Source organism: Neolamprologus brichardi, chromosome 4 (genome assembly GCF_056152115.1).
Source record: "Neolamprologus brichardi isolate AB-2024 chromosome 4, ASM5615211v1, whole genome shotgun sequence".
Lineage (NCBI taxonomy): Eukaryota > Metazoa > Chordata > Actinopteri > Cichliformes > Cichlidae > Neolamprologus > Neolamprologus brichardi.
In genome coordinates, this window is record NC_142107.1 from 14,358,283 (window position 1) to 14,896,893 (window position 538,611).

At 40.0% G+C, this 538,611-nt stretch overlaps 39 protein-coding genes across 56 annotated transcripts; 16 read left to right on the forward strand and 23 right to left on the reverse strand.

The window, feature by feature from the left end:
* The first annotated feature begins 204 nt into the window (after positions 1–204).
* Positions 205–5,271, forward strand: LOC118454204 (uncharacterized). 2 transcript variants are annotated; one of them, XM_035908002.2, is made up of 15 exons: positions 205–806; positions 959–1,035; positions 1,217–1,326; positions 2,193–2,336; positions 2,418–2,463; positions 2,583–2,645; positions 2,752–2,842; positions 2,954–3,040; positions 3,443–3,508; positions 3,658–3,738; positions 3,856–3,912; positions 4,005–4,058; positions 4,390–4,470; positions 4,771–4,855; positions 4,955–5,271. In XM_035908002.2, the coding sequence occupies exons 2-15, from the start codon at positions 978–980 to the stop codon at positions 5,009–5,011; spliced, it is 1,080 nt and encodes a 359-aa protein (XP_035763895.2). In that variant the 5' UTR covers positions 205–806; positions 959–977; the 3' UTR covers positions 5,012–5,271. The 2 variants fall into 2 exon arrangements, with proteins under 2 accessions (XP_035763895.2, XP_087695988.1); XM_087839862.1 differs by having other exon boundaries at positions 4,771–5,271.
* A 3,609-nt stretch (positions 5,272–8,880) lies between these two features.
* On the reverse strand, positions 8,881–125,426 carry adgrl1a (adhesion G protein-coupled receptor L1a). Of its 3 annotated transcripts, none has more exons than XM_087839871.1 (25): positions 125,410–125,426; positions 67,715–67,893; positions 53,425–53,638; positions 51,650–51,759; positions 36,963–37,170; positions 36,493–36,757; positions 33,653–33,980; positions 30,810–31,103; positions 28,820–28,923; positions 27,682–27,867; positions 27,450–27,488; positions 25,607–25,787; positions 24,887–25,009; positions 23,782–23,990; positions 23,518–23,691; positions 22,742–22,945; positions 21,975–22,195; positions 21,621–21,687; positions 21,357–21,448; positions 21,060–21,228; positions 20,619–20,774; positions 19,426–19,522; positions 16,630–16,752; positions 15,190–15,207; positions 8,881–15,073 (listed from the first exon to the last, which is right to left on the reverse strand). In XM_087839871.1, exons 2-25 carry the CDS (start codon positions 67,782–67,784, stop codon positions 14,163–14,165), a joined length of 4,563 nt encoding a protein of 1,520 aa, XP_087695997.1. In that variant the 5' UTR covers positions 67,785–67,893; positions 125,410–125,426; the 3' UTR covers positions 8,881–14,162. The 3 variants fall into 3 exon arrangements, with proteins under 3 accessions (XP_087695997.1, XP_006791376.2, XP_087695998.1); XM_006791313.2 differs by lacking the exon at positions 125,410–125,426 and adding an exon at positions 104,955–105,638; XM_087839872.1 differs by lacking the exons at positions 51,650–51,759; positions 53,425–53,638; positions 67,715–67,893; positions 125,410–125,426 and adding an exon at positions 45,206–45,252.
* A 41,545-nt stretch (positions 125,427–166,971) lies between these two features.
* On the forward strand, positions 166,972–174,828 carry LOC102779554 (adhesion G protein-coupled receptor E5-like). Its single transcript, XM_087840340.1, has 18 exons — positions 166,972–167,281; positions 168,732–168,815; positions 169,110–169,250; positions 169,364–169,516; positions 169,633–169,761; positions 169,895–169,938; positions 170,042–170,149; positions 170,364–170,517; positions 171,021–171,143; positions 171,227–171,417; positions 171,523–171,684; positions 171,788–171,982; positions 172,526–172,743; positions 172,845–172,905; positions 172,990–173,081; positions 173,211–173,379; positions 173,461–173,550; positions 173,897–174,828. The coding sequence occupies exons 1-18, from the start codon at positions 167,251–167,253 to the stop codon at positions 173,936–173,938; spliced, it is 2,187 nt and encodes a 728-aa protein (XP_087696466.1). The 5' UTR covers positions 166,972–167,250; the 3' UTR covers positions 173,939–174,828.
* Positions 174,829–181,515: 6,687 nt separating this feature from the next.
* LOC102781266 (adhesion G protein-coupled receptor E3-like) lies at positions 181,516–187,572 on the forward strand. Its single transcript, XM_087840341.1, has 18 exons — positions 181,516–181,579; positions 182,450–182,539; positions 182,832–182,972; positions 183,349–183,445; positions 183,809–183,840; positions 183,974–184,017; positions 184,118–184,222; positions 184,860–185,013; positions 185,124–185,246; positions 185,335–185,528; positions 185,610–185,774; positions 185,870–186,064; positions 186,212–186,429; positions 186,512–186,572; positions 186,689–186,780; positions 186,982–187,147; positions 187,223–187,294; positions 187,531–187,572. The coding sequence occupies exons 1-18, from the start codon at positions 181,516–181,518 to the stop codon at positions 187,570–187,572; spliced, it is 2,055 nt and encodes a 684-aa protein (XP_087696467.1).
* A 7,262-nt stretch (positions 187,573–194,834) lies between these two features.
* On the forward strand, positions 194,835–196,928 carry ptger1c (prostaglandin E receptor 1c (subtype EP1)). Of its 2 annotated transcripts, XM_087840342.1 has the most exons (4): positions 194,835–194,896; positions 195,767–196,493; positions 196,542–196,603; positions 196,749–196,928. In XM_087840342.1, the coding sequence occupies exons 2-4, from the start codon at positions 195,773–195,775 to the stop codon at positions 196,926–196,928; spliced, it is 963 nt and encodes a 320-aa protein (XP_087696468.1). In that variant the 5' UTR covers positions 194,835–194,896; positions 195,767–195,772. The 2 variants fall into 2 exon arrangements, with proteins under 2 accessions (XP_087696468.1, XP_006791372.3); XM_006791309.3 differs by lacking the exon at positions 194,835–194,896 and having other exon boundaries at positions 195,745–196,603.
* A 298-nt stretch (positions 196,929–197,226) lies between these two features.
* On the forward strand, positions 197,227–204,926 carry slc27a1a (solute carrier family 27 member 1a). The gene is made up of 13 exons (XM_006791310.3): positions 197,227–197,648; positions 197,921–198,088; positions 198,187–198,581; positions 200,014–200,181; positions 200,792–200,861; positions 200,964–201,055; positions 201,135–201,244; positions 201,359–201,568; positions 201,656–201,782; positions 201,887–202,024; positions 202,514–202,678; positions 202,801–202,947; positions 203,035–204,926. The coding sequence occupies exons 2-13, from the start codon at positions 197,922–197,924 to the stop codon at positions 203,190–203,192; spliced, it is 1,947 nt and encodes a 648-aa protein (XP_006791373.1). The 5' UTR covers positions 197,227–197,648; position 197,921; the 3' UTR covers positions 203,193–204,926.
* On the reverse strand, positions 203,992–206,867 carry trim35-13 (tripartite motif containing 35-13). The gene is made up of 6 exons (XM_006791311.3): positions 206,405–206,867; positions 205,401–205,496; positions 205,073–205,303; positions 204,954–204,976; positions 204,765–204,883; positions 203,992–204,675 (listed from the first exon to the last, which is right to left on the reverse strand). Exons 1-6 carry the CDS (start codon positions 206,810–206,812, stop codon positions 204,137–204,139), a joined length of 1,416 nt encoding a protein of 471 aa, XP_006791374.1. The 5' UTR covers positions 206,813–206,867; the 3' UTR covers positions 203,992–204,136.
* Positions 206,868–209,178: 2,311 nt separating this feature from the next.
* On the reverse strand, positions 209,179–212,648 carry vac14 (vac14 homolog (S. cerevisiae)). The gene has a single exon (XM_006791308.3). It carries the CDS (start codon positions 212,328–212,330, stop codon positions 209,958–209,960), a length of 2,373 nt encoding a protein of 790 aa, XP_006791371.2. The 5' UTR covers positions 212,331–212,648; the 3' UTR covers positions 209,179–209,957.
* LOC102791134 (uncharacterized) lies at positions 212,090–214,940 on the forward strand. 2 transcript variants are annotated; one of them, XM_035907987.2, is made up of 4 exons: positions 212,090–212,964; positions 213,070–213,188; positions 213,604–213,709; positions 213,807–214,940. In XM_035907987.2, the coding sequence occupies exons 1-4, from the start codon at positions 212,688–212,690 to the stop codon at positions 214,691–214,693; spliced, it is 1,389 nt and encodes a 462-aa protein (XP_035763880.2). In that variant the 5' UTR covers positions 212,090–212,687; the 3' UTR covers positions 214,694–214,940. The 2 variants fall into 2 exon arrangements, with proteins under 2 accessions (XP_035763880.2, XP_006791370.2); XM_006791307.3 differs by having other exon boundaries at positions 213,810–214,938.
* Positions 214,941–215,128: 188 nt separating this feature from the next.
* On the reverse strand, positions 215,129–217,486 carry LOC102790849 (uncharacterized). Its single transcript, XM_006791306.3, has 4 exons — positions 217,114–217,486; positions 216,787–216,923; positions 216,574–216,679; positions 215,129–216,487 (listed from the first exon to the last, which is right to left on the reverse strand). The coding sequence occupies exons 1-4, from the start codon at positions 217,382–217,384 to the stop codon at positions 215,793–215,795; spliced, it is 1,209 nt and encodes a 402-aa protein (XP_006791369.1). The 5' UTR covers positions 217,385–217,486; the 3' UTR covers positions 215,129–215,792.
* Positions 217,487–219,053: 1,567 nt separating this feature from the next.
* LOC102790564 (uncharacterized) lies at positions 219,054–220,813 on the reverse strand. The gene is made up of 4 exons (XM_006810195.3): positions 220,346–220,813; positions 220,179–220,251; positions 219,977–220,079; positions 219,054–219,777 (listed from the first exon to the last, which is right to left on the reverse strand). Exons 1-4 carry the CDS (start codon positions 220,639–220,641, stop codon positions 219,089–219,091), a joined length of 1,161 nt encoding a protein of 386 aa, XP_006810258.2. The 5' UTR covers positions 220,642–220,813; the 3' UTR covers positions 219,054–219,088.
* Positions 220,814–220,940: 127 nt separating this feature from the next.
* pgls (6-phosphogluconolactonase) lies at positions 220,941–224,116 on the forward strand. Of its 2 annotated transcripts, none has more exons than XM_006810194.3 (6): positions 220,941–221,179; positions 221,520–221,792; positions 221,881–221,988; positions 222,068–222,169; positions 222,843–222,983; positions 223,770–224,116. In XM_006810194.3, exons 2-6 carry the CDS (start codon positions 221,529–221,531, stop codon positions 223,914–223,916), a joined length of 762 nt encoding a protein of 253 aa, XP_006810257.2. In that variant the 5' UTR covers positions 220,941–221,179; positions 221,520–221,528; the 3' UTR covers positions 223,917–224,116. The 2 variants fall into 2 exon arrangements, with proteins under 2 accessions (XP_006810257.2, XP_006810256.2); XM_006810193.3 differs by having other exon boundaries at positions 220,985–221,179; positions 221,508–221,792.
* A 197-nt stretch (positions 224,117–224,313) lies between these two features.
* On the forward strand, positions 224,314–232,189 carry colgalt1a (collagen beta(1-O)galactosyltransferase 1a). Its single transcript, XM_006810192.3, has 12 exons — positions 224,314–224,802; positions 227,199–227,309; positions 227,417–227,534; positions 228,082–228,216; positions 228,310–228,514; positions 228,607–228,726; positions 228,892–228,968; positions 229,094–229,200; positions 229,299–229,431; positions 229,508–229,635; positions 229,740–229,946; positions 230,432–232,189. The coding sequence occupies exons 1-12, from the start codon at positions 224,579–224,581 to the stop codon at positions 230,697–230,699; spliced, it is 1,833 nt and encodes a 610-aa protein (XP_006810255.2). The 5' UTR covers positions 224,314–224,578; the 3' UTR covers positions 230,700–232,189.
* Positions 232,190–232,799: 610 nt separating this feature from the next.
* gmip (GEM interacting protein) lies at positions 232,800–245,439 on the forward strand. The gene is made up of 21 exons (XM_006791301.3): positions 232,800–233,042; positions 234,273–234,360; positions 234,865–234,961; positions 235,166–235,205; positions 237,058–237,183; positions 238,508–238,572; positions 238,724–238,831; positions 238,917–238,997; positions 239,339–239,500; positions 239,677–239,814; positions 240,254–240,444; positions 240,658–240,743; positions 240,829–240,891; positions 241,017–241,088; positions 241,193–241,335; positions 241,434–241,610; positions 241,688–241,825; positions 241,927–242,126; positions 242,283–242,607; positions 243,130–243,229; positions 244,030–245,439. Exons 1-21 carry the CDS (start codon positions 232,997–232,999, stop codon positions 244,662–244,664), a joined length of 3,081 nt encoding a protein of 1,026 aa, XP_006791364.1. The 5' UTR covers positions 232,800–232,996; the 3' UTR covers positions 244,665–245,439.
* A 385-nt stretch (positions 245,440–245,824) lies between these two features.
* On the forward strand, positions 245,825–261,526 carry lmx1al (LIM homeobox transcription factor 1, alpha-like). 2 transcript variants are annotated; one of them, XM_006791302.3, is made up of 9 exons: positions 245,825–246,038; positions 247,870–247,958; positions 248,772–248,958; positions 258,161–258,393; positions 258,820–258,983; positions 259,122–259,199; positions 259,282–259,402; positions 259,479–259,661; positions 259,791–261,526. In XM_006791302.3, exons 1-9 carry the CDS (start codon positions 245,995–245,997, stop codon positions 259,946–259,948), a joined length of 1,257 nt encoding a protein of 418 aa, XP_006791365.2. In that variant the 5' UTR covers positions 245,825–245,994; the 3' UTR covers positions 259,949–261,526. The 2 variants fall into 2 exon arrangements, with proteins under 2 accessions (XP_006791365.2, XP_035763863.1); XM_035907970.2 differs by having other exon boundaries at positions 259,506–259,661.
* On the reverse strand, positions 257,647–263,867 carry chchd5 (coiled-coil-helix-coiled-coil-helix domain containing 5). Of its 3 annotated transcripts, XR_004843647.2 has the most exons (6): positions 263,752–263,867; positions 263,417–263,557; positions 263,162–263,313; positions 262,904–262,986; positions 261,328–261,431; positions 257,647–259,656 (listed from the first exon to the last, which is right to left on the reverse strand). XR_004843647.2 is itself a non-coding variant. In XM_035907971.2 (4 exons), coding segments are annotated over exons 1-4 (324 nt in total). In that variant the 5' UTR covers positions 263,754–263,867; the 3' UTR covers positions 261,828–262,957. The 3 variants fall into 3 exon arrangements, 1 of the variants encoding a protein (XP_035763864.1); XR_004843649.2 differs by lacking the exon at positions 261,328–261,431; XM_035907971.2 differs by lacking the exons at positions 257,647–259,656; positions 261,328–261,431 and having other exon boundaries at positions 261,828–262,986.
* Positions 263,868–264,154: 287 nt separating this feature from the next.
* On the forward strand, positions 264,155–274,399 carry atp13a1 (ATPase 13A1). The gene is made up of 25 exons (XM_006791300.3): positions 264,155–264,654; positions 265,899–265,988; positions 266,530–266,793; positions 266,890–267,045; positions 267,558–267,627; positions 267,730–267,836; positions 267,932–268,061; positions 268,157–268,212; positions 268,323–268,449; positions 268,550–268,687; positions 269,105–269,225; positions 269,368–269,525; positions 269,757–269,932; positions 270,012–270,122; positions 270,219–270,344; positions 270,425–270,533; positions 270,643–270,836; positions 271,336–271,432; positions 271,514–271,698; positions 271,939–272,053; positions 272,160–272,356; positions 272,453–272,595; positions 273,364–273,475; positions 273,566–273,709; positions 273,804–274,399. Exons 1-25 carry the CDS (start codon positions 264,301–264,303, stop codon positions 273,912–273,914), a joined length of 3,591 nt encoding a protein of 1,196 aa, XP_006791363.2. The 5' UTR covers positions 264,155–264,300; the 3' UTR covers positions 273,915–274,399.
* A 1,965-nt stretch (positions 274,400–276,364) lies between these two features.
* Positions 276,365–279,175, forward strand: dsn1 (DSN1 component of MIS12 kinetochore complex). Its single transcript, XM_006791299.3, has 11 exons — positions 276,365–276,468; positions 276,720–276,756; positions 276,837–277,110; positions 277,227–277,300; positions 277,585–277,657; positions 277,750–277,831; positions 277,950–278,006; positions 278,122–278,193; positions 278,303–278,450; positions 278,795–278,882; positions 278,984–279,175. The coding sequence occupies exons 1-11, from the start codon at positions 276,365–276,367 to the stop codon at positions 279,064–279,066; spliced, it is 1,092 nt and encodes a 363-aa protein (XP_006791362.3). The 3' UTR covers positions 279,067–279,175.
* A 2,525-nt stretch (positions 279,176–281,700) lies between these two features.
* Positions 281,701–308,654, forward strand: pbx4 (pre-B-cell leukemia transcription factor 4). Of its 2 annotated transcripts, XM_087839863.1 has the most exons (10): positions 281,701–282,647; positions 284,729–284,842; positions 286,343–286,416; positions 299,454–299,698; positions 300,206–300,396; positions 300,565–300,700; positions 300,924–301,080; positions 302,712–302,809; positions 304,424–304,510; positions 305,268–308,654. In XM_087839863.1, exons 1-10 carry the CDS (start codon positions 282,463–282,465, stop codon positions 305,355–305,357), a joined length of 1,377 nt encoding a protein of 458 aa, XP_087695989.1. In that variant the 5' UTR covers positions 281,701–282,462; the 3' UTR covers positions 305,358–308,654. The 2 variants fall into 2 exon arrangements, with proteins under 2 accessions (XP_087695989.1, XP_006791360.1); XM_006791297.3 differs by lacking the exon at positions 302,712–302,809 and having other exon boundaries at positions 281,705–282,647.
* A 115-nt stretch (positions 308,655–308,769) lies between these two features.
* lpar2a (lysophosphatidic acid receptor 2a) lies at positions 308,770–313,983 on the reverse strand. The gene is made up of 4 exons (XM_006791296.3): positions 313,846–313,983; positions 311,247–311,993; positions 310,397–310,659; positions 308,770–308,921 (listed from the first exon to the last, which is right to left on the reverse strand). Exons 2-4 carry the CDS (start codon positions 311,989–311,991, stop codon positions 308,874–308,876), a joined length of 1,056 nt encoding a protein of 351 aa, XP_006791359.2. The 5' UTR covers positions 311,992–311,993; positions 313,846–313,983; the 3' UTR covers positions 308,770–308,873.
* A 4,818-nt stretch (positions 313,984–318,801) lies between these two features.
* brd4 (bromodomain containing 4) lies at positions 318,802–354,647 on the reverse strand. 3 transcript variants are annotated; one of them, XM_006791295.3, is made up of 19 exons: positions 354,522–354,647; positions 328,680–329,061; positions 326,952–327,089; positions 326,722–326,857; positions 326,000–326,340; positions 325,491–325,871; positions 325,275–325,403; positions 324,674–324,904; positions 324,366–324,589; positions 323,649–323,971; positions 323,398–323,493; positions 322,883–323,284; positions 321,835–322,632; positions 321,623–321,729; positions 321,374–321,524; positions 321,142–321,272; positions 320,818–321,023; positions 319,821–320,100; positions 318,802–319,695 (listed from the first exon to the last, which is right to left on the reverse strand). In XM_006791295.3, exons 2-19 carry the CDS (start codon positions 328,905–328,907, stop codon positions 319,627–319,629), a joined length of 4,371 nt encoding a protein of 1,456 aa, XP_006791358.2. In that variant the 5' UTR covers positions 328,908–329,061; positions 354,522–354,647; the 3' UTR covers positions 318,802–319,626. The 3 variants fall into 3 exon arrangements, with proteins under 3 accessions (XP_006791358.2, XP_006791357.2, XP_006791356.2); XM_006791294.3 differs by lacking the exon at positions 354,522–354,647 and adding an exon at positions 341,066–341,725 and having other exon boundaries at positions 321,148–321,272; XM_006791293.3 differs by lacking the exon at positions 354,522–354,647 and adding an exon at positions 341,066–341,725.
* Positions 354,648–356,276: 1,629 nt separating this feature from the next.
* pet100 (PET100 cytochrome c oxidase chaperone) lies at positions 356,277–358,926 on the forward strand. The gene is made up of 4 exons (XM_006791292.3): positions 356,277–356,372; positions 356,542–356,628; positions 356,741–356,773; positions 358,538–358,926. Exons 1-4 carry the CDS (start codon positions 356,346–356,348, stop codon positions 358,625–358,627), a joined length of 237 nt encoding a protein of 78 aa, XP_006791355.1. The 5' UTR covers positions 356,277–356,345; the 3' UTR covers positions 358,628–358,926.
* Positions 358,927–360,217: 1,291 nt separating this feature from the next.
* On the forward strand, positions 360,218–369,041 carry stxbp2 (syntaxin binding protein 2). Of its 2 annotated transcripts, none has more exons than XM_006791290.2 (19): positions 360,218–360,291; positions 362,127–362,176; positions 362,256–362,337; positions 362,492–362,568; positions 362,662–362,737; positions 362,845–362,948; positions 363,164–363,312; positions 363,413–363,497; positions 364,083–364,213; positions 364,336–364,443; positions 364,559–364,616; positions 364,726–364,791; positions 365,215–365,295; positions 366,639–366,780; positions 366,910–367,016; positions 367,116–367,214; positions 367,310–367,395; positions 368,098–368,258; positions 368,344–369,041. In XM_006791290.2, the coding sequence occupies exons 1-19, from the start codon at positions 360,255–360,257 to the stop codon at positions 368,421–368,423; spliced, it is 1,779 nt and encodes a 592-aa protein (XP_006791353.1). In that variant the 5' UTR covers positions 360,218–360,254; the 3' UTR covers positions 368,424–369,041. The 2 variants fall into 2 exon arrangements, with proteins under 2 accessions (XP_006791353.1, XP_006791354.1); XM_006791291.2 differs by having other exon boundaries at positions 368,101–368,258.
* Positions 369,042–369,414: 373 nt separating this feature from the next.
* Positions 369,415–376,426, forward strand: LOC102786356 (uncharacterized). 2 transcript variants are annotated; one of them, XM_006791289.3, is made up of 15 exons: positions 369,415–371,007; positions 371,382–371,493; positions 371,579–371,670; positions 371,769–371,912; positions 372,061–372,205; positions 372,350–372,510; positions 372,751–372,927; positions 373,081–373,225; positions 373,389–373,558; positions 373,682–373,822; positions 374,062–374,215; positions 374,294–374,445; positions 374,891–375,073; positions 375,368–375,406; positions 375,499–376,426. In XM_006791289.3, exons 1-15 carry the CDS (start codon positions 370,957–370,959, stop codon positions 375,940–375,942), a joined length of 2,310 nt encoding a protein of 769 aa, XP_006791352.2. In that variant the 5' UTR covers positions 369,415–370,956; the 3' UTR covers positions 375,943–376,426. The 2 variants fall into 2 exon arrangements, with proteins under 2 accessions (XP_006791352.2, XP_087696000.1); XM_087839874.1 differs by lacking the exons at positions 369,415–371,007; positions 371,382–371,493; positions 371,579–371,670 and having other exon boundaries at positions 371,860–371,912; positions 372,065–372,205; positions 375,499–376,425.
* On the reverse strand, positions 376,420–387,379 carry LOC102780693 (myosin heavy chain, fast skeletal muscle-like). The gene is made up of 40 exons (XM_087839866.1): positions 387,328–387,379; positions 386,989–387,209; positions 386,728–386,871; positions 386,486–386,642; positions 386,368–386,395; positions 386,169–386,280; positions 385,992–386,084; positions 385,840–385,903; positions 385,643–385,741; positions 385,070–385,173; positions 384,850–384,988; positions 384,617–384,735; positions 384,353–384,502; positions 384,098–384,268; positions 383,695–384,001; positions 383,283–383,359; positions 383,099–383,186; positions 382,888–383,005; positions 382,652–382,775; positions 382,430–382,566; positions 382,074–382,329; positions 381,569–381,811; positions 381,251–381,427; positions 381,010–381,155; positions 380,832–380,922; positions 380,357–380,746; positions 380,130–380,256; positions 379,850–379,968; positions 379,391–379,587; positions 379,107–379,290; positions 378,858–379,023; positions 378,643–378,767; positions 378,255–378,563; positions 377,978–378,181; positions 377,718–377,843; positions 377,431–377,601; positions 377,211–377,315; positions 377,030–377,125; positions 376,821–376,952; positions 376,420–376,529 (listed from the first exon to the last, which is right to left on the reverse strand). The coding sequence occupies exons 2-40, from the start codon at positions 387,190–387,192 to the stop codon at positions 376,509–376,511; spliced, it is 5,820 nt and encodes a 1,939-aa protein (XP_087695992.1). The 5' UTR covers positions 387,193–387,209; positions 387,328–387,379; the 3' UTR covers positions 376,420–376,508.
* Positions 387,380–389,569: 2,190 nt separating this feature from the next.
* On the reverse strand, positions 389,570–397,956 carry LOC148102974 (myosin-3-like). Of its 2 annotated transcripts, XM_087839881.1 has the most exons (6): positions 397,869–397,956; positions 397,378–397,503; positions 397,075–397,245; positions 396,436–396,711; positions 396,201–396,332; positions 389,570–389,596 (listed from the first exon to the last, which is right to left on the reverse strand). In XM_087839881.1, exons 1-6 carry the CDS (start codon positions 397,890–397,892, stop codon positions 389,585–389,587), a joined length of 741 nt encoding a protein of 246 aa, XP_087696007.1. In that variant the 5' UTR covers positions 397,893–397,956; the 3' UTR covers positions 389,570–389,584. The 2 variants fall into 2 exon arrangements, with proteins under 2 accessions (XP_087696007.1, XP_087696006.1); XM_087839880.1 differs by lacking the exon at positions 389,570–389,596 and having other exon boundaries at positions 396,124–396,332.
* Positions 397,957–398,030: 74 nt separating this feature from the next.
* LOC118454202 (myosin heavy chain, fast skeletal muscle-like) lies at positions 398,031–398,948 on the reverse strand. Its single transcript, XM_035907990.1, has 4 exons — positions 398,935–398,948; positions 398,690–398,735; positions 398,387–398,603; positions 398,031–398,262 (listed from the first exon to the last, which is right to left on the reverse strand). Exons 3-4 carry the CDS (start codon positions 398,582–398,584, stop codon positions 398,104–398,106), a joined length of 357 nt encoding a protein of 118 aa, XP_035763883.1. The 5' UTR covers positions 398,585–398,603; positions 398,690–398,735; positions 398,935–398,948; the 3' UTR covers positions 398,031–398,103.
* A 1,861-nt stretch (positions 398,949–400,809) lies between these two features.
* Positions 400,810–402,272, reverse strand: LOC148102975 (uncharacterized). The gene is made up of 5 exons (XM_087840423.1): positions 402,211–402,272; positions 401,773–401,956; positions 401,524–401,689; positions 401,125–401,436; positions 400,810–400,922 (listed from the first exon to the last, which is right to left on the reverse strand). The coding sequence occupies exons 1-5, from the start codon at positions 402,270–402,272 to the stop codon at positions 400,810–400,812; spliced, it is 837 nt and encodes a 278-aa protein (XP_087696549.1).
* A 6,214-nt stretch (positions 402,273–408,486) lies between these two features.
* On the reverse strand, positions 408,487–414,849 carry myh9b (myosin, heavy chain 9b, non-muscle). The gene is made up of 20 exons (XM_087839873.1): positions 414,598–414,849; positions 414,194–414,436; positions 413,887–414,063; positions 413,043–413,188; positions 412,865–412,955; positions 412,390–412,779; positions 412,016–412,142; positions 411,770–411,888; positions 411,378–411,574; positions 411,102–411,285; positions 410,853–411,018; positions 410,595–410,719; positions 410,207–410,515; positions 409,908–410,111; positions 409,700–409,825; positions 409,447–409,617; positions 409,206–409,310; positions 409,023–409,118; positions 408,772–408,903; positions 408,487–408,620 (listed from the first exon to the last, which is right to left on the reverse strand). The coding sequence occupies exons 1-20, from the start codon at positions 414,811–414,813 to the stop codon at positions 408,603–408,605; spliced, it is 3,342 nt and encodes a 1,113-aa protein (XP_087695999.1). The 5' UTR covers positions 414,814–414,849; the 3' UTR covers positions 408,487–408,602.
* Positions 414,850–414,953: 104 nt separating this feature from the next.
* Positions 414,954–417,717, reverse strand: LOC102780412 (myosin heavy chain, fast skeletal muscle-like). The gene is made up of 11 exons (XM_035908034.2): positions 417,613–417,717; positions 417,394–417,532; positions 417,184–417,302; positions 416,935–417,084; positions 416,680–416,850; positions 416,268–416,574; positions 415,792–415,871; positions 415,627–415,714; positions 415,414–415,531; positions 415,177–415,300; positions 414,954–415,094 (listed from the first exon to the last, which is right to left on the reverse strand). Exons 1-11 carry the CDS (start codon positions 417,676–417,678, stop codon positions 414,954–414,956), a joined length of 1,503 nt encoding a protein of 500 aa, XP_035763927.2. The 5' UTR covers positions 417,679–417,717.
* Positions 417,718–417,729: 12 nt separating this feature from the next.
* Positions 417,730–419,176, reverse strand: LOC148102976 (myosin heavy chain, fast skeletal muscle-like). The gene is made up of 8 exons (XM_087840424.1): positions 418,997–419,176; positions 418,755–418,911; positions 418,612–418,639; positions 418,413–418,524; positions 418,229–418,321; positions 418,091–418,154; positions 417,806–417,904; positions 417,730–417,755 (listed from the first exon to the last, which is right to left on the reverse strand). The coding sequence occupies exons 1-8, from the start codon at positions 419,174–419,176 to the stop codon at positions 417,730–417,732; spliced, it is 759 nt and encodes a 252-aa protein (XP_087696550.1).
* A 9,536-nt stretch (positions 419,177–428,712) lies between these two features.
* LOC102780118 (myosin heavy chain, fast skeletal muscle-like) lies at positions 428,713–439,522 on the reverse strand. Of its 2 annotated transcripts, XM_087839865.1 has the most exons (41): positions 439,492–439,522; positions 439,251–439,300; positions 438,936–439,158; positions 438,693–438,836; positions 438,451–438,607; positions 438,249–438,276; positions 438,061–438,172; positions 437,875–437,967; positions 437,725–437,788; positions 437,223–437,321; positions 437,029–437,132; positions 436,797–436,935; positions 436,592–436,710; positions 436,343–436,492; positions 436,088–436,258; positions 435,694–436,000; positions 435,484–435,560; positions 435,303–435,390; positions 435,093–435,210; positions 434,856–434,979; positions 434,640–434,776; positions 434,281–434,536; positions 433,848–434,090; positions 433,537–433,713; positions 433,281–433,426; positions 433,095–433,185; positions 432,602–432,991; positions 432,343–432,469; positions 432,099–432,217; positions 431,677–431,873; positions 431,401–431,584; positions 431,142–431,307; positions 430,884–431,008; positions 430,482–430,790; positions 430,189–430,392; positions 429,981–430,106; positions 429,724–429,894; positions 429,472–429,576; positions 429,286–429,381; positions 429,035–429,166; positions 428,713–428,842 (listed from the first exon to the last, which is right to left on the reverse strand). In XM_087839865.1, the coding sequence occupies exons 3-41, from the start codon at positions 439,137–439,139 to the stop codon at positions 428,825–428,827; spliced, it is 5,817 nt and encodes a 1,938-aa protein (XP_087695991.1). In that variant the 5' UTR covers positions 439,140–439,158; positions 439,251–439,300; positions 439,492–439,522; the 3' UTR covers positions 428,713–428,824. The 2 variants fall into 2 exon arrangements, with proteins under 2 accessions (XP_087695991.1, XP_087695990.1); XM_087839864.1 differs by having other exon boundaries at positions 437,875–438,172.
* A 26,837-nt stretch (positions 439,523–466,359) lies between these two features.
* Positions 466,360–478,190, reverse strand: LOC148102977 (myosin heavy chain, fast skeletal muscle). 2 transcript variants are annotated; one of them, XM_087839867.1, is made up of 36 exons: positions 478,159–478,190; positions 477,917–477,966; positions 477,601–477,823; positions 477,359–477,502; positions 477,117–477,273; positions 476,913–476,940; positions 476,725–476,836; positions 476,539–476,631; positions 476,389–476,452; positions 475,887–475,985; positions 475,693–475,796; positions 475,461–475,599; positions 475,256–475,374; positions 473,994–474,143; positions 473,739–473,909; positions 473,345–473,651; positions 473,135–473,211; positions 472,958–473,045; positions 472,744–472,861; positions 472,502–472,625; positions 472,286–472,422; positions 471,929–472,184; positions 471,495–471,737; positions 471,184–471,360; positions 470,928–471,073; positions 470,742–470,832; positions 470,249–470,638; positions 469,990–470,116; positions 469,745–469,863; positions 469,323–469,519; positions 469,047–469,230; positions 468,788–468,953; positions 468,530–468,654; positions 468,128–468,436; positions 467,835–468,038; positions 467,618–467,752 (listed from the first exon to the last, which is right to left on the reverse strand). In XM_087839867.1, the coding sequence occupies exons 3-36, from the start codon at positions 477,802–477,804 to the stop codon at positions 467,618–467,620; spliced, it is 5,304 nt and encodes a 1,767-aa protein (XP_087695993.1). In that variant the 5' UTR covers positions 477,805–477,823; positions 477,917–477,966; positions 478,159–478,190. The 2 variants fall into 2 exon arrangements, with proteins under 2 accessions (XP_087695994.1, XP_087695993.1); XM_087839868.1 differs by lacking the exons at positions 468,128–468,436; positions 468,530–468,654; positions 468,788–468,953; ... (29 more) ...; positions 477,917–477,966; positions 478,159–478,190 and adding exons at positions 466,360–466,489; positions 466,682–466,813; positions 466,934–467,029; positions 467,120–467,224; positions 467,370–467,540 and having other exon boundaries at positions 467,627–467,752.
* A 4,186-nt stretch (positions 478,191–482,376) lies between these two features.
* On the reverse strand, positions 482,377–484,038 carry LOC148102978 (myosin heavy chain, fast skeletal muscle-like). The gene is made up of 7 exons (XM_087839876.1): positions 483,835–484,038; positions 483,627–483,752; positions 483,370–483,540; positions 483,128–483,232; positions 482,942–483,037; positions 482,696–482,827; positions 482,377–482,506 (listed from the first exon to the last, which is right to left on the reverse strand). Exons 1-7 carry the CDS (start codon positions 483,991–483,993, stop codon positions 482,489–482,491), a joined length of 807 nt encoding a protein of 268 aa, XP_087696002.1. The 5' UTR covers positions 483,994–484,038; the 3' UTR covers positions 482,377–482,488.
* Positions 484,039–484,490: 452 nt separating this feature from the next.
* Positions 484,491–493,112, reverse strand: LOC148102979 (myosin heavy chain, fast skeletal muscle-like). The gene is made up of 33 exons (XM_087839869.1): positions 493,054–493,112; positions 492,813–492,862; positions 492,497–492,719; positions 492,274–492,417; positions 492,032–492,188; positions 491,889–491,916; positions 491,690–491,801; positions 491,510–491,602; positions 491,359–491,422; positions 490,856–490,954; positions 490,662–490,765; positions 490,430–490,568; positions 490,225–490,343; positions 489,976–490,125; positions 489,721–489,891; positions 489,327–489,633; positions 489,117–489,193; positions 488,942–489,029; positions 488,725–488,842; positions 488,488–488,611; positions 488,272–488,408; positions 487,915–488,170; positions 487,482–487,724; positions 487,171–487,347; positions 486,915–487,060; positions 486,729–486,819; positions 486,236–486,625; positions 486,001–486,127; positions 485,743–485,861; positions 485,323–485,519; positions 485,047–485,230; positions 484,788–484,953; positions 484,491–484,654 (listed from the first exon to the last, which is right to left on the reverse strand). The coding sequence occupies exons 3-33, from the start codon at positions 492,698–492,700 to the stop codon at positions 484,491–484,493; spliced, it is 4,695 nt and encodes a 1,564-aa protein (XP_087695995.1). The 5' UTR covers positions 492,701–492,719; positions 492,813–492,862; positions 493,054–493,112.
* Positions 493,113–497,244: 4,132 nt separating this feature from the next.
* Positions 497,245–513,920, reverse strand: LOC148102980 (myosin heavy chain, fast skeletal muscle-like). The gene is made up of 8 exons (XM_087839878.1): positions 513,899–513,920; positions 498,703–498,906; positions 498,495–498,620; positions 498,238–498,408; positions 497,996–498,100; positions 497,810–497,905; positions 497,564–497,695; positions 497,245–497,374 (listed from the first exon to the last, which is right to left on the reverse strand). The coding sequence occupies exons 2-8, from the start codon at positions 498,859–498,861 to the stop codon at positions 497,357–497,359; spliced, it is 807 nt and encodes a 268-aa protein (XP_087696004.1). The 5' UTR covers positions 498,862–498,906; positions 513,899–513,920; the 3' UTR covers positions 497,245–497,356.
* On the reverse strand, positions 499,344–508,146 carry LOC148102981 (myosin heavy chain, fast skeletal muscle-like). The gene is made up of 33 exons (XM_087839870.1): positions 508,089–508,146; positions 507,848–507,897; positions 507,532–507,754; positions 507,309–507,452; positions 507,067–507,223; positions 506,924–506,951; positions 506,725–506,836; positions 506,545–506,637; positions 506,394–506,457; positions 505,890–505,988; positions 505,696–505,799; positions 505,464–505,602; positions 505,259–505,377; positions 505,010–505,159; positions 504,755–504,925; positions 504,361–504,667; positions 503,970–504,046; positions 503,795–503,882; positions 503,581–503,698; positions 503,344–503,467; positions 503,128–503,264; positions 502,773–503,028; positions 502,340–502,582; positions 502,029–502,205; positions 501,773–501,918; positions 501,587–501,677; positions 501,094–501,483; positions 500,859–500,985; positions 500,614–500,732; positions 500,191–500,387; positions 499,915–500,098; positions 499,656–499,821; positions 499,344–499,522 (listed from the first exon to the last, which is right to left on the reverse strand). Exons 3-33 carry the CDS (start codon positions 507,733–507,735, stop codon positions 499,359–499,361), a joined length of 4,695 nt encoding a protein of 1,564 aa, XP_087695996.1. The 5' UTR covers positions 507,736–507,754; positions 507,848–507,897; positions 508,089–508,146; the 3' UTR covers positions 499,344–499,358.
* LOC148102982 (myosin heavy chain, skeletal muscle-like) lies at positions 512,149–514,190 on the reverse strand. Its single transcript, XM_087839875.1, has 8 exons — positions 513,899–514,190; positions 513,607–513,810; positions 513,396–513,521; positions 513,139–513,309; positions 512,900–513,004; positions 512,714–512,809; positions 512,468–512,599; positions 512,149–512,278 (listed from the first exon to the last, which is right to left on the reverse strand). The coding sequence occupies exons 1-8, from the start codon at positions 514,103–514,105 to the stop codon at positions 512,261–512,263; spliced, it is 1,059 nt and encodes a 352-aa protein (XP_087696001.1). The 5' UTR covers positions 514,106–514,190; the 3' UTR covers positions 512,149–512,260.
* Positions 514,191–515,532: 1,342 nt separating this feature from the next.
* Positions 515,533–523,440, reverse strand: LOC102781092 (myosin heavy chain, fast skeletal muscle-like). Its single transcript, XM_087840425.1, has 29 exons — positions 523,391–523,440; positions 523,131–523,188; positions 522,820–523,042; positions 522,587–522,730; positions 522,336–522,492; positions 522,120–522,147; positions 521,920–522,031; positions 521,740–521,832; positions 521,588–521,651; positions 521,193–521,291; positions 520,489–520,592; positions 520,247–520,385; positions 520,027–520,145; positions 519,768–519,917; positions 519,513–519,683; positions 519,119–519,425; positions 518,889–518,965; positions 518,712–518,799; positions 518,495–518,612; positions 518,258–518,381; positions 518,041–518,177; positions 517,711–517,966; positions 517,278–517,520; positions 516,967–517,143; positions 516,711–516,856; positions 516,525–516,615; positions 516,032–516,421; positions 515,797–515,923; positions 515,533–515,657 (listed from the first exon to the last, which is right to left on the reverse strand). Exons 3-29 carry the CDS (start codon positions 523,021–523,023, stop codon positions 515,533–515,535), a joined length of 3,990 nt encoding a protein of 1,329 aa, XP_087696551.1. The 5' UTR covers positions 523,024–523,042; positions 523,131–523,188; positions 523,391–523,440.
* Between the last annotated feature and the right edge of the window lie 15,171 nt (positions 523,441–538,611).

Below are 538,611 nucleotides of genomic sequence, written 5' to 3' on the forward strand. Positions count from 1 at the left end.
GTAAGAGCTAAAAAGTTTCAAAAATAACCATACGTACATAAAAAAAAAATGCTTTAACACCTTTAGCTGAACTATAAGTTATTTGACTTTACACTCAGACACAGAAGAAGACCTTTAGACCCCTCAATCACTGCATATATTTAGAAACACAAATCCCCCTCTGTTTTTTGGGGGGTTTTTTTGTTTGTTTTTTTTGGAAATCTCAATACCATGACCATGAGCACTTTCTTATTTTGGAGTCACTGTTGCTTTCATGTTCCACATCTTGTCTAGTTTTCTCCCAGCCCTTGGTATTTCTCTAGCTTCTTGTGTTCCTTCTTCCTGATGTTGCTATCTCTGGTCAGGCTTCATATATCATTACGGCCTGTAGAGGTTGTTCCTATGCTGCCATGATTGGCGTGTCTGTGCTGTCTTTCAGTTCAGCTTTCTCCTGCCATTCGTAGGATTTCTCGAATGGTGATGCAATGCAGGGGCCGGTCCACCCATGATGGTTCCACTTCCTGTTCCTTATTTTTCAGGTTTCTGCTGTTTGAGGTATTCACTAAACGCATGATCAGTTGTGGCCATCTTCCAGAAACACTCACAGATCTTTGTTGTTTCATCCTGGATAATGGTTCTGACACTCACTATTGACGTCAGTGGCCAGCAGTGAGGACAGAGAATAGTCTTGGTAAATCTCGCACTTGATGGCAACTTGTACTGTGGTTTAAAGTTGGTCTACAGTGTTGTTCGAAGTGTAAAAGTGGACGACGGGTCGATTAGAACTTCCTGTTTATACACAAAGCGATCGAGAAGATTTTTTGAAGGTACGTGTCTAATATACAAAAAGCCCCGTCTGGCCTTTATAAATTTTGTGTGTATTTTAAGGCACCGCCAGCGATTAACTCTAAAATAGTTGTCCTTGGTTAAATTTCGATTTTGAGCTTTCAAATTTCCTTGTACGAACTTCCTGCTTTAGGTTCGGTTGTCATCGAAAAATGCTTACTAGAAGCTGCCTGATTTTCCCAATTATATTCTTCACCGGGAAATCATTAGGTAAGTGATGCAGCATTGTAAATACGTATTTCTTTATAATCAATATCTTATTTTCACTCTTTTTTCTTCTCGCAACATCTGCGTCATCGTTTCCTGGTTCTTTACTTAATGTTTCCGTTTGCTTTTCATTTTCTTCTTGCTTAACAATTAACTTTACGGTTCCCTAATTACTGTCTCGCAGCATGTCATCAGATAAACGCTTCTTGTGCCGACATTAAAACCCTCGATGGATTCACGTTCAAACATGGATCACTTCCCGAGGGAAGTAAGATTTATGTCTACGACAACGGGGTAAGTTGGCCTCTTTCAGACTTTAAGTGAAAGCACTTTAGGCTTCTCCCTTTTACAAATATGCACCACAACAGGTAGATCTATTTGATTTGCCGAACCTCCAAGCTTGCGAAGTGAATGTGTAAACCACTACTTTACGTACAAAGGCAGCGAAACTTTCATCAGAGGGGGCAAAAGTACAGATATTATTTGGTTTTGTAGAAATACACAGATCTGTGTTAAATACGTAATATAAGTGTAAAATGTACTCATAGTAAGAAAATAAAACGCAGGTCTTTGAATAATAAATAAATACATAAATAAATAAATATTAGTACATGTGAATGCAAACTTTTTTTCTTTTTATTTTGCCTCCATACATAAACAGAACAGTGACTATAGGCGGGGATTCCAGTGGGATTCGGGAGATGGGGGAACCCTCAAATCGCTTGTAGTGGCGCAGTGAGGAGAAAAGAATCACAACATTTCTAATTTAAGGTCCAGTAGATTTATAAATGATGCATAAATTGCATATATTTATTCCCCAAATCCCTGTGTGATAGCTACACCAATATAATTGTCTTTTTCCCATCAGACTGGTTTAATGATTGTGGGTGTGCAGTGCTGGGGAACAAAAATTTCCCTCAAATGTGTTACACGTAAAGTAACAAGCCTGTTTTGAAAATGTTTGGAGTGGACAGCACAGGTGTTTGTGTTAAAATGTAACGAGTAAAAGTAAAAAGGGGTCAGAAATATTAATACACAAAGTATACTTGAAAATTGTAACAGTATAATATAAGTAATAAGTATTTTGTACTTTGTTACAAAGTATTTGTACTTTGTTACTTTTCACCTTTGACGTTTATTTCTTTTTCTTTTCCCAACAGACAAATATTGGCCATGTTAAACTGCAGAATCCACCCTCCATTGGGTTGTCACCTGAAGTTGTGCACATGGACAACAACTCAGTGACGACAGTGAAGTGCAGAGACATCACAATTCAAAGCATAGTTCCTGATGGATTGAGGAAGGTACTTGTATGAATTAAATCAGAGAAAGTCCTGTTTAGGGGTAAATCTAAAATGTTAACTCGTTCCTCTGTTTCTTTTTAGGGAAAGCCTTTTGTCAAAGAACACTACACCTATTTCAAAATTATCGGTAAGGCAACCTATTTTTATACTAGAATACATTAATAATTTTTTTCAAATTTTTAAAAAAAAATATGCCTCATGTTTACATAATATACTGCACAAAATCAATCATCTCCTTTTCTTAAGCTGATGTCACAGCTCCAATTAAGACCGATCCCAACGAGTCACAGGCGTTGCCGACCCTCATCTGTGAGTGGATCCCGTGTGCTCGTTTTATTGCTTTATTGCATAGCTGTTGTTAGTACTATAAATGGATGTGAATGAATTATAACTCAAGTGTTTTGTGTCAATACAGTTTACATTTTGCCAGCCATTCTAGGGATAATCATAATCATAATCATAATTGGGATTGGTCTTCTTCTCCGCAACTGGAAAGCACATCTGGAGTGAGTTCTATGGCCTGAAAAATCAAATTATTATTGCCATGTTACAGATTAACTTATATAATGTTTTGCAAAGATTAATAACTTTTTTTTATGCTTCTTCTTTTTGTTCAGGCAGCAGCACAGTGAAGCCAGTGTTTCTGGGTTTATAATGTACCTACTGACTTGTCTCCAAAAGACAGGAGAGGGACAAGAAACTAGGTCTGTCTTACTTTTAACATACTGCATGTTTCAGTTTACCTGCTTACCAGAAAGTATGTGAATGTATTTGTGTTACAGGTAGTTAATCCCCTTCAGTGCCTCCAACTTAACATATAAAAATGAATGAATATTAAAAGTTAAAAAGTGCCACATCATTGACAATAATCATTGTACTTTATTTAACACTTAATGTTAAATAAACTCATTTAAACTGGATGCCCGTTGATGTCACCAGTGTTAATTTAGAAAATGCTTCTTTTAAGACCCGATGAAGGAAGTGAAGTTTTACCACAGCCTGGTGACAATGAATTTCTATCAGGCTCTAATTATTGCTTCTGTTTTGTATTTGTATTGTTCTTTGATACTTTGTTGTTTATTCTTTGCCATTCTTCTCTTCTGCAGACCTTCCCCTGGACAGCGTATAGATAATGAGCAAGGCACTGCACTTGAATGTGTAGTTGTTCAAAGGTTAGCCTGTCACTTTAGCATTAAAACTTTATCCACTACAACTTTCTTTTTAATCCTCTTTCAGTCCAGACACTATCTGTGTCTGTGCTTTCTTATAACAATGTGAAGTCTAGACTCTAATGTGCTAAAAGCTACCTTTGTCTGCATAGCACTGAGGCTGATGTCAATACTCCTCAATCCCCCAGCGTGGACCGCAACTTGAGCACAGAGAGAATTCAGCTAACTAAAAAGTGAGAATTGGGTTTTGTGTTTTTTTTTTGTGCCTAGAGCCTATTTTGTTCTTGAGGTTTATGTCAAGTAAATGCTGTTTTTTCTTGTGGCATCCTTATCTATTATTTGTTTTGCAGTGGAGACATCAGTACCCACAATGTTAGCAGAATCTCTCATCACCGCTCTATGAACAGGTACACTTTTGTCTCTGGTTGGGTGCAAGTTTCTATCATATTTTTATGTTTCCCTTCAGTGTGTACTATTACATAACCCCTATCTCCTTCAGGAACTTCAAGAAAGAACCAGGAGGGGTGAATCGCAACAAAGGACAAAACATTAGGTAAGTCTGTGATGATTTAAATCAAAGCAAAACACATTTGTGTCTCTTGTTTTAGATCTTAAGAGATTGTAATAGCCTCGGTTCAGGCTGTTTGCATGTTATGATGATCAAAGGTGTTAGTAACATACAAAAATAATAACCAGCATACATTTAAACTGCATGCCATCATGCGTTTATAAAACGATGTAACCAACGGCAATAAAGATGAAAAAACAGACAGTTTTGCAACATTTATACATACACATGCACCACTTATAGAGAATTGAGTAGCTTACCCTGAGGGTTTATCACGCCCATTTGATAATGGCTGTGAATGCTTCTTCATCTTCAGCGAACTGGACACTGGAGGTGCTGCTGGTAATCGTGCAGAACATGATGAGACTGAAGGACAACCACTGCTAACCAGTAAATGGTGAGACTTGCTTGCTTGCGCTGCCACCGAGCTCTCACATAGTAACTATGACCGAGAAGAAATCTGTGTGATTTTCCAATTTCCAGTCTCCTTCATACCTTGTTTAATTTGGCCTATTGCTGCTATATGTTCCACTGTCGGGACTAACTTTACTAACAGGTCTCTGCCTACACATCCCAAATGTCAAAAGGCCATGCTGAACATCAGAGCTTGTCTGACACCCGCTCAGAAAGTGAGCTGTGCTGTAACTGGGAAGAGGTTCACGTCTTTATTCCTTCTCTTTCTCTCCAACACTTCCAGTTTTGACATGACAGGTGAAGCCGGACCATTGGCGAACAAGGCTGGCTTTGACCGAGACGGAGTCAGCAGGTGCTCAGCTGTACCGGTGAGGAGGAAGATTCCTTTGTACTTTTTTTTATTATATCCTCTTTTTGTTTTGTTGATCTTAAGAGATGTTTTTTTTTCTTTTCTTTTTTTGTTGCAGAACACTGACGTGGAGTCACAAGAAATACAAGAAGTAGGAACAGGAAGTAACCAATAGCAACAACAACAATGATATTAATAATAATGATGATAATAATAATAATAATAGTAATAATAATAATAATAGTAATAATAATAATAATAATAATAATAATAATAATGCATATATTATTTTAATAATAATTATTATAAGACGTTGTCACACTATATGTATGTTTGCTTGCATTACCTTTGGGATCAAGTCCAGCATTTTGTTTAAATGATTACTTTCAACCTACAATATTTTTTGCAAAGTACAAACTTGCAATATATTTTTAGCCGAATATTAGTTACAAATAGCTAATATAAATTTAATATAAATTAAAAAATAAATAAATATATATATATATATATATATTTATTTATTTATTTTATTTTTTTTAAGTATATATATATGTGGGGTCAAAGGAGCTTGCAAAGAAAAGCGTCTGGACTTCTTTAAGTTACTTGAAGACGTTTCACCTCTCATCCGAGAGGCTTCTTCAGTTCTAAGGTCAAATGGTGGAGAGTCCCAGATATAACCCTAGTGGGAGTGTCCCCCCACAGAGGGACAAAAGGACCCCCTGATGATCCTCTAATCGCCTGAGCCAAGGTGTGGAACTGGGTGTGGGTCCCAATCAGCCAGAGTTTCGGGTGAGTTCATTGTGAAACCTGGCCCCACCTTATCATGCGAATTCCTGAGGTCAGATGGCCCAGGGTGTGAGTGGGCGTTAAGGCGTCTGGGAAGGGATCTCAAAACTGGATTATAGATGGCAGAGAGTTGGTGTCGTAAACCACCGCCTCTGTTCAAAGATGGTCGCTCACAGTGGACATAGATGGCTTCTTTCACTCCTCTTTCAAACCATCTGTCCTCTCTGTCCAAAATGTGAACATTGGCATCCTCGAAAGAGTGAATCCTTTTCTTTGCAAGCTCCTTTGACTACGATGACCTGGATGACTGAGAACCTTCACAGACATATATATGTGGGGTTTTTTTTACACACACACACACACATATATATGATCTCACTGTGTTATGTGATTACATTACATTTAAAAGTATTTAATGTGCATATCTTTTTTCATTTGCATAAACAAATTTAGGTAATAATTCAATACAGCCGATCAGATAATATTCATTAGGGCCGTTCCTTTCTGAGGAGCAATAACTGGCACAAACTGGTAAAAGTAAAGGAACAATTACATTATGGCTTGATGAATAAAATGGAAGACAGTAGATTAATTTAAAATACTGCACAGTGGGAGATTTTTACTTGTTATTTTAACAGCTTGACTTGACCAAAGGATGGGTGGACCAAGATGCTAGCAAACATACCACATATACAACAGTGGGACAACACTATGTTAACATTATCTATATAATAAATAAGTAATAATATGATATATAACGGTATAATACAAGTATACTATTAAAGTGCATATAAATATGTATAACGCCACCAAAAATTAAATGATATTATATTATAAATGATTATAATTAGTGGCTTTATAATGATAATTATCATAATGCATAGCCTGCTCTGTGTCTTTCTCTATATATATATTCTTTTTTTGAGTTTATATTAGTTAGCTTTCCTTTCCTCTACTATCATTGCATGTTCTGTCACAGTATCTATTCCCAAATTCTGAATAATAGCTTATTTTGCATTAGTTTATTCCCTGCACATTTTAATCAGAAATTATAAGTTTCTTCCCTTTTTTTTTGGAAAAACTATTGTCATTTTTGCATAGGTTAGTTTAAGTGTGATAATTGCCTTAACATTCATGTAAAAAAAAAATTTCTTGTCCTTCAAGTGTGGAATAAATTTTAACTTGGATTTGACTGTTTCACTGAGTGTTTTTTCCTGGTTTCCTATTCAAAGCAACACTTTTCAGCATTAAACCACAAGGGGGCAGTAAATAGTCACGAGTCCTGCGCCACTGGTGTAACGGTAGCAATTTACAAGTTATATTACTTTTGTTGAGTAATGGCAACACAGTTAATGCTTGTGTATTTCAGATTGCTCTAACTTCCATCACCATCAAAAGATATTTAGACGTATGACCTTTCTATGATCCGTAACTGTGGGTGGAGCTAAAAATGCTCTTCAATAGATCAAGCCTCCGTCACAGTGCTGTGGCAGTGCAGTCATTGTGGGTTTTTTGGATTGAACACTGTTTTCTAACATAGTGCTCTGATTTGTAATGAACCACTACAGGGATATTAAGCACGCTGCACTTCACTTGATAATTTAAGTGTTATATACTGTATGTTACAGCACTTAAACAACTGGTTGCCCCTGTGGCTTGATGTATGGTAGTAATTACACTAACGCATGAACACAGAGCAGTTCAGACTGAACTTAATACATCTCTTTTCACTATCTCCCGGGATCTGCTGACAGCTGCTGTGAGTCTTGTTTTGTCAATATCGGACTCTATTTTAAGCTTCTCTAAATGTGCAATGACCTTGACAAAGCCTCTTTTTACCTTTCAGACAGACTTTGTGCCAGGAAGTGAGTGTGGCTAGGTTAGAGGCTTTGTTGCTCGTGTTTGATATGTTAGTGTGTGAAAGTGTTACTGTAGCAACAGTGAAAAGAGGGTGATTGAATGGTCGAGGCTTTAGAGCGTCCCCCTCTCAGGGAGTTTCACTGAAAGGACAGGAGCGAGGTAGGGGCTGGGCAGATGGGTGGACTGGTTGGGGGTGGGTCATCATACATCTACGACATACAGTATGATGTAAGAAAAAAAGGTAACGGCCAAGATAAAGTTGCAGATATGTTATAATTATGGATGGATGCACATAATCATTGGATATTAGTCACCAATGAGTCTTCACTGTGAAAAGGATTATAACCAGTCAGGAAACAAAGCTCAGTAGGAGCTGAACACTGATCACACATTGGGGATAAGTGGGCTTAAGAGAAGCTGCAGTAAATGGGCTGCAATAACCCAGACACTTAAGTGTGTCATACCTGACAGATGTAGCTGATCACAATGTGTAGTTGGCTCTGGAGTGTGCTAAAGGCTGTCTAATGTTGTGTGCTGCTGTGGCTTACTAGACTGCTGGCAGCAAACGGTGCTGCGTTCAAAAGTCAGTAATCTATACTCACACTGCAGTTATTAAATGATTACATCAGGGATCACACCACACTGTATGATTAATTAACCTTGACTGATGCTTTGTAAAGCCGGCTCTAGCAGAGCAAGTATGCCCACTGGTCTGCATGTACATACACATACGTATGAAATGGTTTAAAGCACCACTGGAGTCTGGTAACACTCACTCAGGGTTACTGTAGTGCAACAAAGCCTTGCTCTCTGCAGACAAATATAGGATCAGTCCTCAGGACATTTATTAGCAGCTGTCCAAACACCAGGAGTCTGAGTTTTGCCCCTTAAACTGACAGCTTGCTTCTTTCTGCATGTCTTTGATCATTCACAAATATGCTTTGGACACAGCAGCATTTGACAAAATCATCATGCCAGCCACCAGGTCAAATGGTGTGCACATACTGTGTGGTTCAAAGGGGAGCTGACTCAGGAAGGGGCTGGGTTGCCTGGCTTCAATCCCCTGCTTCCTCTGGTTCTCAAATGAACAGCACAATATTGTTGCAACCTGCAAGATAGCCCATGAATAAAACATAGCCGCTGTATTAGTGCTTAAAGACATCTTTTCATTTTCAGTTTGAACCATATATTGAAGTTTATATGCATATAGAAAAGCGGAAGATTAATAACAATTTCTCTCTGCTGGTTACCCCTTTTAGCACGCTGGAACATACACAAGTACAGAAGCAATTATGGTGTGCATCAGTGCACAACCACATACACACAAGTGTGCACCACAGTACAGCTCCTTCAAGAGATTCCCCAAGAAACCTTCAAGCATGAACAGTGTATATTTTCAATAGGTTTTTTTTATTAATATGTGCTGATACAAGGTCGCTTTGACCTGCAATGATGGAAACACTCACAGAAAATCATCCCCTTTGGCCCAAACAGCTATCAAAGCAATGAGTGTGAGAAAACAAAACTCAAATAAGACAAATGAACATGATTCCTAAAAGAAAACCAAAGTGTTATATTTACCTCAGTTTACAAATGTCTCAGCAGTACATATTAAATTATCCATTTCATAGAAAAATCACAGAAAGCTCTAGATATGGTGCTATATGTAGAACCCCACATGGCACAATGTCAGTGCTCACTCTGCCATATAGCTTGCTATGTAATAACCACTAGCACCCAATGATTTACCTCCTTAATGTTAAGCATTTCAGGTATGTGTAATACTGACCAAGTTCCATTGTACTGAGCTAATTAATACAGCTCTCAGATGATCATCAGGATATCCCATCCATATCCACTGAAGCCAGATATTATACATCTGATGACAGACACCACATGGGGCTGAATTTTTTGGCCTGTCCCATGGATGATCATGGATTGAGATTACTACAGCCATGAGCAGGTGCATGTAGGACCTGTTCAACTCCCCCCAAACCTCAAGCAAGAAAGAAAAAGACAGATTCAGCCTGCTCCAGCTGTGTCAATTGTTTTAATCTTGAACCCTATAATCTCAGCATGTTTAATCGTTTGGAGAAACCCTTGTTGTCCAGGAGCCCCGGGTGTTGCTGGTACCACGCTGTGTATTAAAGATCAGAACTTTCCTGAAATGCTGGCACAGCTCCACAGACACATACTCAACACAAAAGTTAAAGAGCAAAAGTTCATTATTGTGTTTATCCAATACCTCTAAAGAGTCTTAGTAACTACTCTAAAGGAGTCACGTGGAGAAGAAGAAATCAATAACAAAATAGTACTACTTTATGATTTGTTTATATTTGCTCTTTAAAAATCTCTTTAGGAAAATCATGGTGCATTTGCAGGCACTGTAAAAATCGTGCTTTAATTGGCTGATGCGGCAGTGGTTTCATTTTCACATTTTTTTTTGTTAAAGGAAGCATCCGTTAGATCAAACAATCCCATCATCTTTCTTTCCATCACAGGCAGATTTGTTTTATGAATGAACTTGAGATCTGACATGCCAGCTTGATCAATTTAAACCATAAAGTAATAACTTCTGGTCTGCAAACCACCGTCAGAAAGCAATCTGAAACAAAGTAGCACATCCATCTCCTTATCTCCAGATACGCTCCTGCACAGCCTTCACCGCAAACCCCCCTCACCAGCTGTCCCTCCCTCTCTCACCGCCTATGGCTATATATTTGTGACATCTGTGACATCTCTGCTGATGCTGTCCCTCCTCAGTCCTCCTCACGGGCCAGTCTTTGCAGACATAATGACCCTCTGCTCCTCTGGCGCTGTTGAATTCACACACCGCTGTCCTGCCGCTTCTGTACCGCCCTCCTGGTGTGATATGGTCCACACAAAAATGTCTGCGTGTGAATGGGTCAACTGTGAGTGAACAGACTGAAGTCCCGCTGGGACCGCTGTCTAATGATAGACTGAACAATGGCACAAGCTGCAGGGGTGAAACAGCACTGTGTCAAAGGTTGGGCATCCAACCTTTTAAACAACTTCCCACATAACCACTAAAGCTCACACGTCAGGCCTGCCACTGGCATGGAAGGTTTGCAAATCTAGACAGAAAACAAGAGAATGGAGGTGAGCGAGAGTGAGTTCACAACAATAAATTAGTACCCACTGTGTTATTATTGTAATCAGAGCTTTGAAGGGCTTTGAATGGTGAAGAAACTCCCATCGTGAGAGCCTCCATCCGACAGCGTGGGCCGCGAACCTTCTCCTGTATAATCACCATCATTTACAGCAGTGCAGCCCTCCACTGTTTATTGAGATATTAATCTGGGATAAACAAAGCTTTTGACAAAACAAATTAACACTCTCAAAGAAGTGCTGCACTAATGGAGTCCACTGAGATTGATATTAAAATGTGGATGAGTTTTGGGGGGAGGGCACTGGGAGGTGCTGGAAAAAAAAGAAAAAGAAAAAAGAGAGAGAAGCAGGCCCAAGGTGACGCACATTCCTCTTCGCAAAGGGAGTGTCTGTCTAAACAGCGTTTCCCCATGGGGCGAGTCCCAGCTGAACACTGGAGATCAGCATCAGCAAGTTATATCAAACACAATGAGAGCAGGATGGAGTTAATGATGATGGTGTTGAGAACAAAGAGGATAAGGATAATGATGGCCATCTTGAGATTCCCATTAACACTTCCACCCTGGAGTGAATTGTTTTATCTTCAGTCTTGCTTGTTAAAATACATTCAAGTTGTCCTCAGTTGACCAGTGAGTGCTACTATGATACCGAGCCCCCACCGCTAATTCAGCCACAAGTCCCGCGCTGCAGCAGAGCCGAACACATGTCCATATTGTCTCTTCATTTGTAAACCGACAGCTCTGAAGCTACAAATCCAAGTGACGCATGTGTCATCAGACCAGTATTGCACATGTTTCCCCTATGGCTCAAGTGATGATACCGCAACCTTTTCCTTTGAGCCTCATCACGATCTGTGTCCCATACAATGTTACTTACACAAATGATCAGAATAGCAAGGAAAAACGGCGGCAAATCCTTGTAATCCCCTTCCCTTATCTGTCTTTAACCCCCTCTCTTGCTCGCTTTCAGCCCCAGGAGCCTTAGCTAAAAAGCTGTCCTTTGGGTTCTCTTAGAAGTGGGACACTCAGGCCCTAGCCAAATGTCACACTGCAGTGGATGCATCTATTTTCTGCTCACGTCGTATCCACACATCCCACTCTTTTGTAGCTGCAGGTTTGGGAGGCAATAGTTAAAGAGTGCCATGAATAAATCAATGTAAATAAATATTCCATAGATATATAATCTGATAAATAAACCATAACAAATACTTTTAAATAAAGGGTAAAAGAAAGGAAACTCTTCCTTTTAAAAGGTCAAATAGATTTCAGCCAGATGAAAGGAGTCTCACAAGTGGCTCTCCCTAGACAGCTCATTTTGCTTGCATAAGGTGGCATATTGGAAACGTGTTCCTCGCGATCGGTCAACCCTGCTTGTCATTTTCATGCTATAGTGTTGCCTCTTGTCTCTCGAGGCAGTCTGAATTTTCCTGTCCTCCTTGTACCCGAACGCAGCGGTAAGAGCAACTTCCATTTGAGGCAGAAAAGTAATGGCAGCTCTCTGAGATGAGTATCCCTCCTTCTCTGATGTGCATTCAAGTCAAGTCACAAAAATAGCCTTTCAAATGTGTACGCACACACACATACGCACGCGCTCACAAACCAGACACTTATCAGACACACCCAGGCTCCCGGGTACATTCGCACTTACACACATGCACACAGGAAAATAAGGAGTTGTCACATTAGGTTCTGGAGTAATGCTGAAACTATCTTTAAGAAACAGCAAAATGCAATATTCTCTGAATGCAAATCATTATCATACATGCTAAAACCCCATGTTGTTAAAAGTACGTAATCTGGTTATATCTTCCAAATAATACAAGAACAAACCAAATCACTTTATGGATGCTGTCGTTCACCCACAATGCTTTATCGTGCTTTGTGAGGCACAGAATGACATTTGACAACATCTATCTCGCTTGCCCCGCACCTCCCACTCCCGCTGCCTTTGCCAATTCCACCCAGGGAATGTCAAAGGTCAAACATTAACAACATGTAATGGATTATATCACATAAAAATTGTGCCAGGATTTTTTTTTTTTTTTGTTCCATTTTTCATTTGTATAAATAAAACCTATTACACATCTTAATCTCTCTCTCTCTCTCTCTACCACTGCCTTTTGATCACTAGGGAATTTTAGTGAAACACTACTGGAACGGCGAGAGAGTGAGAGATCAAGCAATGGGGGAGAGAGATAGAGTGTATCATTCAGGTCACAAACTCCAAAACATTTTATTATTTTTTTCTTTTGTCAGTTTGTTGCAGTACAAGAAGTCATTTCTCATAGTATTTATTACTTTTTGTTGCTTTTGATCATCTGGTGTCTCTATTTACATAGTAGGAATAAAGTAGATTCATGTGTTGTTCCTATGTACACGGTCATACCAATTGGTCGGCCGGTGCGATTGTGACATTTACAGTCTTGCTTGTCACAGCACCGCACAGGGATCGAGTTCACTTCAACTGGCTAGGCTCTAACAGCAAAGTACAAGGGGAGGGGGGCAATACCAATCCGCACTCGCAGCCCCTCGAGGATGTAGACCGACAAATTGAATACTCTGTTCAAAACAACAGCAAGACAGTCATTTAACTTTTCAAAATGCCTAAAGCAAACGACCGAAGAGAACAGTGGAGAGGACTGGCCAGTCTTAAGGGTGCAGGGTCTCCTGTTCTGGAGGGGTGGTGCAGTGCCTCCTCAGTCTCTGTCTTTACCTCCACTCCGCCGCTGTACAGAGCTGTCAATTCACAGCACGCAAAAATGAAGGCAGTTACCCTAAATCAGCTCCCCCTGCCTGCTTGGAACAAAAGCTCTTGCTCCCTTTTACTTAGACGGGGTACTTTTTTTAACTTTTGATGTTCAGTAATGAGCACTTGTAGATGGGTGAAAGTATATATGTGTGCGTGAGTTTGCCTTGTGAATGTTCTAGTTTCTGTTCTGGCTCAATAAAATATATTTTTGGCAACAATGAAGAGCTTTCTGTGTGACATATTTTAGATTATAATAGTGTACTATATTCCCTGTCTCCACAGCTAACTACTCCTATCAAATGATGACTTGAAAAAGACCTATGGATGGTAAGAATGGGGAATTGAGATAAAATATAAAATGATATCGCCATCTCCGGAGGCAGGCTCGAAGAGAAATTACATTTAAAAAAAAAAAAAAAGCTTTAACAAAGTTTCTAAAGTTTTGAAAAATCCAAAAGGTAAAGGGGGTGGGTTGGTACATTCAGAGTGCTGGACTTGGCCTTAGGGTACCAGAAGAACTGGGGACGACTGGGGTTAGACAGAGCCGATGAACACTCTGTGGAAAAACACCCATCCCTCATCTCCATAAGACTGGGGAGGGTTGAAGATAAAGCTTGCATCTGCAGAGTCAGCCATGTATCCCCCAGAAAGTCAATTTGTTTGCTCATATGTTAGTTAAATAAAAGTCAAGACAAAGAAAGGCAACCAAACAAGCAGAAAGTGGAGAGACCCGAGAGAGAGAGATGGGCTAGGAGGAGGCTCTGGCCATCACATTAGTCCCCAACTTCCTCTTTAACCTCCAGTCACAGGCTGGTGACCAGCTGCATCTGTCCATCACCCTCATTGTGGACAGGCTCTTGGGCCTGGTGTCCCTCCCCACTTGGTCTCCGAGGTGGGGCTTGGTAGAAGGTCTGCATTGGGGCCCCACGAGAGCCCAGGGCAGGCCTCCCGGAGCTGTAGTACAGCTCCTCCGGGGGCTGAGCTGAGCGGGGCACCACCTCCAGGGGCTCAGGACTGCTGTCAGGGTAGGGTGAGTCTCGCAGGTTGGTGATGCTGGTGTACAGGGAGTCATGGGCAGGAGAATCAGGCGCTCTGTTGCCTCCCTGCCCGCCAGCACTTTGGCCACTGTGGCCCAGGCTCTCTGTGAGGTCGGCCGTGTAGCTCTCCGACTCCTCTGGATCGCTCTGGTAAAGGACTGACTGGGCACGCTGTAACAGCAGGGGCTCCTCCAGAGCTTTATACAGCAGCTCTACATCCTGTGGCGTACGCTGCCGCCCCTCTCTCAGAAAGTCCTCCTCTTCGTCCATACTCGCAGATTGGTCCGGCCCAGCTGCTGTACCCCGACCAACTCCACCGTGAGGATGTCCTCTGGCCAGGCTGCCATACACTCTGTCCCCTACTTCACCTCCACCTCCTCCACTTCCTCCTCCAACACCACCTCTCAAGTTGTTGTGCACAAGTTCGGAGATGATCATTTTCTCGAAGGCCGCAGCATCAGAGAGGTTTCTTCGGACGCCTCCGCCTCCCAGAGCTTCTGAGCTGCGGGGATTAAAGATGGGTGGGGGAGTTTCTCCACTCCCACCACTTAGGAAGTCACAGCTGCCCCCACCTCCACCCGCTGGGCCACCACGCAGGGAGTAACTGTTGTTGAAGTTACCGTTCAAGGGCAGGGTTTCCATTCCACACGGGTCACGGGGCTTAGATAATGTAGTCTCTGGATCCAAACAAAAGGACAAAGGGTTTTCGTATTATTATTATTATTACCATTGTTATTATTTTTCATTGCGAATCAAATTCTAGAGAGGCAAGAAAAACGTTCATTATACTTACTTGGGTCACGAAAGGTTCCTGTGCATTGCAGAGAAAGTCATGTGGGGTGAATAAAATAAAAGGCAGTATTAAGCAATTGTTTTTTACTGATGCAACTGACTTGTTTTTCAAACATTTCTAAAAGGGAAACATAGGTGGCAGAAAAAAGCATCCTTGTTACTCCATCCCTCCCCCCTCTCTCTGTCTCTCCCGCTCTCAACACCAACCAACTCTTGCCAAACACCCAAACACATCCGCGGTCACATTACCTCTGATTTATGCAGACTTAGTCCCGTTTTTTTTGACACCTTCCTCCAACACTTACCGTACATCTAAGTTCAAGAAAAATATTCTGGATATTTATTTAGTATTGTCAGTGATACCTGGATACATACATAATTCATACAAAAGCTTGTACAGTAGCAGTAATGTTTATTTTATGAACTCCTTTCCACACACCAAAGAAATGGTGCTTTTTTCTCCCCCCCCCCCCCCCCCCCCCCCCCCCCCCCACCATATCACTAGCTCAGCAAAGCAAAAGTCACACAAAAAAGTGAGAAGCGTGTTCATTTTTAAAATTTAATGTGTAGTACGACTTTAATCAACGTTCTTCTTCGATGGTGGTGTGGGTAATTAGACATTCTAATGAAGTGCTCTCCCTCTCCTCTACCACTCTCTTCTAAAAATGACTTGGCTGCCAGGCCTGTGGCCATCAGCCTTGACGTATTGTGCAGAGAGGCTTTAAAATATTTAAAAGAAACGCCGCCTTAAATTTCAGTCCTCAGACACTTAGGCTGATACTCTGCGGGTGCGCAGGAAACAGCTACACACAGTAATACTTCTCAGTTACCAAGTGAATATTGGTACTATAGTGGAGCAATTAACAAGACATGTCTTATTCTGCAGCTACTGGCATTCAAAGAGCCGGGCTAGAACACCGCAATGCAATAACACAGCTATTAGGCTGAGTCCCACTCTGAAACAGAAGCAAGGACGTAAATACAGAGATACCTGAACAACCTACATCCAGATGGACTGTTCATTTTCACAGAGCTGTCTGTTCGCCTTCAGCAGCCAGCATGCTTTAAGCCGACTTTTTCTGACTGGAAAGCGAAAACCATCCTAAAGATTTTGGCAGTCACAGCTGTAGCTAAACTTCTAATCAATTTGTGGCTGTTCTCATGAAGATTCAAGATCTGACCAGATGGCTGGTTAGGCTGTAGGCACTGTTTGGCTCTGTTCTGCTCAGCCTAGTGAATCTGTCTGACAGCTACATAGTCTGGATAAAAAAAACAAAAAAAATACAGAGACACACATGCACGCACACACTGGATGTATACACCATGCCAAACTGCTGACAGAGTAACAGACAGAAGGACAGCAAGCTGAGCACATACTCTACGCACACACATACAGCAACGAAACTGCACACACACGGCGAAGTGTTCACGAGGAGCTAACCAGTAGAGTTGAAGACACCAGGCGAGGGCGGGGTGAAGCTTTCAGCCAGCAGAGTGTTGTAAGGAGAGGTACCAGAGCGAGTCTGTAACACTGGGTTTGTCAGAAGGTGGTTCCCCATGGTTGCTGCAAGACACAAACATTTAAAGTACAAACATCATCATAAAAATAATCGTAAATTTGCCCCAAACGTATGCAAAGTAAGCACAGAAACATGGCACACAATAGGTGTGACATTCTGAAATGCACATTTGCAGACTCTAATAACATCTGGAATCACCAAAATATTTACTGTTTATTCAGATGGGGCTATTTTTGTTATGCCAGTGCTTTATGGAGTAATGCATTTCATAGTGTTCTCCACCGTGTTCATGCCTGCTGATTGTAACCTTTGAGTAAAAATACAATTGCAGGGGAAAGGTACTGTTTAGAGCGTTGCTATTTGTTTTTTCCATCTGACAATGCAGTCAGATGGGAGAGACTAGTAATGCATGCCATTATGTAGTCTAAGGGTGCAGCCATTGAAACAGTTAATTTCACACTGAAACGTGAATGCCACTACAAGACAAATATAATTCAAAGAAATGGCACACTGAGAATGTTGTATAAAGCCCATGTATGGCTCCGGCCTGAGGCAACTTGAACAGAAATGCCATGAAATTAAAAATAGGACAGCATGACGGAGAGTCGTCCAAGGCAAAGTGCAACCTTCAGGTCCCCTGCAACCCGTTCATCACACAGAAAGGGAGCAGGGAATTCTAGAAAAGTAAAATATGCACTCACACACAGCTATTTATTTGTCATTTCCACTCCTCTTACACTTCCTCTGTCCATCTTTCTGGCGTGCCACACAAACCCCTCTCTCTTCATTCCCTGGCTTGCTTTGCTGCGTTCAACCACATTTTCTCAGCTCCTTGTGCCAGTTTTTTTTTTGTCCAAACACCACCAAATTAGTTGGGATTAGCTGTCTGTGTGCACCACACAGGAATATCCTGTAGAAAATTAAAGAAACCCGCTTTAAGTGTGGAGGAAAAGTAGGGCAAGGCAAATCATCGGAGGCTCTGCGTGTGTGTATGCGCATATACTGCAGGCCTTTTTTTTCCCGGGACCGATTACTATTGTCAGGAAGAGATTGCGGTTCATAGAGAAGTGAAGTGGGGAAATCAAAGAGATCTGAGATGCCAGTGATAACAACGCAGCATCTCTCCTCCAGATTCTGCCTTTTTAATTACTCCTCCATGATAGCGTCTTATTCTACATCTCTCTTTTCGTCTCCCGTGCTCCCTTTTGTCTTCCGCTTTCTGCCAAACTTTTCAGAGAAGTGAAGAAAATAAAGGCTTCACAGCACAGTTGTTTGTCTCTGACAGAGCACCATAGAGTGATCCACATAGTGTGTGTCTCTTCCAGGCCTGGTGATTGCTCTGTCTTGAAGAAAAGACCCAGAAAGCGACCCACCAAACACACAAACACACACGCACATCCACCTTTCATCCATCCAGCTCACTCGCAGCACACCTCACCTCTTCCTCACCCCCTGCCTTGCTCCTGTCACTCTCCTCAATTAGAATAATTACCCCCTGTTCGCTCACACGCTAATCAGTTCATTAAAAACAAAATGGATGAAATTAGCATAGAGAGTGACGGCTGATTTAGCGACTGCCTCTGTGTCATGATCAACACCCCACCCTGCCTCCCCAAACCAATCTTGAACCTGAGCCAACCTTGATCGTCTCAGTGTCACTGATTGCTGCGGCAGTGACGCCACCAGTTGCTTAGGCTGAGACAATCAGTGACTCCATGCATGCTTCTGTTTTTTTGTTTTTTTTTACTTCTTCAGGTCTTAAATATTTGATCTTGCCCTCTTCGTGTGCTGCTTGGAGTTCGGAGGGGACTGCATGCATCACTAATGTGTGTCTGGATGAAATCGATCTCATGGAATAGCTAAAAGAGTTGAAAACTGGGACAGAGATATCAAGATTTCTGTCTATTTCTTTTTTATTTTGTGGGAAATATATTTTTAAAAGGAGAATATAGCACAAATATACAAGATTTGGCAATGCAACACAAAAAGTGGGAGCACGTGTGTCTAAAAAAAACATCACACAGCTGGTGATTTGTGATTTTTTTTTGTCTAATTTACAAAGTAAAATGAGGAAAAAGAAAATTAAAAAATGTCTCTTGGTTGTTGAGCGGCAATAATTGCCTGGGAACGTCTTCACAATCTTTTCTCGTGGCAAAGGAAAGTCAAAAAATCATTCTGGACGATAACTGTTGTAGTCAAGTGTCTTCGCCGCCTCTTTTTTCCTTTTAATTGATTACACATAAATCTGCTTAATTAGCTCATCTGAGAAATTCATGCAGGATCGTGAACTCACTTAGACGAACTTAACACATATTCACAAAATATAGCAGCTGAGCTTAATATACTGTAGGTCTGCAGCTGCTAAGTGCTTTTACTGACAAGCAGCTGCCACTGCACTGCAAACCATCACCAACCAGCCTTTAACCATTTTGTTATTCAGTTTAAACTGTTGCTGCCGGTGACTGCTCTTTGCCAGCTTGCCGGAAAGCTAAAAGGCAAATAGCATTAAAAGTTGATCTTAGCACATTAAGGACATGAACATGTACATATCATTTTATGTTCATATTTAACACCCAAGAATAACGGCTCTGTCCACGCTACTCCCGTTCTCTATTTTCTTTGTTAAATGCTGTAAATCTGTATGCGCGTCACGTGTGTCTGAGAATTTCAGCGAGTGTGATTTAATGGAGGAAGAAATATAGAGAGGGAGGTCTCACCACGGTTGAGTGTCGGGGTGCTGTTGATATCTCCCGCCATGAAAGAAGATTCCGTCTGCTTCCGAACCGTGTCGTTCCACATCCTGCGGATCCGACTCTGGAAGAGGAAGCATGGTGCAGTGAGTGGCAGTAAACACACAACAAGTTAAATATAGAAACACGGCGGGTAGACTTTGTAACTCAGTGGGGCAGCTGTAATCAAAACTGTGGGGCTCGTTCTAATCTGCAAAGAACAATAGGCAAACACGCCAGACAAAGAGACTGAGGCGTCGAGTAAAGAGAAACACAGCTTTGTCATGTTATCGTGACGGGGGCTAACAAGCTCGAGATTTGTAAGACATGACTGTAGTAGCCGATGTAATTGTTGTTTGGAAGTGTTATTACAGTTTGAAAAAGCTTGTTTGCCGATTGTGAGCAATAATTGCCATTGTTTGTGTATGTGTCTGTGCAGCTGCGCATATGTCAGCATCTACAGTATTTTCCAATGACGTGCATGATGCCTGTGTCTATATATACACCATGTGGACTACAAAGGATATCTTTATAACTGAGTCATTAAGCCTCCCAAGCACACGGCTTTCAGTAATGGTTAGAAAAACTGCCAAACATTTAAAAAATAAACAAAATAAAGATTCAATTTTCACAGTAGAAATACGAGTAAGCCAACTGATTAGTGGGCATTATTTGCACGTCATAAATCATAATGTAACGCACTTTAAATGTGCTCCGTGTGTGCACTGATAAAAAAAATATATATATATTTAAATGTTGCTTTTGCACCTTTGGCTTAGGCTGTGGGCTGACAAGTAAGTTAAATAACTAAATTCAAGAGCATTTAGTAATCAGTGAGTCACTGGTATTGATGAGCAATCAAATCCCAGCAGATACTCATTTTGTACTTCATAATCTTACATAAGAGACCTTTTAAACAGGGAGAAAATGTAGCTGCAGAGTGAGAAACCTAAAGAATGCCTAATTTTGAAAAGATTTGCTTTGTTTTTATATTTTTTTTTGTTTGTTTTTTTAAAAACAGATAACATTTTTCATTTTGTTCCACTAAAACAGTCGTGTTGCTGCACAGGCTGTTTTTACTCATCATTTGTTCTTAGAAAAACACCATTTTAAAACTCAGCGGTGTTTTCCACTGATGATATGTTTGCGAGTGTTTATGTGTGGGTCTGTGCTGCCTGCACCTGTCTGTGGGCTGCTGCATGGCGAGCTTGGCTGCCACTGTAGTAGCGGTTGTTGGCACGGAGGCCCGAGTTCTTCAACGAACCGTGGGAGCTGTTGGTAGAGGTGCGGCTGCAGCAATAGGAGTGACGCAGACATTTACTGTACTCCTTATGGACCTGTAAAGAAAATAACACCACCGGCACAGTGGACGGGTTTGAGAGTCACTCATAAACACAAACACTTTCGTTTCTATAGGCTAAACTGAATGTGGAGCAACAGAGCCTTTTATCGCACAGCCACAGCGAAATGAAACAAAATCCAATATTTCTGAGCACGTCTACTGAATTACAATTAGACTGGCACATCCATCCATTTGTTCAGCTACACAACATTTCAGCTGCTTAGTCGTAATTAATTCAATTTATATAGAGTGCCTTTAAGATGTAGTTTGGAATTGTTACCTTCTTCTGCAGGGCACAGTGGAAGATAAAGATGAACATGCCCTGGAAGGCATTGAAGGTGCTGAAAAGGTAGGCCATGATGACTGTATTCTCGTTAATGAAGAGGAGGCCGAAGGCCCATGTCAAGCCAAGTAGGAAGAGCAGAGTGATGGCCCCTAGTGCCCAGGACCTGATCGAAGCGGAGAACAAGGCATTAACTAACACCGAGTTGATGCACAGATACACTAAGACAATTTGAAATGTCTTTTTTCTTCAAAAATAAAAATGTGTGAGTCTCACTGAGTAATTTGAACTCACTTAATATTATCCAAGCGGCTGGAGTCAGGTTTAAGTGCCGAAGAGTTGCGTATCATCTTGTGCAAAGTGATCATGAGGAAAATGAGGTTGAGCTAAGGAAAGACGATAGGAAGAAATAAATAATGTGCAGTGAGCACTGTAGTCCAAAATTACTGACTTCATATTGTTAATAACATTGCAAAATTGCATGCTGGTGAAATACTTCTGACTGCGGGATATCGAAATATGGAAGCTAATAATACTGCTTGACAGTAAAGCTAATACCATAATAACAAATGAAACAGGTCCAATGAAGCTCCAGATGAAGTAGTTATCCACTCGCAGCCAGCATCTGGAGTGGCACAGAGGAGACAAGTGAGTTATGCACAACTAAACCAACAAACAACTGTACACTCACACTGAGCTCATGCACATGAATGCACACACTATTTCTCTGTCTCAGCGGATTATCTTATGAAGGCTAATCATCAGGCTTTGGCTAAGTGTGTTCAGAGAACACAGTCTGTGGGGAGGTGCAAGAGCCCTTCACACGGCACTGCATATTACATTTCCATCTGGGGGAATAGCATAATCCTACTTCTCAATCTGCAGGTGCAAAAGGCCTGTATTCACACGTACGCTTTCTTGGTCCCATAGCTCCTGTAGTCTATGGCTGCAGAGATGCCCACCACCAGTGCGGGGAAGCAGTAGCCGCACAGATAGTAGTACTTTTTGCGTGAGTACTCGCTCTCAAAGACCTCCACCAGCATGAGATAGAGCTGCACACCCTCCAGACACATCCAGGAGAAGGCAGCCAAGAAGAAGAAATGCAGAAGGCCAGCAAAGATGGGACAGGCAATCTGAGTGTGGCAGCCATGGAGAGAGCAGAGAGAGGGAAAGGAGAAGGAGGAGGAGGAGAGAGAAAATATGAAGTTAGAGGAGGAGATACAGTTAAGATTAAGGTATATAACTGAGTGAAACCACAAGAGGATAGAACGGAGTTACTATCTGGAAGTAGTGCCGGACACTGACAAGGGAAAAATGAAAAGCTGCCCCTGGGTCACAGGCTCCGTGCATATTATTGAGTGGTAATTCATTACTCAGTGCAGTAAATGTTTTATAGAGTAGGATAATGACACAGTGCCTCGATTTCAGCTTCAAAGTCATTCAATAAAAAAAAGTTAAAACGTCACCTGTGTTGTGCTTAATGCCATTTTCAAACCGGGAATATGTAGAAAGTAACTAGATCTTGTGATTCAGTATCATTACAGAAATAGACACAAACACTAAGCTTTAATTGGGGACATGTAACAGTAAACGCAAAGGTGGTAAAAATACTTAATATCAAAGAAAACAAGTAAACCTCTATCCATAGAAAGTATCCGTTTGCTTTGCTTCCGACTCACATGGTTTTCGGTCTTGTCGATGCCGATGAGGAAGAGCAGCTCTGCGATGAAAAGGTTGATGCAGAGATTTTTGTGGATGGTGTTGCGGTCAGTCTGGAGCCCCCGCAGGAAGCAGAAAGTGGAGATGCAGATGGCTAGACACACCAGGGAGATGACAATCCCCACCCAGGTGATCACAAAAAGGAACAGCTCGTGCATCTGTCCCTGGTGTTCAGGTTTGCACGGTGGCAAGAAACAAAGGTGTGTGGGGGGAGGGAGGGAGATCCAGGGGTTTAGGTTATAAAGCAGTATTGGGAAAAAGAGACAGCGGAGCAGAATTGGACAAATAAAGAGAGAGAAATTTAGAACAAAGAATAGTGGAATAGGAGATAAGCAGCAGAAACAATAGGGGGATGGATAAAACAGGGGGAGGGGAGAGAAAGAGCCAAATTGCCTTATTTAATATTTGCAAATATATGCAAGGAGCTAAAGTGTGAAGACAAGAGACAAGACGTCCTGAAAAAAATACATGACATTCAAATTCATGTGAATGTCAGCTAGAAGTAGAGGGACATGAATTTGTAAGCCTGTGCCTCCCTGAATGTCAGAGTGAAAGGAGGAAAAGAGAAAATTCAAAACAAAGAGCTTGTCAGCCTTGAGAGGGAACATTAATGTGCATGTGTGTGAGGGTGTGTGACTAAGAGTGAGCGAGCGCTAATGCTCACACGAGCGAACGTCTGCATAAATTACCAGGCTTGCAATTTAAGTGTGCACCTGCCACGCCCTTGTTTACTTACGTCGGGCTCGCGGTGAGCCATGAGCACCGCGAAGTTGGTGAGGTGGCTGCAAGAGCAGGTGGTGTGTGTGTTGTTAGTGTCCAGTAGCCTGCAGCCCTGCGATGACCACTGGCCAGTCATGGAGCGCTCGGAGTAGTTCCAAAAAGAACAATTTGGAGTGTTGTAATTGTGCGACTGCAGTACAATAAAGAGAGACGGATGAAGGAAAACATCAGTGGAGGTGTATCTTTCAGAATGACAAATGAGAAATTTGAATTTGCCTACCTTTAGATGTTTAAGCGTGAAAATCACTGGCTGAGTGAGAAACACTCTGCTGGACTCTTTGTTGATGGAGGCAGCAATCACATGAGAGTTGACCACCAGGCGCTTCTTATCGTGGTTTGGTCCTTCCATTTCCATCTTCACAGTGGCGTTCTCAGTGGAAAGAAAGGATCCCAAATTTTTATACAGAATGAATACCACCTTGACTTGTCCTGCACATAAAAAAACCAGACAAATTAATACAGGAAAATAAATAGAAGAGTGAAAAGTAAAGTAAGTGTGGGGTGAAAGGTGTATGTTAAATGAAATGGGAAACACAAATGAAATCTTAAAGGGGGGAGAGCAGAAAGTGGGGGGGGCGGGGGGGGGGGACCAAATACAGAAAAAGGGCCATAATATGGAAAGGGCTGGAAGAATGGCAGCGACAGAGAGTGGGGAGTGACAGGGTGAGTGAAAGGGAGACAGAGAGAGTGAGTTAGTGAAGGTTAGAATGATGGTAAGGACCGTTTCATTTTGACTGGTGGAAGAGAGCGAGATTTAATGTGGAGGGCAATGGAACATTCATCCCTCAAGCATTCACAGATCTCTTATTATTCCATATGAATATTTCATGTGCGTTTGTTTCAATCATTCTAATCTCGTTCCCACTGCAGAGCCAAGCGGAGACAGAAAACAGAAAAGGGGGACGAGGGGGCCATGGAAGGAGGAGGGGAGCAATGGCGTTGGGGGTTGGGGCGGTAGGGGTGCTGGGTTAGAAACAAGAGAGATGGGAGTGGGGGATAAGATGGTGGAGAGAGACGGAACGAGGGAATGGGATGGGGAAGAGAGGAGAGAGGGAGTGCTGAGATTGCTCTGTCAGACTGGGGCCGATTGTAATCTACACGCCTCCCCAGCTATTCTATTAAGACTGCTGTTAAGAAACCATCAAGAAAAGAAATTGTCTCAGCGCTTTTGTTAATCTGATTAGCCTATTATTATGAACCAATAACTTAGTCAACTGCATGCAGATTGTTTTAAGCCTGCATGAAAATGCAAATGGAAACATTAAGAGAGAGGCTGCACAGGACAGTGCAATATTTCAGACGGGGAGGGGGTAAGGGTTGCTGACCGTTGCGGCTGTACTGTTTGATAGTAGAGGCTGAAAGCTGGATGGTGCTGTCACTGGCGTAATTTTGCGGGAAGGACAAGTCCTGCATGTCCATCTCTGTGTTTACAACGTGCACCTGGAGATCTGATGGTAGAAACACAGAAATTGGTGCATATTTTTTAATTAAAAAAAAAAAAAAAACACAAGACAAATTTAGAGTCACAATCTGGAGTTAAAACTGCACATTGCATTTGAACAGCAGTCAGTACTGGCCTCAATTCATGTGTACAACAATGCTCTGCCAAGGTAGAAGCTGAGGTAGAGGTATATTTTCAGTGCTGTTTGTTTGCTGGCCTGTGTTTGCCGGACTGATTTGTTTTAAATTTACTTCACCATTAAGCATAAACTACCAGAGCGAATTTCATTAAACTTGCAGCGGCTGGGCATGCTCAAAAGACAAACCCATAAAATGTTGGTACATATCCAGACAGCCACTGTAAAAGTCAGTGATAGGCACTGTCCTTGGCAAATGACTCTTGAGTGTCCTTCTTGTTAACAAGATTTATATTACATATTTTTGATAAAATAAAATATGAGCAAACCCCCCCCCCCCCCCCCAAAAAAAAAACACTACTTTTTGATTTATTTTTTTCTACCTTAAAAATTTGTGATTGTGCTTTCATAAAAGAAGTAACAATAAAAACAAACATCTTGATCTTGACCTTACTGCTGTTTTCTTACCAATGCTGGGCGCTCGGTCTGTAAAGTTTTTCCCGTACATGTTGTTGGCCAGCAGGAAGGCTCCTTTTTCCAGGACGTCCAGTAGCATGGTGGCAGTGTGAGACTGCTCTGTGCTGTTCATGTCCTGCCATGACTCCAAAGCCTCAGGACGGAGCAAATTGTCCACTGTTTGCACCACCGCCTGGCCCGTGCAGAAGGCATAGCATTAATGCTAGCATCAGTAGCATCAGTAATATGATCGATATTAGCAAGAACACTTTACAATAAGGCACATACATAGTAAAAGTGACAAATGAGGAACTAATTTAACTTTTCAGGAAGTTTCTCGCTTTGATTCTTTTGTCTACTTAACACAAGTAGGAACACAAATGTAATGTAAGGCAATAGCAAGGTAATCATGAAGTTCAGATGCATCCCTAGCAGCTACTTAGCATTTTACTCAATAGCACACCAGGTAACACAAAATAACATTTTCATTATTGTGCAGTAACTACTATTGCTTATTGAATTTGTGTCATTTAGAACCCAATCCAGAGTAAATCCAATTCTATCTAGTAACTAATTATTAGACACTGGTTCATTAACACTGTTTCCAGCATTGTGTTCTTTCAGAAAGACGTCTTAGGTACTTATTAGCCATTAAACATGTTAGTTCCTGATTTGTTTGTCACTTTTTTGGTAAGTATTCATTTTGTGTGCTATATTGTAAAGTGTTACCGTATAACATTAGCACCTCAAAGTGCAAAGTCTATTGCACTATAACTTCCTAGAAACTCACCACTTCCTTGCACTACATTTATTACTCTGCTATGTAAGACATATTACCATTCTATTTCACACTTACAATTCATTTAATGGCAATTTTGATGGTTGTATCAGCTATCCAATTTATTGGAGTAGCCTGCTTGATGAATCATGTAATTCTCTTGCTCAGGCCTCTCAAAATGAAGGATTGACTGCTGCGTGGAATAAAGACCATTGCTGTTAAGAAAATGAATTCAGCATCAGAATGCACTCTATCAGCTACAGAAGAAGAAGACAGAGGGTGTTTTTCGTTTATCCTCGGATCAGTGAGCTACCTTTGCAGTAAGTGACAAAAAATAATGGTCGAGTAACATACTACACAGCAGCCTTTACATTCATCTTGCACCAACTGAGATTAGAAGATGTGGGGTCATATTACTATATGCTGCAGACAGGTCAAAGCACATAAAAGACTGCGCTGCAGAGTGCCGCATTTCATCATTACAGAGAAGCATACACAAGGCCTTTTCCTGATATTAGATTACGGCTCCCTCAGAACCACAGATATTGCACAAATATTGAAAAAGCACAGAAGGGTGTAGTAACACCAACTGCTGCCTTTCGTGCTATAGTCAAATTACATTTTCTCAAAGCGACAGATATTGTCCCTTATTGTGAAACACAGTGAAGCCAAGGGCACTACTATGCATTTAAGACCACTCACAGTGCAAAAAAGCCACAATTAAATCACAGACAGATGACTTCTTCATTAGTTGAAATGTAATTTTACATGTATGCATACCATGAGCAATAGAAAAACTATAAAAACAGCTTGCCCTGCTCTGGAAAATACTTTAATATTTAGTACATGGTGTCTGGCAGAAGTTATTCTACATCTTACTCACACTGCCTTCCAGAACAAACCAGAATTTCTAAAAGTGATGATTCCAAAAGCAGCATCAATCACAATACAGAGCTGAAGAAACTTCATCCACAAGCCTAGTCTGCTCAAGGATTTATCTTCCCTCAGCTATTCTAAGTCACAGAGCAGTCCGACTCCACAGGCATGTAAAGCAGCTAGATAAAAGAGGAAAGCTACCTGGATGTATGCCTTACAGGTCCGCTCTCTCTTCTGAAGCTAGAAGGGAGAAAAACAAAGCCTGAAATTAAGAAAAAAAAACTAAACAAAATCAGAAACCACTTTTTTGCTTATGAGCTGCTAAGTAAATCTGCATGATGCGAAGCATTCTTTTCTTATTCTTGAGTTAAATATATCTTATCATCAAGTAGGTGTCTTTATTCACGCACATACTGTTGACACTCTCTTCTACCTTGTTGTAATTTCTTCCAGCTGGTTCCTTGTTTCCAGGCCTCAGGGTCTGAAGCTGGGCATCCAGTATATCCAGCAGCTGCTCAATCAGTCGGACAGAAGAGCTAACATCTCCAGCCTGGATCCGACCCCGAGTGTGGTTCACCAGCTCGCTAGCTATGTTGGCAGCATTTTCCCCACTCTTTATCTGCACATTAACACACAAACCCCAAACTGTTCAAATGTTCTCACACGTACCACAACCACAACAATACACATGCCCTGCACACAAAACCCTCAGCTTGATGTTTGTTCAGTAATCAGATTTCCGTCTTCATTACCAGCTCTTCCTGCATCATTGTAAACAAAGATGGACCTTGTACAACACATCATGAAGTTTTTATTCTCCCTAGCCCTGTTTCACTTGCAAATTACACCCTTAGCAACCGCCTTGCAATTGCGATTGATTTTCGCCAAAAGGAGAAGGTATAATGGATTCTTCAATGATGTTACTTTTCAGAGCGCTGCTACTTACCCTTCCAGGCGCATGCACACACTTAAAAAACCTTTAGGAAAGCTTCTCAGCGGCATGCATGGCTAAACAATCAAGAATTGCTCCAGCAGAAATGTAGCTGTGTTAACGAGAGTACTCTGAATTCCACTTTGAATAGACTGTGAAATCTGATTACTGTCAAAATTGGGGAATGATCAGATTTCCGCAAAGTATTTAGTAACACAGTTTGGAAATTTAAATAGCAGTCAGCTAAGTTAATCACTAGGCATCATCTAGAGACCATGACGTTTAGCTACTGCACAGGTATAATGGATTATATGAGACTACGATCGAAGCAAGACAAAATGAAATTGAATTGGCTGACTTCTATGCAAGCTGTGAGACGCTACGGCTGATTTTTTTTTAAATAAATTACCCTAGCTGTAATTAAGGTATGTTACCTAAAAAAAAAAAAAAGTGAGTTAATTAAGTATTAAGAGCAGATGCCTTGTAATAAAGAGCCACTTGAAATGAGTCTGTATTTTAATCAGGACAGCCCTAGAGATATGTTAATGTGTGTGTGGAGGTGGACAGGGAAGATAGTCGGGGCAGTGGGGCACAGGAAAGGGACAGACCCATGGCCAGGGAGTTTGACTCCAGGTCTCACCTTCTGGGCTACCTGGTTGACCCAGGGGGAGGTGCAGTTACTAAGGTCAGGACCCCGTGGGTTCCACATGACCTGATCCGCCAAGCACTGGAATGAAGCAATGCCTAGAGAAAAGCAGAAGAATGGGAGGGGGGCAGATATATTAAGCATTAGGCGTCTCAAAAATGGGAGGTTTTTTTTCTTTAAACAAGAAAAATGGAAGGAAATGAATTTTAAAATTACTCAAAGTGTTTAAAGATGAGAGAGAATCAGGAAGGAGGAGATAGAGCAGAATTTCAGAGAAAATGGGTCAAAAGTGAAAAAGGTTACATAATGAAGTACAGGTAATGAGAAAGTGAGGGAGAAAATGACTGGGTAAGAAAAGGTTTCGATGATGTAAAAAGAATGACTTTAAAAGAATACGTCCTCACGTAGCACATAATGCTTACTCCGTTCACACAGTCGTACAGCAAAGACATCAGGTAAGACCTGAAGAAAAACATCTATCGTTTCATTTTACGCTATCGTTTGTTTCGTGGTGTCGCAAAATAAACTGTTTACGGCAATATTTTTTCATTATTTTGATGGTCACTGTAGTGGCTATATTAATTTCTTAAAGTTCTCTCTCTTACATTTAATATAACCACACCACAGACAGACAAGCGTTTGTTTTTATGGGTTGTCGTTAGCAACAACGACGGTAAAACCACCACGTGTCTGCTTGTTCCACATAAACCTTTCACAATAAATGGTAAATGGTAAATGGCCTGCATTTGTATAGCGCTTTTCTAGTCCTTAAGGACCCCAAAGCGCTTTACACTACATTCAGTCATTCACCCATTCACACACGCATTCACACACTGGGGATGGCAAGCTACATTGTAGCCACAGCTGCCCTGGGGCGCACTGACAGAGGCGAGGCTGCCTCAAGATCCTGTTGAGACTTATCAAAATAAACTGAATCACGTGAAAGAGCAGATTATTTACGGATGAGAAGCAAAAAAGAGCCGCCAGGTGCTAAAAAATAAACCTTAGACTCAAACGTTAGAACAGGCTTTTCCCCGCAGCACGCCGTGTAATAAATACTCACAAAGAAAATGGCGGCCGTTACAACTTATGTCTAAAAATATATAGTTTCATGCATCAGTTACAACACTCGACTCCAGGTACGCGACGCCCAGCTGGAAACACTTCACACAAGTCGAGCTGCCCGAGATTCACAGAATTTACAGAAAATGTTACATTTTTGTGATTTATATCGTTATCGAACGATAGATGTCTTAATATCGGGATATGAGATTTTGGTCATATCGCACAGCCCTAGCAGCAAACGTTTCATAGTTGTAGAAAGGATCAGAGCAGATGTGGCATTGCATTTCATATTCCCTTCTTCCTCTCTCTCCCACTGATTTTTCTCTCCTCGCTGTTACTTTTCTCTATACTCTCCTCCATCGACCACAGATTAGGTTTGAGAGCGCTGCCAAGACGAGGCAATTAAGCTTGCTGCTGATTTAACGCAGAGAGAACATAAAGAAACAGCACAAGACACTGGAAGAAAGATGGAGGAGATTTCTTTTTTTCTGCAACTACAGAGTTTTTTTTTGTTTTGTTTTAGGCTTTTTGTTTTTTGACGGCTGGATGTTTAAGAGTAAAGTAGCAAGCATGAAGGGAGGTGAAGCCTGTGTTGCCTTGTCTTTCATTTTATTATTCGCCACTTTCAATCAGCTCTGTTTCTCTGGGAGATGAGCCTTTCATTTGTGGAGGACGAGCTTTCATCTGCAAGTCCTCGGGGACCGTGCCTACTGGTGGGACCAACGCAAGGATGGAAGACAACAACAGCGGAAAAAAACAAGTGTGAGTGCCCAAACGTGCTTATCACTTGGGCACATGCGCTGATATATATGGCAAACACCCACATGGTACTTTATGTACGAGTACGCTTGAAGCTCATATGATGAGTAAAAAAAAAAGAACAAATGTTTGAAAATAAATGCACGCAGGTTTTTCTCACCTAAAGATCCTTTAGGACATGGACGGTCCACTGTTTCTCCTCGCTGTGTTGTTGGCCACTGGACACCGCGGACGAGCTTCGTCTCGCAAAATTGTGGCTCTGAGCCTTGAGGAGGGTGAGGTGGCCGGCGGGTGACAGGCACAGTAGCAGTGATTGGTCGAAGATCAGGATTCTTGTTGATGGAACCGATTGGGCGCGAGGTGGGGGCCAGCGGGCGGGCAGTAGAGGGACTCGCACTGGAGGTGAACGTCCTTGCTGGAAGAGTGGTGGTCACTTGAGTGGTGGTCAGAGGGCCTGAGGTAACCCAAGAGTAAATCACAGAGAGACATGGAAAAAGAGAGAGACTTAAAAGGGCTTGTAAGGGAATTATTAGAGAACAGCAAAACCTGACAGCAAAAGCCAAAAGCTAAGATCAAGATAATAAAGGACACTTGCATCTGAATGTAAGATGTCTCTCAGAAGCTGAGTTCAAAAGTTAGTCTGACAATAATTGGGGTGACAAATACTTTTTTGAGTCTCTCAAAGCCAGTTCTCCGCAGAGAGGAGGAGAAGCAGAGGGAGGAGATGGCGAGAAAGCAGCATCACAAGTCAGGGAGAAGTAAATAATTTATCAAATGTATCAGAGAAGTCACCATCACTAACAACCAAACCTAATGCGAAGATAAAAGCAAGCCATCACAACTACAAAATCCTAACTGATCAAACGCAGAGTCAGCACGCAACTCAGACTGCTGCCGCCCGTCTGTCTCTGCCTCATCTCTCTCTGGGCCTAATCCGAGCTTCATACAGGCCTTTATGCAGCTCAGATGTACAGTACATCCAAACCGCCTTCTCATACTGATGGACTGCCAAAATGCAGTGTGGCGTTCCCATTTCATCCTCTGCCTTATTTCTGAATGGCTTTTTCATTACCCATGACACAGTGATGCTTACATGAAGCGCTACAGAAGTCATACCTGAGCAGCTCTTCTTTACTTTAACTATAGCCGGGGAGAGAACTATAATCGTTTGATTCCAGTTTTTGGAATTTGTACTTTAAATGCTTTTCTTCATCTTCCTGCTTTTTCTGGAAGAAAAATGTTTTCTGTTGAAAACATTCGTAGTAGTGTTTGTGTCAAGAGCATATGGGTTTATTTGGAGTGACAAGCGTAAATACTCAATGTGTCCAACTTAATCACATGTTTAACATCTTGCCCAACATAATTACCAAATGAATGTTAGCTGTCTTTCAAGTTTTAGGGGGAAAGAAATAACCTTACCATCAGCTTGTCGGTAGAAAACATGTATGTCAGTATGCACAGATTATGCACAATTGTTGTGACTTTGCATCTTCACATCACCAAAGTGGATGTCAAACAAAAGATAAAATCAAGATGTAGTTTTAGCTTTATAGTAGTGGAGTTTTTTAAAAGTACTGCCCAGGAATTATAGCCATTTTCACACCTTTACTGGAGCCACTTTCATTTGCTGCTTGTTTGTGAGTCTTTCGGCATTTCGTTTTGCATTTAATAACTGAAAAACATGCTCTGTTGTGTAGAAATTATGTGACTTGGTAATTCAAGAACATCCTATTTCTTTGCCTTGAAAACATCTTTGTCTGCTTTCGCTGCGTACTTCGGGTCATTATCCATTTGCGCCATGCACATCCTGCATCCTCCTAATTCTACCGACAGTCACATCACCAATAAACACTAGTGATGCAGTTCCACAGGCAGCCATACATGCCCACGCTATAACAATGCGTCCACCATATTTGAACGATAACGTGATATGCTTCAGATTATGAGCCGTTTCTCTCTTTCTCCATACTTTTCTCTTAGAACCATTATGGAACCATTATGGAACCATTATGGTTCAAAGTAATCTTGGTTTCATCTGTCCAAAGAATTATTTTCCATAACTGTTCAGCCTCTCTGGCAAAGTCTAATCTGGCCTTCTTTTTCTCGAGTGTAATCAGTGGTTTGCACCTAGTTGTAAGCCCTCTGTATTTCCATTCGATTGTATTTCCATTCATGAAGGCGTTGTTGATTGCAGGCTGTGATAATGATGCACTTACTTCCCCGAGAGTGTTCTTGACTTGGTTAGATGTTGTGGAGCTGTTTTTCTTAACCATGGACATAATTCTATTATCATCGACTTTAGCTGTCTTCTGTGGTCTTTCATGCCTTTTGGTGTTGCTGAGCTGGCCAGTACATTCATTGTTTTTTTAAGAACTGTTTTCTTAAAAAGATGTTTTGAAGATATTGATTTAGCCCCTCTCAAAGTGCTGTCTCTGATAGGTTTATTTAGTTTTTTCACTCTACTGATGGCCTCCTTCACTTGCATCGACAAATGAAGGAGGCCATTCACTGGAACTGTCAATATAATTGACCATTACATTGAGAGCTCCAGTGAAAAGCTAACAAATGTAACTTAAACATTTGGAAACAACTCCAGATCTTTTATCTCTTTAACTTGTCATGGAATAACAAGGGGGTCAGGTGTCATCTGGTCACAGAACTGCTTGTTAGTCAAGTGTCTAATTACATTTGAGCCTCTAAAAACAAAAAAATGTCCGCAATAATTAATCTAATATTTTAGCGGAAACCTTTGAATTAAAGCTAATAGTCTTGACTGTTTGATTTAAAGTCCACTGTGGTAGTGTACAGAGGCAACTTATGGACCTCGCTGTATACTTGTTGTTACAATCTCATATTTTACCACTCATGACTCAAAATATCTCATAATCAAAAAGCTAAACATCTATAGGAAAAAATGCACATACCACACACCAGTATTTGCAACTGTACTGTGCACATGATTTGTCTGTGTAAGCTATGGGATGGGATGAGATCTCTTCTTACCAGTGGTGGGATCTGGTGGTCCAAACTCCAGCGGGTAGCGCAGCACATTATAGTTGTTCCAGACATAAAGCTGGTTGTCTCGAGGATTATAGTCCACAGAGGAAATATACTGATAGGGATTGGGAAAAGCAATGGTGACATGTTCCTCTCGAGCATGATTGGTATTATAGGTATACGCCACCAGGTCACCCGTTGCTTCACTGTCATCGTCCTGGTAGACTGATCGCACTGCATAAAGCACTCCGCAAGCCATGAAGGCGTTGGACGCCATCCTCTTGTCAAAGCTGGTCTCCCAGGTGCCTTCAAAGCGCAGCGTGTAAGGGTTCACCTGGTGGCAAAGAGGAAGTATTCAAATGGCTAGTTTTAGCAGGCTTGAATCAGCAACATTTTATGGTTGTTAAAAAGTTTCAGGAAATTGCGCCATTTAAGATTAGTTCAATGGTTCGTCGGTTCGACGGTTTTCGTCGTGTAAATATCTTAACATCACTCAGTTAGTGGAATTTTTAAGATCAAGACAGCTGAAGACAGAAAGATAGATGTTGGAAACACAGTCTATATAAAAGATGGATGTAGCCTCTGGGTCTGAGGAGTCAATATTAAAGTACCTTAATCCTACATTCCTTCTAATGCCAGCAGGGGGTGACTCATCTTGTTGCAAAAAAAAGACCAATTGCATAGAGGTTTATGAGAAAATTACCCCGCTTCTTACTTGATGTAACCTAAATGTAAATACCTGCCTAATGACTTTGTGACCCCCTTCTGTATTTTCAGGTCTGATTTAACACAGCATAATGTTTATTTTGTTGTTATTAAAGTTGAATAGACAGTCTTGGATAAACAAGTTAGACTTGAGGGCTTGGACTGAAAATTCACTATTGAATTAGGCATGCAGCTAGGTGTGTTTCTCAGTGGATCTGCCGAAAGCCAAAACACAGAACTTGAGATCGAAAACAAGTGAAGAAACCGATGTGTAACATCACAGTAATGATGACGTCATCGTCAATCTCCGACAGCTTGGCAATGACAGAAAAATCTGAAGCCTGTCCATCACCAGTCACTTAATTTTGACACATCAGATGACTGATGGTGAATCTGAAGACTAAGCCTGTGATAGCCTTAATTAAGGATGCGCCAGTCTGCTATTTAGATCGACTATCAGTCTGATACTGATCCCAGAAGCTGGTTCGGATATTGGTGACAATGAGCTGATCCAGTGACATACCTAAGATAGAGCAAAAGAAGCTTTTAATAAAGGGTCAGCAGCTTGGAAGTTTTTATTAATAGTTTCTATTTGTATGTTTGGAAAAGTCTTCACTTAACTGCAAACTATGGTCAAATTGAGTTCACATGACTGAAAAGATCTGCTTGCTCATTCACCTTCACTCTCACTATGTCTGCTCAGAGGCATTATACAAACTAGAAGGACATTGGCTCATTGTAACACTAACGGGAAGCTTTTATTATGCTTACACTAACATTACACCTGTCATCAATTCAATTTATATTATTTCACTTCAGCTGAATCTTTTCAGCTCTAGTGTGTGAGGAGGAAAACGCAGAAAGGAGCTCAGCTGTGAATGACAGCAATACGTAGTAGCTTAATTACTCTTATGTTCAAATAAAAGGAAATTTATTGTGTTTTTTTTTTTGGCATTTCTGATTTCACTAATAAATACAAACGATTCAGTAGATTAGTTAGATTTTATTATTTTAGGCAAGCTGTTTTAAGTTGACCTCGATGTTTCCGTACACATATAAGAATAATTCCCAGTCTCTTCCTTATAGTGAGGAATACAGATTACTAATATAGCACTGGGATTAGCTTGGTACAAGGCATCAGATTAGAAATGGAAGAAGTTGGATCAGTGCATCCAAAGCCTGGCTTGATTTTGAAAAAAGCTCTCCATGCCCTCTAAACTAATATTTTTTTCCCTTGTATTAGGTATTGTGTTTGAGTTGGGTTTTTTTTTTTTTTTTTTTTTTAAAACCCTCTTAAATATGACTCAGTACTCAAAAGAACAGGTAAAATTATATATGCTCCTCGTCTGGCTTTTTTTTTCCAAAACATTGTAATAAATAGCAAAACTCCCCACAAAATAAAGCATTTATCGCTGTTGAAAGTTATCGCTTTCTTGTTTGCTACTTTGTCACTCCATTACTCTGCACTGTAATAGCTCATGCAGGGTTTGATATTTCAGATTGATAGTTTAACATATACGCTTTGAAAAACAATTTCCTGGTAAGGTCAAAGATAGTGATAATAAATGAGACACGACTATCTGAGCAACACATTAATTTTATACCCTGTTCATATAGGAACTTTCTGCCTGATTGCGGTTTTGTTGGCTGAGAAACAAAGAAGCAACTGGCATTAAAATACGAATGCTTCACGTTTACGGTCATGGTTCACATTTTGAGGCTGCAGAGTGAGCAGGGCAAAGTAATGTGACTTTGTATTACAGAGGATGAAGAGTATTATATGTTTAAAATGCAGAAAACAATTCTAAATCATTCCCACAGTTTTTTGATTGTAAGTTATTAAATCCAACACTGCGGGGCAACTACAAAATAAATGAAATATTTACCATGCTGGAGGGGATTATTCTTTCTCACAATTGGATTTGAAATTCAGCCTAACCTTTTGCAGATGATGTTTTTGTGATTCATTTTTGGGGGGCCAACAACATCTCTTTAATCTTATTTGTCAGTGCACTTGTGTAATCTCAATTCAAGTGTGACATATGACCTTTTGCCTGACTAGTCAGATGAGATTTTAACATAATCCACTCCCGCATTTATAATCCACACCTCATCCCCTTCTGTGCAAACTGCTCTCCCACCTGGCTGACCACCAGTCGTCCGTTGTTGGATTCAGTGGCGTAAATAACCCACAGGCCGTTCTCATCCACAGCCAGGTCAATGTCTGACTTCCCTCCCCAGCGGTAAGGTGAAGTGTCATGATAGTTGGCGTTTGTGACAATCGCCTCTCCACTCTTGATGCGCGTACGTAGGTCATACTTGACTATGTTTCGTGTGCGTTCTTTGTTGTAAAACACTGCCCCGTCGTACACAACAAACCCCGTGCCGTCAACTCTGTTGGGTAACCTGTTGAGACAAAATCCAGATGAAGAAATCTCTTCTCCAATTCTCCATTCTGCATGGCAATGCCCCCAAGATTGCTAATGGCAGGCACACAGACACCGCAATAAGAGCATTCTGCTATCGCCATCCATATCCACATCAAAAGCCAATAAATCGATACCGCAGCAGATGCCATTTGATCATCCAAGACAGTGGGAGGCGCACTCACTTGTAGGTGGTGGTGGCTCGGCTCTGTTTGAAGTCTTCCCAGGAGGCATACTCATACAGCATGTCGGTGCGATAGGGGGTCCAGGGCATGACGTACAGACGGTCCCCTGACTGTAGCGGGTCCTTACACCATGCCCCCGCCTGATGCTCTGCCTCCTGCTGAGAGCTGGGCACCTGCACCCGCAGCAGTGTCCCCGGACACACAAATACTGGAGCAGTAGAGAAGCATTGGTGCAGAGAGGAGGAGAAGAGGGAATAAAAGGAAGAGACAGAAAATGAAAACAGAGCATTGAAAGAAATAAAAGATATCAAGGCAGTGGGAGGGGTGGGAGAGAGGAAATGGGAAAAGGCCAAAGACCATTGAAAATAGAACAGGAGAAAAGGACATGGAGGGGTCGAGAGAAAGATATGAGGAGATAAAAATAAGTTGAGAATTAAAAAGGAGACAAAGAGTAGGGGGAGAATGGAGAGATGGGAAAAGGGGAGTAAGGTGAGGTACATTATCAGATTTAAAATGAAGGAACACATAAAAGCTCGTTTGTAGAACTTCAGCATTGTGGTTGGAAACCATTTGGATATGATAAATGGGAGATTTCTGGCTGCCGCCGCAGTTTAAATGTAGTCTCTAATCTAATTTATCTTGGCCTACTTTTTATTTGATCGTGCATTTTCTATTTCAAAGGCCTCTGTTTCTTTGCTCTGCCACTGGGTGGTAAAACAGTAATTGTGGAGCTTGTTTTATTAGGACTCAAATTTGGCTCTCAGTCAAGAGTAAAGCCTCAAAGAACAAAAAAAGTATCCTGGGGTAAAGATGTGAGGTTGGCTAGGCCTCCCCTTCCTCTGCAACTGCAACTCAACATCACCCACTCACAAATATTCCACACAAACAAATACAGACACAAAGTCTATTCCATACGGGCAAGTACACGCAAACAAAAACAAGTGGAACCCCTGCACACCATCCATACACAAACAAGTGCACACAAACACACACACACTGAGGAAGTCTATTTCAGGCAGGTGGAGGTCACCCACAGGGGACTGCTATAAATTAGCTGGTTGATGCTGTGTTATCCTGCTGGATGGCGAGAGCACCCTGGGACCAATGGGAGTGTCTGGTTATCTATGAGGAAAGCTGCTGGCATCCTCGGCACAGTGACATCACAGCAATAGAAAACAAAAACGCATGAGGGCAAGAGGGTGAAAATGTTGGTGGAACTACAGAATAAAACATCTGACGAGCCTGCCACATTTCCCCACCGGTTTATTTATAAAGTCTCTTTGGCTTGGGGTTACAACAGAACCGGACACTGGTTGGTCACCTAAAGACTTAACACATCTTAGGCCTAACTGGACTCGGAACAGATAAAGAGCCCATGGATACCAGACAGACACTGGAATTCACACGAGGATGGTGCACAACATGCACGCACACACCCACAAGCCATACAGGCACTGTCACACAGTGACTGTTAGAGTGATGGATCAGACGAGGCTCAAACTGTCTTGAATATTGCATGGAGTCTGGTGCAGGAGGGGAATCACAACAGTAAGATGGAGGAGTTACTTCAGGCTTCTGGAAATCCAGCCGTGTCTTTCTGCTTTCTGTCATACTGCTGTTGATAGTGGATGGTGCTCTGTGGTGCTGGACCACTTAGGAATTAGCCTGTTCTGTCTGAGAGGTCCAACAGGGATTGAGACTGGCAGCCAAACACGAATCTAATCAAACTCAGGCATAAACAAACACTGAATACAGACTCTTCACAAGAGGGAAGCTTGTCATGCTCCACTGTCAAACCAAAATGTTTGCTAGAAAGTACTGATGCCTGAGGTGTTTGCTTTGCAAATATGAATGTGGGTGACTGAAATATGCAAAATATTTTTGAGAGCAATGGTTAATCTGGCACTGTGCTCCAAAATATTTTCAAACAAAGGCTGCGGAGGGTAAAATATCATCGGAGTAGATAAAAATGAGTGTGGAGGGAAAAGCAGCTATGCACAAGTAGGACATCCCCTTAAAAGTGCAATGGTACTGTAAATAAACTCTATTAAGGAAGGCTCTGCATGTAGGTGACCCATAAACAAAGCCAGGAACAACTCTGCCTCAAGGTAAAATAAAGGACAAAGAAAAACAAACATGTAAGCCTAGTCTCTACCGTTACAGAAAGGATGACCTAATAGAGAAGTAAGTATTAAAAGACATGCAAGCATCCATCCCTGTTGCCATATTACAGTGAAATTGAAGGCGCAGTCGAGCAGAGGACAGTGTAAATGTGTAATGACTCATAGTCCCTTATCCAATAAAACATATCAATTTACATCAACAAGAATATATACATATATATATATGAATATATATATACATATATATATACATATATATATATATGTATATATATATATTCATATATGTATATATATATATATTCATATATGTATATGAATATATATATATATATATATATAGACATGACAGAATGAGGCCAAATTATAAGTTTTGGATTCCACAGGGTAACAGCTTTATAGTCACACAGAACCAGCACATGTGTTGGACTGTCACTTGACTGAGTGACACAAGTTAATGGGGGTGGATGGAATTTAAATAATGTCACAAAATAACGCTGATTCTGGATGGATGGGTGGGTGGATGGATGGATGGATGGATGGATGGATGGATGGACAGAGCAAGATCTAAGACTAAATATATCTTAGTTACTGGAGTTATGCTGTTGAGTCAGTGTTTATTGGTACACAAACCACCTTTGCTGCTATCATCAAATTGCACTGGCTTTAACAGCGAATTAACATCATAAATGTTAAATGTCAACCAACTGTTTTCTGTTGCACATTACATATTAGCATTTTTGGTATAAAACCTGTGAATACCAGCTTTGACCTCTCTTGTATTTGAATTAAATCCGTTGTTATACAAGCATTCATATTAAAATCCCAGATAGACAGTAATGAAAGGTTTGAGATTGGAGCTTTGGTTGAAGATGACTTATGTGGAGATGAGTCACGGCTGGCTTTATTACTTGCAGGTAACAGACAGAGAAGAACAAGAATCATTTATGTCTCCAATATAGCTACTGTCTGCAATACAATTTACTCTCAATAAATTGGGCCCACCAAAGTGTTCTCCCAAAAATACTATGTGATTCTGCTCATTATTGCACCTAACCTTCCAGCCATGGGGTAAATTGGCAGTAGTCTATTTTCTTTTGGACTCATCACCCCAATAACACTGCAGCTCAGCAGAGAGTGTCTCTCTCTGACTGTCATTCTTTGCTTTCCTCCTCCACGTTCCACTCTTTTGCTGCTTTGTTGTACAATCAGTGTGCGTCAGTTTATTCTAATGAACTGACTGTTGGGTGGGCTCAGTGTCAAAGGGGCTCTTCAAGGGCCTTTAGGCTGTATACACACGCCATGAGGTACACATATACACGCACCCATTCACACACTCACAGGGCAAACAAAAACAGTGGCCACGCTTCACACCCTGCAAACCCTGCCTAGGGGGCTTCATTAACTCTGGCCTGCGCTTCTCAGCCTTTCCGACTGCTCTCCTGTTTACCAGCTTTTTCTGCCTCTTTTGCTCTGCCTCCCTTTCTCTCGCTCCTTTTAACTGTGAAGGGGAATTGTAGCAGCTGGGAGCCAGAGCAGCAAAAATCTAGCTGTAGAGTATAGTACAATAGGCTATTATGTCCACAGTTTGAATGAGGTATTAGGCATTAGGCAATAAGCATTAGGCATAAGTCTTGAGATTAGGTATTATCCTAGTCTGGCTAGATCAGGTTAGCTGTAGTAGAGCCATCTGGGATTATGTGAGATAAATAGATTAATTCTTGTTTGGGTGAGGATGGAAATCTTGGAGTCATGATCATCCCAATGAAGTCACTAGGCAGCGAAGACACAACCATTTCTTTACCCTATAAACTAGCCAGATGGCTAATGAAACTTACCTTATCAGGATTAAAACCCAGGCTGTAGCTATCATACTCTAGCATGCCAATTACCACCGCACATACTAGGAAATGCTGCTGTAATAATTGACTATTTATCTCCATAATCCCTTTCCCGTGGAGGCACAGGTCAGCTGTTACATGTCAATATGAGGCTGGAGTGTAAAGTGATGAAAGCTCCGGAACTTTCCTGAAAATGACAGTGAATTTCTCCCATTAGTGTCTCTCACCCATTTGTGATCGACTGGTAACACAATTAAAAGTGAACGCTGACAGCTTTAGGCTAAATTTAGACTTTTCATTTTCGTTGTCTTAAGCATGCTGTTTCAACGCTCGATGTGACAGCGTCATGGTGATGGTTAATGTCTGACTTTGATGATCTAAACACCCCCTGCCAATAGTTGGCAGCTGTTTCTTAAGTGGTGTCCTTGTGGGTGTTTTTCCCCTACTATATATATTTATATTTATTTTACCTAGAGGGATCTGAGGGCTGTGCTGGCTCTGCTAGCCCAAGCCTTTGCCCAGTCCAGTCCACAGTCATGGCGTGCTCACAGGACTGACTGCTGAGAGCGTGCTGCTCTAATTGAATCCCCCACCTGTTACTGGCAGGTGCAGTAAATAGGCAGCAGGGGGCAGGATGGAGCATGGCATGGTAACCCGCATCCATGCTGGACAAGTTAATGGGCTTTAAGAGTAAGTGTGTGCGCATGAGTGTGCAGTGCAGTGAGTCTCCTGATGGTATGTTGGTGCATTCATTAGCCCATAAGTGTTTGTAGATGTGTCTCCGTGTGTATGTGGATGTCCGTGTGCTTGTGTGGGTGGGCATGCATGTTGAGAGAGAAAGAAAGAAGCACAAAGAGAGAAGAAGTGTGAAGAAGGATGCGAGCGTGTTCTGTGTGTGCAAACAAGAAGAGAGTGGAGTAAGAGAGAGTAAATAGGTTATTTCCTGTGAAATGAGAATTAGGAGTGAGTTAATTTGCTGAGGAGTGACAAATAGTGACAGAGAGAAGAGAAAAATAAGGAAAGAGAAGGGAGGGGCTCGCCTTGTGTTTCCGCTTCCTTTTAGACTATAAGGGGCGTAAGGTTTTGGGAGTAAAAACACAGTACAGCAACAACAACCATACACAGACATGAAGCTTGAGGACACACACGCTCTCAGAAAAATGCATGCAGGTACACACTATCCAGACAGTTGAAGAGGCAGGTATCAAACTGAACCTTTATCAACCCAAACATTCACCCCAGAGAATACCCTTCACTGAGACCAAAAGAGGGCTACAGCAAGAGATAGCACCCACTGAAAGCAAAGTCTTTTCTATGGCGTGAAGCTGACACTGAGTGACAGGAAAGTTGATCAGGACAAGGTTGCAAAGGATACAGGCAGCAGATACTGTAGAAAACAGAGGGGCATACCCAGAACAAGCTGACTGAGGCTTGAGAGGTAAGGAAACAACAAGCCTGCACAGCTGAAACATTAACCGAGCCTGCTACCTACCCTCACCCTCCCTCTGCTCTGAATCAGGTCTCCTAGACATACTGTCTCTCCCTAACAGCCCTGAAACCAGCCGCTGTGTTTTGTATTCATGACCAGCTGCTTCACTCACTCACGTCTCTGTTCTTTGGCTCTAACAATGCAATAGCTTCTACATGTACAGTCAATCCTTGCAATCTTCTCCCTGGGCCACTGAAAAGAGTGTCTGCGCTACCACGGTCACATGACTGTGCTTGTGTGTGGTGGGTCATTCCTAATGAGGGGATGCTGCCTGACTCATCGTCTCTATAGCAACCACTTTTCCTCCCTTTTGCCATTCACAGCCATTCTTTGTATTTTCCTGTCACACAATGCAGTGGTTTCTCACTCATTCCCTCTCACTTTTCTAAGTCACATGTAGGGTTGTTTGTGTAAGTAATAGTTCTGTCCTCAGATGGTCTCCAACTCCACCCTCCACTGTGATACTGGGATAGTGCTCAGCAGTCTAACACTGCTTCCTTTAACTGCTTCTTTTCCTTTATCAGCAAACAAACTGGGGGTAAGAAAAAGACACTTGTTTGGTCCTGTCATAAAGGAAATACTACAATGACATGGGTTGTTGGGCTGCTCGACTGTCAGCAAAAAGGGTGAGAAAAGAGACAGAGGGAATGATGGGAGGGGAGAGGCGGCTAATGCCGACACAGTCATAAAATTGCCTCATAATAGGTAGGTTGACAGTGTGGTGGACATTCATTGAACAGTGGCATCAACACCAAGAGATACAAGTCATCAACCCAAGAACCCAATCTGTCAATCAGCGGATGAATCAGTAAAGATTATTTGTGACAGACATGGGCAAAACACAACTTTGGAATATTACTTCAGCCACGCACAGAGAAAGGAAGAAATGGATAAAGTGGACATGGGTAGGAGGGCAGACAGGGAAAAGGGTTATGTATTTAAGTGTTAGTGGGAAGGAGAGCAGTAAATAAATAGAACCAGTTGGTTGAGGTGGAAGCAGGAGGAGGGGGGTTTTGACGCTTTCTATTCCACTGCAAGCAGCAGACTGAGCTAAAATGGCTGCTTGCAGTGAGAGAAAAATGTGACAATGATCTATGCTAATGAAAACCACAGACACAACAGACAAAGGAGTCCATAAACCAGGTAATGGTAACCTCTAAAGGAGTTAATTCCTCCAACATATGGATCCAGATACAGTGCCAGGCAGGGAAACGGCTGAGACAGATGTAAGTAGGGTTTCAGAGAGTGCTGAGAAGGGTGGGGACCTGAGAGCGGGGGGAGGGTACAGCCTCATGGAAAAGCTGGCTGTGATGGCCACTGCTCTCTACCTGATGTGTGCCGTGCCAGGTCTATCTTTGCTTTTTAGTAGCTTCTGATTGTGGCTCCTGGCCATGCTGATTGGGGCTTTTTAAGAGAGCTTGCGGCAAGGCCCGGCTGCATCAGAGAGGCCATTACGAGAAGCCGAAGCCCTCCCTACGGGGGATACACCTCCCTCCACCATCTCCTCCCCTCTCCTTGAACACATAAGGAAGTGGATGGAAGGGATGGACTGATGTGGACATGTACTGGTGGAGGAGGGGAGGAGGGGAGGGCAAGACAAGTTTATTGTGCATGTGCAATAAAGAAAACAGAGAGGTGGCGGGGATAAAGTCTGCAAAGAGGTAGAGAGGGCAGAGAGAAGAGGAGGAAGAGCAGTGTAAGACAAGATAAAAGAGCCTGCAGCTGCCTGTGATGGTCAGATGTGATCTGAGAGATAAACCAAGCAGTGGGAAGAGAACAAGAGAAAGGAAGGGTGAGAAACACAATGGAGAAAATGTGTTATAAGTAAGGGGTAGTGAGAGAAGAGGAGTTAATGGAAACGTGATTAAATAAAAATGAGCAGAGAAAAATGGGAGAAGGACACTGAAGTACCTGGAAATGGGACACTGAGGCAATGATCTGACAGCAACTTTGCCAAGTTACTTTGTTACCTTAACAGAATGATTTGTTTTGTTTGTTTGTTTGTTTTTTTGCTTTAAGATTTCAACAACAGCAAACTTTGAATCTGTCCTGAGAAACTAAAAAAAAGAAGGCAAGAGATAAAGCATGGGAAAAAAAGAGCAGCTGAATAATGTGAAGAGAAAGAGGAGAACGTGTTTTTTTTTCTCTCAGATCTGTAGGGACAGATACACTGAAATATCGAAATGAGTGAACAGCTACTTGCGAAATGCGAATGTATGAGATTTGAATAATGAGACAGTTCTATTGTCAGGCGTGTGAGGCAACAGAGTGAATATGAAATATGGTTTCTAAAAAGGATGGGAAAAGAGGAAAATATGCCATCCATGAAATGACACAGATGCATGTTGTCTGTACATTTAGGCTGAGATGTGCTTCTTCATACAGGAAAGGAATGATGTTAAATTCTCGTTTATCTCTCTTAGATACGGGACTGACCTTCTGTGATGCTTCTTTTTGTTTGTGTGCGTGTGTTTGTCTGTGCATGTGTTTGTCTGTGCGTGTGTTTGTGTGTGCATGAGTGCAGGTGAGGCTGGTGTCATCAGAACCAAGGAGGAAATCTAGAAGGACTTTAGAGTTTTGGTTACAAGTCAAAGAGAGATAGAAAGAGAGGAGCAAAGGAGACGATTAGAGATCGAGAAAGAAAAGGGAGGGATATCAACATCAAACATGACCACTACACAAGGTGCTGGGTTAGGAGGGAATATGGGGGAGGAAGGGAGACAAGGGAGGAGGAGGAGGAGGAGGGAGAAAGGGGCGAGCTGTGGTTGTTATGTTCATTGTGGTCTTTACCTTTTTGATCCACTTCTATTCAAGCATCGGAAAAAAGGAGAAAGAAGGAGACAGAAGGAGATAGAAAGATACAAGAGAAAGACAGTAAGAAGGAGAGAGAGAGAGAGGGGGGGAAAGTAAAGGGAATGAAAGAAAAAACAGGTGCAGGAAAAAAGAGAAAATTGAGATTAAATAAAGCGCTGTCCTTTCTCTCTCTCTCTTTTGTTTTTTTTTTTTTTTTGTTTGTTTTTTTAAAGCAAGTTATCTGTCTGTGTTATGGTTGGCTACTCAGAGAAAGGATGGCTCAAATGGAAAATGAGAAGGGGAAAATGGCCTGACCTGGGTTTAAATCCATTTCCATTTCATTTCAGATTTATCAATAATCCCCCAACAACACAATCCACCCCCAACCACAAACTCTCGACCCCACCTCCACCCATCTTATTGCTACACCCCTCCCTCTCTGCAGCCCCGCTTTTCCCTCGTGCCCTCGTGCAGCTTCAGAAACCTGGCGGAGAGAGAAAGTGAGACGGGCGTCTTTGTGCAACAGTCGTCTTCTGCTGTGGAAATAAACAAGGAGCAGAGAAGGCAGAGAAATAGATAGAGAAATGGGAGATGGTGAGGTGGTGATGAATATGCCTCTATCTGTGACCGGTTATCTTCGGAGAGATCGTTGAATCTCTGTCTCTCTTCCACTCTCTCCAAGCGCAGTTTGTGTTGACATTAGAGCGGTCCCTTGATCTACAGAAAGCGGTGCTTTTGGCTTTGCTCAATTTACAGAGTCAGGATGCCTGCTATAGAAGCCAGCAAAAACACTCAACCCATCGACCATCTAATCAATGGGGAGCTGCTGGCTTGCCTGGACGAGACTGGCTCATCAAAGAAAAAAAGAACAAACAACAGGGGAAAGGGAGGGCTTGACAGAGTGTAACGCCTGAGAAACACAGAGAGGAACCGAGAGGCACAGTCGGGGGGGGAGGGGAGGGAAAATAAAAAAAGGGCAGACACAAAAGAGAGATGAGAGAAATATCTACAGCGGGCTCATCACACACAAATCAATAGAATGGTGTGTTGAGTCACGCTGAGGCCTTAGCTGACACGGGCAGGTAAGGCGTGGTTCCCTCAATATCCATGACGCTGGTAGGAGCCTGCTTGCGTTGGGGTGTTGAGGGAGGTTCACGAGCAGCTGGAGACTATTGGAGAAGCAAGCAAAAATTTCAGCTCCGCCTTTCACATTACAGCACTCAGCTTCTCTCCATGTTTGCTGAGGCACCAGTGCCGTGAGAGTTGTTCTTCTAATGTCTCGAGAAAGACGCGTGTCAAAACCCACGTGGCTGATGGATCCCCACTGTGAGCGTGATTGTCATGTATGTGTCGTGGAAAGTCCCCGGGGAGCGCTGTGAAATTGTCACGACACCTCACCGGGTTGTCCGTAAAGATAGGGGAAAAAAGCGATAGCAAGAGAGAGGGTAAAAGAGAGAGAAAGAGAGTTTTACAAAGACAAACAGAATAGAAAAGAAAAAAGAAAGAAAAAAAGAGTGATAGCAGCGGTTGCCTTAGCTGTGTGGGGGATGCACCTCGGCAGAGGCGGCATCAGCATCAGCAGCCACATGATCATTTATCATCATATGCCAAGATCAAACTGGACAAACAACCTCCATGAAGACCTGGGGAGTGGAAGCCACTTTCATCCTAGAGGGGCAAACAAGGCAAAGAAACTAGTGCAAGTTTTGTGATGCTGGGGCAGGGACCAAAAAAAAAAAAAGGAAAAAAAAGGCACGTTACATGCCTGCCACCAACTGTGAGTGCAATCATTAGCTCCAAGGTTAGGGGAGGCTGACACTGGCCACAGAGCATCCAGAGCTTTCATCCTTTCTGTGAAACAGCTGCAGGGGGTAGATGAGGACACCAGAATTCAAATATACAGAGTTTTTCCACGTTCCAGGTTTCTACTGACTGCAGAACCTCATCTCTTCATGCAAGTGTGAGACTGCAGTCCTTAAAAAGTTGTTGTGCTAAACACAATATTATAAATGCACCACTGTGTATGTTTTTCAGAACAGGAGGGAAATGATGCAGTGACATGTAGAGAGAAAACGAGAGAGAGAGAGAGTGAGTGAGAGTGAGAGAGGGGAATGAAACTTCTTCAATGCTGCAAAAACAAAAAAAGACTAAAAACAAAGAAGATGGAAGACTTCTGTTGACACTGTTCTTCCATTCTTGGTTGTCCTGAAAAATAGACACAAAGAAACGACACACACAAGATCTTTACAGATTTCTAAGGACACACACACACACGCACGTGCCCACACACACGCACACACATAAACACAGAAAAAGGAGAAGGAAACTCATCAAACTGTCCTCACAGTGAGTTGGAGGTTAGTTTAAGGCCACCTTGGTTGTTTGTCTGATTCATTCAACGTTTCTCTTTCAGGGATCTTCTGAGAAATAAGCCACTGTCCTCTCCCCTTAATCACTCCGCTCAGCGCTCTCTACAACCCTATCAATTACTCCCACACTAATGAGCACAGCTGAAACACACGCTCTCAAATACGCACACATATTGCCGAAGCACTGCAGGAACACTTGGCCTCCTTCTAGCGTGTCCTCTCCTGCTTCTTCTTCCTCGGCCCCTTCCTATTGTCTCCTTCTCAAACTTCGCATTTTTCAAAGAGCCATCTCTTTCCATGGCCCGAGCAAAGCTTCCTGCTTCTCATTCACCAGACATGTATGAGCCACTCATCTAATGGTGTCCCTATACATATTAATAGAATTTCATTTTCAGCTACATCAAAGTGTTTCCCCTCCTCCCCTGAAAACTTGTCATATTACAATGCCATTATTCCTGCGACTGACAAACTCCTTCCGACAAGTCAACTATCATTTCCAGTGGCTTTGTGTCCAAAAAGTGATGGCTTGTAATGAATAGGCAGTGCTGAATACATTTGTGGGGAAGAATCAATTTTATAAAGTGAAACAGCGGCAGAGTACCAAAATATAAATGGAAAAACTGGAGGATATAAAATTAAGCTAAGAAACTCTCGACTGTAAAGCCTGTACAGACACCTGCACTCTGCATATTAACCAGATATATAAAAGCTGAAGAAACAAAAGAGCCACAAGAGAAGGTCTGCTAGCTCTGGCATGGCTAGCATAGATAATCCCAATAGGGAGCATTAGGAATCAATAATGATGTAGCACAGTGTTCTGGAGAAAGAGGGGGAACAGGTAAAGGCTCCCTCGTGGGATAGATTTATTTTAACTCTGCGTACATCTATGTTAAAACTGCAGTGTAGGGGTTTAACTGCAGTAAACACATCCTGCAGTTGTATCCATGGATCTGTGATGTCTTAATGGGATCTAGCAGGCTACGGCAGGCTGTGCCAGTGTGAAATGAGAGTTCATTTGAGCCATTTTGTCGTCTTGTGTTCCGGATGGCAAAAACAATGCTACGTGGCAACGGCTGGGCGGCCTTGCGGGGCTTTTTGGCTTGATGAGATATGACTTGACTAGTTGGCGGTTTGTTGTATTTTGCCAAGGCAATCCCACGCACAGCAACACACACACATACTTGTGCAAGACCCTTGTCTGAGCTCTGCCAGCTGAGGTGTGTGTGTATGTCAGCTCAGCACTGCCTGTCACCGTGCCGTTTCAGGTGACTGGAAACACAGCTCTCACACAGAGGACCCTGTCAAAAGCAAACATCGCTCGTAGCCATCAACATGGCTGCACACCATCTCAGCTGCCATGCCACACAGCCCTTACATATCATCTCTCAATTGTTCACCTTTTTGTCAAGACAACCAATGAAAACCATGTGTCAGACTTAGATGATACCAGAGTGCCCAGCAATCCCAACCAGACATAAATGATGGGGCATTACCAGAGCGATTAGCTGCAGCAAATTCAATTAATCTTGACAAATCTCTGCTGAGGCAGAACTGAAGAGAGCGACGCGCCCCCTCTCCTGGTAATTAAAAGTGGCCGAGTTGAGTGGCGTGTGGTGCGACGGTGACTAGGTTTTGGGATGAACAGTTCCAGCTCTGAGTCTGAATGTGTCAGGTCGTATTTAGTTTGTCAGATGAGCACAAATACGTAGAGCAGCCTGCAGAGTTTGAGTAGCGTGCATCGCCTGTGTACGCACGCGTGTTTCTATTTTTGTGAGGGCGCGCAAGTTAAGTGTTTTTGCTTCTCCAGTGGAGGAGAGTGGCAGAGGACAGGGGTAATTGGCTCTTCTTTGTCACCTCAGACAAGCGAGACTTTATATCATAGGAGGATCAGCTTCCAATTTTCTAAGTCGTGCCATACTTCAGACACAATCAAGAAAGTTTTTTTCCCCCCAAACACAAGGAGGAAAAATGCAAGTCAGCAGCTATTTAATCATCCCTTTGATTGCCTTGCAGTGAGAGAACAAGCTCCCTTGTGCAGTCAGGGGGAAAAAGACAAGGTTAGAATGCATGAGGAGAGGAAAGCAGGCACAACTAAGTAATGCTACCTTGACCCTCTGTGGACAATGCAGGAAACCGAGCAACAGCACAGGACTATTAAAGGACTAACAAGCAAAGTCATATCAGTGTGGAGGGAAAAAATATAGCCACCACAAATATCAACTGGAAGAGAGGGAAAGCAAATGTAGAGGACACTTGAGAAGAACTCTCATTACCACTAGGAAGGCTATGAATAAAAGCCACATGAGAAAATATCACCCAATGTAAGAAACCAAACTTCTCATATATGACTCTAGCCGCAACCTGAGTCAACACAGTCTCTCATAAGCTAAACTAAGTGCACATAGCACTGAGCAGAGGAAGGGTGAGGACTGAAAAGTGGCACCTGGAAAACCCTGGATGCTTTGCATATTTGTACCTGTAAAAATACAAATAAATAAATAACAGGGACAGCAAAAGAAAAATGATAGAGTGGAATGATAAGCTAGTGTGGCAAATTGGTGGTCAGAAAGTAAAAATAAAGGAAGAATAAGCGTAGCAGGACAAAGAATAAAGATTTAAGACCATGGAGTGAAGATTGAAAGTCAAAGACAGAGAAGAAGGGCTAAAAAAAGAGGTGATGCTGACTGTGAGAAATAATAAAGTGAGTGTGAGTTGGAGTCCTCAGAGAGAAGTGATAAAGAGGAGGGTGAGGAAGAGGAAAAGAAAAGGAAGTTAGCAGCTTGGTGTAGTCTTGATCCTGTGGCTCACTTCAACTGCACCTGAGGAAAAAGTAGAGACAGTTATCCCACACCCTATCATGAGAAATAAATAGCTCCCCCACCCCAGTAATGTCCTCTTGTCCTCCACCCCTCTGACACAACACTCTCATACTTCCCCACCACCCTTTCCTGAACCCCAAATTCTGCTTCTGCCCAGTGGAGGGGAGCGCCACTGCTCCTCCCCTCCAGCCACGTGCACCTGCACAGTGAGGGGATCAATGCTGAGAGTAATAATACATGAGAGGGAGGAGGGGAGACTGAGCGGAGATTTTCACATGAGTGAGGATCAACACATCACCGTATAATCCTTGCTGTGTCTGCTCCTTTGGCGGTGTGAGTGTGCTCTTGTTTGTGTGTACATGCTTGCTCAGAATGGAAGATTTTAGAGAAGAGAGAAAAAAGCAACGGTGCCCCCTCCCCCCCTCCCTGCCTTTTTGCAAGTGTAAGGTAGACTTTTGTGTATGTGTGTGTGGGCATGTGTAGAGTCACACCTGCCACATAGTTTTGAGCAAAGCAGTGAGGAAGCCAGCCGTTACCATGGGGACATTAAATTGCGTGGCGCTCCAGGTCATGTGGTCTAAAATAAGCCCTTTGCTGTTTGTGTTAACATTCCTATTGTGAGGTGTGGTATACACACAACACCCCCTGCCTTAAAGTCTCACTGTGCCCAATTTTAATTTTTATTGGAAATCAGAGGGACAGCAAAGGTGTTTGGCACCAGATAAAGGCAGTCGCCTGCCCCTGGGTTAATCAGTGCATGAGTGTGGGGCGGTGTGCGTTACACTGCTGTGATTGCCAATAAGGGCTGACCCCGTGTTTGCTGTGGGTGTGCGTAAAGTGCTTATCGGACCCTGTGTTTGTGGAGCACCTTCCCCCATGTGAAAATCCCTCTCAGCTACTGGTGCGTCAATCTGTCGATGAAGAAAAAAGGTTTAGTGCTCTGTGAGTGTGGGCGTGTATGTGCCTGTGCAGTGTATGAGAAAGAAGAGAGAGACAGAGAGAGCAGGTGAGGATGGCTGTCTGTCTTGTTTTGCTTTGGCTGTGTTGAGAAAATCCAGAGAGAGCGAGTGAGCACGAGTGAGTATAAGAATGTCATTTTCTTTTTAGGGTTCGGGGTGGGGGGGGGTGGGGGTGGGGGGGGTTGAAGAGGACTAGAGAGGCTCAGGTGAGGGTACAGGGAAGGTGGGAGGGGCGGTGAATGGGGTGAGGGAGGGCGGGGAGGTGGAAAGGTGTGACAGGGTCTCAGTACTCACTGTAGGGGACACACTCATACTGGATCTCCAAGTACTTGTAGGTCCCTGGGCAGGGGTCTGGGAACACGTCTGACCCCGCAACCACCACACACTGAGTACGATTATTACACCTGTGAGATGAGACAGCAGGGTAGGAAGCGAGAAAAGAGAGAGAAGGGAGGAAGCAAGTAATAAAAATAATGATGAGTGCCATTGTAAGAAAGACAGGGAGGAGGGGTTGTATTCCAAAAAAAAAAATAAAAAAAAATATCTTCAGGCTCTGAAAGACAGAGGGAACGGTAGGGAAGGGAGTAATTTCACACTAGACTAGATCATGTGACAGCTGCACCCGAAGGGAGGTGGAAAGAGAGGGGGAGGGAGAATGTGGGGGGGGGGGGGGGGGGGGGGGGGGGGGGGGAAGAAGTGGGATGAAGGATACAGAGAAGCATGGAGGGAGGGAAGAGGCAGAGAGAGGGCGAGTGACGTAAGAACCTCCTCTCCTGGGGGATTGTGAGTGGGAGCAATTAGAGGTGAGAGAACAGGGAAGGACGAGGGGGGCTAAGGCAGATACTCTACACCACACGCACAGGGAAAACATTCATATGCACATAATACCTACATCTAAACCGCATCGCTGCATGCCTTCTCACAGTTGCACACACCGAGAAACACATCCACACAGGAGAAACGATACACATCCACACGCACGTGCACTTAGTTATTCTCACCACATAATCCTTCTCTATCCAGCTTTGAGCATTTCCCCACTGCGCAGTCTTTCTCTCCATTCATATCTCAAATCTCTGCTGCACTCTCTCTATCATCCTATCATTTCTACAAGTCTTTCTTCTTCTTTTACCCCCTCAATTTTCTCCTCCACCCCCTACTACTTCCCTCCCTCCCTAGCTCAAGCTAGCACCCTGTGCCTCCATTACAAGCGTGATGGATAGCTGGAAGAGAGCTTCCATTGATCTGAGCTAAAAGGAAGCAGATGCTGAGCACAAACACCGAGAGCAGCTGTAGGAAGCTCTACAAATACTCCAGCAATAAACATATAGATTCTCATGCATACATGAAACTAAGCGCACTCACACACACTCGCGCGCGCGCACACACACACACACACACACACACACACACACACACACACACAATTCCATACAAATAAAAGTTTTGCCAAGACGCAGCAGCGTTAGTCAAGTATGCTGACTTCAGTGTTTCCCCAAAGAAACGTTTGAATGCACAAGTTCATGTGCCCCCCGGCAAATTGCCTGTTAGTTATTTTTAAGTGAAGAGAAGTAAATAAAATCCTGGAGCAAACACACATTAAACAACTAAACTTCCTTCAAATATTAATACTTTTTCCCCCTTCTTTCATGTACTTAAAGTTGGAAGATACTAATACTTACTTTACTAACAATTCCACCAGTATAGTCTCAACCTTCATTATAATGTTAGCAAGAGCTGTCACTAAGAATAGTTAGTTGATAACAATTTCCTCCCAAATTGTGCCACCTGCTACAATTATTGTCATTTTATATTCTTAATGAAATAAAAATGAAACATTAAATGGCATTTAAGGAAAGCCCAAGTTTGACATTGGTTTTACTTAATTTTATTACAAAAAAAGATCTACAATTTGCCACGAGGTGCCCAAATTGTGCATCTGAAGAGGAAAAGCAAGTAAATCTAGAGGAACTGTGTTGTGAAATAAAATCTTGTTTCCTCTGCCAATACCGGGCTCTTACTCTGCACAAACACACACACACACAAGATCTAAACAGATCAATAGTCACCTCTGTGACATTATCTTGAAGGCGTCGGGCAGGTAGCACTGCACATTCTCCATCTGAAAGGGGTCTGCGTCACAGATTTTGTCATCGGTGCGGCCGTAGTTAGCCGTCTCAATCATGATGACATCACTTCCAGGGCAACGCAGCTCGATCGGGTAGCCTTCACACGCCAGCTCCCGGCGCATCAAACCGAAGGGCATCATTGACCGGCTCAGAGCTGGAGAGGAAAGAGAGAGAGGCAAAGTTATTGATAACTCATTGAACCTTAATATACACTTTTAGGAGGCACCTCATTGCTCCGTGTGATTGTAAATCATATATGCATGTTTGACAGGAGCAGGTGGTATTAAAGTGGTTCCTGCTGTCCTCATGTAAAACACAAACGAGCCATTATTGACTTGCCTTCACTGAATGGTAATTTTGCAGTGCTACTGATGCACAGCCTGGCCGACCATTTTCCACATATTGGCATGAAGGATTTGCAGACATACCAGCTTTTGCAATGAGATACTGCACCACTTGTGAAACAAACTGTGAGAGTTTCAAATGTTAACAAACTCCTACACACTGCCAGACAGCAGCTTATCATACTCATCCCAATGTACTTTCTCGCATCTTTTAGTGTATTCTACCTATCAGAAATGTTGGATTAGGTCTAAACAAGAGAGGAAATAGAGGTGAAAGAAGTAAAAAAAAAAGAGAGACAGAGAGCATCTGTATGCATTTTCAACTCTGGTGTGTACACCATTTGCACACCCACTGCTGGTAATCAGCTGTCTGAGAGGCATGTCAATGTACTGCTGCGGCTCTGTGTGGAGAAGGGTCAGCAGGGAAAGCGGGGTACTCAGGGTTAATCACTGAGCCAGGCTGAGAGGCATGAAAGAGGCCTGCAAAGAGGTGCTGAGAGAGACACTCATTGCCTCTCCAGCTCTCTCCATAACTGCATACCTTTCCAACTGCTTCTCCATTCAGCCTAAAAAAAAAGGCTGCCAGCTTCCTTTACAGTGCAGGTGAAGGCAGGGGCACAGAGACTGAACAGAAGTAGACAGGAGTAGAGTGAGTGATCTGGAAGTGAAACTGAAGGACAGCCAACGCTCCTTTTGTGAGCCTCATGCCAGGCCCTGTGAGAGCTGCTATCCGTGGTACTGAACTGACTTTAAAACTTCTTTTGGTAAAATGGCATCCTTAGATTTGGAGCTGCTTCAGAGACAGCTAGGTGTGGAGCTGTCCGCTGTCCTGAAGGACCAGAATGCTTTGACCGAGATCTCCTTTGCAGTGTCAGTAAAGAGGACGTGATACATATTACCCAGATGGTGGGAATCCTGTGAAATCTACACAGAGTGGCGGTAGGTGTACTTTAACAGGGTGCAACTTCTTTATAAACCAAGGCTTTCACTATACAGCGCTTCCCCTTGCCAGACAGGCTCAGCAGCAGACAAGGGCACTGAGTCAGCCCCTCTCCCCCACTACTCTTAGTGCTGAAGCCCACAGAGCAGGGCTGTTTTCCTTTTCTGACACTGAGCTAGCAGTGCTTAAGTTTCAGCCACTGTCCATTCAGAAGGAGTGCCCATCTGGGTCAATGTCAATGTCAGTCATCCCAGACATGCTCTGCAGCACTGTGCTACATGATTCACTGCCATCAGACTTGCTCATATTTCTAAATGCCACCCATTTATGCAGCAGGGACTTCAGTTCAGTTGTGTAACTAACGCCATTAAGGCTGAATGACTAGCACAGACAGACTTCAAATCTTTTATGCCTCGCCAGAATACAGTGCCAGTGCCAAATCACAAAGGCCTAAATGCAAAAGCGCATACTAATTAAAGCACATGGAGATGCAAACAGCAGGCGAGGCCAGACAAACAAGTCCACACTCAAACGCACAAGACCCACAGAAGCAAATTAGCACATACGCAGACGCACTGTGCAGACGAGTATGCAAGATCACATTCAAGCACACATACACTTGCACACATCCATGCATACACACAGAGTTCTTGTGTCACAGTGGGGATACAATGCGTAGTGTCAGTGTGTGGCCTTGTCGTCTTAACTACCCTGTGGTGTGAATACGCAGCAGTGTACAGCTGGCCAGTGATTATAACCTTACAATGAGCCAAGAGGGAAGTAAAAGTGAAGCGGGCCACCAGGAGTGATCACACTTAGTCAGCTTACACTGTAGGTTGGCGCAAAGAATATTAGTCCCTACCAGAGGCAGCAGCTCACACATTAACCACACTTTACATACCAAGCAAATTTAAATGGTAAATACAGCATTCCTGGCTTTTCAGTTCCATATACTGCCACTGAGCTGCGAAGATCTCCTTTAAGCTATTTCTTCAGCAGAGTTTCAAAAGAAGTGCATATATTTACAGTACTGTGTAAACATCTTGAGCCACTTGTCATTTCTTTATATTTTGCCTCTAAGAAGCCAGACTTTTTTCTAATTTTGGTAAAAGTGGTCTTGAGCACCAGGCTTTCTGATGGTATTTCAAACGTTTAATTTGGACACTGACTCTATTTTCTCAATTTCAGTCTAGTCCTTGACCCTTTTCAAAGAATTTAGTTTTGTTTGTTTGTAAAGGCACTTAATATTGCACTATGAATAATTTATAGGCATATAAAAGACAACTAACTAGAATGAACGTGTTGAGTCCACACAAAACAGACAACTTGGCTTATCTCCTGATTTAAAAGGATTTGACCACATTGGAAAAAAATGAATTGGCAGAACTAACTAACTGGGCTCTATCCACAGTTCACTAAGCCTTTATCAGGAAAGGTCTCAATAGAAACCTGTCAAAAAGTAGTTGGTAAGGGAAAAAAAACAGGGAAAAGAGGCGAGGTATGCCAAATAACACAAGAACTAGACTGAAAATCAGTGGAATGATCAGTATGTACAGGGAAGGTCAGGAGAGAGGTGCAACAGTGAGTGTCCACAACCTTCTGTAAAACTCAATGAAGGCTAATGGAGGCTTTTGAGCTCCATTTCAGGCAGTAGTGTAGACACCACTGCCTGAAATGGAGTTGGGGTGTGGGGATCTTGTCAAAATTGACAAAATTATGAAAAGTACCATCAGATTTTGAATCACCATGCAACACCATCTGGAAAGCATCTGATTGGCAATGGCAACACATCTGGATAGAAAAACACACACATACAAACGCACAACAGAACACTATCAATTATGGGCTGACCTCCCCAGAGCCCAGATCGCCACATTATTGAAGCAGGATGGCATCATCATGACAGAAAACAGAACAAAAGGCAGCAAACATCCCCAAAAAAGACCTTAGAATTTATTTTAAGTAGCCTCAAAAACTATTCCTGAACACTACTTAAAGAAGATACAAGAAAGCTTGCCTAAGACAGTTCAGGCTGTATTGCAGCAAAAAGGTGAATAATAATGGCTCAAGACATTTGCACAGAACTTTTTGCACAAAGCTCAACAATGTACCTTTCATTCCTTGGATAAGCTGATAAGCTTTATATAATTGTGAAACATTATGATATCTCACTTAGATCTTACAGTTACACTTTATATAGTCAATGACTAGGCAAAAGTCTACTGAATCACAATGATATGTACTTGGTTATGAAACATTAGCAAATTTATGCAGAGACTGTTGTATGGACCTAAATCCATTGTCTTTTTTTCCCAGGTATATCTTTCTCTGGCCCAGCTGTTACAGCATATATTTAGCCTTAATTGAGCACAGCCATTATGAACCAGTAAATTTCAGTGTGGCAGCTAGATAACTATCCTATTTCTAGCACCCCTGCAAATCTCTGCTTGTGTCATTAATATATCATATTTCACACCGACATAATTCAGAGCAACGCAACCACTTTTTGACAAGTTGCAGTTCTAAGGTGGGTTTTAAAGTTTAGATATACAGAAGGATTCATCTTGCATCCATGCAGAAATGTCTGAATGGTGTATTCACAACAAGCATGGATCTTAACTTGAGGGATGGATTCAGTGTCTGTGTGTGTGAGAGGGTGTGTGTATGTGGTAGCGTGCCAGCCAGATGGCCTGAGGCCTAGCTGGAGCTGTGGCTGGCTCTGAGCTGAGCTGAGATGAGATGAGCAGAGGATAAGCTTGGCCTGGCCATGGGCTATGATTGTCCTTCACTCTGCAGGAATCCATTAAGGTTTCAGGGTCTCTTTAGCCAGCACACACAGACACACACAATAACACACATGGGCATTTAGTCTTGTCTGTCAGACTCATAATAGCTGAATGAAGTGACTTTCTCTGCAGCAGCCATATGTATACTTGGATGTAATCCCTCGCAGTGAGACTATGACTTATCTCCTGTGGTGTATAAAACTGCATTAACAGCCACCGTGCTCAAGAAATTCTACCAATTGTTACACATACCAATAATGGGCCAATTCAGTAATTATACAAGCTGATTTTCATGGATGTGGCAGAGGTCACGCACACACAGCCACACAGCCAGAGCCCTGGTGTCACTCCAGGGCAGCTGGTGTGAAGGGCTGAAGCGGTTGGCTTCAAATAGAAGCTCCATACAAATTAAGAGCAACAGAGAGAACTGATTGGATTTGACTCATTATCCTCACACAGTAATTAAAGCCTGAGGGTGGATAGATGCTTGAACCATCAGACAAGAACATAATTTTGCACAAGTCAATCTAGACTTTGCATGCTCATATGCTCTCTACTGCTGTTAGTCTTTAAATCTATTCTTAATCTTACGTCTGTAGCTGCAGTGCACATAACAACTTTGCGCGCAAAGCCGATATAACTGATGAGGAGCGATAAGAAAATCTTACCTGCAACCAGAGCCATGCCCAACACTTGAGAAAAGTTAAGAGAAAATGTTTGGTCTGTTATGTCAGTACTGACTATAACAGGTGGCATTCAAAATGATTTTACATTTTCTGTACGAACAGACAAAGATTTGTCTTCATCAGCAGCGATGTGCTTTCAAACATAAAAGCATCTTCATTTCACCACCTCAGACAGTTTGACCTTGGGATGTATTATCACTGAGGCTCTCACAGAAACTATAGTGTCTTTCTCTGTGAAAGTTTGGCCTTGGAGGTATCCAGCAAGTATGCGACTGAGTCACAACAGGAGATTATACTTGTGGAGCTCTGTGGCTCGTGGTGTGTGCTTTTGGAAGAGTGTTTTTTTGTGCCTCTCTGTCTCCCAATACTACTCAACCTACCCAATTAGCCTAGCACTGAAGCATAGAACTGGAAACATTTTGTCCAGTAGTGGGGAGGTTTCTTGTTATATCACAGTGCTTAAAATTAAATTTATGTTAAGCCCTTGAAGCTAATAGGTCATTTTCCTATTTATGCCCACATATACCAGTGGTATTATTAAAACACCTCTTACATCTACATATACCCTTAGCATTAGAGCTAACGCAAAGAGCTAACTCCCTCATAAGTTTTAGGTTAGTTCTTTAGTAAAGCTGGCGAGGAAGAACAAGTAATTTTACAGTCATTGGACAGAACTGAGAGGTCTCAGTGATGGGGATCCCTCTCCAGCTGAGAATCATCCCAACCAATTTCTAGAGCTCCTTATCAGCTTAGTGCTGCATCTTAGCGACTCACTTAGCGCTGCGAGTTAGCGTAATGACTCGCTGGAGCATGGCCTGTCACCACAGACAGGCTGAGGCGATGTGGCCAGAACTGTCACATCCAGGCAGCCTTCAAGCTGAGGAGTTGTGACAAAGTGACATGCTGAGACAAACCTAAAGGCCTAACATGAGGGTGCGAGGGGTGGGGGCAGCCTGAGCTTGTGGGACAGTGCGTGTGCATGTGTGTGTGTAACTTTGGATGGGAGGGAGAAATGCTGGCCTCAAAGCTAGGATGCTATCTCATCTCTGACTCCTCCGCCTGTCTGCTGCAGGCAAAGGAGACAGAAGAGATGAGATGAGGAGTGACTGTATAGGGAGTCACCAGTCTTGCTATAAGGTCAGAACACAAAGCAGTGCCAAAATGACACACATCCACTGTGATGGAGCTGAGTCGCACTAGCACACAGGAGGAAGAAATGGAATGGCACAGCAAATGAGACAGGGTAACAATGGAAAAAGATAGAAACCTTCAAACAAAGTGCTGGCAGCAGATGAGCATAACGACTATTCTTTGTGGAGGCACAAGGTCAGTGACATAAAAGAAATGAGGCAGACAGATTCGTGGGAGAGGAGGCCTCCTATTGTTTGGATCTGCTCAATAAGACAGCTTCTCTCCTCAGCAGCCCCGTCCTCTAACAGAACTGAATTACAACATAGCCCATAACATTACATCATTTATAAGAGAATTAAATGTGCCCCTGTTGGAAACGGGATACTTACACTCTCACACAACACACACTCAGGCATTTGCAATTACGGACAAGCACATACACACAAACTCTCGCAGGCAAATGCACACAAGTTCTACCCATCATCCATCCTCAATCTCAAGAACTCTCTCTCGCTCTGTGCGTTGACAAACTTTGCTGTGGGGGGAACTAGCAGGCATTGCATAGATATTAAGACGGGTGGTTAAAAAAACCGCTGAGACACTGAACAACAAACACACAAACTTGAGGATGGAGGCGAGACGGGACGTGCTCATACTGTCAAACCACTTCATTGCTAGCCCTGGCGCCTAATTATGCAATAAAAGTGCCTCAACACGGGGAATCGGCATAGCCCAAAATAAAAATCAGCCTGCCTAAAAAGTAGGAGATTCACCGGGTGTAAAATATCCTCCATCTCCCCGGGGAAGGGAGCAGTGCTACAGGCCCAGCACAACTCTATTCTGTTCTATGTTTCCAGCACATATCAGAGGAGGCAGGCCAGCAGACAGTGAGTCAGACCTAGATTCATATAAACACTGTGCTGGAGTAAAACTGCAGGTGCTGCAGGGAAACAGCCACAGGGATGAGGGAGGAATGGAGTAGAGACAGAGAAGCAGAGAGAGGAAAGCGGGGAAGTTGGCGAGGAAATGAAGAGCAGAAGCAAGTGATGAGAAAAAAGAAAGTCAAAGTGTGGAGGAGAGAGGTGAAGACGGAGTGAGTAGCTTGTGCGGAGGGCTGTCAGGAAAAAAGGTGTGTGCAAGTATGAGTCTGTGTTTGTGTGGATTTGAAAAAGTCGTAAGTCGCAACCGGAGACCTGTTAGGAAAGATGAGTGCCAAAGCCCGGCCCCGCTGCTGCATTAGACACTTAATTAACCTCCTTATACACTAAGCCAAAGGTCCGGACGCTTGGACAGTGTGTGTGCGCCTGAGTGTATTTTCACTCTGCATGTTTATGAGGTGATCGATCTGTTTGCGAGTATACTTATGTGGTTATCTACAGCATGGAGGATTTTGTGTGCTCCTCTACTTTCATGTTTTCATAGCTACAGCATGAATTAAAATATTCCTCCTACACTTACAGGCCATTGTATTCACTTGCACTGTAATGAGTAACACTGTGAGTTTCCTCCTCTCTCTGTGTTTTTCTTTTTTCACCTCACACCATCCCTCAATCCCTCATCTAATTTCATCCACCTGGAAACTATCTCATTTACCTTTACTTGTCCCCGACACACTCCCCTCATTCTCCCCACCTCTTAGCTTCACCTTCCTTCCCAGCCCTTTACCTCTAGTTTCTTGTTCCAATTCCATTCTCCTCCTTTACTCCCTTTCACTGTATTGCCACCCTCTCTGCTGTCATCTAGCTCTCTCTTTCTTCGCTTCTCTACTCTCTCTGCTCTTGGTTTCCAGCCGTAAGCTGCTGCTATTAACTATCACTCTGCAGTCCACAGAACACGAGATAAGCAAATGCCCGCATTCTTCACATAACATGCTTGATACATACACACCTTTGTACATGTTCACAAACCAGCTCTCTCACATACACACACATGCAGTCCTGTACAGCTACAAAGCCTCAAAGTTACACACCACGGCCCGGAGAGAACAGAGGCAGCTATCACACGACTGCACAAACAGGAACACAGTACTCAATCCTTGATGTAGAAGCTTGTTTGCAGTACACAAATCAATGTACACAAACTAACATGCCCTTGCATACACACGACTACAAGCAAACACAAACACACAAACAAAATGGGCACAAACACACATACACGAATGAATAAACAAAAAGGCACAACCCCTGTATACAGTCACAAGCACATGAGAGTGGCGTGCGTCATCTTCAAAGCGAGGTTTGAAAGAACACGCCGCCACACCGCCCCGTCGGTCCCTCCTTTTCCACCCCCCCAATGCCCAATATATGTTCAAAGGCCATCCATTAACCTTTCACTCACACAGGCCTCTCTGTGATCTACTGCTCTCAGCCAAGGGCTTTGAAGAGCACAGTAACTCTCAGCACCAGGGAGCGAGCAAGGGAGGTAGCAAACGAGATATGACAGAAGGCAGAAAGAGGCGAAGAGAAACGAATAACAACGACAAGAGATGTGCGCTGCTAACGGACGGGAGGCAGAGGGTAAGGAAAGGAGGAAAATGTGGCTTGCAGGAGGCAGCGGGGTTAATCTCAATGATGGAAGCTAGATAGAAAGTGGGGTCGAGTGATGGGGAGAGCTGAGAGTTTAAAAAGGAGGAGAGCAGAAACGGTGATGGGCGAAAAGAACGGGAGGCCAGGAAAGGGATAGGAGGGAGTGTGCGGGGAAGTATATCACAGCGCAGAAAGGGGGTATAATAGCTAAGGTTTTGGGGGGCGGGGGGGGAGCTGAGAGACTGGATGAAAATGAGAAGAGAGGAGAGAAGTGAGAAGAACTGACTGTTGCAAATAAGATGAGAAAGCAACAAAAGCTTGAAAACACACACACAAGGGGCACTCAGAGAGAATAGGGAGAAAAAAGGCTTTAGAGCAGCTCTTTATTGCAAAATCCAGATGATATGCAATATTCACAAGCCACTAGATTAGCAATTAGTGTCAGTAAAGGCTGTGGATTTCAGCTTTATGAAAGAGAAAAGCCACGCTAAAGCATACTCAAAGGTCATTTTCAGACAAAATGGGAGCGTTTACTTGTCTCAGTGAACACACAACTAGGCTGTTTGGATGGCCTTGGTCTATAAAAATCCAAGCTATTAGAAATGAACTTGTCTCTATAGTTTATTATTTATGTCATTTAAGTCCAGCAATAGTCAACCGCCTCTGTGATCCTGCAACTAATATTTGTGTCAAAGGAGAATTGGCCAAAGTTAGTAACTGTACTCTTCTACTGAGCATCCTTCCCATGTGAACTCGGGGATGTGAAATACACAAGACTGATCGAGATTCATAACAACAAAGTTACCGTGTAGAATTAATTACAAATAATAAATCACTGCAAAGTACCAGGTGTTGCAAGCAGGAGCAATGTGAACCTGACAGGATACAACATGCCTGTCTCTAAGAAATTCTGTTTTTCCAATTACAGTGTGGTTGCTCATGTAATCAGTCATTGTCTGAATTATGTTCAGAGGCACCTTAAAAAAAATTACATTAAACTATGCTGAAGTTGCCAGGATAGTAGCTGAGGTAGCACCGGAGACAAATTTTGAATTAAGTTCAGACAACAAATGTACTTGGCTGAATATATAGATAGATAGCTATATATATGTGTGTATATATAAAAATATATATATGCTACAGCTGCCTTAAATTAATTTGCTTAAATTAATTACAAACAGTATTTGTAATTACCAAATCCATTTTTGCTTCTGTAATAGGTATTCCACTATTACACACCAGGTCTTTAATCAAAGTGATATTTTTAATGCTAAACTATAATTATTGCTGTTATCCATGAATTTTCAAATTAACTGTTTTACAAAAAAGCAGAAAAAAATGTGAAGCACATTATGATTTTTTGATTAAGATGCCATTTTTATTTGCATTCCTGAGAAGAAAATTTGTCTCAGTGACTGAATGTTACACTTGGTTAATTTCTGACTTCTCAGAGAAGTCCGATGTGTTATTTGCTAAATAAATAAATAGAAAGGTAAATACATAAGTTTTTGACAGATTTCTAAAATATGTTTTTTGTTTTTTGACAGGCTATTTAACAAGTGTGTTAAACACACACGCACACACACACACAGATATATATTCTTCATTTCATGTCTCAGATCTCTATCCACAAAGATGTGCAGTGAGTGCTTAAATATGCCCATAAAAAATAGCGAGTGGGTACTGTACTACATATGAGCAAGAACATACAAACCACTATGATAATTGTAGTGACACTTGAAGTAAAGCAAAAGGAAGAGCTAATACATTTTTGTCACAGCATTTTTGTCACAGCAGTCGATCACTTTCTTCAAATCTTTGAGGTAGAGCACTGACTTTGGTGAGTGATGCACTTTCTCAGCGCCTTTGTAGTTCTAAAAGTATTTATGAATGCAAATTAATTGCATTCAGAATTAATTTCAGCAAGGAAAGGATCTTTACTATGTTCCCGTCATGGACTCATTTAAATGCAACTGAATCTAATCAACTAATTCAGTGATTTAGTTCAACTAATTCAGCTTCAGTGCTCTGCTTGACATATACTCAAGCGAAAAGTGTAGAGCTGTGAGTTAACAAAATGAAGGGAATAAGGAAATACAAAATGCTGCTTGTGAAGCCTCAAAGTTGCATGCTGTTTAGGAAAGTACACGGCGACAAAAAGCTATGTGTTAGTAGCACTCTTTTATTGCCTCCTCTAAAGATATTATTGGCATAAGCCTGTCAGAGTCAGCTCTTATGAATTTATGAGTAGGTCACTGTTTTAAAATTACAATTTTAATAATTCTGCAGGACTGAAAGACGTGTCTTTAACTGTGCAAATTCAATATTGGATTTTAAGACCCTCACTCACTCATTTTTTTTTTTTTAATCTTTACTCCCACTTTTAAATTTAGGATATGGCAACATTTGGACCTGGAAAAAACTGTCAGCTCAGACATTTTAAAGAAAGCATCTGGCTTGCAACAGCATAGTGAATTCTTTATGTAGCCCTCCATTAGGGCTGTGCCATATGACCAAAAGCTCATATCCATATCATATAAGACATGTATCGTCCTGATAACAATATAAATCACAAAAATTTAACATTTACTGTAAATTCTGTGAATCTCGGGCAGCTCGACTTGCGTGAAGTGTTTCCAGCTGCGCGTCGTGTACCTGGAGTCGAGTGTTTTAACGATGTATGAAACTATATATTTTTAGACATAAGTTGTAACGGCTGCTGTTTTCTTTGTAAGTATTAATTACACGGCGTGCTGCGGGGAAAAGCTTGTTCTAACGTTTGAGTCTAAGGTTTCTTTTTTTAGCACCTGACGGCTTTTTTTTGCTTCTCATCCGTAAATACTCTGCATACTCTTTCACGTGATTCAGTTTATTTTGAAAAGTCTCAACAGGATCTTGAGCTTTATTGTGAAAGGTTTATGTGGAAAATAAACAAGCGGACACGCGATGGCTTTACCTTGTCTTGTTGCTAACCACAACGCATAAAAACAGGCGCTTGTGTGTGGTTATATTAAATATAAGAGAAAGAGAGAACTTTAAGAAATTAATATAGCCACTACAGTGACCATCAAAACGATGAAAAAATATTGCCGTAAACAGTTTATTTTGCGACACCACGAAACAAACAATAGATGTTTTTATATCGTCATCCGATATATATCGTTATATCGAACAGCCCTACTCTCCATGGAACAAAAAACAAAACAAAACACCGAGCCCTGCATTACAGAAAGCAAAAGCATACACTGAGAACAGTCCCCATTCGAACATTGTGTCACCCTTGGAGAACAGTTGAGAGACTAAGCACTTTGTTGAGAAGATGTGTAAAAACAGCTAGTCCCCTATCCTTAAATAATAGCTACTGTTCAGGGGGAAAGGCAGGGAAGAAAAAAAGCCAGGCAGAGGAGGGGAAGACAGATAAAAATGTCTGCGTGTGCACTAAAGGACCAGGGGCCTTTCCACACGACTGATCTGAGAGCAAAGGCTTAAATACAGGGGAGATGAGAACAGATTCAACCAGTCAGCTGGCACTGCCATCCTGGTATGAGTGGCACACACAAACACACACACGCACACATACACGCAAAAAGGCTCATACACACATCTATCTGGATATGTCAGCACTCTCACATAAACACAAAGATCCATACAGACTCTCGCATGCACACATCACCATGCACTCATGGACATACAGGCACATTATGCACTATACTGTATGCTTGCAAATTCATACCCATCACATTGCAGACTGAAAGGACCTACAAATAGCCTTGTAATGGTCTTCCTGCCACCACTGGTGCACATAAATACGAATACACATGCACACAGCAACGCTTTACACTGTGCTAAATGAAAGTTCTGTGTCAGGGCTTCATCACGTACAGCGCAGCTGCCTGCAATGCCTGCCACATTAAGCAAGCCTAATGGGCTTTCAGATCAGCAGCACTGTGTATGAAGGGTGGTACATTCTCAAGCATTCTGTGGAATCAGCGGGACATTCTGTTTGTCAAGGTACGCATGTCAGGCTGTCAGGGACACTGCCGGGACAAAGGGGTGGAGGGATTTTCTATATGCCAGTATGATTATGACTTTATTTGCTTGTGTTAGTATGAGTTTGTATTCACAGATGAAAATATTGTTTTTTTGTCTCACGCAGCCATTGGATCTCAAAGACAAATGAAAAACTGCACAGTGATTTAAGGGGATAAATATTCACTATGCGAGTCGTACGTGTACAAAGCTCATGCTGGTTAAGAACATTTGCACTAAAGAGCTACTTCCAGAGGAGAATAAATGGGTGTGTGTTAAGGGTAAATATTAGAATGTGCAGCCAGGAGCAGAGTGAGGTTAAAGCATCGCAGATTAGTCGGGACACGGAGGAGGAGCAGGGAGTACACATTAGACTGTGAAGCCATGTGTGATGATCATGCAGGTTTCCAAATGAGCTTTGATTAGTCTAAGAGGGATTTCAGCAGATCTCATCACATCAAAACCCTGCGCTCTTCCTTTAAATTCCACTTCCCTTGTTCTCCTTTCTTTTTCTCTCCTGCTCCTTTGGTCACACTATAAAAGAGAGAATGAATTTCAGCCAAAATTTGACTGCCAAAATTATGTGCACCAAAACAGTGTGGGTGAACATGAGCCAATGTAAATGTGCAATGTGCCTGATTCCAATAGAAAAAAAAATCTTCTTAATTTCATCCAACCAAATGTTCTGTCTGTGCGCTGATAGTGATTGTGACTGATTATTGCTGTATTATTACTATTCCCGAAGTGCCAGGTCATGCAGATAGGTGGAGGCTTATTTTCATACAAATATATACACCCACAAGTAAAACACAAAGCAACATGATGCCAGTGGCCTAATGGAACACAACATGGGCCACACAGATCTGATGCAACCAAAGGAGGAAAAAGAATATCTTCTCAAATTAGAGCCACACTTGTCCAATCATAGCTTTCACTGGGGAAATGTTAAATCCAATATTGATATCAGTACTAATATGAAAACACACCTTACTGTTCCCCACTTTCTTCATCGCTAGCTCCTCCCTGCGGTAACCATGTGTCCTAAAGCTCCTCCTCTTCATTCTGGCTGTCCATCACCCAGCGGCTCATTGGCATAGAGTTGACGGAGAACATACAGCAGATGGTGTGCTGCTGTCTGTGTGGCAGGCCACTAGCAGGACACCCAGCAGCCCCTCCTTTCCCTCCTCGGCCCGCTGCCTACCCCTGCAATTCCCGTTCCTTCCCTCATACACATCTTCCAACAAATACACAACACCCTCCAGCATCACTTCATCCCATCCAGGTCACCTGCTGCCAGGCTTACAACAGCTAGCGCACATGCGACACAAAACGAAACATCTTATGGTACATGGCACATTCAAGGAGGTCACACATATGGCACCATTACATGCACGGATTCCCCCTTATTCTCTTGCCACGCTCCAACTAACATCAAGATGACAAGAAATTTTATTGACATTCTCATATCCACCTTGCTCAGACACTCTCTCTCTCTGTCTCCTGTAGAGAGAGTTCAGTTAATGAAGTGCAGCTTTTCTAGCCTGGTCAGCAAGTCAATACACTTACAACCTTCATCACATGTATAAATATTGCATCCTCATTTGCAGTAACCTCAGGCCAGGCCGGCTACAAGTAACGGTGAAACCAAAAGGAGCTTACAGTGTGTAAAACAGTCTAAGCTGGCTCGTTGAGTTAAAACAGAATCTTAACGCATAAATTCTGAATCCAGATGCACACATGTGCACTCGTCATGATATAGACAACACTAGAGAACTGTAATATGACATACCCTGTGAGGATGGAGCAATGTTGCTGGAAGCCACAGCACAAGTGAAGACGATCCAGAGTGCAAGAGCCATGCTTGAGGCCGAGAAGTGCAAGGAACTGGTCTAGGTGGTCAGAGGTGGTCAGCAGGCACAGGTGAGTTGGGGGGCACTTCCTCAGCTTACACCCACCTTGAGGGTGAACCTGCAGGCAAAGGCGAAAGAAAAAACATGGAATTAGGAGCCTCTTAAAATTCTGTATGTGCATACGTCAACAAAAAGAAAATTATTTTTTCTTCTCTGTACAGCATTTAAATAAGACGAGATGAGAGGAGATGAGATGAGAGGAGAGGAGAGGAGAGGAGAGAGGCTCCCCCTGTGGTGGTCAGGTAGAATGATCAGTTGGGAAATCGGAGGCCATTTTGTGCAAGATGGCTTGGCAACAGCTGTTGCCACTACCAGCTCATCAGTCTCAAGTGTTTGGACGCTTGATTGAATCAGACTTGCTACATATGTTTTGGGGCTGTTAACAGAGTTATTTTCACGTGAAAAATGCATGTCTTCTCTATGTGTGCGTGTGTTTGTGTTTGCAGGCGTGCATACAAATCGAGACAGTGAAAAGCGGTGACTCAGTCGGCGGTGCTGCGGGGCTCACACATCTCATTTGCCTAATGAAATAAATCACAATCTGGAACTTGAGCTCTGATTTTTTGACAGTGGAGTCTGCTCTGCCCCTTCAGGGGCTAGAAGGCAGAGAACAGTAAAGATGGTATCGTTATAGCTAACACTGCTCCTGCTGAGTTTGCTGATGGAGCAGACAGATTGGTCCACATCTCTTTGTGTTGTATGAGTGTTTGTTTGTTTTAGTGGGGAGCCGGTTGCTTTGTCTTATTTCATTTACTCACATGCTCTCTCACACACACGCTGGGATACTATATGGAGCTTTTATTTTTTTCTGAGCATGTGCTCTATACCAGTTTCAACTAACCTACAGTCAGCACTTCACTCTTGCTACCAATCAGCCACATAACGTAACGCATGCCGAATATTATTTAAGTCCACTCAAGAACACCACCAAAATACACACTTGTGACTTATCCGGGTCTGGATACAAGATATGTCTGCAGTATGTGGCATTGGGGCTCTAGTAGATTTGGGGACATCATGGACGGCCTTGCTCCATGGTATGGTCTGTTGAGTTTGGATTTGGGATCAATGCTTTGGCTTTTCTGGTTGTATTTCTTGGGTTTCCTCAGGTACTTTTTTGCAGTATGAGTGCATTTTCCTGCTTGGTGGTGCCAACACCATGAGCAGGATGCTTTGCTCCATTTTTTTTAGCTTTCTGGGATGTGTCAATGTAACATTCAGATGTAGACCATCAACTTTTCCATTCACTTTGGCTTTCAACAGTTGTGGTCGATGGTCTATTGTGACAGTTTTAGCTCCACATATTTGTGTGAGATAAAAAAAGAAACGAATCCTAATCTAGAGGCAAACTTTCCAAATGCAAGCAAATATATCTCGCTTGATCACACACAAAAGATCAAACATAAAAATGCATGATTGTGATAAATCTTTAAGATGACAGATTTAGTGCATATTGCAGACTATGTGACATCCTCAAATAGAGAATTTTTTTTTATCGTACTATGTGTATATCTGTGCAAAAATAAATATAATCCTAATCTTGATTATAAACCTGAACTCAGAATACAAAACAGACAGTTGGGATTATAAAAGTCCCTGCATTTTTCATTTATCAAAGCTTTTCATCCTGCTAAATATGTCAACACACACAACATCACGCAGGCATGGCAGTGCTTTTCATCTGGTAGCAAAGACGGCAGGGCGTGAGCGGCTTCGTCCCTCTCTTTATCATCGCTGATTTGGTTTTTCCTTCGACCTCTCCAGCCCCGCCTCTTTGTGACCTTCTCTGATATTTAACCTCTTCCCCAGTGGCAATGCGGGCCCACAACCTGCCCGGGTGCCGCTGCATGGATTAGTATGTTGGATATCGCAGAGTACAAGCAAGGCAGAGAGAGAGAGATGCAGAGAGCAAATAGCAAAGAGGGAGAGAGAATAAAAGCAGAACAGAGTGGCAAGCACATTCACAGCAGCTGTTCTTTGCACCAGCGTTTATTTCTATCATACACTGTATGCACAACACACACACACACACACACAACCTCTGCACTAATGCAGCTTGTGCCTTAATTTGAGTGTTGTGTGACCACCCTCTATGATCAGCAGTTGAGAGAAAAGGACATGCTCAGAGGGAGGGCAGGAGGGACAAAGAAAAAGTAGAAGAGCAGTAAACAAACAGCAATAGACATGCAATGTACTACTCAGCTCCACAGCTCTCACGGCATTCACTCTCAAGCCATCCCGCAGCCCCCACCTCATCCCCAATCTCGCTTTATTATTGATGGTCAAAAAGTGATTCCATTCAGTGCAATGACACGCATTTGTTTTTCCTACCAACATTTGTGCTTCAGTGTAAGAAAAATCGGTCTTTTCTCCTGCTTCTTTTGATTGTGCTTCTTTCTGTGCTTTTCAACAATAGCTCTCCTGTGGTCTCTGAAGAGGACCGGGTAAAGAGAGCAAGGAGGGAGGCAAGGCTGGTGATTGAGGGAGAGAAGGAGCGAGAGAGAGAGGGAGCTGGGTGGATAAATTGGTTTTATTTTGTGACAAAAAAGAAAGCTGGCATTATGAAATGTTCATTTTCAGTGTGATGGGGAGGGAGAACAGAAGGAATAAAGGAAGAATGCAAGGCCAAAGTGAAGGAAATGAGACAAAAAGAGATGACAAAACAAAGGAATGAGGTGATCAAGAAATGAAAAGAGAGGAAGCATCACACAGACCGAGGAACTAACAAATAAAGAACAAAAAGAGAAAGGGAAGTGAAGGATGACTTTCTGTACAGGGAGAATAAATTCTAGAGAATGGGAGGGGAAACAGCTGAAAATAGCCAAGTGAGAACAGCAAAAGGAATAGTAAAAATGGACGAGTAAAGGCAAAAGGGAAAGTATTTCTTCTGCTTGTATCTATGAGTCAGCGTGCCTCTGGGTGGAAGAAGGTTAGGACTCTTTGGAGGGTGTGAGATGGGTGTCTTCTCTCTTCGTGCTCTCCCTACTTGGAGGATGTTACATGCCTGAGGCCAAAGCCTGCCCTTTTGCACTGATCACATCCACCATTATTATCATCACTGTTTCTCTTCTAATAGAGCAGAACATCATATCCCTGTGAGACTGGAACCCACAAAAAGCGAGAGTGGACGGCAATTTCAGAGCACTGGTGTAAAGGTGAGGAGGATGACGAATAAAGCGAAGCCGGGCAAATGGCGATCGCTTGTGTTAACACAAAGACAAACGTGGCAGATTTACATTTAAGTGCACAGATCTGCTATCTTGTTTCACATGCTACACTCTGTTTCTTTAGCTATTAATTTACAGGCCGCCTTGATCCAAAGCAAATAACCTCATTATCCACTTCTATTGGATCATTACGATAATCACCATGATCATTAGAATCTGTTTGCTATAGCAGACATGCTCATCAAGAACAGGGTGACACAAGTCCTTTCAGTGCAGAGTGGGGGAAATGTTAAAAGCTGTGTGTGTCTGTCACATGAACCATTCACGTTAACCCCATCACTCAGATCATTTCTGTGCAGAAGAAAGAGGCATTTAGTAACATTACCTGACCAGAATCAAGAGACAGAAGAACAAAGAGTTTACGTAGACAGTTTTTGCTGCATAATTAGAAAAGCTGGTGCAACTCTCAGAGCTGCTACAGCTTCAGGCTTTCTCTCTCCTGTTTTCTCCCACAAAAGGGAAGTTGATATCAAGGTGGAGGAGACAAGTATGATAAGTGTGAGTGAAATCACTTTACGTGTGTGTGTGTGTGTGCGTGCGTGACTGGCCAATGCCTCGGCAGAAAGTTTTCCAACTCGATTGAACAAACGCTGCAGCTTTTAAAGCAAATTTTCTGAGGTTTCCAAAAATAGCTTGTACCCATAAAGTGTTCTGGGACCTCCTAACATCTTAATTAGCATTTCAGTGCATTCGAAAATGAGGTATGCTGAGAGAACAAGCCAAAATCATGCAGGGCAATGGGGGGCGACGCGGGGATCACGATAACACAAACACAAATTTATTCAGCTGGGAAAACACTCGTGATTGATTTAAAGATTTGACAGTCATAAATTATGACGGTCAGTTTCTTCATGCAAAGAGAAGTCTTTCCATCTGATGATGAAGCACCAGCGCTTCCCGTGCTATTAGGATTGATGTTTATGCCTCAGATGCTTCAACAACAAATAGTTGGTTCAGTAGCAAAAGCTCCCGCTATGAAGGAAATGATTGCCTCCTAGCAACCGACACAGCCGAGCGTGCGAAACTGAATGGCAATCACTCACTTACAAATCAGAAAGTGATGCAAACTGCTGCATTAAATATTTGTAATCAAGTAAAAATTCAGTTCAAAAAGACATGCGATTAAATTGGAATAAATTGAAAACAAATACATGTTGTATTTACTCTGCGCTGCTTGGGTTTGGCATCAGTCATGTCCAAGGCAGGCACTTCATTTCAGAGGAAAGTATTATTTGCGGAGGTTATCTATGCCGTATTGTGTATGGTATGATGAGATGGCAAAGAATGACAAAAACCTGTGCTTTGCCTGGGGGCCTCTAAGTAATTCTCCCTCTGACTCATTGGTGCCGAAGCTTTGTCACACTCGATACTCCTTTGTACTCTCTTGAGTTAGGCAAGAGGGAGCCATACAAGGAAGTGTAACAATAAATTAGGATGAGATGGAATTCATTAATTACTTCTTCACCTCCATAAAACTAATCACTCACCAAAGTGAATATAATTATCCTACTTTTCCTTTCGAAATGTACCAGACATACCATGAAATATCATTACCGCCACCATCTGCAATCAAGCTTTGCTGAGTGGGAGTCTGTACTTCTACTGACAAATCCAAGATGCTGAGGTATGACAGTCAAATTTAATGATTAAATGATTATCCAAATTAGCCCAATTGGTAAGTTGGACTTAACAGTTACATCTGCATGTCAAAATTAATCATTAATAGAGAACATGCAATCATATCAATCTGGTACTGAGAAAGAATTTCTCTTAATTTTAGTGCTATTTAAATTGAATGGATTGAATTTTGTTATATTGAGAAAAAGTGATTCAAAAGAAAAGGAAATCATGTCATTTTCATTTCATTTCATTTCAAAAGAATTGTGGCATTTTCCACAAAGTACAATATGAGCTCTGTACACTTAACATCTGATAGCACCTTGAATAAACCGCTGCCCTCCCAACCTCTTCATTGTTATCCTCCAGTTGGGCCTATCGTTAATCTCCCTAATCCTTTTTGGTAAAGCTAGCATGCTAGCAATGACAACATAATAGCATTAGATATTATTCCTACACAACAACCTGATTTTATTGCATTTGCATTGATGCTGAGCAGCCCACTTGCTTGACCATAGTGAGAAATGATAGCCTCCTGTAACGTTAACACGAGAGCAGTAATTTAGGATGGATAATATTGTTAAGCTAGCAGCAGCTACACAAGCACATTCAGGTCAGATCATCCCAACACCTCCATTTACTGGGGTAGGTCAGTTAAGGGCGAAGCTCTGGTGTGGTAGTATCTTGCTGGCTGCAGCAGCAGGGCTGTTTATATAATGACACCATTGTGCCGTCTGTGTGCAGATGGAACATCAGAGCTCTTGTAATGGCCTGTGTATTAGGGCCAATGTGTTTGATTACTGACTCAGGGAGAGCAGGGATAGGCTGTGTAGTCAACAGGGAATAAGACTCTCTCCAAAAGAGCAACCCAGTGAAGAAAGACCTATTTGAAGAAACAGAAGGAAAGAGGGAAGAGACAAAAAACAGGGGGAGACTTTAATGGAAGTGTGCTTTAAGGGAATGCAAATGAGACAAGGGAATCTGCAGAGCTGCAGAACACAGTGGAGAGATATCAAACATGGCTAGTGTGGCTGCCAAAGAGGTAAAGGCAAAGGGAATGGGGAGTGAGGAAAAAAAAGAGCCATTCTCACTTTATTCAACAGACACTCCTCTACATTATTTCCTGCTTCAGTATCAGCCCTTGGATGTAACTCTCCACAAACCCCAACCCACACACCTCCTCATCTCTAGAGTATATGCTTTGACTATTAATATTATTTCTGCAACAGTAGTAGTTGTTTAAAAAGTCACAGTACCTATAAAGCAGTCAGTAAGAGCCCAATATTCCTGAGGGACAGCTGTACATGCTAACCAGAGTACATGAATACCTGAAGGGGGTCGACTGTGTGCGATAACAGTGCAGCATCTGTGAATGAGCGATAGAGATAGGCCGCTACTAGCCACCGAGTCAGTCTGTTCGTCAACACTGACACCGCGCTGAAGAGAAAGCATGCTCCCAGCCTGGTCTTCAGTGTCTCCAGTGTGGCCTGTGATTTATTGTGGCTGTGGAGAGCTTGTCACTATTCATTATTACTGATGCAACAGGAGGCAATGCCACTACCCATCAATGCTTGCCCTGTGATGCCTGCCATGGCTGCCAGAGGAAGTGACCTTAGCACCCACCTGTCTTCTCACACAAATACTGGTTGCAGCCAAAGTCTAATGAGCTCTAATATCTTACGGGGATTAAACCCTTGACCCAGTTTGGCATCCATCCCTTAACCAATGTTAACCATTTCAAAAATATTTATTCAGCTTCATTCAGTCAATTTCGCACCAAACAAATGGCAAAGCCTTATTTTATACAACACATAACTTTATCTTGTTTCTAATGGGTTTTTTTCCTTCCCCATTCTTCCTAACCTCACAGTCAGATTAGATATACTCACTATCAGTCAACCTGTGCTGTCAACTTTGTCAGCGTGAGTTGCACTGCAAATCAATGAAATGAAATGAATAATTCACTATGACCATTAAGTCTAAACAAAAAGAGTGATAACTGCCGGCTCCGACATTAATCTTATGAGCCACCAACAATGGATTATGATATAACATGATAATGTTATGAAATTGTACTCTCTAGTGACGCTCCATCCCACCCTTTTTACCGAGCTGTTCCCAGATGTCACTTGGCTGTGACTGGCAGGTTGCCACCCCAAGTGCCTGTGCACCGCCAAGCCCAGCTAGATCCATCTTCATTAAGGACAAAAGCGCTGTGAGTTGTGTGTGTTATTATCAGTGCCTATTAATCTGAAAGCTCCAACAAGGCAATCCCCGTCTCACTGTTGCACTACAGTTCACAACAGCAAAGCACATGGAATGAAGAAGCACACTATGGATGCAAACCAAACACACTGAGAGTGTGAGTGTCATCGCTAGCCAGAGCTCTCTCTCTCTAAAATTAACAATGATGACAGACTTAAACAATTTGTAGATAATGTGTAGACAACACAAAGTGAGACGGGAAAAAATGAATTCATAGCTGTTTAGCTACCTTTGGGATTCACCCGAGGCAAACTGTAGACACCACGTCCCAAGTGCTGGTTTATGCTAAGATGCACATAGTCAGGGCTCGGAGCACTTGCACACATGTTCGCACACATGCACACAATCACACATGTACACACACTGAAGAGCCCACCGGGGCACCACATGTGATGTTGACCCAGTTTAGATCTGTGGCACAAAGTAGAGCAGGGATTCAGAACAAAAAGAGACAGTGACATTTAAAAATAGGTTGACATTCTTTTCATCTCATTGCTGAGGCCCATACAATGGAAGTATCCATCTTTTGTGTCAGTGGCACTATCCACTAATTATTCCGTTACATCTTCAACCTGCCACTTTAGAGACCGACATTCTTTACACGGGCATCAGTTTGGTTTGAATGAAGCTAGTTAGTCAGAAAGGCCTACTAAAATCTACGAATGTATGGATTTTATTGGGAAAAGGCAATTATTTGTTACAGACAAACTATTTTAATCATTTCCAATGAAGTCTGTGGAGGACTGTGATCAAAGGGTTTTTCATTTTGTTCATTTTGTTTTTATAGATTTTTGTTTTGTACATTGTTGTACCGTGATTAGTTAACAAAAATTTGTGTTCAACTTTCCAGTCATCTGATGAGACGTTGTACTTCTATTTCTAAATATCTTTTAAAAAGCCACCTTTTAATTCATTTTCCAGACTGATGGTTTGAGTTTCTAACATAATAGCTCAAGAGTGCTGTTTTTAGCAGCCCTAATGTCTAATTTGCAGTCTCACACACACACACACACACACACACACATAAAGACATGCAGCACTTCAGTGTGTTTTTTAGCTTTTCGAATGAGAGGACATTAATTAAACCTCAGATGATTACATCTGGACATTTATCACCACACTGCTTTCTCTCCTCATGATAGCTGAGCAGTAGATTAACTAGTTTATGCCAATTTAAATCCAGCCAAAATTGAACTTGAACTGTACTCCCTTGCCCATCCATAGCTGTCTGGAGTTATCCAGAGAGATTATTTTGTTGTGGGTCACAGGACTAGAGTGCGGGTGTGTGTTATGATGATGCAAACATATCTACCTTTTCGAAATGCATATGTCAGAGTGATTTGTATTGTGGAATGGGGTGAGTGTATGTTTATGTGTGTGTATGAGTGATGTATCTGATTTGATAGTACTGACCCCAATCTGCCTGCCAAGGTTATCCAGCTTAGGGATGTGCCGAGTGGGCATCAGGAGATTCTGACACAGCAGGCCTGACTGCCCCAATTTTAAAACATGGCTGTCAGTCACTTTCTTTCTTTTTTCCCCATCTCTGTGTACCTCTCTGTCTACACACACACACATATTTGAAGACATGGACACAGCACACCAGCGGTCTTCATAGCCACTTAGGAATAACTGAGTAGCATTCACAGGCATGTGCACACACAAAAACACATGCATCCTATTCAACTAAATGTCAAGTTAATATGTACCTGTAAACTGAAAGAACTGAACTGGTGATTATTTTTTTAAGAAACACTGCTAAATACAAGTGCTGCAAACAGACAAGCGACACATTCATGTTTCTGACACATTCCCTTTCAATCAGACAAGTGCATGCATTCATGCTATGAGGTCCTTGAGGAGGAAAACGTGGTGGTGGTCTGATTATTAGACAGGACCTCTGGGAGAAACAGCCCAAAGCTTGGAGGTTCAGTCAATCCGGGCATAACAGGTGCTACTTTACACTGTCTGCTTCTGTTAATTATCAACAAAGCAGTGCTGGAAACATTTACCGGAATTCACACCAGGTGAACACCCATTAGTGCATGTAGAGTACCCAGAGGGTCTGTACAGACCACCTCTCCAACTACAAATCATGGAGTGAAACTAAGCAACTATACACACATGAACCCAGAAATTAAATGCTAGTGAAAGTACTGTTCAGTATCCACACTGTGTAATACCATTACTCTTATTGTCCAAATATCCTCTACACACTGCATTTAATCATCATTACTGTGCAATGTTTAATACGTTTCCGTAACCTTTCCTAATCTTTATTTATTCTTGAATATGTATATAGCGCTGCAAAACTGTGCACCTTACCACCCCCCCATCTGCCCCTTATTTTTTATATATGTCTGTGCTGGATAGGAGTTGCTTTTAATCTCATTGTACATGCGAATAATGACAATAAAAATGCATTCTTTTCTATTCAATTCAAACAACACAACTGCAAACGCTGCTATGCACTCATAGCACATGCAGTTGTAGATTTCTGAGTTACGGACACTGGGCCAATGGTTACACCGAAACACAAAAACGTTCTCACACAAGAAGTCAGCTCTGTCTCTCTCAGTTTCTTTTTTTCTTTTCAAATACTCATTTTTCCCTTCATCCCTTCCTGTCTCTGGAGGCCCGAGTACATCAGTTCATCGACACATTTCATTCTGGTCGGTGGTCTCTATGGAGCCTCCTGTTTGATGCGACCTTTCTGCCCTTTCGTTCTGGGAGTCTCAGGCATCTGGTCACTCTGAATCATTCCCTCCGTCTGCTTTTGTTTGGGAAAAAAGGTTCGGCAGAGAAAGGGAACCAAGCGCATAAAGGGAGATGAATCAACAGACATCTCATGGCGCCTGCTACCGCTATCCAAGTGAAGTATAGTACTGTTTGAACTCATCCACCTTATCACCCCTCCCCTTCCACCCATCTCCCTTCAACCTTACATTTCTCCCCCTCCACACATCGTAATGCCCCTGTTTTGTGCTTGCATGCTCCCGAATCCCTCACTGATTCTCATCCTATTTTCACATCTCATCATCATATCCCAGTTTGCTTCATTCCCATAAATAATGAAAGAGATTCTGACTGCGTGAAAATAAATAACTCTGAGCCAATCAAGTGGGGACTTGCAGACATTCCACCAGATGCTTTCACCAAAGCGAGACAGAGCTTTGGTGGCTCATATAAGAGATGTGTGTAGGCTATGAGGCCACTGAAAGAAAAAGTAAATTATTCAGGTGGCATTCTATTTTGCAGCAAAGTCGCCTAAACCAGTCTATTTTTGCTCTGCTTAGAAGACAGGAGCATAAAAAACAACAAGAAACCAAGAAAAAAAAAAAAAAAAAAACACAATTTTTTTTTTCACAAAGTGAAAAATTTAAAATGCAAATGGGCATTCACTGACAACAGCACTCAGTCATAAACTGAAACACCCTTAAAGATAACTAAACACATGCAAATGAGCTGATTAGCTAAATATGCAAATTAATTCATTATTTGTAGAAGGCATTTATATGTTAATTGACACATGGCTCGCTGAGGATTAATTATTTATATACAGTATACATTAAGCATAGAATAATTTACTAAAATGCATGTAGATAAAAAGATAACAATTATGTGTCTTTATTCTCTTCTTTCTGATCTGACATATTGCACTGACCAAAAGTACAAATTGAGAAAAATCTCACTCTCATGTTCATGAAGCTGAACAGAGCTTCTACGAATACTCCAAAGCAGAACGCTTGCTTTGCATTCAGAGAGGATGGGCGTGCTGCTAGCTGTGAAGCTCTGTAGGTTTCTCTGTTCTCCTTCTCTCTCCCCTTCTTTTCTTCTCTTTTTTTTATTGTGTCTAATCCCCACTTTCTCTTGGCCCCTTTGACCTGTGCAGGTCTCACGTTTCTGGCTCTCGCAGCAAGCATTCAATCGATAGATGGATCTGACTTTACCCTGACTCAATAACCTTTCATGCACATCCTCTTCCTCTAAGGAGTGGATGCGCATGTGTGTGTTTGAGTGCGTGTGCCATTAGAGGAAGGCTCTGGGTCTGCATGTGCAAGTTTGTGCTTGCAAGGCATGGTTTTGGGCTTTTTTGGCAGAGTTGTTGATGTGTGTGTGCGTCTGTGTCTGCCAGCTTCAGTCTCTCACCCTAGGGCCTAGAAGTCACGGCAGTGTGAAAACAGATTGATTTCTCCCCTCCCACACACAAACAATTAACTACACAGCGCTCAATTAGACACACGCTGGAGACGCCTCCAGACAAGCCTTTGCCTTGACCTGGGATCTGTTTCCTGCACACCAACCTATAGTACTTCATTATGCCAACAAAGCATGAGAGGTGTGGAAGGTGATGGGAGCAACTGAGATGATAGTAGGAAGGCATTTATGTGCCTTGCTCGGACAAAATTAGCTCCTCCTGTTGTGCATGGCATCTTCCTAGGATTATGTGTCCCAGCACAAAATGAGCCAAGATTATCTTTAATGATGTCAACGGTGTGCAGTTTCATTTTCACTGGTGTTCACACACTGCTCCACAGCTTGCGCTGCTAGCTGAGTAAGCGGAGTTAGGATGCTAATTTAAAGACAGGGGAATTCCAGTGGAGCGTGGAACTATCTGTATCAGCCGCCCCATGTCCACCTTTGGGACCAATATCCACGTAACACATGTTGATCATCCAGTAAAGGACAAACAAGGTTGTCATCCCTCTGTCAGCTTTCTGTCACTTTTCATTTTTCCAAGTGAAACACTCCAGTGAGCATGTCTTTCTCTGTATCCCTCTCCCTTTCTGTGAGCCAAGACATTTGTCAGAATTTCAACAGTGTCCACTGCTTGAGTAAATCGAGCTTTGTTTGTTGGCTGCCTAGAAAAACATGTCTATTGTCTACGTCTACTCAAGCAAATACAATATATCTGCTATTTACCATCCTTAAATCTTATATTAAAGGGTGATTAATTCAACTCCGAATGCAATTAATGCCACATCACTGTTGGTTTTTAAAAAAGATTATTACATCATCTATCATCATTTTAGCACATGATCAAAATACCATCAAATTAACCAAATTCATTATTACCCAATGAAGAAAAAGACATAAAAGAAAATTAAAATGCATTTTCCTTCATAAACATAAACAAAGAGTGGGACTCGGGGCATTATTTCCACAGATATCGTTCCACTGCCACAATGCCAAGTCATGCCATGCTTTGCATGTGTCATTCATAACACATGCTTGGCCTAAGGGAGATAATATAATTCTGAGCGAATGCGTGTTCGTGTGTGTGTGTGTGTGTGTGTGTGTGTGTGTGTGTGTGTGTGTGTGTGAAATGAAAGAGAGAGAAAGAGAGAGAGAGAACAAAACTGAGAATTCATAGGAGTACAAGCTCCAGTGAGTGTTAACATTTCTAATTATCTCACTGTCACGTCTGGAGGCTAAGAAGATAACACCTGAAGTCACCAGGGTGGAGAGCAGGCACACACACACACACGCACATAGTACACAAATACTCACACAAAGCCAGTCCCACAAGCTGATACACCTCCCACCTCCTGCACTTCCATGCAAGGCCTTCAGATTTGTCTCTCTCTGCATGATTGCCTCTACCTCACACTCCTCTTTTTCTACTGTTCCCTAATTTTTTCTCCCTCTTTTTTTTTGCAGTCACACCCTCTGTGTGAAGTACAAAGTGAGGTCCAGCTTGCGGGCTCTCCCCTGTTTACCTACGTATACACTGAAGTCAAGACGCTGCCTTTCCTTCACCCCTGCTGCCCATTTGCAGGCAAGGCCATCACTATACTGCACATTTCCACTGATGTTTATCCTTGTCATGCCCATTGAACATGGTTTAAATCCTGTGTTTGATATTAAATCCCATGCTATGGGGCTTGATGGTTACTCTACTGATCAAATAAGTACCAGTGGGAAGGCGGATGGATTTAACTGGTTTTAGTATGCACAACAGTCCATTCTGCCTCTGATCCTAATGTACATCACAGCTGAGGGATTTGCATTCAAACCACAGAATAGTTTGTCCACTACCATTTCAATTTAAACCTCTTTATTTTAAAATATACAGAGACATAAGATTTGACTTCACAGTATAGCACTTCATTACTAGGTGTGCCATCATAGCCAACTTGCTACATTCTACAACTTGCCTAAAGGTTGATAAAATATTCACAGACCAGTGTGTTACAGCAATATCTGGAGCTGTGAAGGTTTTTAAGGTCAGCTTTCACAGAGACCAGCTCTTGCCAGGCTGTCCTATTTCGCCTACAGATCCTGTAGAAGGCCTTTTGGTAGTGACAGCCATTCTCCTGTGACTTCATTCTGTCACCCAGCCATCCGCCATCCCTTTCCTGCTAAATGCATGTAGTGTGAAAGCTGGCAACATTTCTACTGTATGCCTGGGTCAGGGTGACTCACTGAGTGTCAGAGATCTGGCTTTTGCTCTTTTAGACTGTTTAACATTATAAAGGCAAACGGAGAAGAGTCTTGAAATATTAATCACTTCAGAATTAACAGATCTGTCAATCACAACAGCTACAGTAAATTGCCCTTGTGGCCGTGCATGGGCTTCAGTGTCACTGCCAGCATTTGCAATGTGAAATAGAGACGGAAATGCCATATATTTTCTCCACAAGGCAAAGACATGTGTACTATGCTGTTCAACCACCAAAAAAATAGCTTGTACACAGGCCAACAATGCGTGTTTGTCAGTGCAAAAGCACAAATACATCACTTCCCACAACAGCTTCCTCCTCAGCAGCAGAGTCCACCAAACTCATGTCTCATAATCCAGTCTGCTGACGTTCACAGAGCTATGTCCTGATGGTCTGAGCTGCAGCCCAACTAGCCAGTTCCACCAGCACAGAGGTCCAGTGTGATTCATGGCATTTCCCATTCCCAGCTCCCATGGAACCCAGATCTCTTTTGTTGTGACATCACAACCAGGGCCCTGATTGGTCACCAGATGGCTGCCCTGATTGGATTCTGGCCCAAACTGTGCCGACTGAATCACTGGCTCAGTGCTACTCTGGATGCTGATCCAGCCCACCTGCACTGCCCAACAAACACGCACACACACACACAACCAGAACACTTGCACATGAGCAAAGATACAAGCGCACAACAAGTATGGGTGACATTCAATTAAAGATGTCCATTCATAAAAATAAGTCTCTTAACTGCCAACAACTATATCTTGCTCCTTTCAATCTGTCTTTACCTTTTATATGTCTTGTCAATTGATTTTAAAGCACTCCTTTTTGAAGATTATGGCCCTTTAAAATCTAAGTGCCCTTGTTTAACTTAGCTTAAACGACTTTCCCTCTTTGCTTCGTGGGTTAGGCCCCATTTCAAGATTTCTGAGCACTGTCCTGGGAGACATAAAGCGTATGAGAAAGCAAGGGCATTGGGAGAGAGAGAGAGAAAGAGAGAGAGTGGTTTGCTGTGCTATGTGTCCATCCATAAGTGTATCAAGGCTTTTACGCATGTATCTACTTTCGTTCACTGTCTCTGTTCGGCTACATGAAGCAATCAGCAACCCTTAAGTGCAGGCATTGTCTTTTAAATACAGTACAAATGGACGTTAGCTTCTACTTGAGCCTTGAGAGGCACTCCTGAAGCCTCTCTGATTGAGACATGAAACCAGAGCTCTCTTCTATTCCCTCCTCTTCCTGCATACCCAAAGGGATGCCTGCAGCGCAGGTCTCTAAAGATACCCCTGGCACACACATCCTCACCAAACACAGCTCCCCGAGGACAGCTGCAGGCATTCTGCAGTGTCCGTCCATACAACCCGACCACCGTTTCACATCTTCAGTCCCAGGGCTGCACACTTTTCAAACAGTGGCATTACTCTTGTTATTTATTCTGGTCCTTCAAAATCCTCATCAAAATTTCCCTTCTCTGTTGTTTCAATATCCTCTGTTTTCTTTATGCACTTTCCTGTTGTATCGCCCGGCTGATCAAACACTTGCATCTGCAGCTTTTTCAATCCCTCCAGAAGTGAGAGAGAGTGAAGCAACACCCTCTCAAAAGCCAAAAGGAAACAGAAGCACCAAATTTGGCAGAGGAACAGACCCCCTGCTGCACCTGTGCCCGTTCAGGCAGATCAGTATTTAGCTGAGCCCGCCTGCTGCCCCGGGGACAATGAGAAGGGATGGGAGGATGGACTGAGGATTTGAGAGGAAGACTTGGACTCCATTCCCCACCCTCTGTGCCAGCGTTACAGGTCGAGTGGACCAAATGTGTACTCGCTGGCGCTAACAGACAGCTGTTTGGTGAGCTGCCTTTGGGCCAGCCCCTCACAGACATGAATGTGAAGAGTAACACATTGAACATCTTGTCCAACATTGCCATTTCCTCTTTTTCTCTAGACATGAATAGAAAAAAAGTAGTGTAAAAGGGATCGCTCGTACATGAAGGAATATAAATAAAATTATGGCCACAGTTAATCATACGGTGGTAAATAACAGATGGTGTTTGACTTGAAATTGCTTCATGCAGAACGTAACAGAAACTGTTAGAGAGACCATTACTAACTTAACTTGTGCTAGAATGTAATATGTGCTTTGCAGATGTACTTAGATTTACATCACCTGTTTCTGCATTTTAGCACATGCAGGCACAGTATCGTACCTATCTCAAGTTTGTTCCCCAAGGTTGTCATTCCAACAAAACAAGCTTTAAAATTCAGAGAGAGACTGTCCGCCCTGATGCCAAACACTCCCTTACCCCCTCCCCTGTTATATTTAAGAAAGCTGTTGATCACACCTGTTCCCGCTTCATCCTCAGATGTGGGAATCACGATGAAGGGAATATCACTGAATGTGTTATCTGCTTAGGAGCTGTGACGCTGTGTTTCTATGGTAACACTCCACCCGGTATTACAGTCATTTTGTTATCTTTTCTTTTACTGCCAGCTATTCTCCAAAAACAGCCTAGGCCCTGCAAAAAGGGCCAACAGGAGTGGTTTGTGAAAAGCTAGCCAAGAAGAGAAAGCCAGTTCCATGTAGGCAACTGATTTTGTTTTCTGTCTGTAGATTTTCCCAAACATACCTTTCGCACATTCTCATGTTCTCTACTTACTTATTATGGGAACATGAAAAAGTTGTGGGCTTTTCCTGAGCTGTTCAATACCCATGTTTAGAGCACATTATTCACAGAGGAAGACTTAATTCATGAATCCATTCCGCTATTGGCTAAGAGCTATCTTTACCTAATTATGCACAAAACAGACATTCATCAGACTGGCATTTGTTTGTGCCTGTGTTTCCTCTTGAATAAATGAACATAAGAGCCTGTGGTGAGGAAGTAACACCCTCCCCCCAAGAGCCTGGTGTCCTACAGGGACGTCGATCTGCATGGTGACAAACTGTTGGTCTGATCGGTACAGCCCATTATTGATTGCTCACTGATGATCAATTTCTCCTACTTTTCAGTATCATTATTGCAACAAATACCATTAATGAGGAATGGTGTGCCTAATATCCTGTCCCATAGATATATATTCTTACTCACACACCTTTAAATTTTCCACTCAAATACATTGTATGTTCTGAGGCTTACACACACAAAGAGAAAGAAAACGGCAAGAATCTTGTGGAGTCTGTGGAAGAATGATAAACTTGACCTCATACCACACAAGGGGAGTGTGTAGAGAACAATGGAGAGCAACACAAGGAGAGGAAAGATGAGGAGGGATGTTAGAGAACATACACTCACCATATCACTCTCTCCCTCTTTCCTGGGGCTCTTGGGCTTTGGAAAAGAGAGGAGAAGGAGAAAGAGCTGACCAATCTCCAAGGAAACAAAGGACTTAAGGGTAGTGGGGGCAAAGTTAAAAGGCAAAGCTGAGCATAGACAACGAAAGCAACTTTCCTTTCTGTATGACTCCGCCAAGGATTATAAACATATATAAGGAGGCATACTAGGGAAGTAAAACAGAGTAATGGAGACATGGGGAGAAAAACAAGAGAGACAGCAGCACAGAGGGAAGCCTGATGGGAAAAGACAAAGAGGAGGAGAGGGAGGGAGGGATGAGGATAGAGATTGAGCACATAAGAGAGTTGTAATTTGCCTAACGAAAGAAGAGAGTGACAGATAGTGGAAAATGAGTATGTTGAGAGGAGGAGAAAATGATGGGCTAGTGAACATGTTGGTGAGTCGCAATAGGTTGAAGGAGAAACAGCACACAGATGAAAGGGAAGAAGGTCAGAGATGCAAATGTAGGGGGAAACAGAGAGAAAGAAAGTGAGAAAACTCGTCTCTGGGCGTCAAACTCAAAGGGGGGGAGAAAATGAAAGCTGATGAAGATGGAGGCATCTTGGGTGCAGAGACTGGTCTTTAATCAAAATGTTTTTTAATTAATTTTACAATTAAGGCACTGCTCGTTAGCTTTGGCGCACGTATGGAATGACACCGCGGTGTTACGCGTGTCATTAATATAATGATGACAGATCGGCGCTCCGGTGGGACCGCCTCTGCTCTGTGACAGCTGGGTCCTCCAAACGCTGTCACCTGACTGGCGTGACATCACCTAACCTCATTCAGCGTGGCTGCCAGCGGTACAAGTGACATGGCCACTGCACAACAGCTACTGCACACCTACTTGGCTCTGCTAGTAAGGCCAGCGACACAAACAGAAGACCTTCTCCTTTCTTTCTCGTCGCGTCTTTCCCTCGTTTCATCATTCAAACAAATATATAGAAGCAAATAAACAGTTAGGGAAAAGAAACTCCCACCCACCTTCTAACAAAAAAAACGACTAAGGTGCACTTGTGTTATGGTATCACACTGTATACTGTTTCACAGATAATCAGTCACTAAAGGAGCAGGGCAGACGCACACACATCCACATACCACACACACTGCTGGTGCCTCACTCTCTTATACACTGTTGTCATGGCAACCCCATTAAGGGAGGACAGTCAGGCAACAACTCTGGTGAAATCATCCTGTCTCCTTTCTACCTCTCTCTCTCTCTCGTTCTTTCACACACATGCATCCACCTTCCTTTTCTTTCACTGCCAGCCATTTCTATTTTGTCTCCCTCCATTACTTTTTCCTTCCTCACCCATTGTCCTTCTCCTCCTCTCCTTGCATCACCCTTGGCACACCTCTCTGGCCGTCTCTCTCCATTACTATGCTACCTTTTCATCTTTTCACCTCCAGGCTCCTACATCCCAGGTGAATGTAAATATGTCATCTCACTTCTCAAAGCTTCACTGCATTTATAGCTGACTTATGTTTGGGCACAATCCCTACATTCACACGTACGGCTATCTGACTGTCTCACGCTCTGCCTGTCTCCCTTCCCGCACTCATTCTTCCAGACACAGATTTGTGATTGAGCCACCTCCTTTTTTTGTACTCTCTCCAATTAAAGGTGAGATTTACAGGGGGAATCAGACAGAGGGCAGCCTCTGAGGACAGCTTTAATAAGGGGTCTGTGCTGCACTGCTCTCTTTTTCATGCTCTCTCGCCTTCTCTCTTAGGAAGATGGCTTGCCATTTAGCAGTTGCAAGGACAGGAGACAGGAGAAACAGGTTACATGATAACCCCTCCCTGACAGGAACATTAAACACTGGCCCAGCCATTAAAAGCTAGCCAACCAACAATGATCAATGCCAATTTGCGGGTGCCCCAATGCAGTTGAAATAATCGCATAAAGGTGATCTCTAGAACTTAACAGCTAATATTATTCAAGCTCATGCTCTGAGACTTAACTGCCACATTAGTTCCAGTAGCCATCTCATCTATCTTTAGTTCACCAGCTGCTGTTTGGCTCACTCTGTTGCTTAACAACTTCATCATAACAGTGGCACATGCTTACAAATAATGCCTTAATGTTCAGAAATCATCTTTCCACGCCTTTCTATCACTGATAGTGCTCATCCCTATGAGGCACCTGTTTGCCACAACCCAGACAATCATGTCTTAACCCTCGCCCATCTTGATCCACTCTATCCCACTTGATGAGGTAGATAAAACAGTATGGAGGAGAGCACATACAGGATGCTCCCACGAGAAATAATCTGCAGATACAATGAGCGAATACAGGACGATAAGCAGCATGGTCCTGCACTAGCAGGAAGCCTGCATGATGAGAAGACAGGCGAAATAAAATAAATAGGGACAGAGATGGAGAGAAAATTAGAACTGGATACAACAATAGAGAAAGTGAGTTAAGAAATGGAGGGCATGAGGAAAAGGCAGGATGGGGGAGGCTTCATTAAAGGAAGCAGAAAGGAGAGAGTGAGGAATGAGTAGGTGGTAGCATGTGAGGTGATGAAAGAGGCGAAGAAGGGGGAGCGAGCATTAGAGGAAGACGGAGGCATCTGCTGCTGCTCCACATGGATGTTTATCCAGCCTGTGGCTTCCTAACAGATTCATAGTAGAACTTCTTTCACCGGAAGGTGCCTCTCACTTCACTCTATGCTCCTGTGTGTTCATGTGTGCCAAAAAACGAAACAAAAAACTGAAATACATTTCTGTTCCTAATAGTCTTTGCATGTATTACACACTGGCCCAGCAATCTGCCTTTGCCTAAGTATAGAATTGATGTTTCTTTGCATGCATAATAGCTTTGCTTTCACTGGCTGTAGCTATGCTTCAGTGTAGTTTAAGTAGCACGACCCCTTTAGCGACTGATGGTTGTGCCCATCCCTGAGAGAGGGGGAGGGTTAATATAGTGAATAGTGTGAAAGAGAAAAGAGGAATGTTTATATTTAGTTACACGTGCAATCAGTTGGGAGACTAGACTGAATTTTGAAAGCACTGGTTATTACTTAGCGTATATACTGTACTGTTCATATAGACTGACCGCAGAGTAGAGTAGCTGACTCGGAGCGCTGTGTTCAGGGCCAAGAGAAGCTACGTCATGAGAATTGCCTCTCAAAATGGAGGGGAGCGGATAGCTCTATGTTGCAGCGTGGCTTTTATGAATATTTGAAGCAACCATATCGCTAGACTCCTGGTTGTGGCTTGAGGGGAAACATGGGTGCGGGCATAGAGTGCTTGGCAGTACAGAGAGGCCGGGGTAGAGAGAGGATGACGGGAGGGGTAGTGGGCAGTGGCGGAGGCAGCAGCCCATCCTGAGGCTGGCAGCAGGCAGTTCAGTGAATGAAAGCAGGGCAGGTCATGTGTGGGTGGGGAGGCGGGACTCTCCTGCTGCTGAGACAGATGCCACGGTTGTTAGGCTTAATTTCTTCTGCCAAGCACCACCCAGAACTGGCCAAAAACAAACTCAAATGCTTGTGGCCAGTGTGTGTGTTTGTGTGTGTTTGTGTGTGCGCGACTGTGCTCGAGCGTGTGTGTGTGTCAATAGAAAGAAAGAGCACTGTTTGACTCGGTATCAGGCTCTAACAGGAGCACACACAAGCAGAGCAGTAATCGTTTATTGTTCAATCCCGTCCACCTTCCTCCTCTGTTCTCCGAGTCACCCTCCTATCTCCATTTCTCACCATCAATCTTCCAGACTCTTTCTAGTATGTCTTTTCTCTCTCCCCCCATCTTTACCCCATCTTTCCCTCTGCAGCAAAGCTGGCTCCCACTGCAGTGAAAAGAAAAAAGACGGAGAGAGAGGATGGAGGCACAGAGAGCGAGAGAGAGAGAAAGAAGTGCGAGATAAAGAAAAAGCAGTGTGGCATTATTGGCTCTAGTTGATCTGATCTGAGCAGATTACAGGAATACACCACTCACAAACTCACCGTTTTGCCTCTTGAGCCTCACATCCCATCACTTGTCTGCAAACACAACACACAAATGCTAATGCTTACACACAGACACACACACTCACACACACACACACACACACACTCTGCCTTGAGCCGTCACCCACACCTGTGGCCTGTCTCGTCATTCTGTAGTCAGTACCCGTCATACCTAACACTACATTCACCTGAACACTTGAATGCACACATCATTCACTACAGTGCTTCCTTCCTTGTCAAGAGGCATCATCCGTGCAGCAAGTCATAATTATCTCTTGACTAATAATTAGTCAAATAAATACAGCAGCAAAAAAAAAAAAGAAGAAAAAAAGACTGCAGAACACATTCTTCCAATGTACTTCCATAATGTGTTCATTATGAACACTTACGTTTTTCTTTCTTTCTCCTCACTTCCTTCTTGACTTTGCTCAGCCCAGCTGGGTTGAAGGTTGCTGGGGTGGGGGCAGGGCAACAGCTTGCGCCAAGCCCAGTGTGACATGTTTTGACTCTTTACTTACACATTAATTCAAGTATTGATTATGTTTGTGTTAAGCGCAAGGATAAAGAGCGCTGGGAAGTCAGAAAAACACGAAACTGAATTCATCAGAAGCCACCATTACCATTCAGGAAACAAGAAAAAACACTGCTCACACAAACACACGCCTTCACACACACACACACACCCCTCAAGTACCAAGGACAAATGCATCATACATGCACAGTACACACTGAACACACACTGATGCAACTGAAAAGCATCACTGCAGCTTTCATACCCAGATGCTGCCTTACTTAGAAACATATGCTGACACACACACAACTGCTACCACATTCATTTCATCTGTAGCACAGCAGGTCTTTGGATGCCGATCCATAAACATTGATTCACACTTCGATTCGCTCTTATTCATTTTATCTATTTACTCATTCATTCACTTATACATTTCATGTCAAAGACCTGCCAGCTGCCGTGGCTAAGGTCTGGTAATTGAATCATGTAGGATTTTGATGTTATTATTTCTTTTCTTTTTCACTAATTAGACATAAAAATCTTATTTTGTTTGTTGTGGAAGCGGTGTGTCTTTTTCCATCAATCAAGCGGGAAAAAACAAAGCATTTTCTGCCTTATTATGGACTGAGACATTTTTCAGTCTCTAAGCTGATAGACATAACACTGACAACTGCGAGTTGTTAAAGTAAGACTTTCTTTAACAAACCTGATCAAAACTGCACAACAATAGGAATAGCATTTCAGCACCTTGGAGAAATGTAGCAGCTGCGCATGTGCATCACATTACAAATTCTACAGTGTCCATTGGGCAGTAAAACAGTAATCTTTCACTCTCTCACACACACACACACACACACACACACACACAATGGAGAAAGCACTACCAGAGTGAATCATGGTGTCTAAGTGGTAGACAGGTCCCACAGACAACAACGGTGTAAATTAAATTCCATTTAGGGCTAATCCCATTTCCAAACCTCTGCCGGGTCTCACTGCTGTTGTGACAGTCAAGGAAATCTGTCTCAATTGTTCACTGCTACACTGCACGAATTGATGGTGATACACGATACAGCATAAATAATGGAGCTTGATCACCAAGAGACAGACCCTGAAGGAGACTACGACAGGGTCAGAAAAGAGTGCTGCAGCCAAGGATGCTGGAGAGTTCAGGAGACGAAGAAGGTGAGAGAGACAAGCAAGCCAAACAAGTGAAAGCCTGATGAAGGAGCAGCAAGAGCAGACAATGTATGTGCATTTATACCATGCAAATTCTCCTGACATTTTATACTCAGTACTGTCTTGCTGGCGGGTTACTGATGAAGAAGAGGTAAGAGGGGGAAGGATTTGAGTGCAGCACAGGCTGGACAGACAATAGCCTAATCACAAATGTCCCAACATCATCCCAGTGACAGTGTTGCACATAAAATACGTCCACACACTTCTTGGCGTCGAAAGCAAATCGCCCATTGGCATCCCAAGGGAAAGAAAGCAAGAATAAATTATCTTGCTGCTCTCTAGTAACAGCTCCTCTCTAATCGAGCACTGGCATCACTTAGTGTTCCTCTCCCTAGGAGAGTAAATAAACTTGTCTATTACATGAAACAAAATGGTTCCCAGTTATAGCATGCCAAGAAGCTTGAGATTATTTTTTAATGGCGTTTAAGCTGAACTAAAAATACAAGCCTCAATTTTGGTACTCTCTGGGTGACAAGAGGCAAGGATAGAAGAGGTTCCCTGAAAAATTACACAGCCCAAACCCACTTTCTATAATTACACAGAAGATGAAATGAGGTGTTCAAATGTAGCTGAGCTTTTGTGCCAAGGAGGCTAGAAAGATGCTCATCTCCTGGGCTCATCTAAAATGATGTAGAAACGACAGTAGCCTGACACATAGATATAAATGTGCAAACACCATCCACCTACTTCTCCTATTTACATTCATTCCACATCCAACTCGAAATTCACATCCAATTTTACAGTCAGTTCACGTCCAAGCTGGCACTCAAATTCAGCCACTTGTGCATGCAGTCTGTATTCGCAGGTCAGTGTGGTTAAAGCTGACACTTTCTGTCAACACACCCATCACTAACCCCCATTACTCACTCACTTAGTCTCTTCCATCATGCCTCACTCATTCATTTGCCTACAAGCTCACATGTGCAACAACGCCCCCACAATTTGCATGAACACACAGAAACACACACTCACTCCCCACTTGTTTGCTTAGCAATTTGTTCATTTGCTCAGGCCTTCACTTGTTCACAATATCCTCGCCCCTTCATTTGACTTTCCTTTATTGTCCTAGCCACTCATGCTCTCATCTGGTCCCCTCAATCTTTGCCACCACTCCTCCGTCACATGCTCATTTTCTCATCCACTTGTTCCTTCTACTTCTCACCCATCGGTCTCTGTCGCACACACTCTTTTTCTCATCCCCATTCGCTTGTCTCTGTCACACACTCCTCATCTAGTCCATCCCTCCCTGTCCCTTCATTAACCTCATGAATGACACACTCACTCACCTCTCTGTTCATCCTCCACTCTGACTCTCTCTGACCAAGTGTGTTGTCTCCCTCTATGTATAGATTGCTTCCACTTATTCCAATATTAGATTTAAGAGCTCCTTTAAGTGCTAATCAGGTTGTCATCCGTGCAGCCAAAATCAGAGGCTTGATAAATAAAGGCTTGTCTTTGTTGGCTAGCGGCTCACTGTGTTTAAATAGGTGACACTGGAGTGCATTCTAAGCACACTAGATCGATGCCAGAACCCCTGGGGTCCCCTGAAATGGTGAACAGAGACAAAGCTTAGCGCTCGATAATAACACAAGGATAGGTAGCTTGCTCCCTATTTTCAGAGGTACTCTCCCTGGGATTGTCCTCCACTCTCCTCACTTTTTTTCCCATCCTTTTATCGCGACAGACCTTTTCAACTCACCACTTAAACACAGAGACCTAAAATCTGACACCTAAAACCTTTATTTTTGTACATTACACCGAAGATTAAGCTGTTGCACTGATGGAAGAGCATTAAAAAAATACCTACAGACACAACAAGCACAGTTATCTTCTATTCCCAAGCAGCACATGCTCTCCTGGCCAATCATCCCATCATATCCCACTATGGCCAATTTGCTGCTATGCCTAATCCTGAAGTCAAACTGTTCGCCATCACTTGAAAAAGTGTACCAACAACCCTCACTGTCACCTGCAACGCCATATCAACACACATCTCTCTCTCTCTCTCTAAATATATATATTAGAGGTGATTTGTAATCGGAAGATTGCTGTTCGAGCCCCGGCTTGGACAGTCTCGGTCATTGTGTCCTTGGGCACCCATTGCCCATTCACCCATTGCCTACTGGTCGTGGTTAAAAGGCCCTGGTGGTGCCAGTGTTCGGCAGCCTGGCCTCTGTCAGTGTGCCCCAGGGTGGCTGTGGCTACAATGTAGCTTGCCATTAGCGGTGGGTTTTGATAATGGATGTATCGATTAAAATCAATTCTGGCTTGGATAACGTGATATCGATTCATTAAAATCCTGAATCGATTTTTTAATATAAATTTATTTTGCCCAAAACAAAGCCAGAATCTCAGGTTAAACCTCACAAAATTTCAACAACCGCCAAACAGCTAAAACAGTAAATGAGAGCAGGAACACGGATTCTGCACAAAGACATAAACACAAAGCGCGGACCTGCCGACAGATCTGAATCAGTGAGATGTCGCCTTTCTCACCCGACGGCACGGACACGGTCGGGGCTGAAAACTGACAGCTCGCTAATTCTGATGTTTCGGCGGGTCCGCGCTTTGTGTTTACGCCCTTTTTGCGCTAGATTCTGAAGCTGCAGGTTTTATTTCTCTCCAAACAATATTGACCGAACCAACAGCAAAAGAAGATCCAAACTACGCTTCACATAAACATTGTCATGAATTCCCTCTGACTTTTGCTGTTTTGCTTCCACCACGATAAAGCCACACTTCATGCACAGCTCTCTCTCTCTCTCTTGCTGTCTCTGTATACTTCAAGAACAGTTTCCTGTCTAAAAATCTGTTTTCTGCATTATTCGCTGGCTTGTTACGCACAAGTCTACCGTTGTTTACAGCGCTATCGGCCGCTGTTTTTTTTTCCTTTTACTTACTTCCGAAAAGAAAACCTAATTTCTGCCGTTCAATAGGCTACTGAACAAATGTAAACCTTTTAAAATTATGCAAAATTGCAAAACGCTTAGCCATGTTTCCAATAAAACCGCTGTAACTTCAGAGGTAATGTTCATATGTTGATTAATGGCTTTCTTTCGTTTTTGATGTACTGCAGAATATTTTTATAAAATCCCAGGCCAGGAAAATCACTTTCATGTTTTTCTGTGTTTTATCTTCAGCTACTTTGACACAAAGGCATCTGCTGTGATGCTTACACCTTTGATAAAGTCTGTCGAGTGTCAGCTTCCTTTTTATAGATACAAAAATATGTAAATGTACTGATCTGAATTATAATATTTCTGACTGTCTGAGGCAAAATTTCCCAGATTCAAATCGAATTGAATCGAATCGTGGATCGAATCGATTCGGGACCTTGTGAATCGGAATCGAATCGATTCTAGAAATCAGTGACGATACCCAGCCCTACTTCCATCACCAGTGTGTGATTGTGTGTGTGAATGAGTGGATGACTGAATGTGTAAAGCGCTTTGGGGTCCTTAGGGACTAGTAAAGCGCTATACAAACAGGCCATTTTACCATTTACCATATATATATCTACACTGCTTACACACACTACTGTAACACAGTGCACTTCCTTTACTCTCCTCCTCGCTCTGCCTGATCTCACCCTGCATCAACTTACATTCCCTCACATGAAAGCTTTACACCATGCAACGCCACTACAAAGGTCCACCTCTCCCTATGTGGCTCTTTTCCTTCACTTTGATTTTCTGTCCATCAAGGGGGCGTGGATTAGTGCTCTCTTGTTTATCTCCTCGTCAGTTTTATCTATCTATCACTAAGCCATCCACTGTGTGGCAGCGGCCCCAGCACTGCATTAATCCCCTATCAGCCAGCCAGCCATCCATCACCCTGCTGTCTATCACGTCAGATCCATCATCCGCCCATCTGTCTCACACTGCCCATGCTCGGAGATGATCTCCTCGGAGAGCCCCACCAGCAAGTCACAGAGGGCGGAGGGGACAGTGGGGCAGAAGGAAATTAGAGGGAAATGCAAAAAGAGAGTCAAGATTATAAACTGCTGTTCTTTCTCTCTCCCTCCCTCAGCCCATATCCTGCTGAAAGCTTTCACAACATGCTTATTAGATGTTGTGTTTGCTTCCTTTTAATTTGCCTCTTTTCCTCGCCTGCTAATTCTACCCAATGGAAGAGACGGCAGTGGTGGGAGAGACGTCTGCTAGGACGAGGGTCGTAAATCCCATAATACCCAGCTAAAGTGAGAAACACTAGCCCCTCCTTCTCTAGCATGTTGGAGTAAGGAAGGGATATTGTCTAAAGCCTCCGGCTTTAAAACAGCTCAATATCTGGGTTCATCAGGGGTCATTTGTATTTCCATCCATATCTGCTTAAATCAAAAGGTGAGTTAGGGGGGCACATGAGCAGGAGAGAAGGTGAGTGTAGGGCAAACGTTAGTACACTCGCAAAAGGAAGCAGAATTCACAAAGGTGCATGAAGCGCAGGATGAAGGGGCAAGAGAGTGCAAACAGGCACATATTAGGAGAACCAGTGAGCACACAGACATTTAGGTCTGTAAACTGCAAATGGTAGGTGAGCAAACAGGTATGTATGTGGGCTGAAGCGGCGTAATAATTTAGACTAGTCGACAAACAGTCTGTGTCTGTGAGGGCAGAGCAAATTATGTAGAGGGTAACAAAAAGAGCAGAGAAAAATAGGCTAATGTACATGCTTTCAGACTTATCACAGAGAAAAAAAAGTGAAAGTCTAAAATGTAGTCTAAGAGCTCAGCAGAGACCCTAAGTATTAGATCTGTGGGAAGCGGTTTGTTTAAATACAAACCATAACCTGTTTACTATGTGCAACCACCTCGAGGCGATTGCACGATTATGGTTTGCAGTAACTCGATTTGCTCGGTAGACGATGTTCGCATGATGCGTTTGATGCAAAGCAGCCAAGCAAAACATGTTTTTTGCACCACAAGGAAAATGTTCAAGTCTGTTTTGCTGTGATGATCAGTTTACAGAGCCCTGTAACACAGGCTTTGTTACTTTACTTTGAAACACAAAAAGACACTTCTCTGTCACCCAGAAACGTGTTGTGCTTTTTCAGCTGGCTGTCTACCTCCAGCCGTACCTTGGTGTTGTACATAAACCCACTGCTTTGCACGGAAACAAGGAATAGTGAAGTAAAGCAAAAGATTGATTTTGAGGTCAGCCACCTAATTTAGCCATTCTTCAACTGTGGCTCCAATTTAGCTAAGATAATCCAGTTAGGATGACTACATGACTGCTGCAATAATTTGAGCACTGCCTTCATTCATGTAACCTCTTTAGGTTAGGTGTAAGGGGTATTTTACATTGATTACTGGTGTTTGCTTTTATTTTTTTTTAAGCAATGGAGGAATTTCAGCCATCAGAAATCTCTACAGTATAATTATTAAATGACTCTTTGTGAGAAACACCAACAATAGAAAACATAATGGAATCTTCTTATAAAATGAATAAAAATGCCCTCCCATCACACCCACCTTATTTGTCCCTAAGCCTCTTTAATACAGTGTATTTTAGTCATACACCTTATTAAATATACAGTGTAATATGCACAGCAGAAATGTCAGTGGAATACAGAATGCTGCATTTGTCTGAACTTGAATGGTAATTATGACCTAAGCAGTGGTCCATGTCATATGAGTGAATAAATACATCGAGTAAGAGTTTACAGTGCATGGTTCACTGTATCCCCCATTAATAAATTAACACTTTCTCCTACAATCGACAATAGCTATAGATCTCCGATCGCATGTAGCGTCTTATACCTTCATGTATTTTAGTGCTACTGTAGACTGATGCCCAGCCCCAAAAATGCATCATTGATCATTTCTCAGTACAGTTAAATGTTTTTTTTATCCTTGCAGGATCCATTCTAGGATCACATCTGGGACTGCAAAATGTCTTGTGAGCACACAAGATGCTCTATAAATACAGGAAACCAATTGACAGCTGAGATATCTGTGTAACAGCAAAGCTGATGATTACAGCGGACACAGAATGGGAGAAAATAGATGTGCAAAGCTTCTACTTTTATCCATAATGAGCCTAAACAAACATCTCCAAACAACTGCTTCTTCCATGGGGCAGCAGAATCAGATGAGACAGCTGTCAGAAAGCATCCATATCCATCCTGAGTTAGCTCTAATTAGAACTGTTCTCCTTCTTCTGGCCCTCTTTGACAGATACTGCTCAATCACCACACCGGTGCTGAGCACTGCTCCAGCTAGGCCAGTGCAATTAAATTGAATTTTATTTTCATTTACGATTTTGGCTTCTGTCCATTGTGAGGCATGATAATTGATATAACAAGACGCTTTTGTTCAGCGTCATAAAAATCTAGCGCACCCCTTTCATTTACAGTGGTGCAATTCCATTCACACCGGAGTGTGGCAGGTTAAAATTACCACCAGCTCAGTTAAAAGAAAGAGAGGTCTCGGTTTACAGGATAGGTAAAATGCATTACGTTATGCATTTTACGTCATGTTATGTAATCTCGACCACAACAGTGCCTGAAATATTAATGATCATGATTTTACTTCAGCCCTACGTTATATTATCTGCAACGACAGAGCACAGTACTAATACAGGGACACCTCACATGTGGCACAGCCCCCATATATGCATATACTGTACTGCGCAGTGTGTGTATGCATTAATACTAATCGCACAAGAGCCTTGATGTGATGAGTCATTCGACACAATTCAGTGGCAGCATGCTTTTGCAGAAAAGTTGTACCTTCCGAACATTGCTACAGAGAGAAAGACACACACAGATAAATGTATAAACAGCTGCACAGCCAACACACACCTAAATTATTTCGTAAACACTGAATTAATCAGCTCTTAGACAAATGGCTGAATAAATACTGTAGATAACCAAATCAATATTATACACTCAATTCATTTGAGTTCACAGAGATGTCAAATTCCGCATAGTTCCATAGCACACTGATTAAACAGGCACCACATTAATTCAGTAAATCAATAAAACCAATCCGTCAAATAAATCAAGTCGCATGGCCGACTGCAGCCAATTGGAGGGCAAGGGCACATTAGAATTCCCTTGCTCCAACTGCATATCTGTGTCAAGCAGGCAGAACACTGATTTACTGTGTGGATTCCACAATTTGTTGAATGAAAATGATTAATCCATGAAACAATAACCAGGGTGCCAAGAAGGCACATGGTAATTCTATAATGATCAAAGACTCAATTAAATCCATTCCCATTCTGTTTCCTAAATGCCTCTGCAGCTGCAGAAAGCGTGTGTGCGTTTGTGCCTTTGGTGATCAGTTTATGTTGTGTTATGTGTGTCTTTTCTGTATCAACTTGAGGATGTGAGCTGACCAGGGGGCAAGTTGTGCTTTAGTGAAGTCCTATTGTGGTCAGGTGACGTACGGCTCGTGATCGTACTGTAAAAGCACTACAGGAGGACAAGCGGTGTGAACGTAATTGTTACTAGATTAAAAGTACAATCATATTCGGGCAGACAGACTAGCTACTCTATTCAATTACAGACATGTCCTTCACCATCCACAGTGTAACCTCTTGCGGTCCCCATCTTCAGATTTTCATTTTTCATAAAAACGTTTGACTTTCTTTTGTCCCTGTTTCAGACAAAGGTAACAAAGCACTCGATTACTAAAAATTGCTGCGCAGCAGTGTAGTTTTTAGAAACAACGACAAAAAAGAAAAAAAAAAGAAAGAACCCTCAATATAACCACAGAGGGTTTGCTGAGCATGCATGGTCATTTTTAGCAGCATCTTACCTCACATTGATTCTGTTAATACCACACCTGGGTGCTAGTTGTTGACTGTTTCAGTGGAAAAAACAAGGCTTTATCCACTCAGAGGCATGAGCATTGCAGCCTCAATACTATCTTTGTAATGCAAAGAGAAACCGTACCTGTGCCTCTATAGCTGATCAGCATGGAAATATCTTGGATTTTGCAGTTCATTCCCATCACTCTCATCAACCCCATGTACGTGCATCTCAGGTGTTTCTGAAAGCATGCTGATAGACCCAGCTTATCTTACCTGCCTTCTACCACAACAGACAGAAAAGTACCTTGCTCGCTAATGAACATGATGAAGCAATTAGCTGCTAGAAAGAGAGTAAATTTCACGAGGTGGCCAGAAATATATCAAATAATTATTCCCGTTATGCATTTACCAGCTGTGTAAATAAGCAGCTGTTTGTTAACTTGTTCACCGTAACAACTGATACTCAATCACTGTTTACAGATGCTAATTTAAGCAAAGCACGTGAAAACTGAGAATTGTGTAGTTGCTCTTTAGTGCCATCAGCTAATTGTTGGGAATTTAAACAACTGCCTGGACACAAACTCACTTTTACCTCAAGACGATTCTTACAGGACTGTGCCGTGTTCTGTCCAGATAAATTTGGCGTGTTCGCTGCACGAGTACAAAAGGGAACATTATAACAACAATATTGTACTACGCCGATTAAAAACACACGCACACACACACACCCAGAGCGGCAAAAAGGTTAATAAGCTGTTGCACTCATTCACTTTTGCATACAGTGTCAGGGAGGTGAATCTATGATATCACAAGTGTGGGTAGTACTTTGGTTTGTGTCCATATGTGCAGAGGAGCAGAGGGCATGAGGATTGGAGAGGCGCAGCACAGGCTAGTCTCAGGTGAGGCATGCATAGTCCCAACATAATTATAATCCTTAATTAATCCACCTCGGATGCTCTCTCTCTCCCCCTCTCTCTCTCTCTTTCTCTCACTCACTCATCTACCTCTCTCTTGAAGTTCATTGCTCTAGGTGTTTATGGACTTTTTCCATCACAGTGCACTTCCCCCCTCTCCGTCTTATCTGGCATCATGTAAAATGCTCTGGGTGTTTTTGCAGCTGTTTATGTATATACGTGCCCTTTCATACCTTTCTCAAGGAGCTCCATCTCTTCTCCCATTCCCCTCCTCCCCTACCTCATTTCTTTTTTTCTCAATCTGCTTTCCTCCAGCTCCCATCTTGGCAGACAGGAAAACAAGCAGCTTCTTCCAGTCCCATGTTGTTTCTTGGTGTTCTCAGTACTCACAGCACGGAACACAGAGACATACAGACACAAACATGCTCACACCAGTCCAACACCACATACTCCAATGGGAGTGCTGCTGACACAAATACAAACCCACTAGGGCCGTGCCTCTGTGGAATGACTCAGGTGTGTCTCGCATGAACACAGCTTGCAAGGATCCTGTTTATAAACATGTCTCTCCTAATTCTAGTGCCCAACAGAATGCCGGTATAGCAAAGACAACACAGAGTAACTCCTGCAGTCATTGACTGCGAGAGGTCGGTGGCAGAAAGCGAGAAAGGAAGAGGATTGTGCAAACGGAGAAATAATAAAGGAACAATGAAGTTCCATTGAAGATGAAGGGTCTGGACATGGCACTAAGCAGGAGGTAATGAGGATAAAGGTGTCAGTATTGACGCAGGTAGAATGAGAGCACCAGGTGTGAGGAGGAGTGACGACTACTTCTGCCATTACCACTCAGTCTCTCGCTCTGTCCATTTTGGCCAAGCCAATTAGAGGGGCTCATCCACCACTCCGCTCTGCACCCTCCATCAAGCTATCAGAAAACATAAGGATTGATTGGACAAGCTATTAGGTCAATTGATCCCTGTTTCCTTTCATCTGTGTGCTCCTCCTTTTTCAGATGGATAGCTTAGATGTGGAAACCTACTCCAATTACCTAAAGTTTCACCTTTTGTCTAGTCAAAGTTTCTCCCTTTTGGATATTTAGTTTTATGTGAATTTAGAATTTTATAAATATTTGAGTTTACTTGCACATATTTGCATTTATAGAGCTTTCTGTGACCGCATCCATGGTTCGCAGAACGACTGAAGTTGATCTCAATGGCACCATTGCCATTATACACCTTTGGCAAGAGCTGCCACAACTTACTTTCCAAAATTCCAGACAACCCACAGGGCAAAATTATACTGATTTGTGATCATTATTTTCAAGTACCTTTGAAATTATATCCTGGCACAGGGCTTTGAAAACCTGTAAAACGCATGTTCAGAAATGAAAACTGGAAAACAAATTGATTTGATAGCTGGGATTTAAAGTTTTCTATTAATTTTTTTAGAAGCAAAGGTGACTGGACAGCTCAAGTAGTTGTGGGTATATGTTTGCCCACCTATCTAAACTCTGAATATCCAATAAAGGCAGAAAATTACATGAAATAAAAAGAGCAACAATAATATGGTCACTGAATCTCCAGCGACACATTTTTTTTAAACACAGATCCCATTTTCTCTGACAAATCAGTGTAAAACTGAATGAATTGCTGGTGAGGCTGATTGGTCACATTGAATAAGCATTACTGAGTCTTTCCCCTGCTGTACACCCAGTCGTCTCTCAGTCGATAGACACAACCCAAATACACCAGACACTCAATCCAATGTGTTGCTACATGGGCCAATCCAGCTAATTTAACACCCACTCCATTTATGAAAAAGAGTCCTCATCGATTTTTTCTGTTCATGTGCTCTTATTGCTCCTGTTCATTTTCGCCACGCCGGCGCCTACACGTGCTCAAGGCTGGCAGCAAGTGAATTGAATTAGTGTGTGGTGGGGTTCCTGTAAGATTGGCTCCTCAAAACCCACACCTCCAGACTTTCTCCAGATGTAGCAGGGACGCCAGAGCCGATAACCAACAGGCTGCAGCACAGCTGCGTGACTACATCACAGATAACTCCACAGCACAAAGGCCGGTAGCCTCACAAAGGACATTCAATGCCCATCACTTCTGCACCTCATTGCCACAGCAAAGACAGGCACTGTTTCTTGGCCGTTATATATATCCCTGGCCAGTGCACCCTCCACTCTTCACCCCTTCTATTTTCCTTTCCCGTCTCCCTCTTTTTGCTGCTTTATATCCAATCCATTATTGCATGTTTATCCTCCAAAAATGTAATCTAGCATTTAAGGGGAAAACAGCCAAATGGGCTTAGAAAACATAATATGGTATTTTTGATTGCAATAATTAGTCCAACAAAAGCTGTTAAAAACCATTTCCAGTGTATTTTGTCAGCAGTGGTAAAACACTGAAACACAATAACTGTCATAATCATAATGGTTTTCCTGTCAGGACAAGTCTTATCAGGCTAGTGACAACCCCAGAACTGCCACTGCCAGGTAAACACTGCTAACTACAAAGGCAAGGAGCGAGGAAAAGCTACCTGGCACTACACAATAAAGAGCTTCTGTGTCAGTCCAGAGAAAAACTGCCCAACAGACACGCAGAATTTGGACATAACAAAAAGGGTAGTAAAATAATACTCCTGCCCATTCACAAGGGGCGCACAGGTACCCAGGCAGCATCCCATGAGACAATAATAATGGGCATGGATCCCATCACTGCCACAACCCTCACTGGTTACCTCCACCCTAATAAGATTGAACAGGCTGAAGAGCGCTTCTTAATCTCATACTGTAACGATGCTATATCACTCATCTGAATGCTTTTTGTGTGCTATGCAGAAATCAGATTAAGAAAAAATTGTTTGTTAGCCATGTATTACAATGGAAAATAATCTTCAGATTTATGATAAATCTATATATATTGACCACGCACATATCCGAAAATAAATTCCCTCTTTCAATGGCCTGCTGTACGTGCAAGGATTTTACTAATCCAATATCATATCTGGGAACCTTCCATCATCAAAAGACAATTCTGAGATTAAGTTTATCATTTGAATATACTGCAACGCCATAGTAGAGTTCCTCTGTTCTGTACTGGAATAAATATTTGCCTTTAATTCCCTCCTGGAGATTGAAATAGCTTATAGTGGCATTATGAGTGCACAGTAAAGTGTGTGTTGTTAAGTGGGCATGTTAGAACACCATCACCACATATGCAACAATTTGAATTAATTTAAATTATTCACTTTGTAATGAAAAGAGAAATGGCTACATGTGTTATCGTGTGCACTTGTAGCTAAATAATTTTTGTGTTTGCCGCACAATGTTATGAAATTCTGTGTCTTGACTTGACTGACGGATGGCTTTAATTAACACATTTTCATAGCAAACTGCTCCCTTCTATTCTTTAGTGATTATTCGTTAATTTTTTTATTTTAATAACATGTGTAATTGCCCACTGAGAACCGAAAATGTAAAACAATTTGATCGCAAAACAGAAAATTGAATTGAATTGCGTATTTATCTGTATTATGCGTGCATTTTGAATTATGTTATTTGCTACCCCAGAGGGCATTCAAACTGTAGAATAATGTACTGCTATACTGTTACTACAAGCCACATACAGTTTCATTTCATACCATCTTATGTGTGAAAAAGATGTCACTAGCTTTCACAGGTTAAGGATAAATCTCCATGCAGTGTCAAAATCAACAATCCAGCTTTTTGGCATGTAACATTCAATATATGTTGCTTGCAGTAATTAACAATCGTGGCAAGAGCTCTTTTTTTTTTTAAATCAAGTATTACAGTAACAGAACAGGTGTCAGCATTTTTTTTAAATCCAGTCAATGTTATTTTTCTAATGTGTCTAATGTTTCTAATGTGTGAAACAGCGTAGATGCAGTACACTGAACTGTCCTGAAATAACACAGGTTATTTTGTAAAAATCATCAATTCTTTTTCCTTTCCGCTAATTTTCTATCAACAAAGTTATTTAGTCAGTCTTGTCAAAGAGCTGTAGGGATCTAAACAGCAGAAAGCAGAATGAAAAGAATTTAAAAAATCTGAAGGTGTAGTCGCTTTGGGAACTTAGCACTGTTAATCCCATTTATAAAAAAAATCAAGTGTACGTGTCTGTGCACGTGTGCGAGCGCATGCACACATGCACAGACATACATGCTATAAACGAAAACATGAGTATGTGCATTTCTCGTGTTCATATAGATGCAATGACTACACTTTAAACCTAAATGGATAGAAGAATTTAAAAAAAAACAACCAGGTTCTGTATACAGTGTCTTCTTCACAGCCGATGTTTTAAATAAAATAAAACGATGATCAAACCCTGACCACAGCATTTCAAAAACTCGAAAAACTCAAGTAAATCTAATTCTGATTAGTGACTTATTAAATGTGTGACAATCATTAATGCCATGCTAATATATGACTATTATTCAACCATTGAAAGCCGGGAATAATTTTTCTGATGGTGATGTGACACACAGACAAGGGGGAAATAAATCCTTCTGTCTTCCCGGGGAGTGTGTTTGGCAGTAAACCAATTCCAAGTCTGGCTTCTTGAATGCCCAGATAACGCAATCAGACAGTTGCAATATTGCTGTTTTACCACCTGAAGAATTTAAATTTCATTCAGCCCCTTCAGAATAGTAGACATGCCAATTTTTCCCTAAGAATTGGCAGGGCAAACACAATGCACCCCAGTGAAATGAGGGAAAGAATGAGGGAAAGGATTACAAACTGAAAATAACTGTTTTCAGGGGCTTTCTTGTTTGCCTCCTCAGGTTCAATTTTATCATAATAACACACAAAGACAAAAGGTTTGATTTCATCTATCATAGCTGCAATACAGTCGGCTGATGCCTTTTTATTAGAGATTTTATTATTAAATTGGGAATTAGCTCAGCGTAGTAACATTATAATGGGGTTATCATGATTTGAACCCCTAAATATTAAGGGGGTCACATTTGATTAAATTTGGATGTATGACAGTATGCTTCCTGGCTTGGTTTGTAGTGAGGTGATATTAAGACAATAACATAATAACATATCCTGTTGCCATTTTGTGCACAAGCTATTATTAGAATGTCAGATGGGCTAAATTTAACAGAACTTCTCACATAGTTTGGGAGACCCAGAAACACTCAAGGACTCCCCAACAGCTAGCCTATAGTTAATGATTTGACAAGGTAGGATTAATGATGTAGTCTTGGACACGGGGGTTGGACAGAGTAGTTCACACTGAGGCTGTACACTTGCTCTGATGCATTCCTCTAATAATCAATTGGTTACTTCATTTCTTTCTCGAATTGAAGGAACTTGCGGAGCAAACCCTGAAAAGAGTGATTACAAAAATCACTTCTGTCACAAATATCCCAGAACATCTTATTTTTTTTCTTGTCTAAAAAGAGTCGTGATTTGCCTCGATTTCCCAATGTCAACCGAAAACACTTCACGCGTTCTTCGCTTTTACAGGACATGCACACTGTCACTTTCAGGCTCGCAGACCCTATGTATTAATTAAAATTGCCAAAATCTGTTACTGTCCAGGCCACGGTGCAACGCACAGGCCCACAGACGAGAGTTATACTCGCAGATGCGACTAATTTAGAACATCCAGCACGCATTTTAAATATGAGGCGACTGCTGTTGACGCACCGTAAACATGAACTTCGCTACCTGTCAAAACGTAAAATATTACATAAATAAATCGTATTACCACGTCTGAACACCTCACGCAGGCTCACAGAAGAAGCCAGGTTGCTGCGCATTACATGCTATTACTGTCGCACTCGTATCACATGTATTTAGAGCACGTGTAAAATAAAAAAGCTGGACATCGATCCTACCTTGTTTCCTCCAATCTCCTTCTCCTTGTTTTCTCAGTGTGTCTCATTCATTCTCGTTTCTCTCCTCACTTGCCTCCTTCTCCTTTTCTTCCCCTCTGGTTATCACTCGTTTTTTCTCCTCTCTGGTGCCGTCTTCGTGCGGATGCATAAGAATTAAAAATTAATAGCCTGCTATCTTAAAGACGGGAGACAGGGGGGGGGGAAATCCACCCGACTAAAAAATATGATAAAGCCAATGGAGGGAAAATCCTCACGGACAAAACAGATTCTCACGAAAATGCGCCCGTGTGGGCATCAAAATAAATAACGGCGACGACACCATCCTGGTAGAAAAATAATATTAGAGCATGCGGAACACTTTAACGATGAAGGTGACGGAAATGTTAAACTATAGTTGATTATTAAGAAAAATTAAGTTGTAATTCTGTTGTCCGTCCGCCGCTGGCTTGGTGGTGAGCATTTGAGCAAATGTGCCACCGTCGCAAAACGTCTGCGTAATACAGATCAGACTCTTGAATGCCTGATGTGTTTCTGTTACACGCTTCCCCCCCGAACTGTCGACTCCTTGACTTCGTGCAGCTCTACAGTGTAAAAATCATCCGTTGGAATTAGGACAGTCTACACAGGTCACATGCGGTTATCTCGCGCGTCTTGACGCACAGAACGGATCACTCTAGTTTCCCTCTTTGTAGACAGGCAGCGCGCACTCTCATCAGGACCGTCCACACGGCATTTTCAACCTCTGCAGTTCTGCATCAGGCCAATTACAACCTAGCGCATTCGTCACTGGCTTTCACATACAGTTTGGTACCTTGAAGACAGTTTCATGACAGTTTTATAAACAAGCCTTAGTCGACCTAAGTTAGGGAAATGTAGTCTATACCACGTCTGCCCGCCCACTAATGAAACGGCTTTCTTTGTATAACATTAGCACCTTTTCTTTTCTTTTTTCCCCCAGATGCCTAACCCACGTGGTTTCCCAAGGTGGATATCAGGAACCGCCAGAGGTCCTCTAAATGGTCATCTGTAATTGCCCTGCAAATTAGGTGTAGCTTAATTGCACACAGTGTAAGCAAATCGTCTTGAAGTACCTGCAAGAAAAAAAAGGACACTGACTATTTGATTCCTACACCTTCCACCTTTCTCTGATATATATTTCACTATACAAACGGTTCCAAAAATGCTGTGACTGTTTTGTCTTATGCCCGCATGTTTAAAAGACGCTGGGGCAAGGTCATCAAAGACCTGGTTGTATAATGACTAAAAAAAACTCCAAAAAAACCTAGTGGAACATTAAGCGATTAATTAGTTTAATTAGCCATAGGTCACAAACATAAGTGGCCATAAAAGGAATGCATAAGAGAGGCTGAGTCTTTCACACGCAAAGGTTATAGCGGTGCACCACTCTGTGAAAAAGCTAAAGAGATAATAGATCAGTAATTTGAAAATAAGAAAAAAACTGAAACTTAAAAAACTGAAAATGACATGATCAACAGTAACAGTAACCGGAGGGCATTCACAGTGGGTCTGCATTCACAACAGAGCTTATATTAAAGCAGAGCTCACTCTATGGGCTCAGTAACACTTCCTCAAACCTCTGGCAGTGAACAGAGTGTAACTACATCCACAAATACAAGCAAGATCCAGAATCGCTGCTGCCTTCTCGGTGCCAGAGCTCATTAAAGACTGAGGAAAAGCAGAAAACTGCTGTGGAATGACTGATCAAAATTGGAAACTGGCTTTGGACATTATGAATGCTGCATTCGCCTGGTCAAAGAGGAGAGAAGCCATCCATCTTGTTATCAGAGTACAGTTTAGCAGTCAGTGTTGTGATGGCATGGGTGTGCATTAGTGCACATGGCACGGGGAACTTGTAAATCTGTAAAGGCCCTGTGACTGTTGATTGATATATACTGATTTTGGTAGAACATGCAACTACTCAGGTGACTTCCTTATTTCATTCAAGTCAATGCCAAGCCACATCCTGCACGTATGCCGGTAGCTTTCCACCCAATGACCCTTTCATCCAATTATAACACCTGGCATATTATGACACAAAAAATATGACAAAGAAGACTGTTGAACTGTTGCAGCAGCTGACATTTTGCTTGTAAAACTACAAGTAACACAACTACTGCAATTTGCTTCCTCAGTACTTACAGAGTTCTCTTAAAAGAAGATGATGATCATCACAATGGTAAATACATCTCTTTCCCAACTTTTGGAGAAAAGAACTGGGATGGATGTTGCTGGCATCAGACATAAAATTAGTCTATTTTTTTACCCAAACCAACAAAATTCTCAGTTTTCACATTTAATTTGATATGTTGCCTTTGTCTTCTATACGGAAATAATGTGCAAATCACTGTAAACTGATTTGTGCATCATTTTAAACTGCATGCACAATTTTATACTGTATGGACAGTAAATCAATAAAACCACCATGATAACAGCCATTTGTGTGGGAGTCATTTAAATCAACCATACAGTAAGTTCTCTGTGCTCACATAAGACTTTTAGATTCTTCACCTATGTGCACCATGTATTAAAATGTATCTAGGCTATTTATTTTTTCCATAATGTACACGGTATGAAGTATGTCCACAGTATGAACATACTTCATACCGTGTACATTATAACATACCATAATAGACCTGTAATATACTTACATATCTATATTATTGCTAATATATATTGTAATATATCTATATCATGGCTAAAGTACTTCTGGATGGATGCAAACTGCATTTTGTTGCCTTGTACCTGTGCATGTGCAATGACAATAAAGTTGAATTCTATTCTATTCTATTCTATTCATTAGTTTCAAAGCACTTAAAAAAAGTTTCTAAATAATGTCAAAGCACCAACATTCAAAAGAAACTACATCTTTAAGATTGCAGTCTGCTGCCCAGGAATAGATGGATTTTTCAAAAGATTGCTTTTCTGGTTCTTCTGGTGTCAGACAGTTTGTTGAAAAAAGAAAGCATGTTATACGGCTCTGAGTGAGTACATTGGCAGGTGTTCTCCAGGACGTTCACAGGTGGGTACGGGTTTAAGGGGGTGAAAGTGTATGGGAGGAAGGAAGAAAAAAATCAGCAACTAAGTGGAGGCATTGAAGCTTCTTGGTAGTTCTACTAAAAGCTACTCTTAGTTGCAGCTGCTCACTTTTTCCGGTAAGTGTATTCTTTTAAGCCTGTTTCTCTTGGGCCAAAATTAGCATCCCATTTAAGGTCACCGAGAATTACAGCTGCACCTTGATAAGCAAACTAGCAAGCTAGGGCTAGGACTGGGTAGTGAGAGCTATCCTCCAAATAAATATGGTACTCACTAGTTAAAAAAATAACACTGGCTTCAAACCAGTAGCAGTCGATGACATTTATATGGCAACATTCCTACACTGCCTAATGATGCCTTAAAACATAAATTACATTACAAAATTACTTTACTGTTACCCATGGAGACAGTCACAGACATTATAATAAGAATCTGAGACAGACATGTGATATATTTACAGTTCCTCATCCGTCGTCCAACTGTACAGGCATTCAGTGAAGACGCTTAACATTTATGTCCTTAAATAAACTGAAAGATTTAATCTGCTATTATCATTCAAATGCACCTGTTTAAAAAAAGTTACGTATCCTCACTAAAAGCACTTTTATTACGTGGATATTGGCGCGTGTGTCTGTGTGTTCAGTGTAAATTGTTTTGCTACGTCTGCTTGAAAGCCATTAAATAGATTTAAATTTGAACCAACTACTAAAAATGCAGTTTTGTTTGATTTTTATTTCAGACTGAACTTGCCATGAGTAATAACTCTGAATTAATCCCAAGAACTCTTTGTCTCCAGGTGAACATGGGCTAAGTTCTCCAGTGCCAGATGAAATTATTTAACTTCCATATCACACGCAATAATTGCAGCAGTTCGGGGTACATGTTGCAATTTTTCTTTTTACTCTGAAAATCCTTTTGGCAGTTTCTATTGTCGTAGCTAATGTTGGACTCTACTGAATAGGCGCTACACGCCGTTGCCACTTAGCTTTCTGTTACACAGTACCTACTCTGTTATACCACTCTCAAATCTAGGCAATTGACCTTCACAGGCTGTCTGACTCATTGTGTCAATAAACACAGGGCATAATGTAGTTTGTGCTCTATGGCGGTCTCACACTTTATCAGTATTTTTTCAGAAACAGATGTTATTCATGCAAAGTCACAGTACACTGTATAATTAGGCTGCAGGCAAACCGTGCCACCTGGTCCACTCTGGACCGCTAAAAAAAACAAATGTCGACAAAGTTGAAGCATCAAGTCTTTCCTTTGTGCTTTGCAAAATCTGAACAGTTGTTCACTGCACACTGGTCTCTTAGCAACAACAATAGTAACTCTGATTAAGTGCTGATTGGCCTCGTAAGCGCTGCTCATAAATAATATGATCTCTGAAAGTCAAATGATATAAAAGATAAATAAACATAAAGAATGACAAAGATTTACACAAGCTCTTGATTGAGAAACTGAATGGTGTGCATTAGATAGTTATGATGGGATGTTGTTTGGTGTTGAAATACATAACAAATACAATGAATAGTTTATAACAAAACTAATATATGTGCATTCAAAACAGAACACACAGTTACATTATACTGTAGTGCATTATAGTGCATTATAGTGCAAAGTTCATGGTGCTCAAATATATGATCTGCCTTTCGTCTCTCCACGCATGGTTGTGTTGTTTTAAGAGGCTCTCAAACAAATAGATGCAACTCAGAAACACACAGGAAGCTGAGTGCAAATCAAAAGCCCAGCTTTATTCAGAAATGCACTTTATAGACAGCACATGGTAATTACTCTCCTGCTTTCACCTAAATAAATTGATCCAGATAAGTGTTGATAAAGGCAGTGGTTAAAGCACAGAGCTCATGAAAAAAAATGAAAGAAAATCCAAGATAAGCGTGAGCGCCTGTGTAGCACTGTAGCGGTTTTTGTGCCGGTGTGTGAGGATGTTCTAGCACTGAATAATTTCATTGAGGCTCAACCATGACTGAAAATCTCAGTCACTGTTAATAATCATTCTTTTTCTTCATTTGTGTTCCATGTTGCATTTAGTTTCTCAATACAGCGATGTCTTGCTCGATAAGACAGACTTTATCAACAAAGCATCAGTGGTCCTGTTTGCCTGAATGTTTTCTTGTGTTCTCCTGAAAAGGCAGAGAAAATGGACTCATACAGCTGGCATACTTTAATTTGTTCTAGCTCATGTTTGATTAATGCCAATTCTTCCTAGTCGGAGCTCGTGTTTGTGCGGCACCATATTTACATAACACCTTACCCTATTTGCAAATAGCTCCTATTTTCACAGTTATACGGCTTTGTGTTTTCCACTGATTGACAAATTATCTCCTGTACCACAAACCACAAAACCAAAATTTATTTTTGCAATACTTGTTATCAAAGCACATCACATTTCACAATGTGCTGTATAAAATAATAAGCCGAATAATGGTTGCGTGTGTTTTTGTACAGATAAGGTTGCTACTTAGCAATATATTAAAACATGATATGCATTACTTCAGAATTAATCCGTTTCACACAAATCACTGCTATTCACTTTGTGTATGAATGAAAATTAATCAAGATATTACCTGCATTTCTTTTCAGCATGTTGCCATATTGTTGGCAAGTAAAACCATAGTACTACAGAAAGCCACCATTATTGGAGGAAGTCTTTATTGCCTTTCATGCGTGCCCTGTGTAGTGTAGTCGAGTAGAAGGCCTGTGGGCGTACAAATGAACACAATAGCAGGAAAGAAAACTGTATGGTATTTCCAGTACTGAAAGGGGAGGAAACCAATGAAAAGGGTTTAAGAGTCTAACAAAGCAGACATCGGTATTTGGAGCCAGCAAAGCGTTGGTGTAACACCTCTGCTTTTATATAGCAACCTGTGACCACCAGAGCGCTCTTCCTATCACTCTCTTTCCATTGGGATGATCATTGTAAAAGCAGCATTTCAACATTTTCAGACACTGCATCCATAAAGATACCTCCACCTCTCCCTCTCTCTCGTTTCCCTTTTCTCACTCACACTCTCAATCTTGCTCTTTTGCTAATTTTCACTCACTGTGGCTCTGTGTCTCGGTTTCCCTTTTGCAATATGACATCGTCCATTATCTGCTCTTAGTACTAATTGGTGTATTAACGCCATGCTGTGGGTGACACAGTGAGAGAGAGGAAGAGAGAGCGAGCTTGAGAGACCGAAAGAGAGAGAAAGAGGAGGAGAGAGAGAGAGAGATGCAGGATGAATATGGATGAGGCAGACGCAGGGAGGGAACGAGGCTCTGGGGGAGGCGAGTACAGAATGAGAGAGAATGGAAGGCCAAGGTAAATCTTTTCAGCTGCACAAGTGGTTAAGAGCAGCATGGCAAAATGACGAGTGAAGGGGAAAAAAAAGAAACCATCCTGTAATGGCTTGTTTTTTTTTTCAGTTGGCCTTCTCTGTATCCCTTTCTATCCTGCTTTCACCGTCACCACTTTCAACCCAATTATCCACTCTCCCTGGTGCCACTGGCAGCATATGGAAATGTAAATTACAGGCAAGATGGAGTTGTTGTTTTTTTTTTTTTTGAAAGATGTGGAAGGTAAGCAGCTCTTGAGGATGGGGAGAGTAGGAGGAAGAAAAGAAAGCGATGACAAACAACTGAAACTGAGGGGCTGCCTTTAGTCCCAATAGCTTGTCAGTATTGCTACTTTATCAGATATACAAATCCACCCACGGAAGAAAATATAGTAGACTGAAGTTGATTTATGTTGCTACATACATACACACTGTGAAGCTCAAATAAAAGTTTGCATAGAAGGGAGTATACATTTACAGCTATAATATTATATTCACCCAAATATAACTTCATGTTGGATGAAGTCCCTTGAATAAAACTGACATATCAAGTATACATATCTCCATATATCTATAGTAAGTACGGAAAAGGAACCTCAACACACTGAAAACATCACCAAACACCAGACTGTAAACCTCATGTAGGCATGAAGGAATACACAAAATGTCAAATGTTCTGGAAGGCCGTATGTTCATGTGTTAGTAGAGCTATAGGTCAGCATCTTTTAGCAAATCCACAACCATGTCTGCTTGGGAAGGTTCCCGCCTCTCTTAAAGAGAAAATGCTGTGTTCCAGTCTCTTTTAATGCTAGCAAGAAAAGCCGTAATGGTGAAGTGGGTTGGAGATGATCCCCTGTGTGGAAATCGTTAATCTCAGAGGCTGTGAATATGGAAAAAGTTGGACGCCATATCAGTAAAAGGACTCTTTTTCTTCAGCAGAAATGGGGACAACTGAAACTTCTGGGGCCGATTATAATCTGAATTTAAACTGATGAATTGGACAATTGCCACATTTTTAGACTAAAAAACCATGAATTGGATTTTGCTACATAAAACAAACTACTGTGCAACTGCAAAATATTGTCTCATTGCATTATTGATGTCACAGCATTTCTCGCCTGATGTACCTGTTTAGTAGCATCTCTGTAGGATTGTTGTTATATATATTTTGTTTGTTCATTTGTCTTTAAAAACTTGATAAACAGAATTATGACAAAAAGCATCACGTGCACCATAAATAAACACACTGATGCCAAACACACACTTAACTACATGAAGGTCCACCAACACGGTTGCATCACATGCTTGAGGGACTTCTCACATGGGCCAGCCATGGGGCTGGTGAATAGCTGCTGAAACTCAGGATACAGAGATCAAAGATGCTCATCTTTTCCAGTGCATGTGACATTGAGACACGTAGAGGCTGATTATTCCGATAAGCATATCTATCCTCGGGGGTGAAGGCAAAATGGAGATGAGTGTTTTGTTCATTATCATTAAGATCTATCTTTTCCTCTGTTCACCTCTCTTCTCTCCACATGCTCATATTTCGCCCCCGCAGAGCTGATGAAGCCAACTTCTCAAATCTGCAATTTGCTCAATTATTTTCAATTATCCCGCCATCGCTGCTTCTATCATTCCCCTTAGTTCAATTGTGAACAGAAATCACTTGTTGATTGACAGCAAAGGCCAATTAGAGACAGGAGGAAAACTCTAACCCTTATGGTAATTACGGCTGATTGGTGTCACACAGACATTTTACAGACCATACACACTGATATTGGTAAATGTCCCTTTTACAGTGCAGCCTCTTGTATCTTATCACAAACATACTGTAGAATTGAAATGGATTCTTGCTGAGGTCATTTAAAGTTTTGCCGAATTTTAATATGCTTTACTGTTTCTTTACATGTTGAGTGAATATAGTGCACTGGGAAAGCTTTCAAAGCAACGCCTGAGACAGTATGAATTTCTGTCTAGCAAGAATCCCGTGTCTGTGTGCCTTTAGCACATTAACTTCAAGGTAGTTCTGTCTCAAGGCTTTAGAGAAACTCTTCGGCAATGTGCACAGAAATCAATGATGAACTGCCTTTGAGCACGACAAAGACCCACAAATTCAATATACCTTCAGCAGTTTTGCTGTCTGAGTTTGTTCACCATATTTTAGTAGCTTAATGTAAGGTAGTTCAGGCAAAACAGAAAATCAGTTACTTCATATATTTTCATTTTGTTGTGCATCTGTGGTTATCTTATGCGTTATTAGTTTCTGTGCGCCATAATCCATTTTTTTGTTTATTTTGTAGACGGTAATGAAAATTTAAAATTTGACCTCGCTACTGCTTTTGTTTGAAATTGTATTACCGGAGGTTATGGTCTACCACGTTATTGATTGTTTGTTCTCCAAGTAAATATATGCAGACAAATACACATAACACGGTCGCATATGCAGAAGACACAGGTGACTATTTAATTAATTTTTCTAAATTAATTTGCTGTATAATAACTCGTTTTTATTTTAAATCTGTCATTCACAACAATGTGCCACATTTGATGGCACAGCACATGACACGCAGTGTATTGAGTCACAGTATCGTAAGTTGGCAGATATATTTTGATAGTTGCTTTAGTGATTGTAAAGGACACATCTTTCATAAAGTAACGGGAACACACATTTGTAAACTTAATAAGTGTCTAAAACAATCCCGACAGAGTCCCGGTTCTACAATAAAACGGTATTTTAAAGCAATGTTCACGAGCATCCCACAATTTACTTCATATTTCATGAATGTTATGTAATGAACACATGCCAACAGCCATGTTTCTTTTCCTTCAGCAAACATTGTAGTCATATATAGAAAGCCTTCCTGAGTGCAGCTCAACATTTCCACATCTCAGACTAAGGCTGATTTTTTGTGTTTCTCCTGTTAAATTTCAAATGACTCTATGGGGGAAAAAAACAAACAAAACTCGAACCTTTCCACTCAAGCCTCTTTATTCTGTGCCGTCTTGAAATGGGCATTTTATGCGGTACAAAGCTATTGACTTGCACTGTTGTTTGTGACAAGTAGGCTGCTAAAGCAAGTGGTGGTTACTCAGGACTCCCCTAATGACATTATGGGCCTAATGAGTTTTAATTGGGAGAAGATCTTAACTTGCAGACCTAATTGCATCTGATTAAAGACAATATTAGTTTTACTCCTGGCAAATTGGTTAGGGAGGTTTGGTAAGAGGGTTTTGGATGGCTCAGTTGTCTCCTTATGGAAATATTGCACATATCCCCAAAATGGTCTTGAAGCAATGGAACATAAAGCAAAGGCAGAACCAGGTGAACAAACACTTAGCTTGCAGTGATGGTATAACAGAGGCATGCTACAGAAGGGAATGAAGGAGGAGGGATAAGACGAGCAGGACTGAAGATTAAGAATTCAACCAGAACAACCCTGTTTCTGACCTCTACAGCTTCTACAGACACTGGGTGATCGTGTGATACGTACGCCTTTAGATTAAGGGCACAGAAAATAAGTCTCTTGTACACAAATCTCACCTCCCGGTTATTATTTTTATCTGCTTCCTAGCAATTCTACTTTCAATTCTTAATAGCTGAACTGTTGCTAAGCCTCAGTACCAGTATGTGTATTTTTGGATTTTACTTGGCTTACAGTTTTCTCAGGAGTGGGAGCAGTGGAAATCTTCCCTAGAACCCACTTTGCAGTTAAATTTTCCAATCTTCAAAAAAGAAGTATAAAAAAAGTGGGGAGGAGAGGAGACCGCTAATTCTCAAACCTGAGAGCCAATGATCTCATCTATGCCCATCTATTTTCAGGGGCTGATAACATTTAGCTGAGATTTAAATTAACTTTATTTCATCTAACATGCATGGATGTTTAAAAAAAAAAAGAAAGAAAAAAAGTTGTCAGATCTTCAGAAAATTGCATCAGCTGGTATATCGCTCTTAATAAAGTTGTCCTGTCCCTGCAGGACTTGGAAAAAAAATTCTCCTTCACACAATCTAATTTGTTCAAAATCACAATGTGGTAAAAATGATCATGAAGGGTCATCATAGTTTCACTGGGAGAGCGAACTTGCCGTCTACGGACATTGAAGTGTCATTAATTAAAAAAAAATGTAATTGTAATCTATTTAATTGATTAAAAGCGGCAGGATAAACAACAACAACTTAAGTTATTACACATAATTATATTATGCTCATGTCTGCATGTTAGTATACACACAAACAAAAACAAGTACACAAAAACACAGTCCTTATTCCCTCCTCGTGGCATCATAAATATATGCCCTGGATCAGCAGTGATTTAAGGCCAGACACAGGAGAGTATAGTAAATTATGCGTGTATGAGGCTTCATTTCCTGCTCTTCTTAAGCACTTGCTTAATTGCCATTCTCACCTGAGCAATTGTATAATTTCCTTTATTTTTCTCCTCCTCTGCCCAGAATATGAGTCTATAATGAGCTGTGGGTGTCCCCCAAAGCTAAGCCTGGCGCCTTGAAATAGGTTTCACTAATTTACCAATTAGTCATAAGATACAATTAGTGTGCAAGTTCCCTAAGTCCATGAGTGCCCCCACCAACGGCCTCCCTACTTTGATTGTTCAATCTCTGCAGTGATCATCACTCCATTACTTGGCTCATGCTCTGGCCCTGCTCTGTTCAGCATCGCTACAAAAGCAAAGTCCCACCTGCACTTTGGATATTACTCTAACCCTATGTGCCTCTGAGGGAATCGGTGTGGGAGTGGGAGTGTGTGAATGTGTCTACGTCCGCAGCTCTGGGTTTCTGTTTAAGTGCAGCTGGGACCGGTTTCACTGACCAAGAGGATGAGAGCTGAGGAGGGGAGGGGTGGGCGTCTGGAGACAACAAAACTTATGAGAACTGAGATAAGTTACCAAGTAGCAAAGTGAAAGTTTGCTGGAGGTGCAAATCTAATTTATGGTTGGAGAATACCGTGTTGTGTTTCTCGCCTTAGTTCGCTCAGCCATTAAAACTAAACCCGAGGACAAATAAGAAATAAAAAAGCAAACAAACCAAAAAAACAACACAACAAATATCAACGCTGCTACGCTCGCTGCTGGTTGTTATTATGCTGTGCGTGAGGCTCTGGGTGTGCAGTGATCAATATGTGAGAGGTCATTTGTCAGTGCCTTTTCCAGGGTGAAGGTAGTTCATTTTTCTTGATGGGAATACAGCCGCTTATATTGGATTTCTAATAATTTCTAATAATTGCAGCATATTACCTTCTGTTTTCATCAGGGTCTTATGCATCTTATCTACGAGTAGGTGGGATCAAGATAAAATAAAATTACAAACTTATTGCTCGGGGAAAATACAACCAAATTACACAAACAGTAATGCAACAACTAATAAATACTGATTTTTTTTTAATTATGTTATTATTCTATTAATGCAAATGGTCTCAAGGATACAAATAATTAGCACATTAAGATTTGTACCCAAGAGACAAGTTATCAAAGTTAATATGTTTTGCCTCTTGATATGTATGTTGCATCTTAATTTAATACAGTCTTTAGGTTCATGTGTAAGAAACAAGAAATGTTAACAAAAACATTTTATTATTATTCCATATTTCAAAAGCAAAAATGTGCAGAAATGTGCTAAAGAACAATCAATTGCATAAAACAGTGAGCCAGGTTTTAGCTTCAGCACCTTCTCAGTTAGCAGAGACTGAGGCAGGAGTTTCTGTGTTGATTGCTATTGGCATAAAGGGACACTTACAGTGCGATCACACCAAACATGTTTGGAGCGCTTTATTGGAACTGTGGAACAGTTACTGTGAGCAAAAACAATGCCATTTGATCAGCAGATAACTGCGCTGAGACTGAGGGAGGGCAAACTATGAGATAGAAAGAGACAATTTTTTATGATCTCTGTGCAATAAACCCACGCAGTTTACTCACAGTGACTCTTCATGTCAGCAGACATGTGTAAGCTGCGGCACAGACTCCGGTATAGGTGACGAGCCCTGCATTTATTGCTGCGGCTGACTTCAGTCCTGTTTGATTTGGAGAAACTTCTCTGAGAACAGAAGAGCTGTTTTATTTGTTTCCAGCACAGCCCAACAAAACTAACCTTGATTGAATAAAGAAATCATTCAATAATAACTGGAACCTTGGCGTGATTTTACACCGCGCATTGCTTGAGTTGCTTTTTTCACACAACAAAAGTGCAAAATAAACACTTGGTTAACTTTTCTGAGGAGTTTAAAGAGCAGTTTGTCACCTGCAGCTTTTAATCAGCAACTATTTTCTGTTCCTTTACTTACAAAAAACAAAAATAATCAATTTAATTGATTAAATGTTAAAATGGCATACAGTATGTTGTCCTAGGATCCATCTTTAAAAATGAACATGAAAAGCTTATTTCCTATAATTGCTCAAACACATAAACCATTACATGTTTTGCCAGTTTGATGCTTCTTTGCACTCGTATTAGAAAAAGTTTGGCTAACATTATCTGTAACTGAATGCAGCTCGGAAACAGAAAGCAAACAGTAAACTGTGAAGGTGAATTCAATTAGATAAAAATAAAGGAACCCTGGATTGTTAACCTTGTGAATGTTTTTTTATTCCAGTGCAATGGTGGACTCCAAGCATAATTATTATACTGTACAGGCCATTAGTGAATGTAAGCACAGTGAAAGACTCGTTAAAAAGTAGTAACATAAAGTTATTAGAAGTTGTTCATTTAAATCAAAATTGTAAAAGTGCTTATGAAGCCCGTGAAGACGATGCAGCCCAGGCAACATAAGGGGTAAATTATCAAATCATGTAAATTTGTTCATTTATATGAAAAATATAGGTTGGTTTGGAGTTATCCTCGCACTACACTCAAAAGTAATAATATGCATATATTTCACAAAAAAAATAAAATAAAAAAATATTTTTGTGGTACTCTAAGTTACGTTAAGGCAAATGGCATCGCTTTTTTCCCACTAACACCCTCCAACACCTGTTCTGAAAGCATGCAACTTTGAGAAAAGTAGAAAAGTAGGTGGATGTTTTTTAGTGCTGGAGATTCACACAATGCATTTATTCAAATTATCAGTACCATTGTCTACCAGGATTGTTCTTAACGTCTCCATGGGACTTGGGGAAAGAACTTGAATTTTTTTTTACGTTATCGTGAGTGACCTAGAGTGGATTTTTATTGCGTCTGACCTCCTGAAGTCTGAAAATGTTCCTGTATCAGTAGAAACCTTAAATCCCTGAGTAATAGGTTATAATTAAAGCATATAATTTAGTCAATTAAGCTGCAAAGCAGTTTAAATTAAAAAAAGTTACATCCCATCGGTGCATATCAAATATGTATATCCATTTATTGACTTGTCATTTTCCTCTGTGTCTTTCACAAACCTTTATATCAGCTACTCCCTCTCTCCCCCTCTCTCTCTTTCATTGTACCTTCCTCTCTCACTCACTTCCTCTCAGAGGTTCATTCCCCTCATGCTAATGGACAAACTCCCTCCCCCCCATGTCTATCTAATCAAAAATCAATTAAAAACACCTCGCCGCCGAGTCTCCAGAGCTGAGGCTAGGTTGAGGGTGGAATAGAAACGCTTCCCGCACCTCTTTCTCTCCCTTTCACAATCGCTCGTCTCTCCCCCTCTCTCTTACTCACTGCCTCTCACTCGCTCTTCCACCTATGGTCTCGCTCACTCAACCCTAAGCTCCGCCCTCCTGTCTACTGGAAGTTGGCAACATGATTTACGAGAACGGAGAACTTAATTTATATATTTTTTTCCTCTTGCATCCTCTCATTTATTTATTAGATTTTTCTCCCAGCCGCCTCTTCCTGTCTCTGGTGTGGAGGGGAGGAGGAGGATAGAGGGAGAGAGAGGATAGGATTAGATGGAGAGTGGTCTCGGGGCAGACCAGTAGACTGGCAGGCCTGCAGACATGGAACAGATCTGTCCCACACTTAATGGCATTAGTGCCGTCCCTGAAAGGGGGAGGGGAAGCCAGCAGGGAGACAGGCTAACATATTAAAACTGCTTCTATACCAGACGCTTGTCTACTCCACTCAAACTCTAACTTCAACTCCAACTCTCTTTCTTTCTGGGTGTGTTTGTGTTGTGCAATTGAGTAAGTGTCGGCTCTTAGCTGAGATGTGATATTCTGTGTTTAAACAAATTTAAACAGCAGACCACATCAGAGTTATTTCTTTCTAAATATGCTCACACTGCACTCGCTGCAGGGGTAGCACTGAGCCAGTGCCCATCCTGCACACATGTGGATTCAGGCAGAAAACTTGCTTTCCCATTGTGTCAGGTGCAAATAGGCTTCAGCTCAATAGCTAACATAGCCCACGGTGAAAGTGACATCTCTGTCGACTCTGTCTGTGTGGATAAAACTACAATCACTCCTTTCTCTGCACTCTCTCCTTAACTCATTTACACTTACCCTCTTCCCACCAGGATTTTACACATCTTACCAATCCGTGTGACTTTGGTGTGATCAGTGTTGGATTGCTGACTGTCAGCACACCTTCCAAAACTAAATCCAAGCCTCGCGGCACCCTCGGAGCCTCAAATTACCCTCTCTAACCTTCCTGGGCAGCACACTCATATGACACACCACTACAGTTCCAGGAGCATTCGGAAAATGCAAGAAAAGGGGAGTGAAAAGGAGGAAGAAGCCAGTATAAGGTGGAAGACTGGAGTCAGCAACAAAAGACCAGAGACAGAAAACAGTCAGTGCAGACATAGAGAGGCGCGCTCTCCTTAAAAATGCACATATCAAGTGAATGAGACCATGAAGTGGCTGGGGTAGAGGAAGTTGCCAAGGAATGTGAGAGGACAATGACAGACAGGTGGAGCCAACATGGTGTGTCTTTTGATGGATGGAGCAGAGAGTTAGTAAATATACATGGACCCCGCCCTCCAGCTCTTTCAGCTGTCTCAGCACAGCCTGGCGTGGATGGATGGTAGGATTTTTTTTTCTCCCCTTTAAGAAAAGGTTAAGTCACAACAATATTGTTGTGGATCATAGAAATATTAGCAATACTTCCCTCTCTGTCAAGCGAGTTTGATTTATCCATCTTCCTCTGAGCATGCTGCGGAAGGAGGAGGGAAAGCAGGGACAGGGGGAGATCGGTAGACACTAACAGCCTGGGGAGTGTTTTCTCTTTATCTGTGTGTCACAAAGGCCACCCCTAGGTACTGCAAATGTGTCTGGGAACAGCTTTAGAGAGCGGTATTGATCCTACTGAGTACTCCTACTGTATATAGCCAAGCTCTGCCCACATCCTTGCACCCTGAGGAAAACTATACAGGAACGAGCCGTGCTAAAGGTCACCCTCTGATGGAGATAGGAGCTGCAAGTGTCTATGCATGCCAATATCTTAACTAGCTTGAAGCACTATTATTAAGTTGAAATACATGCAGGCGTGCATAGTTATGTGTAGTGATTAATTCTGTTGCCCCAGAAAATTGGGCAGGGAAAACAAAAAAAAATAAACCATCAATATTTTAATAACATATTAATAATTGTTTACAGAATATTTATGATCATGTGGATAAAGCAGTCACCCAGAGTCCAGAAATGATCAAGATAAGTTATTGCTTATTTTTAAGCTACAAATTATACATTACAAAGCTTTTCTGTCACCCATCCATTACTGCAGCTCCTCATGCTTTTAATTTTTTCTGCTAGTTGCTCAGTTCAAGGTAACACATCAATTCCGGTAACTACATTTGAATTTTCTGTCCCTCACTGTCTCTGAATTATCCTGCGGAAAAAGCAAATTATTAGCAAATCACATTTTGACATTGTGAACAAAGTTACAACAAGGTTGAGTTCATATTGCTACACAACAACCACAATTGCAATGTACTGCGCCACGCACAGTTAGACACATGTTTACAATGCTGCATGAAAATTTTGAGTTAACATGTTTAATTGCTTAGTAAATACATTTCACTTCAATCACATGAGAGTCGAGAATATGTTTTTCATCGCTCCGTTAAAATACTCACTTAAGACTTTATTGTGAAAATTGTAAGTAATCTTATTTATCTGCCCGTTGCTTAGCAATCTCTTTAAACACTGGATGCTGAAATGGTTTATTGGATGCAGTGTTATGAGCAGCTGTATGTGTTTAGCCTGCAGTTAATTCTGGATGGGAGTGAATGTCCATTAAATGTAATCTTGTTTTTCAGTCCAGCGCTCAAACCACAACTTCAGAGAATTGGCCACCGATGAAGACATCATCCATCATCCTACTGACACTCTGCCAGAACACTTGGAGATAAATATGGAGGCTTTTCAAGTTGTACCTGTCTTTTAGAAACCACATAAACCAACATAGAGCATGCTAGAATCATAATTCAAATTTATTTCTGCAAACCTAAAGTGTAAAATATGCCTATTCATCAGGCACTTCTCACTTTGTCTGCAGCACCTTTTATCCAGCGTCATTATTTCACATCTTGATGCCCGGTGTTTATGTTTGTGTGTGCCTCTGTGCGTGCATATGCGCAAGCCTTTCAACCTCATCTAACCTCCTGAAAATGTATGAAGAAAACCAAAAATGATCCACTCACAAATTCGAGTTCTTGCTTTAATGAAATAGTGCTTTTGCAGCTGATCTGAGGAGTCCAGTAGAACACTTATCGCAGCATCAACAGTGCTGCAGAAAAAAAGCTGCCATAATCGGATTGCTGGAGCTCTAAAAGGTTTTCTGTACATGGGTTCCTCGCTACGCCACTGGGCTCCAGGGCCAGACTGGGCACTGAAGCCTGACTGCCAAGCGGACTGTCGCTGTACAGGCTGATAAAGTCCAGAGAATCATCAGTTTCTTTGTTTGCCACCACAAGTCTACAAGTAAGATGATACTAATTACAGGCTTTCAATATGTGATTGAATCAGCAAGCAACACAGATGCAGAAGTTCACAGATACACAACACCCACACCTCTTCCACGCTAAAATGATACACTATGTAGATATTATGGTATCTGTACATGCTCTCTCCCTCTCTCTCTCTCTCTCTCACACACACACACACAAATTTTAGACTCTGATTTGCTTTTGTTCTTTTTTTCTCACTGTACACCTACACATCAGTCCATGGACTCACACAGAGGAATTCATCTATCAGTGGTTCACTGTGCCCTGAAGCAAGTGAGAGCTGCAGCAGACATTGATCAAACTGACTTCTAACATGAAGAAGTTCAAAATCGCACTTTTCAAATCCCTTTACTGCCAGCAACCTTCCACTACTGAAATAAAAGAAGGCACACATACACACGCACACACACACACGTTATTACACCCTGTTGTGTGGCAAACGTGAGCACAAAAACACAAAGATGCCCATTCACAGGCAGTGTTACAAAATGCAACATAACCCTGGCATTTTTAGATCGTGCTCACGCATAAATGGCAGCGATGCCATTCACACTCCTCAGGTGAATGACTGGGAAAATAATTCAGTAATAAATCAGTAATAACAAAACATTTAAAAAGTGAACATGAAAACAATGAGTGAATGGTCTGTCACACACAAATTATACGTCTGCATCAACTTGCGCCATAACTGCAATTTTAACTCTACAATCCTCAAAATGTAACTACACAGCGGACAAAAGGAGTTTCTGGTTACTACCTAAGTTAGGACATAAATCTATGTCCGGCAGAAGTTTAAATCAAGCTTTAAGCAGCCAGGTGGGATTTGGGCTTTATCTTCTTCATGAATTAGTCTTTTAAATGAGCACATTGTACCAACACATTATGCACACAGTATCCTTTCTCATTCCCTTAGTTTAGTAATTTGCACCTTCAAATTGCTTAATTTATTTAATTGAATTAATAATTTGTGCCCTCAAACATTTACATCACACAATCAAATTCCTTCCAATTATAACTGTTATCACCTCCTTTTCATTCATTTCATTTGCCCTAGCCTTTGAAGAGTTCTTGCAATAGAAGCTGCAATTTAAAACCTTTTTATCAGCTTCAGATTCGCTCTATGTTACTTAAACATATTTCAGAGGATAGCGGGTGAACTCTGTTGAAAAAGAATTAGTCCTAAAATGAAGTGAAGGGTAAGTAGTTTCAAATTCAACCATCTCGATTACCACCGAGGCGCGAAATTCCTTCCTTTGGTTCAGATATGCTTTCTAAATTACTCAAAAATAACAGACACCCATCTTCCTCCTCCAAACGAAGCCTGTTTGGCGACCGCAAAAGTCAAGGAAATGTACCATCTTTTTGCACAGCAGCTCCAGAGTTATTAGCCTTTGTTCCAACTGTTTTGCATATTCAGCCTCCCTTCCAGCCCACATAGATGTTAATTCACTCCCACACAAACAGATCGGTGTGAACAGGGCAAACATATTTTCCATCTCTCTCTCTCTCTCACTCTCTCTCACACTCTCTCAACTGTCTTTCGCTGCTTTTAAAGAACTCACATCTAACACACTTCACACAACTGGGAACGCACATGTCCATACACACACGTATGCACGCGCACACACACAAAGGTGCACAAAGTCCGTTTTTGTGAGTCTCTCTCAGTGTGCTGGATCAGCTGAAATAGGATCCATCCCTCAGATCCCGCTGTACCTCTCACACATACTGATGTAGTCTGATCTTCTGTCAGAGAGATGGCCTGCAGGGAGCGAGTCAGGGGCTTATAGCACGGCCTCCTGAGACCATCTCAGCCAGATGCTCAAGGAGTTGGAAAGCAAGAAAACAATAGCCACTACAGACAGCCAGAGATATTAAGGGGCCATGGCTGCTATTCTGCGAGCCTGAGCTGCTTTACTCTGCTTTATAAGACATCACCACACAGCTCACGTCTGGCAAGTCACCAGAGTTTTGACATGAGACAAATGTAGTATATAGTGATATGCCTCAGGACAAGTGCACATACTCGCTAACACACTTGTGCACATTTTTACAAAGGGACACACGCGGACTTAGTTCCCTATGGCGAAAGTGTCACAACAGTGGTCAAGAAAACACACTGTGTCGAAGCAAATCTATTGAACAAAGGCTTCATGTGAGTGCATGACTGAATTCAAATAGCCACAGCTCTGACTTTCCAACACGTATTCTTTTACAGACAGGGTTTTATTTTGAATTTGTTTAGCCAACATTTACACAAGTTACAACCAATTTCGTAATCTACGTGATGTATGTGTCTGCTTGTTATGCAGCTTGAAAACGAAGGTGTTGCAGCTGTAATCACAAAAAGTGTGAGTCACAAAAATGCTACAATCAGCAATGAACATGTTATAGCCAGTGAAATTAATACATTGAAGAAAAATAATATATGGGAAGAGTAAGCTGGAGTTATTATAGGTTAACGTTAGTCACCCTTGAATACCAATTTATCAAATTCTCTTAGCATGTTTCACGAAAAAGGATTTTTCTCGCACGCATGCATATTTATGACATGCACAGAAGGGCAGGTCATAAATATAGAATGACTCGCCTTGTTGTGACAATGTTGCATTAATTTCTTCTTTGAATACCGTTTTTCTCCCGAGAGAGCAGTGCTCCACTGCTGAGGCACATCCCCCTTCTTTACTACTCTCTTTACATGAGAATGTGTAAATATGGAATTATTGAGAAATTGATTGTTGCTCTCTTCTGTCCAGTGTGGCCTTCCTCCCATTAATCTCTAATGCCTGCAGAGGAAGCTAAAAATCCATCTGGGGCCATCGCTGCAGACAATTGTCTGAAAGACCCATTCCATCCAAATTGAATTAGAATCAATGTGGAGCATACACAAGCAAGAGCATCAGTAGATGAAGAGATGTAAGCAAAGAGAGGGACAGTGAAATAGAAGGAGCCAAAACTAAGGGCATCACTTTTCTCCTTTCCAACAATCTTATCAAACCTTCCAATGAGAGCAGTAAATATATATATTTTTTTTTTATTCTTGGAGTGTTCATCATTACATCTGTATGTTATTTGTGTATTTTCTTTACAAAACATGTTAACACACAGAAAAATCTCCCAGGTTTTCCAAGTGACTGTTGAGCCTAGTCTTTAGCCTATAAATGATATAAATATCACTTACTTTTAGTAGAAAAAAATGAAGCTGCAGAGTGAGAAGAGGAAGAGGAGGAAAAGGAAGAGGATGAAGCGACGGTGAGCCACATGCAGACACAGCTGGTGTGACCGTGCTGCCTGAGTGAAAGCAAGATGGGTGACTGAGACTGAGAAAAAGATGAAAGGATGCGGCAGGGTACAGTAGAAGAAGAAGAGGCGTATTAAAGTCAGGCTGAAAGCAGGTCAGTGACAAATGAAAATACAAGGTGACTGCTATGTCTGTCAGAGGGGTAAAAGCTACAGCTATGACTGACGAATATATGGTTCAGAACCTGAAGAGAAGTTGGGGGGAGATTGGTGAGTGTTAGTTAGTGAGATTTGTTCATCAAGAGGCGAAGAGCAGAGATACTTTAGAGAAAGCAAAGCTAAAAAGTAACGAGGATAGGGTAGGCGGACGATTTAAGCAATTTTGAAACTGATACAGTTTGTAGGCAGGAGAGTTGTGTGAGGGGGTTGAGACAGGAAGAGAGGAGATATGGTGTGAAAAAGAGATACAGAGAGAGCAAGATATGAGAGAGGGTGATATAGAGATAGATAGGCCAGCCTGGAGTGAGACAGAGTTATCGGCCATGATCGATCTGGCCGGCTGATGCCAAATGGGGGGTGTAATGATGGGTAATGATATGAGCCTGAAGAGTGGGCATCGTGTGTGTCTGTGTGTGTATGTCCTGGATTTGTGACCACACAGTGGCTAACACTTTCATTAATAGAGCCAATTCATCGAACTTCACAGCGATGGTTTAATAGACATCCCCGTGCAGTGCACATACATGCCACAACAATCATATTACAAGTGTTTTCTCTCTCTCAGTGTCTTTGTCTCCCACCACCTTGTCTGGAGATCTGTCCACGCTCCTCCTTTGGCTGTGTGTTCATTGCAAGTCTTTGTGTGCCCCCACACCCCCCATCATCATCTGTCACTTTATTTTCTCTCCATCATTACTTTTTCACTTATTTCTCACCCACCAAGAATCTCTGTGAATCTGTTCCTGTTTTTCAACTCAACCTGTCAAACATGCATTGCAGCTGGGTTGTGCAACGTTTCAATTGATAAAACACATAGTATGCCAAGTCATACAAACATGCACACACACATACCCACAATGACATGTTTATCTGCACACCCTTGGCAGACCTACTGACTCTAAAACAGTTTCCACAGCAACATGAAGTGGCTAAGAATAATGTATTCAGTTATGGCTGGGGATGATTAGCATTATCCTGTTCTGTTTTAGAATCAGTGTTAGACTCATCTCACACTGTTTTACAGAAACTTCAGAGTTGACTGAAACCTAATCATTGCAATAATACAGCCATTAGCATGGATATATGATTTAAATGAGCAACAGTTTGCCTTGAATAGCAATGCTAGATTGTTAGCATGCAAAACTATACAGACCGGCTGAACAGTCATAAAAATGCATGCCCACTGGCACTATTCAATGGATGGACTAGTCCGTGGCCATTACTATGGTAACCAAATCCAATTCAGAAATTTAGGCCAAGATCACATCTTTCAGAACTGACTATTTTCCAACATTTGACCATACTGAGTCACTCACAACCAGGCTGAATCTGTGACAAGAGGAATAAACAGTTTTTCAGACACTAAACCAAACCAACATTTGCATATATTTCTATTTGACAGTCCAGCATTCAACTGACTTCATTTTGCTTCTGTCACGGTCTGCCGAGGCAAGCCGTGTGGTAGTTATTTAGGACCCAGAAGCGGCAGCTCAGGTGCAGATGAGTATTTATTCACAAAAGGAAAATACAACAGCAATGGCGCGGGTGAAGCTGTAACAGAAAGCCTAAACTGTGCAAACTAACAAAACAAACCAGAAACGTGGAAGCAGGGAAGTCCGGGGAAAAACACACAGAGAGACGGATGGAGAGACGCAGGGAGACCGAGGGGAAACAACACAGACGAACCAGCGACGACTATGACAGAAGACACGACTTAAAAACACTCAGAGAACACAGGGAGATTACACACAGGTGGGGGACACAGCTGGGAGTAATAAACGTGACGAGACTAGGGAGGCAAACTGAAAACACTTACATAAGACGCAGACCTTCACAATAAAACAGGAAACACACACGCAAAGACACAGACTAGGAAACGTGGACTTAACACAGGAATAGATGGCAGAACAGAATACACCAAACAGGAGGAACAGAACCAAAATCACTAATAGAAAACACAAAATGCTGGGTCAAAAGGACCCAGGATCATGACAGTTTCATTCCAGAGGTAGTGTAAATTCATCTTGAGGTGTGGGCAATTCAACAATTTCACAAATAATACAACTTTCTTTATTAAATTATTTAAAAATGTACAAGGTGATCAAGTTAAAAGAAAATCGGCGGAAATTTAGACTTTAAACTCTAGCTGACTGAAAGGCAGCAGAGGTTTGTAACATCACTCTTGGCTAAACTCTAGAATTAAAAAAAAATCTAAATAGGTACAGAGGAAACTTTACACATTTCTTCCGATCCAAAGCCAAATATAGACCTTGGGCAGGTGCATTTTGGGGAACTTCCTAATTATTTGGCAAATATTGTAACATTCATTATGTTGCTATAGTGCTACAGCAAATTAAAGTGGTGAGACAGACAGACAGACAGACAGACAGACAGATAGATAGATAGATAGATAGATAGATAGATAGATAGATAGATAGATAGATAGATAGATAGATAGATAGATAGATAGATAGATAGATAGATATTATTACATGGTTACACCTGCTGTTTTCTTGTTTGTTTGGATCACTTTTTATTGAGTAATCCTTTTCTGATTAGATGTAATTACTTGTGCTTTGAATTGGTCTGAGCTTTGCTAAAGCAACGTTTTGGTTGGATGATGTTCTTGAATAAACTACTTTGGCTGATGCTCATACTTTAATTCCACTTTTGTTTTTTGGTTGCTTGAATTTTGGCAAGGCATTGTTGTGTTTTTGTTTGTAGCTGCAGGCCATGTGGTATTAGACATGTGCTCTGGTGCTCATTCAGGGAGCAACACTTTGATTTGGACTTGCTGTTCTGAGGTTTACTAATTTCTTGTTGTATTTACCTGCAAGGATGGATCTGCCAGTTGAAGTGGATACTACGTGAACTCTTCTGTGAAGTAGTTAAACATTTTGAAACAACTTTTTCTACAATACCATTTTTCTGTAGTAGTAGTTTTCCCTTAACCTTAATTTGATCCTAAAAACATGGCTGCTGGGTAGGAAAGCTAGAGCTGGTAGGATGAGCAGAGCCAGTTGGGATTACGAGTTTACGTGGCAGGATGGGGTGGGGCAATTGTCTTCCCACTGTCTCAAGAAAGTACTAAGCCTACTCTTACAGCTAATGCAACTCCCCGGTGCCTTTTGGCATATAAAGCCAGTTCAAATGAACTGTTCATTCTCCCATTTTCCATTCCAAATGGCATCAAACATCCCTGATATTTGTATCTTGGTTACTTTATGTTTTATAAGTTCTCTTATCACTAATCCTCCTTGTCACTTATGTTTAGCCAGTTTATAACACTAGCTAACATTTTCTTTGTTGTCAAAAATTAACAATGACTAGACAAAGAATTACGTTAAAGCAGATAGATTCTTCTTGACTTTATAAAATTTTCAATTCAGCTTAATTTTATTTTATTTATACAAGAGCAATTCACAAAAAGAGTTGCCTCATGGTGTTTTATATTGTAGTATGAAAACCAACAATATTACAGAGAAAACCCAACAGTCCACTCCCTATGAGCAGCATTTGGTAATAGTGGGAAGGGAAAAGCTCCGGTTAACAAGAAGAAGTCTCTGGCAGATTCTGGCTCAGGAAGTGACTGACCGGGTGGGGGGTGGGGGGAAAGAGAAGGAAGTAAAGGGAGACAGGACGAAGGCCACTCTACAGGAGAGAACCCCAGAGTTTAATAATTACTAACGATTACCTCCAAATCCAGACTGGGAGATGGGAGAAACCTCTAGGTGCCACAAGCCACCAGTCTGAGAGAGAAATGTCTGTAAGAATAATACGGCACTATGATGAGATTCTGTATTAGGGTAGATTCATTTTAGGTTCAATTCTGAATTTAATAGGAAGCCAGTGAAGAGAAAATAAAATCGGATAAATATGGTATCTCTTTCAAGTTTCAGTTAGTACTCTTGCCAGAGTGTTCTGGAACAACTGAAAACTTTTAAGAGCAGCATGACAATAATGTATTACAGTAGTTCAGCCTAGAAGTAACAATGAACTAGCTTTTCACTCTGACACAGGATGCTTCTAATTTTAGAGATATTGTGCAGATGAAAAAGTGCACATTGAAGGACATATCCTGGTCAAAAATGACTCCAGGTTTCCTCACAGTGCTACTGGAGGCCAAGGAAATGTCATCCAGAGTAAGTATCTGTCTAGACACCATGTTTCTACAAGATTTCTAGGGCCGAGTACAATAACCTAAGTTTTGTTTGAATTAAGAAGCAGGAAATTAGAGGTCATCTAAGCCTTTATGTCTCTAAGAGATTCCTGCAGTTGAACTAATTGGTGTGTGTTATCTGGCTTCATGGATAAATAAAGAGGATAGAAAGAACTAAAGGGTACACCTTCAAGCCCAAAGAGATCATATCCTCCAGGATTGATATTTCTCATCACAGGACAAAAGGTGATGACTGAGAAATAGCCAGTGTTTATTTGCTGTGTACCCACAGAAATATATTAAAGCCGATCTATTCTTTTAGTCATCGCAATGAGTGAAAAATGTGCATTACAATAATAAGGTGCAAGGCCTTCATGTACCAACAAAACAGCTTCTTGCCATTGATTCTCCAACTCTGCAGAACTCTGACAACATGTTTCCAAACGTCTCACCCTAATGTGATATTTGATGATGGTGGTGGAGAACAATGCCTCACAAACTTCCACATGCCTTTACTATTAAAATCTAGAATATGATGTTTAAAACTCAAGGCTGCACACCATGCCTCTTCCATATTTATAGACGCATCAATTTATCAAGGATCTGCAACTTCCATGGTGATTTATTTATTAGACTAACGTGAGGCTGAAGATTAAAGTGAGACAAGAAATGGGCTCCGATTGCTGGAGACATTGTTGGATTATTTGATCGAGGGTGTTCTACAGTGGACAACTGACTGAAATTAATTTAAATGATAAGTTTTAATACATTTTCTGCTTGTGAATTACTCAAGTGATTCACTTGTTCATAACGATACAACTGAATCCCAACTATACAACTATGTATAAGGCAAAATAAATGTTGTCCCTCCAAGTTTTTCTGACTGTGAACAGAGGTTAGGGTCTTTCTGAAATCAATAGTGCAAATGAAATTAATGTTTTTTTAATGTTTGTCTCAAACATTATTCATACTATCTGTCAATTTGAATAACTAAATTGGATGTTTCATTCACATTATGCGACTTGATTTCACACAAGGTTTTTGCTGTAGAAAATTCAAATGATGATGGGTTTCTAATGAAAGCCTGCTGAGGACTGAATATAGGAAACAGTAAACGGAGACCAAGCATCGGCCCATTATCTTTTCTTCAGCAACTCCTCCTCACAACTTCACAAGCTGTCCCTAAAAAAAAAAAAAAACACTTATGTGGACAAACTGGCAAGTGAGGACGAGGAAAATAAATGAGAGGGAAAGGGTGGTTAATGAGAAATGCTATTTTTACTGCTTTGATGTCCCCATCCACATAAGCACACAGCTTAGACAAAAACAAATTAGAGATGTCGACTGCATCCCAAAGACATTAAAAACATATTAGCACAACAACCATTTGAGACTGTGTCCATACACATGCACATGTGGTGTGTGCGTGTCTGCATTTCAAATTCAGAGAAAGTATGCTCAATGTATTTCTTAGCAATTGTCCACACTGGCTGGCATTATGCATATCAGCGTGAGCAGTTGTTCCTTGTGGCTAATAGTAGACAAAATATCAACATAATGACACCATAGTTTCTGCACGGCTAGATGACTCAGAGGCATAGCATGATTCATTTCCCCACCGAGAACTCTATAGAATACAGATCAACACATCCACAGAGATCTAAAGGCACTTTATCTAACTTTTGAAAATGATACTGATCATCATTTTTCTGTTTGCTCCTCAGGTATTGTACATTTCAACTGGATACTAGAGCTGACTGAAAAAAAAAGAAAACTACAGAAAGACTGAAAGGCAGAACAACTAAATCTACATATGCAGATGGGAAAAGGTTTTAAGAGTTTCCCAATTACAACGCTGTCGCATTAATAAGAAGATTGAATCGTGCTGCACCACCTTTGCCACCTCTCACTTGTCGCTGTGGGCACGACAACATTCAAAAGCTTTGGTAAACTTTGCTTGTTAGCAAGTATTGAGTAAATAAGCAACCCACCACTCTTCCTGGGAATTTGCATGACTTTGTGGTAGACAGAACTTTATTTTTGTTTTTTGGTAACAAGGTTCATATAAAAAAGAAACCCCAGAAACTTAATCATCTTCTGCTGCAAAGATATTCTTCCACATCTGGTAAAAACAAATTTCTCTTAAAGTAAGACGTGCAGAGACTGACATTGCCAATTTTTTGGATTAAGTTTCATTTGTTCTCCTCCCACACCTTGTTAACAGACCTCTCTGTATTGAATCGTATCTGTTATTAATCTCTGTCTCTCTTCCACAGCATGTCTTTTATCCTGTCTTCCTTCTCTCACCCCAACCGGTCGCAGCAGATGGCCGCCCCTCCCTGAGCCTGGTTCTGCCAGAGGTTTCTTCCTGTTAAAAGGGAGTTTTTCCTTCCCACTGTCGCCAAAGTGCTTGCTCATAGGGGGTCATATGATTGTTGGGCTTTTCTCTGTATCTATGAAGCGCCTTGAGGCGACATTTGTTGTGATTTGGCGCTATATAAATAAAATTGAATTGAAATTGAATTGAATTGAATTTTACAGCAGTTATTCACCTCTCATAAATGGATTCTATATTTTCTTTTTGTCCGTTAAAACTGAGTGTAATATCTAAAGTCGGGATGTCGGATAAAATCTGGTTTGGTAAAACTCACTGCGGAACATATGACTAGTGTAAAATAAATAAAATTTGTGTTATATTTTTAAAGCCGGTCTAGCAGTACATGCACGTTTAGGGGATATGAATCCATCCCTTTGAATCTGTTGTCCCTCCCTGTGCTTATAAAGAGGCTTGTGACCTCGCATACAGCATTGTAAAATCAAGATGGCAGACTGTAGTTTGAAACATTCAGCTGGAGGCAACCTTTCAGATTTTCATTCAATAAAGAAATTGTAGTCTTTCACTAAAAGGCTTCCAACAAGAAGAAGGATAAGACATCTTTAGAGATGCAGAACTGTAAAAGCTACAAAAGGGTCAACAAAGCTCTGGTTTCAATTATGGTTCTGTTTGTTATGGGCTGAGATCATAGCCCTGCAGGGGTTATGTGGTGTAACATCATTTACACCACATTTAATTAAAGTATAGCTGTTTTGTTTTATAAGCTTTATAAAAAAAAAAATACTTCTCTAAATACTTTGTCTTCCCCCTAACTATTCTGTCACAAAATACACAGCCCATAGTCATTACTACATTTTATATAACTCTGCACTGTTCCCCACTATGGCTAGGTTTAGCTATAAAATTTGATTGAGATCAGGGACCTAAAAGTGTTGATTACTGGTATTGGTAAGATAGAACACTTTGCATCAAAATGACTCAATAACTAATTTTTAATAATAATAATAATCTGTATTAGATTATCATGTCATACATATTAGTAAAAAAAATACCAATCAGTCAATCCATTCACTGGAAGAAATCAAAATGGGTTTGGAATTAAATTAGTATATCACTGTATATCTTTTGTATATTTTGACTCCAGATTCTAACAAAAACTACACAAACAAGATGCATCCACACTACAAAGACAACAAAAAGGAAAACAAAAAAAAAGAAGAGAAGGAAAATGGGGGTGTTCATGACATTAAGGAAATGGCAATGACACAGACCATTCACTGTATCTTTGGGAAATGAGAGGAGACAGACGAAATGAGGAGAGGTTGGTTAAAATGAAGAAAGCTGAAATGGCTGCAATAACTGACCACGGACTCTAAACCACAGTCAATACATCTAAGTGGATTTTAGCTGTGCCACGATAGAAGAAATGCTCCAGCATGCCCGCAGTGTACACACACACACACACACACACACACACACACACACACACACACACACACACACACACACACACACACACACACACACACACATCCAAACACACACCCCAAAACAAACAAACTCAGAATTGGTTTAATTCCACCAACTGGGTTTGAATGTGAGAATAGAAAGTGACATTATACTCACACAGTGCTACAGCTTCACACCTGCCTGCAGCTTCATTGGGTAGGTGGGGGCAGCAAGGTTGCAGGCTGCAATATTAAACCATCAATCACCCCCTAAATTAGGCATTTTACATCACACAAGCACTTACAGCTCTCTCTCCTTCTCCCACAGGTGGGGTCCAAGCCAAGGGAAAAGAGATTACATCACAAAAGCAATGATGGTGCAGCAAGACCCATGAATACATTACACCATCATATATACACAAAGTATGGGTGGAAAGCAGCAGCGAAATAATAAATCATAATGAATAATATCAAATCAAATAGTTATTTCTTTACTCTGAGGTACATGAAGTATGTATTATGCAGGAACTTTTGGTACAGCATGTCTTGGTTGCAGGGTATTTTACAATAATGATAGAAAATGGAAGCAAGTGACCTGAATTACCAGTTGTTCACAGAAGCTCATATGTCATTCATTACACAGTCCATTTTTTGTCCGTCAACATTGAACACATGCAGCAAATGACTCATTTCAAATCACCCGTGGTGGACGAGATAGCATCATGTCCACTCTGCAGATTCTCATGTTTTGATTATAAAAAACATCTGGGGTATCAATGAGCCGGGAAGCTATTAACAAGCGAGGAGAACAACACAAGACAGAGCCACGGAGAAAGATGAGGTTAAAGCAGAAATGAACGGGGAGGAAGAAAACAGGAGGGGAAAAAAGACAAAAAGAAACAAAGAGGGTGACAGTAAATGAAGCATGGAGTTGCATTTATCCCAATTAGCTACTGCAGGGGTCTTGGGTGAGAAGGGAGAAAGTGTCCACCCCTATTAACAGTGTTTACTGACATGCCTGCTGATTACAAGCTCAGGGAAGAAACTGCATTCATAGCTCCGCTCTCTGTGCAAACTTGAAAAAGGAAAAAGCAGAGAGACAGCTAAACTCACCCGCACCAGAAAAATTTTTGTCTAGCGCCCTTCACATCCTGTTTCCCCTTACCACCCTACCTCTCTATATGACACCCTCACTCTCTCTGTCTGCCAGCGCATCCAAGTTGAAGGTAGATTTCATATGTCCCATTACGAGTCAACTTCAATCCTTGTCTTCCTCGTGTCACGCTGTGTTGTGTGGCAGCGATAATGGAAGTAATTACACTGGCTCCATGTCTGTTCCACACCACAGCAGCAAAGACAGGCTATGGCAACATGATGCCCACTGCTGATTGGCCACATTCTCGACGCGTTCTGGAGAATCACAGTGGAAGGGCCTGTACGCCGTCACAAGGAAAAGCAGACACTGGGAATAAAATACTGTTCGTTTGGATTTGTGAAAAGAGCAAACCAAATATGCAAAGAGGTGATAAAAAGCCTGTGGATATTTATGTGCTGTGGTTTTTATCCCGGGTTCATTCTGCAAGTGTTTTACCAACATCAAATATGTGGTTTTAGTAGGATTTGCTGGGATCCAGTCTTATGGCGTTGCTGAGATAAGCTGCCCACGGGCGAGCATACTGCTGCACTTCTGACCCTTACATAAAATGATGTAACCTCTGCTACTCAGAACTGCATTTGATACAAGAGAATGGAAGAGCAACAAAGAGCATGGAGGAAATGTATGAGTTCCTCCAAAAGAAGGGGGAGACAAAGCAATGGGAAAACATATCTCAACTAAACCAGAGAGGGAGAGAAAGACAATGCGCATTAAGCAGAAAGAGAGGCCCGAGGAGGTAAAAAAAAAAGGGCGATAAATAACACATACAAAGTACCTGAGTAAATGAATACATGAAAATGAGACATTTTACTCACTGGCTTCAGGACCTTTGCAACATATTATCTCTGCAGAATTTATAGATGACAGTTGTGCGTTCTGCATTTTACATCACAAATGAGTTGAGGCAAATAGATGAGCAGAATGCACTTAAAGAGTTGCTCCTGAAAACAACTAAGAGTTCAACAACTAGGCGGAAGCTTTATTACTCAACAGGGAACTGAAAAACAGTCACGTCTATGTACAAACAAGGGCACAAAGAGAAGCAGAGGACCTAGTAAAGTTGGCCTTGCTTCTTTCTTCTCCACCCTCTTCTCTAGGTCTGACCTCTCTCAGCCCCTCAGTTACTCTGTGAGCTTCAAACTCGGACTCTAACCCATCTGAAGAGAGACACCTAGTGGTGCAGAAGAAACCCAATTCAACAACTGGACCTGGACAACACTTCCTATGCCAACTAACTTAACCGCACACCACCATTATGCCGTCTCCTCTCTTAGGACCCTTAACAAAGCCACATTAATCTAATTGAAACACCAACTACAGCAATTATTGGCGTAATTTCCACGCTGCTTGCTGTCAGCAACAGACTCTTTCCTAGACAATGGATTTGTTTTTGTTTTTTGGGGTAGTGCTAGGGATTCTGTGAGAAAGGACAAAATTGTTATGGATGAGGTCCAATCTTTGGTGGCTGTTCAGGTTGACGTGTGTGGTATGTAAGAAGAATGAGACTCTTATTACCTTCCAAGGATGATTAAAAGCTGCCCCTCAGGTATGTGGCATAATCACAAATCAATTAAAGTCAGACCGCTTTTGGAGAAGCCTGATAAAGGCAGGGCTCAAAAGTTAACATGTAGTAAACAGGTACTAGAATTTTCTGTTGCTTGAACTGTGTTGTGTTAAATGATTCCTAATGTTTTTTGTTGTGTATCAAATTAATTGTAGGAAACTGACAATAAATCGCAAACCGGCAGAGGGTTTCTTGAAGGGTTAATAATAATCTTATAATTAATGTGACAGGTTGCATACAGGACATCATTATTCTCTCTGCGAGCGTGCAGTCATGACAATTATTACTGGAAGGTCCCTTTAAAGCACCCGTCTCACCTTATAGGTCTAACACTAAATCAGCTGACACGAACATCCAGACACTCCCTTCCAGTCAAAAATCAGTTGAATCATGACGCTTTTGAAAAGCCAATCTGCCATGACTGCTCAACGGAGTTCTCTGATAAAGCCAGACAAGGTGGTATTACACTAGTGAGCCCCAATCAGAACGACTGCAGTCGATCTATCATGGTGTTATCTGCGGGAAGGGTATATTACCTGGAGCCCAGACAGCCCTGGGCATGCGTGGATGTATAGGGCCGATAGCAGAGCTGGCTGTCATCCCTCCGGGCTGATTAATGAGGAGCTCGGCCCAGTGTTTAATGTGTTTAATATGGGCCGCTGACGAGGCCGTCACACTGACGGAACCCACCCGTCTCCCTGACTGATGAAGTCACCTGCAACTCTCATTCACTCGATTTCTTTCACAGATACAGTAACATGGAAGTATACACACACGCACACACACACACGCACAGAGGCAAAACCATGCATTTATTTCCTTACGATACCCTATTTAACATCACATAAGGATCATTTTTCAAGCATTAATCAGAAAAATGGCACTTGCATTGCTTTGCCAGAATAATATATCTTTTATTCCAAAATGTACCGACATAAACACTTCAAATTTATAGCCTGTAGCACACAGAAACTCTTACAGTGTTCACCACTGTGACCCTGCTTTCATGGTGAATGGGAGAGAAAATTAGGGCCAAACAGAAAAGCCCTTTCTGGGAGCAGTTTGGAAGCTGTAGCCTTCTAATGAAAGATACTTAAACCTTTCTTTGTGGAAAGATTCAGCCTCTCTTGCTCTGTGTAATGAAACAGCTAATATTCTTATGCCTTCTCTGCCCGGCAATCAGACTGGTCTTCTTTCCTCCCTCTTCCTCCATGATCTGTCTATTACTTTCAGCCTGCCTCACTCTCGTTTTCTATATTTCAGCTCCCCTACTCCCACCTGCTAATTTTCACTTCTTTCTGCCTTTCTCCCTCACTATCTGTTGGCTTCCCACTCCTTCCCAGCACATCTCTATCTCTTTTTTCATCTATCACCTCCTCTGCAATGTTCTCATTTAATCATCCCCTCAAGAAACATATTCATTTCCGAACAACTGGGCTCCTATTAGATCATATACTCTGTTGTTACAGCTGTTATAATGGCCAATTCCTGTGCTCTCGGGGTGGCCAGGGGCTACATGTACACAACGGTCCACTTCAGGACAAACACACACAAATGGGTGCATTTTGTAGGAAAGGCTACTGTCCATTACATGCAAGCAAGATGGCAGCAGCTTATAGCAGCAGACATACATCTTGTTGCTTTACAGTGTTAGCTTTCACACCTTTTTTGAAGCTCACATTTCTGTGTGTCTCGTGCGAATTCATAGCTAAAAGTAATAAAAATCTACCTGGTAGCAATTTAGTCTGCTGATATTCATAGCAGCTGGCCTGGATAGATTAATTTTTATTGAAATTTTTTTTATTTTCCTGGCAAGCAGTAACATTCAATATTACATGTTTGGAGAGGCAGCATCTACAGGATTCAAGTACTTGTTGAGTCACATCACATGAGTGGGTTGGACTGAAAATGTCTTTTTCCACTCAAGATAGTACAGGCTAAGCTCCCATGGGGAGTGTCCAGCTCTCTTTAAGGCAGGTACAGATCAACCCAGCAAGGTTTGGGGGGGTGAGGCAGGGTGAGGGGGTTGGGGCGGACTCGGTCCCTCCAGAGTAGAGTAATGAAATATCTGCTCTCTTACCAGGCTGCTATACCTTCGAGGTGATTAGTTAAGGCCTAGTTTAAGTTTAGAACATGGACAGAATCCTAATGATTCGCAATCTAGTCCTCCTACCATGGGCTTTTCAGTTTTTAATATATATGGGTCTGCTTTTTTAATTATCTTCATGTCATGTTACACTTCCTTTGCACCGCCTGCGAAAAGAAAGACAAGCAAAGCATGGCTGCTACTCCCACTGCAGCCTTTCCTGCTCTAGCCACCCGAATCCCATCTGTGCATTTATTCACACATGCACAAACTGCGCACAGCACACACAGCGTCAGTGGAAATAGAAACAAATGCACACTTTTGCGTGAGTGAACAGCTATACGTTACTACATATGCAAGGGCAAAGGAACATATGTAAATCAAATATCTATTGTAGACTATGAAATTGCATCTGCAAAAGGATATTACCTATTGTAGTTTGTGAATGCAGGGAAATGCAACGAAAGCATGACAATATAACCACAACGACTGCAAGCAGATGCAAAAGCAGATTATGAAATGGCCGTGCTTTTGTAATACATCCATTATACGTGAGTGAAAACGTAACCACAAAGTGGTGCAAAGAATTATTTCTGCTCTCAGTTCCCAGGTGATGTATCATAACAATAATCACTGTCAGACCCAGAATGAAGGTGTTTCTTTCAGAGAGCGAGGATGAAGGCACAACTCTGATAATTATGCAGTTGTAATGGAGTCTGTGCCTAGTGAGAGCCTAATGAGCTTACTGAAGTCTACCATTGAGAATTGATTCCTGGGAAAGAAAAAAGTTAAAAACGCAGTTTGCTCGCAACAGCAGGCCAATAGAGGTGAGCTTGTCTTCATTGTTGTACACTTAATTGACAGGGAACCAACATGTAGCGAAATTCTCCAAGAGGAATAATAATAATGGAAGACATCTTTATCCACAGAATACCCTGATCTGAAGCCCTTTATTGTACTGTCTGGAGGAAGGTGTCTGATCATATTCTTAATGTGCATGCATGCACATGTCAGTGCATCTCACTTTCCTTTATGCTCTGCATTAATGTACAAAATAGGATAAAACTGTCCATTTCAGCAGGGGGTATTGGAGATTTCTTCCCTGGTTTGGCAAAGCTGTCTTAAAACTACTGCAGAAGAGGATGAAACAGACTTAACCCTGAAATTAATCTGACCTATTTGTTCTTTACAAAAACCCAGCAAGTAGACACCAGCAGTGTTCATATCTGGTGCAGTTACAGCCTGTTCGTGCATATATGGGTTCACGTCAGTGTGTATGCAAAGAGATTGTACTTAACTGCAGTGGATCATATCATCTGACAGTCAAATTGCAGGAATATATACTCCAAAAAATGCTAGAGCAAACCTATCTTGTAGCTGTATAATATTGCTACTTTTTGTGTAGTTTGGCCGTGATGCATTTTTCATCTTCCCCAAAAAAACAGACAAGTCTATTAGTATGGCACGCAAGCTCCCTTTCAACACAACTGCCAGCGACAGACAAAGCTTTCAGACTCAATTTTCACACATACTTCACTCAATAAGTGCCCTCTCAGCTTTTTACACATTTCCTTCATTATAAGCTTTTTTTTCTCTCATGCTTGTCCTGTCTCATCATCTCCCTCACTCCAATTTAATTATGATTACAGTAGGAGAAATGAAAATATTTATTTTAATTAAGAAAACTAAGTTATGAAGTGACTGACTCTGGGTGGTGGTGACCATATGGACACTGGTGATACAATTCTGGCAAGTAGGCTGGTAGCAGATGCCACAGACCAGTTTATTTTCCCTGGAAGTAGGGATTCGAAGAAAACTTAATCTATTCTCGTAAAGGATCTGCTTAATTTTGAGGTACTATTCAAGCAAATGCATTATTCCGCTTTTGGAAGAATATCAGTTATTAAATACACAAATGGGACAAACCCCTGGTGCTATTTCAATTTTAAAAAGCTTCTTGAACCAGATTGGGCATTAAAAAGCAGGAGTTACACTGAGCCACCTCTTGATAGTTTTTCTGTTATGAAAGCTTATAGATTTACCTTACATTACATATTATAGGGTAAATTAAATTAAAATGGCTATTGAATCTGGGGAAGTATTTTAGTGGCTTTATCTGAAGCTTTCCTTCATAGTCAAAGAAGCTCATGAATTTAAAATGCAAGCTGCAAAAACAAAAACATATGCAAGCTGTCTAATGGGTGAATTTCAGGAAACTCCTGTGACAGCTCACAGCAAAAAAAACCAAAACTGTATCCGTTCTGGGAGCTGAGTTCATAGACTAAGCTGATGTTTGATCAGTCAGCTCGCAATGCAGTGGTGTGTGCTGTAGGGTTTCTTAAAGCTGGCATTACTGGGCAAAAAAATAATGAAACCTAAATGATGATAATCTATCATCAAATTGTAATTTCAGGGAACTCGAGCTGTTCTTTGGTCAGTCTCTGTTCCTTGGACTTTATGTAGGGTGACCAACCTCTTTTCCCCGGACATGTCCTCTTTTCACCTTCTGTCCAGGGTGTCCGGGGGGATTTTCAAGATTGATAAAAATGTCCGGGTTTTCCTATATTCCGACAGAGCACCCATGTGTGTGACATCATCCCCAAACTGCTGCTTTGTGAGCGCTTGCTCTGCGCTCACAGACGGGACAGACAGCGTGCAGCGACACGCCTAATGATGTTTAAAAGATCCCAAAGCACAAGTCCATCTTTTCAGGCAAACTGCAAAAGAAATTTCTCTCGTACCGACCCAGTATTGGTAATGTTTCTTATGCAGATGAGGCATTATTTCTGTACCATTATTTAATTCCAGAGGCTTTTAAGTTATTTTTTTGCACTTGTTGACTTGTAAAAGCCTGTATGACATATTTTATTTCACAATTCATTAACCGCACAGAGAAGTAATCGTTTAAATATGTTAAATATGTTTCTTTAAGCAAGTTCTTCATGACTGAGCCAAGTGTCCTCTTTTTTGGAAATCAAAATATGGTCACCCTAACTTTATGTGAAATGTAAAAGTTCACATAGAAAGTAAGATGTACTGGCACAATGGGTTAAACAAAAGAGGCTCACCTGTAAGAGTGGGGTTATAGTCCTGTGTGAAGCCAAAAATCAGCACTGACTTACTTTAAGTGTATTTTAAACCTTTCTAGTAGGAGGACCTTAGATAAGCGAGGGGAGAGATGTAGGAGGGTTGTCTATTTTCAATTTTAGATTTTTTGGGTCTCGTTTTCTGCCTACTGCAGCTTTAACTCTTTCAATGAGCGTCACCGAAGGGTGACACATTTTAATGAGGGTTAGTGCAAAAAGTGCAGTCATATTTTCACAGCAGCACCAAAACATATCCACAAAGCAGATTAAATGGCTTTTGATCAATACAACTGACTCACAGATCATTCCTTTTAGGGCTATGATCTCTGGTTCAAAAAAAATTACCTAGCTACTATCCAGTTGATAACATTTCTTGGAAAATGAAAGTCCTGATTAGCTGTCAACTTTACTCTCATTTCAATTGCAAAATATCTTCAGAAAAGCACTACAATCAAGCAAATAGTGTTTTAACATCTGCTTTAACATTTCAGCCACAAAGGCTGAAAAGCCCTTTGCTTAGGCACAAAAAAAGCAAATGACGCAGCAGTATTATTATTGCAGTGTTTTGTATTTTGCATCGTGATGTATTACCTATGTACAAGCTATTTCTGTTGGATCTCTGGTCTAATTAGCCACCTTATTCATCTTTCTGTGAATATATGGGTTTGTTGTTTGTTTCAGTTATAGACCATGGTGGACTGAGGAGAATGAACATGTGGGGGGAGGGAGGCGTGTTGACTGTGTAGGAGAAGATGAGCTCTAATAATGCTGGTTGCCAATAGAGGTCATAGTTTATTTTACAGACCTTTAAATCATCCTTCTGCGGGCTGAGAGGAAAACGTTTATTATAATACTGTAGAGATCTTGTTTGTTTCTAGAAGAGCTGTTTTTTCTTCCCTATGGCTGCAACTGTAAATGCGCACAAATGAATCAGCATGAGTAAAAACAAGAAAAAAACAAAACCAAAAAACTTACAAATTAGCTCTTGCATAAGCACTTCTAGTGTCAGAATGAAGTGACAACAGTGCGGCGGCAGCAGCACAAGCACAATGGAGTAGAGTGTTATTTCTGTTAAGGAGTGTGGGAACACTTGAGGATGGTGGCCATCAGAAAGCGTGCAAAGCCGAGTTCACACGTTGGTGCATTGAGCCACAGAGGCGTGTTGCTATAGAAGCAAGGGCAGGTTTTACAAAGGGACATTACACACCTACACCAAAGAACTGTTCACTTAATGTGCTCCTGAGGGACTGGCTCACTGCAGCACACTCTATTCACCCCTTCCCCCTCTGCCTTTCAATCATCTCTCTCTCTCTCTCTCTTCTTTCTCACTCTATTTTCAGGGACCAGGTGTCTAAGTCTGTGTAATAAAACTGCCTGCGGTCCTTAACTGTTGAATATTTCATACCTTTTAATTTTTCTTGAACACTTAAAGCAACTTTTACAGTGTCTTCTCTCTTTATCCTTATCTCCCAGTCTTTTATTTGTCCCCACTCAACAGATGTGTGCTGTAACTCTGATAAGTTTTCAAGTCTAAAACATATTATTATTTTAAAATGAACTGACCTTACGCTGAATAATGTAGGCAAAGAGCCACACATTTTCCACCACCAGTTCTCCCCATGCTTCGAAATGAACCACATCAGCAGCAGAGCTGGGGACTGACAGCACTGACAGTGACATATTTTATCATAGTGTTTCAAATTTCCATTGTTTATATTGGCTATTAAATAGTCCGATGATTGCTTGACAGCACCGTTAAGGTTTTCTATGTGTGTGGGTGTGCCGTAATGACCAAAACGATTTAAAGCATGAGGAGAACCAACACTGAATATTAATCATAAATAAGAAGTGACGGAATGGAAGAGAATTTACAGTCTACTCTCTTTCGGCTTCAAGAAGACGAAATCAAATGAAAAGCCTTTTGAAAATGCAATTAAACTATTGCCCTGATTTAATTAGGCTGCCTGTAGATACCAGTGGATTTAATTAAGGATTTCACTGAATCTCTCCTCCATTCTTGATTTGACCGTGACCCTGTCAAAGTGGACATTTTAACCTGCAGACTTTGTCCGCGGGTTAAAATGCTATTCATGAGCCTTTTCACTTCTCCATTTAAAGAACCGCTTTGCCCCCCTCAGGTATACTACAGTCCAGCTCTTGGCTTCAATTCCATCCTCCTACTTCCATCAAGCACTGGAGGGGGAGGAGAGAGGGGGACAGCAAAGAGTGGGAAGAAGGATGAGGTCTGGGCAGTTCATACCCACATTGAGTCAAACAGGTCCAAACATTTCCAGGCATGCATCACGGGATCCTAGGGGACCACTGTGATTAAGATCTGAATAAGAGGAAGGGGTTGTGGTTGCAGTCAATCTCTCACAGGTCTCTGGGCCTCTCATTACTCATTGATTGGTCAGCTGGAGCAGCAGCACCATTCTACAAAGTGTGCCATATAATTACACAAGAAGAAAAAAAATATAATACTTTCAACAAACAAAAAATCATACACATACTTATACACCCACAGGCGACACCTGGACTCCGGAGACTTTCTGAGGGCAGAGAGGAAAAAATACAGTAAAGTGTTTGAATGAATTCTGTCTCGGTAGGAACAATGTACTCATCTGTCACAGTAGGTACCATTATAATGCCTCTCCTTGAAGCCTCTTGTGTTTGCTTTTTATGTATAGTATTTTGCTGTGTCTCTTGTTGTTTCTTCTTGGTTTTGATGATGAAGACACTGTGTTGTAAAGATGTTTTTTGAGGTTGTCACAGCCAACTGGTAGATTATAATTAAGGGACCCTGTGCTCCTGTTTTGTGTCTCTGAAAAACATTAATTAATTTCTCATTAGAAGATAATCAAGGATAAACCAGGTGTTTATCTTAAATTGAGCACTGATGGGGATAGATCTAACACTTTAATGATTACATAATTAATACAGTTAACATTAGACCTTTGGTGTGTCTTTGCTCTGTTTTATTTAAAATGAACCAAACACATCATAGTTTAATCGTTACATTAAAAGCGATTATGAGAACAAAGGTAGTAATGCCTACAGCGTTTTTGAGAGTTGGATGATTTACATGGGATTTCATTTTAAAGTTTTAGAAACATCCGGTGGATTCTATCGCATTGCAGTTCATGAGCATTTTTTGCTAAGGTGAGACGTATTCATTATTAATGACTGGATTGCACAGCTATAATACATCACCCGCACCCTTAAAATGGCTAATCATAGGCCATAAGTAAACACGACAAATGAACCAACCAACCTATTGCTTCATACTAATTACCTCAGTATGTCAGATGCTAATTACCTTTATTAGCATCCAGATGATTAATTCTAATATATAAAACTGGCAAATCTACGACTTGGCATCATGATCTGACTTAATATAATCAGGATACACTATATTCTAAGTATTAGAATTTGTCTTCAGCAGCCTCTGTGGATGCAGACATTTAGGCAATTCAATTAAGATGGGGTCACAACAGAGAGAGCTCTCCTGAGTAGTTCCTGAAAGTGCAACCAGACAGTCCCAGGCAGAAATCTCTAAGAGCACACAACCTGCGGAGGCAGAGGTCAGCCATGTTAACGGGATCCTTGGAGAGCAGAACAGATCTATACCCCACAAGCAAGCTGTGAGACCCCAGCTGAGACTGGACCTGAGTGTATCACAGCAGACACCACAGGAGCGTACAAAACTACAGAGGTCAAGTGGTTTGACAAATTATTCTAGGCATATTTTCCACAATAGAAGATGTTATCGAGTATATGTGTTGATGTGATTTTTATATTTGGAGGTGAGGAACCGCAGAGTCCAACAACAAGAAGGTGCACTGTGGGCACACACATGAATCTTGCACTGTGGCAATTCAGTTTGAGATCATGTTAAATTTGGTCAGGGATGTTGATTGTTATTATTTTGTTGATCTTTTATATTTTGCTGGACTAGGAATAGCATTTATCAGGAACATATCTTAAAATCAATCATTTGTCTGATCATAACAGTTAGAAACCATTTATCTAGAAAGATTTTAATAAAATAAATCACACTGGAAGTATTTTTTTTTCCTGTATTCATATTTATATTCACAGTTGCTCCTCTAGCGTCGGATGAACTACTGTTATACAAATGTTTGAGGTCATTCGGGTTAGCAAGCTGGCATTCATCATGAAAACATTTAGCAGCTAAGACAGACTCTTTCTGAACAACATCATAGCAATAAATAAAACACTTGCCAGGGTCCAGTCATGCAGATTTTAATTCCATACTTTAGTATGTGCACCAACAGACTGTAAATAGAAATACTGAAATAAAAAGAAAATGGAAAGAAACCAAAAAACTGCAGGACACTGGAGCCGAACTTCTTAGAGGATCACAAAATTTGGTCCACAGCGTGGCATTTGGTTCACTATATGATTTTAAGATATATTATTAAGGTGGTTTATCTCTATTTTGCAAACTACCAAAATGACCCATATTGTTAAATATAAACCATTTTTATATGTACAGTGCCTCTAGAAAGAAGGTGTCCAATTCACCTCGCAAAGCCAAATTTAAGGGAGAGATTGGTGCAGTATGAATGTTAGGCCATTCTGGACTTCAGGGCTAAAGCTCAGCACCAAGTGAATAACGGCAAATTAGGCAGTAGATTGCAGAATCAGGATGGCTCTGAGGGCCCCTGGTCCTCTGCTCAGCTTCAATTCCCTGACGGAGTCTCAGCTCTGAACACCAGCACTCTAATTAAACATTATGCAGATTCTTCTATATGCCATGCAGAGAGCTGGGCAGGACAACAGGGATACAAAAGAGTCCCAGTAATTACTATTTTCCAGCATGTAGTCACGAGAAAAAGATAATATGAAAGACCATGTGTGCCAGCCTATATAGAAAAAAAAGACATAAGAAGATTTGGTACTACTTTACTTTAAATGCACACATGCTCCCCAATAGCTGGTTGCTTGATGACAGGCATATTAGTACTCCTTATAATTTGTAATAAAGAAGTAATGGTTTTTTTCAGCATAGTAATTTTCTACAGCTAAGAAAAGGAAGTTGTCCTGCAGTAATTATGATCTCAATATCCTTTGCCCAGTATGTACCTTCTAAGGAGGTAGTACCACGTAACAGTCATATTAATGAAATATGTTGTACTTTCAGTATTGAGGTTTTGCTTATTACCTGTTCACTAGTAGTTTCAGACACATGTTTGTTAAGATAATTGAGATAAAGATTCTTTTTACAAATATTTGGTGCCTTTTCATAAAAACATGGTTACCTGTACTCTCAGTAACACCTTTTTTTTCAAGGTTTAACCCATCCTTCAAAAACGATTCTATCAGTTGCAGTAGAAGTATTGTCCCGAAATTGATTTGTTAAATGTGAAAAGACAAGTACAGAATAGCACACCTATGTGGAACATGTCAAAAATGAGTGAGGTAGCGATGAGATCTCTAGAGACAATATTCTTAACAGGAAAGATTAATTTACAGTTACTTGAATGGCATTACCAGTCATTTTGAGTTTTGTTAAATAAAACCATAGTTTTTATTGTGTCTTAGTAGGGGAGAATGACTCCAACCTTGTATGGCTTATGAGAGCAAAGCATGTTAAGATGACTATCCATCTACAGCAATTTGCTCCTTAATGAGGAGTTACTGAGTGAAAGACTAGTTATCAAACATGGCCATGCAGGTCAAGGCATTTATAAGTAATAAGGTGATACATAGTTACAATTACTGGCAGCTGGCAGTAGTTTCCCTCAGCCTCCTTGTAAAAGCACCTGTGGTATAAATTTGAAAATTCTAGGGGATTTTTAGAAAAGTTGGCCACTGAAATTTGAACTCATTCAAGATTTTTCATTTGAATTTCAAAGTCCTGTGTCACACCATTCTCAAGTTATCACACTTACAAACCTGGGTGTACCCTATCAGCCTATTTACAGGTGAAAAGCAACTACTAATTGACGAATCTGAGAACCTTAATTTTAAAAAGGTGTTGCCAGTTAAGTCAAGCTACTTGTAGCAGCTGTGTGGATAAATATATGCCAATAATACGCTGTTGTCATCTGCTGTAAATGTGGTGTAACTTGGAACCCAAGAGACTGACAGCCTGGAGCTTTGTAGTATGTTTAATATTGTCATGGTACTGGGCTGTTGACCCACTCTTCTGTGTTTTGGACCATTTGAATCTTGTCAGATTCATTTTTATATTTTGAGAAGTGAACCTATTTTCTGGATTTTATTATGTTGGCTCTTCTTGTTTAGTCTGTGTGCTAGAAATGGTAGCGTTTGATAAAATTAACTTATTATGTAAACCCGTCTGGCACTCTGTAGGCTTGGATAGCTTTTAAAATAAATTGCAATGCATTTTGTATGTCCTCAGTTCATCTTTGTCTAATATTAAGTTTTGTTTTTATTATCTGAAACTTTCTTTTTTCACAAATATGCAAAACAATTAAGAAATCAGAAAGGGGGCATATGGTTTTTCACAGCACTGTACCTCTTCAAAAGTTGTTTGTCCTTTTAACTGTAAATATAGCTACAAGTTGCTGCAGAAACCTTTATATTGGTTGTTTCAGATGGGAGGAAAAACAGTTTCATGATCACCTCTACAGAAGGGTTAGTTTCCACCTTTGCAGTTAGGGTAAGATACACCTGGGACCAGGTAAGGTAATTTTGTCATCAGAGGCTGAACTTAAAACTCCACGTGGACGTGTGCCCTCCAATTTGTGGTGACTCTGTAGACTTGTCTTTGAAGACACTAGACTACACTGTAACAACTACACATTCATCCTGCAGGCAGACACCAAGCTGACTTGAAAAACTATAAAATAAGAAAAACTTCCCAGCCGTGGTGGCCACAGCTGTCCATGCCCACAAGAGAATGTAATCTCAGCCTTAGTTGGAAAACTTGATTGAGTGAATGTCACCCATAGTCAAGACTTCTGAAAATCAGTTATCCCGTGAATCTTACTTAGCATAGAAGATACTCAATATGGAAGACTCAAAATCCTGCTGTGTCACCATGACTGTGTATTCATTTTTTTTTCTTCTGTGGCCATAGGAGTGTAAAAGTAGCTGCTTTTCCAGGGTTTACGGCGTCCGTTAATCCCCTGCCTGTGTGGTTATGGAGGTAAAACACATTTCCGTGCTCTTACTCTGTAGCAGGCAGCACTGGTGTGTGGCTTAAGCTCCGAGCAACAGGAAAGGGAAGATTCAGCCATTTTTTTCCTTGGTAGAGACTTTTTTCCAGTGTCGTGCTGTTGGACGCGTGTATTTTGGGGATTAGTGGCTTAATCGACCTTGTAATGGGGAGATCAGAGTGCCATGCAGGCATGAAGAGAAGTGCGCACACACATGGTGATACACACGTATACTGTATTCTCTCATGCACACAGTCATATTTAGGCAAACACACTTAAGCACACAGATCTGTGAATCCTTACTTTATTAAAAAAAATACACACCCCCATCATCACAAGCTCTCCTTTATTTCATAGGCTACTGCACCAACTGAAACCAAGTACAACATTTTCCTTTTACAGAGGAATATGTGCCTCATACACACACACACACACACACACACACACAAACACACACACACTAATAACCTCATACTTCTCCCCAGCAGCCAGAAAATGTACACTCACACCACATTGTATACCAGAGTACATTGGACACCTTATCACTGCTTCCACCCACTGCTCCCTCTGTAATATGCTGTGGCTGTGCGGGTACATTGCACTGCATACCGAGGGCTCTCCGGGGGTCAGTGTATTGTCTCAGTGAACAATGAGCACTCTGGCTAATGCTTCCATGGACTTGAGAGGTCAGCCATGTGAGTCACCTAGTGTTACTATGAATTTCCTACAGTACATGTCCATCTTTGGCTCTATCTTTACCTGAGGCTTTGTGTGCCCCCTCAGCTGGGGTCACTCTGCTTTCCTACTGGTGTGGTGGTTAGAGTTAGGGGACTGGAGAGTCGGAGGGATGGAAGTAGTGTTATCTCGTATCAGCGGCAGTCGTGGAATCCAGTGCAGTGCAGCTGATAAGATGAACAAACAGTTGGGATCATTAGAGCGAAGACATTGTGTAATCACCGCTCTAATCTCTCTCTAATCCCAACATCTCCAACCAGCCAGAGGCTCCAAAGCACACGGGCCCATGCACCCGTCCAAAAGCCAGGCCTAAACACACAAATACTTTGTACACAAACACACACACACCTCATACACAAGTGCTGCCACTCAGGCAACATAAACTCTCACACAGAAGAAATATATGCAAACAGCCAGGCAGCAATAGCACGCACACACACACACACACACACAATTCCATTTTTTGTTTCTAAACTAATAACAGGCTGTGCGCACATGGCCAACCCAGAGGAAAAAATCAATACTCTCTCAGACAAAATCAAGATTTCTTTTATCCTTCTATTTTTTTTTCTCTTTTGCTTTCTCCCATTGCTTTGTTTCCCCACTCTCTCCCTCTCCCTTTTCTCAATCGACATCAGCAGCTTTTTGATCTTAGTGGAAGTCCTAGAAGCACAAGGCACAAAATACTCCACTGGAAGATGTTTGGTGGTACTCACCCTCTAAAGGTTGATCAATTCAAATAATAAGAGATTTTCCCAGGATACTTATCTCACTTCTATGACCCACACTTCTGTCCTTGCCAGGTTCAATCCTAGTTCAGCTATGTAAAACAAGGCTGATCCTTGCAACAGCAAGTCAAGCCTCCCAATTTCCAGCCCCTACAAAGGCGACTCGCAGGTCAGCTACAGCTCTCTCATTGCCTCTGGACAAAGAATCCAACAAGAAATGATGATGAAAAAAAAGAAAAAGAAATGATGAGCTGGGACTAATGCCTGAAGAAGGCGGTAAAGTACCTGCTACTGTGCACAAACACAGGCAAAAAACAATAGAGGGCAATTGAAAAAGTGGGGGGAAGAGGTTGAAAGGAAGAAAAAAGGAGCGATGTAGAATCCATGGCCTCTGATCCATCCATCTATATTTATATCCATTTTATATTGGCATCTTTTTCATCTCAGGAAGAGTAACTGGAATATCTCTGTTAAGAGACTACTGAGATAGTTTTGTCTTCTACTGGCAGGAAAAGAGTTGGGATACACTAAGGCTGGGAAGTGAGAAAGACATGGAGAGGCACATATAATTTTCTTTTCCTTTTTCTAAAGCTTTGGCACCATCACATTGCCTCAGTCATGCCAATAAAGTCTGTTTGAAATTAACTGAATTGACACAGGCAACCAGTGAGACAAAGAAAAGGAAGCAACAAAAGAGTGTCAGAAAGGTGTCAGAACATGGAAAGGGAAATTCATTACAAGTCAGTTTTTTTATAATATATATTTTCCTCATTTTGTCTCTGCTGTTTGTTTTATTTATTTGACGTTAGTGGCTTAATGAGATCCCAGTGGTACTACAATAGCTAAGAATAAAGCAAATAGAGAGAGAGAAATGGGAGACAATTTCAGGAAAAGAGGAAGGGAAGGATGCAGGCAAGCAAAGAAACATAGAAAAAGAAGAAAAGTTACGGATCAATATATCACAGGAGGTGTAGCATTGAGGATGCACTGGCTCACTGTTAAATGTCTTATGCCTCTTCGGTACAGCTCAACAGTTGCCTTTTGTATTTGGTCTGCGTTCAATCTAACAGATATACATCCAAACTCCAGGCAGAAGACAAGCGCGTGTTGAGCCAGGCCACTGTGAGCTCACATGAGATGAAGCCTAATGCAGATTGCATACCTCAACACTGGCTGCGAGAGATTGGCTGCAATGGTGCGGCAGCCAGCCAACTCTCTGTGCCGAGCAAAGGAATGAAAAACAGATGCCACATAAAATGCCCTGGCATGAGGGCCGTATATTGATTCATTTGCTGTATTTTCTCTCTTTAAACAATGCTGTTTTATTACTTAGCTAAATATGCTGTATGGTTGAATGAGCACACTTTGGATTGACAGCATGTGTGTATGTGTGCATTTATGCTATGATCTGTATCTAAGCTTCTTTGTGCACAAGCAATAGAGCCATTCACTTTTTTTTCTGTAGAGTATATATTGACAAAGTTTAAAAACCAGTAATGTATAAAGTTTTATGCCTCTATTATCAAACTGCACACTGCTCCTTTTTTAAGATCTGCAGGTAGATAGTTTCTAGTGTAATCTTATAATAGTGATAATGCTTTTCTGCTACTTGGCAACCTTTGGTTATCTGAAGTACAGGAAACAGGTGACATGCCCTCCAGAGAAATAAAATCAACACTCTCCTGAGCACTAAGTCAGAGTTGGAGTGACTCATCACAAAATATGCTCTGTCAGTACTTTTTTTTTTTTTACTTTTAACACTAATACATACCAATTTTATCCCCAAGTTATTTTGTGGAACTCCTTGACTTTTTCGCTCTTTGTTGGGATCTTGATTGCCTCTCTTTTTTGGGGCATCCTCAATAACGTCCTCCCATTAGCTGTTTGCTGATGTCACCTTTTATTATCAAGTGATTCTAGTCACAAACTCCAGTCCATCCAAACTGGAGGTTTGTGTTCCCTTTACAGCTGTGGTCAGAAGTTGAGATACACTAACCACGGACATGAATGTCATAGTAATTTCAGATTTAATTATTTATTTGAACTGTTCTTGTTCCAGGGTGGAATATAGAAAATAAGCATTAACAATATATATTAAATACATGACAGACTGTAGAGCATATATCTTTAAAAAACAAGAATTGGGTGCACAATTTTGAATTTATTTGTGATATTTTTTAATTCACACAGGGTCAAAAATATATGCATAAGGGCTAAAATATTTACATATAATAACTACTTTACTTTAATTGGTGCTGAAAGTTCTAGAATGTCTTTTAAGTAAGAACGAGGCCTATTAACATCCTGTTAGTTATTATGATTGAACTGCTCACTTCTCTAGCCAGTATTGAAAGGAAATATTTGGCAAAGCTCATTAGCTTGTCTAATGTTCTAAACAATTGCAAAGTCCAAGCTCTAAGAGGTAGAATTGGAGATTAACACAAAAACAGGAAGGTCTCTTTGGGGCCACTTCTAAACAAATGCAGATTCCAAGATCATCCTTTCAAACAACTCAACCAAACTACAAGTTTTTCAGATGTGTCAGACCAACTGTTATCCCCAGATGAGAGGAAATGGGTTAGGATGTTCAGGAACAACCCAAGAATACCAAGGCTCAAGTTTGTCAAGAACTGGAAACTGGAGGAACACCAATGTTACTGTCCACAGTGAAGCAGGTTTTATATAACCATGAAATGTGTGGGCGCCAACCAAGAAAGTGTCTTGGAGCCCCTGCTCCAAAATCAATCCCTTCAAGATTGAGGAGAATTTGCAGCCCCCCACATGGACAAACTAATTGCCTTCCAGAGAAATGTTTGAGCTATTTGGTCACAATGACAAGAGGTATGTTTGGAAGACTAAAGGCGAGACTTTCAAACCAAAAAACCTGTACAGTGGTCCCTCGCTATAACACGGTTCACCTTTCGCGGCCCCGCTTTTTCGCAGATTTTTTTGTGCGGTTTGTCATGGGTTTTTTTGTTTAGTTTGTTTGTTTCATTTTTTACAGCACATTGTGTTCTGCATCGTGATTGGCTGTAGACTATTGTCAATCAATCTCGTGCAGTGTCTCCTGTACAGTACAGAATGCGTCCAGCTCGTCAAATTTAGTCCCCGTCAAGTTTTCTCCCCAACAAACACAACACTGTTGACGAAACGTTTTGCACCATCAAAGGCAACCGTGGGTGCTTTTGGTTTCATTCCATAATACTGGATTCATTTTTCTATGAAGGTTTGAACTTTGAGAGAGTTTAAACAAGAGAGAAAAGTGTGAAAAAAGTGTTCATGCCTGTCTGAGAAAAGTGTATAAAGTGTGTAGTGAGGGTTTTGCAGCCTTCAAACATCTATAATAATTGTTAAAAAAAAAAAAAAAAGTTGGCTACTTGGCAGATTTCACGTATCGCGGGTTATTTTTAGAACGGAACTACCGCGATAAACGAGGGACCACTGGAAGCACAGTCAAGCATTGTGGTGGTAGCGTCATGCTCTGGGGCTGTGGAATAAAGAAGGAGGAGGACTACCTCCAAATTCTTCAACTTCATCTCAAATCAACAGCTAAATGGTTGAAATTTGGACACAACTGGGTGTTCTGACAGGGCAATTTTCAAAATCAGTTTTGGAATAGATAAAGCAGGCTAACATTAAGCTTCTGGAATGTTCTCCTAAAGCACTGACCTCAATGATATTAAAAATTTGTGGACTGTGCTTAAAAAGCAGATTCGTGCCAGTAAAACAAGCATGTTAAATTAGTTCTACCAATGCTGCCAAGAAGAGTGGTCAAATATCCATGCATAATTTTGCCAGGAGCTTTGTGATGGCTACAAAAAGCATTGGGTTGAAGAGCAACTTGCTAAGAGATCTCTAACCAAATAGTAGTGGGGATATGTGTATGTAGATATTTGAGCCTTTATGTATACATGTGAACCTAATTCTGTTTTTTTTTTAAAGTTATTAAAGATGTATGCTGTAGAGTAATTTCACCCTGGAAAAAGAACATTCAAAGAAATCATTAAAAGCCTAAAATTACGATGACATTCATGCCCACGATGAGTGCATGTAAACTTTGGACCACAACTGTATCATCTCTGTGGTTCATAGCTGTTTTATTTTGTTTCCATTGAATATAGCTTGATGCCCTCTATCCTTCCTGTGTTTAACTCCCTGTTATGGGTGGAAGTGGTAGAGGGCCTTTTTCTGTTTTTTGGCAAGGTACAAAGGGGCGGAAAGGGGTAATGAAAAGGCATGTGTGACGAATTGAGGCAAAGGGCAAGGAGGCAAGCTGTGTGTCGATGAAGAGAGGAGAGGAGATGAGGGCACAGCAGAGGAGGGAAAGTCTGTGAAAAAATGCAGAGTTGAAGGGTTTGGAAGAGCAGAATCAGCACTTATGCAAACACTCTGAGGAACTAGCCACACACACACACGCACACATACATAAACACACACACACCTGTGCACAGCCATCCAGTGAGTTTTGCTGTAGTACTGTTACCTTCCATATCAGGATGTCATACTGGGCAGAGTTGGCTCCTGGAACAGCGACTCCCTGTTGCGCTATGAGGCTATTACATGGTCTAACAGAGCTCGACTAATAACATGGACCGGATCAGCCACTTCCCACTTCCTCCTCAGATCATCACGTATCACAAGAGTTGGGGCATTTTACCACCCACTCATGCCAAAGACATTTCCCAACCCTAATCCTACACTCAGAAACACACACAAAACTACCAGTCTTCTTTTTCTCCGGCAAAGCTCCCAACCTTCCATACGACGCATCACATAAAACATTAATCAGTTGTTGCCATCGGTCAGTTGGCGACCATCCACTGTCAGTGTTTTATAGTGCTTTGTTTGCCTGTTTGTTGCTGTTAATCTGTTTGAATAGCTGTGGGGGGCTTTCCAAAAGCACTTCCCGCTAAATTTACTGTCTTGGTGGCTGAGCACACATCTGTCTTTTCCTCAAACAGAATTCACACCCAATTCACAGTCCAAATCCTTCGTGCATAAACACCTTCAAACCCCAATCCCCAAGTCGTTGTTTAGTAATTGTGTGAGCATGCATGTCTGTGTGACAAGGAGATGTGAGATGTTTGCTACCATCAGCGTGAATTGTGTTTGCCACTGAATGGGCGATTTCCTTTTTTCAGTTGGTGCTTTTCTACTGTGCTGCTGATTGAATCAATTCTATTGACTGACCTATAGTGATAAAGAGAGATGACACGTGAAAATCACTGTATTAAACAGCAAGGTCTTATTGACTCTTATAATGCCGCAATTGTACCAAGTTGAAATGTCTCCCTGATTAGGTTTTAGATCATGTATCGCTACCATTGGTTTTAAACTGGATATTTAAAAGGTTTGCTTCAGTGCTTCCTGTGGTACAAAATGAACCTACAGCAACAGAGGTGTGCTACAAACACAGTTCTGGTCTTCTTCTAAAGTCAGATAGAGGCAGTGGCATGGCAGTTGTCGCCAAGATAAACATATGATGCAGTATTACTGTTTAATCGGTATGCAACCATTTGCCATGTGTATACATTAGTGCCAGACTATGCACTTGGCTTCAGGTGGCACAGAATTGCATAATAAGACAGTTGAAGCTTACGACAGTCTGTGTGTCTATATACAAAAAGGGGTCCTTTGGGAGATTGTAATGGAATACCATTAGGAGTCACAAGCACCAGGCTGTATGGCTTTATTGCAAACAGTGGAGCACTAACTGCCAAACGTGTTTACACCGGAATTGAGCATTTCACACAAGACCCCCCCCACCCCCCCACCCCCGGCACAATGTCGGTCAGTCTGCCTCTCTGTATGTCTTTCTCTCTTGCCCTGTCTTCCATACCAAGATGTCCATGCATGCACATACTCCTGTCAAGCCCCTCCCTTGCCTCACTCCTCCATTTTTTCCCTCCATCAATTCGGTGACACCCAGCAGTGGGCCGTGACATTACAGAAAAACAGAGCAAAAGAAGAAGGGCGGGAATGGGGAGGGGAGGAGAAGGTGGGTCGAATTAAATAGAAGTAGGAACATTGGAGAAAAAGGAATGGAGATTGTGAAAAGCAAAAGGGAAAGATTTAAAGACAGGGTTAGGGGGTGGGAGGCTGTAAAAAGATTGAGAGGGACCAAGTGGCTGAGTGAGTGAAAAGTAAGTGAGGGACATGTGAGTGATTTCCTCAATGTCATGAGGCAACATGGGGGCGGCTGCAGCCTCGGGTGAAGGAGCGGTGAAGCAAACTTGATGGCCTACACATCTGAGGAGAGGAACTGGTCCCCTTGAAAGAAAGAGCTCAATAATTCAAATGGATGTGGAAAAAGAAGGAGAGGGGGGTGACAGAATGCAAACTGCTGGTTGAAAGGTGTTTAGAATATACTGTATATAGTGTGCTGAGGGCCAGCAGGTGAGAGTTGATTACCCACGAGTTAGAAATTATCAACACCACCAGAGCTTTTCATGTGCACATGGATGTCAGACATACTAAAAAACACCTTTGGGGTGCCCTGATGCAAGTTTTTCAGAAGTAGAATTTCTGGCACTGTAACAGTGCTATGAAATCTATCGGGCTTTGTTCCCAGGTAAGCTCTTTGTGCAGGACATCACTTTGGAACAATTCATTCACACTGGCAGCGATGCAGTATGGCCACAATCAGAGCTGCCACCAGCCTGCAGTGCAGACACAACCAGAGGAATTATACTCTTACAAAAACCGGGGGGAGTCCATTCAGAGCCGCAATGCTCAGAGCACATCTCCATTCTGTACAGCAAACGGTGTGTCATTTGTCTTAGCCAGCACAGTGCTCAGAATTAAAGTGAAGAAAATTTGCTGCAGCTATAGCGTAGTGAACTTCCATTTGGTTTGTGGGAGGTTAAGACACCCGGCACTTACATAGCATGTAATGAAGGTGACACAGTTAGAAAAAGGAATGAAGGAACATTAATTCAGAGATTTTGCTCTTAGCTAAATTAATGTTGAGCAGGATGAGAATTAAAAAGGGGTCACAGTGGGTGAGGCTGTGACAAGAGGACACAGATTAGAGTTGTTCATAATGCAGTAGGTTTAAATTTATTTCTGGAGGCCAAATTCTATTCTCACAATGTTGAAAAGTTTAAGAAATCTGGAATTGTTCCTAAGTTGGATGATAATAGCCAAGCTAATTAGAAGCCGGCTTCAATTAAGTATTAAGCAACAAGATAATCTCAGTCATTTCTCCAACCTCTAATTTGAGTGCAGATATTCATTTATGTGAAAAATGGTATTCATTTTCCCACATACATAAATATTCATCTCAGACTCACTGAAATGGTGCTTTTCAGCTTGATAGTTTTCCTGACATTAAAGTTGGTGCCTGATGTGGCTGCAGTGCATCCTGCTGGTTGAGAATAAGCACAACAAGCCTCACACCCTCTGTACCATATGTGGTCGCTTGACCAACTTCTGCTTTATCTACAGTTTTTCATTTACAGCAGGAGCTCTCTACAAACTCAGCCCCGATTGAAGCCAAACTGGAATGCACAGCCTGATTTTGAGCAGCACTGATAAAACTCTGAAGCTCTTTTACCATTTCCCATCTCACACACTGAATACAATCCATTATTTGTAGAGTTTACAGCCAAAACACATCAGCTTAAGTACCACTGCACCTTTTCTTTGCATAAAACACTGACAAGACAAAAAAAAAATGTGCTATTGCTGTTACAGAGACACCTCCAAAGACAATTCTTCTGACAACTTTTGATGTCTAAGAAAAATATTTTCGATCAATTGTACAAAAAGAGATATATGCAGTGCTTGCATAGCATTTGGGACAATAAAGAGAAATGTACAAAGCACAAGGACATCAACAAATCTTTATTTCTCAGATGTGACTTCAAAGGAATTTTAAAATGCTTACACATACAGCTTCCAAACTGAGGTCTGGGAATTGAGACTGCCACTAGTGTACCTGCAGTAATGTCTGCAAGCACTAATAGCCAAACCTCTGCTATACATTTTGATAATATGTCACGTTTTGTATTATAGCAGATAAGAAAAAGAGATCCACACATAACGTTAAAAGCCTAATGTCTTTTTGCTGGCAGTGATAAAAATAAATAACCTTATATATGGGTTATACATCGTTGGTATTAAGTTCTGGGCAATTCCAGTATTTTTATTTAGAGCTTCCATCTTAAGAGTGTTTCCAGTGTATTTTTTTTCCTTTTGTTTTTACAGCATAAACAGAATTTTTTAGTCAGAGCATTCTGGGGGAGCCAAACATTTTTGCTCTCATGCCTCCTAAAATACCTGTGAGTGCAAATCTGGCATTTCTCTTCACACTTGCGCAGATGGATACGATGGCACGAAGTTATGAACTTGACTGAAGATAGAGAAATGCAATTACCCTGAGATTATGAAATTATTGCATTGTCCCTTAAGCAGTACTGCAGCTTTTTGTTTATTCATTCTCATCAAAAAGTGAAAATGCATCACATTTGTATTGTTAACGCTTGCAATCAAATGATGGCATCAAATTCAAATGTGTTTCATGCAATATGAAATACATCCATCTATGATTATTAACTTAGTGATGGTGAATTGGTCTTGCTGGACGCGCTTTAAAACAAATGGGGTTTCTTAGACTTGGTGCTGACAGCAGTAAATGCTTAAATCAACATTAGCCAAAGACATCAGTGCTCTGAAGTGAGCAACTGCTGAGCTGTTAGTGATGCAGCCTGGCTTTAAATACAGCACTTACTTAGATCCCCATAATAATATAATAATCACCTTAATGTGATTAAGTTTCAATGATTTACTCCATACTTCACACAGAATCTTGCAACTCAAAACAATAATTTCTTTAAAGGCTTTGCCCTCTGTCGAAAACCAGCACTCCACACACACAGCAGTTCTTCAGTTGGCTCTGTAATAACATAAATATCCTTATTATTAACCATTAAAAAGCTTAAAATGACCAGCTCTCAACCATTGTGGATAAAATGGGCCTCATAATGCATGAATTTGTCCCAGCTAATCTGGCTAATAGCCTCTTACACATATACTTCAGTAAACAGTATATTTATTACATTTTCTTAAAAATATAAAGCAATACTGTAAACTGTGCATAACAAACAACTCTGGGGAAGAAAAAAGTTTTGAGTGTTAATGAGGGTATAACTATGTATGAGTAGACTGCCATTATATTGTATTAATCATATAGTCAAACATAACATACAATTTGCATACTAAATGCATTGAGACTGAGGTACAGGAGAAAAGGTAAAGAATTTTGGGGAAAAAATCCTTATTGCTTACTGTGTTGCGAAATTTACAATATAATCAACTGTGTATATTATCAAAAAATAAAATAAAAATAAATACAACTGAAGAATTAGTTGATAACTAAAAATGAAGACAACACTGAGATATTGTGTTGTTCTCATCCTCAGTATTAAGTATAAACCTGTAGTTAGCTGTCTAGTTTTACCAAAAGAATGATTTAAGATGAATACACTATGGTAAGACTTTCCACACTATCAATAAGTAGTTCCTACATGTCTTCACCTCTATCCAAGCACAGGTGTTTCACTAGAGCCCTAGGCAAACAAGAGTACAGAAAAACCTTTCTCTTTTTACCTACAGAAAGTCTGCGCACCTCAGAGACAGAATATGACCTCTGAGGCCTATGCAGCATGCCTATATGCCTATAATATGAAGTATTTCTCACGGATGAGGTTCACAAAGCTCTAAAGAGGTTGAAGCTCCAGCAACACTTGTAGTATGAAGAACAACTTTTTTTGCTTGGCAGACACTTTTCAGCCTGTAGCTTTCACCGGGGTACAGGTGCTTTTGCTTTAGCCTTAACACTGTCAGACATTTGCTCTTCTCCATGCACTTTGAAAAAAGGCGAAGTTGAATCCGAAACCTTGACACTGAACTTTGCAGTGGCCAGGTAGATTGTGCAGCTAGGTGTTTGCACATTTAAATAAAGAACAGACTGTTGTTGGGTGATCAGGCCTGTACTCTCTTTAGTACCCAATTTGCAAATGATTCAGCAGACCTGACGGTTTTTGTGAGCGACAAAAGACAGCCTTCCTCGCCTGCCCTGATAATGACAGCGCAGGGCAGAATAATATATGCATCCTGTCTCTAATTTCTGGTGGCACTGAACTGATTATTCAGGCCAGACTGCATTGTGAGATGATTCAAAATTCATCTACTATCCACTTCTGAGGCAGTGGTTCATGGGCCTTGGAGCAAATTAGAGGAGTCCAGTTCAGTCTGTCAGTGGGGAATTAAAAGGGCATCTGCCACTCTCGGCAGCTTTCTATTAGCAGTAAATGACAGTGTTCAATGGTGAATCTTGACATGCAGGAATTCAAGTGAAGAAGACAGCTTAAAAAGTCAAAGACCCTTTTCTAAGATGTATGTAGGTTGTAGAGGTTGTAAAAAAGTTACTTCTGTCCTCAAATAAAATCAAAAGATAGTTCAGCTAGAACGTCCTTAAACCCACGTTACAGTGTAAATTTTTAATGTGGAGGTGAAGTCTAGCTCTTGTCAGTGTTCACTATACACTCGCTTAAAAACAGGAATATGCATTAAAGCAACAAAAAAAGAAGAAGAAGAAGAAGAAAAGATGCTGCGCAATTAAACGGAATTACATGCTTGGTTACTTGCAACGCAGTGGTTGTTGATGTTCTACTTATTAGGGTTATAACAACGTTTATGTACTCACCACTCTCTGGCGCATTCTTAAACTTGTGCATCATGAAATTCTCCATCTCCAAATTCGACCATCTAACTCTGCTCCTCAGACGTTATAAGTTACAAATGTGACAGAAATTGTAAAAAGACAGATCAAAAATACACGTAATCAGCACGTTGGAAAATTCACCATGGGTATTTTACTGTAACTGATACACCCAGCATGCACCTGTCGAGAGCCATCACATCATCGTGGGTGTGTTTGATTTGGTTAACGTGACGGTGGCTCACCAGGTGGTTCGCTCAATCAGGAACTCTGCCCTCTTGTGTCCGAAGACGCAAAAACAACTCATTGATGAATGGCACGACAGAAAGTGAAATGCAGACAAACGCAAATTAAAAGACATTTAACCAAATGAACCATTCTGCATGTGAATGAGTGCATGGGTGAAGTAAATGGTGTATGCAGTTTTGTTTGGTGCAAAAACCCCAACCAAAGCACAACGAAAATCCAAAAAGCAACTGAGCTCTGAGGGCTTTTATAGAGCACTGGCACACTAGGCCCAAGTGTTGCCAGTGTCACTGATGAAACGATCCACACCAGTCCTCCAACGCCTGCAAATGAGACGTGCCACACAAACAGTCAGAGAGGAAGGCTGGGTGGAGCGGATCATTCCACAAGAAAGACTCTCAAAAAACAAACAAACAAACAAAAAAAAACATTACAGCAGCAAGAGTATATGTGATTCATTACCTTCAGTCCTGTTTGCTTTGTTGTTGATATTATAAAAAATAAAGGACATGAAATTGCACAATTTCTCAAGATGATGTCAGAAATTGTGCTAAATTACTCCTGAAGATTTCTCCTGAAGGGATCGCACATCCACCCAGGAAAAGAAGAGCGGTAGATCATTTAACAGTTTAAATTGTTTTTTAGATGAATCATTTCCTGAATTTAACACTCAAAGAGTGCTACACCCTGTGTAAAATTAAGCGCTGTAAATATCTGAATATTATTAATATGCTTATCAGTGATCAGGGCCCCAGCCATGTGCTAATATTACTGCTGTATGATAGATAATGTCATATCTGAAAAAAGAAACATGCTTAAAATGTAGACTTCACCCTGTCTGCAAGTCAAATTGATGAGCATGATTAGATAAATGTTTCGATGCAAGATTGTAGAGGAGGCTGTAAGGTTAGAGTTCTTGAATAGCAACCGGCTTGGGAAATGGTACTACACAATGACATGCAGGGGGAGAATTTCAGTGCACACTATCTAAAAATTCAGTGCAATATCCAAACAACTGTCTGAAAGATTCCCCTTCGGACCTGGTGGTTAGAGGGTCTGTTGAGGGGGGGTGTTAACATAAAACATGGTTTTATCATTTGCCCGAAAGCAGCCCTCTGGCTTTACAGCTGCACACGTAAACCAGCACTGTTTTTAAAACACATAAGTCAGCATATTTAGGAGTTTTCCTTAAACTTGCTGAATATGCTGAGTTAGTGGATCTACCTTAATTTTCAACCCAGTAGCACTAGTTAAATTGTTATTTTCCACATTGCACTTGATAAGACTAATTCTCAACACTGAAAATTATCTTTCATCTAATATGGTCTCTACTGAGAAATTGACTGGCCTAATCTGCAGCACCAAGAAGAGTTTTTTTTAAAGCAATCAAACATCTAAATTTCCCCAGGCATAATAGATGCATTATTGCATAAAGCTGCATCCATATATTGTGAGAATAAAAATGCAAGGTGGCGCAGAAGTCAGACTTGCACCAAATATTTAAATACAACAGCTGAAATGATGCATGCCACATGTCTCCAACATTGGCAAGTTAATTTGCCAGCCTAGTGAATCTAGTGTGGGAGGGGGGGATACGAGAGTAAAAGTGTAGTACCTATATTTCTCCACTAGATTATGCAACATCACCATGACAAAATATTCACACCGAGTACGCCATTTTGATTTGGCACTAAGAAAATATTCACATAGTGGATTTGAAGCATGTTTGAATAATACAGTCATTTTCTGCCTGTAAAGTCAAGAGAAAATTTACTTTGATTTGTTCTACAAGTTAAAGTTTTAGATGTAGCTCCTAATTCACTGCCAAACAGTGAGCATTTGGATAAGTCTGCTTTATTAAATGAGTAATTACACGGCAGAGTTCAAATGACTAGGAGAACTAGGTAAATCATTTTACTTGTTTAGTTGCTTACACAACTACCATGCCGTTCGAAACTATTTTGTTCCTCTATGTTGTTGTTCCCTCTTTCATCTCTTTTTTTCATTTTAATCTTTTTTTATTAGTTTCACCAAAAGGTCAACGAGCACAAAAAGAGAATATGCAACAAAGCGGAACACGAGCAGCAACAAAAATAAAAAAGGTTTCGCACACCCATGATCTCAGCACTTTGTAAAAGCTTAGCTCGGAGGTGTGAAAAGCTGGTGACAGCATGAACACACTTCCTCTACATGCAGGGGAGCTATTTTTTCACAGCTATAAAAGGGAAATGTCTCTTCGCACATATTGTCACAACGATCAGTACAGAGTGTTGAACACTACATTCAACAATGCGGGAATTTTTGAGTCTTTATGAATAGCAGTCAACATCTATTCATTTCAAATTCATCCAAATGTTCTAAGTCAACTGCATATTTGTAATCACTGCTGATACAGAGTAATGTGAGATAAAAGCTGAAAGAAAGCAGGATTAAACTTGTCAGTTAGCACTTCTAATTACTTCTACAGAACCTTCAAACTAGTAGCTTAAGAAATTAAATGAAAATGCAAGGAAAGATCTTAATGTAAACTTTAACAACATTTTTTGCTATAACATGTGAGATGAAAGGGGAGAGTCTTTTGGTGTTTCACTGGTTAGCAAGAGGTCTACATTCTCATCCGTTCCTCAGTTGTGGGATGTATTTAGTTGCTAACATCAACCATATCCTGTATGTCACACTGCTAGGTCAAAAGTGACTGAAAAAAACAGTATCAACACACTAGTTTTAGTATTGCTTTGGGGGGAGGTGTGAATAGTTTTTGATGTTTTTTAGTTAAAATGAGTTTTGTTTTTGGTTTTAAATTCCTAAATGCCAAGAATTTAGAGAAAAAACATAAAACCAAAAACATTGCAAAGGACTGATGACAATTTAGACCTCTGAGAGTCAAACAGGAGCATATTTTTTGAGACACTAACACGGGTTATTTAACAAAATGTCCAAGTTTTGTCTCTCTTCTCTAATACATGTAGTCATGTTGCTTAAACAGAATTTTCTTGTAAAAGATGGAAAGCAGAAGAGAAAAGGAGAAGTGGGAATTTAGCAGTACCACTATTTTTTTGTGTTTTTTTCATGTTAACAGTTTCAGACAGTAAGTAGCAAAAAGCAAGAGTGTCCAACAAGAACTTCACACTGGCTCAGTGAAAACTGCTTTAAGAGCCGTACCATACCAGCAGTATCAGTTAAAAAACACACAGTTTGGGTAACCTCGATATCCACTGCTGTACCACAGATTTCTATGACACGAACATATTTTGGACTTACAGTCGTCAGTGTACGACACAGACAACAACCAAAACATTCAGACTCCATTCTGACCTCTAGGTTCAGGGTATGTCAGGAAGTTGTTGAGACAACTGGGTCACATTCAGGTTCCCCCTCATTGTTTGGGAATCCAGAAAGAAACAAGAAAAACCAAACACAACTGACACAAAATACACAAAACTCTGAAAGTACACTATCTTGTTATAGGCAGGAAGAAGTTTGAAAGATAACAGGATAAGCCTTGGACGCTTGCCATGATCATTATTGGTAAAAGTCACTCTGTGAAAAAGAAGTCAAAATGAAACAGTAGGAAGACAGTCGCCCAACTCAAGTGGAACACATGTATCATTTGAATACAGACTATGTGCAAAGGAGTGCCTGAGCTCTGAACTCACACACTGATTTATCATGCTAGGCACAGCTTTGACTGAGGTATGCATAACATCCTAACCCACAAAGCCTGACACTGACCATAACCTGTATTGTATGTGTTGGCCAGATACAACATGTTGCTACTCAGATGTATTCCCTTGTTGCACTGATATGCTTGCTTTTCTATTTAATAGCCATCCATCCACTTCAGCGGGGAAGTGTCTCGGCTGATATAGGGAGAGAGGCAGGGTACATCGTGGACAGGTCACCAGTTTGTTGCAAAGCTAACACAGAGAGAGACAGACAACCATTCACACTTGAATCCTGTGGGAAATTTAGAATTAACAACCTAACCCCATTAAATGCATGTCTTTGGACTGTGGGAGGAAGCCGGAATAACGGGAGAGAACACAGACAAACAAACAGAAAGGCCCCGGTGGATTTGAAGGCTGTGAGACAACAGTGCTAACCACCGTGCCATTATGTAGCTTTTCTGTTTAATATCAGGTACTTTTTAGTGACGTTACATTGTGATAGCTTTTATTCATATATTTTATTTTATATTTATCAGGCGAAAACAGTGCTACCACTTTAGAACTATTTCATATACACCTATGAACACATCACTGTAGGCTACATATAATGACCAACAAAAAAAAGCCAAACATTTGTGTCCAGGGCTCTGTAATTTGGAGATCTGAACATACTTATTATTTGTGAGTTGGGTTATTGAAACACTTTCAATAATGTAAAGCAAAAAAAGAGTAAGAAAAAAGCATTTTTCTGTGACTTTGCATATGGTAAATGGCCTGTATTTGTATAGCACTTTACTAGTCCCTAAGGACCCCAAAGCACTTTACACATCCAGTCATCCACCCATTCACACACACATTCACACACTGGTGATGGTAAGCTATTGTAGCCACAGCCACCCTGGGGCGCACTGACAGAGGCGAGGCTGCTGGACACTGGCGCCACCGGGCCCTCTAACCACCACCAGTAGGCAACGGGTGAAGTGTCTTGCCCAAGGACACAACGACCGAGACTATCCAAGTCGGGAACCGGCAACCTTCCGATTACAAGGCGAACTCCCAACTCTTGAGCCACAAGTAGTATCACTGGTATCGATCTGATAACAATACCAGCATTGATATCGATATCTGTTTCTCATGACATGACAAAATGTTGCTCTTACACTTTATATTTTAGGCACTGAATCTTTGTCTACAATAATCATGATATGAAATTAAGACTGCAGCGTGCACAGGCCTGAAAATTACACCGTGAATGTCAACTGGAAACAAAACAAGTCACTGAAAAAATTAGCAGTCTGTTTTATTTTATGACACTTCTCTTGCAACATGTTTCCATTCCTTCACATTTTCAGAGCAAAAATCAACCCTCACAGATCTTGAGTGCAATCCCCAAGCACGTCATAGTATAGTTTCAGAAGGTTGTTTCCTGTTACACTGTGCAACAGGAAACCTCTAAAAGACATAAAGTTTTTGGTTTGTAGAAGCGTGTGGTATATTTTTTCCAGTACTGTAGTGCTTAATCTGTCCTTTTATTGAATCAAAGTGCACTAGGCCTCCGCTCTGGGGAATTACATACAGACTATATACTATGTAGAGGAAACAAAATAGTAGAAGCTGTCTTTGTTTAATTCTTTCTAAATAAAGCTCAATGCTGTTACCATTGTTACATTGTCTAAAAAACATAAGCAGCCAGAGGCTAAAACCATGAATATGTCATCATCATCATAATCAGCAGACTGTGTGCCTATGGGAGGGTATACCAGCTGGCAGGACACTGTAAAACAATGACTAGCCTCACAATCTAAACTTTTAACCCTCTGTCTGTTCCCACACTACGTCTAAAAGAGGAGAAAGTTCAAGTGACAAGTGAGCCATGGCAAAAAGAGACATAAATTATCAGGGTTGCATAATGTAGTAGCATATTGCTGCAGCTGTGCAGTCGTCAGAAATATATTGGATTTCATCTGTCACCACACCGCACCCCTCAAAAAGTTAGTTCCTAAAAAGCAACTTCTGGTTGTACTCCCATAAAAACTTCTGCGTCAGAGGACTGATCTAATTACTGTGTGTGTTAGAGGGAGAGAGAGAGAGAGAGAGAGAGAGAAACTCCTCCCAACTAAAATTCACAGTCATCACACTATGTCACCCCAGTAGTCAGACAGGCGGAAAGAGAAAAGAGATAGTTCAGTCTGTGATGTGATGTGATGTGTGTTGTTGGGGAGTGCTTCAGTCGCTGAGTTATTGGTTTGCTGCTGTCAGCATAAACGTTAGCTACTTTTTCTATATCAGTTCATTTGACTGGTGGATTAATATTTACTATTTTTCAGTTTTTTAAATTACAAAAACAAGTTAAAGAACCTTTGAAAGAGTTGAGAAGAAGAGAAAAGGTTGGGACAACCTAAAAGTAGATAATTCTGCAGTTTTTGTCTGGGTTGGTTAAACTTTCTTGAAACGGGTAAGGACTCTTTTTGCTTCTTCACCATGACGTGCAGATGGAAGCTTCTTATACTGGGTGAGTCACATATGTGGGAGATGGAATGGAAAACATTATCTTTTAAGATTTTTTTTGTAAGGATCTGAATTTAGAATGACATCTTAGACAAAAACATTTTCAACATTTTCATTGAACTGCTGTCTAGTAATACTTAAGCTGTCTAAAATAATAATGTCTAAACAGCAGTTTTGGCTTTTCAGACATAAACACTCTTGCTTTTTGTTGCATTTGTTTAGTCACTTTTCTTTGAGATAAAGTTAGCCAGCATATTGTCATTGACAAAATTATAGTAAATTAATAAAAGTTCTAAGAGATTTTCTCAATTTTTTGTCGAATATCTCATTTCATCTAAACTATAATTCCAATTTTTCATGAGACATTACAACCATGTCACATTCGTGCAAAACGGGGCAACTCACCCAACAAATTCCATGATATAAAAGCCCAGTTATTACTTTCTTGGCTAACTGCGCATCATGCTACACATTAATTCTCACTTCATTACTGTCATGTGGTAAATATTCTTTTTAAAAAAGTGTTTCCTTCTTATTTCTGAATGACACAGTTCTGACAGCTGATAGTTTTTCTAAAAAGACACCAGGGACACAGCACAGCACTGCTGCCCTTTTGTGAAGAGGTTGAATGACCACCTTGTACATGTGCAGGTTTCCTTTGAGAGCTTTACTAACCGTACGCTAAGTCAGGGTTCGAGACTCGCTTAGAAAAGTGATTCTTAAAGGTTTCACTGGTTAGAAAACTAATATTAAGTTGACCTTTATACTTAATGTTTCTTCTCTTCTCCCCATCCTCCACCATCCTGTCAGCTATACAGAAAGTTATATTTAGCAATTGAAAAATTTAGCAATGTTTTAACTTCTTCAAATTAAGTCAGGAAACAAATGATTAAGTGTTGCTGCATCTAGCAACCAAACGTTTTAAACTGCCAACAGTTTTCTTTCATGGAAAAAACATAAACTGTAAACACAATGACAGGTGTTTCATTCTCCACCCCCACCCCAAAAAAGAAAAAGATGCAGCATATTTCTGAGCCATAACAATAAATTAGTTATTGGTTTCAAAGATTACACTAAATGTCCTTGTGTTTTTAAATAGCCAACTTTATACTTCACCCATCAGCTGTCAGTTAGGAGTTCAAAGTAAATGGACTGTGCACCCTCCCAGATGTAATAATGGTTTGTTTTTGTGCTCTGGCATGTAATGTTTTCTCACTCATACAAAGCACAGTTCTCCAGACACCAATGTGCTGTTTATTTAGAATCATATTTCAAAAGCAGGAATAATGTGAGGAAATTAGGATAGAGAATGAGGGCCTTTGCTTTTTCTTCCCAGACCTTTTACTATCACAACTATTTTTGTGCAATTTATATGATAAACAAAATTCAAATTCAATCAGAATAAGGTACTGACCTATAGTATACTAGGCTGACAGTTCTCGCTTGTTTTTCAGCTCTGTCTTTCTTTCTCATCATGGTGCTGTCAGTATCAGCAAACTGCCCTCAAGGATTTTCAGGAAAGAAAAAAAACTGCAGTGGTATGAAAATCTTTACAAAACAAAACATCAGACACTTAATCAGTAATGGAAAATGTGCAAGTTGAGCAATGTGTGGACTTTTTAATAAAATAATTAAACATATAACATGTATTATCTCTGAAATTTATTTTAAATAAAAAACACATATTTGTTATATGTGTTTTAAACCTTTTCTATCAAAAGTTTGAGTTTTTGGATTTTCAAGCTATTTTTATTTTTAAATCTATAACAAATTCATATTGAAGCACATATTTATGCAAATACATCTTTTCACATTTCTGTGTCCTTACAAAGACATAGACGAATGTAAAGATGACAAGCCATGTGGAGAAAATACAGTCTGCACAAACACAAATGGGAGCTACCACTGCCAATGTAAAGATGGTTTCAGAAACCCAACAGGGAAGGTGAATTTTACAGTTGGTGCATGCAGAGGTAAGTCATCTCAAATTGATGGTGATAACAACTCTGTGGTTGATTTGGAGAAAGTTTATGTCATACAGTCATAATGTATGTAAAGATTAAAGGTATCTTCTTTTTTTTTTAAGATATTCAAGAATGTTTCGAAATCAAAGACATCTGTGGACCTAACGCCAAATGTAAGAATTCAATCCCCTATTACTCGTGCACCTGTGATGATGGATTCATTTCTACTACTGGGAATAAAACCTTTCGTCATGATCAAAATGCTACATGTGAAGGTAAAATGTTGTTCTCATTGGTGCTGCCATTTTAGAGTGAGCTCTTCTGTTTAAGGTGATGGCAGAGGATTTTTTTTTCAGAAGTATTCTTACATGTCTTCTTCCTGCTGCTCTAGATATTAACGAATGTCAAAAAGGAAATCCCTGTGGTCAGAATGGATTGTGTAACAACACACAAGGCAGTTATTACTGCATCTGCAATGCAGGGTTCACTAACTATGGCAACAAAATGGCACGGTGCACTGGTGAGAATACTGTCCATCATCCATCATTAAACTGGGGTTCTTCCCAGTAAATGCAACAGAAACAAACAGAACACTTATTGAATACCTCTGGTCATCCGTAAGCAAATTTATTCATTAAACTTTCTTTCTTCAGAATTAAACTGTGATGTTTTCAAAGCTCTAAACGGGCTGGAAGAGGTAACTCCACATCACAAATACTATAAAGTATCAAAATTCAGCGCATATTATGAATAGAGTTGTCTCACATTTTTGTTTTATCGACCACCAATCTCTCTTCTAGAAATTTCCTATTGTGAAGCAGCTCAATAAAAGCTGTCAGGAGCTCACAGGGGACAAAAGTCAGAATCCATCTGATCGGACAAACCAGACTGAAGAGGACTTATTGAAGGTACTACTAAATTCAGAACATTTTAACCTTACTGCAAAAAAAACAAAACATCAAGTTTCTTGAAACCAGGCAGGAAAATAATGCTCTGCCTCTTTCAAACTGTCACATGATGCTTAGATGTCTCATAGACCGTTTACACTGAGGTAGCCTGACAGTCTGCCTCAGTCTGCCTCTGTTTCTTGTTTCTCATGGTCTCCTCTCTCTTTGTCTTTAGAGATTGCAGTCAGAAATAGATAAGATCTTGTCCAGTAAAGTTCTCAAAGACAGAGGAAGAGTCTCCACCTTTCTGGATTTGGTGGAGAATGTTCTGAGGCTAATTGGAGCCATGACGAAGATGCCAGGGAGAAACACAACTTCTACTCACACAGGTTTAATAAAAATTTGCATTTGCAGCAGAATTTAGAAGAAAAACAAACCAACAAACAAATATGTCCAATTCAGGTAGATATGTTCAAATATGACAGGAGCTTTTGCCTAGAGCTTGTACATTTATTATTAATTACATTTTCTTCAGCATTATTGATCAAGCAGTGTAAGATAAGAAAAAACAACAACATTTTTCTGGGTGGCTGTAGCTCAGGTGGTAGAGCAGGTCATCTACTGATCGGAAGGTTGGTGGTTCGATTCCTGGCTTCGCCTAGTCTGTATGCCAAATATCCTTGGGCAAGATACTAACCCCAAATTGCTCTCCGATGCATCCATTGGAGTATGAATGTGTGTGAATGTTAGCTATAAAGCACTTAGAGAGATGTGCTTGTGCGAATGGGTGTGAATGGGTGAATGCACAAGTTGTGTAAAGCGCTTTGAGTGCTCAGATGAGTAGAAAAGCGCTATATAAGAACCAGTCCATTTACCATTTATCTGGTTTCAGAGCTAAAAATGCTGGTACATCATGGGCCTGTTATATCCAAAACAAACACAACTTTATCAACTAAGCATGCTAAGTTGGACATCCACATGGAAATGGCGGCTGGAGAACCTGCCTATTACCCTGGTAATGACAACAAATATCAAATTTGTAGCCAATTTCATCACGTTATGACACACTCCAATTATTTTCTCCTTTTATTGTTTCAGGCTTTACAACAGTGTCCTTGATGAGCTACTCAAACCTGGAAGACTCTACAGATACCTTCTTTGATGGGCTCAAACCACAAAAGAACCAGAGCTTTAAAATAAACTCCAAAGTGGTGACTGTCACTGTTAGCAACAGAAATACAAGCCACCTCAAAACGCCAGTCAAACTGACTTTGGACCACTTGATACAGGTAAAGAGGAGAGCTTACTACTAATGTTTAGGGACTGTGTTAATCTACGTTGACAAACAGGAACAACAGAACAGTCAGTATCTCTGGTGTACATCTGTTTAACAGAAAAATCAAACGCACATCTGTGTGTTCTGGGATTCCTCGGTGAACGGAGGATCATGGTCTGATCGTGGCTGCGGTGTGGTGGAGTCAAACCTGGAATATACTGTGTGTTCCTGTAATCACCTGAGCAGCTTTGCTGTACTGATGGCCCTCTATGAGATGGAGGTTAAAACTAATTATATATACCATAATGCTTTTAGTTCAGAATTAGTTTAACTTCAACCCATTTTCATACAATAATGTTACCATTCTTTCTCTTCCACAATAGAATAAGTTCGAGTTGCAGCTGATCACCTGGGTGGGCCTGTCCATTTCACTGATTTTCCTATTCATCTCCATCCTGACATTCTCAATGATCCGCTCCATTAAAAGCACAAGAACCACCATCCACCTGCATCTCTGCATCAGCCTCTTCTTTGCAAACCTTGTCTTTCTAGCGGGAATCTCTCAGACAGCGAACAAGGTAAACAGAAACTCCACTTGCCATCAGCATGTATGCATTAGCAGAAGTTTCTGCCACCTTCAAATATAACAGAGAACTATATACTAAGTTGCAGCAAAGCTACTGTTAAATACCCCAACTCTTTGATCTTTGGGCTGCAAGAATAACAACACTCATTGTATAAATGCTCAATCCACAATCTCTTTAATCAGTACAATTCTCTTTATTCCATACTTTTAGCATTACAAACATCCGAACGGGAGATGTGCACTGGAGGGTGTCCAGCAAAATCTCAAAGTGTCTGACCGTTTCTCACATAATGCAACCGAAAACTATATAATGATTTCATAAGCTTAAATCAGAGGTATAATGTAACATAAGACAGTGTAATAATCTCACACTACTGAATTATTAATAAGAGATATTAATAAAAGATATATAATAGATATATAATAGACACATAAACAATTGAGGAATTTCTAGACATTTCTCCCTCTTCATATTCATCTACGTTATTCATGTCTGTTACCCTGATCCTCCTCTTTCCTTCACTTTCCCTATTAGGCTGGCTGTGCAGTGGTAGCAGGAATCTTGCATTTCTGCTACCTGGCAGCGTTTTGCTGGATGTGTCTGGAGGGCATTCAGCTGTTCAGGATGGTTGTCCTCGTCTTCAACACCAACTTTAAAACCCTCCACATGATGGCAGTTGGCTATGGTGTTCCAGCTGTTATCGTTACCATCTCTGTCTTAGCTAATTCTGGAGGATATGGCACTAAGAGATAGTAAGTTTCCCCAGTTCCATGTCTTGATAATTATATTGTTATATCGTTAATTTATGTTTGAATTACTTACTTACTTACTAAACTCTTGATATGCATTTCAGTTGTTGGCTAAATCTGGAAATCATTTGGAGTTTCTTTGGCCCTGTCTGTGTCATCATCATTGTAAGTATTTAAATAATTATTGAGTTTAATGTGATCCAAAATGGTGACTTGTGTTATGTTTAAACCTCACCTTTGGTCTTTCAGATAAACATTTTCTTCTTTCTCATAACTGTGTGGAAGTTAGCACAGAAGTTCTCAAGTTTAAACCCTGATCTTGATAATCTGCACAAAATAAAGTAAGTCACAACTCAAGCTGCCCACGCTAAACGCCCCATGCAATTGCTGCGTGGAAAGTATAACGTAATCTATTGCCTCACCAAAGTACCTCGCACATGACATGTATGCATCTTTGTTGCCTCCTGCAGGGCATTCACCATTACTGCAGTGGCACAGCTGTGCGTTTTGGGCATCATGTGGATCTTTGGTTGTTTCCAGTTTGAGGAAAGCACTGTAGCCATGTCTTACCTGTTCACCATTTTTGGCAGCCTTCAGGGTGTTATGCTCTTTATCATGCACTGTCTGTTTTCCAAACAGGTTAGTCACATTTGTCTCAAAAGTAAGGAACGAGTTCTGCTGTCTTTAGTGACGCCCATACTAAAGATTTTCTGAATTTAGGTGAGAGAAGAATATGAAAACATCCTGGCCAGATTCTGTGTGCCTCAGAAGAAGAGCTACAAAGAGTTCAATTACTCCAGCAAAGCTCAAGTAAGCAGCTATTTATATTTTATTTTCCTTTTTTGACTTTCTCACTAAGCAATATTAAAGTGAAATCAAAAATTTATTATGCACATTGATGGAACATTCATTTTGATTCGATTAATTTCATTTCATTTTGATTCATTTTGAACATTTGATCTGTTATGGAACTACTACTTAAATTTTAAACCCTAACGAAACTCAATTCTTTCCCATTGGTTAAAGAAGACAATAAAATATTATACTTAATACTTTTTCATACTTATACAACTGTTCTTCAACTGTTCCCTATACTTAAGGAACAGTTGAGATGGTTTTCACAGCTGATTGAACTATGCCCCTTTGTCATCTTCAGGCATCCAAGAGCAGCCAGGACACAGGAGAGTCTCATTTTTGAGAAGCTAAAACTTGACTTGAGACAAACTCTGATTTGCTGGAGACTTTCAGTCATTGGGACACATTGACATCGCACTTATAGCGCATCTGTTTGCTTTGTTGCAAAATTTTGTAAATATTACCATTCTTTACTATGTGTGGGCCTTTTATTTTAAGTCACTGAGTTATCTATTCAAATCATTGCAACTTACAAAATCCTTACAAAAGAAGCATTTTGTTAAGTTTTTCAAACAGGAAATTATGTAAGTAGTTTTAGAAGCATAAATCTACAAATATTAAAAATTTCATATATGAAAAAATGTTTTCAGATTATCATAATTGTGTATAATATAATTAATAATTGACCTGTTGCATCAGGTAAATCTAATAATGCTAATTCTTTAATTCAGGTACTGTATTTAATGAGCAATCTGAAACATATTTGCTGAAAAGCACCTTCTTCAACCACTTCCTCAAGCTTCTGAAAGACCCACAATAAGAGGACAATTATGAGACCGAAACATATATTTAAATGTTTTAAAAGTTTGTGTCTATATTGCTGAGCAATTTTCCTGTGTTTTCATTCTTGACTGCATCCATTCTCTGGGTTTTATCATGAAGCTATTTTAGAAGATTGTAATTTTTTTAAATGCATTTACAGTTTGCAATTACTTCTTTATTTATGTTTATTGTTAAAAAAAAAAAAGTTTTTTAATTACGCTTTTTTTTATGTTCTCCTAAAAGTTTTAGGGTAAATAAATATTCTGATGTATATCATCTTTAGTGATTTTAAAATGTATCGCATTTGATATAGAGAATAAACTAGCAATGAACACCAGAAAGACAACTTTTTGGCCATTATTTCAGAACACAAAGCTTTAATTCAATGTTAAAGCATTTTCATCACACAGACTGCACATATTTCACATGTGATTTCAATGTCATCTTTTTGAAATCAGGGTATAATTTTCATAAAGTACGTCCTTAGTAGACAATAACTTTAAGTTTTATTATATATTATATAATATATTTATTATATTATATATTTTAGAGGAAAAAGATATTTTAAGACATTTTAAGTGCTATATAATTTCAGTGTATTTTAGAAAAAAGAGCAAATAATGTTTCCCGATTTTAGGTTGGAATTAGAAAGTGATTCTTGATGTGTATGCCATAGTCGCAGTAAATAGTCAGTTTTACTCTCATGCACAACTGACTGTATCTGATGAAGTGTTGATCTGACTTTCCTGCATTATAATTATAAATGCAAAAAAGCACTATCAAATATTACAAGACTTAGGCCGTGTGACTTCCCAGCGATTTAACCAAAACATGTTTATATGTTTTATATATTTATTTATCTTTGTTTTCTGTCATAAACATTCAGGGTCCAACAAGATTTCTTTCGAAGGAAAAGAAAAATATAAAAACAAAATGGATCGTTTGGTGGAGAAGAAGAAATATTGCCACTTCAATAGTGTTTTAGATACCTTTTTTAAAAACTTCTTATATCTTGAAAGTTTCTGTAGTCAGGTGAACTATGGAGTTTTAGACTCTTTAAGATAACGTTTATGTTTTCATGTTAAATTAGTCCTGTAAATGTAGTTCCATTCATTTACACTGCACACATTAGGGGCTGCTTAGCAGACCAGATGGCTGAGTTTTCTTTAACATCACCAGTTCATACAAGCAGTTCAGTTTCTTAGTAAACACCCAAGAGACAATCTACATCATTTAAAGTGTACACTGCATAAGTCCATCATGCAGTAGTCCCATTTTTGGTAGTCCAGGCAAGTTGATATGCTAAGAAATAATTTTAAAAAGTAAAATGCATATTTACTGGTGTTGGTTAAACAACACATCTCCCCCCCCCCCCCCCCCCTTTTTTTTTTTTTTTTTTAATATGACTGGTACAAATTTGTACGCTCAATGTTTAATGCCATCAATTAGAGTGTTTTTGTGTTGTTTTGTACTTTTAGACTAATTTTTTGTCTTGTTTAAGAGTCACCAAGAGTAAATTATGATATAAAAATAATTAGCTTTGAATTATCATATTTGAAAAAACGTATTTTCCCATAACATATTATATAACACATACAGAAGCTGAGATTTATTTTATTTTGTAATTTGACATGAAGATTATATTATATTATATTATATTAGATTAGATTAGATTAGATTAGATTAAATTAGATTAGATTTTTAATACAAATGTAAATTAGTACCAAATATCATTATTGGTTAGTACAGATGCTGAAAAAACATGTGACTCAACCGATCCATGCATTAGGTTTTCTTAACAGTAAGAGACATTGAGGTCTATCAGCGGGTTATGAACTGTGAAATTGTTAGTGAACATATGTTTCAGTCATATCCAGCAGTCAAAGGGGGACTCAAACGGGGGGCTCTGAAGTAAGGGTTCACAGGTTTATTTACAGCAAGTGAGTACAAAGATTCAGCACAATGACTTTCATGCAGTGAGCTCTGTGGCCAGGTCAAACATGGAAGACCACCGATTCCTTCGCTCCACATGACTATTTCTTCCCAATTTTCCACACCACAGTTTCTGCACAAGAAAAGAGAGATTGATGACTAAAGGGCACAGCAGGTAAGCACAGGAGTAACACTGTAAAAATTGAGAAACCACGCTTTGCAGACACAAGCCAACAACTCAAGTGAAGGAATTCCTCCATCTTAAGTAGCAGCTGGTGATGGGTGAGAATAGACAGCTGAGTTAATTACCTTCAGGTGTATGAAACCAGAGTGCTGGAGCTCAGGAACAGGTCTCACCCCTGAAACACAAGGCAAAGGTCTCTCTCTCACACACACTGTCAACTCGAGGGCCTGCTGGTTTTGCAGTGGGCTCTGTTGTCAGATAAAGGCAGTGTGCCACAGCTGGTCTGTGGGCCTCTCATGTTCATGCTGTGGTTGGTTCGTGAGCCAGCTGCAGAGGAGTGCGAAGTTATAACATATAAAGAGCGGAAGTGAAACCAAGTGTTAAAAATAACAAAAATAAAGTGTCACTGCAGCCCATAGGCAAGTTTAGTTTTGAGCACCTCTAAAAATAATTATATTAATAATAGTAATACTTATCCATTTTAGTAGTATTATCTGACATTGTCTTCAAATGTTATATTTTCGATATGTTATATTATATAAATCAGTCACATAGATCATGTCCTCCAGCAACGTGCAGTCAACAACTTGGAGAATTGCACGGCACCGTCTACTGTGGGTGACCCCTTACCCCTCTGCCCGACGGAAAAATGTACACAGACAAACACATCTGTAGCAGCATAAAACCCACTTTAGAGTCACTTGGTGGAGTGCTGGAGAGTGCTCCCTCCAGGGACTCCATTGTTCTGCTGGGGGACTTCAATGCCCATGTGGGAAACAACAATGAGACCTAAAAGGGCATGACTGGGAGGAATGGCATGTCTGATCTTAACCCAACTGGTGTTCTGTTATTGGACTTCCGTGCTAATCACAGCGTTTTCATGACGGACACCACGTTCCAGCATATGGACACCCAAAGTTGCAGATCAGTGATCAACTTTGTTATTATATCTTCAGCCGCCATACTGGACATTTGGGTGAAGAGAGGTAGACAAATATAATGTACCCAAACATACAGTGAGTGTGCACTGCTGGCACAGATCACCTCTGGCAGAGATTCAGGAGCATTCAGAAAAAGGGTGAGGAAATAGCCCCTCCATTGCTGAATCTGCTGCAAAGAGCTGCAGCTGCAAGGTTCAATTCAATTCCGTTTTATTACAGCGGCAAATGAAAACAACAGTTGCCTCAAGGCAGTTTATACCTTAATGTAAAGACCGTAATACAGTAATACAAAGAAAACAGACAAAATTCCAACAGTCATATGACCCATTACGAGCAAGAGCTCTGGTGACGAGTACATGTGCCTTAGTCTCAGTGTTCCTGTCACTTGTTTTACTTTGACAGGCACCTGTCATGTGTGCATTATGTTCAGTTTTGCTTCCCCTGTCTCTGCCCTGATTCCCTCTTGTGTATATATCGTCTGTGTCTCCCTCCATCCAGTGTCGAGATCTCCCTCATTTCTCTGGCTGTGTCTACTGTCTGTTTGTATTTCCCAATTTAGGTTCCCTGTTGTTTCCTAGTTTAATGTCTTCTGAAAATCCAGGAATAAGGCTTCATTTAGAGTTCAGTTCTGTCTCTGAGAGCTGCATTTTGGGTGCAATCCTGCCTGCCAAACACAGTTTCATGACAGGGGTGTATTCTGAAGTGCTAGCAAATGAAGTGCTGCTATACTGTTCATGTAAAAAAAAGATACATAGTCTTGAAAAAATAGTAACGGAAGCAGGAAGCGATAAGCACATGGTCTTGTCACCACAGTGACACTTTATGATGATAACCATTGAACACCCCTGGTGACATGATGATATCGGTGGATAAGAATTTGACGTGACGAGAAAAGACAGATAGCCAGAGAGAGAAAAAGACCTGGTCATTCTATGTAATGTTAAGATCTTGGCATTTTTAAAAAAAATATATATATATATATATTTGTTTTACAATATTAGCCTAACTTGTAGCTATTTTTACATTTTCACTGATTTCATCCACAGAGATCTGCACACTGCTTCCAACATAACAGGCACGCGGATCCTGCTGATACTGGGTGAGTCACATCTATCATACATTTGCACAGGAGTAACAGGGGGAAAATATTTTATAAGAAGTTACATACAAACCTTTCATGGCTTTTTTCATGCTTTCCATATTAAATCTAATGTTGGATCACAATTTTCAAAATGTAATATTTTATATTTTTTTTGCAATTACTGAACTACAAGTGGACTGATGCCTTGTAATACAGTAATATACAGAAACTATATGCACAGATCTGCATGTTTGCATGTGCAGGAATTTGTTTTATATATACTATAAATGAAAATAAAGATCACCTTCCACCATAACACCTTCTAAACCCTCTTTTTCCGCTTCCTTTTTCAACTGCTTCTCTCCATGTTCATATATGGCAGTGGCTAAACTATGATGAGTCTCAATAAAGTATGCTTCATTTGTCTCCCTAAAGAAAAATAAACTGCTAAAACAGAGGGAAAAAAGATGCTAATGGGTATGTTTTAATCCTGTGTCTTTCTGTTCTCCCACATCTTTTTGAATATAATAACAAAATAATCATGTTCATTATGTATGTTAGTCAATGATTTTCTGTTTTATTTTGATAGTTTGTTGTCTTCTGTGTCTTATAGCTAGTTCCACTTCACCTGTCTTGTGGTCTTGAGTGTTTTGTGTCTTGCTACCTGTGTTTCCCATTTTCCTCATTATCCCTTAGTGTGTCTGTGTGTTCATAAATAGTCTTTTTTTCCCCTCCTTTGTCCTTAGTCACAGTTACTATCATGCTCACATTGTATTTCCGTGTGGCATTTCTTTTTCTGGGTTTGTGTTTATGGAGTTCTGGATTTTTATCCATAAACCTGTGTTTTATGTTTAGTGAGTCTTTCTTCATGTGTCTGCGTTTGGGTCCTCATTTTCCAAATCCTGACATTGTTTTCCACAACAGTTCGTTTTGCTTCTGTCCAGAACGTAGGGTTAGTGGCTTGAAGCTAGGCTTAAGGACATGATGGATGATGACTTACCTCACAAAGTTAACATGCAAACAAAAAATAAAGTGAAAACATGAATTAATTAATTTAAGATGACATATTTCATTAACTGACTAACATAAAATATGTTTTTACTTTCTTTCTTTTTAAATGATTTGTGTTTTACACATGGGAAGCTTTAGTTTATAAAAATCTAATTATCAAATCTGATACATGTATTCATTTCTGATACAGGGGAAAATGGTGCTACAGGTGGTTAATGTGAGCACTTTTATTTTTGCTTCATAAAACATACTATTTACAGATACTCTTAGAAAAACCTTCTGATGAGCGGTGCTTTTTGTGTTTGCGTAACAAACTATTTATAAAATCATCTTTCCGTTATAAAAGATAAGCATCAGTTCAAACCTATAGCTCGACTCAGATTGTTATCAGGGCTGTTTCTACAGCCTGTTGCATTTTGTCTCCACGTTGTCCTTCAGGTCTCCCTTTCGTGAGTGCTACATTGTTTAATAGACTTTTTTTGTAATGCTGACTGTTTTCCTGTGTATGGCTATTGCTTTTTTTTTTTTTTTTTAACTAATTTGAACTGAGGGTTTTACCCTGTCTCTATGTGTTCTGTGTTTTTGACCTCCTCCTGCAGTGATGGTGAATAACAACTTCACCATAACAAAATATACATAAATGAATAAATAGTGTTTTACCAACCAAACTTTGATTTTTAAATAATATCCAAGCATAATGGATTATTGCTGCTATCATTTTGGTAATAGCAACTTGGGAATCATTCAGTCTGATAGATGTAAATATATAAATGCTGTAATAGATTAAGAGCACTTGAACATGTTGTCCTACTCAAGGACCATTTAAACCTGCATACCAACTTTGCAGCCAGTAAATAAGAAAATGTAGCTTTTGGTCATACATTGTCAGTATATATACTAAATGTAATGTCAGCATATATCAACATGGTTCTACAAAACAAATTACGTTCTTTCATAGCAAATACAGTTCAGTTCTTAGAGGAAATACAGTTCACCTCACACCACACTGGTGATTACTGATGGTACTGTTGGCTAAATCTGAACTTTTATTTTTTCTTTCTCTAGTACTAGTATCAAGTTTCTATTTGTTACGTCCCCACAATGAGGTCGAGGGGTATGAGTGTGGGGACCGGTAGCAAATGGGTCCAGAACCGAATGAAAGGAAACCAGACAGAGTGCTCAGTATATATTATAGCTTTATTACAAACAATCTTAACTTAAAGAGCCGGCAACACCGTTTTACCAATAATGCCAAAGAAACAAAGGAAGCAGTCGCAGCAACAAAGGAAAAAACTACCAAACAAATGAGGGAAACACTCCTCATCACGGGGAGACACTTCCGGAGCCTACAAGCCCATCTACTCACGACTCGAAGGAGCCTGTCCAAAGCCTAGGGGAAAAACGTGCAGAGCCACAGGGGGAAGAAAACCAACTCACTCACAGTTCATCCCCAGCTTATATAGCCTCAGAGAGGTGATTGCTGACTGGGCCCAGGTGGTAAATGAGGCTAATCAAAAGCAGCTGTGTCCTGGGGAGAGAGAAGAGTGAGAGAGAGACAGAGGGGTGGAGCAAGAGAGGAGGAGGCGGAGAGAGAACACCACAGCTACACAGGGGCAATTTCAAGAGGAGGCCCTGCTAGGGCCCTAACCAGCCATTTTGATTTTTAAATGCATATTAAATTCATTTTGAAGCATATATTTGTGCAACTACATTGTTTCACATTATTTTTTTATAGATAAGATTTACAAGCCATGTAGAGAAATATCAAATTCATACTGAAGCACATATTTGTACAAATTCATCCCTCATTTCTGTTTCCTTAACAAAGATATAAATGAATGTGAAAATTACAAATGGTGTGAAGAAATTACAGTCTGCAACAACACAAATGCAAGTTTCCACTGCCAATGTTCCCTGCTTGTTTTTCAGCTCTCTCTTTCTTCCTCGCCATGGTGCTGTTGGTATCCGCAGGCTGCAATCCAGGATTCAGCATGAAGAAAAAACAATGCATGGGTATGAAAAACTTTACAAAACAAAACATCCAACACTTATGTGTGCATTTTCATTTAAAAAATAAAAACATATAACATGTATAATCTGTTAAAATTATTTTTATGAAATATCAATAACAAGTATGTATATCAAACTTTTTATAGCATCAAAATTCATTTTGAATTTAAAATCTATATTAAATTCATATCGAAGCACATATTTATACAAATACATCCTTTTGCATTTCTGTGTCCTTAACAGTGAGTCTAACAGTGAGTTACAGTAAGTCAGCAAATAAATGATTAAGTGTTGCTGCATCTAGCAACCAAAAGTTTTAAACTGGCAACAGTTTTCTTTCATGGAAAAAAATAAACTGTAAACACAACACAGGTGTTTCATTCTCCACCCCCACCCCAAAAAAGAAAAAGATGCAGCAAATTTCTGAGCATATTCAGCTGACTGGGTAACAATAAATTAGTTATTGGTTTCAAAGATTACACTAAATTTCTTTCTGTTTTTAAATAGCCAACTTTATACTGCATCCATCAGCTGTCAGTTAGGAATTCAAAGTAAATGGACTGTGCACCCTCCCAGATGTAATAATGGTTTGTTTTTGTGCTCTGGCATGTTATGTTTTCTCACTCATAGGAAGCACAGTTCTCCAGACACCAATGTGCTGTTTATTTAGAATCATATTTAATGTGAGGAAATTAGGATAGAGAATGAGGGCCTTTGCTTCTTCTTCCCAGACCTTTTACTATCACAACTATTTTTGTGCAATTTATATGATAAACAAAATTCATAATCAGAATAAAACATTAGAATAGATTAATGTTCAAAAGGTACTGAACCATAGTATACTAGGCTGACAGTTCTCTGCTTGTTTTTCAGCTCTGTCTTTCTTCCTCATCATGGTGCTGTCCTTAGCAGCAGAATGCCCTGTAGGATTTTATTATAACAGGAAGAAAAGAAACTGCAGTGGTATGAAAATCTTTACAAAACAAAACATCAGACACTTAATCAGTAATGGAAAATGTGCAAGTTGAGCAATGTGTGCATTTGTATTTAAAACAAAATTAAACATATAACATGTATAATCTCTGAAATTTATTTAAAATAAAAAAAACAACAAATATATGTTTTAAACCTTTTCTATCAAAAGTTTGAGTTTTGGGATTTTCAAGCTATTTTTATTTTTAAATCTATAACAAATTCATATTGAAGCACATATTTATGCAAATACATCTTTTCACATTTCTGTGTCCTTACAAAGACATAGACGAATGTAGAGAAGAAAAGCTATGTGGAGAAAATTCAATCTGCAGAAACACAAATGGAAACTACTACTGCCAATGTAAAGGTGGTTTCAGAATCCCAACAGGGAAGGTGAATTTTACAGTTGGTGCATGCAGAGGTAAGTCATTTCAAATTGATGGTGATAACAACTCTGTGGTTGATTTGGAGAAAGTTTATGTTATACAGTCATAATGTATGTAAAGATTAAAGGTCTCTTCTTTTTTTAAAGATATTATAGAATGTTTGGAAATCAAAGACATCTGTGGATCTAACGCCGAATGTTTGAATACTATCCCCTATTACTCGTGCACCTGTGATGATGGATTCATTTCTACTACTGGGAATAAAACCTTTCGTCATGATCAAAATGCTACATGTGAAGGTAAAATGTTGTTCTCATTGGTGCAGCCATTTTATAGTGATCTCTTCAGTAAAAAAATCCTCCTGATTTTTTTTCAGAGGTATTCTTCCATGTCTTCTTCCTGCTGCTCTAGATATTAACGAATGTCAAAAAGGAAATCCCTGTGGTCAGAGTGCATCATGTTACAACACACAAGGCAGTTATTACTGCATCTGCAATGCTGGCTTTGGATTGAAATCTGGCCGATTCAACTTCTCTGGGAATCTGGAGCAATGTGAAGGTGAGGGCTACAAGTATGCCACTGAAAATTTGTATGGTATGTAGGTATTGTTATATAATAATGCAAATAGATTTGCAATGTTTGTTTTTCTTCATTATCTTGGAAAAACACACCAAGCTCCACTTTGAATGCTACTGTTTGAGTAAAACAGGATATTGTTCTGTTGGCACTTATAGAAACATACAGGGTAAGCAATTTTCTGTGACTCATTTATTTTTTTAGACATATGTATAACTGATAAGACAATCTGTGGAAGTGGAACTTGCCATCATGGAGCCAGTGGCCATTATTGTGTGTGCCAAACTGGGTTCACTAACTATGGCAACAACGTGTCACGCTGCACTGGTGAGAATACAATAAAAACTGAACTTTGCCAAGATCCATTTTAATCTGATTTTCTTCAAAGTAAATGCATGAACAGAACACTTCAAGAAAACTTTGGTCATCAGTAAAAACATTTAATACTTTATTTCCTCAGAATTAAAGTGTGATGTTTTCAAAGATATAAATGATGTGAAAGAGGTAACTCCACACAAGACACAGTTATATCACGAGTCAAAACATATTTGAAATGCGTATTATCTCATAGATTTATTTTATCATCCTCCAATCCCTCTTCTAGAGATTTCATATTGTAGATGGCTTAGTGAATTACATGGAAAAAACCTGTCAGGAACTCACAAACAACGAAAGACCGGTAGAGCTGAATGGAGAGGAGACTCTAAAGGTACAACTAAAGTAAACTGTAGTCTTTTTCTTTTTTTTCTTTTTTTTTTGGGGGGGGGGGGGGGGGGGGGGATATGGTGTTCAGTTGTTTCACCCTGCATACAGTTACGATTATGTCCAGAAACATTTGGACAGTAACAGATTTCTAAGACATTAATGCAATTAAAATGTGTGCTTTCAGCTGTAATTCAAGCTAAAGAAAGTATTACATTAACTCCTAAAGAATGATTGCATCGTTCACACATAATCACAAATATCTCTTTTTTTGTCTTAAATGCTGAGTGAAGAGCATTCACAATCTGGCTTTTTCATGAAGTCTTTGTTGTTGTTTTTCATTGTGCTAGGCTTGGATAATTAATTTGTAAATATGATATGCCAACCTACTAGAGAGTTTTCTTCACTTGGATGTTAAGGTGTTCTTTTACTGGGTGAAAAGTTTTCAACAATCATCCAACGCTGTTGTCTTCTGCTGCCTTTTTGTGTTGCTTAGCTCATCATTTCATTCTTTTGTTTTATTTATGTGAGATAGACTAAAGCCCCCTGTAACGCTGAATGTGTCTGCATGTCTGCCCGTGTGTAAATATTGCCTGACTTAAGTGTATTTTACTCCATCTTCCTCTCTTCTCCTGTGCCTGTAGAGATTCCTGAATATGACTGATGAGCTCTTGTCCAGTGCATTTCTTAATTATAAAAGGAAAGTTTCAGACTTTCTTGACTTGGTGGGAAATGCTCTGAGACTCATAGGATCCTTCACTAATTCTTCAAGGATTTATATCTCCTCAACTCAGACAGGTTAAATAGAAATTCGAAGAAAATAAATCAATTCAATTTTAGATGATTTTTTGTTGATACAATTTTAGGAAACCAGCAATACATGTTCAGAAAAGTCTGTCTGGTTTCAGAGCTGGACATGTTTGTACACAAGGGGCCTGATATACCTAAAGGAAACATAACATTATCAACTAAGCATGCTAACTTGGACATCCAGATGGAGATAGCTGCTGGAGATCCTGCCTATTACCCCGGTAATCATATGCCGACAAATACTGCATTTCTAACCAATTTCATCAAATTATGAGCCCCTCTAATGATGCTCTCCTTTCATTCTTACAGGCTTTACAACAGTGTCCTTGATGAGCTATTCAAACCTGGAAAACTCTACAGATGGCTTCTTTAATGGAATGAAACCACAAGAGAACCAGAGCTTTAAGATAAACTCCAAAGTGGCGACTGTCACTGTCAGCAACAGAAATACAAGCCACCTTAAAACACCAGTTAGCCTAACTTTAAACCACCTAGAAGAACAGGTAGAGGTTATCTCTTATTTGTTGTTTCAGATTGTGGTGATCACTTTTGCCCAAAAAAACCCACATATATTTGTTTTATAGGCAAATCAAACATTCCACATCTGTGTGTTCTGGGATTCCTCGGTGAATGGAGGATCATGGTCTGATCGTGGTTGCGGTGTGGCGGAGTCAAACCTGGAATATACTTCCTGTTCCTGTAACCACCTGGGAACCTTTGCTATACTCACGGCTCACAATGAAATTAAGGTTTAAACGAATTAATCGCAACATTTAAACTTCAGACTATTTAGTAGTTAAACCTTTAATCCACTTTCATGTACTTTCATTTACTTTCCCAACAGGAGAAGTTTGAGTTTCATCTGATCATATGGGTGTTCCTGTCCCTTTCACTGATTTGCTTATTCATTTCCATCTTGACATTCTCAATGATCCGCTCTATTAAAAGTCTAAGAACCACCATACACCTGCATCTCTGCATCAGCCTCTTCATTGCAAACCTTGCCTTTCTAGCAGGAATCTCTCATTTTGAGAACCAGGTAAATACTAACTGTGTTTGCTGCTCAGATGAATGCAGATCCAGAATTTTTTACTTAACTTGAATTGTGATGTAAAGGGACAAAATGAGGAAAAGAACAGAAGTTTAGTAAGTCTAGTTCAGCAATATCTCATCTCTTCCCCATTAGGATAGCTGCACAGTGGTGACAGGGATCCTGCATTTCTCCTATCTGGCAACCTTTTTATGGATGTGTCTGGACAGTGTACAGCTGTTCAGGATGATAATGCTTGTTTCGAATACCAACTTTAAAACCCTCCACATGATGGCAGCTGCCTATGGAGTTCCAGCTGTTATTGTTGCCATCTCAACCTTAGCTAATTCCATGGGACATGGCACTGAGAGATAGTAAGTTTCCTCTATTCCTAAAATTATATGATCAATTTATCCTCGAATCTCTATTTATCTTAACTTTTAACTTTCATTTCAGTTGTTGGGTAACCCAGGGATTTATTTGGAATTACTTTGGCCCTGCATGTGTAATCATCATTGTAAGTAAAGTTGAAATCAATTTAGGGAAATGGTTATAGAGTAAAATGATGTGTAAAAAAAAGATGATTTAAACATAAATGTTGTTTTTGTTGTTCATTTGTTTTTGCTTTTTCAGGTAAACATTTTCTTCTTTTTCATAACTGTATGGAAGTTAGCACAGACGTTCTCAAGTGTAAACCCTGACCTGGATGACCTGCACAAAATAGAGTAAGTTACCCATAAGCTGCGCATAGAAATCACTATCATGATCCTGTTGAGTTTTGGTTGTGCTGTTTAGATTATTTCTTACATTGCTTTAGAATTTTTTATCTAGGTTTTGGATTTTTGTTTTGGGATTGGTCCGTAGCCAACAAAGGCTGATTTTTCAATCGGTCATTCATTTTCTTGCATGCAACATGTTTTCTGCAGGGCATTCACCATTAGTGCAGTGGCTCAGCTATTTGTATTGGGCAACACCTGGATCTTTGGTTCTTTCCAGTTTCAAGAAAACCATACAGCCATGGCTTACCTCACCATCTTTGGCAGCCTGGAAGGAGTTACGCTCTTTGCCGTGTATTGTCTGTTTTCCAGGCAGGTTAGTAATATTCATGCTTAACTAAATAAGAAGTTCTTGCCTGTCGGTAAAATTTCATTTATATCCTCATTTTAGGTGAAGGAAGAGTACAAACACGCCTTGACCAGAATGTGTGCTCCTCGGAAGAAGAGTGACAGAAAAGCTCGTGTAAGCAGTTATTTACAGAAATTGATGGCACAGATTAACATTCGATCGGCAGCGGTACTGCCGCAAACTATTCCTGAAGTTTCATTTTGAACACCTTCGAAATTTGACCATTTTGTTTGTTTGATAAGCTGTTCTGAAGGACACAAGATGTGAAGTGAATAAGATCCTTTGGTTGTAATGAAAGACATTTTTGATCATTTTTTGAATATGAATATTCTTCATTTTGTCATCATCAGGTTTCGAAGAGTGCCCAGGATACAAGAGAATGTCAACTTTGAGGAGATAGAAAGTAATATATATATATATATATATATAAATGTGTGTGCATATACATTTATATCACCTGCCAGATAAAAACTGCTGACATGTATATTTCAATTTTTGTACTTGTCAAAGGAATATTGTTTTTATATAATATGATCAGCTTCACCTGGAGACTCTGTTGTCCTGCTGGGAGACTTCAATGCTCACGTGGGTAACGACAGCGAGACCTGGAGGGGCGTGATTGGGAGGAACGGCCTCCCTGATCTGAACCCGAGCGGTGCTTTGTTATTGGACTTCTGTGCTAATCACAGTTTGGCCATAACGAACACCTTGTTCGAACATAAGAGTGTCCATAAGTGCACGTGGCACCAGGACGCTCTAGGCCGTAGGTCGATGATCGATTTTGTAATCGTATCACCAGACCTGCGACCATATGTTCTGGACACTCGGGTAAAGAGAGGGGCTGAGCTGTCAACTGATCACCACCTGGTGGTGAGTTGGATCAGGTGGCGGGGGAGGACGCTGGACAGACCTGGTGCACCTAAACGCGTAGTGAGGGTGTGCTGGGAACGACTAGCAGAGGCCCCAGTCCGCGAGATCTTCAACGCACACCTCCGGCAGAGCTTCAACAGCATTCCGAGGGAGGCGGGGGACATTGAGTCCGAATGGACCATGTTCAGCGCCTCCATTGCCGAAGCTGCTGCATTGAGCTGCGGCCGCAAGGTGGTTGGTGCCTGCCGTGGTGGTAATCCCCGAACCAAATGGTGGACACCAGAGGTGAAGGGAGCCACCAGGCTGAAGAAGGAGTCCTATCGGGCTTGGTTAGCCTGTGGGACTCCGGAGGCAGCCGACAGGTATCGACAGGCCAAGCGGAATGCGGCTCGGGCAGTGGCTGAAGCAAAAACTCGGGTGTGGGAGGAGTTCGGAGAGGCCATGGAAAAAGACTTTCGGACTGCCTCGAAGAGGTTCTGGCAAACCGTCAGGCGTCTCAGGAGGGGAAAGCGGTGCTCTACCTGCACTGTGTATAGTGCTGGCGGAGCGCTGCTGACGTCGACTGAGAAAATTGTCAGGCGGTGGAAGGAATACTTCGAGGACCTCCTTAATCCCACTGACGCGTCTTCCAAGGAGGAAGCAGAGTCTGGGGATGAGGGGAATGACCCGCCAATTTCTGGGGGCGAGGTCACTGAGGCAGTTAAACAACTCCTTGGTGGCAGAGCCCCTGGTGTTGATGAGGTCCGCCCCGAGTTCCTGAAGGCTCTGGACGTTGTAGGGCTGTCCTGGCTGACACGCCTCTGCAATGTTGCGTGGAGATCAGGGGCAGTACCCGTGGATTGGCAGACCGGGGTGGTGGTCCCCATCTTTAAGAAGGGGGACCGGAGGGTGTGTTCCAACTACAGGGGGATCACACTCCTCAGCCTCCCCGGGAAAGTCTATGCCAGGGTGCTGGAAAGGAGAGTTCGTCCGCTAGTCGAACCTCTGATGCAGGAGGAACAATGCGGTTTTCGTCCTGGTCGCGGAACACTGGACCAGCTCTTCATCCTCTCGAGGATACTTGAGGGTGCATGGGAGTTTGCCCAACCAGTCTACATGTGTTTTGTGGACTTGGAGAAGGCATTCGACCGTGTCCCTCGGGGTGTCCTGTGGGAGGTGTTGCGGGAGTATGGGGTGTCTGGCCCATTGCTACGGGCCATTCGATCCCTATACAACCGTTGCAAGAGCTTGGTTCGCATTGCCGGCAATAAGTCGGACTCGTTCCCGGTGGGTGATGGGCTCCGCCAGGGCTGCCCTTTGTCACCGGTTCTGTTCATAATTTTTATGGACAGGATTTCTAGGCGCAGCCAAGTGGCGGAGGGCTTTCGCTTTGGTGGCCTCAGGATCTCATCTCTGATTTTTGCGGATGATGTGGTTCTGTTGGCTTCATCGGGTGAGGGCCTCCAGCTCGCACTGGAGCGGTTCGCAGCCGAGTGTGAAGCAGCGGGAATGAGGATCAGCACCTCCAAATCTGAGGCCATGGTTCTCAGCCGGAAAAGGGTGGAGTGCCCACTCCGGGTCGGGGATGAGGTCCTGCCCCAAGTGGAGGAGTTCAAGTATCTCGGGGTCTTGTTCGCGAGTGATGGGAGAAGGGAGCCGGAGATCGACAGACGGATTGGGGCTGCAGCTGCAGTAATGCAGACGCTGCACCGGTCCGTCGTGGTGAAGAGGGAGCTGAGTGTAAAAGCGAAGCTCTCAATTTACCGGTCGATCTACGTCCCTACCCTCACCTATGGCCACGAGCTGTGGGTAGTGACCGAAAGGACGAGATCGCGGATACAAGCGGCGGAAATGAGCTTCCTCCGAAGGGTGGCTGGCATCTCCCTTAGAGATAGGGTGAGAAGTTCGGCCATCCGGGAGGGGCTCAGAGTAGAGCCGCTGCTTCTCCACATCGAAAGGAGCCAGCTGAGGTGGTTTGGGCATCTGGTAAGGATGCCCCCTGGGCGCCTCCTGGGTGAGGTGTTCCAGGCATGTCCCACCGGGAGGAGGCCCCGGGGCAGACCCAGGACACGCTGGAGAGATTATATCTCTCGGCTGGCCTGGGAACGCCTTGGTGTTCCCCCGGATGAGCTGGAGGAGGTGGCTGGGGAGAGGGAGGTCTGGGCCTCTTTGCTTAGGCTGCTGCCCCCGCGACCCGGCCCCGGATAAAGCGGATGAAGATGGATGGATGGATGGATGGATGGATGGATGATCAGCTTCATGAAATGTATTCTTTTATTGATCACTAAGCAAATGTCTACGTGACTTTTGACATGTACTTTTGTGTGATAAACAACTAATAGCTTCCTCTTTGTGTAAGAACATACAGAATTAGAAAAAGGGGAACCTCAGCTCAGAGTTCTTAGAATAGGAAGCTATTTGCATACACACACACACACACAGACATACAGACAAGTATAAATAAAGAACGCAGACAGTGATGAGACGCAGGTCGCAGGTCGTGCGTCCATGACTGCCCTCGCAAGTAAAGACAACTGCAGTGTTTGTGTTTTCTAACTCAGGTGTCTTAGCTGAAGAACTACGGGGTGATTTAAAGAAATCCCCTGTCAGTACTGGACAAATATCTCTTAAGCAATCTTATAAAAGTGGAGGGATGATGACTTTGTATACTTGCTGATATCTGTAGAATTCCCCATGTCATTTCTGAAGCGGAAATTTCCGAAGAAGTCAAAAAGGTTTTTGTACCAGGCTGTAAATATGCTTTTTAATGCTATAAAATTTGCCTTTTTAACATGCAGACTGACTCCCCTTTTGGAACCAACTTCTTGTGTCATCTAGAGAAACTGCAATAGTTGCAATTTCTGCTTTGACTTCATTTTCGAGCAGCCGAGGTTTACCCTAACCTCGGTCATATTTACCATCACCCTGTTGTTGGTTAAACTAATCATCTTTTGGGTTTTTTTTGCTGAATTTATATTCAGTTAACTGTTGGTTCTGTAATGTTGTTATGTTACCTACCACTAGTTGGGGCTCCCACTCCCTTCTCTGTACAGGGAAAATATAGGGTGCAGCACTTGAGAAGTTCTATGTATGCTTTCAGAGTAAATTGAAATATAACCACTCAGCAGAAACTACATGTCACATGCGGATGCTAGCCCACCAGAAAGGAAGGCTGATGGTGTTTGCAGATAAGACTACTAACAGTAACTTCACTCAGGAAACACATCTGGCATCCTGTGTTTGAGATATTATGAACAGTGAAGGTTGAACAGGTTGACCAGGTTCATTTTTTTTGTGTGTAATACAGTTGCAAAGAGCATTTATAATGTACAAATTAAGAAATATGAATAATTAGGTATCCTCGTTTTGAATGAGAGCTTTTATGATTTGTTTATATTACATTTTGACACCAATATATAATTTATGTAATATCTATCTATATCTATAGATGCAAATATATAGACATGTATAATCTGTAATATGCTTTTTTGAAATAACACTGAATAAATGAAATCTGTGTTTGCAACAAACTTTTTCTTTTCTGTGTTTAAGGTGATGGCTTAAGATTTTTTTCTCAGCTCTTCTTAAATGTCTTCTTTCTGCTCATCTAGACATTAACAAATTTCAAAAAGGAAATCTCTGTGTTCACAACGCATCATGTATCCACACACAAGGCAGTTATTACTGTTTCTGCAACACTGGCTTCAGACTAAAATCTGGCTGATTTAACTTGTCTGGGAATCTGGAACAATGAGAAGGTGAGCGCTAAGTATGACATAATGCAGCAAAATTTTTATCGTCTCTAGGCATTGTTATATAACAATATAATTAGATTTGTAATATTTAGAAAATTACTACAGGGGTTGATTACATTAAATTGTAAAAGCTTAATTTTCAGACAGCTGCATAGGTCAGAAAGAAAAGCATGCACAAACTTGGAAGAGTTGGCCAGATTTGTAGTGAAATGGCTGGCAATGGACAGATGCAACGGTATTGATGATTACACCCTTGTTCAATAAAGAGGATGTATGTTGTATCACAAAACACAATAAGACAGCTCATCAATTTGTTCATCTACACGGGGCATTTTGTAGAGGGTAGCAGGTGTGGCAGTTTGTCTTGAAACAACAAATGTAATCTCCACATTATGATGTTTTTCTCAAAATAGAATTATTACTTTAATCTCTTTTTTTTTTTTTACTTTAATCTCAAAACCCATCCATCCATTCTTTTCCACTTAATGATCAATAATATTTTTGTTCTTAATAATGCCCATTTCCACTGCAGAAATGGAACCATTTTGAGTCAGTGAGAATACAAAAAAACTGAACTGCCCTTGTGAATTATCTCAAATAAATCTCTCAGGAGCTCAGAGACAGTAAAAAATCAGTGGACCTGAATGAAGAGGACATTCTTTGTAGGCTAGAGTCTGGTGACCCTATGGATGGATGTGGGAAACTGTTCGTGTTGCGCTGGCTAATTTCTTTCTGATTAATTTTTTATGACTTTAATTAATAAATTAATAAATAGACAAAGGGCATTAGTAAAGGTGACTGGGTAGAAAAATAGGAATAATTATAATAATGTTTTAATTTGTTCATTTATTTATTTGTTGAGTCGCTTGAATTAAAGCTGAGTTTCATTAGCTTAGCTTTAACTTGTTGCATTCTCATCTATTGAGAAACAGAAATAAATTATTTAAAATTGTGTCATGGGCTAAATATTTTCTGACTTTAACTGTATTTCACTCCATCTCCTTCTCTTCTCCTGTGCCTGTAGAGATTACTGAATTTGACTGATGACCTCTTGCCCAGAGCAGTCCTCAATTCTAAAAGGAAAGTTTCACATGTTCTGGTCTTAGTGGGAAATGCTCTGAGATTCATAGGGCACTTAACTACCACTTCAGAGATTAATATATTTTCTACTCATAAACATTAAATAGAGGTAAATCAGTTGAATTTTTTGACCATTCGTTAAGTAGAATTCAACCTTTAACTTATATTTTATACAGTATTAGCAAAAAAGCAACGCATGCTCAGAAAAGTCTGTCTGGTTTCAGAGGCGGACCTGCTTGTACATAAGGGGCCTGTTATATCCAAAGGAAGCACAGCTTTATCAACTAAGCATGCTAATTTGGACATCCAGATGGAGATAGCTGCTGGAGATCCTGCCTTTTACCCTGGTAATCACATGCCAACATGTAATGCATTTCTAACCAATCTTGTCAGATTGTAACCCACTCCAGTCACATTGTGCTTTTATTGCTACAGGCTTTACAGCAGTGTCATTGATGAGCTACAGATACTTTCTTTGATGGGATGAAATCACAAAAGATAAACTGCATATATAACATTTTTTAGGCCAAAAAAAATGATGGTTTCTTTAAAAAGAATGTGGAACACAAAAACTGTCAAACTTGATTGCTTGTGAAGAAATAATATCATTTTTAATTTGGTGCCAAGAACACATTGGCACAAAAAATTGTGAGAGGGGGAAGAAAAGACTAAAAAACATTATATAAAGATAAAAAGTATTACAGCAGTTCTTCCCTTCAATGTCCTAACACTTACACTTACAGTGCTTTTAAAAGAATCCTTGATGCAACACAGAGAATATACAATTTTCAAAACGTTTATTTCACATCGTGTGTGTTTGTGTCTGCATGTGTTGCGTTTTACACAGCACTCCAACTTTCTTGGTAACATGACTTTACATATAACACAAAGCTTGTTACATTAATTTCCTTTCAATTTCATTTCTGTTTATTTATTTTTCAAAAGAAGCTTGAAGAGATTAAACAGATAAAGCAGATCTCCACACAGGGTAACATAATAATGCTTTTTGTGTCATCCAGAAGCACCTTCTGACATGTCTTTAAATTAGACAAAATTGTATTTTAATGTTTTTCTGTTTTACATTTTCAGAAGCTTTAAACTGAATACATATTCTCTGTAATATTTTAGGCCTTTGTGTATTGACATTTCCGACTTCATTCATTTTATTTTATCTGGAAAATAAAAACAGTGGAAGGATAAAGAGATCTATTTTTTCTTTAGTCGTTTAGCAGAAATAAAATAATGTAAATATGAGCCAACACGGTTAAACAGCTCACAGAAAATAACTTCCATTCCATGAGATTCAATGACATTTTTCATCTTTCCCCTTATGTTTCTTAGATCTGAGGGTTCAACTTCAAAGACTTATACTCAGAGAGGAAATGGGAGACTGTCTCCACTTCCTTCCTGTTTACGTAAGATCACAGATAACAACTCTGAACAACTCTGAAGTCTACACATAGGTTTACGAATAATGCTGTTTAAGTTATCATTGCAAATTCCTTGTTTAGAAAATGTTTAAACACATGTCTAAAATACTTTTTCAATAATATAATTTTTAATATGTGAGATACCTGTTAGGATGTTGTTTAGCATGTGATGGTGCATCTAAGTATCTAATTATCATCTACTCTTTCAAACTCTTTTGATGATTTTTGTCTGGTGTATACATGCTGGAGGACTTAGTGAGGACTAACTCTGGTTATATTTTAACATTTGGGCTGACACACATTTTTTGAGCTCTACTCTGTTCCAAATGAGTATCTCTTACGAGTACATTAGAGGACATGTTCAGACGGGGAAGAATAGTATGCAGAGAAACCTGCCTGCAGATAGAGAAAGAGAAAGGTAGACCAGGCAGGAAGAGGATCTTTCAGAGGACAAGAAAAAAAATTAGGGGAGGGGAATGAAAGTAAATAACCGTAGGCAACCGTGATCACACTGTGATTTGGTACATGAGGCATCTGTGTTATCAAGAGGCACATTCATCATCCTTCATTCCTTTTGAGTGTTCATCCAAAGCAGTCTGAAGGTAAGTTAATGGCAATTTACTACATAGAAATAATACTATATGTTTAGATACATTTCCCTCTACTGAAATAATTTAAGCAAACGTGATTGTGGGGAGATCTTGGCAAGACATTTCTTACTTACCCAAAAAAAAGAAATAAACAGATCCAGTCATAGTTAGAGGACAACCTTCTTTGGACACTAGTGACACTTTCTTAGTATTACCCTTGAATTCCTCTGTAATGATTTCAGACTTACTGAAATAACTGATTATCAGACCAAAGGAGATTATTCATATTCATTAAAGCTCTAGTTGATGTTACTCTATTATCTCAGGCCTATAACATCAAAAGCTCAAGTGCAGTTTAACTCGGGTTTGCCCACTCTCCTTTACAGTGTTGCTTCAGTTCATTTATGCACAGCTCTCTTAGATGAGTTGAGGTCTGAATTTTGACTGGGGCATTGCAGCACTCTGTTTTGTTTTCTTTTTCAGCTGTTCTATTATAGATTTGCTCGTGTACTTCAATCAAGCCTGTTGCATGACCCTATTTGAGGCATGTTTTAAGCATTATTAGTCTACATCATTTATTAGGAATAAAAGCAGGGTTTTATCTACTGCGTTTCATTCTTGCCAGGGAATAGAGGCTCATCTAAATGCTCTTTAAATCCCATGTGTCAGAAACATACCACTTATTATTACTTTGAGCTGCCCAGTAAAGCATGTATCTACTGAGTTTTTGTTTGTTTGTTTTTAACTTCTCTGATGTGTTGTTGTCTATGATTTACTTTAGATATCTAGATTGCAAAACAGGTCGAAATTAGCTAAAAAAAAATTGTAGACTTTAACTAATGCATATTCTTTTAAACTTTTTCATAATTTTTCTTTTTGTAGGTATCAATGGACATGATGACAACTTGCCAGCTGAATCAGATATGTGGCCAGCCGAATAGTAGCGTCCCACCTCCCATGAGCAATTCAGGCTTAGCAATATCCTGCTTCACAATGTTATTTGGCACCATCTCCAACCTTGCTGCACTGAGCATCCTGGCTAAGTCTCGTGGTAGATTCTGCCGCCAGTCCAAAGCACCATTCCTACTTCTAACAGTGGCTTTGCTTTTGGCTGACCTCGGAGGTCATGTGATCCTAGGTTCCTTTGCACTGTATCTCCACATGAATCATCAGTATACTATGAAACTATGTGATGTCTTTGGAACAAATATGGTGTTTTTTGGCCTGTGCCCTTTGCTGTTCGGTTGTGCTATGGCAGTGGAGCGCTGTGTGGCCATCACTAAGCCATTTTGTCGTGTTACTATGATTACTGTGGCTCATGTGGTACGGGTGGTGTTATTCCTTTCCGCTCTTGCACTTGTTCTGGCAATTCTGCCTTTACTCAAAGTGGGGACTTATACTATCCAATATCCATGCACCTGGTGTTTTTTGAGAGTTACTTCTCCATGTTTTGCAGTTGACACTTACCTGGCTTTGATTTTCTCATGTCTGGGCCTCACTGCGCTCACCCTTTCCCTGTTCAGCAACACGATGAGTGTTGCCTCATTGGTGCATGCCAGAATGAAGACCCCCAATGGTCAAACAAACCACACAACCCACTTTGGTCGTCGTGAATCATGTACATCATCTTCTTCGCTGTTTTTTTCATTGGATATAGAAGTAATGGTGCAACTGCTAGTCATCACTGTTGTTTCCTGTGTCTGCTGGAGCCCCTTCCTTGTGAGTGCTGCTTTTGTTAGTCTGAAGACTTTTTTTCTATAATAATTTAGATATGATTTATTTTAATATTAGATCGGATTAATAAAAAGGGACAAAGAATAAATAACACATAATTGTTTTCTCTCATTTTTTTCCTGCATTTTAGATCCAAATTCTTCTGGTGCAGCTCAAGCAAAGCCCTGGAACATCAGCTCAAAAGCTCATCTATGTGGCTTTACGTATAGCCTCCTGGAATCAGATCTTAGACCCCTGGGTTTACATCTTACTGAGGAAGACAGTGCTCTTCGGAGTTTGTGGACAGAGATGGACCCTGACACGAACATAGTTCCACTATTTGCATTAACTATATTACTCATGACTTTTTGTATTGAGAACATAGATACTTTCTATTTATTAACAAACCAAGAGCTTATTTACACAAGCAGTTAGTGAATAAGAGATGGAGGCGGACTTGAACTACATTTCACAACATTTAGTAGTCTGTACCGGTTCTGTCATCAATAGCAGCTACTTGCAGATTGGCCAATGGGGCGGTGTTAGTTTTGACCAATCAAAATTGAGAAAAGCTTGACAAGCAGTGAGTTTAACAAATAGCGGAAGTGCAGGAGAAGGTTAACGCCCGTGGTGGGTGGTGCTTCTGTGGCAGCGACTCTGTTCAATATGGAGTACAGAAAATAGCCACATTCAGCTGGAGTTTAACTGTTCTCATTCACATTTGTGCCACTTGGGCACAAATTATAATCGCAGGCTCGTAGAGGACACGTGACTGGACTCGCTAACGTATGTTTGACATATTTATAAATGTACTTTGAATAAACTGATAAATACTTGAGCACAACTGCGCTGTAAGAAGTAAAAGTGTGCTAAGACTTGGAAATAAAATAATACGGATTTTCCTGAAAACGCTTCATTGGGGACTTTCTCGACGCTCCCAACAAACGGAAGGACGATTTGAAATACCGCTGGTTTTCTAAATAATAAGGCGGGCCGACCTGCGAGGTTATCGGGTGAAAGGTGACAGTGCTTCTGTCTAATTGACCTGTAGGTAAGTTATGCGTTTAAAGTTTGTGAGTAAACAGTGGTTCGTTAAATGCCGCTTGTTCACACACGATGCTTAAATTTGAGCTGAATTCCCTTTAAAAACGTAATCTCCGTTCAGTGGTGTAATGCGTTAGTTACAACCTGCAAAAGTTTGTCGTGTGTACTGACCCGCAACTGTAGTACTTTAAGCCTCCAGAGTGGAACTCATGTAGGCTTTAGCTCAAGCCAGTTCTTTCTGCTAAAAGCTTCGTCTTTCTCCTTTTATACTGTGACAAGAATGCACAATGCAGCGAGTGTTTCAGCCTCTCTGGGGTCCATGGGACTGTGTCGTCTCTTCGGGGTGTCCTGGCCCTGGAGTCTGGCAGCAGGTCTTGGGGTATATCTTGGCACAAGCAGCTGGAAATACTTCTACATTGCAGCACGCACGGCCAAGAGAGACCTCAAGTAAGTTAACGACGTCTACATAAAGTTGTGACTCATTTGCGTGTATATCTGTATACATCTTTGTGCTTAGACCTGATTTTTCTTGTCACACTCCCCAGTGGCTTGTATGTGCTCATGAGAGTGAAGCTGGCCTTATGGCGCTACATGCACCATGGAAGCAATATTCCTTCCATTTTCGCCCAGACAGTGAAACTCCACCCAAATAAACCAGCTCTCATCTATGAGGCCACAGGAGAAATGTGGACCTTCACCCAGCTGGATGAGATATCAAATGGAGTCGCCCATTGGGCGAGAGGTCAAGGATGGGTCTCCGGAGATGTTGTGGCCCTTTTCATGGAAAGTAGGCCATTGCATGTGGCACTTTGGCTGGGTTTGGCCAAAGTTGGAGTGGAAGCTGCACTCATCAACTTTAGTCTCCGCTGTGATCCTCTTCTGCACTGTATCGGGGTATCAGAGTCACGGGCGATTGTGTTCGGAGCTGAGCTGGCGGATGGTAAGAATGTAGAGATGATGTAGAGAGAGCTGATCATAAAATGAGTATTTGTTTTAATTTTGTATAAATGGAGCCGTTTGTATAAATCTGTGATGCAGTATTATACTGTCAGCAAGGGACAGGTGTTATGTTTGCACCCACAATACAACTAGTCTCAGCTACAGATTCCTTGCTTGATATCTGTAACGGTATAGTAGATGGTCATCTTAGGTGGTGTCTCGTTGTTAACACTCAGTCTGTTTTAGAATATGTTATTAATCCCTAAGGAAATGATGTAGTTACAGTTGCTCCAAGACAATAAGAACAGTAACAGACTGAACTAATCTAAAATATTACAAAGTTACAAAGTATAAGAAATAGCTCAATTATAAATATCCAGAATATTACAGAGATTAAATATATGAGTAACACTGTACTCTGTAATCTTTAAACTGTAAAACTTTATTTTGTTATTGTCACTGTAGAGCATATGCAAATATTAAGGCTTTAACTATTGCACTGTGTACTGTGCATTAGATGGAGAAATTGTACAGAAAGAGATCCTCAGGCAGGAATGATTTCCTGTGTGGTTCAGTGGTGCATTTAGGTAATCTCAGTCTCTCACTGAACGTGCTACTGTGACTGGGCACTCATGGAGTGGGTGGAGGGTATTGTCCAGAATTGTCCTTATCTTGGACAACATCCGCCTCTCTGACAACAAGGGAGTCCAGCTCCATCACAACAATATTGGCAGTATCAGTTTATTGACTCTGTCGGCATCTGCGACCCTCAGCCTGCTGTAAAACAAACAATAATAATGACAGGGCCTATGAAATGTAAGATGAGTTGCACCTGTTGTTGGCATCCATGCTGCCAATGAAATTCTTGGTGAAGCTAGTTAACGCAGTTTAAATACAACTTCTAAAAGCCAGAGACAATACCTGATATGAATTTGGCTGATCTCTCCTTCAATTGTGCGACCTTGAGCTCTTTAGTTAGTTTCCAGTGCTATTTTTAAATCACTTAGTGGAAGTCCTATTCTAATCATTTACAAGTGGCATGGATTCCATGAATCTCAAACTTGCACGGAGAGAAAACATTGGCAACTGTGTCAAACTGGCAAATGCCAGGAATTTTTGGCTGTACCAACACAAGTATGTGATTAGATTCCCTGCAACTTTCCCCTTTACCAAAGTGGAATTCAAGTTAAAGGGCGAATGAGAATCCCAGAAGACCAAGTGATCAAAACGTAAGAGTTCAGAAGTGATCTTAAAAATAGCAGATTGTGGTGAATTACTACCCAAGGTTATGACCTTGAAGAGCACTAGCTAAATTAAAATCATCTAATGGTGTTGGACAACTTTATGATCACACACATACAATCTAGAGAGTCTGAACTGAGCTGACTTATATCCCCTTTTTATATCTTACTATGTTTCTTCCTGAACGCCAGCTATGTTGGACATCAGTTCCACCATGAGCCAGTCCATGGTACGATTTTGTACAGGAGACCTCAGTGCAGAACAGTTAGCCTGTCTTGCTGCTCAACCTCTGGACCCTATTTTAGCTGCTGCACCTAAACATCCCCCATCGCCTTGTGTTCCCCCTAAAGGAATGAATGGTGAGTATCTCACTAAACTCAGCTCTCACTCTGACACTTAATCTGTATGTTAATGAGTGACTCCATTTCAGATACCTTCTTAAACAATTTCCTTACAGTGTGTGTAGCTGTTAACCTTTGGTTCTTGGTTGATTCTGAATTCCCAAAGTGTATGCGCCATAGTAATTCATTTTTCTCACACTGCTATTTCAAAACTAAAATTACTTTCCAGTAATTATATATCTCAAGCCTGATAAGGAAAATACTTGGCTAATAATGCGAGTCATTTTATGACAGTTGCATTTATTTTTCATAGACAGCTGTCTGGAGCAGATAAGAGTGACTTGCTTGCACTGTCCAGCCTGGATATTAATAAACCATTTCCTAGCCCAGTGGTAAATCTGTCTTAGATGAATTAACATATAAGCCATTATTAAAGGTGTGAGCTTCAGATATACCTTACATAACAGTTCAGATGAAATTGCCAAGGGAAATATTAAGCAAAGTAGAAACGATGTCTGCATTTTCAGTTCTTTAATGCATTGGTTTCCAAAATGCCATCCCAGCAGTAGATAAAACACTATGTAAATTTGCAGGGTGCATTTTTATGTTATATTCTATTATTTTGCAGACCGCCTATTTTATATTTACACCTCGGGGACCACGGGATTGCCTAAGGCTGCCATTGTGGTTCACAGTCGGTATGTTTTCTTGAAGAATCACTACCAAAAGAAAAAAAAATCACCTTTCTTCAAAGTTAATGCATGTAATGTTTATCTGGGAATCTCTATTTTCTTTGACAGCTATTACAGAATTGCTGCTTTTGGGTATTTTGCCTTTCGCATGCGCTCTGATGACATTGTCTATGACTGCCTGCCTCTCTATCACTCAGCAGGTATGTGGTGCTAGTCTACAGATTTTTAATGACTACAGTTTCACCTTCAAGGTTTGATCAAGTTTTCTTCTCTTTCCAGGAAACATTATTGGAGTTGGCCAGTGTCTGATCCACGGCCTCACTGTTGTAGTGAAGAAAAAATTCTCTGCCAGCCGCTTCTGGGAAGATTGTATGAAGTACAACTGCACTGTAAGCACCTATTGATTTCATTAGTATGGCATTTATAATAGTTTTTTTTGAAGTTATTCATAAACCATGAGGTTTTGAACAATAAGATTTTTTTTTTCTTCCCTCGGCTTGTAGGTGGTGCAGTATATTGGGGAAATCTGCCGCTACCTCTTGTCTCAGCCCGTGCGGCCAGCTGAGAAGCAACACAAAGTACGGCTTGCTGTGGGAAATGGATTGCGCCCCAGTGTTTGGGAAGCCTTCATGGAGCGTTTTGGGGTGGCGCAGATTGGCGAGTTCTATGGGGCCACCGAGTGCAACTGCAGCATTGCTAACATGGATGGCAAGGTCAGCAACTACCATGTAACTTTACATGCATGTCCTCACTATTACAATGTTAATTGGATCAGAGTTTAGCTAATTCTGTCCTGCCAGGTGGGAGCCTGTGGATTCAACAGCCGTATTCTTCCCAATGTGTACCCCATCCGTCTGGTGAGGGTTGATGAAGACACTATGGAACTTGTTCGGGACAGCCGTGGGTTCTGTGTGCCTTGCCGCCCTGGTACTGAACATCTATACAGCAGTTACAACTTGAAGGGTTTTGGGAGTCTTTGACCTATGCTGGTCTTCTTAGTGTGCTAAATTATAGTCCTCCATGCCTTGCAGGGGAACCAGGCCTTCTGGTAGGCCGCATCAACCAACAAGACCCATTAAGGCGTTTTGATGGCTATGCTAACCAGGATGCTACAAAGAAGAAGATCGCTCACAATGTCTTCAAGAAAAATGATTCTGCTTATTTATCAGGTTGGGAATCATTTTTGTTTGATGCACCTATAAAGAAATTATTGTCCCTCGTCTTTTCTAAACAAACATTCATGAAGTCTACTGCAGTTCAGTCGGCTTGGCAGGAAATAGATTAAGTTCATTCAGATCACCTGGAGTCATTTCTCCCTGTTACCTGGCAAAATCAGCAAATTACTATATGATCAAGTTGATAATGATGTCTTGCACAAAGTTTTGTTATCAGAGTTTATATATAAACTTTTACTGTGACATCCACCTTGCTACAGCTGATTATCAATGTAGTGGGAGCTTCACCCATTTTTCTGTCTGTCATTGTTTATGCTTGCATAGCTTGCACATCACATTTTTAAAATTTGCTACATTAAACTTGTGTTTTTCAAGTGTTCAAGGTAATTGTTATTCAAACAAAACTTGGAAGTTTAAATAACTCATGTCAGTGATTAATAGCTGTAAAAACCGCACAGGTACTTTGCTTTACCTCCACCCCAGGTGACGTGTTAGTGATGGATGAGCTGGGCTACATGTACTTCCGGGATCGCAGTGGGGACACCTTCCGCTGGCGAGGGGAAAACGTCTCCACCACTGAGGTTGAGGGTATACTAAGCAATCTTCTGGGTCAAACTGATGTTGCAGTGTATGGTGTGGCAGTGCCAGGTAATGGTTCATGTACTTAACTGCCTTTAGCATTGCATTGGGACTATGTAGTTCCCCTTTATTGTTTAGTGATTTTAAAATAACTCAATACTACAACTATTTATTTCTATGCTTAACTCCAGGTGTGGAAGGTAAGGCAGGCATGGCTGCCATTGCAGATGCCACGGGGAGTTTTGACTGCAGCAATTTCTTGCAGAATATCCAACGAGTTCTTCCTCCGTATGCTCGCCCTGTGTTCCTGAGAATCTCCCCACATGTAGACACCACTGGTAAAATGCTCCTTTAGTTTTAGGCTACCACTAATGACTACATATGAAAGCAAATTATAATCTGTTTGTATCAATATTTCTGTATAGGTACATTTAAAATCCAGAAAACCAGGCTGCAGAGGGAGGGATTCGACCCACGACTCACGAATGACAAGATCTACTTTTTAAACACCAGAGGTGCACGTTACGAGGCCATGAATGAGGAGCTATACAATGCTATAGTCGAGGGAAGAATGTCTTTATGATCTGGAGGCTTTAGCAGGGCAGTCAGGGACCCTTACTTAAACAGCTACTTTTCAGAGAATGAGTAATATATGGATAAAGGAGTGTGTGCATCACTCAGCCTTGATGTACCACAGTTGCAGGGAAGAGAGTGAGCGGGCTTCCGACATGGAGAGAGTACTGTAACAGATGATGTTTTAACACTGTATAAGTAACATACCAGAACATGATGTGTGGGCATTTATTCCCTTTAATAGCATCTTTGTCCATTTTTAAAATCTGAGCATCATCATCATAAAGTGGAGTAGAAATCTTACATTAATGTGAGTAGGAAAAAAGGGTAGTCAGGTTAAACTTTGTTACATGATATGTACCTGTTTATAAACTGTGCTGCAAGATTAATTCTGTATAGGTTTAAACAATAGTTTAGTGTTATTGCTGTGTGTATGAATGAGGCTAAGAGCCCAGAGTTCAACATGCAGTGTATGTGGCTACTAGCTTGAACACTAACCTTGACATTTTATCTTTGACATTTTTATTGCAATGGGAAACTAATCCCACTTGTCAAATCTGAACTTCTGAGGACACTTGTTTACAAATATGCCAGCATTGCTGTTTTATGTGCCTTTTATGAAACTAAGATTGGTATTTAATGACTTTTTTTTTTAATATGAGCTTAACTGTGTGTCGAAATCACAGAAGTGATATTTTCATCATACAATACTAGGTCACATATAGTAACTGTTATTGTGTAAAAAAATCTCATTACTGTTGTAAGATGTAGTTGTAAAGCTTGGGAAGATATTCACAATCATGGATCTGTTGGAAATTTTTTAACTCAAATGAAAGATTTTAATCTGTGTCTGTTTAAAGCAATTAAAGGTTACTTTAATATCCTACTGTAACCTGGATCATTATGAAGAGCCACAGAATTTACAGAACAATTTCATAATGTCTTCAAGTTGATTTACTGTTCTGTTGATAAGGATATCCGTGAGGGTAGAATTTTCAGTGGATGCTCTTTGCAAGCAGTGCAAAAGTAAGGAAAGGCTCTAGGTGTGACAACATCTGTGAAGGTGTAGAGGGGTGTTCTCTGTCTAGGGTCGTAAAAGGTCACCTTGCCTCTGTCCATGTCTAAAACCACTCTTATCACATCTGGCTTATTGGTCATGTTGAGCGGCTCCCACGGTGCTGTGCAGGCTTTATGCTCTCCATTGCGAAACCTTATAGTCCAGAATCCCTCTGCTGGTGTTAGAATGTGTTTACCCTTCCTGTTGATTGACTCACTGGCTACCCCGACCACCCAGTAGGTGTTGTCATTCACCTCTACATCCCAACTATGGCGTCCAGAGGAATAGCCCTCAGCAGCCAGCATCTCAGCACTGATGTCAAAACGTTCTGGGTTGTCTGGGAGCTTGAAAATCTGGGTAGAGTTCTGCACAACTGTGAGATCCTCGGAGATGATGAAGCAGCTAGCTGCTGTGTTCGGATCCAGAATCACAGGAGCTTTGGGAAATAAGTAAGAAGTTGGTGCTGTGATAGGCATAAAAGCATGACAGTAAATCTGGCAAACAAATTCTGTGTGTGAAACTCACTGTATTTGACTATCCTCTTCATCTTCTCCCACACTTTATATTTCAGAGAGCCCAAGTGCTTGGCCACATCAATCAGAGCACTAGATACCATTTGTGGATCGGGAGAACTTTGCCAGGTTCTGAAAAGATACTCGAGCAGTTAATTTGTGAATATTGTTAATAAGCTGAAGTGGATGTGGTAGCACTTACCTCCTTATTGTTTCCTTGTATTTCTGAAAGTAAAAATAAAGAGGATCATTTATCAAATGATACTTTCAAATATATAAAAACATTACAGTCAGCTTGCTGTTCTAATTGATCTGGTCTACCTTAAGAAATGGGATATCTTGAGTTGACATCTCCTGTTCAACTAATTTGATGGTGTTGGAAAGAGATGCCATTTCACCGTTGATCTCTTCAATCGTCTGGTTAATCATTAAGTTCTTCTGATCCTCCTCAGCCTTTAAATCAGAAAGTCTGGCAGCCTCCTGCTCTTTAAGGAAACGGTGAAGGGCTTCAAATTCCTCTTTGATCTGTGTTTCAGTCTGTTCAGCTTGGTTCTGGAAAGACACATGATTGATGAGTAATTATTGCTTCCGCACCTTGGCTCTTTTTGAAGTCCAAAGCAACATTTGGAACTGATGGAACTGACAGTACCTTGGCATGTTCTGCCATTTCCTCACAGACCATTTTTGTCTTCTTGTACAGCTGTAATTTCTCTTTCAATGGTAAGAGTGCACTCTTTAGTTCCTCCTTTAAAAAAAAAAAAAAAAAGACAGGCCATCAACTCTTTAAAACAAGGTCACTCTGGCAGGTGGCCAAGCTGCCAGCACAATGTGGGGCTTTCAGCTGCTGCATACCCTTCATGGCAGCATTCCATGTCAGTGCAAAGCTGCACATTACATCAGCATTGGTTTTAAGAGACATATCTTTTTATCTGGTGACACAAACAAAATCAAGCATCCAAACAGGAGTATAATATAGGCTCCTATAGTTTTATTTTCCAGATAAGTATTAAATGTTTACTGGTCTTGAGACCAGGCAGAAGAAGGCATGAGCAGAGTTAATGTGGCGTCAGAGAAACCGTGTGGGAGTCAAGTTTCAGTTCTTTTAGCACAGCAATAGCAACAGTAAACCAAATATATAAATCTATTATTAGAATGTTAATGAACACTGCCAGAAAAAAAGCTTCACACATAATGTATCAGCATATCAGACTCTGAGAAATACAAAAGAAGTTCAGAAGAGTAAAGTCAAAAGTAATGAAAAAACTTTTTTTTTGAGAAGATTTCAATTAAAATACAGTTTGGGTGCAACATGATGCATCACCTGTTTATAAAATGATAAACAGTATTTGAGGCTGACTTCTGAAATATTGTCTCTCAGACTATTCAGGACTGTCAACATATCCTTAATTACACAGGCTTAACCTTACTATTGTTAATCTTAGGTTGTAGTCATTGACATGTAATTTACCCTGCAAACACTGTGGCTGATACATCAACAAACATTTTTTTCATTATCCATTGCGTCATTTGCAGATAGAGATTGTTTTGTGCAAATTTATTTATGTTTAAGATAAGGAGATCTAATTAAACCGTGCAACTTCTGTTTGCAAAAAGTAAATGGTCTGAGTATCCCTGTGACCTTAACATGCTTACCTTGCAGTCATGGGCACCTTCCCCGATGGCATAAAGCCGGTGCCCAGAGTGTGCAGCTGCTTTCCCACATAGACCACAAATTGGCTCTAAGTCTTCCACACAGAAGAGTGTGAGCTTTTCTCCATGCTCTTTGCAAGCCTCTGGGTCATTCTTGCTTCTGTCCTTCTTGAAGGATTCACAGGCCTTCTCGAGCACAGTGCTCACGACTATTTGATCCATAGAGGAACGGCGCCAGCAAAGAGGACAGTAGTGTGAATGTGAATCCCCACTGTCTTGTGTGTCCCAGCTGTCCTTCAGACAGGCTTTACAGAATTTGTGTCTGCAAGTGAGCACCACAGGCTGACTTAGAATATGTCCACACACTGGGCAGGAAAGGTCATCCTCAGTATGAGCACGTCTGGTGGCCATTCTTCTACACAGAGCTTTGATGATATGACAGGATCCAAAGCCACTCCCATGTGCTGGACGGCTACTTCTTAGCCTTATTAATAAGTGTTAATATCTCAGCTCACACAGGCATGCTGTGTTGTGTTGTGCATGCAGATTGCGCTTTCTCAAATAAACACCACCCCTGAGAAAAAAACATCGCTTTATCAAAGAGATTTTATCTATTCAGATGTACACAAATAATATAATCCTAGGGATGACAGAAGGGAGAATAGTGATGATAGAGTAGCTGCACCCTCAGCAATCTTCTCATTACACTTATGTTATTATCGCCTCTTGTTATTTGAGAAGTTTCTGAAGTCTGTGTGTAATAAAAGAGGGGACTAAGAAACAATGTCCAAAATAAGACTCAGGGTGGGAGTATAAATAGAAAGAAGTCATCACCACTGGAACATTTTTTCTCTGTTAAGTTTAGCTTTGGACATGAGGCTTTTAGGAAGTGACACATCACTTTTCCATATCCCTTATGGTAGTCCTTATATTCAAAAAAGGTGTGCAAACAGTCACATGGTGGTCATGACGGTGGATTTGTCCATTTTAAACATCTATAAAAGCAAGCTGACCTGTTTCTAATTATTACAATCAACCCACCCCAAATTAGGTTGAGAGTGTTGATGGGAAAACGGCACAGGGATTTCTTAGGAATTTGTAGTCCAATTATTATATTAGTGATGGAGTGAAAAAGATGTTGCTTCTTTTTTATGTCCACCTTTGCCTAAAAAGCCTCCTAACACATCCAAACAAGGCGTGTAAACTTTGAGATTAATCTGGTCATGAACATTAAATAAAGTGGGTTAATTTTATTTTTTAGCCGCCTGCCGTCTTGTTGAGATGCCAAAGTGAAAATTTGATTTGTGCTCATGCCAGAGCCAGGGTAGCAGTTCAGACACTAATAGCAACACCAGAGCCAACAAACCTAAACACACACATACTGCATATATATATGAACACTACAGTCATGTGAGAGTTTGCTCTGTAATCATGTTTCAGCTGTTTACAATGATACTGACTTGTAAATGGTTTCTAAATGGATGAGATCAAAATAATTAGGAAAGCACATAATTGCTGCTTTGCTCTGTGGATTTATGTGTTTAGTCACATGATGAGGTTTGAAGGTATTACAGTTCACTTCTGATCTCCTGATAGAGTGGGAAAAAAATATGTCACCATGTGCTTGCCACTATGGATGTGTGAAGCCGAGTGTCTTTAAAATAGAGAGGACACTTTTAGTCAAGAAGGCTTTTCCACATACATTGCAGCAGCAATCATCCACCATTTGGAAATTTAACTCAGTACCAAAAAGATCTGTATCACTGTGCATGTATTACATATAAATAAGTATCCCCTTGTAGCCAAATAGAGTGGGAGAGTCCCAGAGCCTTTAGTTTCACCACAAATTAACACATATTAGAGGAAGGTTTCAAGCTAGGCTAATGTAAAATTTAAAGAACACAAGTGAAAATATTCCTCTTGTATGTATGTGATGAAAAAAGACAAAGTATGAGCCACGATGATTATAACTGATTAAGTGAAAACTGTTTTTAGGTGCCCCTGCAATAGATTGGTAACCTGTCCAGGGTGTATCCTGTCACTCCCTCTTTCAAGTACAAAGATCAGCACTAAAATACATTTTCTGGTAGAAGAATTAATTAACATTGGGAATAATTAAGGAATTCCTTATGTAAGTAAGATCCTAGAAAAGGTTTGGTATTAACAATACACTTACAGGCCTAAAACAGAATAGAAAGACAGTGGGGAAAGCAATTAACCAAGTCTAAAATAATAATAGTAATAGTAATAGCAATAATAATACTTATAATGATAGTAACAAGTATGTAATATATGTAATGTTATGTAATGTAATGTTAACACTAGACTGTTTATAAATTCACATATAAATTCTTTGACACAAAACAAAAAAGAAGGATTTTCTGTTTTATATGACAGATCCCAGGAACAACATCTAAGATCTCTGTTAAGAAGAGAGCAGAGCTAGGAACAGCTAAGAGGCTGCACAGGACCCTCAAGCTCCCAGGCCTCTGGTAGAGGACATGATCTTGAAGGATTGACCGCCAGCAGGGGCGAGAGGGGATTTTTGTTGTTGTTGTTGTTGTTTTTACTATTAACAGCCTATTATGACAGAATAACTCCCAGTCAGTGTCCCAATGTGACAAAAACTGAGAACTCCTTCTCTTCAAACATAATTTAAATACTGATAATATGGTGCAAAAGTTGGCTTAACTTTCTAAAAGAAAATGTCTGACTATTAACAATATAGTAATTATTTGTTATTTTAAGACATTTTAAAAACAACACTGAAATGTTTCGAATCACATGGTCCACTTTAATCATTTTCACATTGGAATGACAAATGTGCAAAGACAAAAGAGCATTGATGAGTAAGCAGAACAGACACTGTACAAAAAAAGCAAAAGAATTAAATGCTCAAAGTGTGTAAGTAAGTTGTTGTGAAACAAAACAACAGCCCATACATGGGTTTACCAACAGCATATACCATTCATCAGCTCCTTCAAGTTTGAAGTCTTACTTTAGCGCAGTCAATCTTAAAGAGATTTCTTTTCTGGCTAAAGTGAGGTTAAGGCCAAACTGAACATAAACTCTAGTAGTACTACTAAACAAAGTATACCACAGAAATACAGTGGCTCACGTGGAAATTGAATTACATGGTGAATTACTTGTGCACCATTTAACTCTAGAATAAATGATTAAAGTAAATGATTGTCAGTTTAACACGAAACATTGCGAATGTTTAATTTACCGTTAAAAAGAAAAACAAACTGACAGGGCATAATGGGAACTCAAGATATTGCCTGATACGACCAATATTAGATGAGTTATGAGCAACTATGTACATTTTCCATACTAAATTTACACAGAAGAAATTAACTAGTAGTGTAATGTATTAAATACATATTCTGATTATTTGATTTATTTTTACCTAGTATTTCATTAGCAAACACTTAAAATTTTACTTACTATTGTTATACTATTTGGCTTCAGCAACAGTTCTCATCTTACAACCATATTATTATTTCACTCCTTGATATTTGTTTTTTAAATCTCATCCTACTATGGTATAATAACTTCACATCAGCTTCCTGTCATGGTGATCAGAGGAACGCCCAGAGCGCTGGTGTCGTACCTCAAGGTGCTTGCTCTGGACACGTTCAAAATGCTGGAGCAGCTCACTGTAATCCACCTGAGTGTGAGAGGCACGTCTGGAAGCCACGTGCTGTTTAGAGTCCATATACTTGGATTCATCTACAGTCCTCATGAGTTCTGGATTGGGAACACAACTCAAGCGGTGGGAGAGCAGTTGAAAGGCCTGGCTCTGGGGCAGCAGCATCAGCAGACCGTACAGTGCCTTTATCAGGTATGGGTTGTTCTCCACATCGAGGAGCTGCAGACGCAAGTATGTAAAAATGGGGCTTTCTATAAGCTGTACAAGCTTGTCGACCTCCATCAGGAAGTCAACTGTAACCTCGAGATTTCCAAACTTTTGGATCAAATCATAGGCATGCTTGTAGTTCTGCGTGAGGAAACAAAGTGAAACGGTCGCCACAGGGTTGTGGCACCAGGAACGATACAGGCAGCAAAACAAAGCACAGCTCTCCTGAGTGCGCAGGTCTTTCAGCTGGTTGCGCAACTCAAAGAGCTCAGCTGAGGTGAGCAGGATAGTGTTGAGTGTCTGAACCATGGTGGATGCAAATTTAAGGTCCTCCTCCTTCAACAGGATGTCAGCCATGGAGTGGAAGATGTTCTCTGCATGAAGCAACAGACACAACTGTCTGATGATGAAAGCTCCTCTGTTCTCCAAAAGCTTTCTCTCCAGACTGAAACGCTTGAGCAGGTTGATCATGAACTTGTAAAAATAAGAGTTCATACTGGGAGTGGAGGGGGATGAGTCCACCCCCTTGGATCCTGTGCTGGACTGCTGTGCAGGCTTCACATCCTCTGGCACCTTGAGCACCACCTTATTGTCAGTGTTGTCACAGGACAAATTTTGGTCTGTTTGGCCAGCAGGGGATGATGCTATCTCAGCTAAGACCTCCAGATCTTTCAGTATGACCTCATCGGACTCATCGGACAGAGTTTTCAGGAGCATGGGAAAGAGACTGTCTGTGTGGCGGAACATTTTGCGTGGTGTCTTGATGTAGAGGTGATAAAGCCATTTAAGCACAGCTATGCGGGTCATCATGCCAGTGGAGCAGTCGTGAAGGTGGCGGTCCAACACCTGAACAATGCCATCCAGGTCCAGAGTTACCTGAGGCCTATCAGCACTTGGTGGAGTGAAGAAACTGATATTACTGAAACCAACAGACTCCTGAGATGCATTCAGCATATCATTGCTGTCTGTCTCTGTTTTGGGCTTGTCATTTTCCTTGGATGGTGACCCTGTGCTTTCACGCCTTTCCTCCTCCTCTTCCTCATCATCCTCAGGAGTGACCAGTTTCATTAGACTGTAATTACAAGCACTAGCAGCCTCTTTAGTATTCTTCTTTCTGTCATCATAGGAAAGGCAAGGGAGCACTGCAGTCAGGATGCCAGAAGAGTACGGAAGCATCACTCTGCCCGCAAGCTGGATGAACTCCCTCATCCATGTCATAGCTGTCAGCTGGATCAGATCATTTGTTAATTTGGTCTCATCTGCAGCCTGGCAGTGGATAACCAATATGTTGGCCATCTCAGCAAACTTCACAGTAGAGGGAATCTTCTTAATCTCCTTTAGAAACTCTCCAAGCACCACCTCGCAGGTCTTTCTAATCTCTTTGCTATTGTCCCCCATGATCTGGAAGAGCCCATCCAAGATCTCAGGGAGATAGTCTAACAGGTGGATGTCTGGCACAGACTCCAGAACATGAATCCAAGAAATTATAAACTGCCTGGCATACTGATTGTTGGAGTAGATTCTCTCTCTCAACAGTGGAACAAATGCCACTAAGTCAAAACTGTTGCTTTCGGTGACAATGTCTTTCAGTAGTCTATCCAGGAGTTCAGATCCACTTTTTACATTTGGGTCAGGATCTGCTGCAAGTTTGCTGAGACCATCAAAAAGCAGGTTGAAGTGGGGCAGCACAGCTCCCCTGGCCACTTTGACTATGTTATAGAGGGCCTCACAGGCGTAGTAGCGCAAGCGGCTGTCTGAGTCATTGAAACACGTGAGTACAGGCTCAATGAGCTCCTTCAGATACAGACCCGACTCTTTTCCGAGGGCGATGGAGCAAGCTGCCAGTCCAATGAGACCACCTTTCCGGCTGTGCGGGTGTTGAGAGAGGGCAAACTCCGAGGCTAAAATCTGGATCACATGTCTGATTTGAGTGGCGTTGTTCTGAGCCACAAACTCCCGCACCAGCTTCTCGATCTCTAGAGCTGCGACTTTCCTCTTTTCGTACAGTTTATCATTCAGAGCCCTGACGATGTTGGGCGTCAACGGCGAAAAGTCTTTCTCCGTGTTCATTTTCGCAGCTGCGTTGGTCCCGGATCCGGTCTGCTCAAATCTGCGTCGATATGCGAGGAAACGTATTGCATTTAATTAATTTGATGAAGAGATAGTCAGCTGCTTCTGCTTTCATTTGCTAAACCAGGAAGCTTTCTAATACAACGCAGCTGACCGGTTACATCCACCGGAAATACGTCACAGTTGCAACATTTATTTGGGTCCCGCTTTGTGTGTATCGTTACCTCAGATTAGCTTGATTAGTTACGTGTTCAGCCAATGAGCGTTTTCGTTTTCTTTGCTAGCTAACGACTTCGCACGTTGGATTTTAAGCATACTTTCTTTGAGCTGTTTGTGTCGTAGCCACAATCAGCAGCCATGGCGAGCCGCCGCTCTTTTCACTCGCAGCTCTCGTCCATCATGGAGACGATGGCCAGGTCTGCTTTGAGCCAGGTCTGCAAACTTGTGGACGAAGACTCGGCTGAGCTGCGGCAGGAGCTGTCTCGGCTCCTGTTTGCAAATTCAGCCCTGGCAGAGAAAGTAAACAGCCTGGAGTGCAAGCTGACTATAGTGAGAAGCGACGCCCCTAGTTTGTGCAAAAGTTATCGCAATGTGGGTGTGCAAACTGTGTGCTTCAGAGACGAGGATGCTGCTGGTAGCTGAATTTATTCGCAAAAGCAAATCTGATTTCGTGATCGCCATCACTTTTGTATTTTGTTGTGTGTTTATTTCATGCTTTTATTGTTTGACTTTTCTTTAGTGCCTGGGCCTCCCACCATAGAGGGGATCTTTGGAAAAGATTGGTGCATGAATCTATGGAAAGACAGAGACCCGTACAGTCTGCAGAGATACACAGACTCACCACAGTCCCCTGATAAGGTGAGAGCAAGTTAGACTCGGGTATGACGTATTTGCTGTCTTTATGCCTATGAGCATTTTATAACAGAGTTTCCAGACGGACAGAATATAGAAATGGTTTAATATAGAATACTGATTACCAGGGTACACACATTCTGCTTATGCACATTGAAAAGCAGACCTTATTTTAAATGTGATTAATAATAAAATGTAAACAAAGTAATGCCAAACAATTCATTTGGAATAATATGGAATATTTATGATATTAAAAAAAATCAAAACACATGCACATTTCCCACAGCATCTTTCTGTTTTGCTTTTATATCAAAATTTGCTGCTGATCATTTCATCATTAGTTACAACTGACAAACCATTACTGTTACAAAACATTGCTGTATTAAACTACAATTTAGGATCGGATGTTTCTGTTTTGTAGTCTGTGACAGCACTATCTGACCAAATAACTGTGACTGAGATCAAAGAGGAACACTACGAGGGGGATGCTGTCAGTAGCTGCCAGCAGGAAATGCTCAGCACAGAAGGTAAGTGAGGGAAGAAGAACTTAGCCAGGGGAATATACCCTGCAGATGTAGCAGCTTTAGTAGCTTTTTCAGTGTTTGAATTTTTGCTTTTGTGCAGCAGAACATGACGACAGCATGGCTGAGGAATCAGAGCAACTTTCTATTGGTTACACGTTCGATGGTAGCACTTGCAGTCTGTCTTTTGATCAAGATGGGGAACAGGTATCGTTGGGTGGTATTGAAGAACCATCTGTGCAGGTGGTATCCATCAATGATACAGAAGAAGCTTTCAGCACTCATATCATTCCAATCGAAGAGGATGACAACGATGATGATGATGTTCAGTTTGTTCAGGAAAGTCAGCAGGAACCAGCAGTAAACACTACTGAAGTTGGGCCCAGCCATGACGAGCAGCAAACAATGCCAGTAGACAGTACAGAAAAAGACTCTGCTGTGGATAAAGAGTCTCACGATGACTTTAATGTGCGCAACACAGAAACTTCCAGAAATCAAAACAGAGAGAGATTTACTTGTCAAATATGTAACAGGACATTCTTTCACAAGGGCACTCTAACACACCACATGAAGTCACACAAGTCAAACTTTTGCAGCATCTGTAAGCAACACTTCCCGCACAGGAACAAGTTAAACTCACACAGCTGCCTGCCTCCAGTTCCATCTCACAGAATCAGTAAGTCGTGCGAGTTGTGCGGGAAGAGCTTTGCCAACCCATCGGCTCTGAGGATTCACTACGTTGTCCACACAGGTGAGAAACCCCACAGGTGCAGCTTATGTGGGAAAGGGTTTACCCAGAAAGGCAATCTGAAGTGTCATCTGCGCATCCATACGGGCGAGAGACCGTTCCGCTGTGTTAAATGTGGGAAATCCTTCACGCAGAAGGTGAACCTCAACCATCATTTAATGGCACATATAAATCGAGAGGTTGTAGGCGAGAGGCCCATACCTAGGAGACACGTGAAGAACATGATAGCAGCAATCCAGTAACAAACTGAAGTAACTTATCAACTTTGACACCTCTTCTATGGTTTTAAAACTTTAGCAAAAGGATAGTTAATGTTATGTCTGTAATAAATTGTAGTCTGTAGTGTTGTGCTTAAAAACTCTTGTATGGAAGAAAAATATTTTAGTAGTTTGGTGTTTTGACTTTACAAATAAAATGCAAATGTTTACATTATGATATAATTTCTTACATTTTTTTACTTTTTAAAGTTGCTTTTTTTGTTCAAAACTCACAAATTTGTCAGTTTTAGTAACAAGGTTTATAACGATGAACATGCATGTGAGTACAAAGGGGAGGAGTTTCAGGAACAGATTTTTCTTTGGTAAATATAATTCACTGAGCTGGGTCAGCGTAGACTGTTCAGGGCAATTATTACAGGAACATTTGTAAATCTCAGTTTGGACATTAAGACAGTTCGACACAATATAAATATTTATTTCAAACAGTAACACTACTTAATCTTAAAACTTTTTGAAATTCATTCAAATATTATATGACAAACAAGCATTTTTTTTTAAATATCAATAACATTTTTTTCAAAGAAACAATGTATGTTGCCTAAAAATAAGTCTAGGCATATGTGGAATATAAAACATGACACAAACTGATTTAATCTACTTCTATTTTGATGTGAAGAGGTAGTTTGAAGGTTTATGCTACACATGTGCAAATCATGGAGAACCTGCCTAAAGTAATTATTTTGCCGCCAGCTGGGGCAAGCCTTTTGTGGTCTGAAACATGAGGTATTTAAACATGTTACACGTGCATGGATGAGAAGCCAGTGAAGCTTTTTTTTTGTTTTTGTTTTTTCATCATAGATCAGAAGTTCTCTCTCATTTTTGATAATTTCCTTGTTAAGCGTGATGTGAAATGTCTTGGGGACTCCAACCAGTCAAACTGAATCCCATCAGTCTAATGGCTCATTTAAAAAAGGACACGTATTTCCCATACTGTTGTTGGCTGTTGCTGAATTTGCATTTGTAACAAAGCTAAAAGCAATGGTAACCACATGGGCATTAAAGTTGGTTTTGTAATAGAACAAGTATTTCAAATCTTTATAATGTTTTTAAACCACGTTGAGGGTTATATGGACATGTTGGCAGATGATGAGCAACTGTGGGTGATACTGAGAGCACTTCTGTCAAAAGCTTCTGGTTTGACCGACAAATTGAAACACTGGTGGTGATTTAAACCATACTTGTACGCGTAACATTTCCCACAATCCACACAGCTATAAGGCTTTACACCCGTGTGTGTCCGGATATGTATATTCAAAGAACTTTTCTGAGAAAAACTTTTTCCACAGTCTGGACAGCTGTACGGCTTTTCACCCGAGTGCACACGTTGGTGCAGTTTCAGGTACGTCTTCTGTGCAAACCTCTTTCCGCACACTGGGCAGCTGAAGGGCTTCTCGCCTGAGTGTCGCCTAATGTGGACTTTCAGGCTGCTTAAATAGTTGAATATTTTTCCACAAAATAAACACTCAAACTGTTTGGTTGGCTTCACCGGTTTTTCCTGAAGGTTGAGTTCTTTGGTTGCGTTCATGTGAATACTGTTCGTATAGTCTGAGTATTCTGTGGCAACTGAAGGAGGATTTGTGTTGTCAATCAGAGCACCCATCGCCGCATCGTCTATTAATTTGTCCATAATTGTCGGCTGTGCGCGTTGCTGTATTTCACTGTCAGTCGTCATAGAGAAGTTGTTCAATTCCCCCGAGTGAAGTTGGAGATCATCAACAGATCTTTGAAGCATGCTGTCCTCTTCAAACATCCCAACAACTGTTAAAAAGAGAGCCACTGTAAACCAATACACACACACAGGACAGGATTGACTTGCGTTTGGTGTCTTTTTAATATGCACTTACTTTTTCTGTTGTCTGTGAGCCTCCTCTGCTGTCCAATGGGATAATCATCATACATCTCCTCCTTGACAAAAATCAGATCAGGTTCTCTTTCCATCATATTGATTGCCTACCAACAAGAAATGACAAGTAGCTATGAACACAGCAATCATTCAGCTAGTTTGCTGCTTGTTACAAATACAAAAGTTAAACCCAGACTGCAACTGATTCACCAACCGCAGCTCCCATGCTGGTTGTAGCGGCAGTTTCCACTGGTTCTCTTCTTTGAGAGGGCAGCTTCTCTTCTCTCCACAAGTCCATGCACCAGTCCTTCCCAAAAACTCCATCAATGGCTGGAGCAGGTTGGTGCTGTTCTGGAAGAAGAGAAACATGCAACATTGGGACTTGCTGGAGAATGATGATCACCAGTATGCAGAGCAGAATCTCAGAAGAGATTATATGCAATAAAGCTATTCGGTCCACTGTAATTCTAGCCCCATACTATAAATATCATGCAGGATGTGGAAGCCCCCTGGTATGTACCAGTCTGCACCGATTTCTTACCTGCAGGGTGCCGATCCCGGCGACTGACGCTGTTGTTGACATGTTCGGGGTACGTCTGTGCCTCCCTCGCTGCTCTCAGCTGGACCTCCAAAGAGTAGCACCTCTTCTTCAGCGCCTCGTTCTCCGTCTTGTGCAGGGATATCTCGGTGTGAAGGACGGAGGAGCACTCATCAGCCAGGTTGCCTATTTCAACCAGAGCCGCCTTTGTTAGCTTATCCAGAATAACGGCCAGCTGCGTCCTAAAACTGCGGTTTGTGGTGTCGCACATCATTTCGTCAGCGAGGCTCAGTATTTGGAAATATTGAAACGATTCTCAGCGTAGGAACGCAGCTCCTTTAATCAAATATGAAATGTACAGCTGTGCCGCAAGGAATTGTGGGAACACGCTTTCTTCGCCCCCACCCCCAAGCTGCTGAAGACAACACAGTGGAAAATTCAACGCAACATTAGAATATGTTTTCTGCCTGCACAGATGTTTTATCTCCCTATTATAACAATATATGTGGAAATAAAGACATCGCTTTAAAATCACACCTTATTGCCAACCTCTCCACCACACTGTCCGTGCAATTCACAGCCCTGCGATGGCAAGGAACCACTGTGAATTTACATACAACGAGCAAAGTATAAATGTATCTTTTTATTTTATTCTCACCGCGTCTGTACTTATTTAGAATATACACAGTAATGTTGAGCGCCCTCTCTCGGTCACTGTTAAAATCTGCAACACAACTTTGTTGCCAGCATGATAAGTATCGGTGTGACTTTCAGCAAAATGAGTATCACTATGAAGAACATTCATTCATTCATTTTGTGAATGTTAGTTAATAGTAGAAATTGGGATGATAATAGTTTCATTGATATGGCTTTTTAAATCACTCTATTAGAATCATATCCCTCTAGTGGTAACAATGAAGTACTTTAAAATCCTTAATTCAGAATTTTTTAAACTTAAGAATATTTTCTGTTAAATATGATTGTTTTGTGAATGGGTGATATAGATGGCACAGTGGTCCACTGGATAGCAATGTTCTTCCTGTGCTTCTCTGGTCTCCGAGTACTCTGGCTTCCTCCCACCATCCAGAGACATGCATGGGTGACCTTAATGGTCATAGTTTTGAATGTGTGCATGAACAGGTTTCTAGCCCCTTTTTAACCTTGCAAAAGAGTGTCAACCTGTCAAGGGAGTGCCCTTAACAGGTTGACAAACTGAAGTTAAATAATCTGTGGATAAAAAAAAATATTGATATGTGTACGATAGTTCCATTCATCAATTTTCTTAACCTCTTGTCCAGCCAAGGGTCATAGAGGCCTCTATTCCAGCTAAGACTGGACAATAGGTGTGGACAGCTCACAAGTCCATCACAGTAAGAGATACCAGAAAGGCAGTCAGTCACCACAGACTCACATCCGTGCCTTATATGCACAACTTTGAACTGTGGGATGAAGGCAGAGCACCTGGGAACCATCCAAGTACAGGGAGAACAGGTAAACTCCACAGGGAAAGGCCCCAGCTATCCAGGAACCTTCTTACTCTGAGTCAACATTGCTAACCATTTCTTCACTGCATATAGTTATTATATAGCATACACACTGTATATATCTGTATAGCTAATTTAATTAACTAATATAAACATCACATTAAGCCCACAATCTCAGATATGGGATAAGGTATGGACAAGTCACAAGGTTGTTGTGGGTCTGAACCATCTCAAGTAATGCCAGCCCAAGGAAAATGCTGTCAAATGCTTTACTTGTGTTTCCCTGACTTAAAAATGTAAATATGCAACTGTGTAACTTAGAGTAAACTTTTTAAAAAACAAAACACACACACACACACACACACACACACACACAGTAAATGCATCCAAAATAGTAAACCATTTGAAAAGCAAGCATCAAAAACTCAACTCTGGAACAAATATAACTTTATTTTCCAGAACAAAAACTACAGATGTTACATATGATTGATGTCTTAAGAGGTTCCATTTACAAATGTCCCACTAAATGTTGGTGCACTGGAGTCACTACCATATACATTCGAAGTAGGATCAAGATGTACTGCGAGGTGTTTTTTCAGATTGCAGTTCTTTGTAAAGCCTTTGCCACATTTGATACAAACAAAGGGTTTTTCTCCAGTGTGTGTACGCTGATGCATATCGAGTGTGCATTTCTGAATAAAGCCCTTTCCACAAACAGGACAACGATACGGCTTCTCCCCAGTGTGCGTACGCTGATGTGTATACAGGTGTCCTTTTTGTGCGTATCGCTTTCCGCATAGTGTGCATCTGAACGGCTTCTCCCCAGTATGGCTTCTCTGGTGTATTTCAAGCTGACTAAAGCATCTGAAGCTCTTGCCACACTGCAAGCAGCCAAACCTCTTAGTGGTTGAGTTCCTCAAGTTATGAAGCTTCATATTTCTGAGCACACTTAAGCTTTGGGAGGTTATATTTTGAGCCAAGCTTTTCCCAACTTCTAGGGTTGTGTCGGCAGGTGTAAGCTGTGGGTTCCAGTGCGTTTCCCCCCTCACTGTTTCACTGAGAGATGGCAGGGAGCTTAGAGGCACAAAGCTATCAGTAAACAGTGGCTGCTGGTGGTCTGCAATGTGTTTGGGACGCTGCATCACATTTGGAGCCTTCTGGGTGTCTGTGACTGTTTCTCTTCCTGTTGAAAGTAGACGTAAAAGTTAAAATTCAGATTTTCTTTTTGTAGAAATGACCTTGATGATAGAAGGTTTAACAGTTATGACAATTTAGTACAACTATGATGAGCAGAAAAGTCAAATCCAGCATGGTTACTGAAAGTCCTCGTGAATTTCACATACAGCTGTGCAATCCGACATAATAAGCAAATTTATAGTCACTGTTTTCAGCTGTCCTGTCTTGTTGAGTGTTTCCATTGTCCACCTCACATGGCTCCTCTTTCACCACTACCAGTTCCGGGTGCTCTTTGGGTTGGTTTGGAAGCTGATAAGACAGGGGGGAAAGGGCATTGGTTATAAATATCAGCCACAGAGTAATCAGCTATGATAACAAGAAATAAATGGCTGGTTATTGCAGACTTACTTCTGTTGCAGCATACTCTTCACCTTGATGCAAACTGCCAGTCTCAGAAGAAAAACTTTCCCAGGGGCTTTCACTAGGATGCAAAATACTGAGATTAAACACACCAAGCAAGGAGAACACAGCAATCAGCTACGTTCCATAATATACATACAAAGCAACATACCTACCTTTTAATTTCAAGTCTTGTCCTTTCAGTCTCCAGTACTCCGTTTTCTAAACCGTCCCTTCCAACTAAGCTGACTTCTGTCGCATCCTGCCTGCCCCCCTGTGCCATATAAAGCAGCTTCTCCATCAGCTGTAGTTTCTCTGTAAGCGAGGCGATTTCGTTGCGCCCGCGAGTTATCTCGATCTTGAGCATCTTTGACTCGATTTCGACCAGTTTGCTTATTTCCATTACAGCTGTTTTGGATAACGCATCCATGATGGAGACGAGCTGTGTCTGGAAAGAGAAGACTGTCGACATGATTTCTGTTTGTTTTGTTTTGGCTTTCCCGTCACGGTCCAGTAGTTTCACGCGAACGACCTGACGCTGTCACGGGGTCTTAATGGCCACAGCAAAAATGTTGTTGAAATGTAATGCAGGAGAAAAGCTGCATGTGCATGCCTTCGAGGTGCGCGTGAGTGTCGCTCCAAAACTCGAGTGGGGCTGAAGTGGGTTCAGTGTTTCCATCTGTCGGCTGGGAGGAAACATCGCAATTACACACAAAACTTTAAAATTAGCGCTAATGTTGACAAAGAGTCCTGCTTTGACATCAGGGATGATTGTTGATCTGTAAAAGTTACCACAGCGATTTGCTCATTGCAACCTACGTTTACTTTTTAACGCCTTTGACGTCGTGGTTGTTGTTCGGGACTACGCTAACCAGAATGCAGCACGTTATCAATCGGAATGTGATTGGTGGGTGAAAACTCGCTTCAGGAAGCAGTGTGGTGAATTACATTTGCCCATTTGCCAACTGAAAATCCTCACGATAATCTGCCTCACAGATTCCAACTACAAGGTAAATGAATGTCACTATGAGGGAACTTGTAGAGGTAAAGGTTGCCCTGCGAGGCTGGTTGGTTTAAGATGCGATGCTTTGTTGCTCTTGCGTTAATGGCTTTCTTTTTATTTTCTTTTTTTTGAGTGGTCTAATCACAAGACAAGCCAATTAAGTTTGGTCAAAGTAGTGCAAAAATAACAGCTTCACAACAGTGTAAAATTAAAAATAAATTAAATTAAACGACTGAGTAAATCACATTTACAGAGATAGCATGATGACTTGCAAAACTGTTTGGTAACTGACTTCCTTATATGTTGTTCACTTTTCTTCTCTCTTACTTTGTCAGTCCTTCTCACAGAGTGTAGTCATGGCTGGAAGGAGAGTCCTGGTCTTCCCCTCATCAGCAGAGCTCGGTCCAGTCCTGGCCCAGCTGGTGACTTCACGGGCTGAGAAGGCCATCGGCTCTCTTGGCAGGTTCACTCTGGGACTCTCTGGAGGAAGCCTTGTGTCCATGCTTAGCAAAGAGCTGCTTGCCCTGTCAGAGCTGGACTGCAGCAAGTGGTTGGTCGGCTTCTGCGACGAGCGCCTGGTTTCCTTTGACGATCCAGAGAGCACCTACGGGCTATACAAGGTTTCTTTGAATTGGTGTTTGTGTTAACATAAATGTATGTTGCTCTGTTACAGTTGGATAAACTGCAGACCTTTTCATCTTTTTGCAGAGTCAGTTATTTTCCAAGATCAACATCCCCGAAAGTGGGATCTTGACGATCGACTGTTCTCTGCCAGTGAACGAGTGCGCTGAGGATTACACGCGTAAACTGAAAGAGGTACACAGCAATCACAGGCTTTTAGATTTTAGTGTCTGCAGAATTTTTACATCATTATTTTCGCTGTTAAAACACACAGGTCTTCCCAGATGATGACTTCCCTGTGTTTGACCTATTGCTGTTGGGAATGGGGCCTGATGGACACACCTGTTCTCTTTTCCCAGACCACCCTCTTCTGGAGGTGAGGGGCTCTTATTCTAACAGTGGTCTTCTACAATAGATCTATGTTGAATTATTATGAAAAAGAATGAGTGCAGATACAAAATTACAGCTTTTTTAGAAAGGAATCATTTATAGTTCATTCAAAATATGTTTTATTTTGTAACACACAAAAAAAAACAATGTTCCATGCTCTTAAAATGCATTTTGGGCATTCTTCAAATCTAAATATTATCTCTCTGTTATTTTGTATAAAAGGCATGTCAAGCACATTTGACTGAACTCTGGCACAGTATTTGTGGAAAAATGCCTGAGTTTGCTTTTGGATGTGGTTTCCTAATTAGCTACTCTAAGAAAACAATGTCTTCTCCCTGCAGTTTTCCAGTCACTCTCTCGACAATGCATGGATAATCACTGGGTTTTATGACAGCACAGTTTGGATTTTATGGTCTTCATAGTTATCCTTGTTAGAAGTCTGAAAAAGATCTGTCTCATGTTACATTAACCAGTTTCCCAGACATTTATTAAGCTTCGTGTTCAGCTCAAGTGGAGAAAAAAAAAGCTTTTTAGCTTAATCCATGTCTGAGAAACTGAGCCTTCATATTTGCTAGTTTAAAATTATACGCTTTTGGTTCTCATATTGTCACTTTTGGTGCAATGATTAATTATTGCCTTTGGGTGCACCCCATATTCAGGAAACCAAGAAGATTGTGGCTCCTATCAGCGACTCTCCCAAACCACCGCCACAGCGTGTAACTATGACTTTTCCAGTGGTGAACTCTGCACGCTGTGTGGCTTTTATATCAACAGGAGGAAGCAAAGCACCCGTTTTGAAGGTAACACTTAGGGGCGTTTGCTGAACATTCACATCTCAAATTCTGAATCTTAACACCCTACTATTTCCATAACGCAATAAATAAACTTTGACACTGATGAGACAAAAATGAGACGCACCAAGAAACAAGGGTAATTTGGTCAGGTCATGTGACTCAATATTTATAGTTGAAAGGAGGACTGGGGCCAGAAGAAACACTGATGGGACTAAATAAGCCAAAGATGTGACTTTGAGCAGAAATCATTGCATTTATTCATTTATTATATTTTTATACAGTGATCTAAAACTAGATGTGAAAACTAGATTTTTCAAAACATCTGAAACAACTTTTGCAAACTTTAAAACTAACAAATTAAATAAAAATATAGAGGCAAGTTTTTAGTATTTGTTAGTTTAGTAAAAATTTAATTACAACTTGTTGACGAGGCTCTGATTATCATGTTTATTCAGATTATTTTAAGGATTGTATATTGTTGGGCGTTTGTCAACAAAAACACACAACTGTTTGAAAACATCCAAACGCCCAACAATATACAATCCTTAAAATAATAATTTAAAAAGTTAACCTTAAACTAATAAAAACTAAACTAAAATATTTTCAAAGAATAAAAAATGAACAGAAATAGAAAAAAATCTGAAAATTAACTGAAACTGAATTTAAAAACAAAAAGTCAAAATGAAATAAAAAAAAAACTAATTAGAAAACACTAAACTGTAATAACCTCATGCTTTATAGTTTTGTGTTTGTGCTATTGTAACACATTAATTTCTCTCTTTTTATTTGCAGGAAGTGTTGGAGGATGGAGAAGCTTCACCGTTTCCAGCAGCACGAGTTGTCCCAACTAAGGGCGAGCTGTTCTGGCTTGTCGATGAACCAGCAGCTGCCTCTTTAACTATCCAGGTAGAGAGGCTAGGCTCAGGAGCCAAGCTGTAGATCTGCCTGACTAATAAATGCAGGAACCTCAATGAAGAGTCTGGAAAATAGGGCAGGACATTCCTCAATCAGTGAAATGTTTGTTTGTGTGCGCACATGTGGGTGTGTGTGTGGGTGTGTGTGTGTGTCTGTTTTTTTGGGGGTGGCGTAACTGTGGGGTAGTGTCAAGGTACCTTTATTAAACTTTAAGCTCTGCTTCATGTTTTTTTTGCTCATGATTCATGTGTGTAACAGTGCATGTTCAGACACTAGAAACTCCATTCAGTTGTTCAGCAGTATATTCAACTGTGGTGTGGTGAACATTGCAATTGGTATACAGAATATAATTTTGATTAAAAGACACACAGGTTAACTTACGTATTTAAAAATATATTTTTCTTCTTTTTCTTTTTTTTAAAGAAAAATCCATTCATTCGAATTGGGCATTTGCCCTCGGTGTTTCCTGTGCTGCAGGGCCTGTATTAGTCCACCCCCTTTACCATCCAAACAGATCCCACCCCTTTAGAGATTAACCTCGCACTGCTTTTACATCAGGGACTGTAGCACAGACTTTCCCTATCTGTGATGACGGCAGAAAGTCAAGAGACATTTCTCTATAGCCCCCGACGAGCCACAGTCCACTTATAAATCATCATTATTCTATTCCATAATTTGCTATCGCGATGCCCAGGCTCGCTGGCCTCAACGACGCCCTGCTCCTCCTGCTCCTGTCCTGCTGCAGTCCTGTCCGGGGATATTTTGCGGAGGAGCGCTGGAACCCCGAATCTTCACTCCTCGCACCCCGGGTTCTTCTTGCCCTCATTTGCAGAAACTCCGAGCACTCATTGCCGTATTTCCTGGGTACTATTGAGCGCCTCAACTACCCGAAGGACCGTATGGCACTGTGGTAAGTTGTTACTGGGAAATGTTAGATGTTGCAGGCTGTTAGGTAGTAAAAAGTGAAAGTAATTCTTGTTTTTGCCACAGGTTTCTTACAGAAAAATAAGTACCGAAGGATACTTTTCTGATCGATTAGATCGATTAGCGGGAAAGGGAAAGAAAAGGGGTGGACCCGCAGAGATTGTCGGGGGTAACAAAATGGCTTTGGAAATAAGCGAAGTGTTGCGCAGAGATCATTCCGTCTTAGAAAAAACAGCAAAAGACAATGTGAAAAACTCAAGCATAATACAAGAACGAACAAATGCATGAGTACAAACCAAGAATATAAAAAGAAATAGGCAAAATTTTGCAGTCAGGGTAGGGGACAAAAGTGAGCACATCTGCTCATCAGGACAGTTGTGCGTCGTATTGATCTGTATACGTGGATGGGAGTGAACGACGGCTTTGACCACGAGGGGAGCTATGTGTTGTGTGCGATCTAAGATACAAGCTCTGACACAGTGCTCCACAAGCATACCGATGCCTGATACATTAACAATAAACGCAAAACAAGTGTCTGCCATGTGCAACTGAGATTGGATTAGCACCATGAAAATGACCTGACCCATGTAGTCTGTTAGTAAGAGGCACCTTCGGTCGCGAAATTTTACATCTCAGGAGAAAGAAGCCAAGTGAGGTCAAACCAGCACATTATAGCTATCAAATCCCATCACCTCAGGGTTCAAAGTTTCACGTTTTTCTTTTAATTTATAACATATCTTCATCTTTAAGCTTATTTCAGTCTTCATGTACCAAAGCCTACATCTTCTCCTCTTCCTGACTGGAAGTTAAACAGAGGTATGCATCTGGCAAGACAAGTCCCTGTTTGTGAAGTGTTTTTCTGACATTATTATGTGTTAAACAAATCACCTAATAGACAATTTACTGATTACATTACAATGAAGTGCTAAGTAAGAAAAAACGATATGGTGCAGTTTGATTATTAAGCTTCTCCTAGGTAAAGGCCAACCTTAGATAATGACTCTCCGTGATAAATGATTATGGAGGCTTAAACTCAGTTCTCTCATGCAGTCTTGATGGTTCATTAAACATGTTTATGTAGACCACATTTTAGACCTAACATGTTTGCACCATCTCCAGAAATTATGACTTCCCAAGCTCCTTAGTCATCTGTCAGTCAAGTAAGTGAAGGAAAGCTATTTTCACCCTATACTTAATCAACATGCTTGAACAGCCCACCTGCACTTGTATCCTCAAGCAGTTTGAATGACTACCTGGTGGGCTCGGAAAGGCGTGGCCTTCATTCGCTATCTTGATGAGCAAGTTTCACCTTGTGCAGGAGTAAGAGTGTCTTAAATTCCTTTTTTTGTTTGGTAGTTTGTGAAGTCTTGTGTAAATATGTTGGCGGTAAGGACAGTGTTGTTTGACACACATTAAATTACATCTGGAAAAACCAAACAACTGTGTGATCTTATAAACACTATACGCTGCACACATTTTGCAGCTGTAATTGAAATCTTTGGTGTCTTATGCCAGTATTCCTACACCGCTACAGAAATAATAGCTGATATGGAAGTGGCACACCGCTCCTAAATGTATGTTTACAATGAAAAAGTGACATAGGTCTAAACAGTGTTCTTTAATAAGCACTTATTTTATCTGAGCACAAGAGGGAAATGGGAAAGACCGACAGCTGGAGTGACTGAAAAGTGTTTTAGCAAGGAGCTGCAGTGTTTACACAAATCCATGGGGAATTTCCAGTGCAAACCCAGGGCCAGAATACAAGCACAGCTGGCTGTAGAGCAGGTGTCTGGGAACAGCAAATCATGTTGGCCTACATGGCCAAGAAATGAATCCTGCGGGTATTGGGTTATTCTGGAGTATCATTTCTAGGCTTTTCATCCTCGTGTAGAATTAGATCAAACATGCAGGCAGTCTAACTTGGGTTCATTTGCCTCACGCATAGCCTAAGTCACTTTAAACAATTTCCTTCTCTGTCTGTTGCAAACAGAGGTTTCACTTCTGTAAAGTAGTTTCCGTACTGTTATCGTTTTTTCACATTTCCTTTATACATAACTTGTCGATGCTGACCTAAAGTTTTTTGTTTTGTTTTTTTGTGTTTTTATTGCTGCGTGTTTTTCTGAAGCTGGTGTCCGTTACATTTGTGTCACTTCCCGCAGCTTGTACATAATGCATTTACAAAAAGTGAACACAGGGCTATTGTTATTTGAACCTTGGTTTTGTCTTTCACTCATGCCTCAACTAGAACTCAGTTTGGCACCGCTGGCTACAGTCAACCACTGTTGCAAATTTCTTCTCGTTGTTACAGTTTTCCTCCTTTTATCTAGGTTCTTGATGAATGCACTTAATTCTGATAATTTACATTTTTTTCTGCATTGACAGGGTAGCAACTGATCATAATGAGGACAACACCACAGCCATTCTGCATGACTGGCTTGTAAAAGTACAGAAGCTCTACCATTATGTAGAGTGGAGGCCAAAAGAGGAGCCCAGGTTTGTTATTTTAAAGATGGAATTGCATAGTGTTCAAATAGCTCACAGGAAATTGAGTCAGACATCACATGAAATCAGTTTAATTAATACTGAAATATTTTGTGTAGAAATTATGAAGATGAGGAAGGTCCAAAAGACTGGACAGATCCTCGTTATGAGCATGTTATGAAGCTTCGGCAAGCAGCGCTGGAGTCTGCTCGTGAGATGTGGGCAGACTATTTTATGGTAGGTAAATAAAACTACTCTTTACAGTTACAAAAGGAAGCAGAATTACACTCAAAATGTTGATTATAAACACTGGGCCTCACTATTTTTAACATTCAGTAATAAAAGCCAAAGAAAAAGTACAGAATTGGGCCCAAAATGCCACCACAACTGTAATTTAAGAGGGAGACAGACTGTTAAAACTTTACCCAGTTATGTCTCTTTCTTATGGTTAAAGTTCATCTTTCAGTCTAGTTCATCTGGACACTTAAATCTTAAATGCACATTTCTATTTGTATTCACCAGCCTGGCCCACATTGTCTTGTTTCAGCAGGGTATAATTTTGAAGTGAAGTCTATCCAAAATTGCAATAATTTTGTGCTTTTAATCTTACATCTAAACTTTCTTTCTTAAAAACAGAATTGTAGTATATATACTGCTGGTCAGAGATCACTCAGTTTTAGTTACCCCATTTATCCTTCGGGAGCTGTTCAGCGTTTCTTCTCAAGAGTTTTGTGTACAGTGTGTTATTCATACACTAGCCGTTTTTCTTATGCTCCTTGTGCAGCTGGCAGATTGTGACAACCTCCTCACCAATTCAAATGTGCTCCGGGGGCTGATGAAACAGAACAAGACTATCATTGCTCCGATGCTTGACTCTCGTGCAGCCTACTCAAATTTTTGGTGTGGAATGACTTCTCAGGTACTGTCATTATCACTGAGAAAACCCCTTTGTGTATGTCAGAAAGTTTCAATAATCTCTGTAATAAACAGCCTAACAACTCTCATTCTCCAGGGTTATTATAAGAGGACGCCTGCCTACATACCCCTTAGGAAGCAGATACGAAAGGGCTGTTTTGCCGTTCCTATGGTACACTCCACGTTCCTAATAGACCTCAGGAAAGAGGCCTCCAGGCAGCTAGCCTTTCACCCACCACACCCAGAATACAGCTGGGCATTTGATGACATTATTGTGTTTGCTTACTCTGCTAAGATGGCAGGTAATTTGATATAATCCAACTTAAAGTCTACTTATTTTTATCATAAATAATGTAGCTTCAGATTAAGTTTTCCTATTCTGTGTTCGCTACAGAGGTTCAAATGTTTGTATGTAACAAGGAGACATATGGATACTTCCCTGTGCCACTACGTTCCCACAATACTTTGCAAGATGAAGTGGACAGCTTCTTACACACTGTGTTAGAAGTTAATGGTGAGTGGCTGAGAGCTTTACTTTTGCAACCCCCTCACTCTTTTCCACTGGCTTATTTAAGTCCTAATTCTACTCTCTTCTGCTTCATCTAATGGTAACTTTCAGCATGAGTTTCTAAATATCATTTATACCATTTCTGCATCCATCTTCCCTCTGACTGTGTAGTGCGAAATGCCCCAGTGATGCCATCCAAATACATAAGTGTTCCTAGAAAACAACCTGACAAAATGGGCTTTGATGAGGTAAGGAGTGATGTGAAGATGGAATCTGCAAAAATGGCCAACTTTCTGTTTCTGCGCTGAAATTCTCTGCCTGCTGTTGAAATCTATAATTACATTGATTGGTTCCCCTGTTTACCTTTGTGTAGGTGTTCATGATAAACTTGCAGAGGCGGACTGACCGCAGAGAACGTATGCTGAGGGCACTGCATGAGCAGGAGATTGCTTGTAAAGTTGTTAATGCCGTGGATGGAAAGTAAGTGATGCTTTCCACTTATTTACTAATTAGTAACTACCACTGACTGGCCCATCTTTATTGTCATTTCGTCACATTTCTACTTCTCTCTATTTCAGAGCAATGAACGTCAGTGAAATTCATGCTTTGGGTATCCATATGCTTCCTGGATACAGTGACCCTTATCATGGTCGTCCACTAACAAAGGGAGAGCTGGGATGCTTTCTTTCCCACTATAACATCTGGAAAGAGGTAAACCCCTGAAGCCAAGAATTTGAATATTTCCAAACCAGACGGATGTGTGACTTAAAGATTTCTCTGGCCTTAGATTGTGGAACGAAGTCTCCACGCATCTTTAGTAATCGAAGATGACCTGCGCTTTGAGGTGTTCTTCAAACGTCGCTTGATGAACTTAATGAGTGAGGTGGACCGTGAAGGTCTGGATTGGGATCTCATGTATGTTTTTACTTCCTTTATAATATTTTTTGTCATTCCCACAGAGTTTACAAATTCTTATCAACTTGTCTTTCTGTGTTTTGTTTTGTTTTATCTTCTTTTAGTTATATTGGTCGAAAGAGAATGCAAGTGGCTCACCCGGAGAAAGCAGTGCCAAATATACACAACTTGGTGGAGGCAGACTATTCATATTGGACACTAGGATATATGATATCATTACAGGGTGCCCAGAAGCTTTTAAAAGCAGAACCATTAAAGAGGATTTTGCCAGTGGATGAGTTTCTTCCTCTCATGTACAATAAACACCCTGTGTAAGTCTTAACACCAGCAAACATAAGACCACACACACACACACATAATATATCATTCCTTTCAAAGATTTATAGGTAGTCTTAAGAGTGCAAAAGTTCAACATTTCAGATTTATCTTAAAATGTATTCAGTTTGTATTTCCTCAACGGTCAAAAGTCTCTCAACTTATTCCATATCAGTGCTGGCTCCTAGATTTGAACCTTGACACAGTTATATTTTGTACATCTGGGCACAATCTGAATTCAATTTATGACACAGAGACTTGAGTCACCTTTTAGAGATATTTTAAGGAACAGTCATAGAAGTAAAATACACCAGATCTCATCTGATGAGAACTAAAACGGAATCCGTGTTAAGACATAAAAAAAAAATACTAAGAAACCTAACACTAAACACTAGAAACAACATTTCTAAAGAGTTTTTCAGTGCACTGCGTTTCTATTCAGGAGTCTTATCTTTCTTTCTTGACCTTTCCTACTCTCCAGATCTGATTATATGGAACAGTTTGAAACCAGGGACCTGCTGGCATTTTCTGCAGAGCCTCTCCTTGTGTATCCAACTCACTATACGGGCGACCCAGGATACGTCAGTGACACTGAGACCTCCACTGTGTGGGACAATGAAAAAATCCGCACAGACTGGGACAGAGCACGCTCAGGAAAAAGTCATGAGCAGGCTGAGATCAGCACAGAGGCCCAGAACTCAGATGTGCTCCAGTCTCCTTTGGACAGTACAGCACGGGATGAGCTATGAGAGGAAGTCACTAAGAGCCTTGGAAAAATAAAAAAAAGTCCATAAAACGCACCACATTAGTTTTGTAATCATGTTTAATCTTTGATCACTTTGATTTTGCATCAGATCAGATGTGGTATCAAAGAATATAGAGAAGTTTAAATTATCAGAAGTGAAAAGTTAAAAAGGGATCATGCATGTCATGTTTTCTGCTGTCGTCAGCTTGTGGTTTTTACTTTATAAAGGCACTAGACTTGCCATTTGGAATGGCATTTGCAGTTCCCACCTACTCTCTGTCATACAGAAATAATGTATACTGGTAAAGAACAAAACTGGACTGCTGCATTTCAGTGGTGCTAATTTGAGATTAGACTGTGTTTTGTAGCCTTGAGAAATTAATGAATTTGGCTACAACAACAACAAATCTGAACCACAGAGCAAAATAAAGACGTCTTAAATCAACCTATGCAAAACCTATAAACTTTTGGCATTTTGAATCTTTTTGTTTGTTTTTGTTCAATTTTATAACAGTGCTTTTTTATAATGTTTTTAGTTGGTCATTGGACGGTACACTAGAACCCTGTGGCAAATTTCTATCAAAGTGACAAAATTCAGAACCAAATAATTTAATTTGCAGAAATACTGAGGCAGATTTACCACCAGTACCGTTTGTTGCTGTTTTGTTTAAAATTTTCTTTTGTTTTGTGCTGTTTTTTTGTTTGTTTGTTTTACTCTTGTAGTTCCACAAACCACATCTTGATACAAGTAGACGTGAGACAAGCCACCAAACACACTGGTGTTTCAACTTGCCCACATCCAAATGCACATCAGCCACTTTATTACCTCTCTCCCACAGATGCGGTGCTGGTACCTGTGCAAGTTCTGCTTTAGTTTTTGTTTTGTTTTTAGAAAGAGCCTATATTTATGTAGCAGACTTTGAAGTATTTTCCATGTCCATAAAGTTATGGCGCAGTGACTCACCACTGTGGGCTGCATCTATAAATTACCTGCGAAATTTTTGTGGTTGCCCTTCTTTTTGCCACTGATTGTTCTGATTTTGGGCCCATTAGTTTTGTGGCGTTGTGAATGCATTTGTCTTTTTTGGCAGAAATGATATGAAACAGGTTCTGGATTAAGCACCAGCGCTGCATCGGTGGAAAAGAGCTGTATTGCTGTTCCATCTCAGATCAGTTCAGTGTGAATGTTGAGCATTTTGATTGTGGTAGACTTTATGAATTGTCATTACATAAGATAAGTGTAGATCATCATATTTCTCACAGTATATTTATTGTGTCATGGTTTCCCTCATCACATACACAGATCTCTGATGAAGCCAGTTTCTGTTGAGTCCTGATGGGAGTTATTCACTCACTAAGGTGCACAAAAATGTTAGTGGTGCTTGTACCGACAAAAAATAAAATATTTTCTTTTTAACAGGTTCAACTTCTGTCATTATATGCTTACTGTTCTGTTGGACTAACCATTTTTTTAATTAATGTTGACTGTCCAAATACAAATTTTGACGTCTGTATATTGTGACTGTGAAGTCATTCACACATTGTAGACTGTGACCTGAATGCAGATTTTGCCTTCACCATTTCATTCATCATTGTCACTGAAAAACACAGAGTACCCAAGCTGCTGATTACATGTAGAATTGAACTTTTTAGCTGATTATTCTTGGCATGTCACGCAACCAACTTGCTCATTTTGGTCTTAATCATGCTGTACCAAGTTCAGCTGCACTGTATCCGGTGTCCAGAACCCCAATAGATATGATTTAAAAGGGTCCAAATTAGGCTGAATAAGGTAGCTTACATGACAGTGAAATAATGTTTCTTAAATAACTTATTATATATATTAACAACTGTGTTTAGTATATACTAATTTTTAACCAAGTTGGGTTTAACCAAGATATGTTTTCTGAAGTGTAATTGTTACATTACAGTGGTACATGCCAACATTTAAGGAACAATCTTCCTTACTACGACAATACAAATTTATCACAGTGGTACCTTTTCACTATATATGGTTAGACAATGTAGGTGGGGCCTCCAGTGACTGTAAGATACACTTCCTCTTCCCCTTGATGGCAAAAACATTGGCCAACCTTCACTCTACCAGAGGAAGATCATTTTAAGAACTTGCATATCAGCGCGCTTGGGGCTCAGCTTTATTTCGCTGTGTTTAAGCTACAGTCCTGATTTCCTACCACTTCAAATACAAAGTGTTTTACTGTGTATTGTAGTTTGACCCTGATGCGAGATAATGTGTGAGAGGTGTTGGTAGGGTCTGCCTACTGTGGAAATAGCGCAGAAATGGAAGAAGATTTAGTGGAAAACAAGGATTCTACTCAAGGCACAGGTGAGCACAAATAAGATATATGACATGTGGTCATTTTGAGTAAATTGTGTCCTTTACTCTAAATATCAACTTGCCCATGCTTAAATGAAACTTAAATCTGTTTTCTTTCCTTTCAAAATGTTCAAAATTTTTTGCTATTATTACACATTTTTCTTCATTTGAAGAAACCCCAAACTTTTTAATTGCCAAATATTATTTTGGTTTGTGTTACTGGAAATCTACTCAAAGCAGTGTAGCGCCATTATGACATGGGTATTCATGTGGGTGCATGCAGACGCTGCATGCATAAAGTGCCTTTGTTAATGAGTCTGTCAGAAGATTTCTGCTGCTGTGCGGCATCCTCCTTGTTGATGAACTTCCTGAACTCTTTTTTAAAGGTTCTTGTTCTGTCTTTTTGTTTAACTTCTGTATTTTTATTCAGCAGAATTAGCCTACTCCTTCCAAAAAGCCAAGACTGTCAACTTCTTTTAAAACTGTTTTGGAGACTTGTGTCATTTGACACACTAGAAATTAGAAATGTTTCTTTGCTTGAAAGTTTCTATTCAGAAGCTTGTTGCAGTGTAGCCTCAATTCATGCAAGTAGCTTTTGCAAATGTTGTGGGTAAACAGCAAACACAACTGTCAGAGTTAAGTGCAACTACATTGGAAAACTGTGTTCAAATTTTGCTGAAACATCTTACTTTCCTGTCAGCTCATATTCTTGAGCTGAAACACTGGTGGCGTGAAAAACAAGGACTCTATGTACACGATGGGACGTGACACAAACTGCAAGCAGGATGTGGTTGACCAAAATGGAGGCCTCTCTGAGCGAGTGATTTCTTTTTTACATTTGTTACACCTATTGTGAATTATCAGTTTTTAACTTTTTGCTATGTCAGAGGGTTATTAAACGGTCAAAGTGTTGCACAAAAGCACAAAAGTTTAAGCAGCAAAATGTGTCAGTTTTATTTCACATTAAGGGCAAATGCTGTCAGATAGGATTTTATGAGAAGCTAAGTTTGATTGTTTTTTTGAACTGGATCCTTTTTTCAGTTCATCTATTTTACTGTGTGTTTATATATATACTTGATGAACTAGCTTTGATACTGTGGTATAATATGCATTTCTGTATAGTTTGTGCTTTTTCGGGGTGGGGGAAGGGTTCACATGTCAGGATCCCCGTTTACTCTATGTAACATAAATACAATGTAAAGTTTGTATGTATCTTAGCTTTTACATTTCTCATTTCAGATGTGAAACGAGTGCAGAAATCTGAAACAAAGCGATACAGTGAGATCTTCCGAGATTTTGATAACCTCGATTTATCTTTCATCTCTTCGTAAGTATTACCTTGTGCAACCCTTTTCTCCTGCATCACTCGGGTGCTAAGTAAAAACTGTGGTTAGTGAATTGCTATTTCAAATGGTCTAGAGATGGAAAATGATAAAAAGCTCTTGAGGATGGGATTATTAATTTAGATTTTATCATTTAATAATCCATCAACATGAACTCAGTTATGTATGATCTGTTGGTATATTTATCTAGTTCAAGCTTTTAACTAAAGGTTTAATAACTTTCTATATTAGCATTGCCATGTCTGGTTTAATCTATCCTGATTGTGACTCATATTTTATGAGAAGCACTGACTGGAAACTGTTTATAACATTTCTTTAAAGCAAAGGTGCAGTGGTGAATATAGTTAAGATGATAAAAATACATGAACTGGACCTTGAAAGGTTCTTAAGGGGCTTGTTTATGGTAATAAAAGGCCCAGTAGCATATGCTTGCTGGCATATTCCTTGACAAATATGTTTCTCTCCTTATACATTCTTTCTGTGCTCAGCTCAGGGGATGATCTGCTAGCAGAGATTGACTCCCAGTCCATCTCAGAACCTATCTCTGTAGAAACTGCAGAGACCACAGAGCAACATGACGTGACCGTAAGAAATAAATACCTTTTGAATGTAGTGAATGATCTACTTAATGAAAGGCCTGTCATTTATGCTGTTGTTATGCTAAAGTTTAGCTCAGGTTCCGTTTTCAAATCTACTGTCTCCACTGCTGATGGTTTGTTTTTAGACGATTAGATGTGCTTTGATAGAGTTGTAGAGTTCCACCAGTTTGAAGATGCACTTTGTCCACAGATATGTGCCGAACCCAATGACGTGGATGGAACTCAGACAGGTATGGTTTGTGTGACAGAAGGGATGAAAAAGCCCAAATGAGTGTGTTATTGTCTGCATGCTCTCTGGTCAGGGTCAGTGAATAACGTCAGCTGTTATAAACAGTTGGTCTCAATGCGACATTCCTTTACACTGTGAACCTCTTGCTGAAGTGGTTCAGTCACCTGCTTAACCTAGCACTAACCTTGCTGGGACTGACAGGATACTATCCTTCATCCCATCGGATCATTAGCTGTAGCAGGAGCTACTGTCTGTGACACTTTACAAATATTCTTCTTCAACATTTATTTATTGTCTTATAATCAGCTGTGAGTTGTAACCATCCCTCTGTAACAAGATTAGGCTAAAGAGAGAGGATTAAAGCAGGGGACAGCTGCTCTCAGTTTTTACATTAGACTAGTGGAAAAAAGAGAGTTACAGAAATCTCCTGTTACATGGTCTATGGCATAAACACAAGTCAGATGGATAAATGCACCAGACTTACTCATAGTCTACAGTGGGACTTTGAGCTAAGTGCACAAACTTCAGTTTGACTCAAATTATAGGCACATGGTAAGATAAGATATTACAGAGGCACACTGTGTTAAACTTGGATGGTGAGCAATGTCAAATGTATTCTTGGGGCATAGAAGCTCTTCTCAAGAACACCTCCCCCACACCACCTTAGCACGCTTGCTCTCTCACATGCCAGGAGATAAACCTGATTCAACGCTCCTCTAAACCCTGTCACTCTGCATTCTGGACTTGACTGGAATAATCCTTATTCCAAGAGCTTGAACTCCAAAGGACTGATTTCTGAAAGTGCTCAGAGCTCTCCCTAGAGAGGAAAGGCTAAGAGAGGTCACCCATAGCACAAAACCTAACATATCTCTGGAATTGCATGTTCTATTTTGTGGGCTGCGCATGATGGCAGAAGAAAGTCTGGTTTGATTTTTTTTTTTTTTCCTACCACTCTAACTGGATTTGGCAGCTATCTGAAGGGGAAGAGCAGTATAAAATCTGCCTCTCTGTCTGTCTGGCATAACATGCTTGCATGTTTTAAAGCACTGCACAATGGACCGCTAGAAGAAGTGAAAGTTGCTGAAATGCATCAGCTTTGGTTAAAAGAAAAAAAAATTATTGCATTTATTTGCGAAGGTTGTGCTGGAAGTGGAACACATTGAGAAAGTAGTGTAGGGAGCTTTTGTTAGACCATGTGACTGTCACAGATACATCATCCACCCTGCACTAGTGTGACTCACAGAGGAAGAAGAGTGGTTATCGTATTAACGCCCTGCCTTGGTGACCACAGTAGCGCTATAACAACATGCTAGTGTGCTGTTATGTGCTCTCACAACATGGCTTGTGTCGGTAGCTGACTACGAGTGAACAGGTGTGAGAGGGAGGGGCCAGGCAAAAGGGAAGAGAGAGGAGGGAAGTTATTTAGCTAAAGCAGTTTGTTTTGGGGCTGTCCTCTCTCTAGTTACATCCTTTTTCTGTCAACTGTGAGACATAGGACGAATTTAAGAGGGTGTTTTTCTTTGTTTTTTACCGACAAACTAATGTATATTTCAGTATACATGCTAGAGTTTGCTCTCACCTTCTGGAAACTGCAGGACCTACTCTGAGGAGCAGCTATGACTTGTCATATCCAGCCATTATTTCCTGTTTTGGGTTTGTGTATATCTTTTTTTTTTTTTAACTGGTATTTGATTTTTAAACCTCTTTATGTTGTCAGATATAGTCGGGGACCATTAATATCACTTAAGGACAGACTAAACGTTTTCTTGAGAAAAGGGGGTATTATGTGCTATTACAGTGTAATTCCTGGGTACACCTTGAGCCTACCATTATGATGATGTACTCCCTCACAGTCCAAGAAGCAGACCTGGCCCTATGTCGCTGTGAGGATGGAGTGGAGACGGCGCTGCAGTACGCCAAGTTGTGGTGCCGATATGCCAAAGACCTTCTTGCCTGGATGGAGAAAAGAATCAGCTTGGGTAAATACACAGCTGAGTAAAGGAAATAGTAGTGTAACATGCAAATTTTTTGTCTTATCGTAGATGGCATATTTGAATAGAAACCGCACACAGAAACAAGAATAGGTGGATTTCTTACAAAATGCAAAGCCATAATGTGTACAATATGAATGAAAATAATTCTGATCCACTATGAAGTCAGTAGTCTTAGAGTAGTACCAACATTAATTGGTTTAAAGTGTTAGTAAATGATCATTTCATGCAGGTAGGTTAGGTATAAGTGAATGTGCCCTAGTATTTTCATCTAGAGTTAGAGCAAATTGGGGTTTTTTGTTTGTTTGTTTGTTTGCTTTGATATAATAACATTTGAAATAGTGCTGCAGTAGTCACCCTGTAAAGGAGAAGAGGTGCACACTGAAGATTGGATTGCTGCTTTGTATTACCCATTAAGAAAGAAAAATCATAATACATGCATTTTTAGTATTAGCTGGAGTACCATCGAGTAATTTTCATCACCTGCCTGGATTATTTCTGTTAAAGAGGATGTGAGTTTATGCAGTCATTCCAGAGGACTGCACGCTACACACAAACAGAAAGGATTAAAGAGCAGATTAGCTGAAAAGAGGAGGGCAATAAAAGACACTACTTGTCTTTGGAGTACACAGCGATCCCTCTTCTGTGAGCCTTTTCAGATCCTATGAATTCAGGTAGTGATGTCAATATACTTTGACAGTATACTTTGACATCACTACCTGATAGTAGTGTTATCATTCAAAACACAGAGCAACAGTTACCAACCTCAAGTGTGTAAGGAAATCAGTTAGGCAATGGTAACACATGAGTAATGCTGGGTGAAGCTCAGCCACAAACTAGTGATTACACAGTAAAGTAACACTTTGAGTTTGCTAACAGTATAGAGCCCATTGCTCAAAGAGAGCAGTCAGATCACAAACTGCTGTTGACTTAGTGTTTGTATCAGTACTTGCACAGTGTGAGTGAGATCATACTGACATCAGCTTGGTTCATTTCCTGTTGCAGTTCTTGAACTGATGCAAAATGCAAACCACAGGTATTTTTAACCAAATTAATTCCTCTTTTAACTTCAAAATAGACACAGGTTAAAGTTGACCACACTACAAGTTCTAGTTATTCTGTGGGTGCTGCATAGGCTATTCATCAAATGTCAGACTTGTGAAGAGACACAGAAGATAGGTAATGTCCAAAAATGTTCAGTATAGTGCAAGAATTTCAGTGATTCTACTTGTGTTTTTTATCCTCATGTACCATGCCTGTGTTTTTTATTTTTACATGAAAAAAAAAATGTTTGTTTGTTTTTTCTTTGCAGAGCAGGAATTTGCAAAAAGTATAATGAAGACGGCTGAAGGAGCAAAAACCAATGTACTCCAACAGGTATGGTTTACTGGATACTTGACAAAAACTGTACCAATGATTGCTACAGTACATCACAATGGGTTACTTATAATGATGCCTAGGACAGAGACTGTGGCATTTCTCTTTCTTAGACTGTAGCGTTTCTCTTTCTTTGCTCTTGTCTATGCAGGAAATGATGCCATTACAGTACATCTACACACTGGCTCTAGAACAAGACATCAAAAATTGTCTGAACGCTAGAAGGACTTCTGATCTGCTGCAAAGTCGCTGTTACCAGGTATAGAAGCCTACAAACACATCATGTAAAACCATCACTGATGTTTAGATGTAGATGTGTTAAATACCGATTCTCTGTCTCAAAGGCCTTGAGTGCAAAGAGAAATGAGATTGACAAGTGGCGCAGAGAATTTAAAGAGCAGTGGGCAAGAGAACAAAGGAGGATGGTAAGTAAATAATCACTCCTGGTATTGGTTGATGTTAAGCAGAGTTATTTGCACCGTTAGTGAACTTGTTGGTATCTATTAAAGTCATATTAGACTGTACATGAAAATAGTAAAATTGTTGTCATAATCATTACATATTTTTGTCTCAGTTCATCTAAAATTAGTATCTGTGTGTAAATTGTATAAACAGTGGACAGTATACTTGTTTGTATGTCATGTATATGTTGTTTTGTCTGTTATGGATGTAACCAGTGTGTTTCCTTTCTCGTATGTTGTGCTAAAATTTGTGCCAGTAATAAACAGTGTTTTCCACTCTGTGTATCTCCCTTCCTTGTTTTCAGAATGAAGCAGTGACAGCTTATAAAAAGGCCAAGCAACAGTACTTCCAGCGCTGTGAAGAGCTAGAAAAGGCGAAAGCTGTCTCTGCTAAGGCTGCAGATGACACAGTAGGAAGCAAAACACTAGATAAGAGGAGGAAGTCTAAGGATGAAGCTCAGACTAAGGCGAGTGTCGTGTTAATAGACTAAATACTGTATAATCTGTAGAAATAAGGGCCTAAGGTTTCAGCACACAAAAAGTAAATCTTTTTTTGGTATCCTTAGTAATGGCTTATGAGACGATGCAAAAAGAGGAAAACACAGATTGCATAGCCACTTAGATTTTCTTTCTGTCTTCACAGGTGTTAGAGGCAGAGTTGATATATAAACAGTGTGTGACTGATGCAAAGATCCACCAAGATGAGTTAGTGAAGGTGAAAGAAAGAATCATTTCACACATTCGTAAGCTCATCTTTCAAGGAGACACTGTGCTCAAAGAGGTCAGTACTTCATTTTGGTATAAATATAGAATATGTGTTATTATATAGTTGATATTATAAGCTGTCTTGGATAGCTACATATATATTTACAGGATCATTACCTAAGAACAGTCTAATGACTGAAGAGAAGTTAACATGTCTAACTATTAGTAGTTAATCAGCTTCTAAGTTCTAAGTTGATTAATACAAAAATTTACCTGAAAATCTACCTAAGCAGTGATTTATGTTTTGCATCATACAGTATAAAGAATTTTAATAAAAAAAACTACCATGTTTTATAAAATTACAAGATTCCTTTGCATATTTTTTCTTTTTTTCTTTTACTTTTTGCGGGTATGAAAAGTAAATTGTGAACAAAACACTACTCTTATATTTTATATCACTTTTTTTGATTAATTTTTTTTCCTTGACTCCACATGATGTCTTCTCTCTGTATTAGGTCACAGTGAACCTGTTCTACTTCCAGCGTCAGCAGGCAGAGCCTGTTCCACTTGGCTATCACAACCTGGAGGTAACATGCAGAGCCCAGGAGTCTGGTGAGCCGTATCTGCAGTATGTTCTCAGTAAGCGTCGCCCTGAGCAGATTCTCCAAAAATTTACCTTCCAGGAGTATGTTCCTCACGGTAAAGGGTGCGTTAAAGGGACTTATTCCTGCTTCTTTTACTGCTGATAAAATATGTAGCATGTTTTTAAATATAAATGTGAACACATAAACATGTGTCAGTAGGGACAGATGTATTTGAGTGTATATCCTTGTCATAAAATAGGATAGAAAACATGTTTGATATATTCTACCTATTTACTTGTTAAAATAATTGTTTCAATAATTTCTTTTCTTTAAAGCAACAAAAGAAAAACCAGCACTCTGAACACTCTGCCAGACTCGTTCATGGCAGATGATAGTCCTTTGCGACGATCCAGTGATTGCAGTAAGGGCTCCACCTAATTATACTTTTTTATATTAAAAAAAATAATCTTTCTCTTTAATAATATTTGTGTGTTGGTTCACCTAAGGGAAAACTGGATATAGTGACAGTGAGAGCATCGGAGGCAGTTCGGAGTCCCTGTCTAGCCCTGGTAGGCACAGGCTTACATTTTTGTATCTAACTTTTAATTTACAGTACATGCATCTCGAAACTTGTGGAACTTTTTTTTTTTTAAATTAACTGTGTTTTTGCTTTATTTGGAATATATAACTGAAGCTAGGAGGCAGGCTAAAACCGCATCCACTTTGACAGTGTCATCAGACGACCTAGATGACCGGGATGAATCAGGTTCTTACCTCCTTTTCTTTTCATGAACAGAATATGTTAATAGAGTTTATTTTTTATTTGATCCCTGGCTGGCAAATAAACCTATCTTCTCCACCTTCCTCCAGAGTACAATGATAGTCAGCCAGTCAAAGTGCCACAGGTTTCGCGAGCTGCATTATCACATCGACTCAAGAAAATGAAAAGCAAAATGGCCAAATGCAAGCAGTGTGACAACTATATTGTTGTCAGTGGGGTTGAATGTGAAGAGGTATAATTACACATTTGATGAATATATTGTAACATGGGCAGAAAACTGGCTTTCATGAGATTATTAATGAGATTGGCTCTTTTCTATCTCACATTCAGTGTGGCCTAGCTTTGCACAGGAAGTGTATGGAGGTGTGTCAGCTAGAATGTGAGCATAAGAAGGGATCGGTGTTTGGAGTGGACCTCTCTCTGCTGCCACGTGACAGGCCAGATGAGGTGCCCTTTGTAGTGATTCTCTGCACATCTGAGATTGAGAGCCGTGCTCTCTCTGTCCAGGTATTATTTATCCTCACACTGGTACAAATACATTGGTTGTCAAGTATGAATAGTGATCTAATAATCATTTCTGTTAGGGTGTGTATCGCGTGAGTGGGTCCAAGCCTCGCATTCAGAAGCTCTGCCATGCCTTTGAAACACAAAAAGAGCAAGTGGACCTCTCGGACCTCTCACCACATGACATCACCTCTATCCTTAAGCACTTCTTTAAGGAGGTAAAGGAGATATTAAAATACAAACCTCATTTTTGCACAATTCAAGAGATGTAAGTTTTCTCTGATATCGCACTGAATATTTTCAATATTATCTCTTGCAGCTGCCTGAGCCCTTACTAACTTTTGACCTGTACAATGATTTCGTCGCGGTGGGAAAAGCAATTCAGCACCTGAATGATGGGGAGACGTCACCAGAGACTAATGAGATAATGGATATCACTGACAACCTGCAAAAGCTACTACACAGACTTCCTCCATATTGCTACAGCACCTTGCAGCACCTTGTATCTCATCTTCAAAGGTGAGCATGCTCTGGGACCACAGACCTCTCTAGTTTAACTTGGCCTAAACCTGATAGATGACATTTACTTATTTCTATACTGGACCACTGACTTTGACTTCTAAGTCAAATTTAACTTAAGCTGTCCTTGAATTTGTCTCATGTGTTTATTTACAGAGTTTCAGAAAACTACGAGAACAAGATGTCTCCCAGCAATTTAGGCATTGTTTTTGGGCCAACGTTATTGCGCCCTCTAGTGTCGACAGACATGTCAATGATTGCCCTCTTGGAGACCACCTACCAGGCTGTACTTGTTGAGTTCCTCATCACACACCACGACAAAATATTCGGCCTGGAGAAGGGATCCGATACACCCCCTCCTCCACCCCCTACTGCACCTCTTCCTGACACCCCTCCCAGAGGTTCCTGCCCCTTGGATGGGGTAGCTTATCTCGACTCAGAAAATGAAACCACCTCCAGAGAGCGGCCACGCTCAGTAGAAGTAAGTATTTCAATGCACTTTAAACATCTATGGCTAATTTTTAACTGCTCCCTTTTAAGCAGCAGTTGCTTAGCATTCACACCATGTGAGAGTAACACACTTACCAGTTTTTTAAGAGCCTTAACACTTGCCACCTTAACCTCACGTTTTTTCCATCAGGATTAACAAGATCCTCACGCACACTGCTGTATTTCTCCTGCCCTCTGCACTCTGGCCTGCATGACCGTCTTTCTAGCTTTTACTTTCTGCTTTACACAGCTCTTTCCTGTAAAAAAATTTTTTTAAAGTTCACCTAATTGTGGGGTTTTAGTTGGGTTGCATCAAAAGAATTAAAACACAAAAATGACATCACCTTTCTTTAGGAGAGTAAAACCTTTTTATATTTGTACCTAATAAAAAATTAAAAATAAAAGAAGACTCATCCCAAGTAGTCATTGCCCCGGTAGGAATCCTATAATAATGCAGTGCTGCAGGTTTAGATGTGGTCTGTAATCCACCACTCAACTTGTGTCATTCCAGCAGAATCGAATCAAGAGAGAGTCAAGCGAGGGTTATATATCTGACAAGTCTTCATCCAATGAGGCAGTGGACCAGCTCAGCGCTGAAGCCAGTGAGAGAGCAGGTAGGCGGGGCATAGTGATAGAGAAGTTACTCCTGACTAGAGCAGGTCAGCAAACTAATTTATCCTCTGTGTCTATGTCCTGTGAAACCTAAAGATGTTGACGTTTTCAGTTGCCAAGTACAATGAGTTCTCTCTTGTGTCAGCTTGTAGTTTTGCTACTTGAGGACATGTCTTAAATAATCCTCTTGTAGGTATTACCAAACAGCTCCCAAGTGTTTTGCTTAATTTCTTGCACACAGGGGGTTGGTTCTAATTTACAGTTACAAAGTAGCTTGTGTTTCTAAGCGTGAGATTCTGTAGGTGTAGAATACTTAAAATGTCTGTTTTTTAATTACTTTGCGTACATCATCCAGTTATCTTTAGAAGTAGGACTTCCTTATATGTTGCTATTCAGTAAAAGTGGCTGAATTCGGTTGAGTACGTTTTGTTAGGGATAGTTTTTGTGGAATTAATGAATTAATTTGTGTGATTTTAACTATAATATGATCATTTCTTTTGGAATTTGCAGTTTGACATTTGAGTTTTTGTATGAATTTGGACAACACAAAGTTAGATTTTGGAGTTTGGGGATTTGGAAAGTATGAGGCTCAAACCATTCTTTGCTTTTTGTACTTTCGCTGTGTTTCTGAGGGACTCTCTTCTCTGTTGCTAAAACAGCAGCTTCAAAAGTCCTCGCTTTCAAGTCAAGTTGCACTATATATCATATAAAATGATTTTGTTTTTTTAAGCAAAATAATCAATAACTGGTGTTGGAAATGCTTAACTTTGTGAATCACATGCTTATCCTTCTACTGCTCCAGTCCTGGCTATGAGAGATGTATCAAGTGATCCTCAGGGTGAGATGGTAGGAGAAGCTACCTCTGATTTAGGAGTCCAGCCATACTACCGTTTCACCAGACAGCCTGTGAAGTATCACCGACATCATAATACAGGAACCCGAGTCTCGAACCCAGCATGTGCAGCCAGACAGGCTGCACCTCAACTGAGGGGCCACACAGGAAGTGCAGACAGCAGTCGCAGCTCTTCTCCAGAGCCAGGGGCACAAAGACTTTCTCGAGACATAGATATCCATTATGAGGGCATTCTTGAGCCCCAGCATGTGACTACTGACACAGAGAATAAAATGGATGCCCCACTAAGCCCCCGTGAGGTTGTGCAGTACATGCTGGGCTTGGACTCTACGTATGCACCACTTTCACCTTCTACAGCATCCAGTGCAACGCAGGCTGCTGAAGAGGTGGCAGGAGGATGTCGAGCAAATCGCAACATAAATCAGAGCAATAACAAGCAGAGTACTGGACATTATCACCATCTGTGTTCGTCACCAAAGACAATTCCTGTTGAGAAAAATGTTACCTCACCGGCCCAGAAGATCCTGTCTGGTCTAAGGCTGAGACGCAGCCACTCAGGGAAGGATGAGCAGCTCTTTGTCTGAGGGAAGATAAAAATCTACAGATGGTTCACTGGAATGATTTCACATACAGCAAAGGACATCATTAATATGACCATTATTGTATGTAACAACAAATGCTTCTGTCAATATTACCATTATTATGCCTTTATTATGAATAGAATACATCCACATTTTAGGTGCAAATGTCACCACAGGAACACAAAGTCTTTAGTCATCAAACCTACTGAACTAACATATGAAACACAGGGAAAAGTTCAATCCTGGTGCCTGCTTGGATTAACACTTAATCTTCTTTAGATTTTGGTCTGTTGATAATCCAGCAGTTCACTAAACAGACCACACATGAGAAGTTTATATATTATTTTTTTAATTAGCTCTTGTGTTTTGAATTAATTAGCAGGCGAGGTGAAAAGATACAAACTAGCACCTGAGTATAACGGTTTTGACCCGAGCAAACTGTTATGAATATTTGTAAAATGTGTCATCAATATAATGCTGTTTTACATTTGTTGTGCTTTCCCAATATATTATTGCCTATAAATGAAAAATTTTATAGTCTGTAAACAAATATATGCCTTTACTGGTGTCCTTGACCTTAACACTGATCATGTTAAGCTTAATGCACCTTTCTTGTTTTAACACAAGGGGGCGGTCCTCTCTCAGTATGCGGGAAAAGCATGTCAGACACAATAGTGAAAAGGCAATAAACCTTTTATCTTTAATTTCAGTGCTCTGCGTTTGGACATGACACTTTTTTTACTTCCATGTCAGCATTTTAATGCCTGCACCTGTTTGATTTTACAGCCTGGTTTAAGTAAATGGAGTGAAGCAACATTTCCTGATGTCTAGAAGGAGTAAAGTGATATCATCTTCATTCGGCTTTGTTCTTTTGATATTTTTGCATCAAACTCAGACAGTTTTGGTGTATAATACAACAAAAACTTAAATATGTTTTCCTGTGTGAAAGGGGCTGATATGTCATCACAAGTTGTTTCACCTTAGCTGTGCCCTTTTAAGTTTCCGTGTAACCTTGAGCACAAATGCAAAAGATCCTCCCCATCTGAGTTATCAATAGGCTGTATTATCACTCATCTTCCCTCATCATTTTCCGCACCTTCTCCCTCCCTCCTTTTCTGTCCATCTCCTCCCTCTGCGCCTTTTTACGCACAAAACAAGTCAGAGCGCACACACGGCTGCCGGAGAAAACAGGAGAGACAATAGGCAGTACTTCGGGTCATCATGGTATTTGGATTTTTACCGTAGGCAACATGCTCGGCGCTTTGTGAGGTACAGGTGGATAATCTGCGATCGCGTCTGTTCATTTACTAGTCTAAAGTTTCCCCAGGTTTTAATGTTGCCAACCGAGATTTCAGGAGGAGTGTGTTTCACCTCAAGGTAGGTCTCCGCAACTCAAGAACAGGTTGTCACTGAAGACAGCCTCGTGATTTCCAAATAACCGTGTTGCTTGAATTGATGTGCATTTCGTGTTCCAGCAGCGGCGCGTGCTTAGAGCCAACATTATTAGGGGTCTTTTGACAAATACACGGGATAAAGGATTAAATCCTGATGACCTTCCTGTCTGTTATGTTCGATCTTCGATCTTTAATGTATTGGCACAAGCATGTGAAATAGTCCTAAAAATATGATGCTAAAGGGAACCAGCTGCTTTACAGACTGCAAGCCGCTTTTAGAGTATTATAATAATAATCATTATTATTATTATGTTCGTTTACAGTAGTTTTTAACGTGACTTGAATTCAGCAATCACATCTACAACTCAACTTTTACTTTTGATGGCACGAGGGAAGGTCTGACTTTTTATAGTTTCCAGCTATTTATTACAAACAACTTGTAAACAAATCTCTGAAAATAGAAAGGCTGTTTGTTGCATTAAACAGAGATTGGCTTCTTAGCATTAATTTGAATGCAGTTAACATTCAGCTTTAAAGAAAACATTGTTCATCCTCATAAATATGACAGTTTTGCTTTCTTTAATTGTAGCTCCAGGTGACTTGCGGGAAATCCAGAAATCGTTATTACTTCGATATTGATGATCACAGCACCGGCTTTTAGCGTCGACGTGTAATTATTGGTGCTTTACACAAGTGTATCATGAATGTATTCAACCCGCAATTAGGAAAAGTGCCAAATCAGATTAGTTGTATTTACATAAGTCATTTGGTGTTATCTAATTACTTCACTTTCTAAGGCAACAATCCATTTTATATTCCCTGTATTTTACAGGTTCACCCCACAGGCCCCTCAAATGTAGAAATCAATAGGGTTCCTTACAATTATCGCAATAATAAGAACATACACAAATCTAGTGTGTTATTCATTTAAAATATAGACTATCATGATATTATTATACTTTACACAAAACACTAGAATCTGGTGACACCAGTGCTGAGAAACTCCAGCCTGCAGAAAAACATCAAAGAAAGTTTTCGTCAGTGTTTCCACAACTAATTTATTTTTATTTGAATCTTTCGCCATTTTTGCTTGTTTTTTCTGTCCTCTTTCATTTTTGTTTGTTTGAGCAGGTAAATTAGTAGAATACAAAATGCCGTCCGAAAAGTTTCTCTTTTCGTTATCCGTTTTGATTTAACGGGTCAATTAAAAAAATACTGTAAAGAATAAAATGGAAACATTGTACATTTTACAATTAACCTGATCAGATATATATGTTTAAAATAATTTAAACACAAAAATTGTAAATTTAAACCAATATAAATCTAAAAGCCAAATATGTATTTTTTTGCTTGTCTTACATTTTTTGCATTAGGACTGTTAATTTGTTATTATTTCCTAAAAGAAACCATAAAATGCACGATACATACAAATTGCCTTGCACCATTAGAAGTAGAATATATAATGCAGAAGTTATAGCTTATTGCAAAGTTTGAAATACAATTTGGTGCTCGTAAAAAGTCCCTTTCAATTAGAATTTTTGTTAGAAGAGAAACATTCTCAAATTCTCTTTTTTATCGTGTTTTTTTCTCCTGCAATTTATAAGCTTGTGCAATCCAGTCTATAGGTGTGTATTTTTGATTCGGTCTGATTTTAAATAATGGTGGCATAGGCAGTCCTATTATAAAATAATGAAATAATAAAAAAATAAAAATAAAAAAACGGCTCTCTTACCAATCCCCTTATTTTTAGGTTGATTTACTATAGCATGGTTCCAATGATATTTTAGATAGAAATGGTTCATTTTTGTCTCTAGCGATCACACTGAGGGGAGGAGAGAAGGGATGAAAACAGAGGAGAGCCAGCAGTCCTGTCTGCAGCAGCCTCCATCCTCCACGCCTTTCGGTAAGTCCGACAACCGATACACTATACAGTGAGTATAATAATCACAGGATGAACTTTTTGGATTAATTTATCATCTATGAAAATCATGAAGACCACAAATAAGAATATCAAAGCATTTGATCCTGTCCATTTTGTCCGCGTTTTTAAGATCCTATAGACATTCAGGCCTAAGATTATAATAGAATAAAATTATTATTTAAAATAAATAAATAAATAAAATATAATATTGATTCAGTTTTTTAACAACCAACACAACATTAGACTATTATCGTAATACTGGGCTTACCCTATGAGGAACAAAATGCAACAAAGCCAAGGCTATCATATGTTGTAACATATGACTTATGTTACCCTAACGTAAGAATTAAAATAATAATATAATAATAGCAAGATCGACTGTCTTTAAATGTAAATAATTCAAGCTGATCGTTTACATAAAGTCGAAATAGGAGTGAAATAAACAAATATCCAGATGTTAAATATCCAGATTTTTGATTGAGAAAATTAATATCCAACACCGAGGTTGCCATAAACTTTTGTGCGAAGTATGCGCCTGTCATTTTCCATCCATGCGAAAGAGAACATCGGTTTTTCTATGCCAGATTGCATATACAAACGATTGCATATACACACCATATACACACGCTCGATTGAATAAAACGTGTTTTATTGCCTTATCGATGACCATGATGCAGGGAAATTTAGAAGCATGCTACTTTATACTGCTGGAGTTACACTGTGGAAACTTGGCCAGTATCTTGGCTTTTACCTTCTCTCAATCTCTCTGTTCATGCTTTGATATGTTCCCTTCAGGTCCAGAGTACAGAGGAGGAGAGGTGTGTGCGGGCTGCGAGTCTCCCATCGCCGACCGCTTCCTGCTGCGCGTGAATGAGCGTTCCTGGCACGAGACCTGTGTCAAGTGCGCCGTGTGTTTAAGCGCGCTCACTGGGACTTGTTACAGCCGGGACCGCCTGCTGTACTGCAAGCACGACTATGAAAAGTAAAAACACACACTCACAAACACGCATGCTCACACACAGACATACACACACTGTCAGTTCAAGGATAACACAGCCTACGAATTTAGGTTGGGAAATTCCCTGTGACTAAAACAAGCTTTATCTCGTGCTGAAAATAATTTACATAATCTACAAAGAAATACAGTTGCATAATAATGGAAAGAATAAAGTTAATTGTACGTTGAAATGTAATTATAATTCTCAATTTGGTCAGAGTAAGTTTACTTATGGAGACTATTTTAAACATTTTAGTTTTGCCTACTCAATCAAACTGAACTGATGTTAGCCAGCCTCCTGTTTCCAAGCTAAAGATAAACAGGCTTTGAGACTTCAAATTAAGAGCTAATTGTTATATAAGTATAGTGACATACTAATCTTGTAACATTTGCTGATGTGATATTATTGTGCTCCTGACACATACACACACACACACACACACAAGGAGAGAGTGAGAGAGACAACAGTGAAGTTGAACTTCTGTTTAAAACAGATGAGGAACACGTCTTTCATATTTTACATCTATTGGAAGTCTTTTGTTAGACTTAACAGCATCTATCAATGTGCCAACAAAAGATGTAGTAAAATGTTAATCACTGCAAGAGCACGTGTGATTTTAATTCTGAAAATGAATGTAGGTGTCAAGAAAGGAGATTATTTAGACTGTACAAATGACCTGCACATAAATCAATCCTCACACTGAACAAATCTGGTTAAATAATATTAATGAAACTTTAACGACTTAGCTTAGAGATGAGGAAGACTTATGAAGTTGAGAAATGAGAGTAGCAAATACAGGCTACATGTTGTACTAATGTTTGGGAAAAAAACTTTACAAATTTCTATAACAGAAATTTGTGTAAAAATACATGGGCCTTTAAATTGAAAATCCACATTCAATCCAAAACATCTATCATTATAGACAATGCTAGATTTGTGTGTCAAACCTATGTGTCTTTACTTAAATTCAAGATACCCAGAGGGTCAGTGTGCTTACAATTTCACATTTTTGGAATTGTGCCACAACTAATATAAGATATGAAAACTGACTGAATGTATGCATTGCACTCCTATCAGAATATAGTCTGATGGGAATTTTAGTAGCAGTTTTAATAGCTTATTTTTGCTTATTGATCTAGTCTTTTCACAAAGGCAAAGACTATTTCCCTTGTTTTTAAGTTTACAATCTTAACTGAACCAACAGCCCTTGCCACTGCTATTTAGTACCTTGTAGTACAGCATCTGGACACACTACAATATATTGCAACGTAAAAGTTCAGGGTTTTTTTTCTTTAATGGCTCACTCCACTGTACATTTTTGTGGCCATTCTACATTTTAACTTTGGCTGCTTTGTGTGTGCTGTGGTCAGTCGGTGTGCCTGCAAAGGAAGCTCCAGGGATGGACAGCTTAAGGACGAGTCTGCAGCTTGTTATCATTGTTATGAAAAGTGTCAGACGGCATCCAGCAGCACAGACTCTCCCACTGTACCTGACATCTGGAGGAGAGTGAGAGAGAGAGAAAGAGGGGGGGGGGGAACTGTGATGAAAGTCCATTGTGTGACGTTTATCTGGAAAAATGAGTGGGAAACTTGGAGGCAGTAGTACCATAACTGAAGAACTGGGCTCATTTTCAGTGATGGAATGAAAACGTATATTTGCTCTCACTGTGTAATGACTGTAATTGCAGATCCAAATTAATAGTCAGAGGCTCATTCACTATGTTGTTGATTTAGTCCCCTATACATTGCATATGCCTTGTTGCCTTGTTGTGTGAGTCGGTGCCAGACTTGGCACACAGTTATGCCTGTGACCTTCAGTGGATAGGCAACAATGTCTCCTTGTTTTCCCAGCAGTCTGTCCATCAGCGCCTTACTCTACACCCCCACCACCTCCATCTAGAGCAGGTGTGTGATAACCATGTCCAAGAATTTGGAATGTGCATAAGAATTTTAGGGGAATTTGTACAATTATTAGTGGATACCAGGATATGGATTTGAGTATCCATATCCTGGTATGGATACTCAAATCCTGCTTCAGACAGGAAAATGCACATCATTTCAGTGCTGTCACTGCATGCTGATGAGTTTACTTTGTCAGGAATTGTAAGGAGTTAAATTAACTGAATTCACTGAAAAATATGTGAATGTAATGCATTAATTGAAAAATGGCATTTTGCAAGCAGGCTTGGGTTTTTAATATTGGGATGTCTTCCTTGTGCACTATCTCCGGCTAGTCCAAATATATGTTTTTTAGTCACAAACAGACCAGACCAAATAGTGCATGTTGCATGTGCTTTTTTTAATCATAGTTTTCTTTTAATATGTGAAAAAGAAACAAATACAAAATGTATTTGTGGGTAGGCATATGTTTTTAATTAATCTATCTGGTCTTCACAAAAAAGAAAGCACACGCAGATTCAAATGAGAAAGGAAATCAAATTTTCAAATGTTACCCATCCTCCACCCTGATTCATGTGGTGTTAACTGCCTCCAAGGCAAAGGTTTGTTCAACATTTGCATGTTTAATGCTTTTGAAGGATACATTGCTTCTGTATTACTGTACACTGATTATCAAAAAGTCAATATAAGGTTTCAAAATATCTGATGATTTTTTAAACATCTTATTTATGTATTTATTTATTTATGAATTTGGGGTTGCGGGGCAGGTGAACCATAATCATAGTCTGCTCGGTTCTGAGAATGCCTCAGAACACTCTCATTGTATGTCACTCTCATTCACATTAAGTATGTGAACATAAATAAGCACATCATTATTATTTATTTAATAAACAAAAATAAAATAAAATAAAATAAAACTGGAGGTATGCCTTTTTAGTAGTGCCGGTTTTAAGTTTCCCTGGTTTCAATCTGTTATGGAAATGAAGGGATTTAGACACAACTCAAGTGCATCTTGTGGATTTTTCTTGTGGATTTATTTTTGTTTTGAAACCTTGAGAAATTCTCTGGAACTCCATCCTGTTATGGACCAGATGTTCAACATGAGGCACTAGAATAAGACTTCGCTGCGCACAAATTCCCTTAAGGTTGTTTTTACGCACAGGCGCAATACATTCCATTTACTGGCACAATGGACAGTTATACAAATCTGGCTAGAAAAAGTTAGGAAGTGATAATTTTATAAAACTTTAAATGGAATTTTTCAATGATGTTACTTTTCTGACAAAATTATTAATAGTACAGCACTCTAGTTGTACTGTATGTTAATATAATTACAATTACACTAAAAACAGACTTTTTTTTAAAGCTGTTTAGGCATAATCCTAAAACTGGTTATTATGATTCCTTGTCAAAGTGACAATTATAAAACAAGTGTTCTCTTCTCAATAGTACTGAACCCAAACAGCGCTGAGGGTAGTCTGGCTGTGAGAAGCCTCCTAACTCCCTTGAAAGCCACATAAAGGCAGCTCCAGCTCTGTGAAAAACAGGTCACAAGGGTGGATATTCACTAAACCTTGAGTTTAATGCCTCACGCTGTGGGGTGGAGGGCACAGAGACTACATCTAAGTTTACAAACCCTCTCACCACAGACATAGAGAAGGAGGCCTAGCGGCCACAGCTATAGACTCATCCTCTGCTGACCGAGTAGTTAGACGTGAGTCTAACACTAACGACCTGAAAGAGTATCCTCTCAGTGCATTTATGCAAGTGAACGTCTAAGTCTGAGGTTAGAAATCACATCTTTTACCCATTCTCCCTTCTATACCTCCACCCCACCAACCGTTTCGCTCCCTATCTCTCTATCGGTTACCTCGTTCATCACTGTCTGCTTTGTAATAATATTTCTCTATTCCAAACCTCATTTCCTTCTTGTTGAGATTGATAGCAGCGATGACACCAAACAGTTTATCTCCCCGTTTATCCCTTGTTTTCTCTTAATCGCCCCCCCCCCCCCCCCCCCCCCCCCCCCTCCAGTGCTCCTTTGTCTCTCAGGAGGGGAATAGGAGGAGGTGGCAGGGTGGCTGATTGGGTACAGTGCTAATTGCCCAGCTCTGGCTGTCCTGGGTTGACAGGTCTGATACTGGGCTGCAGGGAAATACTATTACAGATAATTATGCAATGATATGTCAGTGGAAATACAAACCATTATTCCTACAGGCCTAAAATGAGTCACTATTGACGTAAAAGAAAAAAAAACCATTGACCATTTTAAAACATGTCAACCACAACAGAGTTTGATATTTTGGACTTATTTGGCTATAACTATGAAATCCCTTTGACAAAGGAGAAGACAAAATAATTTGTCTTTGTAGAAACCAAACCATGACAGCGTGAGGGTGGAGGCAGAAATCTGAGCAATTTTAGGGAACTGGAAACTGGAAATTTCAGCTCAGAGAGAGTAAGGTTTATAGCTCATTGTTGGTGAAGGCAAATGTAGCTTTTCTGCTCTGGCTGTACATCATATACACATGCAATGCTCAAAAGTTGAAGTACTTCTCTCTCACCTAAGAGTCTTATATTAGCTATACCTGCAGCTCAACAGATGATGGTTGGAGGCTTTCCAGATGAGAATAAAGTGCGGATGGATGGGTTTTTGAGCTTTGATGGTGTGCTGTTGAAAAACAGTCTGATTTGATAGCATAAATGAAAGAGCATCAGGGAGAACTGTCACTGATGGAGAAAGGGTTCAAAATGGGTTAAAGAAGGAAAGGACAAGGTGTGGGAGAGTTTTAAGGACAGAACGGCTTCAGGCCAGGGCAAATTTTTGTCTGCGTATGTGTGTAGATGGTGATGGTGGTGGTGGTGAGGGGGTGATATTGCCACTGTTTTTGCATAATGTGAGATGAGACCCCATCATCTTTCCTCCCCCACAACAATTTTATAACAGACAGCTAATAAATGTTTCATGGCAGAACAAGCTGCTCGCCTCAGCTTTATTAAATCTGAGATAATAAAAGCAGAGAGGGAGAGGAAAAAAGAGAGTGCGAATAGGGGGTCGCACCAGAGAGGGAGAGATAGGGAGATCGGCGTAGACTTCTCGCAAATCGACCGGCTGTATCTCCTGTTTCTGGGGCAACGGGTCCCGCTGTCCCCCGCCACCCCCTCCCCGCTGCTTCCCGCTCCGCCAGAGACAGACAGGAAATGAGAAACGGGCAGACAGGATATTGCGTTCTGGTGGCCTGGGGATTAACTGTTTTATCTAAACTAACACACACCCACTCACTCACACACACAAACACACATCTATATCCTGACACATAGCATTCATTCTTGGTAGCATCAGGTGTAACTCACAGCCACACACCCAGAGACACATATCATCCATGCAGAGACCATGCACATCGTGCAGGTATTTGGTTGTTACTTTACACAGGAAAAGTCTTGAATATTATATACATCAGTGCTGCTCTCATGTAGAGCTGGTCATTGCCAAGATTTACTGCAAGAGTCACACCATGTAACTTTATAACTGTGGGACTGCCTCAGTGTGCACAAATACCTCTAAAGATCTATTCTATGTACTGTTGGCTCTTGTGTCCGTTGGATAGCAAGTATTATATACATGTTGCACATTTTTAGAGCATGCATTGACCTTGTTACTGCACTGATGCATGGATGGACGTGGTGCACAGATGCAGCATCTGTCACCGTTTTATTGATGTTTGTACCCAGGCACCTTATCTATGTTTACACTAACTGTGCATATTTGTGTTTATGTGTGCATGCGGCTGTATATATAGCCGTGTGTTTGTATGCATGACTTTACTATATATATCTATATCTATAGATATAGATATAGATATATATATCTTTAAACCTGTGTATTTCTCTATGAGAGTGTGAGTGAGTGGTGGCAGGGTAGCAAGTATCGTGGGGAATGCTGGGAGATTTTAATAACACAGAAGCAGTGCAGGGAGATTTAATAAAAGGAGATGATGTGATTACTGAACCCTGGCTCTGAGCCATTTTGCTTCACAGAGCAATATCCGCCAAAAGTGCACACACACAATTCCACACACACAGACACACACACACAAACGCACACACTCCACACACATCTAAGAAATTGATACTAAACAGAATACAACTTAAAACTAAGATTGATGCATATCATTTGTACTTTTTGCATCTGTAACGTGAATCTTCTATTATACCTTCATTGTCGCACACTACGGTCACATATGTGGGAATCACAAGCTAGGACATCTAAACCTCTGCTTATCACACCTTGTGAGAAAGAGATCCATCTTAAACTATAGGTCAAAAATCAAAATGAGTGACAATGGTGGTGGATCCTCGGTGGTGAAAGTTAAATTTATCTAAGTTAGGTTCTTTTGGTCTTGGTGACCAAAAGACCAAAGCTTAGTGCAATAAGAGAAACTCCTTAAAAAGAGAGTTAGTATAACCAAACCTGTACCTGTATAAATATTCATCAGTTACGAAAGCAAGTGCAACAACTGCAGTTGCTCTGAGACACATACATATTTATGGAATGATTGTATTGCAGACCAGACAATGTCATGCTTGTCACAGCTCTCAGGCAAAACAATGCCACATGACACAGCTTAGGGAGGTGATGAAGATTGTGTTGTGATGTTTGTATGCCTAGGCTCTGCAATAAACAAAAGGGAAAGACCTGATTATACCAATACTTGCAATACAGCACCTTTTTCTGCCTCTCTACACTTGATCTCGTAATCAGTGAGCTTGTAATTAGCCATGCCCCGTAACCCCTCCAAAATCCATGGCATTGAGCATAAAGTTGCCTGGAGCCAGTCTTTATAATGTTTTGTACATCACAAGCTCTAAAGGTTGATCATTACCTTCAGCCTCCTGTGAGCACTTGCAACTCTATTCTACGCATCCGCGCATATATCATATTATTACTTCATTAAAGTAAAGCTGTCTAAATCCAAAGCAAAGAGGTTTTTTTAAACTATCTATTCGCTTAGCTTTCAGCACAGCTGTTCCTTAATATACATCAGCTGTCTGACTTCTAGTTTTCACTTTTTTGAATTGTACACATTAAAAAGTTAAAACAAAATTAAGAACATAAATAACTATGTAACACCCAACACATACCAGAAAAAATATAGATATTAACCCATACCATAGAGACTTATTATTTTTAATAATTTAAAATAAAGAACTCAAGATGAATTTGACAAATTTACTCAAGCACTGGAACCCAGGCTGCATGTGTGGCCATGTTTGACTAGAATGTATAAATCCTGTAAAGTTAAATTCACCTTAATCGTATGATTGCTCTTTATCCGTCATGCCCGTAGTGATTTTTTGGAAGCTGCACCCTGGTCAGGCCCATGTGTGAATGATACTTCTATTAGAGGGATTATGCTGATCTACTTACAGACCCCCCTCTGTGGCAGTTGCCCCAAGTTTCCTTTATTTGCCATGTTGAGTAAATTCCTACCGTGCTGTGTACACCCCTGATTAGGGAGTGTGGGACTTAACCACCAACCTCATCAATCTTGTGTCAAGCAACCCTGACGATTCTGTTTTGTTGTTTTTTGTTCCCAATGAAAGGACGTATTTGAAATGCTGAGAGTGAGGCTGTGCAGAGCGGTGTGATGATTGCGCCCTTTTGTAGCATGCATGTTCTGTACCACATGTTATGATTGACATGTGCGTTATTGCAGGAATTTTACAGTGGAAGCATCTTTCTAAAATGCAATGTAATGTTACTGTGACTAAGTAATTTAAGCAACATTTAGTCAAACACAAGGTCCTATCATAATAGTCTTTGTATGGTCGCTTATAGGAGTATTGTGTTTGCTTTATGATGTTAAGTTAGCGACACTGTCATTTGGGGATATTTGGGGAGCGTTTGGCAGATGGATTGAGAAAGATTAGCTGTAGCAGCTGCGTTTGGGACAGAATCACAGATTAGGAGCTCTAATGTGCAGACCTGGCTCCTTCTTTACTCTCCAGATTTGGGCAGCAACACCTTCCTATCACTCAGTCAGGGAGCGTCAACACTTCAGTCTTCATCCCTTCTTCCCCCCATTCCCTCCCTTCCCATCCTCCCTCCTTTCTTAACAGGGTTTGTGTTCCATTGTGCTGCTATTTCTGTATACATCAACCTTTATCTGTTTCACACCCATGTTCAGGCTTCCTCGTAACTTTTTTCCGCTGAAGAATTGTAATGGCGATCAAGAATATTTCCTAATCATAGATGTGTTGCACCACTGCTTTGATGATATGGTGAATGTGAGTAACTATCCAAATATATATATACTGATACTCGGTGGGTGAGTGTGTGCAAATGTGGTGATGGTGTGTGTGTGTGTGTGCGCGCGTGCGTGCGTGTGTGCGTGCGTGCGTGCGTGTGTGTGCGTGCATAAGTGAGAGGAGAGAGATTAACCCCATGCTATCCCCAATCCCTGGTTATGAGTTTACAGCGTCTGTCTGGCCATCTCACTGTTTAAACAACAATCTAATTAATCCTGTCTTTATTAGTTTCAGTGAACTGGGGAGGCAGGCTGGGAGGGCATGAGGGAGAACTGGGAATGCTGGCAGAAAGTACTGAATACTGAGGAGGGAAGGGGAGGAAACCAAGTGCAAGAGCAGGGATTTGAGAGGAATTTAATGGCATAGATTTGGGCCCTGTGAATAGAAATAGGGATGTGCAAGAGATTGTCATGTGGGAGAGAAAGTTAGGGGTTGTAACATAGCACAGGAGGAGAGATGGGGGGACAAAAGAAGGAAAGTGGTCATGGGGAAAAGTAATAGACCTGAGAAAGACTGTTTTAAGCTTTATTCACTGAGTTAAATACATAAATTGTGGGCAATATATGGACAGAGTGGAGTTCACTTCACCAAGGAAATCTTAACATTCAAGGATTTAAATGGGGAAAAACTCTCCACAGACATCTTTTTAAGAAGCTAACTACTGCCCCCTACTGTGAGAATGTTAAAAATAAAAAACAATGTAATAATACAGACTACTGTTACCCATCTAACAGATGTTCACCTTGTTGCACTGCGAATTGGGTAATGCTTATAGGACCTTTAATTAAGAGACTATGCTAATCTCCAGAATCATTGGCGCTAAGGGTAAATGTGTCAGAGCTTCTTGTTTGTGCTGCCATCTTTAATTAATTTACTTCTTATTCTAAGCTGCTAGACTGTTATCATGCCACGTTTCACAGTTTATGGATGTATCCATGAAAATATAAGCCCACGTGTGTATGTTTCTGTGCCCCTCCAGGCTTTTTGTAAGAAAGTGCAGTGCCTGCTTGCAAGTCATTGGACGCTCTGAGCTGATAATGCGTGTGCTAGGCCAGGTATACCACCTGGGCTGCTTCAGCTGCTGTGAGTGTGAACGTCGGCTGCAGAGAGGTGATGAGTTTGTGCTGAAAGAAGGCCAGCTGCTCTGCCGCATGGACTATGAAAAGGAGAGGGAAATGCTGGCTGCCATCAGCCCTACACCAACTGAATCAGGTAAAGCAGGTTTCTTTGGAGGATACATAATAAAGGTCAAAATTACTTTTCTTGGGGAAATAATCTTTCTTTTTACACTCATGCCTTTAGTCAAAATCAATCATTTTTATCCCCTTTAAATCAGTAAACAGTATTTGAAAGAAAAACCTTAATATTTAAGACAAAAGCAGTTTCAAGAAAAAAACAAAAAAGAAAAAAGTTTCAAGCTTCTTCCTTTTTTAAAATTTTAAATGAAGGCACGATTATTGAATTTCAAATAGTGAGGATAGTTTTCAGCAGTATGTTGAAAGTAATTTAAGCAGTACCGTTTTCTTCCATGAGAATGAACAAACTGTTACTGTAAACTACATGGAAAATATTTGTTTCAAATGTAACTGTTTGCAGAGCACTGTTCTGATTGTGCTGTTGTTTACTTAACTTGCTCAGTAAAAAGTGAGGATGAGGATGGTGGAGGAGGCTCCGGAGGAGGGAAAGGTGGTGATGAAGGCAAGGAGCACAAGCGTTCAAAACGTCCACGCACTATCTTGACCACACAGCAGCGGCGTGCTTTCAAGGCCTCCTTTGAAGTGTCAGCCAAACCATGCCGTAAGGTGGGCTGTTGGTCTTGTCAGTATGCCACAAGATACTCCTGGTCATGCTTTCCAAACTTCATTTTTCAAGGGTATGGCTGCTGTGTTTGGCACTGTAAAGTTAAGATTTTTAAAACAATTAAAACCTCTATCCTCTAGGTGAGAGAGACACTGGCTGCAGAGACTGGGCTGACAGTGCGTGTTGTTCAGGTGTGGTTTCAAAACCAGAGAGCCAAGGTAAGACTTTATAGTTTTCCTAAAGGCATGCTCACAAAAGCACAAAGAGAAACTTTGTACACCGTGTGCTTTTGTGCGTCAGATGAAAAAGTTAGCTCGCCGACAGCAACAGCAGCAGCAGCAGCAGCAGGAACAAGAGCAGCTGGGAGGCACCAGGAGGGGACCGAGCAGAGGCGGCCGCCAAAGCAATGACGACAGCGAGGGTAAGAGCTTTGAGTACCACTACAAGATCAAGGAGGAAAGAAAAAAAGATGGAAAGAAAGACTGGTATGGTTAAAGTTTTGGGCGTTTTGAATCTTTATATAGATGGATCTAGTACCCATGGCATGGATGGGATGCTGGGATATCCATCTCTGCCACGTCAGCAGCTCCTTGCTCTGGACCCCAACATTTATGGTGGAGAGCCATTTCGACATGGGCTTACACCACCTCAACTGAATAGCGAGCAGCTCCACTCCTATGGTATGACAGAAAGACAAAGATAAAAGTTACAAAAAATAATAATAATTTGCTTTTACCTTTTTTTTTTCTTGCTCTCACTAAAAACTCTTTCACTTCAGCTGTCCACACTCTCCTTCCTTTTGACTGCAGACTCAGAAACAGTGTTCCATGACCTGGACAGCGATGGAAGCCTTGGTCACCTTGGCGACTGCCTCTTAGCAACAGGGGAGGGCGGTCTCCTGGCAGGGCGAGTGGGAAATCCCATCGACCGTCTGTACTCCATGCAGAACTCTTATTTCACCTCCTGACCCTTATAAACTGTCACTCTTTCCCCTCCTGTTTCACCTTTCACCTCAGAGATGCAGCTAATGGAGTCTGTCCATCAACATGCCTGTGGGACCATTCTCCATGAAACACCCTACAGCCAAACACACTTACGAGCTTTTATCACAGGCTAACATCAATTAGACATAGTTAGTCATAATATCAATTTGCAGCAGATTAACATAGTGATCCCACATCTTTCCCAGATAAGAATCACATGCTGGAAATACAGACACTGTAAATGTCCAAGATAAAGGACCTCAGTTTACTCTGTTGTATTTATGTAATGTTTAATGAAAAATGCTTCATGGCACTTTCCAACAAAAAAATTAAGACACTTATACCTATCAATATGTATATCACGAATTACAGATGATAATTGGTTGCTGAAAGTGAATTCATCAATCAAATCACATATAATTAGCAGTCTTGGCAGGTCTGATGGGCAGCTGAGGGTTTAAATTAAATTAGCATATTGCATTACTTTTTTTGTTTTGCCAGGACTAGAGTAGTTATTGTGTGAATGACTGCAGCGTATACAGCACTGTATATGGATTGGAGTATACTTTTGCTCTCAGGTTAGTGTGTATGTTTGTGGAACCTGAGCCACAACTCAGGATATTGTGCTGGATAGGATAACAATTTAACTTGCCCAATGACTTGAAGGACAGAGATTGCAAAGAAATTCTGTGAAAAATTATTTCAAACTATATCCTTGGTTTTTCATACTGCATGACTGGTAAAATATGGACCAAAAAAAGTGTTTTTTTGGCATTTAGCTATAAACTCTACAGGGTCATTTGAGGAGCCTTATGCGGAAACAGGGTTGTTTAAGTGGTTATTGTTTTAGTTTTCCTTTCTCTTTTATAATGTGATCACTCAAAAACAGTGCAGTAAATTTCAACTCTTTGGTATATAATTCCCCAAATGAAGGATACTGGGTACATGAAGGTACTCCAAATGTAAATGTGTGTATGACTGTGTTATAATTAACTGTTGTAGTCACAATCTGTAATAATTTCCTTCTCAGAAAGTCACATTAGGTAGGTATTTCGTATCTTCTTATGTGATAATCAGCAAATATTTAAACTGTAGCATGATATTTATGTGCCACAAGTAGGTATGAAGAAATAGCCTCCAAATTCAAGTGTTGCAGAAGGCATCAGGATCAGAATCATGAAGTGGTGCAGAATAAAATAGGATTAGGGTGAAACTCTTTTCATTTAGAAGCCAGTAATTGGCTACAGCCTGTGACATTCCTTCCTGACATTATGTTTGACTCTGATAACTGACTCATGGTGTTTTTAAAGTGATAATATTGTGAATGTAACTTATTTGTGCAGTAGATGAGTTCTTATCTTACTTTTTTGATCAGTGACTGCCAGGTGATGTGCTTTGAATGTAATGTTGCCGTATCTTCAATACAATCTGCGGTTTCGTCTTTGAACAACACTTGGCTTCTTTGTCCTAAATACAATAAATGATGACACATTTATCACTTGCTCAAATGGTACGAAACAAAGATGCACTTTAAAAGCAAGGAATCAGTTTCCTCTCAGTCTTTCCACTCAAAACTTTAATAACTCAACCAGAAAATGTCTGTTCTGCTTAGTGGTCACAGGGTTCATAACTCAACATCCTCCCTCTGTCTCTTTCAGTAGTCCCACTGATTAGAGCTAGACAACCCTCTCCTTTCTTCCCAGACTCCCTATTGCTCAGTCACTGAGTAGCCAGGATAGTTTGTGTGGGAGCAATACATTCCAGTTTAATATTTGACTCTGACTCAGACCTGAAGAGGGCAAGGGTGGGAGGAATAGGCACAAGAAACAGAAACAATAAGAGGATGACAACATCAGAAGAGTATTAGAAGTCTAAGGTCCGTTTTTTAATGAAACTGTTCAATAAATCAGTACACACCTGTCTTTCTCACATTCAGAGACATAAATCTTATTTTTAAATCATAAAACTTACATGAGAAATTAGGGAATGACACAGCAATTAAAAACTTCAAGCAATCATGTAACCCACAGTACTAACGCAAATTTAAATAAATACAGTGTTGTTAAAAAGTATTTGCCCACTTCCTGATGTTGTCTTTTTTTTTTTTTTGCATAATTGTCCCAATTACATGTTTCAGACTATCAAACAAATTTAAGACAATAATCCAATAAAGAATAAAATACACTTTGTAAATTATTTAAATTATTTAAGGGGAAAAAAGCTATCCAAACTAATGAAAAAAACATGAAAAAGTAATTCCTAACATCATAAAACCAACACACTATTTCAGAAGAAGAACATCCTACCAACAGTCATCCATGGTGGTGGTAGTGTGATGTTTTGGGGCTGCTTTGCTGCTTCAACACCTGAACGACTTGACTGATGGAAGTGTCATCAAGTGCACATCAAATTTGTCTGACTCCATTACCCAAGAACCTAATCAAGCGCATTTGGTTTATGCAGGAGGACAGTGACCCCAAGCACACAAGCAAGCATGACCTTGCAAAAAACAAACAAAACAAAATGAAGATTTGGAGTGGCCTAGTCAATAAGGTGCTTTGGCATGACCTTAAAGCGGGTCATTCATCCTTGAAAACCCTGCAGCTTGGCTGAATTAAAATGAAAGACTTATTGCCAGTCATTGCAACCCCTTGATTGCAATTCTTGCTGCCAAAGATAGCACAATCAGTTATTACATTTAGGCTTTTCAGCTAGGGTTAGGTAGGTTTACATGATGATTTAACAAAATAAATGATCATTTAAAAACTGCATTTTGTATTTACTCAGGTTATCTTTGTCTAATATTAAAATGATGATGATGGTCTGAAACATGTAAATGTGATAAATATGCAAAAAAATTAGGAAGTAGGAATTGGGAAGTATTGTATTCTATCAGCCACTGTACATACATGTCTGGAATACATTTGAAACCAGCCCACCTGGTGGCAGTGGTGTAGATACAGGTGTTTTCTGGTAATGGAGGACATCTTGTGCTAAGATGGTTGAGATACTGGATTTGTAGCTGGAAAAAATAAAAATAATAGTTTGGTATGTTGGCAACTAAAGCTCGTGCAATATTATTATTATTTGTGCAAACATGTCTTCAACGTGTCTTCAAAATCTGTTTTGTATTATGATGCATGAAAAACCAGCATGCACAAGCTATTTCCATAAAAAACACACTGTGAAAAACGTACCCACTCCACTGAGGTCAACTGTCTCTGCACAGCCCAGAAAGCGAGCCACATGTGGCGAGCAGGAGACAGGTTGTCCCTGATGTTCTCTCAGGCAGCGCTCAAACTCCACAAACTCATTGGAACACTCCTGCCTGATCTTCTGGATGACTGGGCTTAACATAGTTAGGGGTTAGATTAAAATATGCCTGGAAAATATTTACAGCAGGATGCCAGAATCACTCGAGTAGGAATGATAGAACAAATAAATGGACTTACTGTGATGATGTACATTGTGCAACATTCATCTTCAGCTCGTGACACTTCTGCTGCCATGTTGATGGATTGGAGGCTACACATAACCCATACGCTTCCATTTCTTTACGGCAGTACTTTGCAGTTATATCCATAGCAGCCTGCCTGAAAGGTGACAGATTTATTTAAACCAGTGCGTGAGAACAGATAAGAACTATCACTCCTGTGTGCAGTAAATTCAACACGATAAAGTACTTTTCTGGAGGATGCAGCAAATACTTGTAATTACAGTTACATTCGATTCTTTATCTAGGAAATACAACGTGTATATTGTGTAACTGATTATTTAAAATTCTTACATGTTGCTTCTTTTATGGTGTTTGAAACGAGGACGCTAATCAGCCAAGGTTACACCACCACTACTTCTGCATGTGGAACCATGCCTGGACAGGAACACCAATGTTTCTATAATCTTATTGGTTCAGGATTGCATCAGTCACACATTCTGGCTACGCCCCTACAGTGACGTCACTTTCCTTAAAGGGGAAAGCCACTTGCTCGATTAACATGCAAATAAAGCCTACATTTTGCCAGATACACCCCTATATTTAGAAGTGTTAATGTTTTTAATGTTTACTTTAAACAATAAATTTTACAAGTATTTCGAGGTAAAAACAAAAAAACAACGTTGTTTTTCCCGGTTCAATCGCGTTGTGCCAGCTAGAACATTACGTGTCTTTACGTCGTTACGTATGCGGAAGACACGGCCGTGGGAGCGAGCGATTCAGTAAACGGGCTCTGAGGGCAAAACCGCTCACCGTTCCGTGTGTAGATTCGTATTTTTACAGGCTACAGCACGACGGGTGGTGGTGGATGATAGAGGGGGCCAGAGGGGCGAGCACAGTACGATGAACGACACCAAGAAAGACGGGAGAATGGCTGCAGACGGAATCCGGGGACCGGGTGAGCTGCAAATGGCCCCCTCTGTGAACCTTAACCAGCATGACAGCGGCACCGGCGATGAGCTGGTGAGCTCGGTGACGCTGTACAGGCGAAGGCCCCGACTGCTGCACGGCACTGTGCTCCCGTTTCTGGCTTTTCTCTACCCGGGCTGGCTGTACGTATGGCTAGCAGTGTACGGAGCCTCAGATTATCCAGAGGCAGGCCTCCTGGCGTTAGCTGCTATCGGGATCGCGCACGTCCTCACAGCACTTTCCGGTTATTGGTCTGTGCACGCGCATTGTTGGCTCACTTGTTCAAAGGTAAACATAATTAATAAATATCTTATTAAGCCTGCTGATATCCAAATAGACCCCACTGGTTTGCCCTTCTGTGTTTGTCTATGTCAAAGGTCAGAAACATCATGAGCTCAAGTGCAGGTACAGGTGTCTGAAACCAGTGGAGCAGAACAGGTTTTCTGGTTATAATCACTGTACTATGTCTGTGAAGGTTCTCAGTCATCCAGGTCATTGTAGTCAAAAGAGCTTGCAAAGAAAAGCGTCTGGACTTCTTTAAGTTGCTTGAAGACGTTTCACCTCAGCTTCTTCAGTTCTGAAGTTCTGCTTCTCGGATGAGAGGTGAAACGTCTTCAAGCAACTTAAAGAAGTCCAGACGCTTTTCTTTGCAAGCTCCTTTAATCACTGCACTAATTTCATAGACACAAGTGACCAAACTTTCACCGTACATCTCCACATTTCCCTTATAAAATTGTATTTTAAATCTTCGCTACAACATTTAGTACCTTCATTTAAAGTCTTCAGTATACTTTTGGACATTATTTCCAAATTCACTATGTTCTAAAACGGGGCAGATGTGGACCAAAAAAGGCGTAAAAACCTACGTGACTTTATTAATCCTACCAATGGGAGATTGACTTATTGCTGAAAGTTTATATAGGAACATTTCTTGACTAGGATCGAAGCCTCCACACCAATAACTGGTGGGCGTATTATGTATCTAAACACAAGTGGTCTGTGTACAGAAAAGCAATGAGTATGTGAAATATTTGCATAATCTTATTTGTTTGTTTGTTTTTTTATGTCCAACTAAGTAAAGCAAACCTAATTTGGGGGAAACAAGAAAACCCTAGTGCTCAGCATTTCTTTGTTTACTTAGCAAGCAGCTGCATAAGAATAGTTTCCCCTTCACAAAATCAAAGTTATATTTGCATCAATAACGTAATCTAGCTCAACTTTACAATCAGACATAAAAGTTAAGTATATTTTTATATTGAGGTCCCAGTATAGCTTAGCAGGTTAAATCTGCCCTGAGGCTACTTATTGTGCTTTCCTGTCTTCTCTTTACTTTCTTAATACAATAAAGACTAAAAGCCCACAAAATATAATGAACAAGTGCATTTTCACATTCTGCCTGAAATGCATGTTTGCTGTACATCAGGGAATGCTTTATTTTAGAGGAACAAAATTCATGAGGCACACGACTATGCCAAAAATAAGTGTGACTGTTGTGTGGGAATTTGTCACCTGTCTTTTTTTGACGTCTGCAGGAGCCAGACCCAGTAAAGGCAACGCTGGCAAAGGTCATACCCACCCCCAACAATGGCTCCGCGGAGCTAGTAGCACTACAGAGGGACCAGGTCAGTGCACATAATTTACTCCTGGCATCCTCTGAAATGATGTGGATTTTGTTGTTGATCTGGAGCATGCTTCCTGTTGACAAATCCCAAGGTTTTGAAGCAACACTGTCTCCTTTGTCACTTTCTTATGAATGCTGCTTATGTGTGAACCTTCTGGGAAGGTTTTTAGTTTTACTTTAGGCAAGGAAAATAATTTTAATAGCTTAGAGTCTGCAGCATTTATAGTCCCATGTATCATGCTTGAGTAGTAACAGAAGTTAAATGGGAAAGTGTTGTCTTGCTGTCTCTGCAGTCTTGACAAAGTGCTCAGTGTTAGGTTTGCTTTCATAGCAGATACACTGGTTTACTGGAGATAAACCATTTTCAGTTTACCCACTGAAAAGGCCACAACTTTGTTGGATCTTTTTCTAAAATATTCCCCTACTTGAGAGTACATATAATTTGCTATTATTAGACATGATGTGAAAATTGTAAGGAGTATCAAGTGCCTTTCAGCTTTTTGTGAATGCTTCAGTATACAATTTCTTATTTTGTCCAACAGGATGAAAACGGGGAAAGAACTCTGTCTTTCGAGTTTCAAAAGATCCGCTACACCTTTGACTACAAAGAAAAGAAATGTTTCCTTCCAATAGCATTTCCCATAAGTAACCCACTGGGATACTTTCAATCCTGGCGTGGCTACCAGGAGGAGACTGAGCTCAAAGCTGCAGAGAAGCGTTATGGCACCAATCGTGCTGAAATGATTGTTCCAGATTTTCTGGAGCTCTTCAAAGAAAGGGCCACAGCTCCCTTTTTTGTTTTCCAGGTATGTGTGGAAGTATTTGACAGGTTTTATATTTTAAAAATATATATAAATATTCTCGCATTCATGTGTTGTTACGCACCTTCGTCCATATATCAGGTGTTTTGTGTGGGGCTGTGGTGCCTGGATGAGTACTGGTACTACAGTGTTTTCACGCTGTTCATGCTGGTGGCATTTGAGGCCTCTCTGGTCCAGCAGCAAATGAGAAATATGTCAGAGATTCGGCGCATGGGAAACAAGCCCTACATGATTCAGGTAGGGTTGATGTATTTTATTGTTTTGTATGATATGTTTTGAAAGTATAAAGAAAAAAAACATTATTGTCAGTATTGCAGACAAGCCAAAGAAATCCTACAATTAAATTAATTATGTTAACATGTCATCATCTAAAATATATTAGATGCTAAGTGAAGAGTTGGTTCTTATAGTGAATGTACTTGTTGTGGGATAAATGCGCAGTTCTAAAAACCTAATTTTAATAATGGCCACATAATCAGTGGTTAGCAGGTAGTGACACTGGTCTGAGAAGGGACCAATGAACCAGGGTCAGAGTGTTGGAACAAATCTGATTCATGCTTGCTTTAACACAGGACCATGGCTAATACAAAGCTATGCTGAAAGCATCACTGAGCTTTGTGATTTGTAGTTCTCTTGCCTTAATTGATTTGAGATTTGGTAGCAAGCTAATCAAGGATTCTTGTAATGTTTTGTTTAATCAGTGCAAGTATTTAAAGCAGCCCATATTAAATACATGTATTTTTTGACAGGTATATCGCAACAGGAAGTGGAGACATATTTCTAGTGACGAACTTGTCCCTGGAGACATTGTCTCAATTGGTGAGTCTCCAGTCAATGTTTTCATGATTTCTCAACACAAAAATCAACTTAACTCTGTTTAGCTGTGGTTAAATGTATATTCTCTACTTCTCTACCTAATAGGGCGCTCACCACAAGACAACTTGGTCCCATGTGATGTGTTGCTGCTTAGGGGCCGTTGCATTGTGGATGAGGCCATGCTAACTGGAGAATCTGTGCCCCAGATGAAGGTTAGAAACGTATAGGTGATTACAATGTCTAATTGTTCAAAATGGCATTAGTCTTTGTGTAGCTCAGCTAATTGCTAAAAATATGTGGTGATCAGGAGCCAATTGAGGACTTGGACCCAGAAAGAATCCTGGATCTTCAGACAGACTCTCGCCTCCATGTCATCTCTGGTGGGACTAAAGTAGTTCAGCATAGCCCGCCTTTAAAAGCCAGTGCTGGACTCAAGCGTAAGTCCTAATTCCATTTTCTGTAAATGATTACATGTATTATGTATCTATTTAAGATGAGTTGCATGCTTTAAAGTCTTCTTCTTTATGTGCAGCGGTAGACAATGGTTGTGTAGCCTACGTACTGAGAACAGGATTCTACACCTCTCAGGTCAGGGATTTGCTTACTGCATTTATATTCTAGTTTTGATAGCAATCTATAGTCTGTGTTATGTCATACCCGAAACTGTATTAAATGTGTGTTGTCAAACTTGCCTCTAGGGTAAACTGTTAAGGACAATTCTCTTTGGTGTGAAGAGAGTGACAGCAAATAACCTGGAGACCTTCATCTTCATTCTCTTCCTTCTTGTGTTTGCCATTGCTGCTGCTGTTTATGTGTGGGTTGAAGGTGAGAGGCCACGAATGAGCTTACTGAGATGTAATTAAACACGTCATGTGTCTGGAATAAATTGTATCTAAATAATGTACTTGTGCTTTCATCCTGTTAGGGACCAAGGACCTAAGCAGAAACCGATACAAGCTCTTTCTGGAGTGCACGCTTATTCTCACCTCAGTGGTTCCACCAGAACTCCCCATAGAGCTTTCTCTAGCAGTTAACACATCTCTTATCGCCCTAGCTAAACTTTGTAAGTCTGTGTGCATGACTTGTGTTTGTTTGTTGAATATAAGATGTGCACTATAGCCTTAAACTTTCCTAGATATCAACGCTGAATGTGAAAAGGAAAATGGCCACATTAGTTTGATCAGATATTAAACCAGTTTTACCCTGTCAGCTCCGTAGCACAAAGTCTGTGTCAAGCCTGAATGCACCCACAGTATTTCCATGTGATACGGACAGTCTCTTGCTATCTGCTACATATGAGAAAGAAAAATGGCAAAACAAAAAGCTGAACAAATTCCTATGATTTTGTTTAGATGGTCAGTTTCAAACATTTAGGCATTTAGATTAGATTTAGATGTAAAATGTGTGAAGACTTGGAAAGGCAGCTTATAAAACAAAACTTGTAACAGCAATGTTTCACTCTTCTTTTTCTACTCCTCAGATGTATTTTGCACAGAGCCTTTCAGGATACCATTTGCTGGGAAAGTGGAGATTTGCTGTTTTGACAAAACAGGAACACTCACCAGTGATAGTCTGGTAGTACGAGGAGTAGCCGGTCTTAGGTAAACACTTCAGCACCGATATTACTGTTTTGCCATAACAGCAAAAATTGTGAAGCACAATGACAAAGCACACTACACTGTACTTTAGCTTGGTTAATATTTACATACATTTACTTTACGTGGAACTTATTTTTTATGACAGAGAGGGGAAGGAGGTGATGCCTGTATCTGAGATTCCAGTTGAGACACACAGGGTGGTGGCTACCTGTCACTCACTGGTCACTATGGATGATGGACAACTAGTTGGAGATCCACTAGAGAAGGCCATGCTGACTGCTGCTGACTGGACCCTTACAAAAGGTACCAGAAAGTAATCCCTTCAGATACACAGTGCAGGGAAATGTGTGACAGAACATGTGCAGTATATACACAAATTTTCTCATGTTTGCATTACCATACCCGTTGTGTTGAGCTTGTAGTTTATCTTAAAGCAATGCTTATTTTTTAAATACAATTGTACTTTTACAGCAAATGTTAGTATTTGGGTACATCTATCTTTTACACAATGCTAACTTTTGTCTCTTTGACCAGATGAAAAGGTATTTCCACGAGGCATTAAAACCCAGGGACTTAAGATCCACCAGCGTTTCCATTTTGCCAGCGCTCTAAAGAGGATGTCTGTCCTGGCCTCCTATGAGAAACTTGGCTCCACTGAACTCTGTTACATATCAACTGTTAAGGGCGCTCCAGAGACACTCAGAGGAATGGTATAGGCTGACATCCTGAAAATGTCATATCATGTCTTATAGCATAATCAAGTATATCCTAACATGTCTGTCATTGTAGTTTGCAGAATGTCCTGCAAGTTATGACCAAGTGCACAAGGAAATGTCACGGGAGGGAGCTAGAGTGCTGGCCTTGGGCTACAAAGAGATGGGACACCTTAGTCATCAGCAGGTTCTTGTTTCATTTTACTCAGAATGTTCAGATATTGTCTTATCTGAAACTAAATTTGTTTGAAACTGACCTGATTGTTTCTGGGTGATCACAAAGGTTCGGGAGATGAGTCGCGATGCTCTGGAGTGTGACCTTCATTTTGCTGGGTTCATGGTCGTGTCTTGTCCACTTAAGAATGACAGCAAAGCTGTCATCAGAGAGATCCAAGAAGCATCTCATCATGTAAATAAGCAGATGTTGCAAAATTGCACAAATTTACTGAGTAATGTTTTAAGATGCTTAATACATCTGTCTTCTTTCAGGTTGTCATGATCACAGGTGATAACCCTTTAACGGCATGTCATGTAGCAAGAGAACTCCACTTCATCCAGAAAGAACACACCCTTATATTACAGCCAAGCTCTAATCAAGGTAAGAGGAGTATCGCATTATAGAACTACGTGTGTTACTCAAATAACGGCCTAGGTGTTTAGATCAAGAACAAGACATGTTATGTATTAAAATTATGTTTTTTTTCCAGGTACATGGCAGTGGGAATCCATTGATGGCACCGTGTGTGCACCACTGCCCCCGCCATCCATTTCTTCATTTTTGCGCGAGTTTGACTTATGTGTAACAGGGGAAGGGCTGGCCAGATTGAGCTGTGATCCCCGCCTACTCCACACACTGTTGCCTCACATTCAAGTGTTTGCTCGTGTCAGTCCAAAACAGAAGGTAGGGCCTTAAGCACCATTGGATCCCTTAATAGTGTTATGATTCATACTTTTGAAACATTTCAAAAGATCAACTCATAGAAATTTACCCCTGGGTTACATTTAGTGTGCCACTATATGCAGTCATGGGAAAGTAGCTTAACAGGTTTTAAAAAAGGGGTGGGAAAAAAAAACCTCAGTGGAGTGTGGCAATCATTTGTTGTTTATGTCAAGCACTAGTTATCAATTTGTTGGTGTCAATTTTTAAAATCTTAATTGTTTCTTAATAGTAATAAGAATATTACAGTGGGACCTATCACAGAGTACAGACAGGTAGTAGTTTCAGAAGTCTGTTTGTAGTGCATTCAAAACAGAGGCATTTTACTGGAAGACACTACCTGTAAAAAAACAGGTAGTAACTGGAACACATTTGGTTAGACTTCTCTGGGGTTTGTTGAAATGCATTTTAGGAAATACTGGCAGTGTTTGTAACAATACTTTACTCATCCATTGTGTTTCAGGAATTTGTGATCACCAGTCTGAAGGGGCTGGGTTATGTGACACTGATGTGCGGTGATGGTACAAATGATGTGGGAGCTCTGAAACATGCTCACATAGGTAAGATTTATCAGCTATAATTGAGTTAGCATTTATGACACCAGCAGATTGCAATGATTACTTTTTTTCCTCCTCCCTCAGGTGTTGCACTATTAGCCAATGCCCCTGAGCGCATGCCTGAAAAAAAGAAACGTGGAAGAGAAAAGGAGTCATCTACATCAGAAACCAGACCTTTACCACCTGTCACTTCAGGAGGAAAACTGAGCTCAAGGGCCGCCAGACAACGGGTGATGGCCCAGAGAGAAGAGCAGCTTGCAGCACAAAAAGTGTGTAACTGTAATTTGCTTAAACTCCAATGACTCTTCTTGAAACCAATTTATATTCATTAGTCTACTGAATGTAGCACGCTAGTCTGTCCTGCTAGTCTATTCTGCTCTGTAATTACCTATCTATCTAGGGGTAATTTAAAAAAATGTTATTCCTAGAAAAGGTCATTAACTTGGCTTTTACTTGAGTAATAAGAGTTGTAGTACACTGGTGTTAATATCAGGGTTTTTCTGGAACAGGAGAGGATCAGTCAAGTCCTGCGTGAACTTGAAGAGGATCAGGTACAAGTAGTGAAGCTAGGTGATGCCTCCATTGCTGCTCCCTTCACCTCAAAACTCTCTTCCATACAGTGCAGTAAGTTACACAACCTTTTAATTTTATTTCTTTTCATAATCTACACCGATCAAACCATAATGATGCTTCCCATTTCTAAAACTTGTTATTTTGTGTTTGGCCACAGTCTGCCATGTAATAAAGCAAGGCCGTTGCACTCTGGTAACAACACTCCAGATGTTCAAGATCCTTGCTCTCAATGCTCTAGTGCTAGCCTACAGTCAGTCTGTCCTCTACCTCGAGGGAGTGAAGTTCAGTGATTTCCAAGCAACTCTGCAAGGTCTCCTTTTGGCTGGATGCTTCCTTTTCATCTCTAGGTCAAAGGTGAGAATATTTACCTAATGTTTTTCTTCTACCATAACATCTGTTCACCGTTTTCAATTACAGTCAAACTAAGAACCTCTTTTCCTCTTTGTCTAGCCACTGAAAACACTGTCTCGAGAGCGGCCCTTACCAAACATCTTCAATCTATATACAGTTTTGACTGTGCTCCTGCAGTTTGCTGTTCACTTCTGCAGTCTTGTTTACCTTTACAAAGAGGCACAAAGTAGAAGTCCGCCCAGGTAAATCAAATTTGGACAGAAAGGGACAACAGGACAAAAAATGAATGATCAAATAAATAAAATCACTTCTGCTTTTATGGTTAATTGTTTACATTGTTAGTATTGTTCAGATATGGTTTTAACTTTCATTCTTTCACAGATAAATTTCAGATGTAATGGACTAGATTATAGATGTTTTTTCTCTCTCCAAAATCAGCCAAGACTGAGTGTCTTATCAGTAGCCAGCAGCAGTTTATGTAAAGAAAATAATTTGAAGTTGATTTAAAAAAAAAATATGAATGGCATTTCAACATCAAATATTCATTAAGTACTAACATTTTCTTAGGCTCTTCAGATATTGAAGTTTTTTACTTAAACTGGGAAAATCATTCGAGTTACTTTACTTTTTGCTTTCCTATCTGCATGTTATACAACTGGATATAAAATGTTTTTAATTTGTCTTTAAATGTCTTATTGCATAGGCCTCCTAAAGAGCTTCCAAATTTTAGTAACTTGTTCCTTTATATGTGTTCTTTGTACAATTCCAAAGACAAAAAATGTGCTTGCTGTAAGGGCCACAGGCCTCTTAAATGACTTGACTGAGGATCTCTTTTGCCTTTTAAATGCAAAGGCAAAAGAAGAATTAAACCTGGAATTTACCATCCTGGTTTAACCTGCTTCTAATTTGTTTCTAATTTTTACCTGATTACATTACCTAATTTATTTAATGTTATAGTTTTGTATAGTTGTTTAATTTTTTAGGTTTTAATTGTGTCCTCTCATTTGCAGAGCGGAGCAGTTTGTAGATCTGTATAAAGAGTTTGAACCAAGTCTAATTAACAGTACCGTGTACATCATGTCAATGGCCATGCAAATGGCCACCTTTGCCATTAACTACAAGGTATTTATCCTTAGTATTAATATTTGTTATTGCTGCATCTTTAAAGCGTTTATATAGAAGACTCAAAGCATTTGTCTTTGTGCGTGTTAGGGTCACCCCTTCATGGAGTCTCTTAGCGAGAATCGACCTCTACTGTGGAGTATCGCTTTGTCAGGTTTAGCAATTGTCGGACTTCTTACTGGATCCTCACCAGAATTCAATGAACAGTTTGCTCTTGTAGATATTCCAACTGAGGTGAGCTGACATTGTTTTACTATGCATTGTTTTGTTTTAATATCCTCATAATAATTATATACCTCCTGATTAACCTGTCTTCTTCTTCTTGCAGTTCAAATTCATCATTGCCCAGGTTCTGGTGGTGGACTTTGTTGCTGCTCTGCTGGTGGACCGTGTCTTGCAGTTCCTGCTGGGCAAAGGAACTCTCAGGCTGCCTTCTTAAACTTGGTGCCAACAGCAACCACTGCCTTTACCAACCAAACTGTAAAGGGAGAGATGATGTTGGAAGAGGAAGAGAATGAAAAGCTGTTGTGAAAAATACGGGACAGCTGAGACAGTCATGGCGTACAATACTGCACACTGTGTATCGCTTCCTATGTCCTGCTCTGCCCTCCTCCTTAACCATCTGTGTTTCTGTATTTTCATCAAGTCTATGTTTGAATTGTTTTCATTCTTTTCCTCATGACTCATTTTTTTTCCAACATTTCTCTCTTTCCTTATCTGTTGCTCACCACTGTTACAAAACGCCATGAAGACAGCAGTATTGAGTGGAGTGTGAGATTGTGCCAGCCAGAGTGAAACACACAGGCACAAAAAGGGGCATTCTCCAAGAGAATTGGGAAAGTGTTTTGGATTTTTTTGATTCCCCTCCTTGATTTTGTAAAAAGTGGAAACATCTTTAACAGACTTATAAAGACTTAATACAAATTATGAAGTCTGCCACGTGTTTTGTCAAGGTTGACCATGTCCAACTGGTCATGAAAAACCCTGTTCCTTAAGATAGGTAAGTAAAGCGTGGTCAGGGACTTGTAGTACAATGTAAATGTACAAAGAAGGTTATTATTGAAAGCGTTTATCTCATGGGACTTGTGACACTAGCCAAAACAAATGTGCCATTTCACCTAGCTTCAGGTTATCAGAGATGCCTGAGAGCTCATGAACTCTTTGTTTACTTGCTGACTGATCTAACAAACATGTCGGTCATAGAAGCACACCGTATATAATCTTTGAGCAAAGTAAAGCATCTTAAACAAACCACCATTCTCAAAACGATTAGGGAGAATTTGGATTTCAGTGTGGATCAAGAAGTGTACCAATTACTTTTTACCTTTACTGGGCCATAAAATCTAAAATGTGCTTATATACTCAGACAGTGTCAAGAATAGACAATGGGAAAGGTTTCAATAATTTTCTGAGAAGTTGGCTTTAGCTTTTCATTAGCTGCCAGAGCTAATTTTCTGCTTTACTAATGAAAAGACAGATGGAGTGACAGATTTAAACACAGTTAGTGGTAATTTTCCTCATTGTCAAAGTTTCACAGTTAACATGTATATTAAGTCCTAAATAACTGTATTTGTGTTTCTTAAACTTGCTGATTGGGGGAACATTTTAGCCCTTTGAAATGTAACAAATAGTTCCACTATTTTTTGAAAAGGTCATTTTAAAAAAAGTGAAAAAAATCTTTTGAAATGGTTGAACTTGATTATCACTTGAATTTTTAACATTTCACACTGTTTTGTATATGGATGGTGCATACAATTTTATATATTTTTGATACATATGTACACTTGACATGAAGGTGACTTGGCAGCTATGAACACATTCCAACCAGGGGCCAGTGAACCTTAAACTCTGCTGTAAACAAATGAAGAGAAAAGAAAGGCTTTCACTGCAACTCTCTAATTTTGACACTATGATAGAGATAGAGATTGATTTTTAGAAAGATTACTAGGATGTGAATATACAGATTTGAATGACCAGTAGGGGAATGCTGGATCCATTATGGTAAAAATTAATTGCAATGAAAAGAGCAAGCACAGAAACTGAAACCTTAACAGGAAAATCTAAAAGTGACATGCAATGTATCATCATAGGTTAGTGGTCCGCTAAAAAGCTTGGGTAAGTGTTTGTGCATGATTGGACAAAGGGAGCACATGAATGACAAGATCTGTGCAAGAGAGGTGGTTGCAATATTAATCACTTATACTCCAATTTAAGTAGGTGGTTTCTGACATAGAGGAGAATTTTTGGCGTAAATGTCCCAGCAAGAGCTGATTGTTATCCATAGTTATTACTTAACAAAATTAAATGTACTACAGAGTGCTTTTGACAAATAACAAGGGTTTAACTTAAAACTAAAATTGCCAGCAGTCAGGAAATACCATAAAGGCCTAAAATTCAGAGGTCACAAAACACCAGAAAATCATCAGATAATCCAAAAGAAATTCAACCAGGTTTTACAAAAAAGACTATGGAGCTGATCATTTACATTGGGCAACCCCAGTAGGTCGAGCTTGATCCAAGGAGGGGTCAGAACTTGTATCCTGAATTTCTACATGTCATTACATTAGGCATATTGTGGAGCCACATATTTTACTTCACTGTGATATTCAATATGTAAAAAAGTGACACATCTCTTCGGGAATATGCAAACTACATGTCCTGTGTCTTGTGTTCTACACACAGCCTTTGCACATCCCGTGCACCACACGGCTCCTAATAACCTTACAAAGTTAAACACTTTTCCCGAAAACCATCATATCTCTATTCAAAAGTCAATGTCTGTAACTACACTGAAAATAAAGGTGGACTGCTTTGTCAACTATGTTTAAATGCTTCGAGGGCATTGGCCGCGATCTCGTTTGTATATGTTAATGCCAAACTACATTTCCCATGCTGCTTAGTTCCCTGGAGGGGTGTGGTCTTTTGGGCGCGCTGGGTGAACAACTATTTGAAAGAAAAATGGCGGAAAAGGATTTGGAAGTTGGTCAAGACGGGTACGTATCTTGCTTTATAAAGGCAAACGCAAGCAGTTTATTATAAACAGGAGTTGATGAATTAAGTATTTTTTTCTTAAAGGCTTATGGCTGACAGAGGTTTGTTGAACGAAAATCACTGTAGTTTGCCGTTGCTTAGCAAAGTAAAGTTTTCAGCGATACGTAATAGTATTTTTTTTTATCCTAATGTATATTATTAATATTTTTGCATATGTGTCGTTGTCTTTTAATTTCGCAAAATATTCTTACAGTTGCGGAAGTGTCGCCTTAGCTGACAGCCAGCGTGAGGTAAGGCATTTTAACTTACATTTAAGCTAACAACGTCACTCGTGCTAAATATAATGTTTTTCCAATCTATGTTTACCAAGGCCAACCCAGGGAAACAGTCTTCGAAAAGATGCTCTCCCACAAGTCCCGGTACATCTCCCCCACCCAAGTCTCCCCGTACCGACATGATATCACCCACAACAGAGACGCCAGATGTGGCAAAAGGGCAACCAGACATAGACGTCCAAGAGGTTCAGCCAGAAAATAGTGATGAGCATACAGGTTCCTCTGTGAGCCCTACTGCACACAGGAAATCCTGGAGGAGGTCTACTATAAGCCGAAGATCTCTCCCTGCACTTCCCAATCCATATCAGGGTGAGATGTGAGGCTTTATGCCCATTGTGAAGTATGGTCATGGAGTGGTTTTTTTCTTCTTCCTCCTCCATTCCCCCCCCCTGCAATATAAACATTTATCTATGTGTTTACGACAGCTTTGTGTGGAAACATAAGTACATCCTTATCACACCATGAGAGGCTCGTGAAATTAATGGAGGCTTCGATGAAGGTATGATCTTAAGAACATTAGCTATAACAAACTGAAAATTTAAATAACTAGGGGCAATGTCATAATGTTCATCTCACTGTTAAAGCTTGTGTGTGTGGTTTTAAACGTACCGCACATTTAGAAAATTGACTGAATAAATGGAGAAATACCCATTTGTGTAAAATCATTCAGCTACAATCACAGTTAACTGGAAAGATCTTGGTTGCATTACTTTAGTGGAGCACATGTAGTGAATTGCCAAGATTCCTCAAGGTTATCCACCTAATCATCTGTTTTATCCCTAGTTGGCAATAGGAAGAACTCAAAATCAGCTTCAGTCAGTGCCAGATGCCTCATTGGAGACTTTTCAAAAACAAGGTTGGTGTTCATTTGATATACATTGGATTTGAGGCTCTTTATTGTATGATACAGAAATACTCTGTTTATTTTCCTGGCCTTTCTTTGCATAGTTGAGCACATCCAGAAAGAGTGCGGTTGCCTGGCCGATAGCATACACAATGAAACACATCAACAACCTTCTAGTGCAGCCAGGTATTGTAGTTGTAATTTATGTATCCAGTAATTCACATGGATTATAATTTTTTTCTTTCTTCCAGACTTACTGATTATTTTCTAGTGTTTGTTTGTTTTTACCTCCGTTTGCTTTTAGATCTAGTAACCCCGCAGTGCAAAAAGCCATGGAGAAATACCAAAGAGCCATTAACAGGCATGTTGTTCTTATTAACTTTATGCCCTTATATCCATTTAAAGAAATTACCAGTCAGCCACATGGTATTCATTAAAGCAACATAAATTTTTTTCAACTAACTCTTGTGTTTTAGGCTTCAGGCTGAAAGCGAATCTTGGGAGACACTGCTGAACAAACACAGAAACAAAGCAAAGGAACTGGAAATGTGAATATATTTGTTCTTATTGAAGAATTACTATATCACTGACTCCATTAATGTGCCATTATTGTCTTCTCAAAACTTTCTTGGTAATCTGCTCCTTTATTCATTTCAGGAAGGTGGAGAATGGCCAGGAGACGGGTGTATCACTAGAGTCTATGTCAGTGGCCCAGTCCTCACAGCACCTTTTCATACAGAGTAAACCTGACTACCAGGCTGTCCTGTGTAAACAACAACCCCTACTTCACACCATGTCCATGATTGTATGTTGGATTTTTTTTTTTATTTTTATTTTTTTAAATCATCATCACTAGAAAACTTGAAAGCAATGTGAGCTACACATCTTTGATTAACCAGAGTACATGTGCTAGCTTTTGGGCACTTAACATCTAAGTTACAAACTTTAACTCTTATTGCTGCTTATATTTTAGTGTGATTATTTGTGATTTATCCCTGGCATAATTTTAAGAGCATATACATGAACAGTCAAATAGGAAGAGGATCAAATCAAATAAAAACCCCTTAACTTCAGAACTATATTAATCTGTTTTGCAAATGCTATGCAATGAGGTTTTGTTTTTTTCTTCTTCTTCTTCTTTGCCTGTAGATGGACACACAATGTAAGATGGTTAGAGAGCTTCTGTCCATCAAAACACACTCTCAGTTATTGGTGAAAGAAACTAGTGGCCGGCTGGGTAATAGTTTTGTCATTATTTTTTTTAGCATGCAACTGTTTAGGCATATTCAACAAGGGTTTAATGAACTGACTGACCAATATGATTTCTTTTTCAACCAGCGGCAAAGGCTGGATTTCAGGATCTGTCATCTGACGTGCTCAGGAATCTTATGACAGCACCTTTATCCTCTGCAACTTCATAAGGAAGGAAATCATTAGCAGTCTGGCTTCTGGTGGACTATGGCTTTGTTTGGCTTATATATTATGCTTGTATGTGTCTCTGTTAATTTGACCAGTATGTGATTTTCTTGATTTGATGTCTTGTTTCATGACAAAGTCAACTCCAATGTCAAATAAGGCTGTTTCAGTCAGAAGTAGAAATGGTGATGGGCGTTGTTCAGGTAATGCTTGTGCTTGACCAGCAGATGGCAGTAGCTGGCTATATAAAGTTGTGATAAGCTTGGTAAATCGCCAGCGCGGTTTTTCCCGTCAAGGTTTAATTAAGTACGTTCTCACCTGTAAAAACCGGTGACTGGTAAGACTGGCAGATAATAAAAAGTTGTTTGTGAAAGATTGTCACAATCCTGCAAAATAAAGGTTACTGCTTGTTCATCAATTTAAAAAAAAAAAACTGCAAGAAATCCACACATCCAGGAGCTGATGACCTGTCTGAGGTGATTTGTATCAAAGTCAAAAACTAATATTGTATTTATTGAGTGAAAAGTAATGGGGTGCATTTGATGTGACAGCTTTTGAAGTGGTTTGACTATTACTATATACTATAATTATTCTCACCAATGATAACCGAAAGAATTTGGTAAGTACACATGGTCAGTATAGTATAAATGATGTCAGTAAACTATGCAGAAATGAAATACATTAGCAGCTTGAATTGACTTGTACTACTGGAAAACCGCAAGCGATTGAATACAGGTGGATTTTCATTTGGGATTATTCAGGGTTCATATGCTCATCCTCAGTCACATTTGCTCTCCTTTCGGTGCCGCATCTATTTCACTTCATCAGTGTCCCCTGACCATTCAGGAGGAGGCCCCTCCCCCACAGTGACTCACCCCCATCTCTTGCGTTTGGCTTGGTCACTGATGCAGAACGAAGCTTTGACATTGTACCAGTCAGTCAAAGCTTTGTTCGCTGTCTCTCCAATGTCTTGGACTCATTTACTCATTAATGTTCATGCTTAATTTGCTTCTCTGATGACTACAGCAAGAAATCCCCCCGCCGCCCTTTTGCCAGCATTAAATAAGAGTAAATTACTTCCTCTGCTTTGCAGTTGTGATCTCAAACATGGAGTATGGTGAATTTTCCATCTAAATGTATTCAGGAGAGTGATGCTTGTCCCTGTGCTCTCTAGCATAGGAACAAGCAAAGAGAAGACAAGTGGGGTTGTGACCGTGAGAGCTGTGAGTAAGGGAGGACGGTGCACAGCAGGAGAGATCGATTCTTATTTAGATGAAAATGAGGCTTGATGCTTGTGGGGTGAGAGGAGGGCAGCTTTAGCATCCAAATGAATAGAAGTTTCACAGAAATGATCCTTAAACGAATCACCAACAATAAAACAACCAAAGTTTACAGAGCCAATGACAGCCTTTTTACTGTCAAGGGAGGTCTCTTGACAGTGACGGAAAATGACTTTAGGGGCCAGTTACTTAAAATTGTATGATACACTGCTGCTTTAAAAACAAACAAACAAACAAAAGAAACTTCAATAACTGGCATGTTAGAAGCGTTTGATTTTGGTGCAATGTCTATTTAAATAATAGGTACTTTAGAGTGTCTTCTTCTACAGGTTTCCTTCTTGTTCTTAGACTATTATTATACTATTATTAGAAGCGACAAAAAAAGTTCATTGACCTGTTTTATATTTGTTATGTAGTTTAAACCCAAATGTTTATATGGTTGGAGGTGTGGTTGTATCAAACAGAAAAATACAACTTTGTAAGAACTGCACTGTGTACAGCCACTGTGTATAACACCTGAACCACGACTTGTACCGCCTGCACATGCAAAGACCAATTACTGTGTAGGTTTACTGTATATTCTATTCTTGTTGTCTCTAACTTTAGATTGATTAGCTACAGATTGTAGTAGATGGATGGTTGGAGAGTCAGCATAAACCACTGCCAGTTTGCTCTATACTCCCTCATGTACACCCATCATCTCTTCTCAGTATAGCAAGGCTGGGTGCAACTCTCCTCCACATCCATTCAGTCAGCCATTCGTCTTGGAAAGCTGTCTCTCTGATCTGAGTGATAAACTACAGCAGAATTGCCCAGTTTGCAAAAAACAAGGACACTTGTTTTCAATCTGCTGTCAACATTTTCATACTGAAAACTGATGGGTTGTTTCATTCATAGGGGGTTCGGGACAGGCGATATTTTAAGCCTGGGCTGTTCTGCTTTGGGATTTAATATTGCAAGTGAAATTGGCATATATATGCGTACATAAAGTTAATTGACTTTTAGGTACGCCTTAATACAGTGTGTGACACCACACACGAGGAACAAATCATTCCTTTAATATACTTCACTTACTCATGGGCAAGAATAGACTGTGCCTTTTTAGTAGCATGCACCAGCATACTTTGCACTTGGTCCAACAAATATAACATGGCACAGTCACTGAGGCGGTAACACCTTATTTATTTGTTTTATTTACAGTGTTTGTTTTATATATATATATACATCAATACGCCATCCCTGACATTTAAATGTGCGTGATTTTACCCGATATCAGTGAGGGAGACAAAAAGCTTTAACCAATTACAATAGAACAAGCAGTTCTGGTGACGTAAGGGGCTATCAATTTGTAAAGGTCGTGCACGAGATGAGCTTGGTCACCTGAAGGAATAATCCAGTTCTAGTATCTGGAAGCATGTGCTATAAATGTAATGTGGCAGTGTAGTGAGGTTATCTATATCATTAGCTTTCGTTCCTGTTGTACTATATGGGCTGCTAATGGACCCACCCGCTAGCTCGCACTCTGTGGTGCTATGAGTTTAATGGTCAAGGCGACTCACACCACTCGCGCAGATAAGAACATCCCACGTACTCGCGCGACATCAACAACAATGGCAAACCGTAGTCTGTTTTGATAGGAGATTTCGGATTGGAGCTACATGATCTGAAACTCTATTAATCCCGTTTTGTTTTTTCTTGAATTGGTGGATTTTATTTTTAATACCCGCGTGTCCGTCCGTGCTTTTATTTTTTCGCTTTACATTTTTTCCGACAATGTGCGAGACGCTGTTGGCAAGCTCACACAGTCTGTGCATGTGTGTCCCCGCTGCTGCTTTTCTGCTGGGCTACAGCTACTAACCTAGCTGCTTTTCAGTCGGTGGTTAGCTAACTTTAGCCTGGCCGCGTTTATTGACTGGAGGGGGGAAAAGACAAACGAATGTAAAGCGTATTTGTATAGTCTGTTTTATGACAACAGCCCCCAATTATTTGCTGATCGTCACTGTCGGTACCGTAAGCGGTGTTGTATGATTTGTCGTAGAAAATACTTTGCTGGCTAGCTAATAGGCTAGCTATTTGTGTGTATTCTTCGACGGAGGAAAACGGCGAGTTTCCTTTGAAAGTATGGATGACCAGACCAGGATGATGACGGGTCTCACCGGACTAGGTGGACTAGCACAAGCCGATGTTGGTGACCCAGACTCGGTCAGAAAACAACAGTCCCTCGGTCAGCCTCAACAAGACATAGGGGATATCCTACAGCAAATAATGGCCATCACTGACGAAAGCCTGGACGAAGCACAGGCCAGGTAAGACAACCGAAGAGCCATTTTCCACACATGATAGCTAAGCTAAAGTGAGTTGTATGTCTTCGTTTTTAGGTTTATTTGTTTGTGTAAAACATTCACGTAAGGTAATGCGTAATTGCAACATTAATGCAACTTCACGTTACAGTGTATTTTGCAGCTAAAGCAGTAACGTTAAAGTACATTTAGAATATCTCTCGAATAGTCTCATTACAGTGTTGTAGTTTGTTAGAAGCTCTTTGTTACTTCAGATTGGCTTTTTTGTTTTGTTTTTTCAAACTGTAGTTTGTATACATGCCCATATGGTTAAAATAACGTTAGGGGGCTATCGTTAATCTTAACTAGGTAATCAATGAAGTATCAGATTTAAGAACTACCCCATTTCTGGGTCAGTCGTTGCCGTTTAAAACGCACACATAGACACTTTGGTGCAGCCTTACCTGTACTTTCGTTGTATGGAAAAAAATGTTTTAAAATAACTTGAAATATACTTTGTAATAACTTTATATGTTTATATATAAAAACCCTCTGCCCACTGCATCTTAGGAAAATTTATGAATCGATGGCGCAGAATTATCAAAAGTAAAAATGCTTTTTAAGATGGTGGATTTTTTGCAAGTTGCCATAGTTAAGTGTAATTATGTCTTCTGGTTATGATGCCAAATCTTTTGTGCATTTTAAACATTACTATTCTAAATTAGATTAGAATAATTATCAGTATGTATCTGAAATGTTGTTTACATCAAATTAGTGTCAGTAAAATTGGGTATTGAAGTGCAAATGAGTGGATAAATTAAGGTAAAGGATTAGTCAATTTTACAGACTAGCCAAGTGCCGTCTGTGACAGCAATTACTCATTGAAATGATGCATCAAATGATGTTTGTGTTAGAGGTATCTTTTTAAGCATGATTCCTATAGAAATGGTGCGTTGCACTGAGTGACTGACCCACACTCATTTGCCATGTGGCTTGAGGAGCACAAGGTCAGTTTCAAAAGAAGCGTCAGTATTTCAACAATAGGCAATCGTCCACTGCAACACTGTGGCCACAGTGTGATGTGTCATTAGCTAGTGATTTTCCACCCAACATTTGACCACCTGGTTCTCTTAATTAATTCACTCCTCTTTCACTCCCTCCCTCCCTGGTGTTCATCCTTTTCATTGTGTGCTGGGTGCAATCAATTCTCCTATAATGTGTACGCGAGTGCAGCTGTCCGCAAATCGAGTTTCTATTAATGAGATGGTGGTGAGGGGGAGGGATGATGCTGTACTGGCAGCCTATGATCATTGGGATATTACCTTTCTTCACTAAAAGTTTGAAGACTTAATTGGGCTTCACTTCATTAATTCAAACATTTTTACATTCGTTTTTCCTTTTTAAGGTTTTTTTTTCCCCTTCCTACTTTGTTTCTTCAACTTAGAATTTTTGTTGAAATTTTAAAAAGGTTGAGTCATTCTCTGTAAGATAATGTCTATAATGAGTATTTGTATTTAAAAGGCCAAATATAGTGTTGGAAATCATGTAACACAATTATTTTGAGGTGTTAACAGGGTTTTCTGAAAAATAAATTAAAGGTGTGGCTGCTTGCGGAAGTGCCAGAGGTGTCCCTGCCTGTGTGCTTGTATTGATCTAAACTCCTGCTAATAACAGTCTGGCGTTTCTGAGGATAAAACACCTTCAGAACATGCTCAACATTAACTGACAGTCTTGCTTGCAGTTAGTCTGTATTTGTTTGGCTGTTTTCTATTTTACATCTCACGTAACAGACTAAAACATAATCAGATTCAGGCTAACACAGACCATGTTGATACACATAGATTTGTTAATACAAAGCAGATGCCATGGCTGTTATCAACATAATTCTTAACTTTGAAAAAGTTTGCCACCCACACATCTATCATTCCTTCAGTTATGATCCACTAATTACTGAGGGGGCTCGCATGTGATCATGACGTCCCTGTCATGCAGGGTGGCAGTGTGTTGGGATGGGGAGTGGCCAGGGCAGTGCAAGAACTCGGTGTTGCAGAGTACACTTCCTGCGCACCATCCACCCTCATCCTCTCACCCTGTCGCCATATGTTCAGATACTGGCCAGAGGAATCGCCGGCGCATTGGGGTGGATCAGACGACCCCACAGAGGGAGGGAGAGCAGGGGGGGGCATGGCAGGGGGTGGCCTGCCACTCAACTTCCAGCACAGGTCAGTACAGGACCGCATGAGCACCCCCTTCTCCCCCTCGTGCTCATACCCACCATGCTGAAGGCAGCCCTCCCCCCAACTCAAATCCAGCAGTGACTGAATTGGTGGATAAAATTACACATTTAGTGCTAGACACATACCTTACACATATAACAGCTTGCACAGTGGGTGCACTATTTTCTAGTCCCCTCATTAATACTGCAGTGAAGATTCACAACTGGAATTGGTGTTGAGGTCAGGTGTAGCCAAATCATATTCATATGTGGTTGTTTTGAATGTGTCATCAGTGATGTTGTATGGAAAGAAATGCTTTATTTCTTTATTATAAGGAGGATCATAATTCATTCTCATTATTAACAGACTTCATGTTGACTTTGCTGTTTATCACCTAAATTAACTGTATATTGCTCATGTAATTGCATATCAACATTGTTGCTATTTAAACCCATTTTTACTATAAATGGTAACTGTGGTGATTTGTGGAACTCCCCATTGAACACATCCAAATGGATTTATTAATTTATAGGTCAAATCTTTAAAAATACACAGGGTGCACAAATTTACAGCCATTATTCCAAGATAATTAAATATTGCAAGAGCACTGAGGGGGGCATTAAGAACACCTCCATGACCATCTCAACTTGATTAACAGGGCACAGTAGTCTATTGCATGCTTACTGTAATTAACATGTTTTTGTTAATTACAGATGCGTGGGGAAAAGAATACAAACTTTTGAACTATAGCTCCATATTTGCTCAGCAACTAACAGACTCACTCTTTCTGTACACTAATTGTACACTGCCAGTAAAAGAGTTTAGATATGAAACAATGGTGTCAAGTCATTTAGGGTCGTAGTAGGATCAGGGCTTTTCTCCATCCTTGCAGTTTTTAATGAGCTGTATGGGTGTGTGTATGGGTGCATGGATGTTTTTTGGCAGGAAATTCTGTTGCTGAGGTGTTGTGATTATTTGATTACATTGAAGTGTAGAAGTTTTGCCTTATCTCATTTAATTGCCGTTAGCCTGTCTGGCAATAAAGAGAATGCCTCAGATTAAATTAAAATTGCATTTTAATCCTAGTCATCTCTATCAACTCACTGTCTACTATCATGGAACAAGTATTTCTCTAAGAGGAAGAAATTAGATTAGTGTGTATTAACTCTGAAATCTGGTGCTCAGTAATGATGACCTTGAGGTTTGGCATCATTACCTGCCCCATAGTGCAAAGCATTCAAATGACAACATTACTCTTGCTAGTTCGGATTGATGCATCAGGAATGTTTTTTGCACCGACAAATGCATTTGGCTACTGAAAATACCTTTAAACAATATGACTTTGTCCCGCTGAGTTGCATGGCATTCTTGAAATGCTCTATTCATAATACATACAGCTCCTCTACCTGTTTTATAGAGGAGGACATGGAATGACTTGAGATGGAGGTCTGTTTATTGTAATCCTCCTCGCTCTCTCCCCCTCTTATTCCCTCTTCTCTTTTACAGGAAGCATGCCCTGAACTGTCACAGAATGAAGCCAGCCCTCTTCAGTGTTCTCTGTGAGATCAAAGAGAAGACGGGTAAGTTTCTACTTCACTCCTTACTGTGTTCTCCACTCTGCACAAATTGTAGCAGTGTTGAGATATAGTGCATCTTTTCCAGATTCCCCAGCACCAAGTTATTGTTATAATGGTGCCACACACAACTGTATTGATAGTATTTATTGTCAGGTATTAAACACACATTGTGTGTGTGTTATGTGTGCTTTAGTGTTGTATGTTCCGGCCTTGTATTTACAGTTTCTTCAACCTGTTTTTGGCTACCGTCCAGACTTTGCTCTGACCAGCTGAAACTATTCTTAGTGGATTAGTGCCTTTGAAACTTGAGTCCTGCAGAACCTTTTGCAGAACATGCTAACAACTGTTATCTTACTTATTGGACTGTAACTTGGTTACCACGTTTCATCTGTGGCAACACAGTCATCGTTTTACATTTTGGTAAGTTCCCAGATGATAAACATTTGGGACAAAAAATGGTCTCAGTTGATTTGATGTCAACAATGTTTGTTATATTAAGGCATGGAAAACACCTACAACTACTACTAGTACAAACCACTATATTGCGTTTAAATAATCAAACCTGTTCCAGATAGAAAGCTTATGCACAGCTGTTCAGAAGCCGGCAGATATGAAAAACTTCACAGGGGTTATTGCTTTACAGTCAAATTGTTATGCCGTTTCAGTACAAAGATTTTCTTCTCTACACCACTATATAAAAACTGCTACACCACACAGTGTAGGGTAATTGTATATTTGGAATAAATTGCTATGCATATAAATGCAGTACCCTTACCCAAACACAACATTAAAAAGCTACTACTGTGACACCATCTTAACAAATAATGCTGACTTTAAAATACACATAATCTGATGCAAATTATTACCTACGTATATGTGTATTCAAAGTAAACACGCTGCTTATTCTCATCTTGTTAGCTATTCCAGTCAGCTATCTGACAGATTTTAGTGTCGTTCAAAGGAGGAGGCCAGGGATGGATGGCAGATTGATGGTTATGTTAGTTTGAATGGTGTGGGTTTTCGAATCTTCTCCCCCTGACTCTCTCTGTCAGTTTCTCTCCCTTCGTGTGTTCTGCATGCTTTTCTCTCTGTCTCTGTCTTTGTGTATCTTTTAACTGTAAGCCTCTGTTGTTCAAATACAATTTGAAAATGCTGCACTGCTGCCTGTTGTGGCCCTCTGTCAATAATGTATTATTGCTCTCCAGTGATTGGAGAAAAGTAAAGGCTAGGCTTGAGTGAGTGGGGCAGGGTACACTGTTTCCCAGGCAACCAGTGGTCTTATTTACCCTAATGCCATTCACTTTGATTTTCACATTTAGTCTCCCTGCAAACTACAGAGAGGGTCTGTGAGTACTTGTACAGTAAACTGAGCAGAAAAACAGACCAAGGAATAAGGGTAGGTTAACAATAGATTAATGCTTGAGGTGAATATGGCAGCAAAGAGATAGAGATCTGTGGCTTTGCCTGTACTCTGCTGGCCATCTGCCACAAAGTGCCCTCCTAACTGCACTGTGTACCTGCGTTGGCATTTCACTGCTACTCAGACCCCCTGTAGGCCCCATTGTCTGCCTCTGGAATGTGAATTGACTTCTCTTCATTGCAGCTTGTGAAAGACTCAGTCAGTAGTCCTTTAGTATCTCCACTGATTTTTCTACAGTGTTTTCTTGCTAACAAACATAGACTTGAGCTGGCACACCCGCATACACACTCTGTCTCCCTTGCACATATACTCGCACACCAAAGAGGGATAAAAGCGAACTCAGTCTTGGGTCTACTCCTACTGCCTCGGTCTTGTCCTCTCCCCCTCCCGCTCTCTGCCTCGCTCCCATTCTTGAAAGAGAAGACTTGCTCTGAACTCGGGGCTTTGATATGGTAATGTAATGGTGGTGGTGGAGGAGGGGAGGTGGGGCATGGGGGATGGGAGGTGAATTCCTTTGAGTGCTGCAGTTGGTTAGATTGTTTTCATTGTAAAGGAAATGTTCTGCGCAAATGCCAGTATCCCCCACCCTCCCACTGCCACCACCCCAAAACACCCCTCATTTTCAACAGTGCATGCGTTGTCCTGAGCTCTCACATTAAACATGACCTCCGTCTGTGTGAAATTTGATTCTTGTTAATACTTTTTTAAAGATACACTTAAAAAAAAGAAATTAAAGCACTTGGAAAGAGACTAGAAATTATCAAAGTTGAGAACCAGTGGCTTTGCTTCAACTCAGTTCTGTTCCCCCTTGCTCTCATGGGTATTTGCTGTAAAAATAGCTCTTGGTGCAATGGGACAGCTTATGCCAAAATCTCTCACAAGCTACTGCAGTTCACTCTCAGAAGTTTTTTTTTTTTTCTTTTTCTTTTTTTTTTTAAATTCAGTTCGGGCATGTTTCAGGCATTTCTCCTCACTTTTATGCATTCCTTGTGCTTTACACATGACAACAGTGAATCTGTCACTCACTCTGTTTTGATAACCTTCTCAAGTCCCTGTTTTTCAAGCATGAACATTCACGTTGTTTATTTTTGGAAATGTTTTAAATGAAAACAAAAATAGAGTTTCAAGTGAAATTTGAGCTGTATAGTTTTTAGGCTTGGAGACAACACAGCGGTATAATGAGCCTCTCCCTCCTCCCACTCACTTGGACAAGTTCACACTCCAACACTTGCCACTCTTGTTGATAAGCTGTCTGATAAACAACTCTGTGGCACAGTGCCATGAGTTAGTTTGCCACCATTTATAAGCAGCTAACTACAGTCCTACCTGGCTAAGACTGAAATTGCTGGCCCCTAATTGTTGCCCTTAATTGATGTGAATCATATGCAAGTATCTATTATCAAATCTTATGGGCCATCAATCCTTTCAGCAACAACAAAAAGGATTTAACATCAAGTTTGTTAGCCAGTGTGATGCTAACCTGAGCCGGATACTCTGGTATGTGCCCAGTTGTGCCAGTATTCAAACAATGCGTTATGGGAACCGGTTTAACTCTGCCACATTTCCAATCCATTTTCCTGCACATTTAAAAAAAAAAAAACAACTTTTTAGTCACTCCGTTTTTAGAATAGAAGAGCCTTAATTTTCAGGCATTTTATAACTCATGCCCATGTTATAATTATTGTTGTTGTTTCCAGAGCTCTTAAGGTATTTAATAAACTGTTAAAGTAGTTCATGCCTTATCTTTTACCTATAACTTATAATGACACACCAGTGCAGCACGTATTGTCTTTGTACTACAAGCTTGTAGTAACTTCTATTCGCATCAGAATAGAAGTTACTACAACCTTGTAGTACAAAGACAATACGTGCTGCACTGGTGTGTCAGTCAGTCTCAGTCAGTCATCGGGCAAGAGTCCTTATTGAGTTCATTAATTAAATTATTACCTTCAGTTTATTTGCATTATTCAAGGTACTTCTTTGCATTACAATGTCATTTCACAATCCAAATGGACCCACTGACATATTAAGTGAATTACGACCTGTTTGTTGTTGTTGTAAAAACACTAAAACGACACGAGTAAATGTCGCACATAGTTGTTACACATTTATTTGCCACCGGGCTAAACACCTTATAAACTTGAGAAATCTAACTTTAATTTTAAAAACTTTTTGTTTTGGACCTGGCCATGCATAAAATCTAACAACAAAATGTCACACAGTGGTTTACTCAAGTTGGTAATATTCCCATCTTTTGTAAAGGAAAATCCCTTTTAGAACCACATGAATGATTTATATGTTTGTATTCTACAGACTGAGTACAGTTCTTCAAAGTCTAGTGAATACCATGCCTCATTAAAGAGACTTAATTATTATTAGTTTTCAGAGAGCCCATTTTTGAACAGCCATAACATTTTATGTGTTGTTAGAAACCTGAGGGAAGCATTTCATTATTTTTTATGAGGAGAAGCATGCAATCTTTTAAACTCAAAAGCATTAAGAAGATAAGAAATTGATTGTGACTAAAATGTAATGTAGGTGAAACTACCAAATTTACATTTTCAGTTCTATCATCTGTGCAATCTGAAAAGAGAATAGGTGAACTTCTTTCTCACTTGATCAAAAAAAAAATCAGTGATTTCTCTTTTAAAAAGTCTGTTTCATAGTTACATTCACTATGCATTAGTACAGGACTATTAGATGGGCTTTTCAGGAATCTGCTTTGATTTGTGTTGTCCTGCCACTCAATTGTTTTTTTTCTTTGCCTGGCTCATTTGCAGAAAAGGATGAAAAAAGATAAGGATGTGTGTTGAGGGGGTGCAGGAGCGATACAGGGAGATTGATGAGGCAGTAAGAGAAGGAGTAATTACTTGGTGTCCATTCCCCAAGCCAGATTGGCAGACGGCTAATATCACACAGACCCCTGGCCCTGACAGACACCCCCACCCCACACGCACATAGCCTAACTCTAACTGGGAAGTCAGAGCTCTCCAACCTTCAGCAGAGGCCTAATGGTGTGCGGGCCAATGGACTTCTCAGTGTATGTTTTCTTTTCTTTTCTTTTTTCCCCCTGAAGGCCCTTCTGACAGAGTTGTCACCAATGGGAGTGGTTTCTCTTTGGTGGAAATGAGAATTTTCTCTAGTGGATGTACCCCTTTTTTCTGGGTTGAGTGTGCTTTGTTGTTTTGTTTTAATAACACAATTTACACATTATGGCCAGAACAGTGGGTTTATTGGAAAAGTTGAGACCATTGGACAACACAGATTAAGCATTTCGCCAAATGCTTCGCTGTTAAGACTACTATGTTTAGTTTGTTTTTGTTTGAAGCAAGATAACCCGTAGAACTGTTACTGAAACGAAACACTTGTAATTACTTACATATTGGTAACAGGCCGTGCTAGTTCCCAGAATCAGTTTTATGCCAAACAAGGTAACCCATCAGTGTTTGTTGAGGATCATTAACAGGGAAGTCTCCTACCTCTCATCTGCCCTCCCTCTCAGCATGCCTGCGCCTTACTTTTCTTTTAGGGTTTGCTCTTAAAGGAAGCCGGCATCTCTTTAATTAAAGATATGTAAATGTGGTCTCAGCTGGATTGCACTAGTTTGGTGGTGGTGGGGTGGGAGAGTGTCGGAGCCCAGTTCCTAATCCTGACTAATTAACAATTAATTACAATTGATGGGTGCCTTCCACCCCTCTGCAGCAGTGCTCATTGCTGTCCCAGACAGTATGTTTGTATATTTCACACCATGTCATAAATGCAGAGGAGAAATAGAAACATCAGGGCTGGTAGAGGGAGGGGGTATGCGTTCCACCCTAGATTAGCAATATGCATTGGGATGCTGCCTTCATTAGTGTAGATAGTTATTGTACCACTGTTGGTTAATGTATATTAAAGCCATATTCTGGGAACATGATTAGTATGCGCTTCAGTACAGGTTGTAATGTAGACTAATCTTTGTGCGTGCAGGTTAACAGACTCAATCGATAGTGCTGTAAAACCCATTGCTATATTCTTATCGTGACCAGCCAAACATATTATAGGTACAGTGGTTTTGTTCCTCACAAGGGTGGAACTTTGAACCTGTTCAGACTAACCATGTAGCCTCACTTCGCTCTAGCACCATCTGACTGTGTCATAATGCTTGTTCACTTGTTATAAATGGGCACTGCTCTTCTGATCTATCGCTTAATTGCCACCTAATTTGCATAACAGTGCAAATTAACGACCTCTCAAATGAGCGTTCATTTTTCACAAAGTCTTTAGGAGCTCCTTAAGAGTCTGTGCTAATGAGCACAGGAGGCAGCTGGCCTGATGAGAGTTGACTGGGGAAAGATCCTAGCAGTGCTATAACAAGCCTCCTGCTTAGGTGCTCTTCGTCATCCTCCTCTTCCTCCTGTGACATTTAGAAAATTTTTCTTCCATGTCTGTCTTTTGTTATGTGCAGAAATGCATTGGACTCAGGATATATTAGAGATGTAATTACAGCTGCTTGCTCGTGCTTAATATGCGCTTTAAACATTACAGATTTTAGGTATTGTACCTTATTGCCAATAAAATGTTGTCTAGAAAAACATCTTGTATTATTCATTCCTATAACAGCTCGGTTTGGTTACAAACTGTGTGGAAGTTTAATTCACGCTTTGTCAGATGACCAGCTGTGAGAAAATACCAGTATACCTACTGTATCTCACAGTCTGCTTGTTTAATGTCTGTGTTATCAACATAAGCTTAAAGTAGAGATGGAACGCACACCCCTCCCCCTGAAATCATAAATATGTACAATAAACAATGTTTTGTGGTGATAGTTGGGTAACAAACCAGACTGACCTCAAAAATTTCGATTATTTCAGCTGATCAGCATGCAAACATTTGAAGGACTGAAAATTTATCTCTGGATCTCTAAGCATGACTGCTCTGTTATGCCAAAAGTTGGTGAATAGTTGTAATCTTAGTTAGTTTACATGATTATCAATTGTTTTAACAAATAAACAAATTTATTGTGTGTTGAAAAAAAAAAACAGTGATTTTTGCAGGGACTCCTTGACCTTTATGCCGGTAGGGAGATGGCCAATTAAAAACTCATTTGGACAGTGTTGAAATTGGAGTAAAACATGGAAATCTGGAGACCAAACCAATTACAGACAACTGTTAATGATCCACAGATTCATCTGTAGAAACCTTGTAGATTTTTTTTCTTCTTCTAAATAGATCTTTTTGATCTCTTCATAATCATTGGATTTTTGGATAGGAACTAAAATGTACCAGGAAATGCTTGTGCTTGATTAATATCTCAAAACAAAATGAGTGCATTGTGTTGAAAAGCCAAAAAAAGCAATAGTTAGTCCCAATTTTCTTGTCTTCATAGTCGTTGGAAGCCATAACATTGATTACATTCAAATTTGTTACATTGTCCAGCTCTGATAGTTGATATTTCAGATTAAGATATATACAATATCAAATATTTTTTTACGTTTGTAATTGTTGTCACGGAAATTAATTTCATTATTTACCTAAAATACAAATATAGATTTTACAGAAAGAAAAGCATTGTTGATCTTTCATTAAGGGACAACACAATTGATATCCTTCAGTGTTTGTGTTGTATTTGTTGTTGTCCTTGTCCAAGCCTCTCTGTTTAGTTAATTAAGGGCTGATTGATGATGTGTTGGACTGAAGTGTTGTTTGCTAAAAGTGTGAATTCTCCAATTCACACCTTAGTAAAACCACAGTGTTTACTTTAAATGCTTACCTCTCAGTGTGTGTTTGTGTCAGTGTGGGGGGCGGTGTGCTACAGGACTCTTGTAAACTACCCAAACAGATGCTGATTAGTGTGAGCTGCTTAAAGTATAAATGGACATATGGATTGGGCTCATTAAAGCCCCATTCAGACATGCACTCCTTTCTATTAATCTGATGGCATCTGAACGTGTCAGTTTCATGTCCAAAGGAGCACCCTGGTCAGTCTGTAAAAGTTGCAACCACAGTTTTACTAGGGGCTTCTTGCAGAAAGCTTTTTCTTTTTTCTTCTTCTTTTAAAATCTAAAAAGATTTTTAAAAATGGATTTTTCATTCCATAAAAACTTAAACTTTGTGCCAGCTGTTAGAGTAACAGAAGAAAACCTGCCGTTCATTATTGAAGAAAACCTCATATTATTCTGTATTATATTTCTCACTTCAATGGTTTTAAAATGTAGTTTGTATCTCTCTCTCTCTTTTTTCTTTTCTTTTCTCTTTTCTTATCACCCACACAGAAACATATCTGCGGGTTGCATACACTTAGTTGATTGAACAAACTGAAATCACCATTTCTCTAATTTAAATCTCTTAGTTAAAAACACAATCAGAGTTCAGGTTTAATGTTTGGAAAGCCAGGCCGTACCTGCTAGCATAGGTATGTCGCAACTGTAACCTGACTTCACTTCCCTGGAAATGTAACTATACTCACCCCATCCGCAGTTTGCACAGGTACAAATACTGGCAATAGCATTGGCCGTTTGCCGAGGCTACGCCATAGGCTCTACGTAGCCATCACACCAGGATAAATTAAGTGTAGCAAAACATATTTATGCATTGCTGGCAGCACAACAGGTTGTTGTATGCACAACGTATGTCTTTAAGTTGTTCAGCTTCCTAAAAAACCTGATTGTTTTGGAGAGGAATGGTTTTTATTAACATTTTAATGTTTTCACAACTTATATCTAGCCCTTTGTATTAGCTTCAAATGTATTTAATTCCTTTTACTTAATCAGTAATTTGATTTAAATCCAAACAGTTCACAATTCGTCAAAGAAGCCAGTGGTGTGATGAATTTTGTTAATATGATCAAAAAGCCAAGTGTAAACTTTCAAATAAACTGGTAAGTTCAACTTCAGTATAAAATGCCTAGACTGAAATATTAATTGAAATAATATTGTTGTAAATAAATCAGGTAGAGCACACTTGAGGAGTAGGTTCAGTTTTGGTGAAGTCTGGTTTTCATTGGTCAAATATAGCTCTAGTTGCATTAAGCATATCCATGTCTTGTCCAAGGCTGTTGTGGGTTTATTTGAATTTAGTTGTGAAGAAATTTGAGGTAAGTGTAACATATGACCTAATGGAAAAAAACACCATCACTTTAACATCACTCACTCGATTACAGGATTAATCCTGTATCTTAAAAAATTTAAAATTACTGAATAGTACAAAACGTTCCCCTTTTAGAAGAATAACTGAATATTTTTGTGTAAAACTAGTTTTCAGTTTTGTTTTTTATACATCGTCCATTTAGCATAAAACCCAGCAGGGAAGTGATTCATTTTTAATGCTAGTTTTACAGTTTGAGTGCCATATTTTTCAACCTGCCTAAGGCACAGTTTTGTTCACACAGGTCTTCTTTTTTCCTTTTTGAGCAACCCATATTTTTACCAAAATTGCATGGTAAATCAAAATGGTTCACACAGAGAAGAGGTTAGGTGTGAATATTGATATTAATCATTATAACCTATGGTTTTGTAATGAAATTGCTTTTGGCATCCAGGTAACTATTTGTCATATAATTACATATTGCATATATGGATCTGGATTTAATTAATAGAAAGTTGGCATTTCATTCCATGGTTTGAAAACTGATCTCTTAAATAGTACATTTCACTCTTTTTCTGCAGAATGAAAGTCAAACTCATCCAACAAAAGATAATTAGGAGTCTGTTCCAGTTTCATCAAACTTGCATTTACTGCACTGTTGTTTTTTAATAAATAATTTGTGGAAATCAAATCAGTCAACCTGGAGGGTTTTTAGCTGCCGTTTGGTGTCATGCGTAGTTCAAGATAAGTTTATTTTTCCCAGAGGGTTTGTTTATTTTTCATCTGATAAAATAGTGAAAGAGTAGTTTAATAGATAGACTGGCCCCACTTCTTATTTCCCTTCACTGTATTTCTATTACGCGGGTGCTATTTTATCACTTGCAGTCAGTTTTAGTCTTTTATACATGGGTTTACCTATCATAACACCAGAGCTGGTGCTGAGATTTGTTTCTGCATTTTTATAAGTCAAATTAGCATATTTATGTAGCAATTTTTTTTCATTGTAAAAAAAAGAAAAGTCTTTCTATGGGCCATTCTCTTTATCTGAATTCCGTATAATGAAAGGAAAAACTGATGTTTTCACAGTCCTATCTTTTTTTTCCCTTTCTGGCTCCCTCGCTCTCTGGCACGTCTGTACTCTGGATTCTGTATATTTGTGGCCCCTGTCTCTTTCTCTCCCGCACACATATCTTCTCCTGTGACTCCTTTTTTCAATTCTCCTTGGTTCTCCTTCTACCCTCTCTCCTTACCTTTTTCCCCCTTTTTTCGCTTCTCTATCCTCCTCTCTCTCCCGCTCCCTTGCTCTCTCCCAGTGAAAGGCTGAGAATACCCAAGGGAGCTGATGCAATTAAAATGCTAATCCTGTCTGTCTACAGAGAGAGGGAGAAGGAGGGGGGGGGCTGACAGCATGAGGGATTGCGGCTCACATGGAGAACTCGACTGAAATGGAGAACAGGGGGGGTGGGGGGGGGGGGCACTGGGGGAGGTGTGTGTGTGTGGGGAGGGGGGGGTGTGCTGAAAGGGAGGGGGGAGGGGATGTGTGTTGGGGAGACGGAGTGAAAAAGGGGATGCTAGCGAGGGAAAAGACAGACAAGGATAAAGCTTGTGCTGTGAGCTGAGCAATGATATACTGATTACGTTTAAGCCTTATCTATGCCTATGTGTGGAAGGCATTACAGTTAATGTACAGCACTATACTACTGGTTAGGTTGTTCACCCTTACCTGCAGCACTTCATATATTGTGTTGTCTGCACAGCACACCATTTCCACATTGGCTGTGCAGAAATGAGAATGATTATGTATGCAGTGAAAGCCCAGCTGGATACCCTGAATATTTCATAGTATGTGTTGCTCGCTTCGTCTCTCAATACCACACCGCCCAGCTTGGCTGGTAACGTGTGCATAATAGTGTGATTTCTAAGATCTTTGAATGCAGCGTATGGGCCTTAAGCAGTCTTACTATTTTTTTAAAGGTGAATTTAAGTATTATTACTTATAGCACTGCTGAGTTTTAGCTTCTCGGTAATAGACCCAGTTGGGTATTGGGATACATTTGATCAAATGGAAACACTGTTTAGGTCCTAATAGGCAGCCAGCTTTCAGACCTGAAGACTCTTTGTTGTTTCTAGTTTTCACGAGTTGCATTGGTAGCTTCGGAGTCAAGGACTTTTTAAATTATTCTTTAAAAAGTCTTTATATGTGTCTGTGTCATATGGTTCTCTTCTGCGTGGTATCTTAACTCATCTTAACAGATGCTATAATACCACTAGACCACTAGACTGTGCATGAGTGTGATTCTGGATAATCACAGCTTAATTGGAGTAATTAGGGGAATGTAGGGGCATTAGGCTACAGCTGGGGGGCCATAATGAGTGGGGGCAAAAGGGAGGGGGAAAGAGGTGAGAAGCTTCAAGAGCCACAGTTGCCCTCTTAACTGTAGGTCAGTTGTACATCTCTGTAAATGGGCTGTAAAGAACAAAGCATAACTACACATAGTTATGTAGTTATAATCGGCATACATAAAACTTAGGCAACACTAATAATTGCATAACCATTAATATATTGGATACAAAAAAGATCTTGCCACTGATATGCAATTTGGATATACTTTACATAGCTAAAAAATTGTACAGATCCTTTGTGAATTACAGAAAAGAAAGGAAAAAGAGGAGGGAAAGAGATGGGCGAATCAGGGTCATTAGTTCAGGCGGCTGGGTCTGCTGCATTCCTGAGCCCTGAGATGGGGGAGCAGCAGAGCAGGAATGTGCCTTGGAGAGAGAAGAGACCTAAGCAGAGGGAAAAGAAAAAGGCAAGAAGGAACAAGAAATAAAAAAGTGAAGGGTAGGAAATGGGGAAAGTTGGACATTTGACTACTTACGGCCTTGTAAAATGGTGGAACAGACTCATTTATCAAAAAGAAGTTATGAAAAAGAAAAAAAAAACTCATTTGCTCCATTGCACTTGGAAAATTTAAGCAAAACTGTTTTTGTCCTCATTTCTTCACATCTGTTACCCTACACTACAGCTCCAGTCATTTGTTAGCTTTGACTTCTCCACAGCTGTGGAAAACTTGTTTTTCATTGCGACCCTTAAGGACTCCAAGTAAAGACTCACAGGTCTCATAAGAACTGAACTTTGAAACACTGACAAACTAGAATAATCCTTAAGGAAGACAAGTGCCTAATGCCACTCAGTTTCCACAGGGATTAATCTCATCATCCATACTCGTAGAATCGGTCTCCTGTTCCCTGTTAACTTTGTCTGTTTTCATTTTTTTCTTTCTTTATTCCCTTTAGTCTCAAGTTACAAAGATCAACATAAATGTCGTTACAGTACTGGTTTTATATGTGACTATGAATCAATATTTGCAATCATAATGTAAATATGACCTTAAATGTATTTATTTTACTATTGTGCAAAAGCTTAGGTGTGTTAGATTATTAGTAGTAGAGAGGGGGGGGGGGGGGGGGGGGGGACATCATAATTCCTTAGAGGTTTTTTTGACGTCCTTAAATGGCTTGATTTCTGTGACCAACAGTGAGAATATTCACTTTAAAGTGATGGGAAACAGAAAATTTTAAGGTGTTTTTTTGTTTGTTTGTTTTTTAAAGGTGGTCAAAAGATTAAAAGAAAAAAATTGCTGTCAGAATTTTTTTTCTTTCCTTTTAAAGTCAAATAGGCATTCATAGCTATTTGTTTCATTAAGTCTTTTAATCACAGCAATAAAAACAATTCTTTAATTCATGCATTGTTATTAATATAATATATAAGATTTCCCAAAAAATTGAACAGTTTGTAAACGTTCAGCTCGAGACACTAAATTATGGTGCCAAGTTTCTACTCTTACTTTTTGAAGTTGAATGATTGAGAGGCAAAAAAAAAAGGGCAAGTGAAATTGAATTTAGTTAAGTGTTAAAAGCTCCAGGCTCTGAAGAAAAGATGGTTGTCTGGAGTTAAAACTTTTCTGTAACAAAGGTGTCTTTAAGGGAGTATGTGTTTGTGCACATGTGTGAGGGGGAGAGAGAGATGAGAGCATGGCTGCAGGCTGACAGAGGTCCTGGTATAATACAGTGGTGGAGAGCAGCGACTGATAACTATACTTATGGCCACTGGGGCTCATAGTGACAGCACATGCACTCCTATTACTGGTCCCATGCCTCATGCCCTTATCTCTGGCAGTGTGCCACTGAGGGACCACACTGCCCTCTGCTGTTGGTTTAGAGGAAGTTCAGGCTTATTGAGAATTCAGTCAGGCATTCATAGCAATGACTCAGGGGAGAAACTTGTGACTGGGTTTGGACAGTACTCCACTTCTTTGAATTTTATCAGTGATTTATTGTCAATCTGTGCATTCCTATAAGCCACAGCAGTATACCTTTGCTTGGAAAATTGTATGGTCTGTCTTTTTCTGTGTGTCTGTGTTTTGTTTTGTTTTTTGTTTTTTAACCAACAGGTTTTCTTAGATCTAGATGAGTAGTTTAGCAGGTGTTTTCTCAGACAGTTAAATGCTAACCTTATCTGCCTAAATCACGTTGTCTCTCTCTTTTTTTCCAGTTCTGAGTATACGAGGTGTGCAGGAGGAGGACCCCCCAGATCCTCAGATCATGCGGCTGGACAATATGTTGCTAGCGGAGGGTGTGTCAGGACCAGAAAAGGGCGGTGGATCGGCTGCAGCGGCTGCAGCTGCAGCAGCAGCCGGAGGCTCCCCCACCGACAGCAGCATCGAACACTCTGACTACAGAGCCAAGCTTGCCCAGATCCGCCAGATATATCATTCCGAGCTGGAGAAGTATGAGCAGGTTTGTGCTGAATGCACATCGGGGACTTGCATATGTGACACATTCCTTGCTTGTACACTGTAAAACATTTTGGCAACCCTTGACCGTAAGATGAAAAGTGACTTTGTTGTTTGGTCAAACACAAGATAACGGAAAAACAAGATACATTTGTGAAACTGCTCAGCAAGACTAGTGATGTGTAATAGACAAAAAGTATAATGGACAAAAGAAGTGTCCAGTCTAATTTTTGTAGTGCATAGGAAAATTATATATTTTAGGTCCACATGGAAAAAAATGTGCAGGAATTAAACAGAAATTAAAACAGGAAGAAAGTTTCTAATTTAAATGTTTTAAACAAATGTATTTGTTTAATAATTTCTATTATCAGTTGCTATATTGTTATTCAGAGTAGTCTGAAAGCAGATGCTTCAAAACGATCCCACTGGCACTGGGCAGAATTTGTGCTTTGTCCTTCTTTTGACAATAGTATTCAACTGCTCTCTCTCCCTTCCTCTCTCTTTGTTCCAGGCCTGTAGTGAGTTCACCAACCATGTAATGAACCTGCTGAGAGAGCAGTCTCGCACACGGCCCATCTCTCCCAAGGAGATTGAGCGCATGGTGGCCATAATCCACCGCAAGTTCAGCTCCATTCAGATGCAGCTCAAACAGAGCACCTGTGAGGCTGTAATGATTTTGCGCTCACGCTTCCTTGATGCCAGGTCTGTCTGTGTGGGTCTACATGATATGTTTATTGTCTGTGTGTTGACTGGCTGGTTACCTTCCTGTGGGCAGAAATGATCTGAGCACTTACAAATGATTGTTTTATCAGATGCACATTCCAAAGATACTGGTCATTATCTTGCTGTCTCTCTTTCTCTGTCTCTCAGACGTAAGAGGCGTAACTTTAACAAGCAAGCTACGGAGGTGCTGAACGAGTATTTCTACTCCCACCTTTCTAATCCTTATCCAAGTGAGGAAGCCAAGGAGGAACTTGCCAAGAAGTGTGGGATCACTGTGTCTCAGGTGAGTTGCCAACATAACTGTTATCCGGTATAGAGTAGAGATTATATAGTTGTTAAATCCAGGATTTTAGTCAGTCTCTGTACTTTACTTTTTAAAACCCCTTCATTTTTTTATATATAAGTAAAATAAGACTGAATAACTAAACAATTGTGGGGTGGGGGTGCCAACAGATCAGATGCACGGCAGATAAAATAAATGCAAATGACATCTGTCTGGTCCTCAGGTCTCTAATTGGTTTGGCAACAAGAGAATACGCTACAAGAAGAATATTGGTAAGTTTCAGGAGGAAGCGAACCTCTACGCAGTTAAAACAGCGGTGGATGCGGCCAATGTGTCGGCGCAGGCCAGCCAGGCTAATTCTCCGGCAACGCCCAACTCAGGTACCGCATGCTCCATTTCTTCTATCCACATAGGCTTCACTTTTCTTGTTAACAAGCTTCTCTTCCTTCGTATAAGCTTTTGTTCTTGCATAACCGGACCACAGGATGAGTGTATAGTGGACTGACATAATGGTTCACAGGAAAATCCACAATGCAAACTGGAAATAAGCTCTCACTCAGCTACCACGCTAAGTGTCTGTAGTTCTCTGAAATGATCTCATAGAAAGAAGGATGTATGCTGGTACATATTACATTTGTTGTAATAATCAGTATTGAGGCAGTAACATAGTATGCACTTTTACATTCTGAAACGGAAAATTGCGTGTACCATTTGGAAAATTTGGGCACATACTTTCAGCTTGTTTATTTTTCTAGAGAACCTTGCTTATCCAAATATTTTACAAGAAACGATATGCTTATATTTTCTGAGCAGTTCCTTCACCAATCTGTTTAAGTAATTATATTTTGTCATTCAAACATAAATTACCTTTTAATGGAATGAGCCACAGTACTTACAGGATATTATGCTCTGTAAGCAATATTGAAATGACATAATGCATTATGTTATGCATTATGTCATAATGCATTATTACCCCAGTTGCTGTTTTTTTTTTTTTATAGTTGTTTTGTATTTTTTAATTATATGTTCTATATGTAGATATGGGACTACATCCATACACACATGTAAAATGTAGTTTTGTACATTTCATAACTCTAGTAGTGACAGCACTAAACTGTAGCTTGTAAAATGCGGCTCTGAGAGCTTACCTGTCCAAAATTTTATGTGCAAGATTCTCAATTAATATCTACAGTCTGTCATTGTGACTTTGTGTATTCAGACCTGTGCTATGTTGAATGTTTTACTTCATAGTTAATGTACGTACAGAGATCCTGACATTATAATACTTGCATTGCGACTTTAAATTTAAAGTTACAGGGATGTAGAGCATATTAGAAAGGATACTTGATTTTGTTGATACACTGACACAAATGGTCCCCCATAATTAATTCGTTTTTTTCTTGAACTGTTTTTACAGTGGTCTACAAAAATCTTTAAACTTATATATGCAAGCAGCTTAAGTGGACCTTTTCAGGTAGAGGTTCTGGTTCATTTAATCGTTTCCCTTCTTGGGGCTTCTGTGTACTGGAACATACATTTTCCTTTTGAATTTTAGCTTTTTGGCTTAATTTCGTCTTAATTTCATCTAATAAGACCCAGACCCCGAATAAACGCAGCTGTCTGTGTCATCATTTCCAGAGCTTTAAATTTCAGGCCATCCGGACTAAAACGCAATCCTGGAGTTTTCACATTGAAACTGAGTCGGCTACATTTTCAAAAGGCCCCGTTGTAGTGGTGTGGAAATACCGGTTTAGTGCAGGCGTTACACATGGAGATAACAAAACCGACTTATTTCAAAACAAAAAGGTATTTGTGTTGATGTTTTGCTGTTTCACCAGTTAGTGGACACTGAAGCATATGCTGCACATAATCTTCCTTTAGGTTTTATAAATATGAGAAAATAGTAACAATGACCCTGATTTTCAAAGCGTTGTCCCTGAGCAATGGTAACCTTTTGAGTCCATTACAACGTGGTGAGGCTGATTGGCTATTGGATATACATTGCCTGCAGGGTCACCAGGGTCATTCAGCTTATCTCACACAAGCGACACCTACCTTGGCCTACGTTCCCTCAACGGGGAGGGTCTCAACATCGCCCCCTCTCTACAGGTATGCACTGAGGACAGCTGTGGAGTTGGCAGTTGCCCTCAATGCTGTTAACCTAGCCACCCCACTTCCCCAGATATCTTCCCTTAGGCTAGCTCCTTTTGACCTCTCCTCATATCCTCCCCTTGGCTTTGTCTTTATCACCACTGACTCCTGCTCCACACAGACCTATGTAGAGGAAACCTTGAGGAGCATTTGCCTTTACTCATGAGAAATGTAGGTAATGTAGTTTTGTGTCACATGTTCAGCAAGCATAGGACCCGGTTCAGTATGGAAACATCTGTGTGGGGTCATCAGGGTTCTTCACAAAGTTGTCTTCATGCAGCTGGTATATTCCTACAAACCAGGTCTGGGGATTGATCCTGTAGTCCCTCTGGTTAATCATCTGTTTCTCTATGTCTAGGTTGTCCTATATTTCCAAGTGTGTCACAGTATCCTGCCTTTTTCAGTCCTTGTTTTCCCCCAAGTGTTCCAAAAATCCCGTGTCTTTATATAAAACCCATTTCCAAAAACGCTGGGTCACTGTGTAAAATGTAAACAAAACAGAATGCAGATATCAGCAGATAATTTAAGCCTTATATTTAATTGAGAATTGTACAAAACCAGCAAGCCTGATGCTGAAACAGAGACACAGGGCATGTTTGTGACTATTGCATCACCTCTTCTCCAGTTACTGTAATTTTGAAAAGGAATTGTTTACCCATTTTTGCTTGCTTTAGTATTTCAGTTGCTCAACATTTCAGGGTGTTCTTTATTTTACTTTTTTGTTTGTTCTCTGCCAGATATTTTCAATGGGTAACAGATCTGGATTGCGGGCAGGGCAGGGCAGCATCTGGACTCTTTTATTAAGGAGCCAAGCTGTAGTAATTCATGCACAATATGGCTTGGCACCGTCTTTCCAAAACAAGCAAGGCTTTCCTTGAAAAGGATGTTGCTTAGATCGAAGCACATGTTGCTCCAAACATGCACATATCCTGTAAAGGGACCTGTTGCCAATTAAATTTATTGGTTTGTGGTTTTCTTGTCATTTTACTGCTTTTTGTTACCACGTGTCAATAAAAATCCAAATTATAGTATGTGATATGTAACCTTCATTCAACTTTCACTTGTATAGAATTTTAGTTATTGCAAATCATTGCATTCTGTTTTATTTGCATTTTATACAGAATCCTAGCATTTGGAAAAGGTGTTGAATTCATAGGAGTAATGTGCACCATACTCACGTAGATGCAAAAGAGATTTTATTAAAGTGAATTGTTCTTGTTACTTGTCTGTGAAAAGAATTGTCATTTTGTTGTTTTGGATGGATCCACAGATTTCTTCTGTTAAGCACCAGTATAAGAAGAGGTAAAGCACTGCATTTTGGCTTCAGCTGCAGTCTTTCATTCAGACCATAAGTGGTTTAATGGAGAGTCATGAAGCTGATGTGTGAGCTGCAAATTTTAGTGCTCGCACTGAAACAGGATAGTAGATGAGCTGTATTTTTGAGTAGTGCAGTCTGGCTCTGATGCCTACAGGAGAGGTTTGTGGATGCTGTAACTTCACTGGTCAGTCTGTGGAAAAAATATTTGTCTAATTGTGCTAAACTGTGTGTTTTAAATGTTTTGTCTCTGACAGGTGGATACCCTGCACCCTGCTACACACCTGACGGGCGGCTATGAGGAGTTGTCGGGTAGTGGCCTCTACACCCCTCATCGCCTGGATGTGAGTACCAACTTAAACTCCTCATGTGGTGTAGCTGATCAATAAGTATTTGGGATGCCAGAATACTGCTCTGTACAGTGCTCTTAAAGTATAGAACATTTTAATTGTGTTGAAATTGTCAACTTTATAAAGGTTGAAATCCAAGCACTTTCGCTGAGTTTCAGTTCATTTTGCTTTTGACTTGGTTACTTAAGAAAATGACTAAATATATGAATGTGAGAAGAAAATAAACTTTGCTTCATGCAGGAAAAGTAACAGCAGAGAAAGAGAGAAATTTTGCTTTGCCCTCCAGTTTAAATTAAATGTGGGGTTGTATGTGCCAGAATTTATTGATTTTTGCAAGTGTGTGTGTGTGGAGAGTTCTTTTCAGTTTTGAACTTGTACATAAACTAAATGTTTTACAAATCAGTGTGTTTTGTTTTGATGTTGTGCACCTATTGTTTTTTGTTTTTTTTTTTGTAACTTTACTTCTATTACTTCAGTAATACCCACTGCAAGTTAAAACATGCTAAAACATGAGTTACTGTAAACATGTTCTGGAGTTGCGCATCTGGATTTGAGCACCTTCGCTTAGTACATTCAGAAAACCAGGAAGAAGCAGTACTGTGTTTTAACAAAGTGGTTCCCTATTATTTGAACCATTTTGTATTGCGGATGCATCCTTTGATTCCTTTGATCACAAATGTAGCTGATTAAGACTGTTATTTATTAAAACCTCCCTTCTCATGTAGAATCCTTCCTCTGTTGCTTTTTGCAGGCTAACAGCTGGCAGGACACCACCAACCTCCCCTCGGTTACCTCCCCTCCCGGTCCTCCTGGCAGTGTCCACTCCGACACCTCCAACTGATCTGTTGGCTCTTCCTGCCATCACTTCAGTCCCACCGCAGTTTGCTCTGACTACCATCTTCAGTCCCTCTTTTTTTTTTCTTTTTTTCTCTTCACTACTTTGTCTCTCTACTCAACTAGATGGCCACACAAGGCTTTATTTACATTTCATAAACACACTGTGCTGGAACACAGGACAGCCGAACAGTAGCTAGGAGGACTTCTCCATCCAGCTCTTCTGAATTCAGCTCTACCCTTATACTCAACGCTTCGTAACTCAGATTTGAAAGGGGGTTGGAGTTTATTAAGGCTGAGAAAACATGTTCTGTTAAGGACATTTCTGAAGACCACTCACCCAGCTGTGTAGATGATCATGATGTCTGTACATTATGTGTATATGCACGTTAACTTCACACAGTACTTACACAGTTTGTTCACGTGCTGTTGACCTCTGCACTTAACCCTTTGCTTTGGAAAACTGTGTGTGATTGCCTGTATCTCTTGAAGCCTTGGCATTTGACAGCCAAACTGTTGATACGGATCACCAGGGAGCTCTGCTCACCTTGCTCGTACCAAAGTGCTGCCCCAGTAGTCGTCAACACATCTCTTCCTCCAAGATCACCCTCTGCCAACTCAATACAAGAGACTACTGTATCTTCCGGTCCTTATAGCTCGATGTGTTTCATTCTGTTGGAGATTTCAAAGACCCTTCCACAACATACACTTTGCAACTTTACAGTCGTTTTCATAGTGAGCTGACATAAGATGTGTCAAGCACAAACGTTAGCATCCTTGTTATGGGTGTCTCTACCTGTAAAAGGGTAGTTAAGGGGATCACGGTTCTAAACCAGGCAGGACAAGTGATAATAGGGCTGATGAGAAGAGGAGGAAAGGGCAGAGCGAGGACAACATCTTTGGTTGAGTGGATGTAACTAATAGCCCTTTTTGTTGCTAACCAATAGAGGGTGTTGGTAGATGGCTTATAGACTTTACTTCTTGCTTTCTGTCCACTAGTTTATTTGATTGTAGGCTATTTTCTAATGCTGTTTCACCAAGAATGCACCAGCCACCACCAAAAATTTGCTCAATAAAGCATCTAAATGACGATAAAAGAAGGGTGGAAAGATTTTGGGGCATTGATGTGTTATTGGGACAAAACGTGTCATGAATTTAGAAACGTGACTGTCTTCCATGCATGTAGGACTTCTAGGCGTGATATTGTTTTCATTTAACCTTCCGAGTTTTTAGCTTCATTTTTATTAACAAAAAATAAAGGGTATAATTATTACAGTCAGACCAAAAAGGAAAAAAGTGCATCATGTATTGCTATGATGTGTGTGTCTCTGTGTGGGCGTGTGTACAGTGTTCTTGGGATGTCTTAGTCAAAATGGCTGGTGCCCTCTGACCTTTGTAAACATAGAGACTGGGTGCTTCCACCAGCCGATCACACACCAGATGGGGTTCAGCTGAGATCTCCCCCCAATCTTGAAACATTTAAGCTTGTGAGCCCGAGGCAACACACTACAACCTTCTGTTGTACCAAAACCAAAAATATCAAGTTCAGTAATGTAATAATGCTACTCTGTGTCTCTAAAGTTGGTGCACAGCCACCTTCTCAGTTTGAGGAGAGGAGGGAATTATATTTGTATCTGTGTCTCTCTCTGTGTGGTGTTGTCATGCCTCAGTTGATTTGATTTTTGGGGCTTTTCGTTGTGGGGCGAGTAGTGTCGTATCACACTTGTAATTTGATTGTGAGCATAGAAGGAATGCTCTCCTTTTTACCCATCTTTTAATACCTTCTGGTAAAACTACAATTATTTTATCTTTAGTTCTATGGCCAATTGGGCAAGGGCTTCTCTCTCTCCTCTGTTACCAAAAAAGAGGCAGTCCTGGGTGTAGCAAAACTCTTAACCCACATTTCAGACAACCCTGCAACATTTTGGGTGATTTCATTGTTTGGAACTATTTTATACATTAGCTATTATGTGAATAACAAAGCATTTTTGATAGTAAGGTAAAGCCTTATGAAGATTTAAGTGTCAGTCAAGACTTTGTTGAAGCATATGTTACAGAACAAAACTTGAGCTTGAACGCTGATCACATGTGATATCCCTGAGTACTCGTTTTGTTACTCATTGCAGTTCATATGACTGTATCTTATAATGTTATTGCCACACCAAATTATCACGCCCCCGCCTTTTTCTACCTGTTGTAATGGATGTCACTGTACAGTTTGTGTAATGTTTCAGTAATTTTTTTTTCTTTTTTTCGTATATAAGTTTTGATGTTTGGTTGAAATGCCTGTTTATTTTTGGCCTTTGTATCACAGGATTCACAATAACTATCAGTTTAAAATATTATTTAGGTCTTTTGTTACATACTTGGGTTGAAATGTATGCTATACAAATGTAATTGTATTTGGTGCTGTGGAAAGATAACTGTATGAATTGAGGTTATAAACATTTTATTTCATGTATTGATTTATGGATCCACTTCCTTTCTTAATCTCCAAGTTTCCTCAGTTATACAGTCACTTTTCCAAATATTCCCCAATTCTGGTGTGAAATTTTTACCTTCTCAAAACATTCCAAGAAACAGAAAATTGCAGTTTAAATACAAAATTGGTTCTTTTGAGCTGTAATAAGTCTCTCGGTTATATCTAAAATGTAGATACCTGTAATTTCATTATTAATAAAAACAAAAAATACAGACAGCAAATTTGCAAACAGGAGTCCATGCTTTTCAGGTTTTTTGTTAGAAAAAAATTGTTTTACATTTAATCTGAAGATCTGTTTTTGTGTGCCACACCATAAACAGTGAATAAAGCCTAAATACAGTTGTCCAAATCCCATAATGTTGATACATACACTGTATGTCTCCTTGACACATTTCAGCCTTATGATTGTTTGGATTCTGTAAGTGACTAAATGACTTCCACAGCACCAAATGGCTTCTTAACCCTTTGATTTCTTTGATTTTTATTAGTCAATTTGTATCTCCCTTCTTTCCCTTGTATTTACCCCTCTCTCTACCTCTGTCTTTCCATTTCTCTTGTATATAACCCCCACTGTTTTCAGACTTGTGAGTCTGTATGAACTCCTTTTATACCTCAACTTTAGAATTGTTCTAGAAAGAGTAAAACAAAAAGGAAGAATATGACAAATTGTAGTGTTCTTATTAGAAAATTAATAAAATGATTTAGTGTGATTTTTTTTTCCCTTCAGTATTTGATTTCAGATTTTAGAAGTGTTTCATTTTATAATTTGTCACAAATGCTCTTGTGATAGTCAAACGTAATAAAAGGAGAGATTGCACCATCTGATGATTATGTGACTCTGTTAGTCTCGTGGAGACTTAAAAAACAAAAGTCTTGTTCAGCCTTTAATTCAGTATCAAAAAGCAAACATGGAAAAGTGAGCTTTGCAGAATTTGGCTGATATCTAGAAGAATAAACCGATCTATACATCGTACTTATATTATGTTTGATCTGCCGTTATAACCTAGTCACTGACCAGGCGTTGTCTTTCTTGATGTCGTCCTAACACAAGGCCTCTGCTTCTGACTTCAGGCCAGAGCCAAGTCTTTCCTGTAGGAAAGAAAATAATTTGAAGGTAACATAACACAGAAGAAATATCTTATGAATTTCAAGGTAGAGGCATAATACATTATAGTGACAATGGACTCATAATTTACATTTAGCAGTTTAATTCAGTGTTTCCTTTAACCACTTTTACCCAGTGGTGTTTAAAGATTCAAAAAAAATAATTCTGTATCTAATCAGGGCCTTTTCCAGGAAGCAGGTTTAGTGAAAACTCTTGTTTGTTAATACTTAGATGAGACAAACACTTGGTTTTCTGTTTCAGGAAGAGTACCAATTTTGAGTAAATGACTGAAATTAACCTGCTCACTGGCAGGCTCTCTCTGAATCCCATCCCCAATCTGCATGAAGCTTTTGAGGCAAAATACTGTTCAGTGAAGACTCGTATGTTGTGTTGGAGATGATGTGTGAACTAAAGACAGATTCTAAAATAGTCTTGTACGTTAGTTTTTTTAAAATCCAGGTTACAGAAAGTAAATAGTAGTATCTTTGTGGATTTAAATACAGTTAAATTCACAGAAATGTAAACGTCATCAACATTTACACAAAGAAATCATAAAATTAAAAATCATAAAACTGCATCTTATGTGTTTGAGCCACATCTTTATCTTGAGTTTCTACAGTTTACAGCTAAATAATTAGATTTCAAAATAAAATGTAAATCTTATGTAAATGAGGACTGAGCGGATGACTCTTGATCCTTCTTTGTTTTTTGGCAATATCACACAAAGAGTTGGTGGACTGATCCCCGATTCCTCCAGTCTATGTATCCTTGGGCAAGATACTGAACCTCAAGCCGCCCCTGATATTGAAATAAAAATGGAGGCTCATCTTCTACCCATTCTCATGGTGAATCTTGGCATCAGAAAGTGGTTATCATATGAACATACAGTGGATTGAACCAACTATGATCAAACCTCTTAGCTCAATGTTACACTCTGATTTTGCTGAACCTGCTTTGTGGAACAAGGCCCAGGACAGGAAACACAATAATACTTTTATGCATCATATTGTTAACTTGCATATAGAGCAGATATGGAAAGTGAAAGCTCTCATGACTCATTGTGAAGAAATGTGAGAAACACAAATGAAACCTGAAGCAATGAAGAATAATCTCAAGTTTGAAAAAGATGCCCCAAAGACTATTTTGGGGTACCTTTTTTAAAGTGCTTTGAAGGTCTAAGGCAGGAGGGGCCAACTCCAGGCCTCAAGAGCCGGTGTCCTGCAGGTTTTTGACATCACCCTGGGTCAACACACCTAAATCATTACCAGGCCTCTGGAGAACTTCAAGACATGTTGAGGAGGTAATTTAGCCATTATATCAGCTGTGATGGATAAAGGACATCTAAAACCTGCAGGACACCGGCTCTCAAGGCCTGGAGTTGGCCACCCCTGGTCTAAGGTTTACATTTCACAGGTTGTATTCTGCACCACTGGGTCAACACCCTAATAAGTGAGGGTACCTCTCGCAGAGATGTGTCCCTCTTGACTAGTGAAAGTTGCCTCTGCTGATGAACACCTCTCCGACACAGAGAGCACAGGATCCACTTGAACGTCCTCCGCATCTCGTTGTCCCGTAGGGAATAGATGATAGGATTGACCAGAGAGTTGCACTCAGCTATGAACAAACAGTATTTCTCATAGCGGTTGGCATGACTCTCTTTACCCAACAGTCCATCCAGTAAGAGAGTCACGAGGCCAGGCGTCCAGCAAATTACAAAGGCACCTGCAGAGATGCAAACTGTTGATAAGAACTGGAAGTAAACTTCATTTAAAGATGTGACGTAATGACACACCAGAGTCTTTTGGGTCATACTGGTAGCTTGCTTGCTTAATTTCAAGGCTAGTTGCCAGAGAGAACACATTTATGCTCAGGAGAGGAGTCACCTAAAGAAAAAGTTGTATTATGACGATAAATCCATGTCAGTTTTACTCGGAAATCCTAACAATCTATCAGCTTAAAAGATCAGCAGTAATCGGGTATGGTCTGACAAACAAGAGCTGCAAAACTGGTTGATAAATGACTGGGTGTACACACGCCAAGCATTATAACTAAGATCAGTGAGATAAAGCACATCGACAATAGTCAGCTTTACTACAGAAAACAATACTGAAAGTTCATATGAAGTGAAATTCAATAAAAGTCACTACGCTTTCCTGCAAAAATCTGAAAATAATGCCACCAACGACTATGACTATGTTAGAGTTTTGTACAATGTATGTTAGTAATTTAAGGGTGCTAAAATTTTCAAGCTTATTAGAAATGAAACTATTCTAACTTCCCCTTTGACCGAAAAGTAAACAGCTCCTTACCCAGGACCATGGATATCGTCTTCATCAGGTTGACAACAGTCTGCTGTCGGATCTCTGTGACTTGTTGAGACGTGTTCTTACTCTGGTTCTTCACGTAGATAAAGATTCGAGTATACACGGCCACCATAACGAAGAACGTGAGCAGGTTGAGGACTGCCCAGAAGATAAGGAAGCGGCGGCTGTAGAGCGGCGCAAGGGTGGAGCAGTCCTTAAGATCACACTCACAGTTCCAAAATGTCGGCACCAGGCCCATGATGATACCTGTGGCCCAGATGCACACTATCAGCAGCACCACACGTCGCTTTGGCATAGTGCTGTGAAGCTGCATGGTGATGATGGTCTGGTGTCGCTCCACAGCGACAGCAAGGAGGTTGGCCACAGAGGCTGTCAAGCTGATGTCAATCAAAGCGCCGCGGATATACCACTGCTCCTTGGTAAGTGTTCTAGTCCACGGGCCTGTGTGCAACATCAGGTTGGTATAAGCAATACCTGCAAACAGGTCTGCTGCAGCCATGTTCCCCAGGAGATAGTAGATAGGAAAGTGAAAGCGGCGGTTCATAAAAATGGCTATCATCACCAGCAAGTTGGCCAGGAGTACAATGACACATACTGTCAAACCCAGTCCAATGACAACATAGTCCCGTGTATTCCATCCTGTACTGATCGTCTTATTCACCACTTTGTAGAAGAAGGTGACATTCTCGTTGTAGTAACAGGTATTCTCCACAATGCTCTCTGTGGCCATACCTGCAGACACAAATTACATGTTCAAGATGTTAACCTGCTGTCTACAAGAAGTGAGTCAACATTGAATTTTTTTCAGTCTTGAGCCACATCCCATTTGCTTATATTTTGCTTGGAAAGTGGGAAATTGGATCAATAGATTTCTTGAAAAGTGTGCAATAATGCATAAAAATTTCGTATACGAAGCAAAAACAGAGTTTGAGCAATTCTAACAAGCTTTAAAGTCAACGTTTGGAATGAAAACCTTTGTTCTTCAGCACAGCTGGAACGCTCTTAGGCCAGCTCTCAAGTACACTTCAGGAATACTTCTCCAAGCTGCTTGAAGGACAGAGCTCTTCTTTGGATGTTGGTTGCCTTTTGTTCCGTGCTCTGTCTAGATGATCCCACACTGTTTCAATAATGTTTGAGGTCCAGGCTCTGGGGAGGCCAATCCATGTCTGATAGTGTTCCAATGGGGAGCTTTTTCCTATCCAAATATGCTTTTACTGCATTGCCACTGTTTTTTGGATTGCTGCAACGCTGAAAAATGGAGACATCACTTTCCAGAGTATTCCATGGTGGATCAAAATCTGACTGTACTGTCTGTGTTCATAATTACATGAATTTTGACAAGCTCCCCAGCACCACAGACTAAAATGCAGAAAAGAAATGGCTTTAGAATTTTAGAAATTGCTGAAGACACTCACTGTTGTACTTCTGTCTTGACCTCATGTGTACACGCTGACAAGGATTTAAACCAAAAATGCAAAATTTGGATTCATCACTTCATAAGGCCTGTTGCCACTGATTTTCGGTGTAGTTCTTGTGTAATTTGGCAGACCTCATCCTGTTCTCCCCGTTTCCACTGAAAGCATTTCTGATGAGACTTTAGTGAACAGTTGATGGATCAACTGAAACACCAGCGGCCCTCCTGTGTCAGGTCTTTCCCATTTCTTAAAGACATTACTTTCAGATACTGTTCATTTTATGTTTCATTTTGACCCCTTCTTTTTTCCTACACTTATCCAGTTTCCTCATTTTTTGAAGGACACACGGAAGAATCACCTTATTGGTGTAAGAATATACTACTTTTCTGCCTGTCTAATTCTGTTATCATCGACTAAAGAAACGAGAACAAATTATGCGTTTTCACCACAGGCTGTTAATAACAAGTCTACAGATCAAACTTAGAATTTGCTCAATTTTGCTATTTTTTTCTGTTGACTCAACACTGGTTCATCTCACAAGTTAGAGACCTTTTTATGCTTGAATAATTCATGTTAAGTGACTTCTGAGGTAAAGACATTCTTCTACAAAGACTGAACTGAAAGTGATTCTTTGCACCCATATCACTTGTTGTAAAAACACCTCTGACACGATTGTGCAAATAATTCCCGTATCTGAGTCATGGTACACCCAGCAGTGACTTTAGACTCAAGTGTTAAAACATGGACGTCTCTGCATTGATTTAGGGCTGGATTGGATTGTTAATTGGCCTCGTCCAAGTGCAATGATCCAAAACAACATTAATAGTAAAAAGTATTACAAAAGCAGTAAGATCGTGAGTACGTGCGGCTTTAGAAATCTGAAGAAAGAAAATGCGCAAGAAATTCTGGTTTTGTGCGCACACGCAAGGCTTTCGTTGTGAATTTAGAGTTTCAGGTGTGCGTCTAGAGTCTAAAACAGTGCTCTTTCTGAGACAGCTGGGGTTAAAGGGGATAAAAGTCGGAAAGTAAGACATTTCCGTTAATACAGCCTGTTCAGACCTGAAGTGAAGTAAGCTATGTGTCACAAATACCCGCTCGTGTAACTTAATCTCATGTAGACTTTTAACATGTAAAATAAATAATTAAGTAAATTACGACATGAACCCTACCGTCCGTCTTAGCGTGTCCTCCATCAAGACAGGTCCGACATGAAACAGAGGGTGTTGGGTGCCATTTGAAAGGAAAACAGAAGACCCTCTGGTTATTTTCACTGTTAAGTGTTCAGGCGACCGCACATTTCCAAGCCGACGCCTTTCTGAATGAGGATCAGCTGGACCTGACAGACAGGTATCGGTGCTGCCTCCACGTACAGCTTGAAAAATCAGACAACAGAAACTCTGTTTAAGGCTAAACATGAACTGAATTTGAAATAGCTTTGGGACCTGCTGGAGAAGTTTTATCAGGGAGGAATACAAAAAAAAAAAAAAGCACCTCGAATTAGAAACAGTAATGCAGAAGAAACACACGCAGAACCCCCCCCCCCCAGCTTTCTGAGTTCAAATTCTTAATTTGTACTGACTATAGAAAGAGATTTACACTAAGGGAAAAATCACTATAGTGATAACAGCACTGTTTTTAATAACGTGGACTAAATTACGACAGGACTGCACATTTGAGAGAGTGTTTAGGGGCGATCGTGGCTCAAGAGTTGGGAGTTCGCTTTGTAATCGGAAGGTTGCCGGTTCGAGCTCCGGTTTGGCAATCTCGGTCATTGTGTCCTTGAGCAAGACACTTCACCCGTTGCCTACTGGTGGTCAGAGGGCCCGGTGTCAGTGTCACTGCCAGTGTCCGGCAGCCTCGTCTCTGTCAGTGCGCCCCAGGGTGGCTGTGGCTACAATGTAGCTTGCCATCACCAGTGTGTGAATGGGTGAATGGGTGGATGACTGGATGTGTAAAGCGCTTTGGGGTCCTTAGGGACTAGTAAAGCGCTATACAAATACATTTGCCATTTATGCACATCAGAGTTAAGAAAGTATCTCACATAGCAGAAAACAGATGACCAGGAGAAGGAAAATGCAATGCTGTGGAAGACTAGGCATTAAATGTATCAATAGCTGATAAGACGAGGTGGTTGACATTGAGAGGGGGTATAGCAATGCCGACAGGACCCAGGTTGCAAGCCGTACAAAGGTAACCCTATGGAACATAATTGAAGCAGGTTGATAATACCACCGGTTGGACTTCAATCAGCTGCTGCAAGGCACAGTGGTCTCTTTTCTATATACTACAAGAAAAGGGCAGTTGCAATACATGTGATAATCCCAATACCAAGAGCAGAAGGAACAGCTGAAAGAAATGTGGAAAGCGACGTCCAAGTCAGATCCTGTGATAAATTCCGAGATCTGTATAGATGAGTGTAGTAAGATACTCTTGATCTTTAATAAATACACAGTAAATTTCCTGTTCTAGTTGTGTAGAGTAATATTAATAAGTAGGTAAAGCTATTTATTAAATGAATGATACACCAGTAATAAATACATGCTATCTCACTTAATATCTGAAACAGCAAACACGGTGGTAGAAGTTTATTTCTGTTATTGACAGAGGTGATCAAATAGCATTACTTAATGTTTTTATGCCCTCTTGCGGTCATTTGTGGAACTACACTACATTAAAAAAAAAAGCATACTGTGGCGTATTTCGTTCATTAACCTCTGAAGGCTGTAACGTGACCATAATTATTTTAATTTTTTATCTTTATACTTTGAAGTATTGTAATAAAAGAATAATAATAACAGTAAACCGATGTGTTGTGTGAGGTGGGTTTTTCAGTCGCAGGTGGAGCTCTGTATTGCTTGATTTGGATGGGAAAATGGCAGCTCTGCTACAGTAAACTGGTCAACTGTTACTAATTCATGTAATAATCGCACTGACAATTCAAAGCAAAGAGATGTATAGACTGAAACGAAGGGTAATATTTACTTAATTTTAAATTTACTACTTTATTTTGAAATTAATTAGCGGAAGTGATGGCACGTTTCCTTTTTATAATGTGACCGCAAGAGTAGAGTATTCACTTAGCCCAAACTGGAAATCACTGATGATCATTTTATACAGAAGTGTGACACTATTTTTGATTGATTTAGAAGTAACAAATATAACTTGATAAATAACAGTTAAATTGATACAACTAATAATTAGCCAAGTTTTTTTTTACTTTTTACTTTTTTTTACTTACTTTTTACGTTTTTACTGTTTTTTTTTTGTCAGTTTGTTTGCTACGTAATTTTATTTTGAAATTACATATAGGAAATATACGTTTTAAATTATTATTTGCGGCAAATTGACGCTCATAAGTGCAGTAGTTCTGCGTTTTGACCGCAAGAGGGCAGTGAACGTTCACTTTAGTAAAGGACTATTATTAACCCAAAGAAAAACAAACCGTTATTAGCTGCGCGTGTGAGCAACGTCCATTAATGCAGCTGAATATATCTTCGGGAATTTGTGTTTTAAATGAATATTGTATAATAACTAATAAAGTCACGGAGTGACTCGGTGGTCACGGGGAATCTTGTGCACTTCTAATGTAGTGCCTGTCCAAAGCATGGATAAATGAGAGGGCTAAAAAGGAATGCCCAAAGGTACTCAGCGATATAAATAAATATAACCCGATAAGTTAAAAATCATATTTAATTTAGGCGCTTTCATATGAGTATGCTTAATACTTTATCTTTAAATTAGGTTCAGAAATGTTAGTCCCTTCAGTATTAATTAACAATTCTTATACACGTATTCAGTCTGACTTATTACACAATGCGCTCGCTCTAAATTTTCCAATGTGACCACCAGAGGGCGTTTGGCATTGTGCCCAGTTTGGCATCAAGTCAGACATAATGCAATAACATCACTTCCGACAAGTACCTTCAAAAATAAGACATCCTAAATTTCTATATTTTCCTACTTGATAACATTAGTAAACAGCTTGAAATAATACATTATCAGTCTGAAGAATGTATTATTACAGCAAGAACCGTAAGAAACCCGCTTAGCCAATGTTTTCTGACTGATTAGCTGTGCCCCATGTACAAAGTGCTAATCTTGACTTTGATATGTGCTTTCTGCAGGTATGTTACAAAAGCTGTCTCTTTGACTTTTTGTTCATACCTGTGAAGTATGATGCAGAACTCAATATAAAAATGCAATTTTTTAATTTCATAAATACAGAAGATTGCATTCGTTTTTAAACTGGGGCTTTCTTGAGACTAAATAAGCACAGCCCCGTGCTCATTTAGTCTGTGTTTAGGGAAAATTAAAGTAACACATTTGTCATTCTTCATAGTAATCCCAACTATCTGCTCCCAGTTGAGACTGTGCTGCACACAAGCTCCATTAGATTTCAAACAGAAAGAGACTAGAAAGGGGAAATCTTTGTTTATTTTTTTTATTTTCTATAAAAAAAAAAAAAATTTAAAAAAAAGAGAGAGATGAGTTTATTCAATGATCATAACAGACTTAATCAGAGACCTCGATAGACCACTCACATACGATAATCGAGGAAAATGTCTGAACAAAACCCCCAAAACAGAACAAATGTAACACAAAATAAGATACCTGAATAAAGCAAACTCTGGGCTGAGCTGCAGGTCAGCACATTCTCCGTAAAACTCATGGCACATTATGTCCAACAGTTATTATGACAAGGGAAAAAAAAGGCTAAAAAGGAATGACATTTTGTTTTTTACCCTTTCAAAACCAATCTAATAATAAAATTATATAGTTATATATCGTGGACTTCATAGAAATTAAAAGATGTGACTCAAGCACAGAAACGAGTTCTCCTGAAGTACTCACCCATCTTTTTATTCTCATTAACAGACTGCTTATCTACATCGGGAAACAGACCTCCCTGCATCACACACTGAGAAAAGAATGAAAACACACACACACACAGTCATACAGCCATCCAAATTTACAGTCACACTCACAGACCAGACTCAAACGCTAGTGTGGTGACACTGAAACAGATCTATCTAAAATGTGCTGATTGAGCAAAATGAGAAAGTAGTTGTCAGGTGTGTACACTCATAGAAGTCCAGCTAAAACTAACTTTAAAACCCGAATATTGGTAACGGGTAAAGTATAAAACGCTGTCTTTTCCTTTTTTATTACTTTTTTCTTTTTTCCCTTTCTTTCTTTTTTTCTTGTTGTGTGTTTTTTGCTTTGTTTGTTTTTTTATACACAAACTCCTTCAAAAAAATCTCCCACCCCACTTAAATATTACACCGCCCACTGCTGACTCGCCCCTTTCTAAACCCGGTCAAAGTGTAATATAAGCCAACGAGAACTGCAATACAATACAGGCACTGGAGAAAAAACACCATAAGAGACAAGTAGAGAGGACGAGATGCGTTCGGATTTCAGTCGATCCCCGCTCAAACAAATGTCTCCAAGAACATAATTAGAAGAGTCACATCCACAATTTTATCAAACAAGAACAAAGATAGAAATCAAAACTGTTTTTTCAGCATTTTCCGTTTCTTGACTTGTGTAACTGTTTCTTTTTAGTTTATACTGTCGACACTGTGCCCTCGGTGAACTAGAAGACGATTCGATGTGAAAAATCTAACAGAGAGCTCTCTCCAGTCTACTACTTTACTAACCTGATTGAAGTAACAGCTACAGAAAGATGTTTGTCTAATTCCCCTGATAGTCCCACCTTCACCAGAGGGAACAATAGGGGGCTTGACTGACCCAGTAGTGACTGTTGTGAACCGGCCACTCACAAAAACTTCTCCAACCGTGTGTCTAAAAGTGTAATACAAACGATGGTGCGACATTTGTAGTGAAAACTCAGAACTAAAGCTTAGAAACGACCGGACTCTCTCCCTCTTCTGCTACCAATTTCCTACTGTAGCTTTAAATTAAAAAATAAAAGGCAAGATGGAAAAAAACTTGACTGACTCTGTCTTTGATAAATACTTGCTGAAACTATGATAATGCATATATTGAGGGTATTTTTTTAAAGGTTTTTTTTTTTTTAACTAGCTACCAAATGTTTTAGGACAAGTAATTTAGCATAAAAGATATCAGGGGTTGTTTGGCATAGAAGTAGCTGGCGGAGTGTGTTGGTGAGAAGATTCAAAGAGGAAGGAAAAAAGAAAGAAAAGAGATTCAAAATAAACAGTTATTGTAGTATAAGAAAATACTTCTTTACAGTAGATACTAGATAATGAAAAAAGGTCTGCACTGCTCCTCGCCTCGTCTGCAAATGTTTGTTTGTCCGTTTGTGCAGGCCACAGAAGATAATGGTCAGTTTAGGAAAAAGAGGTGTAAGGCAAACTGTACCTTCTCTGCTGAGAAATATACATGATTTACAGTATGGAAGTAGCACCCCCCCCAAAAAAAATAAAATAAAACAAAACAAAACAAAAAAGTAATATTTTCACTTACAAGAAACAAAACAGAACACATAAAGATCAGTCTTCTTCACCAACTCAGACCTCTGGCAGTTCTCTCAGTGTCTCTGCAGTCTGTCTGAACGTTATCAGTGGGATGTCTTCACGCTTGTGGTTACCGTTGTACCCACAGACACACACGCGCACACTGTAAAAACCAAGTGTGAAAAAGGCAGCGCTGCCATCAGGGGTCCGCTTTTTTCCTGTTACGCGATATCAGCCAGGTAATGCTAAATATCCAGGAAAACGACATCCAAAACTAAGCGACTCGTCCCCGTGTGATGTTTGTGTGTTCAGTCCACATGGGCAAACCAAGCTGTGACCGCCCGTCCAGTGTTTGTACTCAGTCTCAACAGGGCCCGTCACGTATACGTACAGTCCGTGTCCCTCTCTGCTGCATGATCTCCACATTCTTACTTTAGAGGAGGTTTACATATTTTTTCTCCCTTTCTTTCTTTTTTCTTTTTTGCAGTTTTGTTTCAATTGCTCTTCTTCTCAAAACAGATTCTCCTCAAAGATAGCCATTAAGTCACTTTGGAAATTCATGTCAATAGTCGCTGCCATCTGTAGAGAGAGAAGAGAACAGCCATTATTGTTTATGTTCAAACAGCTCACTACCTTTTGTTTTACATAGTGGGTGGTATCACAGCTCAAGACCCCCACAGATCCCAGAAGAAAAATCATCTCACCGCTTCCCGCCTCCTTCTGTCTTGCTCTCGGAGGCGGGCCCTCTCTCTCTCTTGGTCTAACTGGTTCTGTGTGGTGAGCTGAGGCGGTGTGGGAGGTTGAGGAGGCTGCTGAATGGCGGGAGGCTGGGACTCCTGCTGCACCGACTGCTGCTGCTGCTGTTGTTGCTGCTGCTGATGTTGTTGTTGTGACGGGGCTTGAATGTGTGGCTGCTCAAGACGTCTGCGAGGCTCATCGTGCATCCTTCTGCTTTGCTCCATGACCTCCTCTTCATCCCGACCTCTGGAAAGCAGAGCAACAGCCATCAGTCAAACGCTCAGCATGTTGCTGAAGGGGGTTCATGGCTACATAAGCGATGTCCTCACATATACATGTGGTGCCCTGCTGAGCCTCACACAGGACACTTAAAGCCCACAAAAACAGGATCATCACAAAGATTACTACAAGCATTTTTTTTTAAATTTATTTATTTTTAAAAAAGAGGGTGTTAGGACCCTTATTGTTTACTGGACTATTCCTTATTACTGAGCAGTTCAACATCTACAATAGATGAAAAATTAAAAGCTTGTTCAGTGGCCTCTTGCATGAAAAACATCAGACAGAAGTGGAGGGTCGACAGGCTCATGATTAATGATATTCCATGATAACCTTGTCAGATCTGATCATTTTTAAATCAATTTCCTCTGCTACTGTGCCCTTTCAGTACACTTTAATCTCTGTGGCTGGTGCAGTCATAAAATATGACCACAAGAGGGCATACGATATCTTTAAATCCAGGAATTCACACTGTGTATTAAACATCAAGCAGCTCAAACAGATATTTGCAGTCATTCAAATTCATTGAATGACTGCACATTGCTATAGACACAGTTAACTATAATATACTTTATATTATTCGGTCATGACTTTTTCAAGCAGATATACAATAAATACGGGACACGAATCTCCTCAATCACTGCTGCTTTTTGCCCCTTTTGTATTTGTTACTGACAATCTCACCGTAGTTTGTCTTGCTCTCTGCGTAGCCTGTCTTTTTCTGCCTGCTCAGCTTGGGCCTTCAGGGCCTTCTCCCTCTCCTCTTTCTCCCGAGCAGCACGACGGAATTGTTCAAAACTGTCACTCGACGATTTCACTGCCGATAAGGGCGTAGACGTGGATTTTTGTGCCAAACTGGCCCACGAGCCCATATTCTTCAGTTTCACATCCTGAGGAACAGACACAGAGAGATCAAATCAAAAATTCTGGTAGGTGGAATCCTTTTGGGCTACAATCAGATGTATATAGAGGTATGAGTTACTTTTATAAACTGACTCCTGCACCCACCTGTACCTTTTTGGGGGCAGAAGGAGTCTTGGACTCCTGCTTGAACTTCTCCTTATCTTGCAAAGAGGTGGGTGGCCCACTGGGCTCAGAGGAGCGGATGACAGGTCGCGAGCCTTCCATGGACTTCACATCTGCTCAACACAAGAAGAATCAATATCCTGCACAGTTTCCTAATTCTTAATTTCATTTTGGGGGGGAAAACGTTAAGGAGAAGTAGTTAAGGAGCTCTTACTCTGTTGGCTGTGGCTTGGTTGACAAGGCTTGCTCTCAGGATGTTTATGATGATCTGGTCTCATTGCAGGATTAAATGGCTCCCCTCTCATCACTGGTGATGGAGGAAGTTTCTCCTCTTTTAACACACCTTGGGTCCCAGGGGCCCTTTGCTGCATGGCAATCAAATTGAATCAAAGTCAGACCTTATTCGAGCCTCGAACTCTGCTTCAGTTAAAAACAGTTGCCAACCTGACGGAAATGTTCTCACCTTTTTAGGCTGCATGTTGTGAGGCGGAGACTGGTGAGACACAGGTGGATACTGGGGAAGTTGGGGAGAATTCATCATGAGAGGGGATGGGTTGTCTCTCATATGACCTGTAAACAGTAGAAAGGGAAATAAGATGTCTGCAAACATGATTCATTTGGGGGAAAAAAATCCAGGTAACACAATATATTTCTGTCCTATTTCGTTCGACCAACCTGTGTTATAAGGGTCAGGCTTGGTCGGGCGAGGGGAGGGCTGCTCTTGCTGCTGCTGCTGGATAATCTGTTGTGTTTTATTGGTGGGCATGGACGCTTTGTGTTGTGTTCCCTGGGACTGAGGAGGGAGTATGGGACAATGTTGGTAGTTCACTTGCTGCTGTTGTGGTTGCTGTTGTTGCTGCTGAGTATGTTGCATGTGGCGGGCCTGGTGTAAGGGCATCTGTTGGGACAGCGTCTGATGTGACGGGGCTGACTGAGCTTGGGACTGAACAGGGTGCTGGGCAGGAGCCAAGGTAGTCTGAGACGAAAGCTGAGATTGTGTCTGAACAGACTGCAGGAGTGAAGTCTGTACTGGTTGTTGCTGCTGCTGACGAGCCTGCTGGGTCTGACGCGGTTGCTGAAACTGCGGTAGGAATAACTGGTTAATAGGCGTTGTAGACACTGGCTCTTCATCATCTTCCAGCAGCATCTGGGGTGGCTGAGAAGACAACAAGCCTTGGGGTGTGAGTGTTGGGGGGGATATAGGCCGCTGGTGCAGAGGCTGAGTAGAGTGAAGAATCTGAGAGGGGAGTTGGTGCTGTTGTGGCGGTGGTGGTGGTGGTGCTGTTGGCTGGGGCTGAGGCAGAGGCTGAGGCTGGAGCTGGAGCTGCTGCAGAGGGGGCTGTTGCTGCAGAGGTGGTTGCTGTTGTTGCTGCGGCTGCTGAGGTGGCGCTGGTTGCTGAGGGGGTTTGGGATGAAGAGGGGCTGCCTTGTGACTGGGCCGAGAAGGCTGCTGAGGCATGGAACTGTGTAAGGCTAAGGGTAGAAGACGCAAAACTTTATTAGCGTGAATTTGTTGGCAAAAATACAATTTTTAGTATATGTGCTCTATTGGAACATAGGTTTAATAGAAAAAAAAAAGTGAACTAGTGGTCATTTTGTAACCTGCATTACAACTGTAGGATTCCGTAGAGGAGAAATGCAGTTGTAGCTTCAAAAGCAATAGCAACCTAGGTAGTTATCAGGACTAGAGTCATCAAAAAATGGCCTCTGCATAAAACCTTACCTGGAGATGGGAGGACGGAATGCTGGTTGAGGAAAGGGTGTGTCTCAGGGGACACTGGCCCAGCAGAATGAGTGTTGAGGTGAGAAGGTGCAGGTGACGAGGAGGAGTTGCCTGTGTGGTGGGACATGTGCATGATGGGCTGACCAAAAGGTGGCAGGGAGTCAAAGCTCGTCTCCAGTAACTGAGAAGACTCGAGAGGAGCAACAGGGGGCGCCATGAAGCCTGCAGGAGATGGCTGGTGGTGGTGATGGTGCTGCTGTTGCTTCATCTGACTGCTGGACTGAAGGCCTGCAGCTTGAGACTGATGTGTAGCCTGAGCGGGTACAGTCTGAATATGAGAATGTGTCTTCCCCTTCCCCTCCTTTACAGCATGGTTCTTCTTTTTCGGCTGTTTTATCGTTCCTGGGGAAATAAACATGTACAAACATAAACATTTCATACTTTTCTCTTTTTTTTTGGGGGGGGGGGGGGGGGGGATTATGTAAATCTGAATGCTCATATCTGGAGTAACTCACCTGGCACCTCCATTTCACTGTCTGAGCTGGAGCCACTGCTGTCTGAAGAAGATCCAGTCTTTTTAGAGGTAGCCATGGGCTCCATAGTCTTATCAACTACAAAACAATACACATGTTCATACATTTCCTGATTTCATAGTGGTAGTAAATGGCAGAATTCTGAATGTTTTCCGTCAAGACTAAGTATTTTTTTAATAGATTTGGAGTTGGGTCCAATGTTGGTTTTTACTATAATTCATACACTGGCTTACCTGAAACCCTTTTCTTCTTGCGGAGGCAGGAAGACACATATCTCTCTAATTCACGCAGAGTGGAAGGCTTTAGCGTCTCAAAGTCAATCTCAATCTCATCAGGGTTTGAATTTTTGAGTGAGGGCTCTCTGGACTGGATAATGTGTACTACACGGCCAAGCTTGTCACCAGGAAGCTTGTTGATGTCCAGGCTTAGCTGCCTCTTCTCCTCATATGTCATAGGTTTGCACTTTTCCCCTGTAACTGATGACCCAGTGGCTCCCAGGTCATCTTCCAGACTAGGAACAGGCTGCAAGCTGGCAGGTTTCATCGTCTCCTTTTTGCTACAGAGGCAAAACACAAAAATTTACCAATGCTGACTAAGCTCTAGTAAATCAGTCGCCTTTTCGAAATGGTAAAAACAGAAAATACATACCTACAGCTAATCAGTTACAGCTGGAGACTAAAACTCTTAACATAAATAAAACTGTCCACTCAAAGTTACCTAATAAGCTGGATTACAACAATCAACAATCAACCTCTTAAGACTCATAATTTATAAGAAGATAAACTATGTAAAAAAATGTCACAGGATAACCAAGCCTCTTGGCATTTATTGAAAACATAACAATAAGCTGTATATAAAACGAAGAAAGGGTAATTAACAGATTGTGAAATGTCAGGCTGACTGCTTTATAAAGGTTTTGTTCAAGCTTTAGGAGACCGCTTAATACCCACCTGGGTTTCTTCTTGGGAACAATCTCTTTGTTGTTATTGTTACTGGTCTTAATCTTCTTAGATGGCTGCGACAGAGGTGTAGCATCCTGGATCTCATCGACAGGCATGCTTCCTTTCCTTTTATGCTTATCCTTTTTCTTCTCTTTCTTTTCCTTTTCTTTTCTCTTTGGTTTGCTGGCTTGTGGTTGGGAGAGGGCAGCCAGCTGCTCGTGGACAGCCTTCAACTGCATAAAGAAATTTGATCAGTTGTCAACAAAAGTTTTCAGGGTGTGGACAACAACTCAACTGAATTTTCTTAGACAACCGACCTGTTCCTGTAACTCTGCCAACCTCTGGGCTCTTTCCTCTTCAGAGTCATCAGTGGAAGACTCAGACTCAGAGGACGAGTCACTGGAGCTGTCCGAAGATGAGGCGACGTGGGCCAGAGGAGGCTGAGGCTTAACAGGGGCAGGGTGATGAAGTGCAGGAGCTGGGGCAGAAACTAAAGGCTTGCTCTCTGGTTCATCTGGCATCTTGGCAAAGCGCATTTCAAAGACATCCTACAAATGAAAAGAAGCAAGCATACCATCAAAATTGGTGTTTTACACACACATACATTAGTTGGGCAGGATACTAACATATTAATGACTTCTGCTCCCTGTTCAACTGCAGCATGTGAGACTTGATGATTTATTGCAGTGTTATTTTTTATTTACTTTTTTTTTTTGCAGAGGAGCCCTGTATAAACTAGCAAATAAATCAAATAATTCCAAAACAAAAAATTAAATTCAGTAGAATGCAATCAGAGATCAGAACGGCAGCAAAACAGCCTCCCCTTATATTGGATACTTTAAGGCTAGTAAAACTCCACATAGATCAACTTTTTGCCTTGCATCTTTTTTAAAAATGTAAAAAATGGCATGTACGTACCTGTAGTTTGCGAGCCATGGCTACCACCTCATGGTCTGGAGGATTATATTTGTAGCAGTTGGAAAACATTAATCGCACATCAGCAGCAAACTCCTGGGGATCCCGGTATTGCCTGTTCTCCAGCTTGGCCTATTAAATACATCAAGGGTATTAATTACTTGCCATCAAAAAATGCCCCCTCTTTAGTTTCTCTGAAAATATGTGTTTTCTGCACACCTTAATGGTGCTGAGGTCCATTGGATGTTTAATGATATCATGATAATCATGTAGTCCCAGTGCATCCACATCAACTGGTTTGTAGAATGGCCAGGCATAAGCAGCATGTTTCTTGGACAGCATCTCTCTAACCAGACTGGCGCAATACCCCAGCTGGTCCTGTGGTTTGGGGCTATGACCTCCACTCGGTCCGCTTAGTCCCATCCCCAAGCCTATGTGATGCTGAGAGTCTGGAGCGTCCTTTTTAATCTTCGTAGGCCGTGCGCTCTCTCGCCTGGGTAGTGTCTTCCCAGACTTAGATTCTGCTGGCGATGACTCACTCAGCTGGTCATTTGCAGTAGGCGTTGTAGTGTCTGCTTTCCTTTTTTGGCTCTTCCTTGGCTGGATAGCAGTAAAACAAGAAAGGGAATTAAGCAGTTATTATATCTTATCTACATATGTCTGATCCAAGCATAGTCAAAGATGAGTCTTCATGCCCAAACATTCATCCATTTGTCAAGTACACTCACTTTGGTCATGGTCATGGAGGTCTGCAGTATGGGGGCAGTGCTCTGGATTGTTGCTGGGGGAAGAGAGGTCTGGGAAGGGGGAGGCACAGAAGTCATTACAGGAACTTGAGGTGGGCAGTCTGGCTGACCCAGGGAGAATGGCGCTCCGAGCTGTGGTGCATGGCTGGATAACGCTGGGGGCACATGGCCTGCCAGGGCCTGCATCAAAGGCTGGGGAGGTAGTGAAGGCGGACCCTGCACTGGTCCTCGAGTTTGGAGCCCTGTTGGGAGGGCTGATAGGCCGCGTGTTTGAGGAGTTGTTGACAAAGGATCCATAATGGCCCCGGGTTTCAAGTTTAGACCTGGATGTGAAAGAACAAAACGGTTGTTTTCTCATAAAAGTTTTAGATTAAAAACTCTTCTTGCATATAGAATTAGAAACAAATATCAGAGTTTTGCACACTCTCGCTGGTCTTTATAATAATGTAGACCAAAGAAATGCCTATCCATGTGCACACCGAAATGTGCAGCCACACTGAAGTCAAATAGGGCTAACATGATTACTCAGAGGAAAGAAAAATGTTGATTCATTGAGCTTAAAAAAGTGCCTTTTTAAAAGGTGCATTTTCTCAATCCTTTAATATAACTCAACTGAAATAAATAAATAAAGAACCCAACAATCTTAAAGAGGAAAAACTAGAAATACATGCTAACTGGTAGAAATTAATTTTCGAGATCCATACCTCCCTCTCTCCGGCCTCGGCCACGTCCCTTTCCTGTCATGACAACAATCTCAGTTTCTTCCTGTGGCATTTCTGAGACTTTCTGGAGGAAAACCTTCTCTAGAGCCTCAGCCATTAACACTATATCATCGCCAGGCTGCAAAGGTAGAAAAACAGTCTTAGTTCAAGTGGAACAACTTCAGAATTATTGCAACGTTATATTGATAAGGCTCTGTTGTACAACTATGTACCTTGTTGTATATGTAGCAATTGGTAAACATCGTGTTGAAGTCTTGGATACATTCTTGGGCATTCCAGTAGTAACTGTTCTCAAGCCTTTTCTTGATTGTTCCCATGTCCATAGGGGTTTTGATTATTGTGTAGTAGTCCTGAAATGGTTACAAATAAGTTGGTCAGAAAGAACTCAAGTGGAAACTCTTCAATGCAATCTGGTTCTTTACTAAAGTGAACCCCTTAACACCTCTATTATATTTGGCACTTTTATATCATCATTGTCACCCCCATCACGAAAAACCAAAATAAATTGCACAAACAAAATTTTTTTATTTAACTAATTTTAAAAAATGTCAGAAGGTTCAATAAATGTTCAATTTCTGGCAAACATTTCATTATTCTGGCTTTGTTAAGTTTCATTAACCTCTTAGAGATGACTGATAATTAAATGTTATTCTTGCCAGCATAATTATAAAGAACATATGTGAGTTGTTCACGCTCTCTCAAGTCCTAATACGTTTAAATTATGTTGTGGTCCAAACACACAAGACTAGAAAAAGATTAATTTCACTTCTGAACATCGAAATTAAAATACTCAGAATAATAATTTTAAAAAAATTTGTTGAAATGTGGAGATTACAGTTATTATTTCAAGACACGGTTGCTTACCCTCAGAGTTAGTGAAATCATACTTCAGAACTGGTTTTAGTAACAAGGAAGGATATGATTTCTCTTCAAGCACATAAACACATTGTGATGATCAGTATAAGGACATGCAGATGGAAAAAAAACAGGAACTCAGAAGAGTGGACATATTATCGATGGTTAGAGGATGTATGCTGTGTCACAAGACGACTGATTAATGTGTTTCACTAACTCATCTAAACAGGGTATTTTTTAAAGGGTGTAGCAGCCGTGACAGTTTGTCTTGAAACAACAACGGTAATCTCCACATTTAGACTTTTTCTCAAAATACATTTTCAACTTTTAATCTTGAAATTTCGACTTCATTCTCAAAATGATCAACAATATTTTTTTTCTTAATGTGATCCCTAACACTGTCATAGAGTTGTTTGATTATGGCAAAAATCACAATAACAATTGTTTTGATAAACACCGAGATGCATATCATTAAACATGATTACTCAGGGGCTTGGAAAAATTGTGGATTCATTAAACGTAAAAAAAGAAATGGCTTTTCAATTGGATGATAAATGTAATTAGATTGAAAAACAAAATAAATAAATCAACATAAATGAGTCTGCCACAGTCTTCTGGGGACTAAATTTAGATCTTTATAAAGGTGCTAAAGGAGAGTGGTGTGCTGAAAGGCAAAGCAAAAGAATAACGTACAACACAGTAACTGTTTAATCCCAGTTATCTTGCTCTGATTGTTTTGTGGAAGCCAAAATTGTAAATTAAATTTAAATTCCATTAACTACAGATTATAACAGCTGAGGATGATATAATGTGCGTGTGTCTAATATGACTTCATACTGTGCAATGACAAATGCAACAATCTAAATGATAAAATATAGAAAAAAAGAGCCCTGCTATTCTCAATCTTGCATATACATGCAGAGAAGAGCTCTAGTCAGTTTGCCTGCATTTATAAATCATAAAAAAGTACAAATAAGTAAATACAGGACATTAGATTGTGTAGAAGCTGGGCTGATCTATGAGACATCTACTCTGTCCATGAAATCTTAGAGAAATCAAGCATTTTATGTTAAAACAAAGCTTACAGGCAGGTTGAGTTTCAATGCATCCACTGGTGCATGAAAAGGCCAGGCAAACTGGTGCTTCCACAGGGTTTTCACAACCACTTTCAGCAGGTACTGTAGCTGATTGGTCTGGCGCTTTGGCCTGTTGGGATTGATGTATTCTGGGGGTGGGGGGTTACACTGTTGCTGAACCTGCCCCTGGCTGCTGCTGCTGCCCGACATCTGCGCTGTGTCCAGGCCGTCACCCATTCTGATAAGGCAGGACCTGGGCTCGGGCCCTGGAGCTGAAGCAGGGGCAGGGGTAGAGGTAGTGGTGTTGGCAGGACACCAGTTTAATCTTGGCCCCGGCACAGACTCCACTGACAGAGCACTGCTGATCCCATTGCACTCCTCACTGGACTCTCTAAAAATAGAAAAGAAGTGTAATTAGCAAAACTATAAACAAGGTCTTTGCTAAACTAATGATTTTTGTTACACAGCCAATAACATTTTACATTTCAACGCAAAGTTTAGTTAGACCCCTTATACCATGTTTACAATCAAATAAATAAAATAGCTGCAAGGCTAGTGGTATACCGGTCATTTAATCACAACACAATGAGTTAGTTTCTTCTAGCAGTTGAAAAAATGTCCACTTTGTCAGCTCTGATTGTGAGTAGAGGATGAAACATGCACTGTAATGTTTACACAGTCATATTAAAAATAAGACAAAGTTCCCAGAGATGATTTCATTCAGAAAATCTGGCCTTGAACCAGAACACACTGTTGGCGGGGTGAATTTTTTAAAGAGCCTTCATAATTGAATATGTTAAATACTTTATCTACTTTGGTATAATAGGGAAAAAATGAGTATTAACTGTAAATAAATGCTATGACAGACTTGGTAACTGGTGTTGCAGATGTACATTAAACTGAAGCTCTCCCTGGCTTCCAGTTTGTTATATGGATATTTTTGGCTAGTTTAAATGTACAAATGATTACAGAATTATAAAAGCTTTCAAAGTAAGACTACACAATCCTCATATTTAAATTGACTGTGAAACGCGCAGTTCAACCCTGAAATGCAGAAGGTTTGCCTTCAAAGTATTGCAACAATGTTTCAAAATGTCTAACTTTTACTTTAATTTTTGGTTCTTGTCACAATTTTTCACAAGTTGTGCTACCACTCAGCAAGCAGTTAGCAAGTATTTACAGACAAAAATTAATAACAACAGCCAACTGTGGCAGTCTTCTGGCTACCAAAGCAATTATTCAGTTTTCTTTGCATTCTTTGCAACCCAGCAACAATTAGAAAACTCCAAGAAGCATTGCCAGCAATTCAGGGAATGCATGTTTTTCCTTAGCAAAGAGTGGTTGTATCGTGTCCAATATGGCAGACATTCTTAAGCCATCTTCTGATGTTGTCAGGATATATAAATCTCATATGAACTAACGTGGTTAAAAAGTAATAATAAACAAATGATAGAAGTACCCTTCCTTTAACTTAATGGTATCATCTTATTAAGCTACACCACATGATTGTAACAAATGCATATACAGTTTAATATGGATTTGCACCCGTCCTTATCCCGTACCACCGTCCACACATGGTGAGGGGATGGGTTGTGACTAGAGTTTTGTCCAATGTGAGAGTTACTGTGATATTATACTCTGATCTAGGGGTACTGTTCACAGTAATACCAGAATAATGTGAGGCAATGATAAGAAAATGAAATATCCCGATAGAATATGGGTAAACACGCATGTGCAGTGCCTTTGTTTTAATACGCACATGGCGGAAAAAGCATGGCGGCAACGGAGAATGAGAAGGGCGAAAGCGGATCGTTGAATAAAACAGATGAACCAAAAATGGTGCAACTTCAGTGGTGTGGAACTGGTTTGGCTTTCGTCCGTCAGATACACACCAAAGCACATTTTTTGGTAGAGCATGCAAGCGGGCTGTCTTTATTACCAAACTGTTTTTATGTGGTACATGCTGCTCAAAAATCTGTCAAAACATTTTTTAGTACGACTTTGCTAAGCTACGAACCCACACCGCTTGATGGATTGTTGGAGCATTATGGCTACCGTAGTCAGGAACCTCGCGGAGTGATACGTACTGTGCTTCAACATAATATTACCGTATTGTGTGTGGATAACCTCTTTTTAAATTTTGTGGATATCCTGAGCATAACCATGTATAATATGTCGGCCAGTTTCCACTGGAAATGCCTTTTGGTTAAACTGTCAGCAAGAAATTTGCATTTGCACTGTTAAATTTGTATATAGCTTTAATGCACATAAAAAACAGCTGCTTGTTTAAGTGAAAATACATTGATGGGGTTTTTTGCACTAATAAAGTTGCGGAGTTGTAAAGTATTTTGTCTCGAGTCAATTATATCGTCAGTTATATTATTTTTATTTTTATATTTTTGGCCATATTGCCCTGCCCTACTCTGAACTACCCAGACACACAAAATTGCACCTTTTTAACCTGGCACAGTTCTTGCCTTTTCTTTTGCTCTATTATTTTCTCACTTTTCTTTGTATCTATTTTTGAGGTAGATAAGTAAATTGTCCCTGACTATATGTAACCATGGCAGCAACAGACGTAATGTAAAATGCACCTAGATCTGCAAATCATTGACTAATCTACTGGGGATTTTATCAGCATAAGAATTGACCACATGATTTAATTTCCTTTATGGTTTCAAACTGTTAGTTCAGTGAGTATTATGACATAGTTCCACCAACTCACAAATTTTCCTCTCAACCAAAGAAGAAACACAACTCAAATGAAAACCAAAAATGAACTGCCTGAATTTTACCATAAGTTTATCTATCTGTTAATAGAAATTAGTGATGTGCGATACCACTGATTTCCTTTCCGATCCGATACCAAGTAATATTCAGGGTGGTATCGACGATACTGATCCAATACCGATACTTTGTACAAAAACGTATTTTATTTATTGTATCTCAAATTATAGCGTAATATCAGATTACTTGTTCTCATCACTTAATAATGCAGAGTTAATCATATAGAAATGAAAATATAGAAATAGAAATAAAAAAACTGAAGTTATGCGCTATTTGAACACGTTGCCTGCCTGCAGCACTAAAGGACTCTGTGAGAGACCACCTGTCCCTCTCCTCGTCTTCAGTTTGCCTCAATATACGCTTGTCATATTCTGTGATATGATTTACTCTGAGGTGTTTGATAAGGTTAGTGATGTTGCCACAACCATACATGCCAACCCTCCCAATTTTTCCGGGAGAATCCCGAATTTTAATATAGTTTCATAACCAATTTTAACATATTTTCAGGTGAGAATGTAGCTGTGTAAACTTGAAATATCTGAGCCGACCGACACATTGTTTTCAAACCCCCGCGGTCTTTCGTTACTCGGGTTAAACATGATATATAAGTCACTTTGATAACTTAAAAATGTTGTTGTTTGGCTTTTCCAGTTTTTTATTTGTTTGTGAGGAAATCGGTTTGGCTGAGATTAAAGTTATTAGATTAAATTAAATTAAATTTAACTTTATTAATCCATTGGGTGGGTTCCTCTGGGGTTTTCACACAGCTGAATAAACGTCAAACAGAAAACTGATTAAACAGAAGTGTGAGATGGTAGAGAGTTCACGCCAGCGCCAGGTTATATTTTAGATAGCAAGGAACAGACGGCGGCGTTTCACTCCACCGAGGGAGCTCGTGACGTACTACCCGGCTTTCTGGGTCATCAGGTGGAAGCAGCCTCTGAATTTGGAAACCCCCGCTGTTTCCGGGCCGGCCAATAATAACGGTGACATTTAATGTATTTTATCCAATAAATAACCCCCCCCCCCCACAGCCTTTTTGAATGTCTCCCTAGTATGTCCACAACACCTCACTTTTTTGCCACATGTATCGCAAACCACGTCTCAGCTGTTTGTGGAGGTAAAATAAGTCCACATATGACTCCAATTACGCTCAGCCATTGTTGTGAGTGCGCACGCCAGCGGCTGCGAGACATTTATACAGCCGTAATTTCGCAAATGACTATGAAAGGCGGAAGAGGAAGTAGTTCCTTTGAATGTAGACAATCTGAATGATATAGTTTCTTTCCACTGTGTTCCTGTTAATGATTAACTACAAATTTACCCTAAATTACTAAAATATCGATATTTTAATGTGAGAATCGATTCTAGAACATAAATGATTGGTATCGGAGGAATCGATATTTCAGAATCGATCCGCACATCACTAATAGAAATGTTATTTCCAAAAAGATATCACAATCAGATGCATTAACTCATGATTGATCATAGAAAGTGTATATTATGGCTTACTATAAAAAATAAGAAGTCTACTGATAATCATAAACTGTTTCAGTTTTGTTTTTGTGTGTGTTGTTGTTATTGTAGTAGATCTTTTGTTCCCACTCTGTCTCAAGACCTGGGAGTGCTTTTGGATGTGACTGGGCAGGGGTGAAGAGTAGAGGAGAATTAGCGTCATCTGGCAGCCGAGGGACTGTGTGCTCCACCGCACGCTCAGTCCTACATAATGTACTCTCTCCCAGGCAGTCAGGGACATTACATTCAAATTACACACAAAGGCTGTTAAGACAACAGTCCAACTAAAAACCAATCTAGACTAACAGAGTAAAATTACAACAGCAGCAGTATTCTGGGGGAAAAATACTGATCATCAGATTGTGTATTCAAGCTTTCCAGTCTGATACTCTGATATCCGCCTTCAAAGATAAACACATGCACACATACAACTATATGGATCTGTGACTAATCTCATTCTTGGTGAGTCACTTTCTGAGAAGGAGGAAGCAGTTTGCACATGATCACTGTGTTGCCCCCCCGAAGCACTAAAGCACAGTGGAGAATCTGAATAACTGCCAATATGTTGAATGACCACAACCAATAACACATAAAAAAGAAGCAGCACTGGCCCAGGTGATATGGTACATTTGTAGCTGGAGGCAAAAGTACCATACCCTGTGAATAAGACCAAATAAAAACAAATTTAAAATAAACAAAGCCACAGAACTTGTCTAGACCCAGCACACCGATGTGCAAATCAAGCCAAGCAGGGATTAATTTACTAAACACTAAAATACAATTTGTTTGTCAAATGATCAAAAATAACATGAAAGGTTGTGGTAGACAATACACGATAAAAATTATATCACAATATTCAAGGTCATCTCCAAAAATGACACCTGTGATGATGCAGATACAACTTGTAGAACACATTTTTGTGTTCTGCTTTAGTGATTGTTGGACAAATCATTCTTTTGTGCATGAGTTCAGTCTATTGACTATCAGATGCCATTCCTGACTAATGATGGAAACCAGAACGAAAATCAAACGTATTGTCATGGATATTTTGTACACCAAAAGCACATGCAAGCTTTTTTTCTGCACTTTCTACACTGTGCTCAGAGAAAACAATGTTGCAATGATGCTGAAAACCTTTGGAGACCTCTCTCTTCCTCCAAGAAAATTACATGTAAAAGTTTGCAGTTATTACAGCATTATAAATACTAGCATAGTTGGAAGGACTATTATGTTGCTTTTTTCAGAATCAGTATTATCTTCAGCTACAGTACACTTTTATGTTTGCATCAGCCTTCATACAATCTCAATCAAAAGTTTAAGACCACTTGAAAAATTGCAAAAAAAAAAAAAAAAATATCATACTTTGCATGGTTGGATCTTAACAAGGTTCCAAGTAGAGCTTCAACATGCAGCAAGAAGAAATGGGAGTGGGACCGAAAGGTTTTTTTGAGCAATTTGTGCAGTTTATTGAAAACAGCGCTTACACTGAAACAGGCTGTTTTACAGCTGATTTCCCCCCCATGGAAACGCTTGATGCAAGAGTTTCCATGAGATGAGTGGGAATATTTCTCTAAGTGGTGAAGATGGCCGCCCAAAAGGCATCTACTGTCTGGAACTGTTGTTCATTTTTGTAAACTTCCCCTGTCATCCATCCCCGAAAGTTCTCAATTAGATTTAATAACTGCACAGTACTCTGTTTATAGTAACCATTGTCCATATGTAAATATGTAAGAAAAATTGTGTATGTTTCTGTCCTGTGTACTGTTTGTTTGTATATGTGTCTTTCTGGCTGCTGTTACAACCAAATTTCCCCTTGTGGGACAATTAAAGGATTATTCTATTCTTCTTCTATTCTATCAGGGGAACATGCAGAATGGTCCAAAAGACTGATTTTATTCTCCTTGAAAAAGTCCCTTGTCCTGCAGGCACTGTGTACTGTAGCATTGTCCTGTTAAAAAAACCCCAGGTGTTATCGTACAGACGAGGGCCCTCAGACATGAGAGATGCTCTCTACAACATTTAGAAATAACCAGCAGCTGTTTGACGCCCCTGCACCCCCTGAAGTGCCGTTGTTCCACTGAAGGAAAAAGCACCCCAGACCATGGCGCCCCCTGAAATGTAGGGCGTAGAAAACATCTCAGGTGGAATCTGCTTTTCATGCCAGTAATGTTAGAAATCCTCAGGACCATTCAAACGGTCAGTTCTGTGGCGTTCAAAAAGACACGGCCTTTGAAGATATTTTTTGTTTTTGAAGCCCTTCAGTTTCAGGTGCCGTCTGACGGTTATGGGGCTGCAGTCTTGACGGACAGCCAATTAGATCCTCTGGCTCAGTGCTGGCAAAATTTTGGGGGGGGTCTTCTACTTGACGTTTTTGTTCCATAACCCTTAGGATCATTTAAGAAATTCCAGTAGACTGTCTTACTGCATCCCAGCTCAGCAGTGATGGCACATTGCGGGAGACCTGGTTTATGTAGCTCAAAAACCCGACCACGTTTGAAAAGGGAACATTTTTTTGCTTTTGCCATCAGAACGTCATGACAGTGTGACTACATGACACAAAATGACAATGAAGCCTAATTTTTGCACAGATTTGGCCTTTTAAAGGCATGTGATCTTAAACCTTTGATCAGCTGTGAAACAGCCTCTCTCAATGTTGTTTTTAATAAATTGCATGCTCAGAAAAATATTTTGTCTTACTCCCATTTCTTAATTGCATGTTGAAACTCTGCTTGGAACCTTGTTAAGATCCAATCAAGCAAAATATGACTGTTTGCCATTTTTCAAGTGGACTTAAACTTTTGACTGTATATGTCTAACTGACCTCCCTATCAGGACTGAACATAAGCTATGATCACATGAACTCCACTCAATCTGAATTTGCTAGATGATCACTTGTTCTGTTGTCACGTTAAATCAGAACAATCTGACATCACACAGGTCAGAAGACAGTAAGCAGGTCAGCAAAGTTTAATGCCCGATTTGACTGCATCCAGCATTTGCATGCATTCCTGTAAAATAGTGTCTTTGAAACCTAAAGGCTGCAGTGAAATTGGCTGAAATGTTTTGCCATCTTCATTTGCAGAACCATCTAGCTCAACAACATAAATGACAACATAAACGACTATTTTTTCTTTCCCTGTCTGGCTTTAAAAAAAAACAACAGTATCACTAGATGTGTAAAAAATCGCAAACATTAAAAGAAATATTTAAATCCGAAGACTGAAGATGTCCGGCAGACTTAATGCCACAGGAAAACAATTAGCTTAGTAAAACCAGAATAACAACATGTGGGTAAGTTATCTGGACATCAGAAAGATCATCTTAGATATCCTGTTCTGACTGTCATCATGACACATTTACAATCACTACTGTAAACAGTTGGGTGTTATGTATTTGACAATTTGCCAAAATATCTTCTCCTCTACATGCTAATAAATGAACATTAGTCTCATATTGTCTCGTGTAGTTCACACTCAGCATGACCTTTTTTGGATAATGTCAAGAACAATCAGTACAAATGTGTCTATTGAGAACAATATCATTCATGTTTATGTCAAACAGGTAAGTATGTAGATTTCTTTCAGACCTATCTAGTTATTGCATTTTTTCCAGGCCTGAGGTTTTTGTCTACATCCTTACTTATTACTACAAGCGCATTATAATACAATGTTTCTAGGAGATGTTCTGAAAGCATAAATGTCATGTAGATCTCTTCACTCAAAAATGTGGCAGAGAGCAACAAGCCTCATCTCTAGTGTTTTTAAAAGCTCCTTCATTTCACCTTTCTTGGCATCTCCAATTCACCTATATTGCTCAATTTACCTAATATTGAGCATTTTGTTATTTAATAACCGTGCAGTGATTTGGTTTTTGGCCTGCTGATCATTTGCACTAACAGAAACACAACATGGACAAGGTTTGCGGTCTTTGCAATTTAAAACACCATAAATGCTGTTGACAAAATACTTAGGAAGGAAACCTGTTAAACCTGTTCTGTCTGGTTCCCTTCATGTTTTAGGAAGTAACCAGTAAAAGTGAACCGAGTAAAACGAAACTTTGGTTTAATACATGTAAAAAAAACTTTTCCAACTACATAACCGTCTTTAAAACATAAACAACATTAAACAGTTAAACAGTGTTTCCCATAGATTTATATTCAATTTATGGAGGCGAGTATTTGCATATGTGACCAGTGCAAACGGAGGTGCAGTCGCTCTCTTAAGTGAATTATCACTTCCGTTTACAAGTTTCTACGCCAAAAGTAGGTGTAAAGTTATTGGTGAAAACTATGTAACTGAACAACATTACAGGCTATATATTCAGTGAGCCCCATCCTGTAGGTGAACTCCAGCTCCACAGTCTTGGATTGTAGTAGTGGTCATTCTGCTCTGCAGCCTCCGTGAGTTTGCTGTTGCAGCACTTGAATCAGTTTTCTACCTGTTACAGGTCCTTGTTAGACTGGGGTCTAGCTCATAACAGATCTCAAGAGCTGAACATGAACTGTAGTCCATGACAATTGAGTTGGAATCAGTCTAACTGTGGGATGAGATTGCCACAACAGTGTCAAGCAAACCTGCCACTAGGATAAGAGGAAAGGGCTGAGAGTAGCTGGTTATCAGCAACTTAACATTTAAAATATGAGCAAAGGAGATTCTCTACTAGTAAACTGATGAGTCGAGTGCCTGTTCAATGTATTTGCAGAGTAAATATTTATTTAAAAACATGCTACATCAATTTCCCCCCCTCCTTACTGTATATAAAGCCAATGACAGCACTCGCACAATATCTTCATGATGAGTGCCAAGTTTATCATATAAAAATGTAAATAAATACATCACTTTCATCAGTGACTATTTTTTATTGATATCTCTGTGCAGAGGGATTCCACTATTTCTCACAATTATTTGCGAAACTTGTGGATCAGTCAGTCATGCTTTTCACATGCTGTGGTGACACTCTTGTGTTACGCTGTAGACTGGCCAGAGGACACCATGACTTGAGGAACCCTCCGATCAGTACTCTCATTTGTATGCATAAACATTCTAGCTTGAAAGTGGGTGACTAGAGTGCAGCATTTAAGGCTGATTCACAAATTTTTAGACTGACTGCGGCTTAAAGGGAACATTAGCCAATTCTCCATTAGTCTTCTCAAGGTTTCAGGGTTTTCCATGAGGTCATGGAACCTGGTTAGCCGGGGTTCCAAGCGATCCAAAATGAAGTGACTGAAGATGTCACATGCCACCGATTGGCTGGTCAGTGGTGTCACTCCATGAGTCATGAGAGTGTCTCGTTCACAAAAATCAAAACCGCCATTTTTGAAACCTGGCAACAAAGGAAATGGCTCCAAAAAACAGCGCCATGGTCCCAGAGACTGACGAAAAGCCACAGACTAAGCGGTAGGTATACAGTTGCCTCGACATCCACCTTTTTTGTAGCATTCGTATCACATATTAGAAAGTCACAAGTTGATCAGCAGCATTTATATGATTGACGACTATACACATTAGGTGGTATTCAATTGGGATGGAAAACCAGTCGATCCAAGTAGGTAAATGGAAAAGGGGCTATTGTGCGCAGGTGTACATATGCCTTGTTTTTGTGAGTGCCTTTTCCAGCAATTTTTTTTGCCCTCACATGTTTTAATTTGGATGCTACACACTTCAAATAAATTACATGCAAGACAAAGTTGCAAGATTTAAAAAAAAAAAGGGGGGGGGGAACCCTTGCTCAGATTTTATTAATATTAAACTGCACAAATATTAGCAAGCACCAATTCACATTCAGTTTGTCTCTAAGAGAAACTTATAAAACAAGTTTGAATCACCTGCTGTGATAATTTAACAGTAATATTTGCATGTAAGATCAAGGTTCCAAAAGTCCCCAACACAGGTCAAGAGGCTTGCTTCCTGTTGCTGCATGGTTTAGGCCTGGAATAATAGTTGACTTTTGACCTGGACCACAGACTGCTGTGGAATTTTTTTTTCTTGAGAGGAAGTGGTTCTGGTTACTGGGGTGGGGGTTACAAATCTCAAGTGAGGATATCTAGTCCTACATATAGCATCACCGACTGTCCTACATAGAAGCAAAACACAATATAGCAAGACATCAGTGCTCCCTGTAAAAGTAAGCTATTAATCATTCATGTATAAGGTTAAGGAAGGGGGGGGGGGGGGGGGGGGGGGCTGCCCCAAGAGTTAGAATGATGGCTTATGTTGTCTGAAAGCATGAAAATAAATAATTAATTGAACCACACTGACAAAGCCAACAGCACAATTTCCTGCTTACACACCAGCCTTTTCAGCTCCTCTTCAGGGAGGAGCTCCACCCTAATGCTACTGTCTTGACAGTCGATTTTCAAGTTTGTACTGATTCCACCTATGTTTTTATTTCTCGGGTCGTTAACACTCTTGTTGCATACGTCCTTTTATTCCCCCTCTCCTTTCGACCGGTAAGACAAGAAATGTAAGTGTACTTTTGTTTTCGAAACTCAACATGGGTTTAGTCAGTTTCAATTTTAGCCCTTTCCACTAGTGCCTGCTTGGCTTGCCTTGAGATGACTCCGTTTTTAGGGTTTTTCAGGGTAATAGTACTTGATACTTGGCCGGGGTTCCAAGCGCTCTGAGTCAAAATGTGACATCAGACTGAATGCCACTAACTGGCCAGTTAGTGGCGTCACTGATGAGTCATTAGAGCGACCCCTTCACAAAAATCAAAACTGATAGTTTTTAAACCTGGCAATGACAGAAATGGGTCTACACAAACCAACATACTGGTCCACTGGCTGTGTTGCTATAAGGACACCAAGCATAAAAAGCTAGTACTCGACTGTAATGTAAAACAACCAAAACCAAGTGGAAAAGAGGCACAAATATAGTTGTTATTATTTTGAAAGCACTGATGTGAAAAACTTTTATAAGGTAACTGGTCATCCATAAATTAAGGGTGTTTCTGATTGTAAATCCCGTCTTGCAAGGGCAAATACTTGTCCCAGTGGGCGTGCGATCACCACGTGAAATTTACAGGTGCAAACAGGGCTCAGATGGCACCAGACATGCACGCATCAGGCTGTGTACAGCAGCCTCATAGTGAGCAACAAAAAGCCAACTATGAAGAAAAGCACTAGAAGAACTTATGCTTCAGTAATAATAGATAAGAATAAGATTGATTATAAAAATGTTTGTATTAATCCTCATGGTACACCAGTGGGACATGAAACATACCAAAATAAACTTGAAACGCTACAGCATATGACAGTAATTTCAATTGCAAGTTGTTGAAGCAAAGAACAAACAAATTTTGCCAATGTTTCTATGGTAACAATTCAAGACTTCTTGGCCAATGCACTGTATTTTTACTCTTGATACATCCAAATCCTGGTTTTTGATGACTATCAATTTATCAGTAACCACCCATAACCTGTGCTACTTCAGTTTCATCACATATGAAAGACAAACAAAATTTGTCTTTGTTTACATTTGTTCTATGGAAATTTGAAACACAAGTAATGACTTTTCAATAATTCACTGAAAGGTCACACATATATAAAAAAATTCCCCCTGTGCTGATTACAACCGCTTACTACATGAGTCATACAGACTGACTCGAATAGACTAACCATGAGTCAGACACATAACAGGAAAAGGCAAGAATCATGTAGTGTCTTTTAAGTTAAACTTCCAGCTGGTTAGGATAAGCAAGCCAAACCCTGCCAGGAATCAGGAGACACACACGCGCACACACACACACAAAACCCTACACTCTTCCTCTGTACTCCCCCTTCCTCTCTCTCTCTCACGCCAGGAGGTAGGCTTCTGGCTGAAATCTAGATACCAAATACAATTCAGAATAAAACTGAAGACATATTTCTAAAACAGGATTGAATTGCTGGGTCCCATAAAACTCAAGTCTTTCTAACCACATGATAGTCCCAAGAACCATGACTCCAGGCTGTCCTTAGTGTTTTCTATTATACTTTTTAACCATGTACACAAATTTATAACATTTTGTAAATATAAGACTATAAAGACCTTCAGTGACTCAACTGAGTTTCTGAAGAAAAATGTAACATACTCTAAGTAACCAGATAACATTACCTTTTAACAGAGACTGAATGCGCAATTTTTTCCAGAAGTGTATCCAGTATTTGGAAATCCAGTAAATCGTTTGATTTGGCATGCATCTTGTAATCCATTTACGAACTCCTCTAAACAGAAAGAGAAAGCAAAAACCAAAACAGGGCACGGAAGAATTACAGAGAAGTTAGTTTTTCCCTTTGTTCAATCCAAAAAACATAATAGATTTATTCTTCAGGCTCCAGTATGTATTATAAAATCCCACAGAACACGGTGAGTAATCCGTAGTGTAGTCCAAGTGTAGTTTGAGGGTGGCTGTTCCAGGAAAAAGAGGCCCCAGCCGGGAAAGAGTAGGTCCAGGCGGGAGGACAGGCTGCTGGAAACCTACAGCCGGCAGGCTGTGTTAGCTGTGTGAACCGGTCCTCTCTCTACACCATCCCCCTCTCAACAGTACAACAGCCCAGTTGCCAGAGGCTCTTCGCTCCATTGTGTGTCCTCTCCAGGGCCTCCCCAACTTAAATAGTCACAAACAGCAATCAAGATGTATACAAAACTGAGAGGGGAAGGTGAAAGAGAGGACTGAGCTCTGATAAGATCCAGAAGAAACACTTTTTTCGTTCAGGTCCCGCTCTCACCCTCTCTAACACAGGCAGACCAGCATGCAGTTACTCAACAGTAAAAAAAAAATGGCTCAACTGCTTCCTCATTCAGCAAGCCTCAGCCCACACACTCCTCCCTCCCTCTCTCTCCCCCCTCCCTCTCTCTCTTACTCCTACGTGTTTTTTTCTTTTCACCCCTCCCCACTTCTCCATCAATGGCTTGAGGTCCATGCTCTCTCTCTCTGCCCCCTTCCATTACACCTTTAAGACCCCACCCCCTTCCTGTCTTTTTCTCAGTCCATTTCATCACGCTCCACCCCCATACAATCATTCTCCTTAGAGTAATCTTGTATATGCCTTCCCCCACCAATCTAAGGGCTCACTTATCTGTAGTCAATCATCTCCTCGTCTAGCACACAGACTGATATCATGATGGGACTTTTTTTTGAGGAAAAATAACTATATTGGGCCAGATCTATGAGGCAGATTCAAGTTCCAACTGACTGCTTAAAACAGGAGATCAACTCATGACTAAGTCAAGGCTTGAACTTAAGTGCAGTATTGCAATCATCGCCCATAATCTATATTGTTGTGGAAAACTTAAACTGCAAATATTGAGAGTATTACATAATAATGTTTAGCATTCAAACATTGCATCATTGCAAAAAGTGGGCTGGCTCGGATTTCTGGCACCCCACTCAAAAATTTCAACCGGAACACCTCAGACTTCTAACTGGGAGATTTAGAGTGGTGATTGTTAAGTCACAGCCCCAACTTTACAATCCAATATGGCAGCAGTGCACAAAACATCTGTAAAACAGTGAAACATTTCAACTGTGCGGCTGTGCAATTGTGACTCATTAAATGAACCATATGCAGGACACTGCCCAGGCTCTGAATGGGATGGGCATGCAGCCTCAAAATTCTATCACAATATTTAAAGAAAATTGGAAATAATAACGTAGAAAAAAAATTAAGCTATGTTTTATGGATTGTAGGCAGCAGGATTTATACGTTGATGGATTAAGGGCAGCTAGCTTTTTCCCAGTAAAGGTTTAAATGGTGATTACAGGAACAGCGCTGTTGTTTTAGACACTAGAAACACATTTTCTTTTACTCAACCTGAGCTCACCATCTCACTAAAGTTTCCACCTCTTTGCTCTTCACGGTGTGTAAACAGACTCCAACTCCATGTTAAACTACGGCACCGTCATCGTGTCTCCTGCTGTTGGGTTATCAGTGTCAGTGAGCTTAATGTTATCAAATGTTTTACTCATACGCTGCTCCTAAATACGCTTCTATTGCAGTCTGTTTTTAGTCACCAACGTGGATCGCATTTCCAACTCTGGTGCAGTATAGAGCCGTGTGTTAAATGAAGCAGCAAAGCAAAGAATTTGTGTCAAGAATTTTTTAATAATCAAATTATCAAAATTACTCGATGAATCATTTGAGCCCTAAACACAGCCCTATCTATGAACATGCTGTAATGGTGTTTTTAAGCACAAAAAAATAAATAAATACAAGAAAACAAGCGCTATGCTATGCTGCAAGTGATGCGTGAGAGCGAATAGCTCTACCTTGCTAAGGACTAAAATAAGGGTTTTTTCCTTCTCTTCTGACTTTACTACTAGAACGTGTGTAACCTGAGAGTGACATCACTGCCAGGTTTTAAAGATGTACAGTTGAACATGTGGATTTACAACTGACCTTGCTAAGGTAACCACAAATGAAGTGTAATGCTAACAACATCTATCCTTGGGATCCTTAGTATCATTACTGTTACCTGTCTAAGGTAAAGTAACATTCCCAAAGATGCATTTTAGGGCAACTGTCTCAAAATAAGTTTGAATCACAGATGTAACCTATATTGAAATAAGCTGCTTGATTTGCAAAATATACAGTGCTGAGGTGTTAATGCTGACCAAACAAGAAAAGAACAAAGAATGTTGTGGAGAAAAGAGAAAAGAAAGCTTAGGTAAATCTCTCTGAGGTAAGAATAGGATACAGGATATTATAAGACCTTTAGTTAATGCGGCAAGAAGTATCCTCTGTAAAGTGAACGCTTGAGCATTTAAGAGGTTAAAACCCTAGACATGCACTTTTTTTTCTAATTAATCTAATGGCATCTTAAAGTATCAGCTTAGTGTCTGAATCTGTGTTCTAGTCACTTTCCATTAGAAGCTGTAAATCTTCCTAACTGATCTGACCTAATATCATTTCACAAGCCTGAACGCATACAGTTCTATTAAAAGATAAGCGGACACAATTATTGTGTACGTGCATGAACTGTTCAGCTTAGTAACGCATGCATCACACAGCAAAAATGTGTGTCTAACACAATGACACTTTATCACACTAATTTTGTTTTTAATTTGCACTAAGATTATATGCTCATCTACACATTTTTATAATTCACAATCAAGAAGAGAACCCTAGTTTTCTAAAACTGGACTAGGTGCTGTAAACAACTCTTTCAGTATTGCTGAAGCAAATGCATATTCACACTATTGATATTTGATATTAGTGACAACAGTTAAATTTCACTAGTTCATATTGACAATGGCTGTCACGGATGCAAGTGTGACTAATATTGCAAACATACTGTGGCACTCTTAAATCAGTGACCTGGGTATGTCTGATTTCAGCTGTTAGGAGGACTGGCGTTATGTGGTCTATGTCTAATTGACAGTGTTGTGTGACCTTAACAGACTGGTGTAGCAAACAATGTTAGGTATCCAATGTCTGTTACACTGTGTGATCATGGGATCACCTATCAGTGTAACAGTGAGTGTACAATAGTGAGTTTGAAAAAGCAGTGCAAAAAGTTGACTTCCCAGAGCTATTTTGCATACATAGCACTCGTGTCACAGCTTTGCTTTTTTTTTTAAGCAATGGCATGCTGTAATGCCGCAGAGTAGTTGTAGTCTGTTGTGATAACAAATTGTTATCATAATTACCCTTAAATTCCACAACAATTCCCACAGTTCCTTTGTGTTTGCTGCCAGTCCACTGGTAGACGTATGTGCAAATGGCTCAGAGAATCTAATGGAATTTGGAAGAAGTACTTTCATACTGAAAAAAATGGAGTGATATTTTAAACACTTAAATGAGAACGGAAGAAAACAAGCCATCGGGATAAAAGACGTATTTCGTTAATACTGCTCAGAAGCAGCGAAAAAGGGCAAATCAAGCAATTCTTATGTCGGGGGAAACAAGATATTTAAAAGAGATAATGTTAACAAACACCCAGGGATGCAATCATCTTTAAACAACAACCAGAGCGTGCTGGCACTATCGCCCACTCACTAAAGACCGTAGTGGCCAGAACTTTCTTCCTTCCTTTTTTCCTTCTGTTACTCTATTAACAAAGTGGTGGATATCAGCTAGAGCGGGTCCTTCGAGAATGGCAGCTGCTGAAAATGCTCGTCAGGACCACCTTTAAGGACAAGTCCTAACTAAGGCTGTGGTAGGCAACCCTCACCAAAGAGCCATACTGTTGGGAGTTTGAGGTGTGTGGACAGAATTTGACATTCTTCAATATTTACAAAGCCATGTCTATGCTATGTAAAAATAATTGCCTCCTTATATTTCAGAACATCCCACAATTGGTTGAAATACTGCTTGTACTGCCAATCTCCTTTGCTCAGTGTGAGTGAAGATTTTCTGCACAAAAACATATGAAGAACACCACTCACAGCAGCCTTCATGTGTCTACTACAGAAGATGTGATCAGAATCAACAGGGAAGGCTGCCCATTTGAAGAATCCAGGCCAAACAGCAGAAACAAAGGTTGTCCCCTTCTGAGAGGACATGGAAGCCTCGATTAAAGCAGTGGGCAGCAGATGTGCTGGTGGTGTTACTTTCCACACACACATACAGACACACATAATTATGGATGTGTTGTATACAGACACATACATCTCTCTAAAACATACATATACATACATGCAGTATGACACAAACTTCTCAACACACACCTATGTATTACACATACACACGAATACAAGTTATTCTGTTTGCATTTTCACTAACAAATAAAAATGTTTGTCTGAAAATATTTTTGTTATTGTGTGTTCATTGTATGCATTACTGTCATTTGTCAGTGTGTTTAAGTAATGAACTGCACTGTTTTTGGTTTTTAGAGATTCTAACAGACATTTCATTTTTGTGCTGCAACTTTTGTCTGTGCTACATGGAACTGGCAAAACTAGTAACCTCTGTAACACCAGTGTTATACACAAAGTATATAACAAAGTTAAGCTAAAGTCCTGCTTCCCAGCATATCACTTAAGCAAAGTGATATGCTGGGCAGTTTGCTGGTTTTAGTGTTCAGGCTTGTCAATTTGCTGCTGTGGTAGCTGTCAATCAATTGTCCATCAGCTTTCTTAAGTCTCTCTTCAAGCAGTCAGACAAACTCTGACTCTACCATCCACTACAGAACTACAGCTGGTGACTACAATTCTTCTGTTTCTGAGAGCTGGAGGCCGCTCCAAGAACCTGGAGCAGGTGGCAAACTTTAAAACGTGCTGGGAAGCAACTCTTCACATGCATGGAATGCATTGAGAACACATTCTCAAGATTTCATGGCTTTCTGTTTTTCCTTAAAGCATTAAAAAAAGGCATCCTAGAATTTCAGTCTCCAATTCACCATATACCACCACATTATATAATTTTGTACCAATACATAATATAATACAATATATTATATAATTTTAAGCAAGTTGACATCTCTCTTAAAATATCATGTTCATGAAAAGGTAGGCACTTTAAAAACGGTCAGATGTCAAAACATGAAAACAAGAGCCCACTGTGCAAAGTATACTTGTCAAGTGACTTGTGAGTGCAATGCACAATGTTTACTTTTGCTATATAAAACAAGCAGCATCACTTTTGTGCAACAGCCAAACAATGATGCTGTTCTCACAGACTCACTTCCCAGTCCATGTGCCATATGCACCATTCCCAGTTACAATACAGCAGCTGCTAGAGTGACAAAGCTCCAATCTACACCAAATACAGAGAAGGCCAAACCAACGGCTATGACATTGGAAGGGTGGGGGAGATCATATTCAGTCACAGCAAAGAAGGAAGGGAGGGAGGGGGATGATAGCAGAGAGAAGGGGGATGCAAAAGAATTGCATTTAGACTGGGGGGCTGGGTCAGAAGAAGAGGTTGTAGCACACATAGATTCTGCATGAACGTCTGAGAGTGCTTCCATTAATCATCAGTGTATTGGAGTAGCCAAAATCTATAGGGTGCAAAATAAGAACACATGGAACAGGCAATTTGAGTTATGTGTATGTGTGGAGGGGGGTGAAATTAATTACAATTTCAAGAACAAAAAACTTAAAAAGATAGTGAAATGGGTACCTGGTAGTAACAATTAATTGGGAGTTAATTAATCTAACAAATATTTCATCTGTAGTAAAACGTTGCATTTTATACCAAAATGGCTAGACCAAAGTCTAGCTACAACAATATTTCTGGCATAGTATATACATTTAACTGTACTATATATGCTTGCATATTATTTAGAATATTGCGAAGACTATTGACATGAGATGCACTAGGGCTGTTCGATATAACAATATATATTGGATGACGATATTAAAAACATTTATCGTTTCATTTTACGCTATCGTTTGTTTCGCGGTGTCGCAAAATAAACAGTTTACGGCAACATTTTTTTCATCGTTTTGATGGTCACTGCAGTGGCTCTATTAATTTCTTAAAGTTCTCTCTTTCTCTTATATTTAATATAACCACACTAGGGACGGGCAAGCGCCTGTTTTTATGCGTTGTCGTTAGCATCAACGACAGTAAAACCATTGCGAGTCCGCTTATGTATTTTCCACATAAACCTTTCACAATAAAGCTCAAGATCCTGTTGAGACTTTTCAAAATAAACTGAACCACGTGAAAGAGTATGCAGAGTATTTACGGATGAGAAGCAAAAAAGAGCTGTCAGGTGCTAAAAAATACACCTTAGACTCAAACGTTAGAACAGGTTTTTCCCCGCAGCACGCTGTGTGATAAAAACTCACAAAGAAAACGGCGGCAGTTACAACTTATGTCTAAAAATGTATAATTTCCTGCATCGGTTAAAACACTCGACTCCAGGTAGGTACACGACGCCCAGCTGGAAACACTTCACGCAAGTTGAGCTGCCCGAGATTCACAGAATTTACAGAAAATGTTTTGTGATTTATATCGTTATTGGGACGATACATGTCTTATATCGGGATATAAGATTTTGGTCATATCGCACAGCCCTAAGATGCACCAATTTATAGTGGGTGGGTGGGGTAAGAATAAATAAATAAAATTAAATAAAATCAGTATCAGTTCAGAATTTCATTGCATGTCATCCCAGCTAGCTGATCATCTATAATTTTTGGCAAGAATAGGTAATTCCAATATAAAGCTACTTTATATATCATATTTCAACTGTTATTTTGTACTGCTACTCAGTTTCATAAGCAAATTTATCCCTGACCTTAAACAAAGTATTTAAGCGATCATTCAAAGAACAAGCCATACTGCTCACACTTAAGAAATATGCTAAATGTAATCTTCCTTATTATATTTTCATCTCATTTCATTACCAACACTTGTGACATAAATGTTTCAGGGTACACGCACAGATTCGCACCTCTGTCCTCTCTGAAAAGCATTTGTGTGTATCTTTTTATCTTGTGTGTATTTACCAATTGAGGTGATATGCATCTATGTAAAGGCACTGATGTTTTCATATGAACAACACACAGACTCTGATATGAGTAACTACATTCCGTTACTGTTACAGTTTAAAAAGGTGGTATTCAGAATACAGTTACTTTGTTGAAATAAATGGATTACACAGCGGTCTTTTCCTGTTTCATATGTTAGGCTATGCCCTCTCTATTTTTGGTAATTCCACGCCGGTGGAAACAAAACAAACAAAACACACATTAAGAGGCTCTAATGCCTGTGTCTCAATCTCGCGGCCCATGTCACCTCTACTTGCAGATTGCATAATAACATGACAAAATATTTTTCAAAATGATTGTTCTAAAAATTATTTAATATGAAGGCAATAGGCAGAGTGTAACAGGCATAGCCTTAAAGAATGTAGTCTCATGGGCAGTTTAGCCCAGTTTTAAGTAAACTATTAAGACTGAACAGTAGAGCAGGGCGATATGACCAAAAATATTTATCGCGATATACATTTGAAAATTGGCGATAACGATATAACTGATGATATAATTGACACTAGACAAAATACTTTACAACTCCTCAACTTTATTAGTGCAAAAAAAAAAAAAAAAACATCAATGTATTTTCACTTAAACAAGCAGGTTTTTAAATGCATTACAGTTATATAAAAAATTAACAGTGCAAATGCAAATTCCTTGCTGACAGTTTAATCAAAAGGTATTTCCAGTGGAAACTGGCCAACATATCCTCAGCATAATCATGTATAATATCCACAAAACTTAAAAAGAGGTTATACACACACAATACGGTAATATTATGTTGAAGCACAGTACATATCACTCTGCAAGGCGCCTGCCTACGATAGCCGTAATGCTCCGACAATCCATCAAGCGTAGCTTAGCAAAGTCGTACTGAAACATTTGACAGATTTTTGAGCGCCGTGTACAACATAAAATCGTTTCCAGGTCAGTAAACACAACCAGAATTCATACATAAGGCACACGGGATTTTAAGGGGCACTGTCGATTTTCAGAAAATCAAAGGATTGATTTTAAGTGTGCAGTACGAGACTGCTGCAAAAAGTGCAGCCTTATGTAATGTCCACCCTACTGTTACTCATTTATATTAAGATTTAAAAATGTAGTTGGGTTAGGGTAATAGTAATAAATCACACATCAATAATAGATTCATGTAGTTGTAAAAAGCTTGATAATATATTAAGTAATCCAAAGTATTCAGAATACGTTACTCTCATTGAGTAACGTAACGGAATCCATTACAAAATACATTTTGGGGGCATGCATTCTGTAATCTGTAGTGGAATACATTTTAAAAGTAACCTTCCCAACACTGGTTGTGATGCAGCACTTTCATTCTACTTTGTTTCACTCTATGGTAGAACCTTATTTCCAAGTTGAAAGAAACTGGTAAAAAAAAAACAACAACAACAACATACACTTTTGCCTTGATTGACTACACCCATGTCACTCTAAGTTACCTTCATGCTGGCAAATTAGATAGTTCAAAATAGGAGCGTTAAAATACACTAAAATATATGTCCTAAAAACTACAATGTCTCCATTTCATTGCCTTATTTTTTTTAACATGAAAATGTTCCTTAGGTCCTCGAAGCCCAAAGTGTCAATGGTAGGCATAACTACTGTTCTGTTATTGATTTACACCAGGAACTGGAAAAAAACATCAACAGACTTATGGAAAACAGACAACAGACTTTATTATTGATAAATAATTTCAGCATTGAAATCCCGACAATACCCATTCTTGGCTGCAGTGAAATACTTGATGACATTCTGCCAGAGAACAACGCAATATATACTATATACTTCCTAATATTTTCTGTAGCAAAAAAAAAAAAAAAACTTTCTCAACTATGAAATAAAGAATCCAGAATAAATAATCTAATAACCTCACTATCATCAGACATATATCAACTTAGCCTTGACATGCAAGTTTTATCAAAAAGACTGCATTTGAAAAAAGGAGGGCACTTAAAGAAGGTCTAAAAATAGAAAGCCTGACTGATGCTAGAGACTACTATCTCCAAAAGTTGATTCTGTTCATCTGGACGTAGCGTTTTGTGGGAGAAACGTTTCGTCACTCATCCAAGTGACGTCTTCAGTCTCAGCTGACTGCAGGTTTTCCCAAATCTTATAGACAGTAAATTTGCATAATGACTGAAACCAGCCCACTGAAGGAACAATGGGCTGGGAGGTCAGTTCCTTAATTTCAGTTCAGTTCAGTTCAGTTCCTTGATTCTGTCCAGATGAACAGAATCAACTTTTGGAGATTTACTTTCCTGGATGATTGAGAATGCATCAAGACCTAGAGACTACTACTTTCTGTTTCAATTTTGACAACTTTCAATTTTGTTTAATTTAATGTTTTGTTTTTACTGTCTCTGCATATCATGCCTCTATCCAAGCAAAATGTTATTTCAGCCAGGTAAACATACACACCTTGCAATAATAAATTTTTACCCCAAAGTAAGATCATGTTTTTCTTATCTCTACCCTACACAGATTATAGATTTTTACAGTTAATAGAAAATAATTAAAAATGTTTTGATAGATATCATACTAACACTTTCTTCTTCAACTTTAGGTTTCAATCTTACAGCATAGAGAATAACGCAATGGAAAACTTTCAAGCAAAAATTTAATACTGGTTGGTCTGAATAAAGCAGCGTTAACAACAATGTATCAAATACCTTCATAGTAAAAGGTAAAATTTGTATAGCAAATACAGGCCAAAGCCAAATACAGGCCAAAGCACACTGGTGATGGCAAGCTACATTGTAGCCACAGCCACCCTTGGGCGCACTGACAGAGGCGAGGCTGCCGGACACTGGCGCCACCGGGCCCTCTGACCACCACCAGTAGGCAACGGGTGAAGTGTCTTGCCCAAGGACACAACGACTGAGACTGTCCAAGCCGGGGCTCGAACCGGCAACCTTCCGATTACAAGGCGAACATGTCATGATGACAGACATGATGCAGTCAGGTTCTGGCATAATAAAAATGACAATACATAATAAAAAAAAACCCCCGAAAATAATAAAAACTAAAGAAAGGATAAATTAAGGCAACAGATAGAGATACTCCCTAAAACTTTAACCAAATAAAAATTGCTCTGACCCCAGAAAGTTGACTCTGTTCATCTGGAAGTAGCACTTTCAGCAGGAGAAATGTCTTGTCACACCTCCAAGTGACTTCTTCAGTATCAGCTGTCTGTGGAATTCTCAACCTTTTAAACTGTACATCTGCATAATGCCCGAAACTACCACCATTGCCTAACAATGGGCCGTCAGCTCAGTTTCATGATCGTTAATATGCAAATTGTCATGGCCACAATCACAGCATTGTAAGACGGTGAAAGATGGCACCCTCCTCAGTTCAGAGACACTCTCTCTTTTTTTTTTCCTCACTGTCCAGGATGGATCAACATCAATATTGAAAAAGTGACCACTGGAGTGCCGATGTAAACAGACTGCAGAGTCCTGGCCTGATGAGGTAGTTCTGCGTTGTGCTTAGCCAGAGGGTGATTGGTTTCTCTGATAAATAACTCATTGTAATGTCCATGGCACTTAACAACATACATTATATTACTCTTTGTTGGGGGAACTAAATCTTGGGGTCTACCAATTTTTGGTGTAGCACAATTTGGTGTTTGAAAACAACAGTGACAGTGTTGAGAAAATGTGTCTCACCTGTTCTGATATTAAGGGATTAGTGAAGGTTTTCATTTGGGAATTGGTTGACCTTTTCTCTTGTATCACTTTGACCATATTTAAGGTACTTTCCAGCTTTTGACAAATATCCAGCTAGGGTAACCACATTTACTCAGGGCTTTTCGTTATGATGTTCTTCTGTGGCATGTCTGTGTCTGTGGGGAAGGTGTTAGCTCTGTGTTGTAGTGCCCTAGTGATATCTAGTTTTGTTCCAGTGGATGATTAGAGTCAAACCTTAGTGATCCTTATGCAGTGGTTTACTGTTACACATTGACTATGAAACTGAAGAAAGCTAACCTATTATTTTTCGTATCCTCCTGGGTGAACTTACTGTGTTTGTCCACCAAGTTAATGTGATCACTGAGATTTGATTTTCACCCAGGTGAAACCCAGCCAACTCTCTGTGAATGGTACTCATGGCCACTAATCAACAGTCATGACAATTTGCATTTTAAAGATCATGAAACTGAGCTCACAGCCCATTGTTAGGCAATAGTGCTAGTTCTGGTTACAATGTAAATGTACTGTTTAAAATGTTGGGGAAACCTGCAGTCACTGAGACTGAAGAATTTACTTGGACCAGAGACAAAACATTTCTCCTACTCCAAACACTACATTCAGATGACCATATTCAACTTTGGGATTCTTTATCTGAATGATTAACCGTGCACTAAGGCAAATTGCTCTGACATGCAATAAAACAATGAATAAACATCTCAAAATTGAATGGGTAAGACAAAGGTAAACCTCAAAAGCAAAAAACAACATACATTATTAATACTGTGTATTTCACCCCAAGATGTCACAATGTAATAAACTGATTAAACCAAAAAGATCATGTTGTAAGCTATTAAGACTCCTGTCAGTGATTCAATCTTAATAAATAAAGGAAATACATTCACAACCAGTAGGATACATTTTGTTTGCTTGTTCATTTGTTCTCAGACCACACGGTTTTTGATCTAGGGGTCACTCACAACTAGGCCAAGGATGTTGTTACCATGGCAACTAAACCAGAAAGAACAGGACCAAAAAAGGTGCAAGAAAAGTATGTTCAGCTCTAGGAATCCCTCAGATATACTACCTACCTGATTACTCAAAGGACTTTGACCCAGTCTTTCTTTGGTAATTTATGGTGCAGATGATGAGTTTAGACAAGGAAAACGAATTAGGAGTAATGTGATCAATAGTTCAGCCCCGTGAGCTTGTTTGACTTGCTCATTGCTCAGTAACTAGCCTTTGACCCAGCTGGTCCTATTTATTTACACACAGTGTACACACATGAGAACATCCCTTAAATTCAGGTGAATAATTTATCACCTCAGTGGTGATAAGTTAATCACAAAAATCCAAATCCAACCATGGCTTTTAAAGTATAACAATACATAAAACAACAACCTAAAAAATACTGTTCAAAGAAAATGAAAATAAAGTTCATAGGTAATAACCAGTAAATGTTATGCTAAAGCTTTAAAATGCTGTATGACTTCATGATAGGGAAAGAAGCTTGTACAAATAGTAATTTTTAGATTACTACCCTGTGCATGGTCACACACTTGCACCCCAAAATACTACAAAGATTGAAAGACTGAAAAATAAACTCCCAAGTTTCGTATCTGCAAAGCCTTAGAATGATTAGCTAAGTAACGGGCCTCAGCATGAGCAATCTCTAGAAGAAACCAGTCGGATGAATGCCCATGCTCTGTGTCTATAATGCTCAAACACATCTGTCTGGAATGGCAACAATTACCAGATGTGGTGAATAAAACGAAAAACTGCACAGTAATGACTGCTGGCGAGCAACAATCGTCGAGGAGCCAAGATCTTAAAGTTAGGCCACAGGGCATAGATTACTGCCTGGGTTTCGTAATGGACGTCGGTACCATGCACAGCAGAACAGAAAACAAGACGAAGACGAAGGCGTTTGATTTCCGAAATTATGACAGCACCGCTTTGGAAAATGCACATAAGGGTTGTGTTTTTTTGTTACACGCTCAACTGACTGCATTCCCAGCAAAAAAAAGCTCCAGTGTGCGCCATCATCACCCTGACGGCGTCACCGTCTCCCACAACACAAGACAGTCGACGAGCAAACTAGCAATAGATGCCAAACATGATGATCGCATCATCACTTATTTAACTATTTTAGCGTAGTTGTGGCTAACATTGAGTGAGACAGACAATGAGTGTCATGTACACACACATTGTAGGTGCGGTTATTGTGTCTTTTGATCCACAACCACCAACTAGCTTTAGCAGCAAGCTAGCTACCAAAAACAGGCCGCCGTGCAAGAGAATGGTCTCAGTGGGCGCCGGTCATCAGTGCGCTCCCTTAGGCCTTTCCACCGCTGTTACCGTTTCTTTTGCAGGTTATTCATTCGGTTTACACAGACAACATGACTGGCACAACAACGTTTTAAACAAGAGCCTTTACCTGTGTTTCTCAGGTTGCTAGGGCGCGCGGGATCTTTCTTTCCGAGGAACCTGAACACCTCTCGTTGTTGATGACGTCACGCGTAGGTCTTTAGATGAGGACGTAGAGAGCGCGTCACAAATATCGCGGACTGCGACTTCAGCGTCAATTGAGGAGCTCTCGTCTGTGTTGCCTTCTTACCCTGTGCAGATGGCATTCATAACGTTTGTTTTTCCGGCAAGTAAGTTGCCGGAAAACTTGTTGCCCAATACAGCAACAGTCTGTTATTATATTGACTCCCTATTTCTAACTTTAGAAATAGGGAGATTGGTCAAAGTTAATTCAAAGTCTCATTTAAGCGGATCCATAGATTCTGTCCAGTTAACAATTTCTTTCAAAAATTAAAGAATGAAAATCTCGCGAAACGTGTTCCTTGGTCTTGTTATTTTTACATAAGGTTTCTGGAAAGGTGTATAATGTTATAATTTTTTTTATGTTTGATATGGTATTCTCTTTTTTATAGTAATTTTATATTTGCCCGCTATGATTATTGAGACAAAAAAAATGTTGCTGACCTCTTGAGTTGTTCCACACTGACAAAAGAAGATTTTCATTTTTTTAAAATTACTATTATTGATATTTTATTATCTTGATCTAACTCAGTTATTTGTTTGTATTATTATTATTATTATTATTTTGCATCATTTACCTATTTCATCACCTTTCTTGGTTACTTAAAAGTTTAAAAAGCGGTAACTTTGCATTCAAGTGAAGGGATAAAACTGCAATTAAATGTTACTGAAATATTTCTTCTATTTTTTTCTCCTCCTTCTGTAACTGTGATCGATTTGTATGTATTTAAAACACATAGCTATTCTGTTAACTTTCTCAGTTTCTTCAAGATTCGAAATAAAGCTTGGGGGAAAAGAAGGCATCAACTGAGTTTTTGCATTTGAAGGAATATATTGGTGAGTTTAGACACTTTTTAGGGGTGCTCAAGCATTTAAAAGGGCCTCTGTCCCTTTTCTCATACAAAATGAGGGAGAGCAAAAAATAAACAGGTAAGTGCACGGTGGCGCAGTGATTAGCGGTTGTGATTAGTATCATCAAGCCAGGGCCTTCCTGTATGGAGTTTGCATGTTTTCCCTGTGTTTGCGTGGGTTCTCTCCGGGTACTCAGGCTTCCCACATTCCAAAGACATGCAGTTAGTGGGGTTAGGTTAATTGGTAATTCTAAATTGTCCATAGGGGTGAATGGTTGTCTGTGTTAGCCCTGTGGCAGACTGGCGACCTGTCCGGGGTGTACCGTCCCCCTCCCCCTATGGTAGCTGGGACAGGTGATGAAGGAATACATCACGTTAAGGACTGAAGCTATAATAAACATAACTATACCAAAGTATGATGCTTAGCGTGCACTCGTTGGTTCTGAAATTACTTAAAAGCTGATATCAAAATTACAGAATTGCAGTCACCATTCAGGTCGGACCAATTATCTGCTTGCAAATATTACTCAGAAAGGACCGATCAACTACATTTGGACAGAATCGGTGGTTTTGGAGCCCCTCTGTGGACAACCTTGGTTTATAATGCCATAATCCAAAAATTAGTGCGATGTAAAAGTGTTTGTCTGAAACAAATTTTATTTGATCGAGGAGCCAAAATGTGTACTGTGTAGTATATTATAGCAGATTTAGTGACACATTCAATTTTTATCTATTAAAAATCTTTTCTCTCAACCACCAACGCATGCGCCATAGTTTTCTTGCGCTAGACGTAACCCGGAAGTAGTTTGAAGGTCTGCTTATAGGAGTTTGGATAAGGTCGCTTGTCCATATTCACTGTGAAAATGGGTGTTAAAATAGAGGTATTTCGAGTAAGTATTTATTTTATACTAAGGCCGTGGACATGTGTATTTTCCATACATTCTGAGACCGTACGACTTTCTAAGGTTTTCGCTCTAGTTAGCCGTTTTCATTATGCTAGCAGAGGTACAGTTTTCTACTCTATGTTAAAAACCGATGTGTGTAATTTGTTTTGGACAGATGATGCTGTATCTCTCCTTTCCCGTGACCATGTTTTGGATCTCAAATCAAGCAGAGTACTTTGAAGAGTATATAGTGAAGAGAAAGGTTAGAAATTTATTTTATGTCATGTGTATCGGTCTTCTCTAGATAATTATTCTTGTAGTAACAATTTTTGCATCTTTCTCTGTGCCATGTTGTCTATTTTTGCGGTATGCAGAGGGAAATCTTCCCCCCCGACGAGGAATCGCAGGTAAGAAAATGCACACAAGTTAGTTGCGATCAACACAAATCAAGGGTTGTATTTTTCTTATCTGCATTGTGTACCTTTAGGAATCACTCACAGTGCAGGCTGGAAAAAACTACGTTAATTGTTGAATTTAGTACCTTGTAGAACCTCAGTGGCGAAAACCCCCCATCTTGTATTGATGTCCGTGCGTATTTTGCTGTGCCTCTGTGGGTTTTTTCACTTCTATCAGGTTTGTATGTTATGATCTTTGCACAAGACCCACTGTTAGAATTAACTGGAATCCAGAATTTGTATGGAGTGTGTATTGGCTGGCAAATACCCTCTTCTTAAGGAATGCTTTGTAGTCTTCCCAGCTTTGTGTATCTGTAAAGTTTTTTCTAGGACCCTGTGAAAGGTTTTATCATCGAGTCACACCAACCAGTCCTTCTCGAGAAGGGAAAGGCTTTGTCAGTAATTAGACTTTGTGCTTTTATTTATAAGGAGGAGTATCTCAATAACGCCATAAACACATGTACTCTAGCACAGACATTCAAATATTTTATTTCCAGCATGGATAATGATGACTCGGTGTTAGTCAAATCTGTATTCATCAATAGTTGTGACCTAGATGAAGAGCAAACAAAATAACGTTGGGCATTGTTTAAAATCTAAATAAAATTGAATAGAATAATTTGCAGATTTCAAAACCATATTTTATTTACAGTAGAACATAGAAAACAGTCAAATGTTTAAACTGAAATGTTTTACTGTTTCATGAAAAATATTAGCTTATTTCAAATTTAATGGCAGCAACATGTCTCAAAAAAGTTGGGAGGGGAAAAAGTAAGTGGTAATAATAAAAAAAAAAAGCAAAAGGTGAATAACATTGCTGTGTGTAAACATAAAAAAAGACATTTTAAAAAAGGAGGTAAAGATGGGCAGAGTTTCACTAATCTTCAAAAAACTGCATTTAAAATTTGTGGATCAATAATTTTGAAATAATCTTCCTTAATTTAGAATTGAAAAGACTCATATTTAGTACATAATATCACCAAAAGAGTCCAAGAATCTGGAGAAATCTCTGTGAACAAGGGACATGGGTGGAAATCAGTCTTGGATGCTCATGATCTCTAGGCCATGAGGTGGGACTATGTTAAAATAGGGAGGATTCTGTCATAAAAATTGCTGCAAAGGCTCATGAATACAGTTCACCACGCCATTCATAATTGCATGTTAAAGTGCTATATTGCAAAGAAGAAGCAACTTGATCCAGAAACACTGCTGTCTTCTCTGAGTCAATCCTTATTTAAAATGAACTTGAGCAAAGTGGAAAACTGTTATGTGGTGGAACAAATTGAAATTTGAAATTCTTTTTTGGAAAACATGGACACAATGTTCTTTGTTATTAGGAGGAGAGGAGCTATCCAGCTTTTTATCACTGCTCAGTTCAAAAACCTTTATCTCTAATGGTTCAGGGGTGCATTAATGAAAACATTTAGCACGGCATCAACCAAAAACATATGACAGACAGGACTGTTGAGCAGCTAGAATACTATATCATCACATAACATAGCAGTCCTCTCCAAAATTTGAATACCTATTGTCCTCAGTTCCCAGATGTTTATGGACTGTTCATAAAAGAATAGGGGAGTTGTCAATTTTGATTTGTCTGTCAATAGCTCAATGTCTTTGACCTGTTCAGAAAGAACAGTATTTTCATAAAGACTGCTGAGTTACTGCTAAACAGCACATTATTTCATTATGGTTGTTCTATATATCTGTTTTCAGAGAAAAGAGTTGGAGGACTTCAAAGAGCGAATGCGTGTTCGTAAGGAGCAGCGGCTATTGAAAAATATTCCTCTGGAATCTGAGAACTGAACATTACATGTTGAAGAAAATGATTTTCCACCCTTTACCAATGATACCAACTGTCTGGCAGTGATTTTGAGGCCCAAGGAAAAAAGTTGGACTGGAGTATGCCCATTTCATGTTGGAAATCTCTGCTAGATTAGCTCTTCCCAAAGATGCGCTGGGTAATAATTATTTATGCCTAATAAGTTTATTGTCCTTTCATTTGTATGCAACTTTTTTTCCCCACATGGTTTTTCAAATGGTACAATTGTTTTCTTAGCTGTTGTTGTTACTTTGCCTTAAAATAAATACTGACCTGTACATCAGATTGAATCTAGTTTATTATTATCTATTTGCAAGGTGCAGTGCCTACCTTGTCCTATTACTTATATTGTAGTGTATTACAGTATTGTATTCTAGGTAATGGTGCTTCAGATTAACAGAAATAAATACTAACTATAAATTAGTTCTCCACAAACTCCTCTAAAATAATTAACAGAATAAACCAATCGTTTTCCAGTTAGCAGAACTTGATGTGCTTTCTGTTTGAATGAATGATGCTAGTTGGGTATTTTTAATAATGATGATTAAGTTATGTCATATTTTGTAAGCGCATTTTCCATGTATCACTGTGGGGAAGAATTTGCTTGATTATTTGATTATTCATATATTTAGCAAACCATATAATTATGTTTTTTTTTTGTTATTTTTTATTTATTAAAACAAAAGTTTTTTTTCTTTACTGAATGGACGACAGTGATGTCATATTAAAGTGCATCTCATATTATGCAAAGGTTAGGACATGTTTTAAACAAAATCACACTAATAAGGGCTAATAACTGCTTCCTTTGCAACGCTTAGAGTTTGTACACCTTCAGTAAAGGCTTGATACTCTACTAAACCATATCTCCTTGAATGAATGTTTCTGTGCTGGCCAACCTTTCATTACTACTTTTTTTAAGAGGTGAGACTTGTTCCCACATCCTGAAGATTTGAAATCATTAATCATTTTGAAGGAGTCGTACCAAATGGAAATAGAATCTTCTAAGTATAAATATTTACATCTGAGAGAGCCAACAGCTAAACTTTTTATCAATGGTGTTGAAGTGCTGACAGATTTTCCCCTTGGCTCGTCAGCTCATATCCTCAAATATATTTGGCAGTACAATACAGCCAGCTGGATCCCTCATGGCTGTCTCCTGGGCCACTGGTGCGAGAGAGTGTGAGTTTCTTTCTTACTACTGTTTATCTTTTACAACTGTCATTCACTTCTGAAGCCATATTTAAGCTCTCTGTTTTATGACGTAATAAGCAGGTAAGTGGTATTCATTTTATGATAATAGATGTAAATGACAGAAGCCAAGTGGTGATATATGGATGTAGCCTACACTTGAACCAATCAAAACGACCATAGAAAGGCTTACAAATGTCATTGTGTCCAGTTGTTTAAGGCGAAAATAACTCATTAATGCAGTCTAGGATACTTCTACGTGTTTGTTATTTAAATCAAAAACTTAAATAAAAAGTCCAAAGCACGAGACTCTTGTAATGGTGATATCTTTGACAGTAGGGGGCAGTATTTTGCTTTCAAACGCTTCGAAGCTTTGCTTAGACCACAAGGAAGTGACCAACTCTCTAGAACACTGCTGTCAAGATGGCACCGATTGGGCTGAAAGCTGTAGTCGGAGAAAGTAAGTGACATATTTATTGTATCTAATCTCACTGTAGCAGTTTATTACAGTTAAAAAAAAGTACTTTATTGTAACCATTATCGCTGTAACTTGATGAACTGACGTTCAATTTATTAAACAAAATCGTGTTGTGGATGACGCTTCACCAACTCTTCCTGCTTCACTCCTACTAAATATGCTAACGTTGCCGAAGGAACCGATGTCATCATTTAAAAAGTCATATATATATAATAATAGTATTGTGTTACACGTGGTGATAGCAGTATTTGCTTAATTTGCTGAAGTTTTATGTGTTTTTGTGACATTAGCCACACTTGAAAGTTAAAAGTCGCGACGTTAGGGATTGAAAATGTTGTGACAGTCCAAGTTATAGGCTAACCCAGGCTAGCTAATCTGAAAGGGAAGTCTAGTAACTTCGCTTGTGATCTGTTAAATCATCCTGGACATTTAGGCTGTAAAACGTCATGTAGTCACATCTTTTGTTACACAACTTGTAGTACATTGCGTTGAAAGTAAAAAAAAAAAAAAAACGCATGCCGGGGTTAAAACATTACGTATTCACAAGGCTCATCTAGTAATGCTTATTTGTAATTATATGCTAATTGTTTCTGCTAGACTTTAGAAGCATTAAATTTGGGCTTATGTTCCTTCATCTCACATTTTCACATCTTTTAAGAAGTCTGAAAAATAAAAATAACATACCATTACAAAGTGGTATGATTTGTAATTTACTATCTGCTATTATTAGCTGAAAACGTTGTCCATACAAGATGAGTTAACCTATTTGGAGTATGCCTAAAATATCAAATAAAATCTCATATTCAATATTTTATTCAGAGCAGTGAGAGAATAAATCCCCATAAGGAAGTTTCCTTGCAAACTGGGTAATTTTTTTTTTTTTTAGATTTAACAAAACTCTTCGAAAGTTTAATCTTTTCCAGTTCCCTGTATGAGCGACCTGGAAAATCATTAGTGATGAAGGTCACACTTGGTGCAAAAAAAGAAATCTTTTTTTTTTTTTTTCCCTTCCCATTTCTTTCTCTCAAAAGCCCTGAACCATAATAAGCATATATTCAGTAGCCACCATAATAACAGGAACCTTACCAGGATTTATACAGCAATCATAAAACAGTGATTACAGTGATGGCTAACTCGGAACTCCCATAACAAGCTATTTATGTCAGCTATTATTGTGAAAACAGTGAGTCATATGTCTTATATGTCTTAGGGAGCAGAATCTATGTTTTTAATCAGGTTCAAATCATGGTTTAACAAGGAAGTGAAGACATCATATTGGTGCAGTTCAACTTTTCATGTTTCCTACCACACTCCTTTCTTCTGTACCCTAGTTAATTATTGTCAATGAAATTTTTTTTTTGGGAACAGTGGAGGAGACTATTTGGCTGTTTGTTTTAGCACACGTACCACACCTTAGCTGTTGTGCTTAGGACGTCACTGGAGCAATTGTGCTTCTGTCTATATAAGACCAGGAAGTTGCACCCAAGCAAGTTTGTTACCGCAAGTGTTAAATATGTTTAAAAAGGGTTCCCGTTTTTTGAATTTTTGACAGTAGAGCTGACCTTTGACTTATGTTGTTGTTTCATAAGTCACACAAATTCTTTGGAAACTATTCAGTAAGCTACATTTCATTAAAAGCTCAAATTACTAATGAATGCTGCAACAACAATCTAGAGTATCTTGACTATATGCATGTTTCATAAAGTATTTTTTTATTATTATTATTGCTAAATTTACTCCACTTGTGACTCGTTTTAGCTCGTTTTTGTTATGAGATTATGGGTTCTTGCATCACAAAATTATCTTTTCATCTACAGAAATCATCAGTGGTGTGATCAAGAGTGTGAAAAAGGATGGAGAATGGAAGGTAACAGTAGATACAAAAGAAGAAATTCTTTTGATTTTTGTTGCACTGAATTTATTACCACTGTGTGGCCTTTGTTTAGGTTCTTATTGTGGATCACATGACCACAAGAATTCTGTCCTCTTGCTGCAAGATGTCTGACATTTTGGCGGAGGGGGTGACCAGTAAGTATGGATATAATTCATAGTTTTAAGTTTAGTTTTTTAAATAAATGAGAGATCAAACTTTTAGCTGTTGAAGAGTAAAATGTGCCAACTTAATTCATTTTCTACGTTTAAATGACATTGAAATAATCGCATTGTCTTTTCTGTTTTTCAGTTGTGGAGGACATCAATAAACGCAGAGAACCCATCTCCAGTTTGGAGGCCATTTATTTAATCACCCCATCTGAAAAGGTTCAAAAGAGTTCCGTCTTTTAATGTTGCCATATCTTCAAGATTGTTCTCATGTGCACAATATTTTAAAGATTAATATGTTTTCAATTACAGTCGGTTCATGGTCTCATTGATGATTTCAAAGATGCAGCCTTTACATACAAGGCAGCGCACATCTTCTTCACCGACAGTAAGAGTGGAACTATAAATATGAGAAATGTATTTTTTTCCAGACTTCCAGTGTAAAACGCTAAAACTGACATTAATTCTTTCTTCTTTTTTTTTTGCCTTGTTTAGCTTGTCCAGATCCTCTCTTTGCTGATATTGGGAGAGCCAAAGTTTCAAAATTTATCAAGACTTTAAAAGAGATCAATGTTGCTTTTCTTCCATATGAGTCGCAGGTGGGTAAAATTCTTATATTTCATTGAGTCCAAATTGTCTTTGGACATTTCATTAGAAATGTTTTTGGTTTTGGACAAAACTTATTTGACAGTTAATCATTTAATTGTATGGCAAAAAGACAAACGTTTTCCCGAGCTGCAATCAGTTATAGTAATATTCTCTGTTGGTTTATTGTGACAAGCAATATCTTTCACAGTTTCTCTTGTCCCCGTAGGTTTTCTCGCTGGATGACCCAAAATCCTTGTACTCCTTCTACAGTTCTAAGGCAAATGAAACAAGAGATAAAATGATGGAAAATGTGGCAGAGCAGATTGCGACCCTGTGTGACACTCTCAAAGAGTACCCTGCAGTTCGTTATCGCAAGTATGGGCCCCTTCATGAGAAGAAAGAGAGAGAGATTTAAACAAATAAATCTTTTCCCACTGAATGTATTATGCTGATTTTTTTTCTACTTTGTTTTTAGGGGACCTGAGGAAAATGCTAGACTGGCTGAAGAGGTCTATCAGCGCCTCATTGCTCACAAAGCTGAAAACCCAACCATGGGAGAGGTAGGAAATACTTTGGTCTTCAACCACTCGATTTCTCACATTCTCTGCTGTGTAATTTCAAATCTTAAAAAAAATGGTGAACAAAATGTTTACACTGCTTTTTTTCCTGCTAAATCATCTTTCTCATGTAAGAGAATAAATCTCTGTTGGGATTCTGCAGCTCTTCAGCTTAACAGGTTGTGAATATTTCTTTGGTTTCTGGGATTTATTTCCTGATGATTATTTTCTCATCCTTTGCTGGACCTGTCCTTTTTTTCCCTTCTTCTTTTCTGTTTTTCTTAGCTAACATTTCCTTGCTCCTGAGATGAGTCTTAAAAGGCATGTATTACTGTTCCCTTTTTGCGTCTATGCATGTCAGGTGCTTTATCATACTATGCTGTACGTATTTCCTTTTTTTTTTTTTTTTTTTTTATACATCTAGCAGTGATGCTAAATTATAATAATTGATAATTAATTGATTTCATTGCATGACATTGCAACAATTAATTAATGTGTACTTTCAGCCAGTCTCTTTTAATGAATCTTTAAATTAAATCATATATTTAAAAAGTACTGGATGATATCCTTAATTTGTATTATTTTTAGGGTCCAGATAAGGCGCGATCACAGCTAATCATTGTTGACCGTGGGTTTGATCCCGTCTCACCTGTTCTTCATGAGTTGACCTTCCAAGCAATGGCTTACGATTTGCTAGACATCAAACAGGACATCTATACGTGAGTGACTACCTTTAGATTTTTATATTGCTCAGTCTGTTTGGTGTGCTGTCTTTGGTATACCAGTCCCTCCATTTGTGGACTTTTAAACATTTTTTTTAATTTATTTTTGGATATTAAAGTTATCAGACAACCGGCATTGGGAACTCAAAAGAGAAAGACGTCTTACTGGATGAAGATGATGAACTCTGGGTTCAGCTCAGACACATGCACATTGCTGATGTCACCAAGTATGTTTGTCACAGTAACATTTCTACAACTGCTACAACTTGATTGTGGAATCATTGTAATTCAGTCAAAGTTTTCCTGTGTTAGGTGTCTAATTTTCTCATTTGATTGTTGCAGGAAGGTGACAGAGCTTCTTCGCACATTTTGTGAGAGCAAGAGGATGTGCACTGACAATGTGAGTGTTATGTGCATTATCTTTTCAGGTGTTTGAAAAGTCCACGGTAGAACATGAGTATTGTTTTTATGTTATGATGGAACTTTGGGGAAAATGTTTCTCTTTTCAGGCCAATATAAAAGATCTGTCTCAGATGTTAAAGAAGATGCCACAGTATCAGAAGGAGCTGAGCATGGTGAGTTACGTTAAAAAACAAACAAACAAACCCTTATGTAACTTCTTATCATTATTTGTTTGTTTTAATTTATCTAATCCAAAAGCACTGTCTGTTCAGTTTATTTAGACCTTTGCTGATTAAAAATAGGGAAATGTTTTTGAAGCATATTAGGATACATTTGTGATGATAAATTAGATACAATTTAGACCATGGTTGTTTTGCCTAATTAAGCATTAGCTGGGCCAGCTAAAGTTTAGTTGGATCAAAATTGGGCCAAAGAAATTCTAGTTATAATCTGACCATTATGACAAAACTTCCCAGAAATTTTTTTTCTTATATCAGAGTTGTCAGTCGGAATTATGTTTAAGTTTTTTATAAAAATATGATGCCATATGTTAAAGTAAGTAATTAGTAATGTATTTTAATGTAATTCTTTTACAGTACTCCACTCACTTACACCTAGCTGAAGCTTGTATGAAGAAATTCAAGGCCTCACTTGATAAACTTTGTGAAGTGGAGCAGGTTAGTAGCCTTGTGCACAACAGAATTTTTTGTAATCAAATGTTTGACTTGCAGCAGTCACCATCGTGTTTTTTGTTTTTTTTTTGTTTTGGTAAATTACACTTTGAAAGTCCAGTTCAGTTTTTGGCTTTTGTTATCATGTATGTCTATTGTAAATGTAATCAAAATTATTATCTTTGAGGACTATTGAACCTAATAGTTTTTAAATATTAATTATAATGCAAAAAAAGTCTATTAGGTTGTAACATTTCTGCCACATATGGTCAAATGGCACAATGCAATACACTGACACAGACTGTCTAAACAAAATGCCTGACATGGAATAACTACATTGACTCATCACATTCAGTGACCTGAAATGTATCTTTGTAATTCCTGTGCTTCTTTGCTTCTGGTCTGTTGATATTTTTTTTTGTTAACTAAAAAATAATAATATTTCGTAAAAAGCTTTAAACTAGACATCAGCAGCGTAAATCATCGTAGATCTGTGAGCTTACTGCAAGCTTAAAGGCATGTAATAACACAGATGTACCACTTGGTACAGTAGAAGTTCTTCCACCAGCAAGACCTGGGAAAAAAGCCACAATCCAAACTGGAGCCAAACCCCAGTGCTTTAGCTATATGTGCCAGACATGCCTTGTGTTCCTGAGGGGAAACGTTTGGCCATATCTAGTTCAGTATCAGATGAGTGACAAGCACATGAGAAATTATAAGCTATGCATGGCTGTGGCATTATGAGGTGCAAGTGTTAATGGGGCCTTTTTTTATGAGTAAATCGCTCAACTGCACTAATGGATTGTCAGCATGTCTGAAAGCTGTCTCTTTAATCCATTGGGCATGTTTTGGCTGATGTGCAGTATGATCCAAATGGCAACAGCTCTCTGTCAGCTGTCATTTGTTCTACATTGTTTGGAAGCCCATTACAAATGTGTGTGTAATGTTGCAAATAAAATAATCTTTCAGTTTGCTGCTGGCTTTAATAAAGTTTAGTCCAAATTCATGTAAGGTTAGCAAAATTATTTAAGGCAGTTACACAGTACCAAGTGACCATTTATTGGAGGATTGCAAAAAAAGGGAAATCTCAAAGCTACATATAGCTAGTGTACCCAATATTTAGCTTTATGTTGACATAACATACAGATTACAAATGCAAATCTGGAGGTTTATTTTGCAATCTGAGATTTTCTTGTTGCAATAGTCTTACGGCAATATCATGGCTCTAAAAGAGAACGTGTGTTGGGGGAAAGGGGAATAAAGTGGTTTCATTCACCTCTCTTAACTGCCTGTCTTAAGTTGATGATATTCAGTAAAGGTTGATAGTAAACTAGGGCTTTCTTCCACAGGACCTTGCAATGGGAGCAAATGCAGAAGGGGAACCACTGAAAGATGCCATGAAGAGCATTGTTCCTGTGCTCTTAGATAATGACATTGATGCCTTTGACAAAATCCGCATCATACTGCTGTTCATATTTCACAAGAAGAAGGGTAATAAGATCTCAAAACATTTTAAATCTTTTTAAGTCCTAATCTTGTGACATTGAAGAGAAGCTTTATTTGTTGTTACGAAACTTATTTATAGCAAACAGTGTTTTCATTGCCTGGTTGTCTATTCAGGCATTGGGGAGGAGAACCTTGCCAAGCTCATCCAGCATGCAAATATTCAGGCCGACAGCAACATTATTTACAACCTGCAGAACCTAGGCTGTAATATTATAGCTGGGGTAAGTTTGGCTACAGTCTCATGCTGTGGAACTGAGAATTTTATAAAACTTAAAAAAAAAAAAAAAAACCCTGAATATTTGACATACATTGTTTTTCAGGGTCGCAATTCTGGGAAAACACTGCCAGATCGTAAGCAGCGTACAGAAAGCACATACCAGCTTTCCAGGTGGACACCCACCGTCAAGGACATCATGGAGGTATTAAGCCCTAAGTGAGGTTTCAGATGTCACTGGCAGACCTGCTCACCTTTGCTCACAACACAGCTTTTATAACATCTGTTTCTGGATCACAGAATGCCATAGAAGACAAACTGGACAAAAAGTTGTGGCCATTCATCGCTGAACCAGCACCCATCAACACAACTCAGACTGCAGTCAGGTCGGTCGGTGCTCTCCCTCTCTCTATCGCTCTATCTCTCTATCTGAGAAATAAATAAATATATATAGATAGATAAATAGATCTCTTTCCAAAACAGTTTGTATTTAGCAACAAGTGGGGTAAATGACAGATAATCTTATAAAATAAAACCTTTTATCCCCCGAAATGAATCAGAGCCGAGCTTTTGACAAAGTGAAGTAGAGTTTAAAGGGTAAATTTCAGTCATTTTTGAATACTCTATAATCCCTAGGGAATTCCCATCATAATGATGGTGCTAATACTGACCACGCTTGCAGATCCAGATTTACTCATAATCTGTGGAGTGTTCTGGTACTTTTCTACTTTTTAAGCAAAATGCAGAATTAACATGGAGAAGTTGATAATAATATAGACTGGCTATAACTCCCCCCCCCCCCCCCCCCCCCCCAAAAAAAAAAACCAAACAAAACACAAACAAACAAACAAAAAACAACCAAACAAACAAAAAAAACCTCAGGAGTTTCTGTTAGTATTTTCACATTCATACTTATTCATCAGGGTCAATTTCCTGACAACACGGTATGAAAATGAGGCGTTGTATGACAGTTGTATCAATTATTGTTTGAAATAATAAATGACAGAAAATCAATAAATAGCTGAAAGGGAGCTGTAGTTTTAGTAATAGTTTTATGTTTCTCAATCATTTTAAAAATTATTTTACAGCAGCGCACGTTTTGGACACTGGCACAAAAATAAGTCTCCAACGGAGTATCGGTCTGGGCCTCGTCTCATTGTTTTTGTGATTGGTGGGGTGTCATACTCTGAGATGCGTTGTGCTTATGAAGTGACTCGAGCCACAGATGGGAAATGGGAAGTCCTGATTGGTAAGCAATTGCTAATTAAGAAGTTATGACTGATGAACCTGACTGTTGAACTGCTATTTAAATATTGTTTTTTTTTCCTTGACAGGATCATCTCACATCCTAACTCCAACCAGCTTCCTCAATAACTTGAAGACTCTGGACAAAGATACTAATCCTGATCCGTAATCCCGGACAGCAATACTGCAGTAGGAGTCTGGTTGTTCCTTTAAACTGATGTCTTTCTGTTGTCCTGTTTAGCTTCTCTGACATCTCTGATGTGAAATCTTAGATGTAGTCATATAAGCAAGCAGTTGTGACTATTCTATTATAGTGTGCTCTTTTGTTGTTAGTTGGGTTCTGTATACTGCTGTGATTGAAATTGTATTTAAGTAATAAATGAAACAATATTAATGTTTTGATTATTCTATTCATATTTAAATTCTTAATTTTATTGTAATTGACTTGTGTAGTTATTTAGTCAGAAATTCCAAAAATTGTCACAAAGAAAGAGCAGCTCTCACCTCATAGAAATCTCTTAATTCAAGTATATTGTAATTGCACACAATTGAAGGACATATTGTATATAGATTTAAAAGTAGATAAAAAATATTTTATTTTAGGTAACCCTCTCCCTCAACCCTCTTCTTGAAATTTTCATCTCAGTAATAATGTCAGAACTGCTGTGTTATGACCATTGCACATTTTCTAGATACTTTAATATATTGCTGGGCGCTAGAGCAGTGGGTGCTTGTTTATTTGTTGATGAAAATGAGCAATAAAATAAAAAAAATATATTGAATTTAATTTGTCTTGTTTCTTTTCTATAGGACATTTTAGTATGCTTCAATATGCTTAATATTTTCATTTTGTTTTAAAATTTTTTATAGTTTGTTCATATTTTGCTAAAAAGTTTGCTAGTATTCTCCATATAGGCAAATTTTAACTTTATTTTTTCGAAAACTGCTGTTGTTCTGTATAGGCCTCAACCCCCTAAGCCAGCTCATCACTAAGAGCGGATACATGTATAGATTCAGGTGTGGAGTGATCATTAACAACATGTACATGGGTGACATTAATCTGTATGCTAGGAATAAGTGAGACATCAATTTACTGATCCAACTCACTAGATTCACAGCAAGGATATCAGGATGTCATTTTTACTATATAAGTGTGATTGAAGGGTCACAAAGAGAGGAAAGGTGATCCACACTGGAAGGGGTGGAATTTCCAGAAGACAGAGCAGCAGAGTAGTCCTTACACAGTCCTTACCGGTCATTAGATACCCAGGTGGAATAATAAGCAGGCTTCAGGATGAGATAGATGTCACTGATGTCAACTCATAAAAACTCCTCATAATGAGAGGTCCCCACCCAAAGTCCAGCACCCTTGGGGTCTGTGGCCAACAGGAAATAGGAGAGTGAGGTTAGTGAGTGTTGGAATGGCATTCCAGGATGAAACAAAGAACATTTTGCACTGACAGAGTGCTTTGAATATATTTTCTGGTAAACAGCTCGACGTCATCCATGTGGAGGAGATGGTAGACGATTGCTCCATTCCGTAGTCGGTATCCATATCCATGTTAATGATTTGCCTGGGGGGGTTCAGACCTATTCAGAACAGAAATCCCACACTTGATGGTGACTTGTAGAATTGGCTGCAAATGTTGTTCTCTAGTGTTGATTGCTAATTCCCCATCAAATTCATGATGAAGGCTCTTGGGGTCCTGTTGATCTGATATTTTAGACATTCTAAGATTCATCTATGGGGCACTGAGTCATAGGCTTTCTTGTACTTAATCTGGACAGTGCACAGGTTGGTCAGTATGGTCTTATAGTCTTGAATGACTGCTTTAAGTAGCAGTAGCTGGTGATTTGACACTGGTGTTTTCTGGGATTTCATGTATTGGGCCATGTTCCTGTTCATTTTAGCTGTTATGATGACTGACTGGAGCTTCCATGTTGTACTGAGGCAGGTTACTGGTCTGCAGTTAGATTGGGGACTAGTCCCTTCTGGGGATCATACACCTTTGATGGTATACATTTTTTTAACCAAAGCTGCGAGTCTTTTCTTGGCAGTCTGAGGCCTAAAGGTATGGGCAGCTTACAGTACTTCCCCCTGACCTGAAGTCCTGGCTCCCCCTTCCTGTATCAATTGTGTTATACCACATAAATCTCTAGTTCTGATAGCAGTTGCTTCTTTCGCATGTTGGAAAACTGAGCTACTAGTTGTTTCATTGTCAGGTCCCACATGCTCTTCATGTAACCCCTTGCCTTGGGATTACAGTCATAGTACCATTCTAGCATTCCTGTTTGTCTATCTGCCGCCTGCCTGCTTGCTTGCTCTAGGTGAAGTGAAAGTGGGGCCTTTAAATTGTAAACATGAACCTTAAGTAAAGTGTTAGGTCAGAAAGGAGAGCATGCACACCTACCACGAAAAAAAGATCATCCCTCTGAGGATTATGTTTTCATCTGGGATTACAGATGGCAATATGAAGAACAGGGCAGACGCTGAGGTCTTAATGGCAATCGGTTTATACTCAGGACTAAACTATTAAAACCCCTGTTCCGCTTCATATCCAGTACACACTGAGAGAAGCATCATTCGGTATCATTTCATTCATGCATATAACAGTTCATCTGTTATAGAAGTTTTTTGTAACACATTGCTTGCATCTAGTTTTCATTTGGGGTTTATATATATTTTTTCAGTTATTTTTTTGATGGCAGCTGCTGGGATGGATTCAAAATCTAAACCCTCTGATGCCGTGCTGGTAAGATGTCAGTGTAAAACTAATTTCTTTGTTCTTGTTCTAATTATATAGGGAGGACTATATTCTTTAGATTTTAGATAGAAATATATTAATTCTTCTTATTAGTTAAAGAAATGTGTGTTATCATTTTTAGTTCTTCATGATAGATACATGTATTGATGTAATACACTATAATTAATTTGTTTTTAATGTTTAATGTTAGCTTTACAGAACCTTTATTGTGATATTGGAAAAAGATTAGCCATTAGGATGAATTATCTTTACATTAAGATTCACATTTGACCTTGAGTCAAGATGGTCTGAAAAAACTATTCATATTGAGAAACTATAATGTTGACAGTTCAAGCAATTTTAACAATCTCTATGCTGAATAGGAATCCCCAGAACTAGAGCAGATTCTGGACGTAATGAGTTACTCACAGCGTGGACGAATGGATGGACAGTGTTGCACTCTAAGTCCTGCTAAAATAGAGACGACATCTGCAGGTTGGAATAGTGAAAATACCACAGTACAGTATACATCTCCTTTTTTTGGCCTGATTATTGATTGTTTCATTCTTGCTTCCCACAGGGTCAAAAGATGAGAGATCATCCCATACTTCAGATAATAAACAGGGACAATATGTCAACTCGCATTTATCGTTGCCTGGATTTAATTACCAAGTACTAGACTTATGACTATAAAATGATGAGGGATACACTGTACAAGTAAGACTGATGAATAAATTACATCAGCTCTCAATTATTACCTGTTTTCTCAGGAAAGTGGACGTAATGATCATCATGTCTCTGCACCTCATATCTCTGTGACTGAGAGTACTCCAGATAGAAACAGGAAGCATCTGTCAATTCCAGTTGACCAATTACAGGTTCCTTCTCAACGTGAACGCTCAAATTCTATAAAGGTCTGTTAATGTGTTAACAAGTTATAACAGTGTTATTCTGATAGCTGTAACAATTAGATTTGTTGATGTTGACTTGTTTAATTCCATGTTATCACATATACATCACCCCATTCGTTGAAACTTTATCATGCTGTTTTAACCCAAAAAGTCAGAATCACCTGCTGAACAGCAAAAGTTCATGGAGATGATTACCTATGGACAGCGTGGACGCATGGAGGACCAGTGCTGCTCATTGGATCCTAGCAAGAGTGCTCCTTGCACACCCAGATACACAGAGAAAAAAACTGTTGCAAGTATGTTAAACATGGCTGAAAATTCAATAATTCTGGCCATTTTAATAAATTGCATTCATCATTTGAAACTTCCTTTATGAACCTGACTGTTTCAGGTTCTGACAGATTAAATATTTATATTGAAAATTTGCTGTATTTGACCAGTGACAGATCCTGAAATGTTCTTCAATCTGTTGGCCGACACTCAGAGCCGACGGCTCGATGACCAGCGAGTGTCGCTTCCATCATTACCAGGCTTACAAAATGAAAAGGGCACTTCTATGGGAGATTCAAGCTACTTGTGTTACATGGTCTCTAAAGTTCAAGTAAGGAATTTTCTTTGTTCTCTTTTAATAAGTATCAAAATGCTGCATGGAACTTGACTGCTTGAAATGATGATATTAATGGCTTTGAGTCTGTTTTAACAGGAATGCCACATTTGAGGCAGATTTTCCACAGCTGTCAACTTACAGTGTAGCTTTTTAGTTAAGAGTTTAATAACCACATTATTTTATGTATTTATAGTCAACCTATTGATCAAAAATGCTGACCTAATCTATTTTCAGGGCTCCAGAATGGATGATCAAAGGTGTTCATTACCTGAAATCCTACCCCCAGAGACACCGTGTTCATCAAACAAGGATCAGTCTGAATCCGGTTTAAACCCATTACGCTCAGCCTCCTTCAGCTCCAGTTCAGACATAAAACAACTAAAAAGTGAGGATAAAAATCCTCAAAAACAGGTATCTCCGCGCTTTCAGTTTTAGCCCCCCAAAAGAAATTGTAAACAGCATCGACACTAAACAATGAGGTTTTAGATCACCCCATTTCTTTTTGCATGTGTTATATTTTTGTATTATTCATTCACTTAACAAAATTAACATTATCCCATCTAGTTCTTGACTCCAGCTGAACAGGAAGATCTTTTTACCTTAATTAGTAATTCCCACCATGGCCGGATGGATGAACAGCGATGTGTCCTAAATGCTACACCCCAGTCCACACCTAAGCACCATTTCAGTCAAAGTGAAATCCCCCAAGGTCAGAAAACAGGAAATTTTCCCTTTGTTTATTTGTTATTTTTTGCATTTGATATTTTTTCTAAATGAAAACTCAGTTGTTTTGTACGTTGATATATAACAGCGCATACATTTCTCAATGAAGCTAACAAGTATTTTATTTTTCTCTAACATCCAATACCCAGATTCTGATAATTTCTTCAGCTTACTGGCCACCTCACAGGGCAGACGGCTGGACGACCAGAGAGTGTCCCTTCCTTCATTACCTGGAATACAGAATGGAGGTACCACATTAACACCCACTGCTGCTGAGACGGATGCAAGCTACTTGTGTTATCTGGTTTCCAAAGTCCAGGTTGGCCCTATATGTAACATTGCGAAAAGTTATTCACAGCTTTTGTTTCTTTGTTAAGTATCCACAAAGTTTTTGCACATATAGATTTATCAGTTTTGCTTCAATCAAACTTTTTACCCACAGGGCTCAAGGATGGATGAACAGAGATGTTCTGGACCCCACATCTTCCAGAATCTGGGTACCCCATCAGCTCAGCACACATCTGGTAAACCTCCTTGGAGGTCTGCCTCATTAAACCGTGACAAAACTGAACAGCGTGGGCAGGTCAATGTTCATACCACATATCACTCAACATTATTTTACCTATACTTTTTCTGCCCTGTAATTTTATATTTCTTAAGCAAGCCACGAAAACTATATAGTGATTGACTAGAACTTTTATTATCTAGTCTTTTAAAGAAATAACATAGCTGTATTGATTGCTTAATGGCAGCCTCCGTTTGCTATGTCTTTTTGAGAGTTGTCCCATTTCTTATGACATATCTTTCTGTAAAAAAATTTAGGGAATATCCGCAGCTGAGGAGGAGCAATTTCTTAAAATGATAAGTCGAATACAAAGTGGACGCATGGAAGAGCAACGCTGCTTTTTACAACCCAGCAGAAGCACACCTTCCTCACCTACACACAATGGCAGTGCTTTGAATAAAGTACCCATAGGTCAGAAAAATGCACAGTGCACTTGAATATGAGTATTTTGTCTCTGAAATGTCAAGAATAATTATTTCTCCATTACAGGCGCAGAAGCAGAGGCGTTCTTCAAAATCATCACCTCCAGTCAGTCGCGACGACTAGATGATCAGCGCGTTGCACTTCCTACCTTGCCAGGGATAACTGGAAATTCTGAAGGAAAAGTAGACATACAACGACATACAACAGCTGAAATCCCAGTTAGTTACACAACATCTAAATTATTGGTACTGTGAAAATTAAGAAAAGTGTAATAAATGTGGTTATATATATATATTTTTTTAACTCTATGCACTCCCACAGAAATTAAGTGCATGCGGGACACCATGTGTCTCTCTCTCTCAGTTTGTCATACTTAGAGACCCATCATATCCAACCATTAAATTTAACTGTAAATGACCATTATGTAGACCTTAGGCTATCTCTCGTAACCTTTGGCTTGTCTACAGTACTGTAACTAAATAATCATGACCAAAATTTCTTTCATGGCTCTAAATGTAGTTACCACTCTATCAAAAACCTCAATTAAGAGTGTTTTTCCACCATTCTACTGCTGATTATATTTTAATAAATTGCAACCGATCATTTGTTTTTCTGCAAAACGCTTTCCAGTTCAACGGTCTCTCATCATTTCTGTTCTGTAAGGTCTCTCCACTACCGCAGATCACAGTGGCTAAATGTACACCTACAACTTCAAAAAAGTGTCCTACACCTGCCTCACAACCTCAAATGACATATGGAAAGCCTGGTTCCACTGAGGCCTTACCCAAATCTGCTTCACTTATTCCCAAGGGAGAATTTAAGAAGATGTCTAATTTCCCAGCTAAGGTAAATTCTTCACTTTTCCATTTTTCAGTACATTCCAGTTTGTAGACAAATATATAACAAGTAATGTAAACAGAAATTAGTATAGTATAACAATTTACCAGTATTTTTATTCTCTAAAATATTATATGTTTCTGTATGGGACAAACGGATTCTCCTTTTTGAAAGCCTCCTGAATTAGAAATACAAAGGCTGATATCCCAGTAAATGAAAAAAACAGAACAAAAAAAAAAAAAAAAAAGCTGATAAGAGATTCTGTAACACTGTTTGAGTTCAGTGATTTGTGACATGTTACAGGTAACAGTGAGTGTATCTGTGAGCTTCACACCTCAGGAGGTAAGTTGTAAGATAACTTATTACCCAAAGGTACTGCCATAATAAAAGAAGTGTCTTCAGTACTACTCTTTTCTTCTCTGGAAAATGAACAGAAGAATGCCAGTGAACCAGATGCATTTCCAGATGTCTATCTAACTCTTGGAGCCCCAGGGGACAACCTTGTGATACCTCTGAGTCCAGTATGTGGCAGGCCCTTGTCCTTTGACTTAAACCTTGTTATGAAGGAAGATGTTAAGTTCAGGCATCGCTCTCCAAGCCATTCCAGTCCCAGAAAAAACAACTCCAGGCCACCATCTCCCAACAAAGGTGCGACTGGTAAAGCATATCCTACATGCTCACATGAACAGGGGAAGCTTGTGACCAGCCACATCAGTGCAGATGTAAACTCCTCCCCAACTGAAAAGACTCACCTGGAGAAAGGAATGGCTCAAGAAGGACAAAAGGGGAAAGGAGAACTTGGAAAGGTGAGGGAAAAGGCACAGCATGGAAAAGGAAAGGGCGCTGTAAAGAAAGACATGAAGAAGAGTGGCAAATAATGTACTTGTAAATTATGGGATTTAAATGTAAAAAAATAAGTAGCAAAAAAATTGTATTTGTATTGCTAAAAGCTCTTATTAGAAATTATGTTGATTCTGCTTTATAGGGTCATTTGAAGGATAGTCCTTTGCTAGCTAAATTTACAGTACATATTGTGTCTATTATGTTTTGCAAATTTTCTAAATGTAAATACACTGTAAGGAATTCTATTCTTTCTGTCAATTATAATTGTAATCTTGAATTAAAACCTTTGGTCTGTTAAACTCTGTAAAGATGTGACAAAAACCAAACCAAAACAAACATGATAAAAAAAACCCAACAGCAATAAATGGGGAATCATTTCCTTTGGTCTGAATTCTGAACTTTGACATCTGCATTTAGCATTGGAGCATATGGGTCGTCTACTCCACCCACTGAGTTGAAAACATGACCATATGAAGTAGAACATGCTAAGCAATAAAAAGAAAACATAATACTTTGGAAATTTTCACCATTTATTGAGGATTTACAGAGAAAGTTGTTCATATTGTATGAACTCTTAAATGATGCAACTGGATTGCATTTCCTATTCAGCCGAGTCACTTCCCTGAAAGCAAGAGAGAGATACAGACCATAGAGTTAATGCTTATAGGGATATATTGCAGTAGGAATGCAATAACAAAAAGTATTGCAATGTTGTTATGGTAGGATACTTTTTTTATATTGGATGGATATATTGGATGTATTATAAGTAATAAAACAGAAGTGTCCTGCAAATTGGCATTCACTTGACATTAACTAATGTACTTTTCAAATTAGAATGTAAAAATCATGACATTCAGTTTAAAAATATGTAGGTGGTTAAGATATAATACTGTCAAAGAAAATGTAATACCACCTTTCCGACATCACGGCTCTTGGCTCTCAACTTGTTGACCTGGGACTCAGCAATGTCAGCACGCTCCTGAGCTTCCTCCAGCTCATGCTGGACCTTCCTGAGCCTGGACATGTGAGTGTTTGCCTGCTCCTCCTGTAAAGGATTTACAAAAATGGGCGTGCTATGAACCAAGCTGAAGCAGATTTGGCATATAATTGTAGTTGACTTACAGCCTCCTCAGACTGTCTCTTGTAAGCCTTGACTTTGAGCTGCAGCTTGTCCACCAGATCCTGAAGTCTGGTCACATTCTTCTTGTCTTCCTCAGTCTACACAAAATACAGCTGTTACTTAAGAGGTATTTGAGAAGAAACAAAGGGCACGTATGCTTGTTTTTGGCAAAAGAAGACTTACCTGATAAGTGAGCTCCTTCACTCTCCTCTCATATTTGCGGACTCCTTTAACAGCATCAACACCACGTCTCTGCTCAGCTTCAAGTTCAGCTTCCAGTTCACGGACCTTTAATGCCATGATAAATAGTTAACTTTGCTTCAAATATAAAGAAAAACTTAAATTCATATAATTTAATCAAAATATATTTTATCTATATAAGCATACAATATACACTTCATACCCTGGACTCCAGTTTCTGGAGCTGCTTCTTGCCACCCTTCATGGCGAGGTTCTCTGCCTCATCCAGACGGTGCTGCAGGTCCTTGACTGTGACCTCCAGGTTCTTCTTCATCCTTTCCAGGTGAGCACTGGTGTCCTGCTCCTTCTTCAGCTCCTCAGCCATCATGGCAGCCTAAAACGATTTTCTCCATTTAATTAATCTATTTAAAAATCTATGGTAAGCTTTTATTATCACTGAAAGGAAGTGAAGTGTTTAATAGAACAGATTACTTAGAGATTTAAACTCACGTCAGTGATGGCTTTTTTTGCTTTCTCCTCAGCATTTCTTGCTTCCTGCACAGCATCATCCACCTCACTCTGGATCTGCACAAAATCGGCTTCGAGCTTCTTTTTCGTGTTCAGAAGACTGGTGTTCTAAAGGTTTAGGAAAAAATTATATGATAGAAATATGTTGTAAGTTCACATACTAGATATTTACAGTAAATTTACAATGTATTTCCTAATTAAAATTACATTAGGTTAAATGTTTCTTGACATTATAAACAAACCTGAGAGTGAAGCAGTCCGACACGCTCGCTAGCATCAACCAACTCCTGCTCAGCTACTTTGCGTCCTCTCTCTGTCTGCTCCAGAGCGGCTCTCAGCTCCTCAATCTCGGCTATCATCAGACCATTTCTGCGCTCCACCATGGCGACCTGCTCCTTCATGTCTTCCTGTCCCCTGAGAGCTTCATCAAGGTGCAGCTGGGCATCCTGATGAAATAAATCAATCAATAAATAAGTACTTATTCTGTTTCTTTAACAAATGATCAGGAAGAAAGGTCACCTTGAGCTGTCCTTGGACATTCCTCAGTTGTTTCTGGGCCTCAGCAGCCTGTCTGTTGGCATGGCTCAGCTGAATCTCCATCTCATTCAGGTCTCCCTCCATCTTCTTCTTGACTCTCAGGGCATCATTCCTGCTCCTGACCTCAGCATCAAGAGTGCTCTGCATGGAGTCAATCACCCTCTGGCTGTTCCTCTTGATCTGCTCCATCTCCTCGTCCTTCTCTGCCAGCTTCCTGTCAAACTCACTTTTGACTTGGTTGAGCTCAAGCTGAATACGAAGAATCTTGGATTCTTCGTGTTCCAGAGTGCCCTGCGAGATAAGTCAGATAAGTAACAAATACCAAGTAGAATCATCAAAATAAATAATATTGGGATAAAAAATATTAAACCTCTGCTTCTTCAAGGGCAGTCTGAATTTCAGCCTTTTCACTTTCTACAGTCTTCTTGGCCTTTTCCAGCTCATGGATGGTCTTTCCTGTCTCACCAATCTGCTCAGTCAGATCTGAGATCTCCTCTAAAGTAGAAAAATGAACCAAACTGTTGTTATTATCTTAGATCCAGATCTATATTCTTTGACATTTTTTGTCAAGTTATGGGTGCATACGCTGCAGGTTCTTGTTCTCTCTCTTCATGGTCTCCAGTTGATCCAGAGCCTCTTCATATGAGTTCTTCATCTTGAACAACTCAGTGCTGAGAGAACGAGCCTCCTTTTGGGCTCCTTCCAGCTCTGCCTGGCTCTCCTCATACTTCTGCTTCCATTCTGCCAGGACCTATGTTAATATAGGTTAATTAGTTAGTTGTTATTATGGGTGTGTCCCTCTTCATATTATATTAGTTGTGTTTAAAACTTTACCTTATCAAAGTTCCTCTGCTTCTTGTCAAGGTTGGCAGCCAGAGCATTAGCTCTCTCCACATCAATCATGAGGTCCTCCACCTCACCCTGCAGCCTCTGCTTGGTCTTCTCCAGTGAGGCACACTTGGAGTTCACAGCCTCAATGGATTCCTCAGCCTCCTGCAGGCGCTGGGCAAGCTTTTTCCTGCAATTTGCAAAAAATTGCTTGTATTAATTCCATTATGTATTAAAAGTAATACAGTATTACATTTTTATTCACAAAAGAGAAGAAAGCATTTATGTACTTGGCCTCCTCCAGCTCCTCAGTGCGCTGGATGGCATCAGTCTCATATTTGGATCGCCACTGAGCCACCTCACTGTTGGCCTTGGACATTCCTCGCTGCAGCTCAGCCTTGGCCTCCTGCTCCTCCTCAAACTGCTCTCTGAGCAGATCACAGTCATGTCGGGCTGACTGAAGAGCATGAGCCAGGGCATTCTTGGCCTGGATTTTAATAATAATACATTTTAAATAATAATAAATGTCTTTGCTTTTCTTTTATCTCTCAGTGAGCATGTTGACAAAGTAATGTAAAGTTATTCTAAATTTGAGATATAGGTTGTGAGATATAGTTAATGTGAGATAAGTTGACATTAAGTAACTTGCATTTATTCTTGTTTTCACTTGCAGATCCATGGTTCATCAATGTTCTTTTACAATGTATGTAATGCTGAATATAATACTTCTTTAATATGACATCTGGTACCTTCACTTCCTCCTCAGTATGTCGCTTAAGCTCTTCAATCTGTTGAGTGTAAGCCTGTTTGCCTCTGGTAAGCTGGGAAATAAGAGCTTCCTTTTCCTCAAGCTGACGAGAAAATTCACCTGGGCAAAGCAGATTAAAGAAAAATACTTTTCATAACTGAAAAATCACCATGTATTTTAAACACAAACAATATCATCTGTTTGAAACTTAAATTGTTTCTGAACTTAAAATGGTTACTAATTAAAATACAGTTACATACTTCATATCTTTGGATACACACCATTCTCAGTTTGGAGTCTTGCCCTCTGTGCACTTATGTCATTAAGCTGGCGAACATTCTCATCATTTTTGGACTTGAGCTCACTTAACTGGTCTTCAAGAGTTCGGCACATTTTCTCCAGATTGCCCTATAAATTGCACATAATTGTCATGACTCAAATCCAGGAAAGATATAACTGTTGCGCTCTTTCATTGTTTAGATAGCCGCTTTTTCTCAAAATTGCATACCTTTGCTTTGGCAACAGTCTCCATATTGCTTGCGAGGTCATCAATCTCCATCTTGTACTCGCTCTTCTCTTTCTCCAGCTTCTGTTTGACACGCTGGAGGTTGTCGATTTGCTCTCCGAGCTCTGCAACACTGTCAGCCTGCTTCTTACGGAGAGCTGCTGCAGTAGCTTCATGCTGCAGAGTTGCTTCTTCAAGATCACGACGCAGTTTCTGGAACTCAGCCTCTCGCTTCTTGTTCATCTCAATCTGAGCAGCTGTTGCTCCTCCAGCTTCCTCGAGCCTCTCACTGATCTCTTCAAGCTCCCTGGAGAGGTCGGCTCTCTGTTTCTCTACCTTAGCCCGAGCTGCCCTCTCAGCCTCAATCTCCTCTTCCAGCTCCTCAATACGAGCCTTTAGGGTAATAGCACCACAAAGACTTACTGAGTTGACATGTTTTAGTTTTACTGAACATAATATTCACCTAAAATAATGGTACCTGGAGTTCTTTGATCTTCTTCTGAAGCTGAGCACCAAGAGACTGCTCATCCTCAATCTTGCCAAGAAGCTGACTGATTTCAAAGTCTTTCCTGTAAGTGGAGAAGAAAAAGAAATGACTCTGACAGCTCTGTGGCTGAATGCAAGTGTAGGAACTTTATCAGTAACTGTTTTTTTACTTTTTGATTTTCTCGTCAGACTGCTGCTTGTCATTCTCCAGATCCATTATGGATTCCTGGGCCAGTTTCAGATCTCCCTCCAGCTTCCTCTTGGCTCGCTCAAGGTCCATGCGGAGCTTCTTCTCTTGCTCCAGTGAACCCTCAAGCTATTAAAAAATGTTACATATTTTTTACAACTGAATAATTCATAATATTATAAAAATAAGAAATCTCCTTTTTAAAAAAGATGATGTTTTCTTACATCATCAACTTGCTGTTCCAGCTTTGTCTTGGCTTTGGACAGAGTGTTGACTTTGTCTTCCTCTGCCTGGAGATCATCCAGTGTTTGCTGATGGGCCTCTTGTAAGGCTTTCTTCTCCTTGGTTAACTTGGCAATTGACTCATCTTGAGATGCCATCTCCTCTGTCAGGTTTTTCACCTAAAATAAATAATAATTGGGAATTTCATGGGAATTTTCCATGAAAGTTAATAAATTAACATGGCAAAATAAGAGATTACAGCATATAAACATATTATGTGTTTGTATTTTGGTGAAAACTACAATCACTATGAACTGAACCTTGTTTTCTGTGGCATGTTTCTCCTTCTCCACTTTGGCCAAGGTGAGCTCCAAGTCATCAATGTCCTTCTTCAGCTCAGAGCATTCATCCTCCAGCTTCCTCTTCTTAGCAGTCAGCTCAGCATTGATTTCCTCTTCATCCTCCAGTCTCTCACTTGTCTCTTTGAGTTTGGCCTCGAGCTGGATCTTGCTCTTAATGAGCCCCTCACACCTTTCTTCAGCATCAGAAAGATTCTCATTTTCCTGTGACAAGGCAAGAAATATGGGAATTATATTATTATATTATAGTATAAGAAGAATAATTATTATCATACTTTTATAAATAAAGAATATTATTATGTTTTTAATTACAGCAATTCAGCACAGTTCTCAGTTACAGCACATCTCACAGCCAAACACCAGCCAAAAAGTCATACTGATAAATAGACTAATATGTGGTTATTTTTCAGCTAATTGAGCATTATTATAATAGAACATGTATTTTCTCCTCCCCCTTGTTACTCACAGCTGCTACTTGAAGTTGCAGGTCATTCTTCTCCTGCAGCAGGCTGACCATCTTCTCTTCCAGTTCTTTTTTCTTTGCCAGAGCAGTAGCCAGGTCTGTCTGCATCTTCTCATAGTTCTCCTTCATGTTCTGCAACTCTTTCTCAGTCTCAGCACTCTTCAGAAGAGGCTTGATCTTAAAGTACAGATGCATCCATGGCCAGTTCTTGACATTCATGAATGAACGGATGTTGTACTGGATGCTGAAGATAGCATCTCTACAAAAACAACGCAAATTACCATGCTTTGATATACTGCTTTTGCGTAACATCACATGATATTTAAATAGTAATTTTACATATTGTTTCTGAATTATACCTTCTCTCCATCATTTTCACAAACTCTTTCCTCATGAGGAATCCTCTGCAGAGAGCCTGAGTCATGGTCACCAGCTCAGCCAGTTTCTCATCTCTCATTTCCTCAAGAGTGCCCAGCAGACCAGCTTTGAAGAACACCTGTGTTGAAGTGAAACAAATTAGTTCACATGAATTAGTTCTGTTTAATACAACTGGAGGTTGTAAAGGTCATCATAAAGTGTACCTTCGTGTGCCCAAACTTGTACTGTGTGTGATCCACATCAATGGAGCCAAGCAGCTTCTCTGAAGCTTTCTTGTTGTCAATGAACTGTCCCTCAGGGATGACGCTGGCATTCAACACTTTGTATCTGTAAGAAAATATAGTGATGTTACTTGGATTTTGCGCCCATTGTCCTTGTGTTTTCCATTTCAGTACCTTTGAAGTTATTTTAACTTTCTTATAAAGAAAACAGAAGTCACCTCTGCTTGAAGTCACCATAGAGGATTCTGCTGGGGAAACCCTTTCTGCAGATTCTGATGCCCTCCAGGACACCATTACACCTCAGCTGGTGGATGACCAAATGATTTTCCATAAGACCTGAAAGTTAAAAATTCATATAGTTTAGATCATTTAAACATGTCACTTTTTTTTAAACATTTTTTAAAATCAGTATGACTGTGTGCTTTTTACCTGGAGTCTTTGACTCATTGGGAATCAGGCAACGAACAAAGTGAGGATGAGTGCTCCTTAAGTTGGTCATCAGTTTGCCCAGGTTTTCCTGGGGGGGGCATATTTAAACAAATGTTAGCTGCTTAAAATAAACCAATACATTTGAATAGGATCTTGATATTTTTTTTGCGGCGGTTCAAAATACCCTGAAAAGAGCAGACACGGTCTGGAAAGAGCCACCCTTCTTCTTTCCACCACCCTTCTTGCCGCCACCAGCAGCATCTGTTGTTCAATACACTTAATTAAGAGAACTGAATAACTAATGCTATAGTGAGTGTTTTACAATAATTTAATTTTAAACCATATTTTCAATGAAAACAATAACTGTGTGATCACTGATTCAACTTCATTTCCTAGAGGAAACATATTTAATGAGTATTCACAAATGGTTATAATAATAATAATAATGGATTGGGTTTATATAGCGCTTTTCAAGGCACCCAAAGCGCTTTTACAATGCCACTATTCATTCACTCTCACATTCACACACTGGTGGAGGCAAGCTACAGTTGTAGCCACAGCTGCCCTGTATTTTTTTTACATTATTTATTTCCTACCATCAGCTGAAGCATGGGCTGCATACAGGAAGCCCAGCAGTTTGTTTGATGACTTCTGGTAGAGCTGCACAACTGAGTCATTCAGTGGGTCCTTGTTCTTGTCCAGCCAGCCAGTGATATTGTAGTCCACTGTACCAGCATAGTGAACCAGGGAGAAGTGGGCTTCTGCTTTACCCTTTGCAGGCTTTGGCTTCTCAAATGCCTTGCTCTTGCCAAGATGCTGATCATACAGCTTGTTCTTGAAAGAAGTGTCTGTAGCCTTGGGGAACATGCACTCCTCTTCAAGAATGGAGAAGATGCCCATTGGCTGAAAAGAGAAGTTGTATTCAGGAAAAATCTGTATTTTAGTACCTAGTCAGAAACTGCCATTTTAGTCCTGAGCGGCACATCTGAGTGGTCTTACCTTCTCAATAAGCTCAATGCAGGCAGCCAAATCCATACCAAAGTCAATGAACTCCCATTGAATGCCTTCTTTCTTGTACTCCTCTTGCTCCAGGACAAACATGTGGTGGTTGAAAAACTGTTGCAGTTTCTCATTGGTGAAGTTGATGCAGAGCTGCTCCAAGCTGTTGAACTGTGGTAACAGAAAGCTAATTCATATCATGAAAAAAAATCATATTTATCTTTAAATCTGGTCTCACATTTTTGAAATGCTCACATCAAAGATCTCAAATCCAGCGATATCCAGCACTCCAATGAAGAACTGTCTGGGCTGCTTTGTGTCTAGCATCTCATTGATACGGATAACCATCCACAAGAACATTTTCTCATATACGGATTTGCACAGAGCTGAGACAGCATTGTTGACCTGGAATAAGAGAATTTAAATTAGTTTTTCTCAAAAATAAATAAATGAATAGATAAATAATAGTATATGTTCATATGTCAAAATGCAAATATTTTAAAACTTTTACTCACTTACCTGTGGGACGGTCTGACCTTTAGTCACCATCTCATTGCCAACTTTAACTCTTGGGTAGCACAGAGCCTTCAGCATGTCAGCTGAGTTCAGACCCATGAGGTAGGCGATTTTATCAGCCACTGATTGATAAATAGAAATTTAATGCTTTTGGTCAACTGGAAAATATTTAGTTAGCCCAAGTTAGACTCTAATCTTCTGTGAATCAACAGATTTAGTAGATTTTTCTCATTTACCCTCAGTGCCATCAGGTTCAGCCTGCTCTTCACGCTGCTTCTGCTTGAATTTCATGTTACCATGATGCATCACAGCACCAGTCAGCTTGTAGATGCCCGCCTTCTCTTCAGCACTGAAGCCCAAGATGTCAATAGCAGTCTGTAATCCAAGCACAGCATTAACTTTTAAACAAGTTATTGTGACAGTCTGCCTTTATTCTACACATTACCATCAACTTACATCTGTTGCAATGAACTCCTCCACATCATTGATACTTTTGACTGTGATTTCACCCTGACTGATCATTGGATAGTCATAAGGGTTAGTGGAGATTAGAAGAGCCTCTAGAAGAAAGTAGAAGAAATGCTTGAGTGGAACATGGTTATTTCCTTATTGTTTTTTAATTGTGCAAGATTAGTGATTGACATAAGGATTTATATAACACAGAGAAGAAAGTGACTAGGTTAGGAAAACTGGGGGAAGAAAACAGTGAAACCAACAGTAACTTCAAGATTATTATATGTTAAAAACATAACCTTACACTATGAGGCTCTGTTGTGCATGTGTGTATGTGTGAAATTATATGTTTGGGTGGGTGTGAGGATATAGTGGGTTGAGAAACAGAAAGAGAGAGAGAGAGGAGAGGTAGCACCTTAAAAAGTTATTTAATTAATAATGTTTTCTTTTTTTCCCCAAACAACAAAAGAAGTAGCTTAATTGGAGTGGTTCCCAGATAAAGACTATTCTTTTCTTTAAAACAACTCGGGGTATGGAAAGTAATTTACAGTATGTCTTGTTCAGTTCATCACATACCCAGGAGCTCAGGCTTATGGCCTGTCATCAGCTGATAGAAGATATGGTAGCTTCTCTCAGCAGACAACTGGAAGGTGACACGGGACTTCTCCAGCAGATCTGTGAACAATTGTTGAATAGGAAGTGTGATGATCAAACAGTACAAAGCATTTCATTTTTATACTACTCACTACAAAAGGAAAATAACACTAACTTACATGTTTCAATATCAGCTGAGGCTAGCTTTCCAGTGGAGCCAAAGTGAATTCTGATGAATTTACCCTGAAATTTCACCACAAAATGTCAGTTTGGCTCAAGATAACAGTAGGTGTAAGAAAATAATTTTAGAGTCCAGAACACGAATACTTACAAAACGAGAGGAGTTGTCATTCCTCACAGTCTTGGCATTTCCATATGCCTCCAGCAGAGGGTTAGCTGCAATGATTTGATCTTCCAGTGAACCCTACACAGAGACATCAAACAGCTGTTTAAAATCAGCAGCAGCAATCACCTGTGACAAACACATTTGATTTGAACACAATTTTACCTGTATTTTTCCTGAGGATGTTTCAGCTTTCTTAGCTCCAGCTACTGCAATTGTTGCAAAATACTGGATAACACGCTTGGTGTTTACAGTCTTTCCTGCACCAGATTCTCCACTGGGGAATTAAAGCATGATTTTTACTTTGCAATATTATTATGATTTTTACTAAAGAAGTGTTCTTGTAATGTTTTGTTATACTTACGTAATGAGGATAGACTGATTCTCACGATCTGAAATATAAGAGCACACGCATATTAAACCTACAGTTGACAATCCTCATTGTCCCATGCACCTGAATCTTTAATTAACTTTGATTTTACCAGTGAGCATGAACTGATAGGCATTATCAGAGATGGAGAAGATGTGGGGTGGAGCCTCAATCCTCTTCTTGCCTCTGTATGCCACGACAACCTGAGCGTCATACACAGGAAGCCACTTGTAGGGATTCACCACGACGCAGAAGAGGCCGGAGTAAGTCTGTAATAACAAAGAAACAGAAACATATATATAGTTGTTACTCAGAGAAAATACAAGCAAAGTATATTATGAGATTAAAGCTTACATAGATCATCCATGATGCAAAACGCTCTTTGAGGTTAAACAGCACGGCAGGCTCATTGAGGTGGGTCATCATGGCCATGTCCTCAATTTTATCGAACTTTGGAGGATTCATGGGGTGGATGTCATCCTCTTTTACAGTGACTGTCTGCATTTGAAAAAGAATAAAATGAAACAAAACCTTTTTTAACATAGTACATTACATAATCCATAAAATGAGTCTAATCTTTTCTAAGAAAGTTGAAGAATTAATTGTTTTACTTACCTTTCCTGTAAGTGTCTCAACAGTTGCCTTGCCACCCTCTCTTTTGATGAGTTTACCCTTCACGTACATGTCATCAGCATCAGTTACAAAGTAGGCACTTTTGGCATCAAAAGGAGTGTTCTGAGCCTCTAATCGCTCTTTCTCAGGTTTTCGGAGGTAAATGGATGCAGGGCCATAGGCCTCCATCTCTGCATCTGTGCTCATGATGGAACTTTAGGGGGCTGAAATTGAGAGGTTGAGAAGTTTTGTTTCATATGTCTTTGTTTTCATAAACATCCCCATGCTAATGTGTGTGTTTGGGAATTGTTCAGATATCACAGAAAATACACTATAATGTACCTTCCTTAGTCCCAGCAGAAAACTGTAAACTCTTGGTTCTGTTGCTTGAATCCTAATAACAAACCATCAAGTATAATAAATATGGGTGTCCATTAATTTCAAAATATACTGCTACTACTACTACTGCTAAAATTATTATTATTAGTTGTAGTAGTAGTAGCCGTAACCAATTAAAAAAGCATTAAAACGTGCAGCGTTAAATATCCCAAAGCTATGATAAAATTGTGTTTCACAATGCAAAATAGCTGAAGTTAATGTTCTTACCTGAGTTGGAAGCCTATCAGTTGCTGACTGAGACTGAAGCACCCTCTTTTATAGAGGGAAAACTTTTTTCCTCAGTAGGTGTGCCTCGCTCAGTTTGGTCATGTATTCTTGTCATGTTGCCGTTAATCCCGTGACAGTGACAGTTGCTGTGATTAAACTGCTTTGCAAGCACATTTGTAACAGAAGGTGGCCAAACTGGGCAGTCATAAGACACAGTGCTGATTGAAGATGAAAGAAAATTACTGCAAGATCGATTACTTTGAACGATAACACAACAGATATTTTACATTTGATAATTTATATAACTTACAAGGCATGTAACAAGGCTTTTCTTAATTTAGATGTGTAAAATGCTGTTCATATAAAAGATGAATTCGATTTATGAGCATCAATGTTTTTATTAATAATACATTTCTATTATTACTTCTATCAATAATAATAATAATAATAATAATAATAATTATTATTATTATTATTATCATAGCAGTAAGAGCAGAAGGTATATTAGAAGTACTTTTTACTTTGGAGAAGCACCAAATGTCACTGGTGTACAGTTGCTCTTCACACATGTCAGATTTGGTGGTCCAATAAAAAAAGGGGGCAGCAAGTGAACAACTGTTCCATAAAGCAAGGTCAAAACATTCCATATAGATCGACTGATTTAAACACATTTTAGTATCCACAGATTAATGAGTCTTTTTCTCCTAATGCTCAGTCATTGTATCACCTGATTTAGCTCTGTAATGTGTAGAACAGTTGTTGCGCACGTATCAAAGATTCGAACCATTTGTAGAAAATATATTCTTATAATATTTAATTAACATACAAGCCTGTCTGGTCCTTGCTTCTCTACAATGTTATTATCAATCATCCTAGTGGAACATGTCATGACACAGGCTGTGGTTTTGGAGAAGCATGTAAATGTCACTGGTGTACAGTTGCAGGACAAGCATACATCTCAGATGTCTGAACTGAGACTGAGCGCCATTCCATAAAAGCTTAGAAGAGATTACATATCGTCTTGGAACGGAGTGGATGAACAGTTGCCATCCAGAATGGGATAAGACCCAAAATAAGACCTGTGGCAATAAACAAGATTTTAGAGATGCCAGGACTGTAATAGTAAAGTGAATAAAAACTATATCCAGGATTATTTTTACATTTAAGGCTTAGCTTAATAATAAATTCATAAAGGTAAAAAGGAAAACAAAGCTGTATTTTGTTTGTTTTTTTTTTTTGTTTTTTGTTTTGCCTTTTTGAATTTAGCAATCCTTCATTCTTCAAAAGAGGTGACCTTGAGGTATGTAATCCATAACCTCTGTGCACAGGTGGGTTTTCAGTGCAAACATGCAGAACACGTGCTTCCCAAGTAAAGTCAAATGTCTTCAGTTTTTTTCAGTCGCCCTTAATAGCATTTGCCATAGATGTTTTAAGATCTAACAGGGTCAACTTGCTTGTTAAAAACTTCGTATGCATGATCTTGATATAGTTATGCTTACACACTATTTCATACATATCATGCAAATATCAATCTGTCCTTCCATCCATGTTAATTTAGCAGCATTTTTGTTATTTGCTAAAACAAAAAAACAAAAACAAAACAAATAAAGCTGTGCTGGGCTACCCTGAATACATGCTGTTTTTCCTCTCTGGTGACAAAATGTAACAACTGTTCCAAATACACACAATTGACAAATTAAAGAAAAAGCACAAATGCTTGACCCCCCACAGTGAGGGGATCTGGTGGCTTTGTTTTGCTTTGGGAGGTATTTTGTTGACAATGTTTGGGCCCCCTTTAGAGGAAAGCCTTGTACTGTAAATCACTTCAGAGTTGTTCTGATTGATCACCTTTATCCTGTGATGAAACTGTTATATTCTGATGGGACAGAATGGGAAGTTGGTTCTTCCAGCATGACAATTCCTTCATCCAGATGGTGTGAGGGGTCAGCTAATGGTTTGATGCGTTTGAAAATGGTATGAATCTGATCTCAACTCAATGAAATGCCTATGGGAGCAAATAAGCAGATATGTTAGACTGTATTCTCCACTGCCATCAATAAAACAACAAATAAATGAATCCCTGCGGTAGAATTACAAAGACTTCCAAATACCAGTGTGATTAACCCCAGAGCAGAAAGACTCTAACCTGCTTCAAGTTGCAGAATTAGTTTTAAACTGACCTTTGATAGTTTTAAGTACGCTGTTTGAAGTTTGCATATGTATACAAATGTAAAGTTTTTAATGATTTCTTGCTTAAACTTTTTTATTACTGTGAATCCAAACATCATACAATTTACACTTAACCTACTGGGATACAGTGAATAAAAAAGCCTTTTTTTAGAAGGTGCCAATGGGTACATGGGTAGAGATTGATTGTCCTGACTAATGTTCTCCTTTGAATGTCCTTGGGTGTGTAGATGCTTATAGATGGCCCTCTGCACTAAGCCCTAAACTGAGTAAAAACATGCCAACCATGTCTGGCAAGGAGGAGCCTAAGAAGCTTTAAAAGAGTGTTAGATTATTCCATGACGGGGTAGTAGCACTGGGAGAATGATGGGTAGTGTGTCTTTGGCTTTCGTTCTTTGACTTTAATCTTTGTTTTATGTTTTCAGAAAAAGGGTACAGACAGAGAAGGGGAACATTCTAGAGTGCCCCCTTTATAAGACTGAAATTTCAGGTGATTTTGTTTCTCCGTGTAACTTATTAGTTTAATATGAAATGTAGTAACTTGTAAAGTGACATAAAAATACAAGAAGGAAAAAGAAAGCCTGAAGAGGTGAGACTAAAAATAAAACTCTCTATGTGTGCTTAACAATATTTTTGCATCAGATCATTAATAAGCTAATACTAATTAGCATGCTGGAACTGGAGCTATTATATGTTATATGATCATATAAATAAAAAGTACAGAACACAGTTTTAACTGTTTGTTCTCTATTGTGAACTAAACAGTGCTTGCCTTCTTGCATACTTGTAGAATGTTTCCTATGAAATGAGAAAAAAATGCCTAACACTTCAGTAGTTTGAGTGAGAAAATAAATAACATTAAATTGTAGTAGTTTCACTCCTAGTTCAAGCAGACAATTGCTGCTTGCCTAATTGGTCAGTTATTCATTAGAGACATGCTAACAGCATTGTTTAAAGAACCATAGTTTGTGTCGGTCATATGAGACTATATCTTTCAGCTGCTGGGTATGTGCACTACAATGCTCAAGCTAACCCCGAAAAATGTACTGGCTCACAAATTCACATCCTGCTAGTGTAATATGATCTCATAAATACAATCTGTCCGGGGGCTTGGAACACCTGTGCCTCCTCTGGTGCCAAGCACAAAAGCTCCTTTAACTGCATCTAATTAATACTTCCTTCATGCCTCCTGTAGCCTCCTGTATACAATATTGAGTTATAGCCATGTCCTTCACATTGTAGTTTTCCATTGTAGCAGACACCCCAGCTGTGCCACAAATAAAAATAAAGAAATAAGAAAACAACTGTCTTACATTATACTCCTCAAAGATAATATAATGTTGAGTAATACTATATTAGTTATCAATCATTTTACAAATATTCATAAAGTTCTTTGTCTTCTTCTGATTCGTCTTTTTCTTCTTCTTCTTCTTACCAAACCTCATAGGAGCACTTCACTTACTATTGGCCTGTGTGACCTTTGATGAAAGCTGGGTTCATTTAAAATAGGTCACTCAGCAGTCAGCACTGTGTTTACAAGCAGGCTATGTTGGCAACAAATACTGGTCATAAATTTAGAGCACTATTAGGATTCCTATTAATTTGCTGTCATACTGCTGAGCTTTCATAGCATTGACAATACTGGCCAACAAGAAGCCACAAGAGAGTACTTGGATTCTTGCAATGGTTTTCAGCTTATACTAAGCTAATTGTCATTCCAGAACAGCAAGTGCCTCACTGTTACAAGTGCCGTTGAGTCCCCGTTAAGTCCTAACATATTCTTAAACACTGGCCTGACAGTGGTCGCTGTTGGGAAAGTTTTAATTACAGAACTTTATTATTTTCTGTTTACTTAGTTCTTCTAAGAATAGTAAATTGGAAAACAACAATAAACACTTCTTGGAAGCTTGCTAGGAAATTGCAAAAATTGCAAAAATTTGTTTCACTATATTAAATAATAGAATGATTAATCCACGGTGGTGTTAGTCAGACTCAAATCTTTTAGTCATTTTTTTTAAGCTTTTAACCAGCAAAGTATGTGTGAACAATTCTAATGCAATTATTAGCTATCACCTGAATAAAAAGCTCCCTTTCCAGCATCACTGCTCTTGGCTCTCAGCCTGTGAACCAGGTACTCAAAACTGAATCTTAGAAATGTCAGAGCATTCTCTGGCTTCCTTGAGCTCAACTGGGACTTTTCAGAGCCTGGACAAGTAAGCTGTTGGACATCTTGTGAAAGTTTTAAAGTTATACTCACTTGGTTACAGGAAAGTTAATGGTTCCCGCTTTGACAAATCCTATTTAAATTTGCATAACTAAATTTAAGTTTTGTTATACACATACAGCATAAATTTTGTAGTAGGTAAGCCCTTTCACTCTAAACGAACAATAAAAACATCCATAGTTTTTGGAGCTCCTTCTTGAGCTTTGGGTTCTTCTTCCTTCCCTCCAGAGGAGCTCTTGTTGTAAATGTTTAATTAGAAAACTGTACCTGATAGCTATCACAAATATATCATAACTATAGCCTGTAGTAGGGTAACATGAAAACTATAGGTGAAAACTGAAATCGTTCCAGGAAAAATAATTAAAAGAGAAGATTTGGAAAAAAAAAAGAAAGAAAATGTTTTTTTTTCATGTATTAATTTAAATTTTGTAAACTTTGATAAAGTCCCTTTTATATTTGGCATTAAATTGTTCCCCTCTCTCTTACAGTTTCCTGTGTGGTTTTACTGCAGTGACACACTGATATTTTTTATTTTGGATAATAGAAGAAAACTTTATGCCCCAGTAAAGGCTGAGTCTCTACAGTGATTCTGAAGCTATTTCTTTGCTCACACAAGTTGCATTACATTGATGAGTTAATGGCAAGATATCAGCATTAGCAAATAAGTCATTTGATGCTAGCTAAATGGGTAATTAGCCCTAAAGGCACACACACTATAGTGGGTGTATATAGTGGATTGCCATTAGTGTCTGTTTAAAATTACATTTGAACTTTTCTATTCTTTTTCTTTTGCATTTGGGGCTTGTTAGCTGTGTCTATGCATTGAATGTTTTGCACGAATCAGAATTTGGTTTCACAGAATAGGTAAAATTGTTAATGGCGAGCTTCTATTTTAAGTGATTTTATAACTGAATTAAGAAACATAGAGCCAAATTGCACTTAAACTGTTTATGGATCAGTAGAGTACACTTTTCAACAAACATAAGTGTCATTAAATTGTAACTTTACTCATAAATCAGGTTTTTGACTTGGAAATGGAATGGGACAAAGAACAACAGTACAGTACAAAGAACAAGATACAGTACTGCAGTTTGACGGCAAGATCCTGAAGCTTGGTCACATTCTTCTTCTCCTCCTCAGTCTATACAGATTACTAACTGTAATTAAAAGGGAACTGACTCAGCTCCACATCTCAGCTTAGTTTTAACTTCTAGTTCCCTCAGCTGTGAGATACAACACACACGAACAATGAAAAACACTAATTATTCCCAAACCCTACCATGCATTCATGTCCAGTTTCTACAGATCATCATATCACACCTCAGGCTGACAAGCAGTGTTGGTCAAGTTACTTGAAAAGAAAAAGTAATCCCGTTACTTTACTGATTACTTATTTTCAAAAGTAATTAATTACTTAGTTACTTAGTTACTTAGTTACTTTTTAAAAACATGATTTACAACCTGAATAGGTGATAAAGCGATAGATCTTTCAGCCCAATTCTACTTTTTCTACATAATCCATCATACAAAATGTAATCAAATGGAAAAGTCTCTTTTTAAAACTTGTTTTGTTAGTTTTAATCTTTTAACTTTATGCATGAAGCAAAATTTTAATTATATGCACCATTCTCTGACTGGAAGAAATTAGTTTAACATTTAAACCTATTTTCTGCACATTCCAGCACATAATATATATATATATATATATATTTTATTTTATTTTTTTGTGTTTACACTCACTCTTTCAGATGCAAGTAAAACACAGCAGAAAATAAATAAAGTCAAAGACTAGCGGTCCTTTTGCTCTATTTTCACCTGTAAAGCAGGAGTAGAGTAGGCGGAGGTTTATCCTGGTGCAGGTGTGCCGCAGCGGTCAGTGGAAGGATACCGCAGTTTCTCTGTGAGTTTCTCATTACGTTGTAGCTACTCGGTGCTTGCTTGGAAGTTTAGGGTTTTTTTTTCGCTGTAAAAAGAAGTTTTCTTCCCACGCACAGCGGACACTAATGTTTTTATCACTTTTTACGGAATCAAACTCAAAATAAGGTCAGTACTTCCACGCTTTAAACGCTGCACGCTCATACTCTCTCCCGCACTCGATATATTATCCATTGTTGATCTGCACACAGCTGTTGTCATGAACGTCACACTCGCTTACGTCACTGTCATGAGACATTCTCGCAAGAAAATCACGGTTTTAGTAACGCAGTAACGCAGCGTTCCTACGGGAAAGTAACGGTAATCTAATTACCGTTTTTGCAATAGTAATCCCTTACTTTACTCGTTACTTGAAAAAAGTAATCAGATTACAGTAACGCGTTACTGCCCATCTCTGCTGACAAGTAAGCCATCAGCTTTTTCTTAGGGTTAAAAAACTGAAGTTCTGAAAGTTTAGAAAAATATATTCACAATAAAATACTGTAAATAAAATAAAATACAACTTTTAACTGTTTTCTTTTTTTTTATTCTGTCTTATGCTATTGCTCTGACCGACTGCGAAGCACAACTTCATTGTATTATTATGTGCTATAGAAATTAATTTTGATTTGATTGGATTGGATTGAGGTTTATATCTAGATTAAACTGTTTTTGTCTCTTGTCACTGGTTACCAGGTGGTTTCAGAATTTAACTGATTTTCCTGTTCAGATTTAAAACATTGCAACAACAGAGGGTTGGTTGAAATGGTTTGGTCCTCAATGGAACCTTGAAAGAGAGGATTTTAAATATACTAGTGGTACATTCATGTAAACTTTTCCTCCTCCTTCTTAACCAGCTATGTGCCTTTTCCATTGTGTGCCTTTGCCATGTTTACTGAACGTTGAAGGGTTTTATGCTTAAATTCCCTCTGTCACAGTGACCACCCAAATAGAAATTGTGTTTTTAAATATTCAACAGTGTCTTTTTTGTGTACCAATATACCATCTTTTCACTGTGGCTTTGCCACCCTTTCTCTTAATCACTTTATACTAGACATACAGCTCATTGGGATCAGTTATAAAGAAAGTTGTTTTGGCTTCAAATGGGGCGTTCTGAGTCAGACCTCTCCTTTTCTGCTAGATGTGCACTGTAGTAAGAGCTAGTTACTAACAGTAACTAGCTCTTACTACTGTTTATTGTTTGTACACTAGACTTCTCCTTTTGTTGCCCAGTGGAAATAGATGGCCACTGAGCTTCATCACTGTGTCTAGCTCATATTTAGTGAAGCCTGACCAACACATATATAATATATGTGTATATGTATATATATATCTGACTGCACTCCTTAAAACTGGAAAACAATTAAATAACACTGACAGGTTAAGATGCTGACCATGAACAGTCCCTTAGTTATCAGCCCTATTCTCTTGCCATTTAGTCAATTCATAAAATGAAAAGCTGTCAAATGAAAATAAATAACTTTCTTATACATACAATAAATTTGACCAGTTCTTAGCAAATGGTTTGTGTCTAAATATGTCACTTTTAATAAGCCACCTAGCTCACTAGATCTGTATAAAACCAAGACACTATCAGAAGTTTTACTGAGAATCTTTTAGTAACAGAAACTTGTTTAATTAACAAACATTAAATTCATTTTCAAATTCATTGATTTATTTAATTTATGTATACTTATGTATTTATTATTTGATTTATCATGAAAAATACACTCTAAAAACCTTTGGTAAATCCACAGGTAAGTTTGGCCTTTTACATGTCTTTCACATAAAATACTGGTTGCAGCAGCTATTACTTCTTAGATATTTTCTGCATTATATGGCTATCTGTAGAGCTAATAAATATTCCTTCTGAATACTCCTTTTCAAGCTACTAAGCAATTCAGTATGGCTTTTTATTTATTACTTTTAATAGCTCCCTCTTAATTGATTACATTTACATTCTAAACATTATTTTATGAAAGCAAAGAAACATTAAAATGAATGAGTCATTTTTAAAACATTTATTGATATTTTGCAGTATAAAATGCATCCAACAGATGATTCATATTTTATGAAATCTGTTGAGCAGACTCACTCTGAAAAAACAAACAAACAGAAAAAAATAGTTATTTAAAGGTTTTAAGTTATTTGAATCCTCTGAAGACTTTTTCTGTTTTAACATATCTTGTTTTAATAATTTTTGCTTAAGCATTACAATGTGTCTTACTTAATGATGTGCACAATTGTTTTTGTTTTTTTTGGATATTTGGACAGAAGTTGCTACCTTTCCGACATCACGGCTCTTGGCTCTCAACTTGTTGACCTGGGACTCAGCAATGTCAGCACGCTCCTGAGCTTCCTCCAGCTCATGCTGGACCTTCCCGAGCCTGGACATGTGAGTGTTTGCCTGCTCCTCCTGTAAAGGATTTACAAAAATACTGATTTAGTTATAGGGGAGTCAATGGGCGTGCTATGAACCAAGCTGAAGGAAATTTGTCATATAATTGTAGTTGACTCACAGCCTCCTCAGCCTGTTTCTTGTAAGCCTTGACTTTGAGCTGCAGCTTGTTGACCAGATCCTGAAGTCTTGTGATGTTCTTCTTGTCCTCCTCAGTGTAAACAATTTGGATTGTAAGTGAAAGGGAATGGGCACAAGAAATTAGATCATTTTTAGTTAGATAATTAATTACCTCGTAGGTGAGCTCTTTCACTCTCCTCTCATATTTCTGGACTCCTTTAATGGCATCAGCTCCACGTCGCTGCTCAGCTTCAAGTTCAGCTTCCAGTTCACGCACCTGGAATTTGATAAAAGAATATAATATAATAAAAAAATGTAGCTACATTATTATTGCCATAGTAAAGCATAGAAATAAAAGTGTCTTAATTCTACCTCATAATCATCATCTTTATTTAAAAAGCACTTTAAAATAACCATAGTTGACGCAAAGTGCTGTACACCAAAACTAAATAATAAAGATACATATATAAATATATATAGATATAAATAAATAACAAATAAAAGAAAACAAGTAAATTAATTAAAGCATAATTAATTAAATTACAAGAAAAACTAAGTCTCAATGAGGGCAAAAGAACATGTCTACACAAAGGTAGACTTCCATTGTGAAAGTAGTTTTATTACTGTGTATAGTTTGTACCCTGGACTCCAGTTTCTGGAGCTGCTTCTTGCCATTCTTCATGGCAAGGTTCTCTGCCTCATCCAGACGGTGCTGCAGGTCCTTGACTGTGACCTCCAGGTTCTTCTTCATCCTCTCCAGGTGAGCACTGGTGTCCTGCTCCTTCTTCAGCTCCTCAGCCATCATGGCAGCCTGAAGTGATGAAGTATTTCCAAAATTTTAAATCTGTTCTACATTAAAATTGAACTTAACATGAACTGCAAAATAGAGATTTCAGAACCCTGTAATAGTGAAAAACAAAATAGAAGAAAAAAAATATCTCACATCAGTGATAGCCTTTTTGGCCTTCTCCTCAGCATTTCTTGCTTCTTGAATTGCATCATCCACCTCACCCTGAACCTGGACAAGGTCAGTCTCCAGCTTCTTCTTGGTGTTCAAAAGACTGGTGTTCTGAATGAAACAAAAAATATATATATTTTGGTTTAAATATTGGACGCTATATCAAGAATCTACATATATAGAATATATCAGAATCGATACACTAGTCATCATCATAATATCAACAACAGTATTTATGTTTTTTTATGGTTAGGCATTTATTTAATTATTAGTTTATTTATTAACCTGCAGTTTAATTCTGTACTATATTATGTTTTTGTTCCCTAATCCTTAAGTGTGTTAATTCTGGTTCAGACATGCAAATAATGTATAACGCAAATAATATTAATGTATATATGTATAAAGAATTTTTGTTATGTTATACTGAGTGATACAAACAAATAAATAATCAAACTTTAACAGTAACTACTACTTACCAGTGAGCATGAACTGATAGGCATTGTCAGAGATGGAGAAGATGTGGGGTGGAGCCTCAATCCTCTTCTTTCCTCTGTATGCCGCTACACATGTAGCATCATACACAGGAAGCCACTTGTAGGGATTGACGACGACGCAGAACAACCCAGAGTAGGTCTTTGTCATAGCAGTGAGCACAAGGGTTGCTTACATTTTTCATTGTTCGTTTACATTTTATTTCTTTTAGATAAACCTTCAAATAAAACTTGCGTAGATCATCCATGATGCAAAACGCTCTTTGAGGTTAAACAGCACAGATGGCTTGTTAAGGTGTGTCATCATTGCCATATCCTCCATCTTATTGAACTTTGGAGGGTTCCTAGGGTGGATGTGTTCCTCTTTCACAGTGACCGTCTGAATAGAAAGCAATTTTTAAATAATCAACAGGGTGTTTGTTGTGTAAAGATATAGCAGACAAATGTTTACATAGACAGGATGACAAATATATAGACGTAAAATGGAAAGAATTTTTACCTACCTTTCCTCCCTCTGTCTCAACAGTGGCTTTACCACCCTCCCTCTTGATAAGTTTACACTTGACATATAGCTCGTCAGTAACAAAGAAGGCCGTCTTTGCATCAAATGGGGTGTTTTGAGCCTCAATCCTCTCCTTTTCTGGCTTCTGGAGGTAAATGGCTGCCGGGCCATACTGCTCCATCTCTGCGTCTGTGCTCATGGTGGCACTTTACTGGAGGCTGAAAATATGACATAAATTGAAACAATGTGACCATTTATGAGTTCTTGAAAATCATGAAAATGTCATTTACATCGAACCACTTACCTCACTGGATCCCAACTGAAAACTAATGGTATCTTGTGTAAAGATGCTGCAATGTAAAGAAATGCCAAAATGAAGTTGCTTTGCTCCTTTGTGTCTAATATTTCAGCCATCATATTTCAGTAAAAATATTTATTCATTCAGTTGACTGACCAAAGTGCTACTACACTCAAACAGCAGCAACATATTTAACAGGAATGTTTAAACCGTTAAAATATGGTAACCAGTGAATAATTGACCACACTCACCTGTGTCGCATGCCTGTCAGCTGGATTGGGTTTCCAGAGTTGCTGCTTATATATGCTCGAGTGTGTCTGCTCAGCACAGCTGTTACTTGATTTGGTAAAGTACAGTATGCTTGTCACTTTGTTACTTGACAGTTATCGACTCATTGCTGATACCATGAGTACTTATTAAAATACCTCTATGTTACTTTATGATTGACAGAATAGTTGTGATTTTTTTTTTTCTGTTAAACATGAGACAAAAAAAATGTCAAAAATATTTTTTAAACACAATTTTATAGTCAATTTTAACATCTATAATAAAGAAGATAAAATACTGTTGGATCTAAAAAACAAATATTAATTAAAAATTTTTCTTACATATTCTAATTAAGTATTGGTAAGTCAATCTGTAAATATTTCAGTGTTGATTTATTTTACATAGAACTGTATTCGACTATATTATACATTCAGATATATATTATTAATGCATTTTCTTATAATGTTATTTCACTTTTAAAACATCATTTTTAACTTATTTGTAAATACAGTATTTACTACTCTTATTATGTTCACAGTTTATTCAATACTACATAGCAAGAGTGCACAGCATGGTTTGTGAAGTGTCTGCTCCAATAAATCCAGAGAAATACTTGGGGATCAGATTTCAGTTGACACATTTTATGATAGGCAGTTGCATCAATTTAATTTTGATATGACAGCCAGGACCGAGTGCTAATGTTGGGGAAGCGTCAGAATGTCACTGGTGTATAGTTGCACAGTATACATGTCTCTGGTATCTGATACTAATTTCATGCTGCTGTACTTTCCATAAAAGTTAAAAGAGCAACACATGATTCCTGGAAATGTAATACAAGAAAAGTTGGCAGCTCAGGTAAGACCTTAAATAACAGCTGCACAAATAAGATTTAAAATGAGTGTTTTTCACTGAGTGATTGAGTGATTGTTGAAAAATGACAATTTTGGTGCAAGAACATAGTGTTAGCTTCTATTTAAAATCTTTATATTCAACTTTTACTGAATGAGCAGAGATGAAAATGTATCTTGACGTTTGGAATAATTTCCAGTGTCCTCTCAGATTACGTGCTGAAACTGTTGACAGGAGTGGTTTATCTTAACAGAGGATTACAAGTCATTGCTGTAGTCAAAAATAACAACAGCTAAGGGACAGAGTTAGGATACCACTCTTGCACTGAGAGGACATTTGTCCGACATATCCAGAGAAGCAGGTGAATTTTGTGTTCTTATATTATTTAATTTCCATAGTTTGATAGAAAATCTGTCAACTTATTTGTTTTGAATTCCCCTATGAAGTTTCAAAAAGAACAGTTCCCACAAAAGTAGGGCATTTTAGTCACAAAAACTGACTGTTGCTTGACATTTTCAGAAGTGAAAATCAAAATGAAACCTTGACTAAAGTTGAAAACTTAAAACTTTAATTCTCCAATTGTACAGAATTACAAAAGTTCAACAAATTTCTGATATCGCTTATTATTAGCTATTATTTTACATAATGTAACGCATGCATAAAATAAGATAAAGTCTTTTATGCTCTTCCTGTCTATTAAGTTTACTTTAAGGTGTGATTCACACAAGTATATAATATATTGCCCTACACAGTTTGGATTGAGTTAAACAAATCATGGAATTACCCAATTTTTGGGTATTTTTGGTTGTTTACTTTTAAATGACATGTTTGGACTAATTCCTACTGGTCGCTCTATATCAATTTACTTCTCAGGCTTCAAATATATTCCTCCGGTATGCAGTGAAAGAAGAGGATAATTTCTTTCAATGCAAAGGATGTACATGGTCTGCAGCGGTTCTTAGGTAGGTGGTATATGTCAAAGTAAAATCCGCAGATGTTACATGGCATGATCAAACTCTTAGCTTGTTGACCTGGGACTCAGCAATGTCATTGCACTCTTGAGCTTCTTCCAGCTCATGCTGAACCTTTCTCAGCCTGGGTAGGTAGATGTTGGCATGTTCCTCTTGTAGTTGATGGGAATTAAAATGAGGGCACCCTCATTTATATATTAGTTAATTTAACTTCAGTTTAATTTAATATTTACTTTTCATATTTCTGCATTCTCTCTCAGATATTTGCACAGAATAGTATACAGTAGCTTTGTTTTGAGGAGCACTGTAAAAAGGATTTTAATATATCATTATAAGTGTTAAAAACAATCAAACCTGAGGGAAGCAGTCCGACACGGTCACTAGCACCAACCAACTCCTGTTCAGCAACTCCTAATCCTCTCTTTGTCTGCTCCAGAGCGGCTCTCAGCTCCTCAATTTCAGCCATCATGAGACCATTTCTGCGCTCCACCATGGTGACCTGCTCCTTCATGTCTTCCTGTCCTCTGAAAGCATCATCAAGGTGCAGCTGGGAATCCTGATAAAGTATTTCAGACTTCTCAGTCTCAACAGTCTTCTTGGCCTTTTCTAGCTCATGGATGCTCTGTCCAGTCTCACCAATCTGCTCAGTCAGATCTGAGATCTTCTCTACAGAGCAAACACAGCCAAGAGTTAGAGTACTTGGAGCTGACATATGCAAATGTTTTTGCTACAACAAAAGCAAGATAAGCATACGCTGCAAGTTCTTGTTCTCTCTCTTCATGGTCTCAACATGATCCAGAGCCTCTTCATAGGAGTTCTTCATCTTGAACAACTCAGTGCTGAGAGAACGAGCCTCCTTTTGGGCTCCTTCCAGCTCTGCCTGGCTCTCCTCATACTTCTGCTTCCATTCTGCCAGGACCTATGTTAATGTAGGTTAATTAGTTAGTTGTTATTATTGGTGTATGCCTATTCTGATGATATTGGTTATGTTTAAATCTTTACCTTATCAAAGTTCCTCTGCTTCTTTTCAAGGTTGGCAGCCAGAGCTTTAGCTCTCTTCACATCAATCATGAGGTCTTCCACCTCACCCTGCAGCCTCTGCTTGGTCTTCTCGAGTGAGGCACACTTGGAGTTCACAGCCTCAATGGATTCCTCAGCCTCAATCTGCAACACTGTCAGCCTGCTTCTTGCGGAGAGCAGTTTCTGGAACTCAGCCTCTCGCTTCGTGTTAAACTAAATCAATCAGCTGTTGCTCCACCAGCTTCATTGAGCCTCTTGCTGATCTCTTCAAGCTCCCTGGAGAGGTCTCAACCTCAATCTCCTCTTCCAGCTCTTCTATATGAGCCTAGTTTGAAGTTTTATATTAACAGAGCTTGTCAATGGGAACTTATATTGTAATAATGAATAATATTCATTATGAACGCTGTTCATTAGTTTTACCTTAAGTTACCTAAATTATCTTGCTGAGAAGCTGGCTTAATTCCTTGAGCCAGCTTCTCCATCAAGTTTTTCCTTGATGGAGAAACTAATAGAGATTTTATAAGGTAAGTGTCCTCATAAATACTGAGTACATCAGTAATGTCTACAGTATACCCAGTGGTAAATTATAATAGTGCACTGCATGGTTTGTGAATTATTTATTCCAATCAATCTTGATATTAACTTGACAGTGATATTAAGTTGAAAGAGTTTATACTAAGCTCTTGTGTGTCCAAGTCATTTTGACATCACAGTACTGTCACGGCTGGGGCAGCAGTCGTGTTATGGAATGAAAAGGACCCAAAATGCAGGCAGCTGACTGATGAAGAGTGTGACGTTTATTTACAAGTGGCAGTGGCAGAAACAGACAACGAAGCATGAGAAATACTAACGGAAACCTAAAATGGGAAAAACTAAAGAGCACACTTGAAATCCTCAGCAAACGGGTTGAAAGGAAGAGAGACGCAGACCAACGAATAGGACACCAAGAAACACAGAGAAACGCAGACGAGTCGACAACGAGCACAGACCGACACCCACTAAATATACATACACAAGGTAATCGAGGGGAGAACAGCTGATCCTAATACACACGCTGACTGGAGGACACAAGCTGAACACAATTGGATACAGACCTTCAGAATAGAACAGGAAATCCAGAACACAAGCCTTCAAAGTAAAACAGGAAACACACAGACTAATTTACAACACAAACACAGGGACATGAAAAGAGCACCGAGGACAGACACAGGTAGGGCCAGTGTTGGGGAGTAACGGAATACATGTACCGCCGTTACGTATTTAAAATACAAAATATGAGTAACTGTATTCCGTTACAGTTACAGTTAAAAAAGGTGGTATTTAGAATAAATGGATTACACAGCGGTACTTCCCTGTTTCATATTGTGGCGGGTCAGGCCTGTTTGGGTTTTGTTTGACAGCTACGTTCTGTTGTTCCAGGCGGCAGCGTTACGGTTGCCATGGTTACAGGTTGATGCTCTCTCTCTGCATGTTTCCTGGGTGAGAGAGCGCCTTTTTGTTGTTGTTGTGCTAAGCTAATAGGCAGAATGCTACAGGTATAGCTCTAAAGAATGTAGCATCATAGGCAGTGTAGTCCGTGCTGCAGGGAGAATGGACTGCCATACCCGTTATGTGTCTGTGAGCGAGGGAGGAAGAAAAAGGAAAAGTACAAGCTGTCATCGAGCAGAAACGGGAGCTGGAAGCATGTAAATATAATAATAACCACTGCAGCAAAGAAGAGTGCCTGAGAGCCCAGTTGTAAGTAAGTTATTAAGACTCGACAGTACACCGTGTTCGTGTTTTCCTCCAAAAACAATAAGTTCCGTTGGAGCAGCCTTTCAACGCCTCTCTCTGTCTCTCTCTGTCAAGCAAAGTTGACCCAGACAACAAAGTAAAGCTAGTTTTCGGCTACGAGCCCGACACAGAACCCACCATATTAGCCAGAGGTCCCTTTACTACGGTTCGGAGCCGCGGACCTTCAGTAACAGTAATAAATCACAGCAATAGTACATTCACGTAGTTGTAAACAGCATGATAATCCAAAGTATTCAGAATACATTACTCTCATTGAGTAATGTAACGGAACACGTTACAGAATACATTTTGGGGCATGTATTCTGTAATCTGTAATGGAATACATTTTAAAAGTAACCTTCCCAACACTGGGTAGGGCTATAAAACACTAAACTTCAGGTTCAACCCTAAACTAATACAAAATCAGAATAAACACAAGGCACAAAATGAACTTCAAGGAAACACTACACGCTTGGTCAAAATGACCCGGGATCATGACAAGTACTGAGTTTTAAATTTGGAGAAGTCTTGAAATGCCACTGGTGTACTATTACAGGACATAAACACCTCAGCCATCTGAAATAAAATTCAGAGCAAGACTTTGTATTAATGCCAGACAAGTGTTATATATCTCTACTAGGAATAGAGTTTAAGAAGGACTGCCAGCTCAGATAATTCAATACTAGAAAATTGTTTGTTATAAAAAAATGTTAATGTTTTCCTGCAAGGAAAAAATAAACATACAGTTTTTAAATTTTAATTTTGATGTACCGAGTAAGTGATAAATGATGAATGGAAGGAAAAGTCTGGGATCATAGCCAGAATTACCTTTCATTGCCAAGTTTTGCACAGACCTGTCTTAATGTCTGCTATCTTACCAGCAGGTCACGAGGTGCTACCATGGTCAAAAATAAATCCAGCAAAGAGAAGAAGATGTGACTTGTCTTTTGCATAAGAGAAGGATATATTTATAGGACAATATTCAGATATGTTGTTAAGACCATGTCCTAACCTGTAAGAGATTTGTCATCTTAAATAGTCTGTTTAATTTCCAAATGTATTTTCCTAAAAAAGCACATGTTTAAAAGTAAGATAAGTTCATTGTAAAATGTTGAGTAAAATAACATATTGTGCATGTTCACTGTGATCCAAGAGTTGGCTAGAATAGCAAGAAAAATGCAGAGTAGACACAAAGACAACAAAACAACCAAAACAGGAAAATTACTTATTTCATCTGCTTCTTTTAGCTGTGGTATTTTAGAGGAACACATTACAGAAAATGCAGTGTAATGTTTTAGTGTCTTGCTAGGTGTACAGTAGCAAGTGTTTAACCTTACTGAATTTTTGAAATTCTACGATACTGTTACTGTAGTACTATTTTAATGAGCACAGATGAGTTACTTTGGCTTGCACTTCTGGAGAGACACAGTGACATTTCTCTAGAAAGATCTAGCCACTTAAGCTCCCTTAGGAAACACAGTATAAATGGCTACTCATTTGCTTCCATGCTCACAATTATTTTTGACAATATACCATTTATTTTTCTTTAAAAAATTGCTGTATTTGCAAATCCAGACATTAGGTGTCTCTGATACCTTCAACATTCACAAAGCCTTAAACTCTATGGAGAAAAAGTGAAGAGTGACATAAATGGGAGGTTATTGTCACCAAATACTCTGCCAAAATAAAAGGTCTGAGGACAAGTAATGACCTGTATGAGAATGACTATTGGTATTTTGGAGACATACAACCACTCCCCACGTAACGTTAACCTGTATGCCATTTTAGATATATAACAATTTTGGTGAAAGTGTAGGATTGAGTGAATAATACCTTGGTCATACAACCCTAGAGGCTAGTGGTAACCACTTGTCACTTAACAGGTTGGTCTATTCCCCAACCAGCTGGCAAAAACCTTGTGTTTGCTTTGGCCACTAGCATATTTCTGCTGTAGTAATTTGAATCGAAGTGATGGATGTATCCAAAAACACTGTCTACTCTCTGAGCTGTACTGACACTGCCAAAAGTGTAACATAAACTAGAAATGGAGGCAGTTGGCTTCACAGTTATAGTGGCACTTTATGAAAAATTTTGGCTGAGGTGCAGCTTTTACTTTGAAGGCAAACCTTCTCCATTTCCAGTTTCCATCACACTCTTTCTAGTATTTCTACTGCTGGGCCAGTAGTTAGGAAGTATTCAAAGCATTTTTATCTGAAGAAGTACAGCTAACTGTGGCAATCTGCTAGCAACCAGTGCAATAACTAGGAGGTTTTTGGTACAGAATCTTCTTTGAATCCAATTTCACCTAGTTAAGCCAACAACCTCACAAAGTGGCTAGTGAAGAAATAATTTATGAGCCTTTTTAAAATAAATAAATAAATTTTAGGTAAATGTGCAATTGAGCAAAGTGTGTGTCATGTCATGTGAGAAACCTCTGTAAATGTTTGACATAATTTAATGAAAGCTGTTGTTGAGTGCAAGGTAAGAGACAGGTATTTTCAGAAGCTTGGTAGATCAGCAGGTTGGCACGCTAGTAAAAGAGCACACCATATAGCTAAGGATAGAGCAACAAGTGACGCACTGCAGTTTTATACTACTGGCAAGTGTAAATGGGAACAAGGCAAGCAAGCAGAGCCACTGCTAGCCTTGCCCACTTCTTGGAGGAAGTAAGTAAAATTAGTATTACTTATCTACACACATGTTAGAAGGACAGACAGGCAGAGCAAGAAGAGGAGTGAAAAGGAGAAGGCAGGTTAATGCCTGAGAGGACAAGAGGAACCATGACATGGATTCACTTAACTCAAACTAAAATCATTAATTAATTGACCAAAAATATTAATAATGAACTTCTGCATAAGGAGAATCTGTATTCACTCATCTAATTGTGTTCCAGAATGCTTGGGGGGTTTTTTTGTCAGTCACTTCCCACAATGTCAAACTCAATTCTCTCATCCTCACTCAATGTTTCAGTCATTTTCACGTTCAGTGAGCCAGGTAACCTCTATTCCCTGTAGTTTAAATGTCAGTGCTTTTCTATAATTATGCCTTTGAGACATTCTTATTTACAAAATCCAATGCTGCCCATTGTATCATTATGGGGGGAAATCCTGTTGTACATCCCACCATTGCTAGGACACTATTCTGTTATGTTGCTGAAGTGAAGTTTCATCTCCAAACAGTTTATTAAAGTTTATGGATTTGGTTTGTTGTAAAACTGTGTGTTTCAATAAAATATGCTGTTCTTTCTCTTTCTCCACTGTAATAACCTAGAGTAATATTAAAAATGCATGTTAGTTGCATTCAATCTTCATGAGCATTTTTATTGAATATAACTATAGACTTTGGTCTAACTTGACAAGGTGTCTTGTCAAGTTAGACTAGTTTCCCTAAATTAAAATTTAATCATCAATTAAATATTCTGTAACTATTTTATTTTCAGTTAGTAGTGTTAATTGATTTTTTTCTACTATAAAATGACACAAAACTGCTTATCCCTTTAATGTTGAGTTTGTGGAGGGCTATTTTAATTTACTTTGACACTATTAATAAGAACAAAAAAAATTCATTATACCTGATTTTTGGTTTTTAAATATTTTAGCAGAGACTGTATAGTTAAAATGTATGTGATATGCTATAACGTGTTGAATGAAATAAACCAAAACTAAATATGTTAACATATGATCATTCACAAAGGTTTAGATTTCCTTTCTCCCTTCTATGTGTGGTTAAAGGTAAAAAATTATTTTTTATAACATAATCAGCCTATGCACGTATATATGCCTGCGTCACCTTTTAAATATATATATATATATATATATATATAATCAGCTTTAAATCTCTTTACATGTAACATGAGATTTGCTGTGGAGGAGATATCAGATTTTGTGAAGGCAGCATTGGATTTATTTGATGACTCGTCACATTATCAGTTTGGGTAAGCTATATAGTAAGATCAAAAATAGAAAGGAACCAACAACTGTGGCTTTATGTGCCAGCAAGCATCAACAGACACGCATCTGGAGTACAAATAAGGTTGTCAGTGTGCATGTGCAATTTTAATGGGAAGCAGAATATACTGAGTTTATCTCTATATCCTACAAGTACTAGTAACTTTAATTTAAAGACTTCAGATAGTACACTATTGTACAGCTTTTAATGTAACAGCTTTTAAAAGCCCCAGAAATAAAAAAAAAAGTATTGTATAACATGTAATTTATTCTTTAAACATGAACAGTTTTGTTTTTCTCCATAATCAGTATAACATGATGTCTGTGTTTATAAACCCGTTAAAAGCATTCATTAATGCTGACAGCATTAAAAAGTCCAAATCAGGCATCTTTAGATTTATTTATTTGTGAACTATGTTTTATTGAATTTGTGCTAATATTTAGCTTACAGGGAGAGCTTTTAACTAATTAAAGACTGTAAATGGTGCACTGTTGTAGCGACAGATATTTAATGTAACTGATACAACGTGATTTATGGCATTAGTGGGCAGAACTTTTAAAACTCTATCCAGAAATTTATAATCTGTGTCATATTATCTAGTGTGTATAGATGAATATAAACTAATTTAAACCGTGTAGGCCAACAGCTCTGTTCTTCTCAAATATATGATACTGAAAGTATTTCTTTAATATTTAATTATTATCTTATTTGTTTAAATGATATGACAGTGGGAATTAATTGTCATTCTAGATGGAAATTTTGCTTATTATAGAGCATTTATGTTTAAATAATCTTAGGTTAAGCTAACCCTGCTAGCACTGATACTGAAAGCTAGGATGGATGCTAAGCAGAGGTGCTGTCCTCATTTGCTAAATGTCCTGTAAGTATAAATGATGATTCTTCTGAAGAAACTACAGTGTTGAATATTATATTTTCCAATGTGACTTTTGTAAAATAAAGAAAAAATTATACTGATTAAATGTAATGAAGTCACAGGAAAGAGTTTATTGAATTAATACATTGCAAACAGACAATTTAGCAGCTGTTTCATATTTTATGAACGCTGACAAAAGGTTCCAAATAGATGTCTCTTACTCAGCACTTTCACCCTAGAAAAAAAATCATAAAAAAAATCCAATTATTCAACACATATTAAGATTTTAGACTAGACCTAATTTAGACCAAATTAATAATAATAATATAATATAAAAGATAATCTATCTAAAGACAACTAATTTAAAATGGGATCAGATGAATTACCTTTCCAACATCACGGCTCTTGGCTCTCAGTTTGTTGACCTGAGATTCAGCAATGTCAGCACGCTCCTGAGCTTCCTCCATCTCATGTTGGACCTTTCTCAGTCTGGACATGTGGGTGTTGGCCTGTTCCTCCTGTACAGTATAACAATATGTTGGATTGTTAAAAAACATATCTGATCATTCATGAGAGCTATATTTACATGATTAACCATCTTTCATGATTTTCAATGATCACAAAACATTTTACTCACAGCCTCCTCAGCCTGTCTCTTGTAAGCCTTGACCTTGAGCTGCAGCTTGTCCACCAGATCCTGAAGTCTGACCAAATTCTTCTTGTCCTCCTCAGTCTGCATAGATAGCAAACTGTTATTTAGAGCTGGAGAAGAAACAGTTTAGGAAATTATGAATTTCTCGATAAATGTGTAATTAATCACCTGGTAGGTGAGCTCCTTCACTCTCCTCTCATATTTGCGGACTCCTTTAACAGCATCAGCTCCACGTCTTTGCTCAGTTTCAACTTCAGTTTCCAGTTCACGGACCTTTAATGCCATGATAAATAATCAGCTTTTAATAAATGTTAGAGTACAGAGAAAAAAGGGTAGAGTTCAACTGATGGAATCAATGTGTGTTTTTTTAATACTTGAATAATAACTCACGAATATATAGAGTACATACCCTGGACTCCAGTTTCTGGAGCTGCTTCTTGCCACCCTTCATAGCGAGGTTCTCTGCCTCATCCAGACGGTGCTGCAGGTCCTTGACTGTGACCTCCAGGTTCTTCTTCATCCTCTCCAGGTGAGCACTGGTGTCCTGCTCCTTCTTCAGCTCCTCAGCCATCATGGCAGCCTGAAAGCATGGGTGGTGTTGGGATTACTGATCAAGCATGAACAAGAATTTTGAAAAAAAGGCTTTCAAAGTAATAACTTACATCAGTGATTGCCTTTTTGGCCTTCTCCTCAGCATTTCTTGCTTCTTGAACTGCATCATCCACCTCACCCTGAACCTGGACAAGGTCAGCCTCCAGCTTCTTCTTGGTGTTCAAAAGACTGGTGTTCTGAATGAAAGAGAAAAAGTTTTAATGATGTGATTCTCACTCTCTTATATCTCAAAGTTCTTGTAAAGTAATGAATAACAACCTGAGAGTGAAGCAGTCCGACACGCTCGCTAGCATCAACCAACTCCTGCTCAGCCACTTTGCGTCCTCTCTCTGTCTGCTCCAGAGCGGCTCTCAGCTCCTCAATCTCAGCTATCATCAGACCATTTCTGCGCTCCACCATGGCGACCTGCTCCTTCATGTCTTCCTGTCCTCTGACTGCGTCATCCAGGTGCAGTTGGGCATCCTGATAACAAGCAAGCAACCATTCAAACAAAAAAACCCAAATGCAATTTACTGTGTCTTACTTGTTAATTGAGAGAAAATCATCTACCAACTCACCTTGAGCTGTCCTTGGACATTCCTCAGTTGTTTCTGGGCCTCAGCAGCCTGTCTGTTGGCATGGCTCAGCTGAATCTCCATCTCATTCAGGTCTCCCTCCATCTTCTTCTTGACTCTCAGGGCATCATTCCTGCTCCTGACCTCAGCATCAAGAGTGCTCTGCATGGAGTCAATCACCCTCTGGCTGTTCCTCTTGATCTGCTCCATCTCCTCGTCCTTCTCTGCCAGCTTCCTGTCAATCTCACTTTTGACTTGGTTGAGCTCAAGCTGAATACGAAGAATCTTGGATTCTTCGTGTTCCAGAGTGCCCTGCGAGATAAGTCAGATAAGTAACAGATACCAAGTGGAATCATCAAAATAAATAATATTGACATAAAAAATATTAAACCTCTGCTTCTTCAAGGGCAGTCTGAATTTCAGCCTTTTCACTTTCTACAGTCTTCTTGGCCTTTTCCAGCTCATGGATGCTCTTTCCAGTCTCACCAATCTGCTCAGTCAGATCTGAGATCTCCTCTACAGAGCAAACATAGCCAAGAGTTTTAGTACTTGGAGCTGATATATGCAGATGTTTTTGCCACAACATAACATATAAATGAATATAAACATTAGAATCATATCCATATGATCTATAGCAAGATAAGCATACGCTGCAGGTTCTTGTTCTCTCTCTTCATGGTCTCAAGATGATCCAGAGCCTCTTCATATGAGTTCTTCATCTTGAACAACTCAGTGCTGAGAGAACGAGCCTCCTTTTGGGCTCCTTCCAGCTCTGCCTGGCTCTCCTCATACTTCTGCTTCCATTCTGCCAGGACCTATGTTATTGTAGGTTAATTAGTTAGTTGTTATTTTATGTGTATGTTTATTTTGATGATATTGGTTATGTTTAAATCTTTACTTTATCAAAGTTCCTCTGCTTCTTGTCAAGGTTGGCAGCCAGAGCATTAGCTCTCTCCACATCAATCATGAGGTCCTCCACCTCACCCTGCAGCCTCTGCTTGGTCTTCTCAAGTGAGGCACACTTGGAGTTCACAGCCTCAATGGATTCCTCAGCCTCCTGCAGGCGCTGGGCAAGCTTTTTCCTATCGTTTAAATAATTTTGTTTTGATTAAGTCTGAATTGGTTGGTTTTAAGTCTGAAAACTAATTTAAACAATGAAAGTATGGTGACTTACTTGGCCTCCTCCAGCTCCTCGGTGCGCTGGATTGCATCAGTCTCATATTTGGATCGCCACTGAGCCACCTCACTGTTGGCCTTGGACATTCCTCGCTGCAGCTCAGCCTTGGCCTCCTGCTCCTCCTCAAACTGCTCTCTGAGCAGATCACAGTCATGACGTGCTGACTGAACAGCATGAGCCAGGGCATTCTTGGCCTTTTGAACACACAATCAATGTCAGATGGACAATTTTTTAATTAAAATCAATTTTAAAGTCTAATGCTGAGAGGATGAGATAAATAAATGGTAACAACTAGGAACCAAATTAGAGGACAGTCGAACTGATTTAAAACTTATGTGTTTAAATTAGTAAGTGCTATGATATAAAAGAAGACAGAAAACAGTTCAGACCTTCACTTCCTCCTCAACGTGTCTCTTCAGTTCCTCAATCTGCTGAGTGAAGGCCTGCTTGCCCCTTGTGAGCTGAGAAACAAGAGCTTCTTTCTCCTCAAGCTGCCGACTGAACTCACCTGAAATTAACACACATAAATTAAGCCTAGTTTGTTTAATTTTATCCATTGATTGATGGTAGTTTTAGGTCAACTCAATGTGAATAATTTCCAGAGACAGACTGTTTTTTTGTTATACATCACTTACCATTCTCTGTCTGGAGTCTCGCCTTCTGGGCATTAATGTCATTCAGCTGACGAACATTCTCATCATTTTTAGCTTTGAGTTCACTTAGTTGATCCTCAAGAGTCCTGCACATTTTCTCCAAGTTGCCCTGTCAAAACGGTTAACATTTTAAAGACTGATTGCAATCAGTTATAGAGATTCAAATTTTTACATTTTTAAAATCTCATGTTATCTTACCTTATGTTATGTTATTTTTATGTTAATCTTTTCTTATTTCAACAGTCATTCATACACAGGAGTGTTAGTAATAATAACATTATTACATCTATGAATATCTGCTTTTAAAGGTCTTGAAATGTGAAAAAAAAATTGTTCTCTATAAACAATGTCCGCACCTTTGCTTTAGCAACAGCCTCCATGTTGCTGGAGAGGTCATCAATCTCCATCTTGTACTCGCTCTTCTCTTTCTCCAGCTTCTGTTTGACACGCTGGAGGTTGTCGATCTGCTCTCCGAGCTCTGCAACAGTGTCAGCCTGCTTCTTACGGAGAGCTGCTGCAGTAGCTTCATGCTGCAGAGTTGATTCCTCAAGATCACGACGCAGTTTCTGGAACTCAGCCTCTCGCTTCTTGTTCATCTCAATCTGAGCAGCTGTTGCTCCACCAGCTTCCTCGAGCCTCTCACTGATCTCTTCAAGCTCCCTGGAGAGGTCGGCTCTCTGCTTCTCTACCTTAGCCCGAGCTGCCCTCTCAGCCTCAATCTCCTCTTCCAGCTCTTCAATACGAGCCTTTAGGGTAATAGCACCACAAAGACTTACTGAGTTGACATGTTTTAGTTTCACTGAACATAATATTTACCTAAAATAATGGTACCTGGAGTTCTTTGATCTTCTTCTGAAGCTGAGCACCAAGAGACTGCTCATCCTCAATCTTGCCAAGAAGCTGACTGATTTCAAAGTCTTTCCTGTAAGTGGAGAAGAAAAAGAAATGACTCTGACAGCTCTGTGGCTGAATGCAAGTGTAGGAACTTTATCAGTAACTGTTTTTTTACTTTTTGATTTTCTCGTCAGACTGCTGCTTGTCATTCTCCAGATCCATTATGGATTCCTGGGCCAGTTTCAGATCTCCCTCCAGCTTCCTCTTGGCTCTCTCAAGGTCCATGCGGAGCTTCTTCTCTTGCTCCAGTGAACCCTCAAGCTATGAAATCATGTCAGTTGATTCAAGTGGTTTGAAAGACAATGATTTAGTACTAAAATTCTTTCCATAAAAAACAAAAAACAAACACATCATTATTGTTAGGTTTTGTATTGTTGATTGTCATTTATGCTTAGAAATATTTAACCATATATGCTTAGAGGTGTATAATTAATTGTGTAGTGATAGGATGTGTGATCTTTAGCAGGCTGCAAAGGCTTGGTGTGCATTCCAGAGTGTTCTGGAATCCACACCTACATCCTGGGAGCATGGGAAGAGGTCGTACCTTGTTTTATTGTTTTATGGTAGGATTAACGTAGCTATATCTGTTTTAGTCTAAGTGCCTTTTGTTTAGATGGTTTAGGGAAGTCATTTATGGGGTCACACTCTGACCCACACACACACACACACACACACACACCGCACAGGCAAGGTACTCTTTGTTTGTATATAGGCGGCGTATGTTAATGAACCTATGCATATTCATGTAACCTCAATAAAAGAGCAGTGTTACGGGGGAGCGGACGAGAGCAACTGGGGTCAAGCGAAGGAACGGCGTTTGTCCAGTTCTCTCCCGTGCACGTGAAACATGAAGAACTTTGCCTACTTCGTGTCTTGCTTTGCTGTGTAATTATATTGTCTTCAACGTTCCAGCGAATAGGTTCAAGCTACAAACCTATCAATTATTATAGTTTTCTTACATCATCAACTTGTTGTTCCAGCTTTGTCTTGGACTTGGTCAGAGTGTTGACTTTGTCCTCCTCTGCCTGGAGATCATCCAGTGTTTGCTGATGGGCCTCTTGTAAGGCTTTCTTCTCCTTAGTTAACTTGGCAATTGACTCATCTTGAGATGTCATCTCCTCTGTCAGGTTTTTCACCTGAAATAAATAATAAATTTGAATTCCCCATCAAAGTTAAAAAATTAAAATACCAAAATAAGACATTACAGCATATAAACATATTATGCTTTTTTATTTTAGTGAACACTACAATCAGTACGAACTGAACCTTGTTTTCTGTGGCATGTTTCTCCTTCTCCACTTTGGCCAAGGTGAGCTCCAAGTCATCAATGTCCTTCTTCAGCTCAGAGCATTCATCCTCCAGCTTCCTCTTCTTAGCAGTCAGCTCAGCATTGATTTCCTCTTCATCCTCCAGTCTCTCACTTGTCTCTTTGAGTTTGGCCTCGAGCTGGATTTTGCTCTTAATGAGCCCCTCACACCTTTCTTCAGCATCAGAGAGATTGTCAACTTCCTACAGTACACATTGAACACATAATAATATCATTCATGGTCAGTGTACCATGTATCATGTATATTGTGATTTGCTGTTTTGTAAAACTGCATTTCACTTATGGCACATGTATAGATGTCACATTACTGCACTTGTTTTTTTTTTTTTTTTTTATTACTTACTGCAGCCACTTGAAGTTGCAGGTCATTCTTCTCCTGCAGCAGGCTGACCATCTTCTCTTCCAGTTCCTTCTTCTTGGCCAGAGCAGCAGCCAGGTCTGTCTGCATCTTCTCATAGTTCTCCTTCATGTTCTGCAACTCCTTCTCAGTCTCAGCACTCTTCAGAAGAGGCTTGATCTTGAAGTACAGTTTCAGCCATGGCCAGTTCTTGACATTCATGAAAGAACGGATGTTGTACTGGATGGAGAAGATAGCATCTCTACAAAACCAAACATGAGAGTGTTACTTTTAGTGTCGTAGGATCTTAATATGAGGAAGGAAATAAAAAAGAGAATACGATAGAGTTTAGTATGATAATGTTACCTCCTCTCCATCATCTTCACAAACTCTTTCCTCATGACGTATCCTCTGCAGAGAGCCTGAGTCATGGTCACCAGCTCAGCCAGTTTCTCATCTCTCATCTCCTCAAGAGTGCCCAGCAGACCAGCTTTGAAGAACACCTATTTAATCATTGAAAGCATAAGTACAAGTACAGATGAACAGTGTTTTTTTTTTTATGTCTATTAATTTAACAAAGTGTACCTTTGTGTGCCCAAACTTGTACTGTGTGTGATCCACATCAATGGAGCCAAGCAGCTTCTCTGAAGCTTTCTTGTTGTCAATGAACTGTCCCTCAGGGATGACGCTGGCATTCAACACTTTGTATCTTTAAGAGAAAATCATGTTGTTACTTAGATTTTTCTTTCATTATATTCAAGTTTCCCCTTTACAAGAACAATGAAACCATTTTTCCTTTCCAATATTGTAATGTGCTGTCACCTCTGCTTGAAGTCACCATAGAGGATTCTGCTGGGGAAACCCTTCCTGCAGATTCTGATGCCCTCCAGTACACCATTACACCTCAGCTGGTGGATGACCAGGGAGTTCTCCATAAGACCTGAGAGTCAGAAATTGATTTTTTCCCCAAAACTTTTTCTTAATATTACAATACTACAATGTTTTGTGCATTTAATAGTACTGTGGGCTTTTTACCTGGGGTCTTTGTCTCATTGGGAATCAAGCAACGGACAAAGTGAGGATGAGTGCTTCTTAAGTTGGTCATCAGCTTGGCCAGATTCTCCTGTAGATCAGCATCATTAGGCTAAAATATTTATATAAAAGCTCTTAAACTTCTTAATAATATAAATCTATACGTACTCTGAAAAGCGCAGAGACAGTCTGGAAGGAACCACCCTTCTTCTTACCACCCTTCTTGCCACCACCACCACCAGCAGCCTCTGTTTTCATAAACATTGAATTTAAAAAGTGGGAATGGAGAAATGTTTAAAAGTGTAGTCTTTTAATAACTAAATGTAGTCCCCAGAACAGTAATTTATTCATATTAATTTTATGTGAGTGAGTTTCATATTTCTGAGTATAAAAAATGTCCATCATCTAGAATTTCAATGTACATTTATTGATTACTACCCTTAAAGCTAATAATACAAATTTACCAATTGTATTAATTTTGCTCCTTTTCTGGTAGGTATAATTTGAAATTTCTATTATAACTGTATATTCAAAACTTTACGTATTACATATTCACATTATTCAAATATGCATGCATATGCATATGTAAATCATCTATACTGGATACTTGTTTTGTGATTACTCAGATCATCTTTGTTTCTTACCCTCTGCTGAGGCATGGGCTGCGTACAGGAAGCACAGCAGTTTGTTTGAAGACTTCTGGTAGAGCTGCACAACTGAGTCATTCAGTGGGTCCTTGTTCTTGTCCAGCCAGCCAGTGATATTGTAGTCCACTGTACCAGCATAGTGAACCAGGGAGAAGTGTGCCTCAGCCTTGCCCTTTGCAGGCTTTGGTTTCTCAAATGCTTTGGTCTTGCCAAGATGCTGATCGTGCAGCTTGTTCTTAAACGTTGTGTCAGAGGCCTTGGGGAACATGCACTCCTCTTCAAGGATGGAGAAGATGCCCATTGGCTGAGAAAATGTTACCATATCAAATTTATCATATTAAAATTTGTGAATTTCAACAGAGATAACATATGCACCCACATGTACATTTCTTCCAGAGCAGCTGTTTACCTTCTCAATAAGCTCAATGCAGGCAGCCAAGTCCATACCAAAGTCAATGAACTCCCAATGAATGCCTTCTTTCTTGTACTCCTCTTGCTCCAGGACAAACATGTGATGGTTGAAAAACTGTTGCAGTTTCTCATTGGTGAAGTTGATGCAGAGTTGCTCTAAGCTGTTGAACTGTAATAGTACAAACATGTCTAACTTCATGGCAATAACGTCTTTAAAGTTTAAGAAATATGGTGAAATGTTTCAAGTGCTCACATCAAAGATCTCAAACCCAGCGATATCCAGCACTCCAATGAAGAACTGTCTGGGCTGCTTTGTGTCCAGCATCTCATTGATACGGATAACCATCCACAAGAACATTTTCTCATAGATAGATTTGCACAGAGCCGAAACAGCATTGTTGACCTGGCGAACAAGAATTTATAATTATTCAAAACCATATGAATACAGCTATAATGTTTATAATTATAATATGATAATACAAGTCTCCCTTTTTTAAATTACCTGTGGGACGGTCTGACCTTTGGTCACCATCTCATTGCCAACCTTGACTCTTGGGTAGCACAAAGCTTTCAGCATATCAGCCGAGTTCAGACCCAATAGGTACGCAATCTTGTCAGCCACTGTTGGATTGGAGTATAATACCTAATTAATATGCAGTATTTCAAGTATAGAAAACTTTCACAATAAAAATTATATTATTTTCTCAATTACCCTCAGTGCCATCAGGTTCAGCCTGCTCCTCACGCTGCTTTTGCTTAAATTTCATGTTGCCATGATGCATCACAGCACCAGTCAGCTTGTAGATGCTTAACTTCTCATCAGCACTAAAGCCCAAGATGTCAATAGCAGTCTAAAACACACAAGGACAAAATTAACAATTACTTCTTAAACGAAAAAATAATCCAAATCCAAAGCCAAATGTGATTTTACATCTGTTGCAATGAACTCCTCCACATCATTGATGCTCTTGACAGTGATTTCACCCTGACTGATCATTGGATAGTCATAAGGGTTAGTTGTGATCAGAAGAGCCTCTGAAAGGAGAAATTAAATTTGTGAGGTTTTGTTGAGATCTGGTATTTAATGCATTGAAAATTTAAATTTTTGTGTCCTATCAACATACCCAGGAGCTCAGGCTTGTGGCCTGTCATCAGCTGATAGAAGATATGGTAGCTCCTCTCAGCAGACAACTGGAAGGTGACACGGGACTTCTCCAGCAGATCTAAGGACAACAAAGTCATTTAGATACTGTAGACATTTGACATCACAGACAAACACATTAAGCTCAAGCCTGTTTCTAGATATATTAGTCTGATTCTCACTCCCCAGTGTTTGAATAAATTTAAGTGACTAATTAAATATAATTTCTATCACAGATATCGTAATCTGCACTGTGGTTCAAACTTACATGTTTCAATATCAGCTGAAGACAGCTTGCCAGTTGTGCCAAAGTGAATCCTGATGAATTTACCCTACACGGGTAGATCTTTATTAATATTACCTTTCATGAGAGCAAGTAGTAAAAAGCTAATTTTTAATCACTTACAAAACGAGAGGAGTTGTCATTCCTCACAGTCTTGGCATTACCGTAGGCCTCCAACAGAGGGTTGGCAGCAACAATCTGATCCTCAAGAGAGCCCTGCAAGAATATATTGTGTTTATGTGAGCTGAAATTCTGAAATCTTTTCTTTTTCTGTCACAAAGACTTTGATGCAGAATAAAGAATCTACCTGCATTTTGCCAGGCGTTGGCTCAGCCTTCTTACCACCAAGAGCTGCAATTGTTGCAAAGTACTGGATGACACGTTTGGTGTTGACAGTCTTTCCTGCACCGGATTCTCCGCTGGGGTTTATGGAACACATTGTTAAATTTAAGCTTCGGTAACTTAAAGTTTTTATAGATTTTGCAAACAGTTTGTATTATACTCACGTAATCAGGACAGACTGGTTCTCACGATCTAAAAGTAAGACACACAGCACAGAGTTCTGATGTATCATCGATTCATCATCAACGATTAAATGCCATCTGTCTTTAATTTGCATTTAAAAGTTTTAATAGTGAATTGATCTTACCAGTGAGCATGAACTGATAGGCATTGTCAGAGATGGAGAAGATGTGGGGTGGAGCCTCAATCCTCTTCTTCCCTCTGTATGCTCCTACACATGTAGCATCATATACAGGAAGCCACTTGTAGGGATTGACAACAACGCAGAACAACCCAGAGTAGGTCTGTATCATAGAGAATAAATATCATTTAAACATTTACAGATCAGCATGATATTTTCGTTTCACACACAGCAAAGTGAAAACTTACGTAGATCATCCATGATGCATAACGCTCTTTGAGGTTATACAACACAGATGGCTCATTAAGGTGGGTCATCATGGCCATGTCCTCCATCTTATCAAACTTTGGAGGGTTTCTAGGGTGGATTTCATCCTCCTTTACAGTGACCGTCTGAATAGATTTTAATGATCCATCAGACAACATCATCTTTCACAGTTCGGCACTATATATTTAACAAACAGATGAAGTACATATATTATTCATCTACCTTTCCTCCGTCTGTCTCAACAGTGGCTTTACCACCCTCCTTCTTGACGAGTTTGCCCTTGACATACATCTCACCAGGATCAGTTACAAAGAAGGCCGTCTTGGCATCAAATGGAGCAGTCTGGGCCTCAATCCTCTCCTTTTCTGGCTTCCGGAGGTAAATGGCCGCTGGGCCGTACTGCTCCATCTCCGCGTCTGTGCTCATGGTGGCACTTTAATCAAGACTGAAAATATGACCAAGTGAAACATAAATCATATGTTTAGTGCACAACCCATAATTAATTTCCATTGTTTTAGATTTATGGAATTTACCTCAGGTGATGCAAATAGAAACTCCTTAATACCCTGTGTACATCAAGGTGCTATAAAATATGGTAAAAGGTAGATGAGTGCAAGTTTTACATTGTTTTCTAAGTGTTTTAAAGATTCAAGCAATCTATTACAAACCCCCCAAAATTCTGGAGTGAGTAAAATAATATAAGTACCTGAACACTAATGCATGCAATACATTATTTAATTAACAATTAGAATAATTGACAATGACATACAATTTGACTCTTTTACTGTACTCACCCGCCTTGGATGCCTGTCAGTTAGAGCAAACGCTCAGAGCTGCTGCTTTTATACACAACAGCTCTGCCTCCTCAGCATTTGCGCTCTCCTCAATTTGGTCAGGAAATTCTGACACCTACGTGCTCGATATAGTAAAAAAGAAGTTAATTATCAAGTTTGATTTTTCTACATATGTACGTAGGATTTTACAAAGCTTTATGAAAAGCACACACAGACAAGCACACACATATATATAGTTTACAGACATACAAATATGTACATTTACAAATATATATATTTGTAAACAAATTAAATAAATAATACATATATATGTATATCTATCTGTCTTTCTATCTATCTATCTATCTATCTATATAGAAGGGACAGTTTATGGCTGTATATAACAATATACACTTAAGTATAATCTCACATATTAGTTACATTATACTTAAATTGCTGCATTTGCTTCTTTTTGAGTAACTCCAATCCTTCTTTTGAAGTGCAACAGAAACACATAAACAGTATTTTCACAATCAGTTTAGCTGCATTTCTTGTTGAAATAAATTATTTTAGTGATATCTTTTTTAAGGTGATTGTGCTTATAAATATTTAGCACACCAGTAATTTCTACAGTAATCCTAGTGGTAAATTACAACAGTGCCCTGCATGGTTTGTGAATTATTTATTCCAATCAATCTTGAAGGTAAACATATATCAAATTGAGTTTATACTAAGCTTATACATGTGCAATGTAATGTAAGTTTGATGTCATAGCCAGTAATGAGTTTTATATGTGGAGGAGTTTTGAAATGCCACTGGTGTATAGTTACAGGACGTAAAAATCTCACACATCGGATATAAAATTCAGGGCAAGACTTTGTGTTAATGCCAGACCGGTGTTATATATCTCTACTAGGGACATAATGCAACAATGATAATTGAATACCAGAAAATTGTTTGTTATAAATAGTGTTAATGTGTATCTCTAATGAACAAAGAAACATACAACTGTTAAATTTTTATTTTTGATTTATGAATAAGTGATAAATGATTAATGGAATGGAAAGTCTTGGATCATAACCAGATTACCTTTCATTTCCAAGTTTTGCACAGACGTGGGTTAATATTTGCCATCTTACCAGAAGGTCATGAGGTACCATGGTCAAAAATAAATCCAGCAAAGCCAAGGGGCAGGGATTCGTGTTTGGCATAAGAGAAGGATATATTTATAGGACACATTTCGATATGTTGTTAACAACAAATCCCAGCCTGAAGGACATTTATCATCTCAACTTGTCTATTTAACTTTCAAATGTATTTTCTTAAAAAAGCATGTGTATGTCTGTAAGGTAAGTTTATTGTAGAAAACAATACAAACTAAACAATAAAACAAAACCAAAAAACCTGAAAAACTTAAAATATGCTGTGTTTATTCATCGTAATTCCAAGAGTCAGGTAAAAATGCATGAAAAATGAGTCGATAAGGAGGGTTACAACCAAAACAGCCAAAAATGATCTATTTCCTCTTTTTAGCCATGGTATTGCCTAAGAACACATTATATATAGTGTTACAGACTATAATGTGTTATAATGCAGTGAAGTGTTGTAATGTTTTGTAGATGTACAGTGTGTTTAATCTCGAAATATATTTGTAAAATACTACCACAGTTCCACTGTACCCCTGGTTTTATGAGCACAGATAAGTCACTATGGCTTTTGCTTCTATCAGGAGCAAGCACACTTACATTTCTTGAGGACAATAGAGCTTAGTTAACAAGTAAGGCAAAAGTCTTTGCTTAGGTGATATGCTGGGATCCAATAACATCTCCTTCTGTGGCATAGAATTCCTGAATGAAAGGGAGACGGAGATGAGTACATGCCCAGACTACTTACAGTGCCTCTTGAAAGTATAGCACTTCACTTGTTCTCCATTGTCTGATGTTACAGCCTTATTCCAAAATGGATTAAATAATTTTTTCACATTAAAAATCACCACAAGTAAAAGGTTTTGCTTGAGATGTATTAAAAATAATGAAATAAAAATATAAGGTAAACAAGTGTGGCAGAGGTGTGGTCTCGGGTCTGCTACAGGGGAGGGGTGACGCAATGAAGCCCAGAGGGACAGCACGGAGGCGTGGTGGGAACAGGTGCCTGGGCAGGCTGATTGACGATGGGTCTGTGTTTTCTGCTCTAGTGATGGCTGGGCAGAAGTGAGGTGGCAACGAACCAGGAGTGTCTGTGTCCTGGGCTGAAAGGCTACGAAAACCGCAGTTTATGTTGCCACAAATAAAAGGGCTACTGCCCAAATGTAACGCCAGTGTGTGTTCCAGGGTCCTGTGTCACAACATGCATTAACAGTAGGGGTGAGTTTAAAACATCAATTTCCTGATTCAAATCGATTTCAGTTTGAATTATGCGATATTTATCCATCCATCCATTCGCTTCCGCTTATCCTTTATCAGGGTCGCGGGGGGTGCTGGAGCCTTTCCCAGCTGTCATAGGGCGAGAGGTGGGGTACACCCTGGACAGGTCGCCAGTCTGTCACAGGGCCAACACACAAGGACAGACAACAGACAACCATTCGCACTCACATTCATTCACACATTCACACCTAGTGACAATTTGGATTATCCCATTAACCCATTAATCCCCACAAGCTGCATGTAATGCGATATTTATTGATTCATTAAATCCTGAGCTGATTTTTAAATATAAATGTATTTTGCCATAAATACCAGAATCAAAGATGTAAACACAAAGTGCGACCATCGGGTCGCGTACACGGACATGCTGTAAGGTGCTGAAAGCCTCACAGATTTTAAAACTGCAGATTTCGTCACTCTTCACTAAACCAACAGCAAAAGAAGATCAAAACTACGCTTCACATTTGAAAAACATCATCGTGAATTCCTTCGCACTTTTGCTGTTTTGCTTCCGCCATAATAAAATCACACTTCCTGGATGGCTCTTTCTCTCTCTGTGTACTTCGGGACCAGTTTACCATCAGAAACTGCTGTTTTCTGCATTATTCGCTTGCTTATTACGCACCAGTCTTTCCTTGAGTACAATATTTTTTTTTTCTCATAAATGGCCTCCAACAAAAGGCCTAATTTCTGCTGTTCAATACCGACGAAATTGCAACTTTTACAGATTATGCCAAATTGCAAAACACTTAGCTATGTCGCTAATAAACCTCTGTAACTTTGGTCTGCTTCACTTCAGCAGCATCAGGGAATGTTCATATGTTGATTCATGTTTTTTTTGTTTTTTTTTAACCTACTGTTGAATATTTTTAAGGGGGTTATCTGCTATAAAAGCCAGGCAAGGAAAATCTTCTTCATATTTTTCTGTGTTTTATCCTCAGTTCATTATCATCAAGCCTGTAGACTCCTGGTGGAGCAACAACACCACGCCAATGGGCCGTTCTCTTCAGCTGGGTCCACGTCATTCCAGCTGCCTTTACTTTGCTCTCGACAGATCTTTTCTACATCTCTTTGGGTCTCTCCACTTTCCTTTTTCCTTGTGGGTTGCAGTCCAGTGCTTACCTCGTGACATTGTTGGATGGTTTTTGAAGTGTGTGGCCTATCCAGCCCCATTTTCTCTTCTTGATGTATTGACTGACCAGGTTGTGCCTGGTTCTCTTCCACAGGTCTGTGTTCAAGATCTTCTCAGGCCATTTGATGTTGAGGATGTGTCACAAGCACTTGTTGATGAAGATACATACATACAGGAGGACTGCTTTCTCATTGGTGTTGAAGATGTGGATCTTGCTGCGCTGAGATAAGGCTTTGGAGTTACAGATGGGTCGGAGGATGCTGAAGGCAAGCCTTGCTTTGTTGATCTGGCTCCTAACGTCTTCATCTGCGCTCTAGTGCTGTTGACTACGCTTCCTAGGTAGATAAAGCAGTCGGTTTCCACTAAGTCTTCTCCCTGCAGCTGCAGTGGATGTTTTTGTCGGTTGTTCAGCCACATCACCTCTGTTTTTCTGACGTTGATCTTCAGGCTGGTCTTTGCTGCCTCCTCAGTGAGCCGGGTAAGCTTGGACTGTGCATGTTGCTGCTTATGGGACAGAAGGCTGACGTTTGCAAAATCCAGGTCCTCCAGCTGTTTGGTGAAGGTCCACTGGATACCAGTATTGCTGCCCTCTGTGGATCTCATGATACACTCCATGACGATCAGGAAGCTTGTCGGTGACCGCATGCAGCCTTGCCTCACTCCGGATTTCACTGCGAAGGGGTTTGTTAGTTTTCCGTTGTGGATGATTTGGCAGGATGAGTCTTTGTATAGCTGTTGGATGATATTGATGAGCTTCTGCGGGATCCATAGTGCTGCATCAGTTTCCAAATGGTCTCCCTGTCGACACTATCAAAGGCTTTTTCAAAGTCGATGAAGATTGTGTACAAGGGAGACTGCCATTCGATAGACTGCTCGATGATGATGTGCAGAGTCCTCAGTTATTTTGACACAAAGGCATCTGCTGTGATGCTTACACCTCTGATGAAGTCTCACAAGTGTCAGCTTTGTTTTTATAGCCTACATAGATATAAAAATATGGATATGTACTGATAAATGATCAGAATTACAATATTGTCTGAGTTGTCTGTCTGGGTCAAAATTTATTTGAATCGAATCGGGATATTGTGAATCAGTGATGATACCCAGTCCTAATTAGCAGCATTTGCCGCGGCACTCAAAATTAAGCTCAGGTGTGCCCTGTTTCCAGTGATCATCTGTCAATTTTTACAACTTGACTAGAGTCCACCTGTGATAAATTCAGTTGGTTGGACATGATTTGGAAAGGCACACACCTGTCTATATAATGTCCCATGTCAAAAGGTACCCGAAGGACTCAAATCATGAGAAGCAAATGTATCTGGTCTGATAAAACAAAGACACTTGTCATTCCAGGCACTGCTCATCACCTGTTCAATATCAAATCTGCAGTGCAGTTTTGGTGGCAGCATCACAGAAATTGTTTTCTGGGAGCAGGTGTCATGAATTCAGCTGTGCAGCAGGCAGGAAAAGGACCCAAACGCACAGAGATGGGACTTAAACTCAAAAATCCAACTTGATTTGCTGAAAGGGAAATAATACAAAACTATACTGAGAAATAGTCACATGTCTTCCTGTTAAAATGCTAATATTCCTAACTGAAGGAATATTTTTTATAACTGTAACTAGATTGAAAGTAAGAAGTCACAATCAGGCACCTTCAGAAGTTTTTGTGAAGTACGTTTTATTGTATGTATGTGCTCATTTTTACCCTACAGGAACATTTTTAACTAATTAAAGACTTTAAATGGTGCAGTGTTATACAGTCACCTTTTTAACGTAACTCATGTGATATGATTTTTTACATTACTGGAAATAACTAGTAGCACTAATATATAAACTATTGTATATAGATTTGATTTATCCTATATGTGCAGATCTGTTCTTCTCAATTGTATAATACTGAAAGTATTTCTTTAATGTTTAAGGAAAACACAGAGTCTCCAGCACACCATGGGGGTTTTATGATAGGGTCGCTTCTACAAAACTGTGTTTCACAGAAAAAGGAGTGAAGATCTGCAGAGGGACACCGGCCTTGCACGTCTTCCCTTCTAGAAGATGCATGGTTAAATGAAGATGAATAAAGATGAATAAAGGTTTTTGTGAAAATGACTGAGTCTGGTGCCGTCTCTGGATGCCCGAGGAATAAAAAAGAACCGGGGTGAAACTGATTTTGTAACAAGGGTATGCGGTATGTGGGCAATGTGTAAGTTGTGTGCAGCCACGGGCCAGTTGCAGACACACTGCTGGCACAGAACAGTTTCAGCTCTGGCCCCAGATGTCAGTCTAATGTGTACCTTAATCAAGCCATCTAATAACAACATGTGCCGGAACATAATAGTGCAAAAGTAACGTGATGAAACTCTGTTCAGACAGTGAATGGACTGATTCCTATTTAGCGTTTTTCAACTCTCCTGGATTCCTCAAAGTGCACTATACAACATGCCAAATAACACACACCAATTAGTTAAACTGCAGGAATGTCTTAAAGACATAAAGACCTGGATGATCTCTAATTTTCTGCTTTTAAATTCAGGATAGCATTACCTTGGCCTCCAGTAACACTGAGAAATCTTGGAGTCGTTGTTTTTTTGTTTTTTTGTTTTTTTTTAACCAGGAGACGTCCTTTAATGCACATGTTAAACAAATATGTAGGACTGCTCTCTTCCATTTGCGCAATATCTCTAGAAATATCCTGTCTCAGAGTGGAATGATCTGATATCGTCGCGCTGGTGTTGTTCCCAGATCATCATGAAAATGTTGTTCCAGGTTCAACATTGGAAGTGACCAATCACATTGTTGTGACGTTATTCTTTTGCGCGCCAAGCCATTCGTGCATTTATGAAATTGCAATGTTGCAAGGACAATATCAGTTCTGCTTACCGTTTATTAAAGGGTTAGGGTCAGGGTCAGGGTCAGGGTCCGTTGATCAGCGGACAGAGGTGGTTTCTCGCAGCTTAAGTACAGTTTTTTGTTTTATGGCGGTTTTTCCCGAAGTCACAACATTCTGATTGGTCACTTGCAATGTTGATCCTGGAACAACATTTAGTATGATGATCTGGGAATAACACCAACACGACGATATCAGATTGTGCCTCAGAGTGACACTGAAAAACTAGTTCATGCATTTATTACTTCTAGGCTGGACTACTGTAATTCATTATTATCAGGAAGTCCTAAAAACTCCCTGAAAAGCCTTCAGTTAATTCAAAAATCTACATTAAGAGTACTGACAGGGACTAGATGGAGAGAGAATATTTCTCCTATATTGGCTTCCCTTCATTGACTCGCTGTTAAATCCAGAATTAAATTTAAAATCCTGCTCCTCACATACAAGGTCTTAAATAATCAGGCCTTGTAGTACCATATCACCCCATTAGAGCACTTTGCTCTCGCACTGCAGGCTTTCTTGTTGTTCCCAGAGTATTTAAAAGTACAATGGGATGCAGAGCCTTCGGTTTTTAGGCCCCTCTTCTGTAAAGCCAGCTTCCAGTTTGGATTCGGGAGACAGATACTATCACTAATTTTAACATTAGGCTTAAAACTTTCCTTTTTGTTAAAGCATATAGATAGGCTGGATCAGGTGACCCTCAATCCTCCCTTAGTTATGGTGGAATAGGTGTAGGCTGCTGGGGGATTCCCATGATGAATTTTGTATTTCTTCTTCAGTCACCTTTCTTGCTCACTATGTCATAACAGGCCTCTCAGCATTGACTCATACTTGCTATTAGTCTCTGGCTGCCTTCCACAGACTAGCTTTTGTCCTGTATTCCTCCCCTCACCCCAACCAGCTGCGACAGATGATCACCCTCCCTGAGCCTGGTTCTGCTGGAGTTGTCTTCCTGTTAAAAGGGAGGTTTTCTTTGCCACCAAAGTGCTTGCTTATAGGGGCACATATGATTATTGGGTTTTTCTCTGTATGTATCATTGTAGGGTCCACCTTACAATATAAAGCGCCTTCAGGTGACTGTTATTATGCTTTGGCATGCATAAATAAATTGAATCTCTCTGCGTGTTTCCTGGGTGAGAGAGCGCCTTTTTGTTGTTGTTGTTGTGCTAAGCTAATAGGCAGAATGCTACAGGTATAGCTCTAAAGAATGTAGCCTCATGGGCAGTGTAGTCCGTGCTGCAGGGAGAATGGACTACCATACCTGTTATGTGTCTGTGAGCACGAGGAGGGAGAATGCCGCCATTGATGGAAAACTGGAATCGGCTGGGCCACACTATGAATGTTTTTTCAATTTTGTTGTTCAGGTGGAAAATCGGGAGAAATTCGGGAGAATGGCTCAGGGAGATTTTTGGGAGAGGCACTGAAATTCGGGATTCTCCCAGAAAAATCGGGAGGGCTGGCATGGATGGTTGCAGTAGGGGCAAGATTAGAAGAAGAATCTAAAAAACAAACAACTACAATATTAAAATATTAAAATAATTTCTAATCTAAACTTGGAACATCAAAGGACATTTCTGTAGACTAAGAAGAAATTGTACTGAGAAGTTGGAAGAACACCTCATGGTTCTTGAGTGCTCAAGAACCATGTGCTTGGTTCACAACACCCTGATGGACCACTGGGACTTCATTCAAGGATATACAAAAATATTTCCAGTCTGAACGAGCCTGGCATGAACTTTTTAAACTACCTTAAAAAAGCTTATATATAAGTTTAGCAATGCTAAATAACATTCGGTGGTTTATACTTTTTATAGTAAGGCCCAGTAATAGTTTTACAAATGTTTGTTTGTCATAAATAAATGGTGGCATGTTTTAAACTTTACAACAAGGCTCCCATTTGGCATTTATAAATGTTTATTAGTCATTGATAAATTGTGACATGTTTTACACTTTACAACAAAGCTCCGATTGATAGTTGTGGATATTTATAATGCATTTATAAAGTACAATTTTATATGCTAAAAAATATGTTTACAAATGCTTATTATGCTTACAAGATAGTAAATTAGTCTGAAAGGTTTAATATAGCAGCTCTCACCTATATATAGGTGAACACATTTGGCTCACTGTTTGGCAAAAAAACGTTCAGGTTTTTCTCTTTCTCATCCTTAACTAATGCTTTATGAACCATTAATAATGGTTTGAGAAGCATTTACAGATTAATAAAAAAAATATTGACATATGCAGCCATTTGTTTAACTGATGTGACAAGGGAAATTAATTGTTTAATGGAAATTTTGCTTGTGAAGCACTAATTTTTTAGGTTTGCAAAAAATTTACTTTTAAATTATGATAGTTTTTGTGAAATGTGGTTTTCTTTTAAAGGTAAAGCAAAAGTGCTTTTTTCAAGAAACTACTGTGTTAAACATTGTATGTTTGATAGTGAATATTTTAGAATATACAATAAATAAAACTCTTTACATTTCATGAAATCATAATGAAAGTGTTTATTGAATTAATACATCATAAGCAGACAATTTAACAGTTAGTTCATATTTTATGAACACTGCCAAAAAGTTCCAAAAGAATGTGTCTTATTCAGCACTTTCACCCTGAAAACAATAATGAAAGGTAAAATTATTCAACGCATATTAACGGTAAGCAATTTATCGCGTGTTGTTTTTGTACAAGTATCTACACTCTCTACACTCTAATTAATAATACAAAGCAAGCAACATTCAACATTATATTAAACACTCATCTGATCAACATTAAATGTTGTGTAAACGAATTAGATGAATTACCTTTCCAACATCACGGCTCTTGGCTCTCAGTTTGTTGACCTGGGATTCAGCAATGTCAGCACGCTCCTGAGCTTCCTCCATCTCATGCTGGACCTTTCTCAGTCTGGACATGTGGGTGTTGGCCTGTTCTTCCTGTTCAATGTAACAATATGTTTTGTTTTGTTTTGTAAATATCAGGTCATATATGTTAGTTATATTTCAGTTAAAAAGTTGTGCACTCCATTTGTAAAATCACAGAACATTTTACTCACAGCCTCCTCAGCCTGTCTCTTGTAACCCTTGACTTTGAGCTGCAGCTTGTCCACCAGATCCTGAAGTCTGACCAAATTCTTCTTGTCCTCCTCAGTCTGCATAAACAACAAACTGTTACTGACGGCTAAAGAAGAAACAATTTAGGAACTTAAATGTAATAAATATTTAGGTAAATGTGTAATCACCTGGTAGGTGAGCTCCTTCACTCTCCTCTCATATTTGCGGACTCCTTTAACAGCATCAGCTCCACGTCTTTGCTCAGTTTCAACTTCAGTTTCCAGTTCACGGACCTTTAATGCCATGATAAATAATGAGCTTTTAATAAATATTAAAAGTACAGAGAAGAAAAAGGGTTTGAGATCATGTGATGGAATCAATGTGTGTTTTTTTCTTCTTCTTTTTTTAAATATTTGAAAAATAGTTCAAGAACAACATACCCTGGACTCCAGTTTCTGGAGCTGTTTCTTGCCACCCTTCATGGCGAGGTTCTCGGCCTCATCCAGACGGTGCTGCAGGTCCTTGACTGTGACCTCCAGGTTCTTCTTCATCCTCTCCAGGTGAGCACTGGTGTCCTGCTCCTTCTTCAGCTCCTCAGCCATCATGGCAGCCTGAAATTATGGGTGGTGTTGGCATTATTGATCAAGCATGAACAAGAATTTTGAAAAGATAAGATCCTTGTAAAGTAATAACTTACATCAGTGATAGCCTTTTTGGCCTTCTCCTCAGCATTTCTAGCTTCTTGAACTGCATCATCCACCTCACCCTGAACCTGGACAAGGTCAGTCTCCAGCTTCTTCTTGGTGTTCAAAAGACTGGTATTCTGAATGAAAAAGAAACCGTTTTAATGATGTGATTCTCACTCTCTTATATCTCAAAGTTCTTGTAAAGTAATGAATAACAACCTGAGAGTGAAGCAGTCCAACACGCTCGCTAGCATCAACCAACTCCTGCTCAGCCACTTTGCGTCCTCTCTCTGTCTGCTCCAGAGCGGCTCTCAGCTCCTCGATCTCAGCTACCATCAGACCATTTCTGCGCTCCACCATGGCGACCTGCTCCTTCATGTCTTCCTGTCCTCTGACTGCATCATCCAGGTGCAGCTGAGCATCCTGATGACAAAAAAACAAATGATATTATGATTGTTTGCTTGGAGGTTAATTTAAAAAAACACAAACACACAAACGATCTACCAACTCACCTTGAGCTGTCCTTGGACATTCCTCAGTTGTTTCTGGGCCTCAGCAGCCTGTCTGTTGGCATGGCTCAGCTGAATCTCCATCTCATTCAGGTCTCCCTCCATCTTCTTCTTGATTCTCAGGGCATCATTCCTGCTCCTGACCTCAGCATCAAGAGTGCTCTGCATGGAGTCAGTCACCCTCTGGCTGTTCCTTTTGATCTGCTCCATCTCCTCGTCCTTCTCTGCCAGCTTCCTGTCAATCTCACCTTTTACCTGGTTTAGCTCAAGCTGAACACGAAGGATCTTGGCCTCCTCATGCTCCAGAGTTCCCTTTAAATAAAGGGTTATTTCAAAATAAACTGGAGAAGGGATACTTTTATAAATTTAATTACAAACAAAGTACATTTTTATAAAATACATTACCTCAGCTTCCTCCAGAGCTGTCTGAATTTCAGACTTCTCAGTCTCAACAGTCTTCTTGGCCTTTTCCAGCTCATGGATGCTCTTTCCTGTCTCACCAATCTGCTCAGTCAGATCTGAGATCTCCTCTACAGAGCAAACACAGCCAAGAGTTAGAGTACTTTGAGCTGATATATGCAGATGTTTTTGCCACAACATAACATATAAATGAATATAAACATTAGAATCATATCCATATGATCTATAGCAAGATAAGCATACGCTGCAGGTTCTTGTTCTCTCTCTTCATGGTCTCAAGATGATCCAGAGCCTCTTCATATGAGTTCTTCATCTTGAACAACTCAGTGCTGAGAGAACGAGCCTCCTTTTGGGCTCCTTCCAGCTCTGCCTGGCTCTCCTCATACTTCTGTTTCCATTCTGCCAGGACCTAGATTAATTAAAAATAAATAAATTAAATAATTAGTTGTTGTAATGGGTGTAATTTCTCCTTTGATGACAGAGGTTATGTTTAAATCTTTACCTTATCAAAGTTCCTCTGCTTCTTGTCAAGGTTGGCAGCCAGAGCATTAGCTCTCTCCACATCAATCATGAGGTCCTCCACCTCACTCTGCAGCCTCTGCTTGGTCTTCTCCAGTGAGGCACACTTGGAGTTCACGGCCTCAATGGATTCCTCAGCCTCCTGCAGGCGCTGGGCAAGCTTTTTCCTATCGTTTAAATAATTTTGTTTTTATTAAGGCTGAATTGGTTGGTTTTAAGTCTGAAAACTAATTTAAACAATGAAAGTATGGTGACTTACTTGGCCTCCTCCAGCTCCTCAGTTCGCTGGATGGCATCAGTCTCATATTTGGATCGCCACTGAGCCACCTCACTGTTGGCCTTGGACATTCCTCGCTGCAGCTCAGCCTTGGCCTCCTGCTCCTCCTCAAACTGCTCTCTGAGCAGATCACAGTCATGACGTGCTGACTGAACAGCATGAGCCAGGGCATTCTTGGCCTGTTGAAGTGACAGTTGACTTCAGATTTCGATATTTTATTGTTGAAATCAATTTTAAAGTCTAATGGTGAGAGGATAACAAATTTAAGAGGTAAAACCTTAGAAAGATATTAGAGGATTATCTTTCTCAGAGTTACTGAGTTTCTCTATAACTGATTAAAACTTTTCTCTGTTTTTATTAGTAAGTGCTGAAATTTAAAAGAAGATAGCAAATATAGTTCAGACCTTCACTTCCTCCTCAACGTGCCTCTTCAGTTCCTCAATCTGCTGAGTGAAGGCCTGCTTGCCCCTTGTGAGCTGGGAAACAAGAGCTTCTTTCTCCTCAAGCTGGCGACTGAACTCGCCTGTAAATAACACACATGTATTAAGCCCAGTTTTTTCCATTTCACCCACTGATTTGTTGTAGTTTTAGGTACCTGTAAATGACAAATTTCCAGAGACAGAATGTTTTTTGTTATACATCACTTACCATTCTCTGTTTGAAGTCTCGCCTTCTGGGCATTAATGTCATTCAGCTGACGAACATTCTCATCATTTTTGGCTTTGAGTTCACTTAGTTGATCCTCAAGAGTCCTGCACATTTTCTCCAAATTGCCCTGTCAACAAGTAAGGTTATATGTTAATAAGGTTATTATGTCATATCCATGTTAAAAGTTAATGAGCTGCTTTGGAGGTCCTGAAATGTAAAAAAGAAAAGAAAATGTGTTCTCTATAAACAATGTCCACACCTTTGCTTTAGCAACAGCCTCCATGTTGCTGGAGAGGTCATCAATCTCCATCTTGTACTCGCTCTTCTCTTTCTCCAGCTTCTGTTTGACACGCTGGAGGTTGTCGATCTGCTCTCCGAGCTCTGCAACAGTGTCAGCCTGCTTCTTACGGAGAGCTGCTGCAGTAGCTTCATGCTGCAGAGTTGATTCCTCAAGATCACGACGCAGTTTCTGGAACTCAGCCTCTCGCTTCTTGTTCATCTCAATCTGAGCAGCTGTTGCTCCACCAGCTTCCTCGAGCCTCTCACTGATCTCTTCAAGCTCCCTGGAGAGGTCGGCTCTCTGCTTCTCTACCTTAGCCCGAGCTGCCCTCTCAGCCTCAATCTCCTCTTCCAGCTCCTCAATACGAGCCTAGTTTGAAATTATTTGGATTTATTGATTAGAAACTGAACTAAACTAGATTTTTGAATTATAATGAACAATATTCTTTATGAACACTGGTCGTTAGTGTTACCTGAAGTTCTTTGATCTTCTTCTGAAGTTGAGCACCAAGGGATTGTTCATCTTCAATCTTGCTGAGAAGTTGGCTGATTTCAAAGTCCTTCCTTGGTGTGGAAGAAGTATGGTTTTACGATCACAGTCCATATGATTATTGCAATGCAATGTGTGTAAAGAAAATTATTTACAAAAAATGCCCTACTTCTTGATTTTCTCATCAGACTGCTGCTTGTCATTCTCCAGATCCATTATGGATTCCTGAGCTAGTTTCAGATCTCCCTCCAGCTTCCTCTTGGCTCTCTCAAGGTCCATGCGGAGCTTCTTCTCTTGCTCCAGTGAACCCTCAAGCTATAAAGTCATGTCAGTTGATTCAAGTGGTTGGAAAGACAATGATTTAGTACTAAAATTCTTTCCATAAAAAACAAAAAACAAACACATCATTATTATAGTTTTCTTACATCATCAACTTGCTGTTCCAGCTTTGTCTTGGACTTGGTCAGAGTGTTGACTTTGTCTTCCTCTGCCTGGAGATCATCCAGTGTTTGTTGATGGGCCTCTTGTAAGGCTTTCTTCTCCTTAGTCAACTTGGCAATTGACTCATCTTGAGATGCCATCTCCTCTGTCAGGTTTTTCACCTTAAATAATGTGAATACATTAAGTTTAATTTTGTTCGAGAATTTGCTGAATATTTGAACGTTTAAGGTGTCTATTCAAAGAACAACATTACATGCTTTAATTTAAATAAGAATACAATCAATATGAACTGAACCTTGTTTTCTGTGGCATGTTTCTCCTTCTCCACTTTGGCCAAGGTGAGCTCCAAGTCATCAATGTCCTTCTTCAGCTCAGAGCATTCATCCTCCAGCTTCCTCTTCTTAGCAGTCAGCTCAGCATTGATTTCCTCTTCATCCTCCAGTCTCTCACTTGTCTCTTTGAGTTTGGCCTCGAGCTGGATCTTGCTCTTAATGAGCCCCTCACACCTTTCTTCAGCATCCGAGAGATTGTCAACTTCCTATAATACATGTTGAACACACAAGTTAGATTATTTGTGAGTCACATTGTCCTAGTGTTTTCTTGATTGTAATTTTAACTACACTTTTAGCAAATAAATAATCACAGGATGAGACAAACATGTGGTCCTTTTATATATAACTTATATACGTGAACTATAGGTGTAATATATACTTTTCTCCACTACTTACTGCAGCCACTTGAAGTTGCAGGTCATTCTTCTCCTGCAGCAGGCTGACCATCTTCTCTTCCAGTTCCTTCTTCTTGGCCAGAGCAGCAGCCAGGTCTGTCTGCATCTTCTCATAGTTCTCCTTCATATTCTGCAACTCCTTCTCAGTCTCAGCACTCTTCAGAAGAGGCTTGATCTTGAAGTACACTTTGAGCCATGGCCAGTTCTTGACATTCATGAAAGAACGGATGTTGTACTGGATGGTGTAGATAGATTCTCTAAAAACCAAACATGAGAACGTTACTTCTATTGTAGTAGGATCTTTTTATAACAAAGGAAATGCAAAAGAGAAAACAAAATAGTTAAGTATAATAATGTTACCTCCTCTCCATCATCTTCACAAACTCTTTCCTCATGACGTATCCTCTGCAGAGAGCCTGAGTCATGGTCACCAGCTCAGCCAGTTTCTCATCTCTCATCTCCTCAAGAGTGCCCAGCAGACCAGCTTTGAAGAACACCTATTTAATCATTGAAAGCATAAGTACAAGTGCAAATGGACAGTGTTTTGTTAATGTCTATTAATATAATGAAGTGTACCTTTGTGTGCCCAAACATGTACTGTGTGTGATCCACATCAATGGAGCCAAGCAGCTTCTCTGAAGCTTTCTTGTTGTCAATGAACTGTCCCTCAGGGATGACGCTGGCATTCAACACTTTGTATCTTTAAGAGAAAATCATGTTGTTACTTAGATTTTTCTTTCATTATATTCAACTTTCCCCTTTACAACAACAATGAAACCATTTTTCCTTTCCAATATTGTAATGTGCTGTCACCTCTGCTTGAAGTCACCATAGAGGATTCTGCTGGGGAAACCCTTTCTGCAGATTCTGATGCCCTCCAGTACACCATTACACCTCAGCTGGTGGATGACCAGGAAGTTCTCCATAAGGCCTGAGAGTCAGAAATGCATAATGTTTCAAATCATTTCTATATTCTTACTGTCATTTTTACAGTTAATATTACTGTGGGGTCCTGTGAGGTACCTGGGGTCTTTGTCTCATTGGGAATCAAGCAACGGACAAAGTGAGGATGAGTGCTTCTTAAGTTGGTCATCAGCTTGGCCAGATTCTCCTGTAGATCAACATCATTAGGTAATAGGTTAATAAGGTTAATAGTAGTTAATAATATTTAAATATGAAGTTTTAATTTGTTTTCTATACGTACTCTGAAAAGAGCAGACACAGTCTGGAAGGAACCACCCTTCTTCTTACCACCCTTCTTGCCACCACCACCAGCAGCCTCTGTTTTCATAAACAGTAAATTTCATTATTGGAATTGAAAAAATATTTTTCACAGTATAATTTTAGCCTGCAGTATGCACATTGTAGCTATCTGTACTGGACATGGGAGTTTGTGAGCACTTTTTTTTCTTACCTTCAGCTCCAGCATGGGCTGCGTACAGGAAGCCCAGCAGTTTATTTGAAGACTTCTGGTAGAGCTGCACAACCGATTCATTCAGTGGGTCCTTGTTCTTGTCCAGCCAGCCAGTGATATTGTAGTCCACTGTACCAGCATAGTGAACCAGGGAGAAGTGTGCCTCAGCCTTGCCCTTTCCAGGCTTTGGTTTCTCAAATGCTTTGGTCTTGCCAAGATGCTGATCATGCAGCTTGTTCTTGAACGTTGTGTCGGAGGCCTTGGGGAACATGCACTCCTCTTCAAGGATGGAGAAGATGCCCATTGGCTGAGAAAATGGCACATGTCATATTAAAATTTCAACAGAGATAACATATGCAACCACACGTACATTTCTTCCAGAGCAGCTGTTTACCTTCTCAATAAGCTCAATGCAGGCAGCCAAGTCCATACCAAAGTCAATGAACTCCCATTGAATGCCTTCTTTCTTGTACTCCTCTTGCTCCAGGACAAACATGTGATGGTTGAAAAACTGTTGCAGTTTCTCATTGGTGAAGTTGATGCAGAGTTGCTCCAAGCTGTTGAACTGTAACATTACAAACATTTTTAATTTCATGGCAATACAGTATTTAACATTTAGCAAATGTGGTGAAATGTCTCAAGTGCTCACATCAAAGATCTCAAACCCAGCGATATCCAGCACTCCAATGAAGAACTGTCTGGGCTGCTTTGTGTCCAGCATCTCATTGATACGGATAACCATCCACAAGAACATTTTCTCATAGATAGATTTGCACAGAGCTGAGACAGCATTGTTGACCTGGCGAACAAGAATTTATAATTATACAAAACCATATGAATACAGCTATAATGTTTATAATTATAATATGATAATACAAGTCTCCCTTTTTTAAATTACCTGTGGGACGGTCTGACCTTTGGTCACCATCTCATTGCCAACCTTGACTCTTGGGTAGCACAAAGCTTTCAGCATATCAGCCGAGTTCAGGCCCAGTAGGTACGCAATCTTGTCAGCCACTGTTGGATTAAAACAAATCATTATAATACCTAATAAATACAAATTACTGCAAACATTTTTCCATTATAGAACTTTTTCACAATACCCTCAGTGCCATCAGGTTCAGCCTGCTCTTCACGTTGCTTCTGCTTGAATTTCATGTTGCCATGATGCATCACAGCACCAGTCAGCTTGTAGATGCTTAACTTCTCATCAGCACTAAAGCCCAAGATGTCAATAGCAGTCTGTAAGAAAAAAATGAAATCAGCTATTAATAAATAAAACAAAAGAAGATATTTATGGTTAATTATAAAATTCTGTGTCAAATGTAATTTTACATCTGTTGCAATGAACTCCTCCACATCATTGATGCTCTTGACAGTGATTTCACCCTGACTGATCATTGGATAGTCATAAGGGTTAGTTGTGATCAGAAGAGCCTCTGAAAGGAGAAATGAAGTTAACTTGTTTTTTGCTTAGAATGTGATCTTAATGGTTTTAAAATTTAAATTTAGGTGTCCTGTTAACATACCCAGAAGCTCAGGCTTGTGGCCTGTCATCAACTGATAGAAGATATGGTAGCTCCTCTCAGCAGACAACTGGAAGGTGACACGGGACTTCTCCAGCAGATCTAAGGACAACAGATTAATTTTGATACTGTAGACATGAGACATCACAGTCAAAACTGCAAAATGGATCATACATGCATTCATTTCCTTGGCTGTCATTGGGGGTGTTTGAAACTTTTTTCAGTTTTGTTGCTTTACTAATAACGTGCTTCACAGTATACCTTATTATACTTTAAATGTTCTGTGAAGATGCAATATGTTCCTACTTATACTAACACACATGATAACTACTGGGTTACAGTATATAACTTACATATATAGTGTAACCAAACTGTTCATGCATCCGTGTGTTTCACCAAAATAGACAATATTACTTCTTCTGAAATTAAGTGACTCATCTCTTTATGTGCTGTAAAATAATTTCTATCACAGATAATGGTAATCTGCACTGTGGTTCAAACTTACATGTTTCAATATCAGCTGAAGACAGCTTGCCAGATGTGCCAAAGTGAATCCTGATGAATTTACCCTACAGGGGTAGATCTTTATTAATATTGCCTTTCATGAGAGAAGTAGTAAAAAGCTCATTTACATTAACTTGTTTCAATCACTTACAAAACGAGAGGAGTTGTCATTCCTCACAGTCTTGGCATTACCGTAGGCCTCCAACAGAGGGTTGGCAGCAACAATCTGATCCTCAAGAGAGCCCTGCAAGAATATATTGTGTTTATGTGAGGTGATCTTCCCAAATCGATTTTCTTTTTCTGTCACAAAGACTTTGATGCAGAATAAAGAATCTACCTGCATTTTGCCAGGTGTTGGCTCAGCCTTCTTAGCTCCAAGAGCTGCAATTGTTGCAAAGTACTGGATGACACGTTTGGTGTTGACAGTCTTTCCTGCACCGGATTCCCCACTGGGATTTAGGGGACACATTGTTAAAATGCCTTAAAGTTTTTATAGATTTTTAATGTAGTTTTTATTATACTCACGTAATCAGGACAGACTGGTTCTCACGATCTAAAAGAAAAACATATAAGCATGTCTTGAATAATCTTAGGATTCATTTATTTCCTATCACTTATAAGTAGCTATGTGCTAAGAAGCAATTTTTTTCACACAATTATTAATGGTCGTCTCTTTAAGTAGAAGTCCTAAATGCATTTAAAGGCTTTAATAGGGAATTGAGCTTACCAGTGAGCATGAACTGATAGGCATTGTCAGAGATGGAGAAGATGTGGGGTGGAGCCTCAATCCTCTTCTTCCCTCTGTATGCTGCTACACATGTAGCATCATATACAGGAAGCCACTTGTAGGGATTGACAACAACGCAGAACAACCCAGAGTAGGTCTGTATCATAGAGAATAAATATCATTTAAACATTTACAGACCAGCATGATATTTTCCTTTCACACACAGCAATGTGAAAACTTACGTAGATCATCCATGATGCATAACGCTCTTTGAGGTTAAACAACACAGATGGCTCATTAAGGTGGGTCATCATGGCCATGTCCTCCATCTTATCAAACTTTGGAGGGTTTCTAGGGTGGATTTCATCGTCCTTTACAGTGACCGTCTGAATAGAAAATTAAGATCACTTAGAAAAAAGATCAGCTTTCAAAGTTCGGCACTATATATTTGACAAATAGATAAAGTACATTGATAATTCATCTACCTTTCCTCCGTCTGTCTCAACAGTGGCTTTACCACCCTCCTTCTTGGTAAGTTTCCCCTTGACATACATCTCATCAGTATCAGTCACAAAGAAGGCTGTCTTGGCATCAAATGGAGCAGTCTGGGCCTCAATCCTCTCTTTTTCTGGCTTGCGTAGGTAAATGGACGCTGGGCCATACTGCGCCATCTCCGCGTCTGTGCTCATGGTGGCACTTTACTAGAGACTGAAAATATGATGGATTGAACATAATTCAAACACTGTACTCATTATACAAACCATAATTGACATCCATTCTTTTTGATTCGTGGATTTTACCTCAGCTGATGCAAACAGAACTTCCTTGGTATCCTGTGTATGTCAAGGTGCTATAAAATAAGTAAATGTATATCAATGGACATTTTACTCTTCAGTTTAAGAATCCATTCAAAAAGCAAAATTTTCATTGCCATTAAAAAATGTAATAACCCAACTCTTAAAAGTGTAAAATATAAACTTAATGAGAGCATATAATACACAGCAGATAAAACATGGTAGCTGAATCCTTTACTGTACTCACCCGTCTTAGATGCCCGTCAGTTAGAGCAAATGTCCAGAGCTGCTGCTTTTATAAACAGCGGCTCTGCTTCCTCAGCATTTACACTCTCCTTAGTTTGGTCACGAATGTCTGACACCTTGCTTCTTGATACTGATATGGTCAAAAATAAATGAATTATTTTGATTAATTTTCCACATATGAAATCCTTCTTTTCTTATAAAACACATTTTTTAAATAAAAGAAATAAAATGTAAAATTCTCATGTTAATATAGCCCGATTCCTTAATGAAAAAAAATATTGCCAATGTATTTTGGTTCATATATTCCTTCAAATGATTATGCTCGTAAATATGGAAAATGTACAAAATTTTAACAGTATAGTTAGTGGTAAATCACAACAGTGCTCTGCATGGTTTGTGGGTTATTCATTCCAGTAAATCTTGAAGATAAATTGATATTAACTTGACACAGTATATTATAAGCTTGTCTGTGTGCCCAAGTATCTTTGATATTTTGATATCCAGTTTTAAACTTGCAGTGCCACTGGTGTATAGTTACATGACATAAAAATCCAAGACATCTGGTATAAAATTCAGAGTCAGACTTTCTGTTATTGCCAGAAAGGTGTTATATATATCCACTGGGAACATAATATTAGGTACTTTAATACTATAAAATAGCTTGTTATGATTACATTTAATATCTGGTTGGATACAAATGAACATACAGTGTTTAGGTTCCAATTTTGATGAACTAAGTGATAAATTGTTGCTGGAAGGGAACATCTGGGATCACAGCCAGGATTAGCTTTTATTTCCAAAGCTTGCAGAGACTTGTCTTAGTGTTTGCTATCTTTCTAGCAGGACACGAGATACTATCATGGTCAAAAATAAATCCAGCAAAGGGTGGAAGGAGTGATTTGTGGTTGGCTCAAGAGATAGATATGTTCATTTTTCAACATCATAGGGATTAGGATTAAAGAAAAGAAAAGAAATTAATCATTTGAGCTTATCTATTTGATTTTCAATTTTTTTTCATGAAGAGTAGTCAGGTGTCAAAAGCAATATGTTGTGTGTTTTCACTCCAATTCCAAGGGCCAGGTGGAATTACAACTGCAGAGCAGACACAGCATTACAACCAAAAATGGAAACATTTTACTCTGCTTTTTTTAGCCCTAGTATTACAGAAGAACACATTACACAGATTGCAGTCTAATGTCGTAGTGCTTTGCGAGGTGTAGAGTATTAAGTGTTTAATGTCATAATACTCTGAGGAACTCTGTACGCCCCTAAATTTATGGATGCTCTTCAATGCATCCATCAAAATATGAATGTATGTGAATGTTACAGAATTCATTCTGTTGTTGTGATTTGGCACTATATAAATAACATTGAATTTAATTTAATTGAATTCAAAGACAATGGCAGTTGTATTAAACACATTGAGGCAATCCTCGAGGGGAATCCTCATTTTCGCCAGTTCAGAGGATTTATGGGCTTGATGGACGATCTGCACAAAGCCCAGGAGACGATGCAAACTCGGGAACTCCCGGGATTCAGCACTGAAGCAGCAGCAGCAGTGGACAGAGCTAAATGTCCTCTCTAAATGATGCAACAGTGGCAAAGACATGAAAATAGGATTTCTGCATTTTCTGTATTTCCTACCCTAATAAGGCTCCACTTTGAACATTGTTTATATTTACTTTACTGTCTTCATTTGTTTGTTCATTTGTTTTACTATGACAACCGTTCCGTTAGATTTTTAATATTTATGCAAAAGAGGGATTTAGGAACTTTAGGTCTAACTCTCACCATGAAAGACCTTAGATCAGGAGTGAGTGGTAAGGGCCTTGAAGTCCAGTTTGTCCTAATTGTGGTCTCATTTTGGGTTGTTCAATCCAGCACTGGATGCCTCCTTGTCCTTTTGGACATTCTCTCCACCAGTGTCCACATTCTCCACATGTATTCCAGGTAGCATACACTTCATAATTTAAGAGTGGCGGACAGAGGTGGGTAGTAACGAGTTACATTTACTCCGTTACATTTACTTGAGTAAGTTTTTGAAAAAAATGTACTTTTAAAGTACCTTTTTTGCACGATACTTTTTACATTTACTTGAGTACATTTGTGAAGAAGAAACTGTACTTTTACTCCGCTACATTTGCAAAATTCGACTCGTTACTTTCAAAAAAATAATTTGTTTAACACATTAGATAATATGCCGCCAGTGGAGTTTCTGGTAACTTTTTTACCAATGAGATGTGGCCATGCAGTCACATGACCAGTTTGAAACTGTGGCGGGCATAGCGGCCCAAGCGTTTCAAAGTAGCGGACACACGGAAAGTAGAAACATGAAAACATGGCAGAGTCTACACTAGAGCTGAAGAGGATGAACAGCATTTTCCTCACATACAAAGATTGTTTCGCTTAAAAGCAGTACAAAAGAACAGCTATGTCTTCAGTGTCGGTGTCTTCAGTGAGAGCCAAAACAAACCAACTTTTCAGCCTGAAACAATTCAACTCGTGTAACTGAGGAAACGGTAAGTTTTCTCTAAATATCTTTTTAGCTGTGGTTAGCTGGATGTCAGTCTTATGGTACAGCAGCTGTGTCGAGCTGGAGCTGCGAGTCATATTTTGTAGTTGTAGTGAGATAAGTTTGTGGGTGTTTTGTGCAGCTTCGGCAGTCTTTTTAACTGCTCGCTGGTTAGCTAGCGTGAGCTAACAGCTAGCCTGGTTAAACAAGCTAGAGTTCCACCAACATGCAAACAGCTCTTCTCTACTCCTTTAACTGTTAAAACAGAAGGCAATACTGCGACTGAAAGGGTTTATTATGTGAAACAGCAGCTTGTTTAGTTTAAACAGTCTGCATTAAGCTGGGCAAACACTGTGCGATTTCTATCAGTCACGTTATTCCGCTCCTGCTCAAACTGTACAATTGAATCGTAGGGGTTAGAAGTTCATAGGTCACGATGCAGGGTCTCACACTATACAGCCTGGTGCTCTGATGCGACCTGAGTGCTCAAACTGTGCGTCCATAAGATGAAGCTTATCATACAAAATCTGTCCCTCGCTCGCCCTCTCTGTCTTTCACTCACACAAACACACACATGATCAACTTTGCTAAATTACTAATGAAAAACATTGACCAGGCAGCTGGGATTGAGCAGCAATGTCCATCCAACTCTTTTCATGGTTGTAGTAGTCGTGATAATTTTGTGAGGCCACATTGAAAAGACTCGGATACGGAAGAGTAGAGCTGCCATCCAGGCAAAAGAAAAATAGAGCTATATCACGCTATAACATAAAAAGTATATTATTATTGTTCTAACAATATACCTTTCACGTTTGAACAATATAATATCACGTTCGTACAATATTGTACGAATGTGATATTATATTGTTCAAACGTGAAAGGTATATTGCGCGAACATGAAAAGTATATTGTTAGAACAATAAACTTTTCACGTTATAATGTAATATAGCTCTATTTTTCTTTTGCCTGGGTGGCAGCTCTACGCTTATGTATTCGGATGAGCTTGCCAAAGTTCTACAAGTTGTGCCTCCATCTCTTGTGTCCAGATCACACGCTGCACTGCCGTGCTGCTCCACCTTTTCACTTCCATTTCTGTGTTTGTGCGTGCGCAGTGTGAGAGGCTGCGTTGAGGGGCGACAGGATTTCAAACAGGTTTGATTATCTTGCGACCATACGATTGATGATTGGGAGCTGGTCGTGAGGTGTTAACTGCTTTTCGTTACCCCATGTATACTACACGATGCACACACGATTAAGGCAAAACTTGGGCCGATCCCCAAAATGGTTGCGCAATGGAAAAATCGGCTCAAAGTGGGCCACAAATCGCACAGTGTATGGCCAGCTTTTGGAGGCTAGCTCCAAATAAACATCTGCAGCTTGGCAGTGTATACAGCACTATAATGACCAGACCTAATTCTTTTGAAAACTATACATCTTTCCACAGGTCTCCACTTTATCAGACATCACCTAGACACAGAGCTGGATGAGGCCAGCACAAACAGCAGCCTAACCGACGAAGATAATGGATCCATGGGGTCAGGAAAGCCAGAAGCAGGGTAACTGGAGAGGTACCTTTCTTGTCCATTCACTGGAGGTGTGGATCTATTGCATGGTGTTCCTCACATCAAGAAGCTGTCGATCAAAGTCAGTACAGCTCTTCCTGCATCTGGAGCTTGTGAAGGACTTCTCAGTCATGCAGGACTCCTGTTCACTGCTAAACAGTTACAGCTTCACAGAAAGAACCTTGACAGCAAACTGCTGCTGAAGCTTAACCATCACCTCACTGAGTGAAGAAATGGCACATTTTTGCTAAATATGCAGAAATAAATGCACACCTACACAACTTATGGTAAACTGAGCTGCCTTGTATGAACATATGTTGAAGATGCCTCGTTCTAATGTTTTCTCTGTGGCTGCTGCTGTTTATATATTTATATTATTTACTGTAGATATTGGTGAAAAAAGCTTTATGTTGTGAAAAACTGAAATCTGGAAATTAGAATTGTTGTGCCTTATTTTGTTGATCTTTTTACATATATTCCTTTTGAAAATACTAAAATTTGTATATTTATTTAGTTTTGTTTGTCTGATAGCATTTGTTTATAAAATAAATCGGACATTTCAAACAGTTACTCGCTACTTGAGTAGTCTTTTCACCAAGTACTTTTTTACTCTTACTTGAGTAACTTTTTTGACGACTACTTTTCACTTTTACTTGAGTAATAATAAAGTAATGCTACTCTTACTTGAGTACAGCTTTTGGATACTCGACCCACCTCTTGTGGCGGACCCTTTGGTCCTTTATTGGTCCATCTTCCGTGCCATGGTATATATTGTTAATACATTATGGGCTGGTTAGGAGATATTCCCCATATAGCTGGTGCTGGTGGAGTCAGCTGTTGTTGTTTTGCTAGCGCAGCTGCTACTGCTTCTTGTATCCAAGTTTCCAAGTTCATAGTTGTTACCACCATTTGCTTGGCCTTTTCCATTGTTTTGTTAATTTCCTTTTGTGCCACCTGGTATTTCAGAAATCTTTTATTTAACTGTTTTATTTCTTCCTCTTCATGATCCTCATTTTTCCTGTGTGCACATAATGCTGGAGGTTATCCATCCATAGGCAGTCTGCCATGAAGCCCATTCATCCAGGCTTTCCTGCTCCCTGGTAGTCCCTGTTCACATTCAAATCCCCATTTTATTTCATCTGAGGCCCCCCATATGATCCCAAAGCTTGTAAATATTTTGGAAATGACTCAGTTCAATCAATCAATCAATTAATGTATTTATAAGCACATAAAAAAACACAGGTTGACCAAAGTACAAAGTATAAAGTGAAAAGTAAAGTTGGGTGAATCTTCCACCTCTCAAATCTTTAATTCCTGGATAGGTGGCTCTAAGGTGCTGCCAAAGTCCATTTCTAAATTGACTGAAATTGTTGCTGTCCCGCACTCTGGGTCCAAAGCCTTATAGCTTTAAAGATAAAAATAAATCCCAGCACAACCTCCTTATTTTCATCTGGACGCTTACTTTATTTTAAACTCCCTAAGCAAACACTTGGACCACTGTGAGCAACAGCAGACGTGTGCACTGTGGTCACGCCAGCATCGAATCCATCCAGGTTACATGGTTTATTAAAAATAATCAAATTACAGCATTTACATTTATGTTAGACTACTTTTAATTAACTGCTTTAGCCCACTTACAATGAAAATGTAAAAAAAATATTGTTTATGACCTGTGTAGTATGTTAACACTATTGGAAGGAAAAATAACTTGAATTCCAATGTATTTTGAGTATGAGTCTGTGGTCTATTCTGCAAAATACAGAATATAATGACCAATGTTGGGCAATTAATTATATAGTTACTTCTTCAAAAAAGTAACTGAGTTATGCAAACAACAAAGTTTTTTGCAGCTGTTTACCTAAAAATGCAGCCAAGGCGTTTTTTAAAATAAACATTTTAAACTGTTTACAGAACAATCAGGTGTTCTGCATCAAATCTAATGCCACACAAATTATTTGTGCCACTCCAAAAAATAATTTCTGTCCACTGTGAGATAAAGGAGAACAACAGCCTGATACCTGCAGGCCTGACAACAGGAGATGTATCACTCCTGTAACACCTGTAGCACTCAGTATTCGCCTCATTGTTCTGACACACACGACAAAACTATTGACTAGACTACACACTAACTACACAAGATTTGCATTAAATGTCGAAAATCTCTCATATCTCAAAACACCGCCATCACTCCTAAAACTTCCCCCTCCCTAAACAACTAAACACCCGGTTGCCATTTCATTTTTTGATTGTTCAATATGGTAAATTTTTTGACCAATAGGAATGGCTGGAGGGGCAGGAGGTTTGTTTTTGCTCACAGGCGGAGATTGCTTTTGAGTGTTTTCCTTATAAAATGCAGTTTTTACCGTTTCTTCCCGCAGTAAATAGAAACAACGGTAGTGTTCAGGAAGAAAACCAAACATTGCATATATTTTTATCATAACTCTGGTCTTACGGCGCCTATCAACACAATTTAAAAACTGGCATAAAGTCCACACTTTTTCCGTCAATTGTTGTCTGTCCTGCTCACATCTCCAATGGTTGTACACGTTGTCATTAACATGGCTTCACTCCACATCAGCCACGCCGCTTTGCTAGCTAAAACACCGGTGTCGGCACATAAGGATGCTATCATAGCCTGTTGATGTTGATTAGCTGCGTATATACGAATGTGAATCGCATTATTGGCTGGACTATGGGATAAGGTGGCATCGTTCTAATCCCATAGGGGAGCAGCCAGTCACTTAATAACACTGCAAAACAGAATTGTTAAAGTATTCATTTTAATTTCAATTCAGGTAGATTTTTTTGTGCGCAACGCAGATTTTCTGTGCGCAGAGACCATGCCAGCAGTGTGCAATTGCGCATGCGCGCAGCTTAGAGGGAACATTGCCCACAGATAGTCTGTGTCCTAATGTAGCCAGGCTACACAATTTGGAACAAGGAATGGGGTTTCTTCGAAAATTGATTTCCTGAAATGCAGTGGTGTCTCATTAAACACACCCTGTTTGACCTCAGTGATATACTTCTCAATCTCGGTTAACAGACCATCTTGACATGACAAGTTGATCTCTATATGAGATGCAAGGAAGCTGTATTTCTGAATGACACTGTCACAGTTTCAGTGGGCTGTGCAGTGTTAAGAAGAACATTGCACAGCTAAGAAGTAGTGGCTTGGTTATACTGAGCTGCCAATTCTGCACAAAGGACTGTGCTGCTTTCATCAGTGATGCTACATCTGGTGATTGAAGAATAAGTGAAACATTTGGATCCAGCAGGCAGGCTCCTGCTGGTGGACCATCAAACTGTGTGGAATCAGGATTAAGAATATCAGCAAACTGTTCCCTTAAAGACTTCAGCAGCACTTGAGCTAATGGATTCCTTAAAGCAGCGGTCCCGAACCCCCGGGCCTCGGACCGGTACCTGTCCGTGAGTCGTTTGGTACCGGGCCGCGAGAGTTGAGGCTCAGGTGTGAAATGTATAGTTTTCAGGGTTTTTATCGGTTTTCAGCGTTATTTTATTATCGTTTTTATGGTTTACTCGGTTTTCCTGGGTCTTTTCACGTGTGTTATGAATACATTTTCTTTTTTTCGGTACCGGTACTAGTTTTATTTTGTTGTATTTATCCGCGACACCTTAAAGGCCAGTCCGTGAAAATATTGTCGGGCATAAACCGGTCCGTGGCGCAAAAAAGATTGGGGACCGCTGCCTTAAAGGACTCATCACCAGATGTGCCTCAAGGATGAGCAGACATGGCACTTCTTGCGAGAGTGACTGGCTGTCAATCTGAAGCTGGTCTGTATGAATAGGAAAGGGTTCAAACAGCTTGACAAGGTTCTCCATCTTGGCCCAATCAAGATGTCCATCCTCAGCTGCTCAAGCAGTCGGTCTAGTTCAGCTCTGGTTTCTAGCAGTCATGATTTTCTTACAGCATGTACCAGTTTTCTTGCTTTAGTTATGACTGAATCAGCACTTGTGTGTTTCATGGCATCTTTCATTGTGAGCTGGAGAGTGTGTTCTAGGGATGGCATTCTGTGGAACTTGCTGTTCTCCCCATCTTCTTGCTGCTCAAGGTCTTAAAAAAAGAAAAACAAGCAATTATAAAACGTGTAAACATTATAAACATAAAAGCAAGAGTCTAAAAAGTTTGTTATATTTCCACTTGAGGTATGTTTTTGATTAAATAAAAACTTCTTCTTAAACTATGGACATTAGCTCTAGTCCAGATTATGCTGCAGGTCTCTTAAGTAAGCAGACCTGTTTCAATATATTTTCTTTGTTAACGGTGTGATGTGCATAGCCTTGAGTGAAATATAATCAATGTTTAATATTGGATTAGAAATTATTCAGAATAATTTTAATCAAAAATAATTATATCATCAAAATGAGTTGTCAAAGAATAGACTAAAAGTCAAGTTATGCAAAGTAGGCTAAGTAATGTGACCCAGCATACAAATGTTGACCAGGCTTGTATAGGATCACAGCAGAAGCACCAATTAAAGGTTTCACTGGGGATTGTGAGAATAATAATGTTGGCAGTCTTTAATGTGAATAAAGCATAAACAGCATTGCAATAATTTGTCATGGTCCCTGTGCCTCACTGGTCGACCCTCTATTAAGCAATATGTTTGTTTTGGTTTTTTGCTCTCTCCCTCCTCCCTCTCTCTCTTTCGCCGAGGCGATGCTCATTGCAGGCTCCTGCTGCGGGCCCACACACCTGCTCTCATTACCGCACCGGCTGCTGATCGCAAAATGGTAAATTGCCTGTATTTGTATAGCGCCTTTCTAGTCCCTAAGGACCCCAAAGCACTTTACACAACATGTCATCCACCCATTCACACACTGGTGATGGCAAGCTACATACATGTAGCCACAGCCACCCTGGGGCGCACTGACAGAGGCGAGGCTGCCGGACACTGGTGCAACCAGGCTCTCTGACCACCACCAGTAGGCAACGGGTGAAGTGTCTTGCCCAAGGACACAACAACCGAGACTGTCCAAGCCGGGGCTCGAACCGGCAACCTTCCGATTACAAGGCTATCAGCGTCAGTCAACTTGTGTATCTGCTAAGCTGAATCAGGTGGCTGTAGCTCAGGTGGCAGAGCAGGTCAGCCACTAATCAGAAGGTCGGTGTTCGATCCCAGGCTGCCTCCTGGCTGCATGCCAAATATCCTTGGGCAAGATACTAACCCGATGTTTGCCTACTGGTGGTGGTCAGAGGGCCCGGTGGCGCCAGTGTCTGGCCGCCTCACCTCTGTCAGTGTGGCAATGTAGCTTTCCATTGCCAGTGTGTCAATGGGTGAATGACTGAATGTAGTGTAAAGCGCTTTGGGGTCCTTAGGGACTGAGTAAAGCGCTATACAAATTTAAAGCTTTGTGACTATCCCACTAACCTGACCTTTTTGTGTGTAGATTGTTTCTGGAACCTGACTACGAGAGGAGTGGCAGGGGAGGAGGACTTTGAGCTTTTGTACAGGGAGTGTGGAGCACCTTTTTCCCTAAACCCCGTTTCCCCACGGACCCTGGTGACCTGGGCCCCTTTCCCCTGCACATCGTGTTCACTGTAAATAAACGCACTGTCTTTTGCATAACGAAAAACCCGAGTTTAAAGAAAAAAAAGTTGGGTAACTTTGGTTTATAAACATAGTGAACCTCTACCAGTAACATCTAGTTTCCATTTCTAGCTTTTCTGCAGCACATACGCTATCTGCAATATATCTTCAGTGAATGAGAGGAAGTAGATTTCTTCGATATATTCATATGCATCAGAAAAGTCAGTAGGGAACTCTAACATAATAGCTGCAAATGCTGTTGACTAATGGCAATGGTTTACATAAGTAAAATAAAAAAAAAAAACTACAATGTGTCTGCTCCTATAAAAATACTCACCAAGAGCTCTACTTTCTTATCTGTTACAACGAGCAGCACCTTCTCTTCCCCTACAGCCCATTTTTCTAATGTCTGATCAATGCAGTGGGCGATAGCCTCCCCAGTATGTGGGTGCTCTATTCGGTGCAAGTTAAGCAAAGCATGGTGGATCTGACCTCCAAGTGGGTGGTAAAAACAAGCCGACAAACCCATGAAAGATATTTAATCTTTCAAAACCCAGTTGAAAACATACCTATTTAATTTATCATTCTCCACTAGCTAGTGCCCTTATCTCATCTATTTTAACATTTTTACTGCATTATTGCTGATTCTCCTAGATAATATTTTATATTTATGAACTGACCCTATCTCTGAACTGAGGCCTGATAGCTATTTTATTTAGCCCAGACTTCTGGTGTAATTATTGTTAGTATTAGTACAAGTGCTTGTTTTAGTTAATGTTTTATAACAATTACTTATTGCACTATTGCGAAGCACTTTGGTGTACCTTTGGTTTTAAATGTGCTATATAAATTGAATTGTATTGTATTGTGTCCTCTAAAGCTGGTGGTGGGACCTCTGTAGGTGACCAATGATGAGCTTGATCCAGGACCTAGGTGTTGTCCAGGGGCTTGCAGCAGCGATAATGCTTTAGCAGGGCAACAAGGTCCACTGGCTCACTTAGCTCTCGGTGAAACATCATGAAGTTTGGGGTGAAACCTGTAGCACTGTGCTTGGTCGCTTTGTAGGCCATAACAGCACACGGGAACATTCTGCTGCGGAGCCCAGGATATTTTGGAGAGTGGCATTGAAACGATCAACCTGGCTGAACCAGCGGTAGTATGAGGCCAGTCCAATGAAGCATCTAACCTCCTGGATGGACGTAGGTGTAGGCCACATCTGGACTTCTGCAGGGGTCAATCAATCAATCAATCAATCAATCAATCAATCAAAGCTTTATTCGCCACATGCAGGTTGCCCTGCAGTGAAATGGGACCCCCCCCCCCCCCCCTCCCCCCACCCGACCTTACAGACACAACACAGACATTGCATGGGGATACAAGTCAGAGATTGGTAGCGTTACAGAAAAACACTGAAATATACACAACAATGGGAAAGTACAAGAGGAAAAAAAGAGACCTCTACTCATGCTGTGCTTCCATGGTAGTACAGCATGAGAACAGGAAACAAAAAAACTCCTCTGCACAAAAAGCACATAAATGTCCACAGCACAACATTGTGAAAGACATGACAAGCCACAGGATTGGGTGGGGGGTGAGCAGTAATACGAAGCGAACACAGCAGCCGCCCTGCACAGTGCTACCATTCCAGCGCTGCACATAGACCCGCCGTGTTCCCCCACAGGAAACAAGCATCGAAGGCATTTGGAAAGGGAGGGGGATGAGTGCGTGCTTATCAGTGTAAGTGTATGTGTGTGCGTGTCCAGAGTTCAGCTGAGACAGTGTCCTTCACCCTATCAGGCTAAGTAAACAGTCTGCTAGCCAACCCAGGTGGCCTTGCATGGGATGGGAAGAATAGTCAACACACAGTTGTTATCTGGGAGTTTTTGTTCGGCTCCAGCCTTGGGCCCGCAGCTGGCGCCTAGGTATCCGCATGTTGATGTTGTTGATTTTTCTTTTATGCGAGCAGCTCAGGAGAATTTCAAAGCTGTTCTTTAACACTCCGACACTGGTCTCTCAATCTCCCGTTGGAGAACCGCGAGCCTCCCCATGATGGTATCAAACTTCCGTTCCGTGGTGTTGTCATTCTTGTGATTCTGAGACCCCACATTTGCAGCGAGCCGTTCTGCGATGTGATCCAATTTTCGCTCAAGGTTGTCATTTTGAGCAGGCGTCTCTTTGATGTATCCCAATATACACTCGATGGTGTTATTTTGAGTATTCACGGCAGCTGTAAGCGTCTCCAAGGTCTTAGCCATGCTGCTTTCATTGTGAGAAGTCGCGCCTTGTCCCATCGTTTCAATCCCAGCGGGCAGGCTTGGGGGGGTTTGAACAGCCAGTTCCGCTCTCTTAATTCTCCGATAAGCCAGGGCCAAGCCAGCTCCGATCAGCAAGAACCCTGTTATCATGGTTCCAAATAGGTAGATATCTTCACCAACACCATGCTCGGATACCACGTGGTCAAGATAAGCTACTTGGCGTTTAACGTTGGCAGAGCATTGCATAGTCCGAATGGCATGACGTTCCACTCAAAGAGGCCTGTCCTAGTGCAGAAAGCGGCGGGCCTATGTGCTCTAGGTGTTGGCTCAACCTGAATTAGCCTGACACAAGGTCTAATGTGTTGCGATTTGGTAGTAGGACACCTCTTCACTGAACGGGATGATGCGTCGTCTGCTGAAATCAAGATATTCTTCAGCTTGAGTGAGGAAGGGATGCCCAAACAGCACCTCATTTCCTGCTATAACTGTCAAGTCAAATTGTCAAACGTTGTCAATGTTCTTGCACATGCATACACGTGCACACACATACACACACATAGTGCCTTGTCTTTGTAACCAGGGGGGGGGGGGGGGGGGGGTTACGGAGGGAGGTGCTGTGATGTGTATTGTAACAGTTTGTCAATAAAAAGGCTGTGAGGACAGCTGCTCTTTGAAGTATTTAGTCTAGAGACAGGTGAGCTCCATCGCCTGGTTCTGAGCCTTTCCTCGTTAGCGAGTTAAAGACCAGTTGAAGATGTTCTGTCTTGATTTCGTTCTTCATGAGGAATAAGTCTCTAAACTAACGGGGCCTGTGGAAACACAGACTCAACAATATCTGCCATCGGGAAATCAACATTTTATTAACGAGGTTGGAACGCACTGTGGGCATTTGGGCTGAAGCCCTTAACTGGTTCAAATTGTACCTCTTGAACAGGTCTTGGTTACCCATCAAATATTGTATTGAACTTAAAATACTGTTGCTCACCTTTAAAATTATAAATAATTTAGCCCCTAGCTATCTTGTTAATCTCCTTAGTCCATATGTCCCTGGGCGAGCCCTCAGGTCTTCAGCCCAATTACTCTTGGTTCAGCCTAGATCTAGACTTGTATCTTTGGCCATGTTGCACCTAACCTGTGGAACAACCACAACAACCATTGCTATCCATGCGTCAGACTCCATTCTATCTTTTAAATCTCGTTTAAAAACTCACTTATTCAACCAAGCTTTTCCATCTAGTTAGTGTCCCTATTTTATATTTGGGTCCATTTTTATCTGTGTACTTTATATTTTTGTTATATCTGTTCTTAGTAAGTTTGTTCTTATATTCCCTTTTATTCTTATATTATTAGTGTCTTCAACCTGCTGACATATGTGCTACTTTGTTAATGGTCTTTTATTTAGTCATGTCTTAATTTCCCTGTTTCTATGGTAAAGCACTTTGGTGTACCGCTGGGATTTTAAATGTGCTGTATAAATAAAGTTGTATTGTATTGTATTATCAACGTCCACCTGTCAGTTGTTGATATTGACAGGTATCTGGGCTTCACCTAGCACTGGCACGTCCCCAGGTCCCACACCGAGCAAGGTCTCAATAACTGAGGGCTGTAGTGGTGGCCTCACGTGTGGGTGGATGGAATTGTACTAGGACAGCGGCAGCATGCTCATCCAGGCCCCACTGTCCAAAACAGCACATAACTCCACCTCGTAGAGGCGCATGGGGATACTAATTTCTTGCTTTGGTACTTAAGGTGGAGCACGGTGGGTTTTGGGCTGTCACAAGGGCGACTTTTCATGTCACGGTTGAATGGTCTTCCTCAGATGACCTGAGTGTGTGTGTGTGTCTCCCCCCCCCTCCATACTCTCTGGGTCCGGCTATGTCTAGGAGCTGCGCCACCCCTGACCCGGAAGCGACTCCACTCGGCTTCCAACACACCTGCATGTAATCTTCCACCCAGCTGCCGCTAATCATTCCTTGCTTGGGCTGAGGTATTTAACGGTGTATCCAGACGGCAGTCGACACTGGATTATACTTGAAGCTCGGTAGTTAAGTGTGCTTGTGATTCTGTGACCTAGCATAGCCAGTCTAGCTTTCTCATCAGCTGTTGTTGTTGCTCATCCCTCAGGTGGAGAAGTACGGAGTGGAGGATTGGAGAAAAGGGCTTGCTGGTTTTATCACTCGGAAGGAGAAACACACAAGGAAGAAGCACACACGGATTTTCACTGAAGAGATTCACCTGAACCACCTTCGGGAATTGGAAGAAAGTCACCTTAGAACAATCACACTTGAGACTGTATTTGAACGCACTGTCTGCTTTGCATCCAGAGCTCCGCACTTGAGTCCATACTTTCCATTAGGCGTGACAGAACAATCCAGCCAGCAATGGACTCAGCGGACTCAGCCCCCTCTCCAGCGCGAGATCGCACTCCAAGTTGAACGATTAGAACGACATGAGAAAATGCTGCAGCATGTCGCAGAGGAGCACTAGAGGTGCTATCAGAACTTAAAGGTATGTTGCTCGCTACACCCAAGGCACCTATTCAACCACCAGTGCCCCCCACACAACCACAACCACCTGTAGCACTGTTAGACAAAGCAGCGGCTTCCCCTCTTCCTCCATCTCCACCCCTGCCACGGCGTGAACACACATTACTGACTTTTCCATGGATTTTTGGATCGTGTCCAAGGAGGCAGGGTGGGAGGAGAAAGCGGTCCAGAGAGCCTTCTTAACCCTTTAAAACTGGTCGGAGCGGGCACGCTCTGTTTTGCGTAACTATTTTTAAATCCCGGTAGAACTGCAACCACGTAAGCTAGCGCAATAATTTTTTTTGCATATGAAACCGGAGGAGTTGTACTTACATCTTATGCCATCAGCTTGTCCTAGGTCACGGTTTCCTTCCACATGTGGCTTTGCAAAAACTGCATAAAAAGCGCTTGCAGCAACAAAAACATAATATTCCAGAAACACGCTTTGCTGATCCGATCAGCTGTTCGGAACACTTCCTATGTTGGAACAGACGTCAGCGCAAACTTTCGCATGTCCGCCATTACCTGCCCGAAACCGGAAGTGGCCCCATCAGGGCCTTATGAGCCTATACTGGTGTTTTTTAAAGTTATCTTTGACTTTATGACTTTCTGTGTCGTTTCTGGGATGCTTAGGACTCATATTGCACTGCTGGAAATAGTTTATTTTGATGCATATGCTGGTTTGTTTTGCAAATTTGCATTATAATATTTATTTTCGTTTTTCCTGCAGTATATTACGGAGCCCCGCAGGGGACATGGGAGAGAAAAAAAAATTAAGACGGACTTTTGCGAGATCTCGCAAAAACCTTTGCGAGATCTCGCAAAACATACTCGGGATCTCGCAAAAGTTTTGCGAGATCTTGCAAAACATACTCGGGATCTCGCAAAAGTTTTGCGAGATCTTGTAAAAGTTTTAGCCGCATTCTTCGGAGGCCACCAGCTCGAAGCCGATCGGGAGGTCGAGGCACGATGTGCCGGGAAAGCGGTGTTCCTCCCGGCTGTAGTAGGTCTCGACCTCCCGTTAGCTTCGAGCTAGTGGGTGTCAGATCTCCGAAAACGTCGGAGCACTTTTGCAAATATGTGATGTCTTGTAAACCGAGCAGGTATCTGACGTTTACACAACTACATTCACGTCTGAAAATATCTTAAAAGTGTATTTTGTGACCCAGAAAGAGTAATATTACAACTAAGTAGCTGCCGCCATTGTTGGAATTCAACTTTTGCGAGATCCCGAGTTAGTTTTGCGAGATCTCGCAAAAGTTTTGCATGCATACATATTATTAAAATTTGGGCTATAATGGTTGTATTGATGTATAACAACTTGAAATGCTCCCAAAAATGGCACTACAACATGTAAAAATATAAAGTAAGCTCTGGCGGACTTGGTTCTATGGTAGGTCTTAAAGGGTTAAACAGCTTAAACGAGAACATCAAATGTGAGTTGGCTACATATTCACCAAGGCACTCAGTGATTTAGGAAGGTTTTTTGTGTATCAGTGTGGATGACCATATGCAAGAGTTTGGTAGGCGAACTGGAGATGGGTGATGGTCAGCAGGGGGCGTAGGAGTTCCAACTGGACTCCCATCTCTAGAATGGAGAGAGGAGGAACCTGACTCTCCAACTGACGAGGAGCAACTCATGCAGCTGGGACGGACTAGATTCACCCGAATGAGAAGACGAAGAAGAAGGGGCATTTCACGGACGCCTGTCGTTCACGATCAAAAGGTGGGGATACTGACGGGTGCACCTGCTAATACTCTCCACCTAATTTCTCCACCTCAGCTGCCGTGCTAAATTACAGTTTCTTTCCCGCACCCACTCGTGTGAAGCCCTAATTGATTCAGAGGTCCAAACAAAGTTTTGTGGATGAAACTCTGGCCTACAAGATGGGTTTGCCTGTCATTCCTCTCCCTGAAGCACTCAAAGTTTTGGCGCTTAACGGCAGCCCGCTAGCTTCTGTCTCTTACTGCACCCAAGAAATTACACTCACCCTGTCCGGCAATCATACTGAGCAGATTTCCCTGGTCCTTTTCAAAGCCCACGACACCCCCTTAGTTTTGGGTTTTCCCTGGCTTCAGCAACACAATTCGCAAATAGACTGGGCTAGGGGGTATATCATGGGGTGGAGCACTCATTGCCACGGGCAGTGTTTAAGCTCTGCAGTGCCAGCTTGCATGTCTACTGACCCAGCTGGGCTGCCTACTCCACCCTTGTCTACCCTGCCTGCTGATTACCATGACCTGGGCCAGGTTTTTAGCAAAGACAGGGCCCAATTGCTTCCACCCCATTGTCCGTATGACTGCGGGATAGATTTGCTTGCTGGCACTCCCTTGCCCTCAAGCCACCTCTATAGCATCTCAAAGCCCGAGCGTGAGTCTATGGAGCGCTCCGATTCCCTGGCTGCTGGCATCATCCGCCCTTCCACTTCCCCCCTGGGCGCTGGGTTTATCTTTGTTGAAAAGAAGGACAAGACCTTATGCCCCTGCATTGATTTCCAAGGACTAAATAAAATCAGAAACAGGAACAAGGTCACACAGAGCTCAAGTTTTCACTCGCGAGGGGGAAGCAGTTGTCTCCAACCCACTTCAACTTGCTTTCCCCCTGCAGGTTGTTTTTATTGGTTACATACATGAATATTCATAAAGCTTGTTGTTGTATTACCTATGAGAAACTACTATAACTGGTTACAATGTGTGATTGTGCTGTGCAAGCGTGATTATACATGTGTGTGGTTATATGATGGGAGTGCAGCTCTCCCAGGATGTCTTCGGTATCTCATCCCAGCCAGGTGGCTTACTTCACTGAATAGAATCTGTTCTTCTCAAGACTGCTTGTTCCCCTTATCAAGGTCGTGAAGGTACTCATATGCGTGGTATTAAATTCTGTTCTTTGTATTCTTTTAACGGCGAAGAAAGACACGGCTCAAAGTGGTCTAACTCAAAAAATGATCTTTCATTTTACATTTTCCGGAAAATGGAGATTGAGCACACAGAAACGCCAGCTCAATTCTGAGGCAGCAGCAGCCAGTCTCGCTATCTTTGCAGCACGTCACACACAGTTTCAATACAAACAACTCCTTATATGTTACTAGTTTCTTCTTTTTCTTTGTGTCAAATTTCCGGTGCAGCTTGCACTTCCTCTTTCTAAAGTCTGTTGCCAGGGCAACCTGTCACCCTTAACATAGTTCTCATCTGGGTCTGATTTTATAAAAGCATACATAAAACAATATAATCTGACACTAAGCACTAAGAATATATATATTTAAATCCCAACAGTAGGTTACATAGAGAGCAAACAGAAGCATTCTAGCTTTTTAAATGGCAACCTACAACACATACATTAAACCTAACACCCACCTTGGCCACTTTGAATATCTAATAATGCAGTTTGGGCTCACCAATGCTCCTGCCCTGTTCCAGGCATTGGTAAAAGATTTTCTGAACCACTTTGTGTTTGTTTATCTTGATGATAACCTGATTTTATCCAGATCCCTAGCAGAGCGTATGAAGTATGTGAGGCTGGTGTTGCGCTGGAGGCTTTTTTGCAAAGCGGAGAAGTGTGAGTTTTATGTCCCCACTTTCTGGGGGCTTTATCGTTGAACAGGGCCGATTGCGAGTGGATCCCGCAAAAATCAAAGCCGTACTGGAGTGGCCAGTGCCCACGACCCGGAAAAAGTTGCAGATTTTTCTTGGTTTCGCCAACTTTTACCGACGATTCATCCAAAACTTCAGTAAGGTAGCATTGCCACTCGCCTAACCCACATAACCCAAACAGACTTTTCTGTGGACTCCAGCAGCTCAACAGGCATTCGATCGTCTCAAACACCTGTTTCCTTCAGCTCCCATCCTTGCCCAGGCTGACCTCACCTTGCCATTCGTGGTGGAAGTGGATGCTTCAGATTCTGGAGTTGGGGCCTTCCTCTCTCAGCGCTTAGACGGTAAATACACCCCTGTGCCTTTTTCTCCTGTCGCCTCTCCCAGGCCGAGAGGAACTACGACGCTGGAAGAATGGCGGCATTGGCTGGAGGGGAGCGAGCATCCAGTAGTTGTTTGGACCGACCACAAGAATCTGACATACCTCCAAGCATCTGAACGCCTCACAAGCCAGGTGGGCACTATTTTTCACACGGTTCAACCTAACCAATACCTACAGACCGGGGTCCCGGAACACAAAAGTGGATGCCTTGTCACGCCAGACTTTGACCCTGAGGAGAAAGAGAGTCCCATTCTGCCCACCTCCTGCATAGTCTGGGTTCTTACCTGGAAGATTGAAAAGGTGGTTCGGGAGCCCCAGCAACAGGAACCCGAAGGCAGACTGTATGTTCCCTCGGCGGCCAGGAGTAAAGTTATCCACTGGGCCCACACCGCAAGGTTTGCCTGCCATCCGGGTAAGAACCAAACTATCGCCTTTTTACGATGATTGAGTGTCCTGTGTGCGCCTGGAATAAAATGTCGAACTCACCTCCATCAGGACTCCTCAGACCGCTGCCTGTCCCGAGCCAGCCGTGGTTGCACATTGCTCTAGACATCATCACCAGCCTTCCTCCATCCTCTGGTAATACTGTAATACTCACCATCATCGACCGTTTCTCAAAGGCTGCCCATTTTTTGCCCTTGCCATACTCCCTACCACTTTGGAAACTGCCCAGCTCCTAACTCAACATGTTTTTCGCCTTCACGGCATCCCTCAGGATATTGTCTCCAACCGTGGGCCCCAGTGGGCCTCTCAGGTGTAGAAGAAGTTTTGTGCCGAGCAGGGGACACAGGTCAGTCTGTCTTCTGGTTTTTACCCGCAGACTAATGGACAGACCTAGCGAGCTAACCAGGAACTGGAGGCCATGCTGCACTGCGTCGCGTCGTTTACTCCCACCAGTCCTCATGTAGTTACAGTTCAATGTTAAAGCCTTGGTGGCTTTGTGAGGGGAAGGGCACTGCTTTTGGACATGGCCCAAACCTTGACAGTTTTGGGAGTGGACTCCACCCCTTTTAAAGTTTCTGCAATTGTTTGGTGTTGTTTTGGATGTGTGTGGGACAAACTGATTCTGTCAAGGGGCTAGCTGCGGGTTTATTCTCGGCAAAAGTCTCATTTTTGTCTTTTTCCTTGACCACAGCGGCTCGGGACCGGCGTTCAGCTGACTTGCGGGCTTCTGGCTGCATGGCACTAGTTACATAAGATGCAGCCCTTTGGGCGGTTTCATGGTAGTGGGCTATTTCATATGCACAGGCAAGTGTGGCAGGGCACCTCTCTAACAACTTCTGTAATATTTCCGCATTGTCCAGTCCATTTGTGAAAACTTCAAAAGCTATAGAGTCTTGCTCAATCTCTGCTCTGTAACCATAAGCAACAGCTACTTTCCCATAAATGTCATCTATGAAAACATGCAGGGCATCACTAGGTTTACGCACTTGCTACCTCAGTTCTACAACAACAGCAGTTGGATGGTCAGAAGAAGGGCCGTATGCAGTTTCCAGTTCATCCACCAGGTGGCGGTAATCCCATTTGGATGAGCGAGGATTTCTGTGGGGATTTATAATTTCTAAACTGATTCACCGTGTATGCGCTGACTCCACAGACAAGGTACACGAAGATATCGGGATAGGACAACGGTGGTAGGTCGTCTGGGTTTTCACTCCACTGCCTTACTTCATACAAGTGTTGTGCCAAACTCGGTATCCCCGACAGAATTTCTTTCACCTTGATTTTTAGTTCATAAACACTTCTTATGATGACTAACTACTCCACAAATTTTGGATATGTTAGCTCTTTATACAGTAAAGTTACAGTGGGATGCAAATAATATCAGGCTGATCCTGCCACAATTTGTTCCCCCTGTCCAAAGTCCCCCTGTATATGTGTATATATATATATATATATACACACACACATATATATACACATGTGTTGGGGAGTAACGGAATACATGTACCGCCATTATGTATTTAAAATACAAAATATGAGTAACTGTATTCCGTTACAGTTATCATTTAAAAAGGTGGTATTTAGAATACAGTTACTTTGTTGAAATAAATGGATTACACGGCAGTACTTTCCTGTTTCATATTGTGGTGGGTCAAGACTGTTTGGGTTTTGTTTGACACATTTTCTACAGTCAATGGTTTGACAGCTACATTCTGTTATTCCAGGTGGCACGGTTACAGTTGCCATGGTTACATGGTGACGCTCTCTCTGCGTGTTTCCTGGGTGAGAGAGCGCCTTTTTGTTGTTGTTGTTGTGCTAAGCTAATAGGCAGAATGCTACAGGTATAGCTCTAAAGAATTTAGCCTCATGGGCAGTGTAGTCCGTGCTGCAGGCAGAATGGACTGCCATACCCGTTATGTGTCTGTGAGCACGAGGAGGGAGAAAAAGGCCAGTAGAAAAGTACAAGCTGTCATCCAGCAAAAACGGGAGCTGGAAGCATGTAAATATAATAACCACTGCAGCCAAGAAGAGTGCCTGAGGAGCCCAGTTGTAAGTACGCTATTAAGACTCGACTGTACCCTGTGTTTGTGTTTTCCTCCGAAACAATAAGTTCTGTTGGAGTAGCCTTTCAACGCCTCTGTTTGTCTCTCGCAAGCAAAGTTGACCCACACAACAAAGTAAAGCTATTTTCCGGCTTCGAGCCCGACATGGAACCCGCCATATTAGTCAGAGGTCCCTTTACTATGGGTTCGGAGCCGCGGACTTTCAGTAACAGTAATAAATCACAGCAATAGTACATTCACGTAGTTGTAAAAAGCATGATAATATATTAAGTAATCCAAAGTATTCAGAATATGTTACTCTCATTGAGTAACGTAACAGAATACGTTACAGAATACATTTTGGGGCATGTATTCTGTAATCTGTAATGGAATACATTTTATTTTATTTTATTTTATTTATTTATTTATTTATTTATTTTTTTTTGCCTGTCCCATTTGGTTCTTTAGCCGTCAGAATTGTTGTCTGAAGACCAACAAGGATACCCAATGGATTTATTTTGCCAAATGGATCATCATGGCATTGCCGTATTGGTCCATTTGATCGACCTTTGTTTTTATTATTTATTTTATTTTATTTTCAGTTGTTACAGACGGGACAGACATGAGTGAGGGATAGGAAAGGGAGAGAGAAAGAGGAAGGAAAAGAAAAACAGAAGGGGAGAGGGACAGTGAGAAAGGGGGGAAAAAAAATATCTCCGGGATCACCTGTTGAGAGAAAAAGAATAGAAAACAAGCAAAAAAACAAAACAAAACAAAGCAACATACTATACACAACACCATCGCATTAATCTAGCTAAGTGTAAACAGCAGTAAATACTAAATATTGAATGTTGTTGTGCAGCACGCAGGACAGACAGCGCACAATGTGCTTTGAAGTAGCAGCCAAGAAAGGTGTGATTTAAGTCTACAAACAGTGAACACCTGTGTGCACACCTGTGTGGATCGGCGCGCTTGTATTCAAATGGTTTCCCCATGTAATGGTCTGCAAGAGGATGTAGAGAGCCATAGCCCTGTCCCCCAGGGCATGAAGCAGGCATGGAGGAGATCCAGGCCCCAGACATCCAGAGGTCCCAGAGTGCAAGAGCCCAAGGAGGACCACCGGAGGGGCATCCGTGCCACCTTCATGGGAAGGGCTGAGGATACCCAGGCGAGGGGTCACCCAGTAGTCACCGGGCAGAAACTAGAGGGGGCTGCACCGGCGTGCCCGCCGGCTCCGCCGGCAGCCAGCTGTGCCAGAGTGAACCGAGCCGCAGGCACAGAGGCCGGAGGCCCGAGGGCCCTCCGCGCCCCGGAAGAGGCCTGACTGAGCAGCAGGCGCCAGGCCCCGCCAAGTAGCCACCGGGAGTGAGCTGGCACATGACCTGAGCGCCCAGCCCCGGACACCAAGAACCAACAATGCACCGACCCCTGAGGGCATCAGTCACCGGCAGGGAGTGTGGTGAGGGGAGATAGGCCTCCACACTTGGAGGGCCTGGGAGTTCCCAGAGAGGTGGAGTCTAAGACCCGACCTGACATATAGACACAGACAAACAGGCACACACAGACACAGACATGCATTCCCATCCTCATGCACACATATACAAACACTCAGCACTCACCCAACGTAGGAATAAACGTAAATGGACATGTACACACAATCACACTCCCCAAACATACTCTATACCCCGGGTCCAGGTATCCTCGCCCCCAGAGGGGGAAACGGCACCCAGACCCAAGAGATGTTACCCTTCCCTCCGGGGTGGAGGCTAGCAGACCGCCCCAGGCTCCGCAGCAGCAGGGAGGCCAATCGGACAGCCAGCATCTCTTCCCAGCCCCCCCGCCCCGATGGCTAGCAGAGAACGGGGGTGTGTTAAGACCCCATACCCTCCTCCTCCCGCTCAAGTGTAGTGTTGCTGCGTGTTGCTCTAAAGTGTGTTTAAAACAAGGGAGAGCATGGTGCTGCTGCCAGAGAGCAGCAGGTGTTAGCACGGCCTCTCCCGAGAACCCTCAATGTCTACATGGATTTAAAATTGAGAGGTGGGCACCGGCGCCAGAGGTAGGTTTGAATACACAGACCGTCTACTGGACGCCGTTAACGTGCCCACCCTCAAGGCCCTATATATATATATATATATATATATATATATATATGTGTGTGTGTGTGTGTTATGAGAGTGTAAGTAATGTGGATGTCTAAGTTGTGAGATAAAATTGAGGCACAGGTGGCCAGAAGAGGACAGAGGGGGGGGGGAATGTCTCCCCTGCACCCTGGTGACACACCCGCACCCCAAAGCCCTACCTGTGTGGGTGTGTGTGGTGGAGCGGGAAGAGGGAGGCAGCCGGGGATGGGGAGGAAAAGAAGGGAGGGGAGGGTGTCCCTCCCTAGGGCCAGCTCCCCCGCTGACCCCAATAGGCACCCCCGTCCTCTGGTATCCACCAAGGCAAGGGAGCCCAGGCCCATCCAGACCGGGGCCCCCGTGCACCCACCCGCCCACAACCTCGGCGACACACCGACGAGGACCGAAGCCCCCAAGGCCCAGCCAGAGCCCCAGCACGGAGGCGAAGCACCCCCGAACCCCAAACCCCCACGCCCGCCCCGGATCCACTCAGGGGCAGCCAGGCCACCAGGCCAGTAACCTACGTCCGCCAGCACAGACCATCCTCCAGCCCCGCTGCACGCGGCCACGAGGAGAACAACCTCTGAGAGCGACCAGAGCCACTAACCAGGTTATGAACACAACCCCCGGGTTAAGCCCTCCAGGGATAACGTCTCTAGGGGTCCTCCAGGTGCCCTAAGCCCATCCCAACCTCCACATCAACCACAATAGCCAAGGCGGGACCAAACCACGACCCCCCAACCCCGCTAGGTGATGGAGCCGATCAAAGGAGCCCAGAGGGATTGATCTAATGTGGTGGCAGAGGCTATATCGAGACTAATGTGATCTATTAGATAGTTTCTATATTGGCTAGAATTAAGATTATTTTTATTTTTCCAGTTCATGAGGACCGTTTTCTTGGCGATGCATAGGGCAGTAAAAACCATGTGGACTGTATTAGTTTCTGTAGTGACATCATCCAAATTTCCCAACAAGCATACTAAAGGGGAGGTTGGAATTTTACATTTCAGACACTTTGATAAATCTTCACATATCTCGTGCCAAAACTTCTGCACTGGTGGACAGAACCAAAGAGCGTGGATGTAATTGTCTGGTGTATTGCCTTGACAGTGTGAGCAGTTGTTGGCGGATGTAAAGCCCATCTTGAACATTCGATGACCTGTATAGTGCACTCTATGCAGTATTTTGTATTGTATTAATTGCAGATTGGGATTTTTAATCAATTTAAAGGTTTTTAAGCACATCTGAGACCAGACGTTTTGGTCTAAGCTGACTGATAAATCTGCTTCCCACTTTGCAATAGGAAGGGATATTGATTCATCTATTTTAGAAAGTGTTCTGTATATTTTAGATAATAGTTTGGGGGATTTAAGAGTAAGAAATTGAACCACACTTGGTGGTGTTTGTAATTCAACTTGACTGAGGTTAAATTTCTTTTTTACTATGGATTTAATTTGTTGATATTCTAAAAATCTTTTCTTGTTGATCCCATATTGTGTAACTAGTCTGTCAAATGGAATAAATTCTGTTCCCTCTAATATATGTTCTAAGTATTTAATTCCTTTACAACTCCATTCTGGGAAATTAATCTTATTATTGTTTTGTAATATGTCAGGGTTATTCCAGATAGGTGTACGTTTGCATGGGATTAATGAAGACTCCATTATTTTTAGAAACTCCCACCATGCTGTCAGAGAAAAGCTGATGTTGATGCTTTTAAAGCATTCATGTCTTTTGATGTTTGAGCTAATAAATGGTAGGTCTGAAATCTCTAGATCATTGCATAGTGCCTGTTCAACATCTAGCCAGGGCTCATCTAAGAGGGTACATTTTAACCATTCTGAGATGAACTGAAGCCTGTTGGCTAAGAAGTATTGGTGAAAATTAGGCAGATCTAATCCTCCTCTATCCTTGGTTCTTTGTAGTGTTTTTAAGCTGATACGCGGGGGTTTATCTTTCCAAAGGAATTTAGAAATATGTGAATCCAGAGATCTGAACCAATCTTGTGATGGTTTGTTGGGGATCATTAAAAATAAGTAATTTATTTTTGGCAAGATCATCATTTTTATAGTGGCGACCCTTCCCATGAGTGATATGGGTAGAGATTTCCATCTAGTCAGATCGCCTTCTACTTTCTTTAGAAGTGGGATGTGGTTTAATTTAATTAAGTCTGAAAGCTTAGGAGAAACATTAATACCTAAATATTTAATATTTCCAGATTGTAGTGGGGCAGAAGATGAATTATGGAAGGAGCAGTTAATGGGAAGAACTGTAGATTTTGGCCAATTAATTGAATAATCTGAAACTCTTGAAAACCAGTTTATTAGAGTAATTACCTCAGAGAGGTTGATTTGTGAGTTTTGCAGAAAAAGCAACACATCATCCGCATAGAGACTGATTTTATGTTCTACGTTCTTACATTTTATGCCCTTAATTGTTGTAGCCTGTCTAAATGCTGCTGCTAGAGGTTCGATAAAAATTGCAAAAACTGAAGGGGAGAGTGGGCATCCCTGTCTGGTGCCCCTCATGAGACAAAAGCTGGAGGATGTCTGGTCATTTGTTCTGATACGAGCTGTTGGGGAATTGTATAATATTCTTATCCAATTTATGAAAGAGTTTCCAAAACCAAATTTGTGTAAAGTTGCAAATAAAAATTTCCAGTTAACTCTGTCAAATGCTTTTTCTGCATCTAGAGATAATATTATGGTTTCAATGTTTTTATTGTATGAGTAGTCTATTAAATTAAGTAATCTACGAGTGTTTGTTGAGGAGTGCCGACCTTTTATGAAACCAGTTTGGTCAGGATGAATTAAGAGGGGGGTTATTTTCTCTAATCTCTTTGAGAGAGCTTTGCAGATTATTTTAAGGTCTACATTTATAAGGGATATTGGACGATAACTTGAGGGAAATAAAGGGTCTTTTCCTGGTTTTAGCAGGAGATTAATGTTGGCAGAATTCATATTTGGTGGTAGTCTGCCATTTTTCTTGATTTCCTGCAACAATCTATGGAATACTGGTGCCAAAATTGTTCTTGAGTGCTCAAGAACCATGTGCTTGGTTCACAACACCCTGATGGACCACTGGGACTTCATTCAAGGATATACAAAAATATTTTCCAGTCTGAACGAGCCTGGCATGAACTTTTTAAACTATCTTTAAAAAGCTTATATATAAGTTTAGCAATGCTAAATAACATTTGGTGGTTTATACTTTTTATAGTAAGGCCCAGTAATAGTTTTACAAATGTTTGTTTGTCATAAATAAATGGTGGCATGTTTTAAACTTTACAACAAGGCTCCCATTTGGCATTTATAAATGTTTATTAGTCATTGATAAATTGTGACATGTTTTACACTTTACAACAAAGCTCCGATTGATAGTTGTGGATATTTATAATGCATTTATAAAGTACAATTTTATATGCTAAAAAATATGTTTAAGAATGCTTATTATGCTTACAAGATAGTAAATTAGTCTGAAAGGTTTAATATAGCAGCTCTCACCTATATATAGGTGAACACATTTGGCTCACTGTTTGGCAAAAAAACGTTCAGGTTTTTCTCTTTCTCATCCTTAACTAATGCTTTATGAACCATTAATAATGGTTTGAGAAGCATTTACAGATTAATAAAAAAAATATTGACATATGCAGCCATTTGTTTAACTGATGTGACAAGGGAAATTAATTGTTTAATGGAAATTTTGCTTGTGAAGCACTAATTTTTTAGGATTGCAAAAAATTTACTTTTAAATTATGATAGTTTTTGTGAAATGTGGTTTTCTTTTAAAGGTAAAGCAAAAGTGCTTTTTTCAAGAAACTACTGTGTTAAACATTGTATGTTTGATAGTGAATATTTTAGAATATACAATAAATAAAACTCTTTACATTTCATGAAATCATAATGAAAGTGTTTATTGAATTAATACATCATAAGCAGACAATTTAACAGTTAGTTCATATTTTATGAACACTGCCAAAAAGTTCCAAAAGAATGTGTCTTATTCAGCACTTTCACCCTGAAAAAAATAATGAAAGGTAAAATTATTCAACGCATATTAACAGTAAGCAATTTATCACGTGTTGTTTTTGTACAAGTATCTACACTCTCTACACTCTAATTAATAATACAAAGCAAGCAACATTCAACATTATATCAAACACTCATCTGATCAACATTAAATGTTGTGTAAACGAATTAGATGAATTACCTTTCCAACATCACGGCTCTTGGCTCTCAGTTTGTTGACCTGGGATTCAGCAATGTCAGCACGCTCCTGAGCTTCCTCCATCTCATGCTGGACCTTTCTCAGTCTGGACATGTGGGTGTTGGCCTGTTCTTCCTGTTCGATGTAACAATATGTTTTGTTTTGTTTTGTAAATATCAGGTCATATATGTTAGTTATAATTCAGTTAAAAAGTTGTGCATTCCATATGTAAAAATCACAAAACATTTTACTCACAGCCTCCTCAGCCTGTCTCTTGTAACCCTTGACTTTGAGCTGCAGCTTGTCCACCAGATCCTGAAGTCTGACCAAATTCTTCTTGTCCTCCTCAGTCTGCATAAACAACAAACTGTTACTGACGGCTAAAGAAGAAACAATTTAGGAACTTAAATGTAATAAATATTTAGGTAAATGTGTAATCACCTGGTAGGTGAGCTCCTTCACTCTCCTCTCATATTTGCGGACTCCTTTAACAGCATCAGCTCCACGTCTTTGCTCAGTTTCAACTTCAGTTTCCAGTTCACGGACCTTTAATGCCATGATAAATAATGAGCTTTTAATAAATATTAAAAGTACAGAGAAGAAAAAGGGTTTGAGATCATGTGATGGAATCAAAGTGTTTTTTTCTTCTTCTTTTTTTAAATATTTGAAAAATAGTTCAAGAACAACATACCCTGGACTCCAGTTTCTGGAGCTGCTTCTTGCCACCCTTCATGGCGAGGTTCTCTGCCTCATCCAGACGGTGCTGCAGGTCCTTGACTGTGACCTCCAGGTTCTTCTTCATCCTCTCCAGGTGAGCACTGGTGTCCTGCTCCTTCTTCAGCTCCTCAGCCATCATGGCAGCCTGAAATTATGGGTGGTGTTGGCATTATTGATCAAGCATGAACAAGAATTTTGAAAAGATAAGATCCTGGTAAAGTACTAACTTACATCAGTAATAGCCTTTTTGGCCTTCTCCTCAGCATTTCTAGCTTCTTGAACTGCATCATCCACCTCACCCTGAACCTGGACAAGGTCAGTCTCCAGCTTCTTCTTGGTGTTCAAAAGACTGGTGTTCTGAATGAAAAAGAAACCGTTTTAATGATGTGATTCTCACTGTCTTATATCTCAAAGTTCTTGTAAAGTAATGAATAACAACCTGAGAGTGAAGCAGTCCAACACGCTCACTAGCATCAACCAACTCCTGCTCAGCCACTTTGCGTCCTCTCTCTGTCTGCTCCAGAGCGGCTCTCAGCTCCTCGATCTCAGCTACCATCAGACCATTTCTGCGCTCCACCATGGCGACCTGCTCCTTCATGTCTTCCTGTCCTCTGACTGCATCATCCAGGTGCAGCTGAGCATCCTGATGACAAAAAAACAAATGATATTATGATTGTTTGCTTGGAGGTTAATTTAAAAAAACACAAACACACAAACGATCTACCAACTCACCTTGAGCTGTCCTTGGACATTCCTCAGTTGTTTCTGGGCCTCAGCAGCCTGTCTGTTGGCATGGCTCAGCTGAATCTCCATCTCATTCAGGTCTCCCTCCATCTTCTTCTTGACTCTCAGGGCATCATTCCTGCTCCTGACCTCAGCATCAAGAGTGCTCTGCATGGAGTCAATCACCCTCTGGCTGTTCCTCTTGATCTGCTCCATCTCCTCGTCCTTCTCTGCCAGCTTCCTGTCAATCTCACCTTTTACCTGATTTAGCTCAAGCTGAACACGAAGGATCTTGGCCTCCTCATGCTCCAGAGTTCCCTTTAAATAAAGGGTTATTTCAAAATAAACTGGAGAAGGGATACTTTTATAAATTTAAATACAAACAAAGTACATTTTTATAAAATACATTACCTCAGCTTCCTCCAGAGCTGTCTGAATTTCAGACTTCTCAGTCTCAACAGTCTTCTTGGCCTTTTCCAGCTCATGGATGCTCTTTCCTGTCTCACCAATCTGCTCAGTCAGATCTGAGATCTCCTCTACAGAGCAAACACAGCCAAGAGTTAGAGTACTTGGAGCTGATATATGCAGATGTTTTTGCCACAACATAACATATAAATGAATATAAACATTAGAATCATATCCATATGATCTATAGCAAGATAAGCATACGCTGCAGGTTCTTGTTCTCTCTCTTCATGGTCTCCAGTTGATCCAGAGCCTCTTCATATGAGTTCTTCATCTTGAACAACTCAGTGCTGAGAGAACGAGCCTCCTTTTGGGCTCCTTCCAGCTCTGCCTGGCTCTCCTCATACTTCTGTTTCCATTCTGCCAGGACCTAGATTAATTAAAAATAAATAAATAAAATAATTAGTTGTTGTAATGGGTGTAATTTCTCCTTTGATGACAGAGGTTATGTTTAAATCTTTACCTTATCAAAGTTCCTCTGCTTCTTGTCAAGGTTGGCAGCCAGAGCATTAGCTCTCTCCACATCAATCATGAGGTCCTCCACCTCACTCTGCAGCCTCTGCTTGGTCTTCTCCAGTGAGGCACACTTGGAGTTCACAGCCTCAATGGATTCCTCAGCCTCCTGCAGGCGCTGGGCAAGCTTTTTCCTATCGTTTAAATAATTTTGTTTTTATTAAGGCTGAATTGGTTGGTTTTAAGTCTGAAAACTAATTTAAACAATGACAGTATCATGACTTACTTGGCCTCCTCCAGCTCCTCAGTTCGCTGGATGGCATCAGTCTCATATTTGGATCGCCACTGAGCCACCTCACTGTTGGCCTTGGACATTCCTCGCTGCAGCTCAGCCTTGGCCTCCTGCTCCTCCTCAAACTGCTCTCTGAGCAGATCACAGTCATGACGTGCTGACTGAACAGCATGAGCCAGGGCATTCTTGGCCTGTTGAAGTGACAGTTGATTTCAGATTTCGATATTTTATTGTTGAAATCAATTTTAAAGTCTAATGGTGAGAGGATAACAAATTTAAGAGGTAAAACCTTAGAAAGATATTAGAGGATTATCTGTCTCAGAGTTACTGAGTTTCTCTATAACTGATTAAAACTTGTCTCTGTTTTTATTAGTAAGTGCTGAAATTTAAAAGAAGATAGCAAATATAGTTCAGACCTTCACTTCCTCCTCAACGTGCCTCTTCAGTTCCTCAATCTGCTGAGTGAAGGCCTGCTTGCCCCTTGTGAGCTGAGAAACAAGAGCTTCTTTCTCCTCAAGCTGGCGACTGAACTCACCTGTAAATAACACACATGTATTAAGCCCAGTTTGTTCCATTTCACCCACTGATTGGTTGTAGTTTTAGGTACCTGTAAATGACAAATTTCCAGAGACAGACTGTTTTGTTGTTATACATCACTTACCATTCTCTGTTTGAAGTCTCGCCTTCTGGGCATTAATGTCATTCAGCTGACGAACATTCTCATCATTTTTGGCTTTGAGTTCACTCAGTTGATCCTCAAGAGTCCTGCACATTTTCTCCAAATTGCCCTGTCAACAAGTAAGGTTATATGTTAATAAGGTTATTATGTCATATCCATGTTAAAAGTTAATGGGCTGCTTTGGAGGTCCTGAAATGTAAAAAAGAAAAGAAAATGTGTTCTCTATAAACAATGTCCACACCTTTGCTTTAGCAACAGCCTCCATGTTGCTGGAGAGGTCATCAATCTCCATCTTGTACTCGCTCTTCTCTTTCTCCAGCTTCTGTTTGACACGCTGGAGGTTGTCGATCTGCTCTCCGAGCTCTGCAACAGTGTCAGCCTGCTTCTTACGGAGAGCTGCTGCAGTAGCTTCATGCTGCAGAGTTGATTCCTCAAGATCACGACGCAGTTTCTGGAACTCAGCCTCTCGCTTCTTGTTCATCTCAATCTGAGCAGCTGTTGCTCCACCAGCTTCCTCGAGCCTCTCACTGATCTCTTCAAGCTCCCTGGAGAGGTCGGCTCTCTGCTTCTCTACCTTAGCCCGAGCTGCCCTCTCAGCCTCAATCTCCTCTTCCAGCTCCTCAATACGAGCCTAGTTTGAAATTATTTGGATTTATCGATTAGAACCAAAACTAAACTAGGTTTTTGACTTATAATGAACAATTGTCTTTTTGAACACTGGTCGTTTGTGTTACCTGAAGTTCTTTGATCTTCTTCTGAAGTTGAGCACCAAGGGATTGTTCATCTTCAATTTTGCTGAGAAGTTGGCTGATTTCAAAGTCCTTCCTTGGTGTGGAAGAAGTATGGTTTTACGATCACAGTCCATATGATTATTGCAATGCAATGTGTGTAAAGAAAATTATTTACAAAAAATGCCCTACTTCTTGATTTTCTCATCAGACTGTTGCTTGTCATTCTCCAGATCCATTATGGATTCCTGAGCTAGTTTCAGATCTCCCTCCAGCTTCCTCTTGGCTCTCTCAAGGTCCATGCGGAGCTTCTTCTCTTGCTCCAGTGAACCCTCAAGCTATAAAGTCATGTCAGTTGATTCAAGTGGTTGGAAAGACAATGATTTAGTACTAAAATTCTTTCCATAAAAAACAAAAAACAAACACATCATTATTAGAGTTTTCTTACATCATCAACTTGCTGTTCCAGCTTTGTCTTGGACTTTGTCAGGGTGTTGACTTTGTCTTCCTCTGCCTGGAGATCATCCAGTGTTTGCTGATGGGCCTCTTGTAAGGCTTTCTTCTCCTTAGTCAACTTGGCAATTGACTCATCTTGAGATGCCATCTCCTCTGTCAGGTTTTTCACCTTAAATAATGTGAATACATTAAGTTTCATTTTGTTCGAGAATTTGCTGAATATTTGAACGTTTAAGGCGTCTATTCAAAGAACAACATTACATGCTTTAATTTAAATAAGAATACAATCAATATGAACTGAACCTTGTTTTCTGTGGCATGTTTCTCCTTCTCCACTTTGGCCAAGGTGAGCTCCAAGTCATCAATGTCCTTCTTCAGCTCAGAGCATTCATCCTCCAGCTTCCTCTTCTTAGCAGTCAGCTCAGCATTAATTTCCTCTTCATCCTCCAGTCTCTCACTTGTCTCTTTGAGTTTGGCCTCGAGCTGGATTTTGCTCTTAATGAGCCCCTCACACCTTTCTTCAGCATCCGAGAGATTGTCAACTTCCTATAATACATGTTGAACACACAAGTTAGATTATTTGTGAATGACATTGTCCTAGTGTGTTCTTGATCGTAATTTTAACTACACTTTTAGCAAATAAATAACCAGAGGATGAGACAAACGTGTGGTCCTTTTATATATAACTCTTATATCGTGAACTATAGGTGTAATATATACTTTTCTCCACTACTTACTGCAGCCACTTGAAGTTGCAGGTCATTCTTCTCCTGCAGCAGGCTGACCATCTTCTCTTCCAGTTCCTTCTTCTTAGCTAGAGCAGCAGCCAGGTCTGTCTGCATCTTCTCATAGTTCTCCTTCATGTTCTGCAACTCCTTCTCAGTCTCAGCACTCTTCAGAAGAGGCTTGATCTTGAAGTATACTTTCAGCCATGGCCAGTTCTTGACATTCATGAAAGAACGGATGTTGTACTGGATGGTGTAGATAGATTCTCTAAAAATCAAACATGAGAGTGTTACTTTGTGTCGTTGGATCTTAATATGAGGAAGGAAATACAAAAGAGAATACGATAGAGTTTACTACGATAATGTTACCTCCTCTCCATCATCTTCACAAACTCTTTCCTCATGACGTATCCTCTGCAGAGAGCCTGAGTCATGGTCACCAGCTCAGCCAGTTTCTCATCTCTCATCTCCTCAAGAGTGCCCAGCAGACCAGCTTTGAAGAACACCTATTTAATCATTGAAAGCATAAGTACAAGTGCAAATGGACAGTGTTTTGTTAATGTCTATTAATATAACAAAGTGTACCTTAGTGTGCCCAAACATGTACTGTGTGTGATCCACATCAATGGAGCCAAGCAGCTTCTCTGCAGCTTTCTTGTTGTCAATGAACTGTCCCTCAGGGATGACGCTGGCATTCAACACTTTGTATCTTTAAGAGAGATACAATTACAGTTGTTACTTGGATTTTTCTTCCATCATATTCAAGTTTCCCCTTAACAACAACCATGAAACCATTTTTCCTTTCCAATATTGTAATGTGCTGTCACCTCTGCTTGAAGTCACCATAGAGGATTCTGCTGGGGAAACCCTTCCTGCAGATTCTGATGCCCTCCAGTACACCATTACACCTCAGCTGGTGGATGACCAGGAAGTTCTCCATAAGGCCTGAGAGTCAGAAATGCATAATGTTTCAAATCTTTTCTATATTCTTACTGTCATTTTTACAGTTAATATTACTTTGGGGTCCTGTGGGGGTTTTACCTGGGGTCTTTGTCTCGTTGGGAATCAGGCAACGGACAAAGTGAGGATGAGTGCTTCTTAAGTTGGTCATCAGCTTGGCCAGATTCTCCTGTAGATCGGCATCATTAGATGATAGGTTAATACTATTTAAAAATGAGCATTTAATTTATATATATACATATATAAATCTATACATACTCTGAAAAGAGCAGACACAGTCTGGAAGGAACCACCCTTCTTCTTACCACCCTTCTTGCCACCACCACCAGCAGCCTCTGTTTTCATAAACAGTAAATTTCATCATTGGAATTGAAAAAATATTTTTCACAGTATAATTTTAGCCTGCAGTATGCACATTGTAGCTATCTGTACTGGACATGGGAGTTTGTGAGCACTTTTTTTTCTTACCTTCAGCTCCACCATGGGTTGCGTACAGGAAGCCCAGCAGTTTGTTTGAAGACTTCTGGTAGAGCTGCACAACTGAGTCATTCAGTGGGTCCTTGTTCTTGTCCAGCCAGCCAGTGATATTGTAGTCCACTGTACCAGCATAGTGAACCAGAGCGAAGTGTGCCTCAGCCTTGCCCTTTCCAGGCTTTGGTTTCTCAAATGCTTTGGTCTTGCCAAGATGCTGATCGTGCAGCTTGTTCTTGAACGTTGTGTCAGAGGCCTTGGGGAACATGCACTCCTCTTCAAGGATGGAGAAGATGCCCATTGGCTGAGAAAATGTCACATGTCATATTAAAATTTCAACAGAGATAACATATGCAACCACATGTACATTTCTTCCAGAGCAGCTGTTTACCTTCTCAATAAGCTCAATGCAAGCAGCCAAGTCCATACCAAAGTCAATGAACTCCCAATGAATGCCTTCTTTCTTGTACTCCTCTTGCTCCAGGACAAACATGTGATGGTTGAAAAACTGTTGCAGTTTCTCATTGGTGAAGTTGATGCAGAGTTGCTCTAAGCTGTTGAACTGTAATAGTACAAACATGTCTAACTTCATGGCAATAAAGCCTTTAAAGTTTAAGAAATGTGGTGAAATGTTTCAAGTGCTCACATCAAAGATCTCAAACCCAGCGATATCCAGCACTCCAATAAAGAACTGTCTGGGCTGCTTTGTGTCCAGCATCTCATTGATACGGATAACCATCCACAAGAACATTTTCTCATAGATAGATTTGCACAGAGCCGAGACAGCATTGTTGACCTGGCAAACAAGAATTTATAATTATACAAAACCATATGAATACAGCTATAATGCTTATAATTATAATCAGAGATGGGCAGTAACGCGTTACTGTAATCTGATTACTTTTTTTAAGTAACGAGTAAAGTAAGGGATTACTATTGCAAAAATGGTAATTAGATTACCGTTACTTTCCCGTAGGAACGCTGCGTTACTGCGTTACTAAAACCATGATTTTTTGCGAGAATGTCTCATGACAGTGACGTAAGCAAGTGCGACGTATGTGAAAACAGCTGTGTGCAGATCAACAATGGATAATATATGAGTGCGGGAGAGAGTATGAGCATGCAGCGTTTAAAGCGTGGAAGTACTGACCTTACTTTGAGTTTGATTCCATAAAAAGTGACAAAAACATTAGTGTCCGTTGTGCGTGGGAAGAAAACTTCTTTTTTCAGGAAAAAAACCCCCTAAACTTCCAAGAAAGCACAGAGTGCGCTACGACGTAATGGGAAATTCACAGAGAAACTCGCAGATTCTTCCACTGACCGCTGCGGCACACCTGCACCAGGGTAAACCTCCGCCTACCCTACTCCTGCTTTACAGGTGAAAATAGAGCAAAAGGACCGCTAAGTCTTTGACTTTATTTATTTTCTGCTGTGTTTTACTTGCATCTATTTGAAAGAGTGAGTGTAAACACACAAAAAAAATTATTTCATGTGCTGGAATGTGCAGAAAATAGGTTTAAATATTAAACAAATTTCTTCCAGTCAGAGAATGTTGCATATAATTAAATTTTTGCTTGATACATAAAGTTAAAAGATTAAAACTAATAAAACAAGTTTTAAAAAGAGACTTTTCCATTTGATTACATTTTGTATGATGGATTATGTAGAAAAAGTAGAATTGGGCTGAAAGATCTATCGCTTTATCACCTATGCAGGTTGTAAATTGTGTTTTTAAAAAGTAACTAAGTAACTAAGTAATTAATTACTTTTGAAAATAAGTAATCAGTAAAGTAACGGGGTTACTTTTTGGGGGAAGTAATCAGTAATTAGTTACTGATTACTTTTTTCAAGTAACTTGACCAACACTGATTATAATATGATAATACAAGTCTCCCTTTTTTAAATTACCTGTGGGACGGTCTGACCTTTGGTCACCATCTCATTGCCAACCTTGACTCTTGGGTAGCACAAAGCTTTCAGCATATCAGCCGAGTTCAGGCCCAGTAGGTACGCAATCTTGTCAGCCACTGTTGGATTAAAACAAATCATTATAATACCTAATAAATACAAATTACTGCAAACATTTTTCCATTATAGAAATTTTTCACAATACCCTCAGTGCCATCAGGTTCAGCCTGCTCTTCACGCTGCTTCTGCTTGAATTTCATGTTGCCATGATGCATCACAGCACCAGTCAGCTTGTAGATGCTTAACTTCTCATCAGCACTAAAGCCCAAGATGTCAATAGCAGTCTGTAAGAAAAAAATGAAATCAGCTATTAATAAATAAAACAAAAGAAGATATTTATGGTTAAGTATAAGATTCTGTGTCAAATGTGATTTTACATCTGTTGCAATGAACTCCTCCACATCATCGATGCTCTTGACAGTGATTTCACCCTGACTGATCATTGGATAGTCATAAGGGTTAGTTGTGATCAGAAGAGCCTCTGAAAGGAGAAATGAAGTTAACTTATTTTTTGCTTAGAATGTGATCTTAATGGTTTTAAAATTTAAATTTAGGTGTTCTGTTAACATACCCAGAAGCTCAGGCTTGTGGCCTGTCATCAGCTGATAGAAGATATGGTAGCTCCTCTCAGCAGACAACTGGAAGGTGACACGGGACTTCTCCAGCAGATCTAAGAAGAACAAAGTCATTTAGATACTGTAGACATTTGACATCACAGACAAAACTGCAAAATGGATCATACATGCATTCATTTCCTTGGCTGTCATTGGGGGTGTTTGAAACTTTTTTCAGTTTTGTTGCTTTACTAATAACGTGCTTCACAGTATACCTTATTATACTTTAAATGTTCTGTGAAGATGCAATATGTTCCTACTTATACTAACACACATGATAACTACTGGGTTACAGTATATAACTTACATATATAGTGTAACCAAACTGTTCATGCATCCGTGTGTTTCACCAAAATAGACAATATTACTTCTTCTGAAATTAAGTGACTCATCTCTTTATGTGCTGTAAAATAATTTCTATCACAGATAATGGTAATCTGCACTGTGGTTCAAACTTACATGTTTCAATATCAGCTGAAGACAGCTTGCCAGATGTGCCAAAGTGAATCCTGATGAATTTACCCTACAGGGGTAGATCTTTATTAATATTGCCTTTCATGAGAGAAGTAGTAAAAAGCTCATTTACATTAACTTGTTTTAATCACTTACAAAACGAGAGGAGTTGTCATTCCTCACAGTCTTGGCATTACCGTAGGCCTCCAACAGAGGGTTGGCAGCAACAATCTGATCCTCAAGAGAGCCCTGCAAGAATATATTGTTTTTATGTGAGCTGATTTTCCAAAATTGATTTTCTTTTTCTGTCACAAAGACTTTGATGCAGAATAAAAAATCTACCTGCATTTTGCCAGGTGTTGGCTCAGCCTTCTTAGCTCCAAGAGCTGCAATTGTTGCAAAGTACTGGATGACACGTTTGGTGTTGACAGTCTTTCCTGCACCGGATTCTCCACTGGGGTTTATGGGACACATTGTTAAAATGCCTTAAAGTTTTTATATATTTTGCATACAGTTTTTATTATACTCACGTAATCAGGACAGACTGGTTCTCACGATCTAAAAGAAAAACATATAAGCATGTCTTGAATAATCTTAGGATTCATTTATTTCCTATCACTTATAAGTAGCTATGTGCTAAGAAGCAATTTTTTTTCCACGCAATTATTAATGGTCGTCTCTTTAAGTAGAAGTCCTAAATGCATTTAAAGGCTTTAATAGGGAATTGAGCTTACCAGTGAGCATGAACTGATAGGCATTGTCAGAGATGGAGAAGATGTGGGGTGGAGCCTCAATCCTCTTCTTTCCTCTGTATGCTCCTACACATGTAGCATCATATACAGGAAGCCACTTATAGGGATTGACGACAACGCAGAACAACCCAGAGTAGGTCTGTATCATAGAGAATAAATATCATTTAAACATTTACAGACCAGCATGATATTTTCCTTTCACACACAGCAATGTGAAAACTTACGTAGATCATCCATGATGCATAACGCTCTTTGAGGTTAAACAACACAGATGGCTCATTAAGGTGGGTCATCATGGCCATGTCCTCCATCTTATCAAACTTTGGAGGGTTTCTAGGGTGGATTTCATCCTCTTTTACAGTGACCGTCTGAATAGAAAATTAAGATCACTTAGAAAAAAATCAGCTTTCAAAGTTCAGCACTGTATATTTGACAAAAAGATAAGGAACATTGATAATTCATCTACCTTTCCTCCGTCTGTCTCAACAGTGGCTTTACCACCCTCCTTCTTGGTAAGTTTCCCCTTGACATACATCTCATCAGTATCAGTCACAAAGAAGGCTGTCTTGGCATCAAATGGAGCAGTCTGGGCCTCAATCCTCTCCTTTTCTGGCTTGCGGAGGTAAATGGACGCTGGGCCATACTGCGCCATCTCTGCGTCTGTGCTCATGGTGGCACTTTACTAGAGACTGAAAATATGATGGATTGACACATAAATCATTTACTGTACTTATTATACAAACCATAATTGACATCCATTCTTTTTAATTTGTGGATTTTACCTCAGCTGATGCAAACAGAACTTCCTTGGTATCCTGTGTATGTCAAGGTGCTATGAAATAAGTAAACGTATATCAATGGACATTTTACTCTTCAGTTTAAGAATCCATTCAAAAAGCAAAATTTTCAGTGTGAATAAAAAAAATAACTAACTCAACACTTAAAAATGTAAAATATAAACTTAATGAGAGCATATAATACACAGTAGATAAAGCATGATAGCTGAATCCTTTACTGTACTCACCCGTCTTAGATGCCTGTCAGTTAGAGCAAATGTCCAGAGCTGCTGCTTTTATAGACAACGGCTCTGCTTCCTCAGCATTTACACTCTCCTTAGTTTGGTCATGAATGTCTGACATCTTGCTTCTTGATACTGATATGGTCAAAAATAAATGAATTATCTTGCTACATTTACTACATATGTAATCCCTCTTTTCTAATACAACATACTTTCAAATATAAACAATTCAGCTGTATTCCTTAGTGAAAAAGATGTTGTGAATGTATTGTGGTTTATTTGGTATATTTCTTTAAGTGATTATGCTCCTAAATATGGAAAATGTAAGAAATGTTAACAATATAGTTAGTAGTAAATTAAAATAGTGCTCTGCATGGTTTGGGGATTATTCATTCTAATAACTCTTGAAGATAAATGGATATTAATTTGATACAGTTTATACTAAGCTTGTGTGTCTGTCCAACTATCTTTGATATTTTGATAGCCAGTTTTAAACTTCTAGTGCCACTGGTGTATAATTACAGGACATAAAAATCGTCAGACTTTCTGTTATTGCCAGAAGGGTGTTATATATAGCTACTGGAAACATAATATTAAAAAATTTATTACTATAAAATGGTTTGTTATAAATACATTTAATTTCTGTGCAGATAGAAGTGAGCGCACAGCTTTTAGCTTACAATTTTGATAAACTAATTAAATGATATATTCTTACAGGAAGGGAAAATCTGGGATCATAGCAAGGATTAGCTTTTATTTCCATAGCTTGCACAGACCAGAGCAGACACACAGCATTACAACCAAAAAGGGAAACACTTTTTGATCTGCTTTTTATTTAGCCCAGTGCTTTGGTAGGTGCACTTCTATCTGGACAAGTGCACTGAAATTTCTTAATTGTGATGGAGCTACTAACTCTCTCATTAGAGAGAGCTAGTGATGAGTACTGTCTGATCACTTAGACATCTATGGATGCCACTAACATGCACAAAATCCTCCAATTTAATTGACAATTCTAGACATGAAGTGTCAGATGGTAGTGGGCTTTGTAAAAAAAAATGGAAAGGGCTGTTGTGAACAGAAATTTCAAGGAGAGGGATGACCATAGGGTGACATTAAAGAGCAGAAGAAAGGTGCACACAGGTGGAGTACATCCTGTGCATAAGGTGTAATTTGAAGGAGACTCCAAGGTGGTGTCAGGGGAGTAGTTTTAGTTTTTGGCACTGCATCTCATACTACTTGGGTTCCTCAAGTAAATAGTCTACGTGCAGCTCAAAATTTCAAACCCTCTTCTACTCTTCATTTTACTGTGGGGATTGTTGGTCCCCACAAGTATAGTAGCATGCCAATTTCCTGTCCTCACAAAAATGTCTAAACATGTACACACAAACACACTCACACACTCTCTCTCTCTCTCTCTCTCTCGCTCTCTCTCACACACACACACACACACACACACACACACACACAGACACACACGTGCGTGTATAGATAGATGTGCTGTGGGGGAGATATCAGATTTTGTTAAAGGTCTTTCCACATTTTCAGTTGAGGTAAGCTGTACTGCATGATCCGAAATAGAAAGTAGAAAGGCACCACCAAGTGTGGCCTTATATGTGAGTGAGCATTACAGTATTATATCAGTGACACTGTTTTATGGTGACTTGCACTGCCTTAAACTCAACTTGTATTTTTACAAGTGAACTGGATTTTGGTCTGTCTTTTTTACTGCTTTGCCTTTCTCAAAAGTAAATGTATACCAGAGTTGTATATATAGAGCAGTGCAGCTACAAATACTATCCAGAAAAAATATGTGATGTTATTATGGCAGTTGTTGAATATGCCTATTAAAGTTTGGTAATAAGATTAATTTGGACATTTTAATATAAACACATATATACAGCTCTGTCTGAAGGAATATTTTTACAACTGTAAATAGATTGGATGTAAAAGGTCAATCTCAGGCATTATCAGTTTTTGACTGTGAATTTGTGGTAATATTTAGCCTAAATTTTTTAACTTGCTAAAGATGCAAAATGGCATATTGTTCTACAGAGAATTTTTTAATTACCCACCCAAAGCACTGAATTCAATTGTTTCAAAAACGTCCATGACAACACATGTTTAAAATCAAGCACCTAGCCATGCAGTCTTCTTCTCCGATCATTTATTGCAGAACGGGTCTCTCTCAGGAGCTCAGTGAATTCCAATGTGGCAACATTATAGAATACCACCTGTGCAACAAGTCCAGTAGTGAAATTTCCTTGTTACTAAATATTCTACATTAAACTGTTAGTGGTGTTATAATGAAGTGGAAGTGATTAGGAACCACAGCAGCTCAGCGATGTGTTGGTAAGTGACATAAATTAATAAAGCAGGGTCTTACATAGTGTACAGCAGTGTTGGTCAAGTTACTTTCCCCCAAAAACGTCATCCTGTTACTTTGCTAATTACTTATTTTCAAAAGTAATTAATTAAAACACGATTTACAACCTGAATAGATAACAAAGCAACAGATCTTTCAGCCCAATTCTACTTTTTCTATATCATCATAAAAATGTAATCAAATGGAAAAGTCTCTTTTTAAAACTTGTTTTATTCGTTTTAATCTTTTAACTTTATGCATCAAGCAAAAAATTAATTATATGCAACATTCTCTGACTGGAAGAAATTTGTTTAACATTTAAACGTATTTTCTGCACATTCCAGCATATAAAATAAAATAGGTTTTTGTGTTTACACTCAGTCGTTCTAATAAATGAAAGTGAATCACAGCAGAAAATAAATAAATCAAAGACTCAGCGGTCCTGTTTCTCTATTTTCACCTGTATGGCAGGCGGATGTTTGCCCTGGTGCAGGTGTGCCGCAGCGGTCAGTGGAAGAATCCGCGAGTTTGTCTGTTGATTTCCCATTCTGTGGTAGCGTACTCGGTGCTTGCTCGGAAGTTTAGGTTTTTTTTCGCTGTAAAAAACAAGTTTTCTTCCCACAGAATGAACAGCGGACGCTAATGTTTTTGTCCCTTTTTATGGAATCAAACTCAAAGTAAGGTCAGTACTTCCACGCTGCACGCTCATACTCTCTCCCGCACTCGATATATTATCCATTGTTGATCTGCACACAGCTGTTGCCACGAACGTCGCATTCGCTTACGTCATTGTCATGAGAAGCTCTCGCAAAAAAAAATCACGGTTTTAGTAACGCAGTAATGCAGCGTGCTTACAGGAAAGTAACAGCAATCTAATGACCTTTTTTTGCAATAGTAATCCCTTACGTTGCTCGCTACTTGAAAAAAGTAACGCGTTACTTGTAACGCCGTCCATCTCTGGTGGACAGAGGTGACCAACTTTCTGGAGTCAGTCACTACAACACTCTAAACTTCATGTAGTCTTCAGATTAGCTCATGAACAGTGTTTAGAGAGCTTCATGGAATGGGTTTCCATGGCTACGCAGTTGCCCTAAGGCCTTACATAACCAGGCACAATGCAATGCATAAGATGCAGAAAAGCACGCTGACACTGTGGCAGTGTTCATGTTTTCTGGATGAGAGATGAATCGCGCCGGTGTGAAGTTATTTTTCACGAAATAGCCTTGACCCCTTAGTTCCGGTGAAATGTTTCAACACACCAAGACATTTTGGACAGTTTCATGCTCCTAGCCTTGTGGGAACAGTTTAGGGACAGCCCTTTCCAGTTCTAACATGATGGAGTGCCAGTGCACAAATCAGATGGAGGAATTTGGTGTGCAAGAACTTGACTGTCGTGCCAGAGTCCTGACCAAAACCTGATTAAACACCTTTGGAATGAATTAGACTGTGAACCAGGCATTCTCATCCAACATCATTGTCTGACCTTACAAATATATTTCTGGAAGAATGGTTGAAAATTCCCATAGATACATTCCTAAAACCTGTGTAAAGCCAGAACAGCTGAAGCTGTTATAGCTGCAAACAGTTGCAAACAGAGCTGACATCAGGCATTACGAAAAATGTATATTAAAAGTATCTTGGCTTGTGTGAAATGTGTTTTCTTTTAAAGGATAACTTAACTCTGCCATCACTAATGCTGTACACAAGAAGGGAGAACACTAAGGAAAAAGTGCTGTCCTCATTTCACAGGACGATGTCCTGTAGGTATGAATCACGATTATTCTGAAGAAACTATCGTGTTAAAAATTGTATATGTGAATGTGACTTTTTTTTAGAATAAAGAATAAATTAAACTCTTTACATTTCATGAAATCATAATGAAAGTGTTTATTGAATTAATACATCATAAGCGGACAATTTAACAGTTAGTTCATATTTTATGAACACTGCCAAAAAGTTCCAAAAGAATGTGTCTTATTCAGCACTTTCACCCTGCAAAAAATAATGAAAGGTAAAATTATTCAACACATATTATCAACATTAAAACAATTCATTCTACATTGTAAATACAGTATCTACACTCTCTTCAATTCACAGAAAATTATTAACATAAAGGTCTTATATCAAACAACTCCATTAGACAACGGTACATTTTTTTGTAAAACAAATTACATGAATTACCTTTCCAGCATCACGGCTCTTGGCTCTCAGTTTGTTGACCTGAGATTCAGCAATGTCAGCACGTTCCTGAGCTTCCTCCATCTCATGTTGGACCTTTCTCAGTCTGGACATGTGGGTGTTGGCCTGTTCCTCCTGTTCAGTGCAACAATATGTTTTATTTAAAAATATATCTGATCATATATGAGAGATATCTCAGTTATGAAGCTGTGCATTCCATATGTAAAAATCACAAAACATTTTACTCACAGCCTCCTCAGCCTGTCTCTTGTAACCCTTGACTTTGAGCTGCAGCTTGTCCACCAGATCCTGAAGTCTGATCAAATTCTTCTTGTCCTCCTCAGTCTGCATAAACAACAAACTGTCACTGACGGCTGAAGAAGAAACAATTTAGGAACTTAAATGTAATAGATATTTAGGTAAATGTGTAATCACCTGGTAGGTGAGCTCCTTCACTCTCCTCTCATATTTGCGGACTCCTTTAACAGCATCAGATCCACGTCTCTGCTCAGCTTCAACTTCAGTTTCCAGTTCACGGACCTTTAATGCCATGATAAATAATCAGCTTTTAATAAATATTAAGAGTAGAAAGAAAATGGGTGGAGATCACGTGATGAAATCAAAGTGTTTTGTTTTTTTTTTTTAAATATTTGAATAATAGTTCAAGAACAACATACCCTTGACTCCAGTTTCTGGAGCTGCTTCTTGCCACCCTTCATAGCGAGGTTCTCTGCCTCATCCAGACGGTGCTGCAGGTCCTTGACTGTGACCTCCAGGTTCTTCTTCATCCTCTCCAGGTGAGCACTGGTGTCCTGCTCCTTCTTCAGCTCCTCAGCCATCATGGCAGCCTGAAATTATGGGTGGTGTTGGCATTACTGATCAAGCATGAACAAGAATTTTGAAAAGATAAGATCCTTGTAAAGTAATAACTTACATCAGTGATAGCCTTTTTGGCCTTCTCCTCAGCATTTCTTGCTTCTTGAACTGCATCATCCACCTCACCCTGAACCTGAACAAGGTCAGTCTCCAGCTTCTTCTTGGTGTTCAAAAGACTGGTGTTCTGAATGAAAAAGAAACCGTTTTAATGATGTGATTCTCACTCTCTTATATCTCAAAGTTCTTGTAAAGTAATGAATACCAACCTGAGAGTGAAGCAGTCCGACACGCTCGCTAGCATCAACCAACTCCTGCTCAGCCACTTTGCGTCCTCTCTCTGTCTGCTCCAGAGCAGCTCTCAGCTCTTCGATCTCAGCTACCATCAGACCATTTCTGCGCTCCACCATGGCGACCTGCTCCTTCATGTCTTCCTGTCCTCTGACTGCGTCATCCAGGTGCAGCTGAGCATCCTGATGACAAAAAAACAAATGATATTATGATTGTTTGCTTGGAGGTTAATTTAAAAAAACACAAACACACAAACGATCTACCAACTCACCTTGAGCTGTCCTTGGACATTCCTCAGTTGTTTCTGGGCCTCAGCAGCCTGTCTGTTGGCATGGCTCAGCTGAATCTCCATCTCATTCAGGTCTCCCTCCATCTTCTTCTTGACTCTCAGGGCATCATTCCTGCTCCGGACCTCAGCATCAAGAGTGCTCTGCATGGAGTCAATTACCCTCTGGCTGTTCCTCTTGATCTGCTCCATTTCCTCGTCCTTCTCTGCCAGCTTCCTGTCAATCTCACCTTTTACCTGGTTTAGCTCAAGCTGAACACGAAGGATCTTGGCCTCCTCGTGCTCCAGAGTTCCCTTTAAATAAAGAGTTATTTCAACATATACTGGAGAAGGGATACTTTTATAAATTTAATTACAAACAAAGTACATTTTTATAAAATACATTACCTCAGCTTCCTCCAGAGCTGTCTGAATTTCAGACTTCTCAGTCTCAACAGTCTTCTTGGCCTTTTCCAGCTCATGGATGCTCTTTCCTGTCTCACCAATCTGCTCAGTCAGATCTGAGATCTCCTCTACAGAGCAAACACAGCCAAGAGTTAGAGTACTTGGAGCTGATATATGCAAATGTTTTGGCCACAACAAAAGCTGTAAATGAATATAAACATTAGAATCATATCCATATGATCTATAGCAAGATAAGCATACGCTGCAGGTTCTTGTTCTCTCTCTTCATGGTCTCAAGATGATCCAGAGCCTCTTCATATGAGTTCTTCATCTTGAACAACTCAGTGCTGAGAGATCGAGCCTCCTTTTGGGCTCCTTCCAGCTCTGCCTGGCTCTCCTCATACTTCTGCTTCCATTCTGCCAGGACCTAGATTAATTAAAAATAAATAAATAAAATAATTAGTTGTTGTAATGGGTGTAATTTCTCCTTTGATGACAGAGGTTATGTTTAAATCTTTACTTTATCAAAGTTCCTCTGCTTCTTGTCAAGGTTGGCAGCCAGAGCATTAGCTCTCTCCACATCAATCATGAGGTCCTCCACCTCACTCTGCAGCCTCTGCTTGGTCTTCTCCAGTGAGGCACACTTGGAGTTCACAGCCTCAATGGATTCCTCAGCCTCCTGCAGGCGCTGGGCAAGCTTTTTCCTATCGTTTAAATAATTTTGTTTTTATTAAGGCTGAATTGGTTGGTTTTAAGTCTCAAAACTAATTTAAACAATGACAGTATCATGACTTACTTGGCCTCCTCCAGCTCCTCAGTTCGCTGGATGGCATCAGTCTCATATTTGGATCGCCACTGAGCCACCTCACTGTTGGCCTTGGACATTCCTCGCTGCAGCTCAGCCTTGGCCTCCTGCTCCTCCTCAAACTGCTCTCTGAGCAGATCACAGTCATGACGTGCTGACTGAACAGCATGAGCCAGGGCGTTCTTGGCCTGTTGAAGTGACAGTTGATTTCAGATTTTGATATTTTATTGTTGAAATCAATTTTAAAGTCTAATGGTGAGAGGATAACAAATTTAAGAGGTAAAACCTTAGAAAGAAATTAGAGGATTATCTGTCTCAGAGTTACTGAGTGTCTCTGTAACTGATTAAAACCTGTCTCTGTTTTTATTAGTAAGTGCTGAAATTTAAAAGTAGAAAGAAATTATTTCAGACCTTCACTTCCTCCTCAACGTGTCTCTTCAGTTCCTCAATCTGCTGAGTGAAGGCCTGCTTGCCCCTTGTGAGTTGAGAAACAAGAGCTTCTTTCTCCTCAAGCTGGCGACTGAACTCACCTGCAATTAACACACATGTACTAAGCTCAGGTTATTTAATTTCCCCCACTGATTGTTTGTTGCTTTTGGTCACTTATATGTGAATGTGCAAAACTGATAACGCCACCAAAAGACTGTTTTGTTGTTATACATCACTTACCATTCTCTGTTTGAAGTCTCGCCTTCTGGGCATTAATGTCATTCAGCTGACGAACATTCTCATCATTTTTGGCTTTGAGTTCACTTAGTTGATCCTCAAGAGTCCTGCACATTTTCTCCAAGTTGCCCTGTCAACAAGTAATGTCATATCCATGTTAACAGTTAATGAGCTGCTTTGGAGGTCCTGAAATGTAAAAAAGAAAAGAAAATGTGTTCTTTATAAACAATGTCCACACCTTTGCTTTAGCAACAGCCTCCATGTTGCTGGAGAGGTCATCAATCTCCATCTTGTACTCGCTCTTCTCTTTCTCCAGCTTCTGTTTGACACGCTGGAGGTTGTCGATCTGCTCTCCGAGCTCTGCAACAGTGTCAGCCTGCTTCTTACGGAGAGCTGCTGCAGTAGCTTCATGCTGCAGAGTTGATTCCTCAAGATCACGACGCAGTTTCTGGAACTCAGCCTCTCGCTTCTTGTTCATCTCAATCTGAGCAGCTGTTGCTCCACCAGCTTCCTCGAGCCTCTCACTGATCTCTTCAAGCTCCCTGGAGAGGTCGGCTCTCTGCTTCTCTACCTTAGCCCGAGCTGCCCTCTCAGCCTCAATCTCCTCTTCCAGCTCCTCAATACGAGCCTAGTTTGAAATTATTTGGATTTATTGATTAGAAACTAAACTAAACTAGATTTTTGACTTATAATGAACAATATTCTTTTTGAACACTGGTCATTAGTGTTACCTGAAGTTCTTTGATCTTCTTCTGAAGTTGAGCACCAAGGGATTGTTCATCTTCAATTTTGCTGAGAAGTTGGCTGATTTCAAAGTCCTTCCTTGGTGTGGAAGAAGTATGGTTTTACGATCACAGTCCATATGATTATTGCAATGCAATGTGTGTAAAGAAAATTATTTACAAAAAATGCCCTACTTCTTGATTTTCTCATCAGACTGCTGCTTGTCATTCTCCAGATCCATTATGGATTCCTGAGCTAGTTTCAGATCTCCCTCCAGCTTCCTCTTGGCTCTCTCAAGGTCCATGCGGAGCTTCTTCTCTTGCTCCAGTGAACCCTCAAGCTATAAAGTCATGTCAGTTGATTCAAGTGGTTGGAAAGACATTGATTTAGTACTAAAATTCTTTCCATAAAAAACAAAAAACAAACACATCATTATTATAGTTTTCTTACATCATCAACTTGCTGTTCCAGCTTTGTCTTGGACTTGGTCAGAGTGTTGACTTTGTCTTCCTCTGCCTGGAGATCATCCAGTGTTTGCTGATGGGCCTCTTGTAAGGCTTTCTTCTCCTTAGTCAACTTGGCAATTGACTCATCTTGAGATGCCATCTCCTCTGTCAGGTTTTTCACCTTAAATAATGTGAATACATTAAGTTTAATTTTGTTCGAGAATTTGCTGAATATTTGAACGTTTAAGGTGTCTATTCAAAGAACAACATTACATGCTTTAATTTAAATAAGAATACAATCACTATGAACTGAACCTTGTTTTCTGTGGCATGTTTCTCCTTCTCCACTTTGGCCAAGGTGAGCTCCAAGTCATCAATGTCCTTCTTCAGCTCAGAGCATTCATCCTCCAGCTTCCTCTTCTTAGCAGTCAGCTCAGCATTGATTTCCTCTTCATCCTCCAGTCTCTCACTTGTCTCTTTGAGTTTGGCCTCGAGCTGGATCTTGCTCTTAATGAGCCCCTCACACCTTTCTTCAGCATCCGAGAGATTGTCAACTTCCTATAATACATGTTGAACACACAAGTTAGATTATTTGTGAGTCACATTGTCCTAGTGTTTTCCTGATCGTAATTTTAACAACACCTTTAGCAAATAAATAATCAGAGGATGAGACAAACATGTGGTCCTTTTATATCTAACTTATATATGTGAACTATAGGTGTAATATATACTTTTCTCCACTACTTACTGCAGCCACTTGAAGTTGCAGGTCATTCTTCTCCTGCAGCAGGCTGACCATCTTCTCTTCCAGTTCCTTCTTCTTGGCCAGAGCAGCAGCCAGGTCTGTCTGCATCTTCTCATAGTTCTCCTTCATGTTCTGCAACTCCTTCTCAGTCTCAGCACTCTTTAGAAGAGGCTTGATCTTGAAGTATACTTTGAGCCATGGCCAGTTCTTGACATTCATGAAAGAACGGATGTTGTACTGGATGGTGTAGATAGATTCTCTAAAAATCAAACATTAGAGTGTTACTTTGTGTCGTTGGATCTTAATATGAGGAAGGAAATACAAAAGAGAATACGATAGAGTTTACTACGATAATGTTACCTCCTCTCCATCATCTTCACAAACTCTTTCCTCATGACGTATCCTCTGCAGAGAGCCTGAGTCATGGTCACCAGCTCAGCCAGTTTCTCATCTCTCATCTCCTCAAGAGTGCCCAGCAGACCAGCTTTGAAGAACACCTATTTAATCATTGAAAGCATAAGTACAAGTGCAAATGGACAGTGTTTTGTTAATGTCTATTAATATAATGAAGTGTACCTTTGTGTGCCCAAACATGTACTGTGTATGATCTACATCAATGGAGCCAAGCAGCTTCTCTGAAGCTTTCTTGTTGTCAATGAACTGTCCCTCAGGGATGACGCTGGCATTCAACACTTTGTATCTTTAAGAGAAAATCATGTTGTTACTTAGATTTTTCTTTCATTATATTCAAGTTTCCCCTTTACAAGAACAATGAAACCATTTTTCCTTTCCAATATTGTAATGTGCTGTCACCTCTGCTTGAAGTCACCATAGAGGATTCTGCTGGGGAAACCCTTCCTGCAGATTCTGATGCCCTCCAGTACACCGTTACACCTCAGCTGGTGGATGACCAGGAAGTTCTCCATAAGACCTGAGAGTTAGAAATTCATAATGTTTCAAAACTTTATTTATGTCACTGTGTAATGTTTTGGGTACTTAATATTACTGTGGGGTCCTGTGGGGGTTTTACCTGGGGTCTTTGTCTCGTTGGGAATCAGGCAACGGACAAAGTGAGGATGAGTGCTTCTTAAGTTGGTCATCAGCTTGGCCAGATTCTCCTGTAGATCGGCATCATTAGATAATAGGGTAATACTATTAAAAAATGAGTATTTGAATTTTTTTTATATATATAAATCTATACGTACTCTGAAAAGAGCAGACACAGTCTGGAAGGAACCACCCTTCTTCTTACCACCCTTCTTGCCACCACCACCAGCAGCCTCTGTTTTCATAAACAGTAAATTTCATCATTGGAATTGAAAAAATATTTTTCACAGTATAATTTTAGCCTGCAGTATGCACATTGTAGCTATCTGTACTGGACATGGGAGTTTGTGAGCACTTTTTTGTCTTACCTTCAGCTCCACCATGGGTTGCGTACAGGAAGCCCAGCAGTTTGTTTGAAGACTTCTGGTAGAGCTGCACAACTGAGTCATTCAGTGGGTCCTTGTTCTTGTCCAGCCAGCCAGTGATATTGTAGTCCACTGTACCAGCATAGTGAACCAGAGCGAAGTGTGCCTCAGCCTTGCCCTTTCCAGGCTTTGGTTTCTCAAATGCTTTGGTCTTGCCAAGATGCTGATCGTGCAGCTTGTTCTTGAATGTTGTGTCAGAGGCCTTGGGGAACATGCACTCCTCTTCAAGGATGGAGAAGATGCCCATTGGCTGAGAAAATATCACAAATCATATTAAAATTTCAACAGAGATAACATATGCAACCACACGTACATTTCTTCCAGAGCAGCTGTTTACCTTCTCAATAAGCTCAATGCAGGCAGCCAAGTCCATACCAAAGTCAATGAACTCCCAATGAATGCCTTCTTTCTTGTACTCCTCTTGCTCCAGGACAAACATGTGATGGTTGAAAAACTGTTGCAGTTTCTCATTGGTGAAGTTGATGCAGAGTTGCTCCAAGCTGTTGAACTGTAACATTACAAACATTTTTAATTTCATGGCAATACAGTATTGAACATTTAGCAAATGTGGTGAAATGTCTCAAGTGCTCACATCAAAGATCTCAAACCCAGCGATATCCAGCACTCCAATGAAGAACTGTCTGGGCTGCTTTGTGTCCAGCATCTCATTGATACGGATAACCATCCACAAGAACATTTTCTCATAGATAGATTTGCACAGAGCCGAGACAGCATTGTTGACCTGGCGAACAAGAATTTATAATGATACAAAACCATATGAATACAGCTATAATGTTTATAATTATAATATGATAATACAAGTCTCCCTTTTTTAAATTACCTGTGGGACGGTCTGACCTTTGGTCACCATCTCATTGCCAACCTTGACTCTTGGGTAGCACAAAGCTTTCAGCATATCAGCCGAGTTCAGGCCCAGTAGGTATGCAATCTTGTCAGCCACTGTTGGATTAAAACAAATCATTATAATACCTAATAAATACAAATTACTGCAAACATTTTTCCATTATAGAAATTTTTCACAATACCCTCAGTGCCATCAGGTTCAGCCTGCTCTTCACGCTGCTTCTGCTTGAATTTCATGTTGCCATGATGCATCACAGCACCAGTCAGCTTGTAGATGCTTAACTTCTCATCAGCACTAAAGCCCAAGATGTCAATAGCAGTCTGTAAGAAAAAAATGAAATCAGCTATTAATAAATAAAACAAAAGAAGATATTTATGGTTAAGTATAAGATTCTGTGTCAAATGTGATTTTACATCTGTTGCAATGAACTCCTCCACATCATTGATGCTCTTGACAGTGATTTCACCCTGACTGATCATTGGATAGTCATAAGGGTTAGTTGTGATCAGAAGAGCCTCTGAAAGGAGAAATGAAGTTAACTTGTTTTTTGCTTAGAATGTGATCTTAATGGTTTTAAAATTTAAATTTAGGTGTCCTGTTAACATACCCAGAAGCTCAGGCTTGTGGCCTGTCATCAGCTGATAGAAGATATGGTAGCTCCTCTCAGCAGACAACTGGAAGGTGACACGGGACTTCTCCAGCAGATCTAAGGACAACAGATTAATTTTGACACTGTAGACATGAGACATCACAGTCAAAACTGCAAAATGGCATTGCATTGCATGGCATTTCCTTGGCTGTCATTGGGGGTGTTTGAAACTTTTTTCAGTTCTGTTGCTTTACTTGTAACGTGCTTCACAGTATACCTTATTATACTTTAAATGTTCTGTGAAGATGCAATATGTTCCTACTTATACTAACACACATGATAACTACTGGGTTACAGTATATAAATTACATATATAGTGTAACCAAACTGTTCATGCATCCGTGTGTTTCACCAAAATAGACAATATTACTTCCTCTGAAATTAAGTGACTCATCTCTTTATGTGCTGTAAAATAATTTCTATCACAGATAATGGTAATTTACACTGTGGTTCAAACTTACATGTTTCAATATCAGCTGAAGCCAGCTTGCCAGATGTGCCAAAGTGAATCCTGATGAATTTACCCTACAGGGGTAGATCTTTATTAATATTGCCTTTCATGAGAGCAAGTAGTAAAAAGCTCATTTACATTAACTCGTTTTAATCACTTACAAAACGAGAGGAGTTGTCATTCCTCACAGTCTTGGCATTACCGTAGGCCTCCAACAGAGGGTTGGCAGCAACAATCTGATCCTCAAGAGAGCCCTGCAAGAATATATTGTTTTTATGTGAGCTGAAGTTTCTATTTTATTTTTCTGTTGCAAGTAGCTTGATACTAAATAAAGAATCTACCTGCATTTTGCCAGGCGTTGGCTCAGCCTTCTTAGCTCCAAGAGCTGCAATTGTTGCAAAGTACTGGATGACACGTTTGGTGTTGACAGTCTTTCCTGCACCAGATTCTCCGCTGGGGTTTATGGGACACATTGTTAAATTTCAGCTTCAGTATCTTAAAGTTTTTATAGATTTTGCAAACAGTTTGTATTATACTCACGTAATCAGGACAGACTGGTTCTCCCGATCTAAAAGAAAGACACACAGCACAGAGTTCTGATGTATCATCGATTCATCATCAACGATTAAATGCCATCTGTCTTTAATTTGCATTTAAAAGTTTTAATAGTGAATTGATCTTACCAGTGAGCATGAACTGATAGGCATTGTCAGAGATGGAGAAGATGTGGGGTGGAGCCTCAATCCTCTTCTTTCCTCTGTATGCTGCTACACATGTAGCATCATATACAGGAAGCCACTTGTAGGGATTGACGACAACGCAGAACAACCCAGAGTAGGTCTGTATCATAGAGAATAAATATCATTTTAACATTTACAGATCAGCATGATACTTTCCTCTCACACACAGCAATGTGAAAACTTACGTAGATCATCCATGATGCATAACGCTCTTTGAGGTTAAACAACACAGATGGCTCATTAAGGTGGGTCATCATGGCCATGTCCTCCATCTTATCAAACTTTGGAGGGTTTCTAGGGTGGATTTCATCCTCCTTTACAGTGACCGTCTGAATAGAAAATTAAAATCAGCTTTCAAAGTTCGTTACTATATATTTAACAAATAGATAAAGTACATAATTCATCTACCTTTCCGTCGTCTGTGTCAACAGTGGCTTTACCACCCTCCTTCTTGGTAAGTTTGCCCTTGACATACATCTCATCAGGAACAGTCACAAAGAAGGCCGTCTTGGCATCAAATGGAGCAGTCTGGGCCTCAATCCTCTCCTTTTCTGGCTTGCGGAGGTAAATGGACGCCGCGCCATACTGCGCCATCTCCGCGTCTGTGCTCATGGTGGCACTTTACTAGAGACTGAAAATATGATGGATTGACACATAAATCATTTACTGTACTTATTATACAAACCATAATTGACATCCATTCTTTTTGATTCGTGGACTTTACCTCAGCTGATGCAAACAGAACTTCCTTGGTATCCTGTGTATGTCAAGGTGCTATAAAATAAGTAAACGTATATCAATAGACATTTTACTCTTCAGTTTAAGAATCCATTCAAAATGCAAAATTTTCAGTGTGAATAAAAAAATAACTAACTCAACACTTAAAAATGTAAAATATAAACTTAATGAGAGCATATAATACACAGTAGATAAAACATGGTAGCTGAATCCTTTACTGTACTCACCCGTCTTAGATGCCTGTCAGTTAGAGCAAATGTCCAGAGCTGCTGCTTTTATAAACAACGGCTCTGCTTCCTCAGCATTTACACTCTCCTTAGTTTGGTCATGAATGTCTGACACCTTGCTTCTTGATACTGATATGGTCAAAAATAAATGAATTATCTTGCTTCATTTACTACATATGTAATCCCTCTTTTCTAATACAACATACTTTCAAATATAAACAATTCAGCTGTATTCCTTAGTGAAAAAGATGTTGCGAATGTATTGTGGTTTATTTGGTATATTTCTTTAAGTGATTATGCTCCTAAATATGGAAAATGTAAGAAATGTCAACAATATAGTTAGTGGTAAATTAAAATAGTGCTCTGCATGGTTTGGGGATTATTCATTCTAATAACTCTTGAAGATAAATGGATATTAATTTGATACAGTTTATACTAAGCTTGTGTGTCTGTCCAACTATCTTTGATATTTTGATAGCCAGTTTTAAACTTCTAGTGCCACTGGTGTATAATTACAGGACATAAAAATCATCAGACTTTCTGTTATTGCCAGAAGGGTGTTATATATAGCTACCGGGAACATAATATTAAATAATTTCTAACTATAAAATGGTTTGTTATAAATACATTTAATTTCTGTGCAGATAGAAGTGAGCGCGCAGCTTTTAGCTTACAATTTTGATAAACTAATTAAATGATATATTCTTACAGGAAGGGAAAATCTGGGATCATAGCAAGGATTAGCTTTTATTTCCAAAGCTTTCACAGACTTGGCTTAATGTTTGCTATCTTTCTAGCAGAACATGAGATACTATCATGGTCAAAAATAAATCCAGCAAAGGACAGGAGGAGTGGTTTGTGGTTGGCACAAAAGACAGATATATTTATTTTTCAAAAACACAGATGTACCCACAAGTACTTATACCTATTGGTAAGGTAAGTCCATGGTCAAATATCAAATGCAGTATGTTGTGTGTTTTCACTGTAATTCCAAGAGCCAGTAGAATTGCAACAAAACTGCAGAGCAGACACACAGCATTACAACCAAAAATGGAAACACTTTTTGATCTGCTTTTTATTTAGCCCAGTGCTTTGCTAGGTGTAGAGTATTAAGTGTCTTACTTCTTACTTACTAATATCTTAATACTTTGGTGAAAATTCTATCGTAGTCCATATCGATTCATAGATGAGTTTCTTTTGCTTGCACTTCTTTCTGGATAAGTGCACTGAAATTTCTTAATTACGATGGAGCTACTAACTCTGTCATTAGAGAGAGCTAGTGATGAGTACTGTCTGATCACTTAGACATCTATGGATGCCACTAACATGCACAAAATCCCCGAATTTAATTGACAATTCTAGACATGAAGTGTCTGTGATACCTTCACCATTCACAAAGCCTTAAACTCTAATGAGACAAGGATAAGATCCCTTTACTATGATGAATGACAAATCAAGTACTCTGATAACATTATCCGTGGCTTCTCCAGAACATTTCACATGTGTCTCAAGTGCTCAGGATGAAGTCATTTGCAAAAAGCACAGAGTATCAAATGGTGGGCATCATCCTCGGCCTCTCTGGTAGGGTCTATGCCAGCATGCTGCAGAGTGTGTCTTGTAGTTGAACCTTTAATTCAGGAGGAACAATGCAGTTTTCATCCTAGTCATGGAACACTGGACCTGGTACCTCTTGCTATTCTTTTTTATCCACATCACTTCATTATTATTTTCTTCTGTCACATCTTGCTATCCTGTTGTAGAGGTGAATAAAGTATCAGGCAGCAACATGAGTTTGAACCTGGAAATCAAAAGGATGATTCTGAATGTTGTCAGTACATATGCCCCACAAGTTGGATGTCAGTTAGAAAAGAAAAAGGAATTCTGGAGTAAGTTGGATAAAGTGGTAGAGAGTGTTCCTGGGGAGAGACTGCTGATTGTATCAGACTTTGACAAATAAAAATGAGCAGAGGTGATTAGGAGGTGTTGGGTAGGTATGGTATTAAGTAGTGAAATGCAGAAGAGCAGATGGTAGTGGGCTTTGTAAAAAAAAAAATGGAAAGGGCTGTTGTGAACAGATATTTCAAGGAGAGGGATGACCATAGGGTGACATTAAAGAGCAGAAGAAAGGTGCACACAGGTGGAGTACATCCTGTGTATAAGGTGTAATTTGAAGGAGACTCCAAGGTGGTGTCAGGGGAGTAGTTTTAGTTTTTGGCACTGCATCTCATACTACTTGGGTTCCTCAAGTAATTAGTCTACGTCCAGCTCAAAATTTCAAACCCTCTTCTACTCTTCATTTTACTGTGGGGATTGTTGGTCCCCACAAGTATCGTAGTATGCCAATTTCCTGTCCTCACAAAAATGTCTAAACATGTACACACACACACAGACACACACACACGCATATGCTGTGCTGTGGGGGAGATATCAGATTGTGTTAGAGGTCTGTCCACATTTTCAGTTGAGGTAAGCTGTACTGCATGATCCGAAATAGAAAGTAGAAAGGCACCACTAATTGTGGCCTTATATGTGAGTGAGTATTACAGTATTATATCAGTGACACTGTTTTATGGTGACTTGCACTGCCTTGAACTCAACTTATATTTTTACAAGCGAACTGGATTTTGGTCTGTCTTTTTTACTGCTTTGCCTTTCTCAAAAGTAAATGTATACCAGAGTTGTATATATAGAGCAGTGCAGCTACAAATACTATCCAGAAAAAATATGTGATGTTATTATGGCAGTTGTTGAATATGCCTATTAAAGTTTGGTAATAAGATTAATTTGGACATTTTAATATAAACACATATATACAGCTCTGTGTGAAGGAATATTTTTACAACTGTAAATAGATTGGATGTAAAAGGTCAATCTCAGGCATTATCAGTTTTTGACTGTGAATTTGTGGTAATATTTAGCCTAAATTTTTTAACTTGCTAAAGATGCAAAATGGCATATTGTTCTACAGAGAATTTTTTAATTACCCACCCAAAGCACTGAATTCAATTGTTTCAAAAACTTCCATGGCAACACATGTTTAAAATCAAGCACCTAGCCATGCAGTCTTCTTCTCCAATCATTTATTGCAGAACGGGTCTCTCTCAGGAGCTCAGTGAATTCCAACATGGCAGCATTACAGAATACCACCTGTGCAACAAGTCCAGTAGTGAAATTTCCTTGTTACTAAATATTCTACACTCAACTGTTAGTGGTGTTATAATGAAGTGGAAGTGATTAGGAACCACAGCAACTCAGCCATGTATTGGTAAGCCACATAAATTGATAAAGCAGGGTCTCACATAGTGCACAGAGGTCACCAACTTTCTGGTGTCACTCAACATTCTAAACTTCATGTGGTCTTCAGATTAGCTCATGAACAGTGTTTAGAGAGCTTCATGGAATTGGTTTCCATGGCTACGCAGTTTCACTAAGGCCTTACATAACCAGGCACAATGCAATGCATAAGATGCAGAAAAGCACGCTGACACTGTGGCAGTGTTCATGTTTTCTGGATGAGAGATGAATCGCGCCGGTGTGAAGTTATTTTTCACGAAATGGCCTTGGCCCCTTAGTTCCGGTGAAATGTTTCAACACACCAAGACATTTTGGACAGTTTCATGCTCCTAGCTTTGTGGGAACAGTTTAGGGAAAGCCCTTTCCAATTCTAACATGATGGAGTGCCAGTGCACAAATCAGATGGAGGAACTTGGTGTGCAAGAACTTGACTGTCGTGCCAGAGTCCTGACCAAAACCTGATTAAACACCTTTGGAATGAATTAGACTGTGAACCAGGCATTCTCATCCAACATCATTGTCTGACCTTACAAATATACTTCTGGAAGAATGGTTGAAAATTCCCATAGATACATTCCTAAAACCTGTGTAAAGCCAGAACAGCTGAAGCTGTTATAGCTGCAAACAGTTGCAAACAGAGCTGACATCAGGCATTACGAAAAATGTATATTAAAAGTATCTTGGCTTGTGTGAAATGTGTTTTCTTTTACTGGTTAACTTAACTCTGCCATCACTAATGCTGAACACAAGAAGGGAGAACACTATGGAAAAAGTGCTGTCCTCATTTCAAAGGACGATGTCCTGTAGGTATGAATCACGATTATTCTGAAGAAACTATCGTGTTAAAAATTGTATGTGACTTTTTTTTAGAATAAAGAATAAATTAAACTCTTTACATTTCATGAAATCATAATGAAAGTGTTTATTGAATTAATACATCATAAGCGGACAATTTAACAGTTAGTTCATATTTTATGAACACTGCCAAAAAGTTCCAAAAGAATGGGTCTTATTCAGCACTTTCACCCTGCAAAAAATAATGAAAGGTAAAATTATTCAACACATATTATCAACATTAAAACAATTCATTCTACATTGTAAATACAGTATCTACACTCTCAACAATTCACAGAAAATTATTAACATAAAGGTCTTATATCAAACAACTCCATTTGACAACGGTACATTTTTTTGTAATACAAATTACATGAATTACCTTTCCAGCATCACGGCTCTTGGCTCTCAGTTTGTTGACCTGAGATTCAGCAATGTCAGCACGTTCCTGAGCTTCCTCCATCTCATGTTGGACCTTTCTCAGTCTGGACATGTGGGTGTTGGCCTGTTCCTCCTGTTCAGTGAAACAATATGTTTTATTTAAAAATATATCTGATCATATATTAGAGATATCTCAGTTATGAAGCTGTGCATTCCATATGTAAAAATCACAAAACATTTTACTCACAGCCTCCTCAGCCTGTCTCTTGTAACCCTTGACTTTGAGCTGCAGCTTGTCCACCAGATCCTGAAGTCTGATCAAATTCTTCTTGTCCTCCTCAGTCTGCATAAACAACAAACTGTTACTGACGGCTGAAGAAGAAACAATTTAGGAACTTAAATATATTAAATATTTAGGTAAATGTGTAATCACCTGGTAGGTGAGCTCCTTCACTCTCCTCTCATATTTGCGGACTCCTTTAACAGCATCAGATCCACGTCTCTGCTCAGCTTCAACTTCAGTTTCCAGTTCACGGACCTTTAATGCCATGATAAATAATCAGCTTTTAATAAATATTAAGAGTAGAAAGAAAATGGGTGGAGGTCATGTGATGAAATCAAAGTGTTTGTTTTCTTTTTTTAAAATATTTGAATAATAGTTCAAGAACAACATACCCTTGACTCCAGTTTCTGGAGCTGCTTCTTGCCACCCTTCATAGCGAGGTTCTCTGCCTCATCCAGACGGTGCTGCAGGTCCTTGACTGTGACCTCCAGGTTCTTCTTCATCCTCTCCAGGTGAGCACTGGTGTCCTGCTCCTTCTTCAGCTCCTCAGCCATCATGGCAGCCTGAAAGTATGGGTGGTGTTGGCATTATTGATCAAGCATGAACAAGAATTTTGAAAAGATAAGATCCTTGCAAAGTAATAACTTACATCAGTGATAGCCTTTTTGGCCTTCTCCTCAGCATTTCTTGCTTCTTGAACTGCATCATCCACCTCACCCTGAACCTGGACAAGGTCAGCCTCCAGCTTCTTCTTGGTGTTCAAAAGACTGGTGTTCTGAATGAAAAAGAAACCGTTTTAATGATGTGATTCTCACTCTCTTATATCTCAAAGTTCTTGTAAAGTAATGAATACCAACCTGAGAGTGAAGCAGTCCGACACGCTCGCTAGCATCAACCAACTCCTGCTCAGCCACTTTGCGTCCTCTCTCTGTCTGCTCCAGAGCGGCTCTCAGCTCCTCGATCTCAGCTACCATCAGACCATTTCTGCGCTCCACCATGGCGACCTGCTCCTTCATGTCTTCCTGTCCTCTGACTGCGTCATCCAGGTGCAGCTGAGCATCCTGATGACAAAAAAACAAATGATATTATGATTGTTTGCTTGGAGGTTAATTTAAAAAAACACAAACACACAAACGATCTACCAACTCACCTTGAGCTGTCCTTGGACATTCCTCAGTTGTTTCTGGGCTTCAGCAGCCTGTCTGTTGGCATGGCTCAGCTGAATCTCCATCTCATTCAGGTCTCCCTCCATCTTCTTCTTGACTCTCAGGGCATCATTCCTGCTCCTGACCTCAGCATCAAGAGTGCTCTGCATGGAGTCAATCACCCTCTGGCTGTTCCTCTTGATCTGCTCCATTTCCTCGTCCTTCTCTGCCAGCTTCCTGTCAATCTCACCTTTTACCTGGTTTAGCTCAAGCTGAACACGAAGGATCTTGGCCTCCTCGTGCTCCAGAGTTCCCTTTAAATAAAGGGTTATTTCAACATATACTGGAGAAGGGATACTTTTATAAATTTAATTACAAACAAAGTACATTTTTATAAAATACATTACCTCAGCTTCCTCCAGAGCTGTCTGAATTTCAGACTTCTCAGTCTCAACAGTCTTCTTGGCCTTTTCCAGCTCATGGATGCTCTTTCCTGTCTCACCAATCTGCTCAGTCAGATCTGAGATCTCCTCTACAGAGCAAACACAGCCAAGAGTTAGAGTACTTGGAGCTGACATATGCAAATGTTTTGGCCACAACAAAAGCTGTAAATGAATATAAACATTAGAATCATATCCATATGATCTATAGCAAGATAAGCATACGCTGCAGGTTCTTGTTCTCTCTCTTCATGGTCTCAAGATGATCCAGAGCCTCTTCATATGAGTTCTTCATCTTGAACAACTCAGTGCTGAGAGAACGAGCCTCCTTTTGGGCTCCTTCCAGCTCTGCCTGGCTCTCCTCATACTTCTGTTTCCATTCTGCCAGGACCTAGATTAATTAAAAATAAATAAATAAAATAATTAGTTGTTGTAATGGGTGTATTTTCTCCTTTGATGACAGAGGTTATGTTTAAATCTTTACTTTATCAAAGTTCCTCTGCTTCTTGTCAAGGTTGGCAGCCAGAGCATTAGCTCTCTCCACATCAATCATGAGGTCCTCCACCTCACTCTGCAGCCTCTGCTTGGTCTTCTCCAGTGAGGCACACTTGGAGTTCACAGCCTCAATGGATTCCTCAGCCTCCTGCAGGCGCTGGGCAAGCTTTTTCCTATCGTTTAAATAATTTTGTTTTTATTAAGGCTGAATTGGTTGGTTTTAAGTCTCAAAACTAATTTAAACAATGACAGTATCATGACTTACTTGGCCTCCTCCAGCTCCTCAGTTCGCTGGATGGCATCAGTCTCATATTTGGATCGCCACTGAGCCACCTCACTGTTGGCCTTGGACATTCCTCGCTGCAGCTCAGCCTTGGCCTCCTGCTCCTCCTCAAACTGCTCTCTGAGCAGATCACAGTCATGACGTGCTGACTGAACAGCATGAGCCAGGGCGTTCTTGGCCTGTTGAAGTGACAGTTGATTTTGACTGATTTTGATATTTTATTGTTGAAATCAATTTTAAAGTCTAATGGTGAGAGGATAACAAATTTAAGAGGTAAAACCTTAGAAAGAAATTAGAGGATTATCTGTCTCAGAGTTACTGAGTGTCTCTGTAACTGATTAAAACTTGTCTCTGTTTTTATTAGTAAGTGCTGAAATTTAAAAGTAGAAAGAAATTATTTCAGACCTTCACTTCCTCCTCAACGTGTCTCTTCAGTTCCTCAATCTGCTGAGTGAAGGCCTGCTTGCCCCTTGTGAGTTGAGAAACAAGAGCTTCTTTCTCCTCAAGCTGGCGACTGAACTCGCCTGTAGTTAACACACATGTATTAAGCCCAGTTTGTTCCATTTCACCCACTGATTGGTTGTAGTTTTAGGTACCTGTAAATGACAAATTTCCAGAGACAGACTGTTTTTTTGTTATACATCACTTACCATTCTCTGTTTGAAGTCTCGCCTTCTGGGCATTAATGTCATTCAGCTGACGAACATTCTCATCATTTTTGGCTTTGAGTTCACTCAGTTGATCCTCAAGAGTCCTGCACATTTTCTCCAAGTTGCCCTGTCAACAAGTAATGTCATATCCATGTTAAAAGTTAATGAGCTGCTTTGGAGGTCCTGAAATGTAAAAAAGAAAAGAAAATGTGTTCTTTATAAACAATGTCCACACCTTTGCTTTAGCAACAGCCTCCATGTTGCTGGAGAGGTCATCAATCTCCATCTTGTACTCGCTCTTCTCTTTCTCCAGCTTCTGTTTGACACGCTGGAGGTTGTCGATCTGCTCTCCGAGCTCTGCAACAGTGTCAGCCTGCTTCTTACGGAGAGCTGCTGCAGTAGCTTCATGCTGCAGAGTTGATTCCTCAAGATCACGACGCAGTTTCTGGAACTCAGCCTCTCGCTTCTTGTTCATCTCAATCTGAGCAGCTGTTGCTCCACCAGCTTCCTCGAGCCTCTCACTGATCTCTTCAAGCTCCCTGGAGAGGTCGGCTCTCTGCTTCTCTACCTTAGCCCGAGCTGCCCTCTCAGCCTCAATCTCCTCTTCCAGCTCCTCAATACGAGCCTAGTTTGAAATTATTTGGATTTATCGATTAGAACCTAAACTAAACTAGGTTTTTGACTTATAATGAACAATATTCTTTTTGAACACTGGTCGTTTGTGTTACCTGAAGTTCTTTGATCTTCTTCTGAAGTTGAGCACCAAGGGATTGTTCATCTTCAATTTTGCTGAGAAGTTGGCTGATTTCAAAGTCCTTCCTTGGTGTGGAAGAAGTATGGTTTTACGATCACAGTTCATATCATTATTGCAATGCAATGTGTGTAAAGAAAATTATTTACAAAAAATGCCCTACTTCTTGATTTTCTCATCAGACTGCTGCTTGTCATTCTCCAGATCCATTATGGATTCCTGAGCTAGTTTCAGATCTCCCTCCAGCTTCCTCTTGGCTCTCTCAAGGTCCATGCGGAGCTTCTTCTCTTGCTCCAGTGAACCCTCAAGCTATAAAGTCATGTCAGTTGATTCAAGTGGTTGGAAAGACAATGATTTAGTACTAAAATTCTTTCCATAAAAAACAAAAAACAAACAGATCATTATTAGAGTTTTCTTACATCATCAACTTGCTGTTCCAGCTTTGTCTTGGACTTGGTCAGAGTGTTGACTTTGTCTTCCTCTGCCTGGAGATCATCCAGTGTTTGCTGATGGGCCTCTTGTAAGGCTTTCTTCTCCTTAGTCAACTTGGCAATTGACTCATCCTGAGATGCCATCTCCTCTGTCAGGTTTTTCACCTTAAATAATGTGAATACATTAAGTTTAATTTTGTTCGAGAATTTGCTGAATATTTGAACGTTTAAGGTGTCTATCCAAAGAACAACATTACATGTTTTAATTTAACTAAGAATACAATCACTATGAACTGAACCTTGTTTTCTGTGGCATGTTTCTCCTTCTCCACTTTGGCCAAGGTGAGCTCCAAGTCATCAATGTCCTTCTTCAGCTCAGAGCATTCATCCTCCAGCTTCCTCTTCTTAGCAGTCAGCTCAGCATTGATTTCCTCTTCATCCTCCAGTCTCTCACTTGTCTCTTTGAGTTTGGCCTCGAGCTGGATCTTGCTCTTAATGAGCCCCTCACACCTTTCTTCAGCATCCGAGAGATTGTCAACTTCCTATAATACATGTTGAACACACAAGTTAGATTATTTGTGAGTCACATTGTCCTAGTGTTTTCTTGATCGTAATTTTAACTACACTTTTAGCAAATAAATAATCAGAGGATTAGACAAACATGTGGTCCTTTTACATCTAACTTATATACGTGAACTATAGGTGTAATATATACTTTTCTCTACTACTTACTGCAGCCACTTGAAGTTGCAGGTCATTCTTCTCCTGCAGCAGGCTGACCATCTTCTCTTCCAGTTCCTTCTTCTTGGCGAGAGCAGCAGCCAGGTCTGTCTGCATCTTCTCATAGTTCTCCTTCATATTCTGCAACTCCTTCTCAGTCTCAGCACTCTTCAGAAGAGGCTTGATCTTGAAGTACAGTTTCAGCCATGGCCAGTTCTTGACATTCATGAAAGAACGGATGTTGTACTGGATGGAGAAGATAGATTCTCTAAAAACCAAACAAGAGTTTTACTTTTAGTGTCGTAGGATTTTAACATGAGGAAGGAAATATAAAAGAGAATACAATAGTTTAGTATGATAATGTTACCTCCTCTCCATCATCTTCACAAACTCTTTCCTCATGACGTATCCTCTGCAGAGAGCCTGAGTCATGGTCACCAGCTCAGCCAGTTTCTCATCTCTCATCTCCTCAAGAGTGCCCAGCAGACCAGCTTTGAAGAACACCTATTTAATCATTGAAAGCATAAGTACAAGTGCAAATGGACAGTGTTTTGTTAATGTCTATTAATATAATGTAGTATACCTTAGTGTGCCCAAACATGTACTGTGTGTGATCCACATCAATGGAGCCAAGCAGCTTCTCTGAAGCTTTCTTGTTGTCAATGAACTGTCCCTCAGGGATGACGCTGGCATTTAACACTTTGTATCTTTAAGAGAAAATCATGTTGTTACTTAGATTTTTCTTTCACCATATTCAAGTTTCCCCTTAACCACAACCATGAAACCATTTTTCCTTTCCAATATTGTAATGTGCTGTCACCTCTGCTTGAAGTCACCATAGAGGATTCTGCTGGGGAAACCCTTTCTGCAGATTCTGATGCCCTCCAGTACACCGTTACACCTCAGCTGGTGGATGACCAGGAAGTTCTCCATAAGGCCTGAGAGTCAGAAATGCATAATGTTTCAAATCATTTCTATATTCTTACTGTCATTTTTACAGTTAATATTACTGTGGGGTCCTGTGGGGGTTTTACCTGGGGTCTTTGTCTCATTGGGAATCAGGCAACGGACAAAGTGAGGATGAGTGCTTCTTAAGTTGGTCATCAGCTTGGCCAGATTCTCCTGTAGATCGGCATCATTAGATAATAGGGTAATACTATTAAAAAATGAGCTTTTGAATTTTTTTAATATATATAAATCTATACGTACTCTGAAAAGAGCAGACACAGTCTGGAAGGAACCACCCTTCTTCTTACCACCCTTCTTGCCACCACCACCAGCAGCCTCTGTTTTCATAAACAGTAAATTTCATTATTGGAATTGGAAAAAATATTTTTCACAGTATAATATTAGCCTGCAGTATGCACATTGTAGCTATCTGTACTGTGTCCCTGATGACCCTGATGAGGGCCAAAACCCAAAACGCGTTGGTCAGTTAGTAAAGTTGTTCATCTTCCCTCAAGTGTTGCTGGAGTTCCTACTTTGTGAATTCTTTCATCCTCTCCATGCACCTTGGAAGCAGGTGAAGTTGTGCCAGAAAATTTTTGCTGCGAGCTATCTGTACTGGACATGGGAGTTTGTGAGCACTTTTTTTTCTTACCTTCAGCTCCACCATGGGTTGCGTACAGGAAACACAGCAGTTTGTTTGAAGACTTCTGGTAGAGCTGAACAACTGAGTCATTCAGTGGGTCCTTGTTCTTGTCCAGCCAGCCAGTGATATTGTAGTCCACTGTACCAGCATAGTGAACCAGAGCGAAGTGTGCCTCAGCCTTGCCCTTTCCAGGCTTTGGCTTCTCAAATGCTTTGGTCTTGCCAAGATGCTGATCGTGCAGCTTGTTCTTGAAAGTTGTGTCAGAGGCCTTGGGGAACATGCACTCCTCTTCAAGGATGGAGAAGATGCCCATTGGCTGAGAAAATATCACAAATCATATTAAAATTTCAACAGAGATAACATATGCAACCACACGTACATTTCTTCCAGAGCAGCTGTTTACCTTCTCAATAAGCTCAATGCAGGCAGCCAAGTCCATACCAAAGTCAATGAACTCCCAATGAATGCCTTCTTTCTTGTACTCCTCTTGCTCCAGGACAAACATGTGATGGTTGAAAAACTGTTGCAGTTTCTCATTGGTGAAGTTGATGCAGAGCTGCTCCAAGCTGTTGAACTGTAACATTACAAACATTTTTAATTTCATGGCAATACAGTATTGAACATTTAGCAAATGTGGTGAAATGTCTCAAGTGCTCACATCAAAGATCTCAAACCCAGCGATATCCAGCACTCCAATGAAGAACTGTCTGGGCTGCTTTGTGTCCAGCATCTCATTGATACGGATAACCATCCACAAGAACATTTTCTCATAGATAGATTTGCACAGAGCCGAGACAGCATTGTTGACCTGGCGAACAAGAATTTATAATGATACAAAACCATATGAATACAGCTATAATGTTTATAATTATAATATGATAATACAAGTCTCCCTTTTTTAAATTACCTGTGGGACGGTCTGACCTTTGGTCACCATCTCATTGCCAACCTTGACTCTTGGGTAGCACAAAGCTTTCAGCATATCAGCCGAGTTCAGGCCCAGTAGGTACGCAATCTTGTCAGCCACTGTTGGATTAAAACAAATCATTATAATACCTAATAAATACAAATTACTGCAAATGCTTTTCCATTATAGAAATTTTTCACAATACCCTCAGTGCCATCAGGTTCAGCCTGCTCTTCACGCTGCTTCTGCTTGAATTTCATGTTGCCATGATGCATCACAGCACCAGTCAGCTTGTAGATGCTTAACTTCTCATCAGCACTAAAGCCCAAGATGTCAATAGCAGTCTGTAAGAAAAAAATGAAATCAGCTATTAATAAATAAAACAAAAGAAGATATTTATGGTTAAGTATAAGATTCTGTGTCAAATGTGATTTTACATCTGTTGCAATGAACTCCTCCACATCATTGATGCTCTTGACAGTGATTTCACCCTGACTGATCATTGGATAGTCATAAGGGTTAGTTGTGATCAGAAGAGCCTCTGAAAGGAGAAATGAAGTTAACTTGTTTTTTGCTTAGAATGTGATCTTAATGGTTTTAAAATTTAAATTTAGGTGTCCTGTTAACATACCCAGAAGCTCAGGCTTGTGGCCTGTCATCAGCTGATAGAAGATATGGTAGCTCCTCTCAGCAGACAACTGGAAGGTGACACGGGACTTCTCCAGCAGATCTAAGGACAACAGATTAATTTTGACACTGTAGACATGAGACATCACAGTCAAAACTGCAAAATGGCATTGCATTGCATGGCATTTCCTTGGCTGTCATTGGGGGTGTTTGAAACTTTTTTCAGTTCTGTTGCTTTTACTTGTAACGTGCTTCACAGTATACCTTATTATACTTTAAATGTTCTGTGAAGATGCAATATGTTCCTACTTATACTAACACACATGATAACTACTGGGTTACAGTATATAACTTACATATATAGTGTAACCAAACTGTTCATGCATCCGTGTGTTTCACCAAAATAGACAATATTACTTCCTCTGAAATTAAGTGACTCATCTCTTTATGTGCTGTAAAATAATTTCTATCACAGATAATGGTAATTTACACTGTGGTTCAAACTTACATGTTTCAATATCAGCTGAAGCCAGCTTGCCAGATGTGCCAAAGTGAATCCTGATGAATTTACCCTACAGGGGTAGATCTTTATTAATATTGCCTTTCATGAGAGCAAGTAGTAAAAAGCTAATTTACATTAACTTGTTTTAATCACTTACAAAACGAGAGGAGTTGTCATTCCTCACAGTCTTGGCATTACCGTAGGCCTCCAACAGAGGGTTGGCAGCAACAATCTGATCCTCAAGAGAGCCCTGTAAGAATATATTGTTTTTATGTGAGCTGAAGTTTCTATTTTATTTTTCTGTTGCAAGTAGCTTGATACTAAATAAAGAATCTACCTGCATTTTGCCAGGCGTTGGCTCAGCCTTCTTACCACCAAGAGCTGCAATTGTTGCAAAGTACTGGATGACACGTTTGGTGTTGACAGTCTTTCCTGCACCAGATTCTCCGCTGGGGTTTATGGGACACATTGTTAAATTTCAGCTTCAGTATCTTAAAGTTTTTATAGATTTTGCAAACAGTTTGTATTATACTCACGTAATCAGGACAGACTGGTTCTCCCGATCTAAAAGAAAGACACACAGCACAGAGTTCTGATGTATCATCGATTCATCATCAACGATTAAATGCCATCTGTCTTTAATTTGCATTTAAAAGTTTTAATAGTGAATTGATCTTACCAGTGAGCATGAACTGATAGGCATTGTCAGAGATGGAGAAGATGTGGGGTGGAGCCTCAATCCTCTTCTTTCCTCTATATGCTGCTACACATGTAGCATCATATACAGGAAGCCACTTGTAGGGATTGACGACAACGCAGAACAACCCAGAGTAGGTCTGTATCATAGAGAATAAATATCATTTAAACATTTACAGATCAGCATGATACTTTCCTCTCACACACAGCAATGTGAAAACTTACGTAGATCATCCATGATGCATAACGCTCTTTGAGGTTAAACAACACAGATGGCTCATTAAGGTGGGTCATCATGGCCATGTCCTCCATCTTATCAAACTTTGGAGGGTTTCTAGCGTGGATTTCATCCTCCTTTACAGTGACCGTCTGAATAGAAAATTAAAATCAACTTTCAAAGTTCGTTACTATATATTTAACAAATAGATAAAGTACATAATTCATCTACCTTTCCGTCGTCTGTGTCAACAGTGGCTTTACCACCCTCCTTCTTGGTAAGTTTGCCCTTGACATACATCTCATCAGGAACAGTCACAAAGAAGGCCGTCTTGGCATCAAATGGAGCAGTCTGGGCCTCAATCCTCTCCTTTTCTGGCTTGCGGAGGTAAACGGCTGCCGCGCCATACTGCGCCATCTCCGCGTCTGTGCTCATGGTGGCACTTTACTAGAGACTGAAAATATGATGGATTGGCACATAAATCATTTACTGTACTTATTATACAAACCATAATTGACATCCATTCTTTTTGATTCGTGGATTTTACCTCAGCTGATGCAAACAGAACTTCCTTGGTATCCTGTGTATGTCAAGGTGCTATAAAATAAGTAAATGTATATCAATGGACATTTTACTCTTCAGTTTAAGAATCCATTCAAAATGCAAAATTTTCAGTGTGAATAAAAAAATAACTAACTCAACACTTAAAAATGTAAAATATAAACTTAATGAGAGCATATAATACACAGTAGATAAAACATGGTAGCTGAATCCTTTACTGTACTCACCCGTCTTAGATGCCTGTCAGTTAGAGCAAATGTCCAGAGCTGCTGCTTTTATAAACAACGGCTCTGCTTCCTCAGCATTTACACTCTCCTTAGTTTGGTCATGAATGTCTGACACCTTGCTTCTTGATACTGATATGGTCAAAAATAAATGAATTATCTTGCTTCATTTACTACATATGTAATCCCTCTTTTCTAATACAACATACTTTCAAATATAAACAATTCAGCTGTATTCCTTAGTGAAAAAGATGTTGCGAATGTATTGTGGTTTATTTGGTATATTTCTTTAAGTGATTATGCTCCTAAATATGGAAAATGTAAGAAATGTTAACAATATAGTTAGTGGTAAATTAAAATAGTGCTCTGCATGGTTTGGGGATTATTCATTCTAATAACTTTTGAAGATAAAATGATATTAATTTGATACAGTTTATACTAAGCTTATCTGTGTGTCCAACTATCTTTGATATTTTGATAGCCAGTTTTAAACTTCTAGTGCCACTGGTGTATAATTACAGGACATTAAAATCATCAGACTTTCTGTTATTGCCAGAAGGGTGTTATATATAGCTACCGGGAACATAATATTAAATAATTTCTAACTATAAAATGGTTTATTATAAATACATTTAATTTCTGTGCAGATAGAAGTGAGCGCACAGCTTTTAGCTTACAATTTTGATAAACTAATTAAATGATATATTCTTACAGGAAGGGAAAATCGGGGATCATAGCAAGGATTAGCTTTTATTCCCAAAGCTTGCACAGACTTGGCTTAATGTTTGCTATCTTTCTAGCAGAACATGAGATACTATCATGGTCAAAAATAAATCCAGCAAAGGACAGGAGGAGTGGTTTGTGGTTGGCACAAAAGACAGATATATTTATTTTTCAAAAACACAGAAGTACCCACAAGTACTTATACCTATTGGTAAGGTAAGTCCATGGTCAAATATCAAATGCAGTATGTTGTGTGTTTTCACTGTAATTCCAAGAGCCAGTAGAATTGCAACAAAACTGCAGAGCAGACACACAGCATTACAACCAAAAATGGAAACACTTTTTGATCTGCTTTTTATTTAGCCCAGTGCTTTGCTAGGTGTAGAGTATTAAGTGTCTTACTTCTTACTTACTAATATCTTAATACTTTGGTGAAAATTCTATCGTAGTCCATATCGATTCATAGATGAGTTTCTTTTGCTTGCACTTCTATCTGGATAAGTGCACTGAAATTTCTTAATTACGATGGAGCTACTAACTCTGTCATTAGAGAGAGCTAGTGATGAGTACTGTCTGATCACTTAGACATCTATGGATGCCACTAACATGCACAAAATCCCCCAATTTAATTGACAATTCTAGACATGAAGTGTCTGTGATACCTTCACCATTCACAAAGCCTTAAACTCTAACGAGACAAGGAAAAGATCCCTTTACTATGATGAATGACAAATCAAGTACTCTGATAACATTATCCATGGCTTCTCCAGAACATTTCACATGTGTCTCAAGTGCTCAAGATGAAGTCATTTGCAAAAAGCACAGAGTGTCAAATGGTGGGCATCATCCTCAGCCTCTCTGGTAGGGTCTATGCCAGCATGCTGCAGAGTGTGTCTTTTAGTTGAACCTTTAATTCAGGAGGAACAATGCAGTTTTCATCCTAGTCATGGAACACTGGACCTGCTACTTCTTGCTATTCTTTTTATCCACATCACTTCATTATTATTTTCTTCTGTCACATCTTGCTATCCTGTTGTAGAGGTGAATAAAGTATCAGGCAGCAACATGAGTTTGAACCTGGAAATCAAAAGGATGATTCTGAATGTTGTCAGTACATATGCCCCACAAGTTGGATGTCAGTTAGAAAAGAAAAAGGAATTCTGGAGTAAGTTGGATAAAGTGGTAGAGAGTGTTCCTGGGGAGAGACTGCTGATTGTATCAGACTTTGACAAATAAAAATGAGCAGAGGTGATTAGGAGGTGTTGGGTAGGTATGGTATTAAGTAGTGAAATGCAGAAGAGCAGATGGTAGTGGGCTTTGTAAAAAAAAAAAATGGAAAGGGCTGTTGTGAACAGATATTTCAAGGAGAGGGATGACCATAGGGTGACATTAAAGAGCAGAAGAAAGGTGCACACAGGTGGAGTACATCCTGTGCATAAGGTGTAATTTGAAGGAGACTCCAAGGTGGTGTCAGGGGAGTAGTTTTAGTTTTTGGCACTGCATCTCATACTACTTGGGTTCCTCAAGTAATTAGTCTACGTCCAGCTCAAAATTTCAAACCCTCTTCTACTCTTCATTTTACTGTGGGGATTGTTGGTCCCCACAAGAATAGTAGTATGCCAATTTCCTGTCCTCACAAAAATGTCTAAACATGTACACACACACACATACACACACACACGCACATGTATAGATAGATGTGCTGTGGGGGAGATATCAGATTGTGTTAGAGGTCTGTCCACATTTTCAGTTGAGGTCAGCTGTACTGCATGATCCGAAATAGAAAGTAGAAAGGCACCACTAATTGTGGCCTTATATGTGAGTGAGCATTACAGTATTATATCAGTGACACTGTTTTATGGTGACTTGCACTGCCTTGAACTCAACTTATATTTTTACAAGCGAACTGGATTTTGGTCTGTCTTTTTTACTGCTTTGCCTTTCTCAAAAGTAAATGTATACCAGAGTTGTATATATAGAGCAGTGCAGCTACAAATACTATCCAGAAAAAATATGTGATGTTATTATGGCAGTTGTTGAAAATGCCTATTAAAGTTTGGTAATAAGATTAATTTGGACATTTTAATATAAACACATATATACAGCTCTGTCTGAAGGAATATTTTTACAACTGTAAATAGATTGGATGTAAAAGGTCAATCTCAGGCATTATCCGTTTTTGACTGTGAATTTGTGGTAATATTTAGCCTAAATTTTTTAACTTGCTAAAGATGCAAAATGGCATATTGTTCTACAGAGAATTTTTTAATTACCCACCCAAAGCACTGAATTCAGTTGTTTCAAAAACTTCCATGGCAACACATGTTTAAAATCAAGCACCTAGCCATGCAGTCTTCTTCTCCAATCATTTATTGCGGAACGGGTCTCTCTCAGGAGCTCAGTGAATTCCAACATGGCAGCATTACAGAATACCACCTGTGCAACAAGTCCAGTAGTGAAATTTCCTTGTTACTAAATATTCTACACTCAACTGTTAGTGGTGTTATAATGAAGTGGAAGTGATTAGGAACCACAGCAACTCAGCCATGTATTGGTAAGCCACATAAATTGATAAAGCAGGGTCTCACATAGTGCACATAGGTCACCAACTTTCTGGTGTCACTCAACATTCTAAACTTCATGTAGTCTTCAGATTAGCTCATGAACAGTGTTTAGAGAGCTTCATGGAATTGGTTTCCATGGCTACGCAGTTTCACTAAGGCCTTACATAACCAGGCACAATGCAATGCATAAGATGCAGTAAAGCACGCTGACACTGTGGCAGTGTTCATGTTTTCTGGATGAGAGATAAATCGCGCCGGTGTGAAGTTATTTTTCACGAAATGGCCTTGACCCCTTAGTTCCGGTGAAATGTTTCAACACACCAAGACATTTTGGACAGTTTCATGCTCCTTGCCTTGTGGGAACAGTTTAGGGACAGCCCTTTCCAGTTCTAACATGATGGAGTGCAAGTGCACAAATCAGATGGGGGGATTTGGTCTGCAAGAACTTAACTGTCCTGCCAGAGTCCTGACCAAAACCTGATTAAACACCTGTTATAGCTGCAAACAGTGAGCTGACATCAGGCATTACGAAAAATGTATATTAAAAGTATCTTGGCTTGTGTGAAATGTGTTTTATTTTAAAGGATAACTTTACTCTGCCATCACTAATGCTGAACACAAGAAGGGAGAACACTAAGAAAAAGTGCTGTTCTCATTTCACAGGACGATGTCCTGTAGGTATGAATCACGATTATTCTGAAGAAACTATCGTGTTAAAAATTGTATATGTGAATGTGACTTTTTTTTAGAATAAAGAATAAATTAAACTCTTTACATTTCATGAAATCATAATGAAAGTGTTTATTGAATTAATACATCATAAGCGGACAATTTAACAGTTAGTTCATATTTTATGAACACTGCCAAAAAGTTCCAAAAGAATGTGTCTTATTCAGCACTTTCACCCTGCAAAAAATAATGAAAGGTAAAATTATTCAAAACATATTATCAACATTAAAACAATTCATTCTACATTGTAAATACAGTATCTACACTCTCTTCAATTCACACTAAATTATTAACATAAAGCTCTTATATCAAACAACTCCATTAAACAACGGTACATTTTTTTGTAAAACAAATTACATGAATTACCTTTCCAACATCACGGCTCTTGGCTCTCAGTTTGTTGACCTGAGATTCAGCAATGTCAGCACGTTCCTGAGCTTCCTCCATCTCATGTTGGACCTTTCTCAGTCTGGACATGTGGGTGTTGGCCTGTTCCTCCTGTTCAGTGCAACAATATGTTTTATTTAAAAATATATCTGATCATATATGAGAGATATCTCAGTTATGAAGCTGTGCATTCCATATGTAAAAATCACAAAACATTTTACTCACAGCCTCCTCAGCCTGTCTCTTGTAACCCTTGACTTTGAGCTGCAGCTTGTCCACCAGATCCTGAAGTCTGATCAAATTCTTCTTGTCCTCCTCAGTCTGCATAAACAACAAACTGTCACTGACGGCTGAAGAAGAAACAATTTAGGAACTTAAATGTAATAGATATTTAGGGAAATGTGTAATCACCTGGTAGGTGAGCTCCTTCACTCTCCTCTCATATTTGCGGACTCCTTTAACAGCATCAGATCCACGTCTCTGCTCAGCTTCAACTTCAGTTTCCAGTTCACGGACCTTTAATGCCATGATAAATAATCAGCTTTTAATAAATATTAAGAGTAGAAGGAAAATGGGTAGAGGTCATGTGATGGCATCAAAGTGTTTATTTAATACTTGAATAATAACTCAAGAATATATACAGCACATACTCTGGACTCCAGTTTCTGGAGCTGCTTCTTGCCACCCTTCATAGCGAGGTTCTCTGCCTCATCCAGACGGTGCTGCAGGTCCTTGACTGTGACCTCCAGGTTCTTCTTCATCCTCTCCAGGTGAGCACTGGTGTCCTGCTCCTTCTTCAGCTCCTCAGCCATCATGGCAGCCTGAAAGTATGGGTGGTATTGGCATTATTGATCAAGCATGAACAAGAATTTTGAAAAGATAAGATCCTTGCAAAGTAATAACTTACATCAGTGATAGCCTTTTTGGCCTTCTCCTCAGCATTTCTTGCTTCTTGAACTGCATCATCCACCTCACCCTGAACCTGGACAAAGTCAGCCTCCAGCTTCTTCTTGGTGTTCAAAAGACTGGTGTTCTGAATGAAAAAAAAAAAACCATTTTAATGATGTGATTCTCACTCTCTTATATCTCAAAGTTCTTGAAAAGTAATGAATACCAACCTGAGAGTGAAGCAGTCCAACACGCTCGCTAGCATCAACCAACTCCTGCTCAGCTACTTTGCGTCCTCTCTCTGTCTGCTCCAGAGCGGCTCTCAGCTCCTCAATCTCAGCCAGCATCAGACCATTTCTGCGCTCCACCATGGCGACCTGCTCCTTCATGTCTTCCTGTCCCCTGAGAGCATCATCCAGGTGCAGTTGGGCATCCTGACAACAAACAAACAAAATATATTATCATTATTTGCTTGGAGGTTAATTTAAAATTCACACACACACAAATGATCTACCAACTCACCTTGAGCTGTCCTTGGACATTCCTCAGTTGTTTCTGGGCCTCAGCAGCCTGTCTGTTGGAATGGCTCAGCTGAATCTCCATCTCATTCAGGTCTCCCTCCATCTTCTTCTTGACTCTCAGGGCATCATTCCTGCTCCTGACCTCAGCATCAAGAGTGCTCTGCATGGAGTCAATCACCCTCTGGCTGTTCCTCTTGATCTGCTCCATCTCCTCGTCCTTCTCTGCCAGCTTCCTGTCAATCTCACCTTTTACCTGGTTTAGCTCAAGCTGAATACGAAGGATCTTGGCCTCCTCATGCTCCAGAGTTCCCTTTAAATAAATGTAACAACTGTTACTAATGAATCTCTTAATAATATGAATTGCACAGATTAGGACTAATTTTTTTTTTAAAGGAAAATACATATTTTTGTAATATATAAATCATTACCTCAGCTTCCTCCAGAGCTGTCTGAATTTCAGACTTCTCAGTCTCAACAGTCTTCTTGGCCTTTTCCAGCTCATGGATGGTCTTTCCTGTTTCACCAATCTGCTCAGTCAGATCTGAGATCTCCTCTACAGAGCAAACACAGCCAAGAGTTTTAGTACTTGGAGCTGACATATGCAAATGTTTTGGCCACAACAAAAGCTGTAAATGAATATAAACATTAGAATCATATCCATATGATCTATAGCAAGATAAGCATACGCTGCAGGTTCTTGTTCTCTCTCTTCATGGTCTCAAGATGATCCAGAGCCTCTTCATATGAGTTCTTCATCTTGAACAACTCAGTGCTGAGAGAACGAGCCTCCTTTTGGGCTCCTTCCAGCTCTGCCTGGCTCTCCTCATACTTCTGTTTCCATTCTGCCAGGACCTAGATTAATTAAAAATAAATAAATAAAATAATTAGTTGTTGTAATGGGTGTATTTTCTCCTTTGATGACAGAGGTTATGTTTAAATCTTTACTTTATCAAAGTTCCTCTGCTTCTTGTCAAGGTTGGCAGCCAGAGCATTAGCTCTCTCCACATCAATCATGAGGTCCTCCACCTCACTCTGCAGCCTCTGCTTGGTCTTCTCCAGTGAGGCACACTTGGAGTTCACAGCCTCAATGGATTCCTCAGCCTCCTGCAGGCGCTGGGCAAGCTTTTTCCTATCGTTTAAATAATTTTGTTTTTATTAAGGCTGAATTGGTTGGTTTTAAGTCTCAAAACGAATTTAAACAATGAAAGTATGGTGACTTACTTGGCCTCCTCCAGTTCTTCAGTTCGCTGGATGGCATCAGTCTCATATTTGGATCGCCACTGAGCCACCTCACTGTTGGCCTTGGACATTCCTCGCTGCAGCTCAGCCTTGGCCTCCTGCTCCTCCTCAAACTGCTCTCTGAGCAGATCACAGTCATGACGTGCTGACTGAACAGCATGAGCCAGGGCGTTCTTGGCCTGTTGAAGTGACAGTTGACTTCAGATTTCGATATTTTATTGTTGAAATCAATTTTAAAGTCTAATGGTGAGAGGATAACAAATTTAAGAGGTAAAACCTTAGAAAGAAATTAAAGGATAATCTGTCTCAGAGTTACTGAGTGTCTCTGAAACTGATTAAAATTTGTCTCTGTTTTTATTAGTAAGTGCTGAAATTTAAAAGAAGAAAGAAATTATTTCAGACCTTCACTTCCTCCTCAACGTGTCTCTTCAGTTCCTCAATCTGCTGAGTGAAGGCCTGCTTGCCCCTTGTGAGCTGTGAAACAAGAGCTTCTTTCTCCTCAAGCTGCCGAGAATACTCACCTGTAAATAACACACATGTATTAAGCTCAGGTTATTTAATTTCCCCCACTGATTGTTTGTTGCTTTTGGTCACTTATATGTGAATGTGCAAAACTGATAATGCCACCAAAAGACTGTTTTGTTGTTATACATCACTTACCATTCTCTGTCTGAAGTCTCGCCTTCTGGGCATTAATGTCATTCAGCTGACGAACATTCTCATCATTTTTGGCTTTGAGTTCACTCAGTTGATCCTCAAGAGTCCTGCACATTTTCTCCAAGTTGCCCTGTCAACAAGTAATGTCATATCCATGTTAAAAGTTAATGAGCTGCTTTGGAGGTCCTGAAATGTAAAAAAGAAAAGAAAATGTGTTCTCTATAAACAATGTCCACACCTTTGCTTTAGCAACAGCCTCCATGTTGCTGGAGAGGTCATCAATCTCCATCTTGTACTCGCTCTTCTCTTTCTCCAGCTTCTGTTTGACACGCTGGAGGTTGTCGATCTGCTCTCCGAGCTCTGCAACAGTGTCAGCCTGCTTCTTACGGAGAGCTGCTGCAGTAGCTTCATGCTGCAGAGTTGATTCCTCAAGATCACGACGCAGTTTCTGGAACTCAGCCTCTCGCTTCTTGTTCATCTCAATCTGAGCAGCTGTTGCTCCACCAGCTTCCTCGAGCCTCTCACTGATCTCTTCAAGCTCCCTGGAGAGGTCGGCTCTCTGCTTCTCTACCTTAGCCCGAGCTGCCCTCTCAGCCTCAATCTCCTCTTCCAGCTCCTCAATACGAGCCTAGTTTGAAATTATTTGGATTTATTGATTAGAAACTGAACTAAACTAGATTTTTGAATTATAATGAACAATATTCTTTATGAACACTGGCCGTTAGTGTTACCTGAAGTTCTTTAATTTTCTTCTGAAGTTGAGCACCAAGGGATTGTTCATCTTCAATCTTGCTGAGAAGTTGGCTGATTTCAAAGTCCTTCCTTGGTGTGGAGGAAGTATGGTTTTACAATCACAGTCCATATGATTATTGAAATACAGTGTGTGTAAAGAAAATTATTTACAAAAAATGCCCTACTTCTTGATTTTCTCATCAGACTGCTGCTTGTCATTCTCCAGATCCATTATGGATTCCTGGGCCAGTTTCAGATCTCCCTCCAGCTTCCTCTTGGCTCTCTCAAGGTCCATGCGGAGCTTCTTCTCTTGCTCCAGTGAACCCTCAAGCTATAAAGTCATGTCAGTTGATTCAAGTGGTTGGAAAGACATTGATTTAGTACTAAAATTCTTTCCATAGAAAACAAAAAACAAACACGTCATTTTTATATTTTTCTTACATCATCAACTTGCTGTTCCAGCTTTGTCTTGGACTTGGTCAGAGTGTTGACTTTGTCTTCCTCTGCCTGGAGATCATCCAGTGTTTGTTGATGGGCCTCTTGTAAGGCTTTCTTCTCCTTTGTTAACTTGGCAATGGCCTCATCCTGAGATGCCATCTCCTCTGTCAGGTTTTTCACCTGAAATAATGTGAATACATTAAGTTTCATTTTGTTCGAGAATTTGCTGATTATTTGAACGTTTAACGTGTCTATTCAAAGAACAAGATTACATGTTTTAATTGTACTAAGAATACAATTAAAATGAACTGAACCTTGTTTTCTGTGGCATGTTTCTCCTTCTCCACTTTGGCCAAGGTGAGCTCCAAGTCATCAATGTCCTTCTTCAGCTCAGAGCATTCATCCTCCAGCTTCCTCTTCTTAGCAGTCAGCTCAGCATTGATTTCCTCTTCATCCTCCAGTCTCTCACTTGTCTCTTTGAGTTTGGCCTCGAGCTGGATCTTGCTCTTAATGAGCCCCTCACACCTTTCTTCAGCATCCGAGAGATTGTCAACTTCCTATAATACATGTTGAACACACAAGTTAGATTATTTGTGAGTCACATTGTCCTAGTGTTTTCTTGATCGTAATTTTAACTACACTTTTAGCAAATAAATAATCAGAGGGAGAGACAAACATGTGGTCCTTTTATATATAACTTATATACGTGAACTATAGGTGTAATATATAGTTTTCTCTACTACTTACTGCAGCCACTTGAAGTTGCAGGTCATTCTTCTCCTGCAGCATGCTGACCATCTTCTCTTCCAGTTCCTTCTTCTTGGCTAGAGCAGCAGCCAGGTCTGTCTGCATCTTCTCATAGTTCTCCTTCATGTTCTGCAACTCCTTCTCAGTCTCAGCACTCTTCAGAAGAGGCTTGATCTTGAAGTACAGTTTCAGCCATGGCCAGTTCTTGACATTCATGAAAGAACGGATGTTGTACTGGATGGAGAAGATAGATTCTCTAAAAACCAAACATGAGAGTGTTACTTTCAGTGTCAAAAGAGAATACAATAGAGTTTAGTATGATAACGTTACCTCCTCTCCATCATCTTCACAAATTCTTTCCTCATGACGTATCCTCTGCAGAGAGCCTGAGTCATGGTCACCAGCTCAGCCAGTTTCTCATCTCTCATCTCCTCAAGAGTGCCCAGCAGACCAGCTTTGAAGAACACCTATTTAATCATTGAAAACATATGTATAGGTGCATATTGATAGTGTCTTTTTTAATGTCTATTAATATAATGAAGTGTACCTTTGTGTGCCCAAACATGTACTGTGTGTGATCCACATCAATGGAGCCAAGCAGCTTCTCTGAAGCTTTCTTGTTGTCAATGAACTGTCCCTCAGGGATGACGCTGGCATTCAGCACTTTGTATCTTTAAGAGACAATCAGATTGTTACTTAGATTTTTCTTTCACCATATTCAAGTTTACTCTATACAACAACCATGAAACCATTTTTCCTTTCCAATATTGTAATGTGCTGTCACCTCTGCTTGAAGTCACCATAGAGGATTCTGCTGGGGAAACCCTTTCTGCAGATTCTGATGCCCTCCAGTACACCGTTACACCTCAGCTGGTGGATGACCAGGAAGTTCTCCATAAGACCTGAGAGTTAGAAATTCATAATGTTTCAAAACTTTATTTATGTCACTGTGTAATGTTTTGGGTACTTAATATTACTGTGGGGTCCTGTGGGGGTTTTACCTGGGGTCTTTGTCTCATTGGGAATCAGGCAACGGACAAAGTGAGGATGAGTGCTTCTTAAGTTGGTCATCAGCTTGGCCAGATTCTCCTGTAGATCAGCATCATTAGATAATAGGTTAATACTATTTAAAAATGAGCATTTAATTATTTTTTTTAAAATTATAAATCTATACATACTCTGAAAAGAGCAGACACAGTCTGGAAGGAACCACCCTTCTTCTTACCACCCTTCTTGCCACCACCACCACCAGCCTCTGTTTTCATAAACAGTAAATTTCATTATTGGAATTTAATGAATATTTTTCACAGTATACATATTAGCCTGCAGTATGCACATTATAGTTATTACACAGATACATACTATCTGTACTGGACACCCGAGCTTGTGAGCAATTTTTCTTTCTTACCTTCAGCTCCAGCATGGGCTGCGTACAGGAGGCACAGCAGTTTGTTTGATGACTTCTGGTAGAGCTGAACAACTGAGTCATTCAGTGGGTCCTTGTTCTTGTCCAGCCAGCCAGTGATATTGTAGTCCACTGTACCAGCATAGTGAACCAGGGAGAAGTGGGCCTCAGCCTTGCCCTTTGCAGGCTTTGGCTTCTCAAAGCATTTGGTCTTGCCAAGATGCTGATCGTGCAGCTTGTTCTTGAACGTTGTGTCAGAGGCCTTGGGGAACATGCATTCCTCTTCAAGGATGGAGAAGATGCCCATTGGCTGAGAAAATGGCACATGTCATATTAAAATTTCAACAGAGATAACATATGCAACCACATGTACATTTATTCGTGAGCAGCTGTTTACCTTCTCAATAAGCTCAATGCAGGCAGCCAAGTCCATACCAAAGTCAATGAACTCCCAATGAATGCCTTCTTTCTTGTACTCCTCTTGCTCCAGGACAAACATGTGATGGTTGAAAAACTGTTGCAGTTTCTCATTGGTGAAGTTGATGCAGAGTTGCTCCAAGCTGTTGAACTGTAACATTACAAACATTTTTAATTTCATGGCAATACAGTATTGAACATTTAGCAAATGTGGTGAAATGTCTCAAGTGCTCACATCAAAGATCTCAAATCCAGCGATATCCAGCACTCCAATGAAGAACTGTCTGGGCTGCTTTGTGTCCAGCATCTCATTGATACGGATAACCATCCACAAGAACATTTTCTCATAGATAGATTTGCACAGAGCCGAGACAGCATTGTTGACCTGGCAAACAAGAATTTATAATTATTCAAAACCATATGAATGCAGCTATAATGTTTATAATTATAATATGATAATACGAGCCCCCCCCCCCCCCATTTTTTTTAATTACCTGTGGGACAGTCTGACCTTTGGTCACCATCTCATTGCCAACCTTGACTCTTGGGTAGCACAAAGCTTTCAGCATATCAGCCGAGTTCAGGCCCAGTAGGTACGCAATCTTGTCAGCCACTGTTGGATTAAACAATATATCATACCCAATAGATACACTTCAGTTATTTGTTCATTATACAAAATTTTCACAATAAAAATCATATTATTTTGTCAATTACCCTCAGTGCCATCAGGTTCAGCCTGCTCCTCACGCTGCTTTTGCTTAAATTTCATGTTGCCATGATGCATCACAGCACCAGTCAGCTTGTAGATGCTTAACTTCTCTTCAGCAGTAAAGCCCAAGATGTCAATAGCAGTCTGTACGACACAAGAATGAAAGCAACAATTTTTTATTTATTTATTTTTAAAAACACTTTATTTATAGTTAAGTATACAAATCCAAAGACAAATGCAATTTTACATCTGTTGCAATGAACTCCTCCACATCATTGATGCTCTTCACTGTGATTTCACCCTGACTGACCATTGGGTAGTCATATGGGTTGGTTGTGATCAGAAGAGCCTCTGTAAAATGCAATACCGAAAAGTTATTTCAGTTTTCTTATTATATTGTTGGAATCTTTTCAAACATGAAATTGGAACCAAAGCCTTCAGCCTTTATATTCAGGAGAAAGACATGTTTGTTACTTTGAAGATTATGCTTAAAAATTCATCTTTAAATTAGCTTATGGTTAAGAATGGATCAGGTCAGAGTAAATCCCCTAGTTGTGTACCCCTCTCTGAGCCTGGGTTTGGAGAGTTTTGGTTTTCTTGTTAAAATGCAATTCTTCTATTCCACCGTTGCCAAGTGTCGGCTCATAGGCAATTCTCATCATCGGTTGGCGTTTTCTCTTTAATACTACAGGGTTTATACATTACCATATAATATCTGATATTGTGCAAAAATTAACTTGTATTTTAATACTATAATTAAATAATTAATTAGTTAATATTGATATATTAATTATAATTAATACACTATATTTTAATAGTACAATTAATAGTCATTATATACTGGTATACAACATTTAAAAATATTGTTGTTGTTATATGAACTGTCCATATATAGCTGAATTAAATTCAATCAAAGTTAGTTGAAAGTTTAAATAATTAAAGTTGTCATACCCAGGAGCTCAGGCTTGTGGCCAGTCATCAGCTGATAGAAGATATGGTAGCTTCTCTCAGCAGACAACTGAAAGGTGACACGGGATTTTTCCAGCAGATCTAAGAACAACAAATTCAGTTGGAGAGTGTAGACATGTCATGTAGACATGAGGCATGACAGACTAACATTTCATGTCAAGCCTACCGTTTTCATTGTCTATCAAAAGATAGTCATGGGAGTGATTTCAATTCTGTTACTTTACTTATTACATAATTTACTAATTATGTACCCCAGTCTTTTTTTTTTTTTGATGTACTGCATTGAACTAAATATATAAATATAAAATAAATTGAATTGAGTAGTTAAGGAACATTTCTAGCACAGATAAGTACAATTTAGACTGGTTCAAACTTACATGTTTCAATATCAGCTGAAGCCAGCTTGCCAGTAGTACCGAAGTGAATCCTGATGAATTTACCCTAGAGTGGAAAATCTTTATTAGCATGATCTTTTCTGAAAGCAAATAGTAAATATCTGACTTACTTTAACTCACTCTTAATCACTTACAAAACGAGAGGAGTTGTCATTCCTCACAGTCTTGGCATTACCGTAGGCCTCCAACAGAGGGTTGGCAGCAACAATTTGGTCCTCAAGGGAGCCCTGCAAGAATATATCATGTTTATGTGAGCTGAAGTTTCTATTTTATTTTTCTGTTGCAAGTAGCTTGATACTAAATAAAGAATCTACCTGCATTTTGCCAGGCGTTGGCTCAGCCTTCTTACCACCAAGAGCTGCAATTGTTGCAAAGTACTGGATGACACGTTTGGTGTTGACAGTCTTTCCTGCACCAGATTCTCCGCTGGGGTTTATGGGACACATTGTTAAATTTCAGCTTCAGTATCTTAAAGTTTTTATAGATTTTACACACAGATTTGTAATATACTCACGTAATCAGGACAGACTGGTTCTCACGATCTAAAATAAAAGCATACAAGCTTCATGAATCCTGCTTTCATCATTTCTTTAATAATTATATGGTTAATTAGTATCTAAGTGCTAAGAAACTATTTATTTGCAAGGATTAATGACAACTTCAATAAACTGAAATTTAAGGTAATGTCTATAATTTGTATTAAAACGTATTAACAGTAAATTGATCTTACCAGTGAGCATGAACTGATAGGCATTGTCAGAGATGGAGAAGATGTGAGGTGGAGCTTCAATCCTCTTCTTCCCTCTATATGCTCCTACACATGTAGCATCATATACAGGAAGCCACTTGTAGGGATTGACGACAACGCAGAACAACCCAGAGTAGGTCTGTATCATAGAGAATAAACAATATTTAAACATTTACAGATCAGCATGATATTTTCATTTTACACACAGCAAACATAGGAAAGTGAAAACTTACGTAGATCATCCATGATGCATAACGCTCTTTGAGGTTAAACAACACAGATGGCTCATTAAGGTGGGTCATCATGGCCATGTCCTCCATCTTATCAAACTTTGGAGGGTTTCTAGGGAAGATTTCATCCTCCTTTACAGTGACCGTCTGAATAGAAAATGTAAATCAGCCTCAACTTTTACAATTACACAGTGCATATTAAACACATGAATGAAGTACATAGATTATTCATCTACCTTTCCTCCGTCTGTGTCAACAGTGGCTTTACCACCCTCCTTCTTGGTAAGTTTGCCCTTGACATACATCTCATCAGGAACAGTCACAAAGAAGGCCGTCTTGGCATCAAATGGAGCAGTCTGGGCTTCAATCCTCTCCCTCTCTGGCTTGCGGAGGTAAATGGCCGCCGCGCCATACTGCTCCATCTCCGCGTCAGTGCTCATGGTGGCACTTTACTAGAGACTGAAAATATGATGGATTGACACATAAATCATATGTTTGTTATGCAACCCACAATTAATCTCCATTGTTTTGGTTTTATGGAATTTACCTCAGCTGATGCAAACAGAAATTCCTTGGTATCCTGTGATCCTGTGTATGTCAAGGCGCTATAAAATAAGGTTAAAGGTAGATTCATGCACTTTTTATATTGACTTGTAGATTTTGTAAAAGTTTAAGAATATATTTAAAAACAAAATGTTTACAAAAATGTATCAGTGAGTAAAATAATTTAAGTAACTGATTACTAAAACATATAATCCATTAACTCACAGCAGAGACATGGCAGAGGAACATGTTGACTCTACTCACCTGCCTTAGAAGCCTTTCAGTTAGAGCAAACACTCAGAGCTGCTGCTTTTATACACATCGGATCTGCTTCCTCAGCATTTGCAGCTCACTAAGTTTGGTCAGGATTGTCTGACACCTTGCTGATAGATATGGTCAAAAATAAGCTAATTATCATGCGTCATTTTCTACACATCAAATTACCATTTTACAAAGGATTTTAATAATAATACGTACAATAATAAATGTATATACATTTTATTTCTTTATTTTATTAAAGAACAAATTTTATGTAATAATAATGGCAGATTAATTACATTATACTTAAATGGCATTAACTCAAATCTTTATTTTATTAAAACTATTTTTACAATCAATATAATTATGTTTCTTATTTTTAAAAAAATCAGTATTCCAATGTCATTTGGTTAATATTTCACTGAAAGTATATAAATTGTATTTTTAGGAGATCAGTAATGCCCACAAAATGTCTAAAGCAAATTATAATACTGTATTGCATGGTTTGTAGATTATTTATTCAAATAAATCTTGAAGGGAAACAAATATTAAGTTCACATAGCTTATACTAAGCACATGCGTGTCCTGTTAATGTAATATCACAGCCAGTAATGGATTTAAATTTGGAGAAGTCTTGAAATGTCACTGGTGTTCTGTTACAGAGCATAAAAAGAGTTGATAGATAGAGTTGGCTTAATATTTGCCATCTTACCAGCAGCTTACCAGCTTATTTGAAAATAAATCCAGCAAAGGGAAGCGATTTGTGTTTGGCACAAGCGAAAGATATATTTATAGGACACATTTAGAAATGATATTAACACCATAACCCAACTTAAGCTTAATCTTAATTTATGTACTTTCTTTCTCTCTTTTTATTGTTTAATATTCATATTTAATTTGCTAAAAAGTATGGAGTTATAGATAAGGGATAAAGTACAAGATGTTGTGCATTTTAATTATAATTCTTAGAATCAGGCAGCAGAGCAAAAAAAAGGAAAAAGATTGCAGAGTAGACACATGTGATTAAGGAGGAGCTATAACCAAAACAGGAAAATAACTGACTTCATCTGCTTCCTTTTAGCCCTGGCATTACAGAAGAGCATGACTCCCTTCCGAACCATTGTATAAATGATCACTTTGCTATCACTTGCTACCCATACAGGCACTAATATATATGTAATATATATTGATTGAACCCCGACCACCCCAAATAAAAAAAGTTGAGGAACAAGAACAGGAACCACCATGGAAGGATGGCGCCTGCCTTCTACCTTTGTTAGAAGAATTGGCTGATATCAAGAAATCCTACCAATGGCTGGACATAGCTGGACTGAAACATAGCACAGAGGCACTAATCATAGCAGCACAGAACAAGCTCCTGGCACAAGAGTCATAGAGACCACACTAAAGGGTGGGTCAGAACCCCAGTCAAACTGAATCGCTGGTCGCCTGTCATCCCAGATTGCAGTAAATGTTTAGATGAGAAGGGCACTCTGTTTCACTGTGTATGGAGCTGTCCAAAATTACAGCAGTACTGGAAATCAATCACGCAAACTTTATCGATTGTTGGAGTAAATATACCTGTTGAAGCAAAAATGTGTGTGTTGGGTATATACCCAAAGAATTGTGACTTTAGCACCAGACAGCTAGAGTTAATTGACTTTGGACTCCTGCAAGCTAGGCGGTTAATATCTTTGTATTGCAAGAAAATGGATGTACCCTCAAATCATATGTGGGTGAAGGAGATGGCATCATGTATTGTATTGTATTACTTATATTGTCAGAGGAAAGGGAGTAGGTTTTGAAGAAATCTGGTTACCTTTAACTGAGTTTCTGAGACATTATGAAGGGAATTAATTTAGAAAATGATACTTGGTGCTGAGTTTTTTGTTTTGTTTGTTTGTTTGTTTTGGGGGGGGTTTGGGTTTTTTTTGTGTGTGTGTGGGGGGGGGTTGTTTTGTCGTTGTTTTTTGTTTGTTTGTTTGTTTGTTTGTTTTGTTTTTGTCTGTTTCTTTGTTTTTGCTGTTTTTATTTTTCGTTCGCATCTTCCTTTGTTTGTTTTACCCATGCTGTGCATGGGTTTTGTTTTATTTTATTATTATTGTTATTATTGTTATTATTATTGTTATTATTGTATTATTATTGTTATTATTATTGTTTCTTTTCATTTGTATTTGTTTATTTTGGGGACTATGTTCTTTAATATAAATCTAATGTTAACTGTACTATCATTCTTTTCTTCTTGTTTTCTTGTTCTGTAATATAAAACTCAATAAACATACTGGTTTTTTTTTTAAAAAAAGGGTGGGTCAGAGAGGGTCTGCCACACAAAGCAAGACCCCAGGTACAGGCTGTGCAAAGATGCCTCAGAGACAATCCAGCACATAACAGCAGGGTACAAGATGCTATCAGACAGGGCATACATGAAACGCCATAACCAAGTGGCTGGCATAACATACAGGAACATCTGTGTCGAGTATGGCCTGGAAGTCATGAGGACAAAATGGGACACAACCGCTAGGGTTGTTGAGACTTAGCTAAAGAATATATATATATATTTTTTTTTTATTTTCGCCTGTCCCATTTGGTTCTTTAGCCGTCAGAATTGTTGTCTGAGGACCAACAAGGATACCCAATGGATTTACTTTGCCAAATCATGGCCATCATGGCCTTGCCGTATTGGTCCATTTGATCGACCTTTGTTGTTATTATTTATTTTATTATATTTTCAGTTGTTACAAATGGGACGGACATGACTGAGGGATAGGAAAGGGAGAAAGAAAGATGAAGGAAAAGAAAAACAGAAGGGAAGAGGGACAGTGAGAAAGGGCACTTAAAAAGAGAAAGAAGAGAAAAAAAGAAAAAAAAATCTCCTGGATCACCTGTTGAGAGAAAAAGAAGAGAAAACAAGCAAAAAAAACCCAAAAAAAACAAAACAAAACAGAGCAACATACTAAACACAACACCATCACATTAATCTAGCTAAGTGTAAACAGCAGTAAATACGAAATGTTGAATGTTGTTGTGTAGCAAGCAGGACCGACAGCGCACATTGTGCTTGGAAATAGCAGCCAATAAAGGTATAGTTTATGTCTATGAACAGTGGACACCCGTGTGCACACCTGTGTGGATCAGCGCGCTTGTATTCAAAAGGTTTCCCCATGTAATGGTCTGCTAGAGGATGTAGAGAGCCATAGCCCTGTCCCCCAAGACATGAAGCAGGCATGGAGGAGATCCAGGCCCCAGAAATCCAGAGGCCCCAGAGTGCGAGAGCCCAAGGCGAACCTCCGGAGGGGCAGCTAAAAATATTCTAACCCCATATCGTCTACCACTGATGGACAGTGGACACTCTTTCAAATGCAGCAGTTAACTCAGATGACAAATCTGTGAAGGTAAAAAGATATCTAGGAAAGAGAGTAGTGGATTGTTTAGCCAGATTGTTTAAGAGTGTTGATGGAGAAGTATAGAGAATGTCAGAAAGGGCTGGACTGTGTCTGGATCAAGAGTAAGCATATTATAGAATGCCAAGAGAGTGGGATCCTTGTTTGCAAAGGTGATGGACAGGCTGACAGATTAAGTCAGGCAGAAGTCTCCATAGACCAGGGGTCGGCAAACTGCGGCTCTTTAGTCCTTATAGTGCGGCTCCGTGTGGTTTGGGAAAATAAATTAGAAGTATTTAGCTGAAGTGTATATTATTTATGTTAGTTCTTTTTTAACTTGTAGTTCTAAATTGGAAGATTATTGTGATATTGAAATATAAAAATACAATTATATTCTTTTATTTTTTCATTGCTCAAAATAAGCGTCACACTCGTGCAAGCCGGTGTACCTGCCGAAACGCCGGGCATTTATCGAGACTTTCAACCCCAGGTAGGCCAGTTATGGACCTTCGGATCCATGTTATGTCAGCAGCTATTCTCTACCGTGAACTATGTTAAAAACAAAAACCGCTCACGCCTCACAGATGAAAGCTTACAGTCCTGCGTAAAGATGAAAGTGACTTCGTACAGCCCCGATTTGCAGACGCTGTGCGCAGAGGTTCAGGAGCAGAAGTCCCATTGTAAACATATCACAGCAGACCTGACGATGTTTGCATTAAGATGCTTTTCAGCATCTCTTTATTGACCACTTTTCACACACAGTTGCTATATGTATACAGCCGGCTGTAGCTTTTCAGCTCACAGCCCGAGACATACCAACACAACAGCATAGATAGCACAGACGTTAAGGCGGCGAGGCGTGATTGCGGGTGCTGCTCAGGTGCGTCCCGTCCCCTGCAGCGGCGCTGCAGACCGCACCCGACCACACACATTAACCTGGTAAAATACATATTTAGGCAGAATTTTGCAAATATCTATTTTTCATCTTTTAGCAGCATAATGCTTTTTTTCCAATTATTTTTTAAAAGTCAGGTCAAGGCTCCAAAAGCCCAAAGGCGATGGCTCACAACAGTTTTTGTTTGCTACATGGATCATTTTAGTTCAGCTGGGTGTCTTTCCTTTTGTTATATTTCTTTAAGACTTCAAAATGTGTTAATTACATAAATAAAATTTAATTTTCTCTGTAGCACTTCATTGACTTCATAAGCAACACACCTTAGTTGTTCACACAAAGCATAAAGGTAAAAAACAATATATACAGTGTTATCTTCATTTTTGATGTCAAAATGTATTTGCAGCTCCCGGTATTCTCGTTTGCGTGGAAACCGGGTCCAAATGGCTCTTTGGATGTGAAAGGTTGCTGACCCCTGCCATAGACTATGACATTGGTAGATGACAGTGTGATCTGTAGTGAAAATAGGAAATGGATGGAAGAGAACCTGGAGAGTTGGAAGTACACTAAAAAGAAAAAGAAAATTCAGTAGAACCAACCAAACAAACAAACAAACAAAAACGTGTGAATGAGAAGAAGACAGATGTAACAGTCTCTGGGTCTTTGAATGTTAATTTATCTGTAGTCCAGTCTCTATGTCAAGTGTTTCAGTCTAGGTTCAGTGTGTGTTGTTTTATCCTATTTCTGTTGTATCCTATGAATATATTGTCTGTGTGTCCCTCTGTTTTTTGTCATGTTTTATCTATCTAGGGTAGTTAGGATCCTGTCTTGTGAGTCATGCGATAGATAGATAGATAGATAGATAGATAGATAGATAGATAGATAGATAGATAGATAGATAGATAGATAGATAGATAGATAGATAGATAGATAGATAGATAGATAGATAGATAGATAGATAGATAGATAGATAGATAGATAGATAGATAGATAGATAGATAGATAGATAGATAGATAGCATGAGATGTGCCGTGGGGGATATATCAGATTTTATTAGGGGCCTGTATAATTCATTTGATGACTGCCCATTTTCGGTTTAGGTAAGCTCTACAGCATGATTAAAAATAGAAAGCCACCAGCATGTCACGGCTGAGCAGCCAGTGTGTTTGTGGAGCAGACCCAAATACAGACACAGGGGAGAAGCACAGCAAGTTTGGCCTTAAGTAAGCATAAACAGATGTCAGAGACCTCTGGAATATCTATAAAGTTGACCATGTGCCTGTGCAGTTGGCTGATTTAATCAGTAATGTGTGGCTTGTGTTTTAATCACATTCTCATGCTTTGGTTTTATGTGAAGGACAAAGTGAATTGTGAATTTGTCAATTTAGAATGTATTGCTCATACTGTAAGTGTCTGAAGAAACCCTTGGGAAATATGCAATATGTAGCTTTGTTTTTGTGTTGCAGTAATAAGAGAAATTTGTGTTTACTTTCTGTAATGCTTATTCTTTGTGAAAGCTCAACAACACTTCTTTTGAAAGGCGATGTAGTATGGGATGACAATCTTACTGACAGTTGTCAAAACAAATTAATGAATTAGAGAGAATTAACTGTATAAACAGAGGCTATATTAGGTATATAACAGTATTATATCAGTGGCATAGCTTTGTGTCCACACTTGAACTGCCTCAAAATTAAACTATAAAATGCTAACTGCAGAGTTCAGTCTGTCTTTTTTATGTACATTTCTCAAAAGTTACTGCAACTGTGGGGTCTTATTTTGAGACTTCTACCTAATGTCCCTATCAAAGTTTGGTAATAACATACATTTGGACCTTTTATTATCAGCCTTTATATACTGCTGTATCTCAAGGAATATTTTTAAAACTGTAAATAGATAGAATTAAGAAGTCAAAATCAGGCATCTTCAGCTTAATTTGAAGATGGCTGATTGAATTTGTGCTAATATGAACCTCGTTTTTTAAAAATATGAATCTAAACATGCCATGACTCATGCTGAAAGCTAGGGAGAACACTAAGAAGAAGTTCTGTCCCCATATGAAAGGACAATGTCCTGTAGCTATAAATCATAAATCATAAATTCTGAAGAAACTACTGTGTTGAACATTGTATTTTCCAATTGAACTTTTACAGAATGCAGAGTAAATGATACTGAATAAATATCATTAAATCATGGTTAAAGAGTTTATTAAATCAGTACATCATAAGTCAATTCAACAGCTAGTTCATATTTTATGAATGCCATCAAAAAGTTTCAGAGGATGTCCATTATTCAACACTTTCGCCCTGGAAGAAAGAAGAAATAAAAAAAAAGACTTATTCAACATATATTAAAAACGTTTGTAGAATTTGTCCCATCTCATTTTATATAGCTGGATTGAAATTTACACAGGGCATAAACATATCTAAACTGTCTTCTACTTTCAATCCACAGTAAATTATTAATGTATGGAACTTCTATCAAACAACTCTATTAAACAAAGTTCAATTTTCTGTAAAACAAATTACATGAATTACCTTTCCAACATCACGGCTCTTGGCTCTCAGTTTGTTGACCTGAGATTCAGCAATGTCAGCACGTTCCTGAGCTTCCTCCATCTCATGTTGGACCTTTCTCAGTCTGGACATGTGGGTGTTGGCCTGTTCCTCCTGTTCAGTGCAACAATATGTTTTATTTAAAAATATATCTGATCATATATGAGAGATATCTCAGTTATGAAGCTGTGCATTCCATATGTAAAAATCACAAAACATTTTACTCACAGCCTCCTCAGCCTGTCTCTTGTAAGCCTTGACTTTGAGCTGCAGCTTGTCCACCAGATCCTGAAGTCTGACCACATTCTTCTTGTCTTCCTCAGTCTGCATAGATAACAAACTGTTATTGACAGCTGAGGAAGAAAGAATTTAGGAACTTAAATTCTCCCAGGACCTATGTTAATGTAGGTTAATTACTTGGTTGTTATTATACGTGTATGATTATTCTGATGATATTGGTTATGTTTAAATCTTTACTTTATCAAAGTTCCTCTGCTTCTTGTCAAGGTTGGCAGCCAGAGCATTAGCTCTCTCCACATCAATCATGAGGTCCTCCACCTCACCCTGCAGCCTCTGCTTGGTCTTCTCCAGTGAGGCACACTTGGAGTTCACAGCCTCAATGGATTCCTCAGCCTCCTGCAGGCGCTGGGCAAGCTTTTTCCTGTTGTTAAAATAATTTTGTTTTGATTAAGTCTGAATTGGTTGGTTTTAAGTCTCAAAACTAATTTAAACAATGAAAGTATGGTGACTTACTTGGCCTCCTCCAGCTCCTCAGTGCGCTGTATAGCATCAGTCTCATATTTGGATTGCCACTGAGCCACCTCACTGTTGGCCTTGGACATTCCTCTCTGCAGCTCAGCCTTGGCCTCCTGCTCCTCCTCAAACTGCTCTCTGAGCAGATCACAGTCATGACGTGCTGACTGAACAGCATGAGCCAGGGCATTCTTGGCCTGTTGAAGTGACAGTTGATTTCAGATTTTGATATTTTATTGTTGAAATCAATTTTAAAGTCTAATGGTGAGAGGATAACAAATTTAAGAGGTAAAACCTTAGAAAGATATTAGAGGATTATCTGTCTCAGAGTTACTAAGTGTCTCTGTAACTGATTAAAACTTCCTCCATGTTGCTGGAGAGGTCATCAATCTCCATCTTGTACTCGCTCTTCTCTTTCTCCAGCTTCTGCTTGACACACTGAAAAGACACAGTCTGGAAGGAACCACCCTTCTTCTTACCACCTTTCTTGCCACCATCAGCAGCCTCTGTTTTCATAAACAGTAATTGTCGTTATTGTCACTATTTTTCACTGCATAGTCTTAGCCTGCAGTATGCACATTATAGTTATTACACAGATACATACTATCTGTACTGGACACGTGAGTTTGTGAGCACTTTTGTTTCTTACCTTCAGCTCCAGCATGGGCTGCGTACAGCTAGCACAGCAGTTTGTTTGAAGACTTCTGGTAGAGCTGAATAACTGAGTCATTCAGTGGGTCCTTGTTCTTGTCCAGCCAGCCAGTGATATTGTAGTCCACTGTACCAGCATAGTGAACCAGGGAGAAGTGTGCCTCAGCCTTGCCCTTTCCAGGCTTTGGCTTCTCAAATGCTTTGGTCTTGCCAAGATGCTGATCGTGCAGCTTGTTCTTGAACATTGTGTCAGAGGCCTTGGGGAACATGCACTCCTCATCAAGGATGGAGAAGATGCCCATTGGCTGAGAAAATGTTACATATCATATTAAAATTTCAACAGAGGTAACATATGCAACCCCATGTACATTTCTTCCAGAGCAGCTTTTTACCTTCTCAATAAGCTCAATGCAGGCAGCCAAGTCCATACCAAAGTCAATGAACTCCCATTGAATACCTTCTTTCTTGTACTCCTCTTGCTCCAGGACAAACATGTGATGGTTGAAAAACTGTTGCAGTTTCTCATTGGTGAAGTTGATGCAGAGTTGCTCTAAGCTGTTGAACTGTAACATTACAAACATTTTTAATTTCATGATCATACAGTATTTAACATTTAGCAAATGTGGTGAAATGTCTCAAGTGCTCACATCAAAGATCTCAAACCCAGCGATATCCAGCACTCCAATAAAGAACTGTCTGGGTTGTTTTGTGTCCAGCATCTCATTGATACGGATAACCATCCACAAGAACATTTTCTCATAGATAGATCTGCACAGAGCTGAGACAGCATTGTTGACCTGGCAAACAAGAATTTATAATAATACAAAACCCAAAATACAGCTATAATGTCCAAATCTTTAATATATCATTATTAAAAATGTATTTAAATTACCTGTGGGACACTCTTACCTTTGGTCACCATCTCATTGCCGACTTTGACTCTTTGGTAGCACAAAGCTTTCAGCATATCAGCCGAGTTCAGGCCCATGAGATAGCACAATATCCAATTTAATTGTGCATTTGAAGAAAAGTAACATTTGAAGAAATGTACATTTCTTCAAATGTTACTTCCCTCCAATGTCCTAATCCTCCCAATTATAAACAAAAAAACTTCATAATGACAATTTTACTATTTTGCCAGTTACCCTCAGTGCCATCAGGTTCAGCCTGCTCTTCACACTGCTTCTGCTTGAATTTCATGTTGCCATGATGCATCACAGCACCAGTCAGCTTGTAGATGTTTATTTTCTCATCAGCAGTGAAGCCCAAGATGTCAATTGCAGTCTGAAATTCAAACAAATGAAAGAAACAAATATTATGGAAAACAAAAGAGATTTATGCCCAAATGCAAGAATGCAGATAAACATGAAATGTGATTTTACATCTGTTACAATGAACTCCTCCACATCATTGATGCTCTTGACAGTGACTTCACCCTGACTGATCATTGGATAGTCATAAGGGTTAGTTGTGATCAGAAGAGCCTCTGTAATAAATAAATAAATAAATTAATTAATTAAATTGTCTCATTATATTTTCTTTAATTCTTGGAACCACTGAATGAAAGGCAGAGTCTTCAGCTATCATGCTACTTTCCTGTGGAACCAGTTTCCAGTATAGATTCAGTAGACGGACAACCTCCAATTAAATATTAAGCTGAAAACTTTTAACGCTTTTATTTAAAACAAAGTTGGGGTTGGATCAGGTGACCCATGAACATTCTTTTAGTCACACTATGCTCACAGGGCTGGGAGACTTGCACTAATGTGCTGAGTATATATTTTCCACTCAGATTTTCAGGTTCATATAGCATTACATCGACACAGTTTATCACTAAGCACAAAGTGTACCCTATGGTAACCAGTAATGCGATTTAAATTTGGAGAAGTCGTGAAATGTCACTGGTATACAGTTGCAGGACATAAACATCTCAGGCATCTGTCATCAAATTCAGCATCAGACTTTCTCTTAATGCCAGACAAGTATTGTATATCTCTACTGGGAACAGACTTTAAGAACGATTGGTCAGCTCAGATAACTTATCAGCAGATGAAAAAGTTTTAAGGTCAAAAGTAAATCCAGGAAAGGTTATCTTATGTTTCCTGGATTTTATAAGTCTTCATAATTTTACAATGAGGAACGGCATTGTATCACAGACTGTAGAAAAATTGTTGTTTTGTTTTTTTTCTTGTTATTGGTGAGCCTCTGCCAGACTTTACTTCTGACAAACACCCCCTCTCTGACATGCTGTTTTTGGACTTAATCATGTTACTGACCTGTTGCTAATTAATCTTTTAAGATTTTTAAGATTTTAACCTCTGGAATGTTCCTCCAACTGTTTCTTTCTAATACTATGTTTTGGAAACATGTTGCTGTCATCAGTATTGAATGTTTTTAAATTAATAGTAAAATGTCAAACTTAACATATCAAATCTTAAATGTCCCCCATCCCTGGTGGATAAAACTGTACAGTTATCCCCACTTTAAAATACTTTAAAATATTGTAAGACATATAGATTTTTATCCACTTTCTCTAATCTTTATAACTAAACTTTTAGAATTTGAAACAGTACACAGAAAATAAAATAATAAAATCAGAAATGTTCACTTTCAGTGCACATGATTACTGGTCAGTAGAGATCCGATTGATCCAGATCCTGTTCTTGTCCAATTTTTCATTAAGCCAGGCAGCACTGCTGTTAAAAAATGAAAACTGCCACTCAATACATTAAAGAGCAATGAAAAGGATTAAGAATCTGTAGGGGGGAAAAAGAGTCCTACATACACAAAGTTATGATCGCAAGCTTCTTATTTTAACCTGTTGAATTACAGTTATGTACCCAGGCTGCTGTCTCACATCTCATAGTTAGAAAGCCTTGCTGAAAGGGCTCTCTAGGGAGAAATGTTAAGCACATGACTTGTTTACTTTGCAACTGATGGTGCAGCTGCTGTAATGAGATGATAGAGAGGAGCCACCACACTCTTATGCAAAAAGATTGTTCCTAACCCCATTCAAAAATTAAAACCTATGGTCCATTATGAAATAAAACACGTTACAGAGGAGATTCATTTTCACATACTTATTAATGTCAGTACATAGTCACAGTTGCCTTGTTTTCCCTGATGGATATTTGCACACCATAATCCTCTTGGAATACGCTTATTGATTGGAACCCCCGATTTGGATGTCTAAGTTAATACTTTTGGCAATATGGTCTGTATATATATAAAAATTCCCCACTCGCCCTGCAAGTGTCTTTATCCTTTCAGCTTGGGTCCTCTACCTGAGGTCTGGAAGCTATCAGTATCTTTGCAGCAATATTGTCTTCTGGTAGTGCAATCCCCTCAGCTCTGACTGCTTTTGCTTTCTTTGCCATCCAACCACACTTCTCTAGTGTGAACATTCCAATATTGTTGCTGTAGATCTTAGTGGTGTGGATCAGCAAGACTATGTCGTGTTCACCCCTGGCATACAGCTTAACGTCATCCATGTAGAGGTGGTGGCTAAAATTTGCTCCATTCTGTACTTGTTCTAGTACAGAAGTCTTTTCAATGATAAGGCTGAGGAGGTTTAGGACTATGTAGAACACCAGTGGGGACTGAGTATCTTCTTGGTAAATCCTGCACTTGATGGTGACTTGCACAATTGGCTTGAAGTTGCTTCTATTGTTAATATCCACATATTCCTGATGAAGGCTCTTAGGGTTCTGTTGATCTCATATAGTTCTAAGTATTCCAGGATCCAAGTGTGATCCAAGTCCCACTGGTTAATTACAATTAATTAATTTGAAAAAAATAATGTGTTAAAACAATAACGCATTTAATTGCACTTTGCATTCCAAGCAAAGGGGAACTTTTGCCAATGCAGGATTTCCTGGAATGCCGATTACAGTGGTCCCTCGCTAAATCGCGATTCACTTTTCGCAGCCTCGCTGTTTCGTGGATTTTTTTTGGTGCAATTTTGGTTCATTGTGTTCTGCTTCCTGATTGGCCGTGTCTCCTGTACAGTACAGAATGCGTTCAGCTTGTCAAATTGACATAAATCTTCGCTAGCAGAAGACAACAAACACAACAGTGTCGACGTCAAAGGATTATAAGGCGCATTAAGTGAAACCAAACGGTCAGATAAGTCAAACTTTACTCAACTCATTCTGCCTGCTTCCTCTACTTCCGCACCATTGATTCATTAATGTTGCATTCTCTCGCAGCTGCTGTATTCCCATGTTCTGCACCTGAAAACAGGGTTTGATCAAGGGCTGGGTATTGTCACTGATTTCTAGAGTCAATTCGATCCACAATTCAATTCAGTTTGATTCACTTCGATACAATTTGATTTGAATTGGGGAAATTTTGCGTCAGACAGTCAGAAATATTATAATACTGATCATGTATCAGTACATTTCCATATTTTTACATCTATAAAAAGAAAGCTGACATTTGCGAGACTTTATCAAAGGTGTAAGCATCACAGCAGATGCCTTTGTGTCAAAGTAACTGAAAAACATGAAGGAGATTTTCCCGGCCTCGGATTTTATTAAAATATTCTGCAGCGGCTGACAGCGCTGTAAACAACGGTAGACTTGTGTGTAATAAGCAAGCGAATAATGCAGAAAACAGATTTGAAGTATACTGCGAGAGAGAGAGAGAGAGAGAGAGCTCTGCATGAAGTGTGATTTTATCGTGGTGGAAGCAAAACAGCAAAAGTAAGAGGGAATTCATGACAATGTTTATGTGAAGCGTAGTTTGGATCTTATTTTGCTGCTGGTTCAGTCAATATTGTTTGTAGAGAGATAAAACCTGCAGCTTCAGAATCAACAGAATCTGCAGGTACTTGGTGGTTGCAGCTTTTCTAGTGACCTCTTCATGATTCCTATTTGCCTGTGGGATCTCCAGGTACTTGTAACTGTCCTCTATGTCTGCAATGTTACCTTCTGGTAGTTCGATCCCCTCAGGTCTGACTACCTTCCCTCTTTTTGTTACCATCCGACTACACTTCTCCAGTCCAAATGACATTCCCTTGTTGATCCGGGCGACGTCCAAGGCATGCCTTCATATTTATCTGTCTTGCTCATGTCTGCGGTCCATCTATGCTGACCAACCTGTGCACTGCCTGGATTGATTACAATAAGGCCTATGACTCTATGCCACACACCTGGATCCTGGAATACCTAGAACCATACAAGATCAACAGGCCCCTAAGAGCCTTCATCAGGAACTCAATGGGGATGTGGTGTACATGTGGCCAACTTCAAGCCCATGGCACAAGTCAGCATCAAGTGCTGGATCTACCAAGGAGATGCTCTGTCCCCACTGCTGTTCTGCTTAAGCCTGAACCCCCTCAGTGTGATCATTAACAAGACTGGCTACTGACTACAGAATGGAGTAGTTGTCAACCACCTCCTCTACATGAATGACATCAAGCTGTATGCCAAGAATGAACAAGACATCGATTCACTTATGCACACCACCAGGATATACAGCAATGACATCGGAATGTCATTCAAACTGGAGAAGTGTAGTCGGATGATAAAGAAGGAAGGTAGAACTGAGGGGATCGAACTACCAGAAGGCAACATTGCAGAGATAGAGGACAGTTACAAGTACCTGGGGATCCCACAAGTAAATGGGAACCATGAATAGGAAAGCTGCAACCACCAAGTACCTGCAGAGGGTGAGGCAAATCCTGAGGAGTCAGCTGAACAGTAAGAACAAGATCTGGGCTATCAACACCTACACCCTGCCTGTGATCAGATACCATGCCAGGATAATAAGCTGGCCAAAGGAGGAGATAGAAGCCACTGACATCAAGACCAGGGAGCTCCTGACCATGTATGGAGGGTTTCACCCCAAATCCAGCATCCTGAGGCTGTAGGCTAAGCGGAAGGAAGGAGGCCGGGGACTAGTGAGTGTCAGTACCACAGTACCACATAGCATACAGAAACATCTGTGCCGAGTATGGCATGGAAGTCCTGAGGTCAAAATGGGAGAGGCCCCCAAGGGTGGCGGAGAATGACCGAGCTAAGATCCTGTGGGACTATGTCCGTGGTGGTAGACAAACAGAAGAAGATGGCCGTACTGATAGATAGTAGCAATTCCGAATCACAGCAACATAAGGAAGAAGGAACTTGAGAAATACCAAGGGCATAGAGAAGAGCTTGAGAAGCTGTGGAGGGCAAATGTAACAATGCTCCCAGTGGTAATAAGAGCACTAGGTGCAGTGACTCATAAGCTAGACGAGTGGCTCCAGCAGATCCCAGGAACAGCATCCGAGATCTCTGTCTAGAAGAGTGGAGTACTAGGAACTACGATACTGCGCAGAACCCTCAAACTCCCAGGCCTCTGGTAGAGGACCCAAGCTTGAAGTATAAATATATATATATATATTAGGGGTGCAACAATACTCGTATCGATATTGAACTGTTCAATGCAGTGCTTTCGGTTCCGTACGCATGTGTATCGAACAATACAAAATTTTTGATTTATTTTATCAACTTTTCTTCTGACGATGCTGTCTGTGTTGAGCGCTCAGTGGATCTGCGCTCGACTACTCCGCCTAGGCTGCACTGTCGAGTGCAGATCCACTGAGCTAGCAAGACAGAAGCAGCTAAGCTCGTTGCAACATGGCAACTGCCTTAACGCTACCCGAAATTGAACCTCCCCCACCCTCATTCAGAGCTGGTGTTTGGAACTATCTTGGTTTTCATGTGAAGCATCACCCTGATGGTAAGTGCGTCATGGACAAAAGTAAAACAGTATGTCGGATGTGCCACGCAATGCTCAATTGGTGGGAACTAGTGCATTGGCTTGTTGACGCCGTCCAGCCCCATGCACGAAGCAGTAACTCGTTAACGGAGATTTGCTGCATTATGGCGTTAATGTCATTTTAACGAGATTAACGCTGACAGCACTAGTGGGAACACAACGAATATGACTGCACATTTACTTCGACATCATCCTAGTGCAAAGACAAGTGGAAGCAGACAAAAACAACAAGCA

What these genes read in the sequence shown, in the direction of transcription:
- dsn1 (XM_006791299.3), top strand. Translation starts at nt 276,365, where the DNA reads ATGCTGCTTAGTTCCCTGGAGGGGTGTGGTCTTTTGGGCGCGCTGGGT. An exon ending in TAGCTGACAGCCAGCGTGAG is followed by an intron (nt 276,757 to 276,836) that starts GTAAGGCATTTT and finishes ATGTTTACCAAG; the next exon opens with GCCAACCCAGGGAAACAGTC. An exon ending in TAATGGAGGCTTCGATGAAG is followed by an intron (nt 277,301 to 277,584) that starts GTATGATCTTAA and finishes TTTTATCCCTAG; the next exon opens with TTGGCAATAGGAAGAACTCA.
- LOC148102974 (XM_087839880.1), bottom strand. Translation starts at nt 397,892, where the DNA reads ATGCCTATCAGTTCATGCTCACTG. An exon ending in CCAAAAAGGCTATCACTGAT is followed by an intron (nt 397,246 to 397,377) that starts GTGAGATATTTT and finishes TCATCACTTCAG; the next exon opens with GCTGCCATGATGGCTGAGGA. An exon ending in TCCAGAAACTGGAGTCCAGG is followed by an intron (nt 396,712 to 397,074) that starts GTACAAACTATA and finishes ATCAAATTCCAG; the next exon opens with GTGCGTGAACTGGAAGCTGA.
- LOC102780693 (XM_087839866.1), bottom strand. Translation starts at nt 387,192, where the DNA reads ATGAGCACAGATGCAGAGATGGAGGCCTATGGCCCTGCATCCATTTAC. An exon ending in CTATCAGTTCATGCTCACTG is followed by an intron (nt 386,396 to 386,485) that starts GTAAAATCAAAG and finishes CTTATATTTCAG; the next exon opens with ATCGTGAGAATCAGTCTATC. An exon ending in CCATAAGCCTGAGCTCCTGG is followed by an intron (nt 385,174 to 385,642) that starts GTATGTGATGAA and finishes ACTTTCTTCTAG; the next exon opens with AGGCTCTTCTAATCTCCACT.
- LOC102780412 (XM_035908034.2), bottom strand. Translation starts at nt 417,678, where the DNA reads ATGATCAGTCAGGGTGAAATCACTGTCAAGAGCATCAATGATGTGGAG. An exon ending in CTGGGTTTGAGATCTTTGAT is followed by an intron (nt 416,851 to 416,934) that starts GTGAGCACTTGA and finishes GTACTATTACAG; the next exon opens with TTCAACAGCTTAGAGCAACT. An exon ending in GCATTGAGCTTATTGAGAAG is followed by an intron (nt 416,575 to 416,679) that starts GTAAACAGCTGC and finishes ACATTTTCTCAG; the next exon opens with CCAATGGGCATCTTCTCCAT.
- adgrl1a (XM_087839871.1), bottom strand. Translation starts at nt 67,784, where the DNA reads ATGGCTCTTGCACTCTGGATCGTCTTCACTTGTGCTGTGGCTTCCAGC. An exon ending in ACCACCAGATCCCACCACTG is followed by an intron (nt 31,104 to 33,652) that starts GTAAGAAGAGAT and finishes GGGTTACCTCAG; the next exon opens with GCCCTCTGACCACCACTCAA. An exon ending in ATGCAGCAGCCCACAGACAG is followed by an intron (nt 19,523 to 20,618) that starts GTGCAGGCAGCA and finishes TTCCTCTTCCAG; the next exon opens with AGTCGGATCCGCAGGATGTG.
- LOC148102981 (XM_087839870.1), bottom strand. Translation starts at nt 507,735, where the DNA reads ATGAGCACAGACGCGGAGATGGCGCAGTATGGCGCGGCAGCCGTTTAC. An exon ending in TGGAACAGCAAGTTGATGAT is followed by an intron (nt 501,919 to 502,028) that starts GTAAGAAAACTC and finishes ATGACTTTATAG; the next exon opens with CTTGAGGGTTCACTGGAGCA. An exon ending in GAGGAGCTGGAGGAGGCCAA is followed by an intron (nt 500,099 to 500,190) that starts GTAAGTCATGAT and finishes TTTAAACGATAG; the next exon opens with GAAAAAGCTTGCCCAGCGCC.
- stxbp2 (XM_006791290.2), top strand. Translation starts at nt 360,255, where the DNA reads ATGGCACCGATTGGGCTGAAAGCTGTAGTCGGAGAAA. An exon ending in GCACATCTTCTTCACCGACA is followed by an intron (nt 362,738 to 362,844) that starts GTAAGAGTGGAA and finishes TGCCTTGTTTAG; the next exon opens with CTTGTCCAGATCCTCTCTTT. An exon ending in AGAGGATGTGCACTGACAAT is followed by an intron (nt 364,617 to 364,725) that starts GTGAGTGTTATG and finishes TTCTCTTTTCAG; the next exon opens with GCCAATATAAAAGATCTGTC.
- lpar2a (XM_006791296.3), bottom strand. Translation starts at nt 311,991, where the DNA reads ATGGCCACAGAGAGCATTGTGGAGAATACCTGTTACTACAACGAGAAT. An exon ending in GACGATATCCATGGTCCTGG is followed by an intron (nt 310,660 to 311,246) that starts GTAAGGAGCTGT and finishes GCATCTCTGCAG; the next exon opens with GTGCCTTTGTAATTTGCTGG. An exon ending in GGGACACATCTCTGCGAGAG is followed by an intron (nt 308,922 to 310,396) that starts GTACCCTCACTT and finishes TCTTTCCTACAG; the next exon opens with GAAAGACTTGGCTCTGGCCT.
- trim35-13 (XM_006791311.3), bottom strand. Translation starts at nt 206,812, where the DNA reads ATGGCCACCAGACGTGCTCATACTGAGGATGACCTTTCCTGCCCAGTG. An exon ending in AAGATATCCCATTTCTTAAG is followed by an intron (nt 204,977 to 205,072) that starts GTAGACCAGATC and finishes TTTTACTTTCAG; the next exon opens with AAATACAAGGAAACAATAAG. An exon ending in TACAAGGAAACAATAAGGAG is followed by an intron (nt 204,884 to 204,953) that starts GTAAGTGCTACC and finishes GTATCTTTTCAG; the next exon opens with AACCTGGCAAAGTTCTCCCG.
- ptger1c (XM_006791309.3), top strand. Translation starts at nt 195,773, where the DNA reads ATGGACATGATGACAACTTGCCAGCTGAATCAGATATGTGGCCAGCCG. An exon ending in TCTGCTGGAGCCCCTTCCTT is followed by an intron (nt 196,604 to 196,748) that starts GTGAGTGCTGCT and finishes CCTGCATTTTAG; the next exon opens with ATCCAAATTCTTCTGGTGCA.
- vac14 (XM_006791308.3), bottom strand. Translation starts at nt 212,330, where the DNA reads ATGAACACGGAGAAAGACTTTTCGCCGTTGACGCCCAACATCGTCAGG.
- pet100 (XM_006791292.3), top strand. Translation starts at nt 356,346, where the DNA reads ATGGGTGTTAAAATAGAGGTATTTCGA. An exon ending in TTAAAATAGAGGTATTTCGA is followed by an intron (nt 356,373 to 356,541) that starts GTAAGTATTTAT and finishes TGTTTTGGACAG; the next exon opens with ATGATGCTGTATCTCTCCTT. An exon ending in CCCCCGACGAGGAATCGCAG is followed by an intron (nt 356,774 to 358,537) that starts GTAAGAAAATGC and finishes ATCTGTTTTCAG; the next exon opens with AGAAAAGAGTTGGAGGACTT.
- slc27a1a (XM_006791310.3), top strand. Translation starts at nt 197,922, where the DNA reads ATGCACAATGCAGCGAGTGTTTCAGCCTCTCTGGGGTCCATGGGACTG. An exon ending in GCCTCTCTATCACTCAGCAG is followed by an intron (nt 201,056 to 201,134) that starts GTATGTGGTGCT and finishes TTCTCTTTCCAG; the next exon opens with GAAACATTATTGGAGTTGGC. An exon ending in GTATGGTGTGGCAGTGCCAG is followed by an intron (nt 202,679 to 202,800) that starts GTAATGGTTCAT and finishes GCTTAACTCCAG; the next exon opens with GTGTGGAAGGTAAGGCAGGC.
- lmx1al (XM_006791302.3), top strand. Translation starts at nt 245,995, where the DNA reads ATGTTGCCAACCGAGATTTCAGGAGGAGTGTGTTTCACCTCAAG. An exon ending in TGCAAGCACGACTATGAAAA is followed by an intron (nt 248,959 to 258,160) that starts GTAAAAACACAC and finishes GTGCCCCTCCAG; the next exon opens with GCTTTTTGTAAGAAAGTGCA. An exon ending in CCCTACACCAACTGAATCAG is followed by an intron (nt 258,394 to 258,819) that starts GTAAAGCAGGTT and finishes TAACTTGCTCAG; the next exon opens with TAAAAAGTGAGGATGAGGAT.
- gmip (XM_006791301.3), top strand. Translation starts at nt 232,997, where the DNA reads ATGGAAGAAGATTTAGTGGAAAACAAGGATTCTACTCAAGGCACAG. An exon ending in GATTTATCTTTCATCTCTTC is followed by an intron (nt 234,361 to 234,864) that starts GTAAGTATTACC and finishes TTCTGTGCTCAG; the next exon opens with CTCAGGGGATGATCTGCTAG. An exon ending in CGTGGATGGAACTCAGACAG is followed by an intron (nt 235,206 to 237,057) that starts GTATGGTTTGTG and finishes ACTCCCTCACAG; the next exon opens with TCCAAGAAGCAGACCTGGCC.
- LOC102780118 (XM_087839864.1), bottom strand. Translation starts at nt 439,139, where the DNA reads ATGAGCACAGACGCGGAGATGGCGCAGTATGGCCCAGCGTCCATTTAC. An exon ending in GCATTGAGCTTATTGAGAAG is followed by an intron (nt 436,001 to 436,087) that starts GTAAACAGCTGC and finishes CCATTTTCTCAG; the next exon opens with CCAATGGGCATCTTCTCCAT. An exon ending in AGAGACAGGCTGAGGAGGCT is followed by an intron (nt 429,167 to 429,285) that starts GTGAGTAAAATG and finishes TACATTGAACAG; the next exon opens with GAAGAACAGGCCAACACCCA.
- LOC148102976 (XM_087840424.1), bottom strand. Translation starts at nt 419,176, where the DNA reads ATGATGTTGTCTGATGGATCATTAAAATCTATTCAGACGGTCACTGTA. An exon ending in ATGACAACTCCTCTCGTTTT is followed by an intron (nt 418,155 to 418,228) that starts GTAAGTGATTAA and finishes CTACCCGTGTAG; the next exon opens with GGTAAATTCATCAGGATTCA. An exon ending in CCACAAGCCTGAGCTCCTGG is followed by an intron (nt 417,756 to 417,805) that starts GTATGTTGATAG and finishes ATTAAATACCAG; the next exon opens with ATCTCAACAAAACCTCACAA.
- LOC148102980 (XM_087839878.1), bottom strand. Translation starts at nt 498,861, where the DNA reads ATGAAGGAGCAGGTCGCCATGGTGGAGCGCAGAAATGGTCTGATGGTA. An exon ending in TCGGACTGCTTCACTCTCAG is followed by an intron (nt 498,621 to 498,702) that starts GTTGGTATTCAT and finishes TTTTTCATTCAG; the next exon opens with AACACCAGTCTTTTGAACAC. An exon ending in CCAAAAAGGCTATCACTGAT is followed by an intron (nt 498,409 to 498,494) that starts GTAAGTTATTAC and finishes CCATACTTTCAG; the next exon opens with GCTGCCATGATGGCTGAGGA.
- LOC118454202 (XM_035907990.1), bottom strand. Translation starts at nt 398,584, where the DNA reads ATGAGCACAGACGCAGAGATGGAGCAGTATGGCCCGGCAGCCATTTAC. An exon ending in TTGAGACAGAGGGAGGAAAG is followed by an intron (nt 398,263 to 398,386) that starts GTAGGTAAAAAT and finishes CTTTCTATTCAG; the next exon opens with ACGGTCACTGTGAAAGAGGA.
- LOC102779554 (XM_087840340.1), top strand. Translation starts at nt 167,251, where the DNA reads ATGACGTGCAGATGGAAGCTTCTTATACTGG. An exon ending in CAAAATGGCACGGTGCACTG is followed by an intron (nt 169,762 to 169,894) that starts GTGAGAATACTG and finishes TTCTTTCTTCAG; the next exon opens with AATTAAACTGTGATGTTTTC. An exon ending in AGAACCTGCCTATTACCCTG is followed by an intron (nt 171,144 to 171,226) that starts GTAATGACAACA and finishes TTATTGTTTCAG; the next exon opens with GCTTTACAACAGTGTCCTTG.
- LOC148102977 (XM_087839867.1), bottom strand. Translation starts at nt 477,804, where the DNA reads ATGAGCACAGACGCAGAGATGGCGCAGTATGGCCCAGCGTCCATTTAC. An exon ending in TTGAGACAGACGGAGGAAAG is followed by an intron (nt 477,503 to 477,600) that starts GTAGATGAATTA and finishes TTTTCTATTCAG; the next exon opens with ACGGTCACTGTAAAAGAGGA. An exon ending in CAGCTCTGGAGGAAGCTGAG is followed by an intron (nt 468,437 to 468,529) that starts GTAATGTATTTT and finishes CTTTATTTAAAG; the next exon opens with GGAACTCTGGAGCATGAGGA.
- chchd5 (XM_035907971.2), bottom strand. An exon ending in GCACAATGTACATCATCACA is followed by an intron (nt 263,314 to 263,416) that starts GTAAGTCCATTT and finishes AACTATGTTAAG; the next exon opens with CCCAGTCATCCAGAAGATCA. An exon ending in AGTTGACCTCAGTGGAGTGG is followed by an intron (nt 262,987 to 263,161) that starts GTACGTTTTTCA and finishes TATTTTTTCCAG; the next exon opens with CTACAAATCCAGTATCTCAA.
- LOC102791134 (XM_035907987.2), top strand. Translation starts at nt 212,688, where the DNA reads ATGGCGAGCCGCCGCTCTTTTCACTCGCAGCTCTCGTCCATCATGGAG. An exon ending in CACCACAGTCCCCTGATAAG is followed by an intron (nt 213,189 to 213,603) that starts GTGAGAGCAAGT and finishes TCTGTTTTGTAG; the next exon opens with TCTGTGACAGCACTATCTGA. An exon ending in GGAAATGCTCAGCACAGAAG is followed by an intron (nt 213,710 to 213,806) that starts GTAAGTGAGGGA and finishes GCTTTTGTGCAG; the next exon opens with CAGAACATGACGACAGCATG.
- LOC102781266 (XM_087840341.1), top strand. Translation starts at nt 181,516, where the DNA reads ATGGTGCTGTTGGTATCCGCAGGCTGCAATCCAGGATTCAGCATGAAG. An exon ending in CAACGTGTCACGCTGCACTG is followed by an intron (nt 183,841 to 183,973) that starts GTGAGAATACAA and finishes TTATTTCCTCAG; the next exon opens with AATTAAAGTGTGATGTTTTC. An exon ending in AGAGTGACAGAAAAGCTCGT is followed by an intron (nt 187,295 to 187,530) that starts GTAAGCAGTTAT and finishes TGTCATCATCAG; the next exon opens with GTTTCGAAGAGTGCCCAGGA.
- atp13a1 (XM_006791300.3), top strand. Translation starts at nt 264,301, where the DNA reads ATGAACGACACCAAGAAAGACGGGAGAATGGCTGCAGACGGAATCCGG. An exon ending in AATCTGTGCCCCAGATGAAG is followed by an intron (nt 267,837 to 267,931) that starts GTTAGAAACGTA and finishes TGTGGTGATCAG; the next exon opens with GAGCCAATTGAGGACTTGGA. An exon ending in ACTCTCTTCCATACAGTGCA is followed by an intron (nt 272,054 to 272,159) that starts GTAAGTTACACA and finishes GTTTGGCCACAG; the next exon opens with TCTGCCATGTAATAAAGCAA.
- LOC102790564 (XM_006810195.3), bottom strand. Translation starts at nt 220,641, where the DNA reads ATGTCGACAGTCTTCTCTTTCCAGACACAGCTCGTCTCCATCATGGAT. An exon ending in ACAAGACTTGAAATTAAAAG is followed by an intron (nt 220,252 to 220,345) that starts GTAGGTATGTTG and finishes TTTGCATCCTAG; the next exon opens with TGAAAGCCCCTGGGAAAGTT. An exon ending in AAGAGTATGCTGCAACAGAA is followed by an intron (nt 220,080 to 220,178) that starts GTAAGTCTGCAA and finishes CTGTCTTATCAG; the next exon opens with CTTCCAAACCAACCCAAAGA.
- LOC102790849 (XM_006791306.3), bottom strand. Translation starts at nt 217,384, where the DNA reads ATGATGTGCGACACCACAAACCGCAGTTTTAGGACGCAGCTGGCCGTT. An exon ending in CCGGGATCGGCACCCTGCAG is followed by an intron (nt 216,924 to 217,113) that starts GTAAGAAATCGG and finishes CTCTTCTTCCAG; the next exon opens with AACAGCACCAACCTGCTCCA. An exon ending in CAACCAGCATGGGAGCTGCG is followed by an intron (nt 216,680 to 216,786) that starts GTTGGTGAATCA and finishes TCTTGTTGGTAG; the next exon opens with GCAATCAATATGATGGAAAG.
- LOC148102979 (XM_087839869.1), bottom strand. Translation starts at nt 492,700, where the DNA reads ATGAGCACAGACGCGGAGATGGCGCAGTATGGCGCGGCGTCCATTTAC. An exon ending in TTGACACAGACGACGGAAAG is followed by an intron (nt 492,418 to 492,496) that starts GTAGATGAATTA and finishes TTTTCTATTCAG; the next exon opens with ACGGTCACTGTAAAGGAGGA. An exon ending in AAGGTCAGACCGTCCCACAG is followed by an intron (nt 490,126 to 490,224) that starts GTAATTTAAAAA and finishes CTTGTTCGCCAG; the next exon opens with GTCAACAATGCTGTCTCGGC.
- brd4 (XM_006791293.3), bottom strand. Translation starts at nt 341,163, where the DNA reads ATGGATTACAAGATGCATGCCAAATCAAACGATTTACTGGATTTCCAA. An exon ending in CTGCCCCCAAAAAGGTACAG is followed by an intron (nt 321,024 to 321,141) that starts GTGGGTGCAGGA and finishes TCTGTTCCTCAG; the next exon opens with GATGTGAAACTGAAGAATAT. An exon ending in AGAGAGCAAGACAAACTACG is followed by an intron (nt 320,101 to 320,817) that starts GTGAGATTGTCA and finishes TCTGCTTTCCAG; the next exon opens with AGGTCGGGATGAAGAGGAGG.
- colgalt1a (XM_006810192.3), top strand. Translation starts at nt 224,579, where the DNA reads ATGCCCAGGCTCGCTGGCCTCAACGACGCCCTGCTCCTCCTGCTCCTG. An exon ending in GGTGTGGAATGACTTCTCAG is followed by an intron (nt 228,217 to 228,309) that starts GTACTGTCATTA and finishes CTCATTCTCCAG; the next exon opens with GGTTATTATAAGAGGACGCC. An exon ending in ATGTACAATAAACACCCTGT is followed by an intron (nt 229,947 to 230,431) that starts GTAAGTCTTAAC and finishes CCTACTCTCCAG; the next exon opens with ATCTGATTATATGGAACAGT.
- pgls (XM_006810194.3), top strand. Translation starts at nt 221,529, where the DNA reads ATGGCTGGAAGGAGAGTCCTGGTCTTCCCCTCATCAGCAGAGCTCGGT. An exon ending in ACACGCGTAAACTGAAAGAG is followed by an intron (nt 221,989 to 222,067) that starts GTACACAGCAAT and finishes TAAAACACACAG; the next exon opens with GTCTTCCCAGATGATGACTT. An exon ending in CAGACCACCCTCTTCTGGAG is followed by an intron (nt 222,170 to 222,842) that starts GTGAGGGGCTCT and finishes CCCCATATTCAG; the next exon opens with GAAACCAAGAAGATTGTGGC.
- LOC102786356 (XM_006791289.3), top strand. Translation starts at nt 370,957, where the DNA reads ATGGCAGCTGCTGGGATGGATTCAAAATCTAAACCCTCTGATGCCGTG. An exon ending in AAACTGAACAGCGTGGGCAG is followed by an intron (nt 373,823 to 374,061) that starts GTCAATGTTCAT and finishes AAAAAAATTTAG; the next exon opens with GGAATATCCGCAGCTGAGGA. An exon ending in TGAGCTTCACACCTCAGGAG is followed by an intron (nt 375,407 to 375,498) that starts GTAAGTTGTAAG and finishes GAAAATGAACAG; the next exon opens with AAGAATGCCAGTGAACCAGA.
- LOC102781092 (XM_087840425.1), bottom strand. Translation starts at nt 523,023, where the DNA reads ATGAGCACTGACGCGGAGATGGAGCAGTATGGCGCGGCGGCCATTTAC. An exon ending in ATGACAACTCCTCTCGTTTT is followed by an intron (nt 521,652 to 521,739) that starts GTAAGTGATTAA and finishes TTTCCACTCTAG; the next exon opens with GGTAAATTCATCAGGATTCA. An exon ending in TCTGATGAGAAAATCAAGAA is followed by an intron (nt 516,616 to 516,710) that starts GTAGGGCATTTT and finishes CTCCACACCAAG; the next exon opens with GAAGGACTTTGAAATCAGCC.
- myh9b (XM_087839873.1), bottom strand. Translation starts at nt 414,813, where the DNA reads ATGAATGTCAAGAACTGGCCATGGCTGAAACTGTACTTCAAGATCAAG. An exon ending in TGGAACAACAAGTTGATGAT is followed by an intron (nt 413,189 to 413,886) that starts GTAAGAAAACTA and finishes ATGATTTCATAG; the next exon opens with CTTGAGGGTTCACTGGAGCA. An exon ending in ACGTTGAGGAGGAAGTGAAG is followed by an intron (nt 411,575 to 411,769) that starts GTCTGAACTGTT and finishes TGTGTTCAAAAG; the next exon opens with GCCAAGAATGCCCTGGCTCA.
- LOC148102982 (XM_087839875.1), bottom strand. Translation starts at nt 514,105, where the DNA reads ATGGAGCAGATCAAGAGGAACAGCCAGAGGGTGATTGACTCCATGCAG. An exon ending in TTGGACTGCTTCACTCTCAG is followed by an intron (nt 513,522 to 513,606) that starts GTTGGTATTCAT and finishes TTTTTCATTCAG; the next exon opens with AACACCAGTCTTTTGAACAC. An exon ending in CCAAAAAGGCTATCACTGAT is followed by an intron (nt 513,310 to 513,395) that starts GTAAGTTATTAC and finishes CCATACTTTCAG; the next exon opens with GCTGCCATGATGGCTGAGGA.
- pbx4 (XM_087839863.1), top strand. Translation starts at nt 282,463, where the DNA reads ATGGATGACCAGACCAGGATGATGACGGGTCTCACCGGACTAGGTGGA. An exon ending in CTGGACGAAGCACAGGCCAG is followed by an intron (nt 282,648 to 284,728) that starts GTAAGACAACCG and finishes CCATATGTTCAG; the next exon opens with ATACTGGCCAGAGGAATCGC. An exon ending in ACACCCCTCATCGCCTGGAT is followed by an intron (nt 304,511 to 305,267) that starts GTGAGTACCAAC and finishes TGCTTTTTGCAG; the next exon opens with GCTAACAGCTGGCAGGACAC.
- LOC118454204 (XM_087839862.1), top strand. Translation starts at nt 978, where the DNA reads ATGCTTACTAGAAGCTGCCTGATTTTCCCAATTATATTCTTCACCGGG. An exon ending in TTTATGTCTACGACAACGGG is followed by an intron (nt 1,327 to 2,192) that starts GTAAGTTGGCCT and finishes TTTTCCCAACAG; the next exon opens with ACAAATATTGGCCATGTTAA. An exon ending in GAATGTGTAGTTGTTCAAAG is followed by an intron (nt 3,509 to 3,657) that starts GTTAGCCTGTCA and finishes TTGTCTGCATAG; the next exon opens with CACTGAGGCTGATGTCAATA.
- LOC148102975 (XM_087840423.1), bottom strand. Translation starts at nt 402,272, where the DNA reads ATGGAGAAGCTGGCTCAAGGAATTAAGCCAGCTTCTCAGCAAGATAAT. An exon ending in AGCAGAGGAACTTTGATAAG is followed by an intron (nt 401,690 to 401,772) that starts GTAAAGATTTAA and finishes ACATTAACATAG; the next exon opens with GTCCTGGCAGAATGGAAGCA. An exon ending in AGAGAACAAGAACTTGCAGC is followed by an intron (nt 401,437 to 401,523) that starts GTATGCTTATCT and finishes TTTGCTCTGTAG; the next exon opens with AGAAGATCTCAGATCTGACT.
- LOC148102978 (XM_087839876.1), bottom strand. Translation starts at nt 483,993, where the DNA reads ATGAAGGAGCAGGTCGCCATGGTGGAGCGCAGAAATGGTCTGATGGTA. An exon ending in TCGGACTGCTTCACTCTCAG is followed by an intron (nt 483,753 to 483,834) that starts GTTGGTATTCAT and finishes TTTTTCATTCAG; the next exon opens with AACACCAGTCTTTTGAACAC. An exon ending in TGAAGGAGCTCACCTACCAG is followed by an intron (nt 483,038 to 483,127) that starts GTGATTACACAT and finishes TTGTTTATGCAG; the next exon opens with ACTGAGGAGGACAAGAAGAA.